Source organism: Astatotilapia calliptera, chromosome 10 (assembly GCF_900246225.1).
Source record: "Astatotilapia calliptera chromosome 10, fAstCal1.2, whole genome shotgun sequence".
In the NCBI taxonomy this organism is placed as follows: Eukaryota; Metazoa; Chordata; class Actinopteri; order Cichliformes; family Cichlidae; genus Astatotilapia; species Astatotilapia calliptera.
The window spans coordinates 25,540,302-26,101,503 of NC_039311.1; the positions used below are offsets into that span (position 1 = coordinate 25,540,302).

The 561,202-nt window shown below is 39.7% G+C and overlaps 5 protein-coding genes across 19 annotated transcripts; 1 reads left to right on the plus strand and 4 right to left on the minus strand.

Annotated features, from left to right (window-relative positions):
- Positions 1 to 7,678: 7,678 nt before the first annotated feature.
- LOC113030806 (zinc finger and BTB domain-containing protein 16-A) lies at positions 7,679 to 58,008 on the minus strand. Its single transcript, XM_026182526.1, has 4 exons — positions 56,648 to 58,008; positions 21,939 to 22,109; positions 13,566 to 13,736; positions 7,679 to 10,471 (listed from the first exon to the last, which is right to left on the minus strand). Exons 2-4 carry the CDS (start codon positions 22,099 to 22,101, stop codon positions 10,242 to 10,244), a joined length of 564 nt encoding a protein of 187 aa, XP_026038311.1. The 5' UTR covers positions 22,102 to 22,109; positions 56,648 to 58,008; the 3' UTR covers positions 7,679 to 10,241.
- A 9,623-nt stretch (positions 58,009 to 67,631) lies between these two features.
- LOC113030804 (uncharacterized) lies at positions 67,632 to 74,762 on the plus strand. 2 transcript variants are annotated; one of them, XR_003273656.1, is made up of 5 exons: positions 68,468 to 70,570; positions 71,036 to 72,037; positions 72,661 to 72,819; positions 73,143 to 73,238; positions 73,648 to 74,762. XR_003273656.1 is itself a non-coding variant. In XM_026182522.1 (4 exons), exons 2-4 carry the CDS (start codon positions 72,787 to 72,789, stop codon positions 73,954 to 73,956), a joined length of 438 nt encoding a protein of 145 aa, XP_026038307.1. In that variant the 5' UTR covers positions 67,632 to 67,994; positions 72,661 to 72,786; the 3' UTR covers positions 73,957 to 74,762. The 2 variants fall into 2 exon arrangements, 1 of the variants encoding a protein (XP_026038307.1); XM_026182522.1 differs by lacking the exons at positions 68,468 to 70,570; positions 71,036 to 72,037 and adding an exon at positions 67,632 to 67,994.
- On the minus strand, positions 70,570 to 153,641 carry LOC113030805 (zinc finger and BTB domain-containing protein 16-A-like). Of its 3 annotated transcripts, XM_026182525.1 has the most exons (4): positions 153,476 to 153,641; positions 149,094 to 150,420; positions 98,880 to 98,977; positions 70,570 to 71,105 (listed from the first exon to the last, which is right to left on the minus strand). In XM_026182525.1, exons 2-4 carry the CDS (start codon positions 150,329 to 150,331, stop codon positions 71,032 to 71,034), a joined length of 1,410 nt encoding a protein of 469 aa, XP_026038310.1. In that variant the 5' UTR covers positions 150,332 to 150,420; positions 153,476 to 153,641; the 3' UTR covers positions 70,570 to 71,031. The 3 variants fall into 3 exon arrangements, with proteins under 3 accessions (XP_026038310.1, XP_026038308.1, XP_026038309.1); XM_026182523.1 differs by lacking the exon at positions 70,570 to 71,105 and having other exon boundaries at positions 89,752 to 98,977; XM_026182524.1 differs by lacking the exons at positions 70,570 to 71,105; positions 153,476 to 153,641 and adding an exon at positions 152,749 to 153,455 and having other exon boundaries at positions 89,752 to 98,977.
- Positions 153,642 to 176,495: 22,854 nt separating this feature from the next.
- On the minus strand, positions 176,496 to 445,411 carry ncam1a (neural cell adhesion molecule 1a). Of its 12 annotated transcripts, XM_026181158.1 has the most exons (23): positions 445,138 to 445,411; positions 259,251 to 259,325; positions 256,776 to 256,985; positions 256,014 to 256,157; positions 252,006 to 252,143; positions 251,039 to 251,156; positions 248,660 to 248,820; positions 247,944 to 248,086; positions 241,338 to 241,367; positions 236,464 to 236,614; positions 230,702 to 230,886; positions 229,983 to 230,079; positions 227,410 to 227,577; positions 223,907 to 224,032; positions 222,289 to 222,303; positions 219,553 to 219,600; positions 216,869 to 216,871; positions 210,817 to 210,941; positions 209,935 to 210,115; positions 193,313 to 193,520; positions 190,167 to 190,283; positions 188,748 to 189,203; positions 176,496 to 181,003 (listed from the first exon to the last, which is right to left on the minus strand). In XM_026181158.1, exons 1-23 carry the CDS (start codon positions 445,187 to 445,189, stop codon positions 180,883 to 180,885), a joined length of 3,072 nt encoding a protein of 1,023 aa, XP_026036943.1. In that variant the 5' UTR covers positions 445,190 to 445,411; the 3' UTR covers positions 176,496 to 180,882. The 12 variants fall into 12 exon arrangements, with proteins under 12 accessions (XP_026036943.1, XP_026036945.1, XP_026036944.1 ...); XM_026181160.1 differs by lacking the exon at positions 241,338 to 241,367; XM_026181159.1 differs by lacking the exon at positions 222,289 to 222,303.
- Positions 445,412 to 503,202: 57,791 nt separating this feature from the next.
- Positions 503,203 to 509,309, minus strand: LOC113031233 (uncharacterized). The gene is made up of 5 exons (XM_026183247.1): positions 508,429 to 509,309; positions 507,594 to 507,645; positions 505,458 to 505,613; positions 505,118 to 505,213; positions 503,203 to 503,818 (listed from the first exon to the last, which is right to left on the minus strand). Exons 1-5 carry the CDS (start codon positions 508,530 to 508,532, stop codon positions 503,501 to 503,503), a joined length of 726 nt encoding a protein of 241 aa, XP_026039032.1. The 5' UTR covers positions 508,533 to 509,309; the 3' UTR covers positions 503,203 to 503,500.
- Between the last annotated feature and the right edge of the window lie 51,893 nt (positions 509,310 to 561,202).

The window sequence follows — 561,202 nt, forward strand, 5'->3', positions numbered from 1 at the left end:
GTTTTATGAATACGAAGTGCTTTGCACTGGTGAGTAACGAAACTGTTATAGCCGCTGATCGGCATCCTGAAATGTTAATGTTGTTCGCTTCAAAAAACAAACGCTAATGGTGACGGTACTATGCAAGTAGCTAGCGAGTGTGCTAAACGCTCACTCCCGTTGTTAAGCGTTAGTTGAGAACTTATTAGCTGTTGTTAGGTTAAGGAAAAAACAGTATGTCTATCTGTTGTATTGAAATGTTTTATTGTGTTACTTTTATTCATCACTGTTGTTACTTGACCGTGAGCAGAGTATATTGAGTTTGCTGCTTTTAATGAGCAGTGTGAATTGCTTTAATGATTGGTGATAGCTACATTGCCATGTAATGAAAACGTTTAGAATTTGATTAGTTGTACAACATTAGAAATTGAAACACATTTTGTTCATGATTTATACTTTAAACAGAAGTGTTAGTTAAGTGTGAACCATGTTCATTTGAAGTAATTCTGACCTCACTCTTAGGTCAGGTTTTTTGAGTTGGAGAAAGGAGCCGAGACTCCTCGGAGAACATTGGATTACAGACTTTGTGGAAATCCGCAGGAGAGGAATAATTTTCCATTGCAATGGATGGCGAGCCACAGCCCATTTGGAATTGAATCTTGAAGTCTGGTTGCCTGAACTGTGGTAGGACAGGACAGTGCAAACCATACATCGATCGTGGACTGAACTCACACCAATAACTCACCAGATCACCAAACAGGCCTGATCTGGATCCTATTGACACTTTAAAAGACCCGGGTCTAACATTCTTTTCTTTTTTTTATTTTGGGTATCTGTGCGCGCACACACAATTTTGGTTGTTATTGTAAAGGCAATACAGTGCACAAATTTCAAATACAGTTGAACTATTGCTTCATCATTTGCAGTTGTGTTTTCATTGTGGTTACCCATCCTCTGGGCTCCTGTCGTTCCTGAAATCTTCTGATTTGCCCATTGTTTATATATTTTGTTACATACTGGTTACATTAGGTATTTCTGTTATTAGCTGATGGGTGTAGCCCCCAGTGTGGTCTTCTGTACCCATCTGAAGTACAGATCTCCTTCAAGGCCAGACATGTTGTACTTTCAGGGATGCTCTTCTGCCTAGCCTGTTTCTAATGAGTGGTTATTTAAGTTAATCATGTCTACATGCCTAAATACTTTGAGTTGCTGCTGATGTTAAAGGCTGATTAGATATTTGGATTACTGTAACAAGCATTGGAACAAGCATATCTAATAAAGTGGTTGCTAAATGTATGTAGCGTGACTTTTCTGGCCCACACAGTAGTTGGTGTTCAGGTCTCAGATTATATATATTTGACTTGTCCGTTTTCTGATGCATAGAATTTAATGGGTATTATTTAGCTTTTCTCAATTTCAGCAATTTTGTAAAGTGTCAAAAAATCCTTCACATTTTTGCAGAAATCTCTCAAAGTCACTAAGGGTTTAAGACAAAGAAACAACTAAACATTTCAATGACTAATTCTTTAAAGAGTGGTGAAAGGGTTTGATTCTTTCATCACAGAGTTGAAGTGATTGACTCACTATTTGTGTTTTGATAAATGTGAAAAGGGTATTTTGAATCTTTCAGTGTCTTTTGCACAGCTGATTCTGCGTTATGAAAAATGTCTGAAGTGTTGTGAGAACTGCATTAAGAGAGACTTTTCTGCTGCATCAAACCAGCTGAGGAAAAACTGACTCAAATGTTACAGCCAATCACATGGCATTATCTCAAAACACTTAGGCACACAGACATGATCAAGATGAGCTGCTGAAACTCAAGCCAAGTATCAGAATTAGGAAGAAAGGTGACTCAGTGTGGCATGGTTGTTGATGCCAGATGGGCTGGTCAGAACTGCTGATCTACTGGAATTTTCCTACACAATTATCTCTTACGTTTACAATGAACGGTCAGAAAAGAGAAAACAAAAAGCCTTGTTGATAGCGGAGGTTAAAGGAGAAGACTACTTTGAGCTGATAGGAAGGTCACAGCAACTCAAATAATGATTCATTACAACGAAGGTATGCAGAACACTCACAACACACTGGAACTTGATGCAGATGAGCTGCAGCACCAGAACACCATACAGGATGCCACTCCTGTCAGCTAAGGTCAGAAAACCGAGGCTACATTTCAAACTAGATATCAGAAGACTGGAAAAATGCTGTACTGGAAAAAAAGCATGAAGGGGTGAATGAAGCATGTTGTATAAAGCACTTTGAGTGCTCCAGTAAAATAGAAAGTGCTTTCTTTACTTTTTCATACATATTTGATTTGACTAAAAAAAAACAAACAACCAAAAAACGTCATGCTGGACAATATTAAGGAGAGAAAAGTCTGACTGACAAAAGTAGTAACTGTTTTAATTGGCTGTCGAATTCAGATGAGATATGCATCAGTGACGAAGTGACAAAATGTTATTAGTGAAGCATGTGTAGAAACAATAGCAGTGTAGGTTCTCAGTTATCCAGCTCATGGTAATCTAAGGAGATTTGAAGGAAAACTGATGGGACTTCTTTAAGTTTCTTGAAGATGCTTCACCTCTCACCCGACAAGCTTTTTCAGCTCTAAGACCAAATGGCAGAGAGTCCCTGCAATAGCAGTTATTACAAATCCAATGAGCAATGCAAAGGTGATTTCTGGCTTGTTATATTTGGTCAAACTAGGGTTCACAAAATAACCAAGCACAGATTTCTGTGTTCATTTTCCTCTATTTCTCCTGTCAGTGTCTGCAAATTGCTAAATAAGTAATGAGATACCTCATTTGTTTAATTACGGTGAACAGTTTCAGAAAACTTGGAATTAAAAAAAAGGAAAATTTCACTGTGTTATCTCTTAATAAAAACCTTTAATAGTGGACAGTTAAATATAGTTTATGACTACTAGAAATACTAAAATATGGCTCATGTGCAGAATCGAACTTCCAAATTTGTCTTAAACTTGTCTTAAGTGATCAAAAGTTTCATTGTGATCCTTTTGTTAAAAGTTCTCCTAATTAAAGAAGACTTCGCTGCATTGAAACAGATATTGGACTCATAGACTGATCTTCTCTTTTTACTTTTAAAGACAGGGATTAAGCCTCTCTAAATACTGGCTGTTTCTTTAGCTTCACAATGATCTACTGCTCTAAAACCGTGGAACAATTATTCAATACCTGCTGTATAAATTTAAATGCTATATCAAAATATTTGATGTTTTGATGTGAGCTTGACCAACGATGCAAAATGATAACAGGTGATAAACATCAGCTATAACTTGCCACAGAAAAACCCCCTGTTTGGGGTCGTCTATCTTTGTGCAAAATCGGAACATTTTTTGTCTTGCTTCGCTTCCTCTCTAATGACAATCATGCCTGTGTGAGAGCACAGGTGCGCAGATAAACATGCCCCTGCATATCTAATGATAGCATTTATGACCTCTATGGCATTAGCGACTGAACAGACAAAAGGCAGTCAGGCTTGAAGTGGTGCAACAGTTACCGTTAGTACATTATGAGTGAGAACTGGTGGCAAACAGCCAGATGCTGAGTGCAAAGCTAGACAACTGAATGCACTTCAGCTCTGAGCATTTGTTGAAAAATAAAGCAGATTCACAGAAAACTGATGGTGGCATCAGTCAGATACTTTGAAATGGTTATAAAACGTTGATTCCGGTTACTTAATGTGGATATTTATTTTTTGCTTTAAGTATGTCTTGCTGCTCGTAAACATGACCCTGCCCACATTACAATAAAGTAAAGCAAGAGTGGACGAAATCTTAGTTTTAAAAATGAGTAAAAATAATGTCTTTTCACCAGATTAAATACTAGTTATACAATAATATTATTGATATAGTCATTCTGAAAATAAAAGTACAGCATATGGTGAGTTGTGTTGAGATAAAATGAGATAAAGATAAAATCTCTCATATTCACTGGTCCTTTAAATGTAACCGGTCGTCTTTGGCGTTTATTTATTTGGTATTTTCATATCTGCAGTATAATAGTTATTTTCTTTGAGATATATAATACCTTGCTCTTTTATTTAATGCCTTTAGTTTTTAGGATAATACTGAATGTGGAAGTACTGTCCATCTACCCTGATAGATGTCTGCAGCTATTCCACGCAGACTTTTTCCTACTTTTGCCAAAGTTTGTATGTAACTTTAACAACGATTCAAAAGTTGTGAGTCTTTGTCTCTTGTGAAACAGGGTTTCCACTACTGTAAATAAAATAGTGAGCCAGAAAGAGGGCTAACACAGACAACATGAAGTCCATTTTTTATTTTTTTTTCTAACTGCAGTTTGAAAGTATACAACTGAACATCATGATTTGATTTCTGTTATGAGACTCATAAATAAAATTACAAAAAAATTTCACTACAAAAAAAACAAACAAAAACAATCTACTGTTAGTAGGATGTAAAAAAACAAAACAAAAAATCGTTATATTTTCACTATCAAAGGCACAACATTGACTTTATCGACAACATGGAGAAGAAAACCTGCAGCATAATTCTTTTATTTTTCCTTTTTATTTTTTTCACACTCCATCAGAGAACACTGAAATGTTACAAAGAGATGTGTCTGATTCTACATGGAAAGAAACGAAAAAGAACAACTTCTATATCAACAGACAGTGGCTATAGATTGGTGGCACAGCTCAACAGAAAACGTACTGCCACAGAAAGAAATAGCACGTTGTCGCTGGAAAAGACAAAGGACCTTTGCAAAGCTCTAATGCCAATTTTCTCCAAAAAAAAAAAAAATAATAATAATATTTATATACCTGACAACAATAAGAGACCAAAATAAAGAAAATAAAAAATAATAATTGGGCACCTTCTAAGATTAGGCTAAGATTAGGTGCTGAGGTAGACAAAAACTATAACCATTCAAATCATAATAAAAACACTATTTTCTTAATATAGAGCAACTTGACTGGCACTTGTGCTGTCACAACAATGGAGGAAAGAAGTAGCACAGACAAGCCAGGGAAAGACAGAGAGAGAAAAGCTTTGTTACATAAAAAGCTTTGTTATGCTTGGTCCGACAGGGCAATTGGTCCTCAGTGCTAATATAAAAAAATACAATGTCTTGGTGCTTTGTTACTCAAACAAGTTTAGTCTAGACCTCGATGACACATGCATTGCAACACTGCATGAAATGGCTACTTTGTTCTAGAAACACCACACCCAAACACAGAGTGCCAGGTCCAGGGATGCCATGATTCCTCTCTGACGAATTGAACATCCCCTCTTAAATGCTTTTTTGTAGCAAAGAAAAAGTACTTAAAAAACAAACAAAACTGAAGCAACAGAAGGGTAATACCCCGGTGCTAACCTACCCAAATGGAGGTTTCTTTATCATTTTTTTTTTTTTACATTTTTTCCAGAACAATAAAATGTTCTGCTCAGCAAACCTGTTGCTGACAAAAAGAGAAAATTAGAATTAGAGAAGCAGACTCGGGGCCTCGTTTGCTCGCAAGAAAACAGAAAAATAAATCACAAAGCAGATCTCGTCCCCAAAAGTCTCTAATAGTTTCACGACTGCAGCACAAATTTCAGTAAATTTTCCCCATGTTTTGTTTTGTGTTGCTAAATAAATGCTTCTGGGAGCCAATCATAGAGCAGAGCCAAAGAACAGAAGCGAATGCACAATCCTAGTTGCTATTTCAATAGCATTAAGGGTTTATTGCAGTCCTTGAAAAAAAACAAGAAAAGAAGAGGCACTGCTCTATTCAGGATTAAAAAGGAAAAAAAGAAAGAAAATCAGGTCATTTTAGAGCGTCATGACATCCCTAGGGCGCTGGAGACACCATTTTTATTTTCTTCTGAAAATACAGAAACTAAGCAGATATAGATGGATATTTTTGTTGAACAATTTCCATTTTTAGGCACAAAGATAGTACAGAAACATCGGAGAAACACTGAGGGAAGAACTATATCAATGCCAATGTATATATATATTTTTCCCACAGAAAAAAAGTGGCATAGAATATCATTTATTTTGTATCTGATCTGTTTAGTGCATTTTTCCACTAATACACACCCACACGCACACACACAGTTACACACTCTTTCATGCACTCTTTCACCTGCACAAGAAAGTAGAAAACATTCAGAGGACGATGATAGGAATAATGTGACTGAACAGGTCTTGCATTGTGGTGTTCAGACTGAACCGTGACTGGGTATATTATAGTGGGTGGATATTATGCGAGGGTGAAAAGAAGCTCCCTCAAATCACAGTGTTAGAGAATAAAATGGCAAGACACCACGGGACATGCCATCCCTTCTTTTTTCTTTTTTTTTCAAGTACAAAAACAAAACAAAAAAACATGTCGACAGTCAAGTTTGATTGAAAAATCATGAATGACAAGTACTAATTGGTCGGTTTGGCCGCGTCCCCCTGCCGCCCCGCATATTATCATCTTTTTTTTTCTTCTTTTTTTTTTCTCTCTTAACTTTGTCACATACACACACACACACACTCGTAAAATTTGTGGCGGATAGATTTAGTCCTTCACCTACAATGCAATTGACATCCAGAAAGCAACACTTATTATTACAATATGTTCACACACATGTTTTTTTGTTCAACAATATCAAAGAGGAGCAAGGCAAATAAAATGATTCACACCCAAAAAGAGAAAAAAAAAACAGGTTAAAAAAAAAAAAAAGAAATACAAATATTTGTGCCCTGCTATAACCCTCCACAAATGGAAAAAGGACTGACACTGAATACAAAAATATCACAATTTTTATATATCAAATTGCCTCTATTGGCTCTTGTTCAGGAATACACTCATTTCTCAAGAGAGCTTGTCTGCTGAGAGAATCTCTATTTTTAACCTTTTGCTTTATGTGTGGTTTTTTCTCCCTCCTTTTTTGATTACCACTTCCAGTTCCAATTGTCCAACGCACTCTGCATCACTGCAAAAATGACCTGTCCTGGGTGGTTCAGCGTTTTTTTAGACGAACTTTCTGGGTTTTTTTTTGTTTTTTTCACATTACAAAACTACAATTCTATTCACATATGTTCAAGTTTAGATTCTTGTTTTTAAACCCTCTTAAAAGCAATAGTACTTCCTCTTATTTGCTGTATCCCTCATCACTTAAGGCTTCAAAATTGCTTTTTTTCCCCTCCATTTTCTCTGCTCTTCTGTGGTTGGAGGTGCAGGTTTGGGGGGACTATAAGAGAAGAATAAACATCATTTGGCATTTCTCATCCTATCAGCCTCTACTTTGTTATCTCTCATCCTTTTATATACATTTTGCTTAAAAAAACAGACAATCATAAATCAACTTAAAAAAAAAAAAGCATGAGATGAAACAATGCAAAACACAAATGCAAAAAATGTGCTTTTACCAAGAAAAAAAACAAGAAAAAGAAAAAAAAAAAACCAACACGACAACTTAGAGGTAGCTTTTATAACAAATGACCAAACCTTCCAGCTCTTTAACAAGCAGGGTTAATAATACCAAGTTTGGTAACGAGTAATGCACAAAGAAATACGCAACATAAGAAAAAAACAAACAAATCTCTTCGCCGTGGCACTTATTTTTTTTTTCCGTGTACGCATTGCTTCAATCATGTTCGCAATGCACCTTTCCAACACACGCTAACTAACAAATAAAAACAAAAGAAGAACTCCCCCAAAAAACAACAAAACAAAACGAATGAAACAAAAGGGAAAATTAAAATACACAAAAGGAACATGAGGTCACAAAAACGAGGTAATTCAAGTACAATGTGTTGAGATCAAACTCAAGGTAAATCATAAGAAAAAAACAAAACCCACAACAACAAAACAAGACGAGAGAGAGAGAGAGACGAAGTGCAGGGACAAAAACCACAGAGAAAGAGTTGATTTATTCTGTCATCTTACTGGTCGCCCCCTAAGCTGCTGGGCTGTGTCTCGTCCAATCAGTGATCTCCCCCTTCTTGGATATGTGATCAACCAGATACAACGCTGTGACGTGCAGTGATATTCATCAAAACTCCCAAGGTTCAACCATAATACCTGACTGCGTATACCGTAAAGGTCTAATGCTGCATTTCAAAGGTGTAAGAAAAGACTTTGCCGACTTGTAGTCAGAGAAAATGTTGGAGCAGGAGTTTCTCAGGTTATGTGTTTTTTCCCCCCCCCCAAGCGAACCAAGGTCAGTGTTACAGCTTAGCATGAAATATCACGCCTGCTTTACAGCTGTTACCCTTTTCCCTATGCTGTGTTGTAAACAGGTATCCAACACACATCCTTTTAGCTATATCTTTGCCAAAAGCCTCAGTGGTAATTCAAATCAGTGCAACTACATTTGGGAATATGCATCATCTGAATACAATATCTGTAACATAACGCAGGACCTGCCAGTACTCAAGTGGTGCACATTCCAAAATAAACCTCACTTCCACACAATGACCTGGGGCTCGTGGATGAAAAGGTGCGTAGCCCAGCAAGTCTTGCCTGCTGGAACGTAAGCATGCATGCTGTTAATGTTGGATGGAGAAAGTCTTCCAGTGTGACCCACTGGAAACTAATCATAACCTGGGAATTACTGACTGAAAGGCAGCATTAACCTGCTACAGTATGTATGCTTACATGGTAGTAGAAGCCGGGCTTACAAGCGTTCACATTCATGTCACTATGCCATATAACAGTCTTCAAACTGCCACACCACCTATGACAAACATTAAGGTGTGCAGCTAAGGCATCCTCAACATTTACAACTAGCAGGTAAAGTCACAGGACTCTCACAGACAGCAACCTTTTCCCAAGTCACTTTCCGCTGCTTGGATTTCAAATCACTCCGGTGAACTGACAGATCTCTTGCAGTTGAAGTGTTTGCGTGTCAGTCAGTTTATGTACTTTCTTGTTAGTGTGGGAAAAATGATAGTCATCTGGTTAAACTTACATGGATACAAGCAGTCCAGTTATCTATTGCTCAATAAGTGAATAGGCAGGGTTTAATGTGAAATATTGTAGCGAGTTATGAGCGGATGAAAAAAAAAGTATATACCTTGCTGACGTCAAACAGAGACTGTTGTCGTAGTTTGTTTTACTTGTGCAATTAAGCCGTAATAAACTACGATGCAGAGCAAAAAAGATAAAAAATAAAAATATATATATATGTATGTATATATATGATGAAAAAGTAACACAAGTTAGCCTGTGGCTCTCTGGGGAGAACCGTGAGTGGCCAGTTGTGACTCAACCTTCTCCAGCCCTCATCTGAAAGAGATGCAGAACGAGGAAGACTACTGAGAACACTTTCGACACTTCCGACAAAGAGCAGCGCTAGCATTTTCCCCACTCACAACCAAATGGGTGCTTGGTTTGCAGCATTAAATTAATGCTTCTACTCGTCCAGTTCAACTGTTTTCATCTCCTGCATAAGCCTACCGGCTCTGCTGCTGATTCTCAGGGGCTATCTCACTGCCACCATTGGGATCTGAAGGTTTTTCAGACATGGACAGGATAACGGGCAGATTTCTGTGAAAACTGCTCATGCATAAAACAAAAAAGGTGACAAAACCTATACATCCTCTACTGGAAAAGGAGAAGGTTGCGTGTATGTCCCCCCCAAAGCTGTTCATTTACTCCACAGTATTAGTTTCTTCAGGATGCATACATGTTAAAAAACATGTCTCTGTCTTCTTCTGAGATATTTTTTTATGTAGTTCGTAACCAGAAAGATGTAGGTTTGCAGTGATACTTTGAGCATGAAAGCACAAAGTACCACTGCAGAACAAACCCCCCCCCAAAAAGTTTTCCATTTTTTGAGCAAAACAAGACCTCAAAACGCAGTGAAGGCTCCCGACAGCATGGATGTAGAGGTTCAGATAGCCCTTGAGAATCTGCTTTCTCAACTCAGCAGCATCCAAGAAGTCACTTCCTTGCAGCTTGCTCACTTTATGGCGCTGCATGAAATGACCTGAAACAATAACACAGTTGCAGATGTAGTGAATGACCCGGTGAATCCGAACAATGGTGGAGAATTGATCTCCGTGTCCAAGACTTCCTCTTCTTAGCACGTTTACCCCACCATCACCACCCTTTCCCCCCACCCCGCCCTCATCGCTTGCCTTTGCATGAAAACAAAAAACAGAAAACAAACCCTCTTGCTTTCCAGTCACTTCTCGTTGACATTCCTCGATCGTCAACACTCATGCCTCCTATCCGCTTTGTTACATTCCCCTTACCTCTCAACCCATCCCCTACCCTCTTCATTCACTTTCCTAGACTCAGACATAGCAGAGGTACAGGTAGGTCTTCTCTATACGCCAGTCTGGGGGGATGTCTTCGGGCTTGTGGCCTTTCATGTGCTTCTGCATGGCTGACAGGCTGGGGCAGTACTCCAGGCAGATGGTGCATTGGTAGGGCGAGGCGCCATTGTGGGTGCGCAGGTGCTTGATCATGGCCGAGTAGTCCCTGGATCGCTGGTGGCACAGCTTGCACTCGAATGGCTTCTCACCTAAAGATGAATACAACAGTGTTAGCCTAAGTGTGACGTTAAACAGCAAATAAAGGAATTCAGTACTGAAATCCATTAGAGGGATGGAAAAACTGTACTAGTCTGTAAGATGTTACTGATAAGTGCATGACTTCTGCTTCTTTGCCTTAAAACTTATTAACTTTATTTAATGCAATGAGAAAAATCCTTGCTGTTCAAAATGCAGTAAAAAATGTGTGTATTTCTACAGCCAACGATTTTAAATTACATTTGAGTTATATATATATATATATATATTTTTTTTTTCTAACATAAGTCAGATAAACACACAAACAGCAAATGGACCAACAGGTTAGCAACTGTCTGAGCTGCTTCTGAGGATTCAGCTACTGTTCTGTGTCTTCAATCACCAAGGCCGCAGCAGTCAAAGGTATACTAAGTTATTTTGAATATCTGGATGTCAGAAAAATCTTACAGATTTTCAAGTTAAACATTGCCTCAAAAGAGGAGCTAAGGTGAAGGTGGTTCATCCCTGTCAGTTAGGTTTCACTACATGGTCTGTTTTGACCTTGTGTTGCCATCTTTATGTCTTTGGACAACAGCCAGACCCAAGATGTAATCAACCCAAATCTACCGACAGTTTAAACATGGTGTCTTTTGCACCAAAGAAGTAAAAGTTGTGGGAGAGAAAAAAAATCCCATCACCACTAAGAGATTTTTTTCTCTGTGTGGCTCACAAGAAACATTGACGCTATTATGATAATTGAACGATGCATCTAAAAAGTGACAAGTCAAAACCCAGAGGTGAAATCCCAAATGTCTTCCAGACGACACTGTGCACCAGTAAAAGATAATGGTAACTCTTTAAAGTCATTCTCAACAGCCTTCGATAATTGATACAAATCAGAAGTGAGAGGAGAATAAAAAGCTCCAAGTACATTAGTGCAGTTTTCTCACCTCTGAGAAATAAATAGAATACCCGTCAGGTCCAGTCAAAGTATCCCCTCACAGCAGCAGCGCACATGATGATTTGTTTACTAATTATTCTTACTTTAAAGGGATAGAACTGTTTCCATGTCATTATTTTATTAAAATACCCCTGTGTAAAGAGATTTTTGAAGGATCAAGGTTTTAGTTACATCAGGCTGTGCAACAGAAGAAAAAGAAAAGGAGATGTTCTGCTATTAAAACTAATATACATGGAATATTATGCCAGCAGTTTTAAAGTACATGCAGAGGATAATTTAACATATACTTTATTTGTTATTACTTGTAAAAACTGTAAAATTCAAAATTCAGCTCTTAGTACTTATTAGAGTGAGTAGCGGTAGAAATATGCTCAAAATGACCCAAATTAGAGAATACAAGAGTTATAAGAGACTCTCTAAATCATATCACCTGTTTACCTGTGATAAGAACCAGTCAGTACAATCAGAAGAAGAAAGAAATTCCAGGCGTATTTACTTTTATAGAATATGATCTAATCAACTAATCTACAGCACATTACAAGAAAATACAGCTGACGACACCGAGAACTCCTGCAAGTGTCATAAATCATAGTGCAACACTGCTTTCTTGCTGTGGGGGCTGCTATATTCCAGAGGCACATTTCAATTCAGCAACAGCGGCCAGCCTAAATGTGCTAATGATTTGAGTGATGGCACGGAATAATCCACCAGCGCTCAAGCCGGCAGACGCAAATTAGACATGTAAATGCTGACCTTTACCAATGGCATTTGAAATGAGCTGTCGGAAGTGATCTGGCCCAGCGCTCGCTGTCACCTTTCAGCTAGATCTTTGCGCATGTGTGCTGCGAAACGTCCGACTTTGTGCCTCTGCTGCCCAGCCCGTCTGCTCCTTTGAATCCCCGGTTAACCTTGACCTCCACAGGGCCCGGGTTACGCTTCCATTGAGCCAATAAGCATAAATACAGTGTTGCAGGCCCCGCGCTTCTTTGTAGCAGTGTGGACACCTGCATGATGTTGATATTGATAACCAGACTGTAAACAGGGTCGCTTCAAATAACCAGCTAATAATGAATTGCAAATAGGGCCCAGGTATTGATCCGCCATTGGCATTTGGAATGTGTGGAGAGGACGGGTCGGGGAGGGGTTGGGTTGCCAATGTCGATGATTCATCAAGCAGCTCCCTTTTGTGCGAGGTGGCCTTTGACTGTGAGCTTGTCACTTGCTCTTGTTATCTGCTGTTGCTCTCCAGCTTAACGCAAAGCCCCCCTCCCCAACACAAAAGGCGAAAGGGTGGATGGGGGGGGGAAGCCAATTATTGGACAGGCTGCCTTGATAGTGTGGCTTAACAGCTGGTTTATTGAATGGGAGATGGGAGGGTGCTGCTATGTGTGTGTTTGAGAAAAAGGGATGGTGAGGAAGCATAAACCTTTGGCTGTGTGCCATCCTGGTGAGCACTTGTGGTATCCTCGCTCACTCTGCTACGTAGCACGCACTCATTCTCCAGGGCACCTAGCTTATCACTGTGTCAACATCTTTATGGGGCTCTAAATATACTAAGATCAATACAAAGTCTTCTGAGACATTCATCTACTGTATCTCAGCAACAAAGATATTCATCTGGTTTGGTCTGCGCCTTGCAACTTGGATTTTCTAGAAGAGAGTCCCTTAACAGGCTCCCCCATCATGCACCATATGTTTTAGAACACCTCATTACTGCAGTTTATGCTCTTTCTGCAAGTGAGGTGAGAAGAACTTAGTACAGTAAAAGACTCAAAAGCAAGTGTAAAACACTAGTCTGGCCTTTTTCACATAGCTGCTATCACCTGCAAAATTAATTTGTTAACATATTGTATCTGAAATGATCTGGCATCCATTTTTGTCCTGCCCAAGTTTGGGGGTCACTGGGCCTCTACAGACACCAAAACATTTGTTAACTGAGTATATATGAAAAATGTTGAACAGGAAGTTCTACAGTTTTTTGCTCTGAAACAAAAAGCTAAAGTTGTTGTGATGCTACACTGTGTTGCACACGATAGATTTTCATTTTCTACCGCAAACAACACAGAATCAAGTGAGAATAAATAGTTCCGAATGCTTTGATTGTTATCCATTATCGCTAAAGCCTTTACTTATTTTGGTCACAGTACCTGTGTGCACACGGTAGTGGGTTTCCAGCTGGTGCTTGAGGCTGAACTTCTTCCCACACCCGTTACATTCATAGGGCTTCTCTCCGGTGTGGATGCGCTTGTGGCCCTTCAGCGTGCTCTCATCTCGGAAGCAGCTCCCGCAGAACTCACACTCAAATGGGTGGTCCCCGGCTAAAATGTGGAAAGAAAAAATAGGACACATTCACACAAACTGCTGATGACATTGTATCATAAAAAGGCTAAAGACTGCACTGGTTGAGCTCGTGAAAAGATAGCTCGAAGGGTTAATGACAACTCAGTGAAAATGACAGCACCAAGAAGCTTAGGTTTTGTCTTTATTTACATGTACAATTCAAGTGTTACTCTAGTAATTGTGACAAAGAAGAACGTCAAATGTCTGAAAATAGCTTCCACCTTCAAAAAAAATTAGAAAGCTACTGTGAAGGAAGCCGCATTGCAAAATGTTTTACTTTATCTGATTATTTTGTCGGGGTTGTGCACAATGCAAGAGCAGCATGCAGTATCTTCCAATGCGTAGCTACATAAAGCCTTTAATAACAGCAGACAATTATAACCCATCTTTTGTCTTTGTCTACAAATCACCTGCGCTGTTGTTTTGCTTTGTCCAAACCCTTAAATAATTGTAGCCTGTCATGGCTGCTCACCAGCCTCGAGATGTATTATTGACCATGCAGACCCAGTGTCACAATGCACTAATGGATCACCTAACTAATGTGCAAACCTAGGATAAAGAAGTGAGTTTGTCATCACAGAATCTATTATCCTTGGATATATATGTGTTTAAGCAGACCCAAATTCAGGCATTTGTCTTTAACTGGTCTAGTCGTAGAGTCCAAATTACTCTGCATCCTCGATCACTGCCATGTAGCCGGTCCTAAAACACAATATTTGTATTTTAGACAGTGTGTCATCATCACGGTTAAATGACAATGCCTAAAAATGTAAATGAAGATAAATGTACCATGTCTTGACATTCACTGGCAGCATGTTGACTGGCTTATATTAGCCTCCTTACGCCCCGTCTCCACCCTTCCTTAATTTTTCCTTAGATAGCATCATATTTCCTTCCTGAGACATCGCAGTTATTGTAGGCATCAGACTGCTGGCGGTTGTATAGCATGCATGCTTTCAGAAATGAAAATGATAACATTCTCCCCCTCATGCTGCCACTGCACAGGTCCCCACAGGGCTGCTGTAATGCATATTCAGATGTCAGTGATCAGGGATATTATGATTTGCAGGAGCCTCTCACCAGCAGTCCAAAGACTAATTGTATTTCCGTGTTTGATGAGGGGCTGCTTCTTGCGTCATTTGCTTCCCCCCAGTGTTACACTCTCCATCCAAGTAATGTTGTGGATATTTATTAATGTATTTCACTCTACCGCTGCAGGTTTAAGTCACCATCAGTGACCTATGCCTTTCATTATCTGCCTGTCCAAGTAGCAACGTGCCAGAGAATAAATTGCATTTCTCGTTATGTGCTGCTACCACTGCCCCGCTGTTAAGAGACTATTTCACTTCCATCCTGCATATTTTATTTGAGATTTTATGTATGCACATAGAGTATGCACACATGTAACTGGTTTATTTAGAAGGAGAGACAAAGAAAGGATGGGAAAGGAATGTAAACTGGATACTCTTTAAATGTTGATCACGTGTCGGCTATGTTATACTTTTGGGGAGGGAAATGTTTTCAAAGCCTTCTGATGCTGGATGCATTCCCATTAAAGGGAATGCTGGGGATTGGAGGGGGTAAAGGGGGAGGGATAAAACTGAGACAGGGATGGAGCAGGGGATGTGGGTGTATATGGTGGCAGTGGTGGGGGCTGGGCAAAAATCAATAAAAGTGACAGTCTTTATTTGTCTGCATGAAGTTATCAGTGGCTCCCGCTGTAAGACATTGTGCTCTTTCTAGCGTTTCAACCACAGCAGAGATCACAATCCATCACAGAGCTCGGTGGGCTTGCACGATGCTGCAAGAATAATAATTGAGCTCAGATTCACCTGCCTTTAATTAAGGCCTCCGATCAAACCAGCAAGTGGGATGCTAATACTTGAAGAATGTCTGTGGAGGGCTATTTACGTTTAGATGCATGTTTCTGTGCTAACGTGTGCTGTTGGCAAACATCAAAAATATTCCATTAGTAGGAAAGAACTTGATTCATTTGATAATATAATAAAGGATTTCTGCACAATACAGATTTCTACACAATATGTATTCTGTATGTTTGTGATGGTGAGTTAGTGCTATTTAAATTAAATTGGAAAACACAATAAAGAGTTTTGGAGAGTGTCCATGATCTCTCTTATAGCTTTGTAAATGATCTGAAGCTTAGATTTGGTTTATAAATCACTTCAATTTAACCCATTTACACTGACTTTATCTCAAGTTACTGTAGACATTTATGCAAATCTTACAAGAAATAACAGCAATAAACAAAAAGCAAGAAGAAAACAACCTCAAAATCATATTTGACAACAATGCAAAACAAAAAAAATAGTTTTCCTATACCCAAACACACAAATCAATGCTACAGTTACTGCGCTAAAGTAAGGGTGCCTCTGTTAGTCTGTGCTGGCTACAACTGCTTTAGCTATATATAATGAATAGACAACAAATATATAATATTCAGGCTTAGAGACCCAGTGTAAATCTAATTAAGGAGCTTCTGGTATCAGCAGAAGCTAAAAAATAACCGTGGTATAACATACAGAGGGGGTTCGGTCTCACTCAAGCACCCTGTTGCTGGATGCTCATCACGCATGTTATCTCCCATTGCCACTCGGGGACGCCAAAGTGCAAAGTTGCACTGCAGAGTTTTATATAAGTCGGACACAATTCTGTAATCACATTGTGAGAATGTAAAGGAGCAGACAAGGCTTCATTTTGTCAGGATATATTCTCATGGGAGGCGGAGAATAATAGGAACACGTCCTCCGTCCATCCCAAATCTGCTACTATTACTTCCCCCATCTCTCCATCCTTCCATTCTTGCTTTCCTCTTTATTTTCTCTCCATTTCTCCATCCCTCTGTGGTGTGACCACATGGCAGGGACGCGACAGATGAGGACCCGGCAAAGTGAGGTGGAACCACAGCATGGTGACTGAACCCAAGGGTGCCCCCGAGCATCACCACCTGCGTCTCCTGACCCCTCCTCATCACCTCCTTTGACACCCCAAAGGACTGCTGAGGGTTCCTGTGCCCATGGGCACACGGTGCGTGTTCATTATATACGGTAAGAGGCTGTAAATCACCAGGCTCCATCACTGCCAGGACCAGAAACTGCCTCATTCTCTCTCTCTCTAAATTCAATTCAGCCCTCTCTCGCTCTCTCTCTCTTTCTGGCTGTAGCACTATCAAATACAGCTGCGAACACAAAACACCCCGCCACAGCAGACAGCAAATTGGCCCAGAGTTAAAAAAAAAAAAAAAAAAAGGGAAAAAAAAAACAGACACTTACACACAGACAGTGCACAACAACAGAATATTAATGAAGGTCTGGTCTGTAAAGAGAGAGTGTGTATGTCTGTGTGCATGTGGTGCCGGGGAAGAAAAATAACACAGCTGCTATGACTGCCACTTTTTATGAGCCAACATTGTGCATTTGTGCGTGAGTGCTCGAACCTATACTGTACTACATGCGCGAAATAAAGACAAAAATAAATTTAACAGATAGGCAACATCGCAGTAAGAATGTGCAATAGGATGTTAAGGGGAGGTAATGAAACCGCAGGTGGATGGAAGAAAATGAAAACACAGTGATGGAGGCGAAAGAGAGATGGCAAGATTAAGATGCTGAAATAAACACCATTAAATCAGGTTGTTTTTTTTTTCCTGCTTCCTCGTCCTAAACGGTGATCCAGTGTCAAAGCCCGCACCAGCAAGGCTGCGTTCAAAAGATAAAGCTGCAGACAGGTAAAATGAAGCACGCGTAATGAATGTCCATAAAAGTACTTTTGCTGCTTTCTGCTGTCAGCTGATACAACCGAATAGTGAGTCAACCAATAACCAAGCAATATCTAGAATGCTTTGTATGGAAGATGAGCTGCCATTGTCTGTCTATAAAAATTAAGGTTGAATACCAGGAATTGAGGTTTTGGTATTTACTGGGGATTTTTTGTCAAAACTGAGCCGTGCTTCTGGGAAAATACCTGCCAGGAACCAGTGCATCCATGATACATTTGTGTGCTGGAAACAACTGCGCGCACTGGAACAAAGACACCTCATCCAAACCTCATTTACCACACAACTGTCACACCTAAACGCCAAAGTCTGCCACTGAAAAGCCATTATTACGGTAATATAATATGGATCAGCGTTTCTCCTGCAGTGTTTTGTTTTCAATTACTTTCCATGTTTCAGTGTCTGCCTTAAGTCCAGATGAGAGGAAATACAATTTTTCCAGGTCTGAATGAAGCGGAAGGCTAAATCTGTAAGAACAGCACACCCTCCGAAAACAACAAAAACAGATCAACCATCACTAAATCAGAATAAGAGAACAGACAAGAAGAATGAATTAATTTTGTGATTTAACTTGGCATATAACTAACTGCTTTTCCCAAAATTAGAAAAACAAAGAGAAAAAAATGGCGGCATGTGAAAGGTTTTTCTCCTCCCTTTGCAAAGCAGGTTTTGTCAACAGGGACACTGTTGTGCTGCTTTAATATATAATGCAAGTGTAATATAATATAATATAATACTTACATGAAAATATACAATGATGTCACAATTATTATAATATATGCTTTTTTAGATTTAAATTTTGGAGTTTACATGAAACAAAAATTCATTTTGGTTTTTTATTTTAAAGCACAGTTTTTTAAGGAATCATTTTTAAATCGAGAGAAAACCTATAGAGCTGAACCTTCATTCAAAAAGTAATTTACACATATCTCAGATCTTAAATTTAAATGTGTTCAGTGATGAGTCTTTATTAATCCAGACAAAATATGACACCAAATGGAAACATCTCTTAGTCACTACTTCCATTTATCAAAGTAATTAGTTAGCAATTACTAAGCACTGTTAGCTTTTGCAATATGGATAAACTGTCTTTGATAGCGTATGCCATTAATCAGCATTAATGACAACGGTTTTGATGTTTTTAGGACCAGAACTAAAACTATAGAAGGAAGAGCCAATGGTTCCCATTTTATCTGCTTTTTGGCGCTTGCATAAACTTAACTAGAAGTAAATAAATAAAACAAATGCTCATTACTGCAGAAACTTTGGTTGGTTTAAAGATTTCCTTTCCAATACATGGCAGCTTTCTTTATGCAATTTGCTTTTAATCACTCAAATGTCTTGAGCTGAGCTGTCTTACAGAATCCAGACGAGAAAAGATCCTAGCTGATAAGAACATACAGATGGACATAATTTATTTACATTTACAGACTTACATTACTGCAGCTTTGCCTCTAGGGCTACATTCAGACAGGCTTAACGTCTAATTTATCTTTACAGATACACCCCTTTGCATGCTCACTTAATCTATATTTCTTTTTGAATGGAATATTCTCCTAGAAAATACATGCACAAAACAAGCGAGGATGGCACTTTAGTTAAGGTGTAGATCTAACGTTTGATACAAGTGAAAATAAGTTAATTAGGGCGTTATTAATTGAATCGTTTCCACATCTTAACCCAACCAACCCTTTTATGGGTTCTGCATGTTTGATGCATCCGATAAAACTTGAAAACACAACATTGATACATTAAAGAACAAATAACAAAATATAAAGAAAAGAATTAGACAAAAATCCGAACTTGAACTTTGCTAGGTGAGAGTGCACGTGTCTCTGCATCACATGAAGGTAAAGTTATAAGGCTGATTCTCTAAGGTGGATACGCTGTCTAGCTGTCTGTTTTTAAGCACTATTTTTGCCTCGTTACCAAGCAAAGTGTGAATGAGATTATTAACATCAAAGTGTAAATGCAGAGGAACACCATGCCTCTACTTTTTTTTTTTGGAGGGTAAATTAGACCTATTTCTGGCGCCTATGATGGCTGTGCGAGTTGCTGACTTTATAATCCCCTGACAAAAGGCTCTGCATCATATTTAAACGATTGCTTTCACGGCTGGCTCATTGTGATTTAACACACGCCCACAGTGGGATGAGGTTCAAAGTGGCAGGAGGCTGCAAAGTCTCATCTGCAGCTCCACTGACGAGCTGAGGTGACATTTGCGTCGCCCGGGTGGGCAGGTGGATCAGAGACGCTGCATGTGTCCCCTCCAATGTCTGGTAGATAGAACAGATGTGTGCACCGCTACTGTACAGGCGGCTCAAGCAGCCACGTCCGCCCCCCCCCCCTCCCTCCTCCGCCACCTCAAACCCCCCCCCCCCGGCTTCTGCCACCATCACACACTAATGGTGTATTCGCCTGACTTGTAAATAGGGCCGACTGCTCTCATCTCACTGCCTTTCGTTTCAAATATTTATCCGTGAGCCGGTGAGCTAAATCGGCTCTGACAGTGAGACTGTTATTTAAGGTCGCAGACAGGCGGCTGGCTAAGAGACAGAGAGAGAGAGGGGGAAGGAAAAAAGCGTCCATCCCCTTGCCAGTGAAATGGGATTCATTTCCATGTGTTCATATTCTGTCATGGCTACGGCTTTTTTCTCTTTACTCTGAATAGCCGCATCCGTCAGGCTACCTCTGCTCCCTCGCAAAAATGTATTAGTATCCTGGCCTCATCTCAGTAGAGAGCCAACACCGTGAGTATTACAAGTTGACAAAAAGGGGGGAAAAAAACAAACAAACAAACCAAAAAACCCAACAACAGCAACAACAAGAAAAAAAATAGTTGCTGTAAATACGCTTTTTGTGACTGCTGCAGAATTCATTTTGTGTTGACCTGAATTAATACTGTTTATTCAGATGAGCAAAAACAGCAGCGTAACAGGAAAGTGGTAACATAATTCACTCAAATTTGCTACAAACAAAACATGAATTCTTTATTTGTATACCTATATTTGTCGATGGCAACCCTACGCTGGCTGTGCTGTACTAGCCACCCTATCCCTACGTGTTGTTTGAGAATGAATTATATTTTATTTTATGCTAAAAATGAACTCAGATGACCTGAATTATGGGACACTGCTGGACATTATACTAGCCTCCATTAAACACACACAAAAATTAAGAATATGTACCGTTTAGGTAGAGCATCAGCTGGAATAATAATAAATGTAGATTTTATGGAACCACAGGGACTGCACGTCTGTGGTCTAGTAGGTGTGGGCATGCACGATAAATAAAACGGAAATCTGGCATCAGTATGAGCTGGGTGGAAAATGTATTCTGCCATTATTAATTCCTACTAATCTTTTCTCCAATAGTCAATACTTTGGTGATTACTAAGGCTTCCACCTGAAAGTCCTTTATCTACATACACGTGCTCCGCTCCTGGCTAACTGATAAGAGAACTGGATATCTGATAGGGAGTGATACTGTCACTACCATTCATATGGGTCTATGTACCTTTTCATTCAGGCATCCTATATGTGATGAAGGTCCTTTGTTGTATGACGAGCTTAAATATGTGTAAGTTGTATGAGAGTTCATGTATGTATCGTATTTGTTGCCCTAAAGAAAAGGAAATAAAGGCAGTGGCATCACTTCTTTTACTCTCTCTTATCACACCCAGTTGTCCTGGACAGTGAAAGTTAAAACTCCCATCCTAAAGTAAACACACAGCAGCTTTTGGACTTGAAGAAACCTTAAAAAGTAAAAAATACAGACTCTGTGCACATGAGTTAGCATGTCATTCATGGAAACTACTTAGAAGTTAAAGATATCAACTACTTGTTAGTGCGCAATGCCATCCATTTTATTAGAAGGATTTGAGTTGTTTTTGTTAAATACGCTAAGGAAATGAATCAAAAGGCTAAGCTGTATAAGTGCACTGATTTAACAAAACAAATGGCTGCAGTTGTCAGGTCTTCGTGTTTCATCTACTATATACTCAAAGTTTTGGAAGGTGACTGTTACTCAGCTAGGAATTACAGGGACTAGTTCTGGATGTGCTTCCTTAGCATTAGGAAGGTGGTGGTTCAGACATCTAATTATGATGAATCCTACTTTTGGAGGTATTTTGAATTAAAATCAAAGCAGACTCTAGGATACAGAAAAAAAGAGCAAAGGGATTACCTTTCCGACCTGGTGTGGGTACATGCGGGTCGCCCAAGATCAAACAGAGAATGTATTATGGACTACTGCACTTAATTTGTTACAGCATTCGCATATTCCAGACCAAGAGAAAAGGCTGGATATGAATAGACAGATAACGCCCCATGGAACACCTCGGTGAAATGATATCGCCGCCTTATCACCACAGGCGGCTTTCACTGACCTGTGTGTGAGCGTAGGTGACGCTTGAGTGCAGTATGGCTGGGGAAAGTCCGGTTGCATTCGCTGCAAATGTAGCTGCGAACTCCGGCATGGACTTCCATGTGCTGCTGCAATGCTGTCTGGGTCTGGAAGCGCTTCCCACAAAGCAGGCAAAAGATGGCCATGTCCGAGCCTGCGGAGCAAAAAACACCGCAAGTTAATTCGAGGCAAACATTATTTATTAAAAGTCATCCGACCTCACGTTTCTTGACTTGTCGCATGTCTTTTTGTGTATCCATTCTTTTGCAATTAAAGGGATGAATATGACCTTATAGGTGCTTGTGTTAAAAAAAAAACAACTTGGATCCAAGTTGTGCAGTGGTTATTTCAGGAAGAATAAAGCACTGTCACTACGGAGCTATTCAGTAGCACTTCAATGTAGATCCAGAGTGACAGCCAAAGCCAGCTTTTCTCAAACCAATCACACACGGCTGTGTATCCTTACAGTGATTAAAATACAGGATAACAACACAGGTATGATGTCGAGAACTTTAGCACATCAAATTTGAATGACGAAAAAGAAAAGAACCCAGGAAAACAAAAAACTTTTTCACAAGTGCATGTAAAAAAATACTGTATTTATAGGATTAAAGTTGCATGCAGCATTCATGTTTTAGGGTGGGTGTGTAGAAAGATAAAGATCTCCTATGCAATACTTCAATCGAATCTTGACTCCAGCGAGCACTGTGCATTTTTCTCCAGCAGAGATAAAGAGCCCACAAACACAGCAGAACACACGCACACACACACAAACACGCACACACACACCCAACTGCACGCTCCTTTGAACACACTCCCTTCACACTTTTTCAATTACCAGGCTGGGGAAAACTCTGGGGAAGGACTGAGTGTTTGGAGCTCAGTTTCTATTTCATCAGTCAATAACACATCTTTGGGGCAAAGCTGACACTAATTTAAAAATCTATGAAGAGCAGCCCGCCTCATGTTCATAACCACTGGAGGAGGAGGCGGGCCCACGACAGCCTCCACACCAGATCAATCACTGTCTCTGCTGCTCTACACGCTAAAGAACCGGGATGAAGGGAGGGAGTATATTGCTGGAGAATGATGATAGGAGGAAGGATAGAAAAGAGTTGCTGGAAAGCAGGTAAAGAGAGGAGATTTCGGTTTGTAGCAGAAGAAAGTGATGCTGAAGAGCGAAACGAGGAAAAAAAATTCTCACTTTGTTGCAAGTAGTGGAGAAAAAATAAATATTGACAAACCTTTCCCTTCTGACTTTCGGACTGTCTCTATTTCTCATTTTTTCTTGTACATGAAAGGAATCAGGCTTGTCTACAGGAGTGTAGAGTTTTCATTAACACCGTGGTGAGCACTCATGACTGAAAGCCCGAGGTACTAATCTTCCAGCCCTACATGTGATGTCAGTTATATTCATGCTCCTTGGAGGATAACTCCAAATGTGCTGCTGACCAACTTATTCCCCCCCAAACACAGGGCAGCGTTTTTGCAACCTTTTGCTTTTTAATTTTTCCAAGCATATTCATGCCACCTTGAGGATCACCCTTTGGAAATTAGCCACTTCTTAGCTCAGAACATCTATTTATCTATCTATCTATTTCCTACATCTACATCTAAACTTACATCTAAACTTGCTTGCTCTTTTTTCAATTCTGTCTTCTTGTCCTCTCTGCGTTTATCATTGAAAAGGCCACTGAAGAGGCCAATGAATGCCTATTATTGCTTTTAGAATCCCTTCAGGACATTTCAGGTACGATAATAGCTTTGACTGACAATCCAGGTTTTAGTCACTTCTCACCTTTTTCTACCTCACTCCTCCTTCTTTAGCTTGTAATCCATCTAAGGTCTGGCTAACTCAGTGATCCTCCATAAGCACAATACTTCTTCCTTTAGGCTATATCAGATCAATCACAACATTCAGAGTTGGACTGAATATGTAAAAATAAAGTTCTATTATTGAAAGAAGAAACTAACAATGGTGTAAGTGCACAAGAGGTGAAATGGGCATCAGAGAAAATGAGAGAATAGTGGACTTGGGGGTAGGGTTGGGTGGAGACTTTGGCCAAAGATCAAGAATTAGAGGGAAAAAAAAAAGGTTTTGGAATGTAAAAGGTCAGCAGACCTCTGACCTCAGGTTTAGGCCAAGGCATGGTGGAAATCTGAAACCCAGATACCAACACACACGCAGACAGACACACACAGAAAAACAAAGCAGTGGAACAAAAAAGTGGAAGCACCGCATGAAAAACACGACTTTGAAGTCAGGGCAGTTACAGTGGCGCGGCGCATTATGGTGAACAATATGCATCACCAAAGTGTGTATCAACTTTAAAAGAGCTCTGACAGTGACTGCTTTTATCAAAAGCAATACAATCTAGCTGAGAACACTGGAACAAAGATGGTTAGTACAAGCAAACCACCAGAAAGTGATGGACGTTTAAACATGCTGCTCTCTAAACACCACACAAGTAAATAATCAAAAATGACCACATATTTATGCAGTTTTTGACTTTCTGAGCCTCGAAGAGCTGCTATTAACTAATGTTTCAGGCATTTTGCCAACACTAAAGCATCTTATTACAACCCACATTTACATGTAATTGCCATCTCTATTCATTTTAAGATACAAAGCACTTTAGTGCCTGTTGTAGCTCCGACAGCAGCAAAGGAGGAAGTCCAATTATTTTTGCAGGGCGGATGTTGTGTTGGGTAGATGAACTGATAAGATTACATACACTTGTATTGCAGATCGATATTTGTTGCTTAGTTAATGCCGTTTCTTCTAACCACGACCATTCCTAGAATCCTGCATAACAACTGCATATTTACTACTGCGGGATCACGCAAGGCCCCTAGACCTTAACAAACTAATTATTTTAAGCCAAACCATGTGGTGTTTTGTGCTTAAACCTAACCAAAGGTTAGCAATGTTAGCAAACTAGCTAACGAGCACAGAAATGATTAATTTTCCTGTTAATATGTTTCTATGGATCTCATTGGAGTGTAGGAATACACCAACTACAGTAAGACTTTCTACATCCTATGTTTAATTAAATGTGGGAAAAAGTCCAACTAGTTCCAGAACTTTAATAACAGTACAAATAACATCATAGAAATAAATGGTTTGACTAACCAGCCAGTACAGAAAGTCCATCTGACACCAGTAAGTAAAAAAAGTCTTTAAGACTTTTTCCACAAACTGCACGTTACATCCCAGATCTTTCACCTATGCTGCTGAGTCTATGTACTGTAGGAAATTGCTTCCTCCTTGCTATCGTTTGCCCTCCTTGTCTGCAAAGCACAGTTTGTAGCAAAGTGCTAACATTGATTACTGTTAGATAAAATTAAGCGGTCCAAACTTCAGAACAGGGAATAATTGTGTGTTGCAGTAAAGTGAGTAAAAGGCTTGTCAGCTGCTGATAGATGAAGAGAGCAGTGGAGAGATAAAAAAGGAAGGAAAGGTGGGAGAAAGGTAGTTGACCCAGGAGGTCCATTACAGTGTAAAATTGAGTCAGCCCAAAGTGACACCTGAAAGGAGGAGCTGTGGAGCCAGAGCGGTGGAGGGTTCTTAGTCTCAGTCCTGTTTGGCTGTTTTGGAATAATTTACCTCCTTTAACCAGCCTCTCTACACTTCTCGTGCCATCTATTTATAAAGGCTTGGGCAGTTTGTGGCTGTTTGTGTGCGGGGCCGCAGCAGTGCCGGTAGTATCTTAATGGGTCTGGAGTGGCAGGGCTGCTGTTATTTAAGTGGGGGATGGACACAGGCTGGTAATGGAGAGGAATACCCCGCGATGGGAGGTGACAGTGGCCGGATGGGCAAGGAGCAGAGAAATGGCCTGTAGCTAGATGCTTGCCATTGAGGCTGGCGCTTCCAGCGGCAGGGTAACCACCCACCACTCACGCACCTATTCAGAAAAATTATCCATCTTGATTAATGGCTTCAAAAATTATCAGAAATTCTTACAGTTGTCACCTGCATAAATCTGCATAAATCAACAAGAGCCGTTATCACAGGTGAACTGAGCTGTAGTAATCTGAAGGTCGGAAGGTTGCTCGTTCTAACCCTGGCTGCTCCACTCTGTGTGGCAATGTATCCTTGGGCAAGACGCTGAACCCCTAGTTGCTCTCCAGTGTGCGTTATCTTAGTTTTAATTGTTTCAGTGTGTTGAAAACAGTGCTTGCATGAATGGGTGCAAATAGGCGAATGACACATGTTGTATAAAATACTTTCAGTGCTCGAGCAGTGAAACACTATATAAGAATCAGTCTATTTATAGGAGACTCTGGCTGGGACATTGTATGAAGTTTCCTTTTCTCCATACATTTAGCAAACCACAGGAAATCTGCTTCAGACATGTGGCCTCTACTGGAAATACTCTGGATTAGGCAAGGGTGGTTTGAGTGTTTGATACTGGACACATGGTGCTCATTCATTCTCTTCAGAGTTTGCTGCACTTGTCTCACACGTGCAGACATCACACTGACTTTGCATCAGAGGATCTGGCAGGTTAAAGGCAGTTTTAATGTCTGATCCGGATAAAAGGGACATTTGCATTCTCACAGCTCTGCAGCTCCGTTGGGTAACGTCTAGAAAAGTTCAGATCTGAAGTGCATGTATGAAAACAGCTTAAGACTGTTCCTATAATTCTAGGTTATAGGTTCCACCACGGTGGCCATTTGAATTAAATGTGGAAGTGACAGAATGCAGCACGACTGAGGACCATCAGGATCTCAGAACATTTTGAGGACTCTAAAGCTTGAAGAAATGGATTTTGATGAGTGGTAAAATGTAACTACACACCTGAAAATCTCCATGTACACCTCAAGGTGCTGCCACTCACATACTCTACATAACAGCAGCCTATGCTCCTCGATTAGAAGCTTAACAGCTACCTGGGATATTTGCAACGACTCGCAGGCGTTTTTCGAGACGAAGCATTAAAAGTCCTTATGCTGGTTTAAATCCTTTCTGAATGCACGTTTCCAGGACTGTAGCTGAGAGAGTTAAATGCGTCCTGACTGTGGCCTGCAATGCAGCGTGCTGAACAGAGGAACTGCCAGAGTTAATGAGGCAGAGAGCAGCGGGACCTCAGCACAAGGTGTTCAATCACAGGCCATTACCGCAGCCCTCAACCTCTGTTACTGCTTGCTCTTGTCAATAGCAATCTATAGCAAGCTATACTTTATCTATACAGAGGGCAGAATAGTGACTAAATGTAGGTGTCTGCATCCTAGTGCACTAGTATTAATTGGAGATGTCCCAATTTGAGGCGTAATAACAGAAACATGATCCCAAAGTCACCGCATCATGTGAAATCTGAGTTCTTTTCTGAGCTGCTGCCTTGATAAGTTACCTAAATGTGATTCATCTTGATAAGGAGCGTTCATACCTGATGTGGAAATAGAAGTTTGAAAAATGAATGCACCCAGCTGTCAAACATGAGGCTTAAATCCTGAAAGGCCAGTGAATATACCCTTGCTTTATTTACTTCGTTTACCTTCAAGTGACTTCTTTTTTGTGGCCTGGTCAAAAGGAAACCACACTATTCTCAGAAGCATTTGCTGTCTTAGATTCAGAGTCACAGATTTGAACTTTACCCCCCTTTTAGCGCCTCTGCCACATGGACAAGCGCATTTGAATAGTGACAATCAAAAATCAACCGCAAATGACTCAACCTGACTAAGCCATTGGCAGCAGTACAACCGATCGCTGACACTTCCCCGGGACGTGCTGGTTTGGTTTGTCGAACTAGACCTTTTCAGTCCGTTTCCTTACAGGAAATCAGCGGTAGGCGAATTATTCTCGGCATGTCCTGTTTAGTTGGAGTGACCATCGCAGCTGAATGTTTAGATTATTAGTACGCAAATCTCAGCGTCTTCTTTCATTTTCTTGCCTTGAACTATCGCTGCTCTACAGTACAACAGCATTCAGTCACAACAACATCCGTCCTACTGGCTGCTCTCCTATCTCCCACCATGTAACTGACAGTCTCCACAAACACCAGTCACAACATCCCCGCCTGTGCTGGCAGGACAAGGTGTGAGAAATCAAAGAAACAGCGATGTTCCTGCTGCTCTTTAGCTTTGTCAAGTGTTTGTTGTTCATCTGCAATCAGGCTTCATCGCATATCAAGCCAGAGTCTTTCTGAAAAGGTCGCAAAGCACCTTTTTACCGCCGCCTCCGTGGGGTGTCATCAGAGATATGCATCTCACAGTGAATGAATAAATAAATAAGTAAATAAACGCCTTCTTTAATTTACTTTTTTATGGACTGAAAGGAGTCTTTAAATTGATTATAAGGGATATCCTTTCCACTGTGGGCAACAGTTGCCTGTCTGTAGCACCACCACACAAAGTTTCTTCCAAAACACAACAACAAAAAAGGATAAGCAGGGAAAAAAAGCATCAGGGAAAAAGATGTAAGAATGTGCAATACTAGAAGATCTTACTGCTAACGCCAGTGGATTTCTTTACAGTGTGCGGTCCTTTCCACTGTCTCAGGGATTTCCTCATTACCACGTAACATAATCAAAAGAGTGACAGACTCTTAGCCTCATTCAGTCGTAGCCACTGAAACAAACTGTTAGACATATGCTCCTCGGTATGATAACGATCGCTCCGACAGATGCTCAAGAAAACAAATTTGTTTTTAACACTGAAGAGAAAAATGGCTGGGGTTTCTTCTGCCAACTAAATCTTCAGAAAATGTTCAGGGGATCGATATTCATGTGGAAAACTGTTTGAGAGCTTTTCATTGCATCGTGGAGAACTGTACATTTAAAGTGATTGTGCAGTAAAGCTACCACATGGTGCTAAGTAGAAGCCGAAGAACTGCCAACGCAGATGCAGAAATGGGGAAATAAGCATTCTGTTCAAGTGGTTTACATATTGTGCATTGCATCTGAATTACATCACTCTGCACACCCTTAGCAAATGATCTGTTTGTTGCATGCAAACAGTTTCAATTTGGCAAGAAAACATTCCTGGTGTAAGTTAGGACTACTTTATGAGATTTTCATCCCCTGTGGTCTGTACTACATCTCAAAGAGCTGTTTATTCGACGTGTTAAGGATTTTAGCGTTGAACCTGTTGCTGCTGGAGACATCTCATGTTTACCTCAACTTCAACAGACGCAGCTTTTCAGAATAATAACCTGTAGATGAATGCCATGTTTGATATGCGCTTTTCAATCAGAGTATCCTGTTATCCAACCAGGCGCAGCACTCCCATAAATCCTCTTTTCTCAACTCACATTATCAGTATAGTTCCTCCCTTGTGCTTCAAAACGCAGATGCATAACACGAGAAAAATAAACACAGGGGTCTGGCATCTACTGAGGCACCCTGTGTTGTAGCGCGTTTGTGTATTCGGCACGAGAAAGAAAATAAGATGGAATGTTTGCGCTTCTGCTAATTCATTTAAAACACCTCCACAGAATTATTTATTGATCAAACTGGAGGAGGCTGGAATGACTGCTGAAATGAGGCTTCAGGGGTAACAGAGAAAGGGAGCTCTACATCTGAATAAAACCCCTGGATTGAGGCAACAGATTTTAAAGTGGTTACTTCTAACCAGGCAGAGATTTCATGTTTTTAGGGGGGGTGGGTTATCCGAGGTCATGAACATACTTTGAAAAAAAACTAGATTTTCCCTCGTGCGTGGAAAAACAACCCTTTTATTAATTGAAATTAGCCTGTGGCAGTTAGTTCTGATGGACACTTCTGCTTCACCCAAGTGCAATGCCATAGCTGGTCACACAAAATCAATTTATTTAAGCCTCTAAAAACATATGGGAGAAGCAGGCTGCTAAACTAAGATCTGTCTGGACAAACCTTATTTCAGTGACTCTTAACTCGGGATTAGGAAACTGAGAGGCTGTCGATCAGCAAAAGGGTGATTAATAAAAGAGGAGGCATCGAGGCAGTCCAAAAAAAATAATCACCTCCGTCTTGACACTAGACGCAAGATGGATGGCAAAATATTATATGACAACGTTGGAAGGAAATGCTTTACATCACACCAACATTTATAATCGTAATTATACTATACATTGTTTTTATACTACGCTACCTCTAAAGAATATAAGGAAACTTGGAAAAATTACAATATAATAGCATGCAACTTAATAATTGGGAAAAATACAAAACTAGAGCTACAATAGTTTGGCACAATTGCAATTAAATACAACAAAACGACTCACTGAAGACATTATCGCACTCATACGAGCATTTCAGTAATGACACGGGACTGCCAAGGAGTCAGTTCAAAGAACCAATAACTCGCTCACATTATTCATGCAGATGAAATAAACAAGAAATCAAAGTAAAAAGGCAACCGCTATTATAAGAAGATGCAACGCCACGCAGTCAACAGACCCTGCCCCGCTGTGTTTTGTTTTGTTTCGTCCCTTCCTCCCTGTTCCATCGGGCAGTGATAATTCACGTCGGGCCCGCAGCAGCGCTGACATTGTAAGATGAACTGCTCCCAGCTAGATTAATGCCACCAGATGCCAGGCGAGATGCCATATTAATTACCCAGAGATAATGTCAGCACAACCATATGGCAGCTCAACTGCCCATTTAGTTGACAGGGAGAGGTCTTTATAGCGGTGCAAATTTCCTCATCTGCACAGCGTTCAGAGCCCCGCCATATTCTCTCTCTACTGTAGCAACTGGAGCACTTCATTACTGCTGCACATTATTGCTCAAATTTGTAGTGTTAGCTCGGTGTCTGCGGTGCGCTATGATGGACAATACATTGAGAGGGAGGCTTAATAAGTGAATGTTTTCCAGCGATCCGTTGTTACTTCATTTTAGAAACGTAGCTGTGATTAAGGTTTGCTAAATTGATAAGGTTGGTAATAATATCCATATTTTCCTCATTATGAACAAATGAAAACAGCTAACTCTGTATTGAATTTACCCTACTTCCAAGTACAAAGTGCCAATAAAGCCAGAACAGACAAATAAATGTAAAACATCTTATGCGTATATATTAAAAGATCTGTTTTGCCTTTTTTAGACACACTGGGGGAAATTCACTTGTTACTGCAGCACAAGAGACAGGAAGAAAAAGTGAATTAGAGATATGTTAGATAATGAGAGAAATAGTTACTATACTATGTACAAATACACTGCCCCACTCTGTTGTTTACTTAATTTCACTGAGCTCTAATAATCTCATTCAAATGTACTATTTACTCTGGTTTGAGCCAAAATACTACAGTGACCCAATTAAAAAAAAAGATTTACTTGTTCATTGGAAACAAATAAGCTTGTGGCTAAGAGCTGCTGTTGTGAATCTACCCTCATATAACATGGCTCTTTAAAAGTTTTCAGATCTTAACTGCACATCTCACCCACATTCAAGAAATCTCAAATTTCAAAGCCTGTTCCCTGCGTGACTGCGGTGGATATCAATTCCGAAATGTCATTAGAATACACTTGCCAGCGTGTGTTTGTTTTTTTCCTCACCACCATGCTGACTGTAAAGATCATCAACGGCACAAGCTGGGAATTAATGTCAATGTGAAGAACAGTGGCACAGCCCTTTAACATGATTTACAGTCGCACCAGCGGGCCCTTGGTGTTGTGGACGTGGGGATCATTTGCAAAGATGGACAACGGTTGCCATCCAATCCACCCGGCCCCAACCACCACCACCACCACCGGAGCACCCACCTACCCCACCCTCCAATCCCCACAAATCCGATTTAATCAGACAACTTGTGCAGTGTGGCTTGGAGTAAGAAAAAGGATAATTAGTAAACAGAGGAGCTACTCGCCAGGCTTCATTGGCATTCGCACCGGGTTACTGTGTCGCATTTAAAATGCAGTCTGATGAAGTCTACAGAATCAAACCATTTGTTACTCCTATTGAGGAGGCTTCAGGCTACTGGCAATTAAATTGGAATTAGCGCTGGGGAATGAGATACGGCAGATTCATACCAAGAAGAGGAGGGAGGGAGAGAAAAGGAAACAGAGAGAATGCTCTGTCTGGACCTGGCTCTGCTCTACAGTGGGTCAGATCTGGAAGTGATTTGCTTTCCTTTATGTTTGTTTATTTCCTGCATGACTCCAGTTATTGTTTTTTTTTATAAGTAAAACAAATATACAACCCCGACTACTTGCAATTATTAGTATTATTTTTCTTTTTTACCTGAAGCAATGAAGTGATAAATATTCCTTCAAAATTCGAGGCTGAGAAAACGAACAAAAGAGTGAAACATAATTAAGGAAATAAACATAAACCTGTTAGTGTATTTAATATCGAAGGGTTTGGACATACATGAAGTACACTGTGTTATTTTAGCAAATAAAACTCTGAGGGAGACAGACAAGAAACAAAGAGATGCCATTTGCTCTGCCACAGTTGACTGGGCACAGTGGAGCTCAGCATGGAGAGAGTGTTGGTCCACTGGCAGAGGAAAAGAAGGAGGAATAGATGGATGGATGGAGGAAAGAGCAGGAGCAGATAAATGAAGTGGAAATGAGAGGGAATGGCTCCTGTGCTACAGCTGGCCCCAGCAACTTTCAGCCAGCCTGACCATGACAACTGGCTCTCCACTCCCCTCTCCTTCAGTCAAGCAAGGGCCCATTTTCAACAGCTTGGGGTGTAAAACTAGTAAACAGCCAGCAGGGGCCAGTGAGAAGGCTCTAACTCCATATTTTAATTTCATCATATTTGATGAAAATGTGACAAATAAACCAAACAGAGAATTGGAGTCTGGGCATGGGAGCTTGTCAAGTCTTAATATTAACATTTGGGACTTTAATGTAGGTGCATGTTATGTTGGGAAGCTTTTCACAGAACAAAGAAAATATATTGTAAGACAATATTTAATGATCAGAACTCAAACATGATTAAAATAAATCAGCCAATTCTTTACTGTGTCATCTGGATCTGGATCATCACATCTGAGTAAATTGAGAAAACAACCTCTGTAAGTTTAAAACTGTTAATTTTGAATTTAAAAACAGACTTGATCTCTTTGACGGAGCTGCTTCCTATTAAATATTTGGTTACACGCCTGAGTTTTATTTCTTTTACGCTATATAGCAGTACGCAATGTTTGCTCCAGCAGCAGAGACCTGTACATGTAACGCTGTTAGCCAGTAAAGCCTTATGGACTCTGCATTAAATAGAAACACTGAACTTCATTTTTACCGCAACTCCTCGGTAATTACAAAAGTGAAATGTGCCATTAGGAGGAAAAAATAGGGAGATGATCATTATCATAGTAAAGTGTGTGTCTCCGTGTGTTTGTGCCTCTACATAAATGCACATATGCACTCAAATGTTTCAGTCTCAAGGTTAAATACAAAGATGCTGTTCAAGCGAAGTCCATTACTGCATGAAACCAATGAAAATAAATGACAGCATTCAGTAGGAGGTTCGAGTATCCCAGAGAGAAATTTGCGCAGCTCGGTCATTTGTATACTCTGTTTTCTCCACATAGAATACTCAATTGTGTGTTTACAGATGAAGTACCGCATTTGAGTGCAGCTCTATTTTTCTCTTTAACAGGAAATGGAGACATTTTCACTCTAAATATATCAGTGAGTCTGTCGGCTGATGTAAATCCCTGTCACCAAGATTAATGATCTTGAATAAGAGGAGAAAAAACATGCCACCTTCCCCCCCTTTTTAAAAAAGCACCTTAACACAATTGTCAAACGAGTATATTAAAAGAGTTCACGTTTGTACTGTAAAATGATGAATAAAAACAAAATAACTACATTTAATAGCTGATGAGAAACAAAGGCTTTATTTAGAGCTGAAGACAGAAAACAGCAGCTGCGCAGCAGTTTCGAGCAAGGAGGGAAAGGAGAGGAGGGTTAAGGAAATTCCCAGAATTATAAATTTATGAATGAACCTTATACAATGTAAAAACATTCAAATCAAATCCATATACATGGTACTCTTCAGTGTATGCTGCTGCTTTGTTTTGTTGTTGAGATCAGGGGTCTTTGGTGGTTATACTATCAGCTCCAGGACTCCTCCTTCCACTTATCCCTGAAGATGTTTTCTTTTTAAGACTATGTTTGGGCTCATTGTCATGGACTACAGAAAGATCTGAGACGGCTCGGATGTCTTCCTGATTGCGTGATGGATAAGAATACAAAAAGTCCTAAAACTTTACAGAACATGCAAACAAAGACAAAAACAGTTACCATAATGCCGTCTCATTTCCATGTGTGCCCAGTTTCTGCACACATGGAAATGCAAGGTCAACTATCCTTTCTCCTTGAACCCCTTATAACCAGTACAAACAAGTCAGTATACCCAAGCAGTCTCCACAGCCAGACTCGTTGGTGTATACCAAAACAGTGAATCCATTTACATGTATAATTAATTAAAAGAAAGCAGGAGCATTATCTGATTTCCATGAAAGATTATTTTTAGCCAGTTCTCCAGATATTAAATTAAATACAACATCACCCTCTACATGCTAAATAGAAATACAGATATTCACAGAAGATTTTCCAGCTAATAAATTAGGAATGGTGTTATTAGGTGTTCATTGTCAAGGCTGAAACATCAAAATGTAAAAATGTGAATGGAAGATGTAGCTACAGAGAGCGATCTTGGACTGAGCATCATATTTTTGGATCACATTGACATGATGTCATATAGCTTCAGTTTTTGTGTTTTTTTCGTAGATATTTATTCAATTAATGTTGGAAATATCCTGCTACAAGACTGGAAAAACTCCTTTTGGTCGCTGATTGGTGTTAAACACAATTATGTAGCACAGTGTAAATTAAACATAAGGCTTTAGAAGTTTTAGGTATTCAGTCTGTAGATGTTGATTTTTTCCCTTTACATTAATTCAGTTAAAAAAATAACTACTCATATCTTTAATTTTCTTTTTTTTCTAATTTTTTTTTTAATTTTTTGCTATCAATTGGGTTCCATATGAACAACATGTGTATTTTTTGCATTGCATATACTGTACAGTAATCCTATTTCTCAGTTTATTTACAGCTCCACAGCAAACAATCAGGTAAATGCAAACAAAGCAAGTAGCTGCTCAGATCACTGCAGCCATACAGCATCAGGGGGCTCATAAAATTAAAGGTACAGTCCATTAGGGGTGGTCTGCTTTGCAATAAGTATTTTCATAATGGCTTTCAGAGGCCACCAAAGTCTCCTTAAGCCTCCGCCAAAAGCTCACGGTGGATATAGACCTGTGCTATTGCTGCTAATTTCTTATACCCTCTTGACCATCATCACTTCCATTCTGTGTGTCTCCTAACAAGTGCTGTTATAACACAGGCTTTGTGTATGAGAGTTTTATTTCTTTTTTTCCCCTTTAAACTAACTGTTTTGTCTGTTTATTATCTAAACTTAATTAAAGGTATGAAAAGCTTTTCAATTCACAGGACATGCTCCGCTCCCCTAGAGTATAAAAGGTTCATGGGAGAGATGGACTGGTAGCGACTTACCCAACTCCATCCAAACCCTGTCAAACTCCCATCACCCCCCCACCTTTACCCCGTGTCCTGCAATGGAATCCCAAATCTCTCCTCGCCTTCCCAGGATTTATTCTTCTCACCGGCCATCTGGACAGTGGGGGCAGACAATGTAAAAGGAAAAGGGGGCTGGGTGACGGGGTTGCAAACCCACATTAGTCACAGGCTCTTAGGTTCTTCGACCCATACACACTTATACACACACAAGAAGCTGAAGCCAAATGACCCCAGCTCCCCCTTACTTTCCCCCCCCCTCACTGTGGCTGCTGACACCGTCTTTCCTGCTGGACAAAAGGCTTTTAGCACCTCACTCTACTGTCCAAACCTTAGCGCGCATACACACACACATCCTTTGCAACACATACATGCTGGACAGGATGGAGTGTTTGTTTTGTTTTCTCAGACGGCCTGGGAAGAGGGTAAAGGAAGGGAAGGGTGAAACAAAAAGAAGCAGGAATGAGAGGTATTGGAATTGGTAATAGGAGGCTATCTGATGAATGTAACACAGGGAAAACCATAGCCAAATCGCTACTGAATTATAAAGGTATTAACTACAATGGGGATGGCATGCTTCTAGGGCAGCTTAATGTAGTTAACATAGGCCTTTTGTTGTTAATAGCAGAGGATGAGTCCAGGGGTGGAGGTTTGAGAGAAAAGTCACAGTGCACTACAAGCCTCCATTGTTGGGGAGGTTCACATTAAACATACATACTGAAAGTTTTTCCTTCCGAGGAAACACAGGGAGAAGAGAGAAGGTGAAGGCTGTGCCCTTCTTGTGCTGCAAAGCAGTCATCGGCATGCCGCAAGGAAGCGGCAGGGGCCATGACATCTGAGCCATCACCAGGAATGAAAGGCACAACAATATAATGGGAAAAAATACTCGCCTGACACTCAAGTTCTTCTCAATGAGATCAAGACGCTGCAAAAAGGCTCGACAGAATCACCCAACGTGCCGTCATCGCAGCGAACTAAACAAGTCACAGAAAGTAAGCGAAAGACGGCAGCAAACACCTCAGCAGTGCACTGAAAGCTACAGATCACAAGAAATGCAACTGTGTGGCAAATTGCACACAACATGAGCAACGAGGGCACGGACAGACTGAGAAGCTGTGGAAAAACTTAACTAATGATGAGGAAACGGTAAATAGGAAAGTAACAATACTGCACCACAAAGTAATTTGTTGAGTGAGGTGGCAAAAAGAGTAATTTCATTAGATGTATTAAATGGTGTTGGGCAAGTGAATTATTCATTAGAAATTATGTAGTTCCCGGTGCGTTGTTTGTCTTAAAAACAAAAAAAACAAACAGTTTAAACACAAAAACTAATCGCTTCATTCATAAGACCCAATTCCTACGCAGCCTTTAGAAGATGATGCTCACTTATGGTGATGCATTCAAGGGAAAATTTGTGATTATAGGTATTAAAAAAGCATTCAGGTAAGCTTACAAGCATCGCATCAGAGGCTAAATTTAAAACTCTAAGCACTTTTAAATATGCATTCATTAGTTCTTTTTATGTGTCCATTTCCATCAAACAAGAGTTACATTAGCTCGAAGCGCATTTAAACTCGTTTCCCAAACAAGTGGGGAATGAACGCAATAAAGGGTAGTGGAGGCAGCTGTGACCTTGGAGCTGAACTGCAAGCGGCCGACGTGACTTTGTGGGTTGGAAGAAAAGCCTTTATTTATAGATCAGCTGTGTGTCGATCAAACTCCATCGAGGGGAAAGCGGCGGCCGTTAGAGCGAGCAGGAAAAGAGTGTGCGTGTGCGCGCCTGGGTTGCTCGGAGGGTTGCTTTTTGAAGAACTAATACAGTGGTGTGCCTCAATCTCACTTAATTCCATTTAAAGGAAATTGATTTTGAGGTTGTGGGGATGATTGGGGTGTGGGGGTGGAGGGGAAGTGCTCAGGGTACTTCTCTCTTTCTATTACAATTGTGATGAAGTCATGGGCTTGTTGCATTTATTTGCAATTCTTGTGGTGGTACTACATACAGTAGTGTGCTGTTGTTCTATGATATACAGTAATAAGGGGGTTAAAAAAAAGAGATGAAACTTTAATGATCCCTGTGGGGGGAAGTGGCTCACTGCAGCAACAAGTAGCAAGGGGGGGAAAGAAAAGGAATATAAATATTAAAACAGAATATAAATAAGGATTACAGCTGAATGGGGTTATGCAGCATGTGAATACACACCATTGTTATTATCAACACTGAAACATGCTTGAAGACCACGGGAGAAAGACTGAATGTAAGATTTCTTGCTGCAGAACAGCCACCACTCCAGCGGCATGGAAACATACATCTGCTAAAATTCTTCCTAGTTATGTTTCCAAGGTGTTTTTATATTTATTTTTTAGAGATTTGGAGTTTGGATCAGCATCTGTGATATTTTTTTAGATAATATTTTAACCTCCTAGGACCTGGCGTCCACATATGTGGACATCACATTTTGGGTTGTCTAGATCAAAATACTAAATTTTGCTCTACAAGGGCCTGATATCCACTTAAGAGGAAATTAAACTGCCACTGTTCTATCAAAATTTAAAGCGAATGTCCTCTTATGTGGATCTCATTCTTCTCAGAAACAAAAATCAGATTAAAATAAATAAATAAATAAATCACGTAATTCTTTGTTTTTACATTCATCAGGTCCAAATCAGCACAAATAGCAAAGAGAAATAAAAAATGCATGCCATCAAAGAGTTCGGGACTTAGGCGGTTAAATTAAACTGGAGGAATTCATCTTTAGGCAGCAAATTAAACTTGTTTATAACTATTTTTATACATTTTGTTTTAAATCTAAAAGTTAATCAGATTCAATTAAAATTCCAACACTTGAACTTTTAGAAGCAGAACATTGTCAACCAGAGCATCAACACAGGGTTTTTAACACAGGACTTGACCAGTTTTTGTTTTCAGCAGTCCTAAATATTAACAAATGAACTCTAAGACGATTGGAAACTTATTATTTATTCACATTTAAGTGAATTGGATGATGATAAGAAAAGGAAAAGTTTGAATAAATATTGATCAGTTTTTGCTTTAATGGTTTTAGAAAATTTTGTATCATTATGATAACCTATATTTTATTCATTAGAGTGAATTGCATTGAAAAAGAAGCAGGCTGTTAGCACACTGTGCATATTGAATAACATACCACTAAACCATATTTAAAAAATTTATAAAGTTACTGCCTAAACTCTATAATTCATCCAGTGTGAAATCTGAACTACTGAAAAAGCAGAGAAAAGAAAAAAACCCAGATATCCAAATATTAATACATGCTCATCTGCTCTTCACACGAAGCCAATATTTAATTTTTGTATGACAGAGGAGGATAGGGGGGAAAAAGATGACAGTCCAGCTACACATCTAAATTGTGGCTTTGATTTAATTCCTATCTTCATCTTTTTTTGCACCAGGGAACTTCACTTATCACAATATCAATGAGCAGCTTGTAGATTTAGTCACTGTGCAGCGTGCATTGCTCAGGCAGATGAGAGCAGAGGAGGTTCATGTTTTGCACATTTGTATGGATGAATCAAAGGCAGACGAGGAACTCGGCGAGGCTCAAAAGCTTCGCAGACAGAAAGAGACAGGAACGAAAACAAGTGTATTCAGTGCCAGGACTGTTAACAACCACCTGTATGAGCCCACCTGTGGTTTCTAAAATAGCTCGCACAAAGAGCCTGATACCCCGGAGGATTGAAAACTAATCCTAAAATGATCTTCCAAAGAAAGAAGAAAGAAAATACAACTTTGCAGTGACACAGATTTGTAATTCTTACAGTCATGTGCATTGATTGTATACTGCTGAAAATTCATACATTAATCCAAAACACTGCAAAATTCCGTGGAGCTATGCTGAATACACTCACTCATGATGATCGAATTGGGATTCACTGAAGGCAGAAATGAAATCATTACTAAAAGACCATCATCTTAAGCCCCCATCTCTGGAGAGAAGTGTGAAGCCTGCTGCCCCAGATTGCCTAAAAATGCAGATAAGAAACGATCCTGCTCCAGAAATTGGTCCTGCAGGACTATTACATTGGAGAGATTAGTGGAAGATAATCATATAATGGCGATGATAGCGCCGATCGCAACAAAACGGCCCCATAAAGTCACCTCTGAATAAAGAACAGGCGATACAGATGAGTGGGAATAAAACAGCAAAGTGCTAGTGCTGGGGTAGCATGTGCGAGACATCTGTCTGCAGGGCTCGGTGCTGCCTATGGCCAGCAGGGGGAGCTCCATCTTTCTACATATGCACACGCTGCTTCACAAGGCAGAGCCAGAGCAACAGGGAAGGGGAGAAGTCCTCACATGACCTTCTAGTTCACAGGAGTTTGCCTTCAGAGAAAAAGCCTCTTATATGGTATATGGTAAGACTTAACAGCCTCAGTGTCTACTGCTGAGACACTTAATGACTGAGAATGGAGATTAGAAGGTAGTTTAGAGGGTCAGGTGTTACTTACGTAGCACTTGGGAGGGCGGGGGGTTCACAGAGGGTATACCGTCTTTGATTCATATGGATACATTTATCTACAAATAGAAACCTTGATGACTTTGGGTTCTGCTACTTCTTACCACTTCAACTTCAACTCTGCTGAAGACTCCGTGAAATGTTTGCATGTTTGTGCCTAAAAAATGCTAGATTAACTGAAGCCACTGGAGTGTTATATAGATATTTTTCCTTTTCCACTGCATATATATATATTGACGAAATGGCCCTTTTGTGGTAGTTGATTTTAAAAAGTGAGACATACATCTACACTTTACAATGAAGTGCATAATAAAATAAAAATAATTTTTGTTTTTGTCTGATGATTCAAACATTTTAATGGATTTTGCAAGAATTCTAAGTACACAAATCCCTTTCAGAATGTTTTAAGAGTCACAGTTTAGCGTTTGGAGAGGATCTGTTATCACGTCTTCTGCTGGTGAAGCGTGTCACGACTAGATTACAGTCTGACTCATGACGAGAAAGTTGAATATATAGGAAATGTGGCCTTCATTAACTCTAAAGGGAGTTCATTTAGGAAATCCTGCACAAGGAAAGATCCTAAAGGTAAGAACAAGTAACAATACACCCTAACGGGATTATAAAAAAGAAGGGGGAAAAGGGCACTTGGGCATACCTGGAAACACCTGGAAGAAGAAAAATTTGTTTGCGTGTTTGTTTAAATTAGGCTAACACTACCCGCAGAACAAAGCGACGTAAAAAAGTTGGAAATTCAGAAAGCACAACATGCAGCTTGTTGACATCTTCCTCCTCTCCCCACTTTGCATCTGCTCTGTCATCTCTATCTTTAGCTCTTCCTCTACCTCTATGTCTCTAGGCCATATTTCTCCGTTGTCGGAGAATAGGAAATTATAGTGCGGTGTGGGAAGGAGAGACCACTAGCTCTCTGACCCAGACTTGTTGCTATAAATCCACGCTTTTTAGTGTGTGTGTGTGTTGGGTAAAGGTGCGGGGGTCTCCCACCTTGACCCCACCATTTCCTCAGTGTATCTGGCCTGCGAACTAGCTGACAGACACACTCAACAGCAACACACACCAGACGCAAACACAGCCTCCGCTCACACACTTGGGTGGGCAGGAGAGAAAACATGCAGTGGCTACAAACAGAGACGGCCTTTTTGCCTGGATGCATGTGAAAGTGGAATACCAGCGCAGCCACAATGAGTTTTGCAACAAAGAGTTTGTCCGCGGAGCAAACACACGCTCAGATTTCTGATCATGCGTTGTTGACAGGAAAAGTTACGTTTTCAAACTGGTTCATGAGACCATTTCTCTGGCCGGGCATAATTTTTGTTATCTGGCTCCCCAGGACAATTTTAACATCAAACAGAGTAACTGGAGAACTTAAGAAAAACAGCTCGGCATCCCTATTGTCCTGTTTTCATCACATTTTACCAGAATGTTGGAAGAAGTAAATAAAAGAGAATGTTAGATGCGTGCAAAGAGACCTTTGTTTGCAGCAAAACGGCAGAAAGAAGAAACTCAAAACTAACATATACAGTGGAAGAGCCTCTTTGGCCACCACACAAACTCCAGTTCCTCCTGATTTTCCTCCTCCTGATGGATGACGACCACGCTTAGTAAAGTAACACATTTCCTATATGTTCAACTTTCTCATCATGAGTCAGACTGTAATCTAATCAAGACATGCTTTGCCAGTAGAAGATGTGATCAACTCTAAATTTAGACACAGGGACTTTATTTCTATATATTGAATAGGCAAGGTTAGCAACGTTTGCGAATGGCTGTTGTGGACCAATTTAAGGGCTCCAACAAATTAAATTCCTCTCCATTATAGTTCAATACTTGTACCTTACTTTGACAAAATATGTTGCAGCCATACCAATTTCTCAGTCTCATTTCTTTCGGCCCTCATAGTAAGAGATCAATATTATTTCTCTCAGAGTAAGATTGAAAGTGAGTTCTTTGAGATCAAATAAAAGGTTCCTAACATTTGCTTGAATGAAGATGTAAATATGTCTAGAAAAACATCCTGCATGTACTAATTGGACTCTAAGCACAAGCTTTGGTATTGAATTGTGGAATTCAAATGAAATGCAGGACTGAGTCAAAGAGCTGCACATTGGGACGGTAGAAAGACGGACTTTCTAGTCCCCGCCCCACCCTCTTTTTCCTTCTCTCCTACCCTGTTTAAGATTCCTGGCCTTTCACCTGACCTCGGGCCTTAGCTAGAGGGGTGGGGGAGCTGGTTGCTTGTGGTGGTGGAGGTTAAAGTGTAATCCTGGTCCTGTGACCACAAAGGCTTGGCCCCTGAGGGCCAAGGACCAGCCACATTTTCCGAATTGCAGCGTTATCCCTCAGCAAAACCTTCGGACTGACTGCATATCAAAGGATTATATATTGCAGCGGTCTTCTCTGCTCTGGTGTGTAAAGAATGCCGCACAGCCCAAACTTTTATTCCGCTTTCCCTCCCAATCAAGCACTCCAAATCAGTCAGTTATGCTTTTAGATTCTGGTTTGGCTCTTGATTGTGTGGGGGTGAAGATTGTACAATACAGCTTAAACTTTGAGTCTAGTTTGAGAGCTTGTCAAAAGCGCCAGAGACAGCAGGAAAAAAAACAGAGGTTTTTTGTCATTGTATCAATGCCTCAGTCCAACCAATTTCACAACAATCTATTAACAAGAGTAATTGCCACATAGCATCATTACAACTAACACATATTTTAGACCATTCAGATGCTGATATCTAGCTGCTAGTGTACTGCTAATTGCTTGCTTAAGTAATCCATTAAAGAGTGTTCCAACAACAGCTTGTATGCGCCATTATCATTAGTTTTATTCTCAGGAAACCTTAACAAACCATTTTTAACAGCGCCGTGGCTTGGCCCTGAGCGCCTCTTTGCATTTAAACCTAAAGAATTTGCTTTTTTTTTTTAAAGAGCAACTTCAGAAGATAGAGAGAAGTGAAGCGAAAGAGAGAAAAGGTTTAATTGACGCTTCCCCCATTTTCCCAGGGTGAAGATGAGAGGGAGGAGGGATGGGGGAGAAAAGAGGAGGGGGTGATGTGACACTGCTCTCCCGGTATTGCGACTGTACAAAAGGAAGCAGATTTGCAGAAGAGATGACCTCTAACCTCTAAAGCTGCAGAAAGGGTCCTTGGTGGCCCCAGCACCACCCAATCAATCAACTCCTAGAGCCCGTTGGTCAGCTGGACTGTAAGAGGACACCGCAGTCGGACCAGCGGACCAACCCTTAAGCATTCCTAGGTGGAATTTTTTTTCCTTTTTTTTGTTAAGGGAGGGGGATTCAGAAATGAATGTTTAGCTGGTCAAGATATTTTCTTTAAAAAAAACCCCAAAAGGGCTTATTTCAGCTTATCCAAGTTTTCAACGTTATCCTGCCAAATTTAATTTTACTGTGAGAAATGTGGTTATGAGTAATTATTTGTCTGCAGTAAACAAGTGCCAAAAGAAACTGAACCTCTTCACCGCAGTGGCCTACAAATAAAGCTCTTCATTTAGTCTTTACTGATTTTCATTTTTTTCAAATTATGAAAGCACTCAAAGCATCTGGAAACAGACTTCCACGAGATTTTATCCTTTCAGGGATCAGATAGTTCTCGAATTTTCCACTGCTGTTTACGCTGAAAACGTCTCCTATTGACAAACGCTCAGAATATGCTTTGCCAATGAAAAAGGATTTCAAAAATGAAGAGAATTTCAAATAAGTAAAAAATAAATAAATTAAACCAACAACAAATAGCTGCAAAAAAGAAACACACACAATAAATGATGGAGAAATTACACCGATGTTTTAAAATAACATTTCTCTACACATTTTCTTATTCCTTCTAAATTCCACTCATTTTATTCTCGATAAATGCTGATACTTTTTGGTATTTGAACATGACCGCAAAGATTAGCTGAATATTTTCTTTAGCAAAACAAAAAAAGCCAAGGTGGACTTATGTCTTATTTATCAATTGGCTTTTTTTGTGTGTAATTAAAGCAAAAACTACAAAGTGAAATTTCATCAAACTTTGTTGATTATGTGCAAAGCAAGACCTGCTTCAGTTCTGCTGTGACTGGATTTGAAATTTGAAATGGAACACTGGCCTTGACTAAAGAAGCGTTCTTTAAGTGTCCCTCAAGACTACAGTAAATGCACTCAAGTCCAACAGGCTTTACAAAATAGACCTATAGTGTAAATATAATATTATGTGATAGCCTCTTTATCTCGTTTACCTCACATAAAATACTGGATTCAATTTTAAGTGTATTACTGTTAAACTTTTTTCATGCTGTGCTGAGCATTCTTTAAAGGTTTCGCTCGAGTTTTGAAAATACAGATTTTCATTATTATTATTATTAATCCGTTCATAATGGAAACCAGGTAATGCATTTATTTAATGTTTACTGCAATTTTTAGAGGTTTCAGTATGAGACTGAATTTAAAAAAACAAACAGATTTGAACAAAACTAATTGCACTTTTACTACACATGTCATCAGTACACTATAAAACAAATGTTTCTCCAGTGAAATGACACTGTTGCTACAAACGTTAGTCAAGGTCAGGGAATATTATATTGAATTGAGCTTTTCTTTTCAATAAATAAATACACAATTAAATCTTAAATTAAATTTCAATAGAACATTTAAATATTAGAAGCAAAAGAACAGGAATGAAGCAAATAAAATAAGGAAAGGGCCACATGGTGATCACAGACACCAGTTACTGGTAACAGGGTTAATTTGTTCTTAATACTTTTAAATAAGGCATACCTTTGTATTTCATTTTAACATGTATATTAATGGAATACAGCTTCTTTGCCCACTGTCGCCTCCTGCAAGATTATGATAGTGTTGCTGATAAGTAATGACATCGAGATTTACTGTTCACTCTGTGCTGATTGCATGTCAAGGCAAACATCATCATTCCATTCCAAAAACTAAAATAAGGAAGGCTAAAACCCTTTTTTTTAAGTGTACTATATAATACAATACTTGGCTGTATGTTAGCTGTCTCTCTTTGCTAGTCAGTATAAAGTGAGTGGGTGTGTATAAAAGGGTGTGAATGTTTCCAAGTCATGTGAATTTTTCTTGACAGGGATTGTTTAGCAGCTATTTGTATCATGTTATATTTGTAAATTAGTTGGAAATGACACGTTTAACAGCTGATCTACAGTGTTAACTTGTTTGGTTCATGCATTCACACGGTGGGAAACCCACTTCACAATAACTAATCATCCACTCTGTTGCTGGCAGTAAAGATTATAAGTCATAAAAAGCAGCAGAGATTATGGAGGTCAAATTACAGCTTTTGTTACTGAAAACAAGATGAACATACTGGCAGAATAGCAACTGATGCACATCCAATAATATGAATAAATAAAGTCTGTTTGTATAGCGCGTATCAAAACCTGCATTGCAAAGTGCCTCCCGGAAATTATAAAAATCTATTTACACATCAATTAAAATAGGCCGTATAAGACTCAACTGCATCATCAAACTACTAAGATCAAAGCATTCCAGGTGCAGGAGATGTGTAATGTGTAGCAAGAATGTTGTAAGGTGCAAGGTGAACTGCTGGTTCTCTTTTATCGTGGCAACTTTGCAAGGACTCATTGTTACTATGAGCAAAGAATCCAAGAAGTTAAACAATAAAGTTTACTCCACTTCTTCTCTGCATCGGTGTACAAATTAACTCTTATACGATGCCCTTTTTAATTTTTCACCCACTCAAAGAGCTTATCTAGCGTACTCTGTTAGGTTTTTCTTTTCTTTTTTTCTCTCTTTTGCAGCTGGTTGCAAAGGCCTGACTTGGTGCCATCTATCAAAACAATCTGCTCTCAGAGGGAAACCTGCTATTAAGTGATAAGAGTCTGCCCTCAGTGGGGTGTAATGGGTCCCACTTGAGTTCCTTTTTGGAGTATTGTCCTAGCTGGCCACCATCAAGACAATCCCAACCCAGTCACTGCTCTCCGTTTTACTACTAACTGTCTTAAAGTATGGTAGTTGCCCCATACTCACATATGGCCTGAACGTCACCCAGAACAGCTGAGATGAAGTTATCCTTCATTTCCTGCAGCCACCACACTAAAGTCTGTTTTTATACAGATTAATTCTCTTATTTACATATCCATATCAGCTTATGTTGGTGAAATATATTATCATGTGGGCACTGTTTTAGCCTACAGTGTGTGTGAGATTTTTTTCTTAAAGCAAAAACATAGTTTGTAATTTTGATGTGTTTTTTATATTAATAAAACCACACAGTAAAGAATGGTTTGAATTGATTTAAATAATTCAAAGAGTAAGATTTTAGTAATTTAATATACTTATAATGACAATAATACCTGCCTGTGAAAGTAAAACAAAAAGTACTACTTAAAAAGTATTAACAAAGACTTCCACCACAGGTCCTCAAAGCTGTTCTTGCAATGGTGAATAGGTTAGAAGTTTTTACCTTACATGTATCACTTCACCACTTCATTACATTCTCTCAAAGAAATAGTTTTTGTTTCATATATTTTGAAAATTATTGTCTTCGGAGGTGCAAAGGAGGTATTATTTACTTATGTTGTGATTTGTGCCCAATACCAGAAATATTGCAAAAGGTTGGTTTCATTGTTTAATTTTCACTGCACATTAGTGTGAGGTAATGTGTGGGTTGTAGTTTTTTACAGATGGGGCTATTTCTTTTTTCACTTTGCAAGTCAGAAAATTCAATCATCAACAGGAATTTAAAAAATAAAAATAATATATTTTTTCACTACATTTAAAAGAAAAAGTTGTAGTAAATTAAGCTCTGAATGATATATGAAATATTCCCTTTGAAAAAAAAACATAAAAAGGAACAAAACTAGAAAGACTGTTGAGTTCAAGTCCAGGTTTTTGGAAGAAAAGACTAATTCCTGAAAAGAATGTAAAATGACATATTTTCTGGGAACATAATAGTTATTAATACAAATATTTAACTTGAAATATTACCAAAAATTCAGCGTGACAAGTTTTTTTAAGCAAAATCTAATTAAATACATTTTAATTAGTGAAATGTATAGAAATAAAAAACAAATGTGCTTTCTTTCGACAGGTCGATGAAATCTAATGAAATCCTGGGGTTTACTCTGAGTAACAGCAAGAGTTTATGGGATACGTTGGGAAACTGTGTGTTTGTACATTAGTTTCCCTGAAAGATATCCCTGGAATATACAGAGACTACAGATAAGATAATTTAAAGGAATGAAATACGGTCAAAGTTAGCTTCTTTTTTTTAACTAAATATTCTCCTGACTCAAGCCACAGTCAGAGAAAGACACAAAGCCCATAGGTTACACATACATACTACCTGCTTCTGACAAACACGTATTTATGGATATTGTTTGTGAGAGGTCACAATCATCGACTGAAGACGAGGGAACCCCTTTCTTCCTTTTGAGCCAGGCATATTCACTGAAGCTATGGGAAGACTGCCAAAATGACCCATCAGAGATTGACGGGGGTTAAGCTCCCATAATCAATATGACACCGCTAAGTGCCCTTTGATTGAGCTGCACGTAGTGTAAAAGGACATTTCTGTGTGCCTGGCTGCTCTTGCCACCAAGAAATGCAGCATTTGTCCAAAGCTAAACGGTCTTCTGAATGTCATTGTCACGGGTACATTAACTTTTATATGAGTCTGAGAGACAGACTTGGAGTGAGGATGAACGGCCATTTTCATTAGAGTGGCTGCTTCTTGCCATTAAGGGTGCTGTCAGATGGACAGGGACAGAAATGGTTTGCATGGGGTGCACAGGCAAAGTCTGGAGATTTCATTCCTTCTCATAAGATGTACCACAAGGAGCTGGAGTGATGAAGGCAGTGGCTAAATTTGCCGGTGTGAAACCCCGTGTCACTAGGCAACTGGATCTGATGGCTCCTTTGTTTGGGGTGAAAGGTTGGAAGCACTCGTACTAATCTCCTTGCTTCACAATTAACGAACACAGGAGAGCTGCTCAAACCTCTTCCCGCTCTCAAACAACAACAACAAAAAGAAAAGGCTTGAAAGACTCTTCTATTGTCCCTCCTTCTCAGTCCCTGCTCCCCCCCCACCTCTCTCCACGCTAATCGAAAGGTATTTGCACTGTAAATTAAAATGGCCCTCGCGCGTTGCTGTTTTAACACTGACGCGCTCTCCTAAGATGTCCACAAACAGTTCCAATCTAATTACAAAGGGAGATTTACTTCAAATAACTCTGTGGACAAAAGAGGCCTGGCTATTGTTGACGTTGGGCCACTGTTCCACATCTCTTTCTCTCTTTCACTCTCTTGGGCGAATCCTTTTATATTCAAAGTCCTCGCCTTGCCAAGGTTAAAATGCGATGGGATATCTGAAAGTAGGGAACCTCCTAACAAAAGCGGCCTTTTAATTCTCCGGATGGCAAAGGCCTTCGTTGATTTCCACTGTTCTGTCTCTTTCCTTATCTATCCTTTTTTTCCCCTTAACCAAGCAGATCTTGAACAAAGCCGCAGCGGCTGACATGCAAATGTAACAGGGAGAATGGCGGCGTCCAAGGGAGTTAAGATTGTCCGACAACGGGACATGCTCACTGGGGTTGCATTGTGACGTACAGCTAAGACGCATCCTCGGGGTCGAACGAGCGAAGAAGGGGATGGTGGATATTGGCTGGCCAGATTTGCAGCGTGTCCTGCTGACTTCCATTTTATGGGCCGTGAATCGCAGAGCCCTCTGGGAGTCTATAATCCGCCCCCACTGCCCACCCTCCCTCTGCCCATACCACATCATTTTATTGGTCTCTCTGGATGTGTGGCTGCTGTCCGTGGTTTACAATGATCCATCCATGTGGGGATTCTCTCGCAGCTAGACTGTTGCACCACTATGGACATCCCAATTTGCTACTGGATCCCACCCACCTATATTCCCCTTATAAGAATACTACCTCCCTGTCTGACATGCTGTTGTCCCATGGTTTCCTGTGGCGATGCCTCAATGCGACTGTGCCCACCATGACATTAAGCCTCGGCACTGAAGCTCTGCAGTACAGGGGCCCAGTTGGGTATTTCTCAATGAATGAAGCTGGGTGCAGGGAAATGTAGCAGTGCCAACTCTCATTCACACATTTTATCTCATTTACACACAAGCCACACATCCTCTATTCACATAAGTGTTATGCACAGCGCCCTATGATCGTGGCGGATGATTACTACCGGGTGCTGGTCACACTGCAGCCCTGCTCAGTATCCATCAGCCAAAGAGAGGATCTTCCTCCGCCTGGAAAAACTCATTTAGATCTTATCTGAGGAAAAATTTGTTTGCTGAGGGAGAGGGAGGAGGTTAGTAGCAGAAGTGACTGTAGTCTAGGCTAGTGCTGCTTGATTTAATTTAGCAACCGATAGTGTCTCTGACCACTTGTACTCTTCTCATTTTGGAAGGTGGGAGAGACTGAGTGCCAAGGAGGGGGAGATCGAGGAATGCAGCAAGAAAGAGGTATTTGTTTACGGGTGCACTGGTAAAGTGAACTGTGGGGCCTTAAATGATCAGCTTAGAGACGTTTTGATGGTAAATAGAGCTGGGCGAACAAAGAGTGAACACAGATCCAAAAGATGAGGACATCCTCAGTGAATATAGCTACACAGAAACTTAATTATCTGTTAATTATCTGAATAATTATCTGAAGAAAAAGCCAATAAACTAATATATCTGAGTTGGGGGTTTTTTTTGTTTAGTTTTTTTACTAAACTAGCAATATGGAAAAATATCTTTATACATATCATAGACTAAAATAAATTAAAATAAATAAAAAATACCCTCCACTCATCTATATGACCCTCCATCAAACACCACAGCATTTTGTTGCAGTACAATCAACATGGTGTCCCTGGGAGTCATGCTTCTGGCCTGCCATGGTGAATATGGCACCTGATAGCCACTGTGACCCAAAATGCCTCGCGTGAGCTGTCTCGCCAGCCGCGCACAGACAGACAGACGGATAATCTGCTGCAGACCATGGACAGCTTGCTCAATTATGAGTGGGATGCTGAAAAAAAAAACCCCCAAGCATTAGCATGGTGCTAATCAGCATTTTGACTCACCAGATGACACAGACAGGAAGCTCAACATGCCAGCATTTTGTGATCAGAAGTCATAATGCTAATGCACATCTGCCCTTTGACGAAGAGCCGCACTAAACTGAAATGACTCATAAACACTCTTATTGGGTCTGCTTAGTGATCATTTCATTTAAATAGCAAACAATGGCTAAGAGAGATCAGAAGGTTGAGTGCAAAACCATCCACGCTTGCAGCGTCCATGGAGGCTGCCTGCTTGTTTGCTGTATGCGCCTGTTTGTCAGCGGTAACAGCAGCACATGTGTAGCACTGCCTGCATCGGCTGGAAGAATATTTGCTTTGCTTATTGCCACCCTAATGCTCACTGACAACTTAATAACATCACAATTAACTAAATGCTAAACAGATGCCAGTGCTGGACTAATGTGATTGAGACAATCGGCACTTTTGACGTGACCCCTGTGTAGCGCTGCCATTGGCCTAATTTGCTTGAGTGACACGACTGGACTGTGTATGTGTGTCTGTGTGTTTGAGTGTGTCTTTCTGTATCTGGAGTAAATGATTGCAAGGCCACCAGTGTGAACAATTTACTAGGAAAAAAAGATAAGAACGAAAAGAAATAATGTGGCTTAAAAGCGCTCCTTTCTGACCATCATATCCTTGTTATACTCCCCCCACTTCTCTCTCTCTCTCTCTCCTCCTATCCTCACTCCCTCCCTTTCCAGCACACTCTATCCAGCCAAACTATTTCTGGCTTGAGAAAAGAAAGTGTTTACTCTGCGGCCGGGGCCTGCTGGAATCACGCTGTGTTCCCACTGGCTAAACCCACTATTGCCACTCCATGGTTTGCATATTTTCCCTGTATTACAAGACGTTAAAAAAGGACAGATAAAAAAGAAAAAGAGAAAGAAGGAAAATGAAAAGAATAAGAGCCTCCCCCTCCTATTATGCGTGGATTTTCTCTGGTGCTGCCGTGTCTGTATGTGTGTTTGTGTGTGGGGACACATACAGATGATTCATGTATAAACAGGAACACCAACAGTCGGACAACAAATTCTTCTGAGGCCTGTGGACTCCAAACTAATTTCTACACAAGTCACATGAGAGATCCAGTCCCTGTTGTTTCTGGTGCTACTCGCAGTTCACTCTGAATAACAGGCGACTGTTCATACTGAATGTAGCCCTAATTTGGCACTTGAATGTGCTGATTCCAGTGCAAATTACAAAGTGTGCATTTGTAAATATATGGCCCGAATGAGCTGCAGGGCTTGTAAAATGAATCCGCAGCAGTAAAATCTACTTTAATTTGAATTTATTGCTTGTTTTTTCTTGTTTGCGAGACACTTTCTGTGTGCGCATCTTATGACCTTTTGCTTTTCAGCAACAAGCCACAATTTAATCATGTGGAACGGGAGTGCGGTGGGGTTATCAATAGAATACGTATACAAGTTATGGGGGAGATCAAACAATCCCATGAAAAAAAAAAGTGAGATAAAGATAGCTAAAGTAAAGACATCGAAACAGATCGAGTGAAAAGCAGCAGCTCAGAGCTGAGAATAATCTTGTACAGACCGAAAGGGAGCGGCTTTACTGGAAATGCAAACTGAAAATGACACGTTGGAAGCGGTCGTGTTTAAATGAGCACAACAGTTTCACCATGTGATATTATGGTGTGGAACAAAATCCAAATTAAAATAGCTTTGGAAAAAGCCTACAGCTGATCACAAAGAGGAAATGATACTGTATACAGCACTGATGGACCGCTACAGCTTTTCTGCCAGATACACTGGCTGATTGTAGCCAAATGTTTTTGGCACAGCCTGGGCTATTTGAAAAACCACATTACCAGTGGAACAGCAAAATTTGAAGCTCATGCTGACATTGACATAATTGTTTTACATGAAATAAAGTGGAAAAGAGGATGCACCTGCTTGTAATGTTAATTTGCATTGTGAAGAAAAAGAAGTCTCTGAAAGAAACAATACTGACTGAGTAGGCTACAGTCTGGCATAACACCAAGTGAAATCTCTATATGGTTTTCTTTTTAACATTTTGGAGGCTACCTACATGGTTTCAAATTTGCTTGCACAACAGCCCGACCACATTAAAAAAAAAAAGAATAAACATTTTGTAAGAAATATGAAAATGCCAGCTAGATATTATGAAATCTTTGCTTGACATTTTTCAAGGTTAAAATTAGCAGTGCAGCAACTGCTACTGCTGTAGCAGTCACTACTGATGTCTGAAACAGATTTACTGCTTATGTCTGAACTGTCTTAATATGTCAGTCACCCATGGAGCAATATGAATAACAAAGTTTATACAAAAAGTGTTATTTAGAAACTTTGATTAAATGAATGAGTCATTGAGATTTGTGGGTTTTTTAAAAATAATTCCTACCTGCCAAACACAGCTTAAAAATAGGGGTTTGTGATTGCTCCACATCATGTTGCTACCTGCTTCCTTTCAATCACCTGACAGCCACCTGATAAAAGTTTTCAACATAAAAAAGCGTGTCTATATGTTACGTTTGCTTGGAAGCTGGTTAACATCGCAACATTTTGACTCGTGAAAGATTTGCGTTTCCATATGCTGCATAAGACCTGTCAGTGGATTACCAAAATAAATGGCAGCAGGGGTTTTTTGTTAAAGAAAGAGTTCCATGAAAGCCCGACAGATGATGTTCTTTGCCTACAAATGCCATGAAGCGAGTCCCAGTTTAGAAAGAGACCGACTTTGATGCAATAGCATCCAGTTTGGGGACAAAAATTAGCCATCAGTGGACGTAATACAACTCACAAGTGGATTCATCTCCTGAACACTGACATTCCTGGATTTGTGTGAATGTGCGTGTATTTCACAACACAGCCAAGCAGGCCATAGTTTGTGTTTTGTATCTGTACATGTGGATTTGCACAAGTTCAACCACATGATGTTTTGATGCTACATCCCCTGGCATCCAGCCCCCACACCCACTTACACACACATGCAAAAAAGCTTGCCAATGTTGACAACTTCAGGAATGCTTTAGCAGCCTCCAAACTGTCACATGGTTTTGGATGATGACTTGCCAAATTTAGGGTCACATAAGACTTGAGTAAGGATAGAGGTGTGTGCGCATGGGCAGCTGTTTAATAAGGCATGGACAGACAAAGTGAGAAAGAGACAGAGGTTGAGTCAGACTGCAGCTGATCAGGCCAGCAGAAGAGATGCCACAATGGTTCCCATTCAAAGCAGCAAGAAAAAGCCACAGTTTCAGAGGCCAAATATTGTCATCAGAGAACATTAGCCAAGGGCTGAAGCACTGCCAAGAGGCAGGCAGAGATCAAAACTAGCTTTGATGGCCCTCAGTAACCCCCTGCTTCCACCACATGCACTCTCTAATATTTTGTGTCTTGGCTACTGTACACTGATTTTTGTATAAATTTCTCCACATTGGCTTTCAAGTTCAAACTGATTTGCTTTTTCTTTTCTATTCTTCTCGTTTAAAATTAGCATTGAATTACAACAATCAGCATCTCAAACCATTGCAGCACAACATTAAGAGAGTCAGAGCCTTTTTCACTTAATATAAATCCTAACGCACCAAAATTCTAGGGCTGAAGGACGTTAACAGAACTAAATTAATAAAATAATACATTTTTAAATTGTCTGAAGAAAAAAAATCCTTTAGCATATCTTACAGACAAGCCATAAAAGTATAGCATTCTGGTATGTATCCTGATTGATCATTTCCAAACAGTTAAAAGAAAAGCTTAAAGATGTTACTGACTTCTATCAGGTTGTAGCTGCTGCTTGTCTGATGAGTACCTTATGAATGTTACATTTTGGGGCTCCAGCTCTATACTGTAGCATCTCATGTATTCTTGCCTATTCTAGGAACTTTTAAAACTGGATATATAGAGAGCTCTCCTGAATACAAGAAGAACTCTTGTAATACAAGTCAGAGAAAACACTTTTTTACGTCTCTCATTCTGTCACTGTGGACCAACTTGCTACACGCTGTCAACCTGGACATGACTAATTAACCTTTGAATGTCATTATATGCATATGAAATCAGCAATCGCACTAGAAACATAAGGAAACAATGTACATACGTAGTAGAAATTACAACAGGGAACTACAATTAACCTTTTTGTGCCCAAATCCCATTTAGACCAAATTATTATTATTATTTTTTTCATTTCTGAGTTAACTAATTTATTCTTGACTGAGTCTGATGTCAAATGCAGATATATGTCATTTGCATTGACAAGACTCATAGAAATTCATGCTAAAAAAGAAGGGGGGGGGGGGGGGTTGCTTTTAGAACAGGGATGTCAAAGGTCAGGTGTTCAAATTCGGTGCAGTGTGTTCCATAATGTAAGTGTATACTGGCTACCAGAGTATAAGGAAAGAGAAAGTGAAACTGAAAATCAGAGGGTGCAGTTAAACCGGCTCATCATTTCACCAGAGCCGATTTTCCACACTCTTATTCCACGCAGAGGTCCAGCACATGGATGATTACTATACTATTACTGGTGCTGCTGCTCCAGTTGTCTGGCTGGAAGACACGTCTGGCTCGAGCTGCGGCTGCCCCCCCGCAACCCCTTCCATTCGTTCCAGACTGGAATGCCTATATTTAGAGTGCTCCTTTCCGCTGTTATGGCTGTTGAATCATTAGCCTCGTTTAACCCTTCTTTACTTCCAATGGGCTGATTGGCTGAGGGCATGCCCCTTAGGAGTAGTTCTCCCCACCGCCACCAATTCCTGACTACACTGCCCCACCTTCCCCTGTCAAATGTTGAGGAGGTCCCTGCATGTGTGTGTGTGGCAGAGCAAAGAAAAAGTAGAGCCACTCGAAGGGAGCTTCTACTGGGAGCTTGGGGGTCACGGCTTCAGATGAAGGACAAAACACAAGATGATAATGATAAAGTGTGGCTATTTTTGAGATCCGCTTCTGGTCTCAGTGTGCTAGCAGCTCTCTTGTCTCTCATTTCCTTTTGTTTGACAAATCTGAGAAAGGCTGACGTGATCAGGTTGATTGGTTTATTGGTAATCCCTTCCCCTTTCATTCAATGCACCCATTAGGCCAAAGTGTCTACATGTAGAAAAGACAGCAAAATCTGCTGAGCAGATTGCCATAAAATCCACTGAGCACATTCAGAGAGACTGCAGCCAATGGACATTTTTTCATTTTTGTACTTCATGAGTTTTCCTGTAACAATGCCCTTAGCATATAATGTCCTCTTACAACTCAATTATCACAGACAAATTCCTGCTTTGGCATAAAACCTGCTGTTGACATTTATGTGGACAACATGCCACAACACACAGCTACACCATATTTAACACAAAGTGCACACTTATTCACAGGGTTTAAATCTAATAAAGGCTGAGTGTAAAATAATCAGAAACAATTTAAGTACTGCTTTCTAAGTTATGAAGCATATACTGACAGACATGAGTCAAAGCTAACCTCTTTGCACCACCTTGCTTTTTTTGTTTTGTTTTTAGCTGCAAATTAGTCCTCCATATCCGTTGTGAGTAATATTATGCGCCAATATTTTCCAACAACCCTCAAATTAGCAGCTGTGAGGCACTCGAGGATGGGGTCTAATTATTATGGACCTGGAGTGGTTTTCTAAAATGTTTTGAATATCTGGACAAAAAAAACCATGAAATTTTAAAAAAAGGTATAAATAAACAAACAAAGACCTCACATTCATCCGAGCACGATGCACGCTGCATGATGCTCAAGGCGCATCATGTCCAAAACAAAGTGGAGGTAATTCGAGACAATCCAGCTTCCAGATTAAAGAGTTCATCACTAGCAGTAAAACCATCTTGGGCCATCACACATCTGCTGAAGGGGGATTTACTTCTTCCCATTTACATCTTGGCACCTACATCATCCCCATCTTGCCATCTTCATAGCTGAGCACTGATAAACAACTTTGGCCTGCCAAGTTTTCGCGGTTTGTTGATTACTGTTGGGTCTGTCTTGATTTAGGGCAAGTAGGACTAATCCAAGCTGATGTGAACTATCCTATCTCTCAATCCATGGCTCCAGTTAGCCAGAGATGGCTGGAAGAGAGTTTGTCCACATGAATGCTTTTTGGTTTGAAACAGTTGAAATAGTTTCTCAGAAACAATTCCACCTTATTATGGCCTTTTTTCTTTTAACCACTGCTGTTCTACCTAGGCAGTATCTTCCAACAACCCTCTGCTTCATGTTTACACACACATGACAAATGTGTAAATGTGATGTTCCCTTACATGCATCTTAGTATAGATGGGGATTATTTCTGAGACTGTGCTAAAAAGTGATCATCTAGAAAAAGACTGTTTTTACCTGTGAAGGTTGAATGAGCATCTAAACACACCTCGCCATGACATGCATGCAGATTTGTGAAAATACACAATAAATAGACTGGGAGTGTGAATCACGAGGATCAGAAAATTCAACGTGATCTCAGTTTTTCTCATTTTTTTAAATTTGATCTGATTACTTGACTTCCTTCTTCCATCGCCATTTAAAAAGAATTTCACTCCCTCCATGAATTACCATGGAGAACACAATCAGCTGGAGCTTTCAGGACAAAAATCAAGCAGAGGAGCTCATAATCTTTCTGTTTATGTGCACAGTCATGATGACATGTCTGCGTGTGTGCGTTCATACCGGTGTGGATCTGCCGGTGAGCCTCCAGGGATTCTTCTGTCTGGAACTGGGCGCCACACTGGTCACAAACTATGGCCTTCTCGCCAGCTGGACAAGAGACAGAAAGTGGATGCTTATTACACACAATGAAAAAATATGTATATGAACTGGTGAGGGGAAAACAGGGTTAAAGCTCAGATGAGACAAATTAAAGAAATACATTTCACTCAAAACTCTGACTTGTTTATTTACTCTTATATTTTTTTGTTGCTTTACACTTAAACACATTAAGATATGTCAGCAATGTAAAAGCTTTGTTTTGTCCACCAGGGAGCACTTTATTCCAGTAATTAATTAAAAGATTTCCAAATTATGTTTGACCATATATTTGCTAATATACTAATAAAAGGTATTTCAACTAGTAAAACATTAATAACTGGCCTGAGAAAGCATTGGTGAGGCTCAAATAATCAGGTTTTAAGTTTACTGAGGAAGTGGAGAGGACTTGAATGAATGAATATTGGTTTAAACTCATTTTAATTACATTCACCTTGATGCATATCCTGTGAGAGAATTACTTAGTTTTATTTTCAGGTTACAAATGATATCTATATGATTTGGCTATAGATGCTGAAAAATGACTGATAATGTTTTTTTCCACATTATTCTATAAAGACCTGACTGTCATTATTTCAGCCTGTCTTTTTTTTTTCAGAATTTAGATTCATATTTTTTCCACATCTGATTGATTAATGAGTGGATTGTACAATATAATTAAGCCTGCAGTACAATTAGCGCTATAACTTGATGAGTCAATCTATCCACTTTCACAATGGTCAGCTTCTGGTCCAAATTTAATGAATATGCAACAGAAGGTGTCATATCCTTTTCTGACTAATGTAGTCTAATTTCCCCCCAAAATTCAAACGCTAAAAGAAAAGAAGAAAAGAAAGCGAGCCCAGCATCTGTGACCAACACATCCTCATTTCTAAGCAACAAATTAAGTCGATTGGCAGCGATTGTCGAAACTGTAACACTAGCGTCCTGTACCAAAGCAGCAAAAACACTGACAGAACCCATATTTGGAGGAGAGAGGTGAGGTGGTGTCTGGATCATACGGTTTGAGTAGGGTTAGAGAAACATAATGGTTCTTGTGAAATAGAGCCTTTCACAGCCATATGTTCAAAAGGCAAACTCTCCCATCTGTAACAAGCTTACTCTAAATTTTCCTGGTTACAAATCCCACCCAGGGGCCTTTCTGAAAAAGATGGACATTCCATGTGCGAGGTCACTGACAGAGATGACAATCATTTTAACCTTTTGAAAAATCAGCTACTATTGTTGTTTTTCTTTTGAGGTCAGTCTTTTTTTTTTTAAGCATATTTATGTATACTTTATTGATCCCCACGGGGAAATTTCTCTCTGCATTTAACCTCACTTAGTGAAGCAGTGGGCAGCCACAAATCTAGCACCCGGGGAGCAGTGTGGAGGGACGGTACCTTGCTCAAGGGTACCCCAGGGTAGCTGTTCAGGGGATTCAATCCCCGACATTCCAATCATGGGGCCACCACTCTACCTACTGAGCTATCCCTGCCATTACATTACATTAGAAACATGGCTAACAGTCCATGTTTAGGTTTAACACATTGATGAAACTGTCACTGTAACTGTCATACATCAATTATCGTATAAGCTAACTTACGTATCAACAGTGGTTGTGCACACACATACAAATCACATTGGCTTAGTAGACACACCTGCCATTAACTTGAAGTAGGCTATTGACTCAAAATCATAAAGTTGTTGTCATGTGCTCTTGCACTTTTGTTGCTCCGTGCTGTTAATTCAAGTAGATCAAATAAGTAGCCCTTGAGCCGTAGTCTAAATTATCATGTTCACCTACACTTTGTGAATGTGTACAACCTTTTACAACAACTTTAAAAAAAAGGAAAGAAAAAAAAACAGGAAGCTGGCATGTACACATCCAGTGTTTTGTTGAAGGGCAAATCAGATCAGGCTCCAGCAAATGAATTTTTATTGCTTGGCAATGAGCACCATACATGCAACACACTTTTCACCAGCACACACATGCACACACACGCAGTTTAACATCTGGATGTTGTGTGTACAAAATGACTCTACGTGTGTGTGGGTGTGTGCCTGTTTCCAGTGCAAGCACAGAGCAATCTCTACTGACTAGACCTTGGTTTGTTCTTGGCACAGCCTCCTGGGTTACGACACCTCCAGAGAGAGAGAGAGAGAGAAAGAGAACACAATGAAAACAGGAAGCCAATTCTTAGATGACAGAAAAAAAAGTCAGGGAAAGATGGCTTATGTGGTTTTGCAACCACAGTGGCACTAGGGAACGGCCTGTACTGTAATGAACCCTAAAAAAAAGGAGAAATAACACGGACCGTACACGACAGAGTGTGCCTGCCAGAACATGCTTATGCAACAAGTTATGCAAAAGATGGTACACTGAGCGTGACAAGATCATAAGCCACTGTAATGCGACCTATAAACGCTAGCATATCCTGCATTCATCTGCAGCATCACAAGATATATTTCCATTTAACTACTTGTGACTAAAGAGAGTGAGCCGCGGAGCAATGTCTTCTTTAATTGGCTGCATATTCAAGAGGCGTAATTTGCTGTTTGAGCGTATGGTGCGCTGGTGTCGAATGCACAGATGAGCATATGGCCGAATTAGCCGGCAAAAGCATCCACTTAACCTTTGAGGAATAAGACATGTAGTGGAGGTGTAGGCAGAACACTCCCCATCCCCCAAACACCCCCACTGATGTCCCTGATTTGCATTAATCGGATAGTGCCTCTTTTGCTTCTTTAACTTCTGATTCATTATCATGGAAACTGTAATTATTATTTTTACAGGCTGCGGTTGCTCTGTTAACCTTCCTTGGACTTTTTCCTCTATTGATTTGAGCTCATCGATTGCCCTTGCAGCGAGCAACTGAGACAATTTTATGAAGGCAACTTCTGACTCCAATTCTATCATATGCTGTTGAGAGTCTAAACAGAGCTCAAAGTAAATACACATTCACATTTTTACATTAGATATAGAAGCCTGTCCACCACATGCATACATTACATTAGTTATTGTCATTTCAATTGAGGTCTTAGGTTTTAAACGTGGATTTTCTTCCAGGTAGCAACGAGGCTAAATTAATTCCCCTCATCTAAGAAGTAAGATAAGTAAGTAAGCGGCACAGTTTCAGTTTACAAACTCCCTACATTCATTACCAGGTGCCCCTCAACGGCCAATGGGCTTCTCAGATGCCATCAGACCAAAGTGTGATTGTGCGCTGCAGCTTCCAGATGCGAGTATGTGTAACTGTGCTGCTGCATGTTCCTGTAGATCTACTGTAAAACCTGTTATTTCATAGGAAATGTGAAATTTGGTGTTCACTGATGTCTGCAAGGTACTCAGCTTTACACTTGCATAGTAACCAGTAAGTAATGATTTCGCCTGAGAGACAGTGGTGCAGCACTATAACCACTCTTCTGGGAGGCCAAGAGGCGTGTGCTAAATGGGCCAGGGATAGGATTTTAGTGCAGGGCATGCCCCTGCTTGTGGCACAAGGACATAAATTGTCAGGAAATGCCTGCATGGTGCCTTGCTTCAAGGAGAATGGACTTGTGCGAGGTCAATGTAGGGCAAAGGGGGTGGAAAAGTGGAAGCACAAGAATCCAGGGTACACACCGCCAGGCAGCCACCCAGCCAGATGACCGTCACTCTAGTTAGCCAGCTGAGTGCTAACGGGGGGCCCCTCCACTTGGTAACAGCCTCCATTAGCCATTTTTGGTGCCAAATTAAAGTGATAAATCTTGAGGCCCCCTTTGATCACAAGAGAGTGAACTTGTTAGTTAGAGGGAGAAGGGAGCTGGGATAGAGGAGACACACACTGTTACCCTTGTGATTTGTGTCCTAAAATAATAAACTACTGCCTTACCAGGGGGGCCCATTCAAATCCTCACTGTAGAGTCTAAAGGAAAATTCTTTTACCACTGAAATGATCTTGAGCTTTCATTTAAATGAGTCATATTTTAATTCTCACAAAACTAACAAAAATGATGGCATCGTAGAGAAGCTCAACGGGGAACATGTAAATGAATGAGCACTCACAAAATAACATGATGTAAATACAAGTTATCTGTCAGAAAATCTAAAAGATGAAAAGAGGAAGAAAAAAATAAAGGAATCTCCAAATGCCTAATCTGCTGTTAGCGGGGACTCCCATGTTACTTTTCCACAGATTCAGGCCTTTGCTGACATAATAAAAGTTGCACAACGCATGATGAGTTGGTGTGTGTGTGTACATGTGTGTTGGGAGATGGGGATAGAGTGGTGATCAGGTGCCACATGCCGCTGAAGCCACTTCCTTTTTCACTTCTCCTTTGTCAATATTGCACAACTGCTGTTGCAGAGCAGTTTGGCTCAGTTATTTCATAATAAAATACAGTAAAAGAGAACAAGAGAACAGAGCTCCGTGCCCAACAAGTAAGCATCCTACAGTGCCCAGCAGCAAATACTAAAGTAATGGTTCCACATACACTATACGCCTGATCCATCTTATCCCACAGATAAAGGAGACTTCCCTTCAGGTAGTGCTTTGGTGTTTTCCAATAACCTCTTGGTACGCTGGGCACATTAAATTGGCTATTGTTTCTGTAAATGCATATTCTAATTAGAGGAATGTACATTTACAGGCTGAAAACCGTGCCACTTTATTTCAATGTATTCTTCCTTGCTGGTGCATTACTGGGTATTTAAGGTGTCTTTGTCCTTGCTGAGGAGGTTAAGTTAGAGCCCACCTTCTATTAGATTGGTATTTTAGATGGTCAAGAGCACTGGGTAAAAATATATTTTTATTAAAAAAAAACAAAAAAAAAACAAAACAGAAAGTTGGGCCCAACATGAAAGTCAAGTCAAGGAAAATAAAAAATATATATATTTATATATATCAAAGAGTTTATCTGTATCTCAAAAACCTTTTTTCAAGCAAGCACGTGCAAAAACACACAAAAATAAACATCCTGAGTCGGCTTAATGTTCCCATAATGCTTGCAAAAACAATTTCACAAATCTTCTCATTCAAATTTTTCTTCACTGTTTCTCTGTTGTGTTCTACACTTTAAAATTGTGGTTACCGTTGTGCCTAGTTGACTGTAGGTACTTAAGGGTGTTTCACTTACAGTAAACTTAGTGGTTATGGGTTTCCGTAGCAGTGACACGGTCTTCATCACAAGTAGATGTGTTGAAGACCGTGGATAAGCCCACAGCCTTTCCAAGAAAGCGATGGTGCGTTCCCTTGCCTGTAATTTCCCCTGACATGCTAAGTGCTCATTCTCCAATTTCCCTAAATAATGTGGTGATGGTGTAATGTTTTATTTGCTATTACACTCATTCCATGTGAGCATGAAATCTGAGTCTAATATGAAAACCATCGTTCTCTTATGATGCTGAGGCGGAGGAAAGTAACCCCACTGCCCATCTGGGTATTTATGGGTGTGATTAACGTATTTGGGTACAGCAGCACACACACAACGCACATCGCCACGCTCGCATCATCTAGTTCAGCAATGTGATCTCATAATGCCACCATTCAGAAGCTCTTCTCATTCAAAAGAATTTGTCAGACACAGAAAGGCCTTGATTGTTTGGGCTGATAGTTCTGTTTTTCCTGCAGCAGCAGAGGAGCGTTTTGTTTTTGTTTTTTTTTAAAAAAAACTACATTCCCACACTTGACACTTACTTGTTGTCCCAACCCACTTTCACAGGTAGATCATATATGCTAAGATTGCAACAGATGGCCCCCCCTTTGGGGATCACAGTCTAAACAGAATCTTTCATCAAAGACAATCACAGAATTAAACATAAGAGTTAGAGAGTCTGTCTGTGCTCATAGCAATGTACGAAAAAAACAAAAAAACAAAAAACTAGGCCACAATGTTGATACCAAAGTTTAACATTTCATCCTGTATGGGAGATAAAGAAACAAATATTTTTCTTCTGTAACAACCACTGGCCATTTTGTAACATGATTGAGCCATCAATCTGCCCGTTGCAACACATGAAACAGTTTATCTATTTTTTTCTTTCCTACCTAAATACAAAAACAGGATTAAACGAGCAAGTGTTTAAAAATCGGCAAAGTCATGCCAAGTCCATCTGTTTCCTGCAACACAGTCATGAGAATATCTTGTCAAAAGGCCTTACATGGCCACTTGCATGAGTTGGCATGACACTATTTAGCATGCACACAGACAGACGCACACAACACATACTTAACAGTTTAACAGTGGAGCTGTGCACAGAGAGTTCTGTACAATCCATTACATGTAGAAACAGACAACTAAAACAAAGCCACAATAAACAAACTGTTCAGCTATGAATAATTTACCAGATGTCTTTTTTAACTTAACTGCAGTAAAGACAGTAGTATCAGCAGTTGTATTAATAGTGCAGACTTGCAAAAAATAGCCTAACCTGTGGTAATTGTACACACGTTGGTCACCGCGTGCGCAAATTATATCAACACTTGTTAACGTCTCCTTTCAAATTAGAGGTGTCACTGAGCAGGAAAAGACATGGCTACATCCCTGGAAAACAATAGAAGAGATGATGCACACTAGGTCGAGTGTAAGAGGCTGCAGTCTGTTGCAACAACCTCCCTTTAAGAATTTTGAGCCAACTGGGAATCCCTATACTCCCGCACTGATTGCATGGAAGCCTGTAGAGAGCGATCTGCACACACAATCCAGCTCGTCCAATATGCATACGCGCCAGCCTCACTGTGCATGCCACGTTACAAAAATTTGGTGATGGGCGACCAGCTGAAGCACTACCAAAGTGCACTGTGTGCCATCAGCTATGACTTCACTTTTGGCGTGCACTACCGTGTGCAAGGGTGACAACGGAGATAATATACCAAGCTTCGTGTTAGCTAGGCATGTAACAATTTTGGAGTTCCCTGACTTTACACCACAATTCTCTAAACTTTATCGTGGTTTTACTGACTTTAAGCATAACTGTTGCCCTTTAGACAATGGCCTGTTTGTCAGACTTTGTGAAACTACCTTCTAATTTGAGAATTTTTTTTCAGCTTACCACAACTATAATAGTTTATTGAAAATGTCAAAGGAACATGTTCAGGTTTTCTCAAGTTTTAATATGAAAATGATCTGCTGAATTCTAACGACAGAAGCTTAATCTGGAAATCTATTTTGTATGCTCTGTTAAGCAGGTATTGCCATCTGGCCTAAAAAGGTGTCTCAAGTAAAAAATCCCCATTAGAGCACACATAGAACGGACCACAGTGACCTGAAAAATTGTACTAATGTTTGACATAACAGAAGTTAGGTCAGATATTAAAAGCCCACTGAGACGTTGCAGTGCCCAGAAATTCTTCTAGGATGGATGACTCCCCCCCCCCCCCCCCCACACACACACACACACACACACACACAAATAGCTGTAGGAAAGTTAACTTGACATGACATAATCTTACACATGATTTTTTCACCCACTTTAATCCCCCTGTGCAACATTTGTTTGCATGACATACTTTTCTGTATGCGCACATATTTCTGCTGGAAGTGTCTGAAGGATCTTTTCTCAAGAGTCAGAGAGGCTAAATGGGAAATTAAAAAGGCTAATTACAGTGTATATGTCGATGGCCAGCCAATATCACACTCAGTGGGTTTTTTTTAGCAGTGTAAACAGGGCAGGCTAGAGAGCAGAGAGGCAGATTAGGGAGGCAGAATGTGTGTGTGTGTGTGTGACAGAGGGAGGGAGGCAGACAAGCACAGTCACCAACAAAAACATAGCCTGGCTGTTCACTGAGCCTACATAAATGGCTTACGTAAGAAAGTACTCTCAGTACCAAAAAACAGCAAAAATCCATAAACACACACAGACAGCCCCATTCGCCCCCTCCCCCCACTCCCGCACACACACATAAACACATTCATACACACATATTGGTCTCACCACACTTCTGAGGACTTACATTTATTATCACAACCACAAAAAAATATTTCTGCTTTGTATTTTTAGATTTACACTGTTAATCTTGACCTTTAAAAATAAACCGAAACGTTGGCCAAAATGACAAAATATCAACAAGAGAAAAAAAAGGAGATTTATTTGCAGCATCTAAAACTCAATCTGGTTCTCACACACACACACAAATAGCACAACAAGTATACACGCATTCATGGGAACACACACAGACGCAGTATGCTGTCAGAACAATGAGTACAGACACCACACGCTCTCTCATCCCCCACTCCCTCCCTTGCACCCTCTACCTTCAGCGTTATAACGAGCTCTGCTGTACAGTTTTATTTACACCAACCTCTTATCAGCAGTACAGCAGCACAGAGGCTGCCAATTGGAGAGGACAGGCCACAGTACTGCCTGTACCCTGTAGTGGAGTAGGTGTATATCGCCATGCCCCCAGCACGTTTTTATCAAGGCTTGGAAAAAGTCTGGGCTTGCGCCAGGCTGCCTCTCAAAATAATAAAACACACTCACACGCAGGCACACAGAAACAGGATGAGTTGGCAATAACGCACCACGACTACAAGCACAACAGTACACAGGTCACACAGCACGAGTACAGCTAAAAGGGATTTAAGTCCTTTTAACAATCTTTTTCAGATGCAGGCATTATGCTACATAAATATTAAATATCTATCTGAAGGCCTCGAGGTGAAAAAGATGTAAACACAAGAAATTGTAGAATTGTCATCACTTACAGTACAGTCAGAACTGAAACCCTGAGTTTTGCAGATGATGTGATTCTGTTTGCCTCATCAAACATGATTAACAGCATGCACTGGGGCAGTTTGCAGGCATATGTGAAGCAGCATGGAGGAAGTTCTCCACCCTCTCCACCTTCACGTTTTGTTTTTTGAAAATAATGGATTGCTCCTTCTTGGTTGAGTTGCCTTAAATGCTGGAATTTGCAAATCTCTAATGTAGAGCGTGAGATCGACTGATGGACTGGTAGTCATGGCAGGTGATGTGCTCCACAGAGAGCCGAGTAGAAGAGCAAAACTTTGGTTTCACCTATGAGGAAGTGACAGCTCCCATAAAGGAACGCTAATCCAATTGTAGCAGGGTGGCAAAGTACTAAAGTTAGGACAGAAATGCCATTAGCTAGATAAACTTGCAGATTCATGGGCTATATGGCCTAAATTACCCTCAAGTCTTGAAGCCCTCTTGTTTGCTAATGGGGCAAATAAGAAGTGTGGAATCTGTAACAGGACATGAGGAGACAAATAGCTATAGTAGTAAAACGAACTGATATGGTGTAATTACAAAGTGTACCTACACTGTAAAAACGATAACTAGCAATTGTTGATTTCACTAAAGTTTTTAAATTAAACTGACTTAGAAATAAAACTTTCTATTTACAACCTAAAAAAGCTTGTCTACCCAACAAATTTCTTTCATTGTTGTCCTAACTAAGATTTTCTAGACAGCATAACAAAGATTATCAACTTTTGAGCAGAGTTTCTGAGTCAAGTTGGGAACCAGTGGGAAACCCCGTAGATGACTGGCACATGTGGTCTGAACAAGTTTGAACTAAACCAAACGGACTTTCAACTGAGCCTGAGCAGACCTGAGCTGTGTGATAGTTGTTTACCATGTGTTCTAGACCAAAAACCTCCTAAGAAAATTTGAACCATCGTGGCTGGATTTGGATGCAAATTGCAATTTTTCGACCATTGAGGATTTTCACTTCTGCAGTTGGAGTGTATAATTCTTTTGGACAGGTGCTGGAGCTGCCGACCATTTACCCTAGCAGGTAAGCTAACTACATGTGTTATTAAGATTTTCTACAAGCGCCTAGGCTGCATCCTCCTGAGGACCCGGGAGAATGGAACTAGTAAAACACTGAAAAAGGCCAACAATAGCATTTTTAAGTTATCTAAGTGACTTAATTGCCACCCCCCCCCGGCTAGCTATCGAGCTGGTGGGTAACAGACGTCTCCGAAAGCGTCGGCGCACTCTTGCAAGTATATGTTGTCTTAATAAACTGAACAGATATTAGCAATTTACACAGCTACATTAACGCCTGAAAATATCTTAAAAGTTTATTTTGTGACCCAGAAAGAGTAATATTAAAACTAATTCCACAGGTAGAATTTGCACATGCGCAATAAGGATCGGGGAGTCCGATCCGTAACTTTTTTTTCTCTCGTTTTTTTTCTACATTATATTGAAATGTTTCAATATTGCAAACATTTTAAGAGATGCTTATTATAAGGAGGACGTATTTCTCGGACAAATTTAGAGGAGTCCACTATGAATTTGGGCAGCCTTCGTCGCGCCGCTGTGTCGTAATCGGGCTACAAGCAGCCTCTGAAGGCTTTAGCTCAGAGTAGTGGCCAGCGCAAAAAGTAATGTTTAATGTTAAACACTCTGATATTTAGACAGACATCACTAAATGACGGTATCTCACACTGGCTTTTTACAGCACTTCTGCCATGGTAAAACTTATTAGCTTATTACCCGTTTTGTAACCAGTTTCAATGTTATCTTTGCATGAAAACGTTATGTTAACCTTGACAACAAACTGGGCCAAGCACGCGTTGTCATGGAGACGCTTTCATGGGTCGGTGTAGGATATGTGCGCCAATTATATGACAGTGATATAAGTAACTTGCATATTGTCTAATATTGTTTTTTCACTTTTTCAATAGTCACCGTTTATCCGGTGCAGCACTGTTACTTTAAAGTAATGTTTAAAGCTGACTTGACAGTTTGTCAGCTGGTGTAAGATTGCCTAATGTACTGTAAGTTAATGTCACACGCAAATTAAAGTTGTACTTCATGCTCTGTATTATAAGATTGCTACATTTTCAGAGCTTTTTACATAATGGGGAAGGAGACAATATTTAAGGAATGATTGTGTGTTGTTGATGTATATTGTGTTACAGATAGTATTATTTTTTTCTATAGTTATTGCATTTTTTTTATCATAGTAACAAAAAAATGTTTGAATTCAAGCTTGCATTTATGTTACATGTCATGTATGTTATCAATCATATACTTGATATAGTAGACAAGTGGTCATATGTAAGTTAATATGATTCCTTACATATTTTTTTCATGATGTCTCTGGTTTTGGCTTGTTGATGTATTCAGCTCCTGCATCTATGGATTCCTTCTGTGTGTTAGATATGGATGTTTTATCCCATTGCAAAAGTGCTTTTGGCAAAATTGACTATGTCTCTTGTGTTTCAGGGGTGGATTTCATGCAGTGCCGATTTTGCAAATTCACAAGCTCCAGTCAAGAGACTCTTTTGAAACATTTCCGCCTTCATCACGGACAAGGTGCACATTGGCCATGCATTCACACAGACTGTGTATGTGTATTTAAAACACCTGGAGCATTACGATCACACCTCTCAAGGTCACACTCAATAGTAAAAATCCACAAAAATTCCACATTTCAGTGTGAATTGTGTGACTTTAAGGAGATTTGCAGTGAGAAAACCTTTTGGAACCATCTTGGACATCATTTAAAGAACCGAGAAACCGTACAATGTCCCTTTTTAAGGTGTAATTTTAAAACAAACATTCGCCCAACCTTCAGTTCTCACAGAAGTCGAAACCATAAAAATTGTACACTTGAGGATTTTCGAACAATTGCAAGAACTGTTTCTGAAGATGAGATAATTGAAAGTGAGCAATCTGATTGTGAAACAGGAACATCAGCTTATAATTTTGTGAGACCAGATGAGCTTGACAAGATTGTAAAGGATGTGGATAGTGAGACACTTGAACACAAACTGGCATCTCTCTTTCTGTGTATGCAAACAGTGTTGCATGTTTCTCGAGCTGCAACACAAAAGATTGTAGAGGATTTCCATAACCTGCTCTCTTTCTCTAACATTCATACTCTCACCAGTGTAAAAGAGATCCTTTCAAAGCATGAAATAGAAGTAAATGATTGTGTTTTGCAAGACATTTCTAATGCCCTAGTTCAAACTAATCCACTGCTTTTAACAACATCGGAGAAAGGTTCCCTATCTACAGATCACAGAAGGAATGTATATTTCAAAGAGCAGTTTTCTGTTGTAGAACCCACAGAGTATCTGTACAACACAGCTCATAAAAACTCTTTTGTTTATATATCTGTCACTAAGATACTTGAGACTTTACTGGGACGGGCAGATTTTTTGGACCAAATTGTATTTAATCAAGAAGCTTTATCTGGACACTTTAAGTCATTTCAAGACGGCAAGTACTACAAGGGCAATAAGTTACTGGGACAACAAAACTTATGTATCAGTTTGGGGTTGTATATTGATGATTTTGAAGTTTGTAACCCACTGGGCACCTCTAGAAAACGTCACAAGATTACTGCAGTATATTGGGTAGTTCTTAATTTACCACCCAGATTTCGATCTAATCTTTGTTCAATTCAGCTTGCTCTCTTAGGTAAAAGTGTGGATGTCAAACAATATGGTTATGAAAAGTTTTTTGAGCCACTGATTAAAGATATAAGGTGTCTAGAAGAAGAGGGAAATTTTGTGGAAGTTGTAAGCCAGTTTATTAAGGGCACTGTATATTGTGTGAGCGCAGATAACCTTGGTGCACATGGTCTGGCAGGCTTTTATGAAAGTTTTACTGTTGACAAGTTCTGTCGCTTTTGTTTGATAAGTCGGGACAAAATTGCAACGACTGAAGTTAATGACTTCCAATTGAGGGGTGTTGATCAACACAATTCATTTCTGGAAGAGCTTAGGCAAACTGACAACCTCCAAAGTGTTAATGGGGTAAAAAGGGAATGTGTACTGAGCAAACATTTACTATTCTTTCACCCAATAACCGGATTTCCTCCAGATATTTTGCATGACCTTTTTGAAGGCGTCATTCCTTTGGAGTTGTCCTTATGTTTAAAAAAGCTGATCTCAAAAGGGTTCATTACATTTGATACATTAAACAACTTCATAAAATCATTTCCCTACAAATATTCGGACAAAGTAAACAAGCCTCAAAAAATTCCAAAAACAAGCTTTGAGAAAGGAACAGTTTTTGGTAATGGACATGAAAATTGGACACTGCTGCGCTTACTTCCTTTTATAATTGGATGTAAGATACCAGAACAGGAGCCAGCTTGGGAGATTTTAATGGACCTCAAGGAAATTGTTGACATTGTTGTCTCAAACAGACTCACTGAGGAAGCATTGTGTTATTTATCTTGCAAACTACTGGATCATCGCTTGTTGCTTACCAGTACCTTTCCGGACTTCAGACTAAGGCCAAAACACCACTTCATTGACCACTACCCACATCTTATACGCTGCTATGGGCCGTTAGTGGAATTGTGGACGATGAGATTTGAAGCAAAACATAGCTTCTTTAAAAAGGTGGTCCATGACACTCACAACTGGAAAAATGTGCTGCTAACTCTTTCCTTGAAACACCAGCAAATGATGGCATACCATCTGAATAGTGGGAACCTTTTAAAACCAAAGCTCTATGTTGACAATGTGAAAGTGGTCAGGGTTTCAGAATTGGATCCATCAATCAAGTGTGAAATACAAAAGAGGTACCCTCATCTAGACAGTGTGTCTCTGTCTAAAACCGTTCATCTTTTTGGGACACAGTATGTGGCGGGCATGATTTTATCTGCTGGGCAATGCAGTGGCCTCCCAGAATTCCACAAGATTGTGACCATTCTTGTCAATGCAGAGGAGGTGACATTCATTTGTAAAAGACTGAGTTCCTGGTACATTGAACATTTCAGGTCCTATGAGCTTGTTGAACACACCTGTGCAGACCTTCTTGTGCTGGATCCAGATGTGCTGACGGATTATCACCCTCTAACAGCATACACAGTTGGTGGAAAGCTGATGGTGACCCCAAGGACGTACCTTCTCTATTAAAGCAACTTTATAATGGTATGTTCTCTCCCCTCCACCCTGTCTCCTATTCTGATCTCCCCTCTCACCCACCCTTTTTCTCTATTGTCCTCTACTTCAAAACTCATTTCCCCTTGCTTTTTCTTTTCTTCTCCACACACTTCTTTCTTCTATCACTCTGCTATCCTCACCAAATTATCTCTCTCTCCTTTGTTTTCTCCTCATTAAGCATTAGTTTTGTGCTGAATGAATTGAAGGTTTTCCCAAGTGTAGGCCAGTTGAGTACAGTGGCTGAAGAAAATGAAAACTTGGATATAGACTTGAGCTTTATTTAAAAAAATTTTGTGTGTGTGTTTTTTACATTTGTAGACTAAATCATTTGCAAATCAAATGTAGTCAGCAGATTCATCTGGAAAAAGGCAGCTGTATGGTATAGGTGTCAACTGTCTTCTAATTGTGTTTGGCTATTGATTTTCTGCCAACTTTTTTTTCTCCTCTTTTCAGACTTTGTTACTTCGGGTAGTTCTTTCCTCCAGAGAAGCCCGGCGAGTCCAGCTTCCTGAAGTACCAGCATCTGTGGGACAATTGATTGATATACTTAAAGAAAGACTTGAACTTGCAGGTGACTTCTCACTACAGTTTGAGGATCCAGATTTCGGAAATGCAATATGCAATCTTACAGCAATATCTGAATTACCAGCTGAGCGTGCAGTCCTGCATATAATGTGGAACTGTGATTCATCTACACTTAACCAATCCATTGCTTCAGTGTCCTCTGCTTCAGTCTCTTCCCAGGACACAATAAGTGTGCACTCTGATGATTTCAGGCCTAGCTGGACCGATACTATCCAGATGAACTTAAGACATGTGTCAGAGTGGCCCTCTCCATTTTCTATTCCCAAGTTTTCACATGATGTTGAACTGAAATTGTGTAAGGCTAATGTGACATATGAAAAATCTAAGAAGGGCCTTGCAGTAACAAGAGACATGAAGATGGAGATTTTGGATAAAATTGCAGAGGCAGTGTTTGAAATTAAAGCCTACCCTGAGAAAGATGAGGTTGAGTCAGTGGCTTCTGCACTGGTTCTCAAATATCCATGCCTGAAGGAGCCAGGTAGCATCACAGGCTACGAGGGATGGAAAGCAAGTATCAAGCACAAACTTGGAAACTACAGATCAAAGCTTCGTCGGGCAGGCTGCAACGAAGTAAATGTAAACAGGAAAAGGAAAGGAGAAGATGAAGCCAGCAGTCCTTTCACCCTTAAAAAGCCCAAACGTGGAGAGGTCAATCATGTCCCAGATTATCCACAGCACCATGATGATTCTACTCTTGAAGAGGAAAGAGTTGCTCTGGTCAGTGAAATGAAGAAGAAACAAAAGAACTTGAAAGTCATACAGCAGAAGATGGCGCTGACATTTTCTCTCAGGCGGAGAGAGGTTGTGGAGTGTCAACCTATGGTATCTGAGGTCCAGGAGAGATGGCCTGGGCTGTTTTCCTCTGAGGAGGTAAGAGTGTCCAAATTTATTTATAATTTAATTATTATTCAAATTGGGCATGACTTATACTAGATGGACTATTATTGAAGTAGTACAGTATTTGCTGGTGTAATGCATTGGCCAACTTTATTATACCTTGTGCAACCAGTCCACATTGAAATCTGTGACCCATTAGATTATTTGACCTGTCATAATATTCTTACCCTGAACATTTCTGCCAGTACAAGAAAAGAGTCCCCATGCTAAATCAAAATTGTTCTTCCTGTGAAACAGAAAGTCAATCACATAATTTTTGACTTAGCATGTATGTTTTTTTTTATTTTAGTGCTGGAAATAGGACTTCTATAGACTGAGATTTTTAGGGAAAGAATACTAAGGCAGGTCACATAATCTGATTCGTCACAGATTTTGGTGCAACGTAGAACATAATATGTATTTGCATATTGATACTGTTTTTTGTGGAGGGTGTTTCTATTCCTGTGCAAAATGTGTATTCATGAGAGATTTTTGAAGTAGGTTTTGTGGTTGATAACACAGTCAGGCATATAACATGGTGCAGACTGTACAAGGCAGCTACCCAGAAATTTTCTGTGCTGAATAAATGGCAATATTTTGGTTATTGTCTTGTTTAGATATCTGAAGAATTTCATCGGATCACAAGCAAAGACCTCCTAGGGACGTTCAATGCATCCCTCAACAAATTTGTGCCTGGCCTGCTGAAACTATACCGGTCTAAGAAGGGAGCTCTTGGTGAGGACATGGAAGACCTCTTGGATAAACTTGATGAACAGGTAAGTGCTCCTTTACCTGACATTTTTAGAAGAGAGTATACCTTTGTCATAACAGAAAAAAATGTTGGCTTCAGCCAAAACACATCAATGGAAATGAATGTAATCAGTCATTACTTTGTTTTTATTTGGCGGTATTTTATTTAATTTGTAAAAAGAAAGTAAAATCGTTAAAATGGTGTTTTGTTTTTTTAAGTTTTAGATGTTGCTGGGCCTGATCTGTATTTTATTTTCATTACTATAAGAGTTCTGATTTTGCATTGTGTGTAGGTACACCACGTTACTATACTAATTTAAATGCTTGTTTTCCACTGAATGCTCTTTAGACATCTGACATTGTGTCCCACCGAAAGACAGCAGCACTGAGAGGCCTGCCCATTTTCCTCGGAGAGGATGCAACACAGGTTTTCCTGAAGTGCTTAGTAAGTACAAAAAAGTAATGCAAGCAAAACTAATTGCTATGAGATGTTTTTAAAAGATGATTTAATCCAAAATGGAAATGTCCACTTCCTCAGTGCAGTCCAGATAATTTTATGGTGAGGATTGCAGTTGTCATAACTCTCGCTGCTTTTTTTCTGCTGAGGAGCACCTGGGCATTGTTAGTGGGTGTTCAACAGCAGAAAATATTTTTGTACAAAACTCATCACAAGGTTGGTTGGTGAAAGATATTGTGCTGTTAATTAAAGGAAAATAAGCTTTTTCTTTTTAAAACCTCCATGAGTCAAATGAGCATCATGGTATAGAGGTTAAAGTTAAGATCTTTAGAAATGTATTTTGTCTTTAATTTTTCTTAGCTTTCAATAATTCATATTTTACTTTTCTTCTCTTCAGGACACTGACATTTTGGAACCAGTGTTGAACGGTGCATCAGTTGCCATCCTCACCATCCTGCAAGATGACGATGCCGATACGTCTGTGCGAGAACATGCTGTTGTGTTGGAAGGGGACATCGTGCTACATAACATTCCAGACCTCTCTACTGCCTTGGCATACCTCTTTGGCCTTCTGTATGCCCTCAACATTGATTATCCAAAGCAGATGAGTTATACCTTTGAAGCAATTCAGGGCATCCTTTTTGAACTCGGTGGCTCTCGATGCTCACAGCGCATAAGGTCTCTAAAAACAAAGCTTTTGCTGTGACTGTTAATGGGGAAGCCAGGCATGAGTTTAACTTGTTCTTAAACATGTTCAAGTGCATTGTAGAGTCATGTAAAAAAAAAAACCAGTAGTTCAACCCCTTTCCCTCTATATAATCGTTCACCTGTTACAAAGAGTTGCATATTAGTGTTTGAACTGTTAAAATTAATTAGGAATAAGTGAAGGAAAGAGGGAGGAAAGGAAGAAGGGAGAAAAGAAGGAACAGTCAAAACAGAATGGTTCATTTTGACCTGGTCGGTCAATATGAAGTTGAAGTGGATAAGGGATTATTTGAAATGTAAATATTAGTCAGATGAATCTGTATTATTGAGAATCTATGGTGAAATTTTGTCTTGTAGGATTTTAAAAGATTTGTTATAGTGTTTTTCACTCCACCTGAAGTATGGAACTGGTATTTTACCTGATAGTTCGCTGTTCATTGATGGTAACATTTCTAATAACTTTTGACTTCTGTAGTTCATCATAGTAAGCCCATGTAAAATGTCGATGTCTGGGTACATAGGCAATTGTTTGTTGCACTACCCTATTTAGTGTGCAATAGTTAAGTTAAGCTTTTACAGGACAGTCAGGGTGTGAACGTGAATGACTAAGCTGCTGGACACTTTTCTTTTTTTCTGGACTCTGGAATTTTAATGTCTCTGCTGGGGTGCTCAAAGCACCCTAAAGAAACTGGCAACACGTTTCTTTCTGTTTGTTTGCTTTTTTACAGAAATTCACCCCACTGCCCATGACCTTCTGAAATATACTGAAAGCACTGTTGAAAAAAATAAATACGTTTTTACATAACATTCAGTTGTGCTTTGTTTTATTCTATATCTGTTTGAGTGTTTTTTCAAGTACGATAACAGCATACATTTTTCTTTATTTATATTGGTAAATTTTAAACTCACTGGAGTAAGAATTGTATGATTATTCAACAAGAATATCTGCGTTTGGTGAATTTAGGAATACATGGCCTTGGAGGGAATAATTGTATGTTAATTCAACAGGAATATCTTTGTTTGGTGAAGGCAGAAATACATGGCATTGAAACCAGAATTTCTTTGTTAGACTTACAGGATTATCCTAATTAGGTGAACAAGTAGATCCAAGTTGGCAGAACATGAAAATATTAGTTAAGTCAACTACAGTTGGCAGAAGTTGAGAAAACTCAAAAATCTCTTGCATCATGTTGCCTTGAAATTTTAAGTTTTCTCAACTTTTTCTTTTTTACAGTGTAGCAAAAACAAAGTAGCTGTACACGGAAAAACTTAATGTCCTAGTAGATGATATTGCACTACCCATAAAACATGCACTGGTTCTCACAAGTATCAAACAGACTTACACAGGCAGAAATGACTTTATGGTGTGAGCAAACATGGCAATATAGATAAGACGAGATATTCTATGGGAGGTGGAGGGGTAGACAAGCCATCAAAAGCGCAAAAGCGAACATGTTTGCTCTCGATGATATTGTTATCGACGGAAGGGAAAAAGAAATCAAAGGGAAGCGAGAGAGCACGAGGAAGAGAGAGGGAGAGAAAAAGGAAGCAGATGAAGACAGAGAATATTCAGGTCGCATTTGACAGCTTTACGGTCTGTTGCGCCGAATGGGATGTCTAGGGACGTGGCAAAGCAGACAAATATTGACTTGCAGAGCGTTCGCATGCACACACGTACACAAGCGCACGCACACACAGACTGGGAAAATACACAATACACTTCCACACGAAGCCTCTAAATTCAGCCCCCCTTCAAAATGGATGAGCTCACATTGCAACATCAGTCACCCTTGTTTTTTTTTTTTTAGCCAAGCTCAACCTCTTAATCCATTCTGCCTGCAAACCAATTTGTTTGTCCAGTAGGTCATAGACAGTTTCCTGCCCTAACTGTTCCCTGTTCTCATGTACTGTTTATTTCTCCCTCGCCTTTGTATTACTTTCTCTGAATGATGAAGTCTTTTCCAGAGCTTTCTGCTTCTTAGGAGATTCTGGGCATGTTAGTTCGCCTTTCCCGTATTTGCTTCCTTCCTTGTATTTCTTTCTGACCAGTTCCCTCTACTTTCAAATTGTCTTGACAACAGAGAAAGCTGGCTTGAAGTGTGCACTGAAACAAGAGGAGATCAACACAAGTATAACTTAAGAGTGTTTCTTTTTCATTTAGTACCATCAGATTTTTAGTCAACGTGTCAAAGGGTAGCTAGTATTAACATCCTGACAACTGAAATCTTATTATTTTTTGTTTTTACAGAGACACCGCCATGAAGTTTGTTTCTGTGTATCTTACTGGAAAACATATTACCTTATTCAAATTTTAAAGCCCATTATGTTCACTTCATTCCTGTTGAGCGCACCTTGGCGAACGCCCAGAGGTGGCAAAAGTACACACATTGTTCACTTAAGTAGAAGTGCAGATACCTGTGTTAAGAAAATGCTCTGGTTAAAGTTGAAGTACTGATACAACTTCTTTACTGACGTGGAAAAAGTGTAGACTCTGAAATGTGCTCCAAGTATAAAAGCAAAAAGTAGCTCTTCTACCACCTGTTTTGTGAAAAGCTAACTAATCCGCCACCTGCCATATTAATCTAAAAATGAAATAAAATTACTAGAGAAGGGAATAAAAACTTAATTTCAACTTAAATTCTAATTTTAATGACAATAACACTGTATTAGGAGATATTTCATGGCCCATCACGACGTAATTCCACCCCCTAGACAGTAGAAAGCTAGCTTATTGTTAAAATTCACCAAATGATTTTATTCAACTGCTGTCTGCATACCCTGGTGTAACCCAACACTGACCATCAACACAAAAGCTGCACTGCACCACTCTAACGTACTGCTTTAATGTAAACTTCACCACAGTACAGGGGCGATCGTGGCTCAAGAGTTGGGAGTTCGCCTTGTAATCGGAAGGTTGCCGGTTCGAGCCCCGGCTTGGACAGTCTCGGTCGTTGTGTCCTTGGGCGAGACACTTCACCCGTTGCCTACTGGTGGTGGTCAGAGGGCCCGGTGGCGCCAGTGCCCGGCAGCCTCGCCTCTGTCAGTGCGCCCCAGGGTGGCTGTGGCTACAATGTAGCTTGCCATCACCAGTGTGTGAATGTGTGCGTGAATGGGTGGATGACTGGATATGTAAAGCGCTTTGGGGTCCTTAGGGACTAGTAAAGCGCTATATAAATACAGGCCATTTACCATTTACCATTTACAGTACTGCTAATTAACCAGTGTAGCCTGCAAAAAACTCTGATATTTCCATACAAACTTTGAACAATAACAGTTAGTATTGTATTTTTGTATAGTAATAGTACAGCATTTAAATTCGTTTTTAAAGATTTTCACAATATGAAAAATCATCAAGCAGAGAACCAATCTGAACCAATCTGAAATTAATTGTGATATTTTGTGTAAGATTTAAATTTCCACTTTATCAAATGTCATTGATTAGTTCTTACCTTTAAAACTACTTTAATGTCCTGTCTCACTTAGATCTTTCTCCACCTCTGAGTGAAGTTAGCTCATTCTTTTCTCTCTCTGGGGTATAAAGCAAACGTAGCTAGCGGTTTTATCATAAACTCCACAGATACAGTTTGTGTGTGTGTTGATATTTGTTGAGGTGTTTAAAATGTTGCATTTGAAATTACCTGCTACTTAAAAAATGTTACTCTTTGAGCTCGCTCCTCTTCTCTGTCCTGAACAAGATACTGAAGTACCACAACCACAACTTATTGACACGTGCACCAAAATTACCATTCCAGATGCTCCAGCCCACTTTAACCACTGAGTATAGCACTATAAACTCACTGTGTGCCATAAGCACTGGTGATGGAAATACCAACAGGACTGTCTTGTATGCATTATTGTTCCCACCACCGATGTAATATAATCAATTAATTCCCCTCAAATGTGTTAAACCTGAAGTAACCAGGCTGTTTTGAAAATGTAAGGAGTAGAAAGTGAAGATATTTGTGTGTAAGGAAAAGTAAAAAGTTATCAGGAAACTAAAGAAAATACGATTCAGGTTGATCCTAGAGGTGAAAGATGTTGAGGGTTTTCAATGTTGCTTTCAACCCCTGTACATTTTCAAAATGAGAAAAGAAAATGAGGTTTTGACATGTACCCATGTTTCCTGAAATCCTTAGAAATGAGGCTATCTTCAGGGTCTTGGGTGGATGATGTGTGCTTGTGTCGGGATACGTGGAAGAGGATAAAAAAGTGCAGGACGGGAAGCAAGAGCTGGATGCACAGAGGAACCACTGGAGGCTATTTTGGTGTGAAGTGGCAGGAAGTGAATTAGGTTGCCACAAAAATGCCAAAGTAGGGCTTTTCGTACAAGTACTGGATCCGGTTTTAATAGACACTGTTTGGACAGAAACAAAAGATCTGTCCGTGTCCATCCTGAAAAAGCATACAAATGTATGAAGCAAAGAACATGACAAAGAAAAACACATGAAAATGAGCCTATGGCTCATTTATATACGTGTGTGTTTTCTAAGCAAGATTCTTTTAAAACAACCAAAGTGATCAGTTAATACAGTGGTCCCCAACCTTTTTTGCGCCACGGACCGGTTTGTGCCCGACAATATTTTCACGGACCGGCCTTTAAGGTGTCGCGGATAAATACAACAAAATAGTACTAGTACTGGTACCGAAAAAAATAAGATTTACTCATAACACACATGAAAAGACCCAGGAAAACTGAGTTAACGATTTTAACGCTGAAAACCGATAAAAACCCTGAAAACTATACATTTCACACCTGAGCCTCAACTCTCGCAGCCTGGTACCAAACGACTCACGGACCGGTACCGATCCGAGGCCCGGGGGGTTGGGGACCGCTGAGTTAATATGTGCTTATGTAAACAATCTTCTTCTGTAGCCTAAGAATGTATATTGATCAATAGAAAAAAACCCATTAGGATTAAATTAGCATTTTCAGCCTAAATAAAGAAGTTTAACTCATGTTCTTTTTTTTTTTTTTTTTTTTGGTTAAAAACGCTCACAAAGATGCAGCTTGGATAAATAACCTAAGCCAGATCTGAATTAAAATACATATGAGCAATTTCAGATGAGATCCATGAATATTATGTTGAAAAAAAAAAACCAACATTACCGTAAATGTCGGGCTATAAGCCGCTACTTTTTGCACAAGCTTTGAACCCTGCGGCTTTTAGTCAGGTGCGGCTTTTCTATGGATTGTCCATGATTTTTGTCATATCGTAAGACGATTTGTTTCGTGTGTTCCGCTGTTGTACGGCACTACGTTGCCTGGCGGAAGGATCGGGGTTCAAGAGTGGTATGTTAGTCACATGTCCGTCCGCCAGGCAACGTAGTGCCGTACGAAGTAGCGCGAAAAACAAACTTCAAAGTAGCGCTATGCGTTCAGCGGGAGGCGTGGATGACGAGCGGCGATAAACTTGCAAGTTATGCCCAAAAAGCAAGTTATGCCCAACTCCACCGGTGGATTCTGACAGCGTGGAAAAGTGTGAAAACATCCACGATCACCAACGGATTTTGAAGGGCTGGACTGCTGCATGATGGAGAGGAGGACACCGCCACGGCCCTTCTGAGGGTGTTCGACTCTGACACTGAGGATTTCTTTGGTTTTGAAAGTGACAACGAAGGAGAGAAGAAGAGTGGATGACGAAGCCATCATGAGCCTGTTTGTATCCGACACTGGAGAAGAGGACTTTGGTGGTTTTAGTGCGGAAGAAGAGAAAGATGGTGGTGAATGACTGACTTTTCTTCTTGTTAAAGCTGTGTCACTGCACCTGAGCCTAAAAGGTAGGCCGAATCTATTTTTCTGGTGTGCTGTAGGTTATTGTTATGTACTACATGTGCAAATATGTACCCATAACTTGTTTTTCAAAATATTAATAAAAGTGATGTCTCCAAACAGCCATCTCTTTCCTGACAATTCCCTTTGTGCATATTCTCTTACATATGATAAGTCAACATTGAAACACCTGCGGCTTTTGGTCAGGTGCGGCTAATGTATGTACAAAACAGGATTTTCCCCTGATTTTAGCTTGTGCGGCTAATATTTAGGTGCGCTTTATAGTCCGGGAAATACGGTATTTTTTTAATTTTTATTTTTGTTACATCCAAATAGCCTACATTGTTTAGCTGTTAGAGATTTCAAGACTACCACTACTATGCGGCATTCAGCCTAAACAAAGTATATCAGTGCTGGATGTTAAAGTGTTAATTGCAGACAATTATATCATGACAATGTTAAAATGTTTGGATTTTACTACTGATTACTAACCATCAAGTAGCAATTATCAGTCTTATCAGTAACCACACCTCATACCAGAACTACATGTGAGGTCAGACTTCTAAATATAATCAATATGGCATTCAGTTCAAGGTCAGCCTATAGCAACTTGTAAGTACGATGCTGGATTAAGTTAATGTGTAACTCAAAATGACTCACAGAAGAGCAACTAAAAGATTTACCAAAGAACTCCAAGGCTACAGAAGCAGTCCACCCATCCACTGAGAATCAGTCACCATGCATTCTAAATTAGACTAACAGTAGTTTTTTAAAAATGATATTGTTAAGCAAGCATACGGTCACAATAATTCACGAGCATTATGTGGTAAATGTAATGTAAAAGGTGGCTGCAAAAGCAACGTTTTCTTTTTTCTTGCTCTTTTAATTCTTCTAAGGGAGCTCAATTCTAAGACTTATTTCATCTGCATCTGAGGCTAGAGACTGTTACTGTTAAATTTCCACTGCCTAAAAACTTCAAACTAGCTCCTTCACCCGTGACAAGTTTTCCAAATCAGTCCAACATAAAACAGAAGCTGGCAGAGTTTGTCAAATAGCCACCCAGGAGTCTGGATCTTTCCAGTGTGGCCACAGTGTAAGCGGTAAACACATTTATGGAAATGCAGAATTTGACAGGTTCTGTATATAAATTACAAGACTGCAACAATGTTAATGTCAACTTGGCATTGTAATAGGCTAAACAATATAGCTAAAGAATGTCTATATTTAACACTTGTCACAAGTCCAAGGAATTAAGGAAACTTCACTAGAATCAGCTGGTAGCAACAAGTCTGTCAAACTGTACTAGAAAATAAAGATTTTTTTCCTTAATTTTCCAACACAATCTTTGTCCATTTGCTTACAAAACCAGTAATTTAGTATTTCCCCATTGAACACCTCTGTGGTACGGGCTAGGAAAAGACCAGTCTGGCTTTAAAAAGATAACACCCAAGCACGCTCTCTCCTTGACTTCAGAGAAATAACCAGTGAGAACAGACTCAGTTTACTGGGCCTGCAGTGTTGAGGCACCTTGGTCTTGAAGAAAATGTTGGACAAGCTGACAGAGGGGCATCACCTGGCTAAGGACATGCCACTGCCAGCTAGCTCATTTACATACTATATTAGCTTTAGTCCCTGTGTGCTGGGAAGAGAAAACAAGCACAGGGCAACAATCCTGCAACTTCGACCAGCAGTTGAACTCTTACCCCTGCGACCACCACACACTGTTGCTCAGCCAGCTGCTGGGAATCCAGCAATTGACATCCTTTTTACAGTGCTGTAAATGCATTTATAGTTTAAGAGAGGAAGAGATAAGAATGCTGCTGGACTGTAGCAGGAAAACTCATTTTAGCTGTAGTTTGCTGCCCGGGGGGTGCGACTGGTAGACTGAGGTTTAAGGTAATTGCTAAACAAAAAAATCTAGACATAGAATTGACACTTGATACCCTGCTTTTTTATTTCCTTCTTTTTTGGTAACAGGCAAAACGTTTTTGGGGTTTTTTAAAGGGAAAAAAAAGAAGACCGGGCTTTCCTGGAATTTTACTGGTGGAATAGGAGAGAGCATTGCAGGGCTGATATATATACATGCATGTGGAACAAACAAACATTTTCATGTATCTGTACTTGAATACTTTTATACTTTTCCTCTCTACATTTTAAACCAAATATCTGTACTTTCTACTCCTTACATTTTCAAAATGAGCTCCTTGCTTTACGTATAATGGATTTGCTGAGTCTAAACAGTAACACATGAAAGGCAGTCCTCTTTGTGGATTAATCACCGGGTAAAAAGAGATGAAGGAGGCAAACCTGTGTGCCAAAGTCAGGGGTTAAAGTGGGCCGGTGTTTTTATTTATCGATATAAATAAACGACTGCAGGTGCCAATAAGTTGCTGTTGCAACTTGGGCAACTAGCTACCGCTACAAAAGACGAGCAAAAAGCATGAAGACAGTATCATTTTTTAAGTGGCAGGTAGGTTCAAATGCAACGTTTCTATCAGCTCAACAAATATCAGCAGACACACAAACTGTTTGTGTGCATGTTGTCAAACAGTGTGTTGCTAGCTAAAGGTTCGGCTGCTGCATTTCACAGGGACAGAGAAAAAGAGCTAACTTCACTCAGAGATGGAGAAAGAGAAGGAGAGGAAGAAGAGAAGTTAGATGTAAAGGTAAGGACTGCTCAGTAGTATTTGATAAACTGCAAATTTAAAGCTTACATGTAAGTCCTCGTGTTTTTAAATCAGATATTGCGTCTGTACATGTGACATTATGCTTTTTTTCATATTGTGAAACTGAGGTAGACTAACTGTGTTATTTAAAGGTTGCATGAAAATACTCAGCAGTTTAGTGCAGGATAAACAGGTTAGCTTGGCTACACTGTGATGCATTTAAAGGTTCTCCCGACTGCTGAATCCCATTGTAGCCTCTTCCCTATTAATTTTCCTGTTTAGAGCCAAAGTCACTCTACAGAGGAGGAAAGAAAAAACAGAGCTGTTGTTTCTATATTCCATCTTTTTCTATGTTCATGTTCTACTTAACTATTTAACACTGAGTGCCTTTATTGTAATTAAAATTATAATATGTACTAATATTAATTTATCAACATAACATTAACATAACACAAGGTTCAGTTAATGTTGCACAAAAACTGCTCTTGAAAGAGTTACCTATTATTTTCTTTGAGTTTGAGCCCATACCGATACTTTTTCACTTTTACTTGAATAGAGCTGAATCAGTAGTTCAGCTGTTACTGGAGTATTTTTTAACACTACTATCTGCACTATGCCACCTCTGCATTTTGTACTTCAAAATCCTATCACTGTTATCCTGCTCGTTTGTCTCTGCTCTTTTATATGATAAATCAAAATGATACACGAGATGAGAACTTGCGGCAGAAGTTGGTTGGTGGCCATCCCAATGTCCCTCCCCGTCTCACAGTCAATACCCTGTAAAGATTTAGTGCTTAGGGCCCATTATTTTCTGCTTTCAAGTCAGACATTGTCAAAGGTAACACTGAGTTTATTAAGGTTGGAGACATGAGTGGAAATCAGGGAATACAGAGTTGACTGGGTAGTAAAACTGTAAGAAAGAAGGGGAACTCTGATTTCTGTTGTGAAATTTTACAGGAAGTGTATATGCTCAGAGCAAAATGTAAAAAAAAAATAAATGTGCTCATGAAAAAAAAGCATTTTGAAAAGATAATTTCAAATATTTCAACATTTTAGTTACGCTCTCCAGTCTTCTACCTGTTCCCATACCACAGTGTGAAGATTATTTAATTGCTACACATGTGTTATTGCTAAGAGGCCAAGCTGAGCCAAAGAAACAACTGGAGAAAGAAATGCAGAAGATAAGAATGGCTAAGCAACAGGAAATACTTGAAGCATGCAGTTTTTTTTTACTGCACTCAGGTGCATTGATTTACATACTTGTTTATTTTGTTTGATTCCAAAATCCTCTCTTCCACCCTGTTAAATCTTCCACATAAAACTTAATAAGTACTGACTTCAAACGGACAAATTGGATCAATTAGGGAAATCTCACAACAAGAGCTATTTAGGCGAATAAACTTACCTCAAAATACCACAGAACTTGAAGTCATCAAGCCTGCATTATCTGCCAAATGACACCATACAGAGGTTAGTAGCGCTTTTCCATTAGGTCATCTGTTTTTCCCTGAATGGGGTGTCAGAATGAGGATATTATTTGTTGAGTGAACTCAAGAAATGATTAAGAAAATCCCCATGCTAAGATCCTGTCCAGACGAACACCACAGATGACACCGATTTCCAATTAGTTATCATTTACGCAAGCCTGAGATTACTTTTCTCACTGCCTTCCTCAGCTGCTTTCATTTTGTGAGACAATAAAGTTAAAAGACAAGCACGTTTAATTACGTATATGTTTTTTCATAGATTAAAAAAAAGAAGGAGAAACGTTCCGTTAATTGTAGTTTCTGACTGAAAGCAATTCTAGTTTTACTCTACATTTAATATAGTCCAAGGTAATCTACCTCGGATCTTGCACTCATTACATAAAGTGCGAGAAGGCACTATGGTATGATTGAATGCTATATAAATAAATGCATGGATAAATTTGAAAATGAGCTCTTGTGGAAAAAAAAAAAAAAGTAGTTAATCATTTTCCACTTTTTACTAAAGTTTTGAAGTTTTCAAGTGAGGAGTTGCCAGCGCTTCTCCGTCTGCAGACCCACCACATTGTGCACGGGCAACCGCACAGCTCTGGATATAGATACAGCAGAACTGATACTGTAGAGGCAATGACAGCTCTTGGCAGGCAGCCAAAAGTAGGGAAGTGTGTGTATATATGTGTGGGTGGAGGTGGCGGTGGCGGTGGTGGGGGGATACAATCAGCTGAGGCAGAAATAGGCCAAATGGTGACTGTATGGTTCAAAAGGTTCATCTGTCCTCTCTAGCTGCTCTCTGAGTAGGGCTTTTCCCCTCTTTTCCTGCTATTACTTAAAGCGCTATGAAATAAATTCTTTTCTGGGCAAGCATTCAATTTTATTTTATTTATTTATAACATGCAACGAATTTGTGCACTGGGATGTGCCGTCCGAATCTCTTTAGACTTGCTAAACCACCCGAATAATGCTAAATGCAAAGGGCAATCACATATCTGATCTAATGACTAAAAACCTGATTTAGTTATTTTTTTTTAAATCAACACATTTTGACATTTTTTTCTGCAACCATGCAAAGTCAGTAAGGTTGTGACATTTCCATTAGTTGTAAAGTTTTTGAACAATAAAACGAAAGCTTTCTGCATCATTTAACAACCGGTTAAGATTTTGTCACCTTCTAGAGCGTGTAACATTAAAAAGATGAAACTTTAATGGCCTGTGTTTAACTGTGCCGCAAAAGTGACAGAATATAGAAGGTTTTCTTTGTGCTTTTTGATCTTTCAGGAGCCGATTTCCTCACTTCAACCAAACGGATGGAAACATCCTCAGTTTACATACAGTAGAGTTTTTCTTTTTTTAAAGGTTTGGTTTAAGTCTGAAAGTAGGTGACAGTTTGACAGAAACATCTGTGTTGGTGATGATGTGCTGCTCTCATGCTGGGTGCGCTCATTATGTCTTTGTACTCTTTTGTCTTTCAGTTTAACCCACAGATATTTCTTTATTTATTTAACGCGCATTTGTAGTAAAGTTTCTGAGGAATTAGCGCTGTGGTCTCATTTCCAGCTCGGCACATGCTGAGGCTCGTGCGGAATCTCAGCACATTTTAGTCAATGGGTACTCATTTAAGGTAATTTTTCAATTTGGAGGGTAGCCCTGTAGACGAGTAGTCTACAGTAGAGAGCATGAGAGGTGCTGGGACTGTTGCGGGAGCTCACATGAATAAATTGTTATGTAATACTAACCAAGTAGTTTTGTCTCTTCCCCTAATATTGCCTGAAGTGAACTTTCGAGTGTGGCTCCCTTGTTCATCATTGTTTCTGAGTACAACGACTGTAAAACAGGTTGCTGGTGATAATGTCATGGCTGGGAACATTTCCACGCAATGCCTTTTTAAAACCATCGAGTAAGCCAAAGATGTTTTGGGCCAATGGATGCAGACATTACAAGGTAATCAGAAGCAGCAGCGCAATGTCATATCACACAGACTGCCACAGGCATAACTGGACAAACAGTGCTGTCAGGATAACGTTGTTTCTGTTGTGTTGTATTTATTTTGTTGTCTGTGGCATGCTCGCACAGATCATAGCAGCCTTTAGTTCTCCAAGAGTTTATTATTCTAAAGGTTCCAGTCCTGCCTGCTTTGGCGTCAGGCAGTTCAGGCAGCAGACACTTCACTATTCTGTTTGAGCTAAGAAGAGAAAGATAACGGACAATAATGTTGTGACCTCTGGATCGACTGGCATCTTTGTCTATTTGATATGTTGAAAACCTGAGGAGTTATATATTTAAATCAGAATTTAAAGCACAACTTTTATAAGACAGACATATAATATAGGCTGTTATAGATATGGCGGTGCCTAAAAGTCTGTGAAAATTGTTTCCGAATCGGTCTATAAGACACTGGACTGATAGTTCCAAATCAATATACTCTGTACCACCTAAGCCCCCCTGAAATCCTCGGGGGCATGGTGGTGGGGGGCATCCAACCAAAAGCCTGTTTACTCCCGGATTGAACTGCTTTTCCTTCTGACCAGTCGTATTAGTATTCCGTGACCACTCGCTTGTTTTCAACAGTTATAACACAATATCCATGCTTTGCTTTTATGTCGCACCTCCCAGTGGAATTAGTAGCATAAAAGCAATCCTTGTGTGTCCTGGCTACTTCCAGATGGCTTTGGGAGTGCTTTTATCTTTTCCCTCTGCCTCGCTCGCTCCGTCTCCTTTCACTTTCTCTTGCTTTCTTTCTTCCCCCCACATGAAAGTGCCGTCGGCAGATCTTTGCTTAGCCGGGTTCATTCTCTCTTCATCCGAAAATATAAAAGTTTCAAAGAGCATTTCATGAGGGAGCTCTTCCATAAATGGGATTCATAGCTTTCTAATCTGTGCTGCGAAATTGATCTAAAAAGTTTCCCAGAGCTATTGGCCAACTTACATAATGCAATAAAAGGTCGCGCCTGAGAGAATATTTACTTTTATTACCATTTGTGTCACAAACAAACCCCTCACTCAGCTTTCTCAGTTGGGGCTGTAACAGAATTTTGATGCTTTGCAAAAGAAAAAAGTCTTTAAAACATCTCATACAAACTTACAAACTCTTTTCCTTTTTTCTTTTTTGGGAATATAAAGCAAATTTGGAGCCAGCTGTCAAAAACTAAAACAGCACTGATGGATTTGATTTAATAATATAAAAGCGGGCAAAATTAAACAGCAAAATTTAAACGGTGCGCAGCCTGGATGCTGTGTGAAGTGGGCAAAGACAATGACACTTGCATAATTCATGAGACTGTCACATGGCGAGGTCAAGACACACGCACGCACACAGACACACACACACACAAAAAGCATTTGTCTGGCCCCAGAAATGCCAATCCCTTAAAAACCGCCTCGATATGAGGCACGGGCGTGATGATAATCTAAGAGAAGAACAACTGGGCAGGCCATGCGAACAGAGAGTGTGACTGTCTACGCTGACGTGAAACCTGCCTAATTACACACACTGTCATGACACAATGAAGGAGCTGTCAAATTTGATTGGCTAACTTCCATTTCTGCCGATGTCAGTGCATACCAGGGGCTCATTAGAGAAAGTGCGACAAGTGCTAGTGAAAATCTAATAGCCAGCGTGAATGTATGACACACTGTTATATCATTACAGGAACAATGTTTTACTGTTGGACATAATGCTGAAGCAATCTGAGGCATTTTTTAAATGAGAACAACGATTTTACCCCCGTCCCCGGCAGGAATTGGTCACACACCGTCTATCTCATGGATAACTCTCACTTCACTTCCAGGTGTGACTCCCTATCCAGCTTGTGAGAAGATGATGGTAACAATACACAGAGAGGGTTGTCAGAGCAAGCTCTGATTTGATACGACAGCAAGTGTTCAGCTGGCTGACAGCTACAGAGTCTCAGCAGCACTCACCACAGGCAGTTTACATGACATACCACCCTTAGACATAAAGCACATTTCATGCTTGGATATTAGCACACATGACTAAAAGACTGTGGTCATACAATAGACTATTAAAGTATAGGCCTGTTTTAACTACACACAACCATTTGGTTTTAAATGAGTCCTACAGCAACTATAACATAGAAACTTTTTTGCATAGAAAAGTTACTACATATTATATAAATATATTTAAATTGATGGGCTCATGTTCTTCCTTTGAGCTTGTGTTTTCTGCTGAAAAAGGCATTTTTTCTTCTCTTCTGCAGATTGTTTCCATCCTCACACTCAACACAATTTGACTATTAGGTGGAGAGAATTAGTTGGAACCGTAGAGTTAGTATGTGGCAAACAACGTCATGGCCACCACATTACAAATGCATCGATCGTGTCGTTACAGTCTATCGACAGACAAACAAACACCGCGTGAAAACGAGCTTGGCGCTGTCCTGTGAGCTGTCCTGTGTAAATGTCGCGCCGGTTACTTTCTGCACTGGGATGTGTACATACGTGTGTGTCTCTGTGTCTGTGTGCACAAGCGTGTGTACGTGCATGTTTGTAGGTTTTACAGTCGAGCTCAATACACCCATGCCTGCGCACACACTCGCACAAAGCAACACAAATCCATACTAGCCACAGGCTCCTCTCCAATCTATTTTCTGCTCAGCTGGTTTTAAATGAAGTTATTATGACTCATTAAAATGCCCACAAGCTTGTGGAAGTCGGCCAATTACGATTTAAATTTAGCCTCCTGCTCTCACAACCTTATCTCCCCCCCACCCCTCGTACAACCAACCTCTCATCACTGCCTCTGATTTTTTTCCCCCCTCTTTTCTTGTGGGAGTAGGGTGTTTGTAATGCATTTGGGAATCCTTTAAGAGTCCCTTCACTTTCACTCACACACACACACACACATCTAAAAATGACCATTACATACATACAGGCCTACCACGAACGTGCAAGAAGTCAGGAACTTAACGATCCTTGTGAATAATTTGGCCAAGAATAATTACATATCAAAGACAAAGATAAAAACGAAAATAAAAATGTAACTGGGTTTATATCAACATGTGCAGGCCAGACACACATAGCAGAACCTCGTCCAAATGTGGCAAATACCACTAATTGCTATTCAGAAGTGCACAACTGCACCTTGCCAGTCCCACATATACACACTCTCAAAAACACACTTTTAAGTTTTTACATAACTGAAAGCTTTTCTTGGTCAATTTTGGTTTCACTTGGTCATCCTTTTGTTTTGATTCTACCCGACAGGAAGCTATTGCCACTGCATTTCTCGTTATGCACTGTTCGTAGTGTGGTATGTAGCGTTTGTAGGACCAAATTCAAATCACAGAGGAAAAGAATCTGGTTTTTCAAAGAGGAGTTTTACTACTTCTCTACACATTTTATTCTTTTTTTTAATCCCAGTGGACTACATTTTGCAATACTGGGGATTTTAAGAGTGTATGTATATATATATATATATATATATATATAACTGCATTTTTTATGATGATGACGATGATGATAATATTAGGCAAGAAGCTTAAAGTGAAGACTTATTGTGTCCAGACAAGTACCACTGAGGATTCAATCAGCTCCGCCACTCTGTCATCCAAATGCCCCAAGACAGTCTGAAGGACCCTTTGCCTAAAAAAAGACACTCTCAGAATACCTGGAAACTAGACTGAGAAATTCCACCTGATCCCGCTTTAGCCCCCTTGAGCAATGCTCACTATTCAGCCAGTAAGAGCTCACCAAACACACATACACACACACACACACACAGACGACCTAATTTAACATCACACTCTGGAGCAAACAAATGTCTGCAGCCTCTGTATCTTCTCCCTCCTTTTGACTTAATGGTGAGCACTGTGCGTGTGTGTGTGCACACATGCATGTATGTGTCGCTCACCACATGTTTGTGTGCATGTGAGTGTGCGCGCGTGCTTGATTTGCATGTGTGTTTATGTGCATTCTACAGTATCATTTGAATTTCCAGGAGAGCAAATTAATTGGCAGCCTTTTGCAATAATTGACTTTTACCACACACACACACACACACACACACACACACACACACAGAGCGCTCACATCTCTCTCTTAGACACATACACACATGCTGCTCGCTGACAACAAAGCTGCTGGGAGGAGGGAGGGATGATGAAGCGAATCCAAAATTCAATCGACTGTGTTCTTGTTTTGAGCAGAAGGCACACAGTGTACTGTACTGTGAGAGGCCATAAAACTCTCACTCTCAACCAAAAAAAAGAAAAGAAGAAAAAAACAGCCTTTGGTAGACACAGACATTTCAGCAATCACTTACCATCAAAACACTTTGTCTCGCATACAAAAATAAGACTTGGCATCAGAGCGGAATACCAAATCAGGCCCATTAAGGGAGCACAGGGGCACTCGCTACTTAGCAACCAAAAGGATTTAAAGCTGCAATATCCCTGTAATAAAAGGAATAAGATCAAGTCCTCATGTTTTTTCTTCCTGTCTGAAAATAGAGAGGGCTGAAAAGTCAACTTTTAACTTTTTGTCCAACTTTTTTGAATGACGGTCTTTAGGAGTAACCTATACCAGAGCTCTCTGAAGTAACATAATCATTATATTATGGGCTAATACGCTGCAACTGCTTCTTCACTGGTGGTTATTTGTGAGGACACATGAAAACAAATCTGCACAGTACCACTTTACCTTAAGCAAGTATTGTAATTTCAACAACTGCGCGTAATTGACTCAAAACCATCTTCTTGCTTTACTTACAGTTATGAGTTTTTCAAACATTTGCATCACTGTATATAACTGTAAAATGATAGGCAGTTTGAAAAGATATTCATATTTAACTTGTTAGACAAATTACTATTGAGACTTCTTTGGCAGAAAAAACAGCTGTCAAAAGAAGACTGGCAGCCTTTTCCAGTTGCAAATCTGTTTTTACAGTTCTGCTATACAGTTCTGCCAGAATGACAAAATTGGAAGAGAGCTATTTTTTCTGTGGGAAGTTTTTTTTTTTTTTTTGAATGAGTGAAGAGTAAAATAGAAAAACTGAAAAAAATATTTTGCAAGTCTAAATATCTAACAACACAAGTTATTCTATGCAAAAAAACTAACTAGAGGATTAACATGAGGACAGAATTTCATATCATCAAGTCTGATGCAAAAATGCTCCACATGCCTACATACCACCTATGTTTATACCAGAGCATTAATTATATTGCTTTGCAATATAATTTCCAGCTCTGTTGGAAAACATATCATAATACAAAACATATTATTAGACAGTGAGACACTCATGGAAGTAAGCGATACGGGTAATACCCTGTCAATTGCTTCCAGGAAGACAGCTACAGGTGTCAGGTAAAGCCACGCTGACTAAAATGACATTTAAGGCACTGGCTATTGACTTTAAGGGAGGTTCCAGACACAGAGCTGCCAACCGGCCATATTGTCAGAAAAGATCATCTCTTACTCTGTTCAGCCAGGCTATTTTTATGATTTATTTCTTTAAACCACTGCCTTTCCAAGAAGCCCAGAGCACAGGTACACCGAGTTCTCACTAAGGATCGCAGCTGCACAGACCAACACGTTTTTAATGAAGCCACATTTGCTCGTGACAGTGGTCTAACAAGTTCTCCTTTCACATACTCCCCTCCCCTGCCCCTGGAAGGGAAATAAAAATACTGACAGCAGCGCCTGATGCTATAGTATTCCAAGTAGACCCCTGTGCTGTGTCACCTTCTGCCTGTCCCCCATGTGCCCTCTCATGTAATATAACCCAGCTGAGATTTCTCCAGCTGCATAATCCCAGTCGTGCTCGGAACAGTAAATCAACAGGTTGGGGGAAGTATTGCAAGAATTGCAGGGGAAGTTTTAAGTTGCACAGGAGTAATGTTATGGCACTACAAAATAAGCTACTGCTGTTTGCTTTGTCTGTCATATTGTGTTAACCCACCCGAGAAAACAATGTGTGTGTGCATGCATTTGTGTGTGTGCATGCAGGACAGAACATCAGCTGTGGTAAAAGAAAAATGTACATGCAAAAAGCTCAACACTTTGGGTCATACTTTTGTTTTTTTCCTGAACTACTTCTTTTCCTGCTACTTGCTTTTAATAGCACTTCCCCCCCTGCCACCCCTCCCTCCCTTGTGTCTCCTGTCTCTCTTCTCACTCATGCATACACACACAGTCAGACACACATTTAGGAATTTTTGGCCTGGAAGGCAGTCAAGTTTCATTAATTTCTGGGTTTGGGTACAGTACAGTGTGTTCCTGGACTCACATCTGCGAGCGATCATAAATGCTGGAATGCTGGCAGAACATCCAGACCTGCCGGCACAAATATGTCGTCATCACTCTGAGGGAAGAACCGGCACAAAGCCAAAACAGCCGACCAGTTGACTGCCAAACAACCAAACGCCACGGAGATAGAAACACAGACAAAGAGCAATGGGAAAGCAGCCCTCCCGCCTCGCCACATTCATATCCAAATTCTTTGCATTTTTCCTCACCTAAATGTTCTAGACATTTACGTGGGCATCTTACTCCCACACTCAGATTGGGATCGGCTTGGAACAAAGCTTTCAATTTAAGGGAGGCAACTTAAACAGCTGGTCAAGCACAACAGGAAAACTAGTGTTTTGAATAACTCTGCCAGATTTTTCTGCAATGTTAATGCGTACTGTCCTAATCCAATGAGTTGCAGAGCAAGGTATTTAAAACAGACATTTACATCGTTATTCTTTCATCGATTACTTCTGTTTAAAAAAAAAAAAAAGAAGTAGTCAAGCATCTGAATAATGCGGTAAATATATACTTTTTCCAGTTTCATGCAACATCATTCCATTACCACTTGGGCAGCTTCATCATGTGATATCGTCAATTTCTCCACACATTGGCTTTATGTGATAAACACAACACACTGGTTTTGTTTTTCTGCACGCAACCCTAAAAGATCAACCAACAAAAGATAAATTCCCTTCAGGCTGGTTAGAAACACATCTCTAAACAGTAAACCTCACACGGGAAATAACACTGTACTGGCTGTACAGGCTGACTAATGCACAAGCCAAACACAAGCATACCAAACTGATGAGGCCAGTGTGAAACACCACACAATGAGAACACATGACCCCAAAATGCCAAGAGATTATCATGTAAAGTTATGTTTCCATCAATAATGTGATGCTCTGAGATAATATGTGTTTGTGGGTAAACTGTAATTAAGCTCGAGAGCATGATGGGTAAACACCAGCTGTATCAGAACTAGTTTGCTCCATATAAAAAGTTCATTATTTCGTGCTCGTTATTTTGTAGTACTGCAAGAACTCTTACAATCTTGCACAAAGGGCAAACACCAAATACTGTGCTGGTTCATCTCCACAAAGTTTTTGACAGCATGTCAGAAACTAAGTGCATATTGAGATATTGAATTCATACTAAAACAAAATACTGTCAAGTGTTTTTAATATCATCATTTTGTGCTTAGGTTTCAAAAGTTTCCACTGTTTAAGTAATAAACATCTGTTCCAGTTATAAGAACTAAAACAATATTTATTTTAGTAAGATTATTTGTTGAATGTTCTAATGATTTTTATAAAAATAAATTAAATCACCAAACTTCTCAGCATATCACTTTTGAAGAAGATAGAAGAGTTTCCTGAATTTGTGCCACTCTCAGTTATGTTAAAAAAGTTATTTCCCCCGTCTTTATAATTAGTGAATGGAGACATTTAAGTGGTTGCTCAAACTGGATTCACCACAGCAACTGGTAAACAACTAAAATAACTGACTCAACTAAACTCCACTGGGAAATCGAGTTCTGCCTGTTCATCTAATGAGCTAACATGAAGAAACACTAGAAATGTTAGCCATGACTCAAACTCTATAGTTCCATTACACTTGCTATTTTCAGTAAATAAATTCTGTGTCCAGATGGTGTACTCATAACAGTCATAACTCATAACAGTCAAAAACAACTGAGTGGTGTCAAAAACAAGACTCAGTTGTTTTTATTTTGGCTACATAAGGGAAGATACTAATTCCAGATAGCTAGCTAACAGTGATACATGTTTTTTCAGGCATTGTGTGGCGCTACTGTTTGATGTTGGTTAGTATTAAATTGTCATCTTTAACACAGAAGCCTTTAAAATGTGTAGTCGGAGGCTGGACAAGTTGTAAATATTTATATAAAGCAGCAGCTGGCGTGTCAATCACAGCCAAATGCAATTATCCCATTTCCAATAAGTGCACAACATACTGTGTTTGATTGGAGACACTGCTCTGTTGGAAGATAACTAGTAAATACATAGTGTACGCTATGTAGTTCTCTTCTATGAAGTACCATAATAGATTCAAGTTGAGAAATGGCGAAAACAAATTTAACCTGAAAGACCTCCATTTTCTGTTAACAAAAAGACTACATACTGTATCGTAATCATGGATAAACATTGATTTAAAGGAAACAGACAGAGGTAACAGGCACTTACAAGAAGTAAACATGCAGCGTGGTTTTCCTGATTCTCTTACTAGCAAGAAACATATTACTGATACCATCTCTCCATTCATACATCTTCACATTGTGCCCTTTAGCAAAACACTTTACAGTACGATGTGCATCAAGTCTTTCTTCCCCTCTCTCTCTCATACACATACTCGGCCGGCTAATCCAGGAGCTCTCTACTATGTACACATAACATAAAGTGAAGATTAAGTCTCTTAAGCTATAAAGGCAGTGAGATGAAAAGTTGGTGGTAACAGAGATGGCAATATGGGTGCTCAGGAAGAGTCTTTTTGGTAATCTTATTATACTGCAATCTCACTTGGAAAACAAACTGTGAATCATATCAGTCTGGTCTGGTCTTGGTTGGTGTGTGACAATACTCACACATGCACATGCGCACACAACTGGGTGCTGTCTGAAAGCCAGACTATTTTTGACATGGTTGAAACAATGCAATGCATTTTCACTGTCTTGTTTTTTTGTTTTTTTGAGGGGTAATTAGTAGAAACGATACCATTTTTAAATGGGCTTACCTGTTTAAAGAAACTGCTGTGCATCACTGTATTGCATTTTCTCCACTACTACTGATGCTGATACTTTTTTTTAATGTAACATAATTTACAAGAAATACATAAATCAAATGTAAAAGCTAATTACTTTAACTGTGTAGTAAAATCAACCAGTTATCAATGAAAAAAAAGTAAACTGAATGTATTAAAAATAAAGAAAAATAATTTTAATCTTAAAAGTGGAACAATCACTGAAACCAGAAATGGGCAGCTGATGAATGAAATGCTGAATCTGCTTTTGACTAATTGCACATTTTCGTTAATGGGACACAGTAGATTTGGATATATGTGAGTAAATGTAGGTTAAATAAGTAAACCTTTGTTCGGTATTTGGTTTTTTAAGAGACCACTGAGACTGAGTCCAAGAATCTCAGGCTCAATGGGGGGGGACTGGGGGCAGCATATGAGATGACAGATTTAATACATTGATGGTCTATTGATGAACTAATTTACTGCAAAAGTTCAGCAGTACTTTTAAGTTGAGGCATTGATACTATAAAAGGTGCTGCTACAATTTCATGAACAATAACATTATGGTCCTTTAAATGCGCCCAAAAGTGGCTGAGTCAGAGTTCCCCACCCTGTTCAAGCCTCCATCTGCAGGCCTTGGCTCAGCAAAGGCTGTCAAACAGTAAACGTCAGGCCGAGATTAGAAAAAAGGAAAAAAAAGAAAAGAAAACAACAACGTGGAACGGACTGAGACAGAACAAGACGAGAAGAAAAAAATAAATAGCTGGCACAAGGTAGACTGTACATACTGTACCCTCAGTGGTGGCAGGCAGCCCAGACTGGCGAGCTGCCAAGTCCTCCGTACAACAAGCACAGAGAGACAGACAGACGGGCAGATAGACAGGCAGAGAGTGAGAGACAGAGTGGAAAGCAGAGGGGAGGGAGGAGGCGGCAGCAGCAATGTCTGAAATGCTCCACATCCACGACACGCTGTGCATCCCAAAAAGCCTCTCCACTCTCTTGCTTCATCTCCCTGATATTCTGCCTTTTATGAAGCGAGCTGAAGGATGATGGCGGCAGCGGTGGAGGAGGAAGGGTGGAGGGGCTGAGGTTAAGGGTTTTGGGACTTTGTAAAGTGTCATCATTACAGAGAAACACGACCAAAAAAAAAAGAATCCAGACGTGGTGTCAGACCGAGAAAAAGCCTTGAAAGTCAAACGGTGGAGGCGGAGGTGTAGGAGAAAAAAAAGAAACTGAAAAAGTGCAAAAAATAAAAAAAGACAACAAAAACTATCAAAGAAGCTTTGCCTCAGCGCTGTCTCTTCCCTAACCGTCGCCCGTCTCGACAGAAGCGCTCGTCTTGCCTTTTACGCCAGACCAAAGCGGCTATGAATCAACACTGATGTGTGTAACAGTACAGGTTGATGTCGTGCGTCAAGGCTGCCTCGCATGGAAAGAGGAAAAAAGAGAAAGAAAGAAGAAGAAAAAAAGTTTGTGCACTTGCTGCCACAGTTGCTAAAAATACACTGCCCATATCTTCCGCTCAGTTGCCATTTTCAAGGTGGAGTGTGTGGTTCTTCCTAGAGTTTTCAGTCATCTCTCTCGCTCTTTTTTTCCATTTGATCTCCTATCAGCAGAGTTTTCACCTCATGATAATGGGTACAAATTGTGAGTTTTTATTAACCTGTTGATAAAACCGCTTTCTGTTGGAAATCTATTCAAATATTACTTCAGCGTCTACAAAACAACCCGTTAGAAGACTTTATTTATACTCTGCTACTTTCTTCTAATTAAGAAAAAGATTCCTTTTTAAACAAGAGGCCCTGCTTTATTCAGGAAGTAATTATGATCATAAAATCTCAAACACACATCTATCTCTCACTCTTTTTCTCCGTTTCTGTCAGCGTGGTTGTTAGTGATAAAGGTGGCGCTAAGTAGAAAATTCAGCGTGTCCCATTATAAACAGAGTTCTGGACAAATGGCTCCATCCTTGGGCCAACATTAACACAAATTTGGGGTTTTGTGTATGTGTGCAGGAGGTGTTGCCTCATGAGGTTCCATGGCTTTTACGGTGTCTCAATAAACCATCTGCACTTAGGGCCTTAGCAGTGGGGAACTCTTTGCCGCCTATAAAAGACGGTTCATTCCATTAAAGCAGTAGGCTCAGAGCACCCAGACTGCTAGGGTGTGGGTGTGTGTGTGTATGTGTGCAAGTGGGTGGGTGTAATAGTGTCAGACTCCACCAATCAATGTGTCCACTGTTCTGACTTGTACTACCTTTCAGACCTCTAATGTCACAGAGGTGTAGGATGACAGGATGATGATGTGCAGGCACCTCTTGGGTTAAGTTTCCCAGAGCTGCTCAGCTTGAAGAGTCATTTAATCCACAAATCACTGCAACTAGGTTATGCTCCACATTCACATGTTCAATATAGAATATTTATAGTAGGACAAAGCAAATGTAAGTCAACTTTTCCCTCTATTCCAATTTCAGGCAGCAGCAACTTCAGTACTGGAGTCTATTGTAAATGCTTAAATGTAAAAATCAGCTTGCAACAAATATATTCTGCACAGTGCATTTATGGTCTATAGTGACAAATCAGTCTTTGTATCTGTTAACAGATGCTAGCATGATTATGACAACTTAAGAGTATGAAGTTTAAAGCTAAAATGCATGTTTAGCCCATTAGGTCATATGTATTTTTGTATCACTGATCATACTGAAAGCCTGTTACAGTGTATTTGGATTCTATTAGTCCTAATTAACTATCACTAACTATAATAACTACAACACCACCTACTTTCAGGAACATAAAACAGTTTTATGAGTTAACTCCAAGGCTCTAACTACTATGTATGACAGTGAGGTGGTGTCACTGGGAGAAATACATAATAAAGGAAGTAAATGCAGAGGAGGGGAGGGGGGGGGGGGGGGGGGGAGCCAAACTAACTAACTACGTTTAGTCACATGTCAAGCTTGTGGTTCCTAAATATTTGTCCTCTAACCTTTCTTACAGTATTGTTCTGGTATTTTTTACTACTGATTTGGTGACGTCTGTAGCGGATGAAAGTACCTCAGGTCAAAAAATTATGGAGCAGCAAAACAAACTACTGTCATTTTATTAAAGAAGTCAGACACTAATTGGCCTTTTTCTATCACCCTGTGAGCAACTGCGATCTGATTTAATGCTGCACATGGCACGAGTCTGCAAACAGCAGGGCACAGTCAGAGGAGTTGGTTACCTCGTTGAGAAGTTGGTGGAGTACAGCCTGTCGCCTGCAGCTCCTTATCTAACGGCTCGCTGTGGCTGCTCATTCTTGTTCTATTACTTTGCAGCTTTTGATGCACCGAAAATGGTGAAAATGATCATTGTCTCGTTTTGTTTGTAGCGGTAAGTGCCAAGGTGACTGACAAGTTGCACTTTCTGTGCGTACTTAAAAACCCCAACTCATTTCAGAGCTTTTAACCTGGAAATACTTCACATGAATTAACATGGCATGCTTCATCAGCAGGTGATACACTTTACCAACATTTTGCTACCTTACTCAGTCACAATGACTAAATAATTTTCCCTTTTGAGCAGCTTATCCAAAATTTATTTGACAGAGATTTTGACTCCTCATCTTAACACCATTGTATTGCCAAGTCAACTACTTTTTTTTACACACATATTACATAATTACATTCATTATGCAAAATATATTTCAATGAATTAAAGAATACTCTGGTTTCTATGAAAGGCATCACCAGATATATTAAAAATGTATAATTTTCAATGCATGGATCCAAACATATGAGACATTTCAGGCCCAGGCTCCGTGGGTTATCAGTGGGGTTCCAAATGACTACTTTTCACTTAATTTGGAGTCATAGTTTGAATTTTTGGACAGCAGTAAAATCTGCCAGTAGTGCTTTTCTGTACAAAGTGGCAGCAATGAATGCTCTTTTCTTTAAAGACTGTTACTGCTAGCTCAACAGTGATCACAGCGAGGGGTTGTGGTTTTGGGGTTAGTTTGATTTCCTTACCTGAATGAGACAGCAAATGCATTCGTAGACGGAGGCTGTCCAGGAAGCTCTTCCCACACAGCTCACAGCTGTAGGTCTTCATTCCACTGTGCATCTTTCTGTTGACAAAGAGCAAAAAGAAATATTTTACCATCTTTCAGTGAGACCAGCCAGCGCTTAATGTACCACCGATAGACGTTTGTGTCTCTAACAAAGCGGCTTTTTACAGCTCATAACTAAAAACTTCCAGAACAGAGAAAGTTTGGCCTTGTGCATTTTGAGAGAATATGTCACACTCCATCAGTCTTAACATCAGCACAAAACAGTAACCATGAGTGTAACAAGTCATCCATCTACCACACATATTATCTGCAGGGACCAGTAGACCATGACTTGCCGCTGTAAATCACAAGGTGCTATTCAAGCAGAGGCGGCATTATCAGCTACCTACATCTAAGGCGCTGCAGAGGGATACGATGCTGTAAAGTGAAATAGACTAAAATAAATAGTGAAACAGAAACACGCAAAACCTCTACTTACTGTTACGAACCATTTATGGAACAGTTTTTGATGACTGCTCTCAGAGCTATGAGCTGTTGCGTAGCTTGAAGCCAAATCAGATTTGCAATAAATTGTCTATTTCCAAATGGACAGTCATTAAGCTGTAACGTAGTTTAAGCACACAAGGTCAGACAAGACTAAGGGTCAATATTTGATTATGAAGTAAAGGCCTTGAAGGTTAGCTAAGTAAATAACATCTGACAACAGAAAAGTCTAGTCTTACGGCTCTCTCTGCTCCTCAAATCCTCAAAGACCCCACGGCTCAGTACAAAGCATATTATTCTTGAGAGATATCTGAAAGTGCTCTAAAGCAATTAAAGTGACACGAATTGCCAAACAACTGCCACAGTGCCTTAAGCATCTTGAGAACTTCAAATACCTCGCCTTGAGAGAGGTACACAAAGCCACAGACACACCCATGATTGTAATCATCGTCAAGTTTGTGCTGTTTCTGATTTGGCACGTTTAGTCTTCTACAACTGTTGCTCTTTCATACAACACAGCTCCAAAAATGAAGCATTACTTTTTTGATGGTAATACTAGATTGTGGGGGAGAAAAAAGAAGTGACAGGTTGTGAAAAAGCCTTTAGCTGAAAAAAAAAAATCATACCAAAAAAAAGTGCACAGGAAAAAGACATGATTCTATACTCAGGTGAGTGTATGCTTCAAGCAGGCAAAAAAAGACAACATCAAATACAGCTCACGCTCTCCACTGACTAGTCAGGTGGCAAAAAGTGATCAGCCAAGTGCATTCTTGGGGAAACAATGCCCTTGATGAGAGTTCTGCTCAACTTGGGTGAGATGACAGCCATCCATCTTAGCGGCTCAACAAAGCTACAGAGGAGGAGGTGGTGCCACTTTCCCAAAACATGACTGATTGATGTCAGATGTCGAATGCAAATTGATTTACAGCTCTCTTTTGTGCCTCGAGAGGGAAAGGAAGAGACAAAGCGAGGATTGAGACCAGGACAGACAGAAAGAGATTATAGCGTATGCTATGGCAATGGCTTTGGGAGTTATTAAGCTATCAAGTCTAGTATGACTTCACTTACAATTAATTGCTGCAAAATATCCCCCAAACCTGACACAAGCAGGGTAAAAACCAGAGAAGTATGAAATTAAAGAGAGGTTAGAAGTTGTGAAGAGACCCTGGAAATCAAGGGCAGAATGACAGCCCTTTGGCATGCAGTCAGCAATTAAAAGGTCCTCTAAATGCTAACTGCCCCCAAAAGGGAAGAGGACACTTAAAAACAACAAAATAGGAGAAACAAAGTGTCATAGAGTGTTACATATCGTTAAAGGGCAATAACGCTCCAGATACCGATGTTATATTTAGCAGCTGCACATCATAAGAGTAGCATAAAACAAACATCTTAATCTAATTTGACAAACTTGGCAAACAGTCATGACAACATGGCATCAAAATGACATCAGGATGTTGTTTTGTTGCACAAATATTTGAAAAACTCTAAAGCAATTGCTCAAACTCCAAATTGCTCAAGTGCAATAGAGCTGCATTGTATTCAGTTCTATTGAGGCAACCGCCAATGGACAAACTGTCAACTCTTTTTCTCCGCTTCTATAATAGAGTTCCTCTGTGACTGGTTTCAAAACAGTAACCCTTAAAAATGACCTTTTCTTTTACTCGAGGGCATCAAAGACTAGCGTTTATTCCTATTGTTTTAGAAATATTAAAAACAAAATTTACAATTTTAAAAACTGAAAAAATATTTGACAAAAGACCAACTGGAAAAAGCTATGGAAAAGGGTTTTTCTTTCCTGTAAGAGTCATATGCGATGTACTCACACGCTCTCAATGAGATAAGGAGAAAACACACGTACGTGGTAAGCCACAACATACACAGAGGACAAAGCCTTTCAAAGGCCTTTTGTGTCCCTCCTCAATCTGGCCATTGTGCCCCCCAGACAGAGCACTGAAACGGTATGGATGGACTTATTAAGGGCACTCAAAGCGGAACCAATGCCATGTATTTTCACCGTAAATGTAGCATTGATGAGCAAAGGGTGGTGTGCACGTCTGTAGCTGGGGCTGTGTTAACTTTAACTGCAATGGCTAGCACTACCTACTGAAAAAGCACATTACTTGATGTTCAACAGAATGGCAACAGCACCTGTTAAAGTGATTCTGTGTGTTAAAGGGAAGGGTTGGGAATTTTAGAAGACCACCTTTTTAAAAACGCATTTCTTTTGGCAAAAACTGCAGATTCTCTACAGGCCACTTGAGGCTAACTGAAATGTTTAAAGGCCCAACTAGACAGCAGATAAAAGAATATTTACAGGCTCGAAAAATTATTTTGTCCTATTTCTCTCTTTATTACAGTTTGCATGGTGGATGATTTTTTTAGAACTCCCTTTATTAAGGCTTAAGTGTAGAGACATGAACACTGACAGGTGAATGGCAACACAGGAAGCTGTAGCTGACAGCTGTCTGCTAGCCGTCTGCTTCTTGTTCTCTAAACCGTCTAACGGAACTGGACCTCTCGGCCATGTTTTGGTGTATTAGCAGTTATGTAAGACACAGTGTAGCTTAATCTGGTTGATTGTGCTAGCTGCTCGTCTGAATCTGTGCTCCAGTTTTGGTCAGTGAAATACTCGTATTTCAAGCCGACGGCTAGGTTTTCTTGTGGACATTCCAGGCTACAGTTGCCTAGGTGAAACCTCTAATATGTTTACTCCCAGGTCATATGTCAATAATTGGTATTCTTCACTCTCATTGGTAGGCACTTCAGTTGCTTGCCTGGAAGCTGAGGAAAGTTTACCTGAGGTCCTACCCACTTCCTGTTGCCAGCAGTTAGTGCTCACAGTTACTTGAAGTCATGCAAGGTCATTCACTTTCTATGTTCTCTATTTGCCACGTCACTACAAATTGCTTCCACCGTGGATGTAACTTTATTGTTCTACTCTCTGATCCAAATACGGTCACCTCGGGCTTCGGCAGCGGTAAAAATTCAAACTGCTGATGACTTCCACAAGCTAACCTGATGCAGTATAAGCAGCTTTATCTGTACAGCTGCCATAATTAAGCCAACACATGACTCATTAATTGGTGTGTTAGTTTAGTTCATCTATGAGTCCACTTGGATGCTAGTGGCAAAAATTCCGTCATCAGTGAGCGCAAGGCTCTCTGCTTTTTCTTGTCACTTGGTGGACTGGTCCATGGGGACACGGGGACTACAACGCACCTCAATGCATGCGCCCTTTGGGAGGATTTCAAAGACGTATAACAGGAATGACTACTCATCCATGTCGTCGGCAGATGTCTTTATCTGTATCAGAGTATAATCCATGTGTAACATTGTTTCAGTCAGTCTATCCACCTTGACTGGATACCATGATTATAATAATAATAATAATAATAATAATAATAATAATAATGGATGGGATTTATATAGCACTTTTCAAGGCACCCAAAGCGCTTTACAATGCCACTATTCATTCACTCTCGCATTCACACACTGGTGGAGGCAAGCTACGGTTGTAGCCACAGCTGCCCTGGGGCAGACTGACAGAAGTGAGGCTGCCATATTGCGCCATCGGCCAATACCAGTAGGCGGTAGGGTAAAGTGTCTTGCCCAAGGACACAACGACCAGGACAGAGAGCCCGGAGATCGAACCGGCGACCTTCCGGTTACAGATACGCTTCCCAACCCCCTGAGCCATGGTCGCCCGTGATGATGATCATAAAGAAAGGTTTACCCGTTATATACACGAGACAGGGTGAAAAAAATACCTTTATGAAGATGAATGTTGTGATTAGTTTGTCTAATAACAGCAAGTATTTATGAACCCTACTTCTTTGGGGACAGTGCAGTACAGCAGAATAGTATGCATCATTAGAAAACAGTTAGTACTTAAGGCATACTTTATATGCCTTGAAATGCTCCGTGTGCTTAAGTAGAGCTGATAATGGCTATTCAGTAATTCTGTTTCACACACTTCAGTGCTTTAACAAGGTTTAATGGTATGCATAAGGATACTAAAATATTGTCTCAGCTTAGTGATTTACTTGAGATAGACCCCCCTCTGTGCACACCCTTTCTCAAATCCCATCGTAACTGTCTGCTTTCATGTTGTGCTACTGAAATAGATGAGGTGTGTGCGTGTCTAAACGAGGGTGTGTGGTGGGTGGCAGTCCAGGGAGGGAGGGTGATTTGAAACAGACTGACTGTACCCATTAAGGAAGTTCACATAAAACTCTCTCAGGCCATTTACTCAGTTAATAATCGACTTTGTCCAACAGTCACTTTTGACAACGACAATAAATTTTAAATTTATGTCAACAAAACATATGCTGATCACCTCGTGCAGAGTGCTTCCTCATAAAAAGCAGCCCAACCAAGGGCTGTTTCACTTCATGTGTGTATGTTTGAAACGTGAGTCGATTACAGGCCTGTGTTATTGAGCCGTAACAGCTTGCCTTATGTAGTTTCTGAGCTCTCCTTTCCTATTTTGCCGCCAGTCTTGGCTCGCCATATATCATAACTTGCGCTGTAAAGACCCAAGCTTTCCACCTGCTATCAACTTGTAACAGATTTTAAAAGTCAAAATAAGGTGACACACTATTAATACACACAAGATACTAATACTATACTCCATGGTTCTTTGATGGCTTTGGGTCATCCAGATTTCATACAATTGAGCTTTGACAGAGGCAGCAGAACTACTGCCAAACCCTGTTAAATCAAATGAGTCTGCTTGAAACTCATGCTGATATCCTCTCAAGCTCAGATAACCATTTTATATCACCACATTCAAACTATTCTACAAAAAAAAAAAAAAAAAAGAAGAAGAGGAGAGAAGCAGAACCATGCTTGATGACTTGCACTTATTTATCATTGCTCGTCTGAAATCTATTTCTCCCTCGGCAGCCTTAAGTGTTGTTCTCGATCCTCGTACATCCTTTCATCTTTTATTTTTCCATTTTTTTCTTCCACCCTCCATTCCTAAAGGGAGCCATAAAACACCCGAAAATGATGTTTGTAAATAAAAGCTTTGCAGGAAAAAAAATGTGGGTGTTAAGATGGAAAGAAGAAAGCACTAAAAGATAAAGGGAGGCAACTGATAGGAGGTGGTAAATTGAGGAAGGGCTGTGCAGTGTGTCTGTGGCTGTTTGTTCATTAGTTCTGAGGGTCAGAAGAAAAAGAACTGATAATTGGGAAAAAGGAAGGCCAATGAATAGAGCTCGGACTTAAATACCAGAGGGATCTCATGTGGGCATCTGAGACATTTGTTGATGATTAAGGGAAAAAAAATTGAGTTGCGAATCCCATTTATCTCATGTGTTAGCTTAAAACACAAACAAAATGGGACCCATTCTTTCTGTAAAGTGTTTTCATTCCTTTCCACCTTCTGTTTTCTTTATTCTCAAAGCAGCACTAATCAATATCATCATAAGTAAGAATGGATCAAAGCAGTGAAAAAGAATCACTCTTAACAATCCTGCAGACAATCATCGTCTGACTTTACAATCCTCTTCGCGTTATGCATGCTTGACGTCACCGTTTTATTATACCAGGTGGTAAACGCCACTTAACCACACCAGGCAGCTGTTTTCAATGGAAATGCTTCAAAATACCAAATGTAAACTGCATGTCTGGCACCAAAATGACAAAGTTTGCCAATATGTGGAGGAAACAATTGTGGTAAACATTGAGCAAGAAAAGTCTTTTTCTCTGGGTTAAGCAGAGACAAAACAGATTAAAACGCAGGTTAGTTTGACGTCATCAGGTATTTATAGTACTTTTTATTTATTGTAAACACAACCTGCTCATTTGCAGAACCTTCAAAGCCTAACAGGAGTCTACAGGTTGTAGTTTGGGAATCAGCGGGTCAGATAAAACTGAATGCTCTCCGCTACAGAAATCAGTTAGCAGATTGGAAGCATTTTTTTCCTACTATACTATTCAAAGTACAGATACATCTGAAAAGCTACCATAACCTTAGCAACATAAAACAGCACTTCTCTTCTTTTCCAAATACATTCTCCAGAAATCTCACCATCATAATTAAAATAGCAACAACATTTCTTAGGTGGCAAATCATAGTCATATTTGACAAAGCAACAAGAATTAGAAAACAAATCCCATCCCCCTGTTTCTGTGGGACGAGCAGAAAAAAAATGGAAAACTTGGAAAAAAACAAAGCAAAACATCCTCATCACAGGATGTTCTATGATTACTATGAGAGAGACTATTACTCGCAAAAAGTACCAATTATCCTCAACATTCACAACTTCCTTGACATTCCTGAACTTTCAAAATTATCCAAAGCACAGCCTGACATACCAGACCAACCCAAACTTCAGAAGAAATTCCATCTCTTCATTGCCCAACAAGAAATCTCTCGGTTTGATGGCTATCCACTGGAATTCTTTAAACGCTTCTGGCAAGTCATCTCTCCCTTATTCAACATAATGGTCAAAGGAATCAAATTATCAGGACTCACACCCGCGCACATAAACACACGGCTCTTATTACACTATTACCAATGACCGACAAAGACCTCACTTCCAGCTACAGACCATTAAGTCTTACCAACTATGACCTAAAAATAATCAGTAAAACACCAGCCAATAGATTAGAGACAGTTATATCTTCATTAACTCACTCAGACCAAACAGGCTTTATTAAACATAGACAACCAACACGCGCCGCCTGTTAATCTCAGAGACCGCTTCAAAACCATAACGACACCGAATGCACAAAAAACCTTTTGATAAAGTTAAGACTTTCCTCTTTGCGATCCCAAGGACATTTTGGTTTGGGCGCTGGTTCCTTCATTGGATCAAACCTCTTTACCGCTCACACTCTGCACCAGTTGTAACTAATACCCGGACCTCTCGAAGAAGACGTTAGAGTGAGGTACAAGACAAGGTCGTCCACTTTGCCATTTTAACTGAGCCCCTCACAGCAGGTATTCAACAAAACACGCACAAACAGGGCACTTTCATCATGAAATCAGTTTATATACAGATTATATTTATTTAAATTCTCCACTGGACCTTCCACAAGTTTTTAACCTAGTATCCATAATGATAAAATTAATGAATCAGGCCAAATCTAAATGTCTACCACACTGTGAGGAAGGGATAAACCACGTTTCCTTCTAGCTGTCAGGATGATTACCTCTAAACTATTCATCAGTTCTCAAAATCTTAGAATACGATCTCAATAACTGGAAGAACTCATTATTTGGAAGGAAAACAGCAATAAAATTGTCCATATTCACTAAAATAATTTTAAAAATAATTCTCTTCTACTCATTATAACAAAATTTTACTGTAAACTTAAGAAAGTAAAAAGATTAAGGAATCTACTTTACAGAAACCAAAAGAGTGTGGAGACCTAGCTCTCAGACACAAATACCTAGCAAATGATCTCAAATACATACATGTTTGCAGGAGTCAATTAAACACAACAACTGCTTTAAAAACCATGTAGAACCATGATAGCTTGGTGAAAAACAAACCGCCGGGCTCACAATGTCTTGTAAAAAATAAAAAATAAATAAAATTACGCCATTTTGGCATAACCAAAAATAGACCCCTTATATTCCACTCATGGAAAAAAGCAAGAATCACTCACTTGGAACATTCATTAGGGTATGAAAACACTAAAACAGTCAGTGACATTGGTAATAGCAGGTTTTTTTTCCTATTATAATATTCAAATCTGAAAAAAACAGTTTAAAAGGAAAAATCAAAATTTCAGCCAACCCTTCAACAACCTCCACTGATTACTGAACTCAAACCCATATTCACTTGGAAAAGATAATTCTCAAAATTATATAAACTTCTACTAAAAGCTGAATATATTCCTCCACAAAAGCTTCAAGACTGGGAAAAAGACCTGCCAGTTTCAACAGCAATCAGTGGACACGACACATTCTTTCAAAAGTCATTCAATACAAAACTACACAACGCTCATATGACACTACACAAGCTACATTAAATAGGACTGAGTTTTGGACTCCTGTGAATATTGCACATTAACCACTACAGATGATTCTACCTTCATGCCACCTGGCTCCGCCCACTCATTTTATTATTCTGGCTAAACATCTCACAAACATCTTGATGTATTCTCAACCATCCAGGGAAGTAAATTTCTTCTTCAGTCGTCACTTGGATGAGTGACAAAACGTTTCTCCCACAAAACGCTACGTCCAGATGAACAGAATCAACTTTTTGGAGATCTCACAAACATCATTCTCAGCCTCATGTTGCAGCATTCCAGCCTCTCCATCCGTTTGTCCGCTTGGAAATCTTACATCATTTTAACCGTTGCAGAAATATGAGCAACCCATATGGGTCACATTGACTCTAAGAAACAGAAAAAAAAACATCTCAGCGGCACCACTTACTATCAGATTACACTGCAAGGAAAGACAAGTGGCACTTAAAAACAATAACAGAGATAGTTTTAATAGATACTGTAACAAAATACGTATTATAAACAAAGATATAACCCTACGTCAGTGGGCCCCTTCAGTTTTCTTTTATCATAAACAGATTTGATCATTCTGTATCCCGTAATCATCTTAATAGGCTTTCATATTACATCCTTTTGTTCAAAGTTTTTTTCTTAGTCGTTACATTTGTGGTTGCTCTTCTGTTCGGTTCAGCGTTTCTCTGGATTTATCACCACTGTTTGGTTGCAGAAAAAAAAAAAGACAGTGGCTTTATCTATTAACATGACATTTATTTAAAAGACAGGTCAATAAGCATTACACTGCAAACACAGGTCAATAAAAAGACTTTAAAAATTATCCGTGATATAAGTGGGATAATGCACTCCAGACGTAAAAGCCTAGCCAATGCTATATCCATTTGGGGATAAAAGCACAGGGTGGACAAGGACCACTGCCACACACACACACAAGTTTCTGTCATGGTGAACAAAGCCAAAATGATGCACGAGGCAATTCAGTGACACTTTGGTGCCTGATCCTAATGCGGCCATAAGTGGCGCAGTGTGCTGCCGCCACCTCTTATTTTGGTTCCCTGACAGAGAGAGATAGAGGAGGAGGAACAAGAGACTTTTTTAAATATGAATTTCCAGTCCATTAAAGGGATGACCATGTCATGCAAACAAACATGGCTGGGAGATGTAAGAGTATAATCATGGTAGTGGTGTTCCGTGAAACAAAAGGACCATCAGAGAGGAAATAAAAGGAACTTGATAGTCAGATAAATTACAGCGCGTGTTTAAAAAAAAAAACAGAAAAAAACAATGATAGGATATAACGCCTCATCCATTTGTTTGTTGTCCTCCAAAGCACAGTGGCAAACACATATCTGGTCTAGTGAGCTGTTCATGAGCAATGTGCAGTTCTTAACATTTACATACATCCATTTTGTTGCAGTCTGGAGAAGCAGGTAGAGAGAGAAAGAGAAAGGAAAAAAGCTCTCTATCATTTTATCCCTGCTTTTAAGCTTCCCCAGTTCCATTGCCCTGCCATCCCCATCTCACACCTCTGTCTTTGCTCAATCAAAATGTATCAGGCAGGCTGGCGTAACATCGGTCGGCGTGGGCTGTTTATCCTGAGTCCTCCTGCACATATCAATGACTTGGCCCCCGTTGTCCCCCCGCGGGGGAGACGTTCATATAAATTCAAGCCACACACGCGAACGCCGAGGCACTCGTGTTGAGCATAGATGAGCAGCAGGGCAAGAGGAAAAGAGGCGAGACAGAAGGATGGGGAGGGAGAATGCCACTGCCTTTCATCCTCATTGTGTTATTTATAATATCTCAGACACTACCACCCCCAAATTTGCCCTGAGGGCGTCTCGAGAGAAAAATGCTATACCACATCGTCGGGTAAAAAGAAAAAACAATAACAGTAAAGATATTCCCTTCACCGCACGGCCTACTTCTCGGCCTGTATGTGACCTGTAAATGTCTCGTCAACTTTTGCCTGGTTGTGAGATGTGACATTTTTCTTAACATCCATCAAATCTGATCAGTGCATTTTTCATTATGGGTGTGATTTTTTACAGCTGGCTTTAAAGAGTTAGATTAATGATAGCCATATGTGTTATTAAAGTCCAATCAGTCATGTCTTAGTTAGCCTACAAGAAGTGGTCTAACCTGAAGCACTAATTTATGTACCGCACAAGCTATTAGTGGGGACAGACGTTGCTTTAAGGTTGTATGCTCATCATTTTCTGTCTGTAATGACCAAGCTTCCAATACAACCTGTTGCGTATTTTTTCAAAAACACCTCTCTCACTCTATTCTGGCCTTAGTAAGCTACTGCCAAGGTGAAATAGTGCAATTAAAATCAGACATTCTGAGTAAAGTCATGCATTATTTCACACAATGGCAGTAATAAGGTTCTCGTTAAAGCTGATACTAATGATGCAAACTAATGTAAACATGCTAAAGGACTTTAAACCACTTTGAGACGTGGAGGATGTCGAACTGCTGGCTTCCAGTCATATAGACATACATTAGGCGCCCTTTGCCTTAATGCTCCTCATGGTTTAGTTTGGATATGACGGCACTGGCGGGTGAGGCAAATGCTTTGATAAATTAAATGATGTGAAAGAATACTGTCAGTTCAAATAAATATATATATATATTTTTGATATTGAAGCCTTAATTAATGACTGTTTGGAGTGTGACAGACACTCATCCTGCCTCTCAGTGAGTCCCCTTAATAAATGCTGTCACCATTTCCATTATTTATTAGTAGAAAGATTCTAGTGCTTATTTTATAAAAGCCAGACAGAGCACAGGTGTAGAGGTACATTAAATGAGGAATCTCATTTGTTTTCCACTTCCATAACTGTTCTGTGTGATACACAATTTACATTTTTGCCTCTTTTGCTCAAATATACTAATTTTGTGATTTCAAACATTATGAGTTAACCGTTTTGAAAATTTACAAGTGAATTGCATTACGACCACTAAGAATGACCCCTCAGACCCCAAAATGAAATTACTGCAGTGACGTTTCGGGTGAGATCAGTTTCAAAATGCAGTTGCAGAGCCTGCTAGAGTCTACCGAGAGCAGCAGCATGCAGTGCTGTTTCTCAGCTTGTGTTTCAACAGCTGTACGGGAGCACAAGTTAAAAAGAAAGAAAGACAAAACAAAAAAAAATTAAAGCATCAGCTTAAATGCAAACTAATTATTACCACCCAGGCATGACTGCTATGCACGCACAGTTCAGAAAGCCTTGGTTTTAAGGTAAGAGGACAATAACAAGGAACTTCTAATTGTGCTTCCCGGGCAGTAAGACACTGTTCAACCTAATCCTAGTTAGATACCTGGATTCCCCCAAAGCGCAGAAAGTAGGATTCACTCTCTAATACCCTCAGTGTTACTCAGAATACCATTTCAACCTCTTTTCTACTGTTCCACTCAATTTAAAGTGCCCCCCACCCAACCCCTTCCGACGAAGCCCTTTTATTCAATAATGGGTGACAATGAAGAGAGAATATGACCTGGAGGTTGAAATTCAAATCCCCAGGCTGGGAGAAAGAAATTTCAGTGGAGACAGAAAAAAAAATGATCAAAGACTGTTAAAGGCACACGTGACAAGACACCTCAAATGCACAGGATGTTATATTCAAACTTTGCAGCAGCCTACAAACACACAAAAAACCGTTCACAAGGCAAGTGCGCTGCTGCAGGAAGAGCACATGTGCGAGCGTTTAGCTAGTTATCAACCACCTAACTCGTAAAACGCGTTGGCTAAAGTGACAATAAACGAAATTTGTTCAGTTAAGAGAAAACCGAGAGACACGAGTAACACACAGCCTTTTTTCTTTGAATGCGCACACTGACCCAAAAACTCTGCCAAATAATTCAGAAGATGAATGGAGCCAAGTACAGAGGCTGTGACCTGTCACTGTCTGTAGGTACTGGGCAGCACACAGGTGTGAGTGTGTGTATATGTGCAACTCTCTGCAGTTTTCTTCCCCAGGTCATTACTATAAATGACAGTGTGCTCTTAGTCAACCAGCCTGGTTATATAAGGATTAGAGGGATAAGGAGAAAATAACTTCACACTTTTGAGGGCAGCAAATGGTGTTTGCAAAGTCTGCGAGCTGAAGTAGGAGCTTGGCTTTGCCTGCAAATAATTTCACACCCCCTTTCCCCCCCTTATTTTTCTCATTTTAACTAGACCCAAAGACACTTTCACTCAAGCGTTGAAACAGTGGGAACAAAGACGAGGGAGAGCATGTAAGATCACATGTATAAAGTATTTCTGTTAAAGCCCATCTCTGAGACAAACACCAGCCCCGCTGCTCCTCTTCCCCTCGCTTCTCTTTGGGTTTGCGCATCAAAAGACCCTGTCGTCTGAAAATAGCACGTCAACATTTTTGTTTCTTCTTATTTCTTTTCAGTTTTTTTTTTTTGTGACTCTCGACAATGTTGCCAGTTTGCTCGAATCCTGTTTTTCCTCTGCTCCTGCTTTCTTGATGTGTGAGAGGTTAGAGCGCATCGAGTGAGACGGTTGGCTCAGGCGTGTGCGTCTCTTTGTGTGTGTGTGTGTGTGTGTGTGTGTGTGTGGTAGCAGAGCTTTGGTGGTCTATAAAAAGCAGCCAGACAAAGTCTTCCCTCTCTCCTCATGCATTATGCATTGGCATCACCTTCCATCAAGTGGCAGAAAAACCTCAAAGATGTCTAACTTTAGCTTCCACTCTGAAAGCCAAACAGAGGAGGAGATGTGTTATTTTGACTGCCACAGTCGAGCTAAGCACCTGTTACATCAATAAAAGCTGCATTTCGCAACAAGAACGACAACAACAACCTGTGTGATGGCACAGCACTCACAAAAAAAGAAAGAAAGAAACAAAAACAGTTAAATGCAGATAGCGAGGAGCATGTAATGCGGGAAAGGGTTGAAATAAATTATATGACACAGAATCAAACTTTGACCTTGTAGAGAAGGTTTGTCTGTTCTTTGGCAGTTTAAAACAAAAAGGGAGAAGGCTTGAGAGGCTTATGGCAGCTCACGAGCTAAAGAAACATTTTATTTAGGGAAAATAAGGCCACTTGGAAAGGAGAGAAAAGGAAAATGGAAAGGAATTGGGAAAGAAAATACAATCTTTAGAGCAAGACAAGACAGGATTGAAGTAAATGAAATCGAAAGATCATATCATGTCGTATTGAAATATTGACAAGACAATGTACTGTATCTAAAATCAGTCTTTCACCTAGGTCAATTCAATAGTCTCTGCAGGTCAGCGTGACCGGTCTGTGTAAAAGGCAAATAAAATCAATTTTAACAGTTTTTTTAAAATGGCTTTGTGTTTTTCCTTTGGCTTTGTTCCACTAATTAACAAAAATTTACACCCATACTTTTTTGTACCAACAAAAACAAGTATATAAGAGTGAAAAAATACTGTATTCTTTTACAAATAGATTTAGAAGGAAGGAACACACACCGACCTGTGGATTGTAAGAAAAATAAAAGAAAAAAAAATACAGCAGTAAATTTAATATGTGTAGAATTCAGACCTGACAGTCTAAATCAGACAATCGCTACGTTGCAGTACACAAACTGTATTTCCAGATGTGCATTCGCATAGCTTCAGAATTATTACTGCTACCACTGAGCAGATGTTGCTTATCTCAGAAAATCTTGGCACACTGTCACAAAGCCTATTTCATCAAAAGCAGAGCTCCAACTTCATAATGCTGCCCAGTGTAAACACTCTTGTTTGTCTGGAAACAGGAAAGGGACCTTGTGATTTTATTATTTGTAGCCAGCGTGAGCCAGAGCAGACCAGTTGACAAGGTGATTATTTTGGTATTTGGATACCGCTCTCAAACTATTATGCAATACCTGGGGGATTGATTTACTGTATACCACGTTACGCAGGACGTTCTGGGAAAAAGATAGTGGGTTTCCACAAAAGAAATAAAAGAGCTTTTTTAAGAAGAAGAAAAAAGGGTTGGGAGAAAAATAAGATTGCAGGGTCTTATTTTGATACTCGAGAGGGGCGCAGGCAGGTTGTTTTGATGTGCCGGACCTTAGAAACTTAAGAGTATGTGCGGCAGCTTGGGGAGGTTCAGGTGGCAGCGGTGGCGCTGGGCCATCTGCACTGTCATTCGCCGCACGTCCGCCTTCCAAGAGTTGCACAGCACCCACGGGCGTCCCAAACAGCCCCAGCCGGAGCTCTGCGGGGCTGCAGTAAACAAGTCGCTCTCATCTCAGACAGTGTGTGTGTGTGTGTGCGTGTGTGGAGGGGGGGTTAGGCTCTGTGATACTCTGCTTTTTTCCTACAGACAGAGTGCTTGTAATAGCAGAGTGTTTTTTCCCTTTTTGATGGGCACCCAGTACTTCCACCAACTTGAACATGTTACAGACACAATGTAGGCAACAGAAAGTCATCTATTTATAAAAACTGCACCCAATGCATCAATAAACTATGTGACGAACAACATAAGACAGCTGCTTTTTTAGACCTTTGCAGTAATTTGCTCTTTACCGATTAGCCTTTACTGATTAGTTTAATCAACTCCATGTTTGATTATCACTAAATGTCATTTAGGAGGAAATGCTGGCTGCTATATCTTAAATTCATATCTAATTATCCAGGGTTGTACCCCGCTTCTTGCCTGGTGACCGCTGGGTTTGGCTTAAGCCGTCCCGTGGCCATGAATTGGACAAGCGGTTAAGAAAATCACAGCATAAATCACACAGTCCTAGCCTTTTTATATATATATAATTTTTGCATGCATTACTAAATCTGGGATCCAGATTTTACCCCTAACTTTCATTTAGTCAAATAAATAAAATGAAATCGCGTCATCCTTATGGGAAACGAACTGCATTAAATATGACTTACCACAGACTAAGCTAGCTCAAAGGAAGCAAAAAGATAATGAAGCATGACAATTGCTCCTATTTCTGGAAGCCCCGCTGATGTTCCCTGGAGGTTCCTTAACCTGACTTTGGGAATCATTGGTGTATATTATGTAAGCAGAGCTTGTTCTGCTCTTATTTATACCTGATGTCTCTTCTTCGCTGCTGTGACATAGCATTCCACTCAGGCCCATCATATCTGACCTATAACGTGCAGTTAACTATGGATAAACATATTGCTTATATTAGTACCTTCATCTCTCCACGGCACCCCCATTAAGGGGAGAAAACTTAGACGAGTGAGTATGACAGCTGAAGAGCAGCCAGTGAATAGAGTGGGCGGTCTGTGCCAAGAATTTCTGTCAGCTTGAATCAGTGCCTTTGCCTGCACAGAGGAGGGTCATGTGTGAGTTTGGTTTGCGAGTGTGAAATATAGCTAATAACAAAGTGATCGGTGGCTTTTAACACCCCCCCCCCCCCCCCCCCCACACCTTTTTTTTTTTTTTTGCTGCCAGCGATTAAGTTGTATTGGGGCAGTTTGTGCTGTCTGTGGCAGTTCAATTAATAACATTGGAGTAATCCAGAAATCACAAAAGAGTAAGTGTCATCTATGCATCAGGTAAACTGTTAGATTTCAAAACAGCCTATGCTAGAAGCTTTTGAAGCCAGCAGGGTCAAAATTTAAGAGCCACTGACGAAAAATACAGCTAAGAAAACAGACTGTCATCTATTCAGATGTTATTAATAGAGTTAAACCACACTGAAGTATACAAAAAAAGGAGAGCAAAGTAATGCACTGCTAGCTCAACATACATATTACTGTCACAAGTACAAAAAAAATCTGCACAGAAACTGTGGAAGGCAACTTTAATAACAGGACTTAACAAATTGGGGCTTTAAGGACTCTGAACTCACATGGTTTTAATCAACACTTGCATTGAGCATATGTACACAGAAAAGAGTCAGGAGCATGAGTCAAGAGCTCTAACAAGAAAATAAGGAGAGAGAGGAACTATATTGTATGAGCGAAAGGATAAAATATGTGCTGACAGCTTTTTGGCCGGAGGGCTAGAACACTGAAATAGTAGCGTCTGAGTGTCAGGCCGGGGTCGCTCCCTTCACTCGAGAGCAGACTTTCCCTGACCCCAGCTAGGAAAACATCACACAACACTACAGTCAACCGATAATGTAGTATCTGACAGATAATGTACTAACTCGTCCACATGTGACACGTGTAACTACAGAAAGAGCTGCCAGATCAACAAAACCGTGTTATTCATTACAAAAAGCAGGGGCTGCTTGTGCAACGTGGTGAAACATTAGGAGTGGGATGTATAAAAACACTCCGAATTAGTGCTTTGTCGCTTAATGGAATTGTTACATAATGAGATTTTACACTGTACTTTTGAAGGAATCGCGGATAATAAAAAAAAACAAAAAAACAAAACACAATTTATTAGACAATTTATTATACTTCTGGCTTCTGCAGTGGCTCTGATGTGTTTTGGTGGTTTGGCTGGCAGAGAGAGGGGTGTGGGTGTACCTTTTCTTTACAACAGGTTAGAGAGAGCATAAAGGAAGAAATCGATATGACTGCTAATGCTGTGACTCACCAGACCCTTGTGTCTGCGTGTGGTTGTGTGCAGATGTGGTAGTGGGGGAAGACAGGGAGCAGGATGGTGATTTAAACAATAAACAAGACCTTTAAATGTCCTCCATAGCAAAAGCAGCACACAGGTGTACATGTATACTACATAATATGGACAGTCCCTAATATTGCAGTATATGCAATCAGCATTGTCATAAATTAGTCCATGGATCCTAATTTTTTCCACAATGACCTCAACTCCACTTTAGTTCACTAAAAATCACTAAATTCCTAAAAAAGGGGGAAAAAAAAAACATACTGAGAACATGATCTGTGTTCTTGAAAGGGGAAGAACATCACTTGCAAGCAAGGAAAGGCTGCAAACCTCAAAATAAGATTCATTTGTATTGTTTGCGAGGGACATCCAACTGAATGTCTCCTAATGAACAAAAGAAAATGCATCATTGTGAATATATAACAGGCTCACAGCTCACGACGCGATTACCTTGGACAGCGATTGCCAGACTTTTTGTGGCCAGGTCCAACTTAAAATGATTTTAAATGGCCCTCATCATAATCCCAACACCTAAAGTGTATATGCTTAATATCAGGCGTGCTTCATAAATCATTTTTAATTAATTTTTTTTCTCTGCTGGCTAATAAGCCATGCTGTGCAAACTGAGTGAAGTGACTAATTTCATGACAAATTGATGTGTCACAGTGATATCAGAGTTTGCATATGTACACAGATAATGTAGGTGTGAGTAATGGACACAATATGTTTGTTTTATGGCTGTAATAGTCCCCACGTTGATTATGAATCATTTTGCAGAGCCAGTGGGTCACAGACCTGTGGGAGTCATCGCACCCAACTTTCAGAAGCACCGGTTTAAGGCATGGGTCCTTTATAACGTGTTTACGGCACTTAAAGGCAACTTGGACCCCTTGTATTCTAGAATAACCTGGGTATAGGGAAAGTTGAACAAGGATGAATTTGGCGGGAGCACTAACGGGAAAAGTATCTTTCGGTACACTGACGATTTCAATGTCCTTCTTCCCTTTAAATCAAAATTGTGAGAAATATAAGAAAACAAAGCCAGGCACACTCAAACACAGACGCACATGTTTGACTCGTCTTTTAAAAGAAAAGAAAACCCATATCTTTTTTTCTCTTCCAGAACAGCAAATCCAACAGCTGCTCAGAAAATGTCCCAACCTACTTGAACAGAGCGGGCATCTTAGCGAGTCTCATGGTTGGTTAAATATTTGCCAGCTGGGGTGCTTTTCTCTGTAGAACGTGTGTGTGTGTGTGTGTGTGTGTGTGTGTGTGTGTGTGTGTGTGTGTGTGTGTGTCTGACTCTGTGTTTGTGTGCTTGGCCCGCTTGTCATGAAAAGCACAGTTCAGGTGTTGAATCAATCATACATGTAGATAGAATCCAATAAGCGCAGAGCAAGCCTGCAGCTGGGGTCCACTGAGACAAGAGACGGAGAGAGAGCAGCGATGTCCATGTTGGCAGTGCTCGCTCTATCGTTTTCTCTCAGCAGATGCCATGTTACAGAGAAGGTAATTAATAGCCCAGTGGGGCCTGGGTGTGATTGCCAAGACAGACACCCTTTTACACACACACACACACACACACACGCACACACACAAAATAATGTCTCCATTTGCCCCCCAGAGCAGCTTTGTGCCAACTAGCCTTCACCTCATTATGCCAATCAAATCGACCAGAGGGGGGGGGGTGGGGGGGGGGTGGGGTGGATGATTGGGAGTGGAAAAAGGAGGGAACGAGCTGTCCTCTCGCATTCTGCCTCTCTCCCGTTCAGTGTCCATGTGTTCGTGATAATAGAACGATCTGATCCTAATGAGAGCAACAACGTCATCGCAATGAGCGCCCAAGAAATGGCCAAGCCTGGTATTTTTTTTATTCTCAGATTTTATCCTAGTTTAGTCACTCTCACCACTCCTTCCCCTACAAAAAATCTAAAAAAATAAAAATGTTGGATCTGCCAGCCGTGCCGCACACCCGGAGCCGAGTTTTGAGTTTTCACTTTTCCTTTTCCCTCTAAACTGTACAGAGTAAACTATTTACAGTCTGCGTGCCAGCAAAGTCTTTCAAAATAATAACTGTGATTTAGGCTGAAACTGAAACTTTGCTGTCAACATCTTCTCACTCTCTTAAAGCACATATCTTACAATTTCAGTGCTGGGAGTTCACACGAATTACTCCTTTTCATTTTTGACCTTTATGCCAATCGCTTCAGAATGAACTGAGAATGATGCCTGCAAAGCGCACTTCTGCTTGCACTTAGTGTTCAGTTTTAACAGGCATGTGATTTGGTTTGCTCCCAGAAAAGCTAAAACGATACCATGCGTATCATGTAAACTCTCATTCAAATACTTGATCTCGAAGGAAATTGGAACGGATATTAAAATTTTGTTGATGCTCTAGTAATAGTTTTCACAATGTTAAATGTAGGGAGACAACATGACTGAAAAGTAAGAGATGGGGGTTTTGCATACAGAACTTGGCAAAGACTTCCATTTCTCACATATTTTTTCCTCCCGAAATAACATGAAAGGTGCAGATTTTCCCCTCGCTATGTTCTCCATCGCCACTAGAAGAACTAAACACCCCGACCTGCCGTCCTCAGGCGACAGGGGATGTATAAAGAGATGTACTTAGTGGCAGCAAGCCCCTGCGGAGGGTCCAATGTGGTGTCAGGACAGTGTTTAGACCGTTTTGGTAAAATGCATCGGTGCATTTCATCCCCTGTAGCCTCATTGAAATCAGCTTCTTAACAAACACATCTCCATCCTCTTATTTTGTCTCTGACCCACTCCTCCATCCGACCCCAACTTCCCCCTCACGCCAACTGCCACCGCCAGACTCCCCCTGTGTGTGTTACCTGAGACAAGCAATTTACCTTTTTTGTTGTTTGCCTGACCTAGAGAAAACAATTTCAGAGGGGTCTTCCTGCGCTCTTAACAGCCCTTCGTTTGAACAGGTAAAGGCGACTGGCGTGCCACAATAGCTTTTTTTTCCCCCTCACAGAAGATGAATTGGTGAGCTGTCAGCTTCAGACAGGCCGAGTAGCAGTGTTTCTGTAATGGGACACTGGAAGTGTCTTTGATTAATGGAAGAGCCATACTGAGCTGTTAGGGAACCCGCCGTGGCCCAGCGAGAGCGATTGAGCGGCGGATACATGCCGACAGATGTGCGAGACAGTGCGGGCCTCGATACCTGCAGAGGAGGAAGAGACGGAGGAGGAGTAGAGGATAGAAAATGGTAGCCTGCCTGCCTTTAAGCCATCTTAAACCTGAGGACTGTTTGCGTACGCGCTTATTTTTTTTAAATATATAGATAGATTTAGACCTGACAGTTATTGGCATCCCTGCTGGCTTTCGTGAAACCCTGCAATCCAGTTATTTGATACTACAAGATAAGCAGTGCCAGCTAAATGATTTTTTTAATAGTTTTAGGACAAAACCTTAACAAATTCTTATTGGGGGTTATAAATTTGTCTGCTATAAATATTGATTAGGGAGAAATTAACAAACCAAAAGACTTGCTCGGCCTGCCTTAATCCTTTTTGGCTACAGTCAGGGTACACCAGTCGTCCTCCAACTTTTGGAGAAACCCTTAAAGCAAAACTCAGAATAGAAGGAGTTTAAAGAAAAACAGCAGGGACACTCGCATCACATGTCATTCATCTACTGCTGCTGTTGTCTCCAAGTATACTCTGTTAGGATAAATCTATAACAGCCAAGAGCAGGAGGCTTCCTTTAATTCTGTGTCAATACATTTTGCTCAGTCTCTCATTTCTCTTCTGTACACAGCACGGGAACATTTTTACTAACCTGAAAAGCATCAGCGGTAGGAGAAGAGGCACAAAGAGCAGAGTAGTGCTCTAAACAGTGTCTAATTTCTCCCTGTACAAATATGTCAGAATAAACACTTATCTCTGGGAACAGATGAGTAGACTTATGCTGAATTTTTCTCCTAGAGAAAGATAGGAAAATATAAATACTTGCTTTTTATATGTTCGCTGATAAAAATGGAACAAAATCATCCTGCCATGACAACCGCTGTTTACAAGACAGCTGGAACAGAGGGTTCCAGGCCACGCTCGCTCTGCTTTTTGTTTGGAATAATGCTTGTTTATTGGAATTGTGGCATTGCTGTGTTTTAAATGGAAGGAACGGCATTTTACAAGGTAATTAGTCAGGCAGTAATCTCACATTTATTCTCTCGGTTTCTTTCTTAGTCTCCCTCTCTCCCATTCTCACACACACTCGCGCTTTTTTAGAACACTGCATCCTAATACTATCATGTGACAAAATACTTTTGTCACTCTTAATTCTGCTCAGACTGTGTCATACACAAACCTCCAGGAGAATGATGGAAATACTTCTGAAGTAAAAATAAATAAATAAATTAAATAAAACTCTGAAAATAACAGCCAGCACTGGCATTTTTTTTTTCTGTTTTTCCTGTTATCCTCTTCCTGCCGCAACCTTATTATCAGGGATTGAAGGGATTTTTAGGTGAGGGCCATAGTGGGGGTTGGGGATGGGTGTTTACGTTGGCCCTTGTTTCCAGGGTCGGGAACCGTCCCGAGGGAGTACATTCCTCACCCAGTGCACGAATAAAGGTATGTGAACCATCTGGACAAAGACACTGGCCACAATGGCTCTACACAGGCCCGTCCATGTGGTCCAATGGCCAGTCAGGACTCACACTGTTGGCTTTTTCATTCCTACTGGCGCTGGAGGCACAGGCTTACACATCCATCGGCTCCAGTAGGGGACAGCCATCACTTCCACTGAGTGTGTGTGTGTGTGTGTGTGTGTGTGTGTGTGTGTGTGTGTGTGTGTGTGTGTGTGTGTGTGTGTGTGTGTGTGTGTGTGTGTTTGCCCCATGGTTCCTTCCTCGTGGCTCGGCTAGGGTGAAAAGGGTCATTTGAGATGCCTGCTGCGATGCCCGCACAACTGTGTGGATGTAAAGAATGCTGCCTAAGGTCAACATATCATTAGCCAAAGGGTCAATGAGATGATTGTTTCCTTATTCACTTATTTTATCACCATTTCAAATCATCATATGACTCCAGCTTGCAAAAACACCATACATACCAGCTATGAATGGACAACAGACAAACCAAATGCCTGTTCACCATTTCGTTGTATGGCAAAATGCTGAGTTTAGCCAATTCCTTTAGTCCCTGACAAAAAAAAACTACATCCCTGACCAGGACCTGAATAAAATTCACTCTGATAGAAAAGGGTTTTCTGGAGGCTCATTTCCATTCCCACATTTCCACAAGCATATTCAATATACCGACCACCTTTCTGATCACTACAAGAGACTTGGAGTTATGTTTGAACAAACAGAAGTACTACTAAAAAAATCCAAATCCAAACATTTTGATACAATAACACAGATTCAGTGTTTCTGCATGAGTTTATTTGATCAAATTCAGATCAGAAAATCTCCAAAACAGGACAGAGATGGAAAAACGTTCCATCATAGTCATACGACTTAAGTGGTACCAGGGCACATGACATGCAGATAAATTGCAAACATGCACTGCAAGACCTCACACCCACGTATTGATCTGACACCGCAAATACAAAAAGAACTGCTTTCGACAGACCATAAATTTACATTTACACTCTGGCAACGTTGCAGAGTCGGGTCTGATCATTAGTTCACAGAGGACAGCTTCAGACGGCAGGGTGAGTGCCGCTCTGGAGCCGAGTGGCCCGAGAGCAAAGATTGAGCATCAGGGCAGCGGCGCGCCAGCTGCGTCTAATAAAGAAACTGAATTTGATAATCAGCTGAGACAGTCAATTTGCTAATAAGGGATTCTAATTATTTAATCAATGCGAATTTGGTGGGAGCAAGCACTATTGTCAAGAGCGGTCAAGTGTAGTTTACTGGGCTTCTCTTTATTCCATGCTCATTGCTTAACATTTAAGTTGATTTCAATTTGGCACTCAGCAAATTTTCACACTGCAAAGAGTGAGAGGAGAACAATTAAGTCTGAGTGAGCAGCGAAATCAGAATGTGTGCACGAGGATGCGCGCTGCCGCTAATCTTTGCTGAAAATAGCACGGCACCTTTCTGCAAAACTTTGCTCCACTGGATTCAGATAATTGAAATGCAGCGAAAGAAGAAACTTGAATCTGATCAATCGATCCAGTCAAACGACAGTTCAACAGTGTGTGTTCGAACAGCACAAGTTTGTAATGACTGACCCGCTCGCCAATGGGAGACTGCTTGTTGTAAGATTATCATCTTTTGTGCGTTGTATTTAGCGATACAAGCATATGTGCTCTGCACCGACACTGAAAAGAACACATGCATGAGTTGGAATGAGCTGCAAGTATGCATACTACAAGCGGACTATTATTCTGTCATTTTAACTGCAGCGTTTAAACAGGCTAGGTTTCAATATAAATGAGCGCAGCTTGAGGGTTTACAGAACACAGTCTTGCAGTGCATCTTGAAGCAATAATTGACAGCACACTCACCACCAGCACGAGCAATCACTAAAGCATGTGTTTGAAGCGGCGAATATGCCGCAATTCGTTTTAGTGAAACTGAGTAAAAGATATTTGTATAGAATTTTGAAGTTGCAGCGTATTCCCTTTATGCTCTGATACTATTTCACTTAACCTGTGGGATGTTCTTCCTGATCATTATCAATATCTTTTTTGGTAATATTACTTTTACCTACATATAGGATATGAGTACACCTTACACAGCAGCAATGATTTCCTATGCACTGGTATGTAAAGGATGGATAAATTAAATTAAATAGAGCACCAATTCAGGTCAATATTGTCACTTTCAGAGGATATATAGAGCTTTACTTCACTGACAGCTGTGTTGTTACTTGATTAACATTTCACACTGAAAAGATGAGGTAATTTCTGCTAGGACTGCTTACAAAAGTTACTGTTGTAGTTGCAAAGTACTCAAAATGAGTATATGAAAGAAAAAGAAAAAAAACACTGCCCTCAGTACAGTGACTCTTCTGGCTTGAATTATCCCTCTGACAGAATAAAGTACAATTTAATTGCTTTTCAATCCAAAATTCCAGTCTTAGCAAGTGTTGACTGGCACCTTTTAAGCTCTCAGAGAGTCCATCTGATCACTTTCTGAGTTAAAGAGCAGTTTGGGCTGTTCAGTCCAGCTCTCTTTCCCCGTACGTGTGTGTATGTGTGCATATATGTGTTCAGGTTGCCGTGGAAGCTCCTGTTAAACGCAGTAGTGCCCTCTAGGCGAAAACCAAACCAAACTCAGAGAGCATATGGGTTTAATGTGGTCAGTGAGAGAGGGAGAGAGAGGCGCAATGCACAGATGAAAAGTAGAGACCCTCTGTTGTTATTTTTTTCAGGTGTATGCATGACCTTAACAGACCCTCTGCCCCTCACATATGTTTTCAGACACAGAGAGGAGGGGAGGAAAGGAATTTATGCAAGAAGTGAACGACCATGTAGATGCCAACTCCTTACACATGGTGTGGTTAAAACAATGTGCACAAAGAGACACAGTGAAGAAATATGGTTTAGACCTTAATTTCTTTCAATAATACACATAACTGGGGGTGCGCATTTATGTCTTTAGTACAAAGGAATGTACTAAAGACAGGATGTTTCAAAACTCTTATTTGGACAAACACCAGACAGACAACAAAGTACTGCAGAGCTGGAAGGGGAAGGAATTTATAGAGGGTGGGGGTTGTCATGCTGGTTGTACCGGTGGTGAAGGGAGGGAAGGAGCCTAGTGGTGCTAGAGGTCAGAGGTCAGCTTCTTGCACTCAACAGCTGTCCTAAAAGCAGCAGAGATAAGGACCGAAAGCATCCTGTGTGTATATATATGTGCTGTGTGACTAATACCAGCCGCTGGGCAAATACATACAGTAAAGCCTGACCAACAGCAATCTTACAACTCCAACACTCCTCAAACTCTGCCTTGTGTCCTGAGAAAAAGAGCAGATTACACCAGTGAGGGAGTGAAAGAGGAGGGAGGTCAAGGCTTGACCGGTAGGCCAGGTCATTCATCAACCACTAATGGCCAGGGCTTTATGCTGTCATGATGAATGACCTTTGTCCAAGAGGGAAATGACGCAAAGCTTAACCACAAGACAATGGCATCGGCAAAGGCGTCCATTCCGCACTTGTCAATCAAGGTCTGAAGGAAGTCTCCGTGTGTTGTGTGTTTGTGTGTGTTAAACGTATCTGTAAAAGGTTTGTGTGTATGCTCAGGGTGATTGCTTATTTCCAGCTCTAAGATGACATGAAGAAGTGAGGCCGTGAGCCTCTACTGTGGCTCACAGGTGGTTACAAGGTCTTGTTTAGGCCTGCTTTGTCTAGTAGGCTCTTCATTCCTGTCCAGCCTCGTAATTGCACTGGAAAGCATTCAGGCTCAGACTCTGTGAAACCAGTTTAACGTTAGACCAGTCCTGGGGGAGAAGTAGATACTCAATTGTATTGGGTAGTGTTCCAGTAATGTTTCGCGACAGTGGCTCTCCCCCCCCAAAAAAATCAGGTGTGACGAGAAGACAAGAAAAGAAAAAGGATGAAAAAAAACTTCAAAAATGTTTGAAATGTAGCTCCACCGCCCACACATGGAGGTGTACAGTAGAGGAAGATCGAGACAGAAGTGCTCATTTAAATCTCTATACAAAGTTTTTTTTTATTATTATTACAGTTATAAAATCCAGGCAAGATTAAAAGAAAAGCTTTTCCATGCTTAACAAGACTACTAGCCAAAAAGAATTCTCCCTAGTCCAGAAGAAATATATTATGGTCCTGCATGGAGCAGAGCTGGGATAGAAATCAATAAATGAGCAAAGGATACGCTCAAAAACTGCATTCTGAATTTTAAATGACAGGATATTTAGACAATGAACGTCCTGTGACAGGATATTTAGACCTTTCGGTGAATTAATGTAACACATAACAGTGACATCCAAACAAACCATATCTCTCAACTCCCCACATTTCCCATGTGTTGCACATCCACTGCTACCATAACTAAATGCCAAACAATGTAGATATTTAACATTTGTATCGTTCTGCATCAGGCAATAACATTAAGGAGGGATCTGCTGAGTCTGAAACTGATTCTACAGTGCATGACAATGACTCCAAACATACTGCAGAGTCAAAACTTGAGGAACAAGATGAACAAGGCATTCTGCAAGAACTGATACGGCCCCCACACAGCCCTGAGTTAGTCTGGGCTTACGTGAAAAGACAGGAGACAGTGAAGCGGCTTAACTCTACAAAAATCTCACAGGGTAAAGTGCAGTCACAACAAAGTATTTAGTTAGAGTTTTTGGTTTTGCATTCACAAGGCAGTCTGTAGGCGATTTAGCTAGATTATCGGAAAGAGCTTTACAATGAGATAATATTGAAAGTGGCCACACAAAAAATCTTCTAACACAAAGTTGTTCTAAAATCGTTTGACCTGAATTAAAATAAAACAAAATACAAACAAACTTTCTTTAACTGGCGTCCCTCACGGCTGCCCAGTGCACTGTAGTAAACTCAGTGATGTCTGTGCTAATAATAAAGCAGGACTCGTGAGCGATCCTAAACAGAGCTGGAAGCAGCTCCTCCATGTCACTATCACTTCCTCATTTTGAGGTCTGCACTTATTTTACCAAGTGCTGAATAAGTTCAAATATTGCATGCCTGTGTTTTTGTTGAGGGAAGTAGCTGCTTAAACGCACACTTGCACACACGTGTGCACGAGCACTGAAATATTTCTTTGTCATATGTTTCTTCTGCTTTGTTTGCAGCCCGGGCCGCTTTATTGTTGAAAGTGATGCAAAAAGGAATTGATTACAAAAAAGGATTAACTCTGAACAGTCCCCCGAAAGGCTGTAAAAACAAACAAACAAACAAAAAAAAAAAAGCCCAGCACGGCCATGTGGATCCAGCCACCTTATCATTTTATTAAAATGATGCCGGATGCATTTTTCTCTCTGTGATCACAGAGCGGGTGTTGCATTTGGCTGAGCAGGGCTTTTGGCGGGGAGTCCACCTCTCTGATGTGTTTTAATAAACACGACCTTGATTGTTCCCTGGTGTTATTTTGAAGCGTGAAAATGAGCCTTCTTTTCAATAGTCTCTGCTGGAACCATTCCTGTTGGCAACATCCCGGTCCTCCAAACAAAGTCAACACTGTGACTGGCACTGGCCGTTCAGACAAAACACGCCATTTTTAATTAGCTTTGTTACAAAATAGGGGATGGTGGAGGAAGCACAATAAGAGAACACATCTGACCACCTTAATTGGTTCTTTTAGTGTGGCTATGTCAACTTGCAAAATAAATGTTGTTTCCCAAAACTCAATTATTGACTCCCATCACTGTATTGCAGTTGCTCATCATCTTTAGAAGCTCGCATCTGCCCATTCTTTCCAAGCCCATCTTGTGCGTTGTGCCATTTTGCAGTCTAAATGTGAGCTGCATTGCTATTATTCTCTCATGAAATGTTAAAAACCAAGTAACAGATATCTGAAAGTAACACAAGCTTAAAAGCAGCATCATACTGTGTTTATTGCTACAATATGTACGCTTCTATTAAAGAGAGTAGCCAATTCTTTTTTAACTGATGATAATTTTAATCTCCATTGGAATTTCTAGCATTCTTCAGCGCCACAACTTTCAAGAGCTATACAACATAAAAAGCTCCTGGTATATACATCCTGACAGGTACCGTGTTGCTGTACACTCCTCCTTTTACCTAAAGCCACTCACTGCTATCATTTTGTAGGCGGACAGGGGATTCTGTTCTTGCACTACCAAGATGAATATCGAGACAGGTGCTGGTGACTGCACTGTACATTTCCCCCTTGCTAACGCTTCCCTCCCTCGCTCATCATTTCTCTGTCACCTCACAGAAAGGTTGGTGTCTTTCTCTCTGAGGGTGTTTGTTCAGATGTGGGCTGCCGGGACAGTGTGGCATGCCTGGGGCTTACCAATGAGATTAGACGGTGACAGTGACATGGTGGCATGGCCAAATGATCTCCAAAATCGCAAGCGGGGGGCTGGAAAAAAGAGTCACTGACTGAGGCCCTGTTTGCTCTCCTGAGCTGCTCTTCTGCACTCGTGTTTGTTTTTGGTGAAATCCACAGCCTGCTTGTTTTAAATAGATACTGTGAGATGTAAAGAGCTGATCTCATTAGTTCCATATTTTGGGAAAAACACCCATCAACAAATTAGGAGATGGTAGGAAAATAAACTGTTATGATATCACTACTGTTACTGACAAAACTGTTGTGATGCTGCTTATTTTACAAAATAAGATTGTTGTAGTAAAAAATAAATAAATAAAGAGATTTTTGGCAAAGATGTAGCTGACTCGCAGGGCAAAAACAAGCTAAGTGCAGGTTTGCTACCAAGTTCTGCTTACTCTTGTTAATAAAGTCATTTATGCTGGTGCTTGACATAATGAAAAGGTGCACTTCTGTAAACAGCCAGTAGCTTTTCTGAGACTAATTTTTGCTGAAAAGAAGATTTTTTTATGATTGACTTGAACTTCTGTAGCATTGATTATGAAAACCGTGAGGTACAAACAGGCTTGGAATTAACTCGTGAGATTAGTGGTGCTGTGGTATTTTATTTTGGAAAGCTTAAACCTAACACCAGTAATCTGTTTTAGAAAAAACACGTTATATAAAATAAAGTCGTTTATAAGGAGTTTATAACGAGTACATAAAGAAAGAATAAACCCAATAGAAATCACTAAATTCTGTATTGCCACATTTTGGAAGCTGCGGCTAAGAGTTAGACTGATTCTCAAATATGTATTTTGAGTATCTGGGGAGAGGAAAAACTAACCAAGCTCTAGTCAAATACATAATAATCAGCTAGCTGCCTGGAAAAAAATGTTAACTAAGACTTTGCAGCAAGGTCAGAAAAACTGGGTGAGAAAATAACACTATTGCTGCACTGATGATTTCCACATTACAGGCTGCCTTTTTTTGCTATGCAGCCTCACCAAACTCCATCAACAACTGCTCATCAAATTTAATGGATGGTAAAATAACCAAAGCTGCTAACTCTCTCCATCCATTTCCTCATTTTGCAAAAGTAAAACTAGAGTAGAATCACAAACAAAATTTTCCATTTCCAAGATTTTTTTTGCCATTTCATCACTTTTAACTTTATAATAAATGAGGCATTAAGTAATCTAATCTGAATGAGAATACGGTTAGGCAGTCTCCCGTGTTAAGTCAAATGTTTTGTTAACCCATTCATCCGCCCAAGTCTATCCTGCGCAAACATGTGGCTCTATAACAACGTCACCCACGCTCTCTACATTACTATGCCTACCAGAGGGCTTCGGTCCTTGAATGTAAACATGATTTAATTTGCTGAAACAACTGACGCTGTCTCACATCCGAGACACTGCTCGTGTTTGCTTAACAACGAACCATAATTATGATTTATAAGTTGCCTGAAATATTTATATTGAAGTAACAGGATTTTAAGTCCAACACATGAATAGAACATTGATATTTTTAATGGATTTTTGAATGAATTTACACAAAATCCACGGTTTGCCATGAACCTCGGTTTGGGAGCCAGATTTTCACGACAGCAGGGAAGACAAAAATCAAATTTACCCATATTTCCTCTGCCATGTCAAGGTACATAATCCATCTAGATTGTTTTGGTGTGAGTTCTCAACATACAGGAGGAGAGATTTAAAGTGCACAGTAATTGGATTAGAGCGAGCTCGCTACGTCCAGGATATTTTCCATATAATAAGAGTGTAGAGCCATTAATGTTTCATTACTACAAGAGGATAAAGTTCAGTCTTTTCTTACGAAAGCTGTGATTCTTGATAGCAATGAGCACATCTGAAGTGGCTGTATTCCCATTGTGTAAGTGGCTCAGTTTTGAAATCTCGGCTAAACAAATGTGAATTCGTCACAGTTTCAGCATGTTGTGCCATTAAATCCTTACATCTCAGGAAGAAAGCAGAACAATGCCATTTCATTATGTAGCTTAATTTCTTTTTAGGAAAATAAATAAATAAATATTTTGCCCCAAATGTCAGGGATACATCTTTGTGGTAATAAGAACTGTGTAGAGTATCAACATTTTTCAAGGTGTTATATTAAAGTTTCAAACTCCAGTATTGTACAATAAAAAAAGAAGAAAAGAAAAGCTGTAAATATGCTGCATATTTCTGAGATACCTTGCTACTAATCAAAGCCTTGGTAATGAACTTTAATGTCACATTCCAACAGATTCAGTGAGCCATCAAACCTATTAAGAATCTGCCTATTATGATTAAGTTATGCTGATAATTCAGTGGCAATCTAGCTGTTGCCGAGATACTTTACATTGGACAAAAATGTTGAGACAGACCGACTGACAGTCCAATAAATAAACACATACCTCAGCCTGAAGGGAGAGATAAGGTACTTGAGCTTTAGCACTTCACTTTGAATAGCAAACTGTAGCATTAACAAAAAGGAGAAAACGTTCATTTAGTTGTGAAAAAGCAGTGCGGAGAAAAAACAAGTGTGGCATATTCAGCGTTAGCAGCAAAGTCTTTACTGTTTTTTCCTTTTTTTACAGTGATTGTGCACTCCCCTTCAGCAAGGATGACTCTCTACAAGGTCATAAGCTTGTCTCACATACTTGAGAGCCCGATTCACAATATTTAAAACAGCTTCTGACAGCTTCATTTGTATAATACTGAATGGAGGATGTTTCTTTTCTGATGCAATAAGTGGTGATCTTGATGTTATCCTTCTTCTAGTCTTCTATGTAACACAGCTCATGGATAGACATTAAACTAAACCTTATTTTCTGTGAGTATATTTCTTTTATTATACTCAATCATCAAGAGTTTCAGAGCCTCAAACAATGTAATTCAATAAAGTGGCATTATTTCAAGTTTTTCATCACATGCCTGACATAAAATAGAGGATTTACTTTATCTACTCTTGCAGACAGTGGTGGATTAGAGTGGGCATGGTATGTACAGGATATTTACCATATAATAACACTGTAGAGCTCCATCACTGTATCATTTCTACAAGAGGATAAAGTTCAATCTTTCTTATCACAGCTGTAATTCTTGATAGCAACACACACATCTGTCAGTGGCTACGTTTCCTTGGAGGATTATCATACTGGCCGGCAGACACGCTGCTACTACTTCTGCTGCCGTAGTAGAGTTTATTTAAAGAAGGAAGAAGATATGTGATGGAAACATGGAGACTGAAGTATGACATGCAATATTTCATAAAGAGCAGGGAGTGTTGGGCCTCGGTGGGCAGACGCTGTCCTAGAAAAGCCAAAAGGGTCTGAGTGTTTCAGGGAGAAATATGTGGTCTGCAATGCTTGTTTTTTTTGGATACAGCTGTATATCAATGTATGTCACTGATGGAGGTTGGATATGAATACAACCTACATAAATGTCTGGAATTTACTCAGTTGTATATAGTATTTGTATTTGTATTCTATTTTTATCTTATTGTATATTTATTTTATTTTATTCTACTGTATATAGTATTTTATTTTATTCTATTCTGTACAGTTGTGTACTGTATTTATTCTTATTGTATTCTAATTTTTGCCTCATAACTTTTGCACTGTCCACTTCCTGCTGTGACAAAACAAATTTCCCACGTGTGGGACTAATAAAGGTTATCTTATCTTATCTTATCTTATGCTTTGAATGGAATAACGCTGAAAAGTTGTGGCATTGAAGCAAAGTTTAAAGATTACGAAATGTAGCCATTTTAAAATATATATTCAGTCACAATGTGTCCATGGATATATTTTTTTTTAATCAATGTAGATTGATGGTATGGGAACAGTTACCTTGGTTCAGTCAAAGTGTAGATTATGAAATACTAGCTCTGAAAAGCAAGGACATAACTTGAATACTTGTGAAAGGACCTGCTACTAGGTCTTTAAAGAGTTGCTAAGGCTCAAAGAATTCAATCACTTTTGGTTTCAGTGGAGAGTTTTATTTAACACTATGGCCTGAGACTTAGGTCACACATGAACTGGCATTATATCTGCAAAGTACAAACATTCTTGGTCTGCAATGCAATAATCTGTTGCCATTGCTCCTTTGTGTTCAATTTGCTATGTCAATCCATTGCTGCTCTAGCAGGTGAACAAAAGCTAGCTAGTGGCCGGCGACATGAAATCTCTTTGTGCCGTAGCTGGGATTTCTGGGATTTTTCCATATGGAAGCTTAAGTTGGAGAGCTAATGCCGATTCATTTTTTCTTGTTTTGTATTAAATCAAATACAGAGTATCATTGTCGCAACATGTGCCAACAAACTGTATTTTCGACAGCAAGGAAATCCCAAAAAGTTAATTCTGTTCATATGGACGTAGCGGTTTCAGTGGGAGAAACGTTTTGTCACTCGTCCATGTGACGTCCAGTTGAACAGAATCAACTTTTTCAGATTCACCGCTCTATATTTTGAGTCTTAAGGCTGTTAATGCATTAAAAATATTTTTCAAACTCACTTATTCTTAATACAGGCAGTTCACACCATATGATTTTGCTGAATCCATTGGCGTTTATGTTTTTTGCAAGTTCAATTTTTCGACACAAAACCAGATTCTGCTCTGGGTCAATCAACTCTTTGAAATTATTTCTCTGCCTCCTCAGATCTGGTCTCAAATCCACAAACAAGAGATCAAAACGGCCCCGCCGACATCCTGAAATACGTACGAAAGCGGTCGTGATACAGCTTCAACTCATGGCTCAAACCATGAAATTTCTCCCTGCTCCTGCCTTCTCGTGAGAACCCAGTATTTCTGTTTCTTCCTTTTCTTTGACCATAAGGACCAGCTCCTCATTGCTTCATGTCAGCTTTTTTCATACTGTGTTTTCAGGACAAATTTCCACAAAAACACAGCATGTTTGGTGTGTATATACACGTTACACGACAACCACAGCGAGGTTGCCAAACCAGTGCCTTATCGCACATGGACATTTGAAATTATGGTTAAAAATTCAATACAGCACTACTTTCCACCCGTGCACTTTCACTAGCCACATTAAAAACTCGATTAATTAAGAGAAAGGAAGTCTTTTATAGAGAAAATAAAGTTTTGCTATGACACCATCTCCCGCATTAAAAGGCTACTACTATTTTTATTGATGCTCATGACTTCCATGAAGTGCTATAAAGCCTTTTCTGTAAGATTCAATGCTTGAATCTGGTTTTGTTTAAAAATGTTCTACATCTAAAAAGCCCAGCCTTTACTGTTCCTGTCTGTGCTATGTAACTAACATCATAGCCAAAGGTCTAGATGGCTCCGCCGATAAGGTTAAACAGGCTAAATAGTAGTTGATGAAATGTTGTGCTGTCTGAACTGCACCAGTCAACAAGGCACTCAAATTACACCTTACTTAGAAGCTGGATATTTCAGCAGAAAACACGCTGTCATTACCAACACTGCTAATATGTCCTGTATTAATTTATTTGTGACTTGACATTGCGTGATTAAAAGTATTTGTTTTTTCTGCTTTGGGACTTGGCAAACATCGTGATCCTTAAACTGGGATTAATAGACCATCAGAATATATAAAGTTGAAGTAAGGCTGTCAAACAATATCATTCATGTTTTTGCCAGTCACACCCTGACTGAAACCTATCCCTCAATGTGTTTGCACAGTACAAAGGTGACTCTTTGTGTAAGGCAGCTAGTATTTTTTGGAAAATCTAACAGTTTAAGCCCTTAACAGTGAGCATGTTTGCATTTTGTTTTGTTCCATGTGCTCAAAACCAACAATAGCTGAAAGGTTTTTCTTTGCTTTATTACCAGAATCTATTTTTTTCGTGTAGACACACTGAACATAACATGATAGAGTTAGAAAGCTTTATTTATTATTATTATTATTATTATCTACATATGGCCATGACACACGTTCTCTTGTGTGCAGTTAATCTGACCATCCATTAGAAATGATCCGCTTTGATGTTTCCATTTACCTGATAAAAAGGTACCATATTCCTTTGCCGTCTCTCTGCTGCAACTGACAAAGAGACATTAGATGAGCCAGAAACGCACATTTCCATGCCAATAAAGCAGCACTTAATGCCGTGAGAACATATCTTATAGGCAAATACATCCAAAAACAAGCAGACCACCAGTCTGTAGACACATTACGAAAGATTGAGCACAGACAACGAACCAACACCTTCCCAACAATTCTTCCTCTGACCCAATAAAATCATAAAACGCCCATCAGACTGCTTCCCTCTCTTTCAGTGTCTCTTTGAACTCGGGTGAGGCTGACTGCAGCGGAGGAGACGGCAGACGTGACAGTGTGAACAGCAACAGTCTGGTGCTAGACACCACTTTACACCAGTACTGCAATTCACAGTTCAAAGCGCACGCCTGAAAGAAAATATTTTAGAATGATGGGATGGATTACCGATACGTGTGCCGAATACAAAAGGGTGATTTGGCGCTTTATCGTGCCTGACGGGGTTAGCAACAAAATGGCGGTGGATGGCATGTGTGGGAAGGTCTCGCCAAGGCGCGAGGTACATAGTGAGTACTTGTCAGTCCTCTCGCAGGAATAAAAGCAAAACCAAGCCATCAGTGAATGGCGAGACAAAAATCGAGAGTGCGGCGCAAAAAGGGAGGGCGATGTTTTCAAAACAAGCTTGAATGGATGCACATTTACAGTAACACAAAGAAATAAATGAAACCCTTTGAGGAGAAGAGCTGTGTTTTACCAAAGGACTGGGCAGAGAAACCAGCAATTTTGCAATTCTTCTTTTGAAGGTTTTCTTCTGTTTGGGGTGGAGTGTTGGGGGGTTTGTGGCGCGCTGGCAGCTGAGGCAATCTGGGTCTCAAGCACATCTAAGGTTGGGCAATTAGTTCCAGTGCCACTATTAATGTGCTGAAGGGGCGCGCACTGCAGGGGGTTGAGGGCTTGGCTCAAAGGGCTTCGGTCCTTGCTGGGAAGAGGGGGGTAACTACGGCCAACAAAGGTGGGGGTCAGGACCTCAGGGCCATGTGAAAGCTGTACCATGTCCACTGACCTCTGAACGCCTGTACAGGCCCATTCGCCATATTGAAGGCTATTACAGCAAACTGACCAGCCTTTACAGCTTTGAGAGTTTAGGAGAAAGACGATGCCAGGCTTGACATCTCAAAAGAAAAGCCAGTCAAAAAATTATGTTTGTGAGCGAAGTGGTGTTTACTGTTGTATTCCATAAAGCCTTCATTAATGGACCATTTAATGAGGCTCCTTCCTGACAACAGTTACCTACCACCAGCCTGGAACGGTGAACGGAAATACTCTGGGCTTTTTTCCCTGTTAAATCCCTGTTCTGGTATCGCAGGTATATATGTACAGAAAAAAAATATATATTTATTTATATATATATTTTGCTGCTTCCCTCACAATTGAATATGCAGCTATCAATCACAAAGAGCTGCGAATTCAATGGACCCTTGTTAGCATTAAGAGAAAAATATATTTGATATTAGGTGCTTGAAATTCCTTAAAAAAATAAACAAAAAAAACAATTTTTTGGATTTTTGGCAAAGGTTTAATTAAAATGACACCCTATCCAGATACTTCCAGTAAAAAAAAAAAAACCTAAAAAAAAAACAAAACATCAATGACAACAACCAAAGCAAATCAAAAAAGAGACGGTGAGAACTCAAACTCCACACCACATCCTCTGTTTGTAAGGCCTCGCTATGGCCTGCATTGTACCTTGACACACACATGCAACCCTCATCCCTCCCTTTCTTTTGATCTCCTCCATATGTCAAGGGTATTTAGAGGACAGAAAGCAAGACATAAGCAGAGAGAATGTAAGGCCAGAGAGCCCTTTTCACGCTGCAGTTCTGCTCTCTGATCCTATATATTTTTACTTTTTTGCATTCTTCCCCCTTTCTTTTGAGGCGAAAAATGTCAGCAAGACTTTGGCATTTACAACGCAAGCTGCCACAGTCACTGTTACAGAAAAGTAGCTGTTGACATATAGCCTAGTTGCACCAGAGCTCTGTGTTAAAATGCGGCTTTTTATGGCCAATCAGAACGCAACCAACTGCCTTTTATCACTCTGAAAGAAATATATGATTTTTTAACTTTTTTTTTGGACCTACTATTATTTCCCATATTTTCACAGCATTATTATTCCCCATTATATTGTAAAACTCTTTTGATGAAAAATACACAATAGATATTACTGAAAACTGTAACTTGTCAGATGACTAAGACAATGATTTAAGCAAAACAATTATAAGACAATTATTATTATTATTATTATTTTTACTTCATCTGATTATTAGTTTAGGCAGCTCTCAGTAAATTGCACTTTTAAATATCAGGAAAATTCACATTATTTAATTATGGAACACTGATGCATTTTCACAGGATGTTTTAATCATGTATTATAGCATTCTCATTTGTAATAACTCATTTTTATCACCCGTTACATTTCTATATGTAAAATAGGAATGTGAAACTATTAATTACCAATGTTTCAAAAAATGTTCCGGAGTAGTCGTACTGTAGTAAAACAAATATTAAACACTCACAAATGTTCCTTCTTACACGTAAGAAAAATACTTTTGAGAAGACAAATCTCTTCTTTATCTTTGTCTCCTGACTGGTCATCTGTAGCGTCCTTCAGCCATATTTAAAATCTCTGATTGCACTTCTGTGGCTCAGCAGGCTTGGCCGAAACGCTGACCGCTTGAGTTTGACAGAACCTATTGTGTTCTTACAGGACAATAGGGGTGAGAAGTGCAGGGTCAAATAAAACTTCTACACCCCCCCACCACACCCCACTTCATCTGTAAAGTTCTCGCCTGCTGACCTTTAACCCCTCCTGTCTTTGTCCAAGAAAAAATAACTAAATCTGTTCCGCCAAATGAATGCCTGAGAGACGGCTGTCCTTATTGTATGTCTCCGCTTGGCTTTCCCTCCATCCTAGCCTCATAACGTGGAAGGGTTGACACTAAGATTATGGTAAGATTACGCCCGAGTCTTCTGGCAGATGGTACCAGTTTACTTTCTCGTGCTATGTTGGACATTGGCAAGTTCTCATTTCTTAATGACAGACAGCAAACAGGAATTAGGTTGATAATGGATCGGATCAGATTAAGGTTAATAAATGCACTTGACAGCAACTATTTTAAGTGTAGAGGAGACTTGCTTTGACCATTTGGACTTTGGATTTGTCACAAAAAAGGGATTATTACAGAGAATTGAATGTCACGGGACAATGAAGATGACCTAACTAAATCTGAAGCATCGGGTTACAGCAAGTAGCTAACACCTTTGTTTTCTTTTAAAGGCTATGTTTCTTTACCTTCTATGGCAGGACGTGTTTTTAGGTCACTGAGTCACTGCAGGACAATTGAAACAGGCATGCGGTTATTTGTGACGGTGCTGAATTTTCAGTTTTTTTCACCTGGCAAAAACGATAAAAATATTAAAATAAAATATTTTGCTTTTATACTGCTGCCATTGCTCTTTGTGTTGGACAGTTCTGCAGAATTTCATCTTGTTTTCTAGCAAAGTGTTATTATTGTCCAGGAATAAAAAGAAAATGGGCAAAAATAAACATGTCTTTAATAATCTGAGAAACTTCAAAACGTATTAATTGATTAGTTTTTGAAAGAATGACATCAAAAATAAAATATTCTTTGCCTAAAATAAAGTAAAACTTGAAATATAAATGCCAGTTTGAGTTGGTACTAACAATATCTTCAACCCAGACGACAAATGTTGAACCAAACTGCAATTTGACATGATGAAGACTCTAAAACTGTTAGTTCTGGGGCAGAATTAATTGTTGTGATAAATAATTTGCTGTACAATGAGGTTAAATACTAACTTACATATTGTTGTGCAAAAATATCTACACTTTAATCCAATTGTCTTGAAATAATGTAAAATAAATAAAAATAATTCCTTGATTTTAGAATTATTAAGCTTCATGTACAGTGCTGGACTTTGTTGTATAAGAAATATAATGTATGAAAAAAAATGTACACACATTAATAACATACCTTTGACACACAGTTTTGCTCTTTTTTCCTTTAGATCTAAATCTAGTTATGTCACATTATAGAAAAGTGTTCATGGAAGTCATCTTGGCTGCCGTTTTTGGACGGACACAACCCTTCCCACCCCCAACACCTTTTCTTCTCCTCGATGAAGCAGCAACTCCCCCAACGCACAGACAAAAGTCAGGTCTGTAACCCCTGTGGCCCCACCCCCCCGTGCTCTTTGACCTATAGTGGAGGCCTGGCTGAGCACAAACAGTGATCGTCCCCTGAAGCCCCGCCGCCACCACCTCCACCACAGGCTCCTGTTTCAGGCGGCCAATGAAAGGGTCTACTGTAAATAACGGGGGCCTGGCTGACCCCAGCGTTTATCTGGGCCTTAGACCCCTGCATCCGTCCTACTGTAACAGAGCCTGCTACTCACAATAGAGTCTCTCATGGGTGTTAGAGTGCGGGTTCTCTCCCCTCTGTACCCACTCAGAATGGGGATTATGGAAAAAAAAAAAAAAAAAAAAAAGAAGGGCCCCTGTCAGGTCCTTGGATGGGGTCAACCCCCTCCAAACCACCATCACAACCCCATCCCACAGACACTTTAGCCTTTGTCCCTGTGTGGGGCTTGGGAGTAGGGAAGGATGGAGGGAATGTGGAGGAAGGGCTAAAGCCTGAGACCAATCACTCTGACAAAATGCTGCATCAAACTCACGGGTCTGAACAACATCAAAGCTGCCCCTGTGCCAAAGCCACTAAAATATTTACGCTGTAATTCAAGGTTTTTTCCTCCCTCTCTATAACAGCCTATGCCATTTGGAGGATACCATTTGATTTTGGTGGGGCAACACAATTTTTTCGTAATTAACAAAACATGTAACTTGGAAAAACCGAAACTTTTTTAAGAACATCGCCTCGGCCAAAAGCTGGAATTCTTCACCATTTCTTGACGTCTCACATCCTTCACCGCTGATCAATTATTACAGAAAATAAACAAGAAGAGATGCTGATAACTAAAGTAATTGTTGCTGCACTCTTACTTATTCCCAAGAATCTTCAATTTAAGGAGCATACTGCGGGCTATGATTAATATGAAGAAAACGAAATGATCAAAGAAAGTCAAGTTGCGTTAAAATGATGAAATGTCTTCATAGTCTCGTTTCGTCTATCACACAGTGTGTGTGTGTGTGTGTGTGTGTGAGTGAGAGTGTGTGTGTGAGAGAGAGAGTGTGTGTTAGCAAGAGCAAGCGAGCGAAGGAGGAAGAGAGACCCAAAGAGATAGAGAGGAAGGTTTTGGGTCAGAGGCTAAGTGAAATATATCCCCACTCTGAGGCATGCAAGAGAGAGGATGCAGGAAGCTGAGGGCTAGAGATAAGGGCACAGACGTGTGTGATAAGCACCCAAACACCTGTTAGGGAAGCTTCAGCTCCTTGCCTCAGACCAACACTCACAGGAGGCAATAAAACACAAGCTGGGAATGGAAGAGGAGAAAAAAGTATATGGACAAAACTATGAGAGAGAAAAACACTCCTGTAATCTCCTTTTTGTTTTCCGAGAGGTGAGAACAGAGAGTGAAAGCTGCGGGGGGTGCGCGCGCGCTGTTGCACGCTTGAAGGGGGATAAAACCCCATCCCGTTTTACAGCATGCTTAATGGCATATGGCGGGAGCCTACAGCATCATTTGTAAGGTCAGCACCGAGACAGGAGTGGCAGAAATGATGCTGTTTGAGTCATGACATGTCAGAGCAATCCGCTTCAGCGATCAGTCCAGGAAATGGAATGGCTTTTTTTTCTCCCTCCTTCTTTTTACTATCCCACTCTCGCCTTTCGGGGCCCAGGGACAAACAGACAAACACGAAACAATCTGGAAATGGTCAAGAAAGACCTTGGAGATGTCTGACAGTCGGGCAGTAAACAAGAAAGAGAGGATTCATAAGGTGTCAGAGAAATTCACGTGCTGGCTACACCAGGGTCGCCATCTGACCAATTAAATGAGTGTCAAGTAGCTCATCAGTGACAATCTGGAAATTATAATGCCAATTAATGTGAGATTGATGATGTCTTTTTACGAAGACATGTCTATGATCAGCACAGGAATGTAAATGCTACATAGAGTTGCATACTATATATCCTTATTGTCATTTTTATAAATGTATAAAAATAAATCAACAGTGGGTAACAGCAGCTATCACACCAAGGTCATGTAATCAGTAAAAATACTGTTGGCTGTGACAGGAATATTAAATTAGATTAACATTAAATGAAGAATAATTTGGCTGCCTTAAAGAAAGAAAAATTTAAATTTGATTTTAAATATAATACTTAAAGTAACAGAAAAATTAACATGAGAAATTTTCTCATTTCTCAAAAAAAAAAAAAAAAGAGAAAGAAATTAGATTCATGATATGATAATATTTCTACAGTGGCTATCATGTGTGTCAGCACTTATCAGGACAACATTAAAATATGTGAACGAACTGGAGGCTAATCAAATCTACTGATCACACCAAGCCTGTTTTGGCACAAGTTTAATTTAATCAGCTACTAAAGCTGACAACAACAAAAAATACAGACACTTACATACAGATTGAAGTTTTAAATGCAACTCCAGTGAGACTATTCTCAGACTCTCACTCTGTTTTTAGACATTCTTCCTTTTCAAGCTGACAAATCTCCCTTCAATTGAATTCATCCCCCCACCTAGCACGCAGGCTGCACGAGGGGGTCGGCATATCCATCATCGGCTCTCTCCCTCCGTTAATCTCTCTGGGCGTCTTCGGTCAGCAAATACATAAATCAATTATGGTTTTAAGCTTTATGCCATGATTTACCCAACTGATCCCTCCTGGATTACAGCGGAGCTTAAAATGTGTCGGTCAGGGCTAAAGCTGCAAGTCGCCTTGACATTCATTGCACTCCTGCCACGGCGCTCACCGAGCAGCATGTCAGTTGCCAGAAATATGGATCGGAGAGCATTTTGAATAGTCTGACAGTCAGACAGGCTGCTTTGTTATAACATAATCACATTCATCTTTAGTAATACAACTTTTAAGAAAACATTTAACTCTTGTAGCCTCTTATTTAAGGTTCAGGGTCAGGGCTGAGATTCCTGACAAACCCGTGAAGAAATACTCAATGTAAATTATTATAGTAATAATGTTTTTAGAGGTTAATCAATGATGTAATCTAAAAAACATAAAAAGCACCACCTCTAACATTATTTACTCAAATTCTTGTTCTTCCAATTAGTGTGTTGAAATAAATAACTTTCGGGGGGGGGGGGGGGGGGGGGGGGGTTTGATGTATTTTAATACTAAAGCATAAATTAGGGAGTATGGAACTATTAACTTTTGTTTGGATAACTGTCTCAAGGAACACTAACAAAACAAATAAATCTCATAACCCACAAAATCTGATAATGTTATTGTAGCAAACAACTCTTTTGTGCAAAGTATTGATTTGGTGGTTCTTTATGCCATATTAGTTCTTGTTCAGGTTACATAATTGTAAAACTCACCCACACTGTTTTTACTTTTTTTTTCACCTATAGAGAAAAGTGGTTGTGCGTTCACTTAAACAAGCCAATAACCTGGCTTACATCAGCAGCACTTCTAAAATAATCTGATTTTGCATATCGATTTGCTACTCGATGTTAACTCGACTTCTCACTCAGCAATTTAAAGAGGAGAACGCTGAGCTTATGCTATCAATAACATTAAAGCTGTTGCAATTATATGTGGCCTTGCCCTCCAGCTTATGAGCAGATAGCTAGCACGAACCCAGAATCAACCTGTTGAGCAAACATCATCCGTCAGTCTCTAAAGAGAAGGATAAAAAGCTCACGTTGTGCTGTTCTGGCCTCATTTTCCTACCTGAGAGCTCCTTTGTGACAGGTGATGGTGGAGAGAATGGGGGGTAATTTTTATGACCAGCTTCTTAGTGTGCTGGTATCACTCCATTGGGGCCCCTTGCCAATCTCTGGCAAACCATTCAAGTGGCAACAAAGAGGCTAATTAGTAGCTCTCTCGCTTGAAGCTGCGAAGGGCTCCGGTTTGATACTTCCCAGGGAGGCTAGGGGGCCTCCGAGGTGGCGGTGGCAGCTATTTCACACACATACACACAGGCGCATACTCACAGGACATTTGTGAGCACACTTGGGTTGGCCCTTTGGCTTCAGCACATTTACTCATTGTGGCCGTCCTCCCTACGGTCCGCCAGAGTGATAGAATCAGAGAGAGGGAACCGGCACATCTTCTTTCATGTGGCGGGGACCCGGAGAGGGGATGCTAATGGGATATCGATGGGATTAGAACCCACAGCGTTCAGGTCCAGGAGAACAGAGGAAGGGCTCCATGAACCAGAACTAAAACCCACTGAGCTTTAAGGTCAGATCATTCTAATTCTATTGACTTTTTCTTATTTAATGGGAAAGCTGACAATGGATGCATGGACCTTAATACAGTAAGAAAAGTCTGCCAAAAGGCAGATTGTAAAATAGAGAAACTCTGCTTATGCATTTATCTGTGCGGTAATTTACACACAGCCTTTGTGCCACAGCCTCTCCTCCTGCCAACACTCGCACTGCAGCTTCTGGGACTAGAGATACACATCAGGAAGTTAGGGGTGATAATGCATTTGCATGTCACCTGATAACTAGCAGTAATTAGCACTCCCCTTGAGTCCCCACCCTGGCCTCTCAAAAAAATACAAGAGAAAAAAATCCACAAGCTTGCATGGTTACAAAGAAGGCCAACTTAGAGTACAGTATGTTATCATTAACCCTCTCTCCAAACCACAAGTTCCCCCACATAGACAAAAGATGGGGGCCTCAGTGTATTTGCTTCATAGCACTCCAAGCCAGACCGCATCAGCAAAGGCCACGTCTGCTGAGCGCTGTTAGCCACACAGAGGCAGCTGGTCACACCGAGTCAAGCTGCTAACTTTTATTGCACAAGCACACTCCCTCCACTCTTATCTCAGGGAGGAAGGCGATCTAATCTGCTGCTTGATTAGATCGCCTCCCTCCATTGCCACAGCCACTGTCTGCATATTGGTATCCCCCAACCCCTATCTTGGTGCTGCCCTTCTCTTACTTATCTTATTTCTTACCACCACCACCACACCGTTTCCAAAAAAGCATCTTTTCCCCCCGCCCTCTCTAAAAAGACTACTTTCCTGTGCCACCTGATGACATCGCAGTGTAGGACAATAAGACGCTTGATCTGCACGCTTGTGTGCGTGTAGTATATTCCACAAGATGCAGCCCCCTGAGTTAAGTCTTTAATCGATACATCTCCCTATCCTGACAGTGAGGACAGAGCCCAGATCTGAGATCACAGCGATGGCGGTGTAAATCTTTACGGTTCAACCAGAGCCTTTTAAAGCCTGTCTATAATTGGGACTCAGCCAGCAGCTGCCTCGGCTCTGGCTATCACCACGGGCCTGGTCAAAGCAGCAGTTCCTTAGGGGCACAAACAAACACCGCACCTCCAATAGGGGCAAAAAAAGAAAGCACCTGTGCGAGGATAAAAGGGAAATGATGTGGCAGCCAGACTTGAATAAGCCCTCTGCTGTTGTCTGTGGCTTAGGTGTTTCTTGGAGAGGTGTTTTTCGTTGAGTGAGGCTTTTTGTGCTATTGGATTATTACACCAACATGTACTGTACCTCTGAGTGCAAGCAGGGGAGACTTAACTCACTGAGTGATTTCAAATAGAGGGTAATCCACTGCCATGTAATGGATGCTTTGTTGCCCAGCTACTTTCAGGAAGCAGGAAAATGCTTGCACAGTTTTACAGGTTAGAATCAAAAGTCTGCTGCTCCCTTAGTCATTCTTATTTAAGATCAAAGGCGACATACTGTATTCAGTGAGTAAGACTGTGACAATGAAGCAAATATCTGACTACCTACTTCAAAGCACAGATATTTATCCTTTATTGTTAGCACATGTAGTTTTTTCCCCTACTTTTTACATTTAAGATGAGCAGGATACAGAAGGGCTCTTATTTTGAGGTCAACAAACACTCTGGACTGCTGTCTGGGGATTTTGCACAAACTATACCGGATGTCACCTCTCAAACAACAGCAACAGTCTGATTTTTTATACACACACACACACACACTCTATTTGTGAGGTTATGCACTGTGATCGGCACAGACAGTTTTCTTACGGCATCAGAACCTTGTGGTTTTGTTGTATGTCGAAAGAACAACACTGCTCAGTGTTGTAGAGTCTTCAGTCTAGCTGCTAATAGAAATAAGAGCTATGGAACTTATGAGATAATATTAATATATCTAATCGTGAGAGTTAAAACGACATGGCCCGAGGTAGTTGGCTACCACATTAAGCTACAACTGCTGTGGTTGCAAAATGGGCGCAGTGCTGTGCTGGTTTGAAATTTTTGACAGGTCCTTTTGCAATTTTATGACAGGCACTATCAATCACCACGAGTGAAAAGACTGGTGACTATGACTGGATTGTCGACTATATCACAGAGGATGTTATTCCGTGTTTCTGAATTGTCAGTTTGACCACCAATCACAAAGATCCGAATAGTTAAAAAGATAAGTTAGTTTAATTTTAAATGCTTTTACAGTTTTTATTATATGTATTCAAATAACTTTATCTAACCATAACAACATGACAACACCATAAGGGACTTATATATACATACACATACATATATATGCATCTTATAAAGACATCGAAAGGTTTTGGGGGTTTATTTTGGTGCATCTCCACATTTGCATGCTGTTCGATTTATATTTTTGTCAGTGGTTTTCATCACTGGATGCCATCACACGTATTCCTGTAAATCCTAACCCAGACAGTTACAACTGGAAAAATTGGTGAAGTGCGGAAAAAAATATATCAAAAGAAGTATTTTTTTTATATATATATATATATATATATATATATATACATATACATATATACATACACACACACATACATACACATATACACACACACACACACACACACACACATATATATATATATATACATATATGAGTATATAGACATACTGTATTTACAAAAAATGTGTGTTTTTGTTGTCATGAAACAGGTGTATTTATTAGTTGACATTTGGTACCATTGAGTCCCTTCGACTGTCTTGCAGGCATCCTTTATGCTTATTGGAGCTCACTGGGGATGGGGGTGGTGGTTAGAGCAGGGCGATATGGCCAAAAATATTTATCACGATATATATTTGAAAATTTGCGATAACGATATAACTGACGATATAATTGATGCAAGACAAAATACAACTCCACAACATTACTAGTGCAAAAAGACAACCTTCCTTTTATTTTCACTTAAACAAGAAGCTGGTTTTTATGTACATTAAAGCTATATAAAAATTTAACAGTACGAATACAAATTCCTTGCTGAAAGTTTAACCAAAAGGCATTTCCAGTAGAAATGGGCTGACATATCCTGAGCATAACCATGTATAATATCCACTGAAGTTAAAAAGAGGTGCTTTGCAACATTAAACTGCAGTGTGCAGTACGTATTTTTCGGACCATAAGGTGCACGGGATTATAAGGCACATTAAGCGAAACAAAGCAGTCAGATAAATCAAACTTTATTAAACTCATTCTTCTTGCTTCCTCCACTTCTGTACCATTGATTCATTAATGTTGAATTCTCTGGCAGCTGCTCTATTCCCATGTTGTTGCAGTATATTAATGACTAACCTCGTATTGTGGATGGATTATCTCAGTTGTTCTCCTGACTGAAGTTTGGTCCGTTTACAGCATCCTGCCATGCGATTGCATTTGTCTCTAACTATCAGGCACGTTAACTTTTATAAGTGGAAAAGTGTTAGTGTTCGTCCTCCAGCTTCACTGTTTATGTCATGCTAACATAGCTGTGTCGCTAGCGATCACGTAGCACATCATTATATACCAGCTAGCCCAACTTCAGTAACCCTACAAACGTCACTGCTGTTTAGTTTCCCGTCTTCATTTATGTTGGAAGTGATAGCAGAGCTGTACGTTTGAATTTATTCAGAAATCTCTCAGTCAGAACATGCTATATCATGCTTGGGTAACTAGCGAAACTAGCGAGCTAACTTCCGCTAGCTTCCTGCTAACTTCTAACTCCGTTAAATGTAATAAATTTTGTTTTCATGGATGCCTGGAAGTTAAACTTCATAGTTACACCTGGTAAAGCAGCAATGCTGATCGTTTTATTAAAGATGAAAGAATTTAGACAGTTTTTAAACTCTCAGTGATGCTGCAGTGTTGTTTGACCTGAAGGTTTACGGAGTTTAGGACCCAGATTACTCCCAGATTTAAGAGCATCTTAGTCTGACAAATACGACAATAACGACGGCCGCTTGCATGTTCTGCAAAAAAATGTGCTTTGTCGTGTATCTGACGGACAAACGCCAAACCAGTTCCACATCACTGAAGTTGCACCATTTTTACAAACCAATTCTGGTTCATTTGTTTCACTCAACAATCGGCCATGTGCGTATGAAAACAAAGGCACTGCGCATGCGCGTTTTACTCCCATTCTATCGCGATATTTCATTTTCCTATCGTTGCCTAACATTATACCGGTATTACCGTGAACGGTATAATATGGCCCAGCCCTAGTGGTGGTTAATTGTTGCTAGTGACCAAAGCAACCGAATGTCATTGTGTAAGGAAACAACATCTATACCTTCCAACAGCTTCCCCTTAGTGTGCAGGTTACATACGTGTGTGTATGTGCATACATTGTTATCACCTGCAACAAATGCATTGGACCGCTATCTGAACTCAATCTGCTCTTGGTTTACTAAGAAGGAGCGCCAAGGGTTATCTGTCCCACTCTGATATGCACAGATAAGGGCCTTGGGCCTGCTGTTTAAACACCTGCGGCCTGGGGTATTAGAGCGCCCTCCGTCCCCTTTGCCACAAAAGAGGAGGAAATGGAAGAGTGAGCGCTGCCTGCTACTGCTGAGGGGAGTGTATGTGAAAAGTAATGAACACAAGTGTGTGCGCGTGCGGAGGTTAATGCGAGGGTGATTATTTCCACCGCTGCCAGCCTCTGCCCCAAACACTGCCATCAATAATAAAAATAACAGGAGCGAAAACAGAGCAGACAAAAAGGAATTCATTGACTTATCCCGTTCATTCATCGCCCCTGTGCCCCTCCAAAAATAAACCCAGGCTGTACTATGAAAAGACACTGCTATAGCATTGATACTTATCAGTAATGTTTAACGGCTATATGCTGGAAAAGCTCCTTTCAAACAGGCTCTTTTTTTTCACTTATGTGATGTACATTACAGCGAGGGTCAATCATTTGCATGAGAATGGACGATTAAGTGAAAGAGATAAACCCAAGGCTAGTTCCCGTGAATTGGATGCTGTGTTTGGAATACCAAGCAGAGGAGCCCCCCCCCCCCCCAACTACCCCCACTGCCTCTGCAGAATTAGCCCCCTGCATCATGCATTTATTTTCTAAATAATCACTCAGGCCCTTCCTGTGTTGATTATTTTCTCAGTGCAAGGGTTGCTAAAATATTGCTGTAATCCTGTCTGCCTAAAGCCCCAACAATGCACACCGTGGGCTAAATAAATCTAGGGCTTGTCAGTGGGGACGTGAGCTGGTGGCCTGATGGAGGGAAGGTGGAGGGGAAAAGTTGCCATGGTCAGATAGACTTAGATTAAATACAAGGAAACTCAGGCACTTATAAGTCAGAGTAAACCTTTCATTAAGCTCATTTTTGTTTGCACAATAAGTTAAACTTTCAACATCAGTGCTTTTACAATACCCAAGGTAAAATACAGATAACACAACTACTTATAAAGTAGTTCAAAGAAGGCAAAATCCTCAAATATCTATAGTTATCTTAAGATAGTCAATCATTAAAGGAATTAGTCTAAAGTTAAGTTAATTGATCAGCTATCAGATCAGAAAAAGCAGGCAAAAATCTACTTCTGACATAACATTCAATATAAGCTTTTTCCCTTCAATTATAATAATTTATTCTAAACTGATGTACATTATAAGGCTTTCATTAACCTAATATCAAGGTAGCATCTCTGCTGCTTAAAAAGAAGCAAACACAGTCAATAAGCAACTCCTTACACTTGTTTTGCCAATACATAATGAATTCAGTGTTTTTATGAAAGGTTGCAGAAACTAGATTTATACAGGAAGTGGGCACTTTTCGGTGCATTCATTTAAACATAGAAGCCCACATTGACACCTCACACCACTGACCTGTGCCACATCTGGAAACAATTAGACTCATGTTTGACTTGACCTGCCCGCACCTAAGTGAACTTTGCCAACTTTTTTATGCGTTTGTTGCAGAGGCAGTGCTGACCCTGACACAGTTGCTCCGGGGGAATGATGCGTAATTAGTCAGAGGGAACACGACTCCACTTGTCTGAAATAAAACATCTTGCATACCCATCAGGACGATTAAGAAGTGTGACAGGATAGCCATAAAAAATAAGCAATAAATAAAGAAAAAAAAGAAGAAGCAGGGACTGGATATGATACCAAATGACCCACAGTGGAGTTTGTGAGGACACGAGAAGCGTCTGAATTATCAAGCATCTCAGGCAAAGCGGACCTTTCATGTCAAAATGGCAGAGCAGACAGCGGATGATGCAATGTTTGATTTCTACACTTCAGGAGGCTGTCAGGACAGCACATACAATATTAAACAGTGTCGTGTCGGTGTATCAACCAGTGTAAATTAACCCATTAGTATGCTATGGGGTGAGGCGGTGAGATCAATGCATGAAACGGTTTGGAAATCTCCTTTGATACAAGATTTCCCAGCTTGAGTGAATTGATGAAATTCCTCTTGAAACACAGGCAACCATTTCACACGCCACACTTTTTCTCAAGACAGAGACGAGCGTAGCCTGTCCGTTAACGCAGTTCGGCTACATTAATGCATCTAAAGAAGAGGCTATTGTGCTTCTTTTCTTTTTAAAAAGTGGCTGTAAAAGCCTGCTTAGGATGAACTAATCATATGCGCAAAAGCCACTTCTTTTTCTCTCCTTATGATTTTTAGACGTGTAATATGAGTCAATGCAAAAATCCTCTTTAACTTAATGAAAAATTAGCTCTGATCATGAAGGTCACACAAATATATACACTGTGACTTCCTGTATGTCTTTAATCGAGTCAAACCTATTCGGTAATATTTCTTTAACTTGAAAGTCTGGACTGAATCACTTCAGTGCTTAGCCATGTATGCCAAGATACCAGCTCAAGAATGATGGGACGGGTGATAAGGTTCAAATCCTCCAGTGAACTTTAACCACTGTGCATTCCTTTGCATTGATTCAAGCAAACACTGCAGGGTGAGAAGGTGGCCTTCAAAGTAAAATTTCTTAAACATTACGACAGCACGAAAGAGAGGTCATGCAAGATTAATATTCAGTTTGCTTGCTCAACCAGGGTCAATCCAAATATGACAGAAATCCAGTGAAATATATCAAATTGAGCAGGGTATTATGTCAGAAAAAAGGGATAGAGAGATTTGAAAAACTTTCAGTAATTCAAGTGAGGTTTCGGGGCAAAAACTCTGGGGGTTTTTCTGGTTTACTGTCACTCTCCTGTCCAAGAGCTACCTCCTTGTCTCAAAGCCCAGGTTCAGCACTCATTTCCTGGACTGACCATCTACTCCAATTATCAAGCTAATAAAGGCCCCCCTTGTGCAGTTATGGGAAAGGGGAGGGGAATTGGTTCCAGGATGAGGGGGTTCCACTTTGGTAAGTGTGTGTGATAGCTGCCGCCCACATCTTGTAAGGTGTGACTAATGGTCTTGGACAATGTTAAGACAGCACTCCTTCAGCGGTCACCTGGACAGGCCTGGTAGTTACTGAAGGAGCAAATCTCCAAGTTTGAGCTGTCAGCCACACAAAACTAAGGTTTCTGTGATTATAAAAGGATGTTACTATTTGCTATTTCTCATAATTTCAAAGCAAAAAGCTGTCCACTTTAAATTATTAACAATAGGAATTAAGTTACTATGTGGATCATGAATTAGTAAAATGAAGCCAAGTGACTTAATTTCACATTCTGATGCACATCAAGAATTCATAAATAAACATTCAAAATTTCAGTCAAATTAAGGGTAGTTGAAATGCTAAAAAAGGGACACAAATTTCAAGAACAAAACAATTTAAAAAAAAATTTTTTAAGCAACTATCTTCAGAAGAAAAGTTGTCTTACCTGTGCTGCTCCACAGCTTCATTATCTGGTAGCTCTGCACCGCAAACATTGCAACGTTCATGCTGGTTCCTGCCGTCTGGTTTCATGCCCACTGCCAGCTCCCCAAGCTTGCTGAAGAATTCTCTCTGGATGAAACTCTGAGGCAGGAGTCCCCCATAGGCACTGAAGTCCATAGACATAGCCAGGGCTGGGGACATGGGCAGAGCGGACGCCATGGATACTGGCATGGACATCATGGCATCTGATTTATGATTGACAGGTAAGGAGTAGAGAGAGGCCAGATGTTTCTCAGTCATTCCAGCCATTGCTTCCATCCCCATCTGACTGACTTCAGCTTGAGAGTCGCCCATGCCTTCGTCACGGACGTAATGCAGCTCACGGGCACTGGTGATCACGCTGCTCCTGGTTGGCGTTCCGGGACCATCTCTGTTCCTGTCCTCCCCACTTCGTTCTCCATTGCTGGAGGCACTGGACTCCATGTTCTGTGGGCTTTCGTGGCCATTGCCACCCATATCCACTTGCATCATCTCAGTCTTGATCTCAGTCATCAGTTGGTTGGAGTTGCCGTGAACTAGTTGTTCACCACCAAAGCCCTGCTGGAGCAGAGACTGGCCGATGCTCATCAGACTGTCCACAGCAGCTTTGGTGGGACTCAGGGTGGAGACACCAAAGGAAGTGGAGACGGAGGGACTCTGGTCGACAACCCCGGGCATGTTAGAGACTTGCTGTGTACCTGACAGATAGGGGCTCCCCATGGAATGCTTTTTTGAGTTTTTGGCTCCATTGTGACCTTTGCGCTCATCGTCTTCCTCTGTGCTTCCATCGTTAGCGTTGACCTCAGCATCATTTTCATCTGAGGACTGGATGGTTTCCAGGATCTTCAGGCATTGCTCTTCTAAGTACTCAATCTCAAGTATCTCGGCTGCATACAGAAGGTCATCCAAGTCTTCCACCTTGGCCTGGAGCGTGGCAGTGTAAGCATACTCCAAAATCTGCTGAAAAGTCTTTGGTGATAGAAAGTCCAGGGTATAATGCTGGCTGCTGCGGTGAAAGAGGATTTCAAACATTTTGCTGGTGCAGGCTAGCACAGTCCTGTGAGCGTGAAACTCCTGGCTGTCTACCATGATGACCACGTCACACAGAGTTCCAGCCAGACGCATCTGGTTGGCCTTCTGCAGCAGGGAATTGGGGTGGTTGGGGTTCTGAAGCTGGATCATACCCATTTTAGTTAAATCCATGATGTCGATGCAAACCACGAGGCCGACTCATGAGGCTCTCCTTCCCCGATCAACAATGTTTTTAGCTATCTTTGTAAACAAGATGAAACCTGTATGGAAGACAAGAGGGGAGAAAAAAAATCAGCTCTGGTAGAGTATCATGAGTACAAAGTATCATGAGTTAAAAAGATATTAGTCTTTACACATTTAAATCCAACATGCTCAGTCTGCGTTTTTTTTTTCTTCCCTTCAGAATCTGAATGAATGAAAGGGCTTTCTCTTTTGAAAATTTTTTTAAATTCCAGTTTATCATAAAATACAAGTGCCTTTCATTATTGCAATCACGCTGCAAATAAATGTGATGAATTTGTTACGCTTATTTAAAACATACCACCTCTTTCTCTCTCTAAATGGCAAGTGTGAGGCAATTGCAAATATCCTGCCAGTGTGGTAAACACTCCACTCAGTGGCATTGTTCTTAAATTCAGCAGAGAGTATTGACTGTAGATTTCTGAAGGGAAACAATTTGTGAGCCAACATGCTCAACCTGCATATCAATCAGTCCAACATATGTTACGTTACAAAGATGTCTTCATTTAGTTATCTAATCGGTATGTACACCAGTTAAACAAGTGTGAATTGTGGGTTTTCACTGCCGCTCGGTTCACAAAGACCATCAGCAGCCTTTCTGAAATTAAATAGCATCTTACTCAGTATTCTCATCACAGACGGGAGCAGAGAGCAGCGGCCAGAAATGGGTGGAAAGGAAAGCAGGATGAGGCAAAAGCACACAACACTGCTGTACCAAACACAGCTCTCAGTCGCTAATGTTGAAAATCGCAAATTTGTCCTCCTCCTACTCCTGTTAACCTGATTACTGAAGTTAACAACGCAACATGCTCCCACAACCCTATACTTTGACCTGCACCAAAAAAATAATTAAAGCTGGCTTAGATTGAATACACAGATTCACCACTACATTCAGTTTAACACTGAACTATGCTGCTTCTTCATTGTCCCAATTAACTAAACAGTTATTTGCCACTGCACCTACTCCAAGTGAAGCAGGAATGGTCACCAGATTAGTGTCGCCTTTGACCTACAAAAGCTCACTCAGGGCCAATTTTTAGGTTTTCGGAAGAGTGAATAAGTCAGGCTTATGACAAATGACAAAGTGTGTCAGATGAAGTCTGGTGAGAAGTGACACGCTGTCTAAATTTGTAATATTATTATTGCTTTTATTAATAATAATCTTCAAATTAATTTTTAAAGATTATGAAACAGACAACTTGGGCAGCTCTTTCCCTCCCTTCACACCTGTAAAAAAAGAAAAGAAAAGGAAGAAAGAAGAAAAGAAGAAAGGAAGAAAGGAAAAATAAACCTTGAAAAAATGATAAGGTTTCTTTTTCTTGCCAAACCTTCTATAATATATAAATAAGATCATCTAAACACACTGAATCTGAATATTCAGGGGGTAAATGATGCTGCACCTATTGTTAGTGCTGAGAGTAACGGAAAATAATTCTCCCGGCTTTTGGGGCACTGGGCGGTTTGTCTTTTCCGTACCTTGACAAAAATCGATGTAGAATGTAGGTAATGATAAAACCACAGGTTCTCCTCTAACTGAAATTAGCCTCTCAGTAAACAGAGATCATGCCTAAAACCCGACATTATCTTTATTGCAGGTATGCCAATAGCGCCGATTTATGGCCCCGTAAATGATCAATGCTTGTTGCGCTCTGTGGGTTATCAACTAAACTGTGGCTTCACTGGGATGTAAAGTTGCTGTCTGGGGACTTTGTCTGTTTTCTATTAATAAAGGAAAAAGGCTGCGTGGGTCTAGACGGCGTTAATTTTAGCCAGACGCACCAGACAAATTATACACAACATTATGCGTTAAGCAAAACATCACGTACTACATTAAGTACATTAAGCCTGGAGAGATTTCCTCCCAGGAGGACGATATGGACCGCTGACAATAACCACATCACGCCGACTTCACAGAGAGGCAGCATAATCAATCTGATCACGAGTTGTCTGCCATAGCGCGCCTTGACGAGCCAGCCACAACAAGAATAAACAGCGTTCAATATTCCAGACCATGAGCCACACTGACAGACACAAACGCGGAGAGATCAAAATGGTACGGGGAGGGGGGGCAATCAGATACCGGTGCCTGCTAAAAAAGTACACGCGACACAGACGGCAGGCAAGGGTCTCCGATTTGAGCCAGCTCTCATTTGATCAACGCACAGGTGGACTTTGAGGCATGATGAACACTGTAGCGCTACCTTGTAACAGTGAAGGAGAAAGAAGGGGGGTTTGGTCTCGGGAAAGCTGCCTAAGGGATAAAGAGGAAAAAAAGAGTGAAAGGGGAAGAGAGAGATCAGACACACTCGATAACAAATCAATTTGCCATCTGTTACCAGTTCCCCCACCTCACAGTGTGCTGCGCGTGCTACGGCGAGCCGATTATTGGTAACCAATCAAACATTTAGCTGGCTGTCAATCAATGGCAGTGCGCCTGTACAGTGACTGGATTTACGGTTGTTTCGTGTGTAAAAACCAGTGTCTCTAGTCCCCCATCATGATGTCATCACGGCTAAATAAGCCACGCTGGTGCGTCTGGAGACACAAGGACAAGCATGAGTGTCGCCGTCCTTAAAAAAAAAAAATATGGGCAAAATTTCCACCAAAACAAGCTAACGCGATTTCAAAGTCACACGCAGCGAGGCGTCATATGTTGTCTGGCTCCCCGTGAAACAGCCAGACCTCACGTCCTCTGACTGCGATCTCCAGAATACTAACGAGCCCGAGAAGAAGAAGGGGGGGTTACGTCAACCTTAACATCTCTACACTGAGCTACAGTGCGTTAATGCAAACTTCAACACCTTGCAGCGCAATCAGGTAAACACTTGTTTTCATCCAGAACTCCGGTGCGCAAGTCCAACTCGCATGCCAAAGTCGCGTTTGCAGTCAACTTCAGCGTGAGGTTGAATGGGGACACGCATAAAAAAGCCGATCCTCAGCACTATAAACACATCAAAACATCCATATGGTGAATGAAAGTACGCGAAGAAAACAGTACTAGATACATGCAGAGTAGCGGGTCTGGCACTTGTCGCCGGGAAACTGCAGCTGCATTTAGCCCGGATTGGTACTCACCTAAGTTGCACGTTTTGATTCCGGATAGTGCAGGGGGATTGGGGCTACAGCATAGTAAGGCAGTTCGCAGTACCCGCTCTCAGAACATGCTCTAACTCCTTTCTTCTCTCGCCTTAGCAAATCAACACGGCGCTGACGTCAACGCAGCCAGACGAGAAGCAGGCAGGCGGGCAGCCGGCGCTGCGCTCCAGTCCATACAAACACTGAGAAAGTGAGACACCTAGGGGGCTGTCTCATGTCAAACGCCTGTGTTACAGTATGGCAGTGAAAGGTGAGCGACACTGCCCTCTCTCCAGCTTCCTGAACGCACACATAGCCTGCGGTTGTTCTTTAACTCGAGCCAGGAGCTGACTTATGGGTTCGGCGTTACAGGAGGGAAACTCAAGAAGAGGGGCTCATAAAAAAAACCCTCTAATATTTTCACTCCATTCATATCGGTTCAAAAATTGGTGTAGCAGAGGGACAGGTATGACTTAGTGCAAAGGAGCGATGAAGCTGTGTAGCTGTGCTGTCTGGCACATAATTAGCGTACCCAAAAAACAAATGGAGAAATTATTCAATTAAAAAAAGGCTCTCTTTCTATCTTCTTAAAAAGTAACATCGTGTTCCATGACTTGATGTCCTACAATCAGAAAGCAAAACACATTATAATTTCATTATTTGTGTTCCTGGCAATGATGTAGTTTCACATCGATATTCTGTGATATTAGTGCTTCCAGCTTCCTATCCTATCCTCCCACTTCTATCATTTTACGAACTACGCATTAAATTATTATTATTTTAAATCCTAAATTCAAACCGCTACACCACTATTGCTGTCATTAACAGATTTTACAGTGGAATATTCAAGAAACTAGGGGGATTTTTAGGTCAGTGCAAAATTATAATACTCGCGATTTAACTGTGTAATGGCTAGAATAAAGTTTATAACCATCCAAAGTAAATGATGGATTGAAAAATGGGTATACCTAAATCAGAATCTAATACCTTTAACCACAACATGGTTCAAATGTTAAAAAAGGGTTAATAGACATGGAAGTGTCAGTCACTGCCAACAAAACTCTGAATGAGCTCACAATTCAGTGTGATTAAATATATCCAAGATCTGCATCTGATTTCACTGATTTCATAGAAGTAATTTTCATTCGCTTGAGTCTTAGGTCCCTCGTTTTAAAATACTGACAACAGGAAGGAAGGAAACTACTGGAGAAACAAAGCTACGCATGCAGCTGTGGGCCAACTAATTTCTTGTTTTATAAAAATCCATCCAAATGATCAGTGCAGTGAATGACTTTCAGCCAAATGGTTTTGTAGTGCATTACCAGCCCTGGATTGTTTTTATCCTCCTCTTTTTTTTCCATTGACCTATAACAAGCGATGCAATGGGCAGCTCACCTCATAATTGTTTGGCTTGATAAAACTCTCTATTGTAAAAGCATAATTTGGCTCTTTTCTGGATATAAATTTGATAGATGGTTTTGCCCTAATGATGATCACTGTCTAGTGGCGATCCTTTACCCTCGGTTTTATGTCACTATATTTTCATTTTTGCTGTTACGTTGCCTTTAAGTGCTTCTTGAGAGCTCTTACTTTCCTAAAGTCACAAATAAAAATTGCCCGTAACTCAGAAGGAAGTTGAGAGAATGGACATGATGTGTACATAAATCCTTATCCAAGTTATCCATTTGTGCAAACATTTATGTTCCCCAGCTCCTGCTTTGTTTTCTCTTTTATTGTTAAGCAAACTTTTTATCTACTGCTTTAAGAGGGTTAAAGATTACAAGCAACAAATGAAATATTTCACCATCATGGCACATAAATCTATACAGATATATGTAATCTGTGTGATTCCAAAATAACTGTAATTGTTATTTTGAATGGCAAACATTTATTATCAGCTATTCTGTTAACAAAGTGCATAAATATAATGCCTTGGGGGTTAAATGAGTTGACATTTATATATATCTGTTCAGTGGTTAAGGAATGCATATTGTTTGAGGTAGAATGGAATATTTTTACCAGTAAAAGTCCAGCAGTTTAAAATCCTACAAAACTGAACCTTTGCAAAGTGGTGCAGTTTAAAGAAGAACCATTTACAACACAACGGCTGTAAGGCCAAAAAAGCTGGGAGGGCCAAATCATCCAGCGTGATGAGTTCGAACACCTTCGCACCTCAGGCTCACATCAACACTCAACTGACTGAAGCTGATAAAATTGAAGCAATGGACGAGTCAGGTCAGAGTAGACTTTCTCAGGGAGACCGTGTCTGCAACAGATCACTCGGCATGCTCTATCAGTCAGTGTCTGACAGCAGCCTTATGGTTTCCAGAGGAAAGAAAAAGATAATCATTAATATTTACAAAAATGACAAAAGATGCCTCATAGCCAAGGCATAAAAACTGATCAAGAGTGTTCTTTAGTTTTTTTTAATAGATGATACATTTGACTAAAATGTCTTTGGACTGTCATTCAGAGCCACCAGCAACAGACAAGCATTTCAGTTCTGCATGACAGTCTTGGGTAACATAGAAACTTTATTCCTGTTCAAACTCCCAGACAGCTGATGACTTTTGCTTTGTATTGCTCAACCAGTTTTTTTTTTTTTTTTCTAATTTCTGTTTTTCTCTCATGAGTTTTGTTTCCTACTCACATAAATGACTCAGTACCTGTGACAGTCACCCTCACGGATCAGCCGCTGGACTGTAAAAACACCAGGATGCTTTAATAAACCGCCTGTCAGAAATCTTTTAGTAGCGACTGGCCAGGTGGTCAGTAAAGGTCACGGCAATCGTAGATTTAAATGTCAGACTGAAAAATAAGCGGGCTCAATTGGAATTAGTAATCGCTATCATTTTCTCAGGCAAAGAAAGCAAACACTTCCTCGGCAGTATTTGTTACAATGTCAAGCTTTCTCTTCGTGCTTATTGAAATGATTTTAAAAACAGCAACAAGTCGAGGTTCTTGCACCAGGTTGTAAGCAGGCCCGCGGTTTATAGCCATTTCAAAATGGGAAGCATAGGTTCGGAGGCTTTCAGGGAAATCTCATTTCCTTTAAAATACAGTGGTGCTCTGGGAATTTTTAGATTCATCCGGGCACGGATCACAGAGTGCTTCATTACCTCTGAGCTGCGTGCTGTGCAGGCTTACCCAGGGATAAAGAAAAAGGCACTCCCTTAATCTGGCAATAATCCACCATTTTACTGAGGGGAAGGAAGATGTGGGCTAAATTATAAAAACCAGATCATCACTACACTTTAAAAAAAATACCAAGAGTTGGAAAAAGATGGGCTGCCTGGAGGAAGTTTTGGTTCCGAATGGGATCATTAAATGTCACTGAGTTAATAGGAGCTCCGGTGTGATTCAGTGGCAGGTTATCTGGGCTGCACAGGTTTCCATTGCATTCCCACAGATATATACTGCAGCTCACTCTACCGTTGTTTTCTTTGCTAAAAGAAGGTGATCAGTAATAATGAAAATCCTTATGTAGTGCTTTTCAATAAAAATAAATGCATGTGCACAGCTAATATACAAATATGGTATGCTTTTTGGAAATATCAAAGGATGGTGCACAGTTCTGTGCAACTCCACATCAGCAAATAAAGGAGGCGAGGAGATCCAGGATTAATATAATCATGAGTAAGAGTAATAGTTTTTGTATATATGCACATTTACAGAGAGATTTACAGAGCACAGTGAAATAAAATGAGAAAAGTAACCAGTTAAAACAGCAAAAACAGACAAATGGAAATAAAATAACAAATACAAGCAGTATTACTCATTTTTTCAGTACACTAAGGCTAAGATTGTTTTTCTGTGAAGGCTCCACACTTTCATTTTAAGTGGCACCATGCTGCAGATCTCCTGTGAGTTTGTGGTGTCCGTTTCCTACACTGTAGTCTGCTTGGACAAAAGCCTGATGACGGACGAAACCAAAACATTTCAGGAAGGCTGGGTCAGTCGCTGGGGTGGAGCTGGACAATCTCCAGTCTGCACAGAGAAAGATGTCAGAAGTCCTCTCCATCATGGACAACCTCTCCCACACTTCACACGCTGTTCTGGCCAGCCAGAGAAGTGTGTTCACCCCCAGAGTTATAATGACTAAACACTTTGGCCATCCACACATTTCATCCTCTTGCTGCTGAATTAAATTGTAATTTTTTTTTTTACATTCATTTTCAATTATTAAAACTTATTACTAAATTTTACAACTTCACAATCTTAAGCGACTGCAGTTTCCCCCTGGGGATGATTAAAGTTCTCCTGAATCCGATTGGCTAATTATCAGTTTTCTTGTTCAAAACCATACTCAGGAATGTGATCAGGCCCATAATCTTGAAAATAATTAGAGCAATCCGATCCAAATTAAAAACAAAATATGTCACAGATTCAGGGGAAACTCAGAAAACAAGTCAGACTGGGCACGTGCAGTTTATTAAGAGAAAGACGTCCTTACAAACCACAGGACGAGAGGCGGTCAAAGTCTGATATTTTTTAATTTGTCTGTGCCACAGAGCTTTGCAGTTCCCCAAAATAAATTAAATATTATGTCTATATATTGAATATTAAAAAATAATGGAGCCATGTTGTTGCTGGGAAACATGGCATTATTTTGCCTCATTACCATGACCACAGATTGTGAAATTCATTTCAGGTCAATCACACTTAAACTGTTGTACTCGTGTAAATACCCACCAAGACATCATATCCGTGCTATTAAACCACTAAAAGTAAACAACATTTTTACTGCTATCTGGACAGCATTTCCTAAAACCTACAGCTTACTAAACTCATATCAAAATTAAGCTGTGCGACCCATTTTTCAAGGCCTTCGTCTTCAGTATTAGTGTTTGGTTGGGTCTCACCAAATCAGCTTTTTAGACCCCCAGACAGATATAAGGTCAAAAGTTATTTTCAGGGTAATGGTGGTAGCCATTTGAACATTTTGGTATCATATTATAACGCATGCTGACTGTTAGAATAACCTAACATAATAATGTTTGATGATCTTCGGCGTGTATTTGCTCAGCCAAAGTTTTTTATGACTGCATTATTTAAACTGTAGCTGTACTGTGTCAATCTTACAGTTTCTTAGTAGTTATTTACTCTCCTACCTTCTAACGAACACAAAGTTTTAGGCTTCGATTCAGACTAAATTCTCAAGCATAGACAGAGGTGACAGGAAAACCTGGTTAATGGTTCTGTCACGAAGGAAAATATTTCAGGTTAAGATCTTTGAGGCTCTGCTGACCAGAAACCCCCCATTGTCTGTATCCTGTGTAGCCACGGCGCTTGGAGGTGATGTGTGTGCGCGCCTGTGTATGAGTGTCTGTGGGTGGGGGGTGTGTGTATAGGCCCCACACAGTGGACCTTTGTGAAACTCTGCCCATGCAGCCAAACTGAATGGACTCTTTTTACACTTGTGTAAACCTGGGGGCGTCTCCGGCACTGAGGCCACACCTCTCTGACCCCTGACCCTCACCTCTGGCCTTGCTGGATTTGGTCAGGAGGTACTTTTTTTGGTTGCCATGTGCTTATGGTGAAAGCCAAAAATCTTTCACTGTGGATTTTAGTTTGATCCCACAGACACACAATCTCCTGCAGACTGTAGTTCAAGCATTTTATACTAATATGACAACATTTGTGTAACCAAAATAACTTTTTTTCATAAAACACAAAATCCAAGGAAAGTAACTATTAGAACAGAAATAACAAATGTAAGCGAATTAGAGCAAAAGTGAAAAGCATGAATCTAAAGTAGTTCACTCGTCCAAAACGAGTGCACTTCATTTTTCTGACCCCTGAATGACCAGCTCTTCTCTGTTTACCAAGTTACAGGTTTGTCCACTTCCACAGACAGAATGCTCGAACCTGCAACAGGTTAATGGGTGAAATGGCTATGTTGACCTAGGTGTTTTATTTACCAAGTGCCTGTTTACTTCTCCATTCCAAGCCTTCAGCTGCACCCTCAGAGGACAAACTACAGCGCTTAAGAGAATCCCCCGGATCAATACTTCTCTTTTCTTGAATGGCAAAAGAATGGCAGCCCCACAAACAGGACTTGTTTGGTCAGTTTCAGGTGAGGAGCCCCTTGATCTAAGACTCTGCAATCATTTCTTAACCAACCATTGACAGACCATTGGCTGTGTTGAAAGGATGGTTATTACAAAGGCGATAAGGTTGCTAGTGAAAAGGCAATAAATTATCATCTGTAGATAACATTTTTCCGTTGTAAAACAGAATGCACTTTTCACCTCAAAAAGCCGTTAAAAAAATCAAATAATTCATACTGGTTCTGTGTTCACTGGCTAAACATCAAATCTGATAAAATATTAAATGTATTATCTCTCACATAGCTACGGGGGGAAAACCCACCCAACTTTTTTAAATCAAATTTACAAAATAGTATTTATTTGTACTCCTTCATGTATTAGAACACTTCTGTAGCACTAGCTATCAAAAAAGAGCACTTAAGAAAACTGATGAGTCTGCGTTTTGTCTCATGATTATTCACTGATATAACTTTTGTGCTTATAGTAAATGTATGGTGTCAGATTATTCCAATGTCCTGTGCGCATATTTGACGTATTGCCATGCGTGGGGGCAGAAAAAACAAACAGAAAATGAAAAACGAGCAGCACAAAATCCAAAATGCAAGCAATCAAAGCGAACAACGCTAACTTCGGTGAAACAAGTGGCTTTATCCTTGCAGTGAGACTTTGGGTCATTTATAGCATCTACCCTAAAATAATGGATGTGCCCTTGTGATGTCGGTGTGTGATGTCTAGCTAAGTTATTGAAGAAATTTATGACCCGGCATCGCGAGCGGCCATACTGCTGAAGAAAACAAAAAACCGTTGGTATGTCTATGTGTGACAAACTGTCACTGCGGCCCTGCTATTTTTCAGGGGAAGGCAGCATTACTGTGATGATTCATTGTATTTTCAAACACGAGTGCAAATTATTCAGAACAAAACAACAAAATTAGAACAACAAAAAGAACAAAAGCATTTTTTAAAGGAGAAGGAAAGGCAGACAGCAGAGAAAACCTCTTTTATCTTGAAGCTTTATGTATTTCTCCGACTCTGATATCTGCGAGCGCAGCGTCTACTCATCGCTTTTTCACCATATTATTTTTAAGCTAAATGAACACTGATAAGGCTAATTGTAAGCGAAATAAGGAGATCACCCCAGGTATTGTTTAGAGATCCGTTTTATATAATCCTTCCTATTCAGTTTCTTTTTGAATTCTAGAATTTAAATTCTGCAACAAAGCTTTGAGATCTGGATCTATTTTGGTTTAGACAGGTGATACACAGAAAAAAAAGAAAAGGTGGGCAGACAAACACAAAACCCCACATGGACTTTGGTGGGGTAATTTTCTCATTAATAATTAACATATTTGAACCCATTTAAACTCTTCGCCAATGTCAGCTGATCCCCGGTTGAAGAAATCACAGCAGAAAAGTGGTGATCTGAGAGGAGAGAGCCCGACTCACAGTCTGACAGGAGATCAATTCCCTCTCATGCCTTAGGTAGTCCTTATGCATTGTACAGTGAGAGTGGATGAGGCAGACATTGACCAAATAAATCAGAGGGATTTTCACTGTATGTTGAATGCATTCTTTCTTCAGGGAAATCCCATTCCAGAACCACATTGGTTCAAGCCTGTGGGAAGCACATGGACATGTGGTCTTTGCACTTTTTATAAACCCTTAAAGATATAAGATTGATACATTAAATAAATAGGAAATAAGCACTTCTGGCTAATCAGGGATACCTTTTATGTTAATCTACTTCTTGGATTGAATCTGTACTTTGTCCACGATCTTTCTACTTGACTTGATGCCACTTGTTTCCCATAACTTCTATCAAATAATACACATCATGTCACTGTCTAAAAGTAGCATAAACAGTCCAGTGTTCCATACAACTTCAATCTGTTGACTTTATTTTCAAAACTAAAAAAAGTTTAGTTTAGTTTTGTGTTTACTGAACATTTTCTTTGTTTACTGGGGCAGCGCTTATACTTTTTTTTTTAGGTAATTGCTGTTTCTACTGTCTGAGTACAATGTTGTGTATGTATGTGAGCTAACACACACTGTGTGCAGATGTGCTTTTGTGAATTTAAATAGATTAATTTTTTCCCCATATTTTTTTATAAACTCGATGCCATTGAATTCATACTCTTTTGTATTATGACATCCCTAAATAGCAAAGTAGGGGCTTCTTTTTTCATTTTTCCATTAAATGGAGTTTATTAAGCCCGATAACAGACGAGACCTTTGTGAGAGGTCTGGCAGAAAGCCTTTGGTTTACTTTCACCGTTTGTCTCAAATGGATCGGGCTTTGTGCCTCAGCTAGCTTGCTATTTCATATATTTTTGTTACCGGTTTGTCAAACCATGCCTGGTGAAATGCCTGCCTTGGAAATGAAACCTGAGCTAAGAGGTTTCAGACAACTTTCCATTTGTGCATTTTTCAAGCACTTGAGGAGATACAGCTGGGGAGTGAGAAGAAAAAGAAGGGCGTATGATGCATTAAAGGCTTAGGCAGCCAGAAATTGAATGTTACAAGTTTGTGGGCTGTGCATTATTCATCAGGGCACTGAAAAACCTGGACAATCTTGACAAACTAATTCAATAAATGTCTTTATGATCAATATGCTGCATACATAGACATCACTGGGCAAGAAGTCGCATTTAAAAACAATTTTAAAAAAAGTATTTCATGAATAAATCAAGCAAAGTAACGCTGCCCAGTAACCTGTACAGAACAGCCTCTTCTGTATTTTGTTAAGACACCCTGAACTGTGCTCTCTTCTGCACTTTCAGCTGCTCTGTTGGTAAAGTGGTGCTAATGTCGAATATTATAACGATCCCACTCAAAGTAATGCTGATGCATGGGATCTCCTTATTGTTCCTTTGCATAAGAAGGACTCATTTGTTGCTTTTTGATGGATCATTTGAGTTGAGGGAGCATGTGGAATTAGGCGATTGTTGGATTGAATGCATTTGGTGCATGTAAATTTGAAGTGGTAGTGAACATTTTCAGTGACTTCCCTGTCTTATACTTACTGCACTCTTGTTTTTATGACTGTCTTTTGGATACTGTACATGCTATCAAAAACATCTTGACATCTAAACAGCCTTTCTTTGAGACTTTATACAGAGATGTAACCTACATATGCTCAGTTTTCTTTTGAGCCTGAAACACCAACATATGTTTGCTGTATTCACAGACGCTGCAACCGTACACTCAGGGTATTTGTTAAATACTTGACAATAGAACGAAGACCTACAAACACACACGCACATGCACACCTCAATTTCTTCCCGGTGTCACTGTGTGAATTTGTTTGTCTACCTGTGTTCAATTGCCCTCGGTTTGATTCTCTCCATCCTTTTTTGATGCGCTGCTTAATAGCCCCTTTCCTTTCAGAGGAGATTGCATGGACATCTTGGAAGGGCCAAAAAGCCCACAGATAGACTAGTTTAGCGCCTAGTCCGTGTACTTAAATTAATCTCACATCACTGTAATGAGTAAGAGAAGAACTCAATAGTGAAATGGTGGGTGAAGAAATAAATGCAGAAGGACAGGCAGTAAGGAGAAAAGAGACAGGCTAAAGAGTGAGACAAAATGAAGGAGATTAAAGCACAGGTTCAGTGATTGGTAGATCCGGTGTAGTGCTTAATAGCATACAGTAAAGTTTCTACTTCATCCAGAAATGCGATGCACAGTAATCCGTGAGGTGCAGTTAGAGTAGTGGATATACACCTGCGCTGGTAAAAGAAGCAGCAGGGGAACAAAACAATTATACCTATCAGCAAACGAAATAAAAATAAAAGAATAAGGGAAACACAGAGTCAGCTTTCTCTGTTATTTCTTTTTTTTTCTAGTTTTGGTTTTGGTTAGTGCCCTTGGCATTTCCTGGCAGCGTGAAGCAGCTCATTCAGGTTGCGCAGCCCATCCAGCTCTTCCAGCATGGTACATCCATATTTGCTGTTGCAAGAATGTTTGCTGTGCCTCCCAACACAATCTCAAGAGTGTGGAAGAGATACCAGGAGATGGGATAGGGCCATTGTAGGGCATCAGCCCAACAGTGGGAATGACATTTAGCCCTATGTGTATGGAGGAACAGGAGGAGCACTGCAGGAGGAGCACTACAAAATGACCTCCAGAGGGGTACTCATGTATATTTCTGATCAAACTGTCATAGTCAGGCTCTATGGGAGTGGCATGAGGGTGGTACCTGTGTTCACAGACTAGCATCATGCATCTAGATTGCCATTTGCCAGACAACATCAGAGCTAGCAGGCCCACCATTGGCATTCTGTTGTCTTCACAGATGAGAGCAGGTTCATTCCGAGCACATGTGACAGATGTGAAAGAGTCTGGAGACATCATGGTGACTGATATGCTGCCTGCAGTACCGTCCAGCATGACCGGTTTGGCAGTGGGGCAGTGGTGATCTGTGGAGGCAGATCCTGGGAGGGTCTCTACGTGCTCGCCAATAGTAACCCGACAGCTGTTGGGTACTGAGATAAAATCTTCAGGCCCATTGTCAGACCTTATGCTGGTGCCATGAGCCCTGGGTTCCTCCTGTGCTGGACAATGCTTGGCCTCGTGTGGCTAAAGTGTCCTGGATGATGAGGGCATTGATACCACTGGCTGGCCCTCACATTCCTCAAAGACTTGAATCCAATTTACAGCCTCAGGGACTTTATGTATTGCTGCCAAATAACACCACAGACTGTCCAGGAACCCTGATCCAGGTCTGGAAGGAGATCCCCCAGGAAACCATCCACTGTCTCATCAGGAGAATGACCAGATGTTGGGAGTACATATGGGCAAATGGGGGCCATACATACTAATGAGCCAGATTATGAAGCAAGTTGGATTAGACTGTAACTTTTATCTTTGACTTTTAACATCATTTTGAATCCAACCCTCAAAACAGGGATTAGTTTAGTTTCCAGTCACTGTTGCACAAAGCAATCAATGTTAACAAAGTTTTTCAACTTTAATGTTTTGTTCATAAATATCCGATGTGTGGCTGAAGTGTTTACATAAATATTACAATTACTATTTATGATTTAAATGTATTGTGTCATAAGACTCACACAAGCCACTGATAAGTACTATGAGGCAACATGACTACGGGAATTAAGTTTGAATCGAGTAAACATTATGATGCATGAAAAAACATGAACGGCTGCTGCTCTAATGAGTGAATCATATCATGAGATCTAGAAGTTTTACATAAATGTAAAACAATTATTATAATTTGGAAAATCTACATATCTGTTTTAAATTTAGGATAAAAGAAAAACGATAAAGCACCTTTTTGTTAGTCTGTTGTACCTCCTAAAGGAAAATAAGGTTCTTTTTCATTAGTTGGTGGGCAGCTAGGGGGGGAAAGGGGGGATTTTAGCCAAGGAGTGCAATACCCAGTGTAAGAGATTTTAGAAAATAATAAAAAATATATACAATTAAAACATGCAGAGGGCCTTAAAACACACACACACACACACACACACACACACACACACACACAACTAAAACCAATTATATTAGCAGGCCAGTCTTAGATATAATGTGCATGCAACAGTCTCAACACAAATGCTCTGGCATTATTTTCACTGGATTTGTGTCTCACTGCAAGCACCTTTTACTGGGTCCATCTCCTCCACATCAGACGCCAGTTCCACAAACACAACTTCATGGCCAATCCCAGGTCTTGTTTTGCATCCCATCTGTCTGCAATGTTACTTCCCTCTTGCTCTGCTGAAGCTCCGCTGCGTGTCTGCTGTGCGTCTCCTCTCTGTCTGTGCTGACTTCCTGTCGTTTCTACACAGTGACTGCGGAGGTGTTGATAACTTTTTTGATTAGGAAGATGTTGGTAGGAAATAATAAAAGCATGCAAAAAATATTTTTAAATTAAAACACACAAAATAAAACCACGATAAGAGTCAGTAAAATAGCCTCTGGTCCTATATCTTCAAATAAAATCTGGGTTAAATAGCAAATAAAAACATTTGGGAAACGGGTTTTTTTTTTTTTTTTTAAAATTCCTGTCATATTTGTCACTGACATGCTATTGCTGTTATTGGACATGTTGCAACTGCTTTTAGGGATTCAAGTTTCAAAAGTAAAGTCCCAGCACAACATTTTGCAGCGCAATACAAGATAATAGAAGATGGAGCTTTGATTAAGTGTTAAGCTGTTATCAGAGCAACAGCAAGAACTGCCTCAAAGTAACCTCTTTCTTTAAAATGACGTGCATGTATTCTGTTTGCTATTTGAAGGTTTTGCATCTCCAATAAAACAAGGTTCAGAAAAATTGAAAAAAAAATATAACATGGGAAAAGGAGTGAATGGAGTAAAATAAATGTAGTTTTCAGAAATTCCAAATAAGAAAGTTACCGGTCTTACCTTTCTGTTTAACATCCAGTAGGACAGACACCTCTGCTGACAAACATTCAGAGCTGAACAGAGTCACAACCGCACAATAAAGTGAAGAGACACATGACACACTTGACATTTGTTATTATACTCCCAGAATACCTGCAGAGATAGCTACTTGTGATGTCATGCTACGTTAGAAGCAGAGCAGCATTTGCAGGTGAAAGGTGTGAGTTTCTGGTTTTCTTTTTTTTTTTAACCCAGCTGATACGTCCACAGGTACACGGGTATTTTTGAAAACGGAGATTTTCCATTTTCGTTTTAAAAAATAATCCCGTCCACACGTAAACGCAGAAATGAAGGAAAACGCTGCTAGGAACATGCCAAAGCAACAGGTGGCGATATATTCCTAAAAAACTGAGTTTTCGAAATTATCCACCCTGGCAGGCGTTTTTTAGAAATCTCTGTTTTCAGTGACCGAAAACGCTGTTTATGTGTGGACGAAAGGTGCAAACGCATAGAAAAATCTGCGTTTTGAAAAATACCCGTGTATTTTTGAAATATTTTTACATGCAGCAGTACTCAGCGTGGATGCTTTGAAGAATATACGTGAATTTGCCTCTTTCTGTGGAAATATTACAGGAAACAATCACCAGAAAAAGCGAGTCAAGAATATTTTTTGTTCCTCATTAAAGATTCTTCAGGAACTTGCAAAACCTCTTAGTGAACGTAGATTTTTTTAAAAAAAAAAATTTTACATCTGAAGGATGATCTTGGCAGAAGACATTCAATTGCAGGTGAATCTGAAGGCTTTAAAAGGCTGTGGGCTACGGAGGTGTTTTGAGAGTTGTTCTGTCAGAACTCTGGAATGATTTTTTTTGCAGTGCACCACGGAACATGATTTTGAGACGCTGTGCTCGTGTCATTATTTCACTAAACAAGAGCAGAATGGAGTAGTTAAAGCATGTGTCATAGTGATCTTTTTATTTCAGTCACAATGACTCTATTGATCAAAAGAAATTTGTGAAAGTCACACATGTTCACAGCTGCTGAGGTTCCTAACAGGTGATAATTCTGCAGATCTTGAGGCAGCCTGTCAACACAAACTGATCCAAAGGCCTACCTTTGTGACTGAACAGTTGAGCAGCGTCCTTGTATTACCGAAATCTGGGTTGCCCATTCAAAGAGTCGCCTCCCAGTTATCTTAGAAAGACTTAGACAATGCGATGCAGAAATTACTTTCTAAAAGTTACAGATTTCAGACTCACAAGCTCGACTGGCATCAAGGCTAAGCTTTGTAGTTGTCTTTTTTTTTTATTGCGGTTGCACTTTTAAAGATACTATAGCCCAGGTTTTCAGCCTTTCTGACAGCCTCGCCAATGCTTTCATTCTGTTTGTTTGCTCCTTGCAACTCACAGTTCATCAAGGCATATGGTGAATACCTCGATGAAGGCAATGAGTACAGCTACATTTTGCTGTATTAAAAAAGTATGAATTTTAATGTTTGCCTTGAATGTATGGTTAACTGAGTGTATGAGATGAAATGTACACAAAGTTTTTTCTTTCTATTAATAAATTTAAAAATGTGTAATTTACTGTGGCTTGAAAGCCTCTTTACTATCTCCACCACTATCCCCCACACGACCTTTTTCAAACACACTGCTGTGACAAAGCATATCTGTCCATTGTACTGGGATTTTGCACAGGATCAGACTTGCTCAGATGAAAGGGCATCACTGGTGCACTGCAACTTTTACATCACTCGCATAACCTGTGTGTCTTGCTCTTGTGAAGAGGAGCTGAAAGCGGCACCGGTCCTTTAAATCCTGAAATTTTGTGAGAAATCTCTTTGAGTGAAGCCGTTCATTTCATGCTTCAACAACTCCCGGCTTCAACTTTGCATCATCACACAAACACACAATCATTCATATAAATTCGACTCATTTCACTGCACTGTAGTGGTCTCAACAACGGTGACATCATTGTTGTGGTCCTTTTGGCCATCCAGGTCATTTGAGCAGAGTAACTAGTTCATTCTGGAATCTGATATTGGCAACATTTAAAGAATAATGTGAGAAGCCCTATCTAGTTTCAGCTTTTAAATATGTAGTATAAGCTTACTGCTAGATGCGGAATATTTTTTATTATCTGCTTCGTTTATGTAAATGTTGTGTCTGTTTTTGAATGATAATTCAAGGATAACTTTGATTCCGCGTGAGCTGCATTGCTGGTGCATTCTGACTTCAAAGACACGATCATTTTTGACACATATCCCAAGTCAGCTCACAGTGGTTGAGCAGGTTAGACAAAGTAGTCCAGTTGTCCTAGCAACATTCTTCAGCCCTACCTGGGGGATTCCCAGAGCTCTCCTAAAAAAAAAAAAAAGAGTACATATACAGACAGAACTATTACGCCATTTATGCCATTTCAGTGGCTTAGCATTGAAACAAAGGTCATAAAGCTTGTGATGCACAGTTTTTGTGCTGAGGTTAATGCCACAGGAGGTCTAGAAGTTAGCAGTCACTGATTTAGCAGAGTGTTGGCAACATTTACACACTGTGTGTCTCAGTGCGCACAAGTTGCTGTGGTTCCTAAACTCTTCCACTTTGTAATGATGCCACTTACAGTTAATTGTGGAATATCTAGGAGGGAAGGAATTTCACAAACTGACTTGTTGCAGTGGTGGCATCCTTTTATGATATGTGAATTTAACGTGTGCTTCAGGACGACCCCTTTAATTCACAAATGTTTATAAAGCTAGACTATACAACTATGTGCAAACTCTTTGGTGTTTCCAGGACTGGAAACACCAAAGAGTTTTACTTTTCCATATAGTGTATAATCTCACTGCCTATGCTGGGGTCTCCCACCAGCTGGAAGCTCTTGGAAAATCCTGATCAGATGCATAAATCCACTAAACTGAAGAAGCAACAAGAATAAGCTGTAGCTCCGCTCTGAGCTCATTCTGGATGTCTGATAGCACTGGTGCCCCCAGGTACCCTTTGCATGAAACTCATTAATTCATTATCTTCCACAGTCTTGTTGTATGATTGCAACTAATCAGCAGCAGTCAGGTTCCATCGAGTTCATCAATAGTCCGTCAAGAAATAAATTGTTAATGTAAATATTTTTAATATGCATCCACCAGTGCAGTTTTAATTCTCTTCAAGTGTTTTCTCTATTTAAACATGATCTGCCCAACAATAATAACATAAGCTGTTATCATAACTGTGATACTCACACTACATATATGCACATACACAAAAATGATTACTGGTTTTATTAATATGCATATGGTGTGGGTGTTTGTAAAGCATAAAAATATACATTATTAATTACACTTTAAAGAGCCGTATGTGTTTAGGTGAGTGTATGTGAGCTGACTCCTTGTCTCCACCATTTACCACGTCTTGTCTACTTCCTGTGGAAAGACCACATCTGCCTTTCATTGAGAGGAAAGAAAAGAACCACCTCTCCTCTCCTCATCACCCATTTTTTCATCCTATCGCCAACCTAACACACACACACACACACACACACACTTATACAAAGTGTAAAAACCAAGCTCTCTCCAGCAAAGCAGAATTACAAACATCTCTCCGATATATTTCCTGGCTCAATTTGCCAGATTTCCCTGCTCCTTTTTTTAGTTGCCAGATTCTCAGTCGACAATATTTAATTTAAAGAGTAAACACACTTTTTTTTTGTTTGCACATTGGTTGATGAAAGGCAGGTAAAAAAAAAGGGGGGGGGGGGGGGGAGTAAAAAGTCTTGCTCTGATTCCCATTGTGCTGAGTAGAGCCAGTCAAGCTCTTGTGTCCATAGTGCTTAACCACTGGACCGATGGCAAACGACACAGTAATCACCTTACAGTGTTCCTGGTGTTCCCGGAAAAAAGAAGGCCTACTCACCGCAGGGAAGCTTCTCACAGCTAATCCTTTAGCACATCTCTCTCTTTCTTTTCTCCCTATTCTCTCTTCCATCTAGATTCCAGTATCTGTAAATGAATCATTCAGGATAACCTTGATTTGTTTATCCTCTAACTAATACTGATGTTCAACACAGATTATCTGCTAATGTGTGGACTTTTCACTTTGCCTTCAAATAAACTATAAGTACAGTTTTAGCAAAGCAGACGGAGATGATGGACAAAATAAAAATGAAAAAAGGAGTTTCTTGCTGACACTTAGCATATGTAGATAGTGTTTCCTGTTAACTAAAGCTTAAAGATGAAACCACCTTAGTGCTTTGGTTCTAGTTTTTGGCTCCAGTTAGTTTACCCACCTTCATGTATTTCAGTTAGTTCTTTTGTCCCCCCCGCCCCATCACTTACCCCAGTACGTGTTGACCTGCCAGGTACCGCATTGTCCTTAAGGGTCCTCCTTAAGGTCAGATCACTCCAAGAGCAGACTATGATAGTCAGCAAGGTCAGGGCTTTCCTTCATCCAGATTTCTTGACCAATTCTACCTTTCTCAAAAGTTTGTGTAGTTGTGGAAGAGGATGTAAAACAGGGTTCAGTTTTATACAATGGGTTAAGTAACGCAAATCTATTTCAGACTTAAAGGAAAAAAAGCTCTTGACTTTAGATTCATCTGAGTTAATATGCCCAGAGTGGAACAAATTGAGGTAGCATGGAAGATTAAGGTCAGAGGAAATACTGCACGTCTTCACGCGCGAAGAATCGAAGAACAGATAAATCAGCGACTGAAGAACAGTTTACAGTTGTCAAACACATGGTTTAATTTGAGGCATTTGGATATGTTTTCATAAAAGAGCAGAGCAGGTCGATATCGTAGAAATCGCATGCTTGTGGTCATTACACACAAAGCGATGCGGGTAGAGTTCTTTAGATTGTTGGTGGATGGAACAGATCTATGTAGGGCTTTTCTATTTTTGTTGAGCACTTTAAGCATTTTACTGTACAAGGCACACCCACACACACCCACGCATACACAGTGCTTTAGCTATTTTACACACATGAACTGATAACACACGAGGGGCATTTATTGCACTTCCCCATCATATCTTTTTCTCAGGACATCCATCCATCCATCCATCCATCCATCCATCCATCCATCCATCCATCTCCAATCCAATGTAATCATTCTTTTGGAAATCTGTATTGTCCAGTTCCAGTTTTGTGTTAACAATACGTGGCCTGCAGTGCTTTTCAGATCTTCAGTGATCTTCATTAAACCAAACCAGAGAATCAAAGATTGTCTTGGTTACACTTTTCCTAGACATTCCAGACAACAAACACATCGGAGGAGAATAAAACGAAATAAAAAAATTATAATAAATCGGCTTCGTCAAGCGAGATGGTGAGAAGGAGGGGGGGGGGGGGGGTGCAATAATTGCAGTTGTTTCATGTGTGTACCTGTTGTGTCAACCCCCTTCATCCTCTGTCTGTCTGTTCTGTGACCAGAGGACGAGAGTGGGCAACAATACTGCCAGCTGCGGCCACAAGCTGTGAGCAAAAGCCATTCATTTAAAAGGAGTTTTTGTTCAGCTTAAGAAGTGAAGTGGGAAGTTATTTCTTTGAAGAAGCCCCCTTCTGAAGATTTGCTGATAAAAAACCGAAGGTTCTGTAATTTGCCGGAACTCCTGGTGCATTCCTGTGAAAGGTCCAGTACACTAAGAGAATACCAAAACAGGAAAAGAAAATGGGCAGTCTGATTTTCTGTAAAAAGTATGTGAATACACTGAAAATTTTCTACATATATATGTGTGACTTTAAAAACAAATCAACAAACTACCCAAATTACATTATTTTCTACATACATATTTTTAAGTTTAGTTATCACTTATGGTTAGTGATAAGCCCCTTGATGACTGCACTTTCTGTATTTAAAAATGCTTATAAGGAGTCTTGAAATTGAGATAAAAAGCAGAAGTCTGTGAAGTTGAATTATTAATGTACTATAAGCTGGGTCAGTGCCAAATACCAAAGCACAATAACACTAATCCTCTTGTAATAATGGAATTCAGCCACAAAAGAAAAAGAAAAAAGTGCAACACTGTGTAGGAATGGTGCTTTTCATTTATGTAGAATAAGTCTTTCACATGGTACAAATATTAACTTAAACAACGATTTGCAAAATGTAGATTTTCTTTTAAAATCTAAACTTTTGTGTTATTATTGGCCTCATTTCACCTTTACACATAAAAAACCTATTTATTAATATATCAAACACAGAATAGTTGTGTAACACAAAACTATTGTTATTATTATCATTATTATTATTAAATTTCAGCCCTGCTGCAAAAAAATGCAAAACCAAACATAATACTAGGAAAATAAGCTCATGTAGAGGAAAATATAAATGTCGTCTATACATAAAGAGTTCATAGCAAAAAGAGAAAGTTGCTGAAAGAGATCTGGAAAGCTCTTTGGGTCGTTTGTCATTTTTTCTTTTTAGCATGTTATTTTCCCAGTGTCAGAGTATCAGTCACGCTTTATTCCCCAGTGCAAAAGAACTGATAAAAACTGATTATTTGTGCACAATGTATCCATGTCTGCATATCAAACATCTTTTGTGCCAGCTGTCTGTCTGCTGAATGCTACTAAAAAACAAAATAAAGAAATAAAGTTTACAAGATCTTACTGTAAAGAATGGCTTTTTTCCCTTCCAGCATGCGTGCATACTGGAAGCGACTTACGGCAGTACAAATAGCATTAAATGATGAAATCTGTTGTCCATCTACTGTATATTCTGCTACTTTACTCAGCTCCTAGAATATTGTATTTTGATTTGGTTTGGCCAAATTCAAAGACTGAAATAAATAAAAATATAAAGATTAGCTCACATCTAAACAAATAAAAAAATACTTTTTCCTGCTTTTAAACATTTTACGATTACTCAAGAATGAAATAAAAACTGAATTTTGGAGAACTCTTCTTTTCTTTTTCTTTCCCCCCCCCCCAATTGTTGATTCCTATTTGTTACTATTTAACTCAAAAGATTAATTAAACAGATGCCTATTGCCCTGTACTGCCTTCTCAGAAGCACATCTAAACCAAAAGTACTCGATGTCCATCCAAAAATTATAGCACAATAAAAACAGGTTCTTCTTGGTTAAAGATTGGCTTAAAAATGTAGATGACTCTTCACAAGGAAAGTTTGGGAGAAGGGAGGGGGAATTGTATGAGAAGAAAAGTTCTTGGCATGGTGGCCACAGTGTGTGAGTTTGTGTGCGTGTGTGTCTATGTGCGTGTGTCTGTGTGTGCTATGATGTAACACTGATGTGATTTAGAGGTTGGGAAGCAGAGATGAAGCAGAGTGTTCTGGATAGGAATTCATGGCTGGCTGACCCTGTGCTGAGGCAAAAGAAAAAGGAACAAGACAGGAACAGCCTGGAAATGAGAAGACCAAAACGTGGCTCTGCATGACAAAAAACAAATACGTCTCAAAAATCTGAAAGGAAAGCTATGAGAAAAGAGAGAGAGAATCTGCTGTGCAAACATCTGCTTCTGTATATTTCAAGAACAAACCGAGGCTCAGTGTCTGGTACATTCAGACTGCATTCTAATCTGCTCAACAAAGCTGACTATGATGAGAAGCGTGGCCTTCTGTTTCATCAAATCATTCCATCTCCAGTGAATACATTTGATTGTTTACAACAATTTACAGGCTTTTAATTTGGAAAATTATTCTATCGTTTGGCACAAAATATTACCGGCATTCTGTTTGGGAACATTATATTGATGCTTATGCCGAGGGTGGGCTCCAAGGCAGTTCAAAGACCCAAATCGTGCTCAAATCGCTACAGCAGACAGGCACTGTCAGAAGCAATCAGGGAAACATTTGAACACTTTCAGGCGCTTCTCACATATATGCGCATATCTGAATGTGAAATTTCTTGTTTCTTGTGGTTAATTTCTGTTTGCACTTTAGAATAAATCGAAATTAGTCACACGCAGAAAAATGCCAGGAAATCTCACAAAGAGAGAAGAAGCTGATTGCTCTGACTCTGTGTGGCAAGTGAGTTCACTGTGAAATTGTGCCTTAAATCACAGAGACACCAGGTATCCTAACAATAAACTCTTCTAAAAAGAACCAGAAGGAAAAAGTTCCTAAGGTTTGTAAGAAAATTACCCCAAAACTGGGTTGTTGATGACCACTATTCAATTTCTCAAGCTTATACGGTAAGATGTTTATGTGCTCAGTCTTTAGTGTTAACTCATTTGCTGTCCCCATCTCAGTTCAACACAGGCCCGAGTATCTTGATGCACGCTCAATCATCCAGGTAGACCTTTTACAATGTGTGGTCATCTCCACAGTTGTATATTTTCTCACTTGTGCCATTCGGACAGCAATTAATGCTTAAAACATGCTGCAAATGGAAACTTTGACAATGACAAAAGGTAGACAAAAATCTACATAAATGACTCAACCACTTTACTAATTAACTCATTACCACACGTTGACTAATGTCCTCTCTAAACAAGAGATAGGTGTGGTGTGTACCAATCAGCGTAACACATGCCTTCACTATTATAAGGCTGTGTGTGCGCGACGGCAGAATTAAATGTGTGTTCAGACAGGTAGTAGCCACGAGGTTAGGCTATGTGCTTGTAGTTATCTGTGTATGGGATCAATCCCAGGCCAACGAAAACCACACTGGACCATTGTTATAGAAAGGGGGGAGGGACAGAGCCCTTGAAAAGCACCCTAATCTGGTGAGTGCAAAGTTGAGCAGATGAGTGGAATGATCTCTACAGAAAAGGAGAAATGGGATGATATGGAGCTTTGAAGAGTCATATTACTTATGTAGCTGATACTTGGTTCTGATAAACCGCATGAAAATGGGACCTGCATACTGCTGTGAATCACAGCTCCACAACTTTGTTTAAATGCTCTTTTTTACTAGGGTGTAACTATATTAGGGTAGTTAAACATACCTCAAGTGTAAAATACAAAAACAGCTCAACTTCACATCTTTTACCAGTCTAACATAAACCTCATTAGTGTTAGTGAACTGATTTTATTTACAGCGATTTGTATTCCTTCTACAGTGCTTCAACATTTCTGATTTAAAGACAATCTAATCATGTATTGATTGCTTTTGCTCAACATTTCTTGAGTTAGCCTGCCACCTTTTGGAAAACATAGGATCATTTAATATCCATAAGAACTACTGAGGAAAGTCTGATTATTTAGACGGCAAGGGTCTAATTAGTCCCACAAGCATTCATTAAAATGTGTCTGCTGTTAATTTAGTACTAAAATGGAACAGAGTTTAACATTAGATGTTCTATTGTTGTCAGAAATCGACAATATCTAGTTATTTAGTTTATAAAGACATTAAAAGATAATAGAGTAATATTATGTTAATTACAGAAAATAATGTAGTGTCACTAATCTTGTAACAACTAAATCATCCTGTGATTTAGTTGTTTAGCGTCAGGTCCATTTTCAAGCTTGGGAGCATACTGCTCTCTAATGGTCATTATAGAGAACTGCATAGGGTCTGATGCAGTGTATAAATGTATGTCAATGGGTATTTCTTCTTGTAACAAGAAGTTTATCAGTATGAGTGTTTCATACGTCAAAGAGGAGAAGAAAAAGAAAAAAAATACTAATGTTTCTGTTTCATCCATGTAAAAACTCCCAGCTAATATAAGGTGTTAAGTAAAAATGCTGTTTTTATGTTCATAAATGAGTGGATATTTCTTTTTTAGGTAAAAAATAAAACAAACCCAAAAAACAAACATTAGTAATGTAAGCAATTTAAAGAGGTGGCAAACTGAATTTTAAGGTCATACTCTGTAAATGTATTTTATTTACTCAACATTTATGTTCTGTTAATCCAGTATTTAACATGTTACTGCGACAAGTCTAGTATATAAACATACAGTATTTAAAAATATTAATACTTTAACACAAATATTCACTTTATATGTTATATATTAAATATAATTAATAATTAATATAATTATTTACAACAACAAAAAGCTTATTTTTCTTTTTTTTTAAGTCTAGGTAAGTGTTTTGAAATCAGTTGCAGTAGTAGTGAATTTCTTGACCATGAACATGGCATCTGGCTACAATAATGGTTTGCATTTTTGCCTTACAAGTCAAATATCCCCAGTCTGATGCTTGGAGAAGACGCAGATCCCTCTGTGGCTGCGTCAAGAAAGGGCATCGTAAAAAAACATTCCCAGCGTAAACACGCGGAACCATCTGCTGTGGCGATCCCTTATATGTCTAGTTATTTTTTCCTACTATGAAAATACTTTAATACAATTCTCAGAATGTTTAATAAGAATAAAATTCAAGGTACTGTCGCTGAATAGCCACATTTTCCTTCTTTAAAAGATCAAAAGAAATTTTGCTCGATAAATTATTGCCTTAAAATACAGGCCACTGCTTTGAAGGTATTTACCTTCAAATAATGAATGTGATAACTAATCTTAACTGTAGCTTTCAGTCTTCTTTGACAAACATTTGACTAACAGATATCACCGGTGAACTTTTCTAGGTTACTTACATAAAGAACAATTTTTTCATTGCAAGTTTTCTGAAATGCATGTTTAAATATGCAAACGAGGTAGTAAGCATCCCATCATGTGTGTCTGCACAATTCTTGGTATGAAAGAAAAAACCTTAACAAGATGCATTTTTCCTTTAATTTTATTGAACACAAAATTTCCGGCAGAATGCAAGGTCAGAATGTTCTTTTTGCCTCAGTTAGTATTCAGTATTTACAATTGCGACAGTGGGCAGACAGACAGAAGAGTGGCAGCCTACAGATTTTTTTACCTGCAGCATAGAGCTGATGTTTACACACACACACACACAAAGCATAAGAAAAAAAAGAATGGGGAGCTCTGGATCAAAGAGAGTGACCAGTGTTGGCAGTGGAAGCTGAAGGCTCCTGTCTGACTGAATAGGAAGAAGTTTGGGGTTAGACATTTGTGTGCAGGGGATTTATTCTATTCTCTGTGAGATAGAGAACCTTGAAAGGATGCTTTTCATCTTTTTGAAAACCTGAAAAACTCCTCGAGTAGAACTAGATGTCTTTATTCTTACTGAATCAAGTGGTGGAGTCAAAGGAAAAATCCAAGGCTGCTTCTGTGTCGTTCTTGTATTTTTGAGGCTTTGAACAAAGGCCTCTGGCTCACCCGATGTGACTTCACAAATGAATTTTAGGAGGTGTGACTGGAGTGGAAAAAGTTTTCATGTACAATACTTTCACAGGGGAAACAGTGAGGTTTGGTCATGAGACCGCACCCTTTAAAAAAAATTACAATTCAGAGCTGTGCAAGGAAATCACGTTTCTTTTGAAGCAAAATTGCGCAAACAGGACAAAGTTACACAACACAGGGTCAATACAATTCATTAAGCCATAAATAGTTTTTACATAGCAAAAGTGATTACGTGGTAGTATCCTTCTAATATATGTTGCATGCTTGCTTTAGACAAATGTGTTTCAAATATTATAGAGAATGTGAGACCTGAGCGTCAATGTGCCTTGTACTCCAATGTCAGTGTTTTCGAAACATCTTTGTAATATGGTTTGCCCCCCAGTTCAGTTTATTACAGTTTTGACTTGTATTAGTTATGACAAGAGGTTAACTATAAAGATCTACACCACGTGTGTATTTAGGCATTTAAAATTTCCATTTATTATGACAGAAGTGATGACCAAACATAAATACTGTATACAAGACCAAATTATAATAAACCAGAATTCTCCTTCAGCAAGGACACTGCAAGCACTCATAATAACACAATGATACAGCCATTTAAGACTTATATGAGACAACAAAGCTCGGCTTAATTAACAAATCAAATGCAGTAAATGAAAAAGCAAATCAGCAGGGAAATGGAGATGTGAAATGTTTAATGCAGACACTGAAAGAAACTGATCGCATGCCAACATTTTCATATTTAAAGGCACTGTGTCTTTCCAGTTTGCTGCTGTCAGACTTCTGTACATCGGTGTTGCTAATTCTGTCGCATACTATCAGCTACATGTTTCACAAGCTATTTCAACTCTATGACAAAGGACTCAATGGCTTCACACATTCAGTGTACTAGCTTGCAGCCTAAAGTAGGAGGAACACTGTACAAAAAAAGGTCACACATAGTCTCATTACCTTTCAAATCCATAGCAGTGTGGAAAAAATGTTTTCGGTGAACTTCTAAACATATGACGAGATCTTTCATTTCCAAGGATACGTTTAATTCCTGCTTAAAAGAGGCCAAGTTCGTTAAGATTTGCTGAAAAGGTTAGAGTGTACATTCATTTCAAGTCACTAATCCAGGTTTTTAATCACATTTTTCTTTAGAAATCCTTATGGTCTGTGACAGATTGGATATTTTTATTGGTTCAAAAAAAATCTGTGAATTTAGGGGTTTTCAGACCCACTGCTGCAGATGTATAAAATCAAGCATCTTGGCCACACAGTCTGGTTTTAGAAACATTTGTGAAAAAATGGGTCGTTCTAAAGCGCTCACTCAATTTGAACGTGGTACTGTAATAGGATGCCACCGTTGCAACAAGTCAGTTTGCGAAATTTCTTCCCTTTCCCCCAATGAGCTGTAAGTGGTATTACAAAGTGGAAAGGTTTAGCAACCACAGCCACTCAGCCATGACTTGGCAGACCCTATGAAGTTATAGAGCAGAGTGGCTGAGTGCTGAGACGCATAGAGTGTAAATGCTGCCAATGCTCTGCTGACTCAATAACTGCAGAATTTAAAACCTCCTCTGGCATTAACGCAAAATCTGTGCACCGGGAGCTTTATGGTATGGGTTTCTATGCACAAGCAGCTTATGTCTTTGTACTGTACATGCTCACAAATTTCCGTAATGATCAGAGAATGATTGATATTAGGTTTCCTAATAGAAAGAAGCAGTTACAATTATAGACTGGTTACACAAAAAGCTCAAGATGATCACTTAACCAACTCATCTACAAACTTTCGGACATTTTTAATAAAGTTTCCAGCAACTAGACTTTGTTGGTAAATGCAGTGGTAACACAAGCTCACACTGAGTACAGCTGTGGTGCAAGTGTAAAAACAACAGCTGAGACGATTAGACGGTTAAATCACTGACAGGTAAGCGAATCTAAACAAGCTGAGCTTTTGAATCTCCCGGTGAGTGATGGAGGTTAGCCCAGTCAAGACAAATCTGTGTCAAATATTCAACAACCCTAAGCTAAAGTTCAAACAAACAAACTGAACTGAACACATCTGGCCTCTGATTCACATTTAAGCCCAAAGCTGTCATGTAAACAGCTGGTCAAGAATGCTTAAAGGAGACCTCTAGAAGGAGACTTTGAGGTGACAGCATGTGAGAGAAAAGGAGGTAAAGGTAAATTTCCTCCATTAATCTAAAAACGTTAATGGGTTTGTGTTGTTATATACTGCTTCCAAGGTAAACTCACAAGGACTAAAACTAATGGTTTGCTGTAGTCAAACAGTGAGACCAAAAATTATACACAGGAAGTTGCATTATTTTCAATGTAAGGTAGAGAGCAGACAGTGTCAAATATTAGTTGCAGATCTATCTATATAGCTTAATTTACCGAAGTACTACCCAGAAGAAATAGTGGCCATAAGTCAGATTTCCATTATTTACATCCTGTAGCATCCCATTTCATTGGTCCCATTTATTTAATATATAATCAATGATCAATCCGTCTATTACATTTGGTCACATGTTAACTTGCTTGAGCTGGTGAAGAGCGAAAACAGTATTAATAAATGACTAGTGGGTTTTAGGATACTGATGATATCGAGTATGTAACAGAAGTTTTCACCAAATTCAGACAAAAATAAGGTAGCAATTCTTCTTTGAAACAAGACTTCATCCAGCCTTGAAAGCTGGACTTTAAGAGATGTAATCACTGCAAAGAAACACATTTGTACTCTTCGGTATTCTTCACTGTCACCACTTAATTTAAACCCAACTTGTCTCCTGAAACTTAAGTTTATATACACTTAATAAGCAACATAATAATAGGTTGCACAAATACATTCAGTCAAAATGTATGCATGATCACCTTCTCTGTGTTTTACCCCAAACGTGTTGATGCGTGTAATTCAAATAATGCACTGTTTATAGACTTGCCCTTAACTCGGAGCAAATCTATAAAATAATTTGTAAGCATGCATTAGCTACGTGTCTTGTAAAAAACCATTAGATTGCTGTATATAAATGTCATTTTTAGGACAACAGGGTTGAAACCAATTAATAGTAGTACTTATAGCATGATACATTTTTCACTGGTGTTTTCTTTCATTTATCATGGCTTAGGATACATCTGGACCAGAAACACACAGAGACAACAAAAAAAAAGTCTGAATATGAACCAAATGACAGCAACACATACAGAAATACAGTAAACTTGCAAAATCAGGCATGCTAATGTTCTAATCTCTAGCACTGGAAATAACACATAAAAAAGCTAAATAGGCAGTTTATCTGCATATTATTCAAACACAAAAAATATCGACAGAAGAAAAAAAAGACCCATTTTTTCATAATGCATTACCATGATGATGACCATACTGCATAAAGAATAGTAGCATCGGTAATGTACATGACTTACATGTGTGTACATCATGAAGGCAGTAATCAGTGAAGTAAAGCTACAGTCCAACCATGTTTATCTACAGGAAAATGTCGATTCTTCTCCGCTGATCAATTTAATATTAAGTCAAAGAAAGAAGGTGAATTACAAGAGATCAATTTTTTTCTGTGACAAATAAACAGGTAAACTTATGTAAAGGAACTAAGGCAAGTGCATGAGGTCTTTACATATTCCTGGTCAGAAGACACTGCAGAAAGAGAAAGAGACCAATGGTTTTCTTTTTTCTAATTTTTTTTTTTCAGTTGCTTCTTGTTGGTTTTTCTAATGCAACGGGGTGGTGTGTGAAATTGCTTTGAGGTTTCAGTGACTGTGACCAACCCCTTTTAACCTTAAAACCCAACAACCCGAACCCTCCCAACCCTACGTGCCCTCTTCTTCTTGCTGCTCACGGCCAAGAAGATTACGCTTTACTTTCGTTGCCATTCATCTGAGGAGCCTCGTTGGGAACTGTCTTCACTTCGGCTGTGGCATTCTTCACCTCCGCCTCGCCTTTAGTGCTATCATCCTTCACAGTCTTACCACTACAGGCACAAATGTAAGAATGAGAGAGACACAGAAAGACAAAAAGAGAGGAGATTCTGTTAGCAGCAAATCACTAAGTCTCTCTTTCACAGCTAAACGGTCTGTTCTGAGCTGCCTTTTGTATCATTTTTCAAAGAAAGAAGGGAGGGGGAAATTGGGGGAAAACATGCAAGATGCTTTGAGAGAATTTGTTTTCCCTCCTGGAACTGAATGCATTTCACACATAATGGGATCAAGCTCACTATCCTAGCCAGACATCAAATAAGAGTACATGGATGTCACAGCTACTTTCAAGGAACAATGAATGCTGATGTGGAATGAGACAGGGCTGGTACAGTAGCCACAATGGATGAGGGAATGAAAGACTGAGGCATAACCTACAACACAAACTACAATTCACAAGAGGATTACATGCCATCTGGACTGAGCTGAGATACAATGGAAAGAGACTTTTGGGCCATACATCATTTAAGTTGAAAACTTTCTGGTGTTCTGGCTCGGATTTTTCTTTTTTAAGTGCATTGCTTTTATGTCTTCTGTACCGTGCTCCTACTGTGCCTTAGAAAAATAAGGCAGGGACAGTGCAATATATAAGATCTGTAAATATATCTAAACCTGACCGCCTTCTTAGATGTCATCTTATAAATTTTTGGTGTCAACTCCTTTAAATATGGTGTAATTATTCATATAAACTGTAAAGCTCCACTAGCATCCCCCAGTGGCTGAACTGCTTATTACATTACACAATTAAGTTTTTGCTGAGCAGTCACTCAGAATGTACAAAAAGGTAAACATAGCCTGTATCCTCTTGGGCTAATAAATGCTGTCAGCAGGATGTGAGATTATGAAGAAAAAAAATGTTTGCAGACTTGACACTTTTCTCCCCCCAGTGTTCCAAGAAGGAGAACTTTTTTAATGTAATAATATAAATGCACATTACAGGAATTTACATTTTATTTGTGTCCTGGGGGGATGACCAAAAGCTTCAGGGAAATGTTCAGCTTAAATTCATGTTACTGTTAGTTTTCAAGAGTTATGGGGATGGGAAACTGTGAATGGTGCAGATGAGGCTGTTGGATGCTTTGAGTTCTTTTGGCTCAGGTTCAACAGTCTTAAACTGCACAGGGAATCTTTCTTTTAGCTATTTTTGCAATTCAATTTTTTAACTGAATTGCAACAGTTTATAAAATTTTTTCGGTCTGTTAGAAAAAAGTCAGCTGGACGTTGCTTTAAACCCTCTCTGGAGCTCTCTTCACTGAGTCAGTGTGCGATTGAAGTTCGGTCCTGTTTTCTGTCTCTCTTTATCCCTGGGCATCTTTTTATGATTCATTCAGTTGTTCCATTTTTGTTACCAATGGAAATATACCGACAACTCCTGGAGAACAAAAAGCATCTTTTCTTGTTTGTGTTTGTGGAATCAAGACTTATTTTCCCCCAAAGAGATTTATTATGTTGTAGAAGCCAGAACTGCATTGTGAAATCAATTTATAAAGTATTTTCCCCTTCCCGAGTTTTCATTTTCTTGCACAGTTCTCGCACTTACATGCTCATCAAAAACCTAAAACCAAAACATAATATTAGACAAAGACAACCCGAGTAAGTCCAGGATATAGTATTTTAATGATGCTTTCATGTATTACCCTGTTTTATGTGAAAAATGTAATTTTGGCCCTTTGTTAAATCCTGAATTAACTTTGATTAAATACATTTTTTGGAAAGCTGAGTTCAATTTCACTAGCTACACCCAGGAAAGATTACTGCCAGACCTGTTGGATCCAGCGTGTCTGTGTGACTGTGGCTTAAAAAATAAGGTCAGCTAAAAAAAAATAATCTCAAAAGGCAACACCTCATGCCACAATCTAAAGAAAAACAGCTGAGAAACAAAGTCATTGACATCTATCGGTTTGGAAAGGGTTAAAAAGCAATTTCTAAGGTTTTGGGACTCCAGAGAACCACAGTGAGAGCCATTGTCCACAATGGAGACAACATAACAGAATCCCAGGACTGGCTGGACAACCAAAATAGGGTCACAAAAGAACCCAGAATAACATCTTGAAGAGTTAAGTTCAGTCTTCACGATTAAACAAATAAAAAAATAAACTGGTGTTACGAACTTGCATGTCCATGTGTTTGTTTGTGCAGGTGTTGTGTCTTTTTATGTTAATTTAGCTGTGCCAGGGCCCTGCTCCGATTGGTGCGTGAATACACTGCCTCGACGTGACTGGTTCCAGCTGGAGGACCCGCCCATTAAAAGGAGGCTGGAGTACTACAGCGGAAGAGGTCCTCGCGTTTCTCCTCATGACCCAGCAGTATTCCTGTGGCAGCTGCTGGCTGCAGTGCGCTTAGAAGTTGTGGAAGTGGAGTGGGTAGGGGTGAGCTGCTGTTTCTTTTGATCACCCGTTTTCTCCTGTTTTGAGTTAGTTAAGGAGGTCAGACTCTGTCTTTATTTTTGACTTTGTTTTGGTAAGGTCAGGGGTGCGGGATTTGTGTAGATTTGTTTTGTTTATTGTTTTGGCCTTGGCTCACCCTGAAGTGTTGACACTCCCGTTTTGGTTCCTTTATTTCACATTGTAAATAAACCACATTGTAACTAACGGATTTGTTTCTTGTGGCTGCTTGGGTCTTGGGGGGGAAGCGAGTGCCTCACTCATGTTATTGCCTGGCCCTAGACGGGTCGTAACACTGGGCAAAAATGGCATCCATGGGAAAGTTCCAAGGTGAAAACCACTGCTGACCAAAAAGAACAAAAGAAGGAAAAACCCGCCAAACATCTTGATGATCCCTAAGGAATCAAAAGAACATCAGAGCAACAATCAAACATGGTGGTGGTAGTGTGACGATCTGGAGCTGCTTTGTTGCTTCAGGACCTGGACCACTTGCTGTAATTGATGCAACCATGAATTCTGCTCCCTACCATTAAATCCTGAAGGAGAATGTCTGGCCATCAAATGAGTTCGGGTTATTCAGCAGGACAATGATCCTAGACACACCAGCAAGCCTATAAAAAACTGCACTTTGTGTTTACTTGGGTTATCTTTGTCCATCCATTCACTAGCGCTTATCCTTTTCAGGGTACGCGCGGAGGGCGCTGGAGCCTATCCCAGCTGTCATAGTGCGAGAGGTAGGGTACACCCTGAATGGGTCGCCAGTCTGTCGCAGGGCTAATACATAGACAGAGACAACCAGTCGCACTCACATTCCCCCCCCCCCCCCCCCCCCCAAACACACCTATGGGCAATTTAGTGTTTCCAAGTAGGGATGGGTACCGGTGTCCATAAACATGACATAAACGGTAGTAACCAGACCGAAAAGCAGCGCACATTTCGGTGCTTTATTTCGGTGCTTTTTTTTTCCTGAGCTGTGATACACTTTAGATTCTAGCCAATCATTTTACGTTTCCGAGGATAGTAGGCGGGGCCAGGTACGTACGTTCTGTTAGAGCAGAGCTACAGATTAAAAATGTCCAAGGCGAAGCGGTCAAAAGTCTGGCTGTACTTCACAGCAAAATATGCAAACTCAGCAGCAACAAGTGCTTTAAGCTGATACTGTGATACTGTCAAAGGAGGTAACACCTCAAATCCGATGAAACACCTGGCGACGCATAGCGTTTTTTTTAAAAGCCCAGAAATGCGCCGTATTTGATAGCTTGCTGCGAGACCTCACACCTAGCACATCTACTGCGGGTGGGTTGCCTGTTATGCAACATCCCCCAAAAACACGAAGAGGAGAGTCCTGGCCCCTAGCCCTGCCAGTGTAGCAGAAATGATGAGGATGATGATGGCAGCAGCAGCCGTTCTTCTCTGCGTGAGTAGCTTCATGTTGTTCGTGTAATTTACGTTGAGTAGGCTAACCACGTTATTACATTAATGCATGTAAGGTGAACTAGCAAACATCATCATAGCTACATGCCGCTGTCTTCTTGTTTGATGGCAGATACTCCCTTCACCCTGGCTAAAAAGGCTAAAATGACCAAAGAAAAAGTGGAAAACAGTTAAACATGAGAGGTTTAGGACAAAGTTTGTGTGTTTTCCATTGTTTAAGCACTGCTTCCAGCCAAGAGTGATACCATATATGCCCCATAGCTGCAGAAAAGGCTAACATTGTTATATTTTTACAAAAAACAGCTGAACATGAGAGGTTTTTGGACCAATTTTGTGTTCTCCATTCTTTAAGCACCGGTTTGAACACCGTTTGAGCACCGGCACAGTTTCAAAAGTACCGATTTGGCACCGGTATCGGATAAAACCTAAACGATACCCATCCCTATTTCCAAGTAACCTAACCCCACTGACTGCATGTCTTTGGACTGTGGGAGGAAGCTGGAGAACCCACGCAAACACGGGGAGAACATGCAAACTCTGGCTTATCTTTGTCAAATATCGAAATGTATTTGATTTTAAATATGTGACAAATATGCAAAAAAAGAAGAAATCAGGAAGGGGGAAATACTTTTTCACTGCACTATACAGGTTTGCGTTGTGCAATTAACTATATAAAAGGTTTAAACAACGATGTATTTTCTGCCATCTATTTCCACATTTTCACTATACTAATATTCCACACAGAGCTGCAGTCCATTGTTTGACATTAGCACTGTACTGTTGCTCATTCAAAATTCTGCCTATCCTATTAGAATGACCAATTAACCTAACAAGTGTGTCTTTAGACTCTGGGAGGAAGCCGGAGTATCCAGAGAGAACCCACGTGGGGACGGGGACAACAGGCTTGACATGCCAGCTGCGGTAATTGAACCCAGGACCTTCCTGGTAACAGGCGACAATGCTAACCACTTAAACCCTCTCTTCTATAATCAACTTGCTTCAACTTTTGACCTTTACGCAGTAAAATTCACATCTGTGAGTCATTTATGCAGTTACTCCAGTTTCAAGTTACTCTCAACTTCACTGAGAACCAAATTACTGATCATTGTGAGTCTAACTGTATTTCAAGCACGTGCAAGCTTCTAAAGAGCTATGCAGGGTATTAGTCACTTTTTAAAATCATTCTTACATCATCAGAAACTATTCACAAGTGCACAATTGTATTGGCTGTTGAGTCAAGGTCACATTAGACACATCATTAGATCAATGTTAAAGATACATTTAAAATCTAGGAATAATAATGAGTGTAAAACATCTATTAATAATGAATTCTTAAAGGTACATATTCTATAGTCTGCTCTTATTTCGTCTCTTCTGTTAAAATAAGTCCAGAGGAGGGCTCTACCGCTCAGATATCCAATAAACCCACAAGAAGTCTGACAAGACATTTTAGTGTTGGGATGCTGAAGAAGGATCACCACATAGATCAGTGGGAGAGCTGTGCTTCAGTCCTGTCAGAGTTATGAAGAAAAATCCCCCTGATGACAAGTTTGGTTTTATCAAGGTGATGTTGAGCTGACAAGAGCCCTGCTTCCAACTGCCTCTCAACTCCCCATACTTCATCACTGACATCTTCCTCTGGCCATCCAAGTGAGTAAAGTATGAGATGAAGAAGGCAGAGAAAGAGGAGTGGCTGTCAGCAAGCCTCTGTAATTTATCTTCTGCAGCTTCCTCGCCATACTCAGACTGTCAGAAAAATCAGGAGAATCTGCAAACTCGTAGGGCCAAAACTCCAAATAATAACCTGTCATACCGCCACTGAAACGACAGCTTCTACAAGAATTGAGACAGAAAACAGAAGTGTCTGGGAGAAATTTGAGGGACTGACAGTTTTCTTTTGGCCTTCACCATCTATTATCTTATCACAATGAAGAGGACAGAGCACAGTAAAGCTGCTGCTTGGTGAATTTTTTAATTTACTTCAGCGATTTCAACTGAAAATTCTTCTGCCGAGTTCACTACACGAAGATTTCTTATGGCGCAGCAGGACTTGAACCCCAGCTATGGCAAACTAAGCACCATTAAGTGTATCACTTACAGTCTATTAATTGCACCTAGCTTAGGTTGTAGTCTCTGGCATTCACCTACTGCTGCTTGTTTTAAGAGGTCAATTAAAAACTACTTACAAAGACTGACATGTGATATATGATTTTAACACCGTAGGGATGAATTTAAAGCTTTTGATCATATTTTTCTGTTGCTTATGATAAAACAAGCACTCAGGGCTAGATTTAGAGTCCCGATATTTGCACAAAACTAAGGAAACAATTAAATCCTGTTTTAAACTGAGTCTAGCACTCGTAAGTTGGTACTTGTAAGTCTTTTTCACTCAAACTTGCATTTTGCTGTTTCACAAATGGCTTTAGAGCAAAGAAAACCTTTTAATTTAAAAATATAAACTTTTTAAAGCAATTTTAAATACTGTGATTTTACAGATTTTGCAATATGTTTACATCATCAGCTAATTTAATTTAAGTTGTAATCTTCTGTACATCAAAAAGAATTAGATGTAAGTTCCAGCCTTGATCTTGTTTGATTCCATTTCACCCATGTTGAGTGCACTGCTTCTCAGCTTTTACGAAGAAGCCAAAAACCAGAACACTAAGGAGTGGGAAACTCATGTGCATGCAGCTTAAAGCAGGAAAGACGTGTGCCTACAATGTTCAAGTAAATTTAACCATCTAACCCATTTACCATCGTCCAGCTATGAATGTTTCAAATACCTGCAGTCGGCACCAATAAAAATAAAAGCCCGGTTTAATGAACTGATTAAAATGACTGAATATATTTTTTGTATATTAGGACAGTGGGTGTTGCTAGATGCCCCAGAAGGTGAACAAAATGCATCATTCTCCTACAATCTGCCCATGATGATGAGGAATATGAGATGGCTTAGATGTATGGTAGGAGAAAATCTGTCTCTACTACGTGAATAAACAAACAGGTGGAGGAAGGTGGTGGATCTTGATTGATGACAGGCATGCTGGTAGCATGCTACACTGGTAGCATCCCAGTAGATCATTATCCTTGCTACCATTAAAGGAAAATTCCACTCTTGCATACTCCTAAAATTCATAATATTCTTGAATAATGTGCAATATAGTGTTAAAAACAATGGGTACATGTTTTAAAAAAGACTTAGGTTTACTACTCATGCAATGTTTGAAAATGTTTACAGCCAAAGCAGTTTTCTTTCTTTAAATTGGATAATTATTTTAACAGTTTTTGTCTTGAAATCTAGGTGTGCTGCAACTGTTGCTGCTGGAAATGTTTTTAACCTCAGCTGATACCAGACAACAGCCCAGAATATTTTTAGGGAATAAAAAGACCCATCAAAACCTCCAGTAGGGGAGAACTACTTAAAAGCACTGAGTCATTTAGATTTACCTTTTTTTTAAAAAAATAAATAAATGTGGGATCTTTCACAATATAATAAAGAAAAAAAAAGAAGTTTTTAATCTCAGAAACATGATGGTTTGAGGCTTTGAGAATAATGTTTTTAAGATAAACACAAGTACAGTCATTTCCACTATGACTGCTATTTGGCTCCGTGCTTTGGCCTCTAACAGTTTATATTTATGACTGTGAATTGTCATTAAATAAATAGCAATGGAAAGACTTTAGGAAAATATCGAGACCAGGAAATAAATTTAAACTAATTAACAAGTTTTAAGGAATCAAATCTTGATCTAAAGCTGCCTGCTATTTTCTGCCACATGCCTGATGAGTGCAAAACTGCTTGGGGAAGTCTGATAATACATAAGTGGAATTTTTCCTTTGAAATGGAAGACTTATGAGCTAAAGGGATGCTATCAGGCTCAAAGAGATACTTGGAAAAATACAGATATGGAGGTGCTCATACTCATTTTGGGCTGGTGTGGTCGAGTCTGTGCACGGGGCATTAGGAACATCCTTGGTCGGGCCGTCTACTTGTGAGTCCTTATTCTGGGTGCTGTCAGGGGCTTTGACTGAGTCCCGCGGACTCTGTGGCCCATCAGCATTAGCAGAGGGTGGGCTGACTAGCTCTGATACAAGGAGTGTTGGGTCGGAAGATGCGGCAACTTTAGGGGTGTCGCTCAGGTCAACCAGAGGTCCAACATCAGGTTGGGGGTTAGATTTATGCGAATTGGCTGTAGGGCTGTTTTTAGGGTGAGACTTGGCATGGGCCACTTGGGTTGGGCTGGAGGTGTTGGTTGTTAGTGTGGTTCTCTCACTAGCAGGACTGCTTTGTGCCGTGCTAAAGCTCTCAGTAACTGAGTTAGCAGCTGTGGAGGACAGCAGATTTACCACCATCGGCGTGGTGTCTGCAGCAGCAGGCCTGTTTTGTGGGGAGAAGTGGGAAAACAAGGTAGGAGAGGGAAAGATAGGGAGTTGGCACAGGGGAGGAAGCAGAGGGCAGAAAAGTGAGGGAATCAAGGACAACAAGGAAAATAAAAGAGGTAAAAGGAGAGTGCACGTCGGGGGATAAACAAAGCAGATTAGGTTTCTATTGTGCTGCAGTAAAATAAAAAAGAGACTACACAATCAAAATGTTAGCAACAAAATATTTGTAAGGGGAAAACATAAAACAATCCAACAATAAACTATAAAGGGAATGGAGGGAGTTTCAGGATTAAGATGCTCGGATGTCTTTCACAAGCAGTTTTCCCAGCAGAAGGCGGTGTTTGTTCATGCTTTGAATGTGTCTGAATGATTTATGCACCTTGGCAAACTCACTCAGAAGGAGATTCGACAGCGCTCGGCTTTGAAATGAGACGACTGAAGTTTCAACGACAATGTACTGTGATAATTGTTAAGTTGGTTGTTGCGCTTGTTGCTTCTTGTTGCAAAAATAACATTTGAATGGTTTGAAATTGTGCCAAAAAAAGGAAGTCAAGCAAATGTATTACTTTCAATATAAAATGGCAAAATCTGGAAAGTCTTAGTTAAGAGATGACCCAAAAATGCAGCGCCCTACAGCCTGCATCATGGTTCTGTGGCCGTGCATATAGACCAGCACTTGCAGAATCATTTCTATTGAGTGTTCACCGTAGGCAGTTAAGTGTGATGCGTCATACATGGTCATACATACTGTATAGACAGCGGGACATTTTAGCCTTGCATAAAAATGCTTACAGTGTAAATTACCAGCACTGCTCTGTGGTATGTATAACAGTCCTTACAAGAGAACTGGGTCAATATTTGAATGAAAGCTGGGCCGGACCAACATTATATTTGTAAACTGTTTCTGCTCAGAGCAAACCAATGATTTGCTTAATCTCTCTGTACTCTTGACACTCACTCAGGTTCTGTCAATGGCGTGGTCTCGTTGGGCTCAGTGGCACCTCCTCCTTCTTGGTTTGGAGTGTTTTCTTCCTCTGTTCTCACTTCAACAATAGGCTCCTTACACTCATCTTTGCTGTTATCCAAAGGAAATATTGTTACCAGGGTAATGAATTAAGTGCACTTAACTAGGTGTGTTATTTTTCAACCCTACAAAGAGAAAAATCTGGCAGTAACAATGTCAAATGAACAGGTTAATTTTAGTCAACTAAAACATACAAAAACCCGTCAAACGCACTCACCCTATCATCCTCTTTGATCATCTTCCACCTGCACTGACCTGTAAGCTCTGATTGGTGGTTTTCCCTGAGGCCTTGTGCTATCATCACACTGCTCTCTGATTGTGCTGAGCTGTGTGCATTGCTGGGACTGACCTGTTTAAACGCAGGGTGCTAAATAACGCTATAACTCTCACGATGCACTTTCACTAAATTTGTTTTGTGCGAGCTGTCAGAGCTGAAATATTTATTTGTTGCATTCGGAGCTGGCGAGATGACGGACAGTTCGACGCATAGAACAAAATGTTTGATCAAACACAGGCGAACATGCAGTAACTGCATTTCAGCGCCATTAAATATTTACAGTTGGTGCTGAATAATTGAGGGAATTTCCCTAAGGATAAAATATAAAGATTTGCCTGCTTTCACTTTAGCTCAGCACCTTGGGAATTTGCTCTTTTGTCTCAAACTCGTGGGCAAAGACTTAAAAACATGTTTTTAGTGTGTACTTACATACATCTACCCAGGAATCAATGGAGTCTAATAAGCCCTCATACAGGGAGTGCAGAATTATTAGGCAAATGAGTATTTTGTCCACATCATCCTCTTCATGCATGTTGTCTTACTCCAAGCTGTATAGGCTCGAAAGCCTACTACCAATTAAGCATATTAGGTGATGTGCATCTCTGTAATGAGAAGGGGTGTGGTCTAATGACATCAACACCCTATATCAGGTGTGCATAATTATTAGGCAACGTCCTTTCCTTTGGCAAAATGGGTCAAAAGAAGGACTTGACAGGCTCAGAAAAGTCAAAAATAGTGAGATATCTTGCAGAGGGATGCAGCAGTCTCAAAATTGCAAAGCTTCTGCAGCGTGATCATCGAACAATCAAGCGTTTCATTCAAAATAGTCAACAGGGTCGCAAGAAGCGTGTGGAAAAACCAAGGCACAAAATAACTGCCCATGACCGTCAAACGTGCAGCTGCCAAGATGCCACTTGCCACCAGCCATATTTCAGAGCTGCAACATCACTGGAGTGCCCAAAAGCACAAGGTGTGCAATACTCAGAGACATGGCCAAGGTAAGAAAGGCTGAAAGACGACCACCACTGAACAAGACACACAAGCTGAAACGTCAAGACTGGGCCAAGAAATATCTCAAGACTGGTTTTTCTAAGGTTTTATGGACTGATGAAATGAGAGTGAGTCTTGATGGGCCAGATGGATGGGCCCGTGGCTGGATTGGTAAAGGGCAGAGAGCTCCAGTCCGACTCAGACGCCAGCAAGGTGGAGGTGGAGTACTGGTTTGGGCTGGTATCATCAAAAATGAGCTTGTGGGGCCTTTTCGGGTTGAGGATGGAGTCAAGCTCAACTCCCAGTCCTACTGCCAGTTTCTGGAAGACACCTTCTTCAAGCAGTGGTACAGGAAGAAGTCTGCATCCTTCAAGAAAAACATGATTTTCATGCAGGACAATGCTCCATCACACACGTCCAAGTACTCCACAGCGTGGCTGGCAAGAAAGGGTATAAAAGAAGAAAAACTAATGACATGGCCCCCTTGTTCACCTGATCTGAACCCCATTGAGAACCTGTGGTCCATCATCAAATGTGAGATTTACAAGGAGGGAAAACAGTACACCTCTCTGAACAGTGTCTGGGAGGCTGTGGTTGCTGCTGCACGCAATGTTGATGGTGAACAGATCAAAACACTGACAGAATCCATGGATGGCAGGCTTTTGAGTGTCCTTGCAAAGAAAGGTGGCTATATTGGTCGCTGATTTGTTTTGTTTTGTTTTTGAATGTCAGAAATGTATATTTGTGAATGTGGAGATGTTATATTGGTTTCACTTCCAGAAACATTCAGCTTTGATATTAATGAGTTTTTTGGGTTCATTGAGAACATGGTTGTTGTTCAATAATAAAATTATTCCTCAAAAATACAACTTGCCTAATAATTCTGCACTCCCTGTACTAACAGCTCTTTTAATAACCTGGTCGCAAAATAAAACTATTATTTCAGATTTGTATAAGTTAAAAAAAGAAATTTGGCTGACTTAAACAAGTAGTTTCAGTCTGCTTAGTTAGATTAAACCAATGTCTTTTCATCGTAGTACATCAGATACTGTTGTTCTGTCAGATACTGCTGGCCTCACAGAAATACACATTAGTGGTGCTTTAGGATGGGTGTTCAGTGCACTGGTTAACAATCCAGCTGTTAAAGAGTGATAAAATCTACAAGTTTCTCAGCTCTGAGACATGTCCTGCTTTGTTTTGCCTTGTTATCACTCCATTACTGGTTTCTTTTGTAACTGACATTTTATTGTGCGTTCACCCGCTGATTCCATTTCAGTTTAATACTTGCTGGGTAAGGTTTAGGACCCAAAACTACTAAAACATAGAGTTATTCTGCTCCTTAATAAAATGAATCCTTCACCCTGAAAAAACAATAGTCGAGGTTTTTTTTTTTAACAGGCATCCACGTGTGATTGGAACAGAGACTTTTCTTATCTTTGCTGTAACCAGGTGGACTTGGCACTGAAGCCAGTGGTTACCTTGTGAAGAGAAAATGCCAGCAATGCCGACCAAAGTAAAGTGAGCTGAATAAGCACATCTTTACTGGCTTTATTCTAAAGTTATATAAATAATAAGCATTGATTTGTATTTATGGTTCAAAAGATAACTTTAAGCCCTTTAAGTATTTATTCTGTTTTTTAGCTCTGCCTTCTTCTCAGTCAGCTCCTGAGAAATATGTTGATATTTGCTGCAAGTCCAACAGCTACACTCTAACTTAGGTTCTCTGATGATGGGTATTTTTGAAAATGTGCTAATTCTCTGTAGGCACACCACAAATAATCTGTGTTCCAGTCAAAAGATGACGCTTGCTTACGTGAATGCCGCCTTGCCCTCCTCGATGTCCTTGCTCTTTGCGCCTGGGCCAGCTTTCCCACAGAAGTTAACAGCAATGCACATGAGGAGCCCGCACTTGTTGAGGAAATAGCAGGTGACATCCACGCCCACCAGCAGCAGGAAAAAGACAACAATAAGGATGCCTACGATGGCCCCGGTGCCCATGCCTGAGCCACCACCCATGGCGTCTGAAGGGACAAAGACAGGTAGAGGGGATATACAAGCAAAACAGGCAGAAGAGGAGAAGAGGGTTCAAATATAGAGAAGAGGGGATGGGAAGGAAGTTAGAAAGAGAGAGGGAGAGAGAGATGATGAGGAATGCAATCAGGCTTTTAATACAGTGCTTCAGGTTTCAGTCAAAACCTCAGATGTGTGTCGCTCTTTTCAGAGGAAAGCTGAAATGGTGCAAGAGGGACCAACATAATTTCTAACAACTTTATATCTGTTCTTGACATCCCCGGTGGCCGAAACACTATGTTCAATTTCATACAGAATCACAGAAATTGCAAAGACAAAAACAAATCAAAACAAATGCAAACAAACAAAACTATCGGTAGCCTTTCGAGGGCTTCTAGGCATATTCTTGTTCTTGTCACTAGGCGTTTCATAATAGGCTTGTAACACATTTATAGACATTTGTGGACTGACTATTAATATTTGTGCCTGAGGTGTCAATATGGCACCATTAAATATAAATATAAATGCAATACACTACATTGCATACATATTTTACAATAAGAAAAAATGCCTCGAAAACTGCATGAGGAGCAAATAAATTGCAATGACAGTCTACTAGGATATATTACAACACAGGAAAACAATGTTGTAGCAGAATATTCTATGTGTACTCATAGTTTTAGCAATTCACTTTTTTTTTAAACACCCGCCCAATCATTTTACCAGTTTCAATCAAACTTTCTTTGGAAATGTGAAGGTTATGAAGGGTTACCTGAGCAGCATGTGTGAGCAGCCAACACATTTCTAATTCAGCTCTGAAGGCAGAGTACAAATACAAGTCATTTTCTCCTACAGATTATTTGAATAAACAAACGCACATGCAGATTATAGAGAGAATGGTATAAAGATGGATTTTGGAGGTCAAGGCCAGCTTAGACAGCTACATTTACTACCTTTTTTATCATTGTGTGCAACCTGCTGCAAAAAGCACGGAGCATGCATTGTCGTAGTGACCTCAGTCTGTGAATTAGCGCATCACACCTTTTATTAATGCTTAATTAATAATTAACAAATTGATTGACATTTTATGTAAATTGCAATTGTTTCAGAGATTCAATTTAGAGCCACAGAATTCATGCCAGTGCAACTTCACTGCACACTATGACTTACTGGATTTCAACGTTCTTCTGGAAGAAACAATAGATCTGATTGATAACAGCAACAGAATAATGGAGAAACTGTATAATTGTTAAGAAAAGAATAAACTGTAATGCTTTGGATAAATAAAAGAATAAAGAATAAAAGGGATTCACTACTCCACTGAAAAAATGTGGATAAGTTAAACTAACAGAAAAAAACAGAAAAGACAAAAATAATAATTAAAAAAAAAACCACATATTTCCTTGACTGAGGTAATCACAGTAAGCAGGATTCGTGGTAACCAGGTATAACAAGATTTCTTGTAATAGTCAGTGGACACTTAAAGACATAAAGACAGGCCTCCCTCAACTCGCATTTGGCTTCTTACTGAGACTGTGAGAAACAAAAAGCAATCTCTGCTTGTTCATCCAATGAACTTAATGTTGTTCAACGGAAACGCAACATTCAGGTGTATCCGAACTCAGACCTATTTCTACTTTATCATCAGAAAGGTGTGGTATTTATCATTTTTGCAGCCCACTTCTAGTCTTATGGGTCAGTCACACATTGGAGTGAGCTGTAAGGGAGCTTGGTGTTGCAAAACACTTGTAGTTGCCTGGTGATTCTGAGACAGGTCACCTGGCAACGTGTCTCCAAACAATCTTGGTCTGGCCTGGAGTGGCTGCAGTCACTCTCAGACAGACAAGGAAAAATTTGCAAATAACCGCAGTCTAATTTATAAATGCAGACAGATTACAAACATGTTGTACTTAATCTGAGTCAGTTTGCTCCAGTGAATGAACCTCGTCTCCCATGTGTCTGTTAGCAGTAGGAGACTCGACTCAGCTGGTTGTATTCTGGTTCTATTCCTAAAGCAAGGCTGCGAGCACCTACACAGCTACATCACTATTTGTTCAGACGTTTCTGAACTTGTGTTTCAAATCTCTATCGTCTTAGCTTGACTTTGAATCTAAGTAGTTCGTTTGAAATTATGTTAAATTAAATTTCTGTTCACGCAGATCATTTTTGCTGACTTGTTAAAAATATAATTACTGTGTTATGACAGCTTGCATGTAATTGCCAACTTGACCCCACTGACAAACCTGATAACAGACTCACTCCATCTTATTGCCATTTTAAAGTTGTCACGATGCACTAAAGCTACTGTGAAGATGACAGCTGACTGTGAGCGGTCGCAGACCCCGTCCTCCGTCCTTGAAGCAACGATTTCAAAGGCAACAAAATCACAAATTCCTTGCACACAGTCTCCAGCCACGGTTTTCCCCAGGGTGACTGTAGCCTTACTGACCACTACAAGTAACATTCACCCATTCACACCGAAGTTTAGTGAAAGCCTCACAACCATACCTGAGGCAAATTTCAAATGAACAACCTCTGGACTGGAGAACCTGGAAAAAAATCTGATAACATCAGAACATCCTGTATTGGCTCCATGTATTAACACAATGTTTCCCAATCAAGGCTTGCATTTAATATGAAGATGATTTAAAATCAAAGCTGAAAAGATGTTTGTTTGTGTTCAGCGTGTAAAGTCAGAATTATAGTTCCAACCCTGTTATGTTTGTTATTATGGTGTCTACCGTGCCAGTAGGCAATCAAATTGGAAGACCTTCAGTTAAATTAAAGCCTCTCTTACATGTATCAATTTGGCTCTGCTTCAGGCAGTAAAGACTGCTGTAATGGCTCGCCAGGGTCTGATAAGGATCAAGGGCTCATCAAAGTGTCTGAGGAGAATGTGAGCGCTGTGCAATTTGAGGACCATCTTTATGTTAACTGTTTATACCCTCAGCCTTGGATATGGAAAAAGGGAAAGGATCAGCCAGTGACAAATATGTTCTGCAGTCGTGATTCACTGGAACTACGGAACGAACCCCTATTTATAATGGCCTCTGCACAGCCTGCAGCGTATTCTAAAAGCTTAAAGTATAAATAAATGACAGCAGCGTTACCACTGTAAGGAAGCACTGTGAGCTGCGCTTTCAGTTTTCTGCCCATTTTGTGGTTTCACACATTCCCTACTCTTTAGATAAAAGGCCAAATATAGATAATGTACTGCCACATCAGTATACACTAGTTACTCCAGCAAAACAGACTTTGATCTGAAGTAACCACAACGAACGTGACGATTTAGTGTCACTTCCATTAAATCCATGTGCACTGGCATCTAAAACTGTCATTTTGTACAGCTGAGTAATCACATGGGTGGGGGATATATATATATATATATATATATATATATAATAAAAAGCCAATGTCTTTTTCAAATGGAGCAAAGCAGTAACTGCCACACTGAAGTATCATACTTAAATGTGTGTGACAGGTAAAGAGCGAGCAGAACTGTTAACACGCTCTTTACAAAAATTCACTGGATCTTAAACCACATATAAGTCATTTGGGGTAACCAACTTACTCGTATGCAACCCTGCAACGAATAACTGCCATGCTAATCTTTGACTGTTAACATACAGCTTTACTTTATGAGATGTCATAGTATGACATCACACTTTCTGCCAGTGATTTAAATTGCCTACAGAGTGATGAACGCTCATAACGAAGATGAAACCTCATTGGGCCAGTTTATGCCACTAATATGTCAAATGTAAGTATTTTATAAAAGCACCGTGTAAATGTGCCATTAAAAGGAGACTGAAACACATAAATTAGACCAAATGAAAGCTCCAATTCTCTTGGCCTTTGAAGTAGAAACAATTGTTGACACACATAACACTCTTTAAATGCTGACGGGAGCACACCCCATGGACAGCTATGCTGCAGACTTTGCAGGAAAAAAACATTTTATGCCTCTTAAAGATGTTATGTTTGTGCTTACTGCACTCTGATGCATTCACAAGTGAAAGCACTGCCCTGGGCCAACTGAGACGTTTAATTCAAATCCACTATCTTCCTCTTTCTGGCTGGCCCGGTATGTAAACCTTCAATTTCTTTGATGGTTGTGATGAAAATAGCAAGAACATGCCAGAGTTCTGCGTACTTATAGGTGACTACAGTGGTGCAGAAAACACTTGTTTTTTTCTCTGCCCATTGCTTCATTTGCATTTTAACAGGCACAATAAATCATGTGCCATGTATTCAGTGCTGAGGGGGGGTTTCTTACCGAGTGCTCTCACTGAGGGAGAAAGCACAAATCTACCTGTCAGGGTGGACTACACAAACATTTCTCTTTACGGGCTTGTCGGGTACAGTACTGAGACAGGTTTCCAGACGACTGCTGATAAACAGACCGCATGTGATAAAATATTTCACTACACACATTTCTGAGAAATCAATAAGACTGCCAGATATGTGCAGTTGTACTCTGATGAAACACCTTTATATCAGGAGTTAGATTTGAGTCCAACCGTGCAACTCTGCCCATGGGTTGCAGTGTCTTTAAAAACTTGTGCTGTAAAACACGCAGAAATGCAATCTTCCAGCACTTGCTTTACATTTGATGGATTGGTTCAGCCATAAGTAAAACAGCCAAATCTAAATAAAAAAATATTAATTTTAGAGTAGAAATACAGTTTAAGACATTTTAACAACATTTATTTCACCAGAGGGCCCACATAATAGTCTCAGAACAGTTTGTGTTTGAGATTCAGTGGAATGCTGAACATTGCAGTGATTAAAATAACCATATGCATGCAACAGACTGTAGAAAAGCAAACACAGAGTCCCCCTCATCTGTAAAGGAAGAAGCCCAGTTGAGGACAAATTTGTTTATACTGTAGACGGGGAATACAGACTGTCTGACTGAGGTGTAAAAATGTGTAAGCTGTCACCGTTTTTCAACCAGCACTACAACTGTATGTAACAACTGTCATTACAATTGTTCATACAACACCATCACAGAATCCCCATGACTCTTATTTTCTTCTTTTCCTTTCCTTCGTTGGGTCTATTTTTCCACCTATGACACATTTCTGGATACTGCATTGACCTTATTTGGCTTTAAAAAAGTTTCTTCAGTAATTCCCATGTCTGCGTCCTCCATCAAAGCTCTGCCACAGTGTGGCACTGCACCACCATTAAAAATAAAATCGGCTTCAGAATCAGTTTTCTTTTGGGGCACAAGGAGGCAGGGTGACGCTCAACCGGCGACCGACTCCCTCTCTGACTGATTTAAGATCCTTGGAAACTCTTCATGCAGAGAGCGGTGTGTGGCTAGATGGGATTTCAGCCCTTTTTAAATTAAGATGCTATGAAAACAAGTGCTACAAACTGATGTGCATGCTGGCTTGAAAGTTAGGAACTCTGGACTCATTTCCATAGAGTAAAGCTTATAGAGGAAAGAGGGGAATCATTCATTTAAAAAAATGCATCTATTTTAACACAATAGATATTTTGACACAGCGATGATTTCGATGACGCTTCTGTGGATTGTTTTAAGCTCCAACATTTGATTTGAAGTTTCTGCCATTAATCACACCAAGCTAACCAGCTGAAGAAACGTTTCAGGCTATACAAAAAAGGAAAAATCCAATAGAAAGAGAGATGGCAGCTTTCCCTTTAATCTGTATGCAGTGGGCGACCTGAACCATTTGCTTCAGGGAAGAGAAATATTCTGTTTATATGCAACACAAGTAAGTTTGATGCAGACATTTAGATGGAGATCCTGATTAGCAAAAATGAAAATCACTCAGCACTGATCAGCACTATCATTACTCGGTAGGCACTGATGAACAACTGGGGGGACAAAGTGACAAAGAACACCTCAAGGGTGTCGTAAGCTCTTATTTTCCTTGTGACAGAACTTAGTTGAGATTAAACCGCAGTGCCAGGGATAATAAATGGAGGGAATACAAATCTTATTTTAGACCCCAATTCATAAAAAAGCGGGGGTGCCACGTTACCAAAGTGAAAACTGCTCAGAGAAAAAAAAGTCAATAACATTTGAAACTAACCTTGTTAACTTTTATTTTTTCTTTGCTAATAATTCTTCTGCTCTTCCTCACAACTAATTCTCCTTCATTCCTGTTCAGAGAAATGGGGTACAGATATTGATGTTATTCAGGTTTGATGATACTGCCTATTCTAAGGCTCAGGCAGAGAGCTTATGGGGATAGATTCACCTTAGCGTCCCATCAAAAGGCCATCAAAGATCATACGTTCAGTGGAAAAGCCTGTGACATTTGATTACTTGGAACTCAAGTGCTCTTTTCTGCACTTTTTCTATGATTTCTTATGAGTTTTAGTTAGGTACGTGTTGTGCTGGATGTTAAAGCACTCACTAGCCACAAGAGCACGCTTGATGGGAAGATAAATTTTTTCGTATTTCTAGTATTACTGAAACGTGCACTTACACAGTGCGTGTATATCCGTGTGAATCTGACTTTTAATACAGACATAATCAACTCCAATCCATCAGGACCATATGGCTCAAATTACCAGCAGCAGCACAAGTCTTAGTACCGCTTAGCTGGAATTTGTGATAAATCAGAGAAAAGTGGTTTTAAAAAACACGCTAGCTGTATTCATTACAGCAAACTGACTTTCTGTATGTCTGGCCTCTATGATGGAAAATGCTCATCAAGACAGAATAAAAACAATGACCATTCACATATGTGTGATTACTGAAAATGTATCAATGCTTTATTAATTCTCTCACACTAAAATGCTGTTGATCATGGCTGCAGGTGATTTTAATCTCTTAAGTTATGCATTGCAATCTGTCATCTCTCATGACTCTGCAAACTTTAATGAGTTGTACAGCAGAGTGACGAACAAATGTTGGAACAAATGGAAACTATATAGAGGACTTTAAGTAACCCAAACTCTGACAGCCTTTTTTAAAAATCTTTAGCTTGTCATTGCCACTGTTAAAGACTGACATTTAAATTGGCCTAAGGTTATTCCCTTGTTAAGTCTCAAGTAATTAGCAATTTCTTAGCCAAATGCTCCGTTAGTTAATAAGAGCTAATAAGCACTGAGGCATTACTGAGAGTTAAAACATTTAAACTCCAGTAGAGTTGCTAGTGTGGCCGTTCTCCATGGTGTTACAATCAGACCAGGCCTCCATGAAAAACAATAACAACAACAAAAAAAAACTAAACATACAGGAGCGTGGAAACAGAAGCTAGCAATAAGCTAGCTAGCCATTAGACATGCTATTATGAAGTACCATATTTCAAGTGAAGTATTTAAAAAAAAAAATACTGCTACAGAATACATAACCTCCACCCTTGCAAAACATAACCACAGTGTTGTCAGATCACAAAACACAAGTAAGAATCCTTCTGTAACTGCGGATTTTCATATCTTTGATAGCTTAAACTAGGTTGCCTGGCTACCAGGTCAACAAAAATTAAAGGTGGTCCGGAAAGACTTACAAACAATGTTGTCGGCCATTTAATAAGGAAATCAAATTTCGGTGTTTTTTGTTGTGTAAACACTGGATACATTATTTTGTTGCTTAGATCGTAGCAGCTAACAACAGCCAAAAGAATCTACTCGGCGCCATCAGGGTTGCATATTGGTTTCATTCTAATGTTTAGCTAATGTTTGCATATTAATATCCATATTTTTGTGCTGTTTTACACTGCTGCAAGGCCTCTATACAATATACAGTTTACCATTTGTTCCTTTTTTATGCAAAATGCATACTTTATCTTCTTCACTTAGGCTACAGCCAAGCCCCTGACCTCAAAACATCTGGGTTCAACAGTCATGTTTGATGTAAAGCAACACTGAATGCAGAATACAGACATTTTGTTAAAGCTCCAGAGAAAAAAAGGGCAAAAATCAGCTTAACAATCAGCTTCCCAGAAGAGTCAGACAAAGATATCTTAGTATGTTTAGTCGCCAAAGCCTCAAAGTCATTACTTTCATGAAAGAAAAAGAAACAATTTATTTCAACCCTACAATGGTTACATGGAAATACACTGATAAGCACTTACAAAAATGTCTCAGGAATAGAGAAGAAAATAATTCCACATTTTTTAATTAAACAAAATTTTTTAGTGTTTAACAGCTGTTTCTTTATGGGGTTTTTTTTTTTCTTTTTTTAGACATTTCACTGCTTTCAGGTAAAAAGAGAGCATGAATCCTCCAAATAACAGCTGATTTCTCGAATATCAGTTTGAAAAGAGTATGTACACTTCTTCACAAAACATTAGTTTTTCTGCACATCCTTCTGTTCTCTCCTGACAAGGCGGTTACATAACAATGTATTTGAAAATGAGCATAATATAATGTTGAAAATTAAGAATGAGTCTGGGAAAAATGAGTTCTCTGACCATAACCGATATTAAATTTCTCTGCAAATGTTATCTTCCCCTCAATTTGTACAGCAGGACATTTCAAGCTTGTATAAAAGAAGAAGAAGAAAAAAAAAAACAGCCAGAATTTAGGCACAGCATTTGTACTCATCTCCTGGTTAACACATTCATAATGCTTGACTGGGGAGCTTTGAAGCAGCTGCATAGCACATTCATGAATACTGGATCATGCCTTGTGTCAGCTTTCATGCAGTGTTCATGCTTTTATGTCATTTGTGACATAACAGTGGAATGGATGTGTTTGTTTAATAGGCAGTAAAGTCCAAAATAAAAGTCTCTTTACAATTTCCGTGTCTGATTAAACCACTGCAGACACAAAATTAAACAGTGTAATTATTCTATTTATCACCCCCTCTTCAGATCACATTAAGGCATTATGAATGTGTTACTAATCAAATCAAAAACAAAGCTACAATACTTTGTCTACATTGTATCCTGAAAGAGCACCCGACGTCCAACTTGCAACATTGACAAAACCCTAAAAATCTCTCTCCTTCGGAATCTATTCGTACACAAGATGACATTACAGTGAAAACAGACAAAAAAAATATTAACAGAATCTAAAAACCAGAAAACTGAAATTGATGCAAGTACTGAGCACCCTGTAATAACGTCATGAAACCAATGTCTTGACTCTTCAACTTTTTTTTTCTTGTGTGTGGCTGCACAAGGGTCAAAAGGCATAGAAAGCAAAGGTCTGGAGCCAAAGATTTGAACGGCTCAGACTATCCTCTTTCTCCTTGAATGCAATCAGTTTATGGGAGCCAGAGCACAGTCAGCACGGACAGAAGAAGAGCTGCCAGACTGCACGTCACACATTGGCAACCGAGGGTAGCTGAAGTTATAGACCAACAATAAATAAATATCCACAACAGAGTATTTTGAGTGATAATCACAGCAATAAAGTGTGACAAGAAAAAAAACCCACACACACACAGTAAAAACACAAACAGAGAAAGAAATTTGTGTGTATGGCAATGTCATGGTCCATAGGTGCCCAAGAAGATCACACATGGAGACAGGAAGGACACGGAGAAAAAAAAGAAGCAGGAGAGAAAGAGGGAAAAGAGGGAGAGAGATAGAAAAATAGGTCAGAAATACAGAAATACAAGTCTGGAAGGTTGTTTTTTCTTTTCAAGACTGACTTGAAGAATAAAAAAGGAAGTCTAAGTTAAAGGGTAAAAATAAAAAGAAGTTATAGCATGTTAGTATCACAGCAAATGACACATGGTTCATGGCAGGCATGGGTGGAGGGTCACACAAAGGAAGGTAATGGGGGATGACATCGATAAGGAAGACATTTCAAACACACTGCAGCACAGTCTCTGTTTTCACCTTAAGGTTCAGTATAAAGAAGGGGAGTTTTAAATCAGCCATGGTGCAGAGCAGCGGCCAAGTTTAGGGTAAGATAGATGACAGCCTGAATGCAAGAACACATCCACATGAGTCAGGCTAGTATCTCTCACTCCTAATGGCCAGTGGTGTAATATAAAGTAAATGCAAGCACAAGCTTGCTTGCCAGTGATGCATAAACTGAATGCCAAAGTCTCATTAATTCACAGATTCGGTAATAATGGAGTAATAAAAAAACACAGCAACGCGTCTCTATATTTTATTATGTGTGTCTTTGGAAAGTTTGAGCTAAAGGCCAGAAAACTGGCGCATGGGTTTCCAATCAGCAGCTCTCTGAGCCTGCAGAGGAAAGAAGCTGGGCTGCTTTGCTCACGTAGCCTTAGCTACTATTGTTGCTCTTGACTTATCAGTAAAGGCAGTGCAGATTGTAGATGGATTAATTAAAATGTTTTTTGTCTACATTACGTAAGACATTACCTTCAAATCCTATTGGATGTTGCAATTGTAAATGGCTTCTGAATTTGGGTTCTAAAGGGACCCGATAATTACTTAAAAGAAATGTTAAAAACAATATGGCAGCTTTTTTGTCGGTAAATAAAAAGGAAATTATCTTGTTGACAGACCTCGTGGTTCAAAGTTCAAATATGTATGGACATCTTTTTTGTGTTTGTATGGACACATACGGAAAGAAAGCATAGGCAAATATTCACAATAGTACCACTTGTTCATCTAGCATTACACCACTGGTCATGGTTGGGGGAATGGCCCATGCAAAACCAAACATCCAAAGCAGACGCTGGTTATGAAGGTAAAGTCTGTGACATGGATGAATGGATGACCTCATGTTACAAAATGTTATTAGCTTTATAGTTTTAGTCCTAAGTCAACCTTAGCTGGGGAGATTTGGATGGATCAAGATGTGCCACTTTGTTTTTTATATTATCTCTTCACATTTGGGCAGCATTTGACTTTCCGTGAGACTGTGGCAAACAATTGCCGCTCAGCTGTACCTGTGTGCATTAAACCTAAAGAAAATTAGCTATACACAAACCCTTTCACACGTCCGATTCAAATAAATTCAAAGGACAACAAACTCCAATATGTTTTCAGAGATCTTTTATGCTGAAGTGCATTCACATTACTGGGCTGAATGAATTCTTGTGCGTATGGTTGTTTTTTTGAACATAAAACAGAAATTTAAACAGGCTGAAGCTCGACCTTGCGTCCGCACTGGACTCCCAATGTGAGATTCAGATAAAATTGAGCATGCAGAGTCCTGCATATAAAAAAGGAGCAGCTGTTGATCAAGCAGTACAAAGAACAGCTGTGAGACTGCAAGGGAATAGTGGAATTAAATGCAGATGTTGTAGCTAAAAATAAACCTCGGCAATAGCCCATGCTCCCTGAAGTGAAGAAAAACAACAGCAGCTTGGAAGTAATACCAAAATATCTCAAAACAAAACAAATAAAAATAAAAACTTGAAAAAGTAATTAGAAGACTTGAAGGGGGGCTGACTCGGATGATACTAAGGTTAACTTGTAGTCTGGTAGATTTATATGTGATCCAAACCTCCCACTGCTATATGGCTGTTGCCCAGCAAGGACATGAAAAAGAAAAAAAAAACAATTACAGCATACGAAAACTCCCAAAAACCAACCAAACTACCAAACAGGTTTTTTCATGTGCCATGCACTGGCAGCAGTTGCCTTTTAACAACTCCAGTAAAGAGCAGAAAAACATTAATCCAGCTGGAAAAGGCACCATGCAAAGACTGTATGGGCTGCATCCCCACCTAACTAGGCCACACATTTCAATTCAGGTCAGTCTTGGAGCCTGAACTGTGAGACCTACTAAACCTGGTAGCAGAAGGGAAGACAGATGCTGACAGAAAGAATGAAAATCAGAGAAAATGTGAAACAAAGATAGAGGCAATAGAGGCTCAGATATCGTAATACAAACAGAGAGAGACTGCAAACAAATCAAAAAACAATGAATGGTGTATAAAATGTGGCAGGATAGGAAATTATGGAGTATGGTCATTAATGATTTAGGAAAAAACTGAATCTGCAAGCTTCATTAAACTTCATTTTTTTCATAAATAGTGACTTACTCAACTTCAAAAGCTGAAACTGTGATGAAATTTAGATTGCATGCATATAATAGTTTCTTCAACATTTGTATTTTGGATGTAAAACGTCAGTAATCTATCCCGATTAATAATAAAGCTCAACTACAGTGACTATGACCCACAGAATTTTGAATGAGTAGCTATGTGTGTGATGATAGCTCTCTAAAGAACAAACACTCACTGGCCACTTTGTTAGGTATACCTGTTCAAATGCTTGTTGGTGCAAATATCAAACAGACAAAGTTAAGACGATCTGCTAAAGTTCAACCCAAGTGTCAGAATGTTGAAGCAAAGGTGATTTAAGTGACTTTGAATGTGAGAAGGTTGTTGGTGCCAGACAGGCTGGTCAGACTGTTCCAAAAAACTGCTGATCTGCTGGGATTTTTCCCACACAACCATCTCCAGAGTTTACAGAAAACAGTTTAAAAAAGAGAAAATCCAGTGAGCGGCAGTTCTCTGGGTGAAAATGCCTTCTTGATGCCAGAGGTCAGAGGAGAATGGCTACGCTCCTTCGAGCTGATACAGTAGCAACAGTATAACCTCTCGTTACAAGCAAGTTATTCAGAAAAACAACAGATTCCCCTACAATAGTAGAAGACTGCACTGGGTGCCAACTCCTGTCAGTTAAACAGGAGGTTGAGGTTATAATTTGCAAGGTCGTTTTTTAAAATTGGAAAAACGTTGCCTGGTCTGTGAGTTTTGATTGTGAGATTTGGATGGTAGGGTAACAATTTTGTCTGAACAACATAAAAACATGGATTCGTCCTTCCTTGTATCAAAAGCTGCTGATGGTGGGGGGATGTATTCTGAGAAAAGCCTTTAGTACCAACTGAGAATCATTGAAACACTACAGCGTACCTGAATATTGTTGCTCACTGTGTCTATCCCTTTATGAGCACAGTGCACCCATCTTATCATGGTTGCTTCCAGCAGGATGCCAATGCCACAAAACTAAAATCATGTCTATATCTATCATGTCAATACTAGGGGTGCAACGATACACAAAATTCACGGTTCGGTTCGGTTCGATACTTTGGTGTCACGGTTCGATATTTTTTCGATACAAAAAAAATGTTCATGCATTTTTTATTTGTCATTTATTAAAATTATAAATATATATTTTAACTCAAAAGTACAGTTTTTAAATTTAACCCTAACCCTTGTGCGTGTTTTTTATTTTGACAGCGAATGCGCACCTGCGGACCACTTATGTGCAGCCCTGGTTATTTAGCTCATCATATTGCAGCCACAGAAATTCTTTTGTCCATGAAACCATAAAGCTGCACTTTCTTTTTGCCTTATAGTCTGATTTGTCATAACTTCTCCGTTTTGTGGTAAGCTTTTCTTTGGCTGTCACTTCTTCACCCCGACCTGTCTTATTTGGCTCAGCAGAACTGAAATGCTTTTACACACGCACTCACATAAGCTCAGCGATTCTCTGCGCGATCAGCCTCTCACATGTTTAAGCTGCGGGAGATTTCACTTGTCATGTTTGCATAGTAAGCTAACGATTAATAAGACGATGTCAGAGGAATTGGTGCACAAATTATCATCACTCACAGATCAGTGCTGTCGCTCTCTATACACAGTTCACACGATTGCAAAGTGAAAGCAAAAAAACAACCGCAAATTCAAACGCGATTTCAATATGTCACATATTGACAGTGGCTCACCGATGCCAATGACATAATTACCCAGCTACATTTCTGAAAGAATGCAAAAGCATTGACATATATTTTTCCTACAGTAGCCCGACGGGCAGGGAAGAGATAGATTTTGGTAGCCCGACTGGAAAGATCGCTAGCTCCGGGACGTCGGGCTAGCGATATTGCGAGCCCTGTATCTGATTGAGGAATCACTCATCTTTGGAAAAGAGAGTTTATTACAGAGAAATGGCTCTTTCTAAAATAAAAGCTATACTATCTGCTTCTTCTGGGCTATATTCTCAGCAGCATAAGGAGAATCATGTGCTAACAGCTGTCTAAATGACTCGGCTAAAGTTAGTAGCATGCTTGTTGTATTTGTCTTTGCACTAGGATGATGTCGGCGTAAATGTGCAGTCATATTCGTTGTGTTCCCACTAGTGCTTTCATGTTAATCTCGTTGAAATGACCTTAACGCCACAACACGGCAAATCTCCGTTAACGAGCTACCGCCGATCGCTCCGTGCATGGGGCTAGACGGCCAACACGTTAACGAGCTAACTGCGCTAACACACTAGTTCACACCAATGTAATTGAGCATTGCATGGCACATCCAACATACTGTTTTACTTTAGTCCATGACTCGCTTACCTTCAGGGTCATACGTCACATGAAAACCAAAATAATTCCAAACGCCAGATCTGAATGAGGTTCAATTTGCCTGTTACAAGGAGAGCTTAACTTCTGTCTCGCTAGCTTGCCCTGCGCTCTTCCTTCTGACGATGCTGTCTGTGTTGAGCGCTCAGTGAATCTGTGTTCGACTACTCCGCCTAGGCTGCACTGTCAAGCCTAGGCGGAGTAGTCGAATGCAGATTCACTGAGCGCTCAACACAGACAGCATCGTCAGAAGGAAAATTGATAAAATAAATTACAAATGTTGTATTGTTCGATACATATGCGTACCGAACCGAAAGCACTGTATCGAACAGTTCAATATCGATACGAATATCGTTGCACCCCTAGTCAATACGTACAAAATCTCTGAGGAAAGTTTACATAACTTTGTGTGCCACAAAGAATTAAGATGCTCTTAGAGACAAAACAGGGTTCAGCTCAGCACTTTTAAAGTGAACTTAAAAAACTAGCCGATGAGTGTAGTTGTCTGCTTTGACTGGTAGGAAATGATTACAGCATTGTCCTACTACTTGATGGCTTAATTTTGTGTATTATTTTATAAAAATGTTCTGTCAGTACTTTTGAATCTATAGCAAGGCACAGATTTTAATTTGTGTTTATGACTTGTGGGCTGTTTTCGGGCACATTAGTTTAAAGATTGGGCCATTTTATAAGTGATTTCGATTTTTCAGGTAAAATATTTTTCACAGTGTGCACTTGACAGTTAAAAGAAAATATGACTGAGGCAATCAACACTTCCTTTCATAAAGAAGAAAAGGGCAGGCGAATAGTGAAAGGGAGGGTGACAATGGAAGAAAAACAGGATGAAACAAAAAAAAGAAACACAGACAGAGTGTAAGATGTCAAAGAATTTTAAACTGTTAGCTAATTCAAGTGGGGAGGCAGCCCAAGTTAAAAAGTGCACTCTACACACAACACAGCAACAGAGCAAAGGCCGACCGTGACCACCTGTGTAGACGATGTATTTGGGAATAAATGGACAAAACTCTGTTTTCTCTGGGTCTGACTGTAGTCTGTTCTCACATCATTGGACATTAAGATTGAGGAGTTGAAGTCACCTCATAAGAAGTAATGAGACTTGGAGGAGCCGGATATCCAAGGAGAAATGCAGTGAGGATGCCTCTGCATGTCATATGGACTCATTAGCTACTTTTGATCTTGTGCTGCCTGGGCTTCAACATTTTTTGAAGCGAGTGCAGTGTTTTAAAAAGGTGCTCTGTGCATAGAAATTCATTCCTTCAGGAAAAGAGGATTTAGTGGAGATGACATTATTAAAGAAAACAAAAGTGTGGCACTGACTGAGAACTAGAAACAAAGAGCGTAGGCTGGGGGTAAAATGAAAATAGATTTCAAATGACCCAGCTTGCAGTCACTTGTGTATTTCTACTGACATCAAACTTTTGGTGCACACATGCCATGTTCAGTGTTTGGTTTATCATTTAAAAACCCATTTTGGCCTACAAGGACAAAGCCTGTGCTTATTAACTATTGTAGAACAATGTTAGATTAGTTGCACTGGGCATTTTAAGGTTATCTACTATAGTAAACTTTGTGGGCAAGTTAGTTTAGTTCCTTAAATGTAAATCTCATTTTAAAAAATCCCCAACTCCCAAAAAGTAGCTCTTCAAAATACACCATTAGATCAAGTCTTTGTGTGATATTATATATAATGCCTGGATTATAAACCTTACAGTTACACTACTGTGCAAACGTTTAGCACCAGGTTCACTTTTTCTTTAAAATTTCCCCCCAAAATGAAAAATGTGTGATTTACTGAAACATATGCAAATATTTTCACAATAGAAAATAACACATTTCCAATGGGAATGAAATTTAGAGTTTGTGCTCATTTCAAACACTCTGTATAGGCCACACCACTACGTGCCCCTCGGCTTATAATAGAGTCTTTGCTTTACGCATCAATGGGGTTTGCATCGTGCATTTCCTTTTGGTTACCAGATATGAAAACAGTAAAAACAATACACCTCTGCCATGCGACAGACAGAGATAGATTATTCATGACCGACCCTGCAGCCAGCAAGCTTTGAATAAGCACCTAGCAAAAGTCAAAGATCCAAATAATAGATTTTCTGGTCACGGTAGAAGCCTATGTGCACTGTGGCTGGTGTGTGTGGATGCTTAGGGTAGGTATGATGGGAACAGTACCTGGGACAGTTGTGGGCTCTGTATCTGTCTTGAAGGTGAGGATGCCAGGCTTAGATTTGCCCTGCTCATTCTCTGCCACCACATGAACCTCATACTCCGTGTTCCATTCCAGGCTGTTCAGGACGATATAGGTACTGTCACTGGGAAGGCGGAGCTCTGGTTTCCAGTCAGATACACGCTTCTGAGAAATGGATTTAGAAAGGAACAATTCAACACTCTCAAAGGAAAAGCTCATTTTAGATCATCTACAAATGTCTCGATTTCTCAAACTGTTCTTGAGCTGACATAAAAGCAGTACATGTTCTTTCTCAACATGTTTTTCCATTCCAAAGAGATTAACCTGGTCCGAAACAGTTAATAATGAGGGAAAAACAAGAAAATAATGAAATGTATAAAGTACTCACCAATTATTATGCACAAACTGTACACAAGTAGATCTTATAAGAATAAATGAAAGTGGTGTTTAAGCATTTATCTTTTCCATCAGGTTAGTAATGACTCTTTTTGAATACATAGTTATAATTCAGTGGACAAGTGCTGCATGAGAACATAACTTTATATTACCACCACTGCAGGAAAACTAGTCTGCTGTAAGGGTTGGTTGGTCTAATTACAGTCACCCTTTCTTCCTAGTGACAACTGTTAATTCCAAAGAGGTAGAAGATACAAATTGAAAGGGGGAAATGACTTGGATGATGAGGTGGCTTAAAATGCTTTGGAGTCATTAGCAGGCACATATTTTGACAGATTCCAGTAGATTTACCCCTGCTCAAAGCCGTAGCCAGATTTGACTACTTTATTGTAACTGCTATTATTTTTTTTATGTTGTTTTTGTTTTTATATCAAATGCAAAAAGTTACCCCCATTGCCAGAAATACTCACAGCCTTGTATCTGATCAGGTAATGTTTAATCTTGGAACCACCGTTATCTTGCGTGATCCAGTTGATCTTAAGAGAATTGCCCGGGCTGTGCACCTTGGCCTGCAGTTTGGGAGCACTGGGTTCCCCTAAACAGGAAACCAAGGAATGATGATTAGATGACAAACGGTGGTTACTGCATCAACACATGTTTACCTTTAAAAACCAACTGCCTACATTAATTAACATGTCTGAAATTTTTTATCTTAAAAGAAAAGAAAACTGCGCTACAATAGACACATTTTTTTCACCAGTGTCTACCAGGAGCAGATCAATAACATTAATAATTTTCAAGCCTTCACCTCAAATAATAACTTGGTTAGTAAGTTTTAGTTAATGTTAATTTCTCAACAACCAAAATCTTTCATTACCCTTGAACTATTTGTTTAACCCAAGCCATTCGTTTTTGTGCCTAAACTTGAACTTTAACCACAGCAGTGCCAGATCAGGGGGCACACAAAATTGCAACAATTTTGGAACACCCATCAAAAGATTTGCAAAATAGTACATCTATGTGTTAAGTTTGGAGGACCCACTGAAAGAAATATAACCTCCATGAGAAGAGTATCTGATAATTAAAGACAGACTTTAGGTGGAATATTACTTCCAGGACGACTAGAAGCAACAGAGGTCAACGTGGCTGCCTCAGAACCACAGGCGGAGGTGTTGTTCTCCTTGAGGCCCTCATTATCTGCTCTGTCCTCCTGAGTAATGACTGCTGGGTCGCTGGATAATGAGCCTGTAGGCCTTGATTGGACATGTTCCTCTATTACTTTTAATAACATTTACATAGTCTTGTGCGAAAGGAGGTCAATGTGTTTTTTGCGTGTGTGTGTGTGTGTGCTGTAGCTCTTCGTGGCACTGTTAAGGCAATAAGGGTGGAGACTAACAACCCAAACTCATCAATTATGTGCATATTGGTTACACACAGTTAGCCTTGTTAATATGTTATTAAATCCCCTACCTTGTGATGCTATAATCTTTGCCCTGTGCTAACAATCTTAAAAGTAACAGCCGCACCAGCAGGTAACAGAAAGGCTCAGTGGTGCTGCAATTTCTACATGCATGCTACTGATAGAAATTCAATAAGGAGTTAAACCAAAAAATATCTCTCTCTCTCTCTCTCTCTCTCTCTCTCTCTCTCTCTCTCTCTCTCTCTCTCTCTATCTCTCTATCTATCTATCTATATATATATATATATATATATATACACACACACATTTTATATATATATATACATTTTGTGATAGTCACAAGAAAAAAAAAGTCACGTATTCAGTATTTAACATTTCAAACATCAGTGTTAGTGGTTGTAGTTAATTAAATGAATATGCATGAAGGCACTTTTTCTTGAAGTAATCAAATAAGCACACTTTCTAAAAACTGCATCCCACCAGGCAGAAGTGAGCATGACACAGGCTGAAAGTGAATCAGACGGTATTAGTTACAGCAGTAGTAACTCTGTGACAGGCAGACATTGATACATTCAGCATTGCATCATTCTGGGTTAGGTGAATATTTCTGAAGGCTAAAACAGAGAAAGTGGAAGATTAGAATGAAAAAAACTACACATGCAAAGCTTGAAATTTGGCCCACTGCTGTAAATTCAGAAGGGTATCGTGTGAAACACCACCCATGGCCTAACATGCATGTGGATGGTGTGGTTCCACATGCAGCCCAAGCTAATCACAAAGACAGTATACAACAAAGTTATTAAAAACATTCTGTAGAATAAAGAAATTCATTTAAGTTTTACGAGTTCATAGATCATAACGGAAAATCATCTCATAAGTGCTGTATGTGAGCGATTATTAACAGTATGAATTATACAAAAGAAAGGTGAATTTTGAAAATAGTAAATGTCTCAAAGTTGGAGTCTTTGTTCAGGTCAAATGAAAAAAAAAAAAAAGATAAATGTTTTTAACATTGCCCAATCGTCTCAATGACTTCCCAATACTAAAAAGATGTACCCAATGTTAGCACTTCTGCATATGCAAACTACTAGAAAGACATTACATCAAAGATACAGAGACATGCAGGTAGGACAGACATTTTCTTTAAGAACAGCTGAACAACAAGAAAGAGGATGCAACAAGAAAAAGGAAGTAAACTTGCATGCTGCAGTAATGCAAAGGATTGTTGTGAGTCCAACCGGTAAAACAGTGTGAGCTATGTAGCTCTCCAGGGGAAGAATATGAAACATTAGCCTTGTAGGTGACTATATTTAACAATGCATGCAATGCAAATTGTGGTTAGTGGCACTTTGTGGGGCTGCTCGTATGATCTTTAAAAAGAATTCATAATGAAATGGTTTGTTACAAAACCGGAAAAGTGGGGTTTAAAAAATGCTTTGCAATGCTATCTGTGAAGGCATTTGGCCATATTAAAGGCAAATCATGTTAACAACAACACATTTTACATGAAACATAATATGACACAATTATGTGTGACTTTGTTAAAGATTTTTCTAATTAGTCATAAGTATAGTCATAACTTCTATGTTAACCAGGGTGAGAACTCAAAAATTATGTTTAAAAAGAAAGATGAAATTAAGCATATGCATCCAGTAGCACTTTGCTCTGCAGCACATCCAATAGTGCCTAGGTGTCAGACATAGCTGGAAAATTTGCACAATGGCTTTGCAAAGTTTAAAAATTGCACTAATATCTTGAATTTGTTGCTAAAATGCACTGGTATTACTGATGCAGTTGTACCAGGATTACTACACAGGAGCGAAACTGTCTGCAAAGTTTAAAAATGTGAGCACTTCTGCAGCTTGCTGTTTGAATGGAATAAGTAAAACTCTGTAAAACGCTATTATAGTTTTATTTCCAGAATACTGGGTGTGGAATGATTTTGCGCCTGTAATGGCCCACCGTTATCTACAAATTTTAACATGCATTGTTGAAAACGCACTGACTTTTTTCAAAAGACATTTCAAGCTGTGACTGTTTTGTAAATGTGAATGTTTCACATTCAGAATGTAGTTATTTACACTTACAGAAAGAGAAAATATCACAATCGTGTCATTATTTATTACGCAGTGGTCTACTTATTGATCCAAGTTAAGGATATAGGCTGTTTAAGTGCGTTTAACAGATCTGAACCTGATCTTATGCATCAATTTAGCGTGTGTATAAAATCTTTTGTCTATTTTCTCTGTTTTATTGTGCTTTAAGATGACTGTTGTGCTGTGATTTGGCACTACAGAGAAAAAAACTAAATTCTACATGTTAATTCTTCAAACTTACATCACTCTTGCTTTGCTGGCTCTATGAAGATTAGTGTTGTTTGTGGTGTTAATTTTAGCTTAGTTGAAGCTCAGCTTCAGCTATACATATATATAAAAAACACCCAGCGCGCCCCTGCGGGCGGTTTATCCTTCAAGCTCGGGTCCTCTACCAGAGGCCTGGGAGCTTGAGGGTCCTGCGCAGTATCTTAGCTGTTCCCAGGACTGCGCTCTTCTGGACAGAGATCTCCGATGTTGTTCCCGGGATCTGCTGGAGCCACTCGCCTAGCTTGGGAGTCACCGCACCTAGTGCTCCGATTACCACGGGGACCACCGTTACCTTCACCCTCCACATCCTCTCGAGCTCTTCTCTGAGCCCTTGGTATTTCTCCAGCTTCTCGTGTTCCTTCTTCCTGATATTGCTGTCATTCGGAACCGCTACATCGATCACTACGGCCGTCTTCTTCTGTTTGTCTACCACCACTATGTCCGGTTGGTTAGCCACCACCATTTTGTCCGTCTGTATCTGGAAGTCCCACAGGATCTTAGCTCGGTCATTCTCCACCACCCTTGGGGGCATCTCCCATTTTGACCTCGGGACTTCCAGGTTATACTCGGCACAGATGTTCCTGTACACTATGCCGGCCACTTGGTTATGGCGTTCCATGTATGCCTTGCCTGCTAGCATCTTGCACCCTGCTGTTATGTGCTGGATTGTCTCTGGGGCATCTTTACACAGCCTGCACCTGGGGTCTTGCCTGGTGTGATAGACCCCAGCCTCTATGGATCTTGTACTCAGAGCTTGTTCTTGTGCTGCCATGATTAGTGCCTCTGTGCTGTCTTTCAGTCCAGCTTTGTCCAGCCACTGGTAGGATTTCTGGATATCAGCCACCTCCTCTATCTGCCGGTGGTACATACCGTGCAGGGGCCTGTCCTTCCATGATGGTTCCTCGTCTCCCTCCTCTTTCTTGGGTTTCTGCTGCCTGAGGTATTCACTGAGCACTCGGTCAGTTGGGGCCATCTTCCCAATGTATTCTTGGATGTTCCTTGTCTCATCCTGGACTGTGGTGCTGACACTCACCAGTCCCCGGCCCCCTTCCTTCCGCTTAGTGTACAGCCTCAGGGTGCTGGACTTGGGGTGAAACCCTCCATGCATGGTAAGGAGCTTTCTTGTCTTTATGTCAGTGGCTTCTATCTCCTCCTTTGGCCAGCCTATTACCCCAGCAGGGTACCTGATCACGGGTAGGGCGTACGTGTTGATGGCCCGGATCTTGTTCTTACCATTCAGCTGACTCCTCAGGACTTGCCTGACCCTCTGCAGGTACTTGGTGGTTGCAGCCTTTCTAGCGGCCTCTTCATGGTTCCCATTTGCCTGCGGGATCCCCAGGTACTTGTAACTGTCCTCTATGTCTGCAATGTTGCCTTCTGGTAGTTCAATCCCCTCAGTTCTGACTACCTTCCCTCTCTTTGTTACCATCCGACTACACTTCTCCAGTCCGAACGACATTCCAATGTCATTGCTGTATAGCCTGGTAGTGTGGATCAGTGAATCGATGTCTCGTTCACTCTTGGCATACAGCTTGATGTCATCCATGTACAGGAGGTGGCTGACAACTGCTCCGTTCCGTAGTTGGTATCCATAGCCAGTCTTGTTAATGATCTCACTGAGGGGGTTCAGGCCTATGCAGAACAGCAGTGGGGACAGAGCATCTCCTTGGTAGATCCCGCACTTGATGGTGACTTGTGCTATGGGCTTGGAGTTGGCCTCTAGTGTTGTACGCCACATCCCCATTGAGTTCCTGATGAAGGCTCTTAGGGTCCCATTGATCTTGTACAATTCTAGGCATTCCAGTATCCAGCTGTGGGGCATTGAGTCATAGGCCTTCTTGTAATCAATCCAGGCAGTGCACAGGTTGGTCAGTCTGGTCTTGCAGTCTCGGCTGATTGTTCTGTCTACCAGTAGCTGGTGTTTTGCGCCTCTGGTATTCTTGCCAATTCCTTTCTGTGTCCCGCTCATGTATTGACCCATGTGCCTGTTCATCTTAGCCGATTCTTTACAAATCCTACCATGTGAATTCATAGATTTTTTTTTCACATTCTGTATCTCACAGTTGAAGTGTACCTCTGGTGCAAATTACTGACCTCTGTCATCATTTTAGGTGGGGGAACTTGCACAATCGGTGGCTGACTAAATACTTTTTTGCCCCACTGTATGTATATATATATATATATATATATATATATATATATATATATATATATATATGTATATATATATATATATATATATATATATATATATATATATGACCCTCAAGCTCCCAGGCCTCTGGTAGAGGACCCGAGCTTGAAGGATAAACCGCCCGCAGGGGCGTGCTGGGTGTTTTTTTTTTATATATATACACACACACTCTCATATATGTACTCATATATGTATACACACACACACACACACACACACACACACACACACACATTCTACAAAGTTCTGTACACACACACCCACACACAAATACTCAAGGCACCAAGAGTAAATTTGGTGTTACTCTATAAATGCAAGGGAAAATAATCATTGTGGTTATTATTATTAGTAATCGCTTTGATTATGAAAGTCATGGTTAGTGAATGTTTGTTACTTAATTACATAATGGCTCGTAGATGAAACAAATGGCTAAATGAATAAAACTGAAAATGTTTTAATGCCTCTTCTATGAGCCTAATTTAACAAAGGCCTTGCGCATGATTATTGCTGATGTAATGGTCTCGAACTAAACAAAGCAAATTTACCTTCTGTTGGTCAGCGAAGACGACATCATCAGCACCATGCAAGAGCCACATGACAAAGTCACATGATGCCACGGACATGAATGGTTGAAAGGATAACATAGAAGAAGAAAAAGAGGGAAAGTGTGGGGGGTAGCAGGGACAGGTGGGGGGCATATGGGAAACATACAAAACATTTTGAAATGATGAAAACATGTCAAAATAATAATAAAAAAACAAAAACAAGAATGTTAAAGACATAATGACAAAACAGAATAACAAAAACAAATCGTAAATTGATAAACAGAAGTTTTTGAACATATAAAAAATATGTTATTGAATATATGAGGTACTGGATATTTAGTTATGGCTGTTAACAACACTGAGAATATCAGTAAATAACCAAACAAATAAACTAATTAAGATATTGAAGACTCAGCCAAAACTATACACCCAGAATTGCCTCATGCATCCAGTTGACAGCTTTTCCTCTGGCATTTTTTTCCCTCTGTTATTTATTTTGGTAACAATTTGGCCAGATCTGAATTTTAACTTGTACCCATTCTAGTAGGGCTGATTGTCTTTGAAAATAAATGACATGTCGAACAGAAAATCAATTTTAAAATCAATACAAATCAATTTTAGTTGTTGTTGTGTTTTTTTTGGTAACAATAGAGCTTAAATGAAAACAGAGGAAACTGCATAAAACCATGCCAACTAAGTATGATACACAACACAGCAGACAACAATAGGAACACATGAAAAATCTGAAGAAATAAGTTCTACGACAATCTAAAAAAGCACATGTGGCATTTGTTCTGAGGAATGCATTTGTAAAAGCACTGAGCAGATACACTGCCATCAGCTGCATCCTATTTCAAGCTAATGAATAGTCACAACTGCATTAGACAAATGTTATTAAAATGGTGTGTCAAAAAGGAAAGACTTGTTAAGAACAATATTGAGACATACAGATCTCACACAGCAGACACATCATACATCAGGAACTTAAAAGGAGCAACTACACTTACAGCAATTACTCCAGTGACCAAACACACATGTTATGCTTCTTTACACACTGCACACTGTTAACCAAAATGACGTTTTAAGGTCTGTGAAAACCACAAATGACAGCAATAAGCAGTCAGACAGGTTAGTCACTTAGCAGTGCTACTGGTTAAAATTTTACTGCACACAATGACGTTAAAAACCTCAACCCGGGTCTGCTTGGGCTTTGTTGATCAGTGTCAGCGATCTCCCTTTTTCTTGTTTTTCAGAAAACGGGCTAAGTAGTCACAAAAAGTATTTGTGGAGGAGCAAGTTATTTTTGGTCCATTCCCTTAAAACATTCATTAGAAAATCCTGGTCTCTGCTTCCTACTTAGTCACAGCTTTCAGTCCCAGTCAGATAAAGAACAATTGGCAGTGGCTATCCATGCTCTGGCGTAGCCAGTCAATACATGAAGGATGATTTTGAGATGCTGTTAACACGCTGCTGTCTGGCTTTTCAGAGAGAAATGGAGTGAATGCACACTAAGGGGAGGATTCAACTCATGAGCGATCTGGGAGAAAACAAGTTGTGATTAAATTGAGTGGATGAAACAACTGAAAGATTCACCGAAAAGACAGATATCCTTCTGTCATTTTAAAGAATGGCTCCTCATGATTCGTTCAGCTGTGAATGTAACAACACTGCGGGACCAACCAAACTGTACTTTAACAACTGTCAGATCAGCTTAACTATATGCTGTGTCTCACCTAAACAGATAACAGGGTAAGAACCAGAAATAGCTTTCAATACTTTAATAGCTCCTCAGTATGTGAGATCTTAATAGTAAATTGTTTGATCATTTTTTGGGCGGTTGCCTTCCCTTTTTTTGCACGCTTTTTTTTTTTTTTTTTTTTTTTTTACAAATAAACAGATACATCTGAAAATTAGCTTTCATTTGTCATTAGCAGCCATGCCCGTTAGCGTGAACAAATGGCACATTGAACATACGCTGATTTGATGTTTAGCTTTGTTTTTAGGAGAAAAAATGGTGCAAAATAAATGTTCACTGAATCTACTTTAAGATCAACTAAATATGTAAGTACACTAGAATTTGCTTAAATTACGAATGTTTTTACTCAGTAAAAGTATAGAAATTGCAGCATTCTGTTATGACACAAACAGAATATGAGGTGTTAGCATGGACCCTACTACCTTAATGTTTATAGCAAATAATAGCATAAACAATTTGTATGATGTAGTGGTATGAGTTTTCTATAAACCACCTAACTTTATACTAAGGTGTTAGCATGATACCTCTACAAATAGCAATTAAACTACAGTAAGTATCCTCTACACCTGTCAAAGTAAGCGGCTCAGTAGATAAAGCAGGCCTGGTAAAACAAACTCATATATTCCAACTGCACAACAACGGTCTCAAGAATCTAATTTTGAATATTAATGAACAGGCAAGTTGTGTTAATTCTGCAAACACAACACTATGTCAGATGGTTAACCTTTAAGTGTTAGTAAAAATCTAAATTTTTAAGTATTTGAGACAATTAGCAAAGCTATTCGATTTCTTTGTCAATTTTCACTCTGTAGAGGGATTCTGAGCCCTCCTATGACCCACAACAAATATAAATGAAAACTAGATGCAATGCCAAGCAGGTAAGAGAGGTAAAGAGACACAGCGCACACTGCTGGACTGGCATACTCACTACGGGCCATACTGGTGGCAGCAATAGGGGGTGGTATCTCTGATGAAACTGAAAGATGGTGAAAACAAAATGAGAGGCGCTGGAGTCCTCAACAGAAAAAAACCCCCTCAAGGATGGGACTGTTTCTTTTTGTCTCTTGGTCATAAAGAATTTGCCTGGATCACTGACAAATCTAAATCAAATCTAATGTGTTAATATGGACATGAAATGATATGAATAAATGCAATTTTATATTTCCATTTGATATTTTCATACTGATTATATACTGGTTCTCTCAGGGTGCATTGTGCCACTTATAAGAACACAAAACTTACTGTGTAATTCTGGCCCAACCAGTAGCATTTACATGCTCACTAAGCTCAGATCTTTGCTCTTTAACAGCAATGGAAATGTGAGCACTTGCTAAGACATCATTTCTTCTTGCTGACAACCACTGACAGCTATTCATCTAAGAGTTTAAAAAGCTCATAGTTCTTCAAGTGTTAGATATTGTAAACTAGTGGGCTGCAAATACACTAAGAATCATAACATTTAGGCAGTTTACAGGAATAGGTTTGTTCATGTCCTCCCACTGATCCAACTGAAGCCAAATGGTTCACAACTGTGGTTTCCTAGGTTCCTCCCACATTGCATGCATACATGCATTTTAGATATTTGCAAACAGATTTAGAATTTTCTTGCCTGAAATACTGGGCTCAGGTCTTGACAGCCCACCTGGGTTTAAGACCGTGGCTGCTTATAGCGCCTCGATATTTAGAATGCATAAAAGGCTGAAATGAACAACTTATAAGTTGACAGAAATTATGCTCCTTTATCTTTTGAAAGCTCAGGCCTGTAGCATTAAATTAAGTTCTTATGAAAGTAAAATTATGGCCAGATTTACCAAAATTTTGCAGCGCTTGTAAGACTTTTGAGGAAAAAGCTGCATTCTTGTTTGTACAGTAGTGACTGTAACATGTCATATTGATTTCTTACTATACCTATGGCAACTGCCTTTTGTTTTGTTTACAGCAACAACATACAATTACTCGCTTAACAAAATTATAAGCACAACAATCAGACACACACACTCACCCAAACACTTAGGCGCTACAGCACTATTACACTCTTTACACCAAGTTAATTAAATTCTTCTCTTTAACTCTCTTTTAAAAAGACGCAACTTATTTGTCCCTAAAAGTATTATACGGCAGAAAACATACACACAATGTAAACAGCTGCACATTTCCCAGTCATGCTTCTGGAACTGAAGCTTTTGACAGTGGTACTATGAAGTCAGTGCACTGTGTTGAAGAAAATGTAATCAGAAAATCTATCCATCTTTCTTCTGATTATCTAATTTAGAATCACGATTAGCTGGGTACGTTGGGGCGAGAGGCAGGGTACACCCTGGACAGGTCGCCTATTTATCGCAGGGCGAACACAGAGAGACCGACAACCATTCACACAATCACATTCACAACTACGGCCAACTTAGAATGTCCTTAGACCGTGGGAGGAAGCCAAAATACTCAAGAACCCAAACGGTGAACAAGCAAACTCCACACAAAAAAGTCCCAGCAGACTGGTGGATTCAAACCCTGGGCCTTCTTAATATGAGGCACTGGTGGTTAGCACTATTGCCTCAGGACAAAAAGGTCCTAGGTTCAAATCCGATTTACATTTCAACACTATTGTGTTGAAATGTAATTGGCAAGCATGTCGAGCTGTTTTCACTACTTTTTAGTTCTGGCTGGAAACTTTTCTGCTGAAGTTTACTTGCACTGCAGTGTTTCAGTATTTGGTTGTATTTTTTCACTTTTCAACATTCTTCTAAAGGTTGTAGATAAAGTGAACTGGTGAAATGTTTTTCTGTGTGTGTATGTGTGTATTTTTCTATTAAGGAAGATACAATGCATTGAGCTTCTGGGTCTCTGTATTATACGAGATATTAAAACCTCTTCCTGTGTAACAGTAAGCACAGTCTTTTCTCAAAGAAAGCTACACCTCCCTCCTCCAGTAATCTACTGCAAACTAGTAGTTTTTTTATTTTCTTACTTTCCAGATATTAATCTCTGTGTCTGAAAACATCTAATATCAAAAGAATGGGAACCCAAAAGATCTGGGGCAGTTGAAGACTGGAATATACGTAAAATATATGCAAAGACACCTGGTTTTTAAAATAATTACCAGAAATGATTCCATACATCGTCGGATAATGCAACTATATATAGTCTTTAATTTAGGCGACGTCATAGTCTGAAGAGAGTATATTCCTTATATAACATTCCCTGACTGAACTACTGCAATGCAGAAGTACATAATTTTTTTTTAAAGAAAAAAAAAAAACCCACACCTTTAAGGCGTCATGAGACAAAAAACACTAAAAAAAACAGGAATTACAAGCAGGACTGTTGCAGAAAACAACCTGCTCTTTAAGACCATCACACATATATCTCTAAAATGATCCTGACACTGCATAAAAGTATTCCATTTGCTATATTAGGAAAAAAAAAAGAAGAAGAAACTAATGCTGATTGGTTGGGGGGAAAAAGAAAATTCATAGTTCTGGGGCACTGGATGATGATTCTGTGGAACACTGTGTGATCAGTTCTTACATCCAGTTGGCTGTAGCATCATTTAGTAACCACTCATTTTTTTTAACACAGAGAACGGTGAGGGTAAAATACAACGGGAGGATGGAGACAAAATGCAGACGAATATAAAGCAGCCAAGACATGGAGGACAGAAACTTACTTGTGACAGAATACCCTGAGAAGTCCAATGGAAGAGAGAACAGATGAAAAACCAGATGAGAAAACAATAAAACAAAGAGAAGAAAAAAACAATGAAATGAGAAATATGATCAATGAAAGAGGCCAGCTGCCCTGTCAAATCGTTAACCCACTGTCTATTGTGCCTTACTGAGTATTCTGTTCACACAAAGTTCTGCTTCTCTCTGTTTTACAGTTGATAATACTGGTACTGTATCAGCAACTACAGTAGAAAATACTTTTAATGACTTCAAGGTGTCGATCAAGGTAAGGAATCTGGATTTGCGGCTGATAATCCCCCCCTCCCCCCACTCTGATGCAATATAACAAACTGATTACAGCATCTAATATGATTCCTCCATCAAATTTTAGTCAATTTTTGTAACGTCTGAGCTGAACTTCAAGTTAAAAGGGTTTCCAAAATAAGCATAATGAACACAGGGAAGAGATTTGTTTTTTTTTTTTACTGCAAGCAAAATAAGAGGATGCTGAGGAGCTATTTCTAAAGGGGGGGGGGGGGGGGTGAAGAAGCACACAAATGGAAGTGTGACATGAAGGCAGGCACAAAATAAGACAAAGATTTATTCCTGACCTTGGTTTGAAATGCTGACTGATAAAAAGCTCTGTTTCCTCTCCCGTGAATTTACATCCTTATTATTTTTTACTATGTTACAATGTGCAATCACTTGTTATCATGTTAAACAGCAGTTACTGGATCATTTTTGCTATATGATTTGGATTTGAAAGAGAATCAAAATGCAGAATGTACGCGTATTTACACTACTATCTGGCCCAATTTATACTTCAGTGAGAAGCGTGTGACAAAAATACACTCAAAGTCACATTTCATGTCAGGCCGACACATCCTGGTGATGACAAGTGTCACATACCTGCTCTTTGATGTAAAGTTTGCCCCATATGTCTAACTAACTAAGCTGTGATATATAGGAAGCACCAAGGGCAATGACAAATATGTCCAGAATATCCACCAAACCCGCTTTAACGCCGTTAAATAGAAAATGTTCTTGACCTTCTAAAATATCCAGTAATTCATCATGCTCTGCCATCACTATCAGAAAATATAAACAATTCTCAGCAGGACTCGATGTGTGGCTGCTACATTAAAAATGCATGCTGTCACTGAACTATAAATACAGAGACAACACTCCTTCACACTGAAGTATAAATCAGCTTTAAGAATGTGCACGTACTTTGCAGAAAGCTTTCAGTAAATCACCTGAGCTGTGGGCTATGAAGACGAGGGTTCATTCAGACTTACACGCTGCAAACATTCACCAAAAAAAGAGGTACATAAAAGTGCTAGGTGATGAAGGAGAGGTAGGTTACACATTGCATCGTTAACCCTATTAACAAAGTTGGATCATGGAGTGACGGCGTCGTCGTGAGTTATCGTTTCTTCTGGCCTGGATGGAAAAGGATTGCGCTGGGGGCTTGGCATGAGAATAGAGGAACGTAAGGGTGAAAGCATCTGGGCACAGCTAGACACGGGGAGGCAGCGGAGTGAGCTACGGCATTAGGTTCAAAGCATTTGGGTCAGAGGAGCACTTAGAGCAGGAGCAAGAAGCGAGGGGAGTACTTACGGACTGGCTCAGTCTTGAAAGTGCTGGCCTGGCTGCTCTCGCCTTCACCTTTCCCATTGATGGCGGACATCCTGACCTCGTATGTAGTTTCTGGTTTCAAATTAGTGATGGTGATCCCAGTCATGTCTGTTGGAGGCAAGGTGGTGTTATTCCATAAAGGTGTACAGTGACCCAAGGAATTCAGAACTGAGACTCTGGGAACATTTCATATGTGACCCAATCATGTTGGCTTTTACCAATTTATGTGAGGTTGGTCAGTGTGGCTGCCTGCGTGCTACTTACCTTCTCATAGGCCGCAGTAGAGTAATGCACTAGTCCACCCGTTCAAGATTGTTTTCATTTTGTTTTTTACACTCACACTTTGCTCTGCTTCCCAAAGTAGAGATCTCTGTCTCCTCCTTTCGCTTAAGCTCACCACAATATAATAAAAATGGGGTATTTCTCCTATAAGTTGCTCAGAATGATTCAGCGGGATGCCTGCTGTGGCCTGATCCATATTAGGAGAAGAATATTTCCTACATGAAACCTTGGAACTACAAAAAACCGAGGCAGTAATTCCATGCTGAAAGCTTTTTGTTGACACTTGATGCCAGGACCCCACAGGTGAACTACAATTTTAATGAGTTTATAACAATGACTCAGTTGCATACAAACAGCAACCACAATGACCAATAGAGGGGTTATTAATTTTAATTGTATATGTGAAAAACAAATCCCAAGAAGGGCATAAATTGTAATTGCAGAGGGGCTCTGTGATTTTATATTTCAGGTTCTATTGTTGGGGGGGAATCAAAGATCTATTGTTATACAAGAGCTCTCAGGTGTATTATTTTTTTTAAAGGCCATTGCAGTGATCTTTAAATGCCATTTTTCAGGGTAAATTCCATTGATATAACCAATAATCTCCCAACAACAACAACAATCTATATTCAATAATCTACATTGAAGTGTAATACATCTTATAAAATTATTACCTTCTAAAACTCAGTTTTAAGATTTTTTTAAGTTTAAAATTTGCTTTTGACAGTCACGTTGTTCCTTCCAAGGAACAGTTGAGATTTCAGTCACGATACACATTCACGGTCTTGACATTTGTTATAAAACTGAGTTGGCTGATCTCTCAGTGTGCTATACAAAGAATAGTAATTTCATGGATGAGAACAAATTTAGGCTGTGAAAACCAACTGAGAAACATCTCTCCATTACTGTGACCATTTATGTCTCAAATTTATGTATCAGTGAGACGGACTTGCAGAAAGAGCTGAGCATAAGGCTGCTCGGGGAAACTGCATGAATACAGCTTTCAAGCATTAGAGCAGATGAATTGAGAACTGGGCTTTTAGCAGCAGCATAAAACTGATGTCTTTGCTGAGTCCATTAATGGTCAGATTAAATTTTTACAGCCAGCTCAAAGTAATATACCTGTGGGGGGGGGGGCATGTTGGTTGCCTCTGCTTATGTAAAAGGTTTTCTCCACAAATAAAACGTTATTAAATTCGGTGCATCTTAGTCAGTGTCTTTCAACATTACTGCAGCACTAATATTGTAATTACGTGTACAATGTGAAAAATTTACTGTTATTTCCATAAACAGTAAGGACTAAAATTCAATATTTGGTTAAAAACATATAAAAGGACATCCAGATACTGGGTATCTGAGAAAATGATTATTAGTATTAAGGATTTGTGATTAGATTTAATTATAAAAATGTATAATATCCAGGTACCGATTAGTATTAATAATTTTCAGTCAAAAGGTAGGTAAATAATGTGAAATATTACTTGATATGCTCACTGATTTTAGAAATAGGTCCTAAAATGATGTGTTTTTAATTAATGCTTATTTGAATTCACAGTAACATCAGCCTATCAATAGTGCGAGCTCGTATATCTTCAATAAATCCCAAACTAAAGACAAAAACACTAAAAGAAAAAGAGTATTTTCATGTATAGAACTGAATGCTCCATGGCCCCAAAACCACTGCCATCAAAAACACATCAGTGAGAAATACCAGTCAAGCACTGAGGTAGATTACCATTAAGATCTACTCTGCACTGTATACTTTATGCATTATGGGAAAGCAAATGTGAGTATTTTATATTTACACAGAAATTACTACAGACTATATGGATACACAATGCATGAAGCTACATATGATCTGTTAGTACATGCAGAAATATTTACACAGTGCAGAAGTAAGGCTGTTTTATGTGTGTGCACACAGCAGCATCAGTACCTATATAGCATGGACCCACAGTGATATGGGTGTGGTATCTATATCTGGCAGTACTGCTTTTAAACATGTGATGGCAGCTCTGGGTCACAGTACTGTGACAGACACAAAAGCCTTTTTATTGACACAGTTCAGCCACTTGATAATTCAGTATCAGTAACAATATACTGCCTCCCTTCATGGCATATTGTAGCTTCAGTAGCTAGACCTTTAAAAAATGATATTACAAGTATCTTAGGAAATACGATGTGTTTTGCAAGGTCCTTTCACAGCATGTGTGTTTCAAAATCGCTCAGATTTATTAGACACAGAGTGGTTTAACTAGCTGTATGAAATATTTCTGACAACACTGACTGTTTGCGTGTGGGTCCATGCATTTCGTTTTGTGTACACGCTCACATGTCAGGCGGCTCATGGGCCTTGAGCTGACAGCACAGCCTGTCAGCCACTGACTGATACATCCCATGTGGCAGACAGGACGAAAACCATCCAGATTTGCAGGAGCCACAAACCCTCAGCGGGACGGGGATATTATCTAGGGCCTGTCAGTGTCGGAGCTGACTGTCATTTAGGCTATACTGTGTTCCACATCTCTTCTTGACATCAGCTACTGTCATGTTTGGATTAAATGTTGTCGCAGAACTGTTTTCGGCATGTAGGAACTAGACATAAACACATAACAGTCGCGGAGCTGAAACGCTGTGCTGCGTTTCTCTTTGCACCGCAAACTTTACAGTGGATTACCCTGGAATTTAATGTTTAAATATTATGATTAACAAGAAAATCTCAAGCCTTGAGCCTTTTTTACCTAACGGCAGAAAAGAATAATTCCATAGATTTGCTGACAAAGATGGACTCTAGAGTCCTCCCCTTCAGGATGGCTCTTAAAGTATGATGCATCAGTTGGATGCTAAGAATTAAAGTGGCCTAAGTGGTACTAAGGTGTGGATGATGCAGCTGATGCCGACACGGAAAGTGGTAAATAACAACCCTTCCATCCACTGCGCTTCACTGAAAGTATGTTTTTCAGGGCTCTAAGGGGAAATGTATGGAAGAGATGACTACTCAGGAATCATAGCAAACCTAAATCATACAGAGAAATCTTTGTCCCAGCAGTCATTTTCAATCTCCTGCTAATGGTTAAATGAGGCTATACGAGCCCTAAACTTCCATAATGGCATTTTTTGTAAAGGCTACCACTTCTACATGTGCTTGTTATACACAAGGAGGGATAATCCAGCAAATTTAGTTTGCGTTATGACCGACTCACCATCCTCAACATCTTCCTCCTTGCCAGACCAGTCCTGGCCAGGCAAACGCCATTCCACTCTATACTTGATAATTGGCACTCCACCCATTGAATCAGGCTCCTCAAACTTTACCACTGCTGTGCTTGAGAAAGGCTCCACTTGTTGAATTACAGGCGATGACGGCACCTCTGCAACGGCAAGCAGGGAAAATAATGTGTTAATACTTTTTCAGTTTTCAAAAGCTTTTTAAAAAGCAAAAAAAAATTACAGCTTTTCATAAACTGCTTTTAGCTTCCATTGTGCACACTATGTTCTTTGCTCTGCTGCAGTGTGGGGAAAAAGAAAAACAACAAAAAAAGGACTAATATTTAATGTTAGGAATCGGTTTGATTAATTTAAAATAGGTTTCAGAGCTTCATAAACTCTTCTTCAATCGACTAATTTGAAATCTAGCAGCAGCAGCAGCAGCTCTTATCATAGCGGTTTTATATTTCTGGCTGTATTTGCATCTCTATCCTCTCTCTCTCCCTCTTTTCATGAAACTCATTTCAGCTTACTACAAAAATGTTACCATGCTGGAAAAGTGCTCACGTTGTGGCTAAACATAGGATGGTATTTACCACAGTGCAATTTCAGTCCTCACTTGAGATAACAATCACACCCACCTCTGTGAGTACTATGACAAAGGTCCTCACTGACATCATCAGCATTAACTGTTTTCATTTGCGAGGCTTTTTTATCAAACTTAAGAGAAAATGCTTCACATTCATTAATTAACAATTATGACACCAAGTTGCAGCCGTGCTAACTGTGTGCCCGGTACTCAAAGTTTGCAGGGACAGTACAACTTCAGCTCATCCCTGGGATTGATTTAATAACAAAATGAAACTTTCCTCTGTGGACGATGTCATTCTGTTTTTAATCTTTCAGTAGGAAGCCTTTACGATGCTAATCAGTATATTAGTTCTGTGGTACACTGGTCTATTATTTGTGTCCCATGTAAATCACTGGTTAAAAAGTGACAGTTTCTTTTATTCTAGCCTTTTTGTTGCATGTTCATGTCAAGGTAAAACATCTAGATATAGAAAAATGATCAGGTCAATGCACAGAGTATCGTCTTACTGGAAAAAAAACCCACATGGATCCAGGGGGATGAAGTCTTTTGACTTTGCTGACATTGTAATACCCTTTTTACCAGCAATACCACCGCCGCCACATACTAAAATCATGATTAAGATATGTGTTTAAACAATTATTCCACGTTATTATTAATTCATTTGTTTGGTGTAATGAACATTGCAATGAAACAGGTTCACTAGCGAGGCTGAAGCACGTTAATCTTCTTTGATATCAATCTGCTGATAATTAAAAAAAAAAGCAAACTGGGATGACTATGTCACTGTCAAGAGGGATTAAACTAATTATAAGCTCATCTGCATATGTCTGCACGCGTCCTGGATCTGCTTACCCAATGATTTCTTTAATGATGCCTTTTCTGGACTGAGTACCGTGTCTCAAATAGCTTCGTTTGGTCGAGCTCTTTGCCTCACATTACATGCAAAAATGTTCTCACGGACATAATTGCAGAGAAAAGGTGTGGAGACTTATTTACAGGGTTCTTTTTAGGATAACTCTGTTTGGAAGCAGTCACTTTAGGCATACAGACGAGTTATGCAGCAAATTACAAAAAATACCTCAAAAAGCCTACAGGATATTACACAATGTCAGCACAGGGTGTTACCATAATTAATTTGACCACCCTGCATTTAGACAAGGTCCTGAGCGACCTTCTACTTCTAATGGGTCCAAAGCAATTTGCATACCAAATGAAGCTAACGCGAGAAAATAAGACTTAAAGGGCAGTTCCGCTGTGATTTCAATTTTCTTCCATTGCCTGTCTAGCCTGTGCTCTGAGTGTCTCCAAGTCCTGGTTTGTTTTTCTTCCCTATTTATACTGCAGGATGCCTTTGTGCTTCCTCATACACAAACACAATGCCACTTTTCATTTGTATCCAGGCAATACATGCATATCTTTGCTAGAAGTCTTTTAATCATCTGAAGTCAATTCACACCATCCTGACTACACTTTCACAAGTAGATGCTTCAGATCTGCGCACTGTTGCTCTAAATACAGACAAAGCAGATAAATTAGTTCATCATAAATTCTAAATCTTTCATTCATACTTCTCATTCATTACCACTTGTCTTGCATACAGCAGTGGTTCCATTTGTTCCTGCTCTGCTAGAACTTCTGATGGAGATTTTTTTATACCTTTGCTTCCTAAAGTAGCTTCTGATTGCATTCAGAAATTACTTTTACATTTTTACTGCTAAACTGATCGACCTTTCTCTTGGTTTTACTGGTGAGTTGTCAAACCATTTGTTTTTAGGTGGTTAGATCCATATTGGGAATATGACTCTAAAATTCAGTCCATGGCAGTGGTTTGTGAAGTTGTTATTTCACTTCTGCATAAAAGACACTGGCCAGCCTGGAAACGTGAAGTCTCGTCATTTCATTATTTAGAGTGTTTCTTTTGTTTCCCCAAGACACTAAAAATTTCACCTAAATGGGAGTAATTTCTGGTTAACAAACCTGCTTGGATAAGAAGGAATTCCTTGGATTCAGAACCCATCACATTGGTCGCTGTGCAGTTGTAACTGCCAAAGTCGTTTTGAGAATCAGGGGTAATCTGAAAGACAAAAAGAAACAAAAAGAGACAAAAACACCGAGAAATATCAGGTTATGTCTCAAGTTTTTGGATGTGAACACAAAAAAAAAGAAAGAAAAAAAGACTGACTATATGCATGACGAACTTAAACACAGTGTAGATCATTAGGGTGTAGTCTCACTTAATGCTTTTCTGCTATTTAGCATTTGTGTTAGATCTGGAGCCTGGTTGTTATGCAGATGCACAGATTTCTTGATTTTAATCATTACCCATTGGTTCATTAACACAGTGTCTAGCAGTTGAGTGTGCTCAACACTAGGCCTATAATTATAGTCCATTTAAAGTTGGTCTGGAACTACTTGTTAGCTTTTAATGCAATCTTTCACGTTACTCTTTAATCTCACTAAAACAGTGGCTTATATTAGCCACAATTCATTCTTGTGTAACAAACAGAAAGCCTTTTGTGAGCTACGACTCTGTTTTTTTGTGTGTGCGTTTTTGGATACTTCTCAAAAACAATAAAAAAACGGAGCTGCGTTCTAAGTAATCTGCCAAACTATGTCAAATATACAGAGCATGTTTGTGTATTTTGTGCCTCTTTATGTCAGTAGAAATCAGCATTAAGAAGACAGATGCAGCACACCTCAAGGTAGCTGACGGATGGTGTGTTATAGATCTTCATATTAGTGCTGTTGGCAGTGGGCAGCTGGAAGCCGTCTCTGAACCAAACCACCGAGGCTCCGGGATGAGCCTCCACCTCACAACTGATGTTGGCCGGGTTTCCCTCCCATGTATATACTGTCACCGAACCCAGGATCTTTGGAGTATCTGAAGGAATAGACAGGGGAGTGAGGATACTTGAAACAGATAAGCAGATTGTCAAAGGTTTACTGAAATTACTCAGTGGAAATAAACTGAATCTGACAAGTTAAAGAAAACAACTCTTATGGTTGGCCAAATTTATGCAGATGACTGACAAACCCGTGGAACAAACTCCTTTACTACACATGTGATGCATTATTAGGTAGTGCAGAAAGTAGTACTGGATACTCAATGGGGAGAAAAACAGATGAAACAAAAGAAGACATTCTGGGTGATGTAGGATTCATCAAACAGCACAATAATGACCCAAAATATCTGCAAGATGAAACAGCCAAGATGTAAATACTGCATATAATCAGCTGTATGTGAGTAAAACGTTCACTTTTACAACAGTCTAAATTGAATCCAACAGGAATCTGCTTGTAAAAAGCAGCACTGATTTTTAAGTATGTGCGGTATAATAAAAACTCCAAGCTCTGTTGAAAAGTCTAAAGGACAGAACGGTATCAGTCAGTTGGATATGGCCATTATATCTTGTCACGAATGGCAGTATTTCCTTTCATCCTTGAAGCTCTTCTCCACATTTCTAGCAGCTTTAATCAAGGCTACCAGTAAAAATACTCGATTTAGAATTCATGGCAGCAGAAAAAAGACATGTAAAACACACTCACTACGGAAAAGAAAGCAGTCGTGGCAATGGTGACAAAAGCTACAGTTTTACAGAATGGTAAACAGATGCTAAATGAATTCTAATGCTTTACTTGTGATCTATAAATTTAATGCCTTTTATGGTATGGATTTATGTTTTACAGCCAACTTGTGCTGGTTTTATAAGACATGAAAATGCTTCAGAGAGTTTATGAATGTGTTACAAATAAAAAAACCCCATTATAACTAATAATTATAAATTAGCACAACCACTTAGTTTAAAGAAATAGCACTGCTCGGGGTTTGATGACCAGATTATTTTTCTTTGATTTCTTTAATCTTATATGTGCCTGTAGCATACTTATGGATTATGCAGCAAAAATCAAATAAACGACTGAAACCAAGCAACAGTTTGACCAAGCTATTTTCACTTCCTACATGAAATGAGTTGATACCATATAGCCAAACCTGTTACACTGCACCCCAATTTTTGACAGGAAAACAGACAAGAGTAAAGGTAACGGACGGTAAAGTTAATTAATTCTTCCCTTCATTGTTTCCTTTTAAAATCTCCTGCTCAAATCACTGAGCATTGATTTTAAATTCAGTGAAGTATGCTTTGCTTCACGAGTGCCGTAAAATGCAGTGGCCCCTGACACTGCCAGGGCTTTACTTCTGACCCTATCCTTTAAAAGTCTGCAGCATGCTGCGGCTGGGATTGATGGACAAGGCTGAGTCAATAGATGTTCCATCTCCTGCAGCTCTGATTAGATTCTCACTCTTTCTGTCAGTGCTGCTTTTGGTCTCATTGACTCTATAGGGCCTGCGACTTGCCTGTTTGATTTCTGCAGGCTGCTAGCCTGGTATAGGTGAACATAGGAGGAATGCATCTGCCACATAGGGTTCATACATATCAAGTAGGCTGCATAGAGCTCATGTATATTAAATAGACTGCACAGTGCCCATAATGATATCATATAACAAAGTGCATACAAATGCAATAGTTATACAAAAAAGATTACAGCGTCACATTTGCATGACTAGTACATTCATACAAAAGTGGCAGCAACAGCGATACTTACTACACATAATATAAAGACTGCATTACTATTAGAAGGAATTTAGTCTTTTTTAGTGGAACACTGAAATAATACTCCATAAAACGCCCAACCAAAAACCCCTGAACTGTTTTACATTCAAAGTGTTTCCTGTTCAGCTTCTTTGGGGAATTAATCTGTAGTATGAATTAGTTTTTCTTTCTCTCATTGATCTGTCAGTTTCATACAATATGTAATCAATATCAGTATCGCAGAAAGAAATGCTGTCTTATGCCCATACACCAAGTAGGTGAATTAGCTTGTCTTTGGCTATCAGGACATCCTAACTTGAATGAATAATTGGCTATTGCAGGGGTTATTCTTCAATAGAACTACAGGCAGCCAACAATGGCTCTGTGCAGCCTCAATACTAAAATATCATCATGCTTGCTGATATTCAGCTCTTAACAACCGCAGGGGAAAAAAGCCATGCATAAGTCTGTAATAAAAAGCAAAATCTAAAGTTACAATTTCTAATTCTCCATCCAGCAGGACTAGGAGAATCAGAAAGAGTATGTAACAGGTGACCTGCTTGGAGCTCAAACAGTGTTTTCATTAGACATTCATGTTAAACAAACTTCAACCTCTGACAAAATGGAAGTCAAACAGAAAGGACATTAACACTTTCCTATCAGTCCTTCAGGAACAAACCTAGACATGCTCAGCCTAGCTAATGGGATCATGCTGTGAGGCAGATAGGAACTTCCATGCTTCGATAACGTCTCCATTGTGTGAGTGGGTGAGCGGTGATAGAGGGGACAGTGAGTGAGAGCTGTGCCCACGACAAAGCACCTTTTCTTATCGATAATTGCTTGGCAACAGTAAATCAGCTACCTGATAATTTGATGATTACTCTAGCAAGCCCTTAAACATCTCTATCAATGCTGAATTGTGATTATATCTCTAAGCAAATTACAAGCGCACTGAGCACAGGGGCATATTAATCCAATTAAGCATCCATTGGCCTTATTTCCCTCTCTCATTCTCTCTCTCTCTCTATCTTTTTTTTTGTTAATTAAGTAACATTTGATAGGCGTCAAAATGAGATCAAGTATAATTTTATACACATCAAAGCACTAGTTTATAGTTTGGTGCTGATGGAGCATTAAACCATCACCAGGGTACATACACTGTACTATTAGGGTCATTTTGTTTTTTCTTGGTGATGTAGCACAGCGGTCCCCAACCCCCGGGCCTCGGAACGGTACCGGTCCGTGAGTCGTTTGGTACCGGGCCGCGAGAGTTGAGGCTCAGATGTGAAATGTATGGTTTTCAGGGTTTTTATCGTTTCTCAGCGTTATTTTGTTATCGTTTTGATCGTTAACTCTGTTTTCCTGGGTCTTTTCAAGTGTGTTATGAATAAATCTTCTTTTTTTCGGTACCGGTACTAGTTTTATTTTGTTGTATTTATCCGCGACACATCAAAGGCTGGTCCGTGAAAAATATTGTCGGGCATAAACCGGACCGCTGCTGTAGCACACTGGAGCTTTGTAGTGTCTATATAAAAAAATCAAACTTGTTGAAATTGTAATTCTCCTGGTACACCGCCCTAAAGATCAAAGGGGCCAACAGTCTCGCACTGTTGACCCTTACTTGGAGTGTCACAGACTCTCACGGTTGACCAGCTGCAGAAAGTACAATTTAGGCTTTACAGCATTTCTTGCAAGCTTCAAAGAACATGTCCAGTCCTGCAAAGACAGATGTGAAAAATGCCCACGATTAAGATCCAGAACTTATTTTTAGTCCTACGTGAAACAACGTCAGCTACACTATGGAGTATATTCAAATACTGTTGCTCAAAAATAAAGGGAAGTTTAAAATCTGCTGTGTACCCCTGAGTGTACCTTTTGACTGGTACCATGCCAAGATGGATGATGAATGTTAACTCTCCATCAAAGGTAATGTGACTGTCCCTGATGGGCTGAGACAAATGCAACCATATGACAGAAGGAAGATGCTGAAAAATGACCAAACTTCAGTCAAGAGAACATCTGAGATGATCCATCCACAACACGAGGTTAGTCATTGATATGCTGCTGTGCGCTCTGGATGATTCTGAACTGAAATCTTAGTTCGCCTCTGATTGATTCTTCGTGTGTGGCAAACTGTGAGCCAATGGGCTGTAGCTACATTGTAAGGTTTTAAAAACTGATCTTAAAGGGACACTGCACATGAGTAGTGCTAATGGAAAGCCAGAGAGGCTGACAATGACCATAGATTGTTTTTAGAGGCTTCTTCATATCAAATAAAAGAAGATAGATATTAAAAAGACATCAGTAAGAACTAGGATCCAAAAGCAGGGTTGATACCTGATTTCCTGAAGAGTTGTTCTTAATTACCTGTAACTGCTGTAGTACATTTAAAAACACTTACGACACAATGTTATAAGAATGTTATTTTAAATTTAGACGTATGGAAGTTTGCTTTTGTTTCTTTTGTGCTGTTAAGTCATTTTTAATGCATCAGCTAATTTGAGAATGGGCTTGAAGATGATACCCTCACCCTTAAGGACTTTAACTGATCTTGTTACTATCTGCGATAACATTGGTCACCTTTCTCACTCACTATGTGCTAACAGACCTCTCCGCATTGAATCATACTTGTTATTAATCTCTGGCTCTCTTCCACAGCATGTCTTTTATCCTGTCTTCCTTCTCTCACCCCAACTGGTCGCAGCAGATGGCCCCGCCCCTCCCTGAGCCTGGTTCTGTTGGAGGTTCCTTCCTGCAAAAGGGAGTTTTTCCTTCCCACTGTCGCCAAAGTGCTTGCTCATAGGGGGTCATATGATTGTTGGGTTTTTCTCTGTATGTATTATTGTAGGGTCTACCTTACAAAATAAAGTGCCTTGAGGCGACTGGTGTTGTGATTTGCCGCTGTATAAATAAAACTGAATTGAATTGAAAATTGATACTGTCAACAGCTTGGTATAAATTAAATAATAATGAAGTAATGTTAGACAAACCAAGCACAGTTTATCTAATGTTTGCTACACCTGACAGCACACATTGCCTCTTTAATGTCTAAATGCTTTTCTATCCTCTCTTTGTGAAACCAGCTCAAGGTTTTGGTGTCACACTGAGACCTTCCATCTAGAGACACCTTTTTGAATAAGCATTAAACATGCATATGAGGAGAAATATCTGTGTGAGATGAGAAAAAGATTTCCACATGCAAGGCAGCCACAAGGCAGCAGTGGTTTAAATCGATGTCATGAGTATCAAGTTATTCTTGACTGGAGAGACATGCTCTCTTGCTCTTACTGTTAAATTGCTAGTGCTATAGATTTCCTTGCCTACAGCTAAAACCATCAGCTAAAGAACAAAACCTGAGAAAGTTCTCTAGGTGCTGTCAGAAACCATTTTTGGAGACAGAGAAAAAAAAAGATCCAGTGCCTGAGCACAGATAGAAGTCGAAAAAAACATCTGGGCTCCATATATGGAAAGAAATGAATTACTGCAGGAACAAACTGACCTTCACTGCCTGATAAATCAGTATATTGTATCACGGTTAACAGATTTTCGTAATTTAACAATAGTAACTAACACTTTTAACATGCTCTTTGAAGACTGTTTTTTGGCTGATGCAACAACTTATAAAAGATAAATGTAGCAACAGAGTTTCCATAAATGAATTCTTTTAGACACTACTCCTACCCCGTTTCCAACAGACTAAAATGAAACGTTAAAACGATGACATTTTATTAAGCAGATGTCAGCAGCAACAGCAGCTCTTATCAGTTTCATATTTGTACATATAACAGTGCAAACTTATGGTTATCTGTGTTGACAGCAAAGATAAACCACTGGAGCGTGCGGCCAGGCAGAGTTTTGTGACTTACAGCGGACTTCCAGGTACATGTGCCGGGCGTCCTGGCCGATGGAGTTGCTGGCGGTGCAGAGGTACTGTCCAGCATATGTAAACTGGACATTTTTCAAGGTGAGAGAGGACACCCGTGCATGACTGCGCACCACCACATTTCTATCAAGGCTCTATAAAGAAGAAGAGAAAGAAATTATTCTCACTTATAAACAGGTAGTTTTATATAAAACAGGGCTAAAGGGTCAGTCTGCATTTGTTGTTTTGCTAGCGCAAATGGGACAAATGAGTAGAAGATAAAGTGGGAACTATAAACTGAGAAAGCAAGAGTTAAAAAAAAGAAAAAAAATGTGACGACTGACTGACAGGTGAGCCATGTGAACTGCAGTGCAGAAATACCACAAGAACAGCGGGATGGAGACAACATAAAAGCTACAACTGCAATGAACTCTTCTGAGAGAGAATTTCGTATTCCTTGGATGCTATTAGCTGATAAGGCTAAATTTATTCTATGTTTTTTGTTTGTTTGTGTGAAGTGAGTGCCACAGGAGCAAACAACTCCTTCCTTTAAATCCTAAAAAAAATAATGTTAGTTATAAAAATCTTACAAATATGCTGCTAAAATTTATTCTTTTCTCATATATATATATATATAAACAGCAACAGACTGGACATCCTGGCCTCTGAAAAACTATTGCTGGGATAACTATTAAACCAGCGTCAGAGCCCTGGCTAATAACCTGCAAACTCGATTGCTGTCCTTACCATTTAGCAGTCTGGTTGCAGGGTTACAGGCAGTCTAATTGCACTTGGAACAGTATAACTGCACTTTTAACAAACAGCTTGTTAAATCTGGTTTGTATTTGTATTAAGAGATCACATTTATTAGCCTGCCTACTGAGCTAATACTGCTATTCCAAGCATGTGTTATGCCTTACTTAGAGTGATCTCTTAACAGCTGTGCAGCTGACATCAAAAGTGGCCCAACGACCTCATTTGTTTTTTTTAACAAATGCAGTGGATCCTAGCTTCTCTCTGTTGTGCATGTAACCTGATGCAAATACAAGCCCAAAGCAGAGGGGGGGCTTCAAGTTCTGCACCGTTTTTGCGAAGACAAAAAGTATATTTGTTTTGAAATCGCATGGTGAAAGTCAGTAGGTGAAAAAAACAACATCAGTAATAAAGAGAAGCCCTATGAAATGATTAATAAAACTGCAAGCCTATAAAACCCATGGCTGTTAAAAAAACCTGTAACAGTTTATCTTCCCTTTGGGGGACACAGGCGACACAAAAAGGAGATATACATCTTCGTTCTAGGTGCCATAGTATTTGCTTTTTATTTTAGGCATTCTAGCTAGAGCTTCGGCGTGCAAAGCTCTGGCCGGTAAACTAGAATATAGATGTAGTATATAACCGAGTCATATTTGTTGTGTAAGTATTACGTCAAAAACAGCTTTTCTTTGCAGAGCAGGGTGACGCAGATGTGGCAGAAATATTTCTGCTGTTTACGGAAGATCTGAGGGAGTGTCCTGGAACATTTTGAAAGGGCAGCATTAATCTTGTCTTACTGCAGTAACACAGGAAAGAGCTGTACTGGGTACACTGGTGGAATATAAACAGGAAAAAAGGTTAATAGAGAATAATGCTTTAATGATACAGCACAGGTAGCAGGGAGAGGGGAGACCTTTGAACAGGATTCATTCATTAACCAAATCATTTTAATTACAAAAATGAATTATGGTGGTAGACTTGTAAGGCGATGTATGGACAGGATTTTTTCAGTGTCTTGTATTTTGCAGTCACTGCTGATTTGATCTGCAGAGCAAATCTTTGTACACGTGTTTTGCTTGTCGTACATTCTGTCCGGCAAGTGTTACATGAAGAGGGAGACTGTCAGGCATAACATGCACAGGCTCTGTCTGTGTATTCATTAGATGTAGATCTGCTATTCTCAGCAATCACGGTGCAAGAGCCATTTATGCTTTATCTTCCCAAAATACTAGCTCAATAAAACGATGTTAGCGCTATATTAATAACATGCTGAAATTTTATAACCACCTCCTCCTTTGAAAAAAATGAGGCAGTTTAGGCAGCTAAAAATAGAACTTTTTAACAAAGCAGATGTCGGCGAGCTGAGCCAACAGTTTAAAAAAATGAACTCTGCTACATCAAGAATTCAGCTCATGAGTAACTGTCTCCCAATTTGGTATCAGGATCCTTTAACACAACGTGGCACATGAAGATATATATTTGTGGAGAACACCTGACGGACAGGACAAACCTGTGCCTCCTCCAAAAATTTAACTTTGAAACTACTGGGAGTGGTCCTTGTCAACTTTAATTTCTAGAATGTTGATTTATGGAGCACCCTGATGGCCCAGGGGTTTAAGGAACAGAACATGAATATACAAAGGGGTAGGCTATTCATACTTTTAATCCAGCCTGGGACTTGTGTTGCTTGCTTATCATTCCCCATCTATTTCTGTCCTTAATTCTTTTAATTTCTCCACTGTCAAATCTTTCATCAAGGAGAAGTATACCAAGAAAACTAAGTGCAATTTCTCTACTTGGCATTCTCAAGCCCTCCAAAGTGTTGAGGCAGGAAAAAGGTTACGATTTTAAGACAACGGTTAATTTAAGGCGTCGGTTAACAAAAGGCAAATGGTAAATAGAGTTCTATTAAACCATTTCCTTTATCTATAATTGTCTTTACTTAACATGCATCGAGTTGCTAAAAGAAAAACAAGCAGTCAACAACATGGTCATATGATCTTCTTATGAGTTGAAAATCAGTCAGTAGGCAGGTTATAATAATCAGACTTTTATCTGGTTTAAGTGTCAAACTGTCTTCCAAAGTGCACTTCTTAATGAAATAAAGATAAAGTGAAAAGGCTTTGCTGTTGTCCTTAGCATAATTTCACCTTTCATGTTCGATTGTCTTCTATGACTAATTGTTTAATGACTGCTTTTTAGGGTTGCTGATTAACACCTGTCAGCTCGGTTCACCTAACGTCCAATGAAAGCAAGGCCGACGCTATTACTGAAGATCTGTTCGATCCATTCTGTGCCGCAATAAGTACATTCGCTGACAGCTGACTTTCTGTGTGGGCCTACAAGAAAAATATTTAATGGGCTCGTTTGTTCACATCTAACTCTATGGCTTTATTCTTGGAATTTATTGAAGTAGTCTGCATGATTCACAGTTCAAAGTACCTGGGCCTAGGTGCAGCCCCTCAGTCTAAAACAGGCAAATGTAGATCCCTTACTCCTCCCTTTAGGATAGCTTTCTTCATATAGGTCTTTGCATAGGTCTGTCGTAAGGAATAGCTGCTCTCATTGACATCATACAAAGCCAAAAAAAAGCTTCTTTCAACTGAGATGCAGTCCTTAGCCTTACCTCTTTGCTCACATGTATTCCTACATAAGCAAGCAAGCAAAAGCATCAGTAAATCACTAGAACAAAGTAATAGCAACAATAAAAACACCAAAGAAGTAGTCTTTAATTGAACTTCTGTAATGAAGTGCACAGTCAAGGATGTCAAGTACTGAAAAATCTGTAGTGACCCTTGGATTAGACTGGGCTCAGAGAGGTAAGAAAAAATGTGAAAGTGCTCCCGCTAAAACATAAAAGCATAGGTCACAGCAGTAGATCCATAAAACGCAACTTAAAACCCAGTCAACAGCCCAACAAGGTGACGTGATTATTGTCACATGCTGGGATAAGGCTATGTTAAACAGGCGTGTGGAAAAAAACTTTGCAGCATTACATCAGCAGGAAATGAGTGCTATGACTGATTGAAGCACGTTATTGAAGCCAGTTAGGACAAACTTGTCAAAACTCTGAATCTGTGTGTTATGGATGCTGAATATGACAGTTAATTCTTAGCTTGGTTCCTTGTCACAGTGGTGAGTGAAGTGAGCTGATTGTACTGTGTCAGTTCTATCCAAAGGTAGTAATTGTTTTTGCAGCAGGCCAAGAGTTTGCATGTTTTTCTTTTGTGCCAAACAACAGAACAGGAAGCTCAAGTGCTTTGGGATTTTTTAAAAATGCAAACACACTTGGCATCCTTAAGCTTACCCTGTAAAAATGCTTGTTAATGCCATTCTAAGAGTTCTACCTAAACATGAGCCTTAAAAGTGGACAATGCAAACAGAATTCTGTCAACCTTCTTTGTATTAGAGGTTGAAAAAAAACCTCTCAAATCCTGGAGAAACAAAATCAAAACTCTCTACTTGGCTACATATCAGGGGCAAGGAAGACTTTTTTTCCCATTTGGGTGAGCTGACCTAGTGAGACCACAGTATAAATGAGGCCCCAAGGTGACTGAATGAGGCAGCTACTTCAGTGCACAGTTGAAACAAAAACATGCAGGCCCCTGGCCCATGACAGAAGGCTACACCATTAAAATCCATTCTGTTATTTGCTAGAGTTTGGTGAGTTAGAGTTAGTTTGCTCACAGCAGAGCAGACAGTGTGTTTTTTTTGGGTGTCCAGCTGCTGATCAATCAACAATACAGGATTCATCTTTTTTTCATGCAAAGTCTGAGCATTCACCACACTGTGCAGCAGGAAACAAAGAATGGAGCTACTTGGTCTACACCGAGATGCCTGCGTCTCACATGGAAATTTGTTGACAAAAATAAACAGTGATAAACTAATGGAGCAAGTCTAAATGCATACTGGAACTAAATGTATTAAATGAACTGTACTACGTGGCTATTAGTCTACACATTAAGCGCAAAACTAAATATGGTGCATATTAAATGTGGGCTGAGTGATAACACTTCTGCTCTGCAAACAAAAACAAAAAAAGGTGGTGGGGGTAAAAGTGGTAGTCTATGATGCAAGTCTGGGCTAGTACATCTAGAATCAGGCTACGATATTTGGTAGCCATACCTCGTATGTGTCTGGTCGAGTCCAAGAGGCCTAGAGAGGACAGAAGCAAAGAGGCAAAGACAAACAGCGACACAGTGGAACAAAGTGAGCTTTTGGAAATGACCCACATAGAACGAATGCAGACTGGCTTCAATGTGCAATGACTGAATCTTTTAAATACCGTTCCATGGTTTTGTTTTAGATTGTTAAAGCAAACTCAAGCAAATACATTGTTGCCAATTAATTTCCAGAATATCTACAAGCGCGTTTTCTCCGTTCTTGGTAGTTTCTGGTTTTTATCTGTCTTTTAAATGCTATCAATCATAGTTTACTTTGTTTTTGCAACGCACAACATGTTAAAGATGGAAGTAGCCTCTAGGCATGAAGAGGTAAGCAGATTGCACATAATGACTTCAGTAAGCACTGTCCTTAATAAGAAATGCTCATAAAATATTCACATTTTGAGTAAAATAGGTAACAGAGGAATGAGGGATTAAAGGTGTAGCTACTTGTGGGAGAAAAGTTAAAAACGCATGAACGTGTATCCTCATTTTCTCAGATTACTTCTTGCTTAATCATATGTGATTCCAAAAATGCCAAATGGGAACAGCCAAATACTCAAAATGGGACTTAATAAACCAGTGGCTGACATCAGAGTGGTAAAGACCTTAGGCGCTCTTTTATAAACCATCTAAGATTTCTGCATTTGTATTAAATCGGTGATGCCATCTTGCAGTAATGTAACTAGAATTTAAAAAAAGATAGAATACCAAATGCAAATATCAAGAGTAGTTACCGATTTGCCTTTCAGGCAAACAGCCGTGATTTTTTACAAGATTTCTAGAAGCGGGACTTGGCACTGTTCTGATGTTGTTTATGAAAACTACAGATTGGATTCAGCTGAATAATTTCATTCAAAGCTTTATTTATTATAATTAAACAATTAAGACCAATGATGTCATAAATAGATTATATCCCTCTGTTGATGTATTAAAGGCTAGCTGAACATTTGGCATTGTCTAGTTCAAGGTTTTCTTGATGTGAAAATGACTGTTATGATGAGGGCCAGGCTTTCCAACTTGGCAATCAAGGAAGTAACAGAAATGGTCAAAATGCCAAACTCGAGCACATTTTCCTAGAGCTGCATGGGGCCAGTTATTAATTAATGTACTCTAATAAGAGAGAATTTGGAGGCACACTAAGGGAAACAAGGCACTGCAACTAATTATACAAGAACCACTACCGGCACCTAGGGACTTTGTTTCCTAATCAGCACATTTTCTCATCATGGCTTACAGTGGGGCAAAAAAGTATTTAGTCAGCCACCGATTGTGCAAGTTCCCCCACTTAAAATGATGACAGAGGTCAGTAATTTGCACCAGAGGTACACTTCAACTGTGAGAGACAGAATGTGAAAAACAAATCCATGAATCCACATGGTAGGATTTGTAAAGAATTTATTCGTAAATCAGGGTGGAAAATAAGTATTTGGTCAATAACAAAAATACAACTCAATACTTTGTAACATAACCTTTGTTGGCAATAACAGAGGTCAAACGTTTACTATAGGTCTTTACCAGGTTTGCACACACAGTAGCTGGTATTTTGGCCCATTCCTCCATGCAGATCTTCTCGAGAGCAGTGATGTTTTGGGGCTGTCACTGAGCAACACGGACTTTCAACTCCCGCCACAGATTTTCTATGGGGTTGAGGTCTGGAGACTGGCTAGGCCACTCCAGGACTTTCAAATGCTTCTTACGGAGCCACTCCTTTGTTGCCCGGGCGATGTGTTTTGGATCATTGTCATGTTGGAAGACCCAGCCTCGTTTCATCTTCAAAGTTCTCACTGATGGAAGGAGGTTTTGGCTCAAAATCTCACGATACATGGCCCCATTCATTCTGTCCTTAACACGGATCAGTCGTCCTGTCCCCTTGGCAGAAAAACAGCCCCATAGCATGATGTTTCCACCCCCATGCTTCACAGTAGGTATGGTGTTCTTGGGATGCAACTCAGTATTCTTCTTCCTCCAAACACGACGAGTTGAGTTTATACCAAAAAGTTCTACTTTGGTTTCATCTGACCACATGACATTCTCCCAATCCTCTGCTGTATCATCCATGTGCTCTCTGGCAAACTTCAGACGGGCCTGGGCATGCACTGGCTTCAGCAGCGGAACACGTCTGGCACTGCGGGATTTGATTCCCTGCCGTTGTAGTGTGTTACTGATGGTGACCTTTGTTACTTTGGTCCCAGCTCTCTGCAGGTCATTCACCAGGTCCCCCCGTGTGGTTCTGGGATCTTTGCTCACCGTTCTCATGATCATTTTGACCCCACGGGATGAGATCTTGCGTGGAGCCCCAGATCGAGGGAGATTATCAGTGGTCTTGTATGTCTTCCATTTTCTGATGATTGCTCCCACAGTTGAGTTTTTAACACCAAGCTGGTTGCCTATTGTAGATTCACTCTTCCCAGTCTGGTGCAGGTCTACAATACTTTTCCTGGTGTCCTTCGAAAGCTCTTTGGTCTTGGCCATGGCGGAGTTTGGAGTCTGACTGTTTGAGGCTGTGGACAGGTGTCTTTTATACAGATGATGAGTTCAAACAGGTGCCATTCATACAGGTAACGAGTGGGGGACAGAAAAGCTTCTTACAGAAGACGTTACAGGTCTGTGAGAGCCAGAGATTTTCCTTGTTTGAGGTGACCAAATACTTATTTTCCACCCTAATTTACGAATAAATTCTTTACAAATCCTACCATGTGGATTCATGGATTTTTTTTCACATTCTGTCTCTCACAGTTGAAGTGTACCTCTGGTGCAAATTACTGACCTCTGTCATCATTTTAAGTGGGGGAACTTGCACAATCGGTGGCTGACTAAATACTTTTTTGCCCCACTGTATGTATCTTGATTAACTCATTCATGTAAGTACAGAACATTGACTTCCACCACTTATCCTCTATTAATATAAACTACGTACAGATTCCTATCATGTGGTATAAACGTTCAAACCACAAAGACCTTCAGCTGAACTGAGATGATGTCTTAATCATACATTACACAATGACGCCATTAGCTGTGTTTTTCTCAAGCCAGTAATATTCAAAAGAAGAAGCCGAAGACAGAAAAATTCCTGTTCTGTCATTGCACATCATTATGAATATGTCTGTGCTCTCGTACCCTGGCTGGTATGAATGTAGAACTAGAATGTGAATGGAAGACAGAGCGTGGCAAACAGGAAAGTAATGATGAATGAAGATCCAATGAAAATTAGTGACAGCTATTACCAAATGATCAGCGGGATTTTCTGACTACAGCAACATTAAATCAAAATGTATCTGACAGTGATAGATAGGGAGGAGAGGGATGATGACAGCCTGTGAATAGAAGACATTCAGTGGCAACTGTGAATACGACATGCAAGTCCTGTCTTGCAGGTGGAAGATTACATTCAGAAAGTCGCAATACAGTCACGGCTGCCGCAGCTGATTGGCAGTGATGAATTGCACAGTTAATAGGAAAATATGAGAATATTTTAACTGACTCAAATGTACAGACTGATCATTTTCCAGCACAACCGGAGTGGTGAACGGATAATTTGCACAAGTTTGCCATTAAGTCTAAAATAAAATCCGTCTCAGTTTAAGAACAACTTAACGAGATGTCTGCATTACAAGAACTGAATAAATAACACATTCTTCTTTAGTACAATGTTGTTCAGAAACAACAATATCCTTCAGTTTTTTCCATTCTTAAAGACCTCATAGTTCCATATCCCCCCCCCCATTATAACACTTTGCTCTTGGATTGAAGGCTTACTTCATAGGATATAAAAGTAGAGTGGGAGCTTCAGCTGCAGGCCCCTCGTCTGTCGAACCAGCTCCCAGCTTAAATTTTGGACACACACTGTGTAAACTTCTAAATTAAATTTAAAAAGTAAAGCTTAAAACGTTCCGTTTTTGATAAAGCTTAACTATTAGGACTCAAGTGTTTCTTGTTTGCATCTAATCATTAGTTATTATTAATCTCTGGCTCTCTTGCACAGTGTGTCTTTTGTCCCATGTCTCTCCCCAGTCGTAGCAGATGGCTGCCCCCTCCCTGAGCCTGGTTCTGGAGTTTTCTTCCTGCTAAAAATGAGTTTTTCCTTCCCACTGCCACTAAGTGCTCGCTCATATGGGGTCATCTGAATGCTGGAGCTTTCACTCTATTACTGTGGGGTAATAGATAAATAATGATAAAAAGCACCTTGAAGTGACTGTCGGGATTCGGTGCATTATAAATAAAACTGAATTGATTTAAATCATCCTGCTGCTGTAAATATAACTGCCACATTTGGTGCACAGTCTCACAATAATGTTATATTTTCTCCAATTAGCCGTCTGAATGCTTAAACAACTGTATCAACGATATTTACAATTATTAGTATAGAGAATGTTTACAATATGACTAGAAGAGAGTTTGTCAGACAGTCATTACCATGGTCTTTTTAGTTTTATATTATTCCACCAAAAATCAATAGTTCATTTCACAGAGATATATTTAATGTGAAAATGAGCTACATGGTAACTTTCAGACATAATTCATCACAATGCACCAACTGACAGAGCATGTTAAATGAAGTAGGCCAGCATGGCCCAAAATACTGTGCAGCTGACTCTCTTATGCCCTGTGGGAAATAACAGGACAGGTGCTTTCATTGCATTTACAGTGTGTAGCTCCAAGAGTAGTTCCTCTATTGTTCTTACACACCTGTGTCATTTGAAACATTTGAAGAACAACTGTGTCTGCTATGGCAGGACAACAAACACTGTTGAACTATTTTTGTGTGGGAACATATTTCACAGGAGTTACAATACCTCTCAACAGTCAAACAAAAAATGGACTCAGGGTTTTCATGCTAAATGCTGCTTGTAGTGACAGGGTACAGCTTATCTTATGCCTAATTAAATGCCAGCATATTGTTGGCAGGAACAAGTTTTATGCCAAATTGTGCTTTTTTCCTGTTATTCCACAGCAAATGTCCCGAGGCCAGCAACCAGTCTGCAACCCAGCTGTTCTGTGTATCAGGGAAATATGCAGTGTCCAACTTTAGTGCTTTTAGAAGTAATATAAACATGTGGCAGTATGTAACGCAAGCTGAATCACAAACCAGTGCATGAAATGTTTTTCCCGAATCCAAAAACCTGGTGGAGGCAGCGAGGTAATTATCTTAATACTGTTTACTGCATTCACAGAAAATTACCCCTCTGAAGTGACTAATCTGTTTGCTGCTAGCACCATGTGCATTGTCAGAATAGACCGTTAAGATGGATTTTTCAAAATTATACAATTTTAATGAGCTGATAAGAGCATAACAATAGACTTCGGATGAGACTCTCTCACTAGGCTGGCAACTGCCAGAATGCTGTGACCACTGCAATGGAGAAAATAAGGAAAGGAATGGTGTTCATAGCTTACACATCCTAAGAAGCCGTTTACCATATCCTATAAGCAAAGCTTTAATCCAGCGTTATCTCCAGTGCTCCTGAAGGACATGAAGAGGAAAAACTAGGATATACGCCAAAGCATGACAAAGATGCATAACCCTTATGTGGCTGCTTTACTCATATCGTGTTCATCCTGGGAAAAAAGTGCCCACTCGTTCCCAAAGTGGATTATCACAGTAGTTTGCCAGAGTGGCATAATTGGAATCACAACAATCTGATTCATAGCAATAATTAAGCTAATGCCAATTAAATCATTTTCATTTTGTTTTTTAAACTCTTGTTTGATTTACTGTGAATTTTAAAAGAGCACTTTTTATAGTAAATTCACAAAAAAAGGAAAGAAATTTCCATTAAAAGCCAATGAATAAAAGATGTTGTAGCGTGTCAGATGCGCTGTTAAAAACATGTGGGGAGACATAAGAAGTCTGCACTCTCTCTCCTCTATCAGTCACAATGTAAATGTACAAAAGCATTAAAGCAACTCGGGCTGTATAAGACAAGGCTGTCAAAAGTTCAGAGAGATCGTGAAGCAACATCAAAACCTCATTGTGCAAAGTTCAAACTCATGTAACAATGAGAAATGTACGAAGCACTTTTAGCTGCATTCCCAGCACGTGGGTGGAGTTGAATAGCCAACTGATTAGTTATTAATGCCATGAGATGAAAAGTGACGGAAGTGAAAATAATTGGTGGGATTTCAAGGCTGAATTTTAAAAAATGAAAGTCAGTGAATGGCTGACAAAATTCCTTAAAAATGTCCATGTGAGTTTTTGAAAATTGAAATTGAAGCCTTTTTCTGAAAATTGTATTTAATAACAGCTGCCAACAAATCTGGAGAGCATGTGCTGTATTGTATATTACAGTGTAGGTCATAATATGTAAGTGGTACAAATTATGTGGAGGCTCTGTTCTAGCTTTCATCCACTTTATCTTTTCTAAATGACATTTTTTTTAATTTGTTGTTTGCCATGTTGTTCCTTAAGAGCAGAAACGTTTTAGGCAAATTTCTCAAACAACTGTAGTTTTATTTTTGGTACCTCTCTGTCATTAGCACCCCTTTTCCTAAAAACACTGGCTTTTTAAAACACTTCTATTAACTGGAAAAAAATGGTTTCTGGTGCATGACCACACAGCAACTCTACCTGTTCTCCTTCAGTGAAGACCTTGTTTCCAAAACTCCAGGAAATTGTAGGTGTTGGGTCACCGGAAGCCTGACATGTCAGGGTGACTTGATCATCAAACTCCGAAGCAGTTTGGTTACTCAAGTAGGTAATGTTGGGTTGGACTAGAAGCAGGACAGAAACTGTTATTAGAATTGGTTTTCTAGACACATAAATGTGGGTTCCTTCTCCAACGAGAGTCAGCGGGGCAATTTCAAATATTTAATCTGTTTCTTTATTCTTTTTTAAACAGCTAATAGATGCTTGACATTTATCAACAGCTATTACCACTAATCCACCTGCCTTTTTTCTATTAACTGGGTTTGATAGTAGAGGTGGAAAAATTCTTAGGTTCAAATCACCACATAAACTCATCAGCTGCTGACAGATGAATATATGCGATCAAATGATCACGTCACTGTGAATGACACATTTGACATGGCCATTTGATCCATGGCTGATAGAGACGTTTCAGTATTACTGTGGCAAGGAATACAGAGTGGTTTCATACCCCACTGAGTTATAACAGAGCCACAGGACTACATAATTTCCTCATAAAGAGATACTGCACTTTATGTTACGAGTGTGCAGCAAAGTGCACAAAGTACAACAAAGAAATGTCAGAGATGATACAAAAAAACCAGCCGCCGTGTTCTTTATGCTAAGCAAACCATCAGCAAATGGAGTCATTTTCTTACCAAACACGCTTAGGCTGACTTCCTCCGCTTTCTCTCCCGCCTTGTTCTTGGCGATGCACGTGTAATCTCCTTCATCCACTTTGGTGACATGTTTTATTAACAATTCTGAACCATCCTCATTGAGGCTGTACTTATCGCCGTCTTCAAGGACAACGCCGTTACTGTAGCAAGGGGGAAAAAAGAGGAAAAGAGAAGTGTCCGCGTCACATGTATTTACTTGCACAACTTGAGGAGCCTACGAATAATTTTCTAAACTCACTGACAAAGAACTGTTGGGGTTTTATCTACTGAAGCAAGCAGCTCGCAGACAACAAAGCCTCGCAGACCAAAAAACGCTGTCCTGTGCTCAGTGCTTCTAAGAACACCTCCAACATTGCCTCAGATTCTGTTTGCCTTTGGTCTCCTTCAGCCTTGTTTTTAAGAAGGTCATACACCGATTGTATGATGACGATGCTTCTTTTAGATTTCAGAAAACACTCCTACTCTCAGGAGCCAAACTTTCACTTGAGGTTAGAATCTCTCTTTTCTTTTTTCTTTTGTAGTGAATTAAGTGTTCGTAGACCTGGAGTAGCAGCATTGCTCCAGCAGCCAGACAGTGAATGACAGGCCTGTCAGCGACTAGAACAAATAGAGCTTTACCCCTATGTTTTTTTCACCGCCTCACACATCTATCCTCCCAACAACCTTCCTGTCCATCTTAACCCTCTTCTAGCCAGGGCCTGCTTCTTCCTCAGGATCACACATTAGATCTGCTGCATGAAAGACAGCTGTGAGCGGGATTTGAGTTCAGTCGTCTTATTTACTCATGCAGCAGCAATCATGCTTTGTCTAAAGGTTTCTCCTCACTGCTGCATTCAGACATGAATGATGCACCAAGAATATTAACGTGCACTGAGCAAACAGCTGCATGAAGAAAAAAAACACGTTCGGGCTGACGTCCTTGATTTCGTCTCCCGAAAGCATACATTTGCACAAGTCGGTGGTCGTCAAACAAAAATATCCTATTCCAGCACGCACATGCTTGGTGTATTGGTAAGTTAATGTTTAAAATCATTACTAACTCAGTAAACCTCCTCTTTAATCAACAGAACTTACTTAATTAAACACATTTCAAGTACCAATTTTTGAACTACTACCAATTAGCGGTTGCTAAGATGCATATGCACCTTGTTCTCACTTTGGTTTATTCTGCTTGTTGACCTATTCATAATCCCTATAAATATATATTAACAAGTGTCATGTAAAAATTAACTTTATCAAAAGCAAGCCTGCATGAAAGGAGTCAGGGACAGAAGAATAAAGGGGACTGACTGGTAAGCTATGAACAGCAAAGTCACAAATCTGGTCTGGTCACGCTACTGTATGCAGAGATGTATTATTTCCTTATTATTACTGTGTCCAGCAGCTGGAGAGCTGGAGAAAAAACAACAGAGATACCCCGACAGCTGCCTCGGGTAGCGCACATCCTGCTAAAGGGTAGCCTCGAACTTATAAAAATGTCCCCATTAAATTGATGCTCCTTGCTGCACAAAAGATAAAAAACCCCGAGGTCCTTTTTGATTAGGAATGTTTGTAACTAATTGAACTGACCTGTAAATATAAATTGCAGCCATTAGCGTAGCATAACAAATTCCTAATTGCCATGGAATGAAGTTTCAGGAAGACTAATTTTATGCAGATGTAGCTCCATCCTATCAACCCTTTATCTAGTAAGAGGCAAAAACACATGACTCATTTACCCTTTTACTGTGGATGTTATTACAAGGATTTTGATCATTGAGGTAAAAAGCCATCAGAATATCTCTCCATATCATTGTGTCATAAAATGGACTGCTGAAGTGAAAAAGCAAAAGGTAACAGTATATAAATCTCCCGCTCGCTAATGAATACTAATGAGTGTGACTTATAATGAGTTTCTATTGAAAAGCTGGAATTAATAAAAGCCCTCTATGTGCTTTAAGTACTAGTACACTGTATAGTGCATAGTTTGTCTTCCATTGCTCTGCTGCAAATATCATTCATCTCAGCTTAATCTTATCAGGCTGCTTTTACCTGCTTGGCAGATTGCCACTTAGGGGGGTGGGGGGGGGTCATTTGTATTGACGTCAGTGTTTCTTTTTGGTTTGTCGTTGAAGTTTTGGACCTGAGAAGGATTACTGTGCACCAAGAATAACAGTTTGTAATTCATAATTATTCATTTCATTGCTCTAACTAATATTGCTTGTTTCGAGGTCAAGAACAAGAGGATCTGAAGATGAAAAAAAGAATAAATAAAATGCTTCATTTTTTGTGGAAGCTCAAAATTTCTCCTGACGTGATCCGGGGTAAATCTGAACTCTGCTCGTCACAACAGCCAGATAACAAGATTGAATGACGTACTGTGCCCAAGTCACGGTGGGTTCCGGGAAGCCATCTGCATCACAAGCCAGTAAAGCTGATTTACCAACGTCTGCTGTAGCGTTGACTTCTGGGTGCCTGACACGGATGCTGGGAAGCACTGAAAAAGATACAAGATTAATTTGAATTTCAAGTAACTAATGTGTATTTATAAATTATATTTAAAGAGGTTTAATCTAGATATGTAGATTCAAAACCTATAAATGATTTTATTACTTCTTTTTGCACATTCCATATAAAATTAACCAAACACTGAAAAAACGTTCACAAAAAAAAAAAAACCTTTTTGGTTTGACTTGTTTTAAACAACTACCGAACCCACATGGGGATAATGTAATTGTAGTAAAGTTTATCCAAAATGCACTTCAAGTTTCCTCCATTGAGTCGTGATAAAACAGACTGGATGTTTCAACATAGCTGAAATGAACATATTTCACACACATATAACGATATTTCCCATAGTTACACGTCTATTTCTTAATTTAGTCAAAGGGTTCGAAAATAAAAATGCAATTATCCCTGAAAATCTACAGAGTAGCTTTTAAGAAGTGATATTTCCTCAAGAAAATTGCCCAAAATCATTTTTTTAAATAGATTTTTCAAAATTCTTCATCCTGATAGTTAAAGGACTTTGATATTTAAAAGCAATTTGGGGATAATGTTGCTACTAAAGGTCAGAGCATCTGCAACATTTTCTGAGAAATCCACAAATTTAAAATCAATTTCTCGTCATTCTGGTCTGTAGTTGTTTGAATGTGTTTCTCTAAACCAGAAACTTGAAAAAGATGGCTAGATGATCTGACTAACTATCTAACTATCATTGGAGCAACAAAAAAGTTTTAAGGGTTTTAGAGCCATCTGGCTCATTACTGAACCCTGCTCTGTTAAGCCACACATTGAGAAACAGCAGGGCAGGCAGAGCATAGAAGGTGGTGTATACACTGCTTACCGTTAACAATGACCTTCATAGTCTTGAAGTCAATTTCTCCCCTGGCCATGACACGAGCCTCACAAGTGTAGTTGCCCTCATCTGTCTTTTTAATGCTGCGGATCTGCAGGTGGCCATTATCCATGATCTTAAATCGAACTTCAAAAAAAGGAAAAAAGAACAAAGAACAAAGGTTCGAGATTGTGAAGATTACATTCTCAACAAAACAGTGGAACAAAAGAAACGTGATTTAATAAGTCTTCTATGAATTAAGAGATGATCAGTTGGGGCAAGATTGAGAAAATCCTTCCTGGTAATCAAATTATTAGATGAGAGAGCTTCATGACTCTCTGGCTACAGTAAACATATTTTATCAATGTTTTAATCAAACCCAGATCCTTGACAAACAGTTGCAGCTCTAATTAAACAATGCACAGTAACACAGCGAGCTGTCTTAACAGAAACCTGGTGTTATTTTTCACACATTATTGAGAAAAACTATCCAGCACTTATTAAAATCCACAATTTACACAGGGGACTCATTAATTTTAGTAATGACTGTTGCCTCAATCAAGTGACGTGTTCTTCCTATCAAGTTTAAGAGTTACACAGTTTACTGAACAAACAATTCCACCTCAGTGACTCCTACCACATCGCACCATCCATGGGAGTGAAACATTTACATAGTGTACAAAAAATAAATGACTGAAATGTTGAAAAGCTTTTAAAGTTTAATCCAGGAGTCTAAAAGTTAAGAAGAAACAACGCTTTTGTTAAACAGCTCTTATTCAGGTCACCGTGACATATTTTACAAGGAAGAGTTGCTGTTGGGATTTTTAACTCTGCAGCTTGCAGCACAGGGTTAGGTCAGCGACTGCACTAAAGAAAATTGCATAAGCAGTTTTTAGTTTTCAGTGTCGGTTACAATTAGTGGCTTTTCCAGTGAAAAACACATTCCTTGACAAGAATCCAAGAACAAAGGCAGGCTTAGCACAACAGTGTGGTGACTCCAGGCTCTCCAGCGGTCACCGAGGGAGGGGTTACTTCAAGGTTAAAATAGTCCCCGGTTCAAGTGTGAAACAAAACCCAGACTCCTGTTTTATGTCCAGCTCCCACACTAGATCCTAGTTTTTCACTGAACTTGCTAAGCCATGGCTGTTTTGGACCAATTTGGTCAATGCTCCTCCCAAGAAGGAAGCTATTGCCAGATTAAATGATTACCAAATATTGTACATGAATTTAGGCCCTCCTCATATTTTTGGGCAGAAGAGACCAAATGCTGAAAAGCTCATAATTTCATTTTACACAGAAGACAGCTTGGATTCACAGCAGCTACATTAGATTAGATTTTTTTGGCAAAGTGTTCAGCAACACTTACAGTTTTATATGTTCGGTATGTGCACGCTCACAGTTTCCTCCACAGCCGAGCTAAACACCTTTGTTCTGTGTGCTTACTGGCAAAGCAGAAATGGTTCAAAACCCAGGACAAACAACAGATAAAGGGATTATAATACAAGAAGAGTTTGAAAAGTTTTTATAGTGTTTTTTGATATACTAATGTGACATATGGATAAAATAGATGTTCAATTACATCAAAGCTACATCTCTGATCGCCCGTGCGCAGTGAGAACGAGACCCAATTGTGTACATCAAACACCTCTAACTCCCGAAACACAAAATTCCTTTACTAAGAAAGAGTTAGAGGTTAAAAATGTTGTTAAAATGTATGTGTGTATTTATAAAGATAAGAGGATCCTGATAGCTGGGGGGGGGGAGGGTCTTTTTTTATGCGTTTCAGGATTTCCTGCTTCCAGTTTTTCTATTGTTGTGGGTTTATGATTATTATTATTGTTCTTGCCTCCCCACTGTTCCTCTGTAATGTGTTTACTATTAGTTGTCTCTTCTGTGTGATTAGGGTTGTTTCCTGCTTTACTTTAACAGTTAATTTTCTCTGGTGTTTCAATTCGGTTTTGAGCCTCTGTTTGTTTGATTTTTCTGCATTACTTTCATCTACATTTCCTTCCTTTGCCGTGTGTGTGATCCGCAATCGCTGTGCAGTGTATAAAGAGCCCTTTCCTTCTCTTTGTTGCATTGCCTGTGTTTTTTATGCTTCTTTTTCTCCTCTCGTGCTGTCTGTTTTCTTCTTTGGATTCATTCTCTGGCTTTTTTGGATTCCATCATTTTTCTTTTAAATCGTCTTTCATTATCTGTTGTTGTTTATATGAAATCATAAGTGATTAAAGCTCGCTTTTTGTTTGAGATCTCTTTCTCGCGGGTCCTAGGTGTGGGTCCTCAAGTCTGCAATCCATACAAAATCAGAGTGAGACATGAGGAGCAATAGTAAGATCTCACCACCCTGAAAGACAGTGGTTCCCAAACTTTTTTTGCTAGGCCCCCCTTTGTTTTACAAGAAAAATGTATTTCATACCTCAAACATTTAGTAAACAATTAAGCAAATACAAGTAAACTGCAATAAATTACAGGTAGTAATAAACAACTCTTTTATGGTACGTCCACACCTACACGGGTGTTTTTAAAAACGCAGCTGTTTCTATGCGTTTGGACCTTTCGTCCACACGTAAACGGCGTTTCGAATCACTGAAAACGGAGATGTTTTTTTAAAAACTCCTTTTTGCGTTTACCTGTGGACGAGGAATACAGAGTTCGTCACGCAACGTCAAAGGTATGCGCCTTTTTTCACATCATGCTGTGCGCACGTTATTGTTTACATGAGATGAATTGCAGAATGGCAGATAGAGACAAAATATTGTTACTGTTAATCTGACTATCTGCAGGTTTTACACGCTTACATATACACACGCAGTTACTGTCCCTCCATTTACAAAGGCAGATGCGTCACGGTGCAATTATTTTATATGTAGTTGTTTTTTTCCTCTGTAATAATATTCATCATTGCTATCAATACATTTTTCAAAAAAATGCCTCTCTGTGCAAAATGGGTTTAAAAACATAAAAAACTGTGGGATACTGTTTGTCCGTGATTTAAACAGCCCAGCGCTGCTCCCGACGAAGGGAAAACCAATTCTGCAGGGGAGACCTACCTTGGCACTTGTGCAGGTGAAACCAAAGGGAAGATAAGCTTCACCATATTTTCTAGTCTTTGGCTTAGAATGAGGTTGGTTTGGAAACCTATTCAGCTATGCTTCACCTCCTGCTTTGCGTTTGTGTGGGCGCCCCATGCTAGCAGTGTCCACGTGGTTTTTTTTTTTCCCTTTTCATACCACGCCCCCCCTGCAATGGCTCTGTGCCCCCCCTATGGGGCGGGCCCCACACTTTGGGAAGCTCTGCTGAAAGAGAAGGCATCAAATGTGTCAGGTATGACCTGAAGTCAGAACATGAGATGGAGGTGGTTTGCAAACTGTTTATGCACAGAGCACCAACGATGGTCAGACTTAAGCAACTTTTGCTTTTGTGGCTGAACTTTACTTCATCATTGCCGAAACAGATGCTATGATTACGATTTGCAAAGCAACAAAAAAAATCTGATTCTAAACTAGCAAATCTGGGTAGGTTTTATTACTGGGTTTTTTTGCTGTTATTGTTGTTAGTGACAGCAGAAGCTTTCTTAGATTACACTTTCCTTCCTTAAAAAAAACCATGCTGAGTTTTTCAGATTTTTTTTTTCCAACTATAGTTTTCCTTTATTTGGCAAAATTAAACTCAGGTGTGCCCTCAGACACATTTTCTAGTGACAATAACCACCTCTTGCTAGGCCTAAAAATACAATTTTCATGTTCACGCATCATCTATGAGGTCTAAAACTACTTTCCAATGGAAAACGGTTGGCTTTGTTCATAGATGATGGGCAGCAGGAGAGGGAGATGAGGAATAGCGTGGCAAATTGATTGGAAAGCATGAACTGGCAAACAGCATTGGCAGGGAGGTAAGGTGGCTGCTCACAGAGTTAAGAAGATGGAATGGAAAGGCAGGTTGGATGTGAGAAAGCAGCTAAGCAGTGGGGTGTTTTTTCCCCTCTTTTTCTTTTTCTTTTTTTTTGAACAGACTCACCATCTTTGGCAGGTTGGATCTTGGAGCCCTTGTGCTTCCAAATAATAGTGGGTGGTGGTGAACTGACAACATCACAGACTATGTCAGCATCCTCACCCTCGATGAACTCCTGCGGGTTGGAAGTACTCTTGAACGTGATCTTTTCTGTGGGGGAATGGACATATTACACATTTTTATATGTATTAACACAGAGAGTGACATTTGTAAAGGTGAAAACTTACACATTTTCAATTTCAGTGGTTCACTTTGGTGTTTATATTACACATACCAAAGTTTCCAATAATTAGGTCAGTATATTTGAAATAATCCCCATGAGCCAAAAACTTCAGAGTGAGCTAAATGCTCAGTTTCCAGTATGTTATAGTTCAGTTCTTATTATGGTCATTTCACACAGCCCTGGCTGGGAGAACAGCAACCCCTCACACCTGCTGTTTAAATCTTCTGTTTATGAGAGGGGCAGCCAGTCGGAAGAAAGCTGTCTTAAAGGGACGGTGCTTAAACGGCTGGTTTCATACAGTGGATAAACTCACCAAAGTCCAGCTTGCCAAGCTAGACTGAGAATAACAGTATGGAGCTGGAAATCAGGTTACCTTTAATAACATAAACACTGGCTCTCTCTATTTGAAATGCATTACTCAAAGAGAGCGTTGATAGTGGCTGAGTTACTACAGTTTATGCAGTAATGTTGACTACCAACATGTGAAAAAATAACACTCTTCACTGGTAAAGTCTGTAAAGACTGCAAAACCAGGTCATACTTACGGAAGATCTTTACTTGGACAGTGGCCTGGGCTTCCTTGTCTCCATCCTTTGCCACACACTTGTAGATGCCAGCACTGTCCACGGTGGCGTGGTATATGGTGAGAGTCGACGTGGCTTCATCACTGCGGCTCACAAAAATGTCTGCCCTGTTGGGAAGGATCTTCTCACCGCTGGGGGCGTACCAGTCTATGTCTTTAGCATCTCCTACCACTGAAAATAACAAAGTAAATAATGAGATAGAAAAGCAAAACTTTTTTTTTTTAAGAATTTCACAAGTGGCCTGTAAATAATAGTCAGAACCTATAGGATTGCAACTGAAATCTGTTATCTTGTTTGGTGCTTTTGATGTTTTGCTATAGCTTAGATATGCCTCCCGCTTTGACTCTGAGCATGAACTTGTAGAGGATGCCATGGGCCTGTTACATCACATTACAAAGCTAGTGTGTGCATCTTAATTTAAAATTCAAACTTAATTTACTGCAACGATCACTGCACTGTGTGATGACCTGGGGAAGAACTGTCATTGCTGGCATTCATATTCTTCACATCTGTTCATGTTGGAATAAAGTAGTTGTAGTTCCTTATTTCCCTGATGAATGCATATGTGGAGCTGATTAAGGTTTGAGCTAGACTTTGTTCTCATTAGAGAATGTGAATAAAAATTGTTAAAAATGAATCGTAATTTGAACAGAATATATCAAAACGAAATTAAGAATTCTTGGTTTGAAGATGGTTTGGAAGCATTACTGTGAAATCACAATCTGTTTTCATCCAGTGTATGTTATGTAAAGCCAAAGACTAAACAGACACAGCAAAACATAAAAAGGGAGATATGAATTATTTCTGTTTCCTCAGTAGGATTATTCAGTAGGAGGAAACTTTGACTAAAAGAAAAATCAAACAACGTTTCAACATTATTCATCTTTTTATAAACAGTAGTACAAGCAGAGGCAGTTTTTTGTTTCCCTGAAAATTATTAATACTATCTCTTCTCTCAAGGAGCACAAACAGCTCTAAATGTATTTTGACACCCTTTTCAAACGGAGGAATTCGAGTTCAAACGAATGCAAAAATTTCTTCATAGAACAAAGAATGAAATCACTTAGTACTTAATGTCAAGGCTTCATATTCCACACACAGACACCCATCTTTGCTTTTAGGGCTTCATTTTTACAGAAACATTCTGCTAAAAGCAGTGAAACAACAGGTCATTAGTGGGAGAGAAGTGGTTATTTTTTCAAAAAGAAAAAAAAAACATTGATTGCATGTAGTATGCAAAAGAAAATTTTGACTGGACTTTGTAATTCCTGTGAAAAACAGTCCACCACTACTCCTTCCATAACAATTGGGTATGTAGCTGCCTGGTGCTGAAAATCAAATAGACTTGTTGACTTGGATATGTGCAAGTGTGAGCACCTCTGTAAAAGGAAAAGTTTTGTCACTTTGCTGCTCTGGAGCATTCAGCTGTAAATTAACACATTGCCATGATATTCCCAGGAGCAGACATCTCAGCAAATTCACCCCAAGATCAAACCGTGCAATGCTCAGAGAAACTGCATCTCGGATTCAGCAGGTCTCAGCCAACATAAGAAATATTAAAGTTCATGACAGTACAAGTATGGGATGTTTGGAAGTGTTCTTTGGAGAACTGAGAAGTGGAGATGCTTTGACATAATGCACCGCAGTTTGCAAAAAGCAAATACAGCTTATCAGCACAAACACCTCAGAACAACTGTCGAGAGACAAAGTCATGTAGGAAATGATTATTTCAAGTTAGTCCGGCTACAGGTGGTTCAATAAACTATTTACTCATAAGTCCTATGAAGGTAGCTGTGCAGTGTTTTGAAGTTTCTATTTCAAATTCAAGAAAATGCAATTCATTCATTGTCCAGCATGATTGTAACTCACATCAACGGGATAACGAGAGAGATGCTTTGAATTTTCATACTGGACGACCCCTCGTAAGGGCTATGGGTATGCTGTTAATTCAGTCCCCATCAGCTTTGTTTTGTAGTGTAGAAGTAACCTGGGTTAATAAGACCAAATGAATGAATAATCTCTATTCAGAAAATTAGGACGTTATTTAAATGTAAGAAGATGTTGTGTAATGGCAGACTGCAGATCTGTCTTTTGTAAGCAGCATCTGTATCACAGACAGGCTGACAAATGCACAGAGAGAATGTAAGACCTCTGTCTCATTATCTTCTCATACAGCACCTCTCTCCCACCTCTTCTATGTCTTATTTCTTACATGACTCAGATCTCATCATCCCACCACCTCCACAGAATAAGCCCGTCAATTTATCCTTGTGATCTTTTTCTCTTTTTTCCTCCACCAGTACACCAATCTCATTATTTAACCTAACTTGTATTACTTTCATCAAATTACCTCAATAAATACTGCCAATATTGCTAGATGAGGTGACATTTGCATCAAGCCGTGTTAAATGAGGGATGTAGGAAGATCACTCTTACCTTCGCAGATGAAAAATTTGGAATCTCCTACGCTGATCTCCCCTTGTGGTGGAGTAATTTCCACCTGAATGGCAGCTGGGCGAAGAAAAAAAGACAGGACAAAATATAAATTAGTCTCTGGTTCAATCGAAAGGAACGGTGACACGGGGCTGAGACACAATAAGGCAAGACTCAAAGTGAAATGGCCATGCCTGCTCAAAGGAACAACCATGTTCAGGCAAACACTTGTATGTAATTTCTATGCTCACTAGAGTGCAACATCTCAATGTGCAAATGTGTTTGAGTTTAAAGTTGCACCCACAAAGCAAAGGAACTCACAGAAGAAATAATATGCGTCTTTTGTGGCGTATGTATTTATTTTGCACCATGTTGTGAACTGAAACCTGCACTGCTGAGCAAGGACACGTTGGTTCTGGAATTTGCTTTCCCTTATTTATAATTTGCGATTTACCCCTAGGAAGCAAAACTGTACCTTTTGCTACCAACACTTCCATTTTTGTTGTTAGTGAATTGTGTATCTGATTTCCTCTCTGACACTTGACACTCAAAGCACAAAGCTGGCACCTGAAGGCAGCATAAAAGAAAAAGTAGCAGAGTGAAAGATAAACTGAACTCTTAAAGAAGGACAAATCCTAACTAAATTAGGCGAGACGCGGACTTAACATTTGTTTGCTCACCTTATAAAAACGACCTAACTAAGCCACTCCGAAGCATTCTTGCATCCCGACTTCTGTTTATAGACGCTTAAGAATACATAATACCATAAAGGCTCTAATGCACATCTTCTCTCAGCATCAGCTAAAGCTACAGTGACAGAGATGAGATTTAAAAAGAGCAGAGAGAAACGCTTGCATGCACCCTAACAAATTTGAATTGATTTTCAAAGGCTTGATCAGCTAATCCTAACTCGCCAGTGCTCCACTGTACTACAAGGGATCTCATGACTTTTTAGAGTGACATGGTTTAATATATGACTCCTATCTTCAATGATATGTGGCACAGGACTAAAGCAAAGCCTGTGAAGTAGAAATACCACAGAATCGTGATCGGAGCTTGACAGAGAAGTCCCGCGGAGTCTCCAGCATGTGGCCACTTCACACAAATGAGTGAGTCAGTCTCAGCTCAATTCTCACCAGGAGATTCATGGGAATGGTTTGCGAGGACTTGCCATTCATAGACAGGTAGCCAACTATCATCACAGCACAATGTGGCATTGTTTCGTAATGCTACAGTTTCGCCATTGCAGAAAAACCTGCATGACTAAGAAGATAATGTCACATCAAAGACCTTTGCTGCTCTTTCTCTCCTATACACATTTTATGTGTAAAGGCATCATCATTATGGTGTGAAGCTTTACCTCAGCCATAATTCTGGAGTGAGGAGAGTGAACACCGCATCCAGACACACAATGTGCTTTTGTGTTTAGAAGCATTTTGAAACCAATATGGTTCTCAGTGTTTTGGCCAACCGTATTTTCTTCTTCTTTTTTTATGCTTGACTAAAACATTTCAGGAATGCTGTTAAGGGTCCAAAATGTCCCTTTCATCATATTTACACACATTGTAAGACACTGTGAAATGCATGGTCCACATGAACAGTGCAAAGCCACAAATAAGAACAGCTAAATTATTAGGTACACCTGTTCGCAAATCAGCCAATCACATGGCAGCAACTTGATGCATTTAGGCAATGGTGTAGATGAGATAGATCGGTAGAGAGGTACTGGCATAACTATGCTACTCGTCAAAAAAAATGTAAACACTGGTTCTTAAATTGAACCGGAAACAAATGCTGCAATCATCATGGTCAAGGACAGTCACAAGTATTGATTTCATACATGTGTTCAAAGTGTGAATAATATTCCCTTTATGCCTTGGTCAAGAAGTCACACAAATATTGATTTGCAGTAAAACACTGCATCTGCCACATGAATGAACCAGCCTTTGTTCCAAGCCAGCACACAGGCTGCAGAGGCATGAAAAACCACTATGTTTGCTTTTAGAGGCTGGAGGTAGATACAAAGACAACAACATATCCATTTCCTTCTCTCATCTAGTACGATCCCAGATACCATGCTATACCCATGCCTCCTAAGACTAAAAACACTGGCCCAAAACCAACTGATCATATCTGCAACACTAAAGACAACAAAAAGGAGTTCAGGCAGTGTGGGAAAGATAGCTATTCCCAGATCCACTTTCTCAGTCTGTGTGTCTACATGGGCACTTGTGCAGTATCTCCAGGATGGAGTGGTGGCTGAAAGTGTCGAGTGCGACTGTTTCTTTGATGAGAGCCAACCATGGAAGTTAAAAATAAAGATTTAGTAAAGGTAAGCCATCAGGTTTAATCACTGCACAAATGTGAGTTGTGACATGAGATCGACTGAGAGGAAATTGCACTTTCAAAAGTGGGTACCAGTAAGTACACACCAAACACTTTGCGCTGCACACAACAGAACAAAGATTTGCTGATCATTTGTCTCACTTGTCATTTGCAGTATTGTAAAGAATCTCCCCAGGCCCACTATTGTTGTCAAAGACACAAACATAAAGCTGCTGACAAACTAACTACAAAGTGAATTATTTCTCTTTGTAGCAGTTCGTACCTAAGATTATTCATATTCATCTCAACAGCATCAAAATATAAGGCAGAAGCTGAATATTCCATGAGAGCCAGCTCTGAGAATCAATCAAATCAGAATCGAAATCAAAACTTGATTACCCCGGTGCCAGATGGGTAATGTTAAGCTTCTGCTCAGAGTAATAAAAAAGCAGCGCAGCCCTGCTTCAGTCACGAATCTACTGGCAAAGAAATTCAAGTGAGGGGGATGACTCCAGGTGTGATCTATAGTATACAAAACTAACTGTGAAAGAATTGAAATGTGTTATTTAAACAAACAAAAATAAAAAGGTGTGATTTTGAAGAGCTGCTTTTTTAAAGATCTTGTTTTTGAAAGGTGTAATGAGTTTTCAGATAGGGATTTTGGTTGGATGCGGTTCCTAGATTAAACCGTTTTGCAAGGATCAAAAGATTACACAAGTAACTTAATGCTAAATCAATGCTGGGGTGAGACAAATGCAAAGCACACCCAGAACACTCAAAAGTATCTGATTGCTGCAATTTGGGCTCAAATGAAATGCTCCTGGGAATTTTAACTGCATTTGCAATTTGCATCTAATGATATGATCCAGATGCCCTAAGACTGTAAAAACATAAAAGATATTCTTCATAAAAAACTTTAATGTTAAAATAATCCAACATTAGCTTCCATTACAATTATGAGCACAATGGAAAAAGGGAACAATTATATATTTAGGCATGATTTAGTGGCATAAGATAGCAGGTAAAAAAAACAAAGAAATTGCCTCACGCATCTCACAGCTAAATATACAGCATGGAGCATAAAAGCAAAAGTGATGTGTTGTAGATTAAATGGTAAATGGCCTGTATTTGTATAGCGCTTTTCTAGTCCCTAAGGACCCCAAAGCGCTTTACACAACCTGTCATCCGCCATGGTGATGGCAAGCTACAATGTAGCCACAGCCACCCTGGGGCGCACTGACAGAGGCGAGGCTGCCGGACACTGGCGCCACCGGGCCCTCTGACCACCACCAGTAGGCAACGGGTGAAGTGTCTTGCCCAAGGACACAACGACCGAGACTGTCCAAGCCGGGGCTCGAACCGGCAACCTTCCGATTACAAGGCGAACTCCCAACTCTTGAGCCACGATCGCCCCATTAAAAGCAAGGAAAGAAAGAAGTGCTTGGTTTTGTGAGGAGAGAGCTCAGATAAAGGATGAAGCTATCTTTGCCCTAACATGCTCTCTCATGACACCAATCTAATACCCATCCTCTAAGCCTGTCCCTCACTTCCAGTCCTCTAAAGACTCATAAACCTCTCTGTCTACTCTGAAGAGTCTCCCTTTAGTCTTCCTTCGACTCCTAACGCACATGCACAATAACCACATCACCTTGCTTTTTAATAAACAGAATTTACTGTCACTGCAACCGCATGTTTTCACAGAGATAAAAGTATACTGAAGGTAAGCTGGGCCAGAAAAAAATTCTATAAATGAATGTAAATCTAAACTTCAGAGAAACACAGATGGCAGAAAGATGCTGTATAATTTTCACAGTTGCAATCAGATGCACTGCAGCATGCACACATGTCTTCCATTCTAGCAACAACTTTTATCTCGGAGCTAAATTAAGCATTGTGTCCCTTTTTAGAGAAGCATGTTGTAGCTAATGAGCAGACCAGAGAAGTTAGGGGCTTAACTTCAGTCAGTCATCAGATTCTATGTATCGATTGCAACGGCTGTATTTTAGTTTACAGCGAGTCAAAAGACTTGAGTAACTTTTTCATATGTTCGATTTCTTTGTTTCTCTTGCACAAACAGGAAAATAACAACAAAAATACAACATTTCTTTAAGCACCGATGGCCAAATTGCTGTTTTAAATATTTGTAATGCGTTAGAACAGTTTGTGCACAGGTGGTGAATATCTCACTTTACATCACCCACAGCATAGCAGCTCAGCTTCGACCTCTGAGTTTGCATAAATAAAAATTACCCCATCTCTCTTTAGCATAGCCTTTCTATTCTACTGTATCCAACTGTTTAACCACACATGGCAGCTTCCACACTCAAACCTCAGTGCTCATGTTGCAGGTTACTCCCTTGTCATGGACCATACATGAGGGTTACAGTATTTATACACCTTTTCTTTAGCGACATACACTTCCACACATAGACAAATGCCCATTCACGCATGAACAGCTTGCCAACCGTGCTGACCACTTATGCTATTAATTTGACAAAGTAAGAAAAGAAGTTAGATGGAAGAGCCCAAAAAGCTGAGCTACTTATGGTAAGCTCAGAGGCGAGATTAGTAATAGTGTATTAATCTACTGCTAAGCTGTCCATACTTTGAAGCAAATATGCCTGTGAGGCTTTAGTAACAATGACCAAAACTAAAATGGCAGTGCTGACTGTTCTCTAGCAAGAGGATTATGGAGTTTACAGCCTGTTGCTGGTAAACATTCTTTAAGCATCTAAACCACAGAGTTCCTTAATGCCAAATTATGTAAGAGCACAAGTATCTATACACGGCCACATTGCTGTCATTACTTCATTTTAGGATGTGCAAATTTGAAAAGAGAACAAATAAGAAGTTGTCAGGTTGGCTGGGAAAAAACCTGAAGTTTGAAGCAGCTTCTGTCCCGTCTTGGATCAGGAGGTTTGCATGCCTAATTGCAGCCTGGCAGCCTGTGGTGACTGGCTCCATTACAAGGAGGCTACAACAGTCAGCTGTTGGTGCTTAACATGCAAGTCATGTCGGAGTAAGCACACACTATGGAGCAGACAGTGCTGTGTAGGGCTACACATCAATAGCACATATGCTTGAAAAGCCGTCGTCTGGGGACGTACAAGAACAGATGAAAATGTCGTCATTTGTGTCCAAGATTTACATTTCTCTTTTCTTCCTGCGGCTGGAAGAATGTCAAAATGTCAGCCATGAAGGTTCCAAGCACACGCCAACCACATAATGTTACCCTCTCAAAGCTTTCCAACTGGAAACACATTTCTCTGAGATTTTGTATTCCTTAATTTAATACTAAATTGGTTAGACAGGTTAATCCTTAATTCCCATCTGGCTGTTTGGAGGAGGAAATAGCTGAATTCTTGAGATATTACGAGGCAATTCTGATCACAAATTAGAGCTCCATCATTTTATATGAATATTTTGGGACACTTTTTTCTTTCCATTTGAAAGAGAAAGAAGACAGGAAAGTGTCAAACTCTATTTTGAAACTGTTATTGGATATGCCCTATTAAACTAAGGCATAAGGATTTCTGGTTGCTTTTCAAACTGCAATTTGCAAAAAACATTTTGCAGCATCCTTCTTGATACACTGGAGGAAGATTATATTTGCTATATTATAGTATAGCTATATTATTTATATAGCGAGTTTAATTATTTAAGCCACTATTTTGTCAGTCAGAGATTAATATGATTATAATTTAATTTTTAATATTTCTAAAACAAACAAATTTATCTTTTTAAGTTACTTGTTTACGCTTAGCCTAAATCTGATTGGATTAGCTGGTTGTTGTTACCAACAGGGAAGTTGCATAGTGCCCTCTGGTGGATAAAGTATGGAACGTCAGCTTGGTTGAAGGGTGTTTCTCTTGCCCCTTATACAATTTTTAAATGCCTATAGTGATTGATCAGCAAATAGCTAATATCAGCTGATAACAGCATCATGCCATCATCATAAATCGGTCAATGATCTTAGCTCAAAATTCTACAAACCTAAAAACCACCAACCAGTACAGTGCTGTAGCCTTAAAAAACGTCTCCATTAACTATTATTTCTAATACTTCTCATCCATCACACAATATTTAGCAGCAACAGTGAATTTCTAAAATATTAAATGATGAAGCATAAATGTCAGATAAAATCTAGCCTAAAATTTTCTGCCATCTCAGAGCTTTATCAGTCAAGTCTGCTTGTATTGCCTGACGAGAGAATAGAATTTCTATACACCTCACAAACCCACACTTAAGCTCCCTTTTGAACCCCTTTGCAAACTTTAGGAAACTTCTCTACAAAATTCGAGAAGAGTTCTAGCAGCAATTGTCAAAACCTACATTCTTTCCATAAGTCCATCTAAGTCATCATTCCCACAATTACTTCTCAGTTTCAGTTCCTCAAACACTCTAAAACTTTTTCACTCTACTTCTCTGACTTTCTCTGACTTGCCAATCAATCCACAAAAACAACTCACACTACTTCTAGCAGTTTTTCACCCTGATAACCTTTACAAGATGTCTACACAAAGGGGGTTGTGGCCTGTTATTAGTTTCCATCAATGTCGTTTTGTTTTTGTCCTTTCCTTGCCCTGAAAAACACAACCTCTCTGATCTTTCCTGCAGTGTATACTGATTGAAAGAAAGCCTAAGCGAGCTGCATTTCTATTGCAAGACTCCAGTCAGCTTGGCGTTTACAGTACTTTTACATTTTAGTAAAATGAAATTTAATCAATATATATGTAGAACTTAAAGCCAGATGTTGTACATGTTGTCTCTTATATTCTGATAAAATATAGTCCCTCTTTTGGTGTTTTGATTTGTTGACGTTTGAGGCTATAGCTTAAACTTCCTATTAGTAAAAGTATAACCCAGAAGTAATTCTAAACACTTACTGGAACTTCAAAAGGAAACGAGTTTTGCAAGTAAACAATGAATATACATAACAGTTGTTAAAGCCATTTTCCTACCTCAGCTAACTTTGAACATTACGCTTCTAATTTGTTTTTCAGTAGCAGATAAATTAGCCTTACAGACGCACATTCCAAAGTGTCTCAACCACTTATCATTAACCTGCTGCACTTTGAGGCACTGCACAAAATACTAAGCAGCTGTTTCCATGTGCTGCGTGTGGGTGTCAGGCCTTAATCAAATTGACATAGACGTGTTACCTTCTAAGCTCCTTCTCCTCACATCTTTCAGTCATTCACCGCATCAGCTTTGTCGGGATTATGGTTGTTACCAGCATCCCCTCCAACCCTTCAGCACTTGAGTTGCCTTCCAAGTGCATTTTAAGTGGAGAAAAGTCATTGTGGAAGAGCACAAACGTGTGCTGCAGAATTCACACGTTTCAGATTGTTTTTGCACTAAAGTTTGAGGCAAACTATTGTGTGAGCAAAGGCTACTTCCAACTTCAAACTTTATATTTGCCCTCAAGTTCTGATGAAAAATGCGTAGTCTAATCTGTCCTCCTTAAAATACACAACACCGTGATACATTTCCAATAAAGGCTCTTCTTCCCTCATAAATATTTGGATATTAAACAGAGGCCAGTATGTCCTTCTTTGATCTGACTAATTTAAGCCTTCTCGTTTTGACAGGACCTAATTACAAATCGTGAGGAGAATGCTGTGCAAGAGGCTGAAAGGCTGGAGAGGGCAGTCGAAGGGAAAACGGCTACGGCAAGAGGTCTGGCTGTGAAGAGATTACATGTAAAGCCGACTGTGGTAATAAAAGGGGAAATGGCTAAAGATTACAAAACACAAGGCAAACATTTACAGTTCTGTATCAACGCTATAGGCTGCGGTATGCATTACACCACCGAGTAGCTGGCCTCACCCGCAGTGGGAGTAAAAACGTGTAAAAAGTTTGTCTAAAGAGCTCTTGGGTGGTTCCTAAGGAAAGGAGATATGGTCATTTAAAACACTGAAAGGGGTCATTCACTGAGGAGCAAGACTGTGCTCAGCAGTTGCTTGGCATTGTGCCCCACCATTTTTATAAATATTGTGTGAACAAAGTTGGAATTTCAGCTTTATGCTGGCATACAAGTAGGAAAGTAAGATTTCAAGGATCGACAAAGGAAACTGATCATCTTCTGATAGCTGTGGTTAAATATGTATTTATTGAGCGTTGACATTTTGCTATAGAAAAAGCAGCAGGTTTCTTTCATCTGGAGTCAATCTCTCAGGATGTTGAAGGGCAACATGAAAATTTACAGCACATCCGCCTCACCGGGTGAAGAGGAACTTATACAGGTTGACCAAAGTTGACAATGCCCCCCTAAAGAGCCATGAATATTTACACAAACCTATATGTGCATACAGAACAAACTTGGATCAGCATTAATAAAGCTCTGTAATGGTTAGGCACCCAAATATTGGACTTGTGCAATCAGGTATCGGTCCAATCGAAAGGCTGGATAGGAAACAACCGTGCATCATCAGCTGTGGGTTGCTACTGGGAGAGCTAACGTAGCACGGAGGAAGCTAATGGCAAAGTGACACCAGTTTGAAGTCACTTAGATACACGTGTGTGTCTGTGTGTGCGTGTGTGTGGCAGACTGAGGAGGAAAGGAGAAAGTAGCGTGACCGTAAATGACAGCAGTACACAGCAGTCTATGACTCACAGTGAGCTGGATGACAGGTGGATAACACAAATACATTTTTAGTTTTATCCATTTAGTCCTGCTTACATTTATTTTCTAACTAATAAGTACAAATTCAGTCAATTTAAACGCTATAGTTGTGATTTTTTGCAACATTTTTTTTTTTTATTAAATTGGGTATGTTTGAGTTGAACCGGAATGATTTCTGGTATTTTAGGAAAACAGCTTATAATAATATCAGATCAATAATTAGCATCAGTACATACTTTAAGCTAATATTTCTGTATCGGATCAGGAATAGGAAAAAGTTGGATGTCTCACATGGTAATAATTCCATTACACTATTAGTAGCTTGTTTATAATTGTTATAACACGCACAATATACCATTACTAGTGGTCATCCCGATTATTACGTGGAGACTGGCAGAATTCAAAGGTTAGCTCTCCAAAGCTTCAGATTATTGTCCTACATTTCACACACTCAACCAATTGCACTTCTCAGCTAAAGCAGATCATGAAAAGTATTTCCAAGTAATTTGAATCTGGCCTGACCTGAATATGCCACAGCTCCTACCAATTAACTTTCAGCAGGGTCTTTCTGTCACAAGGTCAAATCCCCTGGTGCAATATAATTAAAAGCAATACAAGTGAGGCCAAGCTTTAATTCGGAAGAAGAAAATGTAATATGTTTTAGGTGAAGGGAGGGCAGAAATTATAACAGATTTTCTCAACAAAACAATAATCACATTAGCATAAAAAAATGGGTTCAAGTAACAAAAGAGCATTTTTGAAAAAGGAAAATACTCTGTCTGCACTAGCGCTGGTCTTTCTAGGCCATTCTGAAGTCTTACTGTGCTTTCTTTTGGCATCTTGCAATGTCTTCTTTCAAAGTTAAAATAAAAAAATCCAAGCTTTATTAAAATGGAAAAAAAAAGAGCCATGGAGTGACGTGCACGCCTTTTCGTCCCTTCAGGTTTTAGTTCTCTGTATGAGGTACTTCTACAGGCTTTTATGCCTTTAAAGTAGTGGATATGTTGCTTTGATTTAAAGAAGAGTTCAGGCTCAGAATTCCTGAGCAGAGATCCTGCCAAGGTTTGAAAAAAATAAAGTGTTAATCACTGAGGAAGTACGAATGTCAGATAAAACCTCACCCGCATATCTCTGGTCTGTCTACAAAGCCTTCTTCTCCCAACTTAAAGCGTTGTCAGTCAAGCAAAGTTTACTTATATCGCTTGATAAGAGAATAACGTTTCTATAGAGCTCACAGGATCACACCTGTGCTCTCTATTGAGACCCTTGCAAAGTTGAAGAAACTTCTCTCCATGTTTCTAGCAAGAATTCTACCAGGTATTCTCAAACTGTATATCCTTTATTGAACACACCATCCCTACAATAACTTCTGTTCTACTGAGTCGCTGTAACTTTTTTAAACTAAACCTCTGGAAAAAAAAACAGATACATAAAATTCAATCAGCGCACAAGAACCCAAGAACAAATGCAATTTTGGTGACCTGTTTTTTCCTGACTCCTGGAAGCCATAAGTTCCCTCCAGTAATTAAAAAAGCCCTTACTATTTCAATTTGGCATCACCTGTAATTACAACTAGTAACTGTGACAACACCCCTTGGTTTGTACCTCTACGGCTGTGACCATTTTATCACCAGCAAGCTCAGTTAGCATGGTGGATCCATAGTCTTTATGGGTGCATGGCGCACATGTAGATACTTAACAGATGTAGAAATTAACTTCCTTTTGGAGCCAGCGTTGAGTAAAAGTTTAAGAAACAGAAGAAGAAGAGCTACTGGTCTACAGGAAAGTACAGCAAACATAAAATGGACTCACAAATTCCTTCTAAAGGACAAAATTTTAGTATTTGTTGCATTTTTATTTAGCATCATTGGCAGGTACCCAAGACGAAATGTGGAAAAGATTCAACTTTAAATTACGTATTTAAAATACAAAATATGAGTAACTGTATTCCGTTACAGTTACTTTGTTGAAATGAATGGATTACACGACATATTTTCCTGTTTCATAAGGCTATGCCCTCTCTATTTTATGTAATTCCACGCCGGTGGATACCCAAACAAAACACGCATTAAGAGGCTCTAATGCCTGTGTCTCAATCAAAATGTGACCTGGACTTGTGGCCCGCATAATGATGTGAAGAAATATTTTAAAAAATTATTCACAAAAATTATTTAATATGAAGGCAATAGGCAGAGTATTACAGGCATCGAATTGTTACAGGCATCGAATTTTAGCCTCATGGGCAGTGTAGTCCGTGCTGCAGGGAGCATGGACTGCCATACCCGTTATGTGTCTGAGAGTGTGATGAGGGAGATAAAGAGTAGAAAAGTACAAGTTGTCACCGAGCAGAAACGGGAAATGGAAGCATGTAAATATAATAATAACCACTGCAGCCAAAAAGAGTGCCTGACGAGCCCAGCTGTAAGTAAGCTATTAAGACTCGGCTGTACACTGTGTTCGTGTTTTCCTGCGAAACAACAAGTTCCGTTGGAGCAGCCTTTCAACGCCTCTCTCTTTCTCTCGCTAGCAAAGTTGACCCACACAACAAAGTAAAGCTAGTTTTCGGCTACGAGCCCGACACAATCCCAATGTATTAGCCAGAGGTCCCTTTACTACAGTTCGGAGCCACGACCCTGTTTTATATACGCGCGGAATAGTTTACTATACGAGATCGCTGCAAAAAGTGCAGCCTTACCTAATGTCCACCCTACTGTTACTCATTTTATATTAAGATTTAAAAATCTAGTTGCTATTGGTATGGTATAGCCTTCAGTAATAGTAATAAATCACACAGCAATGTTACATTTATGAAGTTGTAAAAAGCATGATAATATATTAAGTAATCCAAAGTATTCAGAATGAGTTACACTTATTGAGTAACGTAATGGAGAACATTAAAAAAATACATTTTGGGGCATGTATTCTGTAATCTGTCGTGGAATACATTTTAAAAGTAACCTTCCCAACACTGGTTAACTGTACATGTAAAAATGCATTTAACTTAGACAGATAATAAGAGTCCGTCTAATATCTACATAAGCGCCTGTATGTCCAAAGGCCAGTATGAGTGAAATTGCCGGTCTGCACCCTAATTAACTAATGAGGCCAAACGGGTTAAACCACTACCCCTGTCTTCTTTCGTTGTTTGACCCTGAAGTGGCCCTGCATCTCACCAAGTTGATAATCACTGCAGAGCTACAGAATACTCCCTCGCATACTAATGGCGAAAAGACCAACACACCAAGTACAGCAGCAGTTTGTGTAAACAATCTTTACAATGCCAAAGTGCTTCTTTTACAGAGATTTTTTCACGCTCATGTCCACATTCAAAAGGAAACACAATCAGCGCATCCCACTGAGATATTTTTTGCCCTCTCTGTTCACATTCAGTTTATCTTTCACTGAATCATGACCCCATTTTGTTTACAGTAAAGCTCCAGTTTGAAGCCATAAAGTGAGTTTGAATGCATCTCACATCAAACCTGTGCGAAAGGGAACATTACTAGCAAAAGAACTTGATTCTATAAGCTTCTTTTACTGCTTGTTTGTTCTAAGGTTGTGCTCCTCACAGTACACCAGGTTTTGTTTTGCTATTACAAAGCCCAAGTAGCAAGTCTACACTGGCTGGATGCAGTTTATGTCAAATTATGCACACTGCAATTATTCACACTATTATTAACTGTCCTTCAGCCCGAGATAATGCAATAAAATGTGTCACCTAAAGCTCCCTATCATCACCTCCAATCATATCGTCCTTTTACTTTCCATGCCATATTTACAAACAAATTTGCAATTAATCAAATGTGCACAAACTGATTGGAATACTGTGAGCTCCAAGCCTCTTCGGGTCCCAGTGTCTGGGGCAGCATGAAAGTTAGCTGCTGTGCACAGGTTGTAATCCAGTATTGCTCACACTTCACTCAAAATCCTGGCTCTACAGTAACAATTGTTTTCTCTACTCTGTGTTTTGATGTAAAATCCTTTATCTACAGTAACTCGCTTCTTGGCTAAAGAAAGAAATTGCTTTCCAAAGCAGAAAAGCAATTGCCTATTTACAAAGTTCTGAGAGTTGCAGGAAGGTTTCTGTATATCTGACGAATGGTAGTCCAACATTCACTCTTCTTTTTGCTCTGCACAGCCAATACAACAAGTGAAAAAGGCTGCAAAGTGTGTAGATGCTCAGGGGAATCTCAGAGATTGGAATGTGTGCTCATCTTTTCAATGACATGTAGTGATCATTTTTTTAACACTAATGTGACATTCGTAGGTGGACTTGTAGCAATAAATTTTATATGATAACTTCAGTGTTCCAAAATGAAACGTATTCAATTTTAAATGCTATTCTGGCTCTAAGCTCTAACAGGAGTTGTGTTATCCTTCATGGACCAGTAGCCTCCTCATCTGAATTGTTGACAGTGGTTTAATGATCCGAGAGGCTTTTTTGGCAGCGACTGGTTTAGATTAACTTGCAGAAATTGAGTCAGCCAGAACTTCGCCTCGAGGCACCTCAAAGCCCCTTGGCTCCAGGATTGAGTGGTTATCGCCATCCATACTTAGACTAAAATATTCTCCAGATATAAATCACACTTTAATGTCTGCACAACAAATGTGTAAATCGGGGCCAGTTTTGAGCAGAAATCCGAAAACTCGTTCAAATGGGTCTATTACAACAACAGTTTGGAGAATCCAACATTTCAGTTTCTGAGAAACAAAATCGGCATGTTTCAGAAGCTCATACACTCCAAGTAGTAAACACAGTTATCACAATGACAAAATAAATTCTGTCAGTCTGCCAGAGGAGGACAGTATATGCCACAAATGAAAGGTGCAAAGAATGGCAGAGAATGAACAACGCCGATCTTTTCAGAGAGCTGGGAGCTGAGCTGACCCCTGTTTAAGACTTTATTCTTATCAGTCTAACCCACTCGTGCAGTGGATGGCCTTCCTTTATAAAGGACTGGCATTTTTGCTCACTTACTTCCTTTATGACTCTTTCCTGGCTGATTGTAGGCTATGCAGCGCAAGAGATATTTTGGCTAGGTGATCTTTAGGTCAACATAAATGGTAGTGTGTGATTTAATTGGTTCAAAAGCAGCTACAAAAGGTCTCAGGCACCTTACAGGAATGAGGGATGTATAAATTGTATAAATCAGAACCAACTGTGACACCATCTTCTTACAAGGTGAACTGCTATGCTTCAGAGATTATCATGACCAACACATCGATAGCTTCCTAGCACCTCTTACAAGTAGCTTCTTTGTTGACCAAAACTGATGTGAGCCACATATGTATATCACTCACTTTATTGGTTAAGAAAATAAGTAGGAGAACAAGAAAGACAGAAGAAATACAGCCTGCTTTACACAATGGGGATGATATCATTGAACCAAAAACAAAAACCAAAAAGAGCTGTTCATAAATTCTGTTTCCTACTCAGGATAGAATTCAGAAATATTGTGATATTTTCACTGTTATTCGCGTTCTTGAGCTTCACAGCAACGCAGTGGGACGTTTTCTTTGAAATATGAAACAAGGTGGTTCGTGCAGTACGTGATCTTCACGTTCTTTAGAGAAACGCTAGCATTAACAATGCCCCCGCCGGTGTGAGAAATTCTTTCAGACATGCTCTCATTTGTTACGGGTGATTTTACAGAGGTACTGCAATTATCTTGACAGTGATATATGGGTGTTTAAATCTGCTAAACATAGCACTTTCATAGCAAACTGTGGATGACTTCCATGTATACATGCAAAATAGCGCGTGGCGTGTGACCAAGACACAGAGGCCTCAGCCTTATATAGTCCACTGAATGAAACTGAGCCTGTAGAGGGGATTGGATATGGCAGGATCCATGAACAGAGGCTAACCTTAAATCCAATTGAATCTTTTGCAATTGTTTTACAGCCCCTGGCCAGTTCTGTGCTTATTCCTCACACCATGCCTCAAAGGACCAGATACAATCCCTGCTCTCTGTAAGCACTCTCAATATCATCCCGACACAGACATAAAAGCAAACCAAAGAACCCCTCATTCATGTATCCATTGATGACATAAGGAGTCAGAGTAGATATTAAGAAACAGAGGCTGTAACCTCTGGGATGTGGTTCTGGATTTATAATGGATGGGGATTCCACACTGGCTGCTTGAGATACATAATTGAGAGTGGCCTGTTAATTCTTTCCACTAGGACCTTTCCATTTGACCATGCACAACTTGCCATGATGAAAGCTTCTAACAAAAGGATATTTATCTCAAACATTCATACACATCGTAAGAGTACATGACTTTCTTGCCACCTTTGCAAAGTATCACTTGGGAGATGGACGATACTGGTCACAAAAAATAGAACTTGTTCTCGCAACTGAGACACTGTCTGTCACTCATGCACAGCTGCAACTTCAATATCCTTTAGCTGCAATGGAGGGACCTTAATCCAGCTCTATGTCTGGGCTGTGTTCCTGAAGCACATTTGTCATCTCACTCAGTGAGTGATATACTGTAGCACATCATTATATACCAGCTAGTCCAACTTCAGTAACCCTACAAACGTCACTGCTGTTTAGTTTTCTGTCTTCATTTATGTTGGGAGTGATAGCAGAGCTTCACGTTTTAATTTTTTCAGAAATCCCTCAGTCAGAACATGCTACATCATGTTTAGGTGTAAACTAGTGAGCTAAGCTGATTACTCCGCGAGGCTCCTGACTACGGTAGCCGCACTGCTCCGACAATCCATCAAGCGGTGCGGCTTCGTAGCTTACCAAAGTCATACTAGAAAAATTTTTAACAGATTTTTGAGCGCAGTGTATCACATAAAATCACATAAAAAAGGAAGGTTTTCCTCCCTTTGTCACTCTTACTCATAGGGGGAGCAAGCATGTGGTTGCCAGATTGTTGGGGTTTTCTGCATTATTTTACAGTCTTTACCTTACAATATGAAGCTCCTTAATATGACCTTTGTTTTGATTTGGTGATATAAATAAAAATGATAAAATAATATGGTGTGTTCAATAAATAAAACTGGAGAAAAGGTACAATCCACATACTCCCTTTGTTCTGTTTTTGGAAGATATACCGTCATTTCCTAATGTGAAGAATTTTATTGGCTGTGTTGTCAAATTATTTGTAAAAATTAAAGAATCATTTGTTTAAATCGGGCACATGGTTCTGAATATAATTTTTGAATTTAAGTTTTTCCTTTTGCCACTACTTCTCATGTAATAAAATATCAAGAACTATCCAAGACTTTATGACTATATATATGATTAAATATAAATATACACTAGCACAATAATTTGTCCTCTTGTGTTTTCTCTATTCCATTTCTGTTTAACTTTAGCATAGCCCTCAGTTCTTGGAAACAGCATTTAATCAAGTGGCAGTATTCTCTGAGGTTATCTTCTGTAGCTGTACATTCATTATTTCCAGGCTGCTAAAAATGTTCAATTAATAATTGCTGCCTGAGCTAGTTTAGCATTTTGATCTTTCAAAGGCTTTATAAAGCAAAGTTTAGAGAACAGGGCTTTTTATTGAGGAGTGAATTTATGTTCACTTCAAATGGCACAGAAAATCAAGCAAGCAGTGGTAATAAGCACACTCGTCTACATGCGTCACTGTGTGAAACTCCTTCTACCATCCCACCTCAACAACGAGGTCAAAGCTTTGTCTTCTACACAGCTGCACTCATGGACCCGGTCATGCTCATATTGACTTTGCATTGAAGGGAGGTCTCCCTAATCACTTCGCCACCCCGATGCCTACGTGAACTTTGGAACTTAAAAGAAGACCACACCTATCTGAACTAACCTGGAAGTATACACAGAAATCTAGGAAATATTAGAAATACTTCAGCAGTCTGCAGGAATTCTACTAGTGAAAGATTAGCAGTTAAGCTTTGATAACTGTTCATTGTAACTAATAATCAGTCAGTTGAATATTCAAACATTTCACGTTATTAAATCAAATCGATCACATATCTTCCTATATTTTACAAATGTGCACCACTATGCACACCTATGCACCACTCTGACTACAATCAGCACAAAATTAATCCTGAAATATTCAGCTTTTGAGGTTTGTTTTTGAGAAGGGGGATGTTGTCCTACAACCTTGCTTCATGAATCTGGATGTTTTAAGGTCATCTACATTATTGAAGTAATTAATGAGCAAACTTTCCCTCTATTGCTAATTTATATCTATCTAATCTATCTATCTAATTTCTTCATTAAAAAGTGCTACTCTTTGGTATTTGATCATTGTCATATCCTAATGGGAGATTTTAAAAAATATGGCACTATATTAAAATGCAAATAATCGAGGGATATATGCTTAGATGAACCTAAACGTGCACTTATGTTTTACTTTCAGCATTGGGGGAAAAAATGTAAAAACTCTCTTAATTCACAAATTGCTTTTGCTTGTTCTTTAAGCATTGCAACTGGATGCTGTGATTTTATTGTCACTTTTTTTAGATGCGCAACACAAGAGAGTGGGGGCTTAGAAATGAGAAATATTACATCTTTGTGGGGAAAAGTGTGACTTCACATAGTGGATTTGTTACAGGTTTGAGGGTGAAGTTGTTTTGTTTTTGTAAAGCATTGATTTACAGCCACAATGAAAATCTGCAATCAGCGTAGACAATCTGTCTTATTTCAGCTTTTTGTAATCAAACAGGCAAACAGACATTTCATTTCAGCAAGTTTAGGTGGGAAGACTAACACACCGCAGATTAAACCTTTTTTTTTTTTTTTAAGAAAGAAACAAATTTAAGCTCAAAGGTACACAGACTCCACTGAGGTATTATCATGTTATCCTTTATATACGACCACATGTAGCAACACATTCTTAAAACAATCCATTCAGCACAGAAAAATAAACTGTTTTTTTATTGCTTCTGTAACACAATCACTACAGAACTCACTAAAAGCCAAATGAAGAAACATTCTTAAAACTGTCCTCAAGCGAAATTTTGTCACTGCTTTCAGGCAAACATCTAATTATCTATCAGTCCAATTTGTAAATCCTCAGAAGGAAATTAATGATTGTGGAAGAAAAGGCTAATGTAACTCGCAATGTCAAGAAATGTTAGAAACAACTTTAAAAACCTCACAGTTGCACATTTAATTGTTAATTTAGAGTCTGGTAAGCACAAAATATTAAATTCAGTATACAAAAAGAAGAAAATTTTGTATTAAATCAAAAGCATGCCTTCATTACACGATCATAATGGCTCAGTATAGCGTCCACACTGACCCTTCACAACACATGTAAACACTGCTTTGCAGTTTGGGTTTGAATTAGACTGTTGAATACAGTAGCACAATGAACTTAAGCTTGTTATGACATTGACAGCTGAAGTGAATGGAACTGTATCAAGAGCATTAACACCATGTCAACTTCATTAGGCATGCAGCTGTACTTAACTTTTGTGTAATCAGTGTGGTCACATCATTTTTACCCCATCATCATTCTGAGAGACTCTCCCAGAAAGAATCTGCCTTAAAATAAACTCTGCTCCCACTGACAACATAGGAGGGGAAGTTAAATATGTATCAACCATGAAATGTATGCTAACTAATTTATGGCAGTGCTTAAAGTGCATTAGGTGCATATTTCTGACTTCTCATCCCACCCTCTCTGTCACCCAATAAATTTGTCTGGTTTACATGATTATGAACATTAGAAATGCATAACTCCTACAAGTTTTTTAGAGACTCTGGTGTTTGAACTTCTGTGGATGGCCGCCGGCCATTAGACGCGACTTATAAATGGAATGGAAGGGAGGACACACAGAATGGATGGTTCGCCTGCGTGTCTTGTGAGGAAATTGTGTGATCTGCAAGTTATCTGGCATGTCTGAGATATGGAGGGAGTCTGCATCCCTATATTCAATCTAAAGAGATTGTGGTCCTGACAGATTCCATTTTAATTGGATTTTTCTGTCCAATTCTTTTGGAATAAGGAATAAATCTTCCTCAAAAGGACACCTGATGTGACACTTGTCGTTGTCAACAAAGGCCAGAGAACCATCGATTAAAGAGCTTATTCCTCTCGCTCTGCTAGAATTGCTGAGTTTCCTGAGGCTCGTTTGGATTCTGAAACATAAGGGAACACATGAAGAGTTCTTCTTTATTACTGCTCCTTTTTTGCTCATCGTTGTTTATATTCTGTTGGGTTTAAGATTTATAGTGCTTCAAAACACACTAATAAAGTCTACTACTTATTCTATTTAAATAGAGTATTATTTTCATTATCATTTTCAGTTTTTGCCCAAAGTGTCATAACAGTTGGATCCGGGTAAATTGTGATAAGGACACTATGTGCAAAATGCCCCAAATAGCCTTTCAAAGAACCTCAGTGTTGGACAGACTGAAGTTTTAGTACACAAACAACTGTTCAAGATGTGCATTTCGCTTCAAAGGGGAACACAGCTTTTCAAAATAAAAATACAAATCAAATTATATTGTATCTAAGAGTATTTGTCAGAGAGCGACACGTATAATAATAAGAATAGATTGATCAGTGGTATTAATAAAAACTGACAGCCTACTCTGTATATACTGCAGTGTCATGAGTGGGCTCGTCTGTGTTTTAAATACCTTTAATTAATATTTGGAGGGCTATGACACTATGAATAGCTGGGTTAGGACAATCCCCATGTTATTACAAATTATTGTGTTCATTGTGATGCTCTGCACGCTGTTTAAACAAGAGCTTTGGAAGCTACCCAAAACAGAGAGTGGTTTTCTCCAAAGCATACCTCATGGGTGCAAATGCCATGACCAGTGACTGACCCATTCAATTCCAGGCAAGCTGAACCTTTACTGCAAGTAATACCCCTGTTTTTGTTTTTGCCCCACATTTCCCGTTTTTCATTGTCCAATAACAGCAAAGTGACCTAAACAAAACTAGTAAATGGACTTGCTGTTATATAGTGCTTTTCTACTCGAGCACTCGAAACATGTCTCATTCACCCGAGAATGTTTTTCCTTTTTCTAAGTGCTTCCTATCTAACATTCACAGTCCGTTGAACACATCGAGAGCAACTCGCATCGAGAGAGTTTAGTAGCTCGCCCGAGGATACTTTGGCACGCAGACTGGAGCAGGCAGGGATCGAAAAACCAAACTTCCGATTAGTAGACGACCTGCTCTCCTGAGCCACAACTACCCCTAAAAAAGGTTTATGATTGGAAAGTCAAGACATCTCTCTCAAGTCTTATTGTAGATTTATTAAACAAAATTACTTCTAGGGACAATGCATTTAATTATGTATTTAAAAGGGCGTGATATATAATAGGTATATAATACTGTAGGAAGATTATTAGACTGAGTGTGATTCATTTAATTAAATGAAATAAAAATTATCCATCCATTCGCTTCCGCTTATCCTTTTCAGGGTCGCGGGGGTGCTGGAGCCTATCCCAGCTGTCATAGGGTGAGAGGCGGGGTACACCCTGGACAGGTCGCCAGTCTGTCGCAGGGTTAACACAGAGAGACAGACAACCATTCGTGCTCACATTCACACCAATGGGAAATTTGAATTAATCAATTAACAAATCCCCAAATAAAAAAAAAAATTTAAGGCAACAAAAATCAATTAACATAAACATTTACAGGACATTTCTTTACTTTTAATGCTTTTCTCTTCAGTCAAATTTTGTAAATCCCACAAGCCTGGGGTGCATATTTTTGAAAATCAATGTCTTTGTTAGCATATGCCAAATTATATTGTGTTATTGCACTGTTGTGGATTTTTTTAAAATCTTACAGCGCCATTGGTCTGACAGGGTTATAAAACAATATTTTTGTATTTAATATTTTTTTTTACCCCCTCAAAAAAAAAAAAAAAAAAACCCCCATCTAATATGAAATTACAAATCTATGATACATACAATCCCTATAAAATTATACGCCAGTCATCTGCTTGTGGATTTGGTTTAATTGGCACTAAGATTTTTTCAATTGTATTCATTTTCATTTAATTTTCTGAAATGCTTTATACTGTGGTACTGTAGCATTATGTCGTAAAGTAAGGAAAAAATAGAAAGTTGTATAAGCTTCAAATTTTTTAGCTTGACTGAAGCCCAAATAAAAATAGAGGTCTAGATTTCCTAAACAGGACAAAACAGCATGTGAGCGCAATCCACAAATAGCTCTCATAGCTATGGTTAGTTTTACGGGTCATTTTGTAAAGACAGGCACAGTTTCTCCCTATATTTTGTAAGTTGATGAAAGAACACCCTGGAATACATATGCAACAGGGTCGATTCCAAAGAGCTGAGCTTCCACCTCATTTTAAATATTGATAGTACTTTTGTCATGCCAAATCCCACTTTGGAGCACGGTGGTGGGGTGGTTAGCACTGTCGCCTTAGGTGGTCCTGGGTTTGAATCCACCATCTGCCTGGAGTTTTTCTTTGTGGAGTGTGCATGTTCTCCCCGTGGCTTTCCGGGCACTCTGGCTTCCTCCCACATTACAAACACAGTGCTGTTAGGTGTGAGTGTGAATGGTTTTCTGTCTGTGTGCTGGCCTTGCAACAGGTTGGCGACTTGTCCAGGTGTACCCCTGCCTCGTGCCCTATGCTAGCTGGGATAGGCTCCAGCCCCTCTGTGACCCTGAATTAGACAAGAGGATGGATGGATGGACTCAGTTTGCACTGGCGTAATGGTTCTATATGTGTTATTATTATAGCATATAGGGTTTCAAGATATCTGCTGGGTCAAGGGGCATTTCATAAAAACAAACAAACAAGCTCTCTCTCTCTGAAATGAGGAGCCATGCATAGAGCAAAGTACTTGAAATCGCTAAATTGATTTTTTTTTAAAAGGTTAGATTTTTTCTACTGTGTTAATCACACTGTTTAGTATTAATGGTACCATTCCACAACTATGTCAGCAAATGCTTCACACCTGTTTCAGGAAATAATAATTGGCGACAAAGACATAATTATAGTGATTAAAATGTGAATTTTCAATTAGTATGCACAATGCATGCACACACTGACAGACTGATGTCACTGGCAAATAAATGCTGAAGTAAGGTGGGAAACAGTTTTGACTATTTCAGCAAACATTTTAATGAGACAATACAAACAAACCCAGAGAGCACAAGATCAGGAAGCGTTGTCCTTTAAGGGAGACTCATAGGAAGGACATCAAACGACCACAACAACACAAGCAGTTTGTCTTTCTTACATCAAATATGTTGGAAAACTCATATTACAGTTTACTGGGGACTCATAGTATATTAGAAAATTATACCTTTGGATTGTATGTTATAGTAAACACAATGCTTAAAACAGAAGTAAAACATGTTTATCATTGAGAATAGCCAAGTTTAGCATTACTATTCATTTATTCTTTACATTGCAGAGTAATAAGCGTGACATGCTTTATATTGCTAACATTTCTCATTTAAATGTAGCATAATGCAGGTGTTTTGGAGCAAGGGACAGGGAGAAAATTCAGCCAATTTTATGGAAGGTGCAGAGATAAAATCATTTTGAGTCTGGATAACAGTGGGTGGTGACAGTGATAGCGAACGTTATTGCTGTAAAATGGGGTGAAGCAGAGAAGCATGACATTCCTCTATATTGATGTTGAAGAATCTTATTGTTTAAAGGGAACAATTCCTGGGTGAGAAGCAACCTCAACCCTGACAGTATTCAATAAAATTTTTTTAAAAAGCACAGGGCGATGACTACAAGCTCTGGAGACAAAATAAATATACAGTTAGGGAGGGGGGTTAGAAGAAAGGGAATGAAATCAGATACTTGCACCAACTCCCTATCCCACCCTATCTCATTTTCTCTGCAAGCATTCCATGGTGAAATTTGTCTGAAATCCGCAATCTGCCACTGGATGGTGTCATCCTAATGACACACTTGGCATACTGATGATTCCCATCTGCATCCCCCTACATCCAGCAGAGTGGATGTGCTGCTAACACATACATTATTTAACCATCTGAATGGGGCGAAGGAGATTGGTAAAAATAACATGTCTCTGTGGTCCAGCTGGATGCTGAGACACTCTATTATAGCATTTTCACTCCTTAGATTGTTTAATAATGTATGTACATAAGGCGGCAGGGAGGAAAGACAGACCCAGTGCCGAGACAGAAGAACAGAGCGAAGTGTAGGATAGGAACAGACAGGAAGAAAGAGCAAAAGACTAGGTGCAGCCCACTGCTGATGGCATGAAAAAAAATACCTTGCCCTTGAAAATGAGGACAAGCACCTAAAACTAGGCTGACACTAGTTCCCCTGTGAAAAAGCAGACAAGGTGGTTCTGACTTACATTTAGGGATGGCTCATCATCTGGACTTTTCTAGCCATATTATGCGAAGTGTAGAAGACACAGTATTCTGTATTCTTTTATTTTCTTTATCCCTCCCCCCTCCCCCAAAGTGTTTTCAATGTCTCTGAAGATCTTCAGCAATTCCAGTTTGATTAAAGCATAGTTGTATTTCTTTAGGACTAAAAGCGTGCTTAACGTTCTCTGCTGAATCTTTCTGAGAACTGAAGGGGAACTCTATTACTGATCAGGCTCTCCTGTGCTGCTTGTATCCTAGGAATGACTGTTATATTTCATGAAATAGACTCCAAAGGTGTGGAGTTGGGGTGGTGAATTGGACAGATATATCTGCCAATTCTCCTTGAGAACTGAAAAACAAAACCCTTCTATGTTGCTTGTATAGTGCGAATGCTGGGAAGTGCCACCCATCTGGTACCTTTTGCTTTTTGTTGTGTTGACGTATAATGGTATATTGACACTGATAGAAATTTGTCAGCATGAGAGATTGATGAGACATTGTACGGTTGATGCTAAGTGCAGTTAAAAACACCAACACAGACGCCTCCACTGACACCACCACCACACATTATTGACTGCGTGCTGGTTTATCGTCTAAATAATGTTTTCTCTAAAATATTGCATAAAACAATGTATTTTATCAGTAAAGACAATGAATGATGCTCATACAAAAATCACTGAGTATAGTGTTAGTATGAGGTCACCCCTTCTCACTTTATGAATGCTGTGTCTTTTTTTCAGGAGATTTTGGCATTTGGACTTCAAAAAACAAGACTAAATAAGAAAACTGCTGATTAAAAAAAAGAGAAGCACATTCATTATTAACTATTGAACCCAGTAAAAAAAACTTCAGTGGTGTTGCACACTATTTTATATTATTTTTTAAAGTCATTGTTAACCCTTTAAAGCCGGTCAGAGCAGCACACTCCGTGTTGTGTAACTATTTTTAAATCCCTGTAGAACCTGAACCGAAACCGGAGGAGTTGTACTTACATCTGATGCCATCAGCTCTCGGTCACGGTTTCCTTCCACATAAAGCTTTGCAAAAATTGCATAAAAAGCGCTTGCAGGAACAAAAACATAATATTCCAGAAACACGCTTTGCCGATCTGATCAGCTGTTCGTAACACTTCCCACAGTGAAACAGACGTCAGCGCGAACTATCGCATGTCCGCCATTTCCTGCCCGAAACCGGAAGTGACGTCATTTTCGCGGAAATGTAGTTTTTTACTTGTAGGCCTTAAAAGCCTATACTGGTCATGTTTGACTTTTCTGAATAGTTGCTGGGATGCTTAGAACTCAAACTTCACTGCTGGAAATAGTTTATTTTGATGCACCTGCTGTTTTCTTTGCAAATTTGCATCATAGGATTGTTTTTTTTGTTTTTCCTGCAGTGTATAAAAATTGGTGTATCTCCAAAATAAAACTATGAAGACACTCAAAATAAATTTCCTGTTGTTGTAAACTATTTTGTGCAACTTTTTTGTATTTAAAGTTTTGAGGGATAAACCTCTTAAATTTCTCCAAGTAGAAATATATGTAAAAAACCCAAAAACAATTTTCAATTTTTTTGTAGTTTATTGTACTTTTTTGCAATTAATGTAGTTACTATGGACTTAATGCATACATATTATTAAAATATGGGCTATAACAGTTGTATAGCAACTTGAAATGCTCCCACAAATGGCACTACAGCATGTAAAAAAAATAATATAATCTCTGGCGGACTTGGTTCTATAGTAGGTCTTAAAGGGTTAAATAAATATCGTCAAATAATCGAGATCTCAATTTCAGTAAAAATAATCGTGATTATCATTTTTGCCATAATCGAGCAGCCCTATGTGGGGTCACTGATTTGTACTCAAAGTTAACACACTGTAAAAGGTTAATGATAATCCCACAGGGTGGCCTGGTTTTAACGGCTAAGCCTACACGAGTGCTATAGCTGATAGAGATGGCACGATACCACTTTTTTATGTCCGATACCGATACCGATATCATAAATTTGGATATCTGCCGATACCGATATGAATCCGATATAGTGTTTTTTAATCAACAAAACTGTTTTTTAAAATATCTTGCTGCATTTTGCAAGTCTGCAAGTTCATACTCAAGTTTAAAACAACAACTACACTAAAGCTATTCTGTTATACCTGTATACAAAAAAAATATTTCATAGTTCAGCAATACTGATCAATCTAATAAACTTAGACCTACACCATCCTCCCTATTCTAGTATTTTAAAGAGTACTTAGCGTAAATATTAAGCAACCTAACTAATAGGGTTCCAACTCCCAGCAACAACAAACATAAATAAATAAAAAATAAGGAACCACCCCTCACGCGCCACCTCATGATGCTTAATCGACGTAATCAACCTTAATTTGATGCAGTGTGAAAAAAAATGCACAGAAATCAATTATTTTTCAAGAAATATTAAATAGATTCAACATCTTTCTTCAACAAAATTGCAGACTGCACAGATGGTACCTTCCCAAAGTAAAAAGTACTATAGCTTACTAGGGTATATATTAGACTTAATAGTCACTATATACAGTAATTGACTTCTATTCATTTTACATCAAATTAAAACTTTGGGTGTCAGATAATTATTTATTAAAAGCTCGACATTTTAAATGAGAATAAGAAAGAAAAGTATGTCTTTGTGCCCCCTTTTCCCTGTTCATGCCCTATCGGCCCCCCTGGCTAAACTTTGCTAGATCCGCCCCTGCACAGTTACCAGCTGTCAGCTACATAGAAAAAGATCCTGGTGTAGAAAGAAATATTAAATAAATTCTAACAACAGCTTATCAAGCTTAAACGTTCTGCTGTTGTTCAGCCGCTGGTTTCCTCTTTCTGGTGCAAAGTGGGCCAAAAGCAAACTAGAGACACGGACTGGCGACAGAAAAGCCGATCAGCTGATCATTTAAGCAGTTTCACGATTGAAGTAGCAGCCAGAGAGCGAGAGGCAGTCGCTTGTTAAGCTTAACGTGGGAATGCTTTACAAACATTCAGAGATGGACTTACACACTTGCTTTACTTCTCTCGGGGATAACTTTGTCGGAGATGAAATGCCAGGTTGCTAGCGAAGCTCCACATGCTATCCAGACCACCGACAGGTCCGGCATGCCACAGCTGCTCTATCACGTGATGCATACTGCTCCGACTGCTAACGTTCTGAGGTGAGTTACGGCGTGTTGCAAGTTTTGCGAGGTGCTTTCGTGATATTTAATGGATCGGATTACATTTTTTATTTTTCTCCGATATCCGATCCAGTAATTTAGGTCAGTATCGGACCGATACCGATACGTAATATCGGATCGGTCCATCTCTAATAGCTGACAGCAATAATTCTGTTTAATATTATTATTTTTAATTATTAACAAATTACAAATTATTAAAATTATTTGTCCTTTATGCCTTGTGTTCAGTTTTACTTCCCCTCATCTTGTTTTCCCCAGTCATCTATTCCTGTGTATTTCCCACAGCTGCTTCCAATTCCCATTATCCCTCAGTGTATAGATAAGCCCCGTCAGTCCTTTTGTCCTTTGTCAGTGCATTTGTTATCCCTTCCTATGTTGTTTCCTGGTCGATTGGTTTTCCTGTTTTTTTTTGTGGTTTTCCCTAGACTCCTGGATTTAGTTCCCTCTCTGAACTTTGTTTTCCATGGACTTCTCTTCTCATACCCATTAAAAGGTAAACTTTAAGTTTTCATTCTGCCTGCCTGTGTTCTGTTCTGCATCCACACTCAACTGTGACAGATTAGGCTAACTAAATGTCTTGGACCTCAGCCCGTCACTCCAGCCCAACAATATTATTGTTGGGCAGGAGCAATAATCCAGAAATACGTGACCTTCATCTGTTATACAACCTCACAGAGTTGGTACAACAGACACCTAGGGAGACCAAGTTTGAAGTGTCTGGATCAAAATATTTATGCATTATAATCATCTTAAAATACAGCCAGTGAATCCTTGAAGCAATATTTTAAGCAGGAGCGCCTTCCTTTAAGCTCCAAAGCCAACTGTTCTGCTGCCTGCCGCATCACCTCAATCTGTTGTTTGCTGCCTAGAGTGCCAACCCTGGCTTTCTCCCCTGACCAGTGCTATCAACACAGCAGCAAGCAATACACTATCTGGCTGCTAATCCTCATGGGGAAACTGCGATAAATGTAACAGTCGGCAGACTTTCCTGGCTAAACTTCTTGGAATGACGTTATCAATTCTTAATCATTATAATTTCTACAACTCTATCACAAAGAAACCCCCTAAAACAAATACAAATGCAATGCTTAAGTGTAGAGCATGGAAATGTGACCAAAAGACTAAATCTACACATTCATTCAAGTAATATAGATCTCAGTGCAAGAAAATAAAATGTACAAGGTCATAAGCTCCCATAACTATTTAATACCCTTCCATCTGTCAGCAGAGCACTTCCATTGCCTAGAACTATTCCTTCTTCCTGATTTGTTAATGTTATTTTTCACCGTTGATCATTTCTAAAGGGGTAAACAGTTTGGCTTTCATTTCAGCTTGCTTGAAAATCATCATGTGCTGCACTATATGTGAGAAACAACTGATCTTACCCTGTCCTATGTAACGATGTAAATGTGTCTAAACAAACAATTGACCACTTGGCGAACACAGATTCATTTTTGGTCACAATGCCTTGCAGTTGCCTCTTTGCACTCCAGTAATTTCTTAGCCCTAGGTCCCTTTTAGCTGAAATGGATGAGTCGATTGCAATATCTTGGAAACTGAAACATTCCCCTTGTAAGCCTTTCTCATTAACACCAGTACATGTCTACAGCAGTGATGTGGAAGCCTTGACCTTCAGAAAAAAGATTTATTAGGAGAAGTCCACGACTCATGTGGGATTGTTTTCATGATTATACAGCAAACAGCTAGAGAGATTTTTTTATTTGCTGTCGGCATACAGTGATGGATAATTCAGACCTTAGTGCTCAGTGTTGAACACTGACAGAAATTTGAAGTGTGTAGTTCAAAGAGTATTTCATTTATCATCCTCTAATATCACAGTAATTAGAAAATAATGAAACTTTTTATGGTTGGGATTAAGCTACACTAGTTATGTTTAGACACTTACAGAACATCTTTATGGTTAGGAATAAATTACAGGTTAAGTTTATTAAAAAGAATCAAAATCATGTTGGTTTTCCTTCAAACTTGGGTATTTGATAGGCAGTTATAGAAAATAGGAATTTATTGTCCTGACTTCTTCCACACTGGCTTTTGCAAAACATTTCCATTAGCTTGCAATATGTGCTACATTAACTGTCCCAATGCATTTGGACTGGTTAGAGTTTGGTATTAGTTTATTTTTATACAGCCACAAACCACAGGACTGCTTTACCAAGGCGAGTGAGACGAATAATTTAAGAGGATAATTTTAGAGAAAGCCCTTGATTAAAATCCATTGGCACAATTTTCAACCAATGGCAAAAAGGATGCTGATGTGTATAATGTGAGAGCAGAAAATGACAATGGGAGTAAATGCACTGACGATGGTATCATTAGCCTGCATCAGAAATGAGCTCCCAAAGTGATAAAAAAGGTCTCGAGCAGCAAGAGATAAGCGAATACTTTGTTGACTTTAGTTCTGCACTGCTTGCAAAAAGACTTGCTAAAAATGTCTGGTGAAGAAAAACAGGCAGAAACAAAGGAAACATTGGAACTCCCCAAATGCTTCCAGTTTCCCATCCTGTGTGCTGCATATCTGTGGTCAGCTGTGGGTGGTGTGTTTCGGAACGGGGTGTGTGTATGTTTTTAAAATTCTGTCGGGCTTATTTTTGTGTATACGTGCACGTTTGTAGACACTGCAAACAGTTTATGTGACTACGCGTGTGTAGCTGACAGATTTATATGTCAGCGTTGTGCCGCTTTCTCTGCGACAGCGGTGACCATTTCATGGCCCTCAGCTTTGTCATGGTAAATAGAGGCTTTTACTAGTGGTTCTTTACACAGAGTATCTATTGTTTTCTTCTGGCCACAGAAACAAAGAGAGAATCCCAAGAGTCCAGATGTACACAATAAAAGCAGCCAAGACTTGAGAGAGGGGTCAACATAGGCGTAACCTGGAGCTCAATTTAGGTAAAGAGCATTTCATCCACATCTTGTGTCCTTCTGCTCCTTCTGTCTTTGTTCTGACTGAAGGTTACTACTCATGAACAACAATTTTCCATCAAACAAAACTAGAACGCCATGGGGCATAGACGTGCAGGAGCTTTCAGACACACCGGTTTATTGGAGATCATCTATAAGTGTTTCCTCAAGCACGCTTGAAGCAAAGTCTTGTAAGACATATGACAACAACACTTCTACAGTGAAAGTAAGACTAATTATTTTAAATGGGTTAACAACCACTGTTTTATTGGGGAAAAAGAAATTGTGATCTGCAAAAGAATGACTTGGGAAAAACCGGTAGGAAGCACAGTCTTTGTATCCCAAATTGTTGACTGTGTCCAACTGGGTGAAGCCACCGCACTGCCTGTAACTGTACGTTTGAACAAAGCAACACAGCACCCACAACATTCTCATAAATGTCTGTAAATAACAAAATGCACTCACCAGACACCATTAGGAGTGTCTTGGTAATACTGCATTTTGCCATCAGAACTGCCTTAACTCTTCTTGGCATAGATTCAACATGGAGGAGGTGCCTCTTCCTCCACGTTGGCATAGTAGCATTACAAAGTTGGTGCAGACTTGTCAAAGTCACATTTGTGATTTAAAAATACAGGCCATTTACCATAATTTGATACATAAGTGTTCTGATTCTTAAGGTGCTCTGTTGGATAGGGATCTGGTGACCATCAAGGCAATCTGAGTACAATGAAAAATTAAGTGTGGTACTTACTTTACATATCCAGTGCAGTCTCACTTATTAGATAATATGCAGTTTTATTCTGACGCTACATTTGAGTCATTATAACAGAACTGCACACACTTGATTAGAAAAACTACAGTAATTTAAAGTATCCTAAAAATGGGTAGTGTCAGTGAAACTTTGGCTTTTATGTTAATAAGAAGAAAATTAAGCAAATGTATTGCTAGTGAAGACCATGTGACAAGATCAGAACACTTTCAAATTGGCCCTGTTAGGAGTCTGTTTAGTGAAATCAAGATTAATCTAACGCTTTTGTTTTTCTGATGGAGACAGTTAGTGAGGGCACTTAGATAATGACTTTTTTCCTCGAGCAAAGTAAAATCTGAAGAGCTCTCTGGGGAGGACAAGCTCGCTGTATCCCTCACTGGGTTAACAAAAGTTGCTAAGCAATACTTTTTGTATCCAGCAAAGAAACTACTGCTTTACTTAGGTTAAGTTTTAAATTTTAGCAGCAGCTTCTTCTTCTCTGAGGGAAGCTAATTTTACCCCAGCTCTCTGCTTTATGTGGAGCGCGCCCCAATTCCCAAAGCCATTTATTTTGACTGCGACCGCTGTCAGGAATTAATCTGACTTATAGTGGTTTCCATGGCAACCACCACCACCTAATGATGTATGTGTGCATGTAAAGCAAAACAAAAAAAAAGAGAGATGATTTTTCTTTTTGTGCTCCAAAAATGTTTAGTCCCTCCAGATATGAACATGGCCTGCCACATACACTCACTTTTGAAAAGGTTTATATTTCAAAGCGAAGAAATTGAAAACCACCAAAACAGACTTTGATAGACTTAAGCACTTTGGTTTGTTATTTAGGAGGCTGACTTCTTTGTTGCGTGGTTTTCTTTGGTCTTGTCCCCAAAAAACCTTGATGCCCGGGCCAAAGTTTCCTCTTTGATCCAAAGTGGAAAAAAAAGCATAGCTACTGTTCATTTGCTTTAAGCTATTCTGGCATGCAATAGCTGGAAGAGAAGCATCATGAAGATGGACACAGAATGCATAAACCATGGTCTTTCTAGCTTGTGGCTCTTATAATAATATAGCTAATCCTTTTAAGGGGTCATAAATTCTCATAAGCTCAAATTGAAGAGTAGGTGCTAATATACAATAAAGCAGTCACAACATCTTGTGCATTTCTATGAGACTGAAATGGACTTTCCAAAGTGGGAAGGGAGAAACACAAATATAGTTATAAGCTATTATTCTATAAAAGTAACCTATTCTAGACTGAGTCAACTGTACAACATATTGGCTTTTTTCAGCAAGTCAGCTTCTACAACCAGGAAATTAATTCCATTCTGAGTATGTGGTCAGAGAAGTATTGCAGCACTCCAATCCCATTTCCACTAAGATTCCACTGACTCACCGTTAGAGCCCTTAAATTTCTCAAAAGAACAGAGGTCGTCTTCTTAAATGACTGGTAGAAAATGGGATGAGTAAAGCATGCAAGCGGTGAGGCAACCTAATCTGTTCCCAAATCACGCCACATTCTTTGTGCCATGAATACAGTGTAATGGGGAAATTATGGTTCAACAGTGGTAGCGTGTTGGCAGTCTGTTGGCAGCTGTAAACTATTTCTGTTGTCAAATGGGAGCTGTATCAAAAAAATGTGGCAGAATCAGCCTGTGGGCTACTCTTGCTTGTGCTGTTGATGGTCCATCAGCCAGCCGTGGAGAAGAAGTTATAACACACAAACAGCTCAAGTGAAACCAAGTGCTAAAAACAGTGAAAAGTCTCCACTGCAGTTTTCTGTTCCTCCCATTCCTGTCGCTCTCTTCCCTGTTCTTGCCCACTTGTAAACCAATCACCATTCGACCGATGCACAGCACCATCATCCTCAAGGAATGTGCAGTTGTACGGGAGCATGTTTGCATTGCCTGAAAACCCATCTCTGTAGGTTCTCAGTTAGAAAATAAATTGGCACAATTACAGTACCATAAATTAAGAATGAGAATGCAAAAGAAGTAAAGTTCTTTTTTTCCCTTCATTTTGTGTAGGTGGTAGTACTGTAATGAGGTGAAAAATATGAAGCTCAAAAAGGATTATTAAAATTATTGATTACTGCCACAAATATGCATCCTGTATAATGTCTTATATAATGGCTGTTTTTCACTTTGCTTTTATGTACTATATGTTACCTAGTTATATGTTCTAAAGTATCGCGACCTTGTGGTTTTGGCATACCTACACTGAAACCTTTCCTTACGTTTAGAGAAGAGAAACTGTTTCCTTGGAGAAATCCTGAACACGCCTGCTATGTTTGGGGGGGGAAAAAGCTTCCACTTTCCTGCTGTGAACATCTAAACAGAGCACCACAGACATTTTCTCCAGGCAACATGAAAAACTAAATAGATTAAAATGTAGATCAAATGTGGAAAATACAATAAATGAATAATTTGATATAAAAGTAACAATATCTTGGTGGAAGGTCTTTCTTCAGTACGAGGAATTATTAATACTTTTCTCAGAAAGGAATTCAAAATTGTTTCTGAGAAAAATGAGTAAACCTCTGCAAAAGACGACTCGCGCTACTGAGAGAACACACTTTGTACAGTTTCTGGGTAATCAAGATCCCATTCACACTTTAACACTGATCATTAACATTTAAAATGTGCAGCTCTTCTACAAACAACCAGGAGATGACATCTTTGTGAAGCAGTCTAAATGGACAGTAATCAACAATCATGTCTCTTATATACTCCAACAATCCACCTACGACTTACAATTACCAAGTCTTTTGAGGGCTCATGTTATAGCATTACGTTATACCCGTTTGGTTCACAAATTCATTATCTGGACAAATCATATGGGCACCAGGAGAGCACAAATGTACATGGAAATATACTTAGTGTGAGGTATATGTTTCCAGCACCTTGTTGACTCTATGCTACAAAAAAGGCAAACGGGCTTCCAAACCCCCTTTGGTGTATTTTGCCAGATCAAGTGTGCAAAGAGGTATTTCCATAACTTACTAAAGTCTTAGGATGTAACAGTCCTAAGCCATTAGCACTTCTCATTTAGATTTACATCTACCAATAACACCAAATCCCCTGGAAAAACCACCAGCTAAGCTACACAGAATGACCAGCATGATTATGTGGAGAAACCTTTTAAAACTACACCTTGCATTACTGAGTTCCATAAATCGCTACTAAGAAGCAAAATTAAAATGTTTGATGAAAGAGGCAGATAGAAGTGGTGCACCCCAATTTCAGTTTTTACAACGCAGCCAACCAGATGTCAAGCACACTCTTTCTGGAAGGAATCTAGCACATTGTGTCGGCACACCCATCACAGCTGCAGTTAAACAGGTTGCAAATTTTGAATGAAGTGAAATTATAGTCACCTTTACTTCGGTGTAGATCTACAGTCCATGTTTACATTTTCGAGCAAATGCTATTGAGCAACAGGCCTTTTTTATTATCTTCTAAAGTGAGCGTAGAATATTTACTGAAGATTTTAGGTTGAGTGCTGCTGCTCACATAAGTGAAATCTCAGTTCAGTTAGACTCATGGATTTGAGGATGAATCTTGAATCTTTGATTTATAGTGATCAAAAGTATCTAGTTTGACATAAAGAGCACTTGCTACAGTCAATGCTATCACAATGCTGCTGCTATACACATGATGCTACTGACTGGACAGACCCAATATGACCTCGAGAAACCAAGCACATAGACAGGTAGGGGTGACTGTAGAGCAGTTCATCTACTAATTGGAAGGTTGGTGGTTCAATGAACATGTCCCTTGCTGCTAAAGTCAGCATGCCAATGCATCTTTGGGCCAGGTACTGAACCCCAAGTTGCTCTCTGATACATCCATGAGAGTCTGAATGTTAGATAGAAAGCACTTATGTAGAAAAAGCATAGAAAAAAGTGCTTGTATGAATGGGTGAATGAAGCATGCTGTATAAAGCGCTTTGATTGCTGAAGTAGAGTAGAAAAGTGCAGAATTCCAAGTCCAGTCCATTTACGTCAAGAACAGAGGAGAAGAAAACGTGCAGGCTTTCAAATGCTGTAGAGCTAAATTTTCATTTGTTTCTGCACCTTCAGACTCAAGGTATGAAGAACCATGCCTATGTTTTATCATGTTTGAAGGGGTCCCCTTCACCTAAGACATGAAAACGTGAGGGAAAGAAAGAATGTGACCAGCATGCCTTAGCTAGAATTATGTACTTGAATTAGAAGTGGCAAGAAAACTGAATTCATTTGACTGCAATCTGCAATCTACTGACATCTACAGTAGCAGTGAGATTTCCCACATCGTACATTTAAGACATGGGTACCATTGAAGTCTTTTTCTGCACTCTAGGCATTCATAGAAAATAAATGACATTTTGAAGATTTACAAAAACATAATCCCATATCAAACCAACCCTTTGACAGAAAAAGAAATCTAGCTGGTAAGCCTACTTTTTCATCAGCAAGATATCCCACAGTGCTGAGACACCATAAAGAGTTCAGGGATTTGACAAGTTCAGATCAGAGGAGCTTTTCGGGGGCTTCAGAAATGCACATAGTCACTGTTGCGATAATTGTGCTCATCATTATTCACTTTAGCATTGCCCCCTTCACCTACATGCATTAGACAAGCTACAGAAGCAGTAACGGAGGTTAATGTAGATGAGGACCACTGAGGGAGAAATCTTCAGCTTCAAATGCATTACAACAACAACAAAAATGCACTGGGAATGCACTGAATATCATAAACTGTGGATTTGAGGAACTTTTGGATTTTCCTTTTAGTCCGTTTTACAGCCACTCAAATCAATAAAAAGGTGCTCAGTGGACACCTTTTTATTGATTTTGCATTGCCAAATAAGTCTCCTTGCTAAGAGGCTCTGGCCTTCAGGCTTCGCCTCTTATGTAGCGAGCCAGCCAGTTAACCCTGCTGCCTTGTTTGGACTGGCCTCTTCACACTGATTTATTGCTCAAACGTACCCAGAATGTCAACAGGAACCACACTCTTTAGGAATTTGCATATTTAAACAGTTTTGGTCAGAACTTTTTCCTTAATTCAAACTTAGCAGACACAAACAACCCACAATAATACGAATGATAAGTGTATATTAGTACCAGAGAGAAAGTGGAAGGAGGAGTCCACGTACTATAAAATGATTGCTCTATTCATCACACTTTATCTCCTCCTAATATTCTTTTATTTATTTATTTATTTTTTTAATACTGCCTTCATATTCTTCTCTCAGTGCTTTGTGGAGCTATTAAGGCTTGAGTGATTTTTTTGATTGCCATTTATGCTGAGGTAATTAAAAAAAAAAGAAAGAAAAAAGGCCCAGGGGTATCAATATAGAAAACAGCGTATCATTGTGTTACAGAAAACTGAATTTGAAGAGAAAAATGAATTGTTGAAGGAACGATGTGAAATCGGTTTTCTCCAGCAATCGCATTTAGCACAAAAATCCCTTTTGGGGTTGTGTCAGAAACGTCAAAAAAAGAACACCGCCAAATCAAACATGCGGAGCTACCTGCAGTGGCGATCCTTTGTGAATAAGGCAGCGGCCGAAAGTAGGTTTAATTGCATTTAGTACGCCCTCATATGTTATGTTACATTTCCACGGCCTTGAATTGTACCTTGTAATTTCTTTGATATATTCACAGCCCTTTGCTGCACTGCTGATGCAAGTGATCAGAGACGAGAGGTATAACAAGATGAAAGTTACCAAGATAACAAGTCAAGCAGAGGAAATTGTACAGAAAAATGTAGCTCTTTCACTGTGCAGAAACAGGCATTCAATGGTGTGTCAGAATGATGAGCAAAAGTGCTTTTTCTTTGGTTGGCTGTTCTAATTTAAAAATTGATATTGATTGTTACTCTTATTTAGTCAATTCCACACCCATAATACACAGACAGTGTAGACACTGCATATAACTCCACAATCTATACACTAAGCAGGAACTGAGCAGGCTCAGGCAGAAGCAATGCGTATGTACAGCATGTCTGGCCAGTATATAATAATTAAAGGTATCCTACATTCCAGAAAAAAAATATATCTCTGATTCATTTTTTCTTGTTTATATGCCAATTAAGTTTGAGAACAGGGCATACACACAACAAATAACACTTGCTAATGTAATGGAACAGATTAACTGTTGTCACCATCCTTCCCCTGGTGAGCCAGCACTTTTTTAGCCCGTGCAGGTGGTGCTAGGGAAGCACTGCTAAGAGCAATTTCCTAGCAGGAGAGTATTTTTGCGTGTGAATGCGATGCTGTGCCTCTGTCACACAATAATTGTGTGTTTTGAATGTAACTTCCAGACTAATCCCAACGCTTGCATGTGCAAAGTGATATGAAGCGCTGTCAGTTTCTATCCAGCCATGCATTCAGCATCAATTGAAAACTACAGCTTTACTTTACTTATCGCTTCTTCTTATCAGCTGGTGGGCTTTCTAATCTCTCTGCCTCTCTGAGAGCGTCCCAGCTGTAAATCCACTGGTGGGGAGCAGATAGCATCTCATGTCAAGAAGAATCCACTGTATTCATCTCACTAGGGGAGACAATGTGGCTCAATCATATCTGCTTACTGCTTCCAAATACAATTCACATAAACGCCCTACTTCTTTTTTTTTTTTGATAGTGTAGCCTCAGGAAATAAATACAAAATATGCACACACAAAAAAAAAAGAAGTCATTTGTTATGAGTGTTACATTTTGTTTTGGACTGCTCTGAGATGTGTCATACCAACTGCCTCTTTTGTGCTATCATGTCCGTTCCTGACAGCTGTGTCTATTCTGGGAGCCTTTGTGAGTTATTTTAAACAGATGGTGCACAGGAGGATCTTAGTCATTATGATACAGGATGACATTAAATGACAAGACCCCCCCAAAAAAGAAGAAGAAGGATCACACAGTGCAGCAGGTTTGGCTGTTTTAGCTGGTTTCAGTAATATTAGACGATGGGAAAACACATTTTTGTGTACCTGGATACCCCGTCTTTAACATTCGTTTAATCACATTTTATATTTTGCAATGAAGTAAAAGCCTATAACAGCTCGTCTTATCTGGCGCATTTCTAGTCCTCACATAAACACGGCATAAAAGGTCATTTATAAATGAGAACAACTGTGGTGCTGCTGCTGCCATCGCCTGTGTTGAGGTCACGTGTTTTCTGCATTCATGAATGACCTCACACGGTTTTGGCAGTGGATTTACAACTAGAACGCTACATCTATAGGTGGCTTTTCTGCTTTCACAGAGAGCACATAGAAGCAACTAACAAGGCTGCTTGTTAATATTTGTATAGCTACAAAGATGAGGGGCAACAGAAGATACAACCAAAACGAACAGATGCTATGGTGAGACACCATGAGCATCCAGAATAGCTTGCTCCTTGATACGCACTCCACACACCTTTGATGGTTTAGTGAGGGGATAAACACTGTTCTTCCAAAAGAAATTCTCTTTGAAATGGTGCTTTGAGTGCCGTTTCAGATGTTATTATGTACAAAATAGGTGTGCACTTAGGTCAAGATCTGGTGACTGTAAAAGGCTGTAGCATATGATTCACACCGCTTTCACCTTTGTCCTGAATGAAAGCATCTATATTTGCTACACTTCCCCAGCTTTATACATGTAAACCGTAAAAGGCGTTGCTTGATAGGATGCTAAAAGAGGAGAAGAAAAACACGTAAACAAGGAAAATCAACTAAGAAAGAGAATAATGGCCGCAGCTCAATTATAGCCAAGCTGGTATTTACCAGCTGCATCATATAAAGATGCTATCCATAATGATGATGTCACCCTCTGCTAATTCTTTGTGTGCTTTCACAGCATTTTGGGGAATGAGTCTGTCTCCGAGTACACCTCTTCCCAGACATGCTGCCTGTTTGCTAAGGTGATTAACGCCACATGTTCTTCGGGATAATCCTCGCAAGTAATAATGTCCTCTATGGTCATATGGCAAATAGCAACAATGGGTTGTAGCAACAAAAGAAAAGCTTTAAACAAAAAGTTAACAATGCAACAATGCCAAAGCTTAGCCCACCATTTCGATATGGGCAAGTCATAATTGGGCGGGAGCTTATGCGTACGCATTGCATGCACAATCTTAATATTAAGGGCAATTACAGCGTTCTTCCTTGTAAAAGTGAACAAAAAGTTTATGGTGCGTTTTTCTCTTTTTTCTGTGTACTTCTGTGATAAAAAAAAACAAAAACACTCACGCATGTACTCATGCACACACATTACAGCCACCATGCCCCATCATAGCCCCGTTGCCACTGCCTGCACTGCAGTTGCTATGGAAACACCTGCATCTCTGGTAATCCTATGAATAGGATGCAATGAGCAGGGCTTCAGGGGGGAAAACAGCTTAACATGGTGGCAGGTGGAGACAGTAAACTGAAGCACATTGCTCAAAAAGACACTTGACTCTGATTTTCTTAGGTTGTCTGAACACCTGGTCTAGAAATAAATGGAAAATAAATATTCATTATTTTACTAGTATTTGCTACACACAGGTGATTTTGGTTGCATTTTGCCTCTGGCGAGTATAATGTTTAAGTCGAATGTATTTTATTCTTATGTAATGGTGTCCGTTTTACGCAAAAGCATTTATGTGGGCTGGAAAAAGTGCACTGCTATAAGTTAGTGTGGGAGGACCTTGTTGCAAACGTAAAATATTATCTACTGAAGCACAGACATTACATTTTAGTGTTCAGTTTAATCACAACGAATAGCAAAATAACTACTGCCCTGTGCTCTGCCCTATTTATCATAGAATGTTTTTCCTCATGGAGTAATTCCCCATCGAGTTTACTTTATAAAACTTTGAAAAACGCAACCAACCATAATACAAACTTTAGTAAGACAATGATGATGTCTACCTCTAATAAAAATATATTGCACGTATTGTTTTTGTAGATCAAATGCATTAAAAATGATTATTTCCAGTGAAAACCAAAAAACAAATGACCTCACATAAACAATGATTTATTTTTTTCTCAACCTTTGTACCAAACTGCACAAAACAAGCAAGATACAAGGTATTGATTTTTGAGCTTTAGAGGTTCAGGTAGGTGGACTTTGCCACCTTTGAAGAGACAGGGAGCCAGACTCCCTGTTTCCTCTCAAAATAATTGTCTGGCCCTAAACTTGAACACCTACATGGTACGTGCGGTATCATTTTGTTGATAGTAAACACACGATAAGGGTAGGAACAGAAGTAGTTTTTGTTGTTGTACAAAAACCAATCTGTTCATTTATATAAATACTGCATTTGTGTGTAGCGCACCATATCTGATTTGCATTTCTTTCATTTTGATTAACTGCATCGCGCATGTGTTGTACCACATGAAACATAAAAGTGCCACACTCCCTCAATTCACTGTTAAAAATGCAACAACCAGAAAAGCATGCATGATTCTAAATTGGCCAGCTGTGACAGCTCAGATAGGCTCTATCCACTGTGCTGCCCGCTCGCTCACTTTGTGTAACTTTTTAATTTTTGCATAGCTTCCAAACCTCAGCACCAGCATTATTACCACCAATGGATTCTGAAAGCTTTTTCTCACCAACCCTAAGCGAGAAGGACCTGGAGTATTTGCCAAAGACATGAATTGTAAGCATGTTTTATAAAGCCAACTTTATATTCTTGAATTATTTAAATTATTTTCCTTCTGATTGACAATTCCATTTAAACTGAAGAATCTGACGTTTTAATATAAAAAGAGAGAGAATTCAGAGGTTATTTTTCCCTTTCCACACACTAACAGTGTAACTAAAGACTTTATGATGTATTTCAAAAAAAAGTTGCCGCCACATATTTAGCTTTAAAAACACAACATTTAAAGTACCCGAGCGATTTAAACATTTTTAATCAAAAAATTCAAGTACAAAAGCTGTGCTCTCAGGTCAGAATCATCACAAAAAGTTTAATATCCAAAGATTATTTAATCAGTCGTTCTTTTCATCTTGAAACGGGCTCAGATGACACCAAAATCCTTGGCTCAATGCTAACAGAGCATAGCTATGTAATCTTTTGACAGAATAGTTGGGGAAACACTTGCAAATTAAAAGCCTTGCATTGTAATTTAGTGCAGTCATTTTGCCTCCATCTGCCTTTGGAGCAGGTCATTGGGTTTGCCAAAGAGAGGTTTGCTGCTGTTAATGCACTTCTGCAGCTGTACTGTATCTCTGCTTGTCTCTTTTTTGCACTGACGTTGTTTGGCTCGGTTTTCTAGCCTCAGCGCACCACCTTTGTCTGTTATCTGCTTAGTTTATGTTAATAATCCGTGTGAACATGAAACCAACCAGAATTAAAAGGCAAAAACTTGTAATGTCTTTCTTAATCTGTATACTATATATGGAGATTAAATGCACTGCAACTTCAGAAAAAAACAGCAAATAGAAAAATGCTGAAAAAGCCCTCAAAACACAAGGTGAATAAAACACAGCACGGTGGCTACGGTTGAGAACATTTGCAGTATTTTTGTATTAAGTTGAAGAGTGTTTTACCTCTCAGGGACACCGTAGCATGCATAAGCTGAACTGACAGAGCCACTGTGAAATCACTCATTGGTCTTGAAACCTCAAGGTTAAAAAACTTATGGGTTTTACTGTGTTGATGTTTTCAAAATGGAAGTGACAAATGACATATATATTTCACAAAGAAACCAAGCAACAGTGCACTTTCAAAGGGTTGCACCATTTGCTTTATCGTCCTTTTGTCACGGTCTGGCTAGGGCAGACCGTATGTTGCAGGGAAGGACTCAAGCGCAGACCGAAATGAGATATGAATAACAAAACAAGCCGTTTATTAAGGCAAGAAACGAGGGTACAAAATAATAGGGAATCGATGAAAACTAAACAATGACCTAAACTGGGTGAACTAAAACGAAACATACAAAACTCTAAACATAACGAACTGACAGGGATACCTGGAGCGGAGACATAGGAACAACGGACGAATACAACGGACGACCTGACAAAGAATGACTGAGAGCACACAGACTAAATGGACACAGGAGGATAATGAGGGAAGTGGCAACACATGGGGACCCAGCTGACACATGAACATAATTACGTCACAGGGGGAGAGTAACTGAACATGATGAACACAGACACGCCAGACCTCTTCACAATAAAACAGGAAACACAGTGAGATATAAACATGACAACCTGAACTTGACAACATAAGCCACAGACATGAAATACATGAAAAGCAGGGGAGACTTAACATAGTGGAAACACGAGGGGAAAATAACTAGAAACACCTAGGCATGATAGACTTAACATAGTGGGAACACGAGGGGTAAAAATTAACTGGAAACAACTAGGCATAATAACGATGAACTTAGGAAACCTGAAGGCTACATAAACTAAACACAAAACGCTGGGTCAGCAGACCCAGGATCATGACACCTTTCTGATTTAAACAGGGTCCATCATTTAAAAAATTTTTTAAAACAAAAGCTACAATTAGTGATCAAGGACTTAAACCAATTGGCAAGGTGTTTCAGGTGAACCCTGGGGTCATTTGAACTTTTGCAATGAGTTTAAAACAGCTTTGCAATCTTTGTTGGCCACAAAATTAAAGCATTTTTAATATTCAGCCTAAAATCTAAATCCGAGTACGAGAGACCTTGGATTGAGAAGCGAAAGGTACTCATGGGAGACAAAATAAGTACAAAGAAAAGTACAGATGATGCACAACAATAAAGATCCCAGTAAAGAAATGCAGACACAGGATGTTCTTAATTGGCCTCTGTAGTTTGAATTGCTCTGAGAAGACTCATCAGGTGTCAGCTGCTGATGAAAGCCACTTATCTGTTTCAGGCCTGTAGATGATGCAGTGTTTACCATTGCTGGCGCTTCTTAATTCCCACCATTGTCTGCGCTCACTGCTTGCTACCATTAAACCAATCAACAGCCCCGCTGAGCCTCGGCTGATAATCGGTCAAGAAGAAATGACTCCAGGAGTCACAGAAGGAAAGCAAACACGTCTCCGTGTTGCATCGTGCTGATTGAATTGACAGTGACCATTCTGGCCTGTCAGTTTTAAATTGAGATTGTTATCAAACTCGGCTGTCAGAATGATGCAGTGTTTTAGGCGCTAACAAGAGCGATTTATATGGAAAAATGCAAGAAACAAAACAAAACATCTGAGCCATATCCATCAATGTATTTTTAGCCAAGACCTTCAACATGAGTCACTCTGTCAGCTGGTCAGTAAGCTACAAAAAGCTTCAGTAATATCTTGGCGGACTATTTAATTTTTTACAAAAGCCCCTGGATATATATAAAAGGGACTGTCCATCGGGGAGGAAAAAATGAAGACAGACACTGGATCCACTTTTCTTTTCCTTTTACAAGAGCTCGCTGACCAAAAGCATAAAATCATATAACAATCTCTTGCAATTGCAGGACTGCAGAGTCCGTCACTTTTCTAATGCAAACATAAACTGCATCCAAGGCTTGTACACTATTGCCTGTGTGGTCAGAAGGTAGGATTTTTTTCCCTTTAAGTGTGTAATAGAAAAACATCTGCGAGCAATAACTGGACTGATTCTCTGGACATTTCAGAGCAACACAATGTAGCAGTCAGGCAGCTTTTGATCAGTTTCCGAGAAATGATTGCCTTCATGTCTTATGTCTCATGGTGGTTATGGAGCTTGCAGGTTACGAAGATTAACTTCTCAACAATTCTTTCCAGGAAGTAGATTCTCTGGGGTTTGTCCCGAGCTGGTGTCTAATCTGGAGTTCAGCACTGATGTGAAGAAGGAGCTTCTGACTGGAGGCAGCTGCCTTCACTGATATCACGCCAGTGTAGCCTAAAATCTGACATGCACTTAGTTTTTATTGTGCGAAGGAAGATTGTGACGTCTAGCGCCACATATGCTTTAATCAGCCTGAGGTGTTTTTGTGTACATTTCACTGAACTTGATATAAACGGCTAGAGCAGAAAAGAGTGATGGACAAAAGGGAAACAATGGCAGCAAAAACAAAGAGGAGATTATATGCAGGATTGCAATACCGGTGCTCTGAGCATATAATAGAGGAGGAAAAGAGAAAAGTCACATTACCGTCCTGTTTTTTGTCTTTTGGTTTTTGCTCCTGGTTCCTATTCTTGAAACTGTCTAATTGAGTCTGCTTTGTTTTTACAATAACCTCTGATCCAACAGCAGCGGAAATAGGGTTGAATGGGGAGTGAAAAACAGGCCTGAACGCTGTGTGGTTACATCGTGTTGTTTCCAAGTGTTTGGTTAGAGTCGAGAGAGGACTGTTGTACTTGGCATAGATATAGGTTCTTCACTTATTTTGTTTATGTCTTCCTGTCATCGTCCACCATTAATTACACAGTTATGCAGGAGATGTGGTTGGTCTACACAAACGATGCAGTGTGTGTTATTTTAAAAGCTTATTAGGCTGACCTGTAATTCACATATGTTAGTTCTGCTTTACTATTTCAGTTTTTGTTCTCTTGTCAAGCTTACCCTTCCACCATCTAGTTCCATTCATAGCTTAAAAAAGTAAAGGAGGGGGCATTTTTCGGGTGGACTTCATGATGTGTGACAGATGTAGGGCTCTATGTAGAATGAATAAAGAAAGGAGCTGTGACAGAGCAGAGAATGAGTCCCTGGGCACCACAATCACACTCAGTCTGATATGACTCAGTGTAACGTACTCTGATTTTTTTTTTTTTTAATTGAATGGTGTCCATATTAAGTAAGTTGTTATCTTCAAAAAGAGCTAATATCATAAGCCTCTGATGAGGAACACCGTTCACACATGCATTTAATTTCACCCAAACAGCCGCATCAGAAGGATAATTGGTTCTTATAAATTAATCTCTGCAGTTTTGGAGCTTAAAAATGCCAATGCAACAGCAACACAAGCAGAAGAGCAGCTTTGATTGTTTTGAAAGGCAGCAGGGCTGAAGGCTGATTCCTAATGGCTGAGGAGAAGCTTGTGGGTTAGGGAGATTAACTTCAAACCTTCCCAGAATTAATTTAAGGATATTTTGCGTCTTAATAAGGGGGATGCATGAAAAAAGAAAACAAGTGTTATTTTTCAACCTACATCTTGTGGTTTCATGTAAAAGGCACGTTGCCCAGGATTACTGCCTGGGAGTAATAACTTTACGGAGGGAAAATTAATCGCGTTGCATTACATTTGATGTAACTGTAGTTTTAGAAATTCATAAACCTATCTCAAATGCAGTAAAACGCTTTAAGTGAGAAGTTTTCTTTTAGAAAAACAGTGGATATTACTCACATATCCAGCTAGAATAACACCATCAAAATGCCCACAGAAGGTACGATTCTTACCTTTATGTAGATATGGAGTGGAGTTGCAGGATACAGGGAGAAGCAGACATAGGGAGAAAGACCAAAACAAAAGGAAAACTGTTAATTTATCAAAAAGATGTTTCACTGTTAAGTTAAACTCGCTTATTGTCTCTCAGTTGTTTTCAGAGATTTAAGGCTATAACTTTAAGCACAAATCAGAACAAACCAATAAAGTTCTATAAAATGAAACAGCATTAAAGAAACAACAAATGATTTAATGTGATGGACATTTTTATCCAAATACAGCAGAACACACATCCAGTGCTGATGCATGAATTCTGTTACTTTAAGGTTGTTAAAAACTTTCAATACACACACAAATAAGCAGCCATTGATTCAGCTGTATCTTCCTGAATGTGGGCAAACTGGTTTCTATAATTACAGGCTAACTGCTTAGATGGAAAAGTGTGAATGAGAAGGAAAAAGTACTGCTAAGGAAAGGTTCTGTAGGGACATGTAGGGAATTACACACATGAATAAAAAGTACAGAAAAAATACAGATATAGATACAGGGGAAAAAAATGGTTGTACATCGCTGGTTGAGGTCAGCACCTTATCTCGTTTTGCCTTCACACACTGTCACATACCGTTCACATCTCTGAAAGTGGTCCTTCCAAGTATTTTTCAGTTCAGTGAGTTTTAATTTGACTAAAAAAGAAGCTACAATTTTAATTTCTCTGTGTATTCTGAGCCAGTTTGCTTCTGAATAGCATTACCCTAGCCAATTGCCGCTACCACAAACAAAAATTAAAAATTAAAACACAAAGCAGTGGGAGGACATTCTTGCTGCTGATAAACAGCATTTCTAAGATTATCATATCGCAAAGAAAATAATAAATGAAGAGAAAAGGTTACTCAAGCATGCATCGCTGAGAGGAACAACCAACTCTTTTTTTTTTTTCGTACGAATGTATGATGTAGGATCCTAATTTGTTTCTTTAAAAGCAGAGCTATTTGTTTGCAGAGTAGCACCTGATTATGAGTATGTGCAGTGGCCTAAGACACTGTGCAGACCTTTGCGGCCTTTTCCAGATGAGCAACGCGTAATGAAGGTGAGATGAGCTGTGTTTGGAAACAACACAGTGTGTCTCACAGTGCAGAAAGCAGAAAACCAGAGGAAAGTTTGGACAAAAGAAGCTCATCTGTTTTAGACGAATGCTGGGAGGTCAGAGAGGAAAGCAGATGGTTTGAATCCCTGATTGCCCCGGGAGGAAGTGGGTGGAAAAAGGGAATGAGTAACACTTTTTCCTCCTTAAAATAGTCATAATAAATAAGACGGGCAGTGAATTCTCAGTCAGTCTGTCTTGGAAATTTATCCAAGTTAGTGCCAAAATCTCACAGATGCTTCCTTGAGCCACCTCAGCACTGTTTCATGAGGTAGGTTGTTCTTTTATTTATTTATTTTTGCATAAACTTGCTGACAGACAACCTTCACTGACAACATGCCTCCAGGGGGAAAAGAGGTTTATGAAAAACGTTTCCTAAAGGATGAATCAAGTTCATTGCAGTTCCTGGGTCTTTATCTCACAGTTTGGCATTTGTTCATATAACCTCCTGAGACCCGAGCTCGTGTTTATGATACACTTTTCATATCTTTTATCTATCTAGGATTAGTTGGACATAATTAGTATGAAACCTGAGCTTCATTGTTGAACAGGGAGTCTTCCATAGTTGTTACATACTTTTATTTTTTTTCATTTTTCATTTTTTAAGAGGATAATTTTCATAAGCTTGGAAACTCTGACATGTGGAAAGTGTGATATAGCAAGAAACATGCAGATATGACTTCACCTTATTTGGAGATTAAATTAAGCCAAATGAAAACTAAGTCAACATTTGAAAATCAATTTATGTTTAGTCAACCTACTCTTATCAGGTCTTTGTATTTTCATCACACTCACTGCATAGCACTGCTTACTTGAAATTAATCTCCATATTATAATGTGGGTTAAGGTTAAGGTTAGAAAGACAAAAACCATCAAACATCTGTTTCTGGAGTTTCACAAAAAAATTCTGATAATGTCAAATTCATCAACTTTTTCTTCATATCAACTTGGATTTTTGTGCAATCCCCCAAATGCTATAAGCCATTATTGACAAGGCTCTCTTTGCAGAAAGAGAATGCATATAGAGATGCTTTAATAGCTACTCGTACTAAATGAGATGTCTGCGTCAGCCAGGCATGTCTAAACAATATGTGAGGAGCAGAATAAGCAGTGGGAAAGATAAGTGGATATGAAGAGAGGAAGCCAAAAAGAAAATGAGGAAAAGAGCAGTAGGTATGGAAAGAATAAGGAAATGAATCAACCACCACGGGCAATCGTTCTCACTAATACAGCAAATTAGCGCTGATAAATTAGGCATTGTCAGCAGCTCCTTTGCATCCTCTGGGCTAGAGTTATTATGAATACTGAAATTTAAATACTACTTAGGCAACATCCTGAAAGATTACATTCTGAATTCAGGGTTGATGCTATAGGAGCTGCAAGCAGAGGTTTAATTTCACCTTCAGATGGTGTGCACCTGCTAAGTGGAGCTATGATGAAGAAAGGAGTTCAAATTAGCCCATGTCATAGGATCTCAAGTCCTATTCAACACTTCAGACTATTAAAACGTAACCCAATCTCATTGGTGATCCATTGTGCTGGCCTGAAAACTTTCTGGCTTTGATGCTGTGTATGTCAATGTTTTATCATATGGATACAGCAGCTGTGCCAAATGTGCACATTTATAAAAATATATATACATATATACTCAGAATATTAGTTGTATGCCAGTAAAGGCTCAGAGTCAGATTTCTCAGCTTTTATCATCCAATAGTCTTTGAACTGCTAAATAGCAACATTACCAGCCTCCTGTTTCAAAGTAATGGAATACTGCCATTTAAGTCTGTGGGTACTGCTGTAGTTACATTTCTACATGAGTGCCTATCCACAGTTAGCTAACCTAGAACTCAAAATGCAGGTCTACAAGGTGCAAAATAACAGACTTTATCAATGATTCTAAACAGCGAGGGGGTGACGGCTAAAATCAAGGGAAATAATAGCCAGCACTATCAAGCAGCATCATTGAGTCAACTGAACCTTCATTTTCCTGTTATTTCTATTCTCTTTTGCTCTACACACAACCACTAAAAGCAAGCAAGGCTGATTCATCTCTTTCTCTCTGTCTGCTGCTGCATTCGGTGCCTGTGCTGGCATCATACGGCTGTTTTCAAATAATCTAAACAAATCTGCATTAGGAAAAGAGAAAGAACACGAATCTTCATTTCGCAGTTTTATCGGTGAAAGCTGACAATGTTTCAACGCTGTGTGTGGTTTGTATACTGGTCACTGTTATTGTTGCTCTTACTTATGATGTTGTGTTATGTTTTGGTTCTGCCTAAAACATAGAGGAAACATGCTCACATATGGGAAAACTGTCAAAATGAATACATCAGTGATTTTGGCTTTAGGACCACTTCCAGAAAATCTTTAAAAATCTTAAGTATTTATGCAATATTACCACTTTTTTTTCTATTTTACCACAAAACTCAATCCATAATAGTTAAAATAGAGTTGCTACTTATACTACAAAATAAAAGTTGCTGCGCTTGTTAGACTATTTCCCCTTTTTCTTCACTCTGAAGGTCAGGTGTGCTAGAAATCCTTATCGCCATGGACACACATTGATCAAATTTAGTCCTGCATTACTGTGATTTAAATAAATACCAACCATCCACAGCGTGCTCAAAAGACACTGAAGAGAAAAACCTTGCAAGACATCTCAATAATCCTGATGTTTGAATGAAAAGTGAAATGTGATGGCTTTTCAACAAAGAGATAAGAATGTTCACCATAACTGAACTCAATTTACACAGAAAGAGAAGTCTTTTTCCAGACTTCTTTTCAAATCCCAAAAAGCCAGGTTTTAAACCAAACTTAAGGATGTGGGTCTTTCTCTGGATATGCAGAAAAGATTACTTTTGAACTTTTCACACAAATATCAGCACTGTAATTGTTATGGTTCTTTGCTGGATGGGAGGCGATCACGTGTTCGCAGTTCATCAATGGCTATATGCTGTCCAAAAAAAAAAGGGGGGGGGGGGGTTTATTTGGACCAAACCAATGTGACTGAACATAAAAGAATTTTAATTACTTTCAAAATTATCCCAAAAGCGCCTGATCAGATTTAGCCCTGAACATCCATGGATGACAGGTCGTTAGTGGGTATTGATCTGTTTTGGTACCCAAAAAGAAAGACAAAAAGTCAGCTTATATCATATCACAGTTGCTACATTAATACAAAAGGGGTCATTTTAAAATGCCACAATATTAAAAAACTTTAAGCTCAAACATCTCTGTCCTTTTGCTGCTGCATATTTAGAGGAGGTTTCACAAATAAGAGAGCAGAGCTCTGTCCTTTGGGAATCTGCTTCAAACCAAAGTGTCAGACTGAATCTGTCAATTTTCAACCGCACAGTGAGAAAATGGAACAAGAGAAACCCGTCAGTGGTCAGTTAGCTCAAGCTGACCTACATGTGAAAGAGAGGGAAGGAAGCCTCATTATAGAAGGCATTCAGTGTAAAAAAAAACTTGAAACTTAAAAAAGTGCAAAACGATTATAGTTTTAAGCATGACATGAGAAACACAGCATCCAGTAGTTCCAGGGAATCTGTCATCATACATTCCTGTGACATTTAAATGAGGATACCAACTAAAAATTGACATGCAGAGTAGACAGAAAAAATAAAGGCTGTGTCTAATGAGATCTTGCATTAATTGCTATTGTAAAGATTTTTTTTACTCACTACCATGTTCATTTCCATTCATACCATCACAAACCCATATGAGTCATAGAGCTCTGAGTCATAAAACATTCAGTGTGAATCACTGTATTTTGTTTAGGATCATCTCTATATTTCAAGCACATACACGGAAACAAATGTATATGCACACAGATCACAACCTTGCTCTCTGTGCTAATACACAGACAGTCACAGATGGCGGCTAGTGCAGTGACCTTGGAAACAAGCAGGTAATCCATTTCAAAAAGTGGGAAAGTGCTTTATCACTGGTTGAGCGCTGGACGTGACAAACTCGCCGTCTGCCAGGAGAGTGAGGAGGGCAATTGATTTTTAAAGAGAGTAAACAAAATTTGACAAATGAATTTCTGCACATTTTTGCACCCCTTATGCTCACTCACATCCTGAAATATCAATAAATGGAGCTGAGCCAAACATGTTGCATAAGGAGAAAAAAAACAGGCAAAGTCAAAATATCTTATTCAGTCCAAACACTTTTTGTTTTTTGCTGTTTTTCTTAAACAACTGATTTTTAGACACAAAAACAGCCGAAATCTCAAAAGAAAACCTACATGGTTTCACACGATGCCCAGCAGTTTCCCCAAGCTTCCCACAGTTCAACAGAATGCAATTCAATCCAGTTTCTACCATGTTACACTAGCTGTGAGCTCTGGTAATGAGCTCACAGCTAGCCAAATAATAGACAAATAACAATAAAATCAACACATTAAGGACAGATTAAAATACAAAGCAGACCAAAGAAATCCGCTCTGAATGTGTGCTGAAACACATTAATGGTTATTATTTGGTTATAGTCCATCTATAAACCCTAAAAGAACTCAAGAATTTAACATTTTTACAGGGTTCAAGTTCCATAAGAGAAATTTCCCATTCATTTTCTCGATCGATGCTTCTGAAAATCCTAACATAAAGACTTTGAACCAAGCCAACAAGTTACTAAGTGAACTGTCAGTGCACATAATTACATTTAATTGTGAAGGATCTGCTCATCCCACAATGTGCTGCAAAGCCTAGATTCCAGAGCAAATAATTTGCACCCTTCTCAAATTTAATACTTTTTCATTATTGTAATGTTGTAAAACAAAAAAAATTGTTATATATATATTTTGTCATTTGGGCGTAGTGACATATAGCCCAGTTATTTATATTGTGCAGCATTTCCTGATTCCAATCACCAATCAGAGATAGGATTCAGTTTCTGATTCACTTTAACACTGTGGGCACAGTATTTTTTTTCCTGTTTAAACAGGGTGGAAATCACACAGGACTTCTGTGTGATTTCTTTCTGATAACATTGTTTCGTAATGTTGCAGCTCTTAGTAAGGCTGATTTGGATGGTTACAAAATGATGGCTCATAATAAAAATCCTAACGGAGAATATGACAGGAGTATCCAGAACGTCACTCTATAGGTCTTTGAAATATGAGAAACACTGATACTGCAAACAGCGTCCTGGTGAGGCAGAGTGGAGACCCAAATGTAGACATGTGAAAACATTACAAATGAGCTTATATTGGCTGATGCAAACTATACAAAACAAAAGTCTAGAAAGGTGCAGAAACGGAAAGTTAACACCAAAAAAGACTAACAGACATGACTACTGACACTGAACAAGACGCTAAAGATAGGTGAACACAGAGGAACTGAGGCATAACCACAGGCCAAAGGGAGGACAAACAGACTACTACTTCTAATAGTACTTTACTTTTGCTTCATTTGTTGTTTGTTTAATTTAGGACTAAAAGAAAATTAAATGAATGAGAGGTAAAACTTGAGGGGAGTATATACTTCTGCCTACTCCATTTCAAACAAAAAGAGGAATGATATTTTGTAATGATTGTGAAGGCACATGTTTGAAATAAAAATGAACTGAACTGAACTCAACCTTCATGTAAAAGTAGGAAATAAAAACTCAAGATGACCAGAATAATAAAAGGAATCAAAGAGGAACACAAAAATACACAAAAAACACAAAAAATCAAATCTTTGTTTAAATGAATAACAAAACACAAACCAAGACTCAAAGAAAAAAAGAATAAACCAAGCAAGCATCAAAACTGCACACCGTGACAACTGACACCAATGCAGGTGATAAGCATGTATTTATAAATGGAAAGCTGATTCTTAACTATGCAGTTAGAGTTTTACTTTTGATTCATAAAGTAAAACTGCATTTACTCGGCTAGATGATGTAGAAAAAAATCATTGAAAAACAAGGTCCGGCTATTATATGAAAAAAGAAAGAGGTAAACACAGCAAGGCATCCTTGAGCTGTATCAGCTGAAGTTCCAATTTGGTTTTCATCTCACAAAAGTTTCACTGTCACAGTAACTTCATCCTGGACTCGGTATCTTTACAGTCTTTTGAGGGTTATACTGATGTTTCTAAGCAAATAAAGCACATTGCTTTCTTCAATTGTGAAAATGCTAATTATAGGACTATTATAATAGTATTTGATATTATGACCTGACTGTTGGCTTAAAATGAGCAAATTCTCAATGAACTATAACTCTTTCTGCATTCTGTCATTATTCTACGCATCAAACACATAAAACTCTTACTTGACACCACGAGGATGTCACCGAATTATTTGAATGATTATAATTGTATATCTTTGTATTAATAAAAATGTAAATACCTTGCCTTTAATTACCCTCCAGCTACAGTACAAGCTTAGCCACTTCACTAGTACAGCTGAGTGTTCAAAGCCTTGCTCAAGTGCACTTGAATCAGTCAGAAAGGAGCAGACAGTATGTGATAACTGAGGGCTGATTGGACTATTTGACGTCTGGCCACAATTTGGTCTCTTTATCCTGTAGATTAAGCTCCTGATCCTATACACATTTTCTTCACATAACCGCTTTAGTGCTTCTTCATATGTACCCTCATGACTTTCACGCCGAGCCAGCTGCGATGACTATCAAGTGATTACGAACAGTGCACAGGACACGTCTCCTCCAATTATCCCGACTACTTAACAGCAGACTGCCCTCGCCGCGTTGTGCCGTCACCCGCAAATGTAAAAAACTCGTAGACTTGGAGCTCACCGGATTGTTTTCTTCTTGTACTGGCACACATCGCCAGCTGAAAATTCATCAAAGGGACACAGCTGACAATAATCCTTTTCTTTTCACCATTCTTTTAAAGTGGGTAAAGTGGACAGCCCGTCCTGCTGATGTAAACTGACGCTCCAACTGAAACACCATTAATCCAGCTGTGAATTAATCATAAATCCACTCCATTCTGAATCCAGCTGATAGTTCTTTAAGTCATAATACCCTGAATTATTCACATCTCCCTTCTGAAGAGTAATTTCTCCCTGAATTATTGAATTTTACAATTCTACCACAGTCTGCCTGATTGGCCTGTTAATACAGCAACTGTGCCTTCAGCATTTCACACTCCACAATTTCATTTTTTAATAATTGGAGCACTGCATTCAATTCTCTTTGAATTTCTGTTGCCATTTTGAATCGTTGGATGAGTCAATCGTTAATCTTAGGATTAAGGAAATATTTCACTTCATCGTTCCCTTGTCCCCCGCTCAATATGCTCACCCAATGTGACTCACTACTAACCACAGACTTTCTCATTCTGTAATAGTAAAGGCAGAAAGTGCATATCCAGACTGTTAGTTGCTCAAAAATATACCAGCACTCAAAGGGAATAAGAAACTAGGGAGCAGGCTGCTAATGGATGTACCACTACTGAAAGATTTCTGGTTGTTACAGAAGAACTCATGTGATGCATTTAAAGGTTTAAGCATACTTTTTCTCAGGCTAATGTTTATGGATAATATTTTTCCACACATCTTCCTTAGGACAAAAGCTTTTCACACAAAATATCTGAAGTTTTCTATGAAATTTAACATAAGTCAAATTATGTACAAAGAATATAATGGCCAATTGCTACTTGGTATCCACCATCTGTTTAAAAAAAGGAATACTTAATATGAAATACAAGGAAATTATATATATTTTTCAGAAATCGCAGGTTAAGAACAATGTAAAGTGTCATTGTGTCTATTGTGGGGGTTGAACTTTGAAAAAAAACTGTATAGAACAAACATAATTATTCAAATGTTTAAATGTGAAAATGCTCTTAGATACAAGGAGTTCATTTATTGTTGGATTTAACACGAACAGTCTCTTCTTTTCCATCTTTTGTCACGATTCCATACTTTAATCAGAGGTTAAAGAGATAGCTGTAACAACCTACACCTTTCTTTTTTGTCATTTGATTTCTATTTTTCTCATTTAATTTCTTGTAACATGAATGAATTAATAAAAGATCCATTTTAATTATTGTATGGCAAGCATAGGTCAGAGGAAAGATTTATTGCTATAAAAACAAGTGTAAACTGTCTATATTTAGAGTGTTAAAATGTTTTTTCACACAGTATTTGGTTAACTATACCATCCTTAGCGTTTCACTCTATAAGTGCACAAACTTGATTAAGGCTGACTTGGAACAGGATGTGTTTGTTAGACGAATCAACCAACTGACCTCCAGTGCTCTTTATGTCTGACTTCATATGCACATATAGTACATGGGGACATAATTAGAGCAAAGTGGAACATTGCCAAAACTGAGCCAACCTCAGAAAATTACTGTTAATGATCTTTGCGTCAGAATCTAATTCTCCTTTCGGCATATTAGGCCAAATAACCTTGATTGGAATACACAGGATTTGTTTACACACCTCTGCTGTGAATACTTCATTATACCGAATTTTTCAAGTGCCACGCCCCCCACAGAGGCCTGGATGGTGTCCCACACAAGCTGCTGCTTAGCCTTAGCTGATGTGTGCTCATTGACTACAAAATATATACTGCAAGGATTTACAGAAAGTGTGCGCAGGAGCTGCAAGAGATATTAAAACCATGATGATTTTCAAGCTGTACGTAAAAAATTTAACACATTGAACTCTCTTTATACGTGTGCAATGCCAGCCTGACATGGTATGAAGTGCTTATTTCATGAGTAAGTAATATCTAACGAACACGTACATTAGCCAACCCAACAAGCACTCAGCAATGGCTCAAAATGTGTTCAAAGACTAAACAAAGGCTTAACAAAGCTGACCACAGTGTCTGACTGACAAATAGGGATGGGTACCGGTATCTGGTGCCATTATGGCACTGGTTCTGACATAAACGGTAGTAACCAGACCGAAAAGCAGCGCACATTTCGGTGCTTTATTTCGGTGCGTTATTTCGGTGCTGTTTTTTCCTGAGATGTCATACACTTTAGATTCTAGCCAATCATTTTACCTTTCCAAGGATAGTAGGCAGGCCCAGGTATGTACGTTCTTTTAGAGCAGAGCTACAGATTAAAAATGCCCAAGGCGAAGCGGTCAAAACTCTGGCTGTACTTCACAGCAAAAGATGCAAACTCAGCCGCCTGCAACAAGTGCTTTAATGTAATACTGTGATACTGTGCAAAGGAGGTAACTCCTCGAATCTGATAAAACACCTGGCGACGTATAGCATTTTGTTAAAAGCCGAGAAATGCATCGTATTTGATAGCTTGCTGCGAGACTTCACACCGAGCACATCTGCTGCGGGTGGGTTGCCTGTTATTGGACCTGGAGTTAGCAACATCCCCCAAAAACCCGAAGAGGAGAGTCCTGGCCCCTAGCCCTGCCAGTGTAGCAGAAATGATGATGGATGATGATGGCAGCAACAGCTGTTCTTCTCTGCGTGAGCAGCTTAATGTGGTTTGTGTGTAATTTACGTTGAGTACACTAACCGCGTTATTACATTAATGCATGTAAGGTGAACTAGCAAACACCGTTGTAGTTACATGCAGCTGTCTTCTTGTTTGATGGCAGATACTCCCTTCACCCTGGCCAAAAAGGCTAAAATGACCAAAGAAAAAGTGGAAAACAGTTAAACATGAGAGGTTTATGGACAAAGTTTGTGTTTTTTCCATTGATTAAGCACTGCTTCCAGCCAAGAGTGATACCATATATGCCCTATAGCTGCAGAAAAGGCTAACATTGTTATCGTTTTACAAAAAAACAGCTGAACATGAGAGGTTTTTGGACCAATTTTGTGTTCTCCATTCTTTAAGCACCGGTTCGAGCACCGTTTAAGCACCGGCACCGTTTCAAAAGTACCGGTTTGGTACTGGTATCGGATAAAACCTAAACGATACCCATCCCTACTGACAAATGGTCGCTGGGAAATGTAGCACAGACACAACAGATCGACAGTAAATTGATGAAAAAGGGAAGTAGTTAACATAGCATGAAGCATGAAACAGAAACATCAGAAAAGTGAGATTCAGGCAGATCTGAAGTATTGATTTGGCCTTTCTAAATTCAGTTGTTTAGCTGGTGATTATTTTGACAAAACTCAACAAGGAATACATGCGTTTGTATTGGCTGGATATCAGTGGGGAAAAATAGACATGACATTCTACCGAAATGCTGAGGAGGAAGGGACTGGGGCTAAAAAGCCTCACAGTTGTTTTACAGAGCGTTCAGCTCCCAGCAGCTCTCAAACACTGTTCTCATGAATATGAATGATGCTTAACCCCTGGGAGGAAGGCTGTCATGTCAAACACAACTGCAACACTGGCAGATTTCTCCAGACAGATCCCAGAGCCAGCCTTGACAACACAGCGTCCAGCACAGGTGATTCAGTCAGTCTGCACTTAGCACCACATTTCTTTGCTTCATTTTCCCACTTTTGTGACTGACTCATTACAAATTGTGGGAGAGTACCAAACGCAGAGTCCAGTCTGTTTCTACTGAAACTCCAGAGCTTTATTCGGCACAGCCCTAATTGTTTCCCATGACAGACAGTTTATTTTTCTAAATCCAGGTCATAAACATAACAGGGGAAAAAAGAGAGGCAGGTAAATTACAAATGTACACAGCTGGACTACACACTGTGTGCCAGTTGTGCAGGAATTGAGTCCATATTCCATTCATGCTTTACAGATCCAATTGTTTGAAACTTGACCATTGAGGTCACTTAAATACAGCACTCTTAGGTTTCAAGCCCAGTCACATGTCCAGCTGTTATACATTCTTCATTCTTAACACTGAGTCACTGTTGATTGGAATAATAAAGAATAAATATAAAAGATACAAGGTTATCCAGTCTCTACAGTCTCCTGCAAGCACAACTAAGCTGAATCCCACGATGCCCAGCTGGAGGTTTACTTGCACTGTGGGTAATACAAGTACTCAGTTATGAGAAGGACAAAGAATATATGAATTAAAAGATCTTTGGGTGACTGATATGTCTGATATGAGAGTATCTACTCACCAGCCACTATACTAGACTTTATTAGGTACACCGCTGACAACAGTACACACAATTGCCTTCATTCTTATTGGCATATATTCAACAAGAATTTGGTTCATGTTGACCTGATAGCATCACACAGTTGTTGCAGATTTATCGGTTGCAAAAAAGGATTCCAATCTCCCAGTTAGAGATGATTTGAGCTTTGTGATATGGCCATTATCCTGCTGGAAGCAGCCATCGGGAAAAGGTTACGCTGTGGTCATACATGGATGGACATGATCACCATTTAAATGACGCTCAGTTGTTTCTGAAGGTTGCAAAGTGTGCCAAGACAATATCCTCCAGACCATTATACCACCACAACCACCACCAATCTGAACTATTGATACACGGCAGAAAGATTAGAGATGCTCTTCTGCATACCTGTTTGTATGAAGTGGCTATTTGAGTTATTGTAGCCTTGATATCACCCTTATGCACTCTGGCCATTCTCCTCTAACCTCTAACCTCTGACCTCAACAAAGCCCAGTGCATTTTTTTCTGTTTTGGACCATTCTCCTTTAATCCTAAAGACAGTTACGGAGGAAAATCACAGTAAATTAACCGTTGTGAAATAGTCAGTCTAGCCCGGGTGGCAACAACAACCACACCATGTTCAAAATCACTCAAATCACCTTCCTTTCCCATTCTGATGCTCAGTTTGAACTTCAGCAGGTCGTCTTGGTCATGTCTATAGGGCCCAAGTTGCTGCCATGTACTTGGCTGATTAGATACTTGTGCTAACGAGTAGTTGATCAGGTGAACCTATTAATGTGGCCATCAAACGTTTGCATGTATTTCGTCCATTGTGAAATTGAAAATGTTATAGGATGACAATGGTAAATGGGTAGAATCCTCAAGGCTGCGCAATGCTGTTTTTTCTAAATTCCTTCAGATACTGTTTTATTTTCAAATAAGGGTTCCACTGGTGGCCTTGTGGGCTTATAGCCTGCTCTGTGTGCTGAGTGATGATATAAGATGGTACAAGAAGGCTAACACAGGAACAGGTGTAGCTGCATGCACTGTACCTGTAGAGCTGGATGCTTCCCCTTTGTTTCTGAGCCATCCTGCTACAAACCATTCTTTAAACAAAGTCTGAAGAGCAGACCCTATTCCCATTCCACTGTAACAAAATGTCAACAAGCAGAGTTACACCTCTGAGCACACCTCTGATACACCTGCCACAATGTTAGTGCCCACTGAGACCACAGTGAGAAGTCTAAACCAGCAGCTTCCATCATACTCGAGGCCTACTAGCAGAGTGTGGCTCTCAGACAGCAGAGGGATTCCACAGTGTGAACAAATTCATTCAGCTGGCAGACCCTCTGGAACATTTTGCTCTGTCAGGGTAATCATCGATGATTATAATAAAAAACGGGGGAGGGGTTGGGGGGGCTGCATGAAATCGACATTCCTCAGGAACAAAAGATGCATTAACAGTGTTAAAGCAGATGCAGTAAAGAGCTGAATGCATATGCATGCATCATGCACATACTGAGAGTCTTAAACCCATAGGAAATGTTGGAAAACGTAAACACGTCTACGATTATAATCACTGCTATTTAGTAGGATTACCAATATTACGTACACTTAAAAATATTGCCAACTTTTTCTCTATTGCTTCTACTTGTTACATTTTTTTTTCAATTTCAGAAAATTCCAGGATGGACTGATATTTACTTCCCATGAACTCCATGATTTTTCTGATTTTTGTTTCCTGTTATTGCAGCATCGAGCTGAATGATACATATATTCAAGGGAATTTGAGCTGAATGCAACGGCAACAAGCCTTTGACAGTATTTGACAGTATCTTATGTGGGGAAGCCAAACAGTAGGCCTGTGTGGATACTGTAACTAACATCATGGAGTTTCAGTAATTTGTTACAAAAACAGAAGTGCTTTGGGCAGCAAAACCACAAATTTCATGCGTCTCGGTGTGTCTTTGCCCCCGTCTGCAGCCACTTTTCATCACACTCACATCGTAAAAAGTACAACTCAATGTTCCTGAGATCAGCTGCAGATTCAGAGAACGTATCAGTGTTCTACTCGATAAAGTTTATAGCACACCAGTGCTATTTGGAGGCCAAAAGAAGAAGAAAAAAAAATCAATCAGCATCAATCACAGCGCAGTGTGTGTGTAATGGGTTAAAAACAGACACACAAAGTACTTCTTGAGCAGTAACATATCAATGCACTAATGATCAGCTTTGTTCTGACATTCTGTGCTTTGCAGTTTCCTAATCCTGCCACATGTTGTTGTAGCTCAATTCACGTCTTGTCTCTCCCCTCACCATTAGCAGAAAAGGCTTAGGATGACTTCTGTCTCAATAGGCAGGAGGCAGGTGGAATTTGCTGAGGGATGGAGGGAAGGAAGGATATGAAGTGGAGGGGTGTTTGTGCAAGTGAGGGATAAGCAGGGTTGGATACGTGACAAGAAATGGGATCAATGGAAGGAAAGAAAGAGATAGGAAGGAAGAAAATCCCAAACCTAAGAAGAGACAGATGCTTCACAGCCAGTAGTGCTCCACCTCCAACACAAACACGGATGAAGGATGATGGTAAGAAGGGAGGGAGGAGCTGCGGTTGGTAAAAAGACTGCACAGTGCGAGTCCTGCCCTGACTGAGTTGTTGTCCATTATCAGAAAAGCTCCAGCTCTCTCTCTTTTCGGTTCTCCGTTCTAACGAGCCATCCTGTTGCAAAGCACACTGGCCATTTTACGCCATTATAAAAGCTGCAAAAATAACACCAATTACTTTAGTGAAATAATTTTTGGGGGGTGTCAGCTAGAGAGGCAGCACAGAGATAAAAGACAGAACGCAGTATATTAATGCCCTGAGCCATCACTGTTTCATGAAACACTTTTTTTCCGTACTAATGGTTTGTTTATTTTCACTTTTCCTGCAGCGTGATTGTATCAGAGATACGAATGTATTAAAATGATTAAATTAGTTTAGTCGTTTTGCTGCCTAAACATGACCCTAAAGTGCAGCTCAAAACTACAAATATAAAAAAAGCCCTAAAGGCAAATTTTCAGTGTCAGTAAAAAGCGAAGAGTGACAACAATGTAGAAAAAAGGCTTGCATGTGACTGAGGTGTGAAAAAGCTTCAGTGCTATGAGACTGACTTCATTGCTCTGTAATTTGCAACTGTCAGGAAAACAAAATGCTAGCAGTAGTCTCAATATATATGGATACATAGATTCCACATATTATATCACTGATATACTGATACCTTATACATATTATCTCTAAAACTCACTATCGGTAAAGTTAACATACTTTTACATTGCATTCATTTTTTTAATGATTAAGTCACAGCACCAACTTTTAAATAAAGCTCACTACTCCATTCATGAATGCTACATTGTTTACTATATTTGATAAGAATTAATTAAGAAAAAAAGAATACGAGCAAATAAAAATGTCAGAACAGTTTATTCCTCTGTACACGATACCTCGGTTGCAGAATATTACCTTTTTTAAAAACAAATCCTAACACATTTACCATTTTTCAGTTTTATAAGTAAAGGATAGAGCCATTTTGCAATCTACAATTAAAAAAAATTTAAACAAACAAATCACAAACCAAAAAAACTTTGACTTCGTTTTTATATACAACCACTACCAACTAAAAAAAAAAAAAAGGTAATTCGCTTGCTTTTTTAAAAAAAGTCACTGGACACCACTGATGCAAGGTATTGCCTCCCTTTAACACTTGGTTCTTTTTGACTAACCGACCACTCGACTAACATGTTTGTCCTTGCAGCTTCTGACATGACCAAAGCCAGTGAGTTAGGGCACTCATTTTTCTCTTGCATTTCTGAACCTTACTACTTTGTCACGATGAACATGTGCACAGCATTTTTCAGTCGTTTCCACATACAATCCATATTCTGCTGCAGTCCACGGCTAGTCCCCATCGAATGCATCACTTACTTCTGTTTGAGTAGCATCTGCTAAAAGCTTTAATTCCCATGTTTTAGGAAAGTAATGATAGACATTATCATCACTTCCCTAAAACTAGACAATGTCTACTATATTATTATGATATTTGTCAGTTATTCTTAGCCACTTCCACACATCGTTTTTCTGATACGTAGTGTTTTTCATTCTATAGAACCTCTAGTTTCTAGAAACAAGTCATCCTGAACTACTTTGTCAACCTATAAGAGCTGGGATAGGGTCCAGCCGCTGTGTTGGATAAGCTGTCGAGAAGATGAATGGACGGACAGACAGATTGACTACATTGTCTGAAACAAGGCTACAAAGAACTTTCACATCCTCATCCATATTTTCCTTCTTTAGTCATTTTTAATATTTGTTCCGTCTTTGCTCAAAAATAAACGTCTGTTTTGCTGCTCTCTGTTGACTTCTCATACACATATAGCTCGATCATCAAAGCTTCGAGATGTTAGGGTAATTCCTCTGGTGAAGCACACTTTAGTGCACTGGAAGGCATGTTAAATGTCTTTGGCATCTGGAGCTTTGTTCTGTTTGGGCTGAAAACAATAAAAGAAAATGAAGCACTCAGCATGAGCAACTAGTCACCCCGGCAGGACGGATGCAGAGCGAGACAGAGACGCGTAAGGGATGGAAGACAGAAAAAACTAAAATAATGTTTTAAAGAGCAGCATCTTTGTTCTTTGATGCTTGGCATCAACAAGCCTTCAGGATACGCACAATACTTCGACTACTGCCGGTGGTAAATAAAGCTGCTGTTCCATTATCAGAACACTGCTTTTTAATCTGGTGAAATATCATCGCTTAGAGGAAGCAGCCGTCATCACCCTCTGTTTCTGCTGCATGACCACTTCCTTTGCAATTTTACAGATAGCTCTATCTGAGAAAAAAAAGGTAGAGAGTGCAAATCAGGAGATGACAAACTGCTTCAGGCTTCATGATCCCATCTCTCAGATTGAAAATCTCATTTGTATGACTATGAGATGTTCTGCTGGTGTATTTCAGTAGACCATGTTTTGTACCGCAAACCCAGCACTTTCTCCACTCTTTTGTGAATTGCAAGTGTAATTAGATTTCCATCAGTCGAATGTGTGCACCTCTTATAGAAAGCACACGGCAGCGACAGACTCCGTATTTTAATGCCAATACTGTCAGGAGATATTAAACTCTAACAGTAACTTCCATGGCACTCTCGGCTCTGATCCACTAATTGAGGTCATTTGTTTGACAAGCTGTAATCGGTGGGCAGAAAATAAAAGACACCTGTTCAAAAAATGAAGTAAACAGAGCTTCTGATGTACTGGTCACAGATGATGAGTTATTGATAAAGTCATTATGCGGGCTCGCATTAGTCAGGCTGCGTATGTTCATGATAAATGACAAGATGTCAAATCGGCACAGTCTGTCTTTGGTTAAATGATGAATGGCAAGAGCCATGTCCTGTCCAACGTGTCCGATTATCTGCCGAATCGATTCGCTCACCTGTTGGGTAGCTCTCGTATGTTTGAGGTCATAATTTGAGAAGCCCAACCAAGCACCAAGAGTTCAGGTTCAACCACTTCACCAGTGTATTAAAGTATTTTCTTTTATATTATTTACAGTAGACTATAACTACTATATGTGGTGGAGGCGTGGTCCCTGGCTCAGATGCAGGGGCGGTGCAGTGAGCTCAAAGGGGCGGAGCCGGGAGGCAGGTGGCGACTGGACTGATGACGGTCTCTGCTTCTTTTTATAGTGAAGAAAGGGGGAGAAGAGAGACTGAGGTCTGGACTGAGAGAAGACTGTCTCTGTGTGTGCAACTGATAAATAAATTGAAAACCAGTGAGCACTTGTGAGCCTTGTACACTATATTACTTTAATGATCGTATGTATACATATATATGTATGTAGTCCATCTTTTCCTTAATGGGGGGGGGATAATCTGAATGAAAGTCACGCATGACATATGAAAATTGTTAACATCTATGTGTTTCTAAGACAGATGTACTATTAATCCCATTCGTATATATTATGTTCATTTAATCATCCCCCGGCTAATGCAATGATATATTCCCTTATTTGCACGTGTCAGAGTTAATGTACGTCACCCATCTGCAACGTAACTCTCATCAAAACTGCTATTCGCAATGAAATTTTGTTTAATTTGGAATTAAGTGTTTGGAAGAGTGCCCCAGGCCTGGGTTTTTGCTTGTATGACTAACAAATTATCATTAAATTTGCTGTAATGCTACAGTAATTGTGACAGTGGTAGAAAATTAGGAAATAAAACCTATGGTTCGTTCAGCTTTACTTTCCTCTGCATAAAGCTTGGATTTTGCAAATTCTGTCTCAGGGAGCATAGAGGACTTAACTCACAGCATTTGCTCTTTAGACTCTGAGCTTCAAAATAAAACATGATTTACGATGGGAATGGTTTATGATTACAATGTCACTTATAAGTTCAAATCTAAACCCTGTTTCCTGCCTAATATCATAGTCAGCTGAGTTGAACCTCATCCAAAGTGACCTATTGGAATTTGGGTCAGCAGAAAGCAACCCCTGTGCTTTCACCAGCATGTGTCATGCAAGTCAGGAAAAAACTCTAGTATAATTGTGTGCAGAGGGATGTGCACTAATTCCGAGCATCCACGGATCTGGATTACTAAAGCCAGTAAAATTATCACAAGTAATTCAATTGTAAAAATTCACTAAAATGCAACTTTCTAAATGACCCTTTTAAGCTGATTAATAGGTACACAGTAGATTAAATAAAGTAAAAGCAAATTACCACATCTATTATTAGATTTCCTCAGCACTTATTCTTTGAAATTCTCCCCTAATTAAACCTAGTAAAACTTTTAAGGATATTTTTGCTTACTTTGTTTAATAACTCAAAAAAATAAAGTGAAATCTCTGGTAAGTACTGTATCTTTAAATGTAGCAGTACCCACATTTCGGGCAATGAACCAGTCTTCCATCTCATTTTGATATACAACAAACGTCCTCTGAGTCCTGTTAAAGTGGGATGTATTGGCATTCTAATAAAGAGAATATTTCTCCGAGTGTGAAATATGATGTAGGGCACCCCGCCTAATAGTGCATTACTGCTACTCCCTTATTCTCATGGTCCTCCTGAGGAAGGCAGTAAGTGTTCTTAGTTAGCATTTTTTGCAAGTAAAATATGAAACTTTGTTGAAAAAAAAGAAAAAAAGAAAAACCATAATGTGAAATGCTGTGTCTGGTAACAAGAAGACTCTTGGTTTTTCCAGTACAGATATAACACCTGTTTTAACGCACCAGGGCCCAGTGACTGCCACTATAATCCCTGGAAATTCACTGAAGTCTGCCCGGTTCAGCTGATCACTTACCGGTTATTAAAAATATCATATTATGTCTGTGTGTGCTTTTGTCAAGCATGTATACATAGATACACGCACATGGAAAACTGCTATGGAAAAAGGTATTTAAAATAGCCCGGTGGGATAATTAGCGAGTGATTTGCGAGCTGCTGAGGATGTGATATAGAGCCACGCTGTAGGCTGTATTGATGTCCTTACAGACTATTTATGATGGTTGACAGGACCAGCAAATGGCTGCATTGCGACAGGGTGACGACACAAGCATATGTTCTCACCCTGCTAGACATTTCTGAGAAACGGCTTTATGACATTGGAGAGAGCAAGTGTATGTTCAAGAGTAGCTTCGATGACTGCTGAATCCCCATTTATTACAGCGGTGCGGAGGAAAGAATCATGTTCATACCAGAAGTCTCTCTCTGTCTGAGTCCCACTGCAGCAGCAGCAGGCTGGTCAGAGCAGCTGAGCAGTACCCACTGCACTAATAAAAGCACTGATAAGAGTCTTTCACTTCACGTCAGGTTTCTCCTTCCCTCCCTCTTACTTCCAAGGGACACTGGGCTTTATATAATGGGGCATTATTCAGGAATCTTGAAGCCCAATGGCTAAACAGAGATCACTTTTCACCTGCGCAGAGAAAACCGTTTTTAATTTTCTTTGAATTTCTCAGTGTTATAAACTGTTTAAGAGGAAACAAATTATTCTACTATTATGGTAATAGTAACGTAAATCGCTTATTATCAAGCTCTGAGATTAGATTTCCTGTGTTTTTAACCTGATGCATAAAGAAAACAGTATTTCTGTGGGTATATTTCTATTTGCCGATGCTGAGAAGATAATTACTTGTCAGGTGGGGAAGCCTGACAGGGCAATAAAAGTGAGCAGTCAAAACAGTCGCACACGTGTTTAGAAACTCTCAGACAAAACTAATTTATGTAGGAGAGAAAAATGAAGGCTAAAACTGTCAAACTTGCTCGAATTTTTGATATCACAGAGTCATAGTCTGCACAATAAAATGTCAGTTACAGATAAACAACATACAATACTGACCAACGTGTCCAACCCGCAGCCTGCAATAAGAGAGCACATAAATGTGCACTTAGTCTAATGCACCGCATCTCTATTTGATGTATTTCTGGTTACAAATACATACGACTATTTCGATGCTGATCACATCCTAGATGCGACTAGTGCTGCTTAAGTATTGAAGTATTCCCCTTCAACTTTCTGTTTTCGACAGAAGTATTCTGACATTTCAACTCTGTGTTTAAAACAGAAAGTTAAAACAGCAGAAATTATTTCACTTCAAGAACATTTGTCTCTGCCTTTGCTCTTCTTCATTGTAAAAGAACCTTTACTGTTAGTGTCAATTACAGATGATTACATTAAAGGACAGTCAGTCTTCCCACAGGCCATGTAGATGTCAACGCGTTCTTAGTATAAGTCTGATTAGGATCTGCATGAATAATAACATAACCATTTGTTCTGCAGTATACAGTAATAGCTATGGTTATTAAAGATTACAACTGACAAATGGGCTTTCCCAAGGCATCAGGCTGGCTGTGGAGGGTGGGCGTGATCTGGGTGTCAACTCTACATTCCTAAGGCGAACACAAGCATCGCCTGGGTGAATTTACAGTACGTCTCTGCTCTCGCCCTGCTGGGCCTCTCTTCCGTAAAAATCAGACAAGTGCTTTCATGACAAACTGGGAAGCAGCAGAAGTAGCTGCCTGATGTGATGAGGACATGTTATTCACCCTTGGATGCTGTCAAACAACAGCCAAGTTTATCACTTCCTCTCAGGGTCCTCTTGGGCCATCTCACTCAGTTATACTCATGAATGGATTGGATTTGCAAGGCGAATCCTAAAACAAAAATCCATCAAAATGAAAGACTATGTAGCACATATTGAAGACACAAGGGAAGCGACAAAGGATTAGCACGTTGTGAGAATTAACACACAGAATAATAGTCAAGAAAGTCTCTCAGTCTTTCTGCTTTTGCTCCCACCTCGAGAACACATTCATGCGACCAACTTCAAACATGGCATAAGTCAACTCAGAGGTGAGTAGTGTGAATGAGCGATTTTGGTCAGACAGCATTGCAGACTCTTATGACTGAGTTGTGCATGATGTCATTATACTAGCTATTTTCTGATACATTGGTATCTGTAATCATACTGAAAATTTAAAGAGTAAGGAAGAGACGGGAGAAACGCCCTTCAAGCAGCTGACCCGAGGACAGCGTAAATGAGCAACCCAAGTAGTCAAGTCGAGTGTATATTGTTGGGTTGACAAGAAAAACTCAAGTATACAGTGGGATGAAATATCGTCCTCCTAGATCAAAGGTGCTAACTGTAAAAATAAAAATTCAAATACACAACTATAGAGAAATAAGATACATTAAGAATAAGTACAACAGTACTGTAGTTGAATAGAAATAGAAGGAGATATAGAGAAGAATAAGAATACATAAATACAATAGTACACAGAGTGGAACAGTGCAATAAAGTATAGTGCAAGTATTGGAAGTCCAACTTATTGTAACAGTAAAAGATTACTTTTAAACTACACCATCATATTATCTTAGTAAGGGCTTTAGTAAGGGCTCATAAGTACACATAACACACGTTAGGTAAATCTGTTTCTTTTTTATTTTTTTAAACATTGTCCAATATATTATATTATTAAAATCACCAAGTATTAGTGATGTGCTGGTCTTAAAAATCATTTATTGGTGGGTCTCTAGACGGTACCTTTGCTGTTGCTAACATGGCTGCTACCACACACACTGCATTAGTACATCTAATTTGATTACCACAGACTAGAAACACAAACCCGGAGGAAAACCTATAACATACTGTATCCTCTATTAGATTGCCTGTAGTATAATAGATCAGAATTAGGTGGAAGAAACCTAAATGTCAAGTACAAATTGGAATTAAAAGTGACCAGTCGATTCCTGTGCAAGCTATTTTATTTGAAATCATGATCTAATAGCCCACCTGTGAAAAGCACAAAGCACTAAGCACTTTTATTTTCTATTTAATTTTGTTTCACTAATTGAAACATTTTTTCTTTTATTTTTATTTCAGCTCGCAGGTTCTCATTTTTGGAATGACAGAGTGACTTAAATCAATCTGGTCTTCTACTGCTTTAACGTCAGATTCATGATTAATTGCGGATGGCTCTTCAAGGTTCAGTATACCTACAGACTCTAAATGACATATGTTATTTACCTACACAGTGGTTATATGTAACCTTCAGTTCCTGAATCCAGGCACTAGAAATTCATGTCCATTAACATATAAATGACCTAATAAAGCAGGATGATGTAAGTGAATGAATCACTACACTAATGTTTATTCTGGGCACTCCAAGAGTCTCTTTTTGCCTTAAAAAGGTAAACTTTGCACATAAATTGTGTCATAGTCTTCTTACAATCTAGTAGCACATTCATGTTTCTAAGAGTGTACATTGGTAATGTGTTTGTTTAAGAAAAGAAGGGCTAGTTAAGGGGGTTTTCTCCACTGCAAAAGAAATGTTCACTTATGATACAAATTTAAAGTGTGGCTAAGACAACAGACAAATTCTTTTCTATTCTGCCGTCAAAACATAAACAGGGTGTTTTATGAAAGCTATAGCTACCTAGAAAATGCTTAAAATCTGGATGTGGAGTTATTGATTAAATTGCTCTTAAAAATTCAAATGTAACTGACATGAAAATATAAGTTGGGAAACCTGTAAGCAGAAACGGGGCATTCGAAAACCTCTGTAGTGTCATTGTTGTTCCTCGTGAACAGCCTCCCTCACTCCCTTCTGTTGAAAGCACGGTTTAATCTATTTTATATCATCCATATTTATCAGCACAATAGCCCCTATTTTTCTGAAAACCATTTCATCCTGTGCATGAAGGGATTACTCTCCCCAGCTAACATCTTTCTTACTTAAGTAATGCTAAATGGATGAGCTATTGCTCGAGGTAAAATGCATTGTTGATGACAAACAAAAGTGACAAGTGAACAACAAATAAATTACAGTTTAAGGAAGGGTAGTGCCATCAAGGACATGGTGAGGCCAGGGGTAACACACTCAGTCAATGACTGTGTAATATATCTCTGGTATGATGTTGTCAAGGCAATATGTTGGAATTTAAACACAGCAATATCAGCCAGCAACACAAGGACCAGACAAATGATGTACTACACACATCTCAAATTGCATTGCAAATGTAAGCTGGTCATTCCTGGGAAAGAAAATATGGAACATGACGAAAGATCACACGACCGCTTAAGCTGATTTAAATGATAGGTTGACTATTTTCCACCTCAGTCCTTATTGAAATGGTGATACACATCATTTATCACTGCGCATCACCCAGTTTTCAATGCAACGACCGGCCTTCTCTGAAGGAAAGTGAGCACTTTATCACTTTTAGCAACAGAAACAATAGTGTTCTTCTGGGCGCAGCCTTAAAAATGATCATTTGAATAGGCAGAAAAGCAGCAAACCTATCCTCTGAGAAGTTTTCTAATTATCAGCATGGAATGTGGCTGTGCGATTGTACGCTGGTCTCATTTCAGTTATAGCTCTGCTTTGTAAATACATGTAAATACAACCTAATTACGGAGCATCTCACAATGAAGCTGGTGCCAGCCCAGCCGTCTTGTCAAGGTAAAATAAATATGCTCTGAATAGGATGCTAAATTCAGAGCCTGCTTGAGCCGATGATAAGAAAACAGGAGATGGCAAAAGTTTTAGTAGCTATTTCTGTTATGGCAGTCTTCCAGACTTTCCTCTCATTTGCAAGCCATTAGGTTGTTGCATATTCATTGTGTATGACTAGAAGCACATAATTCAGATTCAGATAGGCTACTGGGAATTCTGCTCTAAAGATACTCTGCAAGGATTGTAAGACCCATGCAGTTTAGCAGACAGGTGGTGACCAAGATTCAAGGTCCATATCTCAGAAGAATTTTGATCTGCCTCAGGGAGAATCACTGTTTTTCTTCAGGTGGCTGAATTTATAGTGTTGATGTTTAATGGACAAAATTAAATGGTCTATGATATCAGTGCAAATTTTGCATACACTTATTCTATAGTGGCTAACTTCCTTGAGTATGATAGTCTCTTTATTTATACACAGCGCCAGGCAGGACAAACATGCTGGTATCATGGCTGATACCAGGAGTGTGATTTAAAGCCTTAGATGGAAACTTTAATACCCTCTGAGACAAAGCAAGGGAGCAAGGTCTCAGCTTTAGGCTGGTAGCTGGTTCAACACCCACTGAAATACTACCCAACATCCCTTGTGACAAAACACCTGACTGTTTTGTCCAGTTGACCTTGCGTTATTCATAGACGATTTAAAAGATAAACATAGCTTCTGAGTGTGAAGAGGGACTGAACCTGAGTTCTATGTAAGAGCCAACAGTGGTTACGTCCTGTGGTTGCTAAAAAGGAAGTCTGCTTGTATGGAAGTATAAGAGCAAATGGATCACAGCTTTTTTGCGCTGTGGCTAGCAATTGATTAAACTAACTTAATTGGTAGTTAAAGTTAATTTTGTAAATACGTCTTTATTAGAGTCAGAAAGGAAAAAAATGAAGCCATTGGTTTCTGAGTCAGTGGCACGTTGGCTTCTTCCCATTTTACAATTATGTTATTGTCCACTTTGACTTGCTTTTCTTTTCTGTGTTACTTGGCAAAGCTTTTTAATATTTGACATAAAGCAAACTCAAGTTCTACCTTTTTTTGGTAATTGCTGTTGTCCCACTCCAGCGCATGAGACTTCAACATAACACACTAAGAATCTGCCTTCAACACTGGCCTTCGTGAGCAAACTGATGTCACAATCAATCGGCCAGATCAGTCCAGCTGTCTTCGAGAGTCTTGTGTGTCTGGATGGTTACACTAAGAGAACCAGAAGCAAAACCCAACTTTTGGTCCAAGTGGACGCGATCCAGCTGATCACTCCACTGCAAAGGTGACATTCTGGACCTTATTATTATTATTCTTGTGAAATTCAAGTGAGCTTTTGTTTTGAAGACACGTCATATCTACTACCACTTTAAGAGTCCAGGAATGCCTTAGCTATTGGGAAGGTATCGTTAATGCTGACTGATGGTTCTTCATATGGGTTTTGGCTATGCAAATGTACATAGCATGGCGGTGAGAGCGCTGTCTCTGGCTGAAACCTTTGACCACTTGCGGTAACCACGTAGAACCCTCAGACTTCCAGATTGCACTCTTTTTTCCTCCATGACTGGAAAAGTCAACACAGCAGAAGGCAGGCAAAAGGGAAAATTCTATGTAAGCTGAAGTATTCCAGATGTAATTTCTCTTCTACCTCTTCTGCTGCTTTAAGGATTACTGGTTCCTTCGACTTGGGAGGGTAAATTCAAGTTTTCACCCTTCATTCAAAGCACTGGTTCAGAACAGCTTCTAAATTCAACATCTGTCTGTATGTAAAAGCAAAGCTAAGAAAGCTGTTAGGAATCACAATACTATCCTAGCTTTGGTGCTGCAGAGCTCTTCAAAGTCTTCTCATGCGTGTTCTTAAAATGCCTTGGGTGAGAGCATATGGACAAGAAAATACAGCCGTCTTTCTCTGAGTGTGTTCCTAATTTCCGGGAGAACTCTGTCCAAACTTAGTCTGACAATATTATGACTGGAGCGCTGAGTTATTTTGAGGCACACAAGATTTTTTTTTCTTTGAAACAGGAAAGTGGAGATAAAGTTCTTGTAAAAATTAACACTGAAAATTCATGAACTAGGAGAAGGAAGTGTTGGGAGTTTAGTTACAACTGAAGTACAAAATGAGAATAATTATATTTAAATATATGAAGTAGATTATAATGTCTAAAAGAGCTTAACATCTTAGACTGGACTCTGATAGCCTTAATGTTGAAGAAATGACTGACTGAGGCAGTGAGTTACATTTTTTATGTAGGTATAAGAAACTCCAATAAGGGAAAAACTAAAAACCAAACAAAGTCAAGTTTACATTCTACTTGAAAGATGCCTCTCATGGTCAAATCATACTAGCAGTCAGCAAATGACCTCTTTTAACCTCAAGCCTGACCCTTTTCCAAAACTTATTAAAGAAATTAATTGTATGAAAACTACTCAGCCATTTAACTTTCAGTATGAAGAGTTGTTAAACAATACTGTCACACGGTGGATACGCACCAGACAACTGTGTGACAAGTCCTTGTGTCAGCATGGTTGCTTCCCCGCACATGATGAATTGAATCTTCATAGTGAGTTCTTCCTAATCAACAGTGACTAAGCACTTTGCCCAGAGAAAGTTGGACTAGTCCATAGTCTGCCCCCCTCTTTTGGCATCCTTTGATATCTGCATGACTAACTGCCTGTGTGAGCATGCAGTTACAGTAACTGACAACTTGCAGGATTTTTGGCCGTTTGAGTCAGAAATTCTTCTGTTCTGTCTCACTGCTGTGTGGGGCCACAAGCGTGCAAAGCTGGCGAAAGCAGCTGTTGGTTTCCATCCTGAAAACTGCTTAGAAGAGCAGCAATGGAGGGAAAATCAGTAATGTGAGACCTTCTAAAGTCATACCCCATCACCCCTAAATACCTCTGTGTAATTCTGCAGATGTCCCAACTGAACAAACTGTATTTTTTCCTGATCCAGTTTTGGTAGTTTCAGAACTTTCTCTGGGGTCCAAAGTTTTTGTTCATTTCCAACAAACATATTTCCAAGTATTTAGATTATGTGGGTTGACTGACTCATAATGTGACTTAATCGTGGTCAAACTAGTGGTCGTATGGAGAGAGACTTAGAACCTGTCCTCTACTCAGAGGTGGTCTTTTAATCATTCTGTAGCTGCATTTTGGACTATTTCACCAAATACTGTAACCAGTTCAAGCAAACACATACTTGTTTTTCAAAGGATGAACGTGTAACTGAATCTTTCACTTTTCCCTCAAATTTGACCCCCAAAATTTTGAAGGGCTCTAGTATTTGAAGTTTTCAGCCAGATGTGTCTGTTTCTAACTATAACAGAGGAGTCTTTCTCAATAGTATGTATAGTGTATAGAATAAAGGCTGAGCTGAACCCCTAAACTAAGATAAACATTGGACAAGGCAAAGTGAGACTTTGGGATCTTGAGGGGCACCAGAGATGGCAAATAAACACACCACACATGGACTAAATGTGTTCTTAGCAGCAGGAATCAAAGACCATCCAACCCACTTTTTAAAATAAATGTTGCTGGGAAGTATGCACACACACAATACATGGAGATGCACACACCTACATACATTTCCTGACCAATAACAGCCGATCTCTGTCTCAGAGATTAGGATCTGATCATTGGAGGTTAAATTTAAGAAGGCTGCAATCCAGTTTCCATGAACTGTTTCTAATTAAGGGGATCTGTTTTTATAATATGAGGGCATTAAAGGAACAGACGTCTGTCGTGAAAAAAAAGAGTCTCCCAGAAATCTATTTTAACAGATGGTCGTATTAACCTGGTATTTTCATCTCCTGTAGTGGCTGCCAAAGCCGAGCCTAGGGAACACTCTAATTTAGTTTAAAAATTAATATATTAGACCATGTCTGCATTTATACGCTGATTATATGGTGCTCTCAATGACTTCTTTGATGCAAGTATTAGCATCAAAGATATAGGTACTGTGCAAAAGTCTTATGCCACCAATCACTTCTTTAAATTTGTCCAAGAATCTGATGTGGTAGCAAAGTTTGACACAGCTGTTCAACTGGCTGTCTACACTCAGTGTATAGCTGAAAAAGGGGCATCAGAGAGAAATGTTTGGGCAGGGAGCTGGTAAAGAGGGTCAGTGACCCTAATTATCTGCGTAAATCCAACATTTTCATTTGTGCTCACTAAAATCATGTCTTGTCATAGTATTACCTGCCTTTTTGGAAACATGGTTTATGCAGTATGCATTCTGCTCTATTTCTTTGTCAGACTTTAAATAGTAAAAATATCTCCACATTACAGAATTCCGCGAAGCCTTCTTTTTAACCGTGACTCATCTTTTGAGCTTTGGGCCCTCCCCATTGGGGTGTCTTGTTTGGTAAGGCTGCCACTCACATTTTAAACATTTTCAGTGTTTAAAATGCCTCAGTTCTGTCTGCCGTCATCTGGTCTTTTAGCTTGCTCGCGTGTTGGTGAATACAGCTGCTGCCAAGTGCTTCTTTTACAGCCTGCTCTGTGTCTACAATTTGGCATATCTAAGTATAGTGTGAAGTGTGACCTCAAAGAATTTGAGAAAAGTGGACAAGTGTAGGACAAAAAGAAAAAGAAGTAGCAAGGTCTAAAACAACTATCTACAGAAGATGAATGGTATCTGGAAGTCGTGTCTAGCAATGACCTTGCACAGGACCTGAGAGATGCATCTGTCCCTTCCATTTTTGCTATAAACTCTTCAACATGTACAGAGGAGGTCAGGAGAGGAGAAGCATATAGCCTACAGTGTAAAACAGTAAAAGCATATCTGGGTAGATTGGCCTCCCCAATGTTGGACCATCTTGACAGAGAATGGAACAAAAGGCAGCCAGAATCCGAAGAAGAGCTTCCATTGTCCTTCAAGAAGCCTGACAAATACTTCCTGAAGACTACCTAAAGAAATGGCAAGATAGCTTACCTAAGAGTGTTCAGGCTATGTTGAAGAATAAATTTGATCATACCAAATATTGACTTTAAAGCCTGTTAGAACTGTTTTTTGCCTTATATTCTGGTTCCATTTACTATTGCAGATGTTTGAATAAATGAATATATCACAGCACCTGTTTCCCATTTTCCAAGCAAAATATAGGTTGGCTTAAGAGTTTTGCACAGAAATATAATTTTCAGATTTTACACCAAGGATTTCGCACAACTGACGAGAGGACCACCAATTAAACATGGCACTATTGACACTATCGGCTATATCTCCAAAGGCTTTTAATGTTTAGATGTAATTTCAACAAACCCTCATCAGGAAGAGAACAGAGAACATGACATTTATTTTCACACCAGATCGCTGAAATGCAGCTTTCTAAAACTGGCAGATGCCCATTTGCGCTCATTTCAGTGACAAACTTTAATTGAGACCTGGGGGGTGCGGGAGGGGGTTGAGTAAGAGGAAGATAATCATGCTTTCCCGGGGTGCTGAACAGAGAGTGTGCAGCCACAGCTTGCATTGGTGAATCCACTTTGCGAGCTCTCCCCCATTTTTTTTTTTCCCAGGGCGGCTCATCAAGCCAACATTAGAGCCTGATTTTTCCATTGTCAGCAAATGCCAGCATGTATTTGCATCAACACACTGCATCTGAAAAGATGCTCAGACTTCTTCACTGCCACCATGTACCAGTATCCGGGGACTGGAAAATCAAGTGTTGTCCCTATTAAAAGATTCTCACTCCTTCTGTACCAAAAGCCTTAATTAAGAAAAGCCTTGAAAATCTTATAATTGTTGTAGACAGCAGAGCATTGTCACTCGATGCACATTTGTAAATTATAATTTTCACTGAGTTATGGCACTAAATCAGGAAATTATCTGTTAAGCAGCTGATCGATGCCAATAATTTCACAAACTACAGCTGAAAATAGTTCATAGATCTCAACAAGAATAAAAACAGCATGTTGGGTGAACCTAAGTGGCTTTGATAACATGTCAGATCTCTAGACCTATACATTGTAAAGAAATATTTTCATCAGGTCAATTAGTGACAAGTAACAAAATCTTCTGATTTATTTCCTGCATGTTACCAATTCTATCTTTCTAGAATGTTTGAGCCTTTATAAGGTTAAAGGACATTAACTGTCAGAAATGAACAGTTCCATTCAATTCATACAGCACCTAATCACAACAACAATCGCCTCAAGGCGCTTTATATTGCAAGGTAGAACCTACAATAATACATACAGAGAAAAACCCAACAATCATATTTGGTGACAGTGGGAAGGAAAATCTCCCTTTTAACAGGAAGAAACCTCCAGCAGAACCAGGCTCAGGGAGGGGCGGGGCCATCTGCTGCGACCGGTTGGGGTGAGAGAAGGAAGACAGGATAAAAGACATGCTGTGGAAGAGATTAATAACAAGTATGATTCAATGCAGAGAGGTCTGTTAACACAAAGTGAGTGAGAAAGGTGACTGAAGAAGAAATACTCAATGCATCATAGGAATCCCCGGCAGCCTACGCCTATTGCAGCATAACTAAGAAAGGATTCAGGGTCACATGGTCCAGCCCTAACTATATGCTTTAGCAAAAAGGAAAGTTTTAAGCCTAATCATAAAAGTAGGGATACTGTCTGTCTCCCGAATCCAAACTGGAAGCTGCTTCCATAGAAGAGGGGCCTGAAAGCTGAAGGCTCTGCCTCACATTCTACTTTTAAATAATAAGTAAGCCTGCAGGTGTGAGAGCGAAGTGCTCTAATGGGGTGATACGGTACTACAAGATCATTAAGATAAGATGGGGCCTGATTATTTAAGACCTTGTATGTGAGGAGCAGGATTCAGAATTCAATTCTGGATTTAACGGGGAGCCAATGAAGGGAAGCCAATATAGGAGAAATATGCTCTCAACAACACACTGAGCTCTGTTATCTACCCCACGAAGTAACGATCTAAAGCCAAAACCTCATTTTTATTCAGCACATTTTATTTCTATAATCAACTTTGAGGATCATTATCATGTGACAGATATTGTTAATAGCAAAACTTCACCAACAAACATTTATAACAGAAGCAAGCAGTAGTACTTTGGATGTTTTATCTGTTTTCAGAAGAGAAAAGTGCATTCTGGGTAAACTTTCAAATGTGAAAACATTGTTGAGGGTTTATTTATTCTGTGTCAAAATAGTTATCTATCATGTTTTAACACTGTCCAGTGGAGGCTATGGTTTTGAAATAGGAAAACAACACTGGTCTTCACATTTTATATATAATAGTTTGGACATATCACATTACTCAAACAGCTCCGGGTCCTAAAGAATTTTTCCCATGTGGCAGGGCCTGCACCACAGAAGCATTTCTGCCATTTTCAGACAATAATACTGTCACAACCAATGTCAGTCAGTTTCTAACAGAAACCACAAAGTGCATATACAGACAAAAACAATAAAATGTTTCTATTACTGTAAAAGAAAACACAATATTTCATAAATGACCCCGACAATGCATCTCATATTTGATTTAAATATCATATTTGGAATACAAGTTCAAAAGTTTTGCTTTCCTTTACTACACACTATATACCTCCAAAGATATATGAATATGGATGAATATGAAAATGGTACACTTTTAGCAACATCTCATTGTGGTAACCTGCTACACACATGGCTGGAAACATGCATTCTAGACCTTTGCTGTAAGAAGCTGTGGGACGATTCAAAAGGAGACAATATCCAAAGGCAAATGTTTTATACAAGCCAAGTGTGCCCTGGGGTTTGGGTTTACTGTACCTTGTCACTGTTCTCAGCAAATGGAGGTAGGCAATTTAAATTTTTTAGACAAGGTTGCTGAGGTTGGAGCAATCAGCATAAATCACAGGTGATTTGTCCTTTACAGTAGGCACACACTGCACAGTACCTTTTCTTCCAGCCACACCAACTTCTGACTTGAACATTTATTCACTGAAATACGTTTATGCTTTCAGAGTATTCACTAAGCTGTTAGTCTACATGAAATGACAGAACTCACAAAGTCATGTCAAAGAATAGAATCTGGAGATGCTGTTGAATGTATAAAGTCTGGCACGCATACAGTCATTACTGCAGTCTAATGCTAACACTGTGAGATGCATCAGAAAGACTCTGTGTGATTTAGTGGCCTTCAAACATAAAAGGCAGTTTAAACCAACCAGCGTAGAGCACGAGCTCAACTGAAAATACCACAACAGGTTTAAAACTTCAACTACTCTATAAATGCAGTTGTTTCTGTGCAGTAAAACCTTTTTATTGTAGTGGAATATTGTCAATCTTCTTGAATGATCTGTGAAACATTTGCAAAAAAACAAAAACAAAAACACATCCAGTACGCTTTAACCATTAGGAAGGACTTTAGCTATTAGAATAATACTGATTCTGAGACTCTTCATAATTTAACAGATGATGCTTTTTCCAAGAAGACTACGCTCAAATAAGAACTGGCCTCTGGAAAAGAACTGTTGGTTGTTGGTTTTTTTACAGACTAGGACAATATTTCTAAAGTAAGTCCCTGTGCTTAATATTAACACTAAAACAACAAAGAAAAACTTTTTAGCTTTAGCTAGGCACTTGGAAAAGACGTGCTTCTACAAAGCCTGCAGCACAGGAGCCTGAACCTGTATTCAGGTCTCTTTTGCTCGAGGCAAAGTCTAGGGTGATAACAGACTGCAGGCAAATCCTGCAATTCTACAAAGCGCTGCTGACCTTTATTACCTGGTTTAAACCTCCTAAACATGTTGATCTGCACAGAGAGGCTGTGAGGGTCAATTATGGTACAGGGCCATGACTCATCACACAAAATAATAATGTCAGGTGTGAGCGTTCAACAACAATTACTTCTTCAAAAAGATTTGAATCCACACGTACATGTATTTTTGCAATTTCACTTGAGGTAAGGGAAGTAAAATGAATGAAATATTGCCAGTTGGCTCTAGATTAGACTTCTGAAAAAAGCATGACAAAATGTTCTTTGCAGGTCAAAATTATTTAATTATTGCCACAAAGAATCCTCCAGTAATCTGCAACTGATAAGAGCCAAGCACTGAATATTTATTTCTTTTACAAAAAATATGTACATATTCCGAATACTCCTTAACAGCACAAGAATGCTTTGGTAACATAATTTGGACTGCCCCACTTTATACCTGAAACCAGACCACCTTCATTAAAAAAAATACAGCCGAAAAAGCTGGCTTGTGTGCAGAGCTGATAAGATCCATCACAGGGATGGTTCATACACTGGAGGTCAGAGCTACAACTTATTAGCCCCCACTGGGTAGGATTAAACTGCTGTTGTCCTGTCAGCTTCCTCTGTCACTGAGCAAAGCTGATTAAAAATTATGAGCCAAAAAATAAAATATTCAATATGCTCAGCTCAACAAACACCTGACAAAGATTCCCTGTTGTTTAAAATGATCAAACACCAACTGTCACTCTCTCTTGGGAAAAATCTAATCAAACCAGAACTCTTACTGGGCATTGATCACATACCCACATATTCACTTATTGATGCAAGTGCAAGTCTTGATAGGGTTTTACATGGCAGGGGAAAAAAATTTGAAATGTGATGTAAACTATGCTTTTGTAAGTTTACCAGTCTGATGATGTACCTCATAAATATTCATATAAAGATAAACAGCTGAAGTGCCTGCCTTTCCAGTGGAGAATCACAGAAATAGAAATGACAAAACCCTCTTCAGAGCCCATTGTCCATCATTCCCATAATACGCCACTTAAATGACTTGTCCTCAATTTTCTATCCTCAAAAGGCCACACTGGTCCCTCCCTCCCCTTCAGCAGTGTATCACATTACTAATCAGATTATCTTCACTCTTCAAGAAACTCGTCACGCTCCGGTTTCCAAACTCCTCATTGAACATGCTGGTTAAGGCTTTTTGGCATTTCCTTGTGTGCCAAAAACAAATGCCTCGTAAATACATAAAGTTGTTAGAGGATAGTGAAGGATGAATCTCTGTTATCCACATTACATTTTAAATTTAAAGTCCAGGTGGTTAATTCAGACCAAAGTAAAAAAATAAAAATGTAGTGAATATTTTGTGTCACAATGTATTAATCAACTTTAACTAATTCTATAATATACTATCAGTAGTGATTTTTGAAATGCTAGTACTGTTACAGAAATGGATTTATTACACCTTGAGAGAATACACACAATATAAACTAGCATCTTATCATTTCTAAGCAACGCTGCATCTGCCAGAATTATTTTAAGACATTACTTACTGTACCAGATGCTCCAGATTATAAATAAAGAGGTTGATGTGACAATGAAAGTCATTCTATTATTGCTTAGTGGATTAAAATATGATCAGGATGTTGCTACGGATGCCTCTTTGGACTGAAACCAACACACAGGCCTGCTCTTACATATTTGCTTTCTTGAGGAAAACACAATAGACTATTTTGCTGCCACGCATCATTCCATTCCAAAATCCAATACCCCTTTAAAAACAAAGGCAATAAACCTGCACACCGATCTGAATGATGACTCACTTGTGCAGCCCATAAAGGTCACATTATCAACAACAACACTCATTTGAGGGAAAAAAACAAAACAAAAATAAAGCCTTACATTGAGTGAAAACTCAAACAAGTATGCCTCTCCAATTTCTGGTAGTGCTCTGACTAACAGCATGCAAACACTTCTGAAGTGCACTCAAACGTACACCATCAAAAAATATTTTGTAACTCTTGTAATTATGCTGATACACAAACTAGAATAGTAGATCATGGTGGGGAATAAAGTTGACAGCTAAGAACTATAGCTGGCAGCTAAAGTGCACAACAGAAATTATGGTTGACTTGTAGTATGGTTGCAGTATCCTGTATACACGTTTTCCTTTTATTCAGGGTTGCTCCACTGAGAAGCAAGGTGTTAACGTGGGAGATTATCGGGAGTGTATTATATTCCTGTTGTTTGTTTTGGGGGGGGCTTCCATGTTTCTTCCAGCTTTTAATGAATTCCAATATTAATGGCTTCCTGTCCTGTCTCACCCGATTACAAATATAAAAGTACACTGCATGACTACACTCCAATACAATCCCCTTATTGATAAAATGTTAAAAAGGCTTTCCACGCAGGTAGCATTTCCATTCTGTATTCTTTATTTACTCAAAATGAGGTCATCCCATTCCTCAACTTTTGGTCCTACGGGAAAGAATTAAACCTAATATCTTAAAATTAATTAAGTGACTGCAGCCACTGCCCATTGTTTGGCAGCTCGGCCATCTGTGGCCATGCAACCATACAATCCCCATGCTGCTGCTAATGGAAAAATATTGATCCTGGTTGTTCCATATTCAGAGAGGGGAAAAACACACAGGAGAATGAGAGGTAGAACCGAGTCAATATTGCCTGCATTTGCAGCCCTGCTTTTGTTTGCGTTGACAGATGGAGATATTGATGTGATGCACTGCATTAGCACATGTGATGGAGCGCCAGTTAAGATTTGAAGCGAAAAATGTGTACAGGAAGTCCACGTGGCAGATGTCATTAAGAGATGAAACACAGCAGAATACACTTATTCAGTTACCGAACCAAACAGCCACCGAGGCGACTCCATGAAAAACATGGCAAACCTCATGTGCTTGCATAGACTTAATGTGATTGCAAGATTAGGGAAAAGCTGGTAAGTGGATACTGAGTTAAGGTTATTATGTCACTACTTTCCTTATTGTCTAAATTCGGGGCATTGGTCAACACCTTCCACTCCCAGCTCATCACATACAAATTCATGCACAGGACTCTTCCCTTTTTCCCTAACAAACTAGATTCAGCATGTAGGTCTCGTTCTGATGTGGAGAAAAGCATGTTGCCAAATGAGGAAGAATAACAGCTGACAGACGTGCACATGGCCATCGCATGACATCTAACCAGAAGACGATAGTCCAGTCAGGAACTGCTGGTTAGGTATAGGAAAAGATTATACTTTGGATTTAAATACACCCTTTCACAAAGTTAAACACACGTTTCAAGGGGCGCTTGCCTGATCTGCAACAAGATTCTCCACCGTGACCTCGGTCACCACCATTACACATCCCGTAACAGAGCTGACACCAGCAGAGCGCGTTTGTCTGCGGTCTCGCAGAATCTATTTCAGATAGTTAAGTGACTTCCATTTAAATCCTGTTGGGGGAAAAAATGATGCTAAAACGGGGCCAGTGTGTTAAAATGGTAAGCCTACATGTTACAACTAAGCCTCGGTATGTAAGGCAGGAAGTAGCAGCACTGTCTTGGTTAAAGGTGTTTCAGAATCTAATCTAATCTAACTAGATAAATTTCTCTGCTGCTGGCATTACTTACTGTGCGCAAGGATCTATCTGATGTGTGGTGCACTCTTCATATCAGTGTTGACGGATGTGTGCACGCCATAAATAACTGGATCAAAGGCATCTTTTGATGATGTGATTTTGACATTTACATCTTGGTAAAATCCTTGAGATCACTGTAGATATGACTTTAAAAATTCACTGATGTCTTTTTAAGAGTGGAAAACATTAAGCATGCAGAGATTTTACTCAGTGGAAGAGAATCTGTTTAACCTTGAGTGTTCTTCTTGGATAAGTTACCATCAAACCACCGCCTACAGACTTTGGCACAAATGTGACCACAGCATGTTTTTATCCATGTCTTAGCATTCTCATTTTTCTCAAAGTCACTTTGTCATAGAAATGTAACCTTTTCAAAGAGCAGCACAGCAAAGAAGAAGGGGAGTGCTGATCGATGGAGCAGCTGAGCCTTCAGAAAATGCAGTGCTAACTTGAAGTCTGTGTGACCAAACTGCCACTCTGGGATAAGACATCCTATTGGTTGGGGATGACTTGCACACAAAAATGTTTTTAAAATCTGAATTTGTGCAAAAATGACAAAACTAAGACTAAAGAAAGTAAAAGTTTCTGGAAAAAAAAACAGTAAATTCATGTGACATATGCAATAAATAAATTAATAAATAAAATGCTACAGTCTTTTTTTTTTTTTTTTTTTTTTTTTGCCTGTCCCGTTTGGCTCTTTTGCCATCAGAATTGTTGTCTAAAGGCAAAGAAAGATGCCCAACGGATTTACTTTACCAAACTGACCATCCCAGTCTTGCCGTAATGGTCCATTTGATTAATCTTTTATTGTTTATTTTATTTTCACTTACTGAATACGGGACAGACTTGACTGGGGGAAAGAAGGGGAGAAAGAAAGAGGAAAAGAGAAACAGCTGAGAAGAGGGACGGGGGAGAAGGGCAAAAGACAAAAACCAACAGAACGGGCAGAGAAAAAAAAGAAATAAAAAAAGCATATATCAATCACCTGGGTCACCTGCTGAGAAAGAAAAAAGAAAACAAGCAGAAGAGAACAAGAGTAATAGAATAAACAGCATCACAATGATATATGGGAATATGACAGTAAATACTAAATATTAAACATTGTTGTGCAGCACATAAGATCAACAGAACACAGTGTGCTTTGAGGTAGGAGCCAAAAAGGGTGTAGTTTGTGGGTGTGAGCACCCGTGTGTACACCTGTGAGCATGGACGCGCTTGTTTTTTTTTAAAAAAAGGTTCCTTCATGTAATGATCTGCTAGAGGGTGTTGGGGGGCCACAGCCCCGTCCTCCAGGGCATGAAGCAGGTATGGAGGAGATCAAAACTCCAGACATCCAGAGGCCCCCAGAACACAAGAGACCAAGGAAGACCAACAGAGGGGCAGCCACGCCACTGTCCCAGAAAGAGCTGAGGAGAGTCCCAGATGAGGGCTCACTCAGCAGCCGCGGAGCAGAAGCCAGGGGGAGTTGCAGTGACGCGCCCGTGAGCTCCGCCGGCAGCCAGCCGTGCCTGAGTGACCGAGCCCCAGGCCGAGAGGCCGGGGGCACCCCGCCTCCGAAGTGGCCCGAGCGAGCCCCAGGCTCCAGGCCCCGATAAGCGGCCGCCAAAGAGTGAGCCGGTGTGTACCTGGACGCCCACCCCCGGACACAAAGAACCACCAACGCACCGACACCTGAGGGAGTCCGCCACTGGCAGGGGAAGTGGTGGTAGGGGGAGATAGGCCTCCAAACCTTGGAGGGCCTGAGATGTCCCCAGAGAGGTGGCGCCTGACACCCAACCTGACATATAGACACAGAAATACAGGCACACACAGATACAAACATCCATTCCCACCCTCATGCTCTCATATGCACTTACTCCACACTCAACCAACGTGGAGACAGACATAAAGAGACGTTGTACACACGATCACACTCCCCAAGCGTACTCTACAAACCGGGTCTAGGTACCCTTACCCCTGGAGGGGGAACTGCACCCAGACCCAGGTGGTGTTACCCTTTTCCCTGCGGTGGGGGGAGGCAGACCGCCCCGACTCCGCAGCAGCAGGGAGGCCCCACACTCCAGACCGCAGTCGGACGGCCAACTCCTCCTCCTAGCCCCCCCGCTCCAGCAGGTCGCAGAGAACGGGGGTGAGAGAAGACTCCAAACCTCCCTCCACCCGCTCATTGTAATGTTGATGCATGTGTGTTCTAAGGTGCATTTAAAACCCAGGAGGGCATGGAGCTACCTGCCAGAGAGCAGCAGGTAAGCGCATGGTCCCTCCTGCTAGCCCTCAATGTCTACGTGTATTTAACCTTGAGAGGTGGGCAACAACGCCAGGGGTGGGGTGTACACCCTGATGGTACTTTGGATTCCGTGTATTGTGCCCACCCCCAAGATCCTATATGTATGTGTAATGAGAGTGTGAGTAATGTGAATGTCTAAGTTGTGGGATAAAATTGAGGCAGAGGCAGCCAGAAGGGGACGGGGGGGGGGGGGGGGGGTAGCCTCCTCTGCACCCTGGTGACATACCCCTACTCCAAGGTCCTGCATGTGTGGGTGGTTGTGGTGGAGCGGGAAGAGGGAGGCAGCTGGAGATGGGGAGGGAAGGAAGGGAGGGGTAGGTGACCCCTCCCTGGGGCCAGCTCCCCCGCTGACCCCAGTAGGCACCCCCATACTCCGCGACCCGCCAGGGGAACGGGGCCCAGGCCCATCCAGACCGGGGCCCAGTGCAGCAGCGCCTCCCGGCCCCACAGAGCCCGGACAGTCCACCCAACCCCACCACAGAGAAAACTGCACCCACCCCACCATCCACTCATCTTCCAGACTACATAAGACAATAAACACCCAGGCTGAGATCTTCCTCCACCTCTCCTGTATCTCCCCCTCCTGCAGAGAGAGCTCCCGAGGAGAGGAAAGCTCCTGCAAGATGTGACAATCTCCCCCACCAGTTGAAGAGCCCCCCAGGTGGCTCGATGCACCGGCGGCACCCTGCTCCAGGGGTGGGCCCCCATGCACCCACCCGCCCACAACCCCGGCAACACACCAACCAGGACCCAAGCCCCCGAGGCCCGGCCCGGGCCCCAGCCCAGAGACGGAGCGCCCCCAGAACCTCACGCCCATCCCGGACCCACCCAGGGGCAGCCAGGCTACCAGGTCAGTAACCCACGTCCGTCAGCACAGACCCTCCCCTAGCCCCGCTGCACGCAGCCGCGAGGAAACAGTCACCTGAGAGCCAACAGAGCCCCTAACCGGACATGACCGCTACCCCGGGTTGAGCCCCCCAAGGAAGATGCCTCCGGGGAACCCCCCGACACCCTAAGCCTGTCCCTACCCCCACACCAATCACAACAGTGAAGGCGGGACCAAAGTGTGACCCCCCACCCCCACTAGGTGATGGAGCTGATCAAAGGAGCCCAGAGCAATTGATCTGATGTGGTGGCAGAGGCTGTATCAAGACTAATGTAATCTAATAGATAATTTCTATATTGGTTAGAATTAAGATTATTTTTATTTTTCCAGTTCATGAGGACTGTTTTCTTGGCTATGCATAGGGCAGTGAAAACCATATGGGCGATATTCTTTTCTGAAGTGACATTATCTAAGCTGCCCAACAAACACACTAAGGGGGAAGTTGGAATGTTACATTTCAGACACTTCGATAAGTCTTCACATATCTCGCGCCAAAACTTCTGAACTGGTGGACAGAACCAAAGAGCGTGGATATAATTGTCCGGTGAATTGGTTTGGCAGTGTGAGCAGTTGTTGGTAGACGTAAAGCCCATCTTGAACATCCGATGACCTGTATAGTGCACTCTATGCAATATTTTGTATTGAATTAATTGAAGACTGGGATTTCTAATTAGATGAAAGGTTTTTAAGCAAATCTGAGACCAAAAGTTTAGGTCTAAGTTAACTGATAAATCCGCTTCCCATTTTGCAATAGGAAGTGATATTGATTCATCTGTTTTAGAAAGCATTCTGTATATTTTGGATAGTAATTTGGGGGTTTTAAGAGTAAGAAATTGAACCACACTTGGTGAAATGCTACAGAGTCTAAATGGTTTTTGAGAGAAGCGGCAGAGCAAGGTGAATTTAACGCATTTAATGGATTTGACATGTCAACTGAAGTGTAAGTACTGGAAGGAGTAGATGTGGGTTTAAGAGGGTGATAAATGATAAAAAGCAAATGTGACCGTAAACACTAAAATAAGCTTCAGTTACAACTAAGGATAAAAGGCTAGACACACTTGACATAAGCTGAAGTGTGCAGACACTGTTGGGAGCTGAGAGCATTGTGCTAATAATGTAAGCAGTTGAAAAATCAATTCTTCACTTAAAGCAGCCAAACTGTCACCTGAAAAGCAATAAATTGCAAATAAATTCCAAAGCAGAAAATACACAAACATCATATTATACAGGTTTACACAATTTTCTGTCAACAAATATCGCTCCAAACTTGTCACACATTGAAGCTTGGTCAGCAATCCTTTCTAATCATATTGTAATCTAAGAGTTACTACATTTTTCATTGAGAGGATGACCTACAAAAGTCCATATTAGGAGGCAGGAAGTTAACAGACGTCTATAATTACACAACCGACAACAAGAAGAGTTCAGGTCCGGTCTGAGACCACTGTTTACACCTACAGTCTTCATCACTGACAACCCACAACCGTAGCCCCAACCCTAATCCTGTTTTGTGGAGAAAAGCAAAAGAGCGTCCTTTGGGAAAGCATATAAAAAGTTTTTTGATGTGTGTTGAATTATTTTTTGTCCCCAAATTGCCAAGACTTGAGAGAACAAATTTCAAAACTGAAAAAAAAAGGACGGGACATGGGACGGAGTCATCATCGATGAGGATAACTTGCAACACGTTCTCACTCCCAAGCCGTAACATATTACACTATGTGACAAATGGTCTGTATGTTACGCCTTCGGCCACCCAACAGGTTCCTATGTTAGGTGTTCGGAAAAAGGAGGACACATGAGATCCGTTTGGCCTCTATCCACACATATGCATTTGTTTTACTTTAATTGCTTTGGAAAACACTAACTAAGGTTGTCGTTACGATTAGGGATACGTTTAGGGTTTGGATTAAGGTTAGGGCTGGAATACATGGCTGGAACGTCTGTTACCACCGGGAGTGTCATTCTATTGGATTTCATCCACAACCCAGGACCCCTCAGGATGTGACAAATCCTCGGTATGTTACGCATCGGCAATGAGAACGGCCTGCAACTTAGACCACACACGGTTAACTTCTCAGTCAGCTTTCACTTAGGGCGCCAAAACAATGTGGTTGGGTTTAAAACCTGACCTCAGTGTTTGCAGTTGTCAGTGACCAGAGATGGCTTTACATTTCTTAAGCTAACTGAAAATCATTCGAGTTTTGCAGGCTGCTGACCGACCAACAAGCACTGTTGTGGGTGGATTTTCCTGCTCAAACTCTTTTCCAATTTTATGCTAGACTGAGGGAGCATGCTGAACATGATGCATCGCCAAGGTGAACCATTGGTCTCGCACACACAATGATGCAATCACGAACAATCAAACTCATCGTGAGCTCATCCTCTGTTTTAATATCCACCATACAGCACCTAGTTATCCACTTTTTATTGCCAGACTCTGTCCAATAGAACCTTTTTGTCTGCAACTCATGAATGACCGTGACCCACTGTGGGGCCAGATCCATAGAACTGTGTAGATTACAAATGGTGTCTGTGCACATATTTAAATATGAATGGATGTAGAACCAGTCAACTGATCACTTGACTTTAAGAACACTGTTCACACCACTTTCATTTCAATGAAATTAAAAACGAGCAAAGAAGACTCATAATTACAATCCATGTGGATATGGAAATGCCAAACATTATTTTTTATTCTTAATTTCATATTATTTTATATTTTGAAGGCACTAGTGTTGGTATCCAAAAAAGACCTAAAGTCAACAGCTCTGTAAGTTCAGAGTAAAAGATCAGTGGCAGAGGTAATAAATAAATACATACAAAGGTCAGATTACAAAAACATCAGCAAGTTCCTGCACAGCCCCAAAGCAGCCAGAACCATGAAGCACAGCTGCAGCTATTTAGTATACATGCAAATAAATAAAATACACAAATAAATGGCCGATCTGCTAAAAAATAAAATTAAGCACACAGTCTATTATTAACAAGATCAGCAGATGTGTGAGCAGAAAGCACATTTGCAAGTTCTGTGTTACTGGCTTTTTATCTTGAAATGTCCTGCCTTGTTTTTCCATCTCCACTTAACAACATCAGGCTAAATTAGTTTACGTGTTGGACGAGGCGTACAAATCATTTCTGTAGCTACACATTGTTTAAACGTCCAGCTTCTGGGCTACTCAACAAGCCAATACAGAGCTCATGGGATAAACAGCTCATTTCAATGTATTCGTCCAGCAAATAAAAGAACGCACAGGGAAACAGGGGCATAAATTCAATACCATTCACTTAAGATTGCACACACACAAGCACTAACCCCAATTTAACACAACTTTACATCTGTCTTATAAAATAATCCAAGGATATAATCATGCACTCCAGGTTTACTCTAACAGAGTAACAAGAAATAAACAGTTTATTATATCTAAAGCACAACTAGAGACACATACATTTTGGTGATAGCACTAAATTCAACAAGTGGACAGAAAACTTTCAGGCGTTATTATATGACCAACAATGGCTCATTTGGCTGTCTTTTAAAAAGAGATGGGAACGCAGTTAAAACTCTTTTGAAGGTGATCGTGCAAATTACATATATTTTGTACTGATGTTGCAAATGTCCGTGCATCAGATTCACATCTGCGAATGAGCAGACTTGCGAAGGTTATGCAGGTTAAGGCCTTTCAGTGGGTTGTAATGAAGATCTCGTAGCACGCAGATGACAAAGCAGACAATCAAGCACAAGAGCTCTTCATGTAATAGAGTAGTATTTATAATTCCTGTTCAGTTTTTTTCCCCACAGCCATTGCACAAAGAAGAAAAAACAGAAAGGAAAAAAAAGAAAGAAAAAATTATCCTGCTGTTTCCCTAAAATGATTTATTAGCTTTTGCTACTGATCCTCACAGAATGCACCAAAATTCATAATGTCAAGGTTTCCCTTCAAGCTGTGATCAGACAAGCTTTTGAAAAGGTGCAGAATAGTTCACTGCAGAATTCAGAAAAAAACCCATAAACCACTGATCATTTGAATGGCTTCACACATGCTGTTCTCCTGGCTGATGACAAAAGTGAAGGAATCGAATGTATGTGTGGGCGTGTCTCTGTGCTAGTGTGGATGGATGATTATCAGTGTAGTTTTGCTATCAAATCAGCAGCTATTGATTGATCTGACAGTGCAGATAAATAAAGCTAGCCATTTGCGAGATGTGAGTGTGAGTGTGTGCGCGCATGAAGGAGGGAGGGAGAGAGACACTGGAAAGTGTTTCACAGTAGCTTGAAATTGCACTGATCCACTAATGGGCTCGTGTTGCCTTGTTCCTCATTGATCTAGGCATTGGAGGGCTTGCCGATGGCTTATGGGCCATATCCTGCAATCCAGACGTCGGCATTTATGCTAGTCCATTAAACCTTGTAACACCCCCAAAATGACCCCATATGGGACATCTCAATTATTAGATCATCAGGGTATTGGTTCTGCTTTATGTCATTTCCTTTTTAGCCACTAGTCCCACTGCAAAAGCCTTTACAATTCTCCCAATCCCTCTTGTGCAGTTATGAAAACAACATAGTGTAGGGTTTAATTTGCTGGCATAATTAATCAGAAAACAAAATTAAACCCAACCAGACCAGATGTCCTTCTGCTCTGCAGAGCACCTTCTTGTAGATTAAGTCAAAGTTGTATTTCAGTCACAAACCACTTAGCAATATCTAGATGAAGCGGAAAACCTTTCTGGTGAATGATTTAATACATAGAGGGTCACGAGTGTATCAACAACCATATTGTATCTTCACTACATTTGTGCGAGCAGGTTGCGGGCTTGATTTACCACCTCACCTCTAAAAATGTCATTACCTGGTGCATTTTGTCATCTTGTAAGAGTGTGAAATGAAGCAAATACAAAGTTGCTCTACAATCCCCTTCCAGAAAGGTTAGAGACTGCCTTCACAAGAACAATGACAACAAGATTTACTTGCTCAATTTATAACAATCCATGTTTACGTTTACCTGACAATAACCTAACGTGGTCACAGCAATGATCACCAGTGTCCGTCTCGAAGGGAGTTTGGGATTTATGTGGTAGGATATTTTTACAGCATTTGACTGGGTCAACTTTCACACAACAGACCATTGTCTCCATCCAGTCTCTTAACAGCAGTCAACATGGATTTCTTTTAACCGTGACCACAATCTTTCACTAACTCAAAACCCACTGGAAACAAAGCTAGCAGTGTCAGTTTGGAAAACAGTAAAATAAATCACGGCTGTTACAATCAATTGCAAAGGACAGGAGTCCCTGCCAAAGCATTGCCCCCGTCATTGCTCTATGCTTCGTGATGCTTGTGTTGATGGAGTCTCAACACGGGTGAGCTTCGCTTGCTCAACTGGATTAACAAATCACAATATTATTCTAACCTCAAATGGGGCGACAGCATTCAATCAAATTCGATTCGCCATATTCTCTCTGGAAAAAAATATGAGGTCTGTGATTAAATTCAGACAGAGTTATGTGGATTTCATAGCTCTCATGTCAATGGTTAAAAAAAGACAATAAAAATCACAAGTAGGAATTAAAGGGTTTAAAAGAAAAGTGTTGAAGAAAGACCCATTGATCAAATTCACTTTGTTTCTTTTTGTAAGGCCGTTGAAGGGCTAAGAATGCATTAGAGGCATTGTTCATGGAATTTGATCTTAAATATATCCAGAAAACTTGCACAGTGTATGAACATTTTAAGTGTTTGGTCTAAGTTAAAGGAAAAGTCGAGACTATAATCAAAACCATAGTACTGAACACAGGAACATGTTTTGAAACTGGCTGTCAGGACTCGCACTAACAACAGCATACGAAAACACGAATAAATCTGACAGTTTAGTAGTCATCTAAAGTGTTGCTGACAACACAAAGGCTATGAAACTGTGTTGAAGCAAATGTTTCGATAAATAAAAGTAATGTCTAACACCTTGTTTTTATTCTGCAGCATTTCTTCATAAGCTGAGCTGATTTTGTATTGTGTTTGAGGAGGATGGAACAAATATAATATGGCTTTAGCATACACCTTTCTCCAGCGCGGCAGTAAGCCGCCTTGACGTTGATGCATTATTTTGTTGCTCTGTGAGCACTCGGGCAAACACACAAGACTTACATTTCTAATAAGCTGGATGAATTACATATATGATAATATTTTAGTGTTGAAAAGCACAAAATATGCAGTGTTTGCCTGTTTGTGCGTGTGTGTGTCTCTTGAATAATATCCTCGTAACTGGGCACATTTTTACATCATGCAGATGAGATGAAATCTATTAAGCATTGCAGCAAACTACGTATGCTCTCTTTTATGAATGGCGTGGCTGCTCACCATCATTTCTCTACATTATTAATACCCATAATTGTGAAATTCCAACAATATCAAATGCCTTATGATCAGCTGAGCCCTATAGAGATATTCACTGTGTCTTAAATGTCCCAACCCCTCCCTCCTTTGACTCCATGCTTTCAAGGCTGGAGGAGCAGTAAATGTAAACTGCTGTTGCTATTATAGTTTCAGAAAACAATCTGGCACAAGTGGGCTGTGTCACACAGCCATCAGTCTCAAACCCACACTGTGTCACGAGGGAAGCCAGGTGAAGAATTACATCTGGAGTGCAGCAGAATTTCACACCTGTTGTTAACCCTGAGGTAGGAATGAATCAACTAAAGTGCTGTATGCATTTCCTTAACCATCATCCAAAAGGCATGCTCGCCGCCCCATAATACTGTGATTTTGGGATGTTTTCACTATGCTATATATTACAAAAAGTTGGGGAACTAATAGAAATATGATGCTTTATCAGAGTTTCCCCAGAAAGTTAAGACTAAATTGTGGCTAATATAAAAGTTACTCAAAGAGCATCTTAGGCCTTACGGGAACCCCTAAGGTGAAACACTGTCAGGAGCAGTGATAAGAACATTTAAGAGGCTTAAGAGCTTCTTAAGCAGAGGAGAAAATGGTGAAAGGACAAATAGGAAAAGAAAATATTCACCAAATGCTGAATGACGCAGAGTTAATGGAACGCCACCGATTAGATTGTGAAGGTATAATGGCATTTCTCATTAGAGATGTGCTCGCATTTCCCACTCAATGCAATAATGCCAGAAATTAAAAGTGGTCATAACGCTAACATTATCTGAAAACCGTCTCAATGCAACACTGAAATGATGCCTTGGGTGTGCCGCACTCTTCTTTCAGCACAAACAATCTCAGAGCTTTTACGGTTTCATATTGTGCAGCAATTAATTTAATCATGTAAACAGATAAAAGCAGAATCATATTACCTCTAATATGAAATACTGAAGATTTAGCACTAAAATTACCTGCGTTACAAACTAAACAACATCAATAAAATATATAAGAACCATCAGAATGTGAAAGGGCGATTGCACAAACAGGCCACCCAGTCGCACCCCCTTCAATAAAATGCATCATAACAAAAGGGGTCTATCGCACTTTCACACAGAGTTAAGATTATTGCTCCAGGACATTTTCCTAAATCACTGCACTAGAATTGCCAGGTAAAGGAAGCATGCAGCTAGCTAACATTACAGCTTAGAGAGCAGGTGCTGTTGGACAGGGTCACTGAAGTTTTTTCTCCTGTTTGCTTTGGGCAGTGCAAGGCAAACGATATCTGGTTCTATTATATTCAAGAGGCACATATGCAAAGCTGGTGGTTACCTTTTGGTGGGTGAAATTCTAGTATTTTATTAGCCTATTACATAGCAATAATTAGCAGACATGTGTGTTTGTGTGTCACAGAAGTACAGTTTAAAGCCTGCTAGCCAAGCTTTCTAGTGTTTGCTGATGAGTTTGCACTCCACCCTCCTATCCCAGCAGCTACAGGCTGAAAAGTGGGGTATACCATGGGCAGTTTGCCAGTTTGTCACAGGGCTGATACAGAGAGTAAGACCAGTCACAATTTAATTTAGAATCTAACCTAAGGAGAGTGGGAAGAAGCCAGATTACACAGGGAGAACCCAGACTGGTGTAGGCAGAACATGCAGACTCCACACAGAAAGGCTTCAGTCGGTCAGGAGATTCAAACCTTGATGCTTCCATTTGATGGAGCAACTCTGGTTAATCGATCTTTGGTTGAGTCCTGATTATCCAGACTTTGTTTTTTTATATGTATATTTTAGTGCTGTCAGCGTTAATCTCGTTAACACGGCGGCCTGTGCGAGGGCTGCACGGCGCTTATGCACTAACGCACTAATGCAGTGACACCATGCAGCCCTCGCACGGGCTTTGCCACGTTAATGCTGTTATGGCGTTAACGTCGTATTAACGAGATTAACGCTGACAACACTAGTATATTTTATTGAGTGGGGAACTATCCCTTTAAATTTAAAATCTAAAAAACACGGAGAAGAGCACAGACTTAAGCCAAAATGCTTATTTTCCAGACACACATTTCACTTCTTTACTACTAAAACTTTTCAAGAACACAGAGACTGGAGGTTTAATATTGCATTTGGCTGTTTTTCCTTTTTTTTGACCTTGTGTCAAAGAAGCTGCTAAAAAGTTTCCCTCTTAGACATTTGATAAATATGACGTGTGCCTCGATGTGTTGGTTGAATGCTGCTGTCTCGCTATCGGTGCTCAAGTGTTACTCTCAACAATGAGCCAAAGCAAACAGGCTTTTACATTAAAAATGCATTTCTGCAGTTAACTGCTAATTGCTGCAGACACAACAATATAAAATGTATACAGAAGAGATCTATTTGGCAATGCTTTCTAGATTAGTGGCTCACTTAAAGATTATGAACCAAACAAACATTTTGAAATGCTAATTTATGCAAGACATCAAACTGTCCCCTGATGTACTTTTTAGCAATTCAGTTTTTAGATCACAGACACATTTCTGCTCCAGGCAGAAGACAATAGGCCTCTGTTCTGCTTCCATGACATCTTCCTTTTCAAGAATTAATGATCCCAATCGAGTCGCTGGGATTTTAAACGATATGGGAAGCCTGAAAACAAAGGAGAAGTTTCGCCGCTGTGATTCACTCTGTCATCGGTGGTGTGGATGAGAAGCCCCTTAGGTCAGCAGCTCTATCAATTAGACATCAGACTCACCTTGCACGCACACACACACACGCAGATTGGTTTCAATAAACGTCAGCAAAACAGATCCACTGGTTGCTATGACAACGTCTTCAGCAGCTGAACACACTATGTGAATAACAATATGGCCTGGTGCTGCTGCTGACTTCAGACAATGACCAAGACCTGCAGGCTTTTTCTCAATATTTTAAGAAAAGACCGTGGGATGTTTTATCTTGCACAGAAAGACAGTTAACAGTGGAAAAAATTGATTTTCATTCTCAGCTTCTGGACTGCATAATGTGACTTATATCAGTTCTAACAATCTTCAACAAAAAAAAGAAGAAGAAAAAAAAAATCATACAGCTTCACGTCTTTTTTGCTTGCCAAAGAAACTTCAGCGGCTCTATGCAATGCTGTGCGTTTGATGAAAACAATATTTTAACATAATCAATGCATTTTAAATTTATTGAGCAACGGTTCATGCTTTGGGCTGTGTTTGTTGGCCGTTGTCTTTGTCAGAAAAAAATGATAATTTTGGCAAAAAGTGGCAACTGTCATAGGCTGAAGGTCTCTGGGAAGTTACTGTCTAGATCAATATGCCATCTGCTCCCCAGCCTTACCCTCGCTGTCCACAACCACTGATGTGTTCATACTGCTGCTATGAAAAGAGTTGTCACTGTACTTCACCACTGTTTGTGCTGCAAACAAATTTACAGCAAACACAGCAAAGCCAAACCAAAAGTCAGTGTTGACAGACTATATTGTTTGGGTCTGCTTAAAATAACACACACAGTTTAAACTATATCTCATGCTCTATTTTGACAGTGGCACAGATGGAACAATTTTACCCACTTACCACACTTCAAATGGCTTAGATGGTGTCCTACGCACTTTTTTATAGAGGACATAATAATTTCAATTATGTCAAGTGTGAATCTTCACTTCAGAGTATCATACCCATCACAGCAAAATAAAAGCTTTAGCAGTCTAAATGCAATTTGTTTCACTACCTCTTTGATCAAAACGCTCAAGCCTCTGATTTAAAAATTAGGATTTGTGCTTTTGCTAGAAAATTCACAAACGTTTATCTGAGAGAATATGAGTCCTCTCACAGAAAACATCTCTTTGTCGAAGTCTTAAAATGTTCAAAAACAGCTCTTGCCAACGTGAAGCGATAGAGGATAAATTTAGGGTTTGTCGGAATGAGAGGTGAGCAATTTTGCTAACCAGCATGTCAGCATAGCGTCAATCAGTCAAGCAGTGTAACCGAGACTCGGTTTCACATGCTGTAATTTTGACTCAAATACACAGTGTAACGCAAACAGTCTACAGACGCTGAAATTGCTTGGCAACGAATAGCACTTAAAATTAGGACCGTTAAAGTTACTTCCAGATTTAAAGTGGCACTGGGCAGTCAGATCCTCCTATCATCACCCTGCCAATAACTGATACCACTGGCGCTGCAAGGTGGAGGAAAGCATTATACTCAAATCAGTCTTATAAATACACAACCAATTTACAACAGCAGCCACCTAACAGGACTTTATACTGTACTGTAATAGGCAATATTAAAGAGAACCCCCAACAATCAGATGACTCCCCCTCAGTGAGTAAGCACTTAGCAAAGGTAGGAAGAAACCTCTGGCAGAACCAGGCTCAAGTGATCTGCTGTGACCCGTTGGGGGTGAGTGGAAAGAGAAGAGAGCAGAGGGACAAGACAAAAGACACACAGGAGTAAGCCAGAGTTTAATAACTGCTAATGATTAAATACAGCAGTGGTGTATAAACAGACAATGAAATGAGGTGAGTGAAAAAGAAAGGCTCAGTGCATTTCAAAGCACCCCAAGCCTATTGCAGCATAACTAAGGGATGACAGAGGGTGACCCACCTCAAGCTTGCATCTGCAAAAGAAGGAAAGGCTTCAGGTTTCCAAACATTTTAGCCTACTGTAATAAGTGAACATAGCAAGAAAATTATTAGTTGAAAGAATATAAAACTTTTATATATCTGTAAAATGTCTAACCTTTAAGTGTCCTCTCCACAAACAGCCACGTTTGTCTTGAAAAACACACACCCACCAAGTGGGAAAAACTACAGGAGAGCAGATAGAGTAGCATCTGTGTAAACTGAACTACATTAGACTAATTTAAAGTCAAATTAGTCAGTATTACACTTCTTCTGTTTCTGACATTTTGAAATGATAATGGATCAGCGTAGCTGATTCCCACCAGTATGTCTGTGTTGGTAGTTCACTTCATTAATATAATTATAAATGATTAGAATTTGAAATTGTGCTTTGTGTTTTTGGTGGTGTAAAAATCAAGAAGATACTCAATTTTAACCAAAACCACAATATGTACTAACACGGTGTTTCTCCACACATCTAATTAAATACAGATCACATATTTTGGTGATATATTTCATGATCATATTCAGATGGTACAGACAGCCAAGCTGCATGGTTGCTCAGTGTGAAAGACTCGTCTTATAACAAGTGTGTGGGTTATGTTTGCATGTGCGAGCTGGTCTTCGTGATAGCATTCAGCGCTTGGGTAAATAAGAAGTCACTTACATTTTAAAGGCAGAACCGTGGTTTACCAGACTGGAAGATTGCATCCACATGTTTTCACATCACTTTAAACTAACTCAATAATGGGGGGCAATTTTGCAGGTTGTTGCCCATTACCTCTGCAAATGCTGCTGAAGGCCAATTTAGTGGATTTGCTTACCTCTGTTTCCAATTTCAAATCAACAAGATTTTCATTATAATCGTGTAACTACCAGGTCATTCTCCAGTTCATAAATAAATACACAGCAGATAAAATATTAGTATGAGAGGAACCACAAATTGTTGCCTCTGATGATGATGATGGAACGGTGCTGTAAAAGATATGGACTCTTTCCTACCACAACAAAACGAGGCATGGCAAACTAGCTGGAAAAATGTTTCCGTGCAGCTCTCACTGTGCTTCCAACCATCCTTTTTATTAACATGAAGTATTGTCGCAGCCTGGCACCAAAACGACTCTCTGATCCAAAACTCCCCCAGAGAGAGGAAATGAGGGCCAGGGAAACGAAGAGGGAGAGAGGGAAAAAAAACAGCAGAAGAAAGAAAAAGAACATAGTCAGAGTTAAAGTATTGAGGAAGAAGGTAAGAACAAAGCCACGAAGCGAAAACTAAGCAACACAAGGGGGGAATGAGGGAATGCAAGGCGAGGCGATATAATGTAACAGAAAAGGCAATGACGATAAAAGAAAGAGAAAGCGGCTCAGGCTCTCAGATATGGGCTCCCTGAAGAAGAAGGATTTCAGAGTATTTAAATTGGCAGTTTTTGCTTCTTGCTTGTCATAGGTAACAGGGGCACATTGCTGAGGCTGTGCAATAAACCCACTGCATGCGGCATTTACATAAGCAATTCATTTACAAAGGAAGTCTGTCAAAGGAAAAGAAAGAAGACTGCAAATTAAAGAATAGCTAACGGCCACTAGGTTTAAAGAAAACTTGACCAGCCGAAATCTCTGCGGCTCTGCATTTGTATGTATTAAACACTCCTGGATTCGTGCACAAACATGCAAATCAGGAGGAAAAGAGTAAAATATGCATCATCAACTATCAAGTTAATGTCAAGTGTTTCATGAAGACATTTGCACGGTGGTGTGCGCTAACCTCTGGTTCCTCTGGTTTAACCCAACACCTACCTTTCCAGAAGTCTGCCAAGAAGTACATGAATTTCAGCAGACGGATAACTCCAGCAAAATGTCACTATTCCATCAATAGGTTGTTAGACCAGTGTGAAAAAAGAAACTAAAGCACTCCTACAATAGAGGAAGAGAAAGAAAAACAACAGCGTGGAAAATTTATGTGGACAATTGAGGACGAATAATAATCGATTGTTCTGGAAAATCCCAAAACACCATTAGGATTTGAATGCACAGAATCTGTTACAGCTACAGTCCACAGGTTCTCATTAAAGCAGTGCCATCCTTTCACAGGTGTGCCATCCTTTCACAGGTTTTCCTCCTTTGAAAAAAATTTGGATTTCTCTTCTTTTTTTTCTTTACCCGAGTAAATGAGAAGGTACATTTTTGCTGGTGCTGTGCTCCCACAACACCAGCAAAAAGTGTGGAAAGTTACTGCCAGCACAAAGCTAACCACCATTATTTGTCTAACTCTGCTGAAAGCTCATTATCTTCAGCTGAACAAGGACAGCTACTAAATTCCAAACTTTTAAAACCACTCTTTTCTGAAGAGAAACCACTTATCATCCAACACGTTTCTTAAAAAGTTTAAGAAGAAACTCTAGGTAAGGTTAGCGGTTTCCTGTTTGAATGGTTGTGCTGTGATTGAGTTCATGACTCTGCGTGGGATAATGATGTAACACTTCGAGGTAAACGGTTTCACTAATACCAGGCAGGTATTAGCTTTAAAGTTTCTGGGTGGCTTTTTTTGAGTCAAAGTTTTGTGTGTTTGGTAATTTTTTGCAAAACAACCAAATCTCAGAGAAAAAGCAATTATAATAACCCAATACAAGTACAAGTATAAGCAACGCAAGTATGGATAACTGCGTCTTAAACTGCATCTTCCAGTATCACCGGCTGCGCTGCCGTATCGTTCCTTCGACACACCCTTTCATTGTCAAACATTCACCCAGGGAATGATATGCTCATGTATATTACTTTCCTAGACAATCCATCACTATTGCTTGAGGAAAATGTCAGGAGTGCTGCTTTGGACAGGTAGGGGTTATTTGTGCATGCTGCTGTCAAAAAACCAGCAAGGCACTCAGTGACCTTTGTGGAGCTCAAGAAGGATTTTATCTGCATGCAAAATTCAACCTTGGAGAAAAAAAAAAAATTGAATCCACAGAGTGCTTTCCAGTGCACTGTCTGTGTACACAAAGGCTCCAAAAACAAAGCCTAAATATGAGATAAGCACATAAACAAAGTGGTAATCAATTTTTGCTGTTTATGTTATGTTTATGAGAAGAAAATGCTTATCCACTGGGAGCGATTAGCTACGATACTTCACATGGGAAGCAATGATAAATAATATTACTTTTCCTGTTACATACCCCTACTCCACATAGAGCTCTATTTATTTTGGTTCTCGGCCAAACTTCATTTACCACAGACGTAATAAATCCGCTCATAGCATGAATAGATTTCCTTTACGGTGCCAGCAATTTTTCAAGGACACAAAGCTGCTTTATATACAAAAGTCTAATACTTTCTTGTTTAAAAAACGAAACAAAGGAAAGACCACTGGAGTTTATCTTCATATTCATTTAACTTTTTACACGCTGCATACTCCATATATGCGAGGCAGTGGTTTTAGTTATGTCATGGCCATAATCTGCTTGACAATACTTAGCTTATACCCCCCAAAAAGGTAATTTCAACACCAGATGTAATCAAACTGACCAAGTAAAAGTTAAGCTGAAGTGAAATGACACAGCAAATTGCCCAGGATTTGGTCTGGTGCATTTTAACCTCACTCGGTAAGAGTTTTCAGCACAGCTCAATCAGAAAAAATTTTATTGCTCTAGTACTGCATTACCATTTGACCTCACAGAATGTCACGCAATAGAAGTTCATGAGTCAAAATACGCAGCTGAGAGGCCAATTAATGCTGTGTGTATTGTGCACATTCACCACGTTTACACTTGAGGATAATCTGTGACAGAATGATTCATACAGCTTCCCCTCTGGTGTGGAACAAGGCAAAGATGGCTGATCCTCAATCCAATCCAGTTGAACACTAGCCATGCCCCGCAGCCACACCACCAAAATGAAACGCTTCATTCCTCTGTGAGCACTAAAGATGGACTCAAAAAACCTGTTGCATGTGAGGTAAATGCACCAATTCCTTTCTGCAGTACAGGTGAAAGTCTACAAAAAGATGCCGTGCTCTATGGACTTGAATAAATGTGACAAACAACTATCTCACAGCAGCTTTGAAAAACAAAATAACTTGGTCATCTTTCTCTAAAGGTTTAGTCATTAGCAAGTAATTGCCTAGAAAACATTTTATTATGGACTCAGCAGGAGTTTAAAATAGTGGCAATGCCCATAATTGCCTTGATGTTTCAAAGAAATCTGTGTAAACGCACAATCATAAAATTAAAATTAATAAAATGGAAAGCACTTTCAGTGCTTAATAAGACAAGAAACGTGTCATAAAGATACCAATCCATTACATTCAAAACAGAAAAAGCTCTCAACTGTTTTTACATGACACAAGAAAGGAAAATAAATATAACATCATTAGTAAGTGCTGTAGTCTATACTCATTAAAGCACTGGGACCAAACAAGAAGATTTAATATACTAGACGCTTTTTACAAATAGATGTATGAATTTATCAGCTGTGGGTATTGAATTTAAGATTTAAACTTTCAGTATGCCGACATAGCTATATAATGGGTAGGGATGTCACGATATTAAAAATGTATTAGTTGGTTCCAACACCTGTAGAAGTGCATAAATCTCAATACCAAAATAAATTCAATTCAATTCAATTTTATTTATATAGCGCCAAATCACAACATAAGTCGCCTCAAGGCGCTTCATAGATACAGAGAAAAACCCAACAATCATATGACCCCCTATGAGCAAGCACTTTGGCAACAGTGGGAAGGAAAAACTCCCTTTTAACAGGAAGAAACCTCCGGCAGAACCAGGCTCAGGGAGGGGCGGCCATCTGCTGCGACCGGTTGGGGTGAGAGAAGGAAGACAGGATAAAAGACATGCTGTGGAATAAATAATAATAAATCAAGTACTTGACCTTAAATATACCAAAACATAATTTGAAATCACTGACGTGGTGGTGGCAGGCTGTTTATTTAAAATGTTGACGTCACATATTGCTGACGATTCACACACAAAAAAAGTGTTGACTAAAATTTTAGGGTGGTTGCCAAGTACCCGAACATTTTACCTTGTTGCTACAAAGTATGATGTTACTTCCATTATGTTAGTTTAAACATTTATATCACATTACCATTTGTGGACATTTTAGCCTGTGGAACATAGTTGAGTTTACAACCACAAGCCAGCTGTATGAGGATATCACTTAATATGAACTGAACTTCACTCTGCAGAGTTTAACCTGCTGGTCTTTTAGGTGGTTCACTACACCAGCGGTCCCCAACCCCCGGGCCTCGGACCGGTACCGGTCTGTGAGTCGTTTGGTACCGGGCCGCGAGAGTTGAGGCTCAGGTGTGAAATGTAAGGTTTTCAATGTTTTTATCGGTTTTTAGCGTTATTTTGTTATCATTTTTATCGTTAACTCAGTTTTCCTGGGTCTTTTCACATGTGTTATGAATAAATCTTCTTTTTTTCGGTACTGGTACTAGTTTTGTTTTGTTGTATTTATCCACGAGACCTTAAAGGCCGGTCCGTGAAAATATTGTCAGCCATAAACCGGTCCGTGGCGCAAAAAAGGTTGGGGACCGCTGCACTACACTACACTAAGTATTTCCACCGATGGTCTGATAAGCTCCATATTGTCATTGGCTTATTGCCTTTTCCAATCAGTTATCATCCCTTGGTCATCTGGTTAAAAAAAAAAAAAGTACCAATACTTGACTCTTACTGCCTTATTTCCTAGAATTGCAGGCTTAAGTGGTAAATGGCCTGTATTTGTATAGCGCTTTTACTAGTCCCTCCTAGGGACCCCAAGGCGCTTTACACACCCAGTCATCCACACATTCACACACTGGTGGAGGCAAGCTACAGTTGTAGCCACAGCTGCCCTGGGGCAGACTGACAGAAGCGAGGCTGGCATATCGCGCCATTGGCCCTTCTGACCACCACCAGTAGGCGAAGTGTCTTGCCCAAGGACACAACGACCGAGACTGTCCGAGCCGTGGCTCGAACCGGCAACCTTCCGATTACAAGGCGAACTCCCAACTCTTGAGCCACGATCGCCCGGCTTAGTGCATACACCCCCTGTTACTAGAAAATGAAACAAGTACTGTAGCATTTTCAGTATTTTGCTATCTTAAATGACAAACCAGACTACATTCATACCCAGCAAAACATATTAGTGAATACAGTCCATACAAGAGAAGTGGCAGAGAGTCTCCAGTCCTCCAAGTTCAAATTCTTCTTGAAAACTAATTATGCTTTCTAATGTACTTTGATGTGTAAATAATTTTTGCTTCATTTTAAAATCAGCAAATTTAAAGCATCCCCTGGAAAAATAGAGCATATCTTCCTGTCCGAGGTAAAATGCATACATAAACTTATATGGTAAATAGTGGCTACAGCGAGGGGTGTGCAGTGAAGAATGACCATTACACGATGTAAACTATAAAAATGTCCTTTTGAGCACATGATTTGATTGTGCTTTGACCCTGTTAACCTGCGTCTCCAGTAAACCCAGCTTGGAGGCCCAGCTGCTCTTACTTCCCACTCAGAATAATGAAACAATTGGACTGGCAGGGGAAGCGTCAGAGGAGGAGAGGCCTCCTCATTAAAAACCCCTTTATTCATTCTTATTGCATTACAAACATCTTTTGTGCTGCTCTAATTCTCCATTCCTTCTTCTAATGTATTCACCTCAGCCTCTAACTGGTTGGAGTCCCCATTGGCATGGACTACATGTGTTTCTGTATGTGTTTTAGAAACTGGGAAGGACTTCATAATTCAGAGATCATGAGGTTTTCTTGCCAACATTGAAAGGGACACTACAGCTGAGCTTTTTAGATGTTAGTTTTCTAAATATATTGATTTAAAGGGTAAAAGTTTGAGGAAACTGAAATTATATTAAAGTGTTTTAAACGCTGGGGTGCAATGTTTCCTCTCTTTCTTTCTTTTTATTTAACCTAACCAACATCCAAAATATCTGGATAAATTTTATCAATTTATCAAATGAAGCAACACTGGTGATATAACCTCTGCCCTACCTGAAGTCTACCTTTCTAACATCTGTAAAAATAGGTTTCCTTCAACAAGGATAAATATTCCACAGGTGGCCACGTCCAATATAGAGTTATTCTTAATCCCCTATAGGTCCTGATACTTTTCTTCATGTATGACTTCCATGTCCATTTATGACTGGTCAAGAGGGACATTTGTTTTCAACTTCAGTTAATCTCAGTCTCGTACAGAAGACCTTAAGTGCTTTTGGGTCTTGTATTTTACATTACACTTTTTATTACTGGCTATAAGACATGGAAAGAAAAAAATCTACTAAAATTACAAATAAGTCTTAGAGTAAAGAACCTGAGTGAACCTGAGATGAAGCAGAAAAAGAAACATCAGAGCCACAATGGAACATTTATGAAAATCACAGTAAATAATGTACATCACAAGTGAAACTAGCATAAACCCATCTTTGAAGATGGGTTCAAGCTATGAAGGGTGGATTTTTCTTAAAAGATAAAAAGGGGTTTTGTCATTTAACATATTTTACAACTGCACTACTATCTACTGACATTGCACAGGGTGTAGCAAAGAAATGTCAGCATCTGAAATGTCTATTAATACAAGCTATGTAAATCCTGGGCCATGTCAGTTGTAAACAGAAGAAGTCTGGCACCTGGATGAATCCCAACAATAAAACACTTGGAATACTTCCAAATAATAGCCATGAAATGCCAGCCTGTTCCACTCTTTCCACTGTGACGTGAATCTGGCATCGATTCAAACCTCTTCAAGCTCCTCCTATTACCAAATGAGTATTAGTTAGCATTAGGACTGCATTTCTATCTTGTCCTTTAGCCTTACGGGGCTTTAGAAACATTTGCCATACACTACACACTTGCAGACTACTAAAATTTGCTATGAGTTCCTCTCAGGCCTCTTGGACAGCTGTGAAAAATATTCAGAGTACAGAAGACAGGGGCTGAGACAGAAACAGAGCATACTGCTCATCCATGTCAAACAGAATCCAGCCTATTGTCTCTGCAAGAGTGTAGGAGACAGGAGAAGAGTACATTTGCATTTAACATGTCCTCTAACCTGCTCCCTCTGTCCTTACCATCTCCCAGAAGAACTAAAGCCCTGTAATTCACCAGCAAGTCTCTCTGTTACATAAAGCAAACAGCAACGGTTGTGCGCTCAAATATTACAATTTTATAAAAAGCCTGTTGTTTGCCTACTGGGGAGATTCATTAAGGCAGAACATTATGTGATTATGGTTATGATAATTCTGAAACAGTGAAGATTGCAAAATAACAGACGTGAAAGAAACATGTGGGATTCATATTTCTGAGAATGTGGGGAAAATGGAGGTTGATATTGTAATGCAATACATTCCAGCTTGGCTGCCCAATCTGTTGCAATATTATTAAACCAACAGCAGGCTTGCCCTGCGTGAACCATGAGTTGTTAGACTGTAGACAATGAATTCTCACTTGCCTTTAGCCAAAAGAAAACCTAACCTGAATTTCAATCTAACCTTCTGAGAACTGGAAAGGAGGACAAACAACTGGGTCATGCGAGGCCATATGTGCACAGACACGTGCGCCCCTTTCAGTTCAGCACTCTTTTCCCATGTCTACGCTCAGCTATTTTTTAGACTTATCTTAAAAACAATCAAATAAATACTGATTCCAGTTTCTTCAACATCATTTAACACAGGTCAACAATTTTAAGACCCAACTTCAGATGCTCCAATTGGCAATGACAACTCCTAAGACCCCAGGCTCTTTTCAGTTCAGCTATGCTTTACTTGCAGGCTATTGGTAAAAGTGCAGCTCCTAGTTCATAAGGCATGCCATATTTTTATTATGTTGTTGGGTTTTTAGAACATTTAGCATATCGCTTTCTGAGAAATGCACACGTCCCTGGGCAGTTCTAAAAATGTCAGACCAAGGGGTTTCACCACATTATAACGGCACTGTAACACCATTCTGGATGTTCAGATATTTATTAATGCCAAAGATGCTCATTCTACTACAATGTAGCATTTTTATTAGATTAGATTACTATTAGCGGAATATGATAAGATTTATTTTCTTTTTACATTTTTGTCAAAATATACCATGAAAAGTCCTGTAAGTCATTAGCAGATGAATTGATTCAGTTTCAGTCAACAGTCTTTGAAATGACTTCAAGGAATTATTTCTAGAACTTCACAGCCTATGTTCTGATCATCAGGACATAGCGTTCCCATGTCCTGATGATCAGAATCAACTTTTTGGGGTTGATCTACAGTTATTTACTTAACCTTCAAAACCATCAATGGTGTCTCCAAAATCTACATGGTAATGTGATTTGGAAATGATTATTTCAATGAATTCATTGGAAGGAACAACTGGAAGGAGTACATACTGCCTCAGTTTGAGCTACACCGAGCTTCATTCAGTATAAGTGTTGCAACATTTTCAAACTTGTCTAAAGAAATAGATCCAATATGCAAATCCAACATTGGCACACTCTATCTGCTGTTCTTAAATGAGTTTAAACAATGATTTTTAAATGAAGGTTCAGTCAGATCCACTTATAACCATAAATTGGTGTTGTGGGAGAAAACAATAGGGATCTCTCTAGAATTAGGCTTAAAGTAGCTACAGTTGTTAAAGTTGTTACCTGGAGAAACTTAGACTTACTGTGACATCTGACGAAGCAGACAGCATGGAGTAGAGACAATAAGGACCCGAACGCAAACACAAGGGGATGAGGTGGGTATTAACAAAAGGCAAAAACACTTCAAAGTAACAAATAAAGGGATGAACTGAAAACACACTGGGGGCAGCTAAACTAAAGAACACGAGAAAAATGGAAAACGTTACAAAAACCTTACAACCAGGAACGAGGAGCCTGAAGGAGGGAACACAGATGAAACACCAGGGACGACATGCAGAGGTAACGCAGACGAACCAACAAGAAAAAGAGAAAAACACACTATGAATACACACAGAGGGAAATGAGGAAATGATAAACAGGAACACAGCTGAACATAATCAGACAGGGAGGAAGTAAAACAGAACACACTGACGCAGGGCATGGGACTGTCAAAGTAAAACAGGAAATACCACCAACATCCAACAAGAAACAAGAGACACAACACAAGGAACACAAGGGAGGCACAGAGACAAAACCTAAAGGCTGGAAAATTACAGAGGTGCTAAATAATAACTAAGGAACAAGGAAATACAAAAGACAAAACCATGAAAACCCCACAAAATCCCAGAAAACAGAATAAACAAAACCTAAACACGGAGTCGCTCTATGTAGCTTTTCCGATTCACTTGAAAATAATCTAGAAAGCCTTTGTTGACTATATTAAAACACACCTTCCCCTTATTTATATTTGTGTCCATTTACATTCATACATGTCTCATGTTTCATACATATCTATGTATTGCTATCAAAAAAATGATTCAGTAATAATTATTTCTTTTAAGTTTTTGTCCTAGCCTAGAAATCTACTCCGACGAGATAGCAAAGTTTCACATCTGCTGGTTTGTTTTGTTGTTAATGTTACTTTTGGTTTTTTGAGTAGAATAAAAAAAATTTAAAAAGGGAAAAGAAACAACTTTAAGCTTTAAAAGTATTTGCTTTGTAACCTTTCAGGTAATTACAGCTTTTAAAATGATGTTACCATAAAACTAGCCACTTATAACTAATCTGTAAAGTATTACCAGTGTTCATGAATTCTAAAACTCATTTAGCTTTCGTTTCAATCTCAGTACATCATACAAATACATCACGAGACTTCTCCTGTGAACCAAGGAAGCAAGCAAGCGAAGCTTATCACTACATGTGAAAAGATGAGCACCATGCAATCAATGCAAATTATTCGGGGGGAGGGGTACAGAAAACACCTGCTGTCTACTTTCTCTACCCAACAGTGGAATTTCACTGAGGATGAGACATAGCTGATAGATTTCTCTTTTCAGCTTAAAATGACACGGGGAAAGCTAAACTAGAACTCTTTTGAACATCATAAATTCCCACAGAGCCAGCAGCATGAAGACACTCCAGGTACAGTGTCTTGTAAGGATGAGCCCAGCAATAAGTCCACAGTGAAACACACCTGTCTGAAGTTGTGTGAAGAGGTTTAGAGACAGATTTGGTGCAGAGACAATAACATTTTTTTCTCAGTTGAATTCCTGATATTCACTTAAATCAGCAGTGACTCTATGGTATTTAAACCTTTCAGGGTTTCAAGGACACTTCAGCCCAGTGAATGAATTCAGCAGTATATTTAGTATTCTCTCTTTTTTTCTTGAATGTCTTGATGTCAGAGATGCTCATCATAAACACTCTTGGTAATTACTTTTGAATTCTTCCATGAAGGGTATAATGGCAAATGTCTCTTACCTTGATATGACAGATGAAACAGGGTAATTGAGTTCATCACATATAAGAAGAAGAGAAAGAGAGAAAAAGCATCTGTTAGTAAAATTACAATAGCCTGAGATGAGACACCCACACCAGGTTTTACACAATCTGTCAGGTTAAAGTCACCTTTGTTGTGTCTGCACATGGGAACCTTGACAGATTGATAACTTCAAACAGAGCCAGAGAGTAATACACAGGAACATAAAAATATGCCTAATTTTAATGGTGAATGTGGAATGGATTGGGGGGATTTTAGCAAGAAAGAAAACCCAAAGTTGAGAACAGAACTTTTAAAAGAAGTGTCAAGAGTATGATGTAAATTTTCCTTGCAGGAGCTAATTAGGGCATGTTGTGTTTGCATTTTACCAAGACATGCAGAACCTTCTGGTATGAATCCTTCCAAACTAGCATCGACCCAATAACAGTCTGATCCCACATGGTTTGTGGGAAAGAACAACAATTCTGGCAAACGTCTTTGTGTCTATAGGGTATCTCGCTAGGCTAAAGAGAAAAGACTTGGATGTCTGAGACTTATGGAGTGTGGGGGCTTCAATGCTTTTGATTGCCTAGTTTGTTGGTGATGACATGCTCAGTGAAAGCCCCAGAAGCCATTGTTTTTGCATATACTTAATTTAAAATCCCATCTTTAATCCAGTCCTGCCAAAGTCTACAAGAAAAGGAAAAGAAAATACAAAACACAAATGAGGTCTATGGCTACAACAGAACCTAGATGCAGAGTTCTTGGTCTCATAGTGCAGTGCTGCTTCACTGCATGTTCTGGATACTGATTTTCTTTAGCCTTTGGATGCCACTCTGGCATGAATCATTCATCACAATTACACAAGACATAAGCCCATTCTATCATCAAACAACACCACAAACTCACACAGAGACAAACGGCATGCAGAAGGAATTTCTTCACTTTACCAAGCAGATTTTAAAACTTGAAGTACTATACGAAGTGAAAAGATTTTCCATGGTTTAAGCCATTGACTTCAATCATTTATAATATGCTTTGCATTTCTACAGGGAATTTTTCAAGTTGCACCTTGAGAGTTTTTCCCCGATTTTTATTTGATTTCTTCCCTTTGAGTCTAACAGGCAGTTTTCAAGAGTTGGCTTGTAATAAAATGTGAAACTCAAAGGAGAACACTCAACTGGTAGTACATGTAGTAGTACATGATATCCCAGTCCATATCCAAGATAAGTAGTCACTCTTGCTTTTGTAACATCTCACAAATACAGAAAGCCGTGACACTGTGACAAAATAATTATTGAATAATAATTGCATTTGGATTTTTTACACTTGTGAAATTAGCCAATTTCTTCCCCTGAGAAACATATCTAAAAATTGATGATGTAGAAAATAATTGCAGAAATGTAAGGAGATTACCTTTTGCAAAATTGAACCTGGTGCATTCAAACAGCTTCAATTTGCTGGCAACAAAACGCTCTAAAGCCAAGTTCATCATAAATCCTAAAATCAATTTGCATCTGTCAATCCCGCTTTTATCCATGACAGTGGTGGTTTTTATTGGATCATCATAAATCAGAGAGCTCTGGTTACTGAAAAGGACGGACACAGTATGCAAATCAGTCCTTTAGACATTCTAATGCACAATGGTAGCACCTGAAAACTGAATCACCCACTGAATGGGTGATATACTTGGTGCAAATGACAAAAGGTAAAGCATGCTTGAATATCATCAACTTAGAGATAAGACTTAAGACTAGCTAATTTATGGCACTTACATTGATATATGATCACAGCAATAAAGGGGAACCCTTCTTCTTTGTGTAATGAGAGGTTTCGAATTTTACAAAGTTATGCCATTTTTATCTTGTTTGCATTCTCAAAATACAAATAAACTTCCATTTACTCTACAATGAAGAACTAATTTTATCAGACTTAGGAGAAACTGCACTGATTGTACAGGACAACTCTAAGACGCTATAAGCTGCAAAGAAAATAGAAAGCATATGCAGCAGGGATAACAGCTGAAGAAGTATAGTGCTTTAAAAAACAAGGACACAAAGTGTTGAGTAAGAAAAAGCAGAAATTCACAAGTAAAACTCACCTACAATAAAGAGATAAAGGTGTATGAAGGCTGCTGAGCAAAAGTGAATTAAAATTACTGGGCGGCATTTTCAAAATATTGAAAATATTGAAAGAAATGATGACGTGCTAAGTTGTAAAGTCTTTTCAACAGTCCAGTGACCAAGTATGCAAGCAATCTGACACAGAGGCACAGCTAATGCTCGGGTTTCATTAAGAACAAATCATGAAAATTCAGAGATTATACAAAATTCACAGTAAACCAATTAGCTTTAGAAAGAAGGGAAAGTTACGCAGCCAATATCAAAACTAACATAGGAAGACAGCGGGTTGCTGTTTTAGCCGCTGGACAAAAGCATGTGTACAAGAGGCCAATCATGGACACAATAAAACACTCAAAGCAGGCTTATTTCTTCAAAGGGAGGCACAGGAATGAAAACAACTGACAGTGTAATAGCAAAGAAAGGGCTGGAGCTCGGCGTTTCACACAGCTCACGTGCAAAGGAACGTTGTCTTTGTTCAGGTTGGATGAGGTTATCTGCTTCATCTGTTGTTTCTGCTCTGTGGAATGCACGGACTGAAACCGTTTAATATCCTCTGAATATACCCGGTGTTGCAAATATTATGCTGATGCTTACTTTGAAGTCAGCTTCTGACTTTGCCCAACATCTCCCAGCGAATGTCAGAAGGGTTATGGGGATTGTGGTGTGTATGAAGCCTTCAGTGGCACTTGGCAGAAAAACACACACATATTGTTTATAAGTCTCGCTGGCTGGCTCTCCTCCATTGCTTTGGTTTTGGAGGGAAACACTCCCCTGTGGATATTTGGAATTACATTAGGAATGTGGTCAAAGGTAGCGAGGTTCAAGGGTTCAATTGCTGCCTTTTAAGATCAAAGCTATTCTGGGTGTTCAGACTTAAATAATTAAGATCAAACCTGCAGCACACTGGCTGAGTTTGGAACAGACTTGAGGGCATGCTGAGCGTGCAGTTTATGTAGAAGATACAACATTGCATGAAGATTTAAGGAAGCTAGAAAATACAATTAAGGCTTACATAGATATGCAATTCCTCACTGTAACTCCACAAGAAATACAGCACCATTTACATAAAGCATAGCACTAAAGCATTTTTCTTTTTTGTAATTTAATGTGTTTTTTTAAGCTACTTTTGTGGGGAAACATAAATTATCCGCGTGATTCGGAGAACTATGCAAAAACTGTGTACATGGAGACTTATATGCTGTCATTTTGTGAGATTATTCCAATAGATTATAGGTTTTTCAATCATATAAAACAATGCAACTTTTGACTTTCACTGGCTCCTGCTTTTTCTGATCATTTAGCATTATGAGAAGATCAAATCCAACACAGCATGTTGTAAGTGAACAAGTTAACACAGACAAATGCACATGTTGATTCCATACATGTAACAGCATCAACAAAAGGTATCAGCAGTGAATTTATACCTGCATTTAATTACACTACATCATTTTGTTTACTTGCTCAGAAATGCAGAATGTGGTTTGTAAACCTAAGATTTAATTCCTTGAAGGGTTTATATCATGTGTGACGAGATGCTTTTTTTTTTCAACCTTACTAATTATTTTTTATTTTTCACCATTTTCCATTAGTGAGCCAAGGCAGCAGTACCTATGCAGAAATAGCTCTGAAATATAAAAACAGCCAGTTCCCACTGTAGTTGGCAATTCAGTCATGCAACCTCATCAGTCATGTGGTCTCCCGTGCCAACTTAATCACCCATTTACCAGGGAGAAGTGAACTGTGGACAAACAGCATCAATTCCAAAGTGTGGGCAGGATGAATCCCAACATCATGACTTGCCCATCCAGAACCACCTTATCAAAGGAGATGGATCAACTGCGTCTCAGAGACAAGTCAACATTTTGATGGCTGGTGATAAACTGCTGTTGCTTGTGACATTGAAATATTGTGACTGGTGTGAAATGCAAATTTATCGCTTGCCGGTGTCCTTTCCAGTACTGCTAAATCCTCATGAAAGCCAGGCTAATTCGGAGGCAGAGTCTTGTTAAACGTGTTAACGGGAGTTTTGTGGTTAGCCAAAAACAGGTATTGTGACGGATGCATGGCTCGTCCTAAGTGCTAATGCTGTTTCATCAGCCCACAAAAACACTGCAGTGCACAAATCTGCAGCAGTACTCCTAATTGAAATGCTGTGGACCTACCTATTTACACAAATGAACATCTGTTATTTATATAGGCACTGCTGGTAAGCCTCTTCCCACAGGGAGTGACAAATCGAAACTTATAGGTTGCTAAACAGATCTGTTTTGTGTAATAAGGTGGAACTTGTCGTACACACCACCACGCTGTCAGGTTTTTTGTTTTTGTCTTTTTTTGTTGTTTTTTTACTAAACTAGCTGAAACACTTGACCTTTTAGCTGGGTTAGTATTCACGCAGTATTTCTGTCAGGTAAACTCTGGATTTAAATACATTTCAACAGAATTTGTGTAACCTTAGTGTACAGAATTTATTTAAGCATTGTGTCAGGCAGCATTGGCAATGTGTTTTTGTGATGGCAATACAACAGCCAGACAACTAAAAATCCCTACATTGTAATCAAATATGGGTCTTGGCTAATGTTATATTCTTTCCCTCTGAGATACCTACCTACTGCTCAAGTGCTTTCTTGTTGGACGAAAGAGATGGCTAAAGCCTGAAGCCTGTTGAAATGCAATGCTCTGACAAAAGGTCCAGACTATTAGCTGTGACATTATGGGGAGCAATGGTGTACCTTTGTCATTTTCCCTTTTGTATTTCTTTCCCATTTAGTTAGGCCAGGTTGTTAACTTAGAGCTTGGTTTTCTTAAGCAGTATTTTTGACTACTGTTTTGTTTTCAGAGTTTAGTTATTTGTTAAAATTGCCCTTATTTTATTCCTTTGTATTCTGGGCAAAGCTTCATTGTCTTTTTGGTAAAATAACAACACTGCTTTGAATAGTAAGCCGGTACCTTCCTGTCCTTTGACTGCTCTTCCCCTGACATTTCTTCTTTGGTTTGCCACGAACAGCCAACCGTTGCCACTGCATGTTGGAAAATTGTTACTCTCACCCTTTTATGCAAAGATGATCAAATAAACAAGCGGCTGCCTTTTGGCTGAACTGCAACTTTTAGACAACAGAGTTCACTTCTAATTTACCAAGTATTAGAGGTCCAAAGAACTTGTATATGTATTTCAGTACATGCTGCTGTTGCGAAACAATAGAAGAACACGGGGCCTTACTGTAGTTCTTATGTCACTCTATTTGTGTATGTCACAGCAGACCTTTTCTTCAGCACGCATACATGATGGAAAGGTCACTATACACCCAATTAGCTGTGACATTTCCAATTATGATTCCTGATGACAGGTAACAACAGTTTCACTAGGCCAGGGGATCACTTAATCCAGAGTTTGGCAAAAGTATTTGGGAACAGGTCATCCATCAGGGGGCTACATTTATCTAGTAGCTGGGGATAACTGAAGAATAGTTAAGCTCTTAATCATGCGTGTCAAATGTACAATAGACTAAGGGTAAATGCAGCAGAAAGAGGCAGCTCTCACTGTAAGCTTTCTTTTTTAACCTCTTGGGAGTAACACAAAAGCAGAAACAAAAACAACAAGATGTGATTGCCATTTTAAACATTGCTGTGGAAAAAAAAAGCTGGTATAGGCTCTGCCATTCTTGTGTGGATTCCCTTCACCACCTGCTAAAGCAAGATAAATTTCACAACCAATGAGCAGCCACTTAGGTTCACAATGCAGTAAGGGATGAAAGCAATGATGTATGTGTACTAAGCTGCAGAGAATGAAACTCACCACTGGCAAGCACAGTTCACCCCTGAAGAAACGAATTTGAGGATCACTGACAAAAAAGGGAAAGATATTCTTTGCAGCAAAATTATTTTATGTGGTCTAAGTGCTGGCACAAACACGCTAGTGTAACAGCTGGATGTTTGGGATATTCACTGTTGGCTGTTTCTCTGGATTTCCGACATGCCCTGCTGATTTGGGACCGGTGCCCAATAGCTTCGAGTTCATCCCTCCTTAAAGGTCTCTGAAGTGAAGCATGTTCACATCCTGGTTGCACTCTGGACTTCACAGTGTGAGGCATAAGAAATCGCATAAGGAAACTTGTTTTTCGGCTGTGTTTTGCCTCTTCATCCACCCTGCACAGCCGTTCAAGTGGACAAGTCCTCACAGAGAGAAGTACTGACCAATACAAATCAATCAACTCAAGCCTTAAAAAGTCTCAGGAAAAATGAGCATTTCCCACCTTGCTGACAGGCTTACTAGAGCTTTGCATAGTCAGAGCTGAAGAACATCTTTCAGTGTCTTTCTGTATTCATTTCCAGCATTCCAGCTGCAGCGGTGGCCCAAATGTCACTGCTTCCCAAGTGAAACATTAAAGAGAGAACAAACACCAGATTCTCATGGCAAACATATTTGTCATGGGAACAAATTTATCTTGTGTGGCATTTGGTGTGTAAATCGTGACACTTTGGAGACCTACAAAAGGGCTAAATTATCGTACGACCAACCCCAGACTACAGTTGCTCCACCCCAGTGGAGTGAGTTTCACTGAAAGGTGCTGAGGAGTCAAAGGAAAAACAAACTAAACTGTGGCACAAGCCATCGTATCAAAGTTTTTTCGCCACGCCAACATAATTGCCACTTAATTTGAGTTGGAGATTCGCTGTTTTGATAAAGTGGAGGAGATGCCATGCACATTGCAGATGGTACTTTAGGCTATTTCATATCGGGACTTCCAAGGAGCATTCCAAGCATGAAGGGGTTTCACACTATGGGCGAGAGCACTGTGAAACATGTATCACTGCAAAATTCGCCTGACTACCTTAGAGGGGTTTAAGGCTCAATTTTAACTGGGTATAATTTTCTCCTTACATAGAGTCACAGTTGATTTTGATTGCACCTAATACTATAAAGGATTTCAGTATCTTTTAAGTTTAACAATCTATTACCCAACAGAGTAATTTTCCTCATGGCATGAAAATAGAAAATAGATAGAAATTACAGTTTATAATTAGACTATAATTTATTAAATAATCTATCACTTCTTATTATATGGACAGATCATATTTCACTAAGCTTTGAAGTGGAGTGAAGCTTTCTGCAGTTTCACTCCTGCTCTGTTCTCTGTCTGAGACTTTGAGTCTAACACTGGGCACCTGTGAAGCCAAATACCAGAGTTTAAGCTTACGACACACTAAACTGTACACCAACTTAAACAGGCTTGTGAATCTGACTCTTGGGTCACTGGGAAAAAGGAGACACTATCTATGTGATTAATCTGTAGCTTCTAATGGGAGGTGCTAAACGTGCCATAGGTCAAAGGACAGATGATAAGTGGGGCCATTGTCTTGCCCCTGAAATGACCAAGGCTTCTTTTGTACCGCTTTCCCAGAGATTGTTGGCGCCCTTCTGCACTGCAGGTTTCCATACTGACCTCCAGACAACCTCTCATCCTCCAGGCTCATAGGGAGTCTTTTACATGGCTGCCTCTTAATTCAATGCCAGCTGAACAAGAGTGAATGAAGGGGGTTTCATGCCATGAGAAGCTTTCGCATGCTGTTTGACAATGCTCTGTCAGGAAAATTTGTCAGGACAATGAGGTTAAGTGTGGCGAGTGCTATCGGCCATGGGAACTTTGTTCTCTTCTCGGGTGTCTTGATTTGTTATTGTTTCATAATGCCTTCAAGAAGGGGAAGACTTTGAAAGTATGCCTCAGGGAGTCTTTTCTAACACAATACTCACTCTTCAGAAGTCGACATGGAGATTATGGTTACATTGCTGCGACTTGGTCTTAAAATCTATTTCTTAACTAAACACTTTAAGATAACACACAGAATAAGGCACCGATTTTCGACATGAATAATTCAAGGGGAACACTCCCCTGTGTATGAGTGCTAAAAATATTACAGCTTTCCTAAAAGATTTCCAGACAGAAACCAAGGATCCAGTTCATTAGAAATGAGTCACTGTGAAAGGGCTTTCATTTTATCCAGTGAGGAAATCTTTAAATGTAATCACCAATATACTTAAATCCCATTTATGTCCCATATTTTACACAGGGCAATCCAGTTTGACTCGATCAAGGTGCTTCCAAAGGAATAAGCATTTCAATCTTTTTTTGTGAGTAATACCTTTGCAATTCATTCACCTCCCAAATTTCATAAAGCCTACACTATATACTTTCTCTTGTTGGCCATTCAAATGGACAAGTAAAGAAATCTAATATTGTCTCACAAATCCAATGTGATCCTACTATAATAATGAAGCATCTGCTTCCAAACATCAAAGGAGGTCAAAATGGCAAGGCTGCATATGGAAGAATGCTTAGGCTGCCCTGAGATGAACCATCACAACAATGGGCCAAAAATATAAAAGCCAGACTCATGTTGTAATAAATCTGAATCTTAACTTTGGATTTTTGCATCGACTACAAAGAAAGCTCCTGCAGACGCACGAATGTGGAATTTTCTACCTATTTCAATATTTAGGATAAAATGCTGTCTGTGCTTGAGTGGCCAAATAACATTCAGTTGACATTTGGATAGCAAATAGGATTTATGGTAGTGCATTTGTGTCTGTTCGCGTAGGCATTTGTCAGCCCAGAGTGCAGGATTATGGATGTGGAACCAACGTAGATGTGCTTGAGTGAAATACTCCAAAAATCAACAGCACTTACTGTGGCTCAACTTGAATAATGCTGTCCATAGGCTGAATGCTAACTAGTTTTAAAGTGAGCTGGGATAGGAAAGCGGAGTTTGACACACAGACAACATCTAAGATCCCAAAAACAGCATGAAAAGCATGGACGGTAGCTGCTTTTCATTGTAACATCTTTGTATGAGTTAACCTCACTCTTTTCCATAGCTGGCAGAAGAAGCAACAACAAGCAAGAGTAGCCAGTGGACCAGTTGTTTGTGACACTGCCCCCTGGTGACAGTAAATGGCCCCAACATACAGACAACTATCTGCAAACAGTGACCAAAGGCACTTGAAAGGGCCGATGTCTTTGTGTAATAACTCATCCGCCAAACTCACCTCTCCTTACCAAGCCAGCCTCAGCCAAGTCTACAGGTCAAGTCAAGCAGACATTCATTTTATTTCAACAGGCTCATATGTTAAACTATTCACACCATAAATTCTCCCAGCCATTTAATCTCCAAGGAGTCTGTCATGCACAGCATCAAAACCACGACTTTTGGGATCTGGTGCAAGAATTACATTTTTCAGACCCTCTTAAGTATACACAGCTGTAAAGCTTTAGAGGAGGGTGAAGAAAATGTAAAATATCTTAGCAAACAATACCCCGTAGCTGGAAAATAGGAGTATCTGTATTTTATCTGAACCGTGGCTCGAGAACAGTGGTTTCAGTGAGAGCAGACGGTGACTACAGTATGGGAGTGTGTACATCAAAGCCAAGGGTGCATAATCTTTTCATCAAGTCGAGCTGGTACCAAGAGTGGTCACAGCTGGTTTCTATATCAGAGAGCTGTTGAAGCCACAATACAGAAGCGAAGGCATTTTTATTAAACAGCTTTGTGCTTCTCGGTGAATTTTATATTCAAGCTGGTGCGCCTCTTTCAATATACATGTAAATCATTACAATGTGCATAATCATGCTCCTGACAACAACAAAAGCCTTTGGATGATATATAAATAGATATCTGTTCATTTGCTCTGTTAAGGTTGGTGTGACAGTATTTGTTAAGCTTTTATGCACTCTGATCAAAGTGTGACAACTCAGCACACAGAGGACACACACACACTCTCAGCCCAGTTGCTGAGGAATAGTCATATCTCTTGATGCTTATGCAAAATATGAATGCCCAGAGTGCAAAACTTCCTGTAGCGCAATGTCACACTGGATGCAAAGAGCTGGATGCTTGAAATGTAATGCGTCTAGTTGTTCGGTAAAGAGAAAATAGTGCAATTCTTAACAGATGTTGGTCTGCTGTTTGATATTTCAGGAACAACTAATCTCCATCTTTGCACCAACACCATATGCGCACAAAAAAAAAATAATCTATACAGCTGGCTGGCAATAACTTTGTTTTTAATGTCAGCTTGTGGCTCGTGATATTAAAAACAAATGGAGTGGGATTTTCATTTTCATTTTCTTAATGAGCGCATCATGGATGAGTTATTAATAAAAGCTTCTCTCTGTCGGGGTCGTGATGCCTGTCATTGTAAAACATTATTGGTTTTAGTTTATTCATTAAAAATGCAGGAGACAGCAGGGGAAACGCACCATGTGCAGGGTTTGAAACCTTTTTATCCCCTGTGCAACCCTTTGATTTTATTGTGGAACAAACAGATCCAAGTGGAAATCCCATGAGATCTACAAGATAAATATAAACTTGGTCTCTCAGTGGCTACCAAAAATATAAAAATAACCTAAAATCATATGGTACATAGGTGAAACCTATTTTTGCATTTTGGGGCATTGAGTAGCTGCATGATCAGACGGGATGCTTTTTTGATACAGCCATGTCAAATTAATATTGAGTGTCTTTGCAAGAAAAACATAGGGTTGTAAAGGTAGGCAGAGACATTATAGCTCATGTGCATGAGTAACTCTCAAATTGGGAGAATTCTGTGGTAGCCCAAAAGGTGGTTGCACCACCCGTGATCTGGCAACATGATATTTTTACTGTCTACGTAGTATCGAGTTTCCAGCAGATCAACGGTGTGTTAGCAAGCATACCTACTCATTATCGTAGTAAAGCTGAGTTAAGTGTGTGTAACTTTTTTTGTTTGACTTACTGTGGCCATAACTCAAACTGGCATTTGTTCAGTGCTTTGTTGGGAAAAACCTGGGATGACATCATGTGGTCACCTTTGACCGATCCCAAAATAAATGACGCAATGTTGTGTGTTCTAGCAGAGGTATAATTTGAAGGGAGAAAAAGCTTTTTAAATCTTATTTGGACCAAAGTTACCAAACCAGTTTTTCTTGTGATTCTATACATGCCATTTTTATATCACTATGACCACTGAAATTACAGATACGGGTAACCACCAGATCATTTAGATAGGGACCCACATAACTACTTAGTAGCATTCCCAAGATGGCTGCTAAATGATGAGACCAAACAAAATAGTTGTTGTTAATTCAACATCATTATCATAATCTTCCTCCTACACACACACACCAAACAGATTAGGAAATATTAACAGGAATCTTTTTGTCCCTATGCTATGTAAAACATTTGGAAAGGGACTGTTCCTGCTTCTTATAAATCCAGCTTTAAAGCAAATGAAAAACATTTTGTTTTTGAGTTTTAATCCTAAAATCACATTGGAATAAATATAAATCCAGTGTTATTTTTAGACTAAATCCTGGAGTATGGCCTTGCTCATAAGAAAATAAGATTTTCCTTCATAAGAAATGTGATGGATTTGTAAGGAAAAAAATATGAAACTACATGGATATAACTTGTTTTGGCCCTAGGGGATGTAGGGAGGGCCTTATTCACACAATGTGCCTCAGGTTCATATTCTCCCTCGGGGGCCCACGTGGGGATATAAATTAGAGGGATGTCAACCATAAAGCACCCTCTTAAAAGGGAGCGTGGCTGATGCAGCTGGCCCTTTTTGTTACAAACAGGCAAATGCAGCCATATATGGAGCCTTGCTCCTTGGGCAAACAATATATAACTAAGCCTTAAGGCTAAATTCCCCTCTTGGTAAAGGGTCAAAGCAACGTTCAAGACAAAATATGAATCACTGTAAAACAAATTTGCACTGATTCTCGCAATTTTGTTCCATTTAATGTTTGTCTTATATATATTGCCTATACCGCCAAATGGCAGGAAGCGTTTTAGAACATCATATAACCTATAAGGCAATTGCTCGGATGGGCCTTTAATTCTGTTATGGCAGCAGCTCAGGTTTTCCCTACTCTGGATTCAGTTACTAGCAGTAAGAGCAAATGTGTCTAGCAGCTGGTAGCATATGGGATCTCTCTCCTTCGCCGCTTGCATAGGATAAGAGCACAAAGACGCCAGCAGTGCACAGCTGTCTAGACAAAGGCAGGCAAAAGTTGGAGGGAAAAGGAGAAGAACGTAAATGTACTTCGCCCAGACACCCTAAAAGTTTGATATATTATGGTCCTTGTTGAGGATATTTGCATATGTGACTCTCATTCAGTCTGAGAGGCTTTGAGCTATAGCAAGTTCAGTAAGCTCTAAAGAGATTTCTCTGAACCTATATGCAAGCATAAGACCAAAAAATGTAACCTTACTCCGCAACACATGTTTCTAGGCTTCCTTCTGTACAGGGGGGCTGATGGATTGGATGAGGATGAGGGAGTAAAGCTAGACTGTGTGAACAACAACATCATACTTAAAAGAGAATAGCAAAACACTGGCCTGGCTACTAAGTATGTAATCCAAAAACAGCAACCCCCCAGCAGTAACTATAGAACAGCATGTTCTCTACTGACAGAAAAAAAATAATGAGATGGGGGGGGAAAGGTGCAGATCTATTTTTTGCAAAGTGTTGCTGAGTACAAAGGCAGAATATGTTGAGTGGAGGCCTACTGCATATTCAAAAGGTCAATATTTAAGATTTATATTGGTCTTAATGCACAGTGTGATCAGGGATGTTGATCAATAGCTGTGAAATAAATAGTGAAATTACTGGATTACAAACCTCATATCAAGCCCTGTGAGTACATTCTGCTTTAGTGTTCAAACTCAATTACCCGAGGCTCTTATCCACATGTAGTCTGCACCACCATTTTGATCCTATTAGTTATGGACTTTGAGTGCTTTTCATTTTGATCTTCACAAGCCAGAGAGAAAAGTAAACAACAGTAAAGAGTATATGAAAGATCAATGGCCACAACAACTATTAAAAATAAAAATAAAAGTGATTTTTACTTTTACTCAATACCTTCACAAAGTGACTCAACAGTCCAGACAGTGAAGTGGATAATGCATCCAGCCAGTTTATCTCATTAGCACAGAAATGCTAAAGACAACAAAACATCCACCTGTGTGTCTGCGTGTGCATGTGTGTGTATGTATATGTATACAAGTCTGTATAAGCATTAAAAGAATAGCCCATATGCAGGCCTATTTTAAGCTCCTACAGTTTCATCTATCAGATTTAATTACTTTCCCACAGCTGAGGGAAATCATAACAATCTAAATTTGGGATGGCGAAAATGAGTATTGTCAGCTCATTTTGTTTTAGCTGTCCTTTGGGCTCAGAGTCATTTTCACTGCTTATCGTGTGCTCTATCAGCCCCCAGTCATTGGGAAATGGCACGCTAGGAGCCAGCTAGGGTTGCTTCGCTTTGTTCTCGGAGCCAAGTGGTGGAAAGGAAACACTTGAATCATCTGCTTGTCTTCATTAGTGTAGAAGAGGAATGATCTTGTTTCCCTTTAAAGTGTGAAAAGCAGTCGTGCAGTCTCGCTGACATGTACTATAGATGACCGGTGTGGAGAGATCATACGGACCTAAAAAAAAAAAAGAATATTTGCAAATCAAGAGAAAATAATCAAAAAGTCCTGCAGTTCCCTGGTGCAGACAGAGATTGAAGACTGAGGTGCTGCAGTTAAGGGTCGTTTGTAATACTACACAGTGAAAGATGATCTTATTTTTGGTAAAGCTGTAAGTCCAGCTTATTGATTTATGAAACAACCCTTCACACTATGGTTTCTGACATTACTTTTCTCAAACTTATGAGCTTTTTGCCTTCTAAGTTTAGGACTCTGAAGAATCACTTGGCTAAACTGTAAATACTTCTCAATTCGTGCTAATGCATTCGCAACCGATAGTTCATTGAATTTCGTTCAGTGGTTTTTTACTATACGAGACTCACATTAAGGTGAACATATTTAATATAGCACAAAATCTTTGGCTTAACTGCGTATCCACATGTCCACTATCTAGAGACGTTCTCTGATGACTCTACCATTGTTGGCTTCGTCACAGATGAGGATGAGGATAGCACAGACAGCTGATCCCGGCGTTTGTGGACTGGTGTCCGCGTAGCCGCCTCCAGATCAGTTTTGGATAAAGCAAAGAACCGGTGGTGGACTTCCCCAAGTGCAAACATTCACTTACTATGCGAACATTTGAAGCATTCATCTGAAAACTGAAATGAATAAACTCATATGGTCAGACAATTCAAGCGCACTTTATAAGAAAGGACAGGGCAGACTGTATCTGCTCAGGAGACTCAGGTTCTGCAGAACAGAGATAAAGGTAAAGAAGGGCAACTCTGTACTGAGATGCCCTTTCAATGCAATGGAGGTGATGAGCGAGAGGCAAATGATGGTTGATGGACGAAACTTCCCACAGCATGGCATGGCACAGTGACATCACTGAGTATTTCCTTCATAGGCTGCTTTTACCACAGAGGAGGCACAACAAATCATTCCTTTCTGCTGTAGCCAGACACTGCCCTGCACACGACTCTCAGTCCCCATCATTCACATGTTTTCCAAAATCACAAACTTAGTCAACAATGCTACCTGCAAAAATAGCTATGCATTTATCTATATTTCATCATATCTCATTTCACAGTGCATCTTAAATTTGTGCATGCAACCTGAGTCACACTCTAAACATCAGTTTATGTGCCATAAAAGTTTTCTATGGAAATGAGCTGGACAGATTTATGCAGAAAGTATATTTTGCGCTGTCCAACTTCAAGTATAGTTCAGGACAGATAACTTTTGCACTTAAAAACAAACAGACCTTTGCAGGAATTCAGGTGTACTCAGTGCCAGGCATAAGCCGCCCTGGGGAACTACTGTCACTGCTGACATCCAGCATTTATTTCTTATCTGTCAAGATCAATATCTGTAAAGATTTTTGAAAGTATGCACCTGAGACATAAACAGAATTCTCTATTGTTTGCAGTATATCCGGCAGAAGGTTTTTAGAAATGTCTCACTTGTGTGTGTGTGTGTGTGTGTGTGTGTGTGTGTGTGTGTGTGTGTGTGTGTGTGTGTGTGTGTGTGTGTGTGTGTGTGAGAGAGAGAGAGAGAGAGAGAGAGAGAGAGAGAGAGAGAGAGAGAGAGAGAGAGAGAGAGAGAGAGGTATTTTCATTTTAAAATTCTGGAAGGTTCCCCTACAATACAATGAAGGGTACCAAAAAAAATTATACAAAAAGAAAAACCTTGTGGAAGATAACAAAAGTAAGAACGTCCATACAGAGCAAGTGGAGCTGAATGAATGAACATTTTGGAGATGTTTAACAATGGTCTGCATCAGCAAGTCCTTCAGTCATTTTAACCCAGAATAATGAGATTTCAGAAAAAATGCACACAACTCTCATTCATCAATAAAAAATAAATAAATAAATAATTGGTTTTAAAAAAAAATTTAATCATTTTTTTAAATTGTATTTTTCTCCTATAGAAGGTTGTTTCCACCAAGGAAAAATGAGTAAGTCCCCAGGCAGAGGTAAGTCAAAATTTTAAGTCATTATCTCAGAGTCTTTGTCTATTATGTCAAATTTAGAGTTCGGTGTTTATTTACTTTTTTTTCCCCTCTTCCTCAACCAGCTGCAGTGAAAGGCTGCCACTTCCTGAGCTCGGTTCTGCTGAAGGTTTCTGTGAATTGGTGCTAGATTAACGAAACTGAATAGAAATTAATTAGGGATCTCGAAATTTTGAGTTGTTGCAGCGTAACTCAAAATTTTGAGATAGACAAGTCAACGTTTCAGGTTATTGTCGGAAATTCTAGATAGCAACCCCGAATTTTGACTTAAGGAAAGAACTTTTTCCAGTGAAAACAAGCATTCATACAATCCAGTACTACAATTAAAATGTAGAGATTTTATCTGGGCTTCCCACAAAGATACAAAGTGTTCTACCAGTGGGAAATAGTACCCTAAAGAATGCCCCTTTTAGAAGAATTTTTGTCTATAAGAAAAATGCATTTTGCATTTGATATTTTTCCAGTTGTTTCTGGTAAACAGGTGCTACCTTTTATGATCTTAGCTAATAGTAGGTTTGTTGAAATACAATATTAGTTAAATACTAATCTTCATATCTCATTTTTGTAAAGAGAAAAAGGCTTCATGTGCTGCTTACGGTGTATTTTGAAAACTTCTATTAACATGTACTCCTGAAGCAAAGTCTAGTGGTGATAAAACATGCATGCATAGCAGATTAAGACCTGTTAATCAAAACTGCAATAGTCTAATCAAAAATTAATATGATAAATATTGGCTTAAACTACAGGTTGGCGGGTTATGGGATGCTCTGCTTTTTTGCTGATCTGCAAGCTTAAATGGAATGATTGTGGCCATCACTACCTCCATAAGCTGGGCAAGAATGATGCAGTTTTCAAGGTCATCATTTTCTCAGATCTCCTTGTGCAAAGCACAGCCTTCTGTAAATGAAGTCTGTAAGTCACTACAGCAATATAGAAAAAGCACCAGGGAAGCAAATATTGATAGTTTGTTGTCCCCTCACTCTGAAAATTCAAATACAGCACAAACATTAGGACGCTCAGCAGACAGTTTTCTGTGCATAGACATACTGTTTCTGAAAGCGAAATACAGCCACTCTTAAAGCTCATTTTGAAAAGAGCCGCCAATTTCTGTCCCTCAAAAGACATTTCCTGCTCCTACAGATATAGCAGCAGATAAATTAAATTTCAGCATGAGGGCAATTGTCTCTTTCTTCCTGTTTCTATTTGACTACACTGTATGAGCGGCTGATTACCTGCCATCTGTTCTTATGGCAGCACCGACTCAGACTGAACATTATCATCATAATTATTTTTACCTGAATCCATGGCATTATCTGCAATAAGCCGAAATGTCTCGCCACTGGCCTTCTCTTGACAGCTAATTAATAGGACTACATATATTTCTCTGAAATTCACCTCATTCAAAAACTCCGCTGTGCTTTCTAGACTGTTGAGTACTGATGCCGAAATGCCCAAACCCTGCTGACAGTCACTTGCAAAATAGAACACAATTTGTAAGTGGTAAAGTAAAGTTGGCTCCCTTCAATTATTTAAAAGACCCGGGGGAATGTTCGAAAACTTTCACAGAGCGCATGCAGAGATCTTTGTGACTGAAACTTTCAAGCCACTAGTTTCAGTTCAGGAATAGTTCAGCAGTGTTGTCACATTGTGACACACTCAGGGAGCCGTACGCAGGATTTTCAGTTTGGAGATGACACTAGCTGTAGTGTGCAGGATGCTTCTGTTCTGCTAAACAGTTGCATTGGCCAAGCAATAGACACTCTGGTGCAGTTCAGTGCAATAAAAACAATACACTACTTGTGAAAATAAACGAAAACCTGATCGGCATGGGATTTTTGGAAGAAAACGACTATGCAGCTGCCTCCTCCAAGCTCTCTTCGGTTTCACAGGTCATGGCCATTTATGGGATAGAAATTGTCTGGTGGTGCAAAGGCTGAGTGAGAGAGAGGAAGACGTAGTGCTTCCTTAATAGCTCCCAGCCAATAAACACATAAATAAACATTATAGCAGCAGATAGTTTTACAGGCACAGGTGGTGAAAGGTTGGTTAAGTGGCACAGAAAGCTAGTAAAACGCCAAGAGTCTGGCCTTTAATCAAGTTTTTGTTGGGCTCTCAGCAGAGATCTGATTAGATGCAGACACAAGGCTCCCAATAACGATTGTGGGTGGGACTGGGCGCTTCAAGTTTCAAGCTCACCCCCAACCCCCAACCACTAACTCTCCCACACCATAACTCTTCGAGGTGCAGACACAAGATGGTAGCTGAGCAGATTCACAAACACATTGATTTCCAACCGTTTGCCTGGATGCACCATATGGTGCAGGCTATCAGCATGGCTTCTGCCAACCTCACAGTACACACTCATAAGTAAACAGAGCAAGCTGATTGGCTCATTTCCCCTGCTGTCGTCAAGATATTCAGCACCGTCTTTCCACAAAACCCACAGAAATCCAATAATTGCAAGGTCAAGAGTTGCACGATGGAGCACAAACTGGCCGTTCTGTCTATTAAATCTATTAAACAAGGAGATAAGGAGAATTCCCTCACTCATCTCTCTCTGACTGACAAATTTAGATTAGCTTACTGAGATGACTAGATTGTCTAAAAACACCACAAACAAACAGAAAAGTAAAAAATGTAACAACAGCTTGTTTAAATAGTTTTCTTCACAGTTCGCAGTTACTGGGAAGAAACAAAAAAGAAGAGATGGAAATATAGTTATTAATTTCTGCTGGCCTGATGAATGCTGATTATATTCACAAGGACGCTGTCTGACAAAGAAGCATTAGGTGCTTCATGTTTGTCCAGCAGGATTGAAGCTTAATACAAGGTGCTCCTCTTCACTTAAAGTAAATCCTTATTCATTTGTCAAAATAATCGAAGATTAAGACGGGGAAATTGTAAGATACCAAACATTTCAATCCGATGGGAGATTTCTGACAGTTCTAAGTACCATTCAAATTGAATAGCATCAACCCAAGAGGACATGACTTGTAGACTGCTTGAATAAGGCTTTCTGTGTGCTTTCTCATTTCATTTGTCACATCTAAATTTCAATAAAAATGTTGAAACAGAAGAAGCTCCCGGGGCACACGGGGCGAAATGAGCACAGTGGTATGACAGTAAGCGAGTAATTTCTCACCACCACCAAGTTTCTTTGTTTTGTCACAGATAATGAGAAAAATCAAACAACAAGAACGAAGCATATTTTCTTTAGCCTTCCTCTTGTTTTTCTTCTTTATCAGCAGGTTCAGGTTAATACTGCACATTATGCTAATCTTTTGTGTAGTGCCAAATTATCACTGTGTAACACACAATATCTGTAAGATGTTTTGCCCTCAGATTCAACGGACTGTGTAAAAAAGAGAGAGAGACAAAAAGAGTACCACCTGTAGGTTTTTTCTCTTTTTCACATTTAGCATTTTATTTAGCAACTTCTACAGAAACACTGAACGATTTGTATCCCATCTATTCTTCTCTGGTATCTTCTAACATTAGTTTGAATCAATTCTGATTAAGCAGCTGTATACAAGCTTCTGTTAGGTCCCCCTGGCATCTTTTTTTCTCATTAGCCTGGTATTATCCTCTATGCAATTAAAGCCTTCAGCCATCCTCAGATCTGCAAAACTGCTTCATAATGACAGCCTTCCCTGCTCAATTCACTCTGGCCGGTGTCTGGTCATATGGGGGCAAATGCCTTGCTGTGCAATGGGTGGATGACTGGATATGTAAAGCGCTTTGGGGTCCTTAGGGACTAGTAAGGCGCTATATAAATACAGGCCATTTACCATTTACCATTCACCATAGTCGCACCGGGCCCTATTTGAAAACCCCAATACCATTAACTCACTTATAGAGAAAAGATTTTGAATTGCATATTGTATCTAAAATGTGACAGTTTATTTACAATCTGAAGACACTATGACTGTTTATTTTATGCCAGGTAAAAATCAATCCCTGGTCAGGAGTGTGTAAACACACTGATGGATGTCTTGGGCACAGACTGGTGTACAATATCTTGCTAAAGGACACCTCAGTATACAGATTGGAGGAGCCGTAGCTCTTACCACCGTTGGATTAAGGGATGACCTTCTCTAACTTATGAGGCACGGCTACTGGTTTAGCTGTGTAAAGCATATACTTGTGGTGCACATAGTACATGTGCAAATGTTTCACAATAATTCAATTCAATTCAATTGTATTTATATAGCGCCAAATAACAACAACAGTCGCCTCAAGATGCTTTATATTGTAACATTGACCCTACAATAATACATACAGAGAAAAACCCAACAATCATATGACCCCCTATGAGCAAGCACGTTGGCGACAGTTTGGGAAATTTCAACACTTGATGATGAACACGGACTTTAGTCTTAAAGATGACTGGAATTATCTAATAATGGCCCACACTTACATCAGCTGAGCTGTAATTTATTGAGAAGAAAGTGACTTTCTTCTCAATAAATTTAACAGATTTCTGTGTGTCACAGTATAAAAGCCCAGATGGGCAACTTTGTGACAACGCAGCCTCAGTGGCGGTCAGACAGAATTTAAGTTTCAGCACATTAGAAGTGCCAGGGGATTATAATCATAGTAAAACAATTAACACATAAGCTCACACACAAAAAAGCAGAATGTTGTTTACAGTATGCAATTTGACATTACATGTTCACCATCTGTGAGTTAAAACTATGTTGGCTGAGATTTTTGCTATTACAAATCTTATGATGGCATGCTCCATATTTATTTGCAAAAATGTGTTTGCTGTTCTTCCCACTGATGCGGTTAACATTTTCTGGTGTCTGGGTACAACAACATGGCCCACCTACATTTCATTTCTGCAAACTACAGCCCCGATGACCCATCCTCTTAACGTTGTAATTGTAGCTATACTGGGATAGATTTGAGAAGGACAGACCATACGGGGGAGTACATGCAGTGTGGTCACCTTTGAAAAATGGAGCTCAGCCATGAATAATCTAAGGCTTTTCAGAATGTTGACAACATTTTGGAATGTTGTTTTGACCGACAGCTGGGGATGGGTGTGCCAGATGTATGGGAGTGCCTTGGAAATGATCCTGATCTCTTTCGGGTAGGGGAGTCATTATCTAGCCATGGCAGATAAGAGGTAAGTCTGGCTACTTGGTGGGCAGTGCGGTAAGTGTGTGTTTCAGGGGGGTTGTTAGACTTGACCTGCTTTGCAACTACCTCAGTACGTGGGCGACAGATGGAAGGGAATGCCATGTGCCACAAGCAACGGACACAATCCTTCACAGCTGTCCAATAGGGCGAGGGCGTGCAAAAATAGCAGGCCGGGCCCATAACTGCTCACTGTGGGGATGTGGGATGAGGAGTAAACATTGTCATCGCTCACTTTCCGCCAGGGTTTGCTCAGTGCTGTGCCGCAGCTGATTAGACAGGCCTCTGAACACTTCCACACAGGCAGGAGGTGGGACTGGAGACCCCCTACCTGAGCACCTCAGGTTGTCTGCCTTTTAAAAGCACTATTTCTTCCTTCTATTTTCTCCCCAGAAGCACAGCCCCAACAACCACGCCTCCTTATCACCCACTGTGAACTATTCACCAATATAAAAAAATATGTAACTTGAACACAGGCTGTAGAGGATAATACCATCTCTTCAGTTGAACACTCAACAAAACAGAGGAACCAGCAGAAGAAAGGTCTAATATAATTGAATGAAAATCTGAAGGAGAATTCCGTGAACAAGATTGTGAATTTAAGTCATTCAGGTTTCATCTAATCAAAATATAAAGTGAATAATCAGTGTAGCAATGTACAAACTGCTCGGTTTTATATTCAAAAGCAGTCAATATGTGACTGAAGTGCAGACATTCACCTTTATTTAACTGGATTTTACAAAAATGCTGCAGCTACTGTTTAGCCATCTTCAGTGGCTGAAAATTAATTGTCAGTCAGATGACTGACAAGCAGTTTCATTGCCAGATGAGGCCTGTTACCTTGTTACTTCATGACGAATGAGGCAGACATTGTATTGGAAGCTGATCCAAGCTGTTTAATAGCCTTCCACTATAACTTTAAAGAGATATCAACACAAGCCAGGGAGGCCATGGTTCCGCACAAAAAGTCCTGAAACACCACAGAAGCACAAACGTGCATGATGACAGAATCGTTTCCATGGTTATGAATAACCCCTTCACAACATCTAGTTATAAACAGTCTCAAGGAGGTAGGTGTAGTGTCAAGGGATGACTTCACGAATGGAAATACTGATAGTTTATAACAAAGTGCAAACTGCTGATAACACTGAAGCAAAAGACAGATTAGACTTTGCAAAAAAAAAACACCTCTTACATGTCCTGCACAGTTCTGATAAAGAATTCTTTAGATGAATAAACATAATATTAACTTGTACTAGTTAATATTACTAGAAAGGAAAAGTTTATGATTAGAAGCATACCGCATCATCTGTCAAAGAGGGTAAAGAGCATGTGACATCAGCATGGGCATGGTTGCTGATGTTCAGTGGTGATGTGACTGCTGATAGAAGTCCCAGAATGAATTGTAAACTGTACAGGGCTATTCTCTCTGCTCAGATTCAGGCAAATGCTGCAAATCTGATCAGACATTGCTATTTGCAATGACCCAAAGCAGTGTACTTTGGGTCATTGCAAATAGATAATGACCCAAAGCACACTGCAAAAGCAACCCAAGAGTTTCTCAAAGCAACGGAATGGGATATTCTTCAATGGGCAGCTCAATGGAGCATGCTTTTCACTTACTGAGAACAAAACTGAAAACAGAGCAAACCACAAACAAGCAACAACTGAAGATGGCTGCAGTGAAAGCCTCAAGGGAGGACACAGCATTTGTGATGTCCATGAGTTCTAGACTTTGTTTGTTAGTTTAATCCAATTAATTTTGGATTAATCCAATTGAATTATCCTGTCTGCCAGCACCCCAAATACTCAACTGCATGTCAGTAAACTCTCTTGAATCGAAGCTGAAAGTCTGCTTTTCAATCACACATTGATTGCTTGACTTGAAAAATCCACTGTGGGAGTGTATAAAGGCAAAATGGCAAGAACTGGATTTTTGTTCAACAAATTATGGGCCTAACTGTATACTACAGTAAACCAGCACAAACTATTCATCCATATCTCTGAATTCTTTTTGCTTCTTGCGCGATACAAAGGAATGTGTACAGAAGTTCAGAAAAATAACATTTTGAAAAATTCTACCAAAGCATATCTTCCTGGACACAGTGTTTGTGTTCCTCTAGATTAGCCACATATCACACTGTCAACAGTGTTCATGGGGACTATTTCATTGGAAGAAAAAAGAAGGTAAGGTGAGTAATGGTGGCATTGATTCTGGAAAAGATTGCTGCTGTTTGTTGAACAGCAATTGCTTTCTGTTCATTTGTCCCTTTCTGAGAGGATTTTGTGCTTGTTTGTTTGTGTGCGTGTTTTTGGATTGCTCAGTATTATAATTTGATCAATGTAACATTCATATTAGCTACACAGGTAGGAATAGTGGTAGTTTGTTTGGGTTTTTTTACTTCTCTTATTAATACATTGATAAGGGGCGCTCCACTAACCGATGTCAGCCATCACCACATTTAAACAATACATTTGTCAACCTTCCAAAAACATGAATGGAAAAATGCCAAGCAGTTTTGGTGCAGCAAAGTGTTTTTCATTCCTTTCTTAGTTTTTACACACATTCTTTGCCTGTACAGTCTGTGCAATTATCCTGTCTGCCAATGTAGCCCAAATACTCAACCGCATGTCAGCGTGATGTGCCGATGATACAGCCCTGAAAAGAACCTGTCAATCCTGGCCCCCGATGACAGCAGAGATGGCACTGGCATTTGCTCAGTATTCAATTAGAACTGCATTTGTTCGCTTCTCCGTGTGCATCACTCAGCAGAGAGGTCATTAACCCATGACATAAAATTACTGTGTAAAGAAAAATGATGAGCTCTAATTAAATCTTCTAGAAAAAATTTGTTACGCAGGTAATGGATGTTCTAGCCGAGGCTCAAATTATCTTTCATTTAAGGAAAAGTCTAATCGCTCGTCACGTGGTCGACAGTTACCTATGCCCTTTAAAACAAATACAGTATGTAAGAAAGTAATTCATGTCTGACTTAAAGAAATTCTTATGAGCAAGCTGGAAAAATTTTGATTAGATACATTAATTGATCCCTGCGACAGACTGGCAACCTGTCCAGGGTGTACCCCGCCTCTCGCCCTGTGACAGCTGGGATAGGCTCCAGCGCCCCCCGCGACCCTGAAAAGGATAAGCGGAAGCGAATGGATGGATGGATGGACATTAATTGATTACCAAATGATCACTTTTTCCTGACTTAGGGAAAACTAGGATTCCACTTGAATATAACTCTGTAGCTTCAGTTTTGAATTTTTTGTATCCAAATTTTTATTTATCTGTTTATTTAATGGGCAGATATGCACTATATGGGTGAAAGCACTAGGCCACAGCACTTAGTCTTTGAATTCAGGTGTTTTACATCCCATTGCCACAGGTGTATATAATTAAGTACCTAGCCATGCAGTCTACCTTTACATATATTCTTTGAAGAATGTGCTGTTCTAAGGAGCTCAGTGCATTAGAGGATGGTAATGTGATAGGATGCCACCATGGCAACAAGTGAGTTTGTGAAATTTCTTACCTCCTAAATATCCACAAAGTGGTTTTTTCAGCTCTGAGTAAAAGTGTTTAGGAACCACAGCAACTAAGCCACAAAGTTATAAAATCACAGAGTGCTGAGGCACATAGTGAGTTACTGAGTCACCAATGCTCTGCTGACTCAATAACTTCAGCAGTCCAAACTTGCCCTACCATTAACATCAGCACAAAAACGGTGCGGTGGGAGCTTCACGCCGTGTTTCCTTGGCTGCAAAGCTTCTGTAGCAGTAATAAATAGGTGGCCCAGCACTCTTGTCCATATAGTGTTCATCCTATCAGCTCATAACATAACTCTCATTGACAGCAGTTATAACACATCTCAGTTCACCTCATTAACTAAGTTAGCATTAATCAAGTTTTAGGGGCTTTTCATAGCTAAAACATCTCTCGCCAGCGCTGCTTTGCAAACAGAGCTTTTGCTCTCCAGCTGCTCTGTCAGTCTGCTCTGTTCAGCGACTGAGGGAGCAACAAAGGATTTCAACTCGTGACAGTGAGCAAGCTGTGCGCTGTGCTAGACACAAGAGCAAAAGATATTCTACTGTTTCCAGTTTTCTCTCTATGATCATTTTACATGTAAATATAGCCCATATCAAAGCCTAGGCATTATCTTTAACTTTAACTTTATCTGCCACAGTTGAAAAATCTCACATCGCCGCTGGCTTCAAATGTTCACAATACCACTGAAGCTCTGGAGCCCAAAATCTGCTGTAAACGGTTGATGTTAGTTTAGATAGCCCCAGTGAAACCACATTAAAATAAGAAAAAGAGAAAAAACATTAAAGCAAACTCTGAAAAATGGTCAGCAATAATACATTCTTGATCTGTATTGTATAACAACTGATTCACCTATATTACAGGGAAAAGGCCTTTTGTAATAATATGTTCTGCTTTTAATGACACATACATCTAAATAAAATTATATTTGGGTGGAGACAGATATTCCAAAACCTGAAAAGGTGAAAAACAACCTGCACAGGAAGCCACCAGCAATGAAAAATTTAGAAAATATGTAATTTTGTCATTTTGGTAAACCAGCCTTAATGGACTAAAACATTATCCATATAAAAAAGGCAATTTTTCATATTTTAAAACTCTAGGGAGTGTTCCTGATGGGAAGCTAAGTTTAAAATAACTTTCATGTGGTTCTGTAAGAACTACACGCGATCCCATCAGTGAGTAAACCATGATAAATTCTGAGCTGAAACCTTATATCACCATGAGCAAAACCCCATCACCGATCACCTCACGGAGCAGGAGGCTGACACTTGATATTCCCCGTGGAGAGGACCCTAAGACACTAAAACAGTGGTTTTAGCGGGCTGACACGGCCCCTCTCTTTTGAATAAATGCACAGAGGCTGATGGCCAGCAGCAGACGGGAGCATTTAAGGAGGGACCCGTGCGGCGAGGGCCTTGGACAGCATCCAGGGGCTCTCACTGAGCAGCTTAATCACAACCAGATTTGGAAATTTAAGATGAAAACAAAACTGCGGAAGCCTGTAAAATTTATGGGGTCTTTGAAAGGTGAGACTGCAACTGTGTGAGGGGCTGTATGTGTTCGTCCTTTATCATCTGCAACATTATCGCGAGAAAGTCATTAAAGTCATGCCCTATATCCTGTACTAGCTGTCATCTTCACAACATGCTGACACTTTCATTTTAACACTACTGACTCCTGTGCATTGATGTGATTATGGGTATGGTAGCTAGACGCTGCTTGTTGGTGGTACAAAATAACGCCCGCAATCACATCTTTACACACACCAGAAAAAGCACTACCACAGCCATATAGTCGTATAAATAATGTCTTTTTTATTATTTTTACCCTGTTTTTAAACAAACTTCCCCCCCAAAGGCCAAAGTGAAAACATTTAAATGTCTTACCTATTGAAGATAACATGACAAGGTATCAGCAAGTGATCCAAAGGAGCAGCAGTGGGAGAAAGGGAGAGAAGAGAAGAATTAGTTACCTTGTACGCAATTTTCAAACGGTGCAAACACACCAGTCAAATATGAAAAGCATTCGAATGCAAGGTGAGTGAAGCCAAGACGCCTTTGAGCAGTGCAGCTTTACAAATAACTAAATCATTTCCCAAGGAGTGAAAAAAGTATTTAGCTATTTTCAGTTGCCCTTTAAACAAAGTCATAGTTTCAGGGGGAATTGCAGTCCTGACTCTTTCCCATTGTTACCCTCTGCAAGCTTGACTGTGTTCCCGCACTAATGATAATGGCACACGACAAGGGCACGGTAGCACATGGCATTATCAAAATGATCAAGGTGTACTTTATTAAAAATAACACTGAATGCTGTGATGTCAGATCTGTAGTGATTTTTCAACTATTAAATCCCTGCTGCTCAACATTGTTTGCTTGTTTAATTTAAGTCAGCTTAAAGAATTAATACTGTCTCAGGTTACATCACAACCTTTTACCACTGAGATCACACTATAATAAGGGCCTTATACACGGCTTTAAACACCCATGTTTGCTTTTTCTCTTCTGTCTTGGTGCGGGGTCAGGATTTTACTAGGTCTTTTTTTTTTTGAGGAAATTATCATACTGGGTTTCACCTCTCACACCGTTTCCTCAAGTCAAAATCACTTCTTCATTTATGTCAGCAAATCATGTCAATTTTGCAAAAGTGAAAAGGCTGTGGGAAGCTAGCACCAAGGTCATCTTATTAATCTACCTGAAGAAAAGCCCTGCTGTTCTTTTTCTTTGGTAAAAGGACCACTTTCTAAAGTAGCAATCATCTCGGCCCTCTTGAGTGCTAAAGAAAAGGGGGTTGGCAAAGGGCAAAGAAGAGAGTGAAAAAGTAACTTTGAGGTAATAGGAGTGTAAGAAAAGGGCTGGAAAGGTCACTGATATTCAAAGTAAAATGCCTTAATAAGAGTCTGCCTGCAGATTGCACATCGGAAGCAACACTTAGCAGCATCCTGAAAGTGGAATTTAGAGAGGGCATTTATCAGCTGTTTGATCTGCAAGTGCTCTTAAACCTCTTAAATGATATTCCTGTGAGAAGTCAAGGAATAGTGCAAGGGGAGGGTACCACTAATTTTTGCCATTAAAGAGCATGCTAACAGAGACTTGTGACATCAGTCAGCTGAAGTTTACCCAAATGACACAAGGTCTTTGTTATTCATTCAGATTAAATGTAATAAATGATTCAGCATAATAAAAGTAGGTAGGCAGCTCACTTTCTCAAATGGAAATCCTTTGCACGCACCTTTCATGAGTGAAATGTGCTAATGTTAAAATTCTTTATACACATGTGTCAGAAGCATTGTTATGGATGTCAAAAGGTCGGGCTGTTTCATGTTTTTGTACCGGTGAAAGGTGCAATATAACAATGCTTTTTTGGTCAAGAATAAGAATCATCAGTTTGCTGTTTTTCTATTAAATGGTATACAAGACAAATCTAAAATATTACTAGACCTGACTTATTGTTTTCTTGTTTTTCTTTGTTAAATAAGCACATCTCCTTTGTTAAACACCAGGGACCTCGAGACTATTCCAGCTAGGTGAGAGGTGGTGACCAATCTAAACTGAATATGATGGACTGAGACGACTCCAGGACATCACAGAGCTAACACAACAGACAGACAACCTTTCACATGTGCCTTTGGATTGTAGGTGGGCACCAGTGCACACAGACATAACCCTGCAGGCTCAGAACTTACAAATAACAAATAGTTCAGTAGATGATTTGCCTGCAGTTTAAAAGCAAACTAATATATCTTTGATAATCTAATATTGATGACACACGCAACATCAGAGAGGAGAGGGATCTGTGCTGTTCGAGTGATCTGAACAACTGTTGGCTCTATCAGTTTCTGCTTTCACTGCTGGCAAAGTATTGTGTGGACTCCTGAAAGTGATTAAACTGTCAGCTTAAAGATCCACGGGCAAATGTCTTATTACTGACACTAATAACACATTAGAAACTTCAATGCTACTAGATTGCCTGACCTGACAATATTCCTAATCTTGTGCTCCGTGAAGAAAGAACTAAGAGTAATATCCATGATTCCGCAGAAAAAAGAAACTAGACACGTGAGAAGATTACTCAGACTTGTTATCACAAGTTCAGTTGAAGTCAGCTGGTGTCAAATGATCTTAGTGCTGCCAACATGGACTCTTCCCACCGTTTCACATCTGCTGTTGGTGAGTCTTACTCTGCAAGATAAACGTACAGAACATCAGGGAGGAGAGTGTTCTGTGCTGTTTGAGCCACCTGAACTGATATACAGAAAAACTGTATATCAGTTTCTGCTTTCTACGCTGGCAAAGTAATGTGTTGACTCTTCTGAAATTGAGAGCTGAAACGATTTCCAGCCTGTGCAAATAAATAAATCAGTAAATATTTCTGGAGTGTGCCCAGCCTCTTTGAAAAAAGCACGGGTAGCAACGTAGAGTAGCTTAAATAACTGCGGTCAGTTTAAACCTTGCACATCGCAGCAGCCAAAAATCAACAGGTGAGGCAAAATCAGTAAAATCATGACATTTAACTAAGTATTATATTTTAAAGTGAACGGTACTCCTTCTGCCAACAACAACAACCCTTGAAAGTGTGCTACACGTGTATCTCTTTATGGTGCAGGATAAAAGATAGTAAACAACGTCATCTGACACTGTTATCCTCATGATCAAATGCCATCTGTATCATATGAGATGGAACATAATTCTCTAGCATATGGCCACTTTTGGAATCCTGATACCTCTGACTCCACAGAGGTAATTACAGCAGATAGATGAGCATGCTGGTAAAAAAAAAATCCATAAAACTAACAAATCAGATAATGAACTAATAACAGAGGAGGGTTAAAGGGAGACACTGATGTTACTGCAATTTCCCAAAGGAAATAAAACACATGTCACATGCATTTCTTTTGCTGAAAATATGTTTAAATGATGTACACCTTGCCACGGGCAAGCTCAACAGTCCTCTGCTCGCATGAGCTAAAACTTATCACAAGATACGAATAAATGAACGAGGCGGGTTGGGCTCTCTTGTCGGGTGTTTTGGCGCTACATGACCTCTGTATCAGCAGGTGATTTCACAAAATGAAGGCTGTGAGGCTATAAGCATCGACTCTGTTTTTACAGCAGCTGGCCGTGAGTGAGATCTGCCTGTCTGAGTTGGAAATCTCAAGAAAATAAATCAAAAGAGATGGAACCGATTCTTCATTTAAACTGCTGCTGCTTTGACAATGGAAAAAGCCTTTGGCTTTTCCTCCTTGTAATTTAAAGGAGTCAACACCATGTCTGCTCCATACAGCTCCAACTAAATCTGTGGCGTTGTCCAAGCTGACAGCAGAAAACAAGCACAACGGAGCAGAGAGTGTGCCAGTGGCAGAGCACACAGGCACAGATAACAGGCTTAAGCACTGGCTGAGCTGTATTAGGACCACAAACTTTTTTTCAGACTCCTCCAACAAAGCCGCTGACTTTGTACCCAACTATTTCCAGACAAGGTCTTACTATATACCATCGCCGCATAACCTGACTTACCTTTAGATGTGCCTTAACTGTCTGTCTAACTCTTAACAAATATGCAAGCATACACCAAAATCATGAATGCACACACGGGATCAAAGAGGAAGACGGTTAAACTGACGGTGCTCCAGCCGTGGCCCCCCAAAGCCTTTTCAGTTTTAGAGTACCAGGCAGTCAATCTAACAGTAAACAAAGCAACACTAAAAAGCTTTCTGTTTGCCTCTCACACTGTGCCTAAAGACTGTTCTCACTCCTACGTGTATGACTTGTGAATGCATATGTGCAAAGATAGCAAGTCATAATTTAGCCCGCACACACTATACTGAGGCGTAGGAGAGGTTCAAACAACAAACACTTTTATGTACAGCTAGTAGAGGCTTGGAAGTCAATACGAAAAGTCACATAAATTTCTGTCCTAATAACAGGCTATGCTAACGTGGAAGCAAGTAAGCAGCAGTGAGAGCTTTGTGTCTTGATAGCACCGTAAGAATACAGCCTGAAAATGAGCTCACAAGTCCAACATCTGAGAGCTGTGTGCTGGGAGGGCGAGTTAAGAAAGATCTTATGAAAGATGTGCTAAGCAGGCAGCATATTGCCTGTCATTAAATATTGATATGTCTCAGTGGTAAGCTGACATATTTTTCATGCCGTTTATTAAGTTCTTTCCGTTGTAGAAATTTGCCAGTGCTTCACACACTGTTGCAATCCATTAACTTTTTAGTGTTTCGGTACCTTCACACTCCCGCTTACAGTATGCAAAATGCTCTTCAGGTATTTGGAATTTATTGCAAGCATTGTGTAGATACAAAATTATTAGTCTTTTATCCATTTGCCAGTAATTCCGAAGTAACTGGCGACACATTACATTTCCTAACACTATGCTGCCATTAATGCCAGTTCAGTCAGTCGCACTGTGTGGAAGTCGGAAGACTAAAAAACTTGCAGTTGTGCAGTTGCAGTGCGCGGTTTGAAACTATAAAGGAATACATTAAGTTGATTTGCGCAGCATTTCTCTTTCATTAATGCTTCACATTCAATCAAAGCTAATGATGAGTTTTTAGACAGAGAGGACAATTTCCAATGCTTGAATTATACTTGTAATTATCAAAACAGTTGTGCGCACAGCCAATCGACTTTTTCTCTAATGAGCTTGCCGCGATAGCTCAGGAGGGGACAGTGCAGTCTGTCAAACACCCATGCTGAGTGTTGTTCAAACAAAACCAAGTCTGATGTTTTGGGGGAATTAGAGCATTTTAATAAACAAAGCACAAGTACTGAAGCAGTCGACTCAAGCGCAGCCTGGTTATAATTTTAATTGTCCAAATTGATAAGTTTATGACACCTGAAACAAGTAGATAGCCTCATATAAAAAACGATGTGAAAATTGCATCTTGAAAACAGCTACTAGTTGTAAAAACAGATCAGATTGCATAGAAGTCTATAAGAAAACTACCCTGCTGCTCACATGTGTGGATTTTTAGATCGATAAACATTTTTCTAAAGTAGTTGGACAACACTAGCTAGCTACGGCTTTCAACAGATATTAACTAAGCATGTGTTTTGCTAACAGGACCTGGCCTCGCTAGGATAGCTATCTATGCTAACCATGTCTTTGTGTAAATTTTTTCCTGTTTGAAATGCATCGAATACGGTGCATTTCGGTGCATTGAAATGTGATGAGCAGAGTCTTGACCAAGCGTCAGTGAGAGTGGGAGTGTAAATGCGTTGAATAACTATTTGTATCACAGTGACCCATCTTTCGCTGTTTCTCCCTTGGAAGCTATTAACGTGGACACAAACTGGTAAGTGCTTTTCATCTGCCTTGTGAAACTAACAATCATGGTTTCCACTCTAATTTGACAGGACAAATGTAATTTACACAACGTCTCCTGAGTGATTTGTGTTTTTTTTTTCCATTTTCTAGGCGAGACTTCAGAGGATATCAGAAATAATGAAGTGTTGTAAGCGGGGAAAGGCTCCATTGGAAAAGTGGTTAAGAAAACAGATGAATGAATATAATTCAACATCTGTACAACAAAAAACCCCCAGAATTTTCAAGCTCACACAAAGTATACTACAACAAGGTGGGAGTTAAGTATTCAGGAACGTGTGGATTCAATCTCTTGAGGTTTCAGTTTTTGATGTGGGTTGGTGGTAGCTGATTTAGTTATAAACCTTTTTTTAACACTACAGAGAGTCAACAGTGTTCACAGCCAGAATGAATCATTATCACACATTTTATAGCTCATCAAACAAAGGTACAGTACTTTTAAACTACCTAATTTGCGTGTCTCGGATGCCACTTAGACTTTGATCTAACAGCCCCGGTACCTGCAGCTCTTTGGAAAACAGAAGATATCACTCCAATGTGCATGTGTTGATATTATGAAATCATTTTCAAAACTCCCAACTTCAACCCCCCCAGGGGATTTTGGATTTTTTTTTTTTAAATCAATAAACTCATACTTAGGCAATCTCATTACATCCCAGACGGCCAGATGTGTAATCGGAGCCTCTATTATCTCTACTTCTGTCGTTTGCCCTGTATGGCAGTGAATTCAATTGTAACATAATTAGTGTCTTTTATAAGGGCAACGACCCCTAAGTCTTCCGATAAATGCTCTGAAGATTGCAGGGGCGTGACTTATCTATAACATTAGAACATGCACCACTAAAGGTCTAGATCCAGATCCAGATAGGACGGTTCTCAGAAATGTACTCATTCATCAAGCTGTTGAGAAACAGCAGTGAGACTATAGTCGATGTAGTTAGAAATATATTGCTGTGTCCCCCAGATGAAATACTTTTAGTCACCCCCCCACCACCCACCCCCGTACCCCCCTGTACTAAATCAGGGTTAGAAGTTTATTATTTTTCCAACACAGCAGTAATAATAACACTTCTGAAATGTAATTATAAAATTGGGAAGTCTGAATAGATTTTGAGCAGATTCTAAAGGACGTTTAAAATGATTTATATTTCTTTATAATTACACATCACATTTACATTTATATTATTGCATAACTGCTCCTCTAGAAACTAAATATTTCTGTTGTAAGACTGACAATCTCCACCTCCTTCCTGCAATCAAATCTCATGACTGTGCGCCAAGCACTGCAGGAGCATCACTTCTGCGGGAGGCCTTACAGTCTTGATATTACTAGATCAGCTTACTGTAAGAAATGAACAATAATGGAATACACAATAAAGAATCAGACCTGTAAAAAAAGAAGAAAAAAAAAAGAAAGATCAATTATTCACTGAATTAATTAAATGTGTTTGTCATTTTTCTTACAGACTTCAATAGAAAACTGCTATAAAAAGTCATAATGAAATATTTTAAGTACGGGCAACTCACGCTGCTGTACGAATATTTTACTCTATAATACAAGTTATCCTCAAGGTTATTGTTTTCTGACTTAAATAACAAACAAGAGTTTTTGTCTTACATAACAGGTTTTTATGAAAAGTCAAATTCTAAATAAATAACACTCCAGCTGTGTTCACAAACACTGAGGTAGCGGATGCTTTTCAGCGTAAGCTCATGCATTTTTTAAAAAAAAATGGAGTGCTTTCCTGCTCTCTCATTTATTTTTGTTAGCAAAGTTACAGGATGTTCAGGAAATGAATAGCACTGGAAAATAAACTAGCACGCTTTTTTCCGATGCTATTGATATTTATAAGTCCGCAATGAGACAACAGTGTGTTTCCTGTTTAATAAATGTGGTCACAAACTAGACTTTCACTTCACAGCTAAAGGCAACACAGGCCCAAATAACAAAGGAGATGTCTTACATGCCCTCTTACTACTTGTTTTCAAGAGCAGAACCAAATGCTCTTTGTCAATGCCACTTTCACAATCACTCTGCGTTACCCCTAGGGTAGGACAGGAAATAGTTGTGATTCTCATCAGTAATCTGTCAGAGACTAGTGAGTGATGGCTCCAAATCCCTGGTTTAATATAATTTCCAATACACCTGTCAAATGTAATGACATGTTGCTCTAAAGGTACAAAGTCACTGGCTGTGTTACAGCTGGTTTCACAGTGACAAGCCACCTGCTGTCCTTAAGGGGCTACAAATATAAACAATAAAAATAATTTCTGGATTGGTGTAAAAACACGGTGAGACAGGACACTGAATTTCCCTGTTGCAGATAAATCCCAGTGGGAACTCAGAATGTGATTCCTAAGACTCCTCTGTGCCATCCACTATATTTCTCAAATAAAATAGTTCCATGGAAACTTTGTAACTGTTTCTGGAAGGTGTGCTATAAAGAAGGTATTATAAATAAGCCTTTGCAAGGTTAGTGTGAATTTGGTCATTTAATCTCTTGCATGTGGAAAATCTTGCTTTCCATTTGCTGATAGCAGGAACTCAAGTAACCGATCCCCAAGTAATCTATATAATTATACAGGATCACACCTAGGGGGGAGCAAAAAGCGAAAAGAGTTGAAAGATACGTGTTGTGCTTTTGTGATTTTACCCTTTTAATGTTTGGGAATTTAAATCTTCTTTCCCAGGTCATGGCAGGTGTGAAAAACTGCTTACTTTGCACTGTATTCATCTTGTAAATGCTCTGCTTATCGTTTGAGGTCACAGAAAGGTAAACAGTGCCAGTGAACGATACTTTTAGACAATGTGATAAAAACTGAAACAGGAACTCGTTCAACAGATCCCCTCAAACTGGAAATTAAATTGTTGTGTATGCTTCTGCCTCTTGGAAGTAGTGCTGCAGGTACATTTTTGTAGCCTCCCAATCACTTATTGACAGAAAGATTGGCTGGTATAATCCTTTCATCTTTCTATGCTGCCTCTCGCAATATCTGTATCCATCTGGTACACCACAACGCTTGGGTCCCTTGGCTTATCATGTCTAAACTATCTCATGCCTTCTACCTCATAGACAGACTTAATCACAACCTTGCTTTCTTCATTTCCAGCTGGCTGGTAAACAGATAGAGGCTCCCACAAGTCTGCAAAGCTTTGACAGCTAATGCACCTCTCTAAAATTCTTCCAAATCTCAACAATGCATATTGGGTGTGATCCAAGAGGGATACCAAACAATGCACCTGAGTGTGACGGGGTTTTGTCTGGATACCTGAAACTTGTATTAAAGATGTAAAGATCTTGATTTTTCATAATTCTCTTTTTAGCTTCCTTTCTTTTAAGCCTAAAAAGTTCTTGTCATTGTAGAATAATTTTAATCAACATAAAAAAAACACTTTTTGAAAATCGCTATGGGCGTTAAACAGTTTTTATTGTCACACTATAGAAAAGATTATTAAAAAACGAAGTGGCAGAGTACGAGAAGCAGTGATTCGACAAATATGTCTATGTCACAAGCCCTCTCAACATACATCTGCGTCCAGTGCTTTTAATTAGAACATGTATAATTAAATGCTGCTACTATCAAGAGTGTAAGCTGTACTTTCCCATTGTATGAACATTGTGATGGCTCTTAAAGACATAAGGATGACAAATCAACACTATTCAGTACTAGTGCAGCATGTTATTTTGTATTTGGGAAGAGTAAAAACCCAATAATTATTGCTAGCTCTTAGCACACTCCTTGTCACAAAACATAACTAAATAAAATGGGCTAATGTCAGCAGCACTTGCTTTCAGCTCCCGTTCTTTTGTCTCAATAGCTTACAGATGTTGCTTGCTTCAGTTCCCGCAATCTAAAATACTGTAAACAAAAGGGCTGGCTGGACATGAACCACTAAATTTGAAACATACTACTAGACTGTCGATAGAGCTACAGCCTTGAGGTGGATGACGCCAAAGAAAACATGTACCGTTTGATTTAACATTTGCAATGAGCTGTCACAGCCCACAGCTCATTTCAAGCCACGTGCCGCTGAAATGTATTCACAGATGTATGGGAGGGGCTTTGTACTCCACAAGAGGCCAATTAATGCTCAACAATTTAAAAAAAAATGATGTAAATAAATCTATCTATGACTAGATTGTGTTAGATTATTTCACATCTTGTTGATGCTATCAATATATTTAAAAATGAAATGAGCTCACCTTGATGTCACTATTAGGCACTGTATGAAAATGAGGCTAACACTCACTTTTGTTTCATTGCATTTCAGGATTCCTTGGACAAAGACCCATTAACCAAATTAGCTAGTGGCTGGATACATTTCCATTTCCAATTGTCATTAGTAGTCCCCAATTGAAGTCTATGCTGACCAAACCTCTTCTGGGGCTGTCTAATAAAAGCAAAATTGCCACTACAGAGAAAAAAAATATTCAAATCGAAGCACAGATCTTGAAGCATCAAGCATGAAAACGTGTCAGCTTTTTGGAAGTTGAAGCACGGCGTATCATTAGCACTAATTCATAACAATACATTTCCATAAAAATGTTAATCTTTGAGCTTTGATAACTTGTTCAACCGACTGCTCCTCTCTGCGGTCCATCGGCGGTGCCAATATCCATTGACTTGGGGTGGACTTTAGGCTTACTACACTTAGCATTAACAAGTGTGCATTTTGACTTGACTCAGCTCAACAGCACTGTTCTCTAACTGATAATAGAAATAGGGCATGGCTGACAGTTCTTTGGCTCTAGCTTGAAGCCCTACTAAAAAGAAACAATTAATGGACTATTAATGAGCTAAATGGAGCCTTTTAAGTGGCAAAAGTAATGAGGCTTTTCATAAGGCCTGGCAAATGTCCACAGAGAAAAGTGAACCACTGTAAGTGAGAATAAGTGGCTATAAATATTTAATAACTTTGAGAGACTGTTTTTACTTACACTGATGATGGCAGGAACAAAAACTGTAATGCCCATGATTTTTTTTTAAAAACAAATACATTAAATAATGCATGGTCAGGTGCGATATTGCTATTTTGGATTTGGTCAATTTACAACACTTCTTGTTCATTTTGGTTTTATAAATATACCTAAAATATTGAGATCTTGCTTGAGATCCATTTAGCGGTTTTAAGTAGCTATAGCAGAGATTGTGTAAAATTACAAGATATAATGTGTGAATTTGCTTGACTCAAGTCCCAAGAAAACTCACAATTATGATATATAAGAGCCAACTGTGTAATTATAGCAATCACTGAATCCACTTGAAGGCAAAAATGGCTATATTCCCTTTGCAACCACAATTCTTTATCAGTTGTGTTTTATTTGCTCAGCATCTCATCAGCTTATAGAAGCTTTTCCCATTAAAGGTTGCTATCTGCTGTTGATGGTAACTCAGTGGGTGCTGTTGAGGCCTGTGTAAGCAAGATGATAGCTGCAAATTGACAAGAGGCCAGCTAAGCCCCTTGGTAGAACCTTGCCCTGATTAATTAGAGCCATGGAAGATGGAAAAAAAAATCTGGAGCTTAGTCCTCCTGTAATCCCTCTCTCTAGAGATCATGTGGTCAGAGCTTGACCAAGCAAAAATAGAGTGAAGTTGACTTTGTAAGGCAGATGGCGGTCCTCTCTGTGTTTATTCGTTTTTCATTGATCTCCACTCCACTATCACCAGCAGAATTAACTGCAAGCAACCCAAGAGAATTCGTTTTTTAATTTCTTAAATATTTTATATATGAGAATCGACACAGAGACAAAATAAACTGTGTTCTTTGGATGGAGATGAAAAGGAAGGGAAAAGTTACTGCAAAGCTATTAGATATTAGATGAACCTTCACTGCAATATTTTTGGGCAAACCCCATGGGAATCTGGAATCTCTGGTAAGTATTCATATTTTATCTGCCTTTAATAAAGTCATTATGAATTATGTTTGCACTCTGCTTTTCTGTGTACTCTGTCACTTCGCAAGAAGAAACACAGCATATAATCAAACTAACAGGCCATAAAAATGACTATGACAGGCATAAAATTAAGAAAACAAAACAGAACAGGCTCTTCAACAAACAAATAAAAAAAAACAAAGGAGACGAATTCAAATTTAGTCTTTTTTTAATGGGAGATGAATTCTAATTACATGTCGGGTCATATCGATGTAGTTTTGGTCATTATTTTTTATCAGTGACAGCAACATTTTTCTTACCAGTTAATCACAGAAGATAATGCCGAGGGTTGGTAAAGGACCACAAGCAGTAAGGAAGACACAAGCTATCCAAATGCATTATAAAATACAAAACAAAAGCAAACTGCTGGGCCACGATCTAAACTGACCCTTCTAATGACCATCACAGTTTACACAGGGACTTCCTGCATGTAGATCTGCCCAGGAAAGCCTCTCTCTATAAGTCACTGGCTCAACTGTGTTACTTTTTTAAGTTATTCATCTTGGTCTGTTATTGGTGCCATTATTTCTAGTTATTTGGTATTCTTCTGGATTAGAATGATAATTAAGTTTTAGTAAGCCTGTTTTATCTTTTGTTTTAGCTGTAAACACAATTAGAATTGCTGAAAACTTTTTTTGAGAACTTTGTATATCTTGGACCCTGTAAGGATTTAGCTGATTAAAGGAAAAGTGAAAAGAGGTTTCAAGAAGAACAACCAAATATTTTCCACATTTGCTGTTGTGGACACTGTTCAGCTCCCGCTCATAAATTACCCCAGTTCTTTTCCAAGTCAGAGCAGCAGGTGATGAGTTAAGAGTTGGATGTCTCCTTGGGTGCCCTGCTTTGTCATTCGCCTCCTTTCTGATCTTCAGCAATGAACTCCCCACTAGGGGGGCAACAACACCCATTGACTTCTGTTTCTGTCATCTTGGCTGGCTAGAATTACTCCTTAGATCTATATGGAGCATGACCTCAGAAAGTGTTTTCAATTACTTGCTGCTGGTGTCAAACTCTTGTGCTGAGCTTATTGAAATTGAACACCCCAAACTTTAACCAAGGCCAACAAGTTACACTGTGCTACAACCATTACAAACATGCAATTACATATTTTACAAATGCTTCTCAGCAACAATTATGTTCATTATTGAGTTCAGGGAAATCACTTGGGGCTGCATTGGGTTCAGCGTAATATTAAAATATCAACATTCAATTGCTGCTTTTAAATTGGAAAGGTATTTATGCCAGTTCTCAGGTGACGTTGTCCACAGAGGTCAGGAAACACACAGGCTGAGCACTGTTTCCACTCAAAATGTAAATGCCATGATGGTGCCAGTCACAGCGGAATAAACCGTCTAGGAAGGGAAATAAATAATAGGATGTATACAAACTACACATACAGGCACATGGGACTGAGATTACAATAGTTCTGCAACCGTTTTACATTCCAATTGCAAAGTATCATTATTGAATTATTGTTATTATTGATGGTTTGAAAGGAAAACATTTTTTTAATTATGCAGTTGCTAAAGTTTTTTCCTTTGCCATCTGACACTACGTACAAAAAAATTACAAAGGTCATCTTGTCCAAACACTTGCATGAATGCTAATAACAAAATAAGAAGATGATAACAAGCAGCCTCTGGGGCTTAAAAAATAAAGCAGAAGCTCAGTTCCCAAAACAATTTGTTATTGGAACGGCCAATTAAGGTCCGAAATATAAGTCAGTCCTGTTAAAATTCCTAATTTTACAGCAGATTATTCATAAGATAAGATAAGATAAGATAAGATAACCTTTATTAGTCCCACACGTGGGAAATTTCTTTTGTCACAGCAGGAAGTGGACAGTGCAAAAGTTATGAGGCAAAAATTAGAATACAATAAGAATAAATACAGTACACAACTGTACAGAATAGAATAAAATAAAATACTATATACAGTAGAATAAAATAAAATAAATATACAATAAGATAAAAATAGAATACAAATACTATATACAACTGAGTAAAAATACATATCTTAACAACTCGGTAATAATAATAATGGGGTCCTCAAATTTATAAGCCTCCAACATAAATCTTTTTATGTTGGAGGCTTATAAATATGTTTATGATTTTATGATTGATTTTATGACAGTTTATGATTATCCCTTTTAGCATTTGCAATGCACTTTTCTCAAAAAGAACTGCACCTTGTTTAACTGTATAGGAGTTCAGTGCTTTAGTCTGTGGTCCAGTAAGTTCTTTTGTATATTATTTAGCGCTAACTTGAAGGTCTGTGTGTTGCAGCCACATAGACTATAGATGCACATTGCTTACACACCTTGCTAGCAGAAACTTCTGCCCTCAATTAGGTACAAGGCAATAGCCAAAATGCTAAAATGAGCATGACCCAAAGCAATGTACGATGTCAAAGTGACAACATCCATCAGTCTAAATGGACAAAATTGTGTGTCTTTTGTCCCATCTCGCGTCCATCAACTCTGACTCTGCTAGAAGTGTCTTCCTGTTACAGAGGACTTCTTCCTTTCCACTGTTGCCAAAAGCTTGCTCGTAAAGGATTGTCTGATTGTTGGGTTTTTCCCATATTGTTTTATGGTCTTTATCTTACTATATAAAGTGCATTGAGGCAGCTGTTGTGATTTGGCACTATATAAATAAAACTGAATTGAACTGAATTGAAAATAAGTGACGGCTCCCTGGGTGAACCAGGCTGGGGCTGGAAGTGGTAGTAACAGTTGTTAAATATACAGGAAAAACATGAATATATTCATGCAAGTATAAAATCAAACACAGTTATCTTAAACCAGTACATCAAACAGTGGATATTGTCCTGTCTTGGAGCAAATACCCACAATAATTTAAAATAAAATTATTAAGGTAACCTGTGCAACTCCACAATGTAATTTCCACCATTTGAAATATAAAATTTGTACCATGTTTTTACTCTATTTGACAACTATATTTCTTTTAATATATCCATTTACTTGCCAGAGGTGTGCCACTCCTTTCCCTGTATCCCTGAGCTATTATAGCCTTGGCTGGCACAGCGTCATGTTGTCAAGGGTGACAACTTTGCACTCATGTATTGTGTCAGGTGTAAACTCTGCTCACACTGATTTGCGGTGGCAACTATAAAGTTCAAATCCTCTGCCCCCTTCCTCTCATCTGTCTCTCTCTCTGGAGTCCTTGCCCCTGGCTGTATGCCATAACACGATGCTAGGCCAGGCAGGACTTTCCCATCAATCACACTTAAGGGAATGAAGTGTGGATGAAGGTAGTGATGCGGTAGTGGTCTTGATAATGGCCTTGAAAAGTTGGATACTGCCAGCTTTCACCACCACATTCTCTAGGGAGAAGAGGATCCCTGCCCAGAGAAGGTGAGTCATGGAATATTCCAGAGATAGGTTTCTGTTTCGCTGTGATTCTTCCTTACCTTAGATAACCCCCAGATTTCATAAAGGCATGATTCAGCCAAGACAAATTCTCAACTGTTTTACTCATGAGATTTTTTTCTACTACTGCCAAATGTTCTAAAATGAATCACATCTGTATCTTATTACTTTACCACGTTGTGTCTTTGCTTCTTAATGGTGCAACTTTTAATATAAACGAACTAAAGATAGCTGTGTTACAATTATCTTTGCACCCAGAGGTTAAATAGTTCAAAGAATTGAGAAAGGATATTTTAATACTACAGCCTGAGTGTCTGACAAATTTGATTCCAGGCCTCTAAACCGTCATCAGGATGCTACGATATAAAACTGCATGATTATCATCAATGAAGATAATAATAACACTTATAGACAGACCTGTGAATCAACGTTAATGGCACAGTAGCTCAGTTTAACAGCACAGTTAGTATTAACTTGGAGTTATGAATGAAAGTAGAGAGGGGAAAATGGGAGAGGATGGGAGCGGCAAAAGTAAACACAACAAATATATCCATAATTAAATTACGAATTAAGTCCTCATAATCTGCCTGTCTCCAGTGCTTCGCTCAACAATATTTGCTCTGTGGAGTGTGAGAGCAGTAGCTGCAGTGACAAAAGTGAACGCCGTTACAGGCAATCACCTTAATTCGGTCAGTCAACGCGTGTAGATAAGCTGAGGGTGTCGCGTAATAGTAACTGAAAGGAAACATAGCTGTGGTGAACTGGATAGTGAACCTACAACAACTGCCCTGGTGCACGATTCTTTACAATATCATAATGTTCGCAAAATTGTTTACCAATTTTTAATTCTTGATAAACATGGCGATCGCTAACACTACTAAGTCCCTCAAGGCATAATTTTGATAATAGATATTACTGACTGAGCTTTAGAGGATACTTTAAGTTAACGTGCATGAATAAAATTATCAAGCTTCAACTCCTTTTTTATTTTGAAAGCACAACAAAGGTACAATAATGTTACTCTCATGTGGTGTGTAACCTTCTTTCAGAGTAAAATGAGACATGTCTTAGCCTCACAATAAATAGCTAAATGTTAGGTCAGGTATTTAAAGCAACAACACTCGAATGTAATGCTGGATTGGGAACATTGTGCCAAAAAGGTTCATGTGACATGAATACAACTGGAAAATGAGGTGAAAATGTCATGGCAATTCATGCTCTTTCAGCATCATCGTTCATTTTGGCAGGACAAACACACCAATCAATGCCAATTCCAGGCTTCATCCCACTCCGATTCAGTCCAACAGCCCAGGAGCAACTCCCCTGGATCGCTGACAATTTAAATGTCAAGACTGGTATCAGCAATCTTTAAAATGCGAGTCGAATTTGGTAACCTAGATAGACAATTTCAGTTTAGTGTTCAATAGATGGAATAAAACACCAGAAGAGTCTTTTATAAATATCTTACTAAAGTTATACACATTTGCTGCTTCTACCTACACAATCTAATAATGGATTAAGTCACAGAAAGGACAAGGCTAGTGGCAAATTTTCAGAGTTTTTAAGTCAGAGGATTTGAGAGGAGATCTTATTGTAGTCTGGATAAGTGCTGTAATGATGTCCTTTTATATGTACCTATGTCATATATACCTTTTTATTTTCTGCAGTTATCTGTGGTTTGTATATTCTTTGATATATATATATATATATATATATATATATATATATATATATATATATATATATATATATATATACACACACACACACACACACACACACACACACAGTGGGGCAAAAAAGTATTTAGTCAGCCACCGATTGTGCAAGTTCCCCCACTTAAAATGATGACAGAGGTCAGTAATTTGCACCAGAGGTACACTTCAACTGTGAGAGACAGAATGTGAAAAAAAAATCCATGAATTCACATGATAGGATTTGTAAAGAATTTATTCGTAAATTAGGGTGGAAAATAAGTATTTGGTCACCTCAAACAAGGAAAATCTCTGGCTCTCACAGACCTGTAACGTCTTCTGTAAGAAGCTTTTCTGTCCCCCACTCGTTACCTGTATGAATGGCACCTGTTTGAACTCATCATCTGTATAAAAGACACCTGTCCACAGCCTCAAACAGTCAGACTCCAAACTCCGCCATGGCCAAGACCAAAGAGCTTTCGAAGGACACCAGGAAAAGTATTGTAGACCTGCACCAGACTGGGAAGAGTGAATCTACAATAGGCAAGCAGCTTGGTGTGAAAAAATCAACTGTGGGAGCTATATATATATATATATATATATATATATCTCACTTATATCCTATGACCTAATATGAAATGGAAAAGCCTATCTAACAACAGAAGAACATTAACGGCACTCACAATCCTCCATTTCTCAAAATGCGCCTGACAAGTGAATCCAAGTCATAATTAAAACAGAACTGCCAGCGCCTTTTCACATGAAATCACTCAAGCAGTTACCATGTTCCCTGAAAAATGAACAAGTCTGAAAATAGATGTGTTGAACGTGCTGATGAGCAGATGAGAAAAACATCTATTCATCACTGAAGAATTTGCTGCTGTACGAGCTTCTCCAGCCCTGTCAGCTAGCAAGTGCAAGAACAATGACCCTCATTCTTCCATCTATTTGCACTGTTTTAAGATTTCAATTTTACAGTAAATGTTACAATGTGTTATCTGTTATATCACAAATACGTGAAATATGTCACTTATATATTACAGTAGTTGTAGAGTAAATGAACATGTGGAAAATCAATAGTGTTTATTTACTGCTAAGTAAAATAGGAAAATCATTCAGAGATTTTCATTGCTAAATCTGTGTAATATGGCTTAAGTACAGTCATTACACAAGTATATACTCAGCTAAGAATGTCTGTACAGCTATAGAAAAAAAAGCCATACGAGTCTGATTTTGAATCACTTGCTTTCCAACAGAAATGATGAAAGCTTGTCGCTAGTCTCTTAAAGTCGTTTTAAGACGACTAAATGTATGAAAAGAAATGTGAAATAGTTCATTTCTCATGAAAGAGGATAATGTTTAACGTTTCCTGTTGTATAAAAGTGACATTGAAATAAGAGAAGTTTCATAGCTCAGGTATCGTACACAATAATTCAATTCAGTTCCACATTTTAACCTGCGTGCATGTGCCGATACCAACACGCATGTATTCTTTCTTTCACACTTGTGACTTACTTGTGATTTAAGAGTAAACAATCAGTAACCTAATGCATTTTAAGACCATGAAAAAAGTCAATCAAAATTTGTAATAATCTTCATTCTCATGATTATTAATTCTCCTATTTTTCTCACATTGTTATCACTAATTGATTCATTTTTGAGACTGAACTCAAATAATGTAAGTATACAGTTTGTATGTAACGTCACATGTGATGTCAGGCACGTGCGCACATTCTCGTTCTTCACCAAACCCATGGAGACATCTGCCATGTTTGTTCTGCTCGCTTTGGATCAGATATGTAGAGAACAGTTTGCTGCTTTGCTCGGCATTTTGAAGTTATAGAAAAACTGAGAAATTTATTTTCAAGTAAATTCCCTATGGTATTGCCTCAACTTTACATCAGCATTCGTGTTTATGGCTTACTGAGGTTTGACAATAATTTGATGCAATGACACCATCTCATGTCTTAGAACTGATTTGCTGTGTACAAAATAAAGGCTCGCAATCTCTGTGAAAAAGTGCAATGTCACAGTTAGGGAGAATTTTGCCAGAAAGTGTAGCTCCCACAGCCTATAGCAAGGGAAGGGGGTAAGTAAGGCTATCCAGCAACATTACTGCAAACAATGCAGTATATGTCTCAGAAAGCAGCAGGCTACAACAGCAGGACACGTCCTTCATTTACAAAATAAATGAAACTGTATTTGCCCCCTTCCTGATTTTTTATTTGCATATTTGTTACACTGAAATGCTTCAAAGCATCAAATGCGGCAAATACAGCAATGAATTACAGCCCAATATAGTACCTGAAAATAAGCAGATGGATATCAGATTCACAGGTAAAACAGTATTAAGCCATAAAAACTGCTTGTTTTTTTAAACATATTTATGCTTTTATTGATGTGTGCTAAAGAAGAAAAAAAGAAGAAGAAGACAGTAGGTGAATAAGACATATTAGCTAAGGTGACTGATTACAGCTTAGTGTTTCTTACCTTTAAGTGGTAACCTTTCAAAGTTTGAGTGTTAATAAGCTACAGAGTCAAAACACCAACAAGCAGTAATTATCTGTTTTAGTTTGCTCAAGTCCATTAGGAAAAGCTTGTGGTAATACTGTGTTACTTATAACCTTTTATTTTTCAAAAAGTAAACTGTACTTTACAAAGAACTAAAATTATACATTTTTCAAACCATCTGCATGTCAAAAGCATTTGGTGGCAGTACAGAGACCTTCTTTTTTTTAACGTGATGCTTTATGCTTTAGTTGAATAGAGTCAAATCCTTGTTTTTTGCTCATAAACTGTAAAAGAAACAGTTAACTTAGGAAATGTGGAGTAACAAGATGTTACAGTCTTGTTTTTTTAATGGTACCAATTATCAGCCAATACCCAGAGCCTTGCTTATTGGTACTGAAAATACAGTACCAATAAAATACATGCTGAATACAGCAAACAAAATTACAGTAATGCTTAACAAAGGGCAAATAAACATATACAAAGCAAGTGAGCAGTGCTCCGGAGAAGCATCTCCAGAATAAAGGACATATCATCAGGGTTGGAATTCCACCCCCATCTAGTCAGACAACAGACGGCACCTGCAGAGAGGCAAGTCCATTTTCCTGAACTTGAAACAGACTGCTCAGTAGAGCTTTTATTTCAGAGCAGATGAAACCTAAAACATTTGTTCTCAACACCACAACTATTTTACAGTGTGATGTACTTGTCTACTAAATGGAGGCCAGAAGTAAGGGCAGTGAGAGGCAAAACAAATGCTTACTCACGAGCCCTTTATAATGTGTCTCTTGCTGCAATCTTATATTTGTCTTTAGATCAAAAGCCATCAGGGCATTATCTTTTGTACGTACCACGAAAGTTGTTCCTATAGTTATATTATCTACGACTGCCATAACAAGCATTTACTTTAAGGCAAATCTTGGTTAATGGGTCCATCATTGGCTTACTACACTTGTTATGACAGTAATAGACCCAATATGTCAGGGCAGTCTGGTTTAGGGCTCAAATACAACCTTGAAAACAAAAAATCAGGACAGTTTATATCAAAGCATCAGCTAGGGACAGCATTTGGAATTGCAAAGGGGCTCGTGGCTAGCTTTGTTAGCCTCACTACCAACAATACATTCCGGAGTGATACTGAGCTCCTACTACCATACCCGACATATTCTCCATCCTTTTCATGTCCACCCCGACTCCACACTCCCACAGTATACTTCCCATTCCCGTATTTCTCAGTTAAGAAACACCAAATGAAACTCTCATCTCCCGTTACAACTCCTGACATTTATGTAAACGGAGCAGGCATTTTTCAATATCAGCTCTGTGTGCTTTTGGAGGTAAACACATTTTTAAGGCCGCTGACAAGGTACAAGGGTAATTTTGGCTGTTCTTCTTGAAAGAAGCTTCTGCATTTCCTTCGAGTCCTATTTCAATTAGTGAGCAAGAAGACACAGAAGTTGTAGACTGAAACATAAACATTTTTAAACATCTGCAATCGTGAAAAAGTAGCAGTTAGCACAACTCAGCTCTAAAATCTGTTTTCAGAAAGATAGACTTTGTTGGTTTGCGATCGCCAGCAATTCCAGTCTGTCAATTCAGTCTTTGAAAGTGGTGGGCACATCTGGTTTCTTCTGTTTCTTCTTGCAGACTGGGGGCTTTTCTTTTAATGAGTTTTTAATAGAAAAGAGGTGCAACTGTTATCCCTTTTAGGTTCATTGGACTGTGTCACAAGCTCAGGCAGTATATTCCTATGGTCTGCTTGTGAACAAAAAAGAAAGCCGAAAGAGCAATCCCCGTGAGCGCGCATGAGGTGCTGTCTGAGGGATTGAAATAGTTAACATCACACAGGAAGAAGGAAACACGGACGTTTCAGTGGGTTTGTTCAACCCAGTGGAAAAGTAAATAAGTGCTACTGTGCACTGTTAATGCGAGGGCCATAAGAGGTTAAATGATGCATTCTTTTTAACCGTAGAGAACTACTGCACAAGCACATCTGCCAGGGGACTCCAAAAACCCAGCAACGCCACAGACATCTGGTCATAAAAAAAAAAAAAATGAGATAGAAATAGTCACAGGGATACAGAGGTACCAAGAGACGCAAAGCAATGCGACTCCAGTGGAGCAAAAGTACCAATTTCACTGTCAGAGCTGCAAGCAACATGAGAGTTGTAATATGCAGAGAGGAGGTGAGAGGAACTTTTTCACTGTGTGGTTGTATAAATCTGAGTGTATATATCCAAAAACAGCAATACCTTATCTAATCCTGTAAAACCCTCCTGTAAACCCTCAGGTGGTATAACATTAAGGTCAAATTGATCTTTTCCTCCTACAACTGTAAATGTATTTCTCTCCTTCTCTTCTTTATGTAGTTCATCTCTAAAGAAACACAAACAGTACAACAAAGGTCATATTTGGTTGCCTTTTGCAGGTAAGTAAGAGGTTAAATATGAACTTGTGATTTAAAAATACAGATATATATATATTAGGGGTGCAACGATACTCGTATCGATATTGAACCGTTCAATACAGTGCTTTCGGTTCGGTACGCATATGTATCGAACAATACAAAATTTGTAATTTATTTTATCAACTTTCCTTCTGACGATGCTGTCTGTGTTGAGCGCTCAATGAATCTGCGTTCGACTACTCTGCCTAGGCTGCACTGTCGAGCGCAGATCCACTGAGCGTTCAACACAGACAGCATTGTCAGAAGGAAGAGCGCAGGGCAAGCTAGCAAGACAGAAGTTAAGCTCTCCTTGCAACATGGCAAATTGAACCTCCCCCACCCTCATTCAGATCTGCCGTTTGGAATTATTTTGTTTTTCATGTGACGTATGACCCTGAAGGTAAGCGCGTCATGGACTAAAGTAAAACAGTGTGTTGGATGTGCCACGCAATGCTCAATGACATGAGTGGGAACTAGTGTGTTAGCGCAGTTAGCTCGTTAACGTGTTGGCCGTCTAGCCCCACGCACGGGGCGATCAGGGGTAGCTCGTTAACGGAGATTTGACGTGTTGTGGCGTTAACGTCATTTCAACGAGATTAACGCTGACAGCACTAGTGGGAACACAACGAATATGACTGCACATTTACGCCGACATCATCCTAGTGCAAAGACAAGTGGAAGCAGACAAAAACAACAAGCATGCATGCTACAAACTTTACCCGAGTCATTTAGACAGCCGTTAGCACATGATTCTCCTTAGGGGGACCTGATATGTTTAATATTGTGGCGAGCTCAGACAAGGAGGAGACGGAGGTGTCGTTTGGTCTTGCTTCCCGTGAGCTAGCCAGGGAGCACAGCCGTTTATTGACATCTGCAGAAGAACACTGCCGCTAGCTAGCTGCTCAGCACGGCAACCGCACAGCAACAACAACAACAACACACAGGGCGCCCTCTGACCCCGGAAGGACACACCGTCGCAGCGAGAGGGCGTCACCCGTCACTATGGCAACATAACTGTACAAACAGAACCCCGAACAGCCCTGACCCGCTACATAGCCCCCACCTAAAGGGTCAGTCGTCCCCGACGACCCCATTACCCCACACAAAGTCCTGCAAATGTCCAGGTGCCTTCTTTTGGCGCACTGGCCGGTCACGACCGGCGGGGGAAAAGTCATTCGGGTCAGAACATGGGGTGCCACCATCATCCCACTTCTGGCACAAATGTGGCGAGCTCAGACAAGGAGGAGACGGGGGTGTCGTTTGGTCTTGCTTCCCGTGAGCTAGCCAGGGAGCACAGCCGTTTATTGACATCTGCAGAAGAACACTGCCGCTAGCTAACTGCTCAGCGCGGCAACCGCACAGCAACAACAACAACAACACACAGGGCACCCTCTGACCCCAGAAGGACACACCGTCGCAGCGAGAGGGTGTCACCTGTCACTATGGCAACATAAACAAAACATAACTGTACAAACAGAACCCCGAACAGCCCTGACCAGCTACAATATGCTGCTGAGAATATAGCCCAGAAGAAGCGTATAGTATTGCTTTTATTTTGGAAAGAGACATTTCTCTGTAATAAACTCTCTTTTCCAAAGATGAGTGATTCCTCAATCAGATACAGGGCTTGCAAAATCGCTAGCACGACGTCCCGGGGCTAGCAATTTTTCCAGTCGGGCTACCAAAATCTATCTCTGCCCTGCCCGTCGGGCTATTGTAGGAAGGAAAAATATATGTCAATGCTTTTGCATTCTTTCGGAAATGTAGCTGGGTAATTATGTCATTGGCATCGGTGAGCCACTGTCAATATGTGACATATTGAAATCGCGTTTGAATTTGCGCTTGTTTTTTGCTTTCACTTTGCAATCGTGCGAACTGTGTATAGAGAGCGACAGCACTGATTGGTGAGTGATGATAATTTGCGCACCAATTCCTCTGACATCGTCTTGTCAATCGTTAGCTTACTATGCAAACATGACAAGTGAAATCTCCCGCAGCTTAAACATGTGAGAGGTTGATCGCGCAGAGAATCGCTGACCGTTATGTGTGGGTGTGTGTGTGTAAAAGCAGCAGGATATATATTTTAGTTCTGCTGAGCCAAATAAGACAGGTCAGGGTGAAGAAGTGACAGCCAAAGAAAAGCTTACCACAAAACGGAAAATTTATGACAAATCAGACTATAAGGCAAAAAGAAAGTGCAGCTTTATGGTTTCATGGACAAAAGAATTTCTGTGGCTGCAATATGACGAGCTATATAACTGGGGCTGCACATAAGTGGTCCGCAGGTGCGCATTCGCTGTCAAAATAAAAAAAAACGCGCACAAGATATGAAGTTGCAACGCGTGTTTGCATACATAAGATTTTCTGGAGGAGGACAGACATTTGTTTAGAACTCTTAAAGATGTCGAAGAAGCAAGCTCCTTTAAGCAATTACTTTGGTGTTCCTCCACCTCCAAACAAATGTCAGAAAGAGTCCGAACCACAAAAGAAGCACGTATTCTCGGAAAAGTGGTTGCAGGAGGTGAGCTGGCTTCAAACAAATGATGAACGCACAGAGATGTGGTGCAGAATGTGCCGTGAAAATCCCACTCTAGCGGACAAAAACAGTGCTTTTTATATGGACGCAAACGCGCGTTGCAACTTCTTATCTGGTGCGCGTCTTTTATTTTGACAGCGAATGCGCACATGCGGACCACTTATGTGCACCCGTGTAAATAACATAATGTTCTGCCGGGTGTGTTGTTGGTTTTCTCTCGATTTCTGAGTCGACAAGCGCCTTTCTAACTGGGACAAGTCATTTTAAGAAAGGCCCCCATTAGAACCCATGAGAAATGCAAGAAATGCATTATTGCTCAGTCTGCAATATCTTTCCCAGAACAAACACCAATTGCAAATAACATACTAAAATAAACCTGAAAAATCTGTTTAGAACAGCGTACTATGTTGCAAAGAGTGAACTACCGCTGGCAAAATTTAGCAGTCTTTGCAAACTTCAAAAAGCAAATGGCCTAGATCTTGGTTCCACTTGTCTCTTACCCGTGACTTCAGTGGAAATTTCAAATTCAGGATCTGACACAGACTGATTCATGTCCTACACAGTTCTTACAATTTCATAGAAATTTCTGTTCAATTAGAACCAAGTATTTGAGTTGATGATTGTAATTTTTATACAATGTTGAAATTTGTTTTGCAACAATTTTTTGATTAATGTTTTGTTTCCTTTACAATATTATACTTTAATGTATAATATTGTAAAGGAAACAAAACAGGAAACAAAACATCAATCAAAAAATTGCTCTCTTTTTTATTTGGGCTACTTACATTTATTTTGGGCTACCAAAAACTGAAGAGTCCCTGCCCGAAGGGCTACCAGGGATTCTGAAATTTTGAGAGCCCTGAGATATATTTATTTTTTTAATTACTTTTGTTTCAGCAACATTAAATTTAAAAACTGTACTTTTGAGTTAAAATATATATTTATAATTTTAATAAATGACAAATTAAAAAGGCATGAACATTTTTTTTGTATCGAAAAGATATCGGACCGTGACACCAAAGTATCGAACCGAATCGAACCGTGAATTTTGTGTATCGTTGCACCCCTAATAAATATATATATATATATATATATATATCTATATATATATATATATATATATATATATATATATATATCTGAGTTAGAATTGGCCTCCTCTTTTCAATAGGATCTTTTTTGTTTGTTTCACGAAATGTAATGACATATTTACCTCACACACCAGTGTGAATTGTGAAGTACAAATAAAAAATATCAAATCTTTTTTGAAATAGTAAAATTAAGCGTGGGCAGTATAACCTTAAAATTGTAAGAAAATTTTCAATAAAAAAGAGAAACAATATGGATTTTTTTATGATTGTGGCAGTCTAAATAAATGAAGCTGTATCCTTCTTTCCCAATGAGCTACTGTCATTAATGACACACTAACTTTAAAGTGTGAATCTAATCTATTGAAACAAGGCTCCAGTAGCACCACTACAGTACAATAGTAGTGACAAAGCATTTTATCCATTGACACAGCATAAATTAAATGCACGCACAACAGAAGTCCATCTATTGATTTCTCTGGAAATATGAAGTAAAACTATAAAATAACTGCCTGACAACGTAACAGTAATAAAGAAAGTATAAATATTTTGTTTTCCATTGGTGAAGCTTTTTAGCCAGGTGCTTACGGCCCTGCTCTTTTCACATTGTCACCATATCAGCAATTCCCATTAACTGCTTGCTCTTCCTGTCACATGAAGTGCAACTACAAAGTGCAACTTGCTTGATGTGAAACATTTGGGTTGCACATCACCAGCTGTTAGTGTCTCTTCCTTTGTCCTCTGGTTGTACTCGATGGTGTGTATTTGCCTCAAAAGGTGAGAAAAAGTGTGTTGTGCTTGTAGGAAGTTGTTAAAGTCCCATCCATTGTGTCAGCCTGTGTGTCATCAGAAGCTGACATATGGCCCTTGCTTTCAGACATGCCTGGGTTTGTCCCTCTGTTGTGCACACTTAGGGAATGTAAACACATGGCTTTGCTATGGAAATGACATTGCCATGTCACTGTGGCATATTTATATCATCTAACATTTTATACTGGTATTATCATTACAGTATGATAAGGCACAACTCTAAACAAAAGGTAATCGTGTTTTATTTAATGTCTCAGTCCTCTAAGTTAAAATTAGCAATGCTAACATCATTCTAAATGACTTAATTTCTCCTGAAATGGGAAAAAGACTCCTCAATGTCAGAAGTGGCTGACTGATATCTGACAGAGATGGATGCCTCATCACTTCATTGGGCACACAGCTACATTTTCACCCATTGTTCTACCTTTGCAACCAATACTCTTAACCTCACAGTGGCAACAGTCCACAGTGTGAAGGTGAATTGTGAGAATTTTTCCAAACTGTCTAGACTTTCCATCCTTCCAGACCAGCATGGGATCCCTGATAGTGGAAATCTATTTTGCGAAATGCTCAGAACCTCTAATGAAGAAATGAAGCGTGGCAGAACCATGACAGACCACGGCCAGAGGGTACCATACAGAGGGGAAAAAGAGCTACTGACAGAGAGCTGGTTAGAAAAGACGGTTGGATATGACAGGAAAGAAGCAAAAACATTAGCGGACACAAATAAAGTAGAAAAAGTATGCAAATATAGAAAAAAGAGACTTTAAATTAATAACATATCAGACTGTAAAAAGCCTGCATTATGTATTACATTAGATCCATGTTAGACTATTGTGAGTTTACACAATGCTGCTGATGAGAGAAAGAGAAGCGCCCAAAGAGTAGCTGTGTGTCTTTCACTTTTCTTCTTCGTGTGTCTACTAATTCTTTCAATTGGCTTTTGTATATGTGGAAAAAAAACGTCAACACTGGCCGTCGGCTAATATGTTTACATCAGCAATTTTGTGGTTAATTCTGATATTTTAGTCAACTTATAGATCCCATATATATAAACACTGAGATAAAGAGAGTACTATGTAATATGGGGAATGTAGGCATTGTGGGCTTTGGTGTGCGCTATTTTGTTGGCAGTGTTTTCAGTCCCCACAGGTCGCTGTCACTCTTATTCACCTTCGGCACAAATCTAGCAGGCTGACGTATTGTTTCAGGTGAAGTCAAGCGGAAAACATGGCTGCCCCAAAACCCCTCAGAACCACGCCTTCCAACACACACACACACACACACACAAACAGCACCCCTCCTCCTCACCACTGCTACCTCCAGAGCCCCACTCCAGGGATTCCCGTTATTTTTTTATGTCTGCCAGGGGACCTCTGGGATCACATCTCATATTGGCTTGGCGCCTTGCCTACTGCTACCAGCAGTCATAAGGGGGCCACACCCATGCTCAGCTTGGCTCCACTTTCAACATAAAAACGTCTTTGGTACTCATTATTTATGACATTTTCAACATGATTATTAATTCATTGCAATTATATTATATTTCAGGCACAGTCCAGACACTGCCACATCTGTGATGTCTCAGGAGCCTCGCAGGTCCAATAGGAGTCACCTCCGCCCTCTCCATTACTGTTTTTCCATTTCACTAATTGGGTTTTTGTTTATGGGTACTGTGATCACCGGTGATAGTATGATCAGTACTGTTAACTCCCTGAAGTCTAATCGGGGAAAACTTGTCTATTTATCTGCTGTGTGTTTCACTCACAGTAATCAAATTAACTCTCAAACTTTTTTTTTATCTTAAACATGCTATCATCTGCTAATTTTACAACAGCGTATACATGTTTATTATACTGATGCAATATTCAAGTCACTTGATACATTTCACTGTTCAAGAAATGCATCCTTCCTGGGTCAATGGGGGGTTCGGAGGGTCAACAAGTCATGGGTTAGGGTTACACTCTTTAGTATGGCCTTTTTAACTCTTCACTAATCAATATTTACTATGGATCAAATGACTAAAGAGGTTGGCTGCTAATGGTGATAAACCCAGTCCCCTTTTCAGGCAGCGACAGAAAAAAACACAGAAAACCTTGCCCAAACAAGAGTATAGAAAGATAAAAAGAACAACCGCCTGGTGAAATATCTTGATGCTAAGGAATTAGCAATTCGTCCAAATGAAAAATCCTGTAGACTATATGGTCAAATGTACTGGGCTACAATTATTATTGTTTGAATTCCGGTGTTTACAGTCCCTTTGTCACAGATGCCTCAAATTCAGTACCTAACCATTCAGTCTTTAAACTGGCTATTCTTTCACAAACAACTGTGAAAGAATGGGTCGTTCTAAAAAATTTCCTGAATTCAAACGTGGTACTGTAATAGGTTGTCACATTTTTGATAGCTCTTCCTTCTAGATATTCCAAGATCCACTATGCATGCCATTATTCCAAATGAACCACCGTTTAGGGACCACACAAACTTAGCCAAATAGTGGCAAACTTCCTCTGGCATTAACGTCAAAACAAAAAGTGTTTGCCAGGAGCTTCTGGCATGGGTTTTCATGCCCATATGTGGCCTCGCTCCATCATTAAAATGCACACATCCTCTCCAGGGCCCTATTATAAGAAGCACGCTCGACAAACTCTGACTTTAAAAGAAAACTCAGAGTTGATTAATGCTGAGATTGGCAACTTTGAGTTTCCAGTTTCTGAAATGCTGCTCAGAGTAGGTTCGATCAACACGAGTTAAGCATATGAGTGAGTAAAGAAAGACAGCAATCGTCAACGGAGCTCCAATAACAAGATTCACTGTGGCAACAGGTAAATAATGAGCAGCCAATGTGGACTACGATGCTTAGGTAGAAAGGTATCGTTTTTATTGGCTTTGTCATCTCTGTTATCATCATAGACAGCATTTAAGTTTGACACAAAATATTTAATATATCATTTTTTTCCACTGTCTGAGGTCTTCAATTACCCATCTTGAATTTCCATTAGATGAAGCTCAAAAGGTCATTTTAAATTAGATTTTTAAATCTACTTATTCAGTTGTAACCTGACAGGAACAAACTGAAAACCTGAAGATAAAAATATCAAAATAGAGAAAACCATATCTGACACAGCTTCTCTGTGGGCTTGTGATGATAGTTACACAGATAGCGACAGACTTCAGGGTGGGTCAGCCCCTTAATACAGTCTATGACAATTTTATTTATTTAACAATTCTTCAGTAAACATTTAATATACTGATGGGATGTAACAATCTCAGTTTTACAAAAGAATTCATTCTTTTTTCCATTACTCTGTGAGAAATGCTTCACGAGATTTACAGAAAACCTATCCTTTAATGTTCCCCACTCTACCCATTTATGAGCTTATCTAATATCAGCCTTCACTGAGAGATGATGGCTCTCTTACCATCATAGCACAGGCGTTTTATCAAGTAGCTCTTATTAAGAGAAAGAGTTCAGTAATAGTAACTGTTACACTTTAAACTCTCCAAGACTTTAAAGAGTATAAAATTCTATCAGTAAAATATCAGTAGCTTTTATCTAGCTGTCTACCTGTTTCTCTGTAAGATTTTAGATATTTCGGCATAAAGTTGGAAGCATCAACCAGTTTGAATAAGGAATGCAGATCATGTTGGGACAAAATAAGCCCTATTAGTGGTTCCCAAATGGATCTGGGATGATCTGGGAAACTCCCAGATCCAAACTGGATGCGGGTCTGAATCAGTCTGAATCCAGTGGAAGTGGACTCTAAAAACTACATTGAAATACAGACTTTGAATTTCAGATAGGTGTTACTTTCAGAAAGTAATTAGATTACAATCAGACTGTCTGAAGTCTGCATTTAAAACGAAACTTCGTTCAGTTTTAGAATTGTAAAGCAATTTCAGCCTGATCTTCACTCATATATTCATATCATCTCTAAGATCTCAACAGTGACAGACATTTTTCTATCAGTGTGACTGATTACAACACGACAAATGATACAATAAATGTTCCCAGTGCAAAGAGACTGGCTGACAGTCTGACAGCTGCCTGAATGTCTGCAGTGTCACACAGTTAGAAAGATATTCTGATAATGAATCTGTGATGTAATTGCTTTCTCCGTGTTCATGTTAAGTGGTCAAGTACAAAAAATAACAAATCTGTTCATAAAAATGCGAACTTTTTCAAATTAACGCACTCCACCACGAGCTTTGATAGCAACTTTATGAATGTTGAAATGAAATGGAGTTTATTACGTTGCAGCAGGAGAGGTGGAGTCAGCGAGAAACTCGGAGTTTGATAAAGAAAACCTGCCAGTGAGCAGGTTCACAGAGTCTGACACAATTTTTATGGTAACTCTCTTTTGGGAACAAAAACCTGCAAAACTCTACATTTTAGCTTTTCCATTGCTCTTGACTTGGTTGCAACGGAAGAGTGAACAGCTTTACTAATGCTCTTTGCCTATCAGGAGTTTCCAGTCTTAGATTCAAACCTCTAAGCAATCGCTCTGACACAAAAAAGCGGCAGTGCTCTAAGCAAACACAAGACCAGTGTCAAAAATAGCACAAGTGCTGGATCCTTTTTTGTAGTTAATGCGATGTATATCTCTGTGGACAGGACTGCCAACAAACTGCTGGCTTGTCTCAACACTGCAGTGAAATCCAGGACACGGTCTCAAATCAAAAGAACAGTGGTCCAGTAGCAACTTGCTCCTTATAGACAGCTGCACTTTTGAAAATGCAACTGAAAATTGAAAAGAAAAGGACAGTCTGTGTGTAGCAGAATAATTTATAGTCAAAATTTCATGAGTGCTATTGCAGTGCAAGCAATAATGTGGTCGAAGCTTTTCTCTAATCCCGGCCATAAATTGATCAGCACATACCTGCCAGGGTGTAAAAGGATTGTCGATCAATACTATATTTTACCTTTAAGCGCAAACACAATGTACATTACAAATGCATGGGCTGAAAATTCAGCATGAATAATAATATTTAAGAAGTTATTGTTCTTATAATAACACAGCAGTATGTTAATTACAATGTTTCCAACATATTTAAGGATACAGCTTTGTCAACTTGCTTGACAGACTTTACTTTCCATAATGCAGGCTCATCATGACCGACCGCTTTGATAAGCAGGTTAAGCTGCCTATAAATCAGCAGTGACATGTGCCCTTTAAGACACCAAAGCCTTGCCACGACTTCGTATCTATCCCAAATACCCTGTGAAAAAACAAAGAATCAAAGCTAAGACGCCAAGCTTTGAGAATTTCTCTATGAATTTTTTTTCTTTTATGAAGTCTGAACAGAACACGTTTCATTTGGTAATAAAAATGACACGCCGGCTTCAGTTTCTTTATCTCTTCTTAAATTATTCTCTCTCAAAAAAGACACTTTAGCCTCATCAAATGTTACGATGTTCTCATGGGAATCCGTTTTTCTTTTTACTCCCTCATTATGAAATTCTGTGCTTGGGGAAAAAAATGGCTGAGAAAGTTGTCAGAAATCCGGAAGACGGAACAACAGAAAACAAAGCTCTGATCAGACAATAGTGAAACGTTGAAAGACAGAAGCAGAGCGGTCCTCAGAAAATGGCCTTTAGGAAACTCATAGCTGATGCGGCATAAATTCCATGTAGGTTAATGAAGTCTTAATTTAGACTTTGATGAGACTTCATATGGTAAAAACAGAAAAAGCACAAATGTCAGCACACTGTCGTATTCAGCCCTCTTTCCTGGGCACCAACGGGGACGCAGGCAACGGGATCCGAGCGCTGCATCAAATCCAACACACAATGTTCCAAACATAGACAAAGGACCTCCTCCACCCATAGTGAGCGACAGGACAGTGATTAATGAGGCCACACTAGTGGAGAGTGGCTCTGTTATACTGCACCTCCACTCCTGTCTCTGCTTCAGCAATAAGCGTGTCAACAAGTAACTAATGACTGTCAAGATGTCCTCTGTTATACATTTCCTCATAACATCGCACTCCTTATCACCTCTAATGCTGCATTCACATTGTAGGCAAACATGGCTGGGAGCAAGCTAGGTGGTAATTATTTTCAAGAACAGATTAGCATTAAAGTCAGCCATTGCTGCCACAAAGTGTCAGCAAGTCTTTTACTGTGAAAACAATTTTGTGACCAAGTATACATGAAATGAAGTATTGATTGCTCAAATTTACTTTTATTTAATTGATTCATTGATTTAGCCATCCATCGGCCTACCCCTAACATTAACACCGACGCGTGACAATCATGGTGACAACGTAGGATTGAGTGAATTAGGTACGAGTCATAAAGGTCTAGAGACTGGTCTGCAATCATCTGGCAACCAGTAGTTGTAAGTATTGTTAAGTGGTTGCTGGAGGTTGATGATTGCTCCAAAGACACACTTTTTTGCAATGATTGTTTAAAGCCCCAATCACCTGGGCCTACAAACCAATCAGTGACCCCCTCTTGCTAGAAAAAATTGTATATTTGATTTGGTGATATATAAATAAAATGGAATTGAATTGAATATAAAAAACTACATGTACAATAGGTGTTTCGTGCCATCACCTTCTTCGCAGCCGAGTTCACCTGGCAACAGCCAGCAGACTCCAGGAACCACTGCCAGCAGCGACCGGAGTTTGTATTGCCTCCAACATGGCAGACAACTCAAGCAACGTGTGCACGATAAACCTCATCACGCTATTCTCCATTGCTTTCTTTTATAATACCCCAGCCTGAACTCAACATAATACTGACACTCATTCAGACTTCATGGTCTGCTCATGCTGATGATAATTTAACCTGCATCACATCATTCAAAAAGAAAACAAAAAACAAAAACTGCACTCTGCAGGAATCTTATAAAATCCATTCCCTCAATTCTGATGGTCAGAGAGTCCCTCCAGCCACTGATCAAACTGCAATGTCCCTGTTCAAACACAGCTGCATCAATGGGCTTTTATCACACCACATCCCCCCACCCCTCCCATCACCCCGGGTACAAAGATATGCACAGCTGCTGCCCTGTTGCCCAGAAACTGAATGTCACTTAAGGAATACCCCCATTCCACAAACAAGATAGTGTTACAGGAAGCACTGCAAACAGCCTAAGCCTCCAAACTTGATTTTCTTTTCCGACCGAGCACCCTATACTGCTCACATGCATCAATTTTCTGGGGCCCCTCCATCTAATGCGAGTTCAGATGTCATTGAAACTGTGAAGATAGGATGAAAAGTATTACATAATTGCACCTTTTCTAAAGCAGGCCTTCTCTGTTATTGAGTTTTCAGTATCATTTTCCCATCACCGGGGACTGACCTAAACCTCTGTTCAATCAATGCATACTGAGTTATGAGTTCTATAATTTAAAAATCACATTATTGGATGTAGCTCATTTAGTTGGAGCGTCTTACCAAGAAACCTTTTATGTCAGTCTGTTATGTCCAAAAGCACAAAGGAAGTGCATTAGCAGGTTATTTGTTTAGCAAATTAGTTTCAGCCCTCAATTTAGGCGAAAAGTCCTTTTGAAGGCTCTTAGATGACTGTTAACATCAATTTTACACTTTTTTATGTACGTATTTATTCAGTATCAGGAAAAAATATGAACATTTTATATTATAAAACAATGTGAACTATATAAGATTTTTATTATGTTAAAAAGTTAGGAAATGGGGAACTGCGTCAGAAAAAAAAGATTTAGTACTTCAGTGATTTATTTAAAAGACATTCATTAGACCAAACAACCTTCCTAAGCACTGAATCCCCTTTTTCACCAATCTATGCTCCGTTAGTTCTGCCTTTATGCAATTTGGCCTTGTTTTGAACAGAGCAAGCCAAGACTGGAAGACAGCAGCGATTTAAAAAAAAAAAATGCATGCCCTTTCTTCATTCGGCTACGGCAGTGCTAAGAGACTGCCACTCCGGATCCTCCAAAGAAGCCACAAACACACATATGAATAAACTGAGGAGTTTTGCTGGGGTACCTCCTTATTAACCTGACAGGTATTTTATATTCTGTACAGTTCGAGGCTGTTCTGCAAGGGAGAGATGGCATTTAAGGCCCTCCAGAGGCATTAAAGCCACTAGGCTAGTAAGAAGAGCCATATCCCTGAATGAACTAATTAAGCTCCACAATGTCCTCTGCAAAATGGTGCCCTGAGATTGGTCTCTGCAATAGCAGTAATGAGAAAGACAGAGACGGGAGGGTAAAAACATGGGAGGGGAAAAATTCAGAGGGGGAGGGGGGGCGCAAACCTCAACCTCAAATGCATAAGGAGTGTGCACTATTCAGATAAGACAGATTAGCGAGGAGGCGGGTTGTCAGGTTCTTTCTGCCCCTCTCGTGGACGCGTTACATTTTTGAATCCAAGGTCTGGATTTTCTTGTCTTTGTTTTTCTACCCTTGGTTGCAGCAAGGCTCATTAAAGTCCATAAACAATGAGAGATGTGCTCTCTAATGAGCAAATGTTTCTGTAAAAGGGATCTGTCCTTGGGAAGCTGGCCATGTCATCTAACACTGTATCCAAACCCAGTCTCATGCATCTCAGGACAAACAACCAGGCCATTCTCACTAGGCTTGATTGTCTCTTCAATCTCATTTTCGTTGTCCCCTGGTTTTTTTGTAGTCTACTTCACATGAAAATTATCGGCCGCTATGCCTCCTGACATGGAGGGCAGTGTCGCAAAATCTGGCAAAGTGACTCATAATGAAGAGCTGAGACTTCTATGCTCCCTTCCTTAATGGCTGCATAGAGTGAATGGAGAGTCCCAGGAGGTTTCTATGACACAGGGTGGCTAACTAAGCCATCTCCTCTGCTGGCTATGGTGTGCAGTGAAGCTGAATAGAGCAGAAGTCAAAAACAGTGAGCTTTCACTGCATTAGCAGTCCATAACAGATGCTGCTCTGGAGATCGAGAGAAAGAAAAAAAGCATTTAGTGAAACAAACAGTGGAAAACAGATGTATGACGTCACATTCTGATTTGATCTTTTACACCGACAGCGGGTCAGTGATAAGTGATCTATCTATGGCTCACTAATCGCAGCAATACTGTATAATGATAGCAGGGATTGAGAGAAATCACTGCAAGTCCTCAAACACAAAATCAGTTAGTAAAATATTCCACAAATGAGAGAAAATACAGAGGCAAGACACATGCTACAATTGTGTTTTATTGGAGAAAAGATACAGTCCTGGAGGCCTAAAGCGCTTCATTATAACCACAGTGGGCCGAGTTGTATTAATCTTCAGGTTATCAACAGAGGAAAAGTTTGTAGGATGATTGAAGTCAAGAGTTTTCTCTTTGTGAAATACTGGATGTAGAGCAGGGCGATATGACCAAAAATATTTATCGCGATATACATTTGAAAATTTGCGATAACGATATAACTGACGATATAATTGACACTAGACAAAATACTTTACAACTCCACAACTTTATTAGTGCAAAAAACCCCATCAATGTATTTTCACTTAAACAAGCAGCTGTTTTTTATGCGCATTAAATTATATAAAAACGTAACAGCGCAAATTCTTTGCTGACAGTTTAACCAAAAGGCATTTCCAGTGGAAATTGGCCGACATAACCATGTAAAATATCCACAAAGCTTAAAAAGAGGTTATACACACACAATACGGTAATATTATGTTGAAGCACAGTACGTATCACTCCGCGAGGCTCCTCTCTACGGTAGCCGTAATGCTCCAACAATCTATCAAGCGGTGCGGCTTCGTAGCTTAGCAAAGTCGTACTAAAGCATTTGACAGATTTTCGAGCGCCGTGTACCACATAAAATCGTTTTGAGGTCAGGAAACACAACCAGAATTCATACATAAGGCACACGGGATTATAAGAGGCACTGTTGATTTTCAGAAAAATCAAAGGATTGATTTTAAGTGTGCTGTATTTTCCAAACAACACAGTAATAACGACGGCCCGCTAGCACGCTCTACCAAAAATATTGCTTTGTTGTGTATCTGACGGACGAAAGCTAAACCAGTTCCACACCACTGAAGTTGCAGCATTTTTACAAACCAATTCTGGTTCATCCGTTTCATTCAACGATCCGCTTTCGCCCTTCTCATTCTCCGCCATGCTTTTTCCGCCATGTGCGTATGAAAACAAAGGCACTGCGCATGTGCGCTTTACCCATATTCTATCGCGATATTTCATTTTCTTATTGTTGCCCAACATTATACCGGTATTACCGTGAACGGTATGATATGGCCAGCCCTAACTGGATGTTTGTCTGTTAGATCTTAAATTACCTTTAGTGCCAAGAAATGTAGTGTAAAAATCTTGAGACAACTCACAGTAAAAGAAAAAAAAGAAAACTACAGTTATAACGTCACCTTATGGAGAGGATTAATATGATATACACACACATATATATAGTTATTCCCATTTATAAAAGTGGGAATTTTGTTCCAAATGTAGGTGAAAATAGATCAGTCTAAATCTAAATGGCACAATGTCATCAAATGTCATGTCATCAAATGTTGAAAAGACATAATAAATTTACAATTCTAAAAAAAATGATGACATTAAAAATGCAGTGAGTATTGATTGATGTCTACCAGCTTGGCCAACCTGCATGTGCTCCAAATCTATTACAACTCCAGCAAGGCAACATCTGGTAACAGCTCCCCTTCATATCAGTATTATTGAAACAAGAACATAAGGCAAGAACATTTTCTCACAACTGCAGCTGACTCGAAAGTAGGAAAAACAGTGATTATTCAGATGTATCACAATGGAAACATTTGAAGTGTTGACTTCTTTTGCGTTGCTGTTTGTTGGAAAATTGAGGGAAATAATAAAGCATACTTAACATACATAAAGAATAAAGAATGTAAGTAAATACACCCAAAAATACTGAGATAAAACTGAGTTTTCTCCTGCAGAGGATATGACATTGTATTAAAAACACACATGGTAGCTACCTGACAAGACCCTAACTCTTACTTATGCAGTATTCATTTTGCTTTTGCTCTAAAAGTTTGATCATAATAATAATAAACATTCAATTTTGATACACCTGTATAATCAAACATCTGTTCACTGCTTGGTAATGCTTAATATCTTATCAGCCACTAACCTAGAAGCAAGTCAATGAAATTGGGCAAGACGACCTGCTAAAGCTCAAATCGAGCATCACAATGGGAAAGACGTGACTGAAGTGAGTTTGAGTGTGGCATGGTTGTTGGTGCCAGATGGGCTGGTCTGAGTATTTCAGAAACTGCTGACCTTTTATATCAGCAAAATACAAATTTCCCACAACCATCTCTGGGGTTCACAGAGAATAGTCCCAAAAAACAAAACACATTTTTGAATGATCAGCAGTTCTCTTAGCAAAAATTGCAGATTCCAGAAATGAGAAGGAACATTTCCAGACTGTTCTGAGGTGATAGGAAGGAAAGAAAAACTCAAATACCCACCAATTAAAATAAAGGGATGCAGAGTTTACTATACGTAAACTTTGACGCAGATGAGCTACGGTAGCAGAAGACCATACTGTGTGCCACTCCTGTTAGCTAAGAACAGGAAACAGAGACTACAGTTTATATTTTGGCATAAACAACATGGAAGCATGGGTCCATCCTGCCTTGTATCAATGGTTCAGGCTGGTGTAATGGTTGTAATGGTGTGGAAGATGTTTTGTTGGCCTACCTTGTGGCCATTACTACCAACCAACTGTTGTATAAACACCATAGTCTATCTGGGTATTGTTGCTAACCGTGTCCGTCCCTTTATGACCACAGCGTATCCATCTTCACATCTCCCCAGGATAACACACCATGTCTCAAAGCTCAAATCATCTCAAACTGGTTTTCTCGACCATAACACTGAGGCATGCCAAGCACACTGCAAGTCTCTGAGCTGCAGTCTTTGGGCAGCACAGTCTCTAATGCCTCTGTTGGATGAGCTAAAAAGGCCAAGCCCTCAACTCCTGATGCTTCTGAGTTTGGCCCATCTGGCTTCCTGCACTGTGAGCCAGTATCAATCACTTGCAGCATGACACACTCCCTTTGTTCCTGCAACGCAAACATATTTCATCCTTCTGGTGTTCAGAAAGAGCGCAAGTCTTCAACTGACATTTACCCCCCCTAGTCTCTCATAAAGGTAAGATCAAAATTAAGTAAAATGTAAAATATCAAGATGAAAGTGTCGGCATCTGTATGTATGTATGCATTAAAGCATCAAACATTTCAGGTGAGATTTTGACCTAAATGTATTTGGTCAGAATATTTTGACCTTGAGACTTCATCAAAGTGTATGAAGCTTTGAAAGCACAAAAACACTTTTTATACCTTCTGTAGCCTGTCCTTCCCATTTCAACCGTGAGATGAAAGTCAAAAGTGTTAATACCATCTTCAGCACTTAGTAAAAGCATATGCTTCTGGCATTATATTAAAAATTCAAAAGAATTTCAGAGAGGGCTTAATTTGGAGTTCACTGACTGGTTCAAGGTTTTAGAGAAAGTGCATTATTGCCCAAAATGCATCAATACCAAAAGGCAACCACCGAAGGCTGCAGATATTTCTTCTTCATGTATTCATATGGCAGGGATTTACATTTAAATTTTGAGCATTTACAGTAAATCGTGCAGCACAAATACTGCAAGCTGCCAAATACTATAGAAGCGGAAGTGCAACACAAGAGTGCCAAGAAAACCGAGAGCATTTCTTTATCACCTGTCAACATTCATGTATCAAGTTCTGTTCTCCAACTAAAGCAAAAAAAGAGTCTTTTAGCATCCATTTCTATGTGCAGGCATAATTTGCGACCGTCAATAGTGCAATATAATTACACAGCTACAGAACTTTGTGGTAACGATGGCTTATTAAAGCAGCAGAGCAGCAAATTATGAAAAAGAGCTTTTCTAGATAAAATGAGACAGCTGTCAGTCAGGAGAGCGGCTATTCATTTCACAGACATAATCAGGCCACGATACATAAGCAAAAATTTAGCTCCTTTTACAGCTTAGTTTATCAGCAGGGTTTGTCTTATTTTTAGATATTATTTCCTGGAATTGAAAAAAAAAAGGATGAACCTGCATCATATCATCATCATCATCATCATTCACGGCAAAGATGTTTCTTTTCATGGCATCTCAGATCGTGTGAATGCACTCATTTAGTAACAAGAACGGTGAAGAAAAGACCGTCGTTCTGCACGCTGAAGAACGCCAGTCAACTAACAAGTAAGAAGGAAAATCGAATAAAGTAGAGAACATTGAGCATCACGCTCTTCTTTAAATTCGAGCCAGAAGGAAGGCCTAAACGCAACGTGCCCGTGTCTCATGCACTGGTCTCTGCAAGCTTCAGTGCACAAAACACGGGTCTGCAACAGAACGGGAAACAATGAATCCAGAGGTTGGAGTACCCTGCCGGCACAGTGGCTCCTCCTTGACAACACTTTGCATTGTGTTCCGCCTATTTTTCAACCTCCACCCCTCCTCCTCCTGCCCGTCACCCTGCACCTTTGTCTGCAACCCCACCTCACAGTGAGCCACTACAGAGTCTTTTCTTCACAAGCAGCTCTTCAACAGAGCTGTTAGTGTAAAAGCATAATAAATCACAGACCTCTCCTGATTTTATTAATTGCAGCAGCTTGAACATAAATGCTAAACAGATTTTCTTTAATCTTATTAGAAGTGTTTATGTTTGGTTAAATAATCCCATCCGTTTTTAGCTCCTTACACTTTATTTGATATATGTGAGATAGGACAAAATGAGCACATTAATAGTTGGCCTTTTAATAAATTTGATTTGCTCTTCAATCTTCATCCATATTTTACTACATCAGTGCTTTGTTCCATATAACTCCACAGAAGCTCAGTTGAATACACAGGTATTGATTACTGCAAATTAGCTTTTTGTTTTCAAGTAGAACTCGGACTAATCTCATGCTCGCTTGGCCTCAATTTCATCAGGAAAGTAAAAATTTATATTTTTAAGATACAATTAAGAAAAAGATGGCAATAACATGCATTCTAAAATCTAAATATTTCCTCATTTAGACATGGAGACATCTCATTAAAGCATAAGTACATACACGTTTCACCGAGCATTTGCAGCCAATTTCAATATGCATCACATTTTGAGAGTTTTTGATAGATATTTTGGTTTGAGGTTTATTACACAGCATCACGGGCATTAAAAGTGTTAATGGAAGGCCACCCAGTTATAACAACAGCCACTCCCTCTCAGCACTGAGCTGGTGTTACCCTGCAACCACCTGCTACACAAAAACACCATTTATTTTGATCAGTCTAACCTCATCAGCGCCCGCATGTGAAAGCCGTATGGGTACAAGCGACGGGGCTCTGGTTGTGTGTGACTCCCATATTAGATTGGTGGCAGGATGTAACGAGTTAATTTGATGATTTTTGACACACCGGTTTGATCAAACGGTCCACAGAGTCTGAGCTGCATCCACCGTCAAATCAACAGCTTCAAGATGTGTCTGTGTTTCATGCTGTTTCCATACCACACAGAGTATTTCACAGAAACCTCTCCAAAACAGCTCTGAATACCGTTTAAATGCAACAGGAAACCAACATCTATCACCTCTGACAAGCTGTTTTGTTTTGGGGGGGTTTTTCCCCCATCAAGAGACCATAAACCCAATATTTTATATTTAACAAACTCTTATTATATTTTATTATGTATTTAATATGCTTTTCCGTCTATGTGAATTCACTATTTTCCCATGAAGCGTTGTTTCTCCACACATTTGAATGCATAGCAGCAAGGCTGAAGAACTCCCCAAGTCCGGAACAAGTTCTGTGAACTGAGCTTTCACTTAAAGAGAACTTAAAGAGAGCACATTAAGTTAAAAGCCACCAATAGGTTTTATCCTATTTTAATATCTGAGAACTTCCAACAGTCTGTGATTGTGCCACCTGAGTGTGTGAACAGCACTCGGTGAAAGAAGTCATTCTCGTTTTTTGCTGGCATGGTCTGAAAAACACTACAGAGCCACAGCGGATGCCTCAAGAATGTGCTCGCTGACAATTGTGCCAATTTAGGAAGTAAACAAGTCTACAAAAAAACTGCGCATGGTGCACATCTCGCCTTGTTCCTTTTTCCCAGAAGACATGCTTGGGTGTTTTTTTTCCCTTTCCTTTCTTTACACACACACGCTCAGGCAACTTGGCACCTGAGGAAGCCAGCCAATCACAGAGTCCCTGGGATGAGCCAGCTGTCATTGCTAGGCATTACATCATGATGGTGAGTCACTCCCTGGGATTTAGAGACAGTAGAACAAATGCCCAAATACACTATGGCCTTAACTCTCTATGACAGCTCAGCCAAGGTAAGCCATGTGAGAAGGTAGATTTCTGACTGTGGGAAAAACATAAGAAACCCGGAGTGCCTGTGTGCACATAAGGTGCATCAGATATATGCCGTTTATCGCTAAAGAAGAGAATAATCCTCAGGTTGGTCTCAGAGCTGGAACGGTGAAATCACGTAGAGCAACTTTTGCTGTGCCAAGACACCGCAGAAAGTGATACGGCGTTTATAAGGTGCGACATCAAACTTACAGTCTGCATGCGCCAGCACAAAACACCCACACAGCCCGAGGGCCTAGACGCATCTCTTAATATCAGTGGTGATCACAGGAAACAGAGCACATCCCCTGAAGCTAAATTACAGGTCAGCGAGTTGTGTGTAAGATTTCAAATCAACACATCAAAGTGCTTTTTATAATAATTATAATAATAATAATAAGCCAAGTGGAGCCTTAGTGGTATCAAAAATATACCCCTATGTTTACTCTTCATATTGTTCTTAATTTAGTCACTTGGTTTCTTGTTTGCTGTCGCTGTTGCTGTTCATTATTTTGTGCATAAGCAGAAGTGTTAAGTGCCGGCATCCACACTCAGGTAAATAACTGCCAGCTGCCATTGTTATGTGAATGACTGGTCACTCCTAAGAAACCTATTATGCAAGCTGCAATCTGAAACCTGGGGTTAAGATGGCTAACGCTGCACCTTCGTAGTAGGAGGAAAAGAAATATCTCCAGACAGGACTCATAGGGGAGTAATAACGATTCTCAAAGAAAAAAGACACGTAATAAGAAAAGGAGGAATGTTTCAAAATGGGAGACCCACTCGAAATGAACTGTGTGGAAAAACATCGCTGCATGCATCTTAAATGAGCAGCGATTATCCCTGCAGACACCAGGTGTACAGGAAAATGAGTTGACTCTTCAGGTGGTTTGAAAAGCAGGATTTCTGAAAATCAGAAAATCCTCCCCCATCTACAAATGAATGCTGCAGGTGTGGTATCAGCTAGGCTGTGGAAATCCTGGAACAAAGCACTTTAAACTGTTTTACACTCTTACTTCAGTGAGTGCCTTAGCTGCAGTCCTAGAAACTAGCCACTGAAAAATACAGGTGTGAAAGTCAGCGTCACTGATACACAGGGCTTCCCTGATTACAGTTTTGTGACCTACAGAAAGGTTTTTCAATCTAATGACAAATTTGCTAAGATGACGACAAAAATTAGGTGAGTTTTTAGTGCACACTAGCACTACTAAAAACTCAATCAGAGAACGTATTTTTCCACTAATAAGTATTTTGAATCCCAAAAGTGACAAATGAATTAGCAGCCTAACACAACCATATGCCGGTTCAGTCAAATGCACAGTATATTTCTCATACTTGGGCTGTTCGATATATATCGGATGACGATATGAAAACGTCTATCGTTGCATGTTAAGCTATCGTTTGTTTCATGGTGTCACAAAATAAACTGTTTACGGCAATATTTTTTCAACGTTTTGATGGTCACTGTAGAATTTCTTAAAGTTCTCTCTTTCTCTTATATTTAATATAACCACACTACGGACGGACAAGCGACTGTTTTTATGCGTTGACGTTAGCAACAACGCCGGTAAAAACCATCGCGCGGCTCCGCCGTCCGCTTGTTTATTTACCACGTAAACCTTTCGCAATAAAGCTGAAGATCCTGTTGAGATTTTTCAAAATAAACAGAATCAAGTGAAAGAGTATGCAGAGTGTTTACAGATGAGAAGCAAAAAAGAGCCATTAGGTGCTAAAAAAGAAACCTCAGAATCAAACGTTAGAACGAGTTTTTCCCCGCAACACGCCGTGTAATAAATACTCACAAAGAAAATGTCTAAAAATGTATAGTTTCATCCATCTGTCAAAACACTTGACTCCAGGTACACGACCAGCAAAAACAAAACAAAACACGCAAATCGAGTTGCCCGAGATTCACAGAATTTACAGAAAATGTAAAATGTTTGTGATATATTTCTTTGTCTGGACGATAAATGTCTTATATCAGGATATGAGATTTTGGTCATATTGCACAGCCCTATCTCATATTATGTCATTATTTACATTTTAATACTATTATATAATAAACACATCGCAAGAGTGATTACCACTTCTGGCCCAGAGTCCCCCTGGCAGATGCCTACAGATGGGGGCAATGAGATGCTCGGGCAGCAGCGCCTCGGGACAGAGAGAACGATGGAGAGCTAACAGCCAATCCCTGTTTGTGCACCGTCGACAAAGGCAGCTTCAACTATTAATGACTCTTTCACACGCTCACCTATTGAAACCTTTTAAAACTTTGACTTCTTACAGATAAATGTTGACCGAAGGCTCTTTGTCCATCATCTCGACTCCAGGAGAACTAGACAGGATGTAAGACTGAGCTTTTAGGGAGGGGTAAAAGCGATCACTGTAAAGGGAAAAGCAGGGTGCTTGATTTATAACACAAGATGAAACAACTGCAGTATTTGATCAGGCATCAGTAAAGTAATATATCAGGGATCAGAACTTTTAGAAGAACTCATAATAGCATCAGAGTTGGTAACTAACATGGCTGACAAGAGAAACATGGGGACCTGGGGGCAGCAGTATAGCTAAAAGTCAGGCAATCACTAGAGCCCCGTACTTTTCGCTTTTCCAGAAAGTACCAAACCGGCTTTCCTGGAGAGATAATGCTGGGGAGGAAGCTAGAAGACAACACTGTGCATAGGGTTGAATAAAAAACAGCAGGCGTTTTAATGCAAGCAATGATATGCAGCTTATTCGTGTATACCCGTCAGTATTTCTATAGGTTATTGCATTTCAAAAGCTTTTCCTATAAAACTGCAAGACTTGTAACTTACCATTTTTACATTGCTAAGCATATAGCTTTGCAGGAGATCACACCCGAAGCCAGCCATCGCATACAGTAGGTGTTTGTTTAAGTGATGAAGCATAAGCATTAAAAGTCTGCCAAGTACACTCGGATGATATTGCCGCCGTTTTTCTGCACTTGAAGGCTCAGTTGAACAAAGAGAAAATAAAGCAAAACCTGCTCTCTGCACTTTTAGCTCAAAGATTGTCGGTAATCCAACATTAAGAAAATTACTCAGGGCTGACAAGCGTTTGTGTCATCCCTGATGAAGGTTACCGCAGCTAAGCCAAGACATTTTATATGGAGGCGCTGTCACTCCAAGCATATTTTACATTTTATGCCTTTGGTTGAAACAGGTGGGGGGGGGGAAGTTATGCAAAGTAAAAAATACTGGGTTTTTTCTTCTCCACCTGAAAATTAACACAACATAAGTATGAAGTGACTTTCAGAAACAAAATACCATCTGTTAATCAGTGCAAGTCCTGAGGGAAGTAAGTTATAACGGTGACAGGCTATAAATAACAGAGTCCCATGGTGACAATAAAGAAAACTGGAACATCAATAAACACAGTATCTATTCCAAATAAAAATCGGTGCTTGTAGCTCTCCAGGCATTTCAAGGAGGACAGGGACATCATGCTGGGATTCTGTTGCGCAGCAATGTAGTCCATCGTCACCTTGGGCAACCTCACCAGACTTGGCAGCCTCACTTAAAGAGCTCAGTAAAAGGGAAAAAAAATATAGGGAGTCCACTGCCAAAGGAGCACAGATCATTAGTTCTTATGTAGAAAATCTGGTGAGGTTGGGGCTAAGCAAGTATGCTGAGGAGTGCCACAACAAACACCTGAATATTCTCTATCACCTTGCAAAACTCACACGAGCAGCATCCCGGTTAGCCTTAGAGCAACAGCAGCTTGTTTGAAATCACAGCCACTCCCACAGATATTTCACCTTCTTGGATGGGATCTTAGGGAACATCAAGCATTGTTTATCTGAATTCATTAGAAGCTGATGCTGCTTCACTCTGCCAAAATGCCAGAGTTTAGCCTAAGGAAACTGGAGAAGTATTTTGTTTCAGACCCCGTTTCTTTAACCAGAACAGAAGAAAAGACCACAACAAAAAGGATCAGAAACAAGATTTTACTGAGCTGAAATGGATGGCTAAGCAGAAAGTGTGTCAACAAGCTCAGTGAAGGCATATTTTCATTTTGACAAGAAAAGTCCCGCCACAAAAATGTGGCTTTCATGAATAACTTCATTTTGGAAAAAAAATACATATACACACACACACACACACACACACACACACACACACACACGTAAATATATATATATATATATATATATATATATATATATATATATATATATATATATATATATATATATAGATACACATGCATATTTGCCTGGTATATAATCATAATGCTTATGGTTTTGTTATAAAGACATGTTGTTTTAACCATGGATGACTGTGCTGGGTTGCCTTGCGTCTGAATTAACTACATATTGTATTGATTTTTCTGCTGCCTTTAGGCGTCGCCACAACAGATCGTCTACCTCCGTCTCACCCTATCTCTAGCATCCTCCTCTGTCACATCGACCCTCTGCATGTCCTCCTCCGCTACATCCATGAATCTTCTCTATGCACTTCCTCTTTTCCTCAGCTCCATATTGCCCGTGCCTCTGATGTACTCATTTCTAATCCTGTCCATCCCGGTCAGCTCTGCCACCTCCAGCTCCACTTCCTTTTTTGTCAGTGTCACCCTCTCCACTCATACATCATAGCAGGTTTCACTGCCATCTTGTAAACCTTCTCTTTCACTCTTGCTGCTATCTTTTGTCACAAATGACCCCCTGACACTCGTCTCCACCCACTGCACCCTGGCTGACCCCGTCTTCACTACCACTGCTCCTTCCATCTTCACTGTTACACCTGTCTACTTCCCATTAGACATACATATTCTGTCTTGCTTCTAGTGCCTTTTCATTCCTCTTCTCTCCAGAGCATAGCTCCACAGCTCCAGCTCTACAGATTATCCTCCACCTGCTCCCTGTCTGCAAGTATCACAGTGTATGGAGACTCATGGCTGACCTCTTCCATCATCCTGCAGCTTATCGCACCCCCACCCTGAATCCATTTCCCACTCCTTCCATACACCATGCTACAAGTTGTGGTAAGTAATGTAATATTAAATTTGTTTGTACTGACTCATCAAACTTTAAGTTACCATTAGATGAGTCATTGTGCATTAACTCATCTAATGGTAACTTAAAAATTCATGTTACATTAGTTAGTATTACTCGTGGCATTCCATTAGAACATAATGACATAATGTGAATATACATGACTAAAGGCTACCTTCCTCTGTGAATATTATATCTGCTTGAGAATTTTGGGAGACATTACTTCATTGACATCAGTTGTCCATTTAGTTACACACTCTGAAGACAGCATTAAGATCTGAAAATCATGTTCAATGTTGCGCTCAATGGCAAAGGAAGGGGCTGCTGATTGGGTTGCATAACAAGTCCGTCTCTTTTTTTCTGGGTTTTTTCCCCCACATTCAATTCTCTATAGGACGCCTTCAGAGCTCACACAATAAAAATCACTCATGGGTTCTATTCATGTCCTGATTAATATGCAAAGACAGCCTATCCTCATCTAACAGTCAGAAGAAATATTATAGCCAGTCAAGTCATTTTGAGCTCATCTGGATGGAATTATCAGCACTTTCAGAAGCTCTGCGATATGACATGAATTTATGGATTATGTAAAACTTGTATCATCTGCATTTCAAAGTTTTTAGACTTTACGTGCCTCTTTATCATCCACGGACGAAGAACTTCTAATGGCTTAGTGACTGGAATCAAATTAAAACTGTCTTTGTGTTCCTGTGTTAAAAACCCCCAGAAATTATTGTTTTTTTGTAATTAAGCTTAAAAGTGTTTGTAAAGTGTTGTTCAAATTTGGGGATTTCAGCTCGATTTAACGGCCACACAGTGAAGCTGAACAGCACAGTTCCATTAAATATTAACAGTTTGGTGGAGCAATAACAGATTTTGCACAGATAAGCAAACCCATATGTGCAGGTACGTATTGTATATCTGTGGTACAGAGAGCAGTTTTTACAGCGGGAAATGCACTACATACACTTAATAACATCACACTGAAAAGAAATGTTGAGTGTCAGTAAACTAAATAATATTACTGACAAAAGACTGAGTGGAGTCTGGAAAGAATGAAGAACTGACATTAGTCACCATCACTCATCTCCTCAGTCCGGCTTTTTCCCTTGCTGCTGATGTGGAACCAGCAAGTGCAGATAACACTGAGGGGGTGGCTGCTGTCTCAGACTGTAGATAAGTCTAAAAGAATCTGCCAAATTCAAATATACTTGGCAACTCAAGCTAGCACCTAGGCTACAGACAGGCAGCTCTCATTTTAACTTGATTGTACTAGCCTAACAAATGTTCTGTGTTTGTGTAAAAGCATACCAACAGTGGATGTAAATAAGTGTTAACATCCTTTTCTATTAGTGAGATTAGGGACTTATAGTGGGTTCTGGCTGCAACGGCACTTAACGAGCATTGTTGTTGTCACATCTAAATGGACTGGTACTTGTTCAGTGCTTTTCTACTCAATTTGAGACCTCAAAGCGTTTTCTTACCACAAGCCTCTTTCACCCATTCATACACACATTAACCTAAGTGGGTTTTTTTTCGTAATGTCCAAACACTCAGACTCCAATGGATGCATCGAGGGCAACTCGGGGTCCAGTATCTTGCCCAAGGATACTTCAACATGCAGAATGGAGGAGGCACAGATAAGGCCACCGACCTTCTGATTAGTACGTGATCTACTCTACCTCCTGAACACACCCATCTAGAAAAATTATATCCAAGTGGCTGTACACAGGTCTTTGATAGTTGAGTGTCACTGTGTTTCATGTGACATGTTTGAATCGTGATCATGATGAAGTAAAGTTTATCACCAGTACTGTCTGGGGCAAACAGCAGCCTCCAGGTCTGGAGAACGAAGCCAAGGCATAAGTGCCAAAAACTGCATTTCCTCTAATGCCCACTCAAAAAGCGAGCGAATCCACATAGAGTCCTGTGTTTAAAACAGCCAATTTCACAGGATTAAAAAGCATGTTTACAGCCTTGTACACAAAGCAGTTAGGGCCTCCATAGTTCCCCCCTTCGTGGCAAGTGTACAGGGGTGCATTTTCTAAAACCCATCCATCTGCATATTGGAGCTGGTGTGCAGATGGATGCTGTGACTGACAGGGGTTCCAACACAGACTGCTGGACTACTCAAAGTCAATTAATGCACCTCTCCACCATGTCTGTGCTGTTGTTGCCTGTTGGAGCATTTTAAAAGGAATTATCTAACAGACTGTGCTGTGTGGTACAAACGATTCAAGGAGTTTCTGCTTCAGTTTTAGTGAGTTAAATTTTTAGTATTTTAATAGTCTGCACTAATTAGCAGATAATGTAACTCAGACACACAGGGCTCTGTGTCTGTGCTGCTGTGTGGGCTGTTTTGAGTTGAACTCTCAGGGGAGAAAGGATGATATGACATATAATAAAAGCTGCAAAAGATGGAGATCAATAAACAAATCAAGGGGGGGGGAGCACAGCAAGAAGGGAAAAAAAGAAAGCTATAGGGCGAAAATGTAGACGCAGTAATGACTGAACTTTATGTAAATGTAGGCAGCAGCAAAGAACTCACATCTTGAGAATCAACTTGCAATTATGATGACAAGTCACTTGATCTGTTGCTCTCTTACATAAACTGTACGGCGACACAGGCATGCAGTATTTAGCTAAACAGAAGCTGAATCCAAGTAGGAGTACTGCTATAATCTGAACAGTCCATGTACTGACGAGAATTTGATCATAACAAGCCGTAATAGTACATTAGTACAAAGTGTCTCCAAGCCAAATGGTGCATGGACCAGAGTGCAACTACGGAGCAAAGCTTGAAAGAGCCAGAATCTAGTTTTATTTAAAGAGCGGACTAAAAATGCCTTATAATTTTCCTGTGTTTGGCTGCTTTTTCCAGTTCCCCTAAGTCAAAAATAGCCTGTATTATTTTCATAGTGGCTTTGAACCCACCACAGCAGTTAAAGTCCCATATGTTAGCCATTTAGGATTTGTGTATTTTCTCCCTCAAAATGTTACGCTAAAGTTTTTCTTCCCTTCTGTAGTTCAGCTGACTGATTAAAGTACACACATGCTGCTTTACAGCCAGAACAGTACATGGATTTGCACTGCTTGCAGTTTCATATAACTGTATGAACTGAATGGCAAGTGCACATCAGCATCTAGCCTGCCTTCAGCCTGCAAACTTGTTGTTTCAGGAACAAAAAGAATAAAGAAATCCAACAGAGGCAATCCACTTTCAGCAAGAGAGAGAACACTCTGCCATTCTGTCAGATGCTAAAACACTGCACAGCGGTTTGCAATATCATGTGAAAAGGCGATTAAACTCAATAACATCCATTCGCTTCTCCTTTTTTTTTTCAGGGTCGCGGGGGGCGCTGGAGCCTATCCCAGCTGTCATAGGGCGAGAGGCAGGGTACACCCTGGACCGGTCGCCAGTCTGTCGCAGGGCCAACACACAGGGACAGACAACCATTCGCGCTCACATTCACTCGCACATTTACACCTAACGGCAATTTGGATTTTCCAATTAACCTATCCCCACAAGCTGCATGTCTTTGGACGGTGGGAGGAAGCCGGAGTACCCGGAGGGAACCCACGCAAACACGGGGAGGACATGCAAACTCCACACAGAAAGACCCCGGCCTGATGTTGGAATTGAACTCAGGACCTTCTTGCTGTACGGCAACAGTGCTAACCACCGTGCCACCGTGCTGCCTAATTATGTAATTTGATCATAAATATATTTTATCCTCAAGTCAGACTAATCAATCAGGAATGCCCAGTAGTACATATTTTACATATTTGGTCAGTGCAGGGCGCTGCTGGACGATGCTGAGCTGCAGTGCAATAAAAGCCAGTTTAAACTTTTACTGGAAGGCAACCCTGCGTTGGTTTCTCTACAGCCAACAGCACAGAGCATGAAAGGGTTAAAAAAAAGAATAGAAATGCCTCAGATCTGTAACTTCACATTCTTGAAGTCATAAATCTGAGGCGGTGTCATTTTCACTTTAATAAACGGGGCTTCTTTTCCCCTCAGATTACCCTGCATCACCTTCTACTTTATCCAGTTTCAAACTGATCACCACCATGGATGCGGTGGCTTAATTCAGTAACACAGTCAGAACGGGCACTGCACACTCGACTTGAATTTAAGTCGAGAAAGATCACTACCTGTGTCGACTCCTAAAACTGCATTATAATGCAGTTACATCTTGGAAGGTGGTGTAGCTCTGCATTCTAATGTTTGGCGCGAGCCTCAAAAATGTAATTATCATCGAACTGGAACAGAAACTGGAAATCAATAAATGTAATTAAATTGCTCAGCCCTCAAAGTGTGTGATACTGTCATTACCCCTTCAATATACCCCGAGTCCATCAAATAATGCGATCAATTTATTTGAATTTCTCCTTGTTGCAAGAGGGTACAGCTAAGGCACAGTTGTCTAATTATCTCCCTCTTGGTTCCTTTCTCTTTCCCTCCCCTGCGGAGGCGCGGTAAATTGTGGGGGTGTCAGAATATTTCGGCAGGGTCATGAATCATATAGAAGAAATGAAAACATCCCAGCACCACTCTCTAAACCCACATCAGTGACAGGGTGCCCAAGTGTTTGGGTGCTGATTTGGAAATACCTCCAAAAATATTCTGGAAAACTTTCAAAAGCCAGCGCCAAGTGATGCAGTTTAAGGTTCATAGAAACCACAAACATCAGCCGGCACACGCATTATCCCAACACAGCCCATTAGATCCTCGCTCAGCTTGTTGAAAGTATTTTAAGTAGTTTTTTTTTCCCAACAGAAATCACAGCATTTTTTTTCCCAGCGATAAAAATGTAAAGTGCATTTTTTTGGTTGCTGTTTGTGAAGTGCAAAATGTCAAATCCTGTGTTTTAAAAGTTTGGACAGTAATCAATAAATCAATATTTTATATAACTTCAAGTATCAACATCACTATCACACTCAAAAACCACCAGATCATACAAACAAGAAAAACAAAAGCGGAGCCCCTTTGGGGGCACGCCCAGCACCACATGGAGGCCAGCTTAGGTTTTATGTACCAAAACAAGAAAAATACCATCCAACATACACAGTAATGATCCACCTTCTTCAAATTCTGTCGTCTTATCCACTCAATTTCCCCAGTCCACATTATTTTAGGCTATATACATTATTTTCCTGTGCGTAGACCCACATTCTTCATGCTCGATTTCCCTAAATTCTGCAAAGACAGGGCTGTTGGCTTCAGCACAACTGTGAAATAAATGTATTATTTAGCCAGACTGAGACTACTGCATGGATAATTCAATACAGTCTCACAGTGCTACATCTATGAACTTTAAACTAATGATGCGTGCTCGGGGAAAAGTGACTTAACAGTCTACCCCAAATAATGTGTCATGGCCGTGTGGCACAAACACAAGGCAAGGAAAGGAAAGGAAGGAAGGAAAGGAGTCAAATGTCAATAAATCGAAACAGGCATAGCCAGATGATAGGCTACTTTTTTAGCACATGAAAAGATTTGCCTTCTGGTTATTTTAACTGTACCTTCAGTCATTTCATCCAGACTCAGTGGCTGTATTGGCTGCAGTTAATCTCAGTAGGGGAGAAGAAAATGCTTCTTTTTTTTATTTTGTTTTTTGCCATAGACAAGAAAAGCATAGACCTGTAGAGCACTGAGAAACAACAGTGCAACTGAGGCCCCGGGTTAGAATAATCATTTTACACCATAATGTACACTAAATTGAATCAAATTATAACATCAAACTATTCTTCCGCTCTCCAAGGACCCCTGGGGGTCCTCAAACTCCTCTTTGAGCACTCAGTTGCAGTGTATGGAATGGGGAGGTGAATGCAGGGAGGAGAGAAGGATGTGGGTGGTGGGAGAGGTGGGGGCTTTGGGGGGAAAAATGGGTCCCCCTCCCGCCCTATATAACCATGAGAGCTCTGGGATTGGATGCTATTGTATACATTGAAAGACTATTCAGTCTACCTCACTGGATGACGAATTTCCCCTCAACCAACGAAATTAAAAAGTACGATCAAATCAGTCTGGGTCTGTGCCGAAGTCGACATCATTTTGCGCATGGAGGTTAGAAAAAAACAAGCACCTCGCTACTAAGTTAGAAACTACAGAGTCCTTTTTGGCCAGAAAAACAACAAAAACAGAGGCAATACCTCAGTGTCGACCTATATGATCAGAGCAGGGATGCAAAAACTAAACTCCCGCACGGACACATCAGCACAGCTACTGGTTATGTGCCAAATCCGATCGTGGCACAAGTGGAAATTTGTGCGTGCATCTTATCGATCTATTCGATAGTTTTAAGCGCATGCGTACGGAAAACAAATTGAATATTAAGGTAATAAAGAGAAAAAAAGGGCAGTAAATCTGTTTCCAGTGGGCTAAAACAAAGCGTTCCCGCTAATAGCGATCGGCTCTCCGGACACCCCATCCTCGGTGCGTCACGTCTGACCCAGCAGAACTGAGAAAGCCGAGGTGGACTTTTGAATGACAGTATATTCGTTTGCCGTTGACGTTTGCAGCGACTTAAGAGGCTATAAGCAATAAGCTGGCTGCTGACATAAAGGGGACCACAAAAAGCGCCCCACTACACCACCGGTCTCTGGAAGCATCCTCCTCTATTTACCCACAGGGACGAACTCAGGAGCTTAACTTCCACAGCACGCAGTACGAGTGGGGATTTTTATTATTATTATTAAAAATATGTTGCATAACTTAACTTAGGGAGAACAGTCACCCCGAATGAAAGAGACTGGTCGTCTGCACTTCTCTGTGTTGTGCAGGGATATTCAAAATGCGCCGAGATACGCGCCTCTATCAAACTGTATAACCCCAAAACTGAATAAAATGCGCCCTGCTAAGTAATTCATGTCGCTTTCCCTCAGAGAGGGGGAGATGCCTCACTTTTTAGAGAACTTTTGGGATAACTGTGAATTTTGCAGCGCTCGAGCTCCAAATCCAGCGCCACTGTCCGGAGTCAGTGACAAGGATGCCGCCGGTGGGACCAGAGGATGCTGCTCTAGAATCAACACGTCTCGGCCTGCGCTTTCACACAGATTTGCTTTGCCTACAGCTGGATATTAATCCCCACACAACCTAATATTAGACTAGAACAAGAAATAACTCATTTTACCTGCACAGCCGATGAATAACAATCCCCAGATGAGGTCCCTTATTTGAAGCATTGTAATGTGTCACACAGCTATTCTCCTTGAAGAGCAGACGCACTTTAAAACAAGAGAGGTGTCTCTAGTGATGGGGGGGAAACAGTCTTTCCAGGGACAACAACTGATACCAGGCGGATTTTTGGTCCTTCTTGCTACCCGTGTTCGCGCCGCGGCACAACGAGAGTGACAGGCTGAAACCGTAGCACGCACTCGCGCACGCATGCACTCAATAGATACCAGCACGAATTACTCCGCCCGGTAGGCTATAACCCCCCACACACAGAGAGACACACACGGAGGGGGCGGGCTGAGGTGAATTCAGTAACAAAGTAGTGCGCGGAGCTGTCTGTGCAGACGGCAGATGGTCACCAGAGGCTGTAATTCGGATTACTGAGCTTGCAAACCGGCTAACTATGGTTTAAAACACATAGAGTGACATATTGGTTCTAATTAAAAGTGTTATCCAGACTGCTAGAATAGCTTAATACTAAACGAATGACTGAATTTCCAAATAGTGATGGATAGTTCACAATGACAATATTTTATTCCATTTTATTTAAAAAAAAAATAATAATAATTCTGAGGTGATATTGTTTATATTAATATATTAATATGGTTCGTATATGTGGTGAGTAGTGTTGTGAAGCATCTCAATAGCTACTGTTGGACAGTAATAAGCAGACACCCAGGGTGTTTTCTTTTTGTTTGTGGTCAGAAGTTTACATCCACTCATCATGTGCATGACTGTCATGGTAATTTGGGCCTTTCATTTCTTTGAACTGTTCTTTCACCAGGGTGAAATGACTGTACTTTTTCACTCACTGTGGGTGTATACACCACTCTGCATTTAATCATTAGTTACTATTAATCTCTGTCTCTCTTCCACAGCGTCTTTTGTCCTGTCTTCCTCCCATCACCCGCAACCAGTAGCGGCAGATGGCTGCCCCTCCCTTTGCCTGGCTCTGCTGGAGGTTTCTTCCTGTTAAATGGGAGTTTTTCCTTCCTGTTGTTGCCGACTGCTTGCTCAAAAGAAGTTGTTTGATTGTTTGGGTTTTGTCTCTACTATTATAAGTTCTTTCTTCTCGTAAGTGCTTTATATTGTTCTTACAATATAAAACACCTTGAGGTGACTGTTGTTGTGATCTGGAGCTATATAAATAAAATTGAGTTGCACAAGTTAGAATTTATTTTGGCTTTCCTCTAATCCACACAGGGTCAAACGTATTCATACAGGCTCAAATGTCTACATAGCCTCCCACTAAAAGTTAACAAGTTGCACCTCAAACAGATGGTTTTGAGGGCCATCAACAAGCTTTTTTCACAATTCTAACTGGATATTTGACGACTCTTCTCGGCAGAATGTGTAGAGTTCATTTAAATTGGCTGGCTTCCTTGCTCGCAAGTGCTTTCCTCAAATTTTCAGTAGGATTGAGGTTGGGGGCTTTGTGAAGGCCATCCCAGAAGCCTAATGTTAGCCCAGTTTATCCATTCCAAAACCAGTTGCAAAGTCTGTTTGGGATAAGTGTCCTGTCGAAACATCCAGCTGTGTTCAAATTTCAACCTGTGAGATGAAGAATAATTTGAATGTAGTCCTTTTTCATTATTCCATCCCCTTGGTGTAATGCACCAGTGCCAGTGTAAAGCTACCATGACTATGCTTGACAGTTGTTCTCAGGCTTGAAACATGCACCTTAGTCCTCCGCCTGTTACCTCTTATCATTGTGGCCAAATAGCTCAATTTTTGTGTTCAAAGACCACAAAGACTGACCATGAAAACCTTTCTCCAGAAGGCATTCGGTTTCTCCATGCGAGCAGCTGCAAATTTCATTCGAGCTGGAAGGTGTCAATTCTGGATCAGGGTTTTTTTCTTGATTGGGAACTTCTCAGTCCATGGCAATGTAAAAAAACTTGCTTCACTGTGGACACCAGTGTTGGTCAAGTTACTTGAAAAAAGTAATCAGTAACTAATTACTGATTACTTCCCCCAAAAAGTAATCCCGTTACTTTACTGATTACTTATTTTCAAAAGTAATTATTACTTAGTTACTTAGTTACTTTTTAAAAACACGATTTACAACCTGAATAGGTGATAAAGTGAGATCTTTCAGCCCAATTCTACTTTTTCTACATAATCCATCATACAAAATGTAATCAAATGAAAAACTCTCTTTTTAAAACTTGTTTTATTAGTTTTAATCTTTTAACTTTATGCATCAAGCAAAAAACAAATGATATGCAACATTCTCTGACTGGAAGAAATTTGTTTAACATTTAAACCTATTTTCTGCACATTCCAGCACATAAAATAAAATAGTTTTTTGTGTTTACACTCACTCTTTCAAATAAATGCAAGTGAAACACAGCAGAAAATAAATAAAATCAAAGACTAGCGGTCCTGTTGCTCTATTTTCACCTGTATAGCAGGAGTGGCGTAGGCGGAGGTTTACCCTGGTGCAGGTGTGCCGCAGCGGTCAGTTGAAGAATCCGCGAGTGTCTCTGTGAATTTCACATCACGTCGTAGCTACTCGGTGCTTGCTCGGAAGTTAAGGGGTTTTTTTCGCTGTAAAAAGAAGATTTCTTCCCACGCAGTGAATAGCGGACGCTAATGTTTTTGTCACTTTTTATGGAATCAAACTCAAAGTAAGGTCAGTACTTCCACGCTGCACGCTCATACTCTCTCCCACACTCGATATATGATCCATTGTTGATCTGCACACAGCTGTTGTCACGAACGTCGCACTCGCTTACGTCACTGTCATGACACACTCTCGCAAGAAAATCACAGTTTTAGTAACGCAGTAACGCAGCGTGCTTACGGGAAAGTAACAGTAATCTAATTACCGTTTTTGCAATAGTAATCCCTTACTTTACTCGTTACTCGAAAAAAGTATTACAGTAACGCGCCCATCTCTGGTGGACACAGACACTGATACTTCAATTTCCAATTTCCAAGCATCCTTGATGGTTCTTCGGTTGTTACACACACTAACCATTTTCCTCTCATCTCAGGGTGATAGTTTGGATCTTCTTCCAGACCTTCCGACTCATTTGAATTACTTGTATTTGCATACAGTTTTTTGAACTGATGCTCTTGGAATCTGCAGTTGTTTAGAAATGGCTCCAAGAGATCTTCCCAGTTTGTGTAAATCTACAATTCTTATTTTTAGATATTTACTCAGTTCCCCATTGTTCTAAATGACTCATTGCCCCATCAAACCCCTTTGATGCTGGCAAAGGGAAACTACCAATTGCGCATTTTTTAGTGCCACTTATTAAAAGATTTTAAGTGAAGGTATGCATGCTTTTGCGACCGTGGCTCAGGGGGTTGGGAATCGCATCTGTAACCGGAAGGTCGCCGGTTCGATCCCTGGGCTCTCTGTCCTGGTCGTTGTGTCCTTGGGCAAGACACTTTACCCTACTTGCCTACTGGTGTTGGCCAGAGGGGCCGATGGCGCGATATGGCAGCCTCGCTTCTGTCAGTCTGTCCCAGGGCAGCTGTGGCTACAACTGTAGCTTGCCTCCACCAGTGTGTGAATGTGAGAGTGAATGAATAGTGGAATTGTAAAGCGCTTTGAGGTTCTCGAAAAGCGCTATATAAATGCAATCCATTATTATTATTATTATTTTGCTGTGTGTATCAGAAAAATTCAAACTAAATTCAAGACTGTTTTTCAGACATTAAAGATGTATATTGTAGACTCATCCCACAATGAAAAAACAAAACAAAAACAGTTCAAATAAACCATTAAAATCCCCAAATTGCCATGTCATTCATACCCATGATGAGTGCATGTAAACATCTGACCGCAGCTCCATATGCTACTGTGCATTTCCAGAGAAAAAAAAAGCTGATAACACAACACTGGCAAAAAGTCGCCCTATGTCAAACTTGTTAACACACAACTGCCACATCCAGCAGATAGAAGAAAAGTTAGCACTGATCTGAAACTGTGTTGGTGCCCACCTGCTGTATGCCAAATTCAATTGTCGCTCTATTGTCAGATCACAAACTCGGGAGTACGACTCCAAATGCTCAACTATGTTAATTTGTCTGCCTGCCATTTGGTGCCGGGCAGATAAGCTACAGCTGTGATCAGAGCTCCTTTGCTCAAAGCAACTTCCTGCTTCTGCTGCTGGAAACAATGCTGATGAGACTGCACACTGTGAAAGCATCACCACATTAACTACCTTTTTTTTGGATCCTGTTCTTCTGAATCCCTACATCTACTTGCCTCATCCGTGCAGTCCATGCATCCCCATCCTATGACCAGCAGGGATATTAAGATAAAGCACAAGCCTTATCTGTAAAAAACAAAAAAGCACTGTAGTCTGGGACACAATTTGATGACACAATATCAAAAATCAATTCTAACGTGATGTGTATTTTGTCTGAACTTGATGAACCTGTCAACGCTACATTTTCAAAAATGTGTTTAATGTTTTACTCTGTCTTGCGTCAGTGTGTGCTTTAAAGACCATAGTAATAATAAAACTAGAAGAAAATAAAACCTGGTATGTAAAACTTTTTTTTTTCATGTCTTTGCTAATATGGTTACATTTGTCAAGCAGGAGTAGCAAAGGTGCGACTACAGTACTGCTGCTGTGAGCTTTTAACAGCCTGATATGTGAGGGAGCCACTCAATATGACTAATTCAAACTGATCAAGCTTCTGCTGAACCTGATACAGTGTAGTAACTCTACAAAGGTGCCGCTTCACAGCCAGTCTGATGAGGTGGAATGATTACACAGACACAACCCATTCAACCTACTTTCTGTGAGAGATAGAATTAATTTAAACCTGTCCTTTGAAATCTTCAGGAGATTGGACTATAGAGTACCGATAGCTAGCTCCACCTCCATGCAGATTAACATTCTCTATTTAGCTTTTTTTTTTCTACAGCAAAAAGATAATTGCATTTCCCAACCTGGGTCGCTGCTTTGTTGTTTTCTGTCCACTGTCTGTCGTCTGCAATTTGGTTCAGAGAATATTGTGAAAAAGCTTTTGTTGGGAGAATTGCAAGGTATGACGAATAACTTTGCTTTTATGTTTTGGGGACCATGAGCTCCATATTTAACTGCCAGGGTAGGTTGTACATTACTCCTCTGCTGTTGTGGCTACTCTGAATCCACTTCAACTAATGGATTTCAGTCATCTGGAAACCTACCATGGGAATTTCTCAAATCCATCTTGCGGCATAATCCACATTTCCTCAACTCATCATCATCATTATCCAACCTCCACTTCAGCTCTGTCCCAATTTAGTGCCTGCTTAGACATAGCACCTGCGGTTTCATTTCGCTAACACCCTCATGTGCTGGGACACGGATATAGTTAATTATTGACACCTTCTTCTCCATTATGTGTGAATAAACCAGGAGAGCTTCATAAAATATATCTGGTGTGTTGCTTTCCTTTTTCCATCTGAGTGTTTACTACCTTATTACTACCTTATTCTGCAAACACTGTTTTTGGTAGCTAGCTGGCTAACAAGACTAAAAGAGAATTCATGGTACAGTATTTGTCTGCAATTCTTTGGTTACATAGAGTGAACGATTCTGGGTATGCAATGAGCAAACAAACAAAAATCACTTAGCCCGATGGTGATGCTAGGTAAAATGCAGATTGAAAAGCTAGCTTAAACAGGGATGTCAGTTCAACATAAAAAAGGAAAGCAAAAAGATAATTCAAGATTATCTTTAATAGATTAAAGTTTTCCTTCATTCACAGAACTTCTTTGTAACTTTCATCTTCTCTGCAGCAAAAGTGTAGACTAAATAAAAGATGAACTTTGGCGACAGCGGGAAGGAAAAACTCCCTTTTAACAGGAAGAAACCTCCAGCAGAACCAGGCTCAGGGAGGGGCGGGGCCATCTGCCGCGACTGGTTAGGGTGAGAGAAGGAAGACAGGACTGTCACTACCCGATCCGTACCGGAAACCCGATCGGTACCCCGCATGCGCAAATCTTACGTCACTTCCTCTCTTTGCGACATTCAATATATTTGAATGATGCGGTTAGCGCCCAGTTAGCTCCTAGCATTTCTCAACAGCTCTGCCTCCTTTTCGACTGCCCGGGACATTTAAACAATGGATAATCCGTATACAAAGAAATTCATGCTTTTCTCCTCAACAGAGAGCGTCCCCCGATTGAGCAACAGCGCCGTAAAATAAGAAGAATGGCGCCTAATTACAGAGTTAATAATGCAGACTATGTAATATCTCACGTGTAGATTCATCAGCCAGATGAAGTGTTTACTGACAATTGACAGTGATAGCGCACATCATCATCACTATTCCAACAATCCTCTCCTCACAGACAAGCATAAACACACTCGACTATCGCTAAATCAAATTTAACACACGTTTGTAATGACGCTAATTCAGTTTACAATAGGGTTTATTCGCTCGGTCAGCAGGTGGCGGTATCCTCGTACACTGGGGAATAAACTGCCATTAAACGAACAGAAGAAGAAAAAAAACATCTGCACATGCGCGGTACGGATCGGGTAGACCCGATTTGTACGGTCAGACTTTACACATGCGCAGTAAGGATCGGAGAGTCCTGATCCGTAACTTTCTTTTTATTTTTCGTTTTTGTCTACATTGTACTGAAATGCTTCATTATTGCAAACATTTTAAGATATACTTGTTATTCTTAACATCTTAACAGATACTCTGACCCATAACTATCGTAAAACGCTACGACCGGAAGTAGAGACCTTTCGCGCATGCGGGTTACCGATTGGGTTTCCGGTACGGATCGGGTAGTGACAAGGACAAATACATGCGGTGCCATGTCTTTGAACTTCAGTGTTTTGGCTATAGCCTTACGTTCCATGTTAGCATGAAAGGGTGAACTGCTGAGTAATTAGCTACTGTTCGCAAGCTTGGTTACCAAGCTTCATCCGTAACTGTACATGTGCATCACGCAGACATAGATATTTACCAGTTCTTCTTGGATGCTGTGTACAACACAGAAAGCACTGATGTTTGACAAATGAGTCTATTAAATAGTTCTGAAGGCACCAATGGTAGAAAAGCAATGGAACGCTCAAGCTCAGATACTCCAAATAGTGGAGATGAGGCTCAGTAGATACCCACTGGCTGCCTACTTTGGCACATCTGTCAATTAAAATAGCTATGTCCATAACTCAAATATCCAGGCAGATGAGTAATGATCAACATTAGCACCGTCACAATGGAAAAAGAATGGTATTTATATAAGGCATTTCAACTCTAACTGAGCACTCAGTGTACTGTCACACACATTTATACGTCCATCACTCTCCATCAGGGGAAACTGATGGTTCAGTATCTTGTCCAAGGATTCTTCAGCATATAGGAGGAGCCGGGGATCTTCTAAATGGTGAACAACCTGCTGAATCTCCTGAACCACAGCTACCTCTAAACAAGAGTAACACAGCAGCAGTATGGTGTAGTGTGAAGGTCTTTATCAGCAGACAAAACATAAGAAAAAAAGCTGTCCAGTAGGCCAGCTTTGAGTCTTTGCAGGGATAATTCTGGCCGCCGGGCCTTATGTTTGATGTAGATGATGGTATGCAAAGCTCTGCTTAGGCTCTGTGTAGGATGAGGGCACAACCATGAAAACTCACAGTCAAGCTTCTTTCAGCTGCTGCCTTATTATCTCTACCCGGGTGGTAGTAGTAGTAGTAATGAACACAGGAAGCGAACTTTAAAGGAGCATTGAAGTGGCTAATTTCATGTGAAGAAAACTGTTTTCTTGTTTTCTTGTTTTGATTCTAACCGTTCTAGTGGCATTTTATATAGTTAACATTTAAATGCAGGGTAAAATGCTTCGTCGCAGCCATGTTGCTAGCCACAGACTGAATACAAGGCCAATATTCTCTCTATTTTAGATCTGTTCGCATTTTTATTAGCTTACTTCACAATGTATAGAAGCAGGTAGTAGCTAAAATGTCTGCAGTGTGAGCTTGCCAGAGCTAGTGTGTTTATCAGAACTTTGTAAGATGCATCTGTGTGTATCTATGTTTGTGTATGTGTGTGGTTTCATCTGAAAAAAAAAAAAAATAGGAGCAGTTTTATAAACAGCATGTGTGTAAGGTCGTTTTAACTGATAAGGGCTGTTTTATGCATTCTCAGGCATAAGGCTGAGCAGAAGCCTGGAGGAAATCAGTCTCATCATGCGGCCACAAAGATATGCTTAAATTCACACACACTATAGCCTAATTAGCGCACTTCCTCTGAAAATAGGACACCCTCTGCAGTGTGAAACCAAAGTCTTCTTGAAGTGAAAAGTGTGCAATTTATCTCAGCATTAAAGCAAAAAAAAGTTGCAGGTTCTTTATATCCTTGTTTGCATAAGATCAGTTCTCAAAGATAACAACAGCACAGATCAAATGTTAAAATACACGTCCTTCTATGCTGTAAAAGGACAATATACTCAACAAGGCTGTAAACAAGATCGTTTTTGTACAATCCAACCTTATGCACATTGTACGCTTACTTCAAATTCTAATACTGTGCCACTTATTTTGTCAAACATTTACAGTTTTGAGTTTCCTTGAGCTGAAAGGACATTTAGAAAAAAAACATTTTATCCCACGCTATCTCAGCTCTGTTTAGGCAATGTGTTTTCATCTCAGGGCAACAAATACTGCTGTTCTGTTTGATGCCATCTTGTCTATCAGGCATACTCACAATGTGTCCTATGCCGGTGGTGCCTTGATACACTGGCTACAGGAGTATTGGACTCCAGGAGACAAAATTACCAATTTAAAGACCTACAATGTCCTCATTAGGAGGCTAAAGTAGATAGATGGAGTAAATCCCCCTTGTGTGAATCAGAAGACGGATATTTGTGTCCCATTAGGAAACTTTATGATTTACAGTTTGTTTTTTTCTTTCTTGTTCATCTTGCTTCCTTTACAACTTTGTATTTCAACTTCTTCTACTTCCTCACTTGTTAGATTTAGGAACTGGAAACTACTTGGTTATATTTGGAAAAAAACAGGCCCCCCTTGCAGCATTAAATGCTACACAGTGAAAAATGATTCCTTTAAATTTAAATGTGACACGGGTTCTACTGCAATCATATATCTGGGAGTGAGACCTGTTTTTTCATTGCCTAAAAGGAGAGCTTTTGCACACCTGTGCCTTTGACCAAATGGCAGTATGGGAATGGTTTGGCGTAGGCAATTGTGGAGGCCAGGTCAGCTGATGTAGCACTTTGCAAGTGTGTTTTGGGCGTCTGTCCTGCATATTAAAAAGGATAATAAGTAAAAACCACATGGGATTGTGTGTTTTTACAAAATACCTTGGTCACAATGGAATTGTTGGTGAATTGTTGGAAAGGCAGTTGAGAACAGATCTCACACTGAAACACAATCCCTGACGGCTACATAAATGCCCACAATTTTGTTGTGCCACTTGATGATTGCCGCTTGATGATCTCTACAGACCTCATTGCTACACATGAGGAGGATTGGAGGATTTTGCTATCAATTCAAGAAAGACTCCTGACCTTCCTTTTTGTTTGAACAATCGGTTCTAAATTAAATCCTAATTTGCAAAAATTTCTAATCCATAATGAAAAATAGCTTCACTGCCCATCCAAGCTATGCAAAAGTGAAAAGTAAAAAATAAATAAACATAAAAAATTAAGTGTTTGTTGTTTTCGAAAATATTTTTTAAGAGAAATATGATTATCTGAAGAAAAAAAACTATAATAAAATCAATATTAGACTATTGCATAAATCATTGTGTGCTGTCTGCAATGACAGGTGAGGCTCTGATGATTTCTTGTCTTTGCTACTCAGGAAGCGAAAGCTTAAATGCGGCAGCAGAATCAGGTTACCTGTGTGATTTATTGTCACTTCTTAGAAGCGTTCAGTCAGACATTTGGTGGATGTGCTTTGCTGCGGAGCCAATGGTGCAAAACCTCCATCTGTAGGATTATGGCCTGAAATTAATTGTAATAACACATATTATAGTGGACTGGCATGCAAATGTTTGCGAGTTTATTTCCCATAGCATATTAGCAGAACACACATACAAACACACATATATATCCATGCTTTCACACATGCTAGAGGTGTAGATGAGCGCAGATGAAAAGATGTAGATGAGTTTCTTTGCGAGGCGTGATACTTAACTGGTTAAATCTATTTTTAAAAAAATGTGTCCTCCGTTGTGTTCTTTGATCCAGACTGTGTCATGTCAGATTTTATAATAAAAAGTAGAGCTCTTCAGAAACACTCTGTTGTCAGCCCCCGGAGCTGTGTGACAAAAGCCAACATTTTGCCACCTGTAACACATTTAACTGCTAACAGATTCTATGCTACAAAAGGAGCAATTGTCCTATTCTTTTCAGACTCTACAGACATAACCCCCTCGCTTTTTAAACATCTGAAATTGATGCAGAATGATTTTTTTCTTTTCTGTAAATTGTACGTTTACAAACTGTCACGGAAAATGTTAGAGCAGTTTTTTAGAAAGGAGGCTTGAAACGTACCATCTGTCTATATTTTTGTTGCATTCAGAGTAAATTCACTCGTCTAATTGTTTCTATTTTACATTTTTCCTAATAAAAAATGAAATCACCTTAGCTGAAATACATTTTATATTTAAGTAAATGCTTGCTCAGAGTTGCATGTGAAGACTGATGCTATCCTTGTGTGTATGTTGACAACTCCACCTGTAGCAAGTTATCTTAGCTTGGCAAAAAGACTTCAAACCCACATAATTGTAATTATTTTAGATTTTGCATGGTATGGATGGAAAGAAGGATCCAAACGTAGATCAAAAGATTAAAGCGAAAATAGAGGGTTAAAGGCATGTAGGTAGAAAGAAAATGGGAAACTGGCAGGCATGTGACTGTGGAATGAGAAACCGGTTAGGTGGTTGTGGAGGTCAGGCGAATGGAAAAAACGAGGAAAGTCTAATGACTTCTGGGGTGCTTTTCATTAGGCTTGCTTATACTTAACCGTGTCGTTTCGCCTCCCCAGAAGTGGGGCAACAGTTTTCCCTTTGACATTACGAAGACGTCTCAATTTCATAATTGCACCTCAAGGAGGCGAGGTGCAGAAGAGAAAGAAGGCTTCTGAAGTAGCACAGAGCAAGGAAACCCAGGAATGTGGTGGATGGCATTTTTTATAAAGTGTCCCAGTGTATAAATAATGCAACTCCACACATGACCATATACTGCATGCAAATGACCCAGGCTTAACTCATAAATGATCATTTCAGTGTTGTAGCATCACACAAAGCTGCTGTTTGTTTTTTTCTTTTATTATTTCACATCAACATGCAGGCATTCTTATGGAGCTATGCCGTGTTTCACTCTGCAGTAGGTAAATAAATCAGAACATTTGACACATGAATAAGTCAGAAGAGTAAAAATCAATATTAAATGATGGTTAAAATTAACAACATCAATGAATGCATTCATTGTTATGCCAAACTAAATAAGGCTTTCATATATTTTGGAAGCCTGTAAGACACAAACTTCTGTGGACAGCTATTTGATGGCTGATCCAGCTGTGCAGAACGGCATCACTAAGTCATGAGCTGGCTTTGAGAACAAGGAGTTTTCATTTTTGTGGCTCCAGCTTCAGAGTCCTTGCATGTCTCCCTCACACCTCTCACTCACATCCTCACTGGGAGGAGCTAAGGAAGAGATGCAAGTGAGGGAAGTAAGGGGAGACATGCTGGCAAAATGAAAAGCACCCCTGGTGGGTGAATAGAGAGTGACAGGAGGCAAAGGAGGGGGGGGGGGGGGGGGGGGAAAACAACAAAGAGGTGAGACAGGAACTTTGACAGGGCTCGGTAGCTACTTCTACACAGACAACGCTGATCCAAGCCATACTGTATTCTTACAGCATATCTCTTCCTATCCTTTTTTTGCACCTAACTCATCTATGCATGAATTTAAAGATACATTGGTGGCTTTAAAGTTTCTTCCCATTCTTGCACGCACTGGCTGCTCCGAGACAGCCTTTTGTATTTTAGATTCAAAAAGGCAGACTATGATTCTTGTGTGACAAGCTTTATGAAGCCATTTATATTTACTGAGCACATTCATACTTCACAGAGGATAAACAATGCGTTCTAATCCCACTGGGTTGAGCACTGCCATTCTGACACTGGTTTCACAGATATGCACAAGGTGCCCTTTGGCAAATGTGCTCCCGACACACCACACGCAGACTCAAGCTTGCCATCGCTGAAACAATTCACGTCCTGTTTGGAACTTTAATTTCTTTTCACATATTCATTTGGACTCACTTTTCATTGAAAAGATGGGTGATTAGGGAAGAATATGCCCGTACATACCATTAAGCCTATGTGTAGAAAGGATAATTATTAACCAAGTATGTTTAAATGTGAAGCCGAGGGATTCTTTACAAGTGTCTGTATGTGATGACCTTGTGCGTATCTCTGAAATTCCAATGGCTTTGACAAAAAAGCAGTTTTTGACCCTGTGGGAATGAATATGGGCCAGAATAAATAGATACCATGCGCTCTCTGCAGTGCCACCCTTAGGTAACGATGTCAGCTCTGCACACAAATATTAAGCCATTGTTAAAATTTAGTCAGTTCAGGCGTACTGTGATACATCCCCAATGACCCAATTTCCTTTGCTTTAACTTAGAACAAAGGCATTCTGCTGTTTTGTTGTTCAGTCTCCATCCTTCTTAACAATGAAACTACTCTGCAGATTCTTTTCCTCCTATCAAAACTAGACTCACTTTGTATACGGGTTGAGGAGAGTACAAAAGTGCATGAACATTGTCTTCTTAGGCTGGAAAAGGTTATGCATTGTACAAAGCCCACTGGTGGATTTTAAAACACTTCTGTCTGCGGGTGTTTTTTCTCTTCCACCCCCCCTTCTTCAGTATTTCAAGAGAAGGAGGGCAGTTTTATTTTATGAAACAGTTCACAGCGAAAAGGAAGACAACATTGGAAACAGGGGGTGTAACAAGCATCAAATGTTCCAGGCACATGACCTATGACCTATTCCAATCCTGCAAATAAAAAATGATTCTTTTGATGTGTGGATTGCTTGAGATGACCTTTAAACAGATGTCTCATACACTCTAAAAGACTGTACTGACCTAAGGAGAAGAGAAAAAGTTCTGCAACTGATCTGGCAAGAAAATGTATTACCCCTGAGTCATATAAGGTATAAGGTCAAGTGATATATATATATATATATATATATATATATATATATTGTTTATTTACTGTTACTTCCCTGACTGCAGTACATGTAGAGTATAATGAAATCAAAAACTACTCTGGTGTTAGAACCATAACACTAACAGCTAGAGACAAGTGTATCACTGAGTGACACAGGGAAAAGAGGCTAATCCACAGGAGGTGAGAGGAAAGCTTTTCTTCCAGCGACTGGATTCTGTTTGAGGTGATTAATACATGCGTAAAATAAGATGGATTAAGAGACCTGTCAAGAAAAGTAACAGGCAAGCCGGGGAGAGAGACAGGAACAAATCAAAATGCGACACGCAAGAACTGCTTCATTGCAGTGGGGCGAAAGGGCATAATTTAGATAGTATATTAATTGACACTTTCCTGCAAACTTTCATGATTCAAGTAAAGCGGAAAATACAGTGAGCTCACTGTGAGAAACATTTGAAAGATTCCTGGCATATTCTTTTACTGAAGTTGGAGAAATGGTTTTATTTACTATAGAAAGTTGTGGCTCACTAATCCCTTTTGATCGATGTTGGTGTTATCTTTTTAACATATGGCTTTTGCTGTACTTGCCTTTATTGTTTTTAATAGATTTAATAGATTTAGGTTGATATGTTTTTATAGTAAAGTTTTTATGTAAGGGCTTCAATTATGTTATTTATTTTTGTAGTCCTGACGACATCCTGTTAATTATATTACTAATAATACTATTACTGCTAAATATCTATGTTTCAAGGCAGGTGACAATCAGTTGAGTTCGTTTTCACCTTTGTCTTAAAAAAAGGTTGAGCACTGAGACTTTTTGCTTTTTGCACCTGGAACATTACGACACCCGGATGACTTTCACCGAGTTGTGAAGTTTCACTTGAATGCAAAATACAAAGCACCAGCTCTTCCTGCTGTCAAGATGTCATCATTGTTATTCCTAGTGCAGATGTAAGAAGCTCATCCATATATACAAACACTCACTGTAGCATGTACAGAACTGCATATGCTTCTGCTGTGTGCACAGTGCTGTCCATGCCTATTATTATACAGTACACCCAGGTTCTGTCTTTGCAGTTCCACTCCTGAGTGTGTTTGTGTTTCTGACCTTCCATGCTTAACCTGTCCACTGGTTACACTAAGTGTGTTTCCCTGATCTGTACACCTGCCAAGGCTGTTTTCCTGGTCGGCTCTTATTATCTAATTAGTGTTATGCACATTATATTAAAAAGAAGGTTATGCTGAGTGATTATTATGTGGTCTCGTTTTTTTTCTCTTTCTTTTTTTATATGCTTGTTTTTCTCCTGTTTTCCCAAGTGGTTTCTGGTTCTGTAGTATAAAAGCAGTGAAGCCTTTAGCATGTCAAAAACATGCTGAAGGTACGTGCTGTTCAGAGCTCTGTAAGTGACAAGTAAAATGTAACTCCAGATCACTGCCTGAATGAATGATGGATGTATTGTCAACAAAGAATGGTTTTCAAACCCTTTTTATTTTTGCATCAATCTTAATCCTGTTAAAGTTTTACAAATATAAAATTGATTTGGAGAAAAAAGCAAATTTTAATAGGGTTCACTGACAGTTATTCCCACATATTCTCAATTAATGTTAGGTCCCCTTTTTTCTTTATATTTTATATTTTCAGGAATGCAAACTTACCACTGCCTTTGAACATGGCACTACAATTTCACCTCTATAGCATTTGAAGACTTCATCGAATTCATCAAATATCAAACTTCAAACATCCTTTTGAATGAATTATTTAATTTATTTACAGGGAGTGCAGAATTATTAGGCAAGTTGTATTTTTGAGGAATAATGTTATTATTGATCAACAACCATGTTCTCAATGAACCCAAAAAACTCATTAATATCAAAGCTGAATGTTTTTGGAAGTAGTTTTTAGTTTTAGCTATTTTAGGGGGATATCTGTGTGTGCAGGTGACTATTACTGTGCATAATTATTAGGCAACTTAACAAAAAACAAATATATACCCATTTCAATTATTTATTTTTACCAGTGAAAACAATATAACATCTCCACATTCACAAATATACATTTCTGACATTCAAAAACAAAACAAAAACAAATCAGCGACCAATATAGCCACCTTTCTTTGCAAGGACACTCAAAAGCCTGCCATCCATGGATTCTGTCAGTGTTTTGATCTGTTCACCATCAACATTGCGTGCAGCAGCAACCACAGCCTCCCAGACACTGTTCAGAGAGGTGTACTGTTTTCCCTCCTTGTAAATCTCACATTTGATGATGGACCACAGGTTCTCAATGGGGTTCAGATCAGGTGAACAAGGTGGCCATGTCATTAGTTTTTCTTCTTTTATACCCTTTCTTGCCACCCACGCTGTGGAGTACTTGGATGCGTGTGATGGAGCATTGTCCTGCATGAAAATCATGTTTTTCTTGAAGGATGCAGACTTCTTCCTGTACCACTGCTTGAAGAAGGTGTCTTCCAGAAACTGGCAGTAGGACTGGGAGTTGAGCTTGACTCCATCCTCAACCCGAAAAGGCCCCACAAGCTCATCTTTGATGATACCAGCCCAAACCAGTACTCCACCTCCACCTTGCTGGCGTCTGAGTCGGACTGGAGCTCTCTGCCCTTTACCAATCCAGCCACAGGCCCATCCATCTGGCCCATCAAGACTCACTCTCATTTCATCAGTCCATAAAACCTTAGAAAAACCAGTCTTGAGATATTTCTTGGCCCAGTCTTGACGTTTCAGCTTGTGTGTCTTGTTCAGTGGTGGTCGTCTTTCAGCCTTTCTTACCTTGGCCATGTCTCTGAGTATTGCACACCTTGTGCTTTTGGGCACTCCAGTGATGTTGCAGCTCTGAAATATGGCCAAACTGGTGGCAAGTGGCATCTTGGCAGCTGCACGCTTGACTTTTCTCAATTCATGGGCAGTTATTTTGTGCCTTGGTTTTTCCACACGCTTCTTGCGACCCTGTTGACTATTTTAAATGAAACGCTTGATTGTTCGATGATCACGCTTCAGAAGCTTTGCAATTTTGAGACTGCTGCATCCCTCTGCAAGATATCTCACTATTTTTGACTTTTCTGAGCCTGTCAAGTCCTTCTTTTGACCCATTTTGCCAAAGGAAAGGACGTTGCCTAATAATTATGCACACCTGATATAGGGTGTTGATGTCATTAGACCACACCCCTTCTCATTACAGAGATGCACATCACCTAATATGCTTAATTGGTAGTAGGCTTTCGAGCCTATACAGCTTGGAGTAAGACAACATGCATGAAGAGGATGATGTGGACAAAATACTCATTTGCCTAATAATTCTGCACTCCCTGTATGCATTTTTGTCTGTTTCTTTTTCTGGAAATGTAATCATGACCTGCTTGATGACTCTGTGGTTTATACAATGAGTAGAGTACTCTGAGAATACACATGAATCAATATTATGTTACACACAAAGGAGTGGCATTGGGAGATTTTCACAGAGAGGCAAGCAGAGACATTAGAAGTATTTCAGTTTGAGCTTGTTTTTAATATGTTATTTTCTGTTTAATCTCCATCTAATGCATCATATCCTATAAAACGTACCGTGGCTGTCCCATGAGTACCACATCTTGTATGCATTTAACTAGAAAAAGCCAAGTTATTTCAAAAAACAGTTCAATCGGCGCCTTCCTGGAATGATGCTACAATTGTCGTAATCCATAAAGAGGGCAAGGACCCCACAAATTGTCAATCATACAGGCCAATCTCATTACTTAATACTGATTTGCGCATTCTCACCACGATTTTAGCCAAAAGAGTTAGTAAAATTATTACACAGGTTATAAATCCAGATCAAACGGGGTTCATTGCAGGAAGGCACCATGGGGACAATGTTCGTAGATTGTTGAACTTAATGTCCTTGTACAAGACCAAACAAGAAGAAACAATGATTCTGTCTCTTGATGCGCAAAAAGCATTCGACAGGGTTTCCTGGCAGTACTTGGGCCATACACTTGAAAGATTCAAATTTGGGCCAAACTTAATTAAGTGGATACAGATTCTTTATTCCAACCCAATGGCAGCTGTACGGGTAAATGGAACAATATCAGCCAGATTTCCACTGGAACGTGGGTGTAGACAAGGATGCCCACTGTCGCCCCTGCTGTTCGTTCGATATAAGTATTGAGCCTCTGGCGCAGTTGATTAGAGATGAACATGAAATTCAGGGCCTTTCAATTAATGGAGAACAGCATAAATTGTCCATCTATGCAGATGATGTACTTTTATACATTTCAAATCCTGCAGTCAGTGTACCTCATTTAAAAGAAATTATTAGTACATACGGTCACCTCTCTGGTTACAAAGTTAATATTGACAAAACATTGGCAATGGATATAGGAGGAAACATTTCACAAACATTTAAGGAGCGATGTGGCTTTAAATGGCCAAACGAAGGTATCAAGTATTTAGGAATTCAGATTCCTCACTCATTATCAGACTTGTTTAAAGTAAATTATGAAGTTATAGTTGCAAAAATAAAAAAAGATATGAAGAGATGGACCGTGCTGCCTCTGTCTGTCTTAGGTCGGATCGAGAGTATACGTATGAATGTATTGCCAAGACTTCTATACCTTTTCCAAATGCTGCCTATTAACATTCCCAACTCTACATTTGATAATTTAGATAAACTTTTTTCCAAATTTATATGGCAAGGCAAACGCCCAAGGATCAAGTTCCAAACATTAAAACTGTCAAACCTGCAGGGGGGATTGGCTGTTCCAAATCTGAAATATTATTTCTGGGCAGCTCAGATGAGACCCCTGACTGTATGGGTGCGGGATTTATCTGAAACTCAGTGGCTGAACATCGAGAAGACAATGTGCGAAAGATCATTGGAATTCCTGCTTTTTTCTAACATTTCAATTAAAAATTTGCATATGGGGGAATGGACAAGGGTCACACTAAAGATTTGGCGTAGAATCAAACAATCATTTGGTCTTCCAAAAGAAATTTCAATGTTATCAAGGCTCTCCTCCCTGCAGGGTTTTTCTCCTATTGTGGAAGACTCTGGCTTCAGAGCATTGTCAAATAGCGGGCTTTATAAACTATGTCATGTTGTGAGGAATGGGCACCTGAGCTCATTTGAACAGTTGAGAGGTCAGTTTCGGCTTCCTACTTCTGACTTTTTTAGGTTTCTGCAGCTAAGAAGCTTTTTGACAAAACATAAAGAATGGAGGCAAGTTTTGGAGCCCTCACCCAATGAGGAAATATTTCTAAAAATATTTCAAAGTAATTCCTCCCCAAAATTAATCAGTAATTTTTATAACACATTTATGAGTTTCAATACAAATGCAACTTTGGATATTAAGGCAAGGTGGGAAGCTGAGACTGGCACTCAAATTTCAGAGGACACCTGGGAAGAGGTGTTCGGCGAAGCCCATCTTGTGACTAATTCTGGGCTGTGAAGAGAATTTAAATAGAAGGTGGTCATGAGATATTTTAGAACCCCAGAGATAATTGCTAAAATGAAGCCTACAAATCCTGACACCTGTTGGCGAAATTGTGGTACTTATTTAGGAACCCACTCACATATATTCTGGTCATGCCCAAAACTCTGCTCATTTTGGAATGACATATTTAAAGTTCTCAACACAGTTTTCCAACAACCATTAACAAAAGACCAACAGCTAGCCATTTTAGGAGTATTACCAAATGGTTTTGCGGGAAACAATAAAAAGTATCTCTTAAGAATCTTGCTTACAGCAGCACTAAAGTGTATTACTATTAAATGGCTGAATCTTGACCCACCTTCATATAATATGTGGCTTGATAAAGTGAGAGAAATTTACCAGATGGAGGAAATAACATACGCTCTGCGGATTCAGAGAGAGTTGTTTACTGAGCGTTGGCGACCCATACATGCTTTACTGTTTCAATAATTTAGCATAGGTCTGTTTCGTTTTGTTCATTTATGGCTAGATTCGTCACGTTATTTAATATTACATAAAGTTTTTGTTTTTGTTTTCTTTTTCTTTTTGTTGTTGTCTGTTTGTTTGCTTGCTTGGGTTTTGTTTTGCTTTCCAGTTTTGTTTTGTGCTTCCTAATTGTAGTTCTTATTTTGATCTACATTTCTGCATTGCGGTTTCTGTAACTGTCCTACTTGTGAACATTGACAAGTACAAGTTGCAATGTTGTAAATTATAATAAAAATTGAGTTAAAAAAAAACAAAACAGTTCAATCAAGCGATTTCTCAGATCCGGTGCAACCTGCACATGTTCAACCTGTTCAACTTTGTTAAACTCCACATTACAGGAGTTAATGTCCCCTCTCCGTTTTATAGGCTTATCCATGATGTAACCAGCAATCAAAAGAAGTTGTCTGTCAGCGTGAAAAGCTCAAGCACTAGTTAGTGGGACATGTACTCACAATTGAAAATGACTGGAACTAAAGATTCCAGTGGTTAAGAGTCAACAGTATATGGGACAGAATTTTGTTTGTGATATAAGGAGAGAGATTACTCTCACCTTGAATTAATTAGCATTTTAGGATTTAACAGGGCAAGCACTGCCTACCTTACTTGCCCTGACACTACTGACTCATGGTCTTATGGTAACACCAGAAAGTGTTACTGTAGCATATTATCAGCATAAAACAGATATATTTTTACATTATATAAAAAATGTCATAATGCCATATCATTGCTATACCAAGGTCATGCATTTAGATTCCCTAGAGCAGAAAACATCGAGAGAGGTCTGTCTCATTGTTTAAGTGCAAGAGCAGAGTGTCACTCACTGGATTTACAAAATCCAAAAAAAGCATAGTACTTTCCAAATTAGGCAAGAAAACTGCTAAAGGTGGAAAAATCATTCTTGCTTCCCCACTTGAGCAAAAACAAGCCAGATACAAAGGAGGAGATGCTATCAGTTGGTGATGTGTGACCCATATGTAAACAAATGACTCCACTGAGCATTGCTGCCGGAGCATGGCTGATGGTTGGAAATGACTGATGTGGTTACACAGTGGAAAAACAGACCCAAGATGCTCTCTACAGTCTGAATCTACCGAAACAAGGCACTAGCAGCAGCAACTACTTTCACTACTATTACTACTATTTAGGCTACTTTTGTGCTTGCATTTGATTTACTCTGTCACTGGATATTATGCTGTGTCATTGCTATTACACTATAATGCTGCTGCTGCTGGTACCCTGTTTCAATAGATTAAGACTTAAAATGAGGAAGAGTGTCATTAATGGCAGTAGCTCATTGTGGAAAAAAACCCTTCAGTTATAAATGCTGCTGGCTGCAAGCTCAAGTATCAACAGATGTGGTTCTCAGTTTTATTTCCTTTATCATCAGAAATGTTCTTATAACTTCAAAATGATATAACAATATATCGCCCTACTCTACCAGGAAGTATAGCAGTAAAATTTTAATTTCTGTCTTACTTTCCTAGACTAGACCTGATAAATACATCAGGGTATAGCAGTGACACTTGTTGTGAATTTTGTTGTCCATATGGACAATGGATTGCAATCCATTTAAAAAGGGAACTGGAAATTTTGTGACACACAGCTAACATGAGAGCTTCCTCATTTTCAGTGTTTGTCCTCCTGCTAAGATAAGACTTTGTGTTTACTTTGTGGTGGAAAAGTCGCTGAATTCTACTTTGTCTTTGTTTAAAAAAAAAAAAAAATGCATGAAATACAGGGCTTTAAATACATCAGACATTACATCACTCGAAAAATTCAGGGTTTTGAAGACAGATCGTTATTTTGTTTAATTGTTTTTTCCTTTTCACTTAGCATTGTTATTAATGTGTGTAACTGTGCACACACAGTAATTTAAATAGGTTTAAAGGTTAAAAAAGTCATGAGACAAAGTCGTGTAAAAAAAAAAAAAACAGCTCAAAGACAAAGAAAGAAAATGACAACATTTGAAAGCCTGAGAAGCAGAACCTGAAGAAGCATCAAACAAGCTACGCATCAGGGAAGTCAAAGAAATTATTAATTTCAGAGTGCTGTTGATTCCAGCCATGCCCCTGTGCCTTCCTCAGGAACAACAGGGATATCTCGGTCTACAGCTGCAGGCTGTCAACAGGCTGTCATGGAGACTGAATGTCAGTCAGTAATTCAGTCGGCCCACACTTCAAAATAACCCCTCTCCTCCAGTCCATCTCTACCACCTCCTCTTTTAGTTCCACTTCACTGAATGTCTGGCATTTCTCTGGTCTGATGTGCCCTCTATTATGTAGTCACCGGGCCAAGATGTAGACACTATTGTGAGACGTCTCTCAAGATACTGATCTGAGTCAGGCTGACAAGGGCGTCCAGGTTATTTACAAGAAAAGATATTGCTATTCAGTTTCCTGGTGTCAGTCTCTATGGGATATTGATGGGTTTTCATGGCTGTGTTTACTTTCTAACCAGGAGTCAATGGCAACCCTTAGACAAGGTTAAAGTATTTGCTTCTGTCTGCATGTCACCATTTTTTAAGTGGCTAACTTGTCACCATACAGCCAGAAAGTCACAGATTTGATTCCCAAGTTTCTTGCTCTCTGACATCTTGAATTGTCACCTTTGGCTTCTTCCTCACAGCCAGACTTGACAGTTTGACTTGAGGCACTTACTTTGCAATACAGTAGGTAAAAATGACTGACATGGATTTACTGGACAGCTTCCCAGTTGGTCTTTGTGTCTTTAAATGCATTTCCTGGATTAGGTGGGTACTGGGTCATTATAATTTTAGGGAGATCTATTAGATTCCTTTCCAGCTCCATATTTATATCCCTGGGCTTCACTAAAGTAGCCATCCAGCCACTTTCCAACCACTCATCCAATTCAGGGTTGTGGGAGTGTGTAAGGTGGGAGGCAGGCCATCAGACTATCACTGAGGTAATACACATTCACACTTACAGCCAATCACTAATTATTTGCATGTCAGGAGTCTAGGCAGACGCAGTAGTAGAGAAAGAACCCTTGTAGGCACAGGGAGAGAATACAAACTCAGCTCACTGAGCCTTGAAGCAGCCCTGCGGTTCATCCAGTGCATGAAACAAGCCATTTTAGCTTCTTAGCCTTTACCACCTTTACTCTCGAACAGGGTGAGGGTGGGGCTGATGTGCTTTCAGCAAAGATACGCAGGTACTTCATTTATACCCTCTCTTTGACATTATGCACATCCAGCAGGATCAAACAGATTAGAGCTTTTGACATACACTGATCTCATTATTTAAAATTGTGAGTATTCACCATTGTACAGTATAGGTATGGCAGAAAATAGTTTTATCGTAATCTTATTTATGTTGATTTTTGCAGTTTGGTTTGTAGATTTCTGCAGCCCGTCAACACTCTGATTTTTGCATTACAGGACTTTGATGCTTCACTGTTTGTTACATAGAAAATATAAAGGATATTTCTCAAATCAGGTCTTAATGGCAGCATTCCGCCAGGGAGTTTTCTGTAGCGCCCTGTGGATGGAAGCGGTCAAAGTCATCATTAAAGCATTTAATGACAGTCCTCAGGAAGCCATTATCATTTGGTAAGTGATTCATTAAAACCTAATCTCTTCCTTCAGCCCCTTATTATCACGACTAAAGTTCATTATGTCATTGGGTAGCACTCTCCCAAACCTCAGCCCTTATTAAAAGAAAAGGGGCTGACCTGATGCCACATAAAATGAGCCTTAGATGCTTAAGAGAGGCTTGGATCAGGTGAAAGACAGTGTCCTTAATGCATTACCAGGAGAAAGCCTCATTTGGGTGCAGTAAGTCCAGTAACCACAGAACAACCTCTTGTCTCTTATCAGGAGGAACATGTTGATTTATTTGCTTTAAACAAAATGATTTGGTTCATGCTCTCTAACTGAGAATCACTAAAACTGGAAGAATGACAAAAATCTAAATTCCCAGTAAAAGAAAACTGAAGAATTCAGGCATGGGGCTGAATTACTGCAAGTTGGTCTATTACAGTCACAGGCTAGCATGAACTGATGAACCAAAACACAACCTCTTCAGGAACATGCATGAACGTAGAGCTTAGTTTAAAGGTTTTTAAAGAGTTAAACATCTTAAATAAAGGATTCTATTAAATTTCAATTCTATTAAAACAAAATACAGTTACCAGTTACCTGTAGATACATTTATATATTTTATTTCTGTATATAATGTGTGCATTATCTCTTAAACTTCTTTTAATCTTTATTTCTCTCATTCTCTCTCATTAAAAATCCACAGTATCATGCTGAATTTGAGAATAAATCAGGATTTGGAAAATACAAATTTCCTAAAACATTAATGTGCAAAAAATGAGCAAACCCCAAAACAAAACAAAACAACAAAAAAACAACAAAAAAACTAAACAAAATAAGCTCCACGTCACACGTGGTTCCTATATGTATTGTTTAAATAGTCTTCTTGTTTGATTTCATTGAGAGGGACAACTTGATTAATAAGTAAAATTAATTAAGTAAAATTGATATAAACCACTCCCATTCAAATGTGTATTTATTGTTGCTATTAATTTTACCATAACATTGCATCTAATTCTAAACTAGTGGCTGCTATTTTGGAAAAACTCCTCTAGGTGGTGCTGCAGGATAAGCTTCGGGCAGTCTGCCTCTGTGGATGGAGGGTACGTTTGATCAGATTGTAAGGCTGACCCTTTGGCGTGTGCATAGTAACACAATTTAAGAGGCGACCAGATCCTATTTAGAGAAGAAGAGATTTGTTCACACATATCCATGATAAGTGTGTAAAATTTGTCTGTTACAGCATAGCATAAGAACAGATAGAACTCCTATCCTGCTATTTAAGTTATTCCTGGTTTCCTTTATTGCTAAGTCATCACAAAAATGGGACTAGTTCTGATTAAATCTCCATCCAGCCATTTTCTTCTGGTTATCCAGTTAAATGTGTCATTTCAAAAGCATCCCGTATCACAGCAGAGACCTAGGCATAGAGCAATTCTTTTCAGTCACAAGATCATTTTTTAAAAATGCAGTTACTGCAATATAAAGCAATTGGATAGGGATGATGTCAGGTTTCTCTCCAGATCAGCAAAGGCCTTCCATTTCTTCTTCTTTCAGCTCTTCCCTTTGGGGGTCACAACAGCAGTTCACCTGTCTGATCCACTTATTTAATTTAGCAAAGGATTTTAATGCTGGGTACCATTCCTGATGCAACCTTCCCCATTTATCCATGCTTAGGACTGACACAAGAAGTATACTGACTTGTGACCCCCCCAGTGGCTGCGTTAGTCCAGTTCTTCCATGGCAGACTTAATTTATTTAATACACCAAGCCATCCACCCTGTCAAATTCAGGCTTGCCAGGGTGAGCTGGAGCCTATCCCAGCTGTCATGGGGTGAGAGGCGGGGTACATTTATACCACTTCTTATTAGCCATTTTAACACATTGTTTGGATGCATTAACCCCCCCCCCCCACACACACACACACACACGCACAAAAGTAAAGTCAAAAATGGAAGTGGATTATTGACACTATAAATTTGTAGAAACATAGAAAACTAGCTTTGTGTAAAATTTGCTCAGTTTTGACAGCCTCGTTTTCTACAGTAGTTATTCATTTTCCAATTAAACCTTAGCGTAAAGTCTTTTTTAATGCATTTGCATTGATGTCACACTAGGGGGGGCTAAAGTATAAGCTTTATCTTGTGCCTCTGTGCTTCTGTTTATTAAAAAAAAAGAAAAAAAGAAAAAGAAGTAATCTGTGTAAGACGTGGTCTTAAAACATAAAAATAATACACAAGTGTTATGTGTTCACAAACCAGAGGACCAATTGTCCATTTAATGAGCCTGTTATGTGTACAGTTAATAATAACTGTCGCAGACTTGCCTCAAACTACACAAGTGTCTGTATAATGATTATGCAGAATGTGAGGAGCAAAAAGTGATGGTTATATAAACTAAAAAGACCTAATAAATTTGTCTGAGTTCACACATTACACACTGCATACATCATAAGTGGAATACAAAAATATAGCCACTAATTAGAGAGTGCAATCACCCAAATGAGAGATCCAGAACTAGATGACAGGAACTTACTTCCTCAGGATATTGACTCACAGCGGTGCCATTCTACCTGGAGCAAAGATCACCCGTCTACAGAAGCAGACTGCAGTTTTTAGAGCCGCATGTCACACATGCTTTACATCAAGTGCACAAATTCAAGCAAGCAAAACATATTAATATATTGCTTTCAAAAAGAGGGTCACAAAAGTGCTTTGCAAGGCAATGCACAGCACCCAATAATGGAAGTAAAAGTGACAAGACAGAAAAGAAAGACAAGAAGGAGCCATTTACATGTCAAACAAACAACAGTGGAATTAAAAGGAATAAAAAATGAGAAAAGTTCTTTCTGGTTAATAAGTACAGTAATTCATGCAACTTTGTAAAACTTTTTTATTTACTTCTTTTAATAAACAGGATGTTTGGAGGCCTGGTATATGAATGTGTCTGTCTGGAAATCACTTTGGATTAACTCCTGTTGTTTCAAATGTGCTATGGAAATACAGTGGGGGAAATACTTATTTGATGCCCTGCTCCATTTGTCAATTAGTTCACTCACAAAGGAATGAACAGTGTCTATTTTTTTATAGTTGTTTTGGTTTTATATAACAGAATATGATCCTCAATTAAAACTTCATATTTGGTGGAGAAACCTTTGTTGGTAAGCAGAGCAGTAAGATGTTTCTTGTCGTTGGTCACCAGGTTTGCACACATCTCAGGGGGGATTTTGTACCCCTTTGTACAGAAGCGCTCTAAATCCTTTAGGTTTCTCGGTTGCAATTCAGAGGTTGCATGGAGCTCCAGACAGAGAGCGTCTGATGGTAATTTTATATTTCTTAAATTTCTGAATAATAATTTGCCACATGGGCACACAGCCGATCTTTGGGGAGCATGAATTCTGGTTATATTGTAGGCGATCAAATACTTATTCCACTTAATGGCATGCAAATCAATTTATAACTTATGTAATGTGTGTTTTTTTTTTCTATATTTTTGATATGATATTGATATTCTGTCTCTCTCTCCATTCAAATGAAACTTCCATAAAAATTAGAGACTGCTCATATCTTCATAAGTGAGCAAACTTCAAAATTCAGCAGGGGATGAAATAATTATTTTATTTCCCTCACTGTAAAACTGACTTGAATTAAAGTTTAGGCACGGACTTTTAGGTGTTCTTCTCCACTTTTACAGTTCCTCAGTATGGTTTGGTGTGCGGGGTTCTCGAAAATGGAGCAAAATATGGCGTGAAGACCCCCCAGTGATAGATTACCTCTGCAGTGTGGAACTGTGGAATTTCTTTCAGTAGGTGAGACACTTTTGAAACGCGCTACCAGGGTGGCCCACACAGATCTGGCAGAAGTACTCACTATAGTACATATCACACCATGTAAGTGTAACTGAACAGAAGTGCTCCTGTTTCACTTCATCCTATTCATGATTCTCAAAGTGTTTCTTCACTGATAGTGAAGAAAGGATAGAAAGTCCAGCTGTTTAAAATCCCAACAGAAATACACAAGACTTGCCTTCTGGGCAGGAACACGTGATGCGACTGATGGATGTTTGTATGAGAACAGAAACCATATAAATATGCTGGGAGTGAAAATTTAGCGATTTTCTTTCTACCACCTTCAGCTAGGCTGGGACACTGTTGTCCAGGGACAACATTTTTTAGGAATGCAGATGTGATGTGTGTAGATGTGCAATCCTGCTACAATATTTAGAAAGACTGCACAGCACACATGCTGATAAAATGCGTTCTTTTCAACTTTTGCATCATCGCAAGCTGAACGCGCTCCTGCAGAACAGAGAGATTGTTTTATGGAATAATTTGTAGAATGATTTTCAGATTTTCTTACTCATCATGTACAATGTTTTAGTAAAGCTGCAGCTTAGCCAAGACTTGACTCAAGTGCTCTGTATAAATGTGTAAACAAATGGTCCTTCATATTTGAAAGGTCATGCTCCTCCAGTTCTCCTGTGTGCCTCTGCTTTTCCTTCTTTCTCGCTCTATCAGTACGAGAGTGTGCTTGTTTGTGTGCTGTTAACCGTGCCTGATCCCTTTGGGTTTCCCCATCCTCCATTCCTGCACACCTCAAGCCATCAAGCTCATCCACTCGTCATTTGCAGATCAACCTGCCACTATTTATGCTTGGAGAGAGCTTTCAGTCTTGGTAAAGCGTTGAACTGTGTTAATGAGACCATCTCCAGTCTGCAAATCTTGTTCCCGTTCTCCTTACCAACAACTTACCTGTTCCTTTCTTCTGTGCAGAAGCCCCCGCATTTCCCTCGGTGACTGATATATGTGAGAGAGAGGGAGTCGTGGAGGAGATTGTTTCTGTTCCATGTGCATCACTGACAGACTGTCCCTGCCTCATGATTTTGTAAATAGTTTCCTTTCACATGTACTACAAATACGCACTTAATCTGTTTTCTCAATTCCCACACCGTAAGCCCCGCCTGCTCCACTGGTTATGGCATGAAAGGTCAAGTCTTGAAAAGGATCAACACGTTGTTTGTATCCTACCCTAACAGTTTTGGGTTTGTTTTTTGCATCAATTAAAACCATATAAAAAGGTCCTTGTTGCACGTAAGCATTGAGTCAACATTGTTGACTAACAGTGTTGGTTTCCTGGACAGAAACCTGAAAAACAGACTTGATAGAAGAAAATGAAAAAACCAAAAGCATTAAATACCCCACTTTCAAAACACTGTTTGCATTGTAAAATACTGCTAACGACTAGAAGTATCAAATAAAAGCTGCAAAAATCATTTTAAAATCTAGTACAAAAAAGATATTAAATTGAAAATCCAAAAGATTTCACACATTAGGAAACTGAATTCAAACACTTCACACAAGGCGCCATCTTCAGCCCATCCACTCTGAGCCCTCCTCACACCATTATCCTACAGTAACATGCCGATGTGCTGTGTTTCGACTTATGTCTCTTTCTCGCATCTCGCATCCTAAGGAGCGATAGAGGCTTAGTTGTCAAATGACGAACCATTGCTTCCATATGATCAGCCTTAAGCGATATGAGTTACTTATGAAATCCTAGAGGAGCAGCGTTTTTGCATTACGCCACTCAATGAAAGCCTTCCACATGTGACGCAGCCGAGTTTCCTCACTCTGAGCTCTTCCAGAAGCCTCTTCTCTTCTCCTTGGCTTCCTGAGGGACTGTGAGTGGAACAGGTTGACTCATTTGGTATTTTTCTGTAACTTTTAAGATGTTTTTGTTCCCTTTAAGGTAATCTATTTTGTACAAAAAAAAAACAAAAAAAACCCCAGAAGTTTAGAGCATTTTTGTGGAAAAGAAAGGAGAAGGACTTTCTTTTTATTCTTTTGTAAATGTTGTTACATTTGGGTTATTTCATAGGTCAACAATGAAAAAAAAAACGTGTTGTGTTTACAGTGTCTAACATACAGATTTTGAGGAAGCAAAGTTTCCTCAACTTGTAAAATGTAAAGAATTTTAGAAAGGAGAGAAGAGAGCAAGTATTTCAAAAGTGGATAAGTCAGGCTGACCGGTACCATTTATAGTTCCCCTCTATTTCAGCTGAACATCTTTTTCTTCACATGAACTTCATGTGACTGCACAGTTATTTATCTCAGTGCTTTACAAAGCATATTGTAGTTTTGCCTTTTATTCCTATGCATTTATGCTCATGAAACAGTGATTGCAGTTAGTTGTTATTCAAGATGCGGGCCTACCTTCAGGAGCAACTTGGGGTTCACCGTCTCGCTCAAGAACACACAGTGACAGACAGCTGGAAAATGTAATATTTTTCTACATGTGCGAAGAGGATTGTCCTTTCTTATTCCTGACAGTCAGCAAGACTTTGAAAATATTGTATTTCGACTGTAAGGATGTTTTGTGCCTGCCACATTTGTTTTTGAGGATCTTCCGAGGGGATGTGTCACCCAGGCAAACAAGAAAATTGAGGGGGAAAAAGACAACCCATATATGAAAACAAAAGTAATACCAGAGAAAATGAACTGACCACTCAGGGTGTTTAATGGTAAATTGGCCTTATTTGCCCATTTATTTGCAAGACACAGAATTTTGGGATTTTGTCACAGTACTGGTTTAGTTCATCTAGTTAATTTCTAGGTTGCGGTTTAGTCCTTTGTTTCTTGGTTCTTTTTGTCATCTCCCCCTGTACTAAGTCTCCCCGGTCCATGCGTGTTCATGTCCATGTTTCCTGTTTTATTTTGAAAGAGTCTGGTATTCTTTGTTCATTGTATTTAGTTTCACTTCCCCTGTCCTGTCATTAGGTTCATGTGTGTCAGCTGTTCTCCCTCATGTGTTTACACTTCCCCTGATAATCGCAGTTTAGCCACCCATCCAGCAAACAGTGGTATAGCAAAAACAAACCTAAACTGCTTAACTATTAAACTACACATATGGGTGATGTGACTTGACACTTCTGTGGGTGATCTACTAACAATGTACTAATTTATATGCAAAGAATAATGACCGACAGCAGTGAAAATTAGCAGTTTAAAAACAAACAGAACTGATGTAGGAGTGAGTGATCGCCTAAACTAAATAATACAGGATAGAAATTATTTTAATTTAATTAGTTTAAAACAGGGGCAGCACAGTGGTGTGGTGATTCGCATTTTTACCTCACAGCAAGAAGGTCCTGAGTTCAATTACACCATCACGTCATGTTCTCTTATGTGGGTACTTTGGCTTCTGGCTTCCTCCTACAGTTTAAAAGACATGCAGTTACTGGGGTTGGGTTAACTGGTAATTCTAAGTTGCCATTTGGTTTGAATGTGAGTAAGAATGGTTGTCTGTCTCTAACACATAGAGACAGACAACCATGCGTTAGACTGGCGACCTGTCCAGGGTGTACCCTGTCTCTTGCCCTGTGGTAGCTGGGATGGGCTCCAGTCCCCCTGTGACCCTAACAAGGATTAGTGGAAAAGATTGGAGGGATGGAGACATGTCAGGTCTGTGTTAGACTGTGTAGGGTGTGCAGAAGAAACCAAAACCATGATGGTCTAATTTGAGAGACATTTCAGTTTGGTATGTAGCAGATCCGATCCTACAGAGAAGTTAAAAAAAAAAATTGCTCCGTGTATGCACTCTTGAGAAAAGACACAGGCACAGTCTCTATGTGGAAATCTGACTGAAACACTGGAAAACCCATTCCTTGCCCAATACAAGATGCATCCTGTTCTGTAATTCAGAGTTTCTCCTACTCTCTCACTCCCAGCTTCCATGTTAAGTTTAGCTCAGTTAAATTTGGCTCCCGTTACAAAACAGCCATATTATTCAGATTCAGAAATGTGTGGGGCTTGGCCCTAAGCGTGCAGTGTGAGGACTCACAAGAATTACATGACAGGACAAAAGCTTTGGTATGACACTCACACCTTTTAGCCATCCACCTTCTCCAAATAAAGGAACACTCCTAGGGGCAACTGTCACAACCACATCGAGCCTAAATAAGATATGCTTTTGTTCTGCGTTAAATTCAAAGCAATCGGCAGTAATATTGCATGAAGCAAACCTCAGTAAATCACATTTATATTTAAATATTCTCCTCCCCAGATTTCGTGCTTTCAAAGCGAAACTTGTACAAATACATATGCAATAATGTCAACTGCAAAAATGCCCTTTCAGTCACAAAAATGTGGGATACTGCACAGCTTCAGTAAATACCAACAGTAACTTTTTAATGGCAAAGTGGTTTTTGTATTGTTAGCAAATCTGGCTCAAATTAAAGTGTTGGGCCACCACATGCTGCCAGAAAAGCTCCAGTATGTCTTGGCATTTATTCTAGTAGGATGTTGAGCTGACAAAATCACCAAGATTAAATCCAGTTACTTTTGAATATAAAAGTTAATTTTAACCTTAATTATGCTCTATAGAACACATTACAGTGAGACTGACTCACTAGTTTGCACTAGCAAACTCTCACTAATATCAGCACAGTCATGTAAGGTGCTGCCTTCTATTCAGAGCAACTTGGGGTTTCGTGTCTGGGCCAGTGACACTTGGAACAGGGGTCATACCTCCAAGCCAGCAATTAGAGGACAACCTGAGCAATGGCTGAGCCCAAAGCTGAAGGTACTTTGTTTGTAAGGAATAAAAATCCCTCTTTAAATGTCCAGAGATTATTATTTTTCCCATAAAAATGTATTTTGTTCACCTGAATCCATACATTACCTTTCATTTATTGGCTTTAACTGTATTTGTGTTTTTCCTATCTTAACACAGACCAAACTAGAAGCTCTTTCAGGGTGTTTTATTTAGATGTGACCGCATATATACACTGTACATACACAAACAGAAAGTCTTTACTGATTCCTTCACCCTACAGGCTGCCTAGTCTGAGATCAGGGGCTGAGGCTATTGCCTCCCGTCCTGCTCCCTTGAGGTTAATTATGTTCACTTTACCAGCCGTGACTCACTTTCTATCTGCCTCAAAAGCTCACAGTCTACTACAAGCCCTGGCATGGCTGCTGTTATCACTAACAACTGGCTCTTCCAAGCAGACTCTGTTCACACATGATACATCGCTGCCATGTCAAGGATGACTAATTAAAATGACTGACTGCACAATCCTAGATGTGAAGCAGGTAGCCTAGTGGATGTTCTTTTGGTATCCAGTGAGTGTCTGAAAATGCCCACTTTCCACCAAGATCTATTCCCTAAGTTACTAAGTGAAGTTAAACTGTCTTTCAGTTTTCTTTCCATTATATACCTTATTCCTGTTAGTCTTCACTCACCATTAGAAGCATTACATGAGTATAAAATGTAGTTTAATGGGAGAAAAACAGAAAAAAATGTTTTTTCTACCTGAACATGCGTCACTGTTTTTAAAACTATCGATTGTGTTCAAAATGTCAACATGCCTTAATTGTAAGCCTACATGTAATGTCAGTTGCGTGAAGGCTTGTCTTCCAATGCAGTCATAAATCACTACACTGTGCAAACAATGGTCATGAAAACACGTCCTTACAGCACTTACAATGAAGCATGTCATGAATTCTAAATCACCTTTAAACCACATGAACCTGGTATTTGAGAGGACTCTCATTTACCCTGAGAGCTTAAGGCACTGCATCCAAAGAGAACCCAACACAGGCAGCCAAAAAACAGGATCACTGAACAACCAAGAAGGTTTAATTTATTAACAGCAAGTTCTGCTTATGCTGCTTTCAGTGAAATTGGACACAGTAATTGTCTGAATATCATTTCCACTCTTGAGTGACTGATTAATGAGCATAACCATGAGATACACAGTTGAATTCTGAGAATGCTAGACCCTTGTTGTGTTCCATAGCCTTTGATTTATTACTGGAACTAAACACTTGTCTCAAACAGCATCCATTCACTTGAATAAAGATACTGGCCTAGTTCATGAGACCAATATATTCTCCAGTTTGACCACTGTATGCTTAGTTTTCCCAGGGAATGTTTAGTATTTACACCTGACAAGGGAACTGTCATAAACTGGCTGTGTGCAGGCAGGTGAGGACCCAAATCCAAAACTCACGGGAGTGGGACGTGAACTGAAAAAACAAACAAACAAGAAAAACAAAAAAACAAACCCACAGCTTTATTGCTGGGAAAAAAAGGCAAAAGGGCGGGCGTGATTGCGGATGCCATGCAGGTGCGTCCGCACGGCACCGCCAACCACGCCTAACCACAATAACGCTAGGTCAAAATGACAGGAACGGCAAAAGACTTGAACTAGGGGTGGGGGACTTTTAAGAGGTTATGTTGAAATTGCTGCTAACATCAGTAGGTGTTGGTACACTAGCTGGCTTTGTAATATACCAATCTTCACATCTCTTCACACACATTTCCTGTGTTTCATGATCAAAAAAACTCATTAATCTAACATGTCTCCTCTATCCAAAGCAGTTTTTACTTAACAGTGTTTGGTTTTGATTTCACTTTGGTCCTGTCATGGTCCTGGGCCATGTTGGCCCAGTGTTCTTAGTTTTCTTGTATGTTTGTATTTTGTTCCCTGTTTAGGCTCTGTTTCCTGAGTTGCCCTGTTGTGGTGTTCCCTGAGTGCTTTCCCTTTGTGACTCTCACCCCCTGTGTGCCCCTCTGTGTATTCATGAGCCCTCGTCTCCCTTTGTGGTTGTTTCATGTTTCCCCAGCCCGTTATGTCTGTGTTTTCCCCGTGCTCTCTCTCTCCTCCTGTCTGAACCTCTACATGTCATGTTCAGTTCACCCCGCCCTGTCTCGTTATGGTTATCTGTGTCACCTGTGTTCCCCGTGTGTTCCCACTTTCCTCGTTAACCCTCTGTGTATTTCTGTCTGCGTCTTCCCCTGTTCGGTGTCGCGTTCTCCCTCATGTTGTGTGGATCTCCCTGTGTCTCTCTGCGTATGTTAGTTTACTTTTCCCAGTTTAGTTTTGTATTTCCTATGTTCTGCCATTCCAGCATTAAAGCTGTGATTTTGAGTTCATCCCCGTGTCTGTGAGTTTTGCGTTTGGGTCCTCCTCCTGCCTGCCACACAGCGAGTCATGACAGTAGAACGCGACCAGTAATGGACCCAGCAAACTCCGTACGGAACCGGCAGCGTGCAGGCTCCGCCTTCCCTAACGAGAGGAGAAGGCAGGAGGCTCGGCATGCCCGGGAGCGCGAGTCTGCCTTCTATGGGACTCGGTTGGCTCTAGGTGGGCCGCGCAGCCTCCAAACTGCAAACGCTGCTGCCTTTTCCCCACATCGTCCCACGGTGATAAGAGTTGGAGGATTCAGCCTATCGCCTGCCACAACTCCTCCGGCTTTCTCAACTTCCGGTTCACCTCCCCAGTCGCCGCCCATGTCCTGCGCAAAGAAGAGGGTTACTCGGCGGCCGAGGAGAGATTTCGTGCCTCCGACAAGCAGCCTATCTCCGCTGCAGTCCTTTGCGCTCTTCCTGGGACTTCCACGCTCGGAGCTGCACAAGCTCCCCGTTTCTCCGGCGCAGCCCGGTTCGTCATCGGCTCAGTCAGCCGACATCACCGAAGTGTCTGCGCCCACTGCCTCGGGAACTCACGGCACAGTTCCCAGGAATAAACGGCGCTCACGCCGTCGCCACCCTAAAGTTACTGAGCAAACTCCGGTGGTGAGTGACTCTGACAGTTTTTTCCATGCCACTTCCAAGTCGGACCGACTCGGACGATATTCTGCTCCTGAGTCCGCTGTTTTTCAGGTCCGTAACACATCAGAAATCAATAGTGAGTTTGAATATGACTGTTTCTCCAGGGCTCATAATGTTTCTAAGTTCACCTCCGCACCTATTAAGCACGAGACTGAGTTCATTACCCCCCTAGAGACTGCTGTTCATGCTGAATTAAAGAATCCTGGCACTGTAAGCTCCATGCGCGTCATCCCAGAGGCCATTAACGCCGTGTCTGGTAATTCTGGGTCGGTTAATCCTGAACCTGCATTACCTACCCTCACGCCCATGTTTCAGAGTGACTATTTTTCCTGTGCTCCTCCCAGGTCAGCAGCAATTAACACACGGACTGATAATCTCGCCTTAGAGAAGCAAAAGACTATTGAGCTGCATACTCATGAACAACACCGTAAAGTTAACAGTTCTGAGGTCCCTGTACCTGCTGAGTATAAGACCGTGAATGGTGTTTCTTCACTCCTGGACTATGCTGCTCTCCAACCTATATGTTTAGAAACAGTTTGTGTGAATGCTCCTGTGTCCGCAACGGATCCCTTTGTGCCCGGTATTACAGACACTGACTCTGCTAGACCCGGACCTTCCTGTGCAATGACTGTTTTAGAGACTGCTACACCTAACATGGACACCTTTGGGCCTACAGAGTTACTAGGGGTGGTCCGCCATGAACCTCTGTTCGCTAACACTGTTTCTAGCTCCACTAACTCGATTTTCCCTGTGTCTGTTACTGCTCCTGAACTCTGCTCTCCAACTCCAGTTCCTGTAACCAGGGCAGCGCGGGCCCAGCTTTCCCTTGCTCCCGTATCAGTTCCTCGGGAGAAGGTGGCTGAGGTCCAGCTGGTCCCTGCTTCTGTCCCCAGCCTGGCAGAGGCTCCGTTCATCCCGGCACCCGTATTTGCTCCTCGGGTGGGGTTGATGGACACCCAGCCGTCGCCTGCTCCTGTTCCGGTTCCCCGGGTGAGGTCAGCCGTGATCCTGCCGACTCCTGCACCCGTCCCAGTTCCTCGGGTGGGAGCGACAGAGGTCCAGCTAGGTCCTACACCTACACCGGCCCCCAGGGTTAAGGCAGCCAGAGCCCAGCTCATCCCTGCACCCGTATCTGTTCCTCGGGCGGGGATGGCTGGTGTTCGGCCAGGCCCGGCACCCGTTCCTGTTCCCCGGAGGAGAACAGCCAAGAGCCAGTCACCAGCTCAGTCACCAGTTCAACTCCCTGTTGGCCCACCATCTCTGCAATCACCATTACAACTTGCACTTCTGTCCATAACGCAGTCAGTAGCACAGTTATTAGCACAGTTTTCTGTTCTGTCACCAGCTCCGTCTCTAGCTCAGTTAGCTCAGTCACCAGCCGAGTCTATAGCTCAGCAACCCATTCAGACACTGCCAACCTCAACTGAAAGCCTTTGTGAGCTTTCTCCGCCAGCTGAGGACTGCGCGGTGCTGACAAACTTTGGACAGACTGTTTGCCCTGCACAGCCCCAGCCGTTGCATCCTAAGCCGGCTGCGTGCCCTGTGCCGCTACAGTTAGCGTCCGCTGTGCCAGAGGTCCCCGCACCTGCTGGCTCTGTATCCGTTTCCGCTGGAGGTTCAGGAGAACCTCTCCAGCACCTTGTCTCCGCTGGCGGCTCTGCTCAGCCCGGCCAGCACCTCCCTGTCTCCGCTGGAGGGTCCGAGGGGCCCGTTCAGCCACCCGTCTCCGCTGGAGGGTCCGAGGGGCCCGTTCAGCCACCAGCTGCTCCGCCAGCGTCATCCAAGTCTTCGTCCTCGTCAGCTGCAGCAGCCTCCGAGCCTTCGTCAGCTGCAGCAGCCTCCGAGCCTTCGTCAGCTGCAGCAGCCTCCGAGCCTTCGTCAGCTGCAGCAGCCTCCGAGCCTTCGTCAGCTGCAGCAGCCTCCGAGCCTTCGTCAGCTGCAGCAGCCTCTGAGTCTTCAGCCTCGTCTGTCGCGGCTTCGGCCTGTGCTTCGTCTGGTCCTGTGCCCACCGGGCCATGGCCAGCACGCCTGACACTGGAGAGCCGCCGCTGCCTTCCGCGCGGCCGGCCTCCTGAACTGCTCCGTCGTCTCCTTCGCCGCCGCCGCTGCCTTCCGCGCGGCCGGCCTCCTGAACTGCTCCGTCGTCTCCTTCGCCGCCGCCGCCGCTGCCTTCCGCGCGGCCGGCCCCCGGAACTGCTCCGTCGTCTCCTTCGCCGCCGCCGCTGCCTTCCGCACGGCCGGCCTCCGGACCAGCTCTGCCACCTGTGCCACCCGCCTGGTCGGCCCCCCGACCGTGTGACCCGTGAACTCTTGTGCCTGTGGGCTCTGGGTCGGCCCCCTGAACTTTATTTTGACTATGGTCATGTGCTCCTGTGTTTTCTGTTGTTTGTTTTGTTTCCCGTTCTGGTCCCTCCGTCCTGGTCCCCCGCCTCCCGCCCTGGGTGGGTTGTTTTCTGTTTTTGTTTCTCGGGTTTGGGCTGTCGGGAGCCAGCCCTTTAGGGGGGGGGGTACTGTCATGGTCCTGGGCCATGTTGGCCCAGTGTTCTTAGTTTTCTTGTATGTTTGTATTTTGTTCCCTGTTTAGGCTCTGTTTCCTGAGTTGCCCTGTTGTGGTGTTCCCTGAGTGCTTTCCCTTTGTGACTCTCACCCCCTGTGTGCCCCTCTGTGTATTCATGAGCCCTCGTCTCCCTTTGTGGTTGTTTCATGTTTCCCCAGCCCGTTATGTCTGTGTTTTCCCCGTGCTCTCTCTCTCCTCCTGTCTGAACCTCTACATGTCATGTTCAGTTCACCCCGCCCTGTCTCGTTATGGTTATCTGTGTCACCTGTGTTCCCCGTGTGTTCCCACTTTCCTCGTTAACCCTCTGTGTATTTCTGTCTGCGTCTTCCCCTGTTCGGTGTCGCGTTCTCCCTCATGTTGTGTGGATCTCCCTGTGTCTCTCTGCGTATGTTAGTTTACTTTTCCCAGTTTAGTTTTGTATTTCCTATGTTCTGCCATTCCAGCATTAAAGCTGTGATTTTGAGTTCATCCCCGTGTCTGTGAGTTTTGCGTTTGGGTCCTCCTCCTGCCTGCCACACAGCGAGTCATGACAGGTCCATATCCTCTTACAGGTCTTCACCACTGCCCCCATGTAAGTCCCTTTTGTGACCACTTGCACTTACACATCTGTGATCTGTGCTCAACTATGGAAAAGAGAGCAGAAGAACAAAAGCAGCCTGTTCTGGTCAGCAGGATGTGTGGTGAGTTTGTGTTGGCTCGGCCAAGAGAAAACCGCCAGCATATGTTATGTGCAGTGTTGGTCAAGTTACTTGAAAAAAGTAATCAGTAACTAATTACTGATTACTCCCCCAAAAAAGTAATCCCGTTACTTTACTGATTACTTATTTTCAAAAGTAATTAATTACTTAGTTACTTAGTTACTTAGTTACTTTTTAAAAACACGATTTATAACCTGAAGAGGTGATAAAGCGATAGATCTTTCAGCCCAATTCTACTTTTTCTACATAATCCATCATACAAAATGTAATCAAATGGAAAAGTCTCTTTTTAAAACTTGTTTTATCAGTTTTAATCTTTTAACTTTATGCATCAAGCAAAACATTTTATTATATGCAACATTCTCTGACTGGAAGAAATTAGTTTAACATTTAAACCTATTTTCTACACATTCCAGCACATAAAATAAAATATTTTTTGTGTTTTCACTCACTCTTTCAAACAGATGCAAGTAAAACACAGCAGAAAATAAATAAAGTCAAAGACTCAGCGGTCCTTTTGCTCTATTTTCACCTGTAAAGCAGGAGCAGGGTAGGCGGAGGGTTACCCTGGTGCAGGTGTGCTGCGGTCAGTTGAAGAATCCGCGCGAGTGTCTCTGTGAGTTTCCCATCACGTCGTAGCTACTCGGTGCTTGCTCGGAAGTTTAGGGTTTTTTTTCGCTGTAAAAAGTTTTCTTCCCACGCACGATGGACGCTAATGTTTTTGTCACTTTTTATGGAATCAAACTCAAAGTAAGGTCAGTACTTCCACGCTTTAAACGCTGCACGCTCATACTCTCTCCCGCACTCATATATTATCCATTGTTGATCTGCACACAGCTGCTGTCACCAACGTCGCACTTGCTTACGTCACTGTCATGAGACATTCTCGCAAAAAAATCACGGTTTTAGTAACGCAGTAACGCAGCGTTCCTACGGGAAAGTAACGGTAATCTAATTACTGATTTTGCAATAGTAATCCCTTACTTTACTCGTTACTTGAAAAAAGTAATCAGATTACAGTAACGCGTTACAAGTAACGCGTTACTGCCCATCTCTGGTTATGTGCCAGCACAAAATGAAGGCATGCACTACAGTGCAAGTCTTTTCCCTCAGACACCTTAGGATGTTGCAATAAAAGGTCAGATAAACAGTCTAACCCTAGGGGATAATCCCACGGTCCACAACACTGTGAATGTTGTAAAAATCAAAAGCATTTCTGTTTGCACTCTTGGCTTTAACGCTGTGAGCTCGTCCACAGCGTTAAAGCGTTAAAGTCAGAGACCCAGCCTTCACCAAACATGAGGCTCCACGAGATGCTCTCCCAAATTTACATCTGGGATGACTTGTGATTTTTAATGATTTTCAAACTTAAATGTAAAAAGTTATATATTCATCTTAAAGAATCTTTACATTTTACAACAGTATGATTTTAAGTGATTCTCTTTTTTTGATTTCATACATTCCCGAGTCTCAGTAAGTAAGAGAGTAAGTTTGAGAATTTTGTATTTGTTGAATTCTGTCCTTTTTTTTTTTTTTTTTTTGTTTTGCTTGTATTTATCAAACTTTTATTGAAGTATCCTCGTGGTTCAACCTCATATCTGATTTATTGCATCAGTGCAGCTCATAAAATTCACTGCATGTGAAACCCACACCACTATTTCTCATTTCACTCCACTGTGTATGAGCAGACATTCTGATTGATCTTCCTATTGGAGTAAACAAAAAGAAAACCAACAAACACAAGGGGGGGAAAAAAAACGTAAACTAATGTAGAAGTAAAGTGCAAAATTCAGCCTGGTGTTTACTCTTTCAGACTCGGGGCCAAATTCCTGGTGGTCTGGTTATGTGACTGCCCCGAAAGGGTCAGTGCTAAAATGTAAAATTAAATAGTTGACTGGAAACTGCTATTCCCTCGCCTGCTTTTAACCTAATGTCATCTGTGTCATCCTATGCGGTTGTTATTCCCCACGCACCTTTGCTTTACCATCATGCTCCCCGTGGTCTCTAAGGAGACAAGTCTGCATAATGTAGCTATTTTTTTTTTAAGTTGTTGATTTGTGGTGCTGTAAAAACAACAACCATTCATGGAATCCATAGAAAAAAAATCATGGATTCAACCCAAGAAAGCGGCATATGAAATTGCAGGAAAATAAATAATGATGGCTGCACCCCACTTGGGATTTTCTACAGATTCAGACTCTCTTATAATAAGGTATAATACGGAGCATTTACCCGGCATTAAGATGAAAACAAGACAAAGAAAATCTGCAATCATGTTAGGACCAGTGTCCACCGTAGAAGTGATAAATAATTTAATGAAATGTGAAATCTTGCATGCAATTTGGTCTTTTTGTGTAGCAGAGCAAGAATTCTTGTCCTTAGAGTGATGCCAAGCGGAATGATGAGGTCAGGAGTAGTAGACGTTATCAACAAGGGACCGGCAAGGATTCGGCACAATTTAAAAATACAGTTGCTATTTTTCAAAATCATTTCACTAATATATTGGTTGGGACCTGGTAGCAGCACTGGACAAAGGGTCAATGGTTTGCTAAAACCATTAGGAAACCAACCCAACATCTGGGGATTCGGAATATTCACAGATATGTTCAGATAAGTTGCTCTCAAGCAAAGCGTGTAGGAGGAATCTCTCTTTTTTCTGCTTATGAAAGTTCTCAACTTTTCATAAGAATGAAAGTTCTCAACTTTTCATAAGCTAAAGTTTCATCAGTGGCAAAATGGAAAAAGTTGGAGCAGAATAACCTGACAGCACACTGAAGGATGCTTTAAGTTCAGTTGTGTAACAACCAGGACAACAAGCACATGAACAGCAGATTCTTTAACGTAGAATCTTCAAACTGTACTCAGTATAAAGAAATCTGCAGCCGTTTGCCTTCAACCTCCCTCAGCACTCATTTAATCTCAACTAAGCACAAAATTTAAGTTTTCGGTTTAAATTTTACTAAAAGATGGAAAAGCAACAGAAATAATAAGGATCTGCTAAATCTGCTTGAGGTTTCTGAGCTGTTAACCTTGTAAAAGAGGCCTCATAGATAATAGGATTACCACAAAATGCAAGTGAAGACTTTGCTTTTATTTTATCTGAGGAAACTGGAACAGTTTTATTTCAGTGTATCCTAGTGGTGATTTAAAGAGTAATATTCTATAAGGTATCTAATATTGCTTTGGGGCATGCATATAGATCAGTGTCAAAACAAGTGTTTGCTGCTTGTTTCTCTCTCTACTTCTACCGAGGCTCACATTTCTCTGCACTGCACATTTGAAACATGTAAAGTAGACTAACATCCCGGGACACATCATTGACAGTCAACTCTTCTGGGATCATTTAAACAACCGAGTCAACAGCTAAACCAAGCACACGTGACACACGGGCTGTGATAAAACTGAAACTGCTCAAATCCAGCAGGAAAAATATGGCCTAGAGGAAGTAATTTTAAATCATGCTCATGATGCCTTTGATTGTCAGATCATAATATAATTTTATGACTTCAACCGTGAAGACCAACTCTGGCGGGACTATAAATTACCGGCCTATGTCTGCTCGCATTTGTTATTCCCCAGAATGCAATAACAGCTTTTTCTTGTGCCTACTCACTAATAAATCTTTTTGACTCGTTAACCATTGCACAGGGAGCCAATTGGATACACAGAGCTCTCATGTGCTGCTAAGTGGATTGTACTTGAGCAGGACTACCTTTGACAGGACCAGTACTTTGCATATGTGGACCCTGGAAATTTTGGCATGGCACTGCATCAGTAGCTTAAATTAAATGATAATAGGCTGCACTTGCTGGTTGGAATTTTAGTTTTTTTCGCTTGTTATTTTTTAAACATTCCTCTTTTTTGATGCTATTTCAAATCATTGCTGGTTCCCAGTCTACCAGTATAGCCTAAAGCCATGCCACTCTGGGTTTCTGCCTACAGACTTTTTCCTTTGCCCTTCAGACTGTGTTTGTCAGAACTATTGTCTTTCTTTTCAGTAAGAGGTATTCTTACATGGAACAAGTTGTGGTTTGCTTCCTTCTTGCTGGACTGCATCCAAATAACCTAAATGACATCTCAAGAAGTATTGATACTTTCTCAGTCCTTGTGTCCTTCTATATATAAAACTTTTGTGTTTTGGATTAGATGAAGCAATATAACCAGCGGCAAGGTCAAGCACTGGTCTGGAGGTGGAGAGAGGTCAAGACATGCCTGCATTATTAATCGGTAAGATGGGATATCTAAGGGCAGAGAGACCAGTGAAAAAGAAAAAACAAATAGAGCTGTACAAAAGTGTGGAGCCACCCATCACTTCATATTTTGCTTGGAAAATGAGAAACAGCTAGTTATTAATTAAAAACATACATGAAAACAGAGTATATAAGGCAAAAACACAGCATCTACAATCCAGATGAACCAGAAAATGAATATTTGGTAATACCACCTTAATTCTTCAACACAAATTGAATTCTCTTGGATTAGCTTTCTTGAAGCAGTCTTCAGAATTACTTCTCCAGGCTTCCTGAAGGACATTTTGGCTTTTTTTTTTTTTTTTTTTTTTTTTTTTAAATGTTGGTTCTCGTTGTCAATCACGCACTTTACAGATGTTATTGCAGGGTGGTTCAAAATCTGATTTTACTTTCTGAGTTCATCATTGCATCAATTTTCACAAGATCTCTAACACCACTGGTTGAAGTCCAGATCCAGTCGTAAACCATGACCACCGTGTTTTACAGATGGCTGTAAACACACCCTGTTGTATATTGCGTCTCCTTAGCATATATTAACAATGATTTAAATCAAAATTTATATTTGGATTCATCGCTTAAGAAATGTTTTCACTGATTCAGCCCAGTTCTCGTGTATGTTGGAGTACCTCAGCCTTTTATCCTGGTTCCTTTCCTTAAGAATTGCTTCATGACAGCTAACCTTCCAATTCTGTTGACATTTTTTAAGAACACACTGAGATACGCCACATTTTCAGCTAATAGCTATAGGAGTGCAAACAGCTATTAATTTTGTGATTCTGTGAGAGGCCCCAGTAACAAAGTGCTTGTAGATACAATTTAAAATCCCTTGATTTAGGTGCCTTTTTGTGATTGAAGGTGATTTGCGGCGCAACGAACAAAGATTTGTCACAAAAAAGGCCACGTGTAAGGAGTGAACTGAAAATGATTGAGAAAGTTCCAAAAGAAAAAAACAAAACAAAAAAAACATTGAAAGACCATCAGAAAGTCAGGAGAACTATTGCTCAAGACCACTCTTTAAAAATTACAAGAAAGTCTGGCTGAGTGGAAACAAAATATAAAGAAATGATGGGTGGCTCTTCTGTCAGAGCTGACTGCAGGTAATATTGCTTACACAATATACTGTAGATGAGTTTGCATGCCAGGAAACCCATGTGGCACAGCAACTGGTTATTGGTCAAACCCAGATTTCAGAGGCCTCCAAAGATGTGGTATATGAGAAAAAGATGGATATGGGCTTCCTTGACAAACAGGATTCTGTTTTGATTCATTTCTCTGCAAATTATTATATTTCATAGCCTACACTAAAAAATGATTTGAATACATGTAAATTTTCCATGTAATCTTGTTATAGAGACACAATGTTAATTCTGTAAGGAGAGACCGCTTGGAAAAATTGGACATGATTGAACATGGCAGAACAGAATCCCAGCACTGGTAGGATTTAGGAAAAGACCCCCCAGGGCCTAGACACTGGTGGTGGTGAAGATGAAGACTTAGACTTGAATAGAGCTCTGTCGAGGAGTCTGAGGTGGAGAGGTCAGTTGCATCACTCAGTTGAAAGAGAGTCTCAAAGACTGGCACAGGGCACAGATTTAAACCATGCAAAGCGGAGGTTGATTGGATCAAAAAGGGCGGGCAAGAAGATGATTGGACGAGAGTAATGATGTCAGTATTGAGAATGACAGCAAGAGAAAAACAGTCGAACACCCAGGAAAGCAGGCAGATGAGTGATTACAGATCTTCCCTATTGAACTTATCCACAAGCTTAATTTGTTAATTTTAATGGAATTTGGTCAAAATTGACTGTTTATTTTTTTGTTTATTTACTAAAGTTAATTGACTGTTTATTTTTTTGTTTATTTACTAAAGTTTTATATTTCGTACATTTGAGTTGCATTTTTTCAAAATTATTGCTTCATGTTTATTGAGGATAAAATTTTATTTCATTTTTTTGTTGAGTGGCGCTGTTGGCTTGACTTACTTTAAACCTCACTTTTGTCAAAAATAAAGGATGCATTTTGCAACTGTTCAGTTGCAAATGTTCAAGTCAAAGTAAACCTCACACACCTGTGACTCATTCATCAGTTCCCCCTGCTGCATTTCTTTCCCCAGGTGTGCCTTATTAACTATTTTGTGCTTGTGTATATTTAGTCTGCACACTCTTTTAGCTTTATACAAGGCTATCTGCCATGCAAATGACAGTTAGTCTTGTATAAAGCTGATTAAAGCAATCAAACAAACAGCAAACTGAAAACAAACAACAACAACTGACAATGCAAGTCTAAAAATTGATGCTTCATTAAATATAAAACAGCGATGATCTAGACCCAAAAGTACCTGAAAATGAAGAAGAGAGTAGTCACTTGTGATGTTAAGATGTTCTTTTATACTTTTAAAGTCCTCTTTATAGGCCTTGTATACTTTGTTGTCTGGTAAGACGGGATTTATAATTATATCATATTGAGCCTTTATGACCCCTTAATTTGGTATTGTTCAAAGTAATTACAGCACTGAGCCGTGTGTTAGGGATGCTTGACCACACAAAAGAAAGAGCCATCAGTACCAGATTAAAAAAAGATATGACTTCCATAAACAATCAGTGATTTTTGCTTTTGTGAGGCCACATTCATTTCTAGCTTGCTTTTAGCTTTCTAAAAGCAAGTATTGTGGGTCAATGACCCGTCTCCTCTTTTGAGAAATACTGAGAAACACGTTCTTTTCCTCTCAGAAATACATTATTGTAGAAAGTCTGTTCTAAATCTGTATTTAAAGATTATTCCACATTTATTTGTCAGCTTGTATGTATATAGACACAGAATGAAAATGTGTGTTTGACTGGCTTGTCTTGAGCTGCCCTACACGTCCTGGTTCTACAAAGATTATTCTGCAGACAGACTCCACAAATTGAGCTCCAAAAGCCTGAAGGCTGAAAGGGCCTACAGGGAGGCCCATTCAGGGATTCCAGTTCATGCTTTTATACATATTCTGTACAGCATACAGGTATATGCGTTTACTATTTCACCACTTTAGATGAGTTGCTATGGATGCTGTTCTTTGCCATCCTCTCTCTTTCTAGTCCCTGCCAGTAACCTCCCTGCAGCATTTTGGATCAACTGTAGGGTTTTCAAGGAGCTTTGAGTACAACTTGATAATAAATTCTAGGCTGGACAATAGTCCAGGACAATAGTCCAGCCTAGAAGTAACAAAAGCATGAACTAATTTTTCAGCATCACTCAGGAGATAGGATGTTTCTACTTTTAGAGATATTGCACACACAAAAAAAAGCAGTCTGACATATTTCTTTAAAATGCACATTGAACGACATATGCTGGTCAAAAATGACTCCAAGATTCCTCATTGTGTTGGATGGATAACAGGTTGGACACCATGTTTCTAGTAAGATTGTTAAGGCAGAGTACAATAACTTTGGTTTTATTTAAATTTTGAACCAGGGAATTTAAGATCATCCGATTCTTTACGTCTGTGAGACATTCCTGAAGTTTAACTAATTTGTATATTGTTTGGCTTCATGGATAGATAAAGCTGGGTATCATCTGAATAGCAATGAAAATGTATCCTCTGTCTTTTAATAATAGTGCCATTTCTGTGCTTGTCCTACAAGACCCCATCTTGCAGGACAAGCACAGAAATTAGTGCACTGTCAGAAGAAAACCAAAACATTATTTGAAGTCCGTACTGTAATGAATTGTGAAACCTAATGGAAGCTCTTCAAATAAACGTTCCTCTGCAGATTAATCAGTTTTACAACCACTCTGAATTTGTGTGATGAAAGGAAGGTTGGAGACTGGCCTATGATGTGATGGCTTTTAAAGTAGTTGTTAAATTATTGGCACCTTAACGGCCTATGGCACACAGCCCATTAATGAAGATATACTGGCTATATTTAAGTTTGTGATTTGACCTTTTGTTGTTTTCTCGAAGACTTCTGCAGGAGTTCTTTTTGGACCAAGAAAAACGTAATTATGCCCAAATATCTAACTTTGAGTAATTGAATTACATGTAAATTTTCCATGTAATTTTGTTACACAATTAAAATTCGCTTTATAGCAAAGATGTTTTCCTTAATGATTAAAAGAAAAAAAATAATTATTGCATTTTACTCAAAATTATTGACTCATTTTTATGAAAGCAAAGAACAATTTTTCAGTTCCCTGTCTTGTTGAGTCTTTTATTTCATTTATCTATAAGTTTAGTCAGTTATTGTAACGTAATAATCACATAATTGACACTCAAAGCTACCAGTTTGCTTTTTAAATATTTGCTGCATTTCTAATTTGCGTTCCCAAAGCAAAATGCTCTGAGATCCAAATGTGAAACCACATTCATTTCCATCAAACAGGAGAAACAGAAGAAAAATTGTTTCTTATGAACTAATTTTGGAAATCCCCAGTGCATCAACTATAGAAAACATTTCTATCAGTGTGGAAGCCTCTACATGAACGAGAGAGTAAAGAAGGTATCATGGAAGAGAGGGAGGGATTTATCATGGGAGGGAGGAAGGCAGGCAGCCAGGCTGTTAAACAGCCTGAAAAAAAATCTTTTTCGGAAACAACCCCCCCCCCCAAAAAAAAAAAAAAAAAAACCCTGCTATTTCCTCTTATTTGCAATGCCCTGTCTTTTCTGTAATAACATGGCAGGAACTTACAACCAGTAAGGAATGCAAACACAAAATGAGGGTACGCATATGGCATACAAACTGAGATCTGATTATACACACAGCAATAAGGGCATAGTCTGGATTGTTGGCAGTTTGACATGAAAAATAATTGAACTAAATACTAAATATAGGACACTGGAATGTCTAACAAGGGTCTGACAGTTAAATATGTTTGCACAGCTTCAAGCACAGCATGGCACTGGCAAGTCGATTGTGTATGCATTACACCAACGTATAAATGAAAGTGTATATCCAGCTTCCACACATGCAGACCATGGTGTGGTTATCAGTAGGGATTTTCATGAACATGGGAGAAATAGATGCCTTTGTGTTTGGTTGGTTTATTCCAGCTAGAGACTGATGTTTCTAAAGACGGAGAATGAAGTAACAATTCCAACTTTATTATTTCTGGCTCAGCTTGCATTTTGCAGAGAGAAAAACAGAGTGGAGTCTGTCGTCAGAGACCCTCTGCTTTCTCACAGCAAGGACTGTCCGGTATCCAATATTATGAAAATGATATCTGATTGACTGCCCATGTGCTAATCATGGAGAAAGGGGGGGAGAAAAAAAAAGAAAAACTTGCATGGCATAAAATATATAAATATAAAATTTTTAAAAAAAAAAACAACATGCGTAATTAATGAATAAAGAAGATTTTTTTAATCTATTTATTTAGTTCACAAGGAGAGAGTGTTGTTGAGATTATATGCTTAAAAAATAATGGTTACTATTACTTAAAAACATGAATCTCATTTAATTTGCACGTCTGTGATGGCAAAAAATTAAAACAAAAGACAAAAAACAAACAACAAAAAACAGTCCTGGATGAACCACTGTTGTCCCATTTACAACATCAACCTTCAAAAGAGCATGCATATGGATATATGTGCAGTCACTATACTTGATAGAGTATTACTGACATCAAGCAAGAAGATCATCCACCTAATGTGCCATAAAAACAAATTTGCATATAACTTCGGTTGTTTTTATGAGCAGTATACATTTATGACATGACGTCTATCGTCATATAAATAAAAAACAGTCTAAAAGACAAACTGCCTCCTCCTCTGCTAACTATTACAACTTACATGTTTGTATTCAATCCTCCATTATTACAGATATTATTTGAACAGCTCTTCTATTGGGCTCATTAATCTAATAATTAAAATCTTTAAAAACAATTATTATGTCATTATCCTTAGCCGTATCTGTAGCCTGGTCATGACTTTACATGATCCCAACGCTGCATGCCGGTGGAAACAAAGACATGATGCTGTCCCCTGACCTAGTTCAGTATTGAGAAAATCAAAAGCCCTATTAACATTTGTAAACTCTATTTGTGAATACACGGCTTGGTGTTGCAAACAGAAAGACCAGCAGCTTGCAAATCAATAACTATTGATTCATTCCTGGCCTCGGGATTGGTGAGCGTAACAGAATCTAAATTTACTAACTCTCGCAGCAAATGATGATTGCTAGTCACATAATACTACAAGGTCATAGATGGGAAGAAGATTATGCACATTGTCCTAACATAAGCATCCCGCCTGACACACAGCAGGTAATGAGAAAAAAGCTGAAAAACTCATAAAGAGACTCAATGAAAATGGACGAAATGGGGGTGGACACTGGAAATGTAACGATTTAGAGAGTAGAGAGATGTCTTACTAAATTTGTATGGACGGTTGGATTGTTTGGATTATGTAACAAGGATTCAAAGTCATAGTGTCATATGAAAGAAGAAGCAGTTTTACTTTAGGCTTGAGTTCATCTTTTAAGGGAAAAAAAGCTATCCAAGCCTACCTGGCCCTATGTGAAAAAGTTAAGTCCTCCTATTGTTAAATAATTAACTGTGATTAAACAATTTTTTGGAATAAAATTACAGCAGCCACACCCAGGCCTGACTTAACTTAAACAGAACGTGTGACAAAGTGAAGGAGCCTAAAAGATCTCAAAAAGCAACACATCATACTACAATCTAAAGACAATGCTGAGAAACAAAGTCACTGACCTCTATCAGTCTGGAAAGTGTTAGGCTTTGGGCCTTCAGTGAAACACAGATACTTTATCCACAAATGGAGAAAACCTGGAATAGCAGTGACCATTCCCAGGATTGGCTGACCTACCAAAATTACTTCAAGAGCGCATCGATGACTTATTCAGGAGCTAACAAAAGAACCCAGAACAACATCTAAAGAACTGCAGGCCTCACTTGCCCAAGTTCTTTAGATAGCGGGAAAAACGACATGGATGGAAGAGTTCTAAAGGGAAAACCACTGCTGACCAAAAAGAACACAGATTCGTCTCACATGTGCTAAAGACATCTTAATTACCCCCAAGACTTTTGGGAAAATATTCTGTGGACAGATGAGACAAAAGCTGGACTTTTTTGAAGGTTTGCTTCCGACATCTGGAAAAAACTAACACAGCATGTCATAAACAGAGCATCATACCAAAAGTGGTCTTTGTTGCTTTGTTGCCTCAGAACCTGGACAACATACCATAACTGAGGGAACCACGAATTCTGCTCTTTACTTGATAATCCCAAAGGAGAACGTCCAGCCATCAGTTCAAGCTCCGAAGCTCAAGCGCACTTAAAATGTGATGATCTAAAACATTTAAGTGTGACAAACATGCAAAAACTAAGAAATAAGGAAGGAACCAAACACGTTTTCAAAGAACAGTATGTATATTATCACTGCATAAGTGAAAGAGTGTGTTTAGCTTCATTTTTCATTCTCTTGCGATATAATAAATAACAAAACAGGTTGTGCAACGTGTTTATGTTATAAAGAACAGATCTCTAGATAATAAACATTTCCTCTATAACTAGGTCAAGTTTAGAATTATGATCAGCTCCCCAAGCTGCTGATGAAGTGTGTTTGCATGTGCCGAAAAATCCAACCTGTTCCAAAATATGCAAAGAACTTTTCAAGCAACAGCATCTATAATCTGTTGGGGTGATTAATAGATAAGAATAGAAATGTCATGAAGAACGTATCCAATCCGAGCTATACTTAAAGCCATGCGGCGCTTACCATCTTCAGTGCTTCGGAGGTGAACGTAGGTTTAAGAGCTCCTTGTGAGATGTGTGTATTATGCAGAGTGAGTGATCCCGCTTCTGTGGATTGAGAGGGTATAAACAATTTCCAAAGACAGGTGTATGTCTGGGAGAAAAAAAACCCCCCCAACAACACGGTTTCTCTATGCAAAAATACATAGCAAACCCTGATAGTAAGTGTTTTTCAAAAGCAATGCTGTACTGCTAATTATGCAGGGAGTTCTTCTGCTTTAAGTGGGGAACAAAAAACAATTTTTCACTAGAAATAGTTTTATTAAATTAAAGATGCACTATGAGTTCATGGCAGAAAGGATGAATTTCTGTGGAGATGACAAAATCTGACAACTCAAAAGTATATTATACAAAAGTATATTATTTATATAAAAATGACACTTGCCATGGTATAACTGCACTTATACCCTTGCATGCATAATACTGGCAATTACTGTACCAAACATCTATTCCTTGTACAACACTAAGTAAGAAAGAAACTTTTTGATCATGCTAAAAGAAGTGCCCAGCCAGCAAAAGTGCTCCTGCGCCAACCACCTTTCTACTTCACTTTAAATAATTGATGCTGATTCTGTATGTGTGAGAATAAAAGTTAACAACTGCCGGAGAGCAGGAGCAAGCTGGAGCGTCTTTCTTACAGGTAGGAGGGAAATAATGAAGGAAACAGCAGCGTGCTGGTTTGAAAACACCGCAGTGCTTCCTGAAGAAAGTGCCTCAATGAGATAATGAACTCTGGATGTGCGCGAGACATTTTGACGAAGAACTTCTCATCATTTCTTGGGCCTAGCCATGCTGAACATCTTTAATCCCCCGCCACCATACGCTAAATCTGTTATAGCGCACATGAACATCGCAACGTCCTTTTTTTTTCTGGAATACTTCAGAGCATCAGTGAACAGGGATGGATATAAACAGCTTGGACTAATCCCAATACCCAGGACTACAAAAAAAAATTAATTGTGCCTAATTTGCTGCTGTCTAAACAGAGATTGGATTTCGTTTAATGCTAAACAGCCCAGTCCTGGAAATAAACACATTCCTAATTTAAAATACTCCCCGAAGTGTTTCTCACTTTTCTCTCTGCTCTCCATAAGAAATATATGCAAATGACAGCATTTAGGTTTCACTCTCTGCACTAAGAGTAAATGGTGGAAGATCCCCAAGAGGGTTTCGAGTCTTAAACGAGCGTGTTTCATTCTTTCTTCAAAGTCCCATCCCTGAGCTACGACACCCTCTGCTCTATGCTGAACTTGCTTTAGAGAGGAGAGATGCTTAAGCGACTTATGAGCCCTGTCACAGATCACAGGCTGGACCATGGCTGAAACCCCACGTTATGTTTTCTCATATTCAAGTGAGAAATTTGGCGGTGGAAAGCTGAGCAGATGCTGCGAGACTCAACAACTGATGCTGCTGTTGCTGCCTGTCTGAAAGCGGAAAAGGGAGGGGAAAAAATCAAGAGCTTATCGTGAAAGCTTCTGATCAGTGTGAAGCAAAGGGAGACAGATGACTGACAGAAATAGAACGTGGACGTTGTTTATTTGCATCATCTCATGCAGCTTCACAAAGGTATGTGTGATGTAATTTGATTGGCACTTTAAATGGACTTTTCGGTGACTCATTATGATGAAACGTCGCACCTAGAAAGGTTTGAACATATGCCAGTATCAAAATTTATGGGTGCTATTTAAAGGGTCACACAGCTCCAAAAAATGTAGTTCAGCTTTTGAATTGCGAGTAGTACACAACTCGAATGTTTTCTGTGTCTTTTTCAAAGTAAAATATCTGTGGTGAAGTGTTTCTCCTTCATGGATGACTTTTATTTGTCTGCAGAAGAAAGTCAAGAACCGCTACACAACCTACTGCGTTTATATTTCAGATGTATTCGGCAGACTAATGGACTTGAAAGTGGCTCTATAAATGTACTTAAATGTACAGAATCCCCAGGAGGACGTCTGTGAGGAAAGTCATCTCATCAGAACAGCTCGAATACTCAGTAAGACCAGTGCAATTTTAAAAAAAACAGGGGAAAAAAAGAAATCATGGTTCATTTCATTTAAATTGAAAAAGAATTGTGTGAATAAAGTGTTGCCTACAGACACGCTCACCTCATGTTCTGGTGCCTGAACTGCCGTCTCTTGTGTTCAGCATTTAGGTCTGCACACAGCTAACCACAGAACTGATCATGACACTGCAATGTGGAACCGTAAAGTCTGTTACAGAATAAAATTAACACAATTTTAAATTCAGAACTCCCAGACACACAAACCGGCTACCTTAACAACATCTGCGAGGGAAGCACTGATTACACAGACATCTGTTCAACTGCTCTTTTATGCAAATATGTAATCAGCCAATCACATGCTGGCAACCAAGCACCAGAATTGGAAAGAAAGGTGATTTGAGGGACTTTAAATGCAGCATGGTTGTTAGTAGCAGATGAACTGGTCGAAGAAAGTGCCGATGTACTGGAATTTTCCCACACAACCATCTCTAGGGTTTACAGAGATTGGTGTTAAAAAGAGAATATATCCAGTGTGCGGCAGTTCTCTGGGTAAAGATGCTTTGCCAGAGGTCAGATATGAATCCCCAGACTGCTTCGAGCCGATAGCATGGCAACAGCAACTCAACCACGGTAAGAAAAAGAGCATCTCTGTAGGCACAACATGTCAAATGATGAAGCAGATGACCTACAGCTGAAGAACACAATGGGTGCCGCTCCCGTCGGCTAAGAACAGAAAACTGAGGCTTACCAAAACAAAAAAAAACAAAAAAAAAAAGAATAGAAGATTAGTAAAACTCTGCCTGTGCTGAATCTAGATTTTTGCCCTGACATTCAGATAGCAGGATCAGAATTTAGTGTAAACAATGTGAAAAGTATGAATCCATCCTACCGTGTATCATCTGTAATGTAAGAGTGCAGGACTACCTGAGTATTGCTGTTGATCATGTCCATCATCTACAATTGCTGCTACAGAGTCGATGAATCTGCAGCATCTTTGCGATGACATCGTGTCAAGATGGACTAAAATCTCTTTAGGATGTTTCTAGCACCTTGCTGAGTCTATGCCAAGGAAAATTGAGATGAGAGAGGGTCTGGCCCAGTGCTAAGAAGGTGTAACTAATGAAGTTGTTTCAGGAAAGAGGCAAGTATGTCGTTTCACAGTGGAGCCACAGAGCTCACAGAAGGAGATGATCAGCTTGATTGTGTCAAAAAAATGTGATATTCAGAATACATTAAACCATAGTTTATTTCAGCTAAGATTATTCCTAAAACTGTGTGTACCTTACTGTGTAAAGTGCCCTGAAATAACTGACATTGTTTGTGGGTACAATTTATACATGCATTTTATTCAATTGCCAAAAAGTTGACAAACTTTAAAAGAAATACGTTTACTTTTTTTCCCCAGATAGTTGCCTTAGCTGGACCTGATTTGTCATTTGATTCTTGGAGCTTTATTGTTGCCATCAACAGTTTGAGAAATGTTTTCACCACTTATCATATCCAAAGTGCTGTTTGGAGTTTTATAGAGGCTTTTTGACTTATGGTCTCTGAATAAAGAGGAAGATGCGAAAACACTACAGTCTGTGTGATCCCCTTCGAGCTTTGTAGGTAGCGCTTGACTAGGATCGAGGTGCTCCTTTATTTGAAAAGAAAATATGGCAAATAATCTTATTGTTGGATAAGAAAGATGGAAGGATACCTCTTCCACAAGGGGAAAGGATTTGAAAGAGGGGAAAGGATTTGAGAAACTTTTAATGATTAGGAGTGATGAAACACCGAGAGCGCTTGGGGGAAGAAGTTAAGGGTGGCTAACAAAACAGTGTTGAGAGAAAATGAAGCTATGTTCCTTGGGGATTAAGCTGACAGATAGCAAAGGTAAAGACTGCCTTTTCTTTCAATCTCCTTGGATATCGGGTTTGATCAGGAATAAGGCAGCAGAAGCAGAGTGCAAAAAACAGGACAGAGTCAAATACTGGTGTGCCACTCAAGATCGAAGAGATTTCTAGTCTGTGTTTTAAAAATAAAAATAAATACAAGGAACTGGAAGCCATCTACCTTACAGGTGACCTGTAAAAGAAGCTTCAGTGGACTACCATCATTGATATACAACTCATTTGATATTTGTCACTTTTGTTTGCATATACATGCACACTGATTTATAAGCAACATGGACAGAAGTGGTAACGTGGGATCAGTGGGCTGCACTGTTACTCAGCTAAGAAGTGGTGAACCTGAGAAAAATGACAGTAGCAGTAATTAGGGGAGTTAGTCATGCAAAGGCTGCTAATGCTGGATATGGAATAAAATTAGGCACAAAGATCAGGTAAGTGGATAAAGGTGGACCCGTATGAGAGTTTTTATACTAAGCCATAAATCACTTTGGGTTTTAATTTTAAAGGATGAAAAAGTAGGAAGCTGTGTATTGCATTTAGGATCAAAATGACTGTCCTGCCCTACATATCAAGACCTTTCCTTAATGTCTGACAGTTTCTTTTTATGAAGTGACGGCGCAAAGTTACATCTGACTGAGTTCGGTTTAATTATTGACTGACCATTTTCTGCAGTGTCCAACTGGTGGCAGTAATGTCATGCTCTCAATTTGACTGCAGTGAAACACTGAACCCGTTACTGCTCTGCTTTGGAAGCATCTGTGCATTAAGTGTCTATAGCGGGTATAGTCAGTGACATCACCACATTATTCACACAATGGCTGCTGAAATGTCACTATTTGGCAGGATGAAGCATTTGGTACATTTTGTACTGCCTTTTGTTTTTTGACAGCAGTAGGAAACATGGGCTACTTTTTATTTCACAGTCAACACACAAATGGCCAAGCTATGGGGGGGAAACGCTAGAGGGCAGAAAGAAAGTAGCTTTAGATTCCCTTAAAAATAAATGTATTAAAACAATTATTATTATTTTTTCTTTTAAGAGTAAACAACAGCACTTTGTGTCAAATTAAAAATCATACAGTTCAAGATTCTACACCGCATTCATTACTCCAAGGCAAGACTGGCCAAAATATTTCCAAACATAGATGCAAGCTGTGAGAGATGTAGAAATCCCTCTGCAGATTTAACACACATGTTTTGGTCATGTCCAACTTTAAAAGCCTACTGGTCAACAATTTTCAAAACATTGTCCGAAGCATTAAATGTTGAGCTTCAACCCAATGCAGCTATGGGTATATTTGGTGTCACAGAAAGAGGACATAGAACATTAAGGAAGAGTCATAAAAACATAATTGCTTTCACTACACTGCTTGCACGCAGAAGGATATTGTTGCATTGGAAGTCAAAAAAGCCATCCAAAGCGGCTTTATGGTTTAGTGACCTGACACAATTTATAGAGTTGGAAAAGATAAAGTACGCTGTCAAGGGGTCGAAGGAGAGATTCTTTGCTGTTTGGGATACATTGCTAAAACATTTAGAGAAAATTAAAACCATACCCACCTGAAAGATGCTTGACAGCTGCCATAAATCATTTTTTGTGTGATTGGGATTAATTTTGTGCAAACTATTCCCCTTTAAGTGCACATCTTCAAATATGGAGAATTTCCTTGTACCTCATTTAAATTCACTTTATTCATTTATTTAAATTTTCCCCTCTCTGGATCGGTGTCCAATATGTTCTTGGGGTGGGGTAAATATATAAAAAGGAGCATTGTGGCCTTGCTCTATGTATGTCTTTGTACTACATTGTTGATGCTCAATATAATAATAATAAAAAAAAAAACAACCCACAATTATTTTACATATCAATTAAATTAATGGCATTACATTTAGTGTTATTTTCTATCAAAACATGGCAGGATTTTATTTGTCATCAAGTTAAAATTAATCAATTTTAAATGAACTAATAATGCAAAACACTGAACCACGGGCTTTTGGTGCTTTCACTGCTCTCTGTCTATGTCCTGACTCTATTTGCTGAGAGAATAAGAAAAACAGACCCCTTTGCTCCCTAGAAAAGCTCATTCTTTTGCAAAATTGCATCACAGCAGTTATGCACATGCACCTAAGATTAAATGAAGCTTACATTCCAGCTTCATTTAATCTTCCAGCTTCTACCTCAGAGATAATGGTGAAGTTTACCTTCCATCCTTGGCCCCAGTCACACAGGCTGTAATGTAATTGGAAGATGCCTACTTGTCTGCAAACACTCGTCAACTGCTTGCCAAGTGGTAGTGAAACATGGAAAAAGTAAAGGTTGATGCTTACTGCTTCAACCAACATGTTTCAAGAGTTGCAAGGTTTGTTTCGAAGGCAAACACTGCACACAGTTTGAATTCTGGTGACATTTATCATCAAGAACTTATTCACAAAAGGTGACCCATTAACGGCTGATATCATCATGCTTCTATGGGCTTCCTGTGTCTCTGTATTTATTTATGTATGCATGGCTTATAACCTAAAAAGATTTACATAAAACAAACCAAATAAACCAACCTATAAAAAACAAAAAACAAAACATTGTCTTACTGAAATAAGCAAAGCCTTTCCACCAAAACTCATTCAACAGTAATCATGCCTTCACAGATGCCCAAGTTAGTCATGCCATGTTCACTTATGTGCCAACATGGCATGAGAGATACTGGGTTTTGTCAAACTATGATGTCCAGTGTCGCTGTAATATTACCAATTTGTTGTTCAATAGAGGAGCACAGTTAAAAACATGTCATATTGCTGGCAGCGTATTCAAAAATAACAGAAAACTAAAGTCAGTCTTCATGGCAGAAGCCAATATTAAAATTCTGATTTGTCATTTTTAATCACTGTAAGGTACTGCAGCTATCCGTGCAGTTATAAATCAGATTTCATTTGACTAACAACTAGTTTAATGACGTCTGTCTCACTGAGTGTGTGTTGCATTGATTCCAAAGGATTTGGACTTGAAATAAAAAGCAGACACATGCTCAAGCAAGAGGGCCAGACAGAAACTCTTGTTTGGAGAAGCTCTGTGATGGCGAGATTACCTGATAGACCAGTGCAGTTCTATGGCAAAGCAAGCGAAGCTGCTCTTCAGACATGCTCTGCCTGACTGGATGTGTTAAAATCACTGTGCTGTAGTTATGTGGTCTGACAGATTGCTTTCTTTTTCACAGTGCAATTGATTTTCCTAAGTCTCTATCTCATCTTCATTCTTGGTCCGCTTGAACTGAACATCGAACTAGAGAGTATTCACTCCTTCTGCAAGTTTGGGAACTGCTGTGTTGATGAGTGCAGCTAAAATATGTTGGACTAAGACTGTTTAGAGAGGACTATCATTGGGAAATAAGTGAAAATAAGCAATATAAGAGGTAGTAATTTTGTCCTGGGAACACCGCTGCTAAAAGCTTATAAACACAACTTTACAAGTTGTCTGAAGTTAGTAAATTCTTTGAATACATTGAGTGTGCAGATTTTTATAGAATAAAATATAACATCGCACATAAGTCCTGAGTTTGCATCACGAGTGGATAAAATAAAACAGTGCTTGGAATTCTCAATTAATTAGAAAATTGGGTAATAGTAAGCATTATTTCAATTATTTTGAAATAATGCTTACAGAGCTTTCTTCTGAATCTCAAGCGTAGTTGTATTACACACAGACCATCTTTCTCCACAGACACTCAGCTTGTTAGTCCTTCATTCAAGTCATTTTTCTATGCACACTTTAAAAAATGTTTTGTATTACCTTATCCATGGATTGATGGTACACTCTAAGAACTAAAACTGATAATTACTTAAATATTTTGGTGCAACACTTTTACACTCAAAAATAATGAGTAAATGCAAAAACAATCACATCTCTTAAATACACCTTATTAATTGAGTAAATCCAACTAAAATGGAATAAGTTGTTATGAACAATTAAAGATGTTACAGTAACATACAAAATTGAGTAAATACAATTGAAAATCTAAGTTAAAACAACAGTAACCAAAAGTTCAAACTACATAAAATATTAATTAGGAAATGCTGAAATGCTTGGCACATTTAACCTACACCATTACAATTATTTGTTTTTAAATAATGGTGCAATTTACTTAATATTTTTAAGTTAATTTAAGCAAAAACGTTAATTACAATTAAGTGTTTATTTTATTTATACACACACACACACACACACACACACACACACACACACAGGAAAAAAGAACCACGTCAATTCAACATTGTTCACAATGATTTATTTTAAACAGCTTTTTTGTGAATCACACATTTAGCAGATTCCTTCTCTGAACACAGTGAGCTGAAATCTGTTCTACATTCAGTGGATAGAACTTGGATAAAATTTCAGTCACAACAGCCTTATATAATAAAATTGCATCCAAATTGGCATGCTTGATAAAACTCTGTAAAACTGGCATATTGATGCTAACAACAAGAAAAATGTACCTGCCATACAAAGAATAAAAGTGGCTCAAGTGAACGCAGTACTTTACCTTTTCAGAAAAGGTCAAATGACAAAAATAAAATTAAGATCCCAAAAAGATATAAATCCTGAAAAAAAAAAACATTTGCACTGTGACATAGTTTTTGAACATCTTATTTTGATTCCAAAAAATTGGGAAGATTATAACTAAAGAGTGACCAAAAAACATCCATAATGATACTCTCCCATTTACACCTTAATGTGAATCTGGAAAGTTAATACAAAAACACAGTTTATGGTACAAACATTATTTATGAACAGGAATGTCAAAACAATGTAATGTCGCAACTGAACCTTTTGATGAGCATTACATGTCACTTAACAAGTCTAACACTTTAAGAACAGCCCTGTGAAATTTTGTCTACAATGAACAGAGGTCATTCTTCAGTCTTTGAACCTTGACAGAAAGGTTTCCTGGATCCAGCTCCATGAACACTTTTCGAAATGCTTCAAATGTGCATTTGAAATTCTTGGGGTATTTCAGATCCAGAGCATAGCACAGTCCCAAAAGATAGCAACAGGCTTTGCTCAGATTCCCAAGTTTGCCCAGAACAGTAACGCCTTCAATAACAATACCCACATCAGTAGGTTCGCCTGACCTGTCTTGATTCTGCAGCAGGTAAATCTTCATCACCTCCTCAGCCAAAGCCTCTTCAACAAAGACAGCATCAGCACCGTCCTTTAAAAAGAGAAACAACTGTTTTAAGCTCACATATTTCCAAACATTGAAACAAAAAGTTTCATTTGTATGACATCACCGGTACTCATAATATGTAGACACTGTGCTCCAAAATCTTATAGCAATAGCAAATGCTATTCTTTTGTATGCTTTGAAGTGTTTTTTTTTCTTTAGAACAGTATCTTAAAACTTTTCTATGATCTCACAAGCTAAAATAAACTACCGTAATTGTCGGGCTATAAGCCGCTACTTTTTGCACCAGCTTTGAACCCTGCGGCTTTTAGTCAGGTGCGGCTTTTCTATGGATTGTCCATGATTTTTGTCATATCGTAAGATTTGTTTTGTTTGTTCCGCTGTTGCCTGGCGGAAGGGCATGTGATCAGACACACAGTATCGGGGTTCAAGAGTGGTATGTTGGTCACATGTCCATCCGCCAGGCAACACAGTGCCGTACAAGTAGCGCGAAAAACAAACTTCAAAGTAGCGCTACGCGTTCAGCGGGAGGCGTGGATGACGAGCGGTGATAAACTTGCGAAAAGCAAGTTATGCTCAATTCCACCGGTGGATTCTGACAGCGTGGAAAAGTGTGAAAACATCCACGATCACCAACGGATTTGAAGGGCTGGACTGTTGCATGATGGAGAGGAGGACACCGCCACGGCCCTTCTGAGGGTGTTCGACTCTGACATTGACAATGAGGATTTCTTTGGTTTTGAAAGTGACAACGAAGGAAAGAAGCTGAGAGTGGATGACGAAGCCATCCTGAGCCTGTTCGTTTCCGACACTGGAGGAGAGGACTTTGGTGGTTTCAGTGCGCAGGAAGAAGAGAAAGATGATGGTGAATGACTGACTTTTCTTCTTGTTAAAGCCGTTTCGCTGCACCTGAGCCTAAAAGGTAGTCCGAATCTATTTTTCTGGTGTGCTGCAGGTTATTGTTATGTACTACATTTGTTACTCATTTATGAAGCACAGTACATGTGTCCTACTTGTAATTACCACTACTTGTACATATACCTAAAAAGTTATGCAAATATGTACCCATAACTTGTTTTTCAAGGTATTAATAAAAGGGGTGTGTCTCCAAACAGCCATCTCTTTCCTGACAATTCCCTTTGTGCATATTCTCTTACATATGATAAGTCAACATTGAAACACCTGCGGCTTTTGGTCAGGTGCGGCTAATGTATGTACAAACCAGGATTTTCCCCTGATTTTAGCTTGTGCGGCTAATATTCAGGTGCGCTTTGTAGTCCGGGAAATACGGTACTAATATTCCTAAAACAGATTTATTGCACCAACCTCAAAGGTTTTGATTAAGGCACTTGGATCCTCTCCCAGATGGTCAATGAAACATCTGATGATGACTTCTCGTTTTTTCTCGATGGAATTTCCACTCTGTAAAACAGGAAGTCTCAACTGAGGCAAAATTTGCACATTTAAAACATGACTTACCATTTCTAGCTTAAACATAACTATTTTTTTTCTGTTGTTGACCTGTTTTCACACCCACCATCAAGGTAAGAACACCTGTGGAGCTAAAATATTGAACAGAAACCTAAGAAAAGCCGTTTTTAGTGGAAGGGCCTCTTCAATGCTGTGTTGGAACGTTTTTGTGGTTAGAAAATGCAATCTTCCTTACCTGAAGCAGAAGGTTTAACTGTGCCCTGTGGCGTTGTCCAGCAGCACCTTTCTTGGCTTGAAACAAGGACAGGAGTTTGGATGAATACAAGTCCAACGATGACATGAACTTTGGTTCAAGGTTCAGGGTCGTGATCCTATGAAACGCTGCACTGACCTGGATGGGAGAGGACAAAAAATCTGAAGGCCAAAATTCTGATTCAATCAAAAAAAATAAATAAAAAAATAAAAATCTACCATTTTTTGCAACCTGGACCTTATTTTCTAACATGCAAAAGATTAATTTACACATCCAGACATAAATCCATATAAGTGGAGTTTCTCAATATGCAGACTAAACCCTTAACATAAAGTATTATCTTCCACTAAGCTTCTAAATTTTATGTTATGAATTGCTTGCACTATTTCCCTGTGAGATTGTATAATCTTAGAGGGAAGAGGCGGAGCCAGGTTGCCCTCTGAACCATCGTCTGCCAGGCAGCGATGCGAGAGGAACACACCGCTGAAGTGGCGCACATATTCAGAATCGTGTCAGCGGCTTTACAGAGAAAGCCTTTCAGCTCCTCTGGCAGCTCTGCTTCCTCCACCTTCCTGGAGATGACAAACGCTAGCAAATCAGTGTTGTTAGTCAATGCAGCTGACTGAACAGTGCATTGATGTGCGCGATCAGTGAACCTTGCTATCAGCTGGTCAAGTTTGGCGGGCTTGGTCATTTTGGTGCCGAAAACTGAAGCGAGGCTCGGCTCCAGAGGGGGAACAGGCGGAAAACTCCGGTCTGTGAAGCCCTCTGTGAAGCCCTAGGTAGAGACCGGCGCTCTAATCTTCGCTGGCTCTGCTGCTGCCTCAGAGAGGTTGGTCATCATCCCTGGGAACTGAGGCCAGATGGGATCTGGGCAACGAGAGTGAGTGGAGCCATACCTTCCCGCCAGATCATGGCCTGTATTTATATAGCGCTTTACTAGTCCCTAAGGACCCCAAAGCGCTTTACATATCCAGTCATCCACCCATTCACACACACATTCACACACTGGTGATGGCGAGCTACATTGTAGCCACAGCCACCCTGGGGCGCACTGACAGAGGCGAGGCTGCCGGACACTGGCGCCACCGGGCCCTCTGACCACCACCAGTAGGTAACGGGTGAAGTGTCTTGCCCAAGGACACAACGACCGAGACTGTCCAAGCCGGGGCTCGAACCGGCAACCTTCCGATTACAAGGCGAACTCCCAACTCTTGAGCCACGATCATCAGATGGGGGTGGAGCAGGCTGAGGGACGGGAAGTTCCTTCTCACCAGCTGCCTCCTGGATGATGCCAGGCAGATCCAGGAGCAGCGCACCAACAACTGGGAGCGGCGTCCTTGCCGACATGTGAAGGCCAGGGGTGGATGAGCGTCGACGCTCATCCACCCTTCTGTCACCAGGCTGCCCAGCTGGGAGGCAGTGGAGCTGCCACCACTGCCGTTTTCCTCACGGTGGGTGGAATCATCCAATTCCGGCCCACCATCGAAGAACTCGATGGCTTCTTCCAGCGAGTGCCTCTCTTAGTGGGAACGCCTCCTCAGCATCAGCCTTGAAAAAGGCTGACCTCCGCTGCTTTTCCTCTGGCGGGAGGAGCTAACAGGAGCAGCAATAGGATTAAGGTGTGAGGGCAAGGTCCGCATGGTGAGGACCGAGGCAGCCCACGCAGACGGCATGTCGGTCATACGACATGATGTAGCCGGTCTGGCAGGATGGACACAGACGGATGGTCTCGCTGGACATCTTCTGGCTGGCTGAAGAAAAACGGTAGAGCCGATTTCCTGGTCTCACCGTAACTTATACTAGACCAGGGTGAGGCCCACACAGCAGGTGGGCGTGGACTAAAATACTTCAGTGCTGCGCGCACAAGGGGAATACCCACTTAAAGGGCTGCGCCTATACTCATGGTGACACTGGATGACAGGCCATGAACTCATCAATATATTTACCGAACTGAAAAATTCTCAAAATTTAGATTTGGCATTTGTATGACTAAAATAACCCACCACAAAACCAGTATAAATATTTAGGTGGTATCACCATCCACTACTCAGCTTGTATAAAACAATATCATATCCTTCCAAAATTTAACACATCAAGTCCTCTGAGTAAAATTACCTGCTTTACTTTGTAGTTGATGCAGATTTTTTTCCTGGTGGTGAAGATGGTGCTGAAAAAATACAAATCAAAACTTTATCATTACAAAACATGTCACTGAGTAATCTGCCATAACACCAATCTCTTATAAGAAAGTTTAGCTTGGATTGAAATAAACATTTATTTATGTAAATTGGGAGTAACTAGGCAAGGCAAGGCAAATTTATTTGTATAGCACAATTCAACAACAAGGTGATTCAAAGTGCTTTACAGAGAAACAAAAACAAATAAAAAGCATGATTTAAAATTGATTAAAGCAAGCAAACAAACAAACTAACAAACAAAACAGTATATAAAATCAAAACATAAAATCACAACAGTAGATAAAATCAGTAGTTAAATGTAAGTTTTGAAATTTAAGCTTAAAAGTGTGGATTTGGTGCTTTATTCAAATGCAGTAGAGAATAGGTGAGTCTTCAACCTGGATTTAAATAAACTGAGTGTTTCTGGAACTATACTATACTAACTATATACTAACTATACTGGAAATGATGGTACTTTTGGCTTGACCAAAAGGACCAAAGCTTTTTTTTTTTTCATTATTTTCTGGGATCTGAAAGGAAGTAGGGCCCCCAGTCTAAATTTACTTAAGGCCCCATAGTACTTTGGACCGGCCCTGGATGAGGTAATCTGCTGACCCGGGCGGTCCTGTCAGCGTTCTCTCAAAAACTGGCCCTGTTCGGGACAAAGCTGAAAGCAGCGTCTTATATGCTCTGAAAGACCCCACATAGAACAAGAAAGCTAAGCAGCATGGTTGCTGCTATGAACTGTTCCGCGGGAAGGTCTTCTTAGTTACCAAAGCCATTGATGACGTCTGTTCATCTCCTCCTGAACAACCTGACAGAGTGAGTCAGGCCGCGTGACTACCGCAGCTCCCGCACCGCGACTCAACAGGGCCATTTTCTAGAAATGTCTGAGCACACCTGCTTTCACGTGGTTCCTAAAATGCCCCCGATTAAACGGTCAGGTCGCTGGTACCGGGACATTCCGGTCAAATTACCCGGAACGCAGATAGCGACTCAGAACGTAAAAGGATAAAAGGGCGCGGTTTCCCGCCGCCTTGACTGGAAGACGGGTTGAAAACTTAAATTAACGTGCACAAACACGCTGCGAAAAGTGAGCCACCATGACAAACGCTTTCTTCAGAACATGTTATAAAAGAACGGTGTGGATAAAGACAGCTAATGTAAGAATTGGTCACTTACCTGAAAACGTTACCAAGTCTGCAGTGGATGTGTGTCTGTCTTGTTCAACGTGCAGAAAATCTCCCATGAGGCCATGCTCCTCGCGTGCGGTACATGCCAAAGGTCATTAGTCTTACTCAAAGTTTTAAGTTAGTATTGGGGGACAAAATTATATTGATTTTGAACCATTAATAATTAAAGTTAAAGACAATGATAAGTATGAATACCAGTGTCTCAGTTATTATGAGTACTTTCTATGAGATATATTGAGTAGATTTAAATAATGCACCCTGTGTTTCAAATACAGAATTTTTTCTTTTAAATAAACTTGAACAAAAGAGCTCAGTTCAACTCAAAAACTGGTGTTGAAAATTTAAGCATTCTTTTCAGTATTTTCAACTCAAGATAACACTTTTGTGATTTTCAAAGATTTAATCAAGGTCATCTAACTTAGAATTATAATGATATTTACTAAGCCCCTGAATAATTTTTTAGGGTGTAGGTAAGTACCCAGCATTAGCTAATTAGCACTCATCCTTGCTTGATGAGTGCTTTTTGCTTTTTCATTCACCTCAGCTTGTCATGTAAAGGTTGTGTGCAGGAAGAAGTGGAGGAATGATGGACCTAAAAGTGCAGACTCTCGGAGGCAACGTAAACTCAAAAACTAACTAAACTGGAAAACATAAACTAAGCATAATGGGAGAAAGGAGGGAAACACAGCTGAGGCAAATCAGGGCTGATGAGACAAAGGAAGCAAAACCAGACACATTAACATGAGACACGGACCTTCAAAGTAAAACAGGAAACACAGACTGAACTTCCAGACACAGACTCACAAGCAACAGAGGGAACAGAGACGTAGGACCAGGGCAGACCCAGACACTGACTGGACACAGAACAGAGTATGGAAACCCAAACTTAAGAAATACAAAATCACAAACCAAGAAGAAACAGGGAAAAATAGAAATGCAAAAGAGAAACCAAAACCGTCACAGCAATAAACCAAGATGAGAACACAAATAAAGGTACAAAACTGAAAACACTGGGTCAACGACCCAGGTACCCTAACACAGCTTTACTCATCCATTCAGGTTAACCCCATCCATCTCAGACGTCAACAACACAGATGTAAAGAAAATGTGTAGGCAAGTGCTGCTTATGTTCCTGCTGACACACGTTGAAAATCGGTTACTGGTTTCTTTGTTTCTGGATTTTATTTCACAGCTGCTCGCCGAGTACTTGGCAAAAGTTTGCAGGCAAGTTGGTGACCAAAGTGACCAATGCAATTGCAAGATGGCTTTAGTGAAACATCAGATATTTGTTTGTAACCAATTTCACTCAGCGACTGCTAGCAAATATTCACCAACCGATTAAAGAATCTCCGTCTGTTGCGTAGATCCATGCATGTTAAGCTGCTTTGCATTCACATGATTCTTTAAGCATTTTAAAAGTTGATGATTATGATCTTTAAGTTAACAGGTATCAGTCTGTAAGTTTGGCCTGTATTTGTATAGCGCTTTACTTAGTCCCTAAGGACCCCAAAGCGCTTTACACTACATTCAGTTATTCACACACTGGTGATGGCAAGCTACATTGTAGCCACAGCTGCCCTGGGGCGCACTGACAGAGGCGAGGCTGCCGGACACCCTCTGACCACCACTAGTAGGCAACGGGTGAAGTGTCTTGCCCAAGGACACAACAACCGAGACTGTCGGAGCCGGGGCTCGAACCGGCAACCTTCTGATTACAATACGAACTCCCAACTCTTAAACCACGATCGCCCGAAAACAAGTGCAGCTTATGTGTAGGTGTAGTCAGAATTTAAAGTGCAAATAGTTGCAACACTGTCACAGTGTAATATATGCAGAGTATGCAATTTTAAAATGTTTATATTGTATGAAGTTGTGTTATGTTGTATATAAATGTACGATCACCCAAATTTGTAGTTTATTACATGGTTGTACTTGTATTTCAGATGATGAAGAGTCAATCCAGTTAGTTTTTATTCACGCTAAATTTTATTAAGCTCTTGAAAAGATAAAAACTTATCATTAACCATTGTTTTGAGTAAACGCACCAATACTCAGATATTGTTTCTTTAGAGACAAACAGCTAGAGTTACTCTGAGCACCACAAATGAAACTCCATTTGCCTGTTTTAGGCTGACAAATGGATATGACCCTCCAAGTCCAGATTAGGAAAAGTGGCTGGAGGGCAGAAAACCCGATACATTTATTACCTTAAGTAGAATGACTGTGCTGAGCCTCTATTGCCTTTTTGTGTTTCAATATGTTTCAGCCTTTGCTGAGAATAGCCAGCAAAACTGTGCTAGTTTTAATGAAAGGTAATTCATTAGATTTGTTTTTGCATTTCATAGTTGTTTTAAATTAAATGTATCCCTTCAACTAGCAAATAATTAAGTAATCTTATTCCCATACAGTATAAGTAAACTGACAAGCAGATTTTCACCTTTAATTGAAGGAATTGAAAGAGGGATAAGAAAAAAATAAGAAGAGTTTAATAAACAATCTGAATCTAAAAAGAAATGAATGGAGTGATCAGTTGAGCAACACTTAGGCCTGAAAGAAGTACTTTACAGAAGACAGATAAAGTGGATGATGGCTGAATTTATATATAAAAAATGAGGCACAAACCACCTCAAGAACACGAAGGTCAGATTAGAATTTGTAAGTAAACATGTATAAAGAGTCCCCACAGTTCTGGGGGAAAAAAAATCTTTAAAACCAAGATTAACTTGTACTAAGGTGATGGAAAGAGAAAAGCATGGAGAATGAAAGGAACAGCTCACGATCTGAAGCCCACCACATCATCTGTCAAACACAGAGGAAGAAATATTATGGCATGGGCATGTATAACTGCCAGTGGAACTGGGTCACTAGTGTTTATTGATGATGTGACTGCTGATAGAAGTAGCAGGAGTAAATCTAAAGTGTACAGGGCTATATCTCTGCTTAGATTCAGCCAAATGCTGCAAAACTTGTTGGATAGCACTTCACAGTACAAATGGATAATGACCCAAAGCACAGTGAAAAACAGTCCAAGCCAAAGAAATGGGATATTCTTCAATGGCCAAGTCAGTCACCTGATCTCAGTCCAACAGAGCAGCTTTTCAGTCACTGAAGACAAAACTGGAGGCAGAGAGACCCACAAACACGCAGCAACTGAAGGTGGCTGCAGTAGAGGCCTGGCAGCAGTTGCTGATGTCATTGACTGAAGGTTTTGCATCCAAATATTAAAAAACAACTCTTATATTTAAATATAAGAGTCAGTTTTGTTTTTGATGATTTGTTTGTCAAACAAAAGTAATTTATTAAAAATGGGGCAATAAATGTTTACATCAGTCTCTAACTTACATTTTTTGTTAAATTTGAACTAAAACTAAAGTTTGGACTTCGATCAGATCTTAATTATTTTTATTTAAATTCCACTGAGGTGGTGTATGGCAGCAAAACTAAAAAACTTTGACTGAAAAAAATCTATGGACTTCATTGTATATGGCATACAATATATTAATTTAGTTTTGACCTGGAAGTTATATCAATAATTCAACCTAATTTTATGTAACTCTTTCTTTCTTTCCACGTGACTGTAGACTGGCTCAGCTCTAGCATCCCAACACACTGAATAACAGGCTTGCAACCATGGAGTGCTTTGCTATTTGCAGGCAGAAGATAAACCAACGGCCATAAATCAAACAGAGGTTTGTATAAATGGAAATGAAAAGCCTTTGCCATGAATGACAATCGTTTCTCAGTCAAAGAAAATTAAAGAAAGCTAAATCAGACTGGGATTCCACACCCAGTTTGCTTTGTGAATCATTTCTCTGCAGCACTTTTTCCTTTTCGTATGTTTGTGCATATTTTCGCCTCAGGGTAATATTTTCATGAATTAGCATTTGCCAGTTTAGTGGTGAAGGCATTAAGCAGGCTGGAGCATAAGGGCATTAATTAAACATTAAAGCCTTGACTTGAACAGTAACAAGAATTTCCTGGTTGTGCGGAGCCATTCTTTTGCACGTTGTACCAGTATCATGAGCAGCTGCACACAGCACACTGACACTCTTGCACCACACCTATTTTGCTAATTAACTTAATTGGTCAAGTAATTATCATCCCCCTCATAAACACTTTTGTTAATGGAATGATGGGTGTTTTAGCAGTGGCACATGACTCTGAATTATCTTCTGTTAGTTCTTCCTTTGATTTTTAGACTTTCTTATTAATTAGAGCCCTGCGCATAATTAGCATATCAATCCTATCATTGAGAAAGTGGTGACATCCCAGGTTAATGGACAATGGTTGCAAATGCAAACAAGCATTGTCCACGTGTTCACATTTACCCGTATTTATGCTATAAAACCTAAAAAAAGAGATAATGGGTTTTAGAGTGATGAAAAAAAGCCTGATGATACTTTTTGTGAAACATTTTTTTTACAGACATCAACTCAAATGTTCATATTTCTATGAGAAAACTAAATTCAACTACATGTCACAAGATTCCTAAATGAATGCCTTATCACGAGTGTCTGTGTGATCACAAACACTCCTTTGTGTTTCTCTGCAGTTGTATAGCTATAGGTCATGTGGGGATTAAAACATTGTGCGCTGCTAGTCTCATTAAATCTGAGTTAATTACACAAAGAGCAGTCTTTAGCTCGTGTCATCCATAGGCATGCATATTTGTGTATTTTCAAAGTTTTCAAGCACTAGAAATTGTGCTGTTTTAAGAGGCTTTTTATGTGAAAATACAATAACTCTGACATGGTGTCAACTTGGCATGGCTTTCTTCAGTTTAGTCTCACATACATTTAATTGAAACAACTCTTTTGACTATACATTTGTTCATTTTAAGCAAGTCTAGAAATTTAATGTCGCTTAGTTACACGGTTTGGTTTGGAAACAAAAACAACTTTATCGAGCCTGCTGGAACACCATGAATCTTTTCCATAATTGTTAGAAGAATGAATCACTTGGTAAAGGTTACAGAGCAGTGGCGATCAAAAGAAATTCTGACCTTTGAAACTATTTGAAACAGAAGACAGCAACAGTTAAAACAGCCAACAGATTCCTGTGTTAAAATCCACCGAATTGTTGACCTACCCATCAACCCAGACCTTGCACAAACTCTGTGGGTCGTCAGACAGGGTTCTCAAAGTGCAGCCATAGCCTGCTGGCTGTAATCTGTGTGCCATGTGCAGGTGACATTGATAGACTGATCTATTGTACCTGTGTACACAGTTCATTTCATACTACTCTTTTAACTCCAGGCAGACTAAACTTCTTCCTCTCCTGTTCCCTGTAGGGATCGCCACAACAGATCATCTGCCTCCACCTCACCTCTAGGACTGATAAATTTCAAGGGTATGAAAAAGTGAAATGTCTAATCAAGTTTAACGATTCCTTAAATCAGAACAAAAATCATCTCATATATACTAAAGATGTACTATACCATCTGCTGAATCGAGACATTACACACACTAACTAAACGTTTGTGTTGTGCCATCAATCACACTCTGACTTTTGAAAGCAGCACTCAGTCATCAAAACTTTTAGAACCCCTCCTCTTACAGCTAGGTGAACTCTGTTATTGCTCCATTTCTCTGGTCATAATAGCTTTGGCCACTAGAGGACACTGCCACAGTCTTTTTTAAAATCTTTTGAAGTCTCTTGTAATTAATGTCTACTGTGCAGTCATGACGGCACGCTTGCACTTGCACACACATTTCCGTACAGCACATTTTCTCCCATATCATGCCTTTAACTCAGCAGACGGTGTGTTGATGTTTCTGTAAAATGCCAGAATAGCATAACATTAATCAGAACAGTCATAAAAATGCATGCCATGTGCTTGCAAATACTATATAAGCAAGCACTGAGTGATAAATATAAACCATAGACAGCACCTATACTATGCACTGCTATATAGCAACCTTTCCACTGCAGGCGAAATCTGCAAGATGGATTGCTGATGGTCAGATCTGATTGTCTATCGCTGATGTTCAGTTTGACTTTCAAGTATTAAAACACATTCTTCAGTTCTCTGCAGGGCTGTTTTATCCCTCTTTCTCTCTTACCCATCTTCCCTGGGGAGAGGACATAGATGCTTTATAGCCTATACCTTTGTTTACCAGATCACATTACCCCTAAGCAACAATGGAGACTCCCTATAGGCTCCTAATGAGTAAGCAGCGATGGCACAAGGCCTCGCTTCTTTTCTTTGAGGGCATTACTGTATGTTAGAGCATGCCACTGTATAGCTGTGGCTTCTTTGGCATCTGACAGACTTGTCATTCCAACCTCTTTCACTCTACTCCACTTCATTATGGCAGTATGTCTCTACTTTCTCTTTAGCCGAACCATGTTCAAGATCAGCATCTGTAGCCTACTTCCTGAAACAAATGAAATTCTGATATGACTTTTTATCATCTGACGGATTTTTCCACAGAATCAATTAAGCATTTGAAAATAATACCAAAAGCATATATAAGTCCATCTGATGAAACTCTGTCCAAACATTCAAAACTTGGAATATCGTAGCTCTCCCCGCATGGTGTAAAACAAAATCAAAAGCATAGCCTTGCAGAAATATTGACTTCCACCCTGCGGTGCTTGTGCAGCATTCGTATCTCACAGCAACAGTTCACATATGGACTCCTGTGATGTTACACTATTCAATCAAAATGTGTTAACATCAATAGATCTCCCAATGTAGACAAGGAATGGCATCTGAAATCTTGAATAAAATTGAGATATAAAAGCCTGAAGGACATCACCTACCAAACACTGTGAGTCTTTGAACGTACCGTAAATATCTGTAAATATCACTGCATTTGCCTTTCTAAAAGCAGAACACATGAGTACACAGAGTGGATGCAGGTGAATATGAGATGGATCCATAGCAGGGCCAGTTTTAGGATGTTAAGCTTGTGCAGGATGAAGACAGGTAAAGAGTAGTTGCCACCAAAAAAACCTCTCTCTCTCTCTCTTTAGTTTAAAAATCTATACATACGTATGTCCTCACAGGTAAAATAAAAGTGCCCATTAGATAAGGAGTTTATTTTCATGGTTAGTCTCCTCATTCAAGGCAAGAATATCACAAGCACCGTGTATGCCCCCGCACACCTAGTGGCAGGCTCTCTCTCAGTTTCCCCGCAGCCACTTAGAAAAGATGCAAAAAGGAAAAGAAAATTCAGAAGCAATTCAAAGTAATGGCTGTTTTCCCCAACCATAACCGTGGCAAAACACATCAGTTTATGACGTTACGTTAAATGTGTGGGAGAGAGGGAGCATCACGACGCATTTTACCAGCATAAAAGCTGCTGCAACAGGTAACCTGGAACTACACAGAAAGCCTGACTTTATGTTAGGGATAAAAATAACACAAACAACATTATGAGTCATCTACACATTTTAAAGAAGGTGGGACTCTGTTTTTCTTTTTCTTTGTTTTTCCAAACACGCTGGAGCTACCTGTGTGCGTATGTGGTTTACTTGTTGCCTTGCTCAGAGTGCATGGTTGTGAACGCCCCTTCATCTCCGCACGCTCTGAGAGCCACAGCGGTCAGCTTTGCACCTCTGTGTATTTGTACCTCTGATCATGTTAAGAAAGAAGCGTGTGCTGTGGGCAACATTAGGGGCAGGCTGTAGGATGCCAACCCCATCAGAGGATGACAACAGTACTGCTATTTTCTGGGCTAACTTTTTCATTGGGTGAGCAAAAACTAAATGATTTTTCTTAACTCCTGCCCGTAGCTGAAACCAGCCTAGATCTATAGAGAAGGAGCAATCAGGGAATGGAGCAGCATGCCTGGCAGAGCTTGTAGCTACATACCGGTGGCTGATGGCTGTGGCAGACAGTGAGAGTCGGCAAGCATTTGAATGAAGCTGTGGTTAAGCAGAGGAGTGGAAACTTGGGAGTGGGCAGCCAGGCAAATGGAGAGAAGGTGAAACGTGGCTGGGCAGCAAAGTGGCATGTAAAGTAATCTGAACACTGAAGAACAAAAATTGTTAATAAAAAATTAGTAAAATAAAACAAAATGAGGTGCTAATGTAAGTGAACTAGGGAAAATAGGCCGAACATAGCTACCAACAGCAAGAAAGCCAGAATGATGTAGTAGCTAGTGATAGCTATAGTGCTCGTGATGAGATGATGATGGATGCTGGGGAGGTGAAGGGAATGCCATGTCTATGACTCACACAGAGAAACAACAAGACAGGCAGGGAAACATAAGAAGAGACAAAAGGAAAACAGAGGAACAGAGGGAGACCAAAAAGCCACGAGACTAACATTTTGCAGTTAAAGTCTCTCTCTTGAGATCATCTCTCATTTCTTATGTAATTAGCTTGTGTGAGGGTTCTTAATATAGGATAATGATTGTCCTATGTTCAATAGAACAACCATTCTTTTCTCACTAGAGACAGAAACTCGCAGGCTATGTGCATGGCTCTGACTATATTAGAAAATTAAAACTCAAATTCAAATTCAAATTCAAATTTTATTTGTCACGTACACAGTCATACACAGTACGATATGTAGTGAAATGCTTGGACAACTGCTCGTGACCTAAAGAAAACAAAAAAGGAAAAGGCTATGAATAAGATAGGAAATAAATATGAAAAATTAAAAAGGGTAAATTTAACTAGGAAGGAATAGAATATAAATTAAGGTTAAAAATGAAATAAAACTACATCCCTGTTTGTTTTTTGTTGTTGTTTTGTTTTTTTGTTAGCATGAGTCATTTGGGTTTTCTAACTCTGAGAAATCTTCAAATACTAACATATAGTTAGAGTAGTTGCTTTGTACTTGCACTTAAGATGTTTTATGTCCACAGATTGCTGGTGGTAAGTGAACCAGCTCTGAGTTCCAGTTCTCTTTGAAATGCAGCTGAAGCTTTGGAAGAAGAAGACTGCACTTAAAGTATCTCAGTGGGGGAACAAACGGAGTGGTCTAAAACAAACAAATGTTGACATCTTTGCCATTAATAGTAATGTCTAATAATAACACTGTTTATTGGTGCTGGACAGTGATTAGCTGAGAAAGCACACTGAAATACAGCAGGTGTAATTAATATGTGCTTATATTTTAGAAAAATGTTCACTTAGTTATCATTAATTTGGTGGGCTCTTTGTTAAGGATAGAGAAACACTGCTTTTTTTTTCCTCAAAAGGAAAATATTATCAGTCATTTTGAGAATAAAATTGAAATTTTGATATTAAAATCAAAATTATATTTTGAGAATAAAGTCGACATCTGGAGATTAAATCCCTCTAAAACATGTCTTGTAAGCGTGAGTATTATTAAAACTATACTTCAGAATTGGTTTTATGTACAAGGAAATTATTTCTGTTTTAGCACCTAAACCAGGGGTGGGCAACTCCAGGCCTCGAGAGCCGGTGTCCTGCAGGTTTTAGATGTGTCCTTGATCCAACACAGCTGATTTAAATGGCTAAATTGCCTCCTCAACATGTCTTGAAGTTCTCCAGAGGCCTGGTAATGAACTAATCATATGATTCAGGTGTGTTGACCCAGGGTGACATCTAAAACCTGCAAGACACCGGCCCTCGAAGCCCGGAGTTGCCCACCCCTGACCTAAACAGTTCGGTTATGAGTATAAGAATCTTGAAAAGATGGTGCAAAAAACTGCATCGGGTCAGAAGAAACACAAACTTGGAAACAGATTTGTGCAAAAAAGAGGATGTATGTTGCACAGTTAGACAGCTGCTCATGGTGTTTCTCTAACTCATCTACATAAGGCATTTTGTAGAAGGTACAGAAAATAATTTTTAAAATAATTTTTGCTTAATTAATTGTCTGACTTCTCAGAAAAGCCCAGTGTGTCTGCTCTGATTTGGATATAAAAGGGAAATTTGGTCATTTTTATGTTTGTTTGGGTTTTTTGAGTTTTTTGATAGATGTCTAAAATGTTTTTGTTCACTCTCTTAGGTTGTTTTAGCACCGCATATCCTGTTACCTGCCAAGTGGTCTTAATCTTAACATCAGATATTTACCCAGTATGTATATAACATGATTACTGTAGCTATTGTGGAATTTCTTACATGATGAATTGCATTACTTAAACAACCTCTAAATCCTCAGGGTAGGGACATTAGTGCTGATGCTTTTGTGAGGCACCCCACACCCAACTGCCCTACAATTTACTGCCAGCCTATTTCTGGCTCTCCTTCTTATGTCATTAAATCTCTCACCACATTGGGCTGCTGTTAGATTGGGGCCAGAGCAACAATTAACCAAATTTAGCTAATCTGACATCAGCTGAACTCTGTGAGTTCATTTGCAGGGCCCGAGTTTTGCTCTTGGCAATTTGGTGCTTCTTGCACATGGACACTGGTTTCCTCTCGCTCCACATCTTTAATCCTTCTCACCTGAGAGGTTGTGTCCGAGGCATCCAGAAAAAACGCCCACAGTTGTTGTGGGGATTTACTTTGTCTCTGTTGTTTTAACCTGAGCTAAGACGGACCCAGATCAGGGCCCTGGAGGGACATGGCACCAGTCCTTAGAATTATTCATTTTATTTTTGTCATTGAAGAGTTTTTATCACTCTTGTTCAATGCTTATCATGTATTATAATTGTTAGTTTGCTCATTACATGTCATGAAAATTTTAAATACCAATTCAGTATGCTAAATTTGCTTCAAAATTACTTTTTTAAAATTTTTGCTGTTTAAAAGACTGCAGCACGGCAGCACAGTGGAGTGGTGGTTTGCAGTGTTGCCTCACAGCAAGAAGCTCCTGGGTTTGAATCCGCCATCTGGCTGTTCAGTGTGGAGTTTGCATGTTCTCCCCATGTTTGCATGGGTTGTCGGGCTTACTCCCACAGTCCAAAGACATATACAATCACATATGTTAAATAATGAATTTGATCATTTCTGTTCCCCAAGCGATTTCTACATCTTTGAAAGGAAAGCTTTGAAAAACTAAAAAAAATTACAATAATAACGATCAATAAGGCAAACAGAGGCTCCTGAATCCACGCTTTATTTTCATATTTGTTTTCTTTGGAATTACTGAATTCCAAAGAAAACGCTGAATTGGTTCTCTTCAGTATATGGAGCGTTTTTGGGATGAAGTCCTTTGGGAGGCACAAGTCAGAGCAGTATGACTGAGAACTTTGCCCTTCTTTGGGGGAAAAAAAAAGCACACTTACTGCCTCACTTCAGTGATGTGGCAGTCAAACGCCAAAAGACACACCACCTGTCCCAGGCTACAAGCAATCTAACTGGCTGCCTAGCTGTTTGGAACCAGCACAGCTGTCTGCAGGAGGAATGAAGAATTCCTAACGTTTTGCCTGCATCTATTATCTTCCTTGTGGGAAAACAGCATGGGTCCTTTAGGGGAAATTGTTCCCTCAGTTCTAATCCTTGCGGAGGCATCAACAGAAGACTGATGTAGTTCTCTCTGAAGTAGCAAATGGAGCTGTGCTGTCGTTTCTCTGCTACGACACAATACAGCACAGAGAATTTGAAAAGACTGAGGAGAGACTTAAATGATGCTTTGAGAAATCACTGTGGCAGATGGCTTGCACTGTAAAGCAAAACATGTCCTTAAACTGTCTCAGTGCTTATCTGCACAGAAATCACAAGGTGTATGCAATTTCTATAATTTCCTATATTTATTTTTAGCAGCTGGTAATGATATGACTTTAGAACCAAAGCACAACGTGGTGAAACATGAAAAAATGTATGAATACACAGATTCGCCACAGCATTAAAACCACTGACAAAGTGAACGATCCAATGTTTTGCTGGAAAACCTTGGTTTCTCTCAGGTTTCTGCATTTTACTTAGACATGTATCACTTTCCTCAATATTATTACAGACTAACCAGACCGCCCGTGAGAGCTTCACTCGTCAGTGGCGATGGAAACGTCTGAGGCCCTGATCCAGACTTTAAACCTCCCAGTTCAATTTGGCATCTCCTGGATGCAAGCCAGATCAATGGAGGCGCCATTCTTGAAACTCACAGGTACTTTAGAAGCCATCGCCTGTGCCACCGTGCCGAACACCACACAACAGGTCAGAGCTGTTTCGGTGCCACAAAGGTGATCTAAACAATATCAGATTGAATGCACTGGCTGGGACTTGGGACTGATGCTTGTCTAGAAAAAGTGAGGAAATACAGCATTTGTTTTGATACTTAAGCTAAGTAGAAACATTCATGTACAGCTTAATATTTGTTTTGGAAAGCTTACCAGAGGGCAGTAAAGACCGCCAAAAACTCCTATTTTTCACAATTTATTGCTGTTAATTCACATAACCCTCGTATTCTGTACTGAATGCAGAGGATCATGTTCTTTTGCAATCTTCTGAGGTCATGTGTAATAGGTTTCTTTATTTCTTTGTGGATAAGGTTGCCAGTTTGAGACCCTCCACTTTATCTTCTGTTGGCCCGGCTGTGCATGTTCCCTGTTTAAATTTGCTTATTGCTTTCCAACCAATTGTTCTACCTGAACTAGAGAAGCTTGTGTTAACTGCTAAACCGTGTGGTTCTCCGAATGATGTCGTTCATCTCCGTTTTTTGAAAGAGGTGTTTCCTACTGTTGGACCACATATTCTGAACATAATCAATACCAGCCTCTTGTCAGGTCAAGTACCAAGTGAGTTTAAGCATGCAGTTATTCATCCCTTACTTAAGAAGCCAGGCTCAGATATTTCAGTAATGTCAAATTTTAGACCCATCTCTAAACTTCCTTTTCTGAGTAAGATCTTGGAAAAGGTTGTTCACACTCAGCTGATGGATTATCTAAACAACTCTCAAATGTTTGAAGTTTTTCAGTCCGGCTTTAGGCCGTTTCATAGCACAGAGACAGCTCTCATAAAGGTTATGAACGATATTCTGGTAGCGACAAACTGTGGTAAACACGTAGTGCTTATACTACTAGATATGACTGCTGCATTTGACACAGTGGATCACGACCTGCTGATCTCTCGATTACAGCATTGTGTGGGCATTTCTGGCTTGGCACTCCTGTGGATAAAATCATATCTCTCAAACAGGAGCTTTTCTGTTAAGTTGGGCTCGTCATCGTCCTCTGTGGCCCCTCTGTCATGGGGTGTACCACAGGGATCTATTTTTGGGCCATTACTGATTTCATTGTATCTCCTGCCACTGGGTGCGATCTTTCGTAAACATAAAGTTTCATTTCATCTATATGCTGATGACTACCAGCTTTATTTTCCTTTCAGTCATTCTGATAGCTCCCCAATTAGACTCCTGCTTGATTGCCTTAGTGATGTTAAGTCATGGATGGCTCAAAACTTCTTAGATTTTAATGAACGTAAAATGGAAGCAATTCTGTTCGGCCGGAATCGTTCCTCTGATATCCCTGATGTTGACCTTGCTGCTCTGACCCCTCACCTGAAGAGCTCGATTACCAATCTTGGGTTAAAAATCGACTCTGCACTTACCTTTGATGGTCACGTGAATGGGGTGGTGAAATCGTCATTCTATCAACTCAGGCGTCTGTCGAAGGTTAAACCTTTTCTTTCAAGGCGTGACTTGGAGACTGTTATCCATGCTTTTATAACCTCACGCTTGGATTATTGTAACTCCCTTTTAATAGGGGTTGGACCGGGCACTCTGACACGCCTGCAACTAGTACAGAATGCTGCGGCACAGTTTTTAACTGGTAAAAGGAAATTTGAGCACATTACTCCGGTTCTGGCCTCCCTGCACTGGCTTCCAATTGAATTTAGGATTCATTTTAAAGTTCTTTTATTGGTTTTTAAATCTTTAAATGGTCTGGCACCTGCTTATCTGTCTGATTTGCTGAAGCCCTATGTCCCCACTCGTTCGCTCCGGTCAGCTGAGCAGCTGTTGCTCTCAGTCTCCAAATCACGGCTGAAACTGTGAGGAGACCGAGCGTTCTCTATTGTCGCTCCTAAGCTTTGGAATAATCTTCCTCTTCACATTAGCCAATCGACATCAGTGCTGGTTTTTAAATCCAGATTGAAAACGCATTTTTATTCACTGGCTTTTGACTCAGTGGTTGACTGACTTGTATTTTATTGTTTTCGCTATGTTTATTATTTTATCGTATTTATTATTCTTATGGTATCTATTATGTTTCTGTTGTTCAGCACTTTGGTCAGCCTTGTGTGTTTTTAAAGTGCTATAAACGATGATGATGATGATTTTTTAGCTAAGAACACTGCTGCAGCACACTCATGGATAGAGCCTGGTCAGAGCTCTGGCTTATTTAGTGAGTCAGAAATAGACAACAGTGACAGAAAAGATTAAAAGTTTTACAGTTTTACTACTGTTTACATTCACATTCACATCTTAGATTGTTAACACAAGGTTGCCGGGGCTGCTCCGACTTCCCGAGTGGAAAATCCGAGTTGAGGAGGCGTTCTAGAATCAAACTTGGCAACATTTCTGCCTCTCTAGCCTTCATACTGTGGTCAGTTAAGAACACACAGTACATAACTTGTGAACAGCGTTTGTAGCTTGTAGATTGAAGAATAAATAAATAAACAGTTTCTACTGGATGTGATAATTATCAGTTTATGTCAAGGCTGGAAATTAACATTATACATTTTTGCTCATTGTCCACTTTGTTAAGTACACCTGTTACACTGCCCATTTCTGATCAGCCAATCACATGACAACAACTACATTTTGATATGTAGACTTGGTTAAGTTGACCTGCTGAAGTTCAAACCGAGCATCAGAATGGGAGAGAACTGAAGTAACTTTGAATGTAGCATGTTGGTGCCAGACAGGCTGGACTGAATATTTCAGAAACTGATGATCTGATGGGATTTTCCCCACACAGTTATCTCCAAGGTTTATAGAAAATGATCCAAAAAAGAGAAAATACCCAGTGAATGGCAGTTCTCTGAGAAAAAATGCCTTGGTAATGCCAGAGGCCAGATGAGAATGGCCAGATGGCCAGAATGGATTTGAGCTGGTATGAAGGCAACATTAAATCAAATAGCTACTCATTACCACCAAGGTATATACAGAAGAGCATGTCCGGAGGCACACCATGTTGATTCTTGATGCAGATGGAGTACAGCAGCAGATCACACCAGGTGCCACAGTATGGACTGGAAAACTATGTTACCATGCCATTTCTGATGACTCTCGATTTCTGCTGCAACATTCAGATGGTGTGGTCGACATCATCTCTTTGTGACCGCTGCGTACCCATCTCCCGATAGCTGCTTCCAGCAGGATAATGCACCACATCATCTCAAACTGGTTTCTTAAATGTGATAATGAGTTCACTTTATCCGTCTCAGTCGTCTCCAGGAATGGAATATTTGCATCATGGGGTCAAAACTGACATCTGCAGCAACTGCATGATGGTATCTTGTCAATATGGACCAAATTCTCTGAGGAATGTTTGCAGGACCTTGCTGCCATAAAGGACGTTCTAGATACACAAGTCTCTGGTGAGTATACACAGTTTGGAGAGGGTGTGTGTCAGGGACAGGGGGTTAACAACAGACAGAGTGACCAGGTGTCAGACTTTTTGTGTGATTGCAAAGCATATTTCTTCTTTTTCCTGCATATTGAAGTAGTTTTCTATATTTTTATTGGGTCTAGTTAGCAAATAATACATAAATAATTTAACTATAAAACATCTCACAAAATAACTGTGGCTTAAAAGAAGGATGTTGGATCTACAGCTCTGCTGAAACCCAGGGATGATTATCAAAACATTAGTTGAAGTTAACAGTTTAACCTGAATTTGCAATAAAAGGGAAAATACAGGAGTGTACAGAGACTATTACATAAGAATATTACATAAGACCATTAAAACAAAATTAAACTTTTATGTATGCTGAAGGAAAACTGAAGAAATTCTAAAAGAAAACAAACATTGTGAACTTGTGACCTCCATAGTTTCTGTTTGTGTATCTCTTAAGGTGGACATGTTAAAGTTCAAGTGTAAATGTCAGCATTAGAAACATGTTCTGCATTGAATCTGGTCACCCTAACTACAGTACAGGTCCCATTCTTACCTATGATTTTTTGTTTCTTCTCTTTCAACTACAGCAGGGGTGGGCAACTCCAGGCCTTGAGGGCCAGCATCCTGCAGGTTTTAGATCTCACCCTGGGTCAACACACCTGAATCACATGATTAGTGCATTACCAGGCCTCTGGAGAACTTCAGGACATGTTGAGGAGGTCATTTAGCTATTTAAATCAGCTGTGTTGGTTCAAGGACACATCTAAAACCTGCAGGACGCCTGGAGTTGCCTACCCCTGAACTACAGCATTGCTATATTGTCTTTTTCCTTTCTCATTTTTTCCTCTTTGAGTTCTTGTTGAGCTGCATCATCCGTGTCTTTGCTTTTGTGACTTACTTTTCTCATGCTCTGTTCTTTCCTTTGCTTCTGTCGCATCTCCTCAGAGCTGCTTCCAAAGTGAGCTGTTCATTTCACTGTTATAAGTACAAGTGGACTGAAATTTGTCTTTGGATTGTTGCATGTGTTCCTGAGGAGTCATATTTTTCAACTTCACAGGGTTTGCCATTTGCACTCATGCTTTTGGAGTTTGTATATTTTCATAAAAGGATTAATGAACTACTTTATGTAGACTTAGTGATTCATGTTTGCATCCGTTTATGTTTCTGTTCTTGAAACCTATCCATGTATGCTAGCAAGTGTTTCTGACAAAGCAGATGTTGGTCAGCTGTTGTGTTGTTTCCTGTACTTGTCAAAATGTTAAGTTGAGCAATATTAGAACCACGTTAAAAGTTTTAGATCTGATCTAAAACTTTATACTGATTATTATGTCCATGTTATGTCAAATATTGCAATCACAATGTCAGGCCCTGTACAAACAACTTGAGTTTATGATTTATATAATTTGATTTATATTTGGCAATGCACACCTGTGCGATATTTTTTAATGAAAATAGGGGTCAGAGAAGAGCGATATTTTATATTCAGCAAGGGCAGTAAAGTTTTGATTTAACTATATAAGGTTTAACTATTCATCAACAATATATCCACTTGCCATTTCATTTTCTGTGTGTGTTCAATTGATGTTTTAACTTTTTTACTGTTCTTGTTTCCCGTTACGGCTGCTTTTACAGCTGCCAGTGTATTCCCTTAGGTTTGTTCAGTAAACTTTTTAATTTGGACTTTTACATTGATTCATCCATTGCTGGTATATTTGGAGGATTGGAGTACTGAATGAAAAAAGAATGATTATCTGACTGACTGACTGAGCTACATTACAGTCTCAGTTTTCTCAGATTAGTTAGGTCACCCTAACTACAAGTCCCAATTAAATTGTCCCATTCTTACCTCTGATTTTTGTTTTTTCTCTTTCAAATACAGCACCCCTGCCCACCCGTCCACAAATCTGAGCCATGGTTTGAGTAACACTTGTCCTTCAGGTTATTTACACACAAACTCTATGCTCAGAGTTAGTCCTTTGCACTACATTCAAGCACTTTTCAACCTGTCCTTTTAATGTGTGCCCTCCTCTTGTTATGTATATATTCCTCTCGTTTGATATTTATTCCTGTTGTATTACTATCTTACTTATTTATTACTTATTTCCTTTGCAGTTGGTATAGAGCACCCACAATTTCATTGTACATGACGGTAAAGAGCTATTCTATTCTATTCTATTCTATTCAGTGTGCCATAAAGAGGAAATAGAAATGGTTCCCTTTCAAAGTAAAAATTGTGCCTCAGCGCTGCAGCTAACATGTTTCAGAACGCATAACTTTTACTTTGAAAGAAAACAGTTTCCGTTTCCTGTTTGCAGCAGACTTTTCACAGTTTCACCACAGGTCAGAAATTAGCTGGACAGTGTTTGTAGAAAAGTCTATCATTCTATACAAACTGTAGCAATATGCTAGTATCCAAAGCAATCACAAGGAGGTTTTCATCAACTGGCGGGGGAATATACAGTTTTCCTTAGCAACAGGCAATTTTCTTTTTTCTTTTTTTTTTAGGGCGGGGGGGCCTGATAGCAATCTAGCAGCTATTTTTCAAATGGTCAACCGGTGGTTGCCATATGATGGCAGATGGGTCTCTACGTCCACGTCACTGTGGCCTTATTCACTTAATCTTGTGTTATCACTATTATTGTCAGATGTCCTAAATGGCTGACAAGTTAATGTCATGTGGTTGGTTATCACGTCTGAAAAACCTCATTAGCTTATGACAATATGTATTAATGTTACTTGTTAAAGTACATGTCTAGTAACTGCCTGCTTAGTGTTAGTATTGGCGGAGCACGACAGAAAACTATTTTCTGGTGTTTTACTCCAATGCCAGACTCATCTAAATAAAAACTGAATGTTATAGGTGCACCATAAAATGTAGCCTTCACAGAAGTATTTTTCATTAGATTTTTACTGCTGCTGGGAGTGGTTTGTAAAGAGACACATGGATATCTGCTGCAAAGATATTTTTAATTTCAGCTGTTGAACTGAGCGCCCATAAAATGAATCAAAAATGTCAGTGCACTTTGTTATGAGCACAGCAGGATGCAACACAGGATTGATATGCATTAGTTTGATAAAATAAGCATTTACATTTACAAATGCTTCTATTTCTGTAGCCCCATACATATAAATAAGGAAATTGTTTCAAAGCACCAGTGAAAATACAGACCATGTCCATGCTATTTTCAGACACTGTTCATATTTTTTTCCATGGCCTTTGTAATAAATCATGAGGTCATGTAGAGCAGAGATCTAGGAGTAACAATAAGGCAGCTCTAACCCACAGCGGACATGGGATAGCTTCAATAAGATGAAGAACTGCTGGTAAATGTAGGGTTCCTCCCTTTATTATGTGGATGCCTGATCCACAATCAGCAATGAATCACAGAAAGATTACATGAAAATGCTGTTGTGGGCTATTGCAGATTGATTATTGGGGTGTAGAAAATTATTAAAAGGCTTATTATTATTATTATTATTATTTTTTTTTTTTTTTTTTTTTTTTTTTTTTTTTGCCAGGCACTTTAGAAACTGAAAACAGCTGGCATGTTATAGATTTCTAAAACTGTAATTGTGAGGAATCACATCCACTTGCATGGGTGGATAAACCTGCTAGGGACACTTCACAATTAGTGTGCTTCTCATCCTTTACTCAGTTTAACTCCCCATTCCTCCCACTCTGCGAACTTTGTGCAGGAAGATTAGCTATCTAGTTTGTTAATTAACAAACTTAATTGAGGCATAGTTTCATTTTTTTAAAACAACATTGTTTTGCAGGCATAGAGAAACAATTCATTCATTTTTGAATAGTCTCAATAGCATAGAGTATATGCTATATTTTAATAAAAGTACTCAGCCTCCTACACATCACACCTAAAGGAGCTGGAAACACATACCATGAAACTCCCGGAGCAGTTTTTATTCTAATCTCACTGTCAGAGGAGGTTTGGACCTCTGTAGTTCTTGAGTACAATGTGTATTGGGTTTCCTTGAACATGTTTGCAGTTGTGTTGATTTAGATTGCAATAATTGTGATAATTGCTTGTACTTCTTTTATTTTTCAGGGCTCTGTGAGGGTCGTGCTATCTGTCCTTGAACTTCCTCTTGTTGTTTTTGAAGAGTACTTTGCTCTTTCTGTCTGGCCAGGTTTATGGTTATGGGTTTCATCCATCATTACTGTTTGGTCACTCATTTCATTGTCATTTCTCTGTCTTTGTCATTTCATTTCACGTTATATCTATCATACAAATACAGTACATTACAAGTCATAGTACTGATTGAACATGGCACCTTCACAATGGAAGGTATACTATGTAAAGCATTGATAGTGTGTCCCCAGCTGCCAAACTCATGTCTGTTCAAATCTTTTCAGGGCATTTCAATGTGAATAACAAATTTGTTTCCACAATTTGTTTCCACCTTCTCTTTTCTAAATCTTAAGAAACATCCAGAAGGTTTGAAAGGATAACGTTAGTGCTTAACAACTTTGCATTCAGCCTTTCAGTGATCAATAAGTTAAACAAAAGTAAAATGAGCCTTTTTACTTCTTTTGTTTGCTTAGACTGTAGGAAAAAGTGTAAGGACGACATAATTGGTTCCCTTCAGTATATGGAGGCTCTTTGCAAAGGATTATTTTCTGCCGCATGAAACAATGTTGCAGTCTGAGGAAAATGGAGAATAAGTCTACTGGGATCTGTCCTGTTACACATAGAATTGCGATTAATTATTATTTTAAAATATTGATGTATACCTCTGTTCTAATATTCATGCCCCATATGCTTTGTATTTTTTGTTTTTGTGCGTTCTAAGAACTCAGATAGAAATTGCATGTAAAAAAAAAAAATGGGGAAGAAACTTTCATTAAAGCAGGAATTCTATCCTTTCATTTCATAGCTCTCACTTTCTAACCAGTCTTTGATGTATATTTTTCTGAAATGTCATCTTTCAATAACAACTACGCTTTAGGCCTTGTATCTTTGATGAGCAGCCAGTGCCTGCAGGCTACATAACAGACTTTTACCAGGTACTTGAAGTGAAGTTTGCAACTCGTGTGCACATTGAGTTATGTGTTTACGTTTATGGACAGTTTCTTGATGAAGTTAAATGCTTTAAGTCAAACAAGATATCTGTGCTGAGCAAACCTTGTATGAACTTGTCTCTCAAAGTTTGACATGTCTTTCTGACGTTAGCGGTGAGGCAGTGTTGTCTGCACAGATTTGTGATATGGAATAACGGCGAAGATGAAACTCTTTGTTCTGAAAATAATTGTGCCATCCCTTTGAGGCTCTCGGTCCTTGTAGTGATTGGTTCATTGTTTACAATAATTACACTATCAAAATTCATTTAACAATATGATGCCTCTGTGAAAATGGTGCTTTCAACAAATTTGATTTTTGAGAAATTAGTTTTAGTGACATGAAAAAGCTAATAAAATAAACATTATTGTTGTAGTTGCAGACAAGGGGCCCATTCTCCTTGTCTTTTCATTATGAGTGCACTGGGTAATCTTCCATTTCCTTGCAACATTTGACTTAAGCTCACAGCTACAAATTGCTTATCTTAATTCATTTGACAATATCTATTTATCCCTTGGAGTCTTTAAAATGCATTAAATTCCCTTGGCTACTTTTACATTAATTTACACAAACCTTTGTTTTGATGTTTAAATTAGATTTAGTTTATAGTTCTTTTTTTACTGTCGTCTCAGCGTGCAGTACAACTGCAGCCTCAGTAACTCTTTTACAGTCTTCTTGATCAGTGAGGAAGTCTTTACCATCCTTAAAGTCTCATTTTCTTGGTAAAGCTTAGACACCTCTCAGTAATCCCATTACTGAACTGCAACTACTAACTATTCTCTTGCAAAATGGGACCACAGTCCCATGTGCTGACTCTGTAAAGACCTTCTGCTTTAACTCAGGCACTAATTACACGCAGACTGTGAGCACAAATCCAAGGAAGGCACAGTGCAAATCTGCCCTGCACTTTCACATGCAAATCCTGCCTCATGTGTTATGGAGCAAGCACGGCACCTCATACTACCCATATGTTTGCCTCTCCCTCGTTAGTCAGCAGAGCTGCAGCGTTGAGAAAAGGACATATCAATCTGAAAAACCTGAAAAACACACACACACACACACACACACACACACACACACACACGGTTTTGGCCGAGTCTTTTAAACAGGTTCTGAACAGATCTCAAGTAATGACATCTCAGAAGATGTTTCATGATTGACAGCACAGACCTCCTTTGAACCCATTTTTTTATACTCTGAAAGAAAATTTGGAAATTTGTGGTGTTTTACTGGGTTGTGATTGTTTTCACTGGTGAGGAGAGTGATTGCTATCTTCTTTGCTTACTTTTGAAATTCCATTCAGTCTGCGAGGCCCTCCATATCACTGACAATGCCAACCTCAAGTGCAAATATGTCAGCTTCCCAAACATCTAAAATAAAATGCGTGATGCAATATGAACGGGGCATTCGGAGTCAAAGTGCCTGGAATAGGGAAAATACTTGGGCCATGACATGACATTTCATGTGAATGGTATGTAGCTGACGTGAGGGGCTGTCTTCTATAACAATATGGTAAATGGTCTGTATTTATATAGTGCTTTACTAGTCCCTAAGGACCCCAAAGCGCTTTACATATCCAGTCATCCACCCATTCACACACTGGTGATGGCAAGCTACATTGTAGCCACAGCCACCCTGGGGCGCACTGACAGAGGCGAGGCTGCCGGACACTGGCGCCACCGGGCCCTCTGACCACCACCAGTAGGCAACGGGTGAAGTGTCTTGCCCAAGGACACAACGACCGAGACTGTCCAAGCCGGGGCTCGAACCGGCAACCTTCCGATTACAAGGCGAACTCCCAACTCTTGAGCCACGATCGCCCATAGTAAAATCTTGTCCCAACTGTACTGTTACTGTATATAAAGCCATTTTATCTGTCTGCTTTGCAGATGCAGTCACAAGGAATTTGTTTCCACATGGACTTGTACTTTTTATTAATAACTGCGAGGGAATGTGATGCTCTGCTTGTTAACCACTAAATTATTAACAAGCATGGGACAGCCACAGCCACAGTCTAACTTAATAAAGCCGGCAGCACAAAGCAGCATGCACGCACACACACGCATTCACAAAGACCCACAGCAGGTGTTGATGCAATGTGATTTCTGCCCAGTGTTCTGAATATCGAAGTGAAGAAATGAAGCTTGGATAAACAGCAGGAGTAACTATGACTCTGTTAAGGTAGCCAAATGTCTAGTCATCAACTTAGTGACATGCATGAATGGATGAATGAGATTTCCACTGTCCCTAGCTGCTGTCTTGAGAAACCACAGCCAAGGGAATGGGCTTTGCAGAATCAGTGGGGAAAGAAGACCCTATTGGGTTTGATTCTAGTTTGGCACTGTGAAAAGACATGAGAGGTGTAGAATAAGTGGGGAAGGGGGTGGCTCCAGCCACTGGTGAAATACCACTGTTATCCATTTTTCACTTAACAGGTGAGGCGTGTTAGGATGCCTGGGTCGTTGACCCAGGGTATTTGAGTTTCTTATATTATTTATACTTTCTAGTCTTTGGTTTCTTTGAGTTCTGTCTTATGGTTTATGTCTCTGTCTTCTTTAGTTGCTCTGTCTCCCCTATCACCTGTATCCCCTTGTCTAGTTCACGTCTCTGTGTATCCTTAGTTCCTATATCCCCGTGTTCAGTCAGTGTTTGTGTCTGCCCTGGTCCCACGTCTCTGTTCCCTCTGTGGTGCCTGCATGTGAGTCTGTGTCTTTGTTCAGTCTGTGTTTTGTGTTTCCTGTTTTACTTTGAAGGTCTCTGTCTTATCTCAGTGTGTTCAGTTTACGCTTCCTTTTGTCTCGTCAGTTCTGATTTGCCCCAGCTGTGTTTCCCTCCTGTTATTCATTCCCTGATTGCTCCTTCTGTGTATTTAAGCCCTGTGTTTCTCTGTGTCCGTGTCACGATCTACCGTTTATTTTGCTGTGTGTTTTGCCAGTCCACCGGTGTTAGTTTATTTTCAGTTTTTCCCAGTTATGTTATGTTTGCATTCAGCATTAAAGCTGTTTTGGTTTAAGTTTGTCTCCGGAGTCTGCACCTATTCCTGTTTGCTAGTGATGGGACGTTCTGTATCGAGGCTTCGGAGCGTGTGTCGAGTAATGGAGGGGGCGTTTCCGCGAAGCGCGTATCGAGGCTTGCTTCATTTATGGGAGGAGCTGAAAATAATGACGTCCGAAGCCTCGCTGCCCGGCTGTACCACGTGACTGGTTCATGAAGCGGTTCGAACTTTGCCGCAAATAATCATTTTCCATACTGCCAGCATAAATATACACAGTATACTGCCATCACTACAATATACATGTTTTACACACTCCTTTTGTTGTTGACATTTACAGGCTGTGTGCAAAATGCCACACTCTTCAAATTCATGCCAGCTATTATTTTTACGTCCAGTAGGTGTCCTGCTAGAGCAAATGAAGCTTCATGAAGCTTCGCGTTGGGGTGAACCAATTGGATGAAAAGCTCCAGTGCTTCATGGGGCTTCATCTGCCCATCACTACTGTTTGCACACAGCCGTCACCTAACAAGGCGAGCCCTGAGTGGGCTCTTGCTTCTGGTGTCAAGTGCCCAGCACCAACATGGCATTGGGACACCTGTCAAACTGTAACGCAGGTGTCCTAAGGCTGAAAGACAGGACCATGCTGATACTGGAAACCTGGACCCTCTGTAGCCACAAGAAGCTGTGCCCTCCTCTAGAACAAGACTAGAGGTAGTGCGATGAAGAAAGGGGTGTCAAAGAAGTACAGCAAACTGCCCAAACCTGCCCATGGCCAGTCACTTGAAGAGGTACACCAGAGAGATAGAAGGTAGGAGAATAAACCAGCTGTACTCTACTGAACCATCCAAGATCTACTCTCAGTGGAAGCGGAACAACATGAGAACAGCAGCCCCACCAAGGCTGGAGACAGAGCAACACTGGAAAAGACTCTGGGGGAAGGACACAACACACAAGGAATGCTCTGTGGCTAGTGAAGCTAATAACAGACAACAGCAACCTCCCTGAACAGGGACCAGTAACCATCACAGTGGCAGACATCCAAAAAAGGGTTTCCAGTATGAAAAATTGAACACCACCAGACCTCAACATGATTCATGCCTACTAGCTGGAGAAGCTGACTACACTCCATGAGTGTCTGGAAGCACAAATGAACCTAATCAGTGAAAGACACATAATAATAGTTAGCTGAAGACCTGACAGTCCTGATCCCCAAGGATTCCCATAAGAGACCAGTCCCATCCACCTGCTGGCCAGTCACCTGCCTCAGTACCACATAGAAGCTCCTGTTAGGCATCATAGCCGCTAAGATGAACAGGCAATGGCTCAATACATGAGTACGGCACAGAAAGGAATCAGGACAAGAGGGGCAAAACACCAGCTACTGGTAGACAGAACAGTTGCAAGACCAGGGTCACGAACCTGTGAACCGCCTGGATTGACAAGAAAGCCTATGACTCAGTGCCCCAGACATGGATCCTGGAATGCCTAACTATACAAGATCAACAGCACCCTAAGAGCCTTCATCAGGAACTTAATGAGGATGTAACAAAAAAAACTAGAGGCCAACATCAAGCCAATAGAACAAGTCACCATCAAGTGTGCAATCTACCAAGGAGACTGCTCTTCTGCATAGACCTGAACTGTCATAGTACTGGGTCTGTGACACGGTGTTTATGTGTTTTCAGATTTAATTAGTATTCTTTGATTTAGTGTAATTTGTGGTTCTAGTTCTCTTAGTTGTTTTCAGCTTATGTTATATTTATAGTTTCTATTCTTTAGTTTTCTGTCACTGTGCTCCACATTTCATGTCTAGTCACGCTTGTCTTCATGTTTGTTTATCTCCTGTGTCCATTTTCTGCATTTCCTTTGTGTCTCCCCAGTCAGCTATGTTCCCATGTGTTTTTCCCCCAAGTCCTGTTTTATTTTGACAGTTCCTTGGCCTTTGTTCAGTGTGTTCGGTTTTGCTTCCTCCCTGCCTCATTATGTTGGACAAACTTGGATGACAAGGATTCAGCCTATTGATATTGCTATAGAGAGGAATATGTTTGATGTTACACATTATATATCAGTGTGCTTTGGGGTAGTAAGGCACGACCAGGAAGAAGCAAAAAACTTGCAAAATCCACCGAAAAAAGTCAATTTAGTCTGAGTGGAGTTTAAACCCAGGACCTTTTTCCTGTGATGTAACATTACTGTCCCCACCCACCATGCCATAAAACCAAAGTACTAAATATCTATTTGATCCAGAGGTGATTTACACTGAGATACTTCCATAAAGTGAGATGACTTCTAAGAAATATTCAATAATATGCTCTCACCTTGTCACTGCACTGCCAATTTCCATTTCACCTTAGAGTACTCCACACTTTAGCCACACACTCTAGCTTTAAAGCTTCACATTGCTCTCTGAGGGTCGAAAAACCTTGTGCTCTACCCCTGCCAACCACTGTTACTTATCATTAATATTTATACACCACAATTGTTATTCAGAAACTGTACAATGAATGTGTGAAGAGGAGTGAAAATGAGGGACCCTGGTGCAAAAAATACCTCCATTACAAGCACTCAAATTACTTTACTTGTTACTGCCTGTACCACTAATAACCAATTTTCTTGTTGAAAGTCTTTCAGACCACAATTGCATTGAATGTAGTAATTAGTCATTTTAAAAAATCATTTTTATATAAATTAGAACACGAACAGTCAAATTTCCCAACTATAAAATGATCAGATATGTAAAGTGAGAGTAAATTGAGAGATTGTCTGAACTTCAGGCACTCCACTAGCTCAGTAAATCTAATATCAAACCTCTATTATTCTAATTTAATACCCTATTTAAATGGGACCTCGGGACATCCCATGATTTTTAATAAGTATAGAGATTGAGAGTGATTTTAATGCTCTTTGAATTTTCTATAACTCAGTGGTACAAAGTCAAATTTAAATGAACTCTTTGTAGATGTTCAACCTGAATGCAATTGTTCTAATAGTGAAAGGACTGAAGAATCTAAATTGCAGTAAATTTTCCACTGTGGTGCACACCGAATGCTTCCAACCATTGCTCTATTCACCTAGCCTGGTTTTTATACCACACAGCTGAAATCTATCTTAGAGAATGGGCTAATTTTTAGAAAAATTATTGGACTTGCTGTCTTTTGACTGCTTTCCTATTAAGGGGATAGTGCTAATTCAGCTGCAATTACAGCGTCTTTTTGGTGTAAGCAAGAGGAGAGGTAAAAAAGTTAGATTTGCCTTCTCGTTCCCAAAAAAAAAAAAAAAAAAAATCACACTAGAGAAAGTGCTGACACCTAAGCCTGGCCTACATTTTTCATATGTTTTAGTAATTGTAACAGTGCAAAATCTTGAGAGCATTCTCAGTTGAATTCTTGCTTTTCTTACTTACAAACTGACAGTACAGTCCTGCCCTTATGGAGTTGGAAAAGTTGTGCACGGTATTTGAGGTCAACACATTTTCCCATGGGAAATGCATATATGTCTGTCCCTACACTAAACTGGAAGACTATTATTCATCCTGAAACATTTCTTAGACTTTTTGGTAGATATTCTCTAAATTCAAAGCTTTGGAGAAGCATGGTAATAACTCATTTGTCCAAGGTAAGGTTACTTAGGAAGATAGTAAACACTGTGACAATCTTATCCTGAAAGGAAAGGCTCAAGAGAGATGATTAAATAAGGTGCAAACCCAGAAAACTAGCTGTGGCAACAGGTTCTGGAAGTGCAGAGGAACTTGTATTCACAGACCCCCTTTTCCCCAGTGTGTCTGTGTCATGTTGAATGAAGAGTTAAAGCACAATAATCTGCTTTGTTCTGGGTCCCTTCCGGCCTGGAAAAAGTAAGACTGACAGAAGATGAAAACTTTAGTTTTGTTGAAAGAGACTGTCTCCTGGAACTCATAACTGCCACTCTTAAAGACTCATTCCCAAAATGACTTTCCAGACTCTTTTCTTTTTTTCTGCATTTTAGTTCATTGAAATAAGAGCCTACCTACATGTAGCTGAATTTAGAAATTTGTACAATTTAGGTTACTTTACTAGCACATGAATTGTCTGTTATAAGCTCACAGTCACACTTAATTGGGTACTCAGGTTCAACTGTTTATGCATTAAATCAGCCAATCACCTCACTGCATGCTTAAATGCAGCAACTCACTGCATTTAAGCATGTATATTTGAACTTGGCATGGTTGTTGCTGCCAGAAGTCCTGGTCTTTGTGATCTTAGTGATCTGCTCGGGTTTTCACACAGAACCATCTCCAGGGTTTACAAATAATGATCCAAAAAAAAAGAGAAAATATCCAGTGAGCAGCAGTTGTTTAGGGAAAAATCCTTTGTTGATGCCAGACAATAGAGAAGAATGCCCAGACTGCTTATAGCTGACAGAAAATCAATACTAACTCAAATAACCATTGGTTACGATAAAACTATGCAGATGAGCATCTGTGAACATACAACACGCTATGCAGAAGAACACGCCGAGTACCACCCCTGTCATCTAAAAACAGGAAACTAAAAGTCACACAGGCTCGCCAAAATTGGACATCAAGTGTCAGTTTCTGCTGCAACGTTTAAACTGTAGGTGTAAAAAACATGAAACCGTAGATCGACACAGCCTCGTGTCAACGGTTGAGGCTGCTGTTGGTGGCAGTTTATTGATGTGGAGGATATTGTCTTGGCAAGCTTTGGACACTTAGCCTACAATTTGATCTGGTAATAGTTTGATAAAAAAATAAATAAACACAGCCTCATTGCCTTCTGCACCTTCCATAATTACAACATCCGTTTTGTCAGGGTCCGTGGTCCTGTGTCTATGTGTGATGCTCGGGTAGCCATACCCCCGGGCTGGGCCATCACCAGCACACCTGCTGGGGTTCACTTTGGACTGTGGCAGGAAAGTGACTGGCTGAATGACCAGAGCTAAATGACTGACTAGGATGAAGCGTGGCAAGCTGAAAGAGCTGGAGAGTGGAGCGGTAAGGTGCTGGGCAAGCAACAGGCAAGCGTAGGATTAGACAGGGATGCAAACGACACAAGTACCGACTGAACTTGAATTTAGGTTGGCAGACTAAACAATCTGCCGGTGAAGGGAGTGCAGAGCAAGTACAGCGCTCCAGGTGATGGGGGAATTACAGACATACTCATGAATAGGTAACAGGAGTAAAAGCAGTGCCACGCCCAGGCTAGAAACAAACAGAGTGGGAGAAGACTCACGATATCTGAGATTACAGCCTCTGCATATTAGATAATCATGATTGGCCTGGCAGGGGGAAGACAGAGTGGAAATTTGTTTGAACAGGAGGGTGCTACACACATTCAGTCAGGGCAAATGACACATAAGCTCTGAGATTCTTCTGGATTCTAGTCTAGGCAAACAGAGGACTAACAAGAAACACAAAGATTCAGAGAAACAGGACAAACATAGGGAACGAGGGAGAGGCACAGCCAGAGCTATGACAGATCAGGTAACAACAAACAAAGCCATGAATAACAGCGTGTTTCCAGCTTTTGCTTTGACATTGACTGTAAGCAGTCCAACATTCTCTTTGCGTAACATGGCAAAGATGTGTTGGGGAATCCTTATACATTAAAAAAACATTCCGAAATGCACACAATGTGAGACTAACGTAATACTCTTAATCAGATAAAACAGTTGTGGTAGCAGCTAGCATCCAACCCTCCTCACCATCGCTGGAATCAAAGCTTCGTAATCCTCGTGACTAATGACAGTGAAGAGGATTAATAATACTTATAACCAGGCTTTACTTCACTATGCAACACAGTGTGCGATTTTTATTATTTATTTACTGCTCTCTGTGCTTATTACACGACTGAAATCTTGTTTTTTGGTTGTTTTTTTTATGTAGAAAATGAAGTCATGTCACTATGGCTGTTAAACAGGCAGCTCACAAGTAATATTGTACCAAGGCCAGGTCAGTCTAGAAGTTTTGCTGTTTGAAAATGGAAAGTGTGTCCTCCTGAGGTGAAGTTGCGGCCTTAAAAAGTCCCAGTCCCGACTGTACAGTATAATGACCTCAGATATGTTAGCCAGTAGAGCAAGCAGGGTCTAGCAAGCATGATGAAACCGGAGCAATGCCCTGCTTCTAGCATATGATCAATGAAAAGAAAGTATCACTATGTCAGCGAAGGACTGCACTGCATGCCAAAGGAGGACACACACTCCCGGAGGACCTTGAACAGGCAATGGGATTCAGTTGAGGCAGAAGAGGTTAACATGCTCCGTTCCACATAAGGAGACAACTTCTGGTGTCATTTGTCAAATCCGTGTTCTCTTTCACTCTTCATGGGGTTAGACCCCCGTAGTAATCTAACAATCTCAATGTTATAGGGCTACATTTCCATAGTGTATCTGAGGGTGACACACTCAGACAGATATTTATTATCAAGTAAAAATATTTCATTGTTTTTTTTTGATAGTGACAATGCAATTAGGAGGATTACTTTCCACCTTTTAAAACAAAAGATCTGTTACACATTGACTTTATTGCTGCGGCTCATTTTCAACTCTGTTTTATTATTGGGATTTTAAACTGATTACACAATCTCAAATTAAATTACACATGAAATACAGCCTGAGGATAGACAAAATACTAGAAGTATTTGCAAATTGACTACTCTCAGGATGGCAATGAAATGCCACTGATGCTGTGACAAATCTAGAATTTATGATATTTCTCTTCTCTCTTTTATTTCACTTAGAAGAAAGCATTCGTTTCATGATATTTAATCTTTTTACAAATTTCCTGAATCAATATATAAGCACCAAAGAGGGTATAAGAAGTGTAATCCTTGCCTCCTGAGGATCTCAAGTTATATGAAAATGCTGATACTTGGGGATAAACAAAAAAACAACAATAACAAAAAGAAGAAAAACAAAACAAAAGACTCAACTTTACAAGTGTGTGGCCAGGCTGTTTGGATTCCCAGGAGACTGAATACTTGTGTTTTGTCAAAGCTACTGGCATATCACAGATATGCACAATGCTCCCTTGGCACTGGTGCCAAGACAGCTCTAAGCAAACATGGTGAAAACATCGTTATCTCCCCAGTCTAAACTGGTCCAGTCAGTTTTTAGAAGTAAATAATGATTCTTTTTTTTTTTCTTTCAGTGCATTTGAATGACAGCTTATTTGATTCTGCAATGACCGTTCTCACACGGTGACATAGGGTCGACTCCACGTGAGACTAGTATTAAAGGACAAATCTTCTTTTCTTTTTTTAACTTTAAATAAAAACAACAAAAATAAACGCAACAAGAATTCTGTCTCATTGTGGCTGCAGGGTGAACGTGTCTAGAGCAGGTGCAGCCTGCACGCTCTTTTGATCAGTGAGCTCAGTGGGACGCAGAGCCCCAAGTTAGTAAGAAAAATCTCACTTGTGGCATCTTAGGCTTTCTTACTCTTCCCAAAATATTTTTTTTTAATTTTCTCATAACTGATTGGATATTATAAAAGAACTGCTGTTCACAAACCTTTTCCTTACGAAGAAAATCCAGGAATTGGCACAACTTTCTTTTTTGAGCTACTTTTCAATCAAACCTAGATACTGAGAAAAGACAGTTGGCTAACAGTTATTCAACACCAGTATGTTTGCTCATTGGTTTTTCCAATGCTGGCTTGTAAAGAAACCCCTTGTTATCACATTTAAATGCATTAGGTGAGTTCAATTTTTCAGCAGGAGGCATACTTTGACCAAAATCGTGGTATTTTCCTAAATCTAACCAAGTACTAACCAGTAGTAACCAGTTAGTGTCAGCAGAAGTAGAAAGCAGTTGCAAGAAAAACAAAATAAAGTTCCATAGAGGACACAAACATAACCCCTGTGGTGTCAAATTTATTACTTACCCCACTGCCTCCTCTGCCACCTTCAAATGTCAACTTTGGATGAATAACAGCGTTTGGCTTTGTCCGGAATATCCCCATAACACCTCAGAGTATGTGTGTTCTTCCCTTAATGGTTGGTGTGTTCATAAGAACACAGAAAACTATTTTTAATTATACATCTTTCAAATCCAACCCAAATACCTCCAACTTCAAATAAATAAATATTGTAGAATTTATAAGTTCAGTTTAGTTATAGGGGTTGGACTCCACTCCTTAAAACTAATTGGAAAAAGGTCAAACTAAATGAGAAAGCAACCCTTTTCCCAAGAGTAAATCTAGAAATTATTCTAGGGTAAACAAATGAGCTAACGAGCCGTAATTCCGAGCACCGTGCTCCTAACAGCGTCACCAGGAGAGGCCAGAGCGAGCCCGGCTAATTGGCATCAGTGTTCAAAGTTGCACAATAAAGGCTGTGCATGGTAACATATGCAGCAGTTAATAGGTTTTAGCATGTGAAATAAAAGCAGTGGTGAGCTCATGAGGGGGGCAATTATGACAAAGCTGTGCACATCCTAGATAACCGTTCGCTCGACTCAATCTGGCTAAACCCCCGGGGAGGCAGCTTGCAGCAGCTCCAGAGACTGCAGAAACCAACAAGAAGGGGAAGGTGGAGAGGGGAGGAATGAATTCACATAAACAATTGTCTAACGAGTTTTGCAAACACGAAAAATGAGCGTATGTAATATAAAGCCATCTGGATTATGGTGGAAATACACATCACACAGAGGCCTCTCCATGTGTTAGATTCACATGCAAAAAAAACCATATTCCATCTGATTAATGCTAAAATCAAAATTAATTATAATAAAAAACAAACAAGAATGCATTACCACTACAGACAAGGACTGTTAGCAACTAGCAAACTTGCCATTTTGTATAAAATCTGTTTGTACATTATAATAAACAGCGTTTAAAAACAATATTTACCCACCTTCTAGCACCTAATTGGTTCGGGATCATTTCTGTACAGTGCGCTATCAAAATTCAATTGCATTTGATTTTGTTTAATATACCTAACATTCAAAAGTAACATGTGTTATTAAAATATAGACCGTAGGCTTTATGTACTTTCTATTCACTTATGTAAATAGAGAAAATAAGAACACAGAAACAACAATCAATACTACATAAAAAGCAGGTTAATCGGGCCACAAATCAGATCCACAGACAGAAAGGTAAAAAGAGGGAACAGCACAAAATCATCTCCCTTGAAACTTCCTTGCAATTTTCTCAGCATGCCCAACTTTCTTAATTTTGCAGTTTTAGTGTTAAAATTACTTGGTAATTAATTGGGATGGGAACTGAGAACTGTATCTTGGAAAGAACCGGTTCCCAGTAGGTCAGTAGCCTACCTATTGATCCTGCTTATTGTTTCCACTTGTGCTATAATCAGCTGATTTCAGTTTGTGTGCCGCAGGAAGAAAATAGTGGTGCAGTCTACAGCTAGGATATAGACATTGCTTTTATTTTTATTGCAATAAAGGACAAGAGTACAATAGTAAAGTGCAAACTGCATCCTGGACAGAAACAACGGCATTATGCTGCAGACCAGGGGCGATTCTAGGATCAAACTTTTAGGGGGGCTCAGCTCCCAGTCATGTCATGCATGTAACGCCTTGTAATTAATATTAATGGAATATGCTGTTTGCAAATGTAATCAGCCCTTTTCACATTTCCAAACCTCATTTCAATTAGAAAACATTACAATGTTACCTTTAGAAGCAACACAATAAGATGGATGGCCGATGTCTAAGAACAATTCAGAGTGAAAAATCGGAGATTTCAATCTAATCCACCCGTTTTAAGGTGAAGCCATTAAAGAATTTAAAGAACTGTGGCAAAGAAGATAAAATGAGAAACATTAACAACATGCAGTTGTTTTATATTACGTTTTTAAACTCATGCACTACAAACCCTCCCTGTATTATGCAGTCTTAGCACAGAGCATCACGTACCCCAATTTCACGAGCGGAGAACAGATTTGTAGTCGCTGACATCAATGTACTGGCAGCCATTCTGTTCGAGCCATGTTTAGAGTGGCATGAATCCTGTAAAATGCTTCCATTCATATCAATACGCTCTGTTTAGAACGTCCACTGGCATTTTTTAAGTGTGCTACTGGAAAGCACTCAAACTGTCTATTGCTTCTTCTCTTTCCTCCTCCTCCTTTCTCAGCTAGAAATTAGAAAATTACAAAAATATAACCTTATTATAATTTTTATAACACGTGGAGGATCTACAATTGACAACAGTACAACACACTGCTTAGTTATGCGAACTCATCATCTATGAATGACGGTAAAACAGAAGCACAGCTTTATCATTTTTGGTGAATTTGACTAGATGTTCACTCTGTTTCTTTTTGTTCCACTTTTCCTTGCTGCCTTCATCCTGTCTTAATCTTTGTGCAATCACCCAAAAGTTAAATATCACAGGGAATAAAAAGCATAAACTGATCCATATCAGTTCATAGCAATATTCAAACTGAATACAGGCTGCAGCTGGTCATTGACAGGCAACATCCTTTTGACATGCTGCCACCTGGATATGGAGTCGTACTGTAAACACACACTGACGCTCAATCAACCAGAATAGGAAGAGAAATTTTTAACAAACCTAAAAAACAACATATCAGCTCATTGGCTGGCAACTCACAACATAGCAGACCAGTGGATCAGAGGATTAAAATGAGCTAATAATCACTATAGTGCGTTAAACCACATTAACAAACCTTTGTGGCACTATTAAGAAAACAAATAAAAATAAGCACACACTTATCTCTGCATTATTAGAACAGTTTGAACTTTTGTTTTTTATAGTTTTCTAACAATATATTTTTAGCTGCTGACTCCAGTGACTTTGTTTGTTCTTGTACTTTTTGATTTAACAGCTGTAGGTGACACAGCTGATCATGGCATGTCACTCTCTCGTTTGGAGCAGTGGGTGGGGATCAAGGACACAGCCCTGGAGTGGTTCAGATTCTATTTGGCAGATCAAACTTTCTGTGTTAGCCTCAGTCACTATCTGTCCTCCTCCGCTCTTATCTTGTGTGGGGTCCCACAGGGCTCAGTTTCAGTCCTCCTTCTCTTCTGTCTCCATTATATATCACTTGGTTCCATACTTAAGAAGCACAGCATCTCATTCAGTTGTTGTGCTCATTGTAGTCAGATTTATTTCCCTTACACTAGACTGTTGAACAAGTTTCTGGACAACATTTCCCCAATTTTAGCCTCACTCCTGTGGCTGCCCAAACATTTTAGGATTGATTTTAAAAAAAAAAATTGTTTTTAAAGCCCTCAGTAGTCTTCCCCTGCCCTACCTCTCTGAGCTGCTACATCTTCATACACCCACTCTCTGGTCAGCTGACCAGCTGCTTCTCAGTGTCCCTAAAACTAAGCGTAAACTCAGAGTGGACAGCACTTTCACTGTTATTCCTATTGATCTGCCTTTGCACATTAAACAGGTGATTCTGTCTGTCTCTTCTTTAAATCTATTCCTTATCTTTGACCTGATGTTTTTAACTTTATTTATTTTATCTTTAGTTATTCTAATGTATGGCTGCTATTTTGTCATGTGGTATATCTTTTATTTATTACATCTGCGAAGGAGGTTACGTTTTTGGTTGCATTAGTGTGTGTCTCAGTGTCTGTAAAAATGATTCCTCAAAAAGTTTTGAATATACTCCAATAAAACTTTGTAGGGGTGTAGAGTGGGGTCATGTTAACAATCCATTAAAATTTGGCTTCCATCCAACAAGGTCTTCATGGTCAAAACTGGAAAAAAAGACCTTATAACTTAGAAACTATTATTTTTATAAGTGTTGTGTGTATTGACAACATATAGAAAATAATGTACAAAGATATACAATTTAAAAAATAACATGCCACATTTGACCTCTGACCTCCCCTTCAAGATCAATAACTTGATCTGACAGTTAACATGATGATATATAGGGCTATGTAAAACTATATTTCTTACAGTCATTGAATGTATTGAAGACATATAGAAGTGGCTATATGGGGAACTTAAATATCACCTTACTTTAAACCTCCATCCTCTTCATCAAAGTCAAATAAGGTCAAACATTTATAAATAATGTCTTTAACTGTGGTTAAAAATCTGCTGCTTTTATTTGTATTGGCAACATTTAGACAATTACAGTGGTGTACATATATGATCAAAATATGTTTTGAATTCAAATATCATGTCACATTTGACCACTTACCTCACTTTTGCATCTGCCTTTCTTTTAAGCTGATTCCAAAATGCATTATATCTTTAAAGAACTTGTAAAGAGAAAGAATGCGCTGCCAGTTAGAAACACACTGTAGTATAATACCACATAATAAGCTCAAGATTAATGTTCATAATTTACAAATCAATAGCAATTATCCATTACTACAGCACTAGAAATGACTCTTTCACTTACACTAAAAAATGTTGCCATGCTGCATTATGTAAAACAGATTTTATAGCTCAAGACAACATTGACTGTTGGACCAGGAATGCTAAGATATTACATCTCTGGATGGGAGGTGGACAAACGGAGACAAAATTCAGGGTTTCAAAATTCCAGGGTGATAAAAGTGAAATTCAAAATGTGTAAGTCAACACCAGAATAAAAACAAGCACTTTGCCAAAAAAAAAAGGCATTTAGACTCCGCAGTGCCAAAATAACTCCTAATATAGCACCAGCTGAGCCTCATGAACCTCTCCCTGCAACATCAGGTAAAAGCATATCATGGTTGTCACGTAAAATCTAGGTGCTACTATTTTTTCCTCACCTCAAGTGGTTAATGGTAACTGTATGGATATGCAACTCATGAAAAAATACATTAAGCTGACACAGTATCAAGGCATTATTGTGAAAATTGCCTACCATTTTAAGGCAGCCCGCATTTTTTACGCATGCTGTGACTGCTTCATCCCTGAATTTTGAGCCTCATAAAGGTACCTGCTCTTTAGTAGCACTTCTGAGCAGCTTCCTGTGCACAGCTCCAAACTGACAGGATCAGATTAAATATAATTTATTTATTCTAAAAGTCCAACAGCAACATCCATTGTAAAACAAACAGCAGTCTTTTAGAATCAAGATGAGGAAACTGCTGCTCTCAAACATAAAACCCCTCATGAAATTTAGGTACAGGTTCAGTGATGTTGCAGTTTTGGTACCATCACAATTGACACGTTATCTGTCATTTCAGGAGTGAAGCTGCTTTTTCCTTATGAGAACAAAGGATCCTACACCACAAAGGTGTCAAGGCTGGCTAAGAGACGGGCAAAGTTGGACCCAAAAAAAAGGTACAAAATAGTAGAGCTCACAAAGCATAGTACTCTAGCGCACCCTGTAAGGGAAAACACAACCATGAAGGACAAAACTACAAGCAGAGATAAACTGAGGACTTAAATACAGACACAGTAATTATGGAGAGGAAACAGCTGGGGAAAACAAGACACAGGTGAGCAAAATCTAACTAATGAGACAAGGGGACGCAAAACTACACACGACACATGAGATGATTGACTATCAAAATAAAACAGGTAGTAACAAACACTGAGACTAAAACATACTAACTTGACAGAACAAAACAGGGACACGACCAGGGAGACAGAAGGGTAAACAAAGACGAAGACAAGACTGAGCCAGACATGGAAACACAGGCGAGGTAGGGATTCAAAAGGCAGAAGGGTTGCAAACATTAATACCTACAGTTGCTACGATAACAAATCCCATCACTCAGCGCGTACAGCATAACCACTCAGACAACAATAAATATGTATAAATTGTATCAATTTTTTATTCCATTCATTTCATTAATTGGCTGTGCTATTATGAACTTATGAGTGAAATCAATGTTGATATGGTTACAAGCACATTTTGAAAATCCATCTAATCAGGTCCAAGTCATATATTCTTTTTTGTTTCCTGAACAAGTTATTGTATTCCCTTTGCCAAATTCAATGCGATTTTAATTTACCAGGCATTTATAGAAATAAATGTCTAGAAAAATGTATTTCTTGTCTTGAATCAGAATATTACATTGGAAAGATGCTGTACCTCAGCACTACTGTGATGGAGTCAGGGTTTAATAGCATTTAACAGCCTTTTATTCTCCCTGAACCCAGTTTTGGCTCCCTTGTTGAATCCATTACATTTACATTCACCTTCTTCTTAATAAAACCTATAAACAATTAAATCTAATAATAGTAATCAAATCATTACAAGTCAAGCTGTTTGTTTACAGTGGTGTATAACCACTTTTCAACTCAGTTGGAAGGGTTCTGTTATGTCAGTCTGCTCATGAGTTCCAGCTGCTATCATGGAAGCCTTCAGGTACACTGAGCCCTCTCATCAATTGTTGTTATTCCACACAATTAGGCTTTTGGCCTTAGTCCTTTAAAAATTTGGCAATGATACCTGTGTGTAAAGCTGTCTCTGTGTGCAATAATCATCAGCCCCAAATAAGCAGCAGAAGCAAATTAAGTAGTATTACTGTTCTTTTTCTCTCTCTCTCCACACAGCACCTATAGTATGATCATGTAAGTCTAAATCCAGGAGAGAGTCTAAAAAATTATCTCTTTATCTTAAAAGGTTGATTTTTTTTTCATGTATATATAAAAATGACTACCCAGAATACCTTTTTATCAAAGTTACTCACTTCTCAGAGATACACAGAGGAAAACCAGATTTTATTCCCCACTGAATTTGTGCTCCCTTACAAAAAAATGAACACTTTCTAATGTTTGGGAATTTCATTTTAAGGCAGAGAGACACAATATCAACAAGAATCCAGAAAAAAATGCATTACATAAAAAGTATAAATACATTTTTGTGTCATCCGATGAAACAAGTATTTAAACCCCAAACAAAACATAACTTATAGTGGAAAAACCCTTGTTGGCAAGTAAGCTTCTTGTAGTTTGTCACCAGGTCTGCACAAGTCTCACGAGGTATTTTGGCCACCTCCTCTTTACAGAAACTTTTTCAAAGTTTGATTTTTGGAATACGTCAATACAAAAACTTAGTGGAGACCCAGTCTGAAGGTGTATACTACATATTCTAACTAGGCTCAACACGCACTCTGACCTTGACATCTAACTGGATGGCCCAGGTAGGAACATTTGACTTCTGTGAAAGAATCCTTCGGAAGTGAGCTTCTGTCTTCCTGCCACAAGGGTTTGGGAAAAATCCTCAAAATTAAAGTCAGAACTGCACTACATCGTCTTGGCCCTGCTTAAGCTAGCTTTGGAGTTGCAAGAAGCGCCACAGCTGGACAAGGCACTCCAATCGCACCTCCCAATGCTCAGGCAGGGGAACCCAGCACAAGCCAAAGCCCACACTGCATTCAACGACATCAGACATTAGCTATGTAGGATGGAGGAAGGGAGTGAGGTTCAGTACTTTCTACCCAGCCCAACACAGAATCTCTGACCAGAATACAGAAAAAACCATAGAAGGGCCAGAAGTTAATCTCACAAAACATCAAAATACTCGTAGGCAAGTCAATTTGTGCTTAATTATTAGTGACAGATGGTTGTGTGTCTGTAAAAGCAAAAAGTACTTTTGACATTTTGATTCTTGTAAGTAATTTTTCACTCACTTGTACATTATATACTCTACCCTAGGTGCTCTTTGTTCCTCAAGTAAGTATAGTCAGGTTGCAGATTATAGAGTGCAATTCATAATTGTTTAAAATGTAGATAAAATACGAGTTCTGTTTTTTAACTTTAAAATACGTTTTTGACAAGAACAGTTTTGACTGCTATCAAATAAAGGTGGCTTTTTATCAGTATCATAAATATTATATGCTGTTAGTTCAGGGGAAGCCAATACATGACCGATAGTGTTCCACTGTGTGTTACCTATCCAGGTTTTGTTTTCATGCATTTTGTCTTTCCAAGCCAGTCCACATATGCCTCTGTTAATACTCGTCCAATCACCACATATATATGCTTTTCTATTTTCTTTAGCGATGCTCTGCTGAGCTTAGCAGACAGTTATCCCTGAAACACTGGTACCATCTCTTACAGTTTTGAGAGATCAGCATGTATTCTGGAATTTTTCTGTTTTACTTATGTGTTCCTATATCCCCACTCCCCTTCTCCTCCTCCTCTGTATCTGGGAATCATGTATGCTCAGGTTGTCTAAAACACGACTGGACTTCACAAGTCATCTTTTAGCTCAATATGCTTTATAAGCTGAAATATCAAAGAGATACACCATCCCATAAAATGCAGAAGGATTTTCTTGCATTTGAAATCCTTTGGGTCTGAGATTATATTTCTACAGGAGACTCACCTCTGAGCCAATGAACATTCAAAATTAAGGAGAGCCTAGATAGGCCAAATATACCACTCCAAATACAGAACCATGGCCATTTTCATTAAAAAAGATGTCCCATTTGTATAATAAAAAACATTTTTTGTATTATAAGGTACTTTATAAGGATCTATAGATAGATAATGTCACGGACCCGGTTCCGGGGACTCGGGGTTCGTGAACAGTGTGGACCTTTATTGTTATTAGTGTATTGGATGTATGTTTGCTGCACTGTGCTCTTGTGTTCCATGCTGGTGTGTGTGTGTGAGGCTGGAGGATGAAGGACAGCCACCTGCAGGCCTGATGGGTGTGGCCCTGCCAGCTGCTGGTCACGCCTAGCTTACCACACACCTGCTTCTGATCAGGATCGTCGGGGGAGCTACTTAACAGAGCGATGGAGCTTCCTCCGGCGCAGGATCGTTGAGGTAGACTCCATGTCAGTGTTTCTAGTGTTGTTAAAGTGTATGCCTGCCGGAGTTGGTGCCATAACGGCTGTGTCTGTGTTTTTCTCCAGGAGGACAGTGGAACACAGGACTGCAAGACACACGGGGTGTGTGAAGGCACAGGGGCAGAGAGCACGGGATACCAGCACTTGGGAGAAGACACGTCACGGGAGTCGAGGGAGCACTTTTGGAGATTTAATGTGTGGTGTACATTTACCTCACTGTAAATAAACCCACTGTTCATTCCATCAAGTCTGCGTTTTGGGTCCTTTCTCCTACATCCCCCACGGTCTGCCCTCCAGACCGTGACAGATAATTCTAAAAAAAAAAATATTACTAACTCCTTACCTTCTGTTAGTACTAGAAAGATGGCGCCTGGTCCTTATACCTGCTTCTCTGGCTTAAAGAATTAACACACTCAAGTTGTTTTTTGTACCTTTTACCAATAATGCCCATTTTCTTAATCTGGAAGTACCCAGGTTGGCAGGAAGGGCAGTAAACGTAGCCAGATTAATATATTGAATGGCTCTCTAACACTAGAGGAACATGTTAGTCTTTTGAACCCATAATTAAACGTGGACTTATATTGGCTTCCTGCATTTTTGACCATCCCTCTCCAAAGTGCTCAACAAATATATTGATTTTGCTTTGCAATGATTTTGGAAACTCTTTGTGCTTTTTTGCTTGGCCAACTATGTACCTTTGTGAGAAGAGGGAACTGAGGCAACACTGACAGCATGCTAATGAAAATAGTGGCCTCCCAGCTTTATATCTCAATCTCTATCATTCTCTATGCCTACTCTGAAGTGCTGCAAGTGATACATTCACCTCTCTATAACCTCCGTCTCCCCTGGCATACCTCATTTACTATCATTTTGATCACAAAGTTAGCTCCAGAAATGAATGTGGAAAACGGGTAACATTGACTGGAACCTGCTCCAAAGGCAACAGCTACCTTTTCAGAAGCACAGCTGCCTGCTGACAGGCTTCCATATCTCTTCCTCATTTTTTTTTTCGACAGCGATTAGAGATGCTGAAAGAGAGGATGTGTGCGCTATCATTGAAGAGGATGGAACCAAAGTTTCTGTGATAAATTGAGCCTGCTATGAATAACGGGATTCAGTACTGTAAACTCGAATAACTGCGAGTTTATTCTCCATTTGATGTGTGTTTCCTTTCAGTGCACCTTATACAAAGGTTTCAAGTATTAGGACTGACTTACTAGCTTCAATGCCCTACTGGGACAGGAAAAAGAACATACAAAGGTGATAACACTTGATCATACATATTCCTTATTTAAGACCTACCTACTATGATACTTAAATATCAGTATCATAAATATTATATGCTGTTAGTTCAGGGGAAGCCAATACATGACCAATAATGTTACACTGTGTGTTACCTATCCAGGCTTTGCTTTCATGCTGAAAAAGGAAGTCATTGCCAGTCAGATGCTTTCCAGATGATACTACATTATAATCATGGCCCCCGAGCATGACAGGACCTCCACAGTGTTTCTCCAGTTTTACTCTCCTGACTGTTAGGGTGCCTGGGTCGTCTACCCACAGTTTTCAGTTTTACATTATTATTGAACTTTGATTTTTATATTATTTATCATTTCTAGTCTTTTGGTTTCTCTGTTAGAGTTCTCTGTCTTATGGTTTATCTCCCTGTGTTCCATAGTTGCTATGTCTCCCCTGTCACCTGTATCCCTTTGTCAAGTCGCATCTCTGTGTTATGTTTCCTGTTTTACTTTGAAAGTCCATGTCTCATGTTAATGTATCTGGTTTTTCTTCCTTTGTCTCATTAGCCCTGATTTGTCCCAGCTTTGGTTCCCTCCTGTTTCCCATTCCCTGATTGCTCCCTCTGTGTATTTAAGCCCTGTGTTTTCTGTGGTCTGTGTTGTGATCTACCCTCATTCCATGCACGGCCTTACTTTTGAGTTCACGGTTTGCCTTCGCCTGTTTACACTTTGGGTCCACCGTTCCTGCCTGTACACAGCACATGACACTGACCTTTCACCAGTATGCTAGATGACAGTTTTAGATAAAAAATTTATAACGACAACATGGACAACATTTTATTTATTGTTATTATCCATGAATATTTTTTAAAATTTACTGTTTTATTAAAAAAGCTAATTTTTAAACTGTATATTATACTTTATTACTAGTGCTGTCAGTGTTAATCTCTTTAAAATGACGTTAACACCATAACTGCATTAACGCGGCAAATCTCCGTTAGCGAGTTAGCGTAGATCGCCCCGTGCGTGGGGCTGGACCGCGCTAATGCGTTTACGAGCTAACTGCGCTAACGTGTTGATGCCGTGCATGGTGTTATGGTGTTTAATGAGATTAACGCTGACAGCACTATTTATTACATGTTGAGTTCTCAGAGAAGTCCATCCATCCATCCATCCTCATCCGCTTTGTCCGGGGCCGGGTCGCGGGGGCAGCAGCCTAAGCAAAGAGGCCCAGACCTCCCTCTCCCCAGCCACCTCCTCCAGCTTATCCGGGGGAATACCAAGGCGTTCCCAGGCCAGCCGAGAGATATAATCTCTCCAGCGTGTCCTGGGTCTGCCCCGGGGCCTCCTCCACTGTGCTTTCTCAAATTTGGATATAAAAATGTGCATTTAGTTTACAGTTTGCCTAAAAAATATCTTTCTTTTTCTCTCACCCATTCTGGATTTTCACCCAGATCCAGGAAATTGACACTGACTGACATTTTTTTCCATAAAAGCATTGTTTTAAGTGTGTGACTGAAACTGTTGTCTTTACTAAATTTATCTAGTCACAACCATGATGTCAAAACAAAAGTATATTTTCATTAGAGAAAGAGCCTCACTGTCAGTTTAATTTAAGTAAACAGTTTTCTTTCTTTTTTTTCTCTCTGAGTGCTTGGAGAACTAAAGGGCAAAAGCAAACTACAAGCAAAAATAAATTCCTCAGGAAGGAAGCAAATAGGAATAAAGTTGTCTGGGGAATTTTAAAAAGTCACACTTAAAAAAGGGGCTTTGCTTTGAGATCAAGGGCTTTGCTTCATTATAAAAAATGTATGGTAACTCTTGCTAAAAGAGCATTCATATACTCACAAAGATATGTATTTCACTTTATGTGCACTGTCGCAAAAACAAAAAAGGGCAAAACTGTGTTAAAATATACTGTTTATCCGCAATCTTGTATTATTAGAAATATAACAAATTACAGGGATTTCATTGTGTTCACCGCATTAGCAGTCCATATAGGTAGCTGCTCACTGAAATGTTCCCAGTCAGCAGATAACAGCTCAGCTTTATCATCAAATCGAATTTCAGAAAACTTTACTTCTATTATAAGTTGTTGTGTCAATTTTAATCTGTGCAAGTTAACAACTCCACATCATAGAATGTGTGTTGGAAAAGAAAAAAAAGCACGCCATTGGAAAACAATATGCATTGTTGTGTTTGCACACAACTCCAAAGTACCAGCGGCAAATCAATAGGAAAGCTGCAAGATTTCATTAGGTGAAGAGCCCTTGTGGTGACTTTCCTGGAAAGCAGTGCTGATCCAACAACCTGTCAGGACCTTGTAGTCGATTACAGCAGGGATTTCAGAACATTATTAAGGGTTCAGGGGTCAAATTGTACACTGCTTATCCTGCCTGTTGGGACTTGCTTTAATCTGGAAGCACTTTTGAGCTGATTGCATTCCTCCTCATTTATTTTGCACATCACATGAGACTTAGAGGATTGTGATCCATACAGAACACAGCGAGGCATCGTGTTTTTAGCACATAGGGCATTAAACAAAAAGATTTAATGTATGCTCCATTTCACTGAGTACATATGTTAAAGACGGAGAAATCATCCATGTTGGGAAGCTTATGCAGGATCTTTACATCAACTACAGAAATATGCCAATAGAAAATAATGACAACTTTTTTGTTTTTTACTGTACATGCTATTCCTTAACAGATTATGTCAATAATGTTGATCCATCTTATCCAAACATTATCTCATTATATACAGCTTGCAGCATAATACCTTATGAAGTACAAAGATAAAGAAAGTTAAAGTTCAAACAACAGTTAGATCTGAAGTCACTGTAGTAAACTTCTAGTTCTTCAACCTTTTGTGAACTTTATTTAGTTCCAGAATTAAAGAATAAGCTTGTGTTTTGCATAACTTAGCCCATTTACCAAAACAAAAAACTACAAAAAATGCACAATGTGCTCATTGTTACTAATCCCCGGGATTAAGCAGGTTTGAAGTCCTTGCATGGGTTTTCCACAGTTTGCTGCAGGGAAATATGGCGTGAAAATGGTTAGCCATAAACAAACATTTGTACACTAGATTTATAGTTTACTAATTTGCTAAACAAGCAGAAACACTGATATGGTTCTGTTATGGATAAATAGCAATTGTGTTGTGGCAGAAATCCCAGTTCTGCATCAATATTAGAATTACATCACCTGCCAGTCAACCCCGGTATTCCTGCCAGATAGCACTTACCCACAGACAGTTTTCTCTACATTCAGATTTATTGCATAAATTATTTAAATGCTATTAATTTAATATCCACTTTTTTCTATTTGTTTGATTTTTGCTTTTTTAAAATATATTTGCCAAACCCCTATCTCTGTCTATAAGATGAATAGGAAAGATATGCCCAGATATAGATGTGACTCTGCATTAAGATATTTCCAGTGCAGCTAGGATTCGGTTATGGTAAACATCAAAGGCAGATGGCCATCCTCAAGTGTCAGCGCCCTCGGTATCAAAGAGTTATAACTTTTAGATTTAAAAATTTGCTCTAACATTATCTGAGGGTGGATTTTTCTTTTAAGTCCTTCAAATCAGCTGGCAGCAGGTGTATCATCTCCAGTTACAGAGTTTGAGGGTAGCTCCAAACTACTAAAGCTTAAAAGAGGAAAAAATAATAACTTCCCGGCACTTATTCATCTGTAATTTGCCCCCTGTGAGATTTGTCAGATGTTTGTAGCTGACAAACATTTTAACAGCACGCCTTTAGCTGTTATTCATCATAAAGACACACGTATTATTATAGAAAAACATTATTGCATAGTAACTGGGAGGTATTGTTACATATATCATAAAGTTTAACCTTCTGACTTCACTGCTATTCAGCTGAGTCTGTTGATCAGTATAGTCTCCAGGACAAAGTCCCGCTATTGTTGAGAAAAATTGGACATTATTATTGTATGTTGCCATGTATAGCAAGGCCAGGTCAGGATCTTTTTATTGAGGTTTTGATAGAAATGATTGAAGGCCGCATGATTCATTCTGTCCCTTCTGTCTGGGGGGAAAACGAACAATGGAAAAAGCTTCAAATTGAAAATGGCTGACCATTCTTCTGCTGCTTATTCCTCCTAAAAATAGTTACTAGTGACATTGGAGTCACAGTCTCAAACTAAAGATACACAACTTGTCATACCTGTTGTAAACTGTAGTGTGAAATAATGTTAATTAGTGTTAATGCTAATTATGTGAGGAAACTAAACACTCCGCTAACCCATTTCAGCCTTTACCTGTGAAAATATGGTTAGAGGTTCATATCTCTTTTTCTTTCTTTGAAACCTGACTACACGGATCCATTTCTCAATTTCAACAACTACAGAAAATAAAGCAAAACAAAAGGTCATCTCTGGTCGATTTTTAAGAGACGAGGGGGGACACTGTGGGTCAATGGGTACAAAGAGTCCATTTTAAAAAACTCTCCACCAGTTTAAGACTAGTAAGGAAAGTGCTAAATCAACCTAACTTAGAGAAAAACCTTATCCATCCATCCATTCATTCATTCACTGGCTTTACTAGAGCTTATCCCAGCACACACTGCACTGCACTGTATTAGCATGTCAGAAAGAGCTAATTGTGTCATTATTTGACTGAAGTGACACATTTTTGATTTTTGATTTTTTTATTTGATCAGCTCAAAATGGCGACGGACATGGTACTTTACAACACTAACAATGACCTATGCTTTGTACTTCTGTTTAATCTCTGTTTAATCTCAACAAGCCTCTAACAGTCAGTGATCACAGTCCTCCTCTCTCAGTTTTTATTGCTGCTATTTATTTTAAAGCTCAGTTTTTAAAACCTTATGTTGTAACTACAGCCCAGCCCATGTATTATATTAATGACTAACCTCGTATTGTGGATGGATTATCTCAGTTGTTCTCCTGACTGAAGTTTGGTCCGTTTACAGCATCCTGCCATGCGATTGCTTTTATCCCTAACCAACGGGAACCCTCACATTAACTTTTATCAAGTGGAAAAAAGTTAGCGTTCACCCTCCAGCTTCACTGTTTATGTCATGCTAACATAGCTGTGCCGCTAGCAATCACGTAGCACATCACTATATACCAGCTAGTTCACCTTTAGTAACCCTACAAACATCACTGCTGTTTACTTTCCTGTCTTCATTTATGTTGGAAGTGATAGCAGAGCTGTATGTTTTAATTTGTTTCAGAAATCTCTCAGTCAGAACATGGTATATTATATTGATAACTAGCGAGCTAACTTCCTGCTAACTTCCTGCTAGCTTCGAACTCCGTTAAATTTTATAAATTCTGTTTTCATGGATGCCTGGATGTTAAACTTAATTGTTACACCTTGTAAAGCAGCAACACTGATCATTTTATTACAGATGAAAGAATTTAGACAGTTTTTACTCTCAGTGATCCCGCAGTGATCATTTGACTTTGGGATCTGAAGGGGAGCCAGACTGAAGCCAGACACGGCTGATGATGTCAGACTTAAAGACCGGATGGTGGAAAGAAAGAACTCACTATAATATATTAGGATATTAAGATAAGGCTTGTAGTATCCTTAAGTCACACTGTTTTTTGTTTTGTTTTTTTTTCACAGCAGATGAACCAGCTGAAGGCTCTGCCTCCCATTCTACTTTCAGACACCTTTAAAACAGCAGGTAAGCCTGCACCCTTGGAATGATATGAAACTAGTTCTTTAATCTATGATCACTCCAGACTTTGTACATGTATGAATGATTTTAAATATAATTCAGCATTTAACAGGGGCTGGAGGAAGAGAAGCTAATATGGAAAAACTGTGGTCTTCCTTTCTAGTCATTTTCTGCACTTTGGATCAATTGAAGGCTTTTTATGGAGCTTTTAGAACAGGAATTACAGTAGTCCAGCCTAGAAGTACCATAGTAGTTAATCCAATATAATAACATCCAGACACCATGACAGGCAATTAAAAGGAGATTGGATGTTTGACAAGAGTACTCACTTGCTGGGCCCATTGCATCTTTAACACACTGATTTCAAAATGTTACGCTTTCAGTTGCTATAGTATTTTCCGCTTCAGCAGTTTACACTGATGTGTTTCAGGTAGGGGGTGCTGTGGGGATCTCTGTATGAGTTGGGTAGCTGTAAGACTCACACATGTTATGCATGTTTTAAAATGATGATGGTCTTTAACATGAAGTAAAAGGCTTGGTCTCTGAAAGCATAATCATCTAAGAAACACAGCAACACTGCGCCTGCATCTCACTCTTTGTCAGAGGCCCCTCAAACTCTGTTACTTCCTGGCAAAACCAGCCACGTTCTGATAGGAAGCATGACACAGTTTACACACACGCTGTCCAAGAGCAGTTCTGCAATGTCTGTTTTAAAAGCCACAAACTGTCTCCAGTGTTATAGTCATTTATCCTGCAGCCTGTTGATTTTGATAATCGGCTAAACTTTTTAAGGATCGATTAAGAAATACGAAAAATCACTTTTTACATTGGCATTTTCATGTCGAGTTGCACTTCTGTTTAAAGGTGTGATGACCGTACTGGCGCACAACTGAACCCATGTAATCTAAGATCTAAGCTTAGGTCTTAGATTGAATAACAGGGGCTTCATTGTAGCCTGAAGGCCACTTAAAGAAATTACAAAAAGAGATTCCACGGTGTGTGGAAGACTAAAAGTGGTCAGACTATCAAGTTTACTGGAATTGCACAGTCTTTGTTTTTGTCTTGTATATTGTATTTCCATGTGTGTTTACATCTTTCAATACAATCTTTCCCTCATTTCCCTTTTTCTTAATATAAATCAATGTGTGGTGGCTCAGGGGTTTTGCACTGTACCATAACTGACCAAAACACAGAATTATCGATGAGTTTTTAACTGGACTGACACCAGCAACAGAAAGCCTTATTGCAAACAAGAAGTGTTCATCCTTAAATTGGATGGGAAATTGGAGGTATCATTATTTTCATTAGTTTAAGATTGAATTTAGTGTCTTGTAGAAAACAATTTTATTATTTCTGTGGAAAAAGAAATTATTTTTGGACTAAAACAGTGTTTCCCTCACACTTTAAGTATTAAGATATAAATCTTTTTATATTTCTTATCATGTCCCCAGTCCATTTTTGTATCAAAAGCTTCGAGTTAAGCCACCGTGTTGTGTTTTACAAACGGAGTCTCTTTTAAAAGTATCCACAAATTACTTAAAAGCTATTTTTTAAAGAACTTACTACTAAAACTCTCTGACAATTTAAGGGGAATAGTACCCTTTTCACCTTGTTCGCAAGAGTACATGCATGCAATAATTTGAAATATTGTGAAATCTTGATGAAAAACCACACATCACCACAGATGAAACAAAGCCAAGGGATGAAATTGGGAAGCAAACTAGTTGAGTCTGAGGGATTCAGCTCACATTTGCTCAACTAACATTAATATTTATCATTTGCAGAAAACTGCTCGTGTATATTTGCTTTTTAAATAAATTCCTATAGAGTGAGTTCAGCTTACCCTCACTATGTAATCATACCATGAGATAATTGATAGAGCCCGTGAATAAAGAAACGAATAACATGAACCGTGTTAAATATATGATGAATGTGAAGACTTTATAGCTACAGAATACATGTTTTCATGTATATCAGTGGGTACACTGGCATCATCCCACATAATGATGAAGGAGGAGAGAGGTGCTTTGAACACCGTGAATCTCACACTACCCCTGGCTCTTTTCAAGGGGAGGTGACGATTGCTTGGCTTGTCAGCCTCCAATCCTGCCAAGCGCTCGACAGACCAAAGGTATGGACGGTTCACAAACAGAATTTTTAAATCTAGCCTGGATCAAAGGGCTGAATAGGAAATCACAATCAACTGGTAAGAATGTCAATGAACTGCATAATCCACAGCTATCGGAGAAGACAACAGCAGAAGGTTTGGGAAAAGCGAGACAAAGTTTATTTCACTTTTGTCTCGAAAGAAAGGTTTATTTCTCGTTAAAGGTACTTTAATTTGTTGGTGCCCTTTCTTTCACAGTCCACCTGTGACGTCCACAAAGTCGCACCGATTCAGCAAAACTTATATATATCACATCTTTCTTTCTTTGTGTTTAACTAGATGCTGAAACCCTTTCACTACGGGGCTCTAAGACGTTATCAGCAACAACTGCTCATAATTTCAGCTTTCGACTGATAACAAGCCATAAAAGCAGTAGGACAGATAAGCCTCGTGGCTGTTGAGAAGCACAGAAGGCAGGTGGACACAACCATGCCAGGTCAAACTGCAGAAGGTTGGGTCCAACACCAGATGGTTTGTCTTGATCAGAACACTTGACTGAGGATATGCACAAGAAAGTCCCACAGCTGCCTCAACAAACCCAAAGAAAGAAGGCGGCCTGCCAGAATAACAGAATAACTAACTGTTGTTAGTCCAGTTCCTGAAAATAAAATATTCGGGAGTTTCTCTGTAAGTAACAATTGAGATGGTGTTTTCCAATAAATGTAAGCTGTAATTGTATTAGAAAAATACTCCTTTTTTTCACGAGTGAAAGTCCCAGCTTTATAAGGTTATAAATGTGTTCCAGGGCTTTAACTCATCCTCTCTGAAAGTGCACTCTTCTCTCCTATAGCTGGCTCACTTATCTATTTTTTTGACAACATGAAAGCTCTAATTGTCACAGAAGAACTGTATTAATTTCTTTCATTTTGATGGTGGTTTGGTCCCATGTTTGAGAAACCTGTGGCCATTCATTCAACAGTGTATCTACAAGTGTCAAAGCCACTGTTACAATTGGTGGTGCTACACTATGTGCGCTGTGTATTGACATAACAGTACAGTTTGAGTTAGACCTTGTCAGATACAACAGACAATTGAATTCTCCAGCTCAGCTTGCACCTAGAGAAAAGCACAACTGCAAAGTCAGCTTTAAAAAAAAAAAGCGTGAAAGAAGTGTGTGATGAAATCCCACTGTGCACAATCCCTGAGACGCAACAGTAGTTGCAGTATTTTTTTGTTTTTGAATCTTGTTTTAGCCATTGATATAAACGTCTTGTTTTTGTTTGTTTTTTATTCAATTTTTAATTTTTATTGTTTTTTTACAAGAGAAACTTTGTCAAAGCAACAACTACAGAAACTCTCTCAACATCTTAAAACTGGATATTTACCACACAGAGAGCAGCATATATGACAAGATATGAAACAGCAGTAGCTGACATTAACAAACATCTCTAATGTGAAAGATAAAATCCGTGTTTTAGTAACCGACTCTTGGATAGAAGATTATGAAAGTTGCCTGTAGAGTTAAATAGATTTTTTTTTTTTTCAAACTGAGACGCTGCGCTCCAGCACGACGAAACAGTTAGAGAAGGCTCAGTGGAGTAGCTTTTGTTGATTAAAATGCCAATACAGCCCCATGTACTAACTGCTTCAATCTACAGTATTAACAGCTGAAGGCTGTTCTGTGGGCACCTTTGTGTGTACCTAGTTGCTTCAATGTAAATCGTTCTTTTGGCATAAATATCTTTCTTCAATAGTCTTTTGTGATTACCAGCTGTGCAAAGCTTGCATTAGAATGCAACACACTGCCCTTTGTGGTCCCAGGACCCTTCGCTAATGCCCTGCAACTTTTGTATGGCAAACCCAGAAAGACAGCATTAGTAAGCATCGCTCTTCATCTTCCATTGGTTTGTTTAAAAGACTTTATAGATTATAAATCCAGTGCAATACTGAATAAATCCAAAATCCTTTATTTTACTGTTTCAAGCAGTGCCTAATAATGGATTGTGTGCATTTTGCAATTATGCAGTTTTCTATTAATTAGTAAATTGCATAGGTTTTCTATAATGTGATATAGCTGATTGCTGAATATTGTGCGTATTACTGTTTCTTGCAGTTTCTTGTGCCTATTTATATACATTACAGACTTCTTTGACCCTCATTTCAGTCCACTGGCTGTCCCTTTTTACTGCCATCACCCTTCAAACCTCTTTTCTGCTTTGTCCCTTTCTCCATCATTACAGGAGCCACAGGAGGGGTGATGAAGCTATAAAGCCTCATTGAGATCTCGCCCCCAACCTCAGTCTCATATCTCAGATTCCTCCCTGCAAAAATTCCTGGCTTATGGCTATCATTGATTCTCAATCACACCTCTGTTCCATCCTTTTGCGTTTCCTCCTCCGGACCCATCACGTTCAGCCTTTTTATTGTGTTTGGACAGAGTTGAATGGGGGTGCGTATGTGTGTGAGGGGGGGCTGTTGCTGTTAAAAATCAAATATCTGAATTAGTGCGCACAATCAGTATCAGTTTGGACCTGAGCATACAGATATGCACATACATTTATTAGCACTCGTCAAGGCTTCATGATATTAACACATATCGCATAAATCGTTTAAACTGATGGTATCAATATTCTCACAAATGAGAATGTTCAAAGCCGCAGAATCCACCTCTGCCGTTAAATCAGCCTTTATTATTTATCCGCTCACATCATTCATCATGTAGTCCTTCATGTCCTCGGAGACAGCGGTTATACTTTGCTGCCTGGAGAATTTTTGATTCCCTGGCCAGTAGAGTGTTTTCCTTATCTGGAATCGCCCTATGTGATAAAGGAGGCAGTGGCTGTGGAAGGCTTCAAATTAAACTCATAGCCTATCAATTCTCATTGTCAAGTGACTAAAATTAGTACTATGTAGCTCACCAGCACCAGGTTTTAGTCCTACCCCAGCCCAAACATCTCAAGCCAGTGTTACCTCAAAGATTCCTGGCTGCTGCACCGGCACACTATCTGTAAGAGTGCGCATTTGGCTCACTGTGACTCTTTCAGCAGTGTGTGTGTGTGTGTGTGTGATTGTTTATCTTTCCTCTCTCTCAGACACCACTCTGATGTAGACTTTCTACCTAGGAGTGGTTACTTTGGAGATGTTTATACTT

What these genes read in the sequence shown, in the direction of transcription:
- LOC113030806 (XM_026182526.1), bottom strand. Translation starts at nt 22,101, where the DNA reads ATGGCCATCTTTTGCCTGCTTTGTGGGAAGCGCTTCCAGACCCAGACA. An exon ending in TCACCTACGCTCACACACAG is followed by an intron (nt 13,737 to 21,938) that starts GTCAGTGAAAGC and finishes TCCACATTTTAG; the next exon opens with CCGGGGACCACCCATTTGAG. An exon ending in CCACTACCGTGTGCACACAG is followed by an intron (nt 10,472 to 13,565) that starts GTACTGTGACCA and finishes ATTCATCTTTAG; the next exon opens with GTGAGAAGCCATTCGAGTGC.
- ncam1a (XM_026181158.1), bottom strand. Translation starts at nt 445,189, where the DNA reads ATGCTTCAAATAAGGGACCTCATCTGGGGATTGTTATTCATCGGCTGT. An exon ending in TCTTCACTGAAGGAGAACAG is followed by an intron (nt 241,368 to 247,943) that starts GTAGAGTTGCTG and finishes TGTCCTCTCTAG; the next exon opens with GCCTCTTGGACTCGACCAGA. An exon ending in CTCGACCAGACACATACGAG is followed by an intron (nt 236,615 to 241,337) that starts GTATGGCTACCA and finishes TCTTCTTTATAG; the next exon opens with AGCCTTGATAGAAATGTGGT.
- LOC113031233 (XM_026183247.1), bottom strand. Translation starts at nt 508,532, where the DNA reads ATGGCCCTGTTGAGTCGCGGTGCGGGAGCTGCGGTAGTCACGCGGCCT. An exon ending in TCAACTACAAAGTAAAGCAG is followed by an intron (nt 505,614 to 507,593) that starts GTAATTTTACTC and finishes TCTCCCATCCAG; the next exon opens with GTCAGTGCAGCGTTTCATAG. An exon ending in AGTTAAACCTTCTGCTTCAG is followed by an intron (nt 505,214 to 505,457) that starts GTAAGGAAGATT and finishes CCTGTTTTACAG; the next exon opens with AGTGGAAATTCCATCGAGAA.
- LOC113030805 (XM_026182523.1), bottom strand. Translation starts at nt 150,331, where the DNA reads ATGGATTTAACTAAAATGGGTATGATCCAGCTTCAGAACCCCAACCAC. An exon ending in GAAGCTGTGGAGCAGCACAG is followed by an intron (nt 98,978 to 149,093) that starts GTAAGACAACTT and finishes CTTTGTCAACAG; the next exon opens with AAAGATGCACAGTGGAATGA.
- LOC113030804 (XM_026182522.1), top strand. Translation starts at nt 72,787, where the DNA reads ATGGAAGACCTCTTGGATAAACTTGATGAACAG. An exon ending in TGGATAAACTTGATGAACAG is followed by an intron (nt 72,820 to 73,142) that starts GTAAGTGCTCCT and finishes AATGCTCTTTAG; the next exon opens with ACATCTGACATTGTGTCCCA. An exon ending in AGGTTTTCCTGAAGTGCTTA is followed by an intron (nt 73,239 to 73,647) that starts GTAAGTACAAAA and finishes TCTTCTCTTCAG; the next exon opens with GACACTGACATTTTGGAACC.